We start from the raw sequence: 494,227 nt of genomic DNA, 5'->3' as shown, positions 1-494,227 counted from the left end.
ATCTTAGTTGTAGTCTTTAATGAAAATTAATCAAAAAACAAAATATTCGTGCAAACCTAAAAATGTCACTTCTTTTAATAATTCTGTAAATGTGAAGCAAAAAGAAAATTATTAGAAGAAAAAAAAAAGAGCTTACATTAGCTTGAATTTGTTTCTGATAATCTTGAGTTACGTTTTTCGAAACCTGACGTCTTATTGTATTTGTGATTGATTGATATCAGTTACGTGCTTCATTGTTCACCTTGTGATTATTAGATAGCAAATGGGGAGTTTGTTTACTTTTGTTGGATAACATTACATTGATGTCCTCAAAAAATCTATAAGCAACAAGAGCAAAAAAAAAAAAAAAAAAAAGTAAGTTTTGCGATCTTTAATTCAAATTACGTTTTTCCTAATCACAAATTGCGATAGGATCTACTCGGTTTTTTAAATTGGATTTTTTGGTAATGCATTAGCATTCAGTGACGCCAATGTTTATAGACAAGTTTCATTCACATCCGTAAAGCAATAACTTGCTTTCCTATCTTTTTTTTTTTTTTTCTTTAATTGTTCATTTGAAACGTTCGTTTTCGAGCATGTTCTCCCTTAAAAGCTTCTTCCAACAAAGTTTGTACGAAGCGATTTTGATTTTAATTCCGGACTCTATATTTGCCTTAAATTTCTCCGTTGAGGCTATTAATAAAATTTTTCAAAAAACTGTTCAAAATTGAATGAAAAATTGCTTAAATCCCAAAATTAAATTTGGGAATTAAGTGTTCTCACTGAGATCGTGTGAACAAAAGAAAAGTTTGTTTGAATTGGAATTGTGTGTGTCTCTCGAAAGCTGCTGGGGGGGGGGGGGGGGGCGAACGACAGACACACACATTCTCTTCGTCTCAAAATCTTATTTTAAAATTTACAAATTTTCAATATTGATTTGATTGCTTTTATTTTTGACTTTTTTTTGTTTTCTGCAATACTTTTAAGAAGCATTGGGCCTTCTTTCGTGCTGTTTTCTTTTCCCTTTTACTTTTACGGTAAGGTTTATTAAAAAGCAGATCGAACGAGCTTTGATACTGTAAAAGCCTTAACTAATCTGGAGGATTTTCTTTCTTTCCATCTCTCTTTCTCTCGTTTTTTCTCCACGAGAGCCTAAAGAAGTCTTCCTGCAGCAAACAATTTCAACTTCAAGAATTTTTCTGATTTAAAACTGTTCTAGACAAAAAAGGAAAATAGGAAAAACGCAGGAACGTAAAAACTCAACTCTCCTTTCTACACTGAAAAATCCTAAATTAAATGGATACCCGGTATTTGACGGACATATAAATCGATAATAGTCAGTGGTGTTCCCATAGGGTGTACTTCATATACGCCGTATACTCTCAAATATTTTTTAGAATTATAGCGTAGGGTATACCGGGGCACATTTACGAGGATTTTTTTAATAAATTTTCTAATTTTTATGTTTGAACTTAAGAAATTTTAGACATTGTGGTTTTATTATACACTTAATGAAATCAAAATTTGTATATTCAGTTGTTGCTCAGCTTGTGTTTTTAACCGTAAAAAAATGTTTTTGAGTCCAAGTCAGTTGCATAAACTTGCCCCGAACACGGGGCAAGTTTGCGCATCGAGTCGGTCACGTTTACGCATAATAAAAATAATACCAAGTGCTATGGATATTTAACCAAATTTAAATGCTTTATTTCTCTTAAAATACTTTGAAAATACTAAAATCACAAATAATTAATTAAAGAACATTTTATAGCCTAAACTAAAATCATAGGGCTAGTTGCTAATTAAAAACAGAAACTATTTAGTCATCTTCTTCATCACTGTTGGATTTAATTAGCAAAAATAAATTATTCCTTTTCGCAAACTTGTCATGGGACAGCATTTTAACACCTAAGACATTGAACCCTGTCTTGTCCTTTTTTCGATTGGTTGTGTGCTTTCAAACAATAGATGCAAGCACAATTTTCTACTTCCGTAAGCAGAATCGTTCATTAATTTTCTTTTTACAGAGTGCGCTAACTGTTTCCCTGTCGCAGGTTTTGGTTTCATACTTTTTTCTTTAATGTCTTCTATTTCTGCTTCAATAGAAATTTGTAAATTTTAAACTAATTTCTCCTTTTTTTTGTTCTGTCCATTTTGTTTTTTTTTTCTTTGTATCTTGTAACTACTTTTGTCTGAGGGCTTCTTTATTTGGAGTATCAGTTAGGAAAAAAAAAGAGGACGCTCACAACCTTTTCCGGATTTCTAAGCTTTGATCTTACTTTTTCAAATGGTCTCAGTAGGAGTAGTCTATATGTGACGATGTGAAAAGCCTAGTGGGAGAAATACTTGGATTATCCCCACTAGGATGTCACGTTTGATGTCAAAATAATGATAAGCCTTTTCATTATTTTGACATCTAACGAGGTTCTATTAGTGTTTTAAACGTAATGTCTTACCATCTTTAAACCAAGGAAAATGTATTACAGGTTGAATAGTGTATAAACTAAAAGCTGAACATGCATGAAGACAACACTATATGATCGTAAGCTATGAGAACGACGAGATACAAATCTGTTACTTAATTAAAATATAATGGTTATTTTCAAAACTAAATAACGTAAAAATACTAAAGGTTTGAGACAGTGCAGAGCGAAAAAAGCGTCCGGGGACCGTTTAGAAGTAAGACAGAGTGGTAAGACACAGTAAGAACGTGAGTATATGTACCCCGATGAAAATGCGTAAACGTGCCCCGTCGGCAAGTTTGGATTTATTTTTAACGTGCAACAAAATTTAATTACTTTTCTGTCCGTATAAATACAATTCACAAAAAAAAAAGGATAAAATTCTGCTTTTTTTACATATATTTATTTGTTTTTAACAAAGTATTATTTATTCACAATAAGCTTCAAAACGTTCAACACAAATTTTACTCGGCTCAGTAGAAAACCGATTTTCCTGTCTGCATGGTAAACTGAAGCTCGACTGATACTTAAAAACTAGTGAGAATATTTGCTAGGAAGTAGCATCAATCTGGTATGACTGTTGGCTCTCCATTTATAACTCGTTTTGAAAAATGGGCACTGCGTAGACGTACCCAATGCTTAAACGTGCCCCGGTCTACCCTATACCCTCAAGCTTCAAGAATTTTCATTTAAAATCAGGTTTTATCTTCGCATTTTTAAACTTTCCTAAAGCAAAAATAATATATGTATGTTAACCACATTTTCTTACAAGTAACCTTACTTCTTCATATTTCTTAACACTTAATAAATCAACGCCTTATAATCGCATACACATATTGTGCATAATGGATTACTGGGAGTATACCCTCAGAAAAATTGATGGGAACATATCACTTATTATAGTATAATCGAAGTTTGGTTGAATGTGCTTATTTATATTATTCTATGCATTTTGATCTCAAATCTGCAACTTGACTTCAGAATATTTAACTTTGAAACCAAATTATTCTTCATTTGTAAAATTTTATTGTCTTTAGCCATCGGGAGCTTTGCAGCAATCGAACATTATGGCCAGTTAGAATACAGCTGCGGCATGCATTCTCTTTAACAAAATGTCTGCTCCGCCCCAGCTGCCGAACGCCCCGGGAAACCAGAAAATGCAGGGGGGTTGATTCCGACAAGGGGGCCTCCGAAGACAAATCGATAGAGTAACAGTTTCTGAGAATTCGAACTATGCGAGATGAATTCTAGAACGGCTCTTGCTCCCGACTCGATTGACCGTAATGCGGAAAACTCTCTTCGGTCGAAGGATGTCCCTGGACGGAAAAAGGACATTCGATGTGTTTTAGTTTACTTGGTATATATTTAACTTGCAAACATACCCAGCGTTACCTGGGTCAGTAACAATATTGACAAACAATTTATACCTCTTTTATTTATTTTTAGCTGTGCTCCGCGGTTTCGCCCGCGTTCCAAAGACAACAATGTATTAAAAAATTATTTTAAGTGCATCACGCTCTGATATATATAAATACGTATATATATTAATGTATTAATGTATTGTAAATTTACACACCCTTATCCACTTTAATGTTTTCCATTAAATAAGAAAATAGAAAAAAAATCAACAAATATTATATGAAGACACTTGATTAGCAAATGAATTAATTTTAAATGAGCTGGGTAGTAAATGATGACAATCTACCCGTCTGTGGTCGGGTATCGAACCCAAGACCCTAGTGTTGCTGCCCCCGCGCTTTACCGACTGAGCTAGTCGGGCAATAGAAGTTTGAGCTACTGATGCAACAAAAAATGCATCATGATTATTATTGAGTTAATTTCAATTCATTGCAATTCCACTCCTATTATTCATAGCGTGATGTTATACAGCCTATAGCCATCCTCAATAGATGGACTGTTCAACACAAAAAGAATTTTTCAATTCGAACCAGTAGTTCCTGAGAGTAGCGCGTTCAAACAAACAAACTCTTTAGCTTTATATTATTATTACAGATGGTAATCATAATACATATATTACTTTTTACTTCTTTCTGTAAAACAAAAAATTAAAGATATCACACAAAACTTCCCGATCAAATTGCAACTTAAATTTCCATTCCAACCACCTACACATCAATTTTTATGCGATTCTTTTTTTTTTTTTTTTTTTTTGTGGCGTAAATGCAAATCATATCAGCAACCGAAACTTCTATTTAGACTCCCCTTGAGTGTAGTTTGACGAGTTTTTTCTTGAAGTCTGTACTTTTTTTTTCTGGCTGCAATCAGATGATCTCTTTATGAAAGCTCTATTTAAAAAGATAAAAATACCAAGTATGTACTGTCGTGTCCAGGTGCGAGATGGGATGCGTTAGACCGGTTTCAATTATTTTAATACTATTAATATTTTTATTTTAATTTATGACTAACAAATAGCTTCTACGGTCCCACAAATTCTACAGTGAAATCACATGGTGCAGTTATATTGAACAAATTTTATTCCAGAAAGAGTTATTTTAGTAGTGCTGAGTAATTTTCAGAAAACTGCAACTTTACTTTTTACAATGAATTTCATCAAGATTGCAGAAAAAAATAATGAACTTCTTTCTTAAAGTAAATTTACTTAGTTCACAATTATTTGCAGTTTATTTTTAATTTTTTCACGAAGAAAAAAAATATGACATCCTTTTTTCAGACCTAGAACGTGGGGTACGTTGGTTTAACTCTCAGCGGGACACGTTGGACCAGACCAACCTACCCCAAGTAGTATTATAACTTTTTTCCCTGTTTAATTATGACTTTCTAAGTGTTAGTATATTATTATTTCATGTTACACATGTTTGGAAATGATAATAATAAACGCTTTGGGTAAAAAAAGCAAAGGTATAATTATTTAACAAAAATTATACTAAATTAATTTTACCAAAGATTTATTTCATATCTCCATTTTTTTACTATTTATATTTTCAAATATTCTTGTAAAATTTTGCAGACAATTGCATAGAAGTAAAATATGTAATACATGCTATAATCAAGTTCCTCTATTAAACATAATTTTTTTTGCCAAACAAGCATTTTACATGGAAACAAAATAAAGCAAATAATTGGTTAAAAGAAGAAAAAACTATACTTTTTCTTAAGATTATCTGATTTCATTTTCTACATTTTCAAATATAGAACACTAAGATATACTCACTTAAAGATGTCAGTTTTATTGCACTTTCTTTTTCTTTACTAAAAATAAAGCTTAAAATCCGGATCTCTGTCTCTCTGGAGCTCTCTGTCACTCTGTCTGGATGTCTGTTACGCGCATAGCGCCTAGACCGTCCGGTCGATTTATAAAATTTGGCACAGAATTAGTTCGTAGCATAGTTAGCACATCGAAGCGATTTTTTCGAGAATTCGATATTGTTCTTTTTCTATTCCAATTTTAAGCCACCATTGGAAATTGGCCACCGGAGGAAATTGTCATAACGTGGAAGAGCAAATTACCACAACGTGGACGAGTAAATTACCGTAACGTGGGCGAGCAAAGTAACATAGCATATTGGCGAGAAATTCATCCTCCATTATTTGTAAATATACCAGGCAAACCAAATGGTCTTTTAATTTTCTGCTACGGGCAAAGCCGTGCAGGTAGCACTAGTTTTGAAATATATGATATTAGTATAGCAGAATTCTTTTCTTTTTGGTATTGTTTCATGCAATGCAATGAAGAAAAAAAAAGCTTTTTCTCCCTGGCAAATATTGATGTATTTGAATAAAAGTAACATATGTATTATCCTTCCAAATTTCACTGTCTGCTCAAGAGTTAGAAATTTTATATTTCTAGATATCATTAAACAAATAATTTGTTAACTTTAATCTGCATTATTTTTTTCATAATTATGCAATAACTAATTTTTCTTTTTGATTTTTAAAAAATACAAAATTATATTTTTTTCACACAATTTTGTGTACTAATGGCGAATGCTTATTGCTGTTTTTTTTATTATTAAAGATTATTCCTCAATTAAAATCAATTTAATATGTTTTATTGATTTTTAAACTTTTATGTTTTTTATTCTAAGGAAAATAAGTTTTATATTTAAAAGAAAATAAGTTAGTTATACAATATTGGATAGTATTTACCACCAAAATTATAACAGAAATTGTTTTCGTAATGCAGTCCAACGTGCCCCGTGAGGCGGACCAACGCACCCTGCGCGTGAGGCACGTTGGTCCACTTTTTAAGGTTCCGTTAAAAAATTAATGTATAAAAAGCAAATCAATTCGAAATCTTCAAAAACAATCTGAGATGATAAGAAAGGTTCAGTGAAAGTTACTGTAGAAAATTGAACTGCTTTGAGAAGATAAAAAATGAAAAGTAGAAAAGTGGATAACGTGCCCCTTCTCCCCCTATGCCAGCTAAATTGAAATTGTAAGATTTAATTCGTAAGAAAAAGCCTTAATATATAAAAAAAGAGTCACCTGCAAAAAAATACAATATTTTTTTATCATATTCTGACTTGAATGGCGTCACATTAGTTACTCTTGAGTTTTTATATTTCTCTTTACTTGATAAGGTTTCAAGGGGAAGCAATACCCGGGTATAGGAGAACATTTAATTTCCGAGCGGCATTATTGGTAGAGGTTCTCTAGTACTGTAGAGTAACGAACAGCTTAATCAATAAACAGATGCAGCAGAAAAATACTTCAAGCTTTATATACATTACCGGTTTCTGTAATGAATCGTTCTTCACGTTTATTTCAATACGTCCGCTACTAAAACTGGCAAAGAGAAAAAAAAGCGATCTTGATACTGAAATCTTTTTACTTCCTTTAACAAAAAAAAAGGAAGTATTGTATTCGCGAAAAAATTTTCACCCAAAAATTGATCTTAATTTCCATTTTGCACACCCCCGAATGAATGCTGAGTTTTTTTTTTCGACCCGACCACACGTGCATATATACCTAAGAACGTATATTAGCCCGAAATATCCATTTTGACGTTTCCTGAGTTAATTACATCGAGTTTTCTCGTGACGTCTGTATGTACGTATGTATGTGCGTATGTACGTAAGTACGTATGTATGTCGCATAGCTCAAGACCGGTATATCCTAGAAAGTTGAAATTTGGTACGTAGACTCCTATTGGAGTCTAGTTGTAAACCTCCTCTTTTGGTTGCATTCGGGTATTTCTAAAGGGATCCTTTGAACCTTTATTTAAGGGGGGGGGGGATCATTGTTAATTTCGATGCAAACTCAAGTGGTGTTATAATTTTTTTGCGGACACTTGGCGATATATCGCCAGTCTTTTAGTCGCCAAGTTTTCTCGCAAACTTGGCGACAAATTTGGCGGTTTTTTATATTTTAAATCAGGTTTTAATTTGGTCACTGTTGGTGACATTTAGAGTTAACTATTGGATAAAATTAAAATTGCAATAATGGGGAAATAACATTAAATACGTGTAAAAGGAAGTCATGTGATGCATATATCAGTTCGTTTTTTTTTTTTTAAATGAGGAAAGAAACTAACATTGAAGACCTGAATTACTGTTGAAGTGCATGTCTCGATACGAGTTCTAAAAAGAATCATAAGTTAAAGAAGATAATGAATCGAAAATTCTACTTCTTTTAATTTTTACTTACTCGAAACGCTTAAAACGTCAGTTAAACTATTTTAATAATGCTGCTTTTAGCACGAAAAAAAAAAGAACTGCATGCTTCCCTTTTATGACTTTTTTTTGTCATAAAAGGGAAGCATGCAGAATTGCAATTGTGATTAATCATTCATTCACCCCTACCCAATATATTATTTTTTTTCACTTTCTTTAAAAGTATTATCTGAATTTGTTCCTGCTACAGTTAAGTATTTCGAGACGGTGAGTGTGGGCAACATCTTATTGTTGTACTTTTATTGCAAGAAGTTGAAAAAGTTTTGTGGTATCTAAAGATTTCTCATTGCTATTGCAGTCATAATTTATTACATTGAGTACCTTTGTTGGAAAAAATGAATTTTGCCGTTGGCTTCTTTTCTTTTGAATCAAAAGCATCCGGTATTTATTTGTTCAACTGCTACGGAAATACATTTCCCCTCTTACCCAGCGCCCCTTATCACCTCATTTTTCGCAGGAAACAGCATGTACTATCATTTTGTAAACATTTCAGGCTTTTAAACAGCTAAAAATAGTAGACAGAGGTCTGGCACTCTACGATAAGCAGTTTCATGGCCTTCTCCTCCCAAGAGAACTTACTAATCGCGAAAGGAGACTCGTTTCTGTGCATTGGAATACAAGAAGAATTTGTACATGGAATAGGTATAAGGTAAAGGGCAGTAGCTGCACATTTTTGATTTGTCCCCAGTTTCACCGACATTTGAAATAACCCCTCCCCCTTAAATTATTATCAAAAGCTATTATTGAAACTGACAAACACTCATTTCTACAGATACTGCCCCCTATTTTCTAACGATGGAATAATGGAATGGATATAGTAGTGTTCCCATAGGGTATACTCCATATACGCCGTATACTCTCAAACATTTTTTAGACATATAGCGTATACCCTCAAGTTTCATAAATTTTCATATTATGACATACTATATATATATGATCAAATACACATATTGTGCATAATGGATTAATGGGAGTAGACCCTCAGAAAAATTAATGGGAACATTACTGATTGAATATGAGAATCGATTTGAACTCAAAATCAGTTCAGTGTATGTAAAAAAAATAATAATAACTACAATAAATAAATACGAGATAATTTGTTTTTATTTCGTTCGCACACTTGTCATCCATTGCTTGCTTTGTTTCTACATGCGGTAAAAATATGTAGATACGAGCGATAAAAATAAAAAGATTACTATACTAATTGTGAACATACTTAAAAGATAGACTCACTTTTGCAGTTGAGCGGCAAGCTGAGAGGAAAATTCCGGGTACCCCGTACATTTCTCGCCACATGAGGGTTTTAGAGCGTTCGTAATTTTATTTTAAAGGCGACATCTTTTATTGCGAAAACTTTTAAATGTTGATTCTCAAAAGAAAAAAAAAAACTCTGTAAAAGAATTTTCTCTGCTAGAGCCGTACCAATGCAGGAAAAACAACTTGTCCAAATTGCAGTATCGTTTCTTATTACTTAGAGTTAACAAATTAACTTAAAAACAATGAAAAAATGAATTATAATCATTAGAGCATTTTCCTAAAACTAAAAAGCCTCATAGTAAATTTTTTCTTAGAATTTCACAACCTTTCAAATGCGTTCATAAATTAAAAAGCTCATTACTAACATTTTGAGAAAATTAAAATTGAGAGTTTCTTGATATAAGTCAAGCAATAATTAACTTTAGAACGGAATGGCTAGCCGGCTGCCTTGCCTAGTGATCAGTTAAGTCCGGCTGCGATGGGAAGGCCCTATGTTCAAACCCCAGTTCGGGCACTCTCTCCTGTCCTTGTCCTTTTTTTGTGTGTGAATGGTTGCATATCTTATAAACGGCTCTTTATGACATGCGAGTACTGTGGAAGGTAGGCCTTCACGCCAAATTACAGTACAACTGGAAAAGTCAAGCAATGCACCCCAAAATTGTCAGCCTAGATCTGGCACAGCACAACAACGAAATAGTTTAAACGCGCTTTTCCTTTCGTTACTTCATGAATTTAAATCTTTGTGTACAATAAGTTTTATTAAATTATAATTCAATATGCATAACTATTACTCCCACAGTTTTAGACTACAATAGCTCAGTTTGGTTTGAAATGTGCAATAAGACAAAATATATAGGTCGTGATTCAAGAATAATAAAATATAAAGTTACTAACCGGATATATTTTCACCCATCTGCCAGTGTATTTCACATTCAAAATCGGAAATATGCTTCAAAATTTTTGTCTAACGTATTTTTACGTTTTATATCAATAAAAAAATATAGAAACTTACGTAAGAATGTTTTTCTCATTTTTGAAGCTATGCTTCTAATCGAACGTTGGCGGCTGGAGTGAACTGGAAAAAAAACGAAATAAAAAAGTGTTCCACCTGCTACCTTCAAAGCGCATGTGCAGTGCTTTATTCATGTTAACTGGTTTAACAATTCATCTAGAGTGAAGTCTTTGTTACGCAATTGGCTAGCAGTTGAATAGCTAGAGGTACCCGCACTGTCCTGTCCGTGGTAGAAAATTAAAAGGCTATTTTGTATGTTTCTAGGTTTCTTCTTAGGCTTACATTAATATTGTTTAACGTTCGCAAGATATCTACATATTTCCAGCAGAATGAAAATTTTTCTACTACAACCACCAGTTTTTTACCCCTCTATTATAACAGCAACTATTTTCTGCGAGAAAAATGCAAAAGAAAACAAAAACATAGTTAAATGCTCTCGTATCTTATCACTAAATTTGGCACATCACGCCTTCAAAGTTATCGAGAAATCTATAAGTTTTTTTCAAATGCTTGCCCATTTGATACGTAAAGAAAAAATTACTTTCGTTATTTTTCTGCCGATGCAAATTGAAATTTTACCGCATTGGGCAGGAAGTAGTACAACTTTTAGATTTGTGATTTTCAGAAAAGTTGTTTAGCATAATGAAAGAAAATCCATTAGAAAAGTTTGTTTGTAAAGAAATGTTATCTTTAATATTAATACATTCAGTAAATTATAATTCAAATCTCAAACCGTTAACGGTATTAACGCTTAAATGACAGAAAAAGTAAATACTTCCTAAAGGAATAAACTAAAGTAAAAAATTATTTACTATGCCAAAAGAAATATTAGCAGTATAAATAACCAGTAGTAATAAAGGAAAACCACACAATTAAATATGTTTAAATTTTTGTTATAATTCAATGTATATTTCATTAAAAACATAAAGTAAGATAAAATCATTAAAAAAATTGCTACTCACGGGAACCAAGGGAAGGGTTGAAAAAGTATTAAAAGAGGTTTTCCAGTTTTCTTTTCTAGATTTAAAAGCAAAATGATCTTTCTAAAAAACATTTTGATAAGAACCTTGCAACAACTTTACTTTAATGAATAATTTACTCATTATGATTCCATCAAAACTAGAAAATAAAAGCAAACGACTTTTATTGAACAGTAAGGGTGCTTTCGACGAGCTCAACCGGTATAAACGTGTTTTTCGTTTGACGTCATTGCGTCATTGCTGTCATGTGATCAACCGACCGGTAGCTACCGGTTGAGGTCGTCGAACGCAAGCTTAAAATACTTCAATTTAAAAATTCTTTTTAAAAATGCTAAATGAAACACTCATATTAAAAAGAAAGAAAGTAAACGAAATGAACATAGGATTCAAAATACATAACCAGAGCAATGAAACAAAAAGTTAATTTCCGTTTCGAAAATAAATCCTATTTATCTTTAATGTTTTATTTTATTCTTGAGCTTAATCGTTTAAAATTTTTTGGCTTGATTAAGGTAAGTCTTGGATTCCGGTTTGCTTAAAATATTTCTTACAGTTTCCTAATGCTCGTAGAAACTTCAAACAAACTTCATATCATGCAGAAAATTCCAAGCTTTCGAATGTTCTTAAATTTAAAAAATGTGCATGGAATATTTGTTCCCTAGCCCCACATTGTCAAATGCATGTGAGAAATAAACTTAAAATTGGAATAGAAAAAGAAGAAAATTCGAATTTTCAAAGAAACATTTCATGAAAATCAACAGAACGGTCTTGGCCCTACTCGCGTAACAGGTGACAGACAAACTTTTAGCTTTATTATTAGTAGAGACACGAAGGTATATTGAAAGAAGAAATGGAATCAAGTTTCAGTTACAGTTAAATTTTTCAATCCAACATTAGCCGGCTCAAGCTTGTTATTTAATAAAATCAAATCTTCTGTCGAACAGTCCCGCGACTGCCATAGGTTGCTTTTTTTTACTTATTTATTTATTTCTTATAATAAAAAATATTAAACATTCAAAATGTTAAAAATCAAAAGATTATTATGTCTTTTCATTTTCTGCTAATTTTAATTTCATCTTTAGATAATTAGTAATTTTTATAGAGTTCACGATTAGTTTGGTCTTTAATTGCTTTCGTGTATTTAACTCCCCGAAAACAAATTTCACTCCAAAAGTGTCAAAGAATATTTTCGCGCCTTGTTAATAAAATAATAAAAAAAAAAGCTACCTGTATTTCTGTTGCAAACACTTTCTCACTCCCTTGCGGACGTCAAAGTTTAAAACAATTCCAAACTTACCACAAGAAAAGAAATTTAAATTGTTATTTTATTTTCCCTGGAAACGTCCAATATTTTTGAAAACCATTTAGCATTTTGTAACGAAAGTCGTTGATAAAGAGCAGAAACTGTAACTTAGAGTAAAAATTACATTACTTTATACTATTTTCAAAAAAAAAAAATGTATGTATATTTTTTTTAAATTTCAATATAACTCGTCATTGTATTTCAACTTGTGTGCAATTGTAGTTGAATTTTTATCGGAAATGAAATCGCGTATTATTTTATTTTTGTTTACATTTATTCATTTATTTCATATTTTTTTCTTTCCAAGACTTTATTTTTCTACTCACTGTTGTTCATCGACATCCTGTTTTTTTTATTCACCAGTAGAAATTTTTACATTAATTTTTCCACCTTTCGGGAAGGAAGGAAAATTTTTCTCGCATTTCTAATTTGCATTAAAAAATAATGAACTCAATTGTAATGTTATTATATATAGTAGAGTAGTATTTTGATTTCTGTACATTTTGATTTTGTGCGATGAAGAAAGTGAACGAATGGATCGAAATTAGCATTGCAGATAGAAGATAAAATAACTAAAGCAACGATAATAATAATAATAATAATAACAATAATAATAATAATAATAATAATAATAATAATAATAAAATGAACCAAAGAATAAATAATAAATCACAAACTAGCCCACTAGCTAATTGTCGACGGCTACTAGTGAGAAACATGAATTCATGGAAATGGCAAAAAATCATAAAAAGGGCCGCAAAAAGAGTAACTAATAACTAATTGAAACTGAAAATTCGTGAGAGCATAGTCTTCAACCGCCTGTAGCCACCAAAAGAATACCACAGATGCTTGAAGTATGGGATTAAGAACTCTTAACACCTTTCGATTGTAAGCTGCTGCTAATCACAGAAAATGTCTGAGCGGAACCGTTTAAATTTGCTAGACAAGTGAATAGAACACAAGAAAAGTCGATTCATGAGATAGAAAAGAAGCCACAGCTTTTTCCACGGTATTATCCGAGAAGCAGTTTTTTTTTTTTTTTTTTTTTTTTGCTTTGAAAAACCGTAGTTGAGTATTGAGGCAGTGAGAAGCAAAGGGATGTAAGTGGACATTTTGAAGTTTTGAATAAAACGCGTTTAAGGATAACATCCTAGGTAGGCTTTCATTGAAATTTTTTTTTAAATCATGCTGTGTAGCAGCAACTACCAGGGCTACTAGTAGCATCTTTTGCCCCAAGACAGAGGAGAGGTTCACCTACCATGTGCACTGGTTATCTACAAATTTTTAATTTTGCCACTTACATCCCTTTGCTTCTCACTGCCTCATATGATTTCTGCATTTTAGTTTAAATACACGTTTAGGTATACTTCTTCTCTATGCATTTGAAAATTTAATTAATTTGTATTAATTAGAGGACAGACACGTTGAGTTCTTCAAGGGGAAAAATTAAGCAATGAACTGATATGGCAAAGAAATTGGTTTTCAGCTTGGCCTAAACTCTATCCTTGAATGTAAATAAAAGCATGAAAAGCGGATTAATATCCCGTAAAAGTTTACCTAAAACAAAAAATAATTAAATGTTTTAATTTTATAAATATTTAAGTAAGCAAAAAAATACTTAAATTTGACTCATGAAATGGGGAAGGTTTTGTTGTTCGGTCTGTCGGTCTATCTGCCTGTCCACCATGGCAGATACTGTCCATATGGCATTTAAACAAATTTTGAATCAGTATCTGGGGGCAGATAATACGAGATCGGTGCAGAGAGCAATTAAATTTTAAAAGTAATTTTAGTTACAAGAACACTTGCACTTGGTTTAGATTGCCGATTGTTTTAAGATTGTCGTCATGAAAAATTACTATTTGATAGTATTTAAGCAATCTGACAGTAAATTCATTTGCGTTGTGTCAACGTCTGTATTAACTACGGGACGAGCGTCGCCAAGTGAAAAACTTATTGATAAAGAAATGTTCAAGCATTTTGAATCACTCCAATTATTTCTAAAAGATGTCACAAATGAGAAATTTAAAAGCAGTTGAGAAGTCCTCGTAATTGCAATGACATTGTTTTTGTGTTCATACTAGGTGCTTATTGTTTCGCAATTAGCATTATAAAGTTATTCTTAACTATCAGTCAGTAAAATAATTTATTAGCTTTGTTCCTTATTTATTTGAGCATCAAATTTGTAATGAAAAATATTAAAGCAATCATGGAATGGTCTTAGTCATATGATCATTTACTTTCAGGGGAAGTTCTAGCTGTCTGTTGTTCTGTTGTGCATCATGAAGACTTAGCATTTCTTGGTATTTACGCAGTCAGAAAAAAGTATCGAGGATTAGGTCTTGGACTCAAGGTAAACACGTAATACAATATAGCTTTGCAAATGATAATATATTTAATATCATTCGAAATCTACTTTCCAAATTAGCAATGTAAAATTAATATGGATAATAGGTTGTCTGTTAAGTATTTCATATTTACTTCTATTTTATCGGAAAATAGATAACAATTCATGAGTTTCAAGTAAAATCAGCCGAAGAGGTTTAATATAGTTTTCTAAAAAGTACCAACCAAAACCTATGTCGTAAAGATCAAGATTGGGAAATTTTTTTAGTTTTCCATGGCGTGTAGAAGCAGATGTGATAGTCACCCCTTCCTTCTAGTCACCATTTTTTCAGTCAAATCCCCTCCCAAAAAACCTTAAGTACAAATTAGCTTCTCCAATAGCTACTAAAACATAATAATTATCACTTTAAGTAAATGTTAAAATGTATCTTAATAAGTGGTAACCGGGAGTCGAATGATATTGATACTTTCAGGTTCCGCTATCCGCCTTCTTTTATTTGGTCGTAACCGAGTCGAGTGGTGACCAGTAATCTTGATCTTTTCTCCGTCCACCTTATGAGGTTGACAAATCAATTCGTGTGAAAGCCGAAAGAAAGTGCCTTGCAATGCTCTGAATATTCTACTCTTCATATATTGAAAATCATTTGCAGTAAGTCATTTACTGTAGTTTTAGCACAGCTTCATATAAAAGTTATGTGAATGAAGAGGATATTCTAATGATTATTAGAGGAACTGGATGTGCTGGTTCCAACGGATCACTTGCATTGTTCAGGTCTGACAGGCATTGAAAATTTCACAGCGAATTTCTACAGGATTGATTTACGGTGGAAGCTTTATTTTGCTCACAATTGTCGCTGGAATGCCTTCGGTGATTTTTTAACATTTATAACCACAGACTACAATTGATTTTTTTTTAATTCCAAAGTTCTCTTATGTATGAAAGCATTAACAGAAATATATTTATTATTTTATGAGTTTCAGAAAGAGCTAACCTTGATAGGCACTCAAAGTCGTCCACTTGCGAAGATAATAATTAATTATAATCAATCCCTTACCTTTCGTAAACTTTGCGCAAATCTAGAATTATTTCAAGAATGTTAATTAATACCACTTCGTAGATCATTTGTTTAAGAGCTTTTGAATTTCATCGTTTCATAAATATCCTTCAGCCATTATTCTTAACTTAAATTTTTATGTTATTCAGTCCATGGTAATTCAATGGAAAGCAATTTTTTAAATGATAGTTAACGACTTTAGCGGACAAAAAAATTTACGCACGGGTGTTTTATAAAGTTTTTTAGCTCAACATTTTTTTTTATTCTCACCATTGGAGCTTTCCTGCAAAATATTTTTGAGCTCATTAAAAAAAAAAAAAATTTACTAGAGTAATTTTTGAACATTTCTTACTTTTACACTTCGTTACTGTGTCAAGTAAGTATTTTCAACTCTAAATATTTTCTGCATCTTCTACTAATCTTAAAGCACTGCTGAAAATGACTTTACTTGAAGGGCTAGTGAAGCAATCAATGCTTAAAGGAAGGAGACAATGCTCAGTCGCGTCCAAAATCTTGTCTTAATTTCTTCAAAAATGTTACTTTGCATTACATAAAGCACACTAACATTAAGTGTACTTAAATACACTTCTTGCATTAAGTGTGTTTCAAAGATTTTTAAAATCTTTTATTTAATGAATATGAAAGAACAATTGTCTTCTTCTTGCATTACTTACTTTCATTTCATGGTTAAATTTATCTGGTTTATACTCATTGAATAGAGCTCCAACTGCCCCAACGCTGTAAAATAATCTGGTCAATAGATTGTTCTGATCTACGAAGCGAAGTCATTTGTTTATTGTGTATGAAGTACTGAAAAAGACGTGCAACACTGTCAACAATTTTTAGAGACTTTGAAAAGAAAAAATAGCGAGTTAATAGTTGATGCTTTTTCAATTTTTTTTATGAAAGGTCCATCTGGGTAAAACTTCTAGAATGTTCTCAGTTCTCACCGTACCAATCACTTTACCAAAAACTATTAAACAGTTCTAAATTAATTTAAACACCAATTCATCTAAACCGGGGCTCAGACACTTTTAAGCATTGAATCAGTTTTAAAACCCGCAATTCACAATAATTTTTTAACCATACGCAGGGTTTACTTTAAACACCCGACTACTTAACAGAAGCTATCACAAAAGTATTTTTATCTTTTAGTTTTACTTGACATTAAATTTAGTGTACTGCCATTTTGGATATTCTTGCAGGAGAAGATTTTACAGATCCCAAAAAAAATTCCAATAACGAAAAAAAAAAAAAAAAAAAGAAAGAAAAAAAAAAGAAAAAAACCTTAAAAAAGAAAGAAAAAGAAAAAAAAACACTAAATTTAAAACACAGTAATTTTTTTAAAAAATTGCCGTCATTTTTCTGAAAACTTACATTTTACACAATTAACACCTTAATTTCAATGGACAAGATATCTCGTCTTCCAAGATTTTTGTTGTAAACTAGGGACGCGATAACTCGTCCTGCAGTATATCCAGTGACTTATTAGTTAATTTTTCACCGCATCCCAGTTCCTATCATATTTCTACTAAACTGCTACAAGATGGGACCAATCAATGGTATCGCCGCGATAAATGCGTTGAAAAAATTAGTATTTTGCTTTTACTCAGAGGCAAAATGTGGTGGTGGTGGGGGGGGAGGGGGGACAAAGGTGTGCCGTTATCGTGACGACTTCGATTGGAAACGACATGTGGAACTGATTATTTTCGTAAATATCAGTGAATTTCTAGACATTTTTCGATTTATAAAACTGATTAGATCAATAGCGTGCGTGGCCTATCCAAAATTAGCATAGCGTTACCTCAGAGCAACACTTAGCCATCTAATCCCAGGAATGACGGTTAAGATATCCAAATCTAGCCCTGCGTCGACGATATATCACACTAGATGATTGCAGTCTATAGTTTCAGAAAAGCTAATCTGTAAAGAGGTTGAACGTCACTTCATCTGAAATTTTCAGTTGTGTCAGGCAGTTAATAGGATTAACACCGCATGGGAGATCACGAAAACTCAGCTCCTGTACTTCTTTTCAATTTGCATGAATTTTTGCATATCAGACTAAATTGAAGCTGGTTACATGGAGGATATATGGAGATTATAGGGTTCATGTACTTCTTTTGCTAAAAATTAAGCTCTGGATGTTACCAACGCATGAAGGCAATACGTAAGTAGTTTACGTAGCATTTTACAAAATGTATAGTTTTGACGACTCTTTTGTGTTATTTTTGTTAAATGCATAAAAGATAAAATAATTAGTAAATGCAGTGAAATTACATTATAATAAACATCAAGGGGCTGCAAATTTTATTTGTTGTCGCGGAAAATTCGTCGCAACGGAACTCAAGGATAGAGATTGAAAATTTATTTCGTCGAAATGGATATTTCTTTGTATTGGTATTCGTCATAACGAGATTTCACTGTATTAAAAATTCTTGTCTAAACATGTTGAAAAAATAACCCGATAGAACATAAATATGGAAAGGTAAAAGCACGTGACGCGCGTTTAGGCACGCTAATGAGCCGATGTCAACGAATAAAAATAATTAGAAAAAAAAAGAGATTAAATTAATTTGAATTTTGACATCTTCAATTCAAGTTATGTTTTTTGCAATCACGAGTGTGTGTGTGTGTGTGCATATGTATTCGTGTGTGTTTGTGTCCGGGCATGTGTGTGTATGCGTGTGTGTGTGCAGGCATGAGTGTGTGTGTGTGTATACGTGCGTATGTAGGATATGAACGCAACCTAAAGACGGTTTTTGCAAGAGGAGCAGCATCGGGAGCGGCTGGTCGACGGTGGTGCTGCCAAGGGAGGGAGGGGGGAATAAAATCATAGGACATCAAAACAGTCAAACGAGAACAATAAGCACTGTGATTGCTCAAAAAAACACAAGCCATCTTTTTGATAACATTTCAGTTTTACTCCTCAACCTTTGAGAACGGCACACATAATGTACCGAAACGTTCGTTAGACGTTTCTATATCTTCATATTTGCAGTTGTTATTCTGGTTTGGCAACACTTTTCTAATTAAAATGTATTGATTATTATTTTCGTTTTTTTGCTTTTATTTGTATTATCCTATTTTCCAGGTGTGGAATGCGTGTTTGGAACATATCGGTGATCGAAACGCCGCTCTAAACGCTGTACCAGGCAAACTGGAGCTGTACAGAGATCGAGGAGGGTTTCCAGTGGTTGAAAATGATTTCGTTAATTTAGTCAACGAGACTGAAGAGAGCGTCCACGTAGAAAACCTTTCAGACAGTGTTCCATCAGGCGTCGACATTCAACCCTACCAGGCTGCCCACCTCCCCCTCATGCTGAAATTCGATTTCAATCTCATCGGCTACAAGCGTGACCTTGCCATCAGGCTAAACTGCGAAGAAACGGACAGTCACACATTTGTTGCTTTCAAAGATGGCGCTTGTGTAGGTTTCGGTACCATCAAGATGAGCTGCCAAGAGGTTGGACAAGTTGGGCCCCTCTATGCTGATGATTCTGCAGTGGCAGAACCCTTGCTGAAGAAGCTCATACTTTCCTTACCACAAGCCAAGGGCTTCGCCATGATGACCATCAGCACCAATCACAAAGCGAATGAGTTTATCAAGCTTCTCGGTTGCCCGATGACCGAAGAATGTCCAAGGTTGTACAAGAAATACGCACTGAAAGTGGACACGAACAAAGTTTTTGCCCATTTTGATCTCAACTTTTCGCCTTTTTGAAGAAACGTTACCGTCTGTTCGAAAAATGACGTGTAATCCCGATTTAACGATTGTCAAGAGACTGGAAAAAGTTATCGTTAAATCAAGGGGCATATACAGTAGAACTTCAGTTTAACCGATACCCGATTTAACGATTTCCTCACTATAATGATACATTTCACTGATTAGGATTTGACTGCATTGAATGTCTCTGCTTTTCGATTTAACGATATCCTTGATTTGACAATACCTTTTTCCAGTCCCTTGACAATCGTTAAATCGGGGTTATACTGTACATTCAATACAGTTAAATCCGGACCAGTGAAATGCATCATTAAGTTGATGAAATCGCTGTCGGTTATATCGAAGTTATACTGTACTTGAGTTTCTGTTTAGAATCTTCATTGTTTTAACGTTTCGATGCATTTCATTAAAGATGCTTTGAACCATTTCAAAGTTAAATCATTTGAATGCTATAATTCACTGTGACTTTTGGTTCAAAGAAGTTACAAATATTTTGACAAATCGGTGATAACAAACTGAGCTTCTCTTAAACAGCTTGAAATAAGACATATCACGTTACAAGGAAGCCAATATTATTGTTTCAGAGAAAATTATTCGATTTTTTTAAAAAAAATATGTAAGTAGTAGCTATACACATAAAAGTGATTAATTTACAATGGACTTATTGAGAGCTATGTGCTGAAGATTTTAAGACCGTTAAGTATAAGATAAATAAATACCTCTTTGGTGAAAATTAAAGTAAGAAATAACAACGTCAAAAAGCATAAATTGCAGATTACTGCAGACACGTGTTTCGGCGTTACAGGGAACGCCTTTTTCAATGCAAAAAGTAATGAGCTGCTGGATGAAAAGATATCCGACAAAAGCCAAGAGTTCTTGACACTCTTGGAAACATAAATGTAAGGAATTTACATTTACAAATTCTACAAGACGCTTAACCATGGACGCGATGTTAGGAAAACATCTCTCAATGATGGTAGAGCAGTTATTTTGTACATAGATTAAATAATAAAATTCAAAAACACCTTAAATTAACTAATCTCTTTAAACCATCAAAGTTTTAACTCAATAATAAAAATTTAAAAATGTGTTAAAAAGTTTGTTATGAAACTGGACTGGCATGGTTCAGAGTTAAACTATCATTAAAAAAATTTTGAATAATTTTCCCCGGAAAATATTCAAACAGAAATAACAATAATAAAATTTAAGAAAAAAATCCGTTTATGTGTTCCAATTTGAGAGAATGAAGTTTTAATTTTTAAATCAAGATTATTCAAAAGAAAAAAAAATAAATGAAGACAAGAATCTCAAAATCATAAAGTGAATGTCACTGCCAGAATTTCCTTGTTCCTGTTATACAGCTCAGGGGTTTCCAAACTTTTCCGATTTGCGGCACTCTTTGAAGAATTAGAATTTTCTCATGGCTAGTTCTTCTCTATTAAGTATATCTGTTTCTGTGAAAGTCCAAAATCTGGTAAATGGCGGCAATAACAGGTGATTATCAGTATTCATATACAAAGACATCTGTGAAGGACCGAATATTTGCGGTGAATCCAAGGGCGCCTATATAGGGAGCAAGGGGGGGGGGGGCTACCCATTAGAAATTAAAACTTCCTTGCTTTTAGTACTTTTGTCTTTGCAAAAATATTTCCTCTCCAGCCATTAATGAATAATTTGTTAAAAATGTCAAATTTTAATGACTCTAATCTGTCCTGAAATTGGTTTTCACGGGGAAAATATCATGCTAAATCACGGTTAAAATATCTGAGCCCCCCCCCCCTTACAATTTTGCATATGGGCGCCCATGGGTGAATCACAGTTGAAAGTCAACAGTTTCCAATTTCGATCTTTTACGGTAAAATATATTAATACCATCGACATTTCGTGGCACCCCAGAAAGCCGCGGTACACATTTTGGGAACCCCTGGCATAGCTAATATAATGTAGATGAATAGCCTTATTTTCAACACTGTCAATACATCGCAATCACGACGCCATTGTTAATTCATAATCACGTGTTTGGAACGCACCCCTGAAAATGAACAGTGCTTTTTTCGATAGAAATCTATCGAAATCTATTTACAGTAAACACTCTTGCCTGCTTGTATTTCAGTCTGTTGATGGACAATCGATAATAAATAGGTGCTCTTTGTTAGGTAATATATTAATTTTTTGAACAAGAATGGCATTGTTGCCACAATGTGGCCATGACATGGTAACTAATGAAACGGATACATGTTTAGTTACGGCAAATCCTTAGACTTTTGCTTTGAAACATATCATTAAAATGTATAATGTGTGTGAATAATGTAGTTTTTGAACTGTCAGATGTAATGATTGTTGCAACCAATATTGTATCCTATATATTCAAGTTGAACTACAAACTATTAAACTGTGTGTGTTATGAGATACATATCTGTCTGTTTGTGTCGTACATGTATTTCATAAAACTTTTTACCAATACTGTTACGAAAGATTTTTTATCATAATACATATTTTTCAAAAGCTACGGCGTATACTTGAAAAGCAAATTCATTTTATCTATACAAACATGGGAAAACTTACTTATATGCAATTTTTCGAATTTAAGAAAAGATGTCTTTGTCTTGAGCACTATTAATGGTCACAATTATAAAATCATACAATTTCTGAAACAAAAGTATCTAAAATTTCAATTTATGTAAAAAAAAAAATTACTAGATTTATTCTTCAGTTCAAGCCTTGTAATGCTCACTTAGCTGCATTGCTACTTGAAGTGCTATCTGAAATCGGCGATCCGCGAAATAATACGTTTTTTTCGCTGAACTAACGACTTTCGAACTGTGCTAATATAAACTTCGCCTTAATGCTACTGTAAAGTTTAAATTCATTTATATTTTAAATTGAAATTAATTGTTAGGAAATCGTGTGGTGTTGCTGAAGTTAATGAATGCGCAAATCATGTTACAACTTCTCAAGTCAGATAATTTACATAACGTAAAAGTTTTTTTTTTTTTTTCGTTCAGCTATGCTTGTTTGAAGTTTCAAGTCAAATAACAACCGGAAATAATACCAATAATAATAACTTCTATTTCCGAGTTAAATCTCGAACTTAATTTTCGAACGAGCTAAATTTGAGCTCTATAGTATGAATTTTATTTGAAAAAAGAATTCCGAGCAATTTTTTTTAACGCAAACCAGAGTTTTCTTTTTATAATTTTTAAAATAAAATATTAGTAAAGATATAAATATGCGGAGAGTCTTCTGAGTTGTTATTTACTTTGAACAGGTACAACAGATTGCTCACATAGCACTCCCGTTAGTTGTATAGCCAAATAGTAGCAATAGAATGTTTAAAAATATGTAAAATATTTTATCACTGCCACTTTGTGTAGGATAAATACTTTTTGGAATTTATTCTACAAGTTAGAATAAAAAAATGCATTTGTTTTGAAGAACTTCTGCCATTATAGAAATTCTGTTCAGATCTCATATGAACCAAGCTGACATAATTTGACATTATGTTAAAATATATAGTTTACCTTTTGCATCGTTATCATATGAATCCATGTTTGGTGCTGTTACAGCATTTAAAATAACCTATCAAGTGGTTCAACGTAATAATAACATTGAATTAAATGAGGAAAAAAATCTCATGTGGACACCACGCTATTTCCTCTCACATCAATTCGCAACTCCAATAAACTATAGGGGGCGCTGCAGTCACTGTCTAATGGCGGATGAAAAAAGTAAAACAAACAAATGAGGTAAATTATAACTTGCTTTAGCGCTTAGTGAATGTCAGTAATTTTCATCGTGTTTGTGGGAAGCTTTCTTTTCTATTCTTCTGAAATACATTACACCACAAACTGTATGAAGCATGTAATTTACCCCAAAGAAAACACGTGGAATGGAATGTTTTACCTTTTTCTTTAGTATTATTAATCACCGCAAGGTAGCGTATTCGAGCTCTGGAGTTGCGAATTAAATAATGCACGATTTTTGAATAACTAAAAAAACAAGGAAACACTTTAAATATTTTCTCCCCTAGCATGTTGTGAACCGATGCAAAAAAAGCGTTTTACGGAGAATAATTTTCCCTATATCGAGAATTTTAACGTGATCAATTCTCTAAATATCACCAATTACGCCAAATTGAAGCCAGATTCGAAAAATAATTTTTTTGCGAAATTTGTCGCCGACTTGGTGACAAAGTTGGCAAAAACGATCTTGATGCAGAATTGACGAAATGCTTAGGATGAAAAAATCCAAAATGTTTAATGTGTTAGCTCGGATAATAGGTTTCTGAATTCCATGAATGAAATAAATGTATGCATTGCAAACTTGCATTTAATGTATGTTAAAAATATTTTCTGTTTTGGAAATGTTCATATGTCTGTTAATTGTATTTTACTGAGTCTATATTAATGTTGCTTATTGTTTTCGAAATAAATTTATTAAAATGTACTAACATTTAAAGTATGGGAAGTTATTTTTTGGTGTTATTTTTTCAAGTTCAGTTTGAAAATCAAAGTGTATTCAACCATCGTTAGTATACTTTTTGGAGAAAACAAACGAAGTAGGGGAATGTGGGGCTAAGTGAAATAGTGAAATATTTATTCTTTTTTGGCACCAGCTGTTTGGTATTATTATACCTATATTTTAATTCATGCAGTCAATTACAGTCAGGAAAAATTTATCTCTTAAGATGAAAATATATGATAATAGAAGCAATTTTCAAAAATTGATTCTGACATTGCAATGTTTTGTTGTAAGTCAAAAAAATTTTTTTAATTATGAAATGATAATGTTCTTGTTATTAACATTTCAAATATTAACTGAGACCTACTATATTCGATGCTGTTCTTATTCCTTTAACATTAGGCGTATTTTTTATTTAAATGCTTTAAACATTTCGTCAAGTTCATGTGGAGCAAAGTCGATGGGGTAAAAGTCAAGTAGTTTCCTTTACCTATTCAATCATTTATTGAATCACTTACGTATTCATTAAGTATTTAATTCATTTGCATTCCTTTATTAAATAATTGACTTATTTATTCTTTCATTCACCAATGTTTTTTATTCATTCACTATTTTATTCACTCATTTATTTTTTTTTACATACGTGAATCAATCAATTTATATATTCGTTTATTGCTTTATTTTATGGTCATTTATCCTTTCATTCCTTCCTTTACTTATTCATTTCATCAAAAATGTTTTTCATCATCATATCAAAAACATTTCATTAAAAAAAAAATCATTTTTCACTTTGTATCGTAACAAAAAGTGGAAAACTTTCACCTTTTTCTTGAGGTAAAACATTACTGCCCAAAAATAAAATTTCAGCTTGTTTCAAGGCAAGCTTGATTTTAAATACAGTGCTTTTTTTTTATGTAATGCAATTTTCAAAACAAATTTCTATTTTTTTTTTTTTTCATTTTGAAAAAGGTAAGTTTTCTTAAATATTTCATTTTACCTCACATCCCCCCTCCCCCATCGTTTTTTCATAGAATTAATTCCATATACATTTACCGATAAGAAAAAAATTGCATACAGTTTCAGAATAAATCTTGAAACAGATTTTTAAAACTGCGCATAATAAATGCACGAATATGCAACAAAATACAGACATGTGTTTCAAGATTTCAAGGAATCCTTTTTTCCCAATGGAGATGAGTGTGACTTTTTAATGCGAAGTCATCCGACAAAAGCGAAAAAGATATTTTTTACTCTAAAACCCATTTAATCTCAAGGCAATCCGAAAAAAGAATATTGCATTCAAAAGTATCAACCTAACTAGCAAAAATACACGGATTTGCCTGGGTCTGTAATAATTATGAGAAACATCGGCTACTTTTATTCGTTTTCTGCTTTAACTGAAAGAACTCAACACGCCGCTTTGACGTGATTGAAAATCGAGCTTCTTCCTTACCCATAAAAATAAAATGGCAATAAGTACGGAGAACAAAATAATATTCTTTTAGTAAGGCATAAGCTATATTATTGGAATGTTCCATTAAAATCTATTCAGTAGTTTTTGCGTGAAAGGGTGACAAACATCCATACTGTTTGACCATGGATTGTATGTAATTTGGCAATCTGCCAAGTAAAGACGATTCCATCTGAATGAATCTAGCAGGGGAGAAGGGAAAATAACGATGGGAATTTTATGCACGCGTTTTATAATGTCACCAGTGCCTTATTCATTTATTGCATTCTTTAGGTAAGGGGAAACAACAACAAACAATAAATAAAAAAATAAAATATTTTCATTTCGTTCAGGAACGTAAAAGCAAAATGGTAAGCTCAAAACTTCGTTGTAAATAAATAAATCAATTAGTTTTTGCCGTGAGAATATAAATCGAACATACTTTAGATTTAAAAAAAGTTGCTGTGAGCAAATTTTCATTTTTACAAAACTAAGGCTAAATAATAGAGACAAAAGTGCACATCTGAAAAAAACCAACATCCCTATAAAGTAGTAGATGTGTCCATTTCCGCCTATAAACCGGATATTAGCCTTTCCATGCAATCGATGATCAAACAGTACATCCATCCAAACTTTCGCACAAAATAGAAGTAGTAAGAAGATAAAGAAAGAACATCGAAAACTGACAACGGACAATGTTATAAAATAAAAAAATGTGTGAGCATTTTATTCTTGTCGTTGCCTATAAATGAATAAAATTTTATCTATCACGTTCATAAATGATGTAGTACTGGCTGGCAGAATAAAACACGTGGTTCTAAAACGGCTTCAAGCTTTCAAGCAAGAAGAATTAAAGTACATTCTAATATCTCATATCAGATGAGTAAGATGAAAAGGTAAGATGTAGTTTAATCGTATTAATGCACTCAGTGTGATAGTTACAGATATTTTATATGAAAAAAAGAAAACAATCATTTTCCCCAGCAAGTATATAAAAACTATTGTATGAAATACAATGCTTTCTATTTACTAAAGCGAAAACAATGAAAGAAAGGGCTAAAGACGAAAACAAAATGTTGAATGCAAACAGAGGAGATATAATTCATAAAAATGTTTTCTAACGCTGACAGTAAAAAGTCATAACAAAGGAAAAAAAGTTACTAAACAAACAGATTGCGCCTGGCAATAAAATTATATGGTTTCTGGAGAACTGTAAAGAACTTATGTAAGAGAATTTACATGAGAATATCTTAATTTGGAACGCAGTTACTGAAAATGATAAATTCGGTCTATAATTTTTGCTAGAATTTGTGAAGAACGTAAAAAGCATGCAAAATTGTTACTTATAAAAGTACATACAGTTGAACTCTCTTGTATTACTTTTGCCGCCCACTTAGTTTTTGGGGTGCCTTAATCTTTGGTTAATTGCTTCCGAAGTTTTTGTGTATGTTTTAACTAGAAAAACTCTCATCAAGGAATAACCGATGAAAATTGCTTCTACAATTAAACGAAGCAATTGCCCTGTTTGGAGATATTTTGATTGTTGAAATTTTAACCCTAAATTCAGTTGACCCTAACTCCATTTTCCCCTAAACTCCAGTAGATAGCGTTAATTGTATACCCCTTTTTCGTTTCTTCATTCCCCTAAAAGTACAGTCTTACCAGTAAAACAGTTCAGTTACCGGATCCTGTTCAGCCTTGTCTACATATAGTATTTCCTTGCAGGTCAAACATTGCCAAAAAAATATTATCAAATATTTATAGCGTACTTACTTAATTTTTGGTACTCCAACAATGAAATAATGCCGTCACACATGCAACGGCACGAGTTTCATTGTTGGTGTCGTCAGAGCGTTACTCGATCAGCGGTTTTAGCTATTATATATATATGAGGATTTAAAAATAACTAGCGAAATATCAAAAAATGCGCCTATAGCTGGTCAACTGAGCTCGACAAATGACGGACGTGAGGTCACGATGGTGTCATATAGTTTTTGGCTGATAGCTTAATATTCGAGGGTAAAAAATTCCACGATTCTAACATGTTTTTAGCACCAACTGCTCCATCAAAGTGGGTCATTTTTTGGCACGTCTTTTCTGCAATTTCCATTGCTAGTTTTGATTTAAGGCTGTATGAAAGCTGATCATTTTTTGGCATGTCTTTTCTGTAATTTCCATTGTTAGTTTTAGATTTAAGGCTGTATCAATGCGGGTCATTTTTTCGCACGTTTTTTCTGTAATTTCCATTGCTAGTTTTAGATTTAAGGCTGTATCAATGCGGGTCATTTTTTGGCATGTCTTTTCTGTAATTTCCATTGCTGGTTTTAGATTTAAGGCTATATCAAAACGAGCCATTTTTTGGCATGTCTTTTCTGTAATTTCTATTGCTAGTTTTAGATATAATGCTGTATCAAAGCTGGTCATTTTTTGGCATGGTTTTTCTGTAATTTCCATTGCTAGTTTTAGATTTAAGGCTGTATCAAAGCTGGTCATTTTTTAGCATGTCTTTTCCGTAATTTCCATTGCTAGTTTTAGATTTAGGGCTGTAATTTTGTCCGCATGATCTGTTTCAATTATTGTGCCACTTAAATAATCTGTTTGTGTTACGAAACGCAGTATGGCTATACTGAAGGATTGCGAACAAGTGGGGGAAAGGGGGGGGGACATGTGAACGTGGTATGTTTTACTTAAGATAACTTCGAACAAAAAATCTTGAAAAATTCGCAAGTAATGGAAGTACCAGTGCTGCCTCGCATTGCCAAACTTTTAGAGCAACGAGCAGTTACCTTTCTTTGGGGCACATGAGAACAAGTGAAGACATTTTAAATGAAAGAATTATTTTAAAAAAAAAATCAAAAAATTCCATGACACAAAGAAAAGACTAGGCAAGCATGAAAACATATTTGCAATGAGAAATTGATAGTATTTTTTAAAAAATAAAAAAATGATAGCAAGTGTTCACATGGGCCCCACATTCTCCTATTATTAATTTATGAAAAAATCCTTAAGATCCATTGATTAACGGAGAAATCTTTACAAGAACTAATATTTAATTAAAAAATAAAAAGACTCCGAACTCGGGTCAAAGTTAAAGGATAAGAACGCCCTCAACATCACCTTTATCTGCCTTCTTTCAAGCTATAACAACGGACCACAAAAAACACGTTGGTTGAGAAAAACTGACTAAAACACTCGATCAAGTCACATTTCTGTTACCCCAACCCTCCTCCCCCAAAAATATTTAATTTTTAAAATAATTTTTAAAAAATCTGTCAGCATTGGTTCATTTGTTTAGTAGCTACAATGTAACAGGTAAACTCACAAATATCTACACAACAAACTTATAATCCCTTAATTTTGGCATCGGGGATAGAAAATGTTGTAACTTACTTATGCTTCTTGTTGCTTACAGCTTCTTTTTTGTTTTAAATTCTGATGTTAAATTTAATGTTTCGTTTGTTGTTGATATTTTTTTTATTTCGTAATTTTTGAGAACATTTGGAAAAAAAATGGCAGTAAAAAATATGTCATGCAAAAGTAAAGTTGTTAATTTTTTTTTAAATACAAGCTGTCTGTTAAACTTTCTTCTATACTTCCAAATTTTTATATAATTTGAAAACCCTAAAAATTTACCGAAAAGCATCAAAATCTTTTTAAACTAAGAACTCGACGGATTTTTCAGAATTCGAACACCCAAGTTTGAGAAAAGACCTTCATTCTTTTTGAAAGCGAATCCACTTGCAAGAATCTGACAAAACATCGCTTGTTTTGGCAAATGAGCAAAGGCATCTGTCAAACCTCATTTGCGTCAAACGTAAAATGTGTGAATATCCTTTTTCACTGGATCTTTACCAAAGAACAAAAAACATGCTTTCAGCAGATTATGTTTCGTGTAAGTGCAAAATATTTTCCTTCTCAGCTTCTTTACTTGATATTCAGTCCATTGTAATTTGAAGTGGAACCTTGAATATATATATTTTTTTTCTTTCAACTTATGTAATGATTTGTTTTTGAATTTTCGAAACGACTGTTTCTTTTATGCACAACTCTAGTTTACATCTCAGGTATTCAAATTACTTACTGTTCAAAATTTTCATTTCAATTCGTATTTTGTTAATTTCGTAACTTTCCAGAAATTTCTTCATAGCTATATCTTTATAAAAAAATTTTATTTCCAGACAATGGTACATCTAGTAATTTTCAACAGCTGAAAATAATTCTTTCGTCAGTCATTCAATTATCAATTATTTGTTATTGTTTAGATTTCCTGCTTGTACTTTTCTTGTTTCAAAATCTGACCTTCTCGTTTTTACACAATACACTCCAAACTTAATTTAGACTATTGCTGAAGTAATCACATAGTTTTAACTTTCTGATAATACTTCATATCAGAAATAAGAGAAAGGTTGCGTTCGACGAGCTCGACCGGTTAGTTAATCACGTGACAACTAATGATGACGTGCTCCAATCCACCAATCAACAGCTTAAAATGGTAACCGGTGAGGTAACCGATAGATGATAGAACGCTGCAGTTTGTAACCGGTTACTTACCGGTCGACCGGTGAGGTTCGTCGAAAGCAACCAAATTGTAGGGTCTGTGGGGGAAAGTAGTCAATGGGGTAAAGTGATCATAATTCAAATAAATGACTATACCTTGGAAATGAATGTTCGAATGAATGTGAAAATTTTATTTTAGATTAGTGCAGTTAGAAACTACATTTTGAATACAAAATTTTACAACTGACAACATTTTATTTGGTAAAAAAAAATATTTTGTGTGATTTTGAATTTTTTTTAAATCTAAACACCTTTTTTTTAACTTCATTGGGAAATTTTGTTTGTTAGAACTATGAACAGTTTGACTGCGCAGGAAGCTTTCTACATGTCTCATGAACTCTTACTCATTAGCAGTTAGCTGAATCTATTTTGAACAATTTTTTAGAACAATTTTAGTAAGATGGGGTAAAGTGGTCATAATATTAGGCTTAAACGAATATTGTTCTTCTAAAGTCACTTAATCTTTAAGTATAAGGCAGATATAAATTAAATATTAATTTCACTTAATATGTATTGTTTTTATGGTAAACAAGGTTAAATATATGAGTATATGCGCATACATACGCATATACTCGTGTAGGCACGTATTTATACGTATTCACATAAATGCACCAATAAACACGTATTTGGGTATCTCGGTAGTATTTTTTATCTATACAGATATACATTCGACTATACGCGTATATACCCGCTTATACTCGTACATATACGAACACTCAGGTAGACACGACGTTTATACGCGTACGTACTCGAGCAGACACTTACATACTAGCGTATGATATACATGTATGCAGGGTGAGTTTAAACTCTTGGGCAAATTTTTAAAAGGTGTTAAAGAGGAGAAAAGAAGCAAGAATCATAAGAAACATATGGCCACAAACTCAACGCTGACGCGCTACGTGCACGCAAAGCCAGAAACTAATGGATGCAAAACAGGTCACAACTTTACTACAAAAAAGACAATTTTACACAACGACTTAAGAAAGTTTTAAAGTGATTTATGAATTTTATTCTTGTTGCCGGCATCTGTAATACATGCGTCGCAATCACTCTGTTGCAATTACGAGACTTTTGAAAAAATTTCATCAGTCGCTGCGCCTTTGTTGCGATGCGTGTATTAGAGCTACTACAGGCCTTACTTTTTATCAACTGTCTAAATATTTCTTAAGAACTAAAATGTCGGGTAAAATCATCTCTGTGTAACAAATTTGTGACCTGTTTTCATTTCATCAATTTCTGGCTTTGTGTGCATGTAGCGCGTCAACGACCATAAGTTCCTTATGATTCTTTGCTTCTTATCCTCCCCTTTCACACCACTTAGATTTTGCCAAAGATCTTGGATTCGCTCTGTAAGCATACATGTATATTAGCTGATATACTCGTAGATATACGTGGATACATGTACTGGTGTTTATACGTAAATGTACGTATATGCGTCTAACAGGTATAGAATCGTGTTTACACGTAAGCATACTTATATACTCTTGCTTCCACTTATATATACGTGAGTAGACACGTACAAACACGCACTGGATATATCCACGAATTAACTCGTGTATACCCGTATATGTATGCATGTATACTACTGGCCATTAAAATTGCTACACCAAGAAAGATAGTCTGAATGAAATAAAATTTTGCACACGTGATGGCAACATTGGCACTAGAAAACGATTACAATATGAAAGCAAAATGATCATTTATTACTGTAAAAATCTCACATGAATGAAGGTTTAAGGATCCTATTGCGCCACCTCTAGCTGGAATATAAGAGTCGATACGGTCGTGCATTGAGGTACAGAAGTTTCGTACAATGTCTTACATCTTCTCGTACCACAGTTGCTGTAAACGCGCCACTAATTCGATCAAACTTACAGGCTGTCCAATTTACCGTCTCAAGTGATCCCAGATATGCTCAATTTGTGACAAGTCACAAATCGCAGACCAGAGCATCGCGCAGACCAGAGAAAGTGATAATGTGGAAGAGGAAATCCCTAAACACTCTTGCTGTGTGTGACCGAGCATTGTCATGTTAGAAAATGGCTCCTGGGAGCCTCGTCGTGAGTGCTAACACTTATGAGTTTGATCGAATGAGTGGCACGTTCACAGTAACTGTGGTACGAGATGACGTAGGATATTGGAGGCTGTTATGTCTCAATGCCCGATTGTATCGCTTCGTACATCATACATTTACGCTAGAGGTAGCTTAACAGGGTACTTAAACCTCCATTTATTCGAGATTTTTCCAATTATCAATGATCAATTTGCTTTAATTTTGAAATCACTTTCTAATGTCAATTTTATTATCACGTGTGTAAAATTTAGCTTCATCCTCGCAATTTCTTCTTGGTGTAGCAATTTTAATGGCTAGTAGTGTATCTATGTAGACTTATATATGCGTATATACGTCGACTATACTCGTATATACCCAAAAACTCAGGTATGCACGTATATACTCGAGATACATGTGCAAACACGCAAATGATGTTCGTTTGTGCGCGTATACTCGCATATACAGGTGACTCGTATATACTCGTGTATACAAGTATACACTTGAGTAGGCACATGCATGCATATATCTGATGTATACATGTATTTATTCATATATGAACATGTTTACTCGACATGTATATACTCGTGCATACCCGCATATACTCGTACATATACTTGTAACTATAAAAATAACCGAAATATACAAATAATAGGGTTATTTGTAACAGTTTTGCAGCTGTTTTTAACTATGACTACTTTACCCCATGCTATGACCACTTTCCCCCACCCCATGGGGTAAAGTGGTCATAAATACAAAGGGAAAAGCAAGTGTTATAAAATTACTTAAATCAATATTTTTGTTCCTGAAATTCAATGTACCGTGTTCTTTAATAATGCAATGTGAAATAACAACAAAAAAAGTTGAAGTGTTTAAAGAATTTATTGTATTTATTATCCACTTAAGTTGAAAACCTACGATTTTATGATCACTTTACCCCACCAGACCCTACTCATTGAGTAAGAGTTAAAACAAAAGACGGAGAAACTTTTTGTGAAGAAGAAAATGTAAAAGAGAGAGAGAGAGAGAGAGAGAGTTAAACGAATGTAATAGTTTTTTGGAGGATTAAGTGTTTTCTCCAGCAAGGAGACTCGAATCAATCAAATTTCAGTCGTTTCGTCTTTCGGGAAGTGACTGTTTTATTGAAGTGGTTACAGAAAGAGCGCCATATGCAAAATTTTAAGGGGGAGGGGGTCTCGGATACTTTCCCCATAGAAATCGATTTCAGTACAAATTAGAGTTATTAAAGTTTGACCTTTTTAATACCTTATTCATTAATGGCAGGAGTAGAAATGTTTTTACATTTCTGAAAAGAAAAAAGTACTAAAATCAAAGAAGTTCTCTAATTTCTAAGGGAGAGGGGGGGGGGCTTGAGCTCCCACTTTCCCCTATATGGGCGCCCATGGTGTCTACAGAGGGAGGGGGGGGGACTTGGCGCTGGATGCGCCATTTAAATTTTTAGACGCAGATAAAGAAATAAAGGAGCTATTTTTGACCTCATTTGGAGGGTGTCGATCAGGGGTGGGGGAGAAATCACCCCATTTTGTTAATAATTATTGATGTACTAAAAGGAGTGTGAGCAAAAGTAAAGAGATCGTACAATAGATTGTAGCTGAGCTTACTGGTTACGTGTGCATTATTTCTTTAATTTAGGAGCGAAAAAAGATTGAAAATTTTTTCTTGGTTGATAACTGACAAAAATAACAAAATGACGATGAGTTGAAAGTGCTTTATATGAACCCTATTTATAAATTTTCATTTAAAAAGAATTAAAATTGATTTCCACCATTGAAATAAAATTGAGAGATATCAATTAACCAAAACGTACGTGTACTTTAACTTCGTTCAAAGCAAGATTTTAATCTTCAAATATCTGAAGAAATAAACGAACAGTCCCCATAATGCTCCGTAACCAAGACGCGCAGTGTGGTAAACATTAAGTTTGAGAAAATATAACTATTCTTTTGCACGAATGTCTGTGTGCCTGAATTATTTTCAAACTAACGTTCCCCCTCCCCCTCCCCCTTTTTTTTTTCTAAAGGTTGTTTATTATCAATATTACTTAAATCTTGTAAGTCTTACCCTACGCATCGTTTTCAAAGGAATTGGAAATTACGCTAAAATATACTTTCATGCAAGTACGTGGTGAAATTTTTTTGGAAAATATCGTGCCCACTAAAGAAAGTGTTTGGTTGCGACTGCTTTTGCAGCCTTTGTTCTGTGTAGCTAAGCTCTCTTTATTATTTCGAGAAAATGCTATGAAAAAATACTCATAAAGTTTAAACTCTGGTTCTTCATTTCAAGAATTCTAATAAACAGTTGATGTTGTACCACATGTCAAGAAATCCAGTTCTGATATGAACATTTCCCTCTTTTCGTGTCAAATAACAAGACTCAAATGCAGCCCAACAAGAAACAAAAACAAAACTAATCCTTTCGCAGAAATGGCGCAATAAAAATGTTTGCCTAGCCACAGCTTTATTATCCTCGGTCGTTTTTCCTCCTCCCACTTAATTAACTCCATACGGCGAAGCAAAGGCAACGGCGAATTTTCGCCAGCAGGAGGCGTGCGTTTAAACTCTGCTCCGTCATCGATTTTCCGGCTCATTAATCTTGTACCACTGATGCGGCATGAACGGAACGCAGCTCCCAAGATTTCTGGTCATATATTTTTCGTCGCAAGAAAAAGTCTACATGATATACATGCGAATGTTTGCCATTCCGTGAAGCCTCAAAGCTCAGGAGGCTGTGTCTTTAATTTTAGGATACTCTTTTTTTTTTCTCCCACGTGAATACTTTTTGCAGTTACAGCCGCAGTTAACCAATATTAAGTTTTTTTTTTTTTTCTAACTTTAATTTTGTTTAGACTGTGCATAGCCCCACTTAAAGTAACTTCTAAGTTCACTAAAGTACTTCTAATATGCATCATCAACTGAAATAAGGAAAAAAAAATTAGTTTCTTGTTGTAAGACTATCGACGGCTATTTTACACTCGAAATGACGAAAACGGCTTAAATAAAACTTTTCCATCGTCAAATCGTAGTTGAAAAAGTGCTGTTTTCGTCATTTCGCACCTAAAAAATTCGATAATGAATTTACGGTAGGAAAATAATTTTTTTTCCTGTTATAGTTGATTATGCATACTAGAAATACAGAAAAAAAATAAACTGATACTGGTAGTTCTTTGTTATGAAAAAGTTGCTTCAACTTAAGAAAAGCTGAAAAAATAGGTTTGTTTTCATTCCAGAAAAGCGATCTGTGGGGTAGGTGATAAATATTTGAAAATGCTAGGGTAAGAAGCCATTACATTGCCCTTTAAAACGAAACAAAAACTGTCTTATTTTTCTTGGGCGTTAAAAAATATAAGCCTTTAAAGTAATCCTTACGATTAAAATCTGTTCGCGTCCGTCTGTCTGTCTGCTGTCCATCTGAAGATCGATCTTTTCGAGAATCGCTGCGAATCGAGAGTCGAATGAAATACCGATCAACTCGAAATTTTCCAAAGAAAACAATAAGACCAATCTCGTAATGGTAAGTCTTTAATTAGCGGAGATTTTAATTCGCAACTCCATAGCTCGAATACGCTACCTTGTGGTGATTAATAATGCTAAAGTAAAAGGTAAAATATTCCATTCCATATGTTTTCTTTGGGGTATATTACAGGCTTCAAACAGTTTATGGTGTAATGTAATTTCAGAAGAATAGAAAAGAAAGCTTCCCACAAACACGATAAAAAATCGCTTTCATTCACTAAGCGTCAAAGCAAGTTATAAATTACGGCATGCGTTTGTTTTACCATTCTCATCCGCCATTAGACAGAGACTGCAGCCCCCCCCTATAGTTTATTGAAGTTGCGAACTAAAACGTTAATTAACATTACCTTATTCAGGAATTTTTATTTCTTTCCTGTTGCCATTTTGCATATGGGTGAGCAAATAAAATTCTAATAATTGCTTTAAAAGAGATTTTTTTGGCTGCTGTCCAAATCTTAAAACGTTTCCATATACGTGAAATACACCGCCAGCTCAGTCATTTCCGGCCGAGGATTGCAGTTTCGTGCTTATTAGCACTCATCAGCCCGGCATAGGAAAGTGACTGAGCTGGAGATTGAAAACCATAGACTAATAATACGAGTAGATCGAGCTTTCCCTGACTTACTGATAAAAAAAATTGGTTTGTGGATACATCATGTGACTGGTGGAAGTCTTGGCGAAAACTTTGGCAGCATGGTTGCTAGATGGCAACATTATCTATAGTTTGGCACTCGACATGTATTTTAATACGTAATGTTTTTTCGTTATAATTTTTTTCCCCCCAGATGCAGAGATTGAACTGCTTTTCTTTTAGTTATGCATTATTTTGACATTAGTAATTAGTTTTTGATCACAGTTTTCAGTAACTTTTATTTCATTTGGAACTGCTACGTCAGCGTTGGCGTGAACGGAATGGCTTAAACGTTTTGCGTTCACGCAAAAATGTACTAATCGGTATCTTAAATTGAAATTGTAGGTAAAAATCTTACCGTTTGCCGATTCTTTTGGGGCACTTGCCTCTTTAATTGCTAAGAGAGTTATTGAAATTGACTAAAAAAAATGCACAGTACTATCTAAACGAAAACTCACTATATTAACAAAATATTTACAACTTAGAATAACAAATTTACAAATCGGACTCCATAAAAGATCATTCTTCCGTGTTCCATCAATTATATTTATTTTATTTCTTGCGGTCGTTGATCAGACGCTCGCTGATGCTAGGATATCCACCAGTCATATGGTTTGGTTGATGAGCAGCAAAAGGGTTGCCATAGCTCGGTCTACTCTTATTATTAGTTTATGTGGAAAACCTCTTAAAGAAGCCTTGCCTCGCGTTCAATCCTCGAGTTGAACCGAACCATTGCTTCGGTCACTCGTCTGGTCTGCTAATTCTATATTAGCTACCAGTTTGTTTCGCACTCTTGGCTTCCTTAAGAGGTTTTCCATCTCCAGCTCAGTCACTTTCCTATGCCGGGCTGATGAGTGCTAATAAGCACGAAACTGCAGTCCTCGGCTGGAAATGACTGAACTGGCGGTGTATTTCACGTATTTCTGTTTTAGCCCTGGCTAATGTGCGGTAATTTACTGAATACAATGTTTCCATATAGAATTTTATTCTAAATTAGTTTAAAATCGGTTACTCTGTTTGGACATAACCTTTATTTTATCGCCTGTCCTTTTTTTTAATTTTTTACTGTCAACATTCTAAACTCTTTTCAGCATATGAAAGTTGTTTCCTAAGTTTATTTGTTGTAGTTAAGTTTATCATTACCAGCCTCATATTTTGGAAAATGTCGGATGTTCGACTAATTATGTTTATTTTGTTGGACTTTTTCCCTTCACATGGGTGAGTTTTTGAACTGTAATAACTCTCTTTCTCCTTCCTGTTTTTACTTTTGAAATACATTTTGTATCGTTAAAGGAACACGGTAAGTTAAGATTGTTTGTATTTCTTTACGTGAAACAGAGTTGAACAAAAAAGATTGTTTTTAAGGATTTTAACAAAAGCTTAATTCGAATATTATGACTTGGTATTAAATTAATGCTTATTGGTAATGCTCTATTAAGTCGTGGTACTTTAGTTTCACGTAATCAACCAAACAGTACGTGTCATTTTATGTAAAAAGCTGATTGTAATTGTACACAAATATTTCAGATATAGCTTATATCACAGATGTAATTCGGTTTAACGTGAGCACAGATTATAGTTCATAATGCATATATTTTCATCTTTTGTGCTAATTCAAAATACTCATAACTTGTATTATTGATAACTATGATTAACGTTAATGAGATTTTTGCCAAAAATATGCTCTACTGGTGTTTCACAAACCTCGCATTACGCGTATTTATCTATTCCTTAATAATCCAGGCTAGAAGGCCGTATACCTCTTTTTTCGAACATATATAAGTTTTTTGACTGTTCTTAAACTATTTTGACCGGCTGATTCCAAATTCAGATGCTAAACATTGAGCGTTTTTCTCAAAATGGCAAAGAACAAGATGGCGGCTATGAAAGGTAAAAACCAAAAATAGGAAACTTAAGTGCGATGAAATATTTTAGAAAATTTAAAATTTTTTAGCAAGGACAAAATATGTGTCCCTTATTCATCCGAACCCTTTTAAACCGGACTTCGCTTTGTCCGGACAGCCATTTAGATGTAAAGATTGTATAAATAAAAAATGAGGAGGCGCACTTACATTTTTTGTAGGCCTGTGTTATGCTCGTGGCACGGCGTTAGAAGTTACTGTCGTGCCGGTGACGTCGAATGGTGTCAATAACAGCAAGATGGGGTGCTCTTGAGTATTTTTACTGCATACAGTAGTTTGTTTGGGATTCTTAGCTCAATTTATTGGTTATTTTGTTTGATCCTTACTTTCATTAACTCGGACAACCTGGGTCATAATTCTGAATAAATGAGGTTCTACTGTTATTGGAAAGAAATATTTATAAAAGGAATACAATTAAAATCAGTTCGGCCACATACAGGCTGTAAATACAACAATTTTTTGCTGAAACGAAGAATAGTTTGCAAAAGAAAAATGATATACAGTCGAGTCTCGACTTACGCGAGGGATGCGTTCCAAGACTCCTCGCATAAGTCGAAATTTCGCGTTGTGGACATTAAGTGTATGTAAACATTTTTTTTCTTTTTAGAAACATATCAAATTTTCTTAGACATTTGCAAACACCCCTCAAACTGCTTCAAAGCATTCCTCAACAATACATTACAGTTTCTTACAAAAAGAACTGAACTTTTACTGTATTTAAAAAAAATTAAAAAAAAAGTTGTTTTATTCAACATAAAATACTTCAAGATGCACAAAATGAATGATCGATGGGAAGGAAGACAAAAGAAAACAACACGGTACGCACAGTAGGAAGTAATAATAAAATTCTGCACTATAATAGTACTGTACAGTAGATACAGTAATAATATTTATGAGTTAAAAACTGAGGGATGATGATGATTTATGCTCCATGATTTCAGATCGTTTTTCTTATCTAATATATTTTTAAATACGATTGCTTCACTTTTTCTTTTATACCGTTTCAATTTATGGCAGCATCCCTTCTTCCTGACCTCTTTAACCCACAAGACAAAAGCGGCTTCCATTTTCATAATATTTACTTTGCTTAAAATCTGCAAGCTTCACTATTGAAACTAAGTTCTGAACTTTTATGGATATCTATTTGTTTTGACTTTAAATGGTACGTATGGAAGGTTCACTCATACTTATTGTCCTGTTACCGTCGACATTTTATAGTTGTTCAAGCATATCGAGAGTCTTAACTTTTTTTTTGTCAGAAACTTTCTTTTTCGCACCATCTTCACAAACTTTAGATGAAACAGTACACTAAGGTGCCATTATATTTCATCAACTTTAATACTCAGAATGAAAATAAATAAATAAATGAAAGATCAAACACCAAACTGAGTAACACGACAGCCCGTGGGGGCCAAGACCTACTGTGCCCATTCTCAGTCCAATGGAAGATGCTGAGTGGTTATTTGATGCACTAACTACACGATGGGTATACTAGTTTGATGTGGAAACTTTCATTGTGACCGTGATGCTAAAGGGATGCAATAACATTCATGAAATCAATATTGAGTAGTCAATAACGAAGCCCATACTTCCTTCCATCCAAAAAAAATCGTGTTGTGGAAGAGGAATTCACGTTAGCTCTAAAATTCGTTACTCGTGAAAAATTCGCGTTAAAGCAATTTCGCGTAAGTTGAATCGCGTTGTAGCGGGAGTCGATTGTATTCAGATAACTTCGCACAAATTGTGTTTTCATTTTTCTTAAAAGTGTTTTTTTAATTGTTGCTATCATTATCGTTATCACTATTGACATTTGACGGTTTTGAAGGATATATTTCTTAGTTGTTGCTATTATTATCGCTATCACTATTGTCATTTGATGGTTTTGAAGGATCCGTACAGTGAAATCCATAACAAAAGCAGAATCCTGGACATGGCATAGAGAATTTTCGGCATGGAGCATAGTATACACTGCATCCAGTAGTGTACCTGCAACTGTTTAAGTTGAGCATTTCGCTTGGAGCTGACAAATGTCATGAACATAATTCATCTAGTGTTCCAATGGTGAAAAAAGATTCTGTGATACATTCAGAATCAAAATTTATTTCCCGTATATATGTCCACAAGCAGGATGGACTTCCTCTAGAAAAATTGTAGTAAATTATGTTTCAAAGGGAGATCTGAGCAGAAAGAGGCATTTATGCATCCAAAACTTAGCGGCTTGCCTTTTACTGAAGCTGGTTTTTTTCCACACTGCCTACTTGCACAGTAAGAAAAATTTTTATAGAAATCAGCTGGTTCACCTTTCTCAGTAACTCTCAATCCTCTTCACTATGGCTGGGGAAAATTAGCAGTGAATTACAGCCAGTGAAAGCATGCGCTGCTAGGAGGTTTGGAATGATTTTTTTCTAGTTTCCGGTGAGCTTATCTTCATGATCAACTCTGTCCTTTAAAGCATTACTCCCGTTCTTATATAAAAGGCGATGAGCTAAGATGCAAAGAACCTGTGTCATCAGAAATGATTCTTAGATGTGACTTTCCTTTTCCTTATTCGCAAATTATGTGGTTTACTATAATCACATCAGCATTTTGAGGACAACAGGAGTCTGCTTGCGGTCCCACACCAATTTCAATGGTATTGAAATTGGTGATCGGTACCAGTAACAATTACACTAACTTAAGACTGAAAGCTAAGAGGTGGGGTGCTGTGGAGAAGAATAACAATTACTGTTTGACATAGAGGAACATTCATTCAATTCAGTCTGCTTGCAGCCAAGCTTAATTACTTTCGTCTTATTTGCTGCTACTTTTAAGCTGATGTCTCTTATTGCAAAAGTGATGATTCTTCGTTTAGTTGAAAATCACGACACAAATATTTTTTCTCGACATTGTGACTTGGTGCTACAATTATAGCATTTGTCAAAGTATACCTTGGAATACTTTGTACGCAGTGCTTAGTATGGGCATTAATACAATCACCCACCATTGCTAGCGTTGCGGGCCAAGATACTGCCTCTGCATCAAGAACTATAACTTCTGGGGGACTCCTACATACTACATGTAATCTACTTTCAATTTTGACTTCAATGCAGATTTATTTGAATTTCTCATATTTCCATCATCATCACATTAAGCAGTAGGATGAGGAACCGGTTCCTGACTGAATAATTTCTGCAATGAGACTGTTCCCTTGATGGTGCCATTAAACTTTTTTTTTTTAAATGGGGCTGTATAAGAGACCCACCTGAAGAGGCGTCTGAGTCATAACCAGACCTAGTGCTCTCCCATACAATGAATCATTCTTTCATGTGTCATCATTAAGGCGCTGATGCATGACACAGCAGTTTTTTGACGCTCAGTTTCCATCAGATGGAGGCACCTGGGCTCTCTTTTGATGCGAAATTTCACTAGGAATTTAATTTTACCCAGGGAATTCTAAGCCAAACGAATACCCTAGGGATCTTTTACATGCCACATAATCATACGTCATGGGCGCAGAAGATTTTCTGCATCTTGAAAATCCACCGACTGGCCACCTCAGGTGGCCAGAACCCGGACCCGGTCCGGGACCCGGGTCCACAGGCGTAGAAGGCCAACACCTAACCATCACGCCACCAGTCGGTGCTGAAACGAATTCTTTTAGCATACATAAATCCTGTAAGCAATATAGCCATTGTTTTAACCGCCTTTCGTAATGTCTGGTGGAAATTTTTGAGACTACTGTTCCCCATACGCATGTCGATGTGACTTGCCAATTTTAAGAGTCTTCTACATTTAAAATTGTATCATTGATAATTATACCGGAGTAAATGTTAACCACTCCCATCCCTGGGTGATCAGAGTTATTTAATGCATCAATGCAAGTGGAAAGTTTTTCATGAGTTATTTGTCTGGCATTTGTGTCTGACTGTCTGAAGCAATACGAGTGTGACGCTCTTTGGCATGAAAAGTGACTGCATTTTGTACCTCACCGTTCTTCATTGAATCCAAATTGTTTTCCAATCAACTAAATATTCTTAGTAATAATGCCAGAGTAGCAGTTGTCGTCTTATTTAGTGTTTTCCCAATAATACCTGATGACCCATGACCATAGCGCATATAGGTACTACTTGAGTTTTCTGATATGTTTTAAGCCTTTTTCCTCTTTTAGAGTTTTGTTAAGCTGAATCAAAACTTTTATGCTCTCTATACATCATTGTAATGATTTTGGTAAAACAGTCTATTTTAATACCCTTCATAATTCAGAAAAAAAAAAGATTAACACCTAGAAATCGAACCTCACAATTTTTTTGGTATATATCTTGAACTTTACCATTTTGGAAAAAATGCTCAAGGTTTAGCGTCTGGCAGTCATCGGTTTTGAAATCAGCAAGTCGAATTCTTATAGAAAACATCAAAAAACCTTTTACATATATACAAAAAAGAGGTTTCATGACATTTCAATGGACACTAGCCTGGACTATAACGCGTCAGGAATTGATGTCAGAGTAATACAAAAACATCAACTGGACGTCTCTTTAATTTTTTAGGTAACCCGTGCAATGCCGGGACGCAGCTAGTACAATAATAACTTTTTCGCATTACTTTGAAAAGGCCAAGTAGACTGGAAAAATACCTTAAAAATTACCATATAACCGTGAAAAAAGGGAAAAATCCTATTTTTCAATTTTCTTATAAGTTTAAGCAGTTTTTTCATCATGAAGAGTTACTAGTATAGTGAAACCTGTGTAAGTTGACCACTTGTGGTGCACTACTTTAGTGGTCAACTTAAGCAGGTGGTCAACTTATAGAGGTTGAACTATATGATAAAATCTAATTCTGTGCCTGAAAATAGGGGTCAACTTACGAGGGTGGTCAACTTTACAGGTTTTACTGTATCAACCTATTTTTTTTCTGTGCTTCTAGTATGTATTACTATAACAGGAAAAAAAATTAGCTTCCTACTGTAAGCCCCTCACCGACTTTTTGAGGCCAAAAATGTCGAAAACGGCACTTTTTCAACTTCGGTTTGACAACGGAAATTTTCTAATTAGGTTTAACTTAAATCTTTTCTTTTTATGCACAAAAAAAAAAAAAAAAAAAAAAAAAAAGATTCATTCTTTCACCTTTACAATAAGACTTGTTTGATCTTCCTACTAATTTAAATAAATTTGCCAGATCTTTTAGAAAAATGATCAAAAAAGCCTAATTTTACTCATCCGCGAAACAAAATAAAATAGCTATTTCTCAGAAATAAAATTTTTCCAAGAAAAAAATATAACCGTGTGAGGGTACAAAATATTGGTACATTTTACCTACCAAATTTCATCGAAATCAAAAATGGTGCGGCACGAAAATTTCTGAAAATGTGTAGATTTTATATGGAGTGACCCAATGGGGTTGTATCCATCAGTCAAGAGTAATACTTTTTGTCACTGAAGTTGATAAATAAGCGGAAAAAAAAAGAAAGAAAGCATGGAGCGAGAAATTTTTTTTTTTTTTTTTTTTTTTTTGGTTTTCAAAACGTTTAATTTCTAATTAATTTTTTAAAATGTCCGATTTTTCAAACAAGTGATCTTTATGACAACACAAGTGATTTACTTTAGTGCTACTCCACTGGCGCGCTGATTGTTTACGCTTGCTGTCTACCGCTTTTCCCGGTTGTGATAATTAAGAAGCGAATTAAATATTGCTCTCTGCACTAATGGCATCAGTGAATGGCATTTCATCACTTGCGATATCATGTGCAGAAGCGTAAAAAATGAAATAGATTCGATTAAAATATATTTTTTTAAGTATTAAACTTTAGATCCTATGTTTTAAAGTATGCACTTTCAGAAAAAATACTTTTGAAATTTCGTAAATGACAACATTTAATTTCCAAATTACATAAAAAAAAGCATATTTTGCAAGCTTTGTGCACGACGTTAAAATGGAAATATTTTTTAGAAAAATCATTTTTGTTAAGGCCTTGAACGGGGAAGGGAAAACTATGTTTGCTGCTGCCATCTAACAAAAGTTAAAAGAACTACTTTTAAAATTTTGAATCGAAATCCTTTTTACATGTAGAATAGAATAATTCGAATTCCAACATTCCTGGGAAAGTGAAGAAAAAGCAATGCATTTCAAAATTCAAAGTTCTGTGAGGGAAAAAATTATTTATCTGTTTAATAAATTGAAAGCTTCAAAATTATGTATCACAATTAAATAAATAAAAATGTATATATTTTGTTAGGGAGATAATTATTCAGGAGCAATTAATTATTCACAAGGTAAGCTTTTCTAAATAAAAAAGAGAAGTTTTTTTTTTCCAATTAAAAGTATGATGCCGAAAATGTGCCTAATTTTTCATCCCCCCTTCAAAATACAATGCTTTTATCGAAATAATTTGCACTTTTGTTCTATGTACTGTTAAAAGAGAGAAAGAGTTAGAAAGAGTCGGATAAGCATACATCACAAGTTTATTTTTGTTACAGGTTGAAACTATGTGATCTACGTTTATTATCACAATAGGTTGAATTGGAAGGTATAATTCAAAAAACGTTAGGAGAAAAACTAAAGATTTTATGGACTTTATTAAATACATATGAGACATCTAAACCTTTCGCACTCTGTACGTCATCAGACCTGACAACAACAACAACATTAAATACATATAGAGATATTATTACTGTTATTTTATTTACGTTTCAAATTGTATCCGTCGTTTCAACTCTTGTGTAATTAATAAAAATGATGGGTTTGATTTAAGACAAAAAAAAGTGTAGTTCCCTATAATCATCAGAATTATTTTGATGCTCAAATACCCTTTATTCGGTTTAATAAGTAAAAATTCACATAAAATTGAAAATAAGGGTGCGAGCTGACCTCACTCGCATATAAAAAACCCTGTGTAAACAAATACTTTTAAATAAAATTCATCATCTATTATTAAATTAATTTATTGGTTTGATTTTGTCCGATAGATGGCACAGCATTAATGCTTTTGAAACTGATTAATTTAAAACTTTTTAAGCAATACTATTTAGCTTTTCATCCCTTAAAATAAAATGCGACCTACACAAAACAGTGATTGACTTACAGGTTCGGCAGCCCGTCACAATGCACATTTGCGGGTCCCTTTAAGTAGGGGTAAAAAATTGCGAAAAATATACTTTATACTTCTTTTTGGGTTTCCCCTTGAGGGGTTATGTCGTAGGAACCCTCGGATTTGCAACGAAGCAAATCCTCCTCTGACTTCAATCGATTTCGATTGGTTCATTTTTTTTTCTTCTTAGTTAGAAGTACAATATCAATAAAATGTCTAATTATTTCTTCAGCTTCACCTTCATTGAACGGTTTGCATTAAAAAAAAAGGTCAAAACTATCTTTCAGCAATTTGGAAATTGGAAAAGATATCTTCAAATTTGAATTTCGTAAATTATGGTTAATATTATTATTCCACACCCTTCGAATTTTTGAAATATTCAGACCTTGTTGCACTCTTATAGATAAGACAACAACATCATTATTATTATTAACTATAATTATAATGCATATTTTGTATGTCTTTGAGCAGGAACAAATAATGCGGGAAGCATATAAGCAACCTTAACTGTGCTAGAAACTATGTAAAAATGTTGAGCCTGCTGATTGGCTACCACGAAAAAACGTCATCCTTCCCTTTAAAAGTTTCTATTGCATGCTCTAATTATTGTTTCATTTCGATCACATGCGTTGGATGGGGGAAAAGCAATTCCGATGTATTTGCATTCAGGGCCCGATCAAAACAAACTGGTGCCCAGGTCCTGAGTAAAAATTGGTGCCCCCCAATGAGAAAATCAGCGCAATTTCAAAGTCAATGTTTTGTACTAGAAACCTACACATTACTACAGAAACCTAGGATTTGAATACCAAACACTTGATAGTCCCCATACTAATCATAGTTAAAATTGCCTTACTTCAAGGTGAAAATGAATTAAAAAACAATTAAAAACTGCAAAAATAGCAAAAAAAAAAAAAAAAAAGTAATTCGGACATAAAACTTTAAAAAGGCTTCTTTCTGGCTTTAACAGAATCAAATGTGTCGATAATCGAAATCTAATTTTGGTGTCACAGAATTTTCAATGGTCGATAAGAAGAACGCCTGTAAATTATCCTGAGAAACGCAGCTTCTCAAACGATTTTTGATTCTTTTCAAAGCTGAAAAGGAAAGAATTAAGTTGATTTAGGCTATTTTAGTGCCCCTATATTTATGGTGCCCAGGTCCACGGACCCGCCGGACCGTGCGTTAATCAGGCCCTGTTTGCATTTCAAAATCAGCAGGAGTCCCAAAACTATTACAATGTCCATAGCTGAGAAAAGGTTGTTAAAATGCCACCGGCATAGCCTCCTCCTTGCACTAAACGATAATTATAATTGGACCAGAATGTGAAATTGACTCAATATTTCTAATTGGAGCGGCCTCCTTTTTGCTGCAAGCACTTCAATATACCTCATTGTATTCTTAAGTGTTAAAAAAAAAAAAACATTTTTTTAATTCTTGTCTAAGTTCTTCCTATTTGTAGAGCTTGTCTTTCACAATTCCGTCGAACAGTCAAAATTTCATCTTTAGAAAATTTGAACTCTCTAACCTATCCATTAGATAGGTTAGAGAGGGCACATAGGAACATGGTAGGTTTTGCTGCAGGGGTGTGACACTTTTATGTATATATTTTCATTTCATTCCTTTAATTTTCAAGTTAGACTTTTATTTTTAATACATTTAAATAGAAGGCACCATGATGTATCCCACTATAAAGTACCAATTCTATAAAACAATGTTTTAAAAAAATAATGATTTGTACGTGTTGCGAATGTAACCCCGCTGACCGTCATTACCCAACTCTCCCATAATTCCCCAACCCGTTCGTTCAAACATCGCAAAAAAAAAATATCTTCCCAATATACTAGTACAATATTAAAATATACATTCTTCTGAATGCGTACAATTTCATTAAATTATATTACTTGACGGATAAGTATGCATTCTTTAAGGAACATTTACTAAATACTGATGTATTGAACAATGAACATACATCAAAAATAATTTAATAAATCTCCATGAAAATAGATAAAAGTTAAATATTTCTCTTCTGTACGAAGCATCAGATAAAGTCAGAAACATTAATAACACTTTAAAATAATGTTAATTTCAAAACTTAATATTATTTGTAAGCATACATGTTGAAAAGAGCAAATGTAACAAATCGGAAACCTTTCAAACAATACGAAAGTGATTTTTGTCAGAAAACTACTTTTTTTAAGTTTTGAAATTAAACGCTACTGGCTGACCCATATCCATGTGTATGCTCATGTGCATTTTGTTGTGCTTTGTGCTATATAAATTGCGTATACAATCTCTCTCTCCCCCCTCCCCGGCCGCATAAAAATTTGTAACGTCGGTCTGAAAACAGTAATAAATTTTTAATTGCAAAACACAATGACGGTAGTTTGGGGTTTTGTGAAGCAACCTACTAGTATTTGTGGGGGGGGGGGGATAGACATACAGAAAAAAAAAATCGTTTTGAACAGGGTTGGCAAGGTTTTGGACACTAGGATCAAAACCAAGGTAAAAACCCTGGTTTTTACCGTCCTGTTCGAAACCCTTGTGTCCAAAACTGTCCGAAAGTGTCCAAAACTGTATTTAAAAAAAAAGTGTATTTTGTGAGAAAACATCAAAAATAGAATAAAATTTAAAAAGTAATATTTTATATTGACATTTACTCAATGGAGAACAATCAACTTATTTATGCAGCTGATTTTAATTTAGTTACATAGAAGTTGAATTCTTGATTACAATTTCAATTTGTATGCATTAGTTTATTATTATTATTATTTTGTTGATTATAGCAACCAAATTTCCCTATTTTCATTCATGAGTGCAAATGAAAGCAGGGTTGGCAAGGTTTGTACCATCCTGTTCAAAACCATTGTGTCCAAAACTATTTTTTGAAAAACTATATTTTGTAAGAAAATATCAAAAATAAGTCAGGTTTTTTTGACTAAATATCTTTATTCAATGTGAACATTCAAGTATAAATATATATGTAACTTATTTATGCAGCTGATTTTATTATAGTTACGTAGAAATTAAGTTCTTATTAAAAATTTCAATATGTATAAAGAAGATTTTTCCCCCCTCCATAAACCAAACTTTTAGATATGACTATATAATATTATATAAACTTTTATGCATGTGTGCAAAAGAAAGTGTTCAAAATTTTATGCAGTAATTGACTTAAATGCAATAAATTACAATTTTTTGTAGTTACAGAATTATTAAAAATATGAACTAAAAATGAATAGCACAAGTTTTATATATGAGTGTTTGATCACCAATTTCTTCTTCTTCAACCTATAGTTTAAAAAATAATTTTTGTTAAAGCATCATGTAAAAAAAACTTATTTGCAGAAACCATCAAAAAATTAAGCCTTTTTCCCCACCTAAATATTGTACATTTCCTTTGAGTTATAAATGGAACTGAAATTAGTTATCTTGGTAGTGTTGTGAATTTCTTCTCGTAACTCTACCAACTGTTACATGAGGAAGTTTTAGTGCAATAGTTATTGGCAATTTTTTTCTGTAAAATATTTTTTTAATTAACATTTTGGAGAAAAATATTATCAAGTACTCATTAATTAAACCTCTGTAATGTCTGTATTTATGCATTACAAATATTGCAGTAAATACGAATTGATTAGATTACAACCCTTCAGCTTTAGCGTAGTTTTGGATAGTTTCGGACACTTTGAGACAGTTTTGGACGGTAAAAAAAACTGTCCTGTCCTAAACCAGTTTTGGATAGTCCAAAATCCAACCCTGATTTTGAAACAAGCCAGCATATAATGAGATATTGATATTCTACGGATAGTATTATTAATTGCGATCAAAATTATTCTTTCAACAGAATGTTTCCGAGTAAGGAGTACGCGGTACTGGTCGAAAGTACTGCAAGTTTGAGAAACCTATCATTTATTTAAAGATAAGCCACCAAAAAAAAAAAAAAAGAATTTTTGAACAAAATCCGATTTTTTTAATTGCAAATGTAGGAAGGACTTTTAATAGTTTGTGAACAAGAGATTTTCCGTGTGATTTTTGTGATACAATTATGACAGTTATTTTCGTGACAGGTACTGGCATAAGGAAAAAGAATTTAGTCTTAAAATTTGATGTTCTTGGAGGGGGGGGGGAGGGTATGATTGCCAACAAGTGGCACCAGTAAAACAGTTATATAATCATCATTTCTAGGTTTACAACAAATTTTCAAAGCTTAAAAAGCTTAAATCTAATGAATAACGAAAGAAGTTTCAACATAAAGTTTTTTTGGTTCAATTGGACTCACTTATATTTTCTGCTCAAAGTATTATACTGTAATAATTACTTGCGCTCAATGCGTCAATCATAGCTCGACTTAAACTAATTTAACATTTTGGCCTCCCAAAAAATCTGTTGAATTATATTTTTTTCCTGAGTCTCATGCTTTAAAAAAAAATTACATTTCTCACACTTACAATATGTCCTGTTTTCTTGTGAATTTTCTGGTCTTTCATTACACTAAAGTCGAAATCTGCTATTTTTATTACATGGATACAATTTCTTAGATATTGCTTGTCACATGTTAGCTTCGTTTTCAGCGCATTTAATAAAAAGAGGAATCATGAAACTAAAGTATACAAATTGCTTCTAAATTGTGTAGCACGGAAACCATTTCATGAGTAAAAAGAAATAAAGCAAAGTATTCAAAAATTTGCAGGAAACTGCCTACACACGTTTCAGGGTTACAAGTAGCTCCTTTTTCAATGAAAAAGAAGCGAGTTTTTTTCCTTGCATCTATTAGCTCACTTCGTTTAAATTGAAAAAGGGGTTCATTATAATCCTGGAACACGTGTACAGTTTCCTGCAACTTTGCGTCTATTTACGATGCTTTATTTTATTTCCCTTTTACAGAACATTTCTTGAAAATTCAATTTTATTTGACAAGTATCAGTTTTTGCAGTTGCAAAAGTTTTAACTTTATTTCCAAACATCAATAAAAAGTGAATCAATGAAAAGTATTTTAAAGAAGTTACTGAAAATTTGTTGCTACAAAAGAGTTGAAGTTGAAAGCTCTTTCTTAAACACTACGATAATACTCAGCACCCTTCTACAATTATTTTTTCATTTGTATGCGTAATGCCACTGAACTTATCCAATGTGAAAATGTACGAATTTGCTACAAAATCTGCCTACACGATTTTTAAACCTAAACGAATAAACTTCTTAGAAAAAAATTTGGGCATTCTCCTAATCTGATTTGATTGACTTTACATTCGGTGCTGAGCGCATAATTTGGAATTCATATTTGATGTTTACAAATCCTGCAGCAGTTTGTTTATTTCTTTACATTGGTCGTTTTTGTATTTCAGATTGTAATAAATGAAAATGCATATTAAACTGTTATAAAGATCTCATACAAAAGGCTCGATTTCTTTCAATGTTCAGTGCGATTCCAACGTATAGCAGATTAACTACACAGAAGCGAAAATGGCCTTATTGTTTTTTTTTGTTTTTAAATTCTAAATATTTATTTAAATTGCTGTTAGATAGCATTGCTGCATATGATAAGAGGAATAAAGTAAAGTTAGTTATTTTCTGAAAAATATTTAATATCATCAACTATGCACAGTAAAAGCTCTCAGTAGCAGATTAAAACAAAACATCAGTTTCGACATACCTTTTATATTTGTGCTTATTACGTAGAAAGTAAGTGATAACTCTTCATGAAAATACTATATTCAATGCCGAAAGGTTTAGAAGTTATGTACAGTGAAATCCAGTAAAAACGACATTCAAGGAATCACAAATTGCGTCCGTTATATAATTCAAGCAATGTAATAGAAATTAAATTCATTGAAACGGAAATTTTATTGCATTGGTACTCGTTATAACGGAATATCACTGCATAACGAAAATGCAATGTCCATGCGTAACAAACATTTGATGCACAACAGAAAAACAACGATTTAACTGCCCAGTTGAAAACACATATATATTTTTCATTTCAAATCGCTAAAGTGAAATAAAACGTACATAGCTTATGCTCTAAAAATGAACGGCGCTCACCTTGCGACACATGGTTTGCATGCGGCCCGCCAAGTTTTTCTATCCATTGGGGGAAAAAAAGTACTATTGCTTCGAATTACTTTGCACTGAAACTAATAATATTCAATTAAGATTCGTTTCATGTCAATCCAAAATATTTTAGCTATCTGTGTTATCAGACGATCAAATATGACTCAAAATCAGGTCTTAAAATTAAATCCTGTTTTAAAGTGCCAATTTCTTGATTTTTTTTTTAATGTAAAAAGCCATAAAAAAACTTATTTTTATACTTGTTTTTCTTTCATTTATCCACAAAGAGCCTGTAGTAAAAACTCAGACAGCGCACTCAATTTCCGAAAAAACACATAAAAAGAAGACACATTTGGATGTAGAATTAGCTCAAATTTTCGAGTTAGTGAGCTTGGTTACAAACAATTCGCCAGTCTTAAACAAGGAATCACCGTGTTTCAAGAAATAGTCGCTATGCGTTAACAAGAAAGCTTGCAACTCGACGCACACGAATACTGTGCACGAAAAATGAATGTAAAACGTGGCTGTCTTCTGATTACCCAAAGCATGTGCTAAGTATTCCTTCAAATGATGTTGAGTCAATTTTGATTCATTTTATTACTTTTAAGACTTTTTCTGTTTTGGTTGGATGGAACATCGTTGTTGCATCATTGTTGCGCATGTGGATGTATAAATCGATTTAGTGAAATAATGAAAACATTGCAAAAGCTCGATTTTACAGGTAAGCTAGCAAACTGAACGTTAAATTTGACGTTTTTCTCCGATTCTATTTGTTACTACGTATATTCAGGTGCGTGCACGGGGGGGGGGGGATTGAAGGGACACCTGTTGGCCCTGGCCCGAGTCTGAAGGGGGCCCAATAGTATTTACACCAGGGGTGTAATATAGGGGTAAACAATGTGGAGGGGGGCCCGAAAAAGTCATTTGTGACGGGCCCCAAAATTTCTGTGCACGACCCTGTGTATATTTCACAACAATTTAACATTTATGTTTATTATGTACGTGCACAATAATATTTTTCTGTTGACAACATTTTATTTTACAACGAATAGGTATAATGTAAATAATATTTTGACCAATAGTTACATAAAACTGAACTGTATCCGGCTTTAATGCCGGAATTTAAAACATGAGGTAAAGTTATTTCAGGATTTCCTATAAGAGGGAGGGGGATAGGGTGCCATAGCGCAGACTGCACCATTCAAACTTCTAGGGGTGGGAGGGGGGGGGGTTAATTTCTGAGGATTAAAAAAAAGAAATCCATTCAAGAACAAGGGGCACCATCATCTTGGGTAGATGGGCTACCCTGGTTATTGCTATTAGATATATATATTTTTTTTAATTTGCGCATGTCTGTTACTCTTCTTAAGTTCTTATCGCGTTATTTTGTTCATGGAATTTACTATTTTTAAATGTTTTGATTCATTTATTTCTATATAGCCCGTGAAACAGTCAACCATATCGCTTCATCGGTCGACAGAAACCTCCTCTTATGAAGAAGCAGCTCAAAAAGACGAAAAAATGTTTGATAGTTACAAAACTAAAAGTTCTTGTTTGAATCGAAGTACAAAAAAGTGGTATTAAATACTGATCTAACAATGCAAACTCGTTCGTAATATTACGCAGAATTTCTTTCCGACGGTCGAACCTTAGCTCTTATCATGCAGGGCTTTAATTAGATGCAGTTCGCTCATGTTCCTCAGCTGAATTATGTTAAATGTTAACTGTATTATTTAAAAGTATACAATTATGTTTTTTTCTTCAAATTGAATTACGAAACAATTTTTAGAAAGACGTCTAAAATAAAGTAAGATAATAAATAACAGCGTCAAAAAGCACAAATTGCAGATTACTGCAGACACATGTTTCGGCGTTATAAGGGACGCTTTTTTCAGTGCAAAAGAAATGAACTTATTAATGAGCGCTAACTTTTCCAGTAATTAAGATTAGATGATTCGGTGTAGTTGAATTTCAAAGCGTATATTCAAGTAGTTTTGTTAATAAATGAGTTATATTTATTGCTTCTACAGTTTCATTAATACTTCCAAGTGTGAATATCGAATTCACCTGATACATAGTTACATTACTATGAAGGTGACCATTAATTTAAATAAAAAAAATTGGAGGAGCGCACACTATACCCCCAAAAGTATTGGGACACTTTCAAAAATTCACATTTTTATGGATTTCTGGAGATATAAAAGATTAATCGTTCTGGAACCTTTTTCAGGTAAAAGGTGTGCCACATCTGTCATTTCCCAATATAAATTAAATCACCTCTGCATTTAGGTCAGCAACAACAAATTCAGAAAACGTAAAGAAATCTCAGATCATCTTTCGTCGTAAATAGCTGGTAATTCGCTATCAATTTCAGAAATAAGTTTATGTAAAATTTATTTTTATATTTTCGTGAAAGTATTACTTGTAATCACAAAGATATAATCCTTTCTTTCAAAAATACTAATTTTGTTTGAAGGTTTTTGACATATAATACGCTGACTTTTCCGTCACCCTTGACCAAAGTTTTAGAATAATATAAACTGCATACAAGAGAAACATAATACTAAAATTTCAAATTAAAATATTGAAAATTTGATGAAATATGAATGTTTAAAGCAATTAAATTTTCACTGCGCATGAACGAAAAATAGCAATTTATAACCTTTGTAATTTAAAACCCAAGTTGATCTCCAAACTCATAATCGTATTGAACTGGAATTTTATTATTAGTTGGATGATCTACTTGGGCTTCTAAACTATGAAGGTTATACATTGCTCTTTCCTGTATTTGCAGTGAAAAATTAATGGCTTTAAACTTTTATATTTCATCATATTTTCATTGTTTTAATGGCAAATTTCAGTATTATACTTCTCTTCTATGCTGTTAAGTTTTCTGAAAGTTAGAAGGTTCATGCGCTAGTGAAAAAGGCTACGTTGCACTTTTAACAGTAAGTAATATAATTCGAAAACATTCTTATGAGTTGTTTTGCGTATTAACGCTACGAAATTCATGGTCAAGATTTTGAATTTGTGTTTCTATTTAATTTTTATTTTTTATTTTTCTTACACAGTTTAACCAAGAGTTTGTGGAAAATTATTAAAAGATAAGATCACCTATTATTTGAATTTATATTATAAAATTCAAATAAAGATAAAATTATCTTACCGATATTAAACAGAATGTATGTTGACAACGAAGAGTTGCACAGGTAGTTATCAGTGGCGCCGACTCCATGGGGCTTGAGGGGGCCCGAGCCCCCTCAAAAATATTTTTGAGGGGGCAGAGCCCCCCCAATAAATCAAGAAAATTATAAGTTACATTATGCTTTCTAAACTCATAAATTTATCTTTTATTTTCCTTGTTTGAAGATAGTTTACCTTGTAAAATATATTCAGTAATGAGTTAAAACATATAATTATTACAGTAAATTAGTGTTACAGTGCTGCGAGTACTGTAAAAATTTGTCCCAGTGCGCTAGCTTACGGGTCAAGTCTGTTGCCGGTGTGCAGCGCTGCGGCGCGCTCACATAAGTGTTGCTGATCTGGAAAAATATATATGAGAGTTTGATTTGTATATAAAATGGGAGGCGTGATAGTTTTGAATACTTTTGGGAATCGTATTTAAAAGAAAACCTTCACAAAATGATGATCCTTCCCTTCCTCGGAATCGACGTGTACCAAAGAAGTATGAAAACAATGAAGGCAGCTCACAGCACACTTTCAAAATCCCAAAGGAAAAGATTTGACTCGCGCTACTTATGCGAAATAGCTATAACACGATTTTTTCTCCAGTATTCAGACCTAATGCGAATTCCTCACCGCAACACGAAAATTCTCGGAAGGGAATCGTGGTGTGTTCGTATCAGCTTTGTTATTGGCTACTAATTTTTTTTTTTTCATGAATGGATCTTTATCCTTTTAGCATCGCTGAGAGTAGAAGTTCCCTTTTCATTTTAAATGCGAAAGTTAATGAGATATAATGACACCTAAGAGCGCTGTTTCATCTAAAGTTTGTGAAGATAAAAAGAGAAAGTTTCATGACAATTAAAGAAAAGCTAGAGTTTCTTGAAAAGCTGATGGTCAACTAAAAAATGCGTTGAAGGTAGCACGAGAATTAGGTATGAGTGATTCTTCCGTACATACGATTACAAGTCAAGAAAAGGAAATCCGTAAAAATTCACCGAGTAGTGTCTTGCAAAAATTTATGAAAATGGAAACTGCTCATGTATTGTGTACGAATATCATTAATTGATCGACTGTACAGTACAACTAAAGATGCATTTGCAATTCTTACTATATACTGTGTCTACCGTATACCGGTTTATTTTTTCTTTCTTTCCCATTAATCATTGATTTTGTACATCGTAGCAGTATTTTATGTTGAATAAAACGATTTTTTTAAATACAAGTAAACATTCAGTTCTTTATGTAAGAGACAGTAATGTACAGTTAGTTAAGAGATGGTTTTTAACAGTTTGAGGGGGTGTTTATAAGTGTCTAAAATAATTGGGTACGTTTATAAAAAATTTTACACATACCCTTTTCCACAACGCGAAAATTCGATCTACGCGAGATTTCTTGGAATGCATCCCTCGCGTAAGACGGGAGTTGACTGTACTACAAGGCAATATACATTGAGGTTTGTAAAATGGTGCAATTTTGCATTATTGGGCGATTTACATCAACTAGACGCACACAGGTCATTGCAGTTGATCAAGAGTGCTTGCTTTTATTAAACAGAGGTGAAAGAGAAGAGAACATTTTGAAAAATCAACTGAGTTTTTCAAAAATGACCTAGACATTGAGAGACTGCGTTTACACTTGAATATGTTAGCCGATATCACTAATGTAAATACAACTGGTCTTAAAAAGCATGCGTAAATTAAATTTCCTTTTTACAAAAATACTGTGTGTGTTTGTATTTATTTCTTCCGTTTTTCGAAGCCAAAAAATATGTGTCGGGCTTGTCGAGTTTTCGTAGTTCTAATGTTGATTATATGATTTTAAAAAAACTTTAAAACTCACTATTTTTCATCTCAAATTTAGAAAATTTCCTGCGGCATGCCCCCTTTCCCCCGATATTTTTTAAGTCGGCGTCTCTGCCAGTGCCCTTCAATGCAAGTCAAGCGCCCTACCTTTTCCATGCCTAGCTACGGCACTGCATGACTCCCCATAAAATAGAACAAAAAAATGTCTCTTACTAAGACAAGTGACATGATCTAGTTGAACCAGAAAAATTTGTATACCAATTTTTTGATTGTTTTACTTTGAAAACGCCATGCCACATACTGTTTGTTTTTTAAATTATACACACCAGAAAATATGTAAATTGGCATTTTCAAGGCACAAAAATCGACCTTTATTTGGGGGGGGGAACCTCCATGGGATTACATAACCCCCTAAACCCCCGGTGATGACTGGGCCAGCCCCCCCAATGATTTTTGCAAGTCGGCGCCCCTGGTAGTTATCAAATATTGGAAACACTTGGGAAAATTTTTGGGAATTGCTACTCTGCCGTAAATGTTTTGTTTATAAAGGTGCGCTTTTCTAACTGTAATCACTCACACTGGTTAATTCAGATTTCAATTGAGTTCTGTGGTTACTTTTGCTGCTGTTCGTTTTTTAGACATTACAATCCACTTCAGTACAAGTCGATTTCTTTCGTTGAGCTTCTCTTTCCGTCCTCTATTTGCTTTGCCAAGCTTGTCTAACCGCTCTGTGTGTATGCTGTCATGGCTTTAGATACTGCACCTCTAGAAACGCCAAAAAGTTGAGATGTTTCAGTTAAATTGCTCCAGCTAGATGCGATCCAATAGTTTGGCCTCTTGACAAATTTCGGAGGTCCGACATTTCGCGCGATTGAAAAAAATCCAAGACTTTCAGAATTTCCGTAAAACCACCATACGCTACCAGAATATATACATTGCTATAGGATAGACCGGGGCACGTTTACGCAGTGCTCTTTTTTTTTAAAAGAAATTATAACTGGAAAGCCAACCGAGTCATAACAGATGATACTGTTCTCTAGCACGTGTTCTCACAAGTTTTTCAGCATCAATCGAGCTTCGGTCTAGCATGCAGAAATAATAATCCGTTTTCTACCAAGTTGAGTAAGTTTTGTGTTGAACGTTTTGAAGCTTATTGTGAATAATTAATACTTAGATAAAAAAGAACAAATATATAAAAATTAGCAGAATTTTATCCTTTTTTGAGAATTGCACTTGTATGAACTGAAATGTTATTATTATTTTATTTTTTTTCACGTTAAAAATAAATCCAAACTTGCCGACGGGGCAAGTTTACGCGTTCAAGTCGGAGCACCTTTACGCACGTTTTTACGCTGTCTTACTTCTACGGTGGTGGACAAAATTATAGACTCAATTTTTTTTTCTTTTGTTTCAATTACAACATGACTCAGTTTAAATTACTTTCATTGAAATAAAAATGAATGGTTGAAGAAATAGTTCTAAAATTAGTACATCTTATCAATTAAATTAAAAAATTCATAAAATTAGAAAATTGGCAAATTTTATATTTTATCATTACGTGAAACCTGGACAAAAGTATAAACTCAGAGGTAAAAAATCCAGGATTACGAGAAAGTTTCGTTCCAAAATGTTTATTTAACGCCATAGAATGAATAAATGTTGTCATCAGTAATTGCTAAAATTTTTGTTTTTGGAAATTAATGAGAAACCTATAAATGCACCGCTGAACAAAATTATAAACTCATTTTTTTTTCATTTTTTCAATCACAATTTAACTCAATTAAAAAACTTTTTGTTCCAGTAAAGATAAATAACTGACTAAATAGTCCTAAATTCAGTATAACTCATAAACTTTATAAAATAAATAATTTAATTTAAAAAATCTCAACTTTAATATCTTTATAATACATGAAACCTGGACAAAAGTATCAACTCAAAAGTAAGAAACTCTGAAGTTTTGTAGAATTTTATTCAAATACTTAATCATTTAATGTCCAAAATTGAACCAATGCTGAATTACAAAATTACAAACTTACAATACTGCATAAACACAATTATAAACTGACAAAATTTTATTTATTTATTTATTTATTTTGAGTTTAATTAAGTTACATTTGCAATTACTTCAGTAAAACAAAAGCATAGATTTAGGGAAATGTAATTTTGCTATTAACATGAATAAATTGAAAAAAAAAAAAAAAAAAAAAAACAGTATTTGAAATGTTTTAAAAATTAACACTGCATTAAATCTAGCCATTAGTGTAAACTACAAACTTTTAAAAACAAGTTGGGCCCCCAGTTTTCTGAATTACCTCGAATATGCGGCTGGGCATGTAGATTTCACAATAGTTTCCAACACCTGCAGTGACATATTTTTCTATGATGAAAGTATTGCCCTTTTTAATTCCTCTGTGGTTTGGTACTGGTGCCAATCATGATAAACTTTGCGAACCGTGGTCTCCCAAAGGTTTTCAATCGGATTAAGATACGGACTACGAGCTGGCCATTTGATAACTTTGATATCCCAGCGCTTGAACCATTCTTTTGTACTTTTCGCTGTGTGTACACTCGCGTTATCTTGTTGAAATAACCAGTTACCTCCAGAGGAATCAGATGAGCAAAAGGTAAAAGATGATCTTCCAGTATTAATTGGTAATCTTCAGCGTTCTATCTTCAATTAAGAAATGCCAATCCTGCTTTACCATGCTGAGAGAGTTATTTATCTTTAGTGGAACAAAATTTTTTTTAACTGAGTTAAATTATGATTGAAAAAATGAGAAAAAAAATGAGTTTATAATTTTGTCCAGCGGTGCATTCATATGTTTCTCATAAATTTCCAAAAACAAAACTTTTAGCAATCACTGATGGCAACATTTATTCATTCTATGGCGTTAAATTAGCATTTTCGAACGAAACTTTCTCGTAATCCGGGATTTTGTATCTCTGAGTTTATACTTTTGTCCAGGTTTCACGTAATGATAAAATATTAAATTTGTAAATTTTCTAATTTTATGAATTTTTTAATTTAAGTGATAAGATGTACTAATTTTAGAACTATTTCTTCAACTATTCATCTTTACTTCAATGAAAATAATTTAAACTGAGTCATGTTGTAATTGAAACAAAATAAAAAAAAATTTGAGCCTATAATTTTGTCCACCACTGTAAACATGCCCTGACGCTTTTTTCGCTCCGAACTGTCTCAAACCCTTTTAGTATTTTCAGGATATTTAGTTTTGAAAATCACCATTTATTTTTATTGAGTTAGAAATTCGTATCTTGTGCGTTACAATCATTTAATGCTGTCTTCATGCCCATTCAGCTTTTACTTTATACACCATTCAGTCTGTAATAAATTTGCTTTATTTTACCGATGGTACGACATTATGTTCAAAACACTAGTTGAACCACATTAGTTGTCAAAATAAATACGTGTAAACGTGCCCCGTGTCCGGCGTAAGATTACGCAACCGACTTGGACTCAAAAAAAAAAAAAAAAAAAAAAAAAAACAATAATAAATATAAAAAAAAATAACGGTTAAAAACACAAACTGAGCAACAACTGAATATACCAATTTTGACTCCATTAACTGCTTCATAAAATCGCCATGTCTAAAATTTCCTAAGTTGAAACATAAAAATTAGAAAATTCATTGAAAAAAATCCGTGTTCCCCAGTCTACCTTATATGAAAAAAACCAGATACCTAGTTTTATTCTTTGTTACTTACGAAGCGCATTCAAAAATATCACTTTTATTCACATGTGTGCATTATTTTGATAACTACCTGTATATTCGCTACTATTTCATTACTATAATGGTTCAACTAATATTTTTTGGTAAATGTTTAGCTAAAAATGCCACATTATTTATATTCCTTATATTCATATTACAAAACTCACGATGAATTGAAGCAAGGTTACTAGTTTTTAACTGAATGTTATATAATTAAACTTTTTTTTTGTTTGCATTTTGTTTTATGGGTGAATATCAAGAAAAAAGTAGAAATGTGCTAGTAAATAGCTTATTAATACAAGAACATCAAATAGAAACTAAATAAATTAAATATGTTTTATTCGCCTGCATTTGTTTCTTTTTGTATACTTAAAATTTGTGCACATATATGTATGCGTGTGTCAACATGATCAATCTCTTAGTAACGAAGGTAAAACAAGTGACTTGATGCGCAAAGTTTTTTATTTCAATTAGCGATTTAACATTCTAGAGCAAATTTGCCTAATAGCAACTTTTGTAAAAAAAACATTGGTTTGGGCAAATTTGTAAAATTTTTCTTATAACTATTGTAAGAATATGAGGAGGCACCGGGAGAGGGGTGGGGGATTCGTAGAGATGAAGGATATGGGGAGGAGCCCAAAAAAACTCATTTGTGACGGGCCCAAAAAATTACTGTTCACGCCCCTGTCAGTGCTAATAATAAACTTATCGCTACCATATCATCATAAATCCTTATTGGGAAAAAATAACCATCCGTTTTCATAAAAAATTGCTGTGTTTTTAATACTAAAAACATTTTTCTATGTTCAATTATTGAATAATTAATAAGATGATAAATTTAATTGCACTTTACAGCAAGTTTTCGACATTCTCTCTGCATTACAAAACAAATAGGAAATACTCTATGTCCCTGAGCAGCACTTACCTTTAAAATAGCACAATAAGTATTTATTCCAGGCCCGTTATGGATATGTGGATCCCAAATGCGTAAGAAGTTCGACAGCGTTTTTTGTGAAACTTTGTTTCATAAAAAGTTTTAAGGGCGTTTGAAATTTGTAATGTATTTAAAGTTCAATTCATTCCATTTTTCAGTGTAAAATAAAAATGTCGACCACGTTCTGCCCATTAATTCACAAAATTCATCCTCTAAACTACTGTCATAATGAATTACAGAACTCATTGAGCCCATATTTATCGCTGCGAAAAAATTGCTTTTACATGAAAAATCGAACAATCGATTTTTTTTCCGGATTAACACAATGTTTATGTTTTCCTTGTCTATGATTGGTTCCGAGTTCTCCGCTTCTAAAATAGAGGGAAAATATTAGCTCCGGTAAGACTATATAGTTCTTTATTTAATACTATCAATGGGGTCGTTTCCAAAAATTTAAAAATATTTTTTTTTCTGAAAGAGCATGCTTATAAAAACATATAGGATTTGACCATTTTTTAAATAATTTGTTTAAGTTTCATATTTAAAAAAAAAAACTTAAATCGGTGAGCTTTTTTGCTTATATTTCTTGGCGATGACATTACAAATGATGAAATGCCATTCAGTGTTGCCATTGACAGAACAAAATTTTTCTCATCTTTACTCACGTGTATTGGCAACGATATGGTTGATAGCAAGCGTAGAGCGCAATTTTAATTCGCTTCTTGATTATTATAACGTGGAAACGTGGTAGAAAGATGCGTCAAAGAGCATCATTTGTGACGTCATCAAGACCACGCCTTGTTTAAAAAATCGGACATTTAAAAAAATTAATTAAAAAATAACTGTTGGGAAAATGAAAGTATTTTCTGGGTCCATGTTACATTATTATTATTTTTATTCTTTTCTTTTTTTGCTTTTTCTTTCAATTTCAGTGACAAAAAGTACTACTTTTGACTGCAGGAAACAACCCCATTGCAGGTGCGGACTAGGTCCCGCGAGAGTGCGTCAACCTTGGCTTTCAAAGAGTGCAAAAAAAAGTGCAAAAAAAAAAAAAAGAAAGAAAAAGAAAATAAACGATGGTACGAGTTTAAACAAAAGGAAAAAAAATAGCGAAGTTAAGTCGCACATGTTTGTGAGCGGGGGGGGGGGGGGAGGAAATTGCAGCAAAATATTTAAAAAAATTAATAAATTAAAAAAAAAACTTTTTTTAATTAAAAAAAATTATTCAGGATTGAGGGCGCAAGGGATGGGCGGCGGACCAGTCCGCCCCTGATCAATTGTCGAAAAAATATTTATGAGTTAAATCCTGAACTTTTTTTTCGGTAATTATTCAGCATAATTTTACAAAACGATTGAACATCTTGTTCGGAGTACCATTCTGTTGCGAAACTTCATTTATAGCGATATATTCGGAGCTGAATCACGGACTTTTATATTTTCAACATCTGCTTATGTTTTGAAACATGATAAATTAATTTTAGCTGTATTCCTGACGTTTCCAGGGAAAACATTTATTAATCAATAAAATAGCTCTTACTTGATGTACATTTTCATTACTTAAACTAGACTTTCAGGTTATTGATTACAGAAAGGGCGTAAGTCCAAATTTTAAAAGAAAATAAATTTGAGTGACGAAATGAAACGTAATTTCAGGTGAGGTAAATGATCCTGCTTTTGGCTAGATTAGTCATAAAAATTCTTGTGGAATTTAGTTCATTTTTGAATGAAATAAACATTTTTTTTTAAATCAAATCTTGAAAAAATTCATTAGCGGGACTTATGCCTTTCTGAAATAATCGATTCAACTGTTCTAGGATAGGAGAGGCATTGTAAGGATCGTTCACAGATCCGTAACACTTACCAACAATTGTTCACTGTGATTCATGACAAAAACGGGTTTTTTGTGAACGATCCCTTTCGATTGATTCATTGCTTAACAGAGAACAATTGAAATCCGTCTCATTAAGTTAAAGATTTCTTTTTAAGCTGATGTTCAACTGGATATTTTTTTAACAGTTGCCAAAACAGTTGCCCGAGAAATTATGAAAGTTATTAATTGCGATCTTTCGCGCATGCGCAGTGGGAAATTTATTGCTTTAAATGTTTATATTTTATCAAATTTTCAAAAATTTCTCTCCAACTTTAATAAAATGATTCTTATACCTGCTGTCGAGTTTTCTGAAAGTTTGGTAAGCCAAAACAGAAAACTTTGCGTGTTTGGGGCCAAAAAATGCGAAAGTATTTGATATTTTTGAAAGAAGTGCTCATATTTTTGTGATTATCAGTGACAATTTTATGAAAAAGTATAAAATTATCGTGCACAGAAGTAAAATTATTTCTAGACTTTACAGCTTATTCCTAACTGTTTACAATGTAGGATGATCAAAAAACGCTTTTTATTTCATCAATTTGTTGCTGGTCCCCTAAATGCATGGGGGATTTAATTTTTATTGAAACATGTCAGATGAAGCATATCTTTTACGTAACAAAAGTTACAGAACAGTTCTTATTTCTCGAGAGATCCTTTAAAATGTTAATTTTTACGTGTGATGCAGTTTTTTCCCCGCTACTGCATAATTGAATTCCCGAAATACATTTCGGTTGATCTTTTAAAACTTGTTGAAAACATGGTAACTAACGTACTACTTTCATTATTTATTGCCAGTCTGTTACATTGTTTTCAACAAATCTTCAAAAACCATCCAATAATTTGGGAGTTCTAGTATGCCATTCAAGTTCTCTTAAAAGTACAATGATGCATGGGAAAAGGTCGTTTGCACAACGTGTATTTTACGTTGAATGTTTATAAAGCACTTACTGTTTTGCTTTTTAAATGTCAGTCCGTGTAATTGCCCTACTTGAATATTTTTTCTTTCTGCTTTTATTTTTTTGAAAAAATTCGTTCTTTTATTTTTTAAAATCAAGAGGTCTTGTTCAAAATTATTAAATCAGAAGTCGCGATAACGATCTTTTGAGGGAAGGGGAGGGGACAGAGGAGGCTGAAGAGGTCTTTTACATAGTATATTTTGTCAATCCTGTTCTGTATTTACCACTTACTGTTTTTTAAAATTTGTTCATGTGTTTCGTTCTTTAAAAATTCGAAGAATGTTAAATATGAAATATTTATACGCATGTAGAATTGGTTCCTGAACAAAATGTCTCAATTTTGAGAATGTTTTCTTAAAATTTTGTTAAATTTTGTTTTTCAAATTGTAATATGCTTGTGTTTTCGTGCCTTTCTTAACGACCTTGATAGTCAACTGTCTTTGTTTTGCATGTTAAAGATATTTACAATGCTTTGCGTTAAATTTTTATTCCTTGATTCCTTTTTTGTGAGAAGTTCATTTTGATAACTTTCATGTTTTTATTTTATTTTTATGTTCAAGAAATTAAATGCTATATTTTACTGAAAAATGTATTGTAATATTAGTTAAAATATAGTATCACGATATCATATAAATGTAATTTCAAATGTAAGGAATTCAAGTCAAGGAATTTACAGTACGAACTATTTGAATTATAATTCTGTGCAACAAGTTCACGCTTTTTAGTTGCTTTGAATGGAAATACGCTGTTTCTGAAACATTCTCAAAAGATGCTTAAGGTGAAAAGAACGTTGTTTACAATGGGAAGTAGAAATGGTTTTCAGCATCAGATTTAAGCAAACACAGCAAACAATTGTTGAAAATAGAAGTTAATGCAATTGCTCAAATGAATCAATTTTTCTTTATTTAACGTCGATTGACCATCTCCGGTTTTATGAAAATTGTACAGTTTAGTTAAGTTTCCATTTTTTGAGTGACAAAAACACCAAATGATCCAGCAAGCTCTGAAAGTGACTTTTAATGTAGATGTCTCTAGAAACCGAATCTTTTTAACAACAGCAGCACCTTGGAGAGCTTCTGGCTAGGGCAGTGAAGCTGAAATAAAGCTCAAAAATTGACGACAACATATCACTAAATATTTCATTTTCAAAGCTTTACATATAAACAAGTTGCCGAATGGACGAAGCTTCGTTTACTTTATTCTGGTACATTGCATACTTTCTAAACCTTGGCATTCATGCGTTTGAATTTGGAAGTCTTTCTATGCAATTGTCAGAATATAGGCAAATCAAAAAATTGCAAAATTCAAGTTATGTTGTCCAAATATCTTTTCAAACTTAACTTCTACTTCATCCTTTCGGTACAATCTAGCAATACCATGTTCTTTCTCAAAGCCTAAACTGTCCACCAGCTCTAACGCTGACTGGTTTGAGTCAACAGTCATTAGTGTGACACCTTTGTCCTTCGCTGTAGGGAACTCCTTTATAAGATGATGCAAAATCAGTTCAGCCACTTCAGCATCATCTGCATACAGAGGACCTACGAGAGCATTTCCCTTAATATTTTTTTTTACGTTTCCAAAACCACATACTTCAGTACCAGAATCCTTAAGAGCTACCATTGTCAAGGATTCTTTTTGCGCAGAAAGCAATTGCGTTAAGCGTCCTCTCGAGAAACCAAAAATGTCTGCTTCGTAGTCAGTCACTAAATCGATTGTTTGTTGGTCATTTGAGTGTAGGATTTGAACTTCGACGCCGGATATTTCAAATAATAAATTTTCTGGTTGAATTTCTGGAATTTTGCAAACGACAGAGCACCAGCTGGTTTGAACAGGAAAACCGGCTTTATCTCTGTAGTTGGACAGCTGATCGGGAACAGGATTAACGCCCACATTTCGATCACCAATTCTTTCCATGACTGCATTCCAAATCTTCATACCGATGCCTCGCCTTTGGTATGTTGACCTAACAGCATACAAACCAACAAATGCTAATTTATCGTTTTGAAGTATGCCGGCACACGATCCGAGCACCACACCTATAGAAAAAGAAACTTATAGTAATTAAAGTAATCAAAATTAAGTTACATTATGACAAGAAAATACTGAAGCGTTCTAATTATACAAAAATGAGTGAGGAAAAAAAATAACGATGCAGTAAGCTTGCTCGACATTTCTTCTCAATTTTTAAAGCAATTAATGTCACCATGCTCAGTTTAAAGATCCTCATTTAACTAAATCAAGGACGCATCAATACCACTCCCTTCAAAATATAAAGATTTCCTAGAGATCCTCCTTCTTATATTGCTTAATTTGCTGAAAGCATCCCCTTTGATTGGACAGACAATGAATGGAAGTTGTCCATAGATTAGCAATCATTTTAAATAGGTAATAATAAAATAATATGTAAATCTTCTGCAGTAACAGCTGCTTCTGATGAAATTTTCATTAGAAAATTAATTCATTACATGATCTTTCTAAAAAAGTGGCGCTTATAGCCTAAGCCGTTAAATATTTCCCTTTAGAAACCAAGATCCTTTTCTCTGTGTCATTTGCTCTTAGTCTCTAACTGGGCAGTGCTAGATTCTTTCTCTTTCCTCTTTCTTTCTCTGAAAAAATTTAAACCCCTACCTAACGTTAACGTTTACCCCCTAACAAAACGTTTCATCGCATCTCCTGATGAGAAGAACACAAAAAGAAAATACCTAGAAACTCCGCGATGATTCTAGAAGTTCTCCACTTGTTGAGGGGAGGTTAGGGGTCCACCGTAAAAAATTTCCGACATTGAAGTGTAAAACATGCCATTGTAGTCCATCTTCTTAGTTAGGGGAAAGGATGAGGTTCAGAGACTCTCCTCCCTCTCATGCTACATAATTTGCTGAAAACGTCTTTGACTGGATAGAACAGTGAACGGAAGTTGTTGAAAAGTTAGCCATTATTTCATGTAATTAATGATTTCCTTCTTCTGCACTTACAGTGGTATTCTTCGAAATTTAATTAATTGCTGAAAGTTCCCAATAAAGTGATGCTTATAGCCTAAGCCGTTAAATATTTCCCTTAACAAATCAAGATCATTTTCTCTGCGTCGTCTGCTCTTAGATTCTAACTGGGAAGCGCCATATTCTTTCTCTTTCTTCTTTTTTTCCCCGAGCAAATTAATTTAAACCCCTACCTCGAACAAAACGTTCCATCGCATCTCTTGACGAGGAGAGCACAAAAAGAAAATACCCAGAAAAAAACGACATGAAATAAACCCCGCGAAGATTCTATAAGTTCTCCACTTAGAGATATCGCCTTGGCATAAAGTATTTGCGAGCAGGAGGAGGGTGCTGGGACGCTGTTGCCATGGCTACCACTCCAATTCTCATTACGTGCCGCATATCAAAATGCTGGGGCTTTTGGGGGCAAGGATGCTCGCGATCTCTGTCTGCCGTTAAAGTCGTTTGACATTAATAGACGGCATCTGGCAGCGGCGGCGTGCGAAGAATCTCAATTTTCCAGAACTCGGGAGTTCGTGAAAGCAAACAAAAATTTTAGAGAATAAAATAAATGGAATATTAGTGTCGTTTAAATAATATCTAAAGACGTTGGATTACCATACTACTTTTCATATTATTTGCAGTGACCAAAAGTTTTGAAGGCATGCGGTTAAATCATGTGACTCATATTTTGTATTCATATTTCAAAGAATATTTAAAACGTTCTCTAAGGCTCTGTTTCAGTGGCGCAGCGAGGGGAGGGGGGATGAATACACCCCCAGAGCCATTGGTTTTAACATAAACGCAAATTATAATACAGTAGTTATGCATATGAAAAGGCAGTTTTGATCACCTCCTCCCCCCCCTTCAGAAGCTATTTTTGACCAAAACCCCCCCCCCCCCACCCAGAAGTTATTTTTGATCAAAAACTCCCTCCAGAAGGTATTTCTGGCTGCGCTAGTGCTCTGTTTATCTAATAGGCCTTCTTATTTTCTCTATTTTTTGTAGTTTTGTAATGATCTTAATTTAGGGCAACAAGTTAGACTCATTCGTAGCGTAGGTAAAATGATAAAAAAAACTCGAAGAAAATTTTCATTGAATAAAACTTTTTAAGGAATACTATACCAAACGATTTTTTCTGATGACTAAGGAAGAACGATTAATAAATCAAAGCTCGTTGAATTTGGTAAATTGTTCTCATAAAACTTAATATGAGGCAGTGAGAAGCAAAGGGATGCAGGTGGACATTTTGAAGTTTTGAGTAAAACGCGTTTAAAGATCAGATCCTAGGTATTAGGCTTTCATTGAATTTTTTTCTAAATCAAGCTGTATACCGGAACCTACCAGGACTACTAGTACTATATCTTGCCCCAAGATACAGGAGGGGTTCACCTACCATTTGTGTACTGGTTATCTCCAAATTTTTAATTTTGTCACTTACTGCTAGTACTATATCTTGCCCCAAGATAGAGGGGGAGTTCACCTACCATTTGTGTACTGGTTATCTCCAAATTTTTAATTTTGTCACTTACATCCTTTTACGTCTCACTGCCTCATATGAGTATTATTCAAATGTTCAGGAGATCTTGGATTTTTCATTTCAATAAATTAATTCAAATTTTTAACTTGAGTTCGTAACTGGATGATCAATCAAACTTGGGATGGATTTCCGTCAAACTTTGTTTTTTATTTAAAGAACAAATTGAAATTCCACTTATTTAACTGATAGTATAGTATTTTTTTCCTTTAATAATGATAACTAAGAGGCTAATAAAAAAAGTTAATTATGCGCCGCTATCAAATGCGGAATTGAAGTTAAAAAAAAAAAAAAACATTTTAATGATTGTTGTAACTTATTCAAAGTAAAAAAAAAAGTTTAGCCTATCGTAATAATTCTCACTTCTAATATTTTAACAGCGAAAATAAACTGCAGAAGTCTGTAAAAAAAAAACGGAACGAAAACGCAAATTATTAAACCACACACATTTTAATGAATGCGGCAACTTGTTAAATTTAGAAAAGAAAAAAGTTGAGCTTAATGTAATAATTTTGCCTTCTAATATTTTTTAAAGGAAAATGAACTACAAAACTCTGAGAAAAATGGAACGAAAATGAAAATATTTCAAGTGCTGTGTAAAATCTTTTAAGCAGAAAAATGGAGTAGCATTATGTAGTGAATATTTAATAATGTCTGTTACATTTGCAACATAAATTTATTATGAACATTTCAAGTGATGAAGAATCTGATGCATAAATATGTATGGAACCGATGAAAAGTTCCAGAACTATTGGGGCTCAAAATTTCAAACATTTAAAGGGGGCGGGGGAGGGTAAAGGCAAAGGTTCTATACTCCATTAAAATTTTATCGGAAAGCAACGAACACCACGTCCACTTATATGCATAAACATTAATTTTTCAAATCCAGGAAGGGGCAGTCGGCAGTTGACCCACTGGCTTCCTTAAATGACGGTCCTACGTTGGAAAACAGTATTTCATTGAATATATATATATATATATATATATATATATATATAAACCGAAGTTTTCAAAGAATCGATTAGCTTTTTTTGAAAACTTAGCCTGTGTATAAATAATAGTTAAAAGCAAGTGTTTAAAAAATTGCTGTATAAAATCTTTTAAAAAGAAAAATGGAGTAATATAATGTATTAACTATTTAGTGATGGCTGATATGTTCGATAGCATAACTTGATTGCTCTAAATTATTAATATCAAATTTGAAATCCGAGCCTGGAGAGGGCCCAATATTTTTAAAACTAGGCTTGAAATCTAGGGGTAAACAATATATAGGGGATCCCAGAAAAGTCATGTGTGACGGGCCCCAAAATTTCTGTGCACGCCCCTGCTTGATAGCATAAATTGACGGTTCTTCTAAACTGTTTAATATATTAACATATAATGCGGTGAAGAAATCAGATGAATAAATCTGTTTGGAACCGCAGTAAACTTTCAAAACTATTGGATGGCAGTTTTTTTCTTTCAAAAAGAATCTAAAGTTTTCAAAGAATCGATTGGCTTTTTCTTAAAAGTAATGATAAATGAATCTCTACTCGACTGCTAACCCTAATTCCGGTAGAGAACAGCTCTTGCCAGAAATGCATAAAATCAATTATTTGAGAAATTAGCGATATTCGGCTCGGCAGCCTCTTCTAGTTTCTGGAGCTTTTTATGAGATTGAGAGGTGTATAGTTAACTGCAGATGAGTCAATATTTTTCTTCTACGCAAACGTATCTATACTTAATGTTGTACATGCTTGGCTAAATATGCAAATCAGTGAAATGCTGAAAGCAATACGGAATGAATTCGGAAATTTACTTCTGAACAATTTCAATGTCTGGTTGTGTTTAAAGCTTATTATTTTTCTTCTTCAACGCCTTTTGACCTTTTGCAGCGGCAATCAATCAGTCTCAATTGGTTTTTTGGAAGTCATATCATTGAGAAAATTAAAATAATATTTTCTGCTGTGATACTTGGAAAACAAAGGTTCTTTGTTCTGATAGTTGGAAAACGAATTTTGTTTTCGGCATAACACAACCCTAAGTACCACATTGAAATGAAAGTAAGTTATTCTGTTAGGATAGTTAGAAAATGATTTTTTTTGTAATCATAAAACAATAAATTGTACCATACCATTGCACATATGCATATCTCACATGAATACTTAAATTAAAATTTAATACAACATATCACTTACCGCTGACAATAGGAACACATCTCAAAAATTCGAAGAAGAAAAAAAAATGTAAGAATTATTTAAGATCTAAAAATAATGCTCATTTTTTTCTCTAGTGGCATATAGCTAGTTGACATATCTGGTGTGTGGTGATGCATAGACTAATTAATCAATAGCGGCATATTTTTAAAATTTCACCATTTAGTAGAAAAGTTTTTTAGGGAGGTTGATACCCAAAAACTTTTGAAAAAATATTTTTTCAGTTTTTATAAATTCAAAATATTCAAATCAAGTGCTTTTAAGTGACATCTAATTCAGGTTTCTATGTATAGATTAATTTAAGTATTAAAGGTGTATTAAAATGTACGTAAAATTTTACTTTCAAACGCGATTTTCTCAAAACATGAGTTTTAACTGATACTGATAATTATATTGAAAGGAAATTTTTGCTTTAATACCCACACCTTTTTCGAAACAGCTGTTTTAATGGTCAAAAACACTCTCTCTTTTTTTTTTCATTTAAAAAGTGACTATTTGTTAAAATTTAGCAAGCAATGACATAAACAGCATTGCTTTAAATTTTCACGTTAGTAGACTTTTAGGTTTATCTTGAAAACACTGCGAAAATTGTACGTTTCTATCATTATAAGGCTTTGAGATAAAGCCTACATAAAATTTAGCAATTTAACATCACGCGTATAGGTACAGGGTACCGACTCCACTTAAACTTGAACAGTACACTAATCATGAAGACGGCAAAAAGAAACCTGAAAACATTGCATCATAAATCTTTTGCAAAGATTTCTACACTTGAGAAAAATCCGTTTTCTGTTATATTCCGTAAAACATTGATTTTCTTTAACGATGTTTTTTTTCCTCTTTTAATTACTATTGACTTGTGATGGCAGCTGATCACATTGTTCCGGAGTACTTATGTAATAAGAAGATTAGATTTTTGTGAAAACTGTAGCTCTCTAAGTACCACCTGCTTTCAATTGCTTATCAATTTTGGAAACACGAAACAGTTTATGACGAATGTCATTTGAAACATCAAACTGAAAGCTTCGTTTCAAGCTAAGGACTGAGCAGAAATTTAAAAAAAAAAAAAAGTCGAGATTTTTTTGGTTCACTAATTCATGCTGCAGTGGAGTTTGCTTAATGGAATAGTCAATTTTGCTAGGAAATTTATTCTTGTAAGCAGGACATTCCATTATGCGGGATCAAACATACAAATAACAACGGCTTGGTACATTAAAAATTAATTAAATTAAGCGAGATATTCTTTTGACCGATATCCAAATAAGCCGGCTCAACTGTACTTAGTTGATGACCAAATGAAACACAAAATTAAGCACGTGCTTTTAATCGTAATGTGAAAATGAAGCTGTAGGACGTCTTGATATTTTGTAACCAAGAACTACAAAACCTCTCCCCTCCCCCTGGCAAAATAAAGTTCGAACAGCACATGCGTAAGATGCTTAATGATCAAGCAATTAGATTTATTTCTCTCCCCTTCCTTTTTTTTCCGGTTTTTTTTCGCAGTTTCTAATATTATATTGTTGACAATCCCAGAACCCCTGGAATACCATTAATCTAGGGTCAAAAACAACTTAAGTAGTAGAAAATCATTCTACAATAGCAAAACTAAATTATGAAGAGATATTTATCATACAAAACTTACAGGGCACAACCTAAATTAGCTAAAATATACAGGGTGGTTATAAAATAACGTGAGGTGTTCAGAGGCCTCTAGCAAGTGAAGTATTGGACGAAACATTGCCAAATTTTATGGGCGTACTTAACAGACCATAAAATTTCGATTTCTACAATTAAAAAAAAAAAAAAGTACCGAAATTCACCACCAGGGGAAATTTTGGCGCTGCAAAAGTGTATTATTTGCGAATACTGAAGAATTAAATGCCAAAAAAATACATCACACATCAAGTTTTGGTACAAATAATTGTTGCTTACAAATTGGGGTTCAATAAAACCAACAAAAAATTTCAATTTGTAACAAAAGAAGTTTACCCAAAAGTCGTCAGGAAGAAATTTCGGCGCGGTAGCAAGGATTTCCTTCTGAGTAATATTCATGTAAGATGGTGCACCACCCCATGTTGGGCTTTATGTACTGAGTGTATGGTGGCAACATTTCTTTGATAGCATTTTTATTAGTTATGCATTTCTACAATATGGAGACCGTGGTCGCCCAATCTTTCACCTTGTGATTTTTAACCATAGGGATTTCGAACGGTGTTGTGTATCTGCGACATGTTCTCGATATCAACTTTCAAATATAGAAAAATGTTACAGGCAGGCAAAATTAATCCCCCCTCCCCAAAGGTGTGGAAAATATTGTTTGTTTTATGCAGTACTTGGAAAATCTCGATGTTGGTCATATTGAACCTCATTTGTTGGTAAAAATCATATTTGTGAATAAAATTGATGCATATTTTATGAGTTAGCATTTAATCCTTCAATAGTCACAGTAATACACCTTTTCAACGGCAACATTTCCCATGGTGGCGATTTTTGGTACTATTTTTTTTTTATTTCAGAAATCAAATCCCATAGTCTATTGTGCATGCCCATGAAATTCGGCAATATTTCGTCTAATACTTCACTCGCTAGAGAGCTCTGAACACCTCACGTTATTTTATAGCCACCCTGTATAACTAGGCTTGCCAGATTTCTGAAATGTTCAACCGGGACACCGGAAGAGAAACCTGCCCCTCCCGTCCAGTGTTGCGGGTATTCAAAAGGGTTCACACCCTTGGCTGAGTTTTAGAGTATTTTAGACGGTAGTTCATTCTTAATGCTATAAATAAATGGTAACTAAATTGTGAACTAAAACCAGGTGTAATAATACATGACCCCAGCAGAAAAATTTAAACATTTTATTTCTAACATATTAATATTTTCAAGTTACTTAAGAAAAGAGAAACACTTTGAATAAGGAAAAAAAATGAACAATATTTACATGGACTTCTCATTAGCTAGAACTCTTTTGGTTTTAATATTGTTGTAAAACCTTCACAAGCTAATTCAATATCAACTTTACATATTAATGCAGCAAATGACAAAAAAATCATTCTGAATTATCCTTCACAGTTAGACTTTTTTGGTTATCTAAAGTCAGATTTATAATTTTCCGAGACGAAGTGAATCGGCCGGGACACTGGAATTTTGTCTAAACACCGGGACGTCCCCGGTCAAACTGGAGCGTCTGGGAAGCCTATGTATAAAGGATTCAGATTTGGCTAAAATAGTGTGGTATATTAGAGAGTTGGAAGGAAATTAAATGGATTCTTAAAGATCTGGGCCGAGGCGAAGAAATTAAAAGCTTTATATTTCCGAAAGTATTGACGCTGGACGGGAACTTTTTGCGGCGAAAATTCTTGCAAAAGCTGCAAACATTCCAATTGTATTCTTTAATTAACTTTTAAAAATCGAAATACGACTAATTTAACCTCTTTCTCAAAGTTTAATTAACAAAGAACAATAACACTGACTGAAATTCATATTTTTTTACGTTTTTGCACTTAAAAAAAAGTTATGTTTGAGCTAGTGAAACTACATATTTTTATTTTGTTTACAGTAAGTTTTTCAGTATAGAGTTCAAACTATAGATGAAGTGAATGCAAAATTTATGAAACTCCATACTTTAATTCCTAGTTCTTTCTTTCAATTACATCCTTTATATTTTGCCCTTATGTGCAGCGGTTGATGCATACAATATTTAGCTAAATGGTTTCGGATTCATTTATTTTTCATATTTTTTAAAGATTTTCTATCGTTTTAGCTGCAGTAGCTCATTTCAGATAAAGTTTTTTTTTTCTTTCTCAGTAGTTTTTATGCTGGTTATAAGTGCCTCCACAGCAAGTCTTTTATTTTTAAACTTTTCATAAGTCTCCGATTTTGATGGAATAAAAATAATCTGATCTCGAAAGGACGATAGTGTGATCTCACCATCTTCTGTTGCAGCGACGTAGAACCCTTCTGGATCATACTCGAACCAGGTGTCCAAAGAATAGGTTCCTTCAGAAAGACAAGTCTCCCGCCAAAGGTCCAAAACTGCTGGAATTTCTTCCCGTTTCATGGGACGTATGACGTAATCAGGTACATCTGCCATTGTCCAGATGACCAGAATCCCTAATCGGAACACCTGAAGAAAGTAAAATGATTATAGAGACGTAAGCTGGTAAAAATTCGTAGAAGATGTGAAAAGAGGCAAAAAAAAAGAGGAAAAAAACACGAAACAATTTACAGTGAAAACTGCAAAACGAGCTATAAAATAATTCTTTCCACTTTGAATTAAAGTTATATTCTGTTTCTTTTAACTTTGACAGACAACTGATTTAATAACTCCATTTGTTGAAATGAAGGTGAGAATAGCTGGTTGGCGACGCATATCCGTTATATAATTATTTGTTATGTGTCAATGTAAAAATTCCTCCTTTTTCTCCTCAGGTAGAAATAAACGTTTACAAGGTTAAACGCCTTGTTACGATGGCTAAACCATATGATCAAAAAATAGCATATTTCCATTTTTGTTCAGAAAAATACTTTCACCCTTTTGTGTTCTGTGTTTTTCGTCAAAACATAATTGAGCCTAGCTTCATGTGAAATATTTCGGTTTTCTTTAACCTCATTGAACTCTTATCTTTGCATCTAATTCGAGACCGTCGTGGCCTGATCGGTAAGGCGCCGGATTTGTAACCGAAGAGTTCCGGATTCGATATCAGCCGGTCGAAGATCCTCGTTGTTCGTTAATAGTGACTAGGACACGTTAAATATGTCGTGGAGGACAAAGTCCTCTAAGTGAATCAATACCACTGGCGGTGCTGAAGTAGGAAAAAAAAGTTGCCTTAAGGGCTCCGTACAGCCGGTAAAACAATAAATAGTGGTAGGTACGGGGCTCTCTGGAGTATGATATGATTATACATCTAGTTAATGATAGAAAACCATTCGACAGAAAAATTGATTTCAGATAAATTTGTCGACAAAAATGAGATGAGCAATCCAATATCTGTAGCGATATCGGTGATATTTGGCTAAATCTCCGTAAAACCAGTTATAAATAAAATTGTCGACATTTGTAAAACGAATATCTGCAAAACAATTCTCGTTCGAAGATGCGAGTCTGTTGAATTTTTTTCCTATTACGAGTTCCATCAAGTTTTTGCTGTTTCTATTTCAGATGTCAGTCACCGACGAAAAATCAAACTTCTTCAGATTTGAACGTGTCATTTCATATATTTTACACATTTTTTAAGGGGTAGCGATTTTTTTTAATATGCGTTCAAGAAGCATTACTTCTACAGCGCGTACATGACACTCATTATTTTGATTTATATTAAAAGTCATTGATTACTTATTGGGCTTATACGAAATTCGTGTGGTACACACATTATATTTTTAAAGATAATTTAATACCGAATAGTGGGGAAGGGAGTAGCTGCACTAGATTTAATGCTAAACTTTTTTGCCTTATTCATGAAAAAAAAAATCTCCAGAAACACGTAAAAATGCCACTACTTTCACTGTACCAAGGAAAACATTATCTTCATACACCGCCTTCTCTCGTTGAAAAGTAAACTATTGATCAATTATTACTTAGCTGGGAGCCAATTTCAGGTATTACGTCACACACAGATGATATTAATAAGGTTCTTCTTTAAAGGGGGGTTTCGATACCAAACATGAGGAAGAAAAATGAAATGCGCGGAACACTTCTCTGCCAATGCACTCCTTTTGTAGTGAAGAAACATTTACAGGGAAAATCTCGCGCACTTGCATGCGTACGCAAACGAAAAGGATGCGACGAAATGTTAGAACAAAGATCCTTATAATCCCAAAAATCCCAAAACACGTATAATACATCATCAAAACCCATATATGCAATTCATTAAAGCGGATCCCTGTAATCCTAAAACACCCAAAACACATATAATACACACCAAAATACATAAATAATACCGGAACACAACATGCAATTCATTAAAGTGGTTTCTGGTAGCATTAAAACACGTTTATTAAAGAGATTCCTTAAATTTCCCGCAATCAGTTTCCACATGCGTAAACAACAAAGTTAAGCATAAAAATTAAACAATCTTGTTTATATGTTGCGGCAGGGGTGCCTACCTAGGAGGGGATGGGGGTCATGGCGCAGACTGCGCTATTTAAGTTTATCGGGGGGGGGGTTGAGGGGTATTTTTCACTTTTTTGGGTTCTTCGCTATATTTAGGAAGGCGCGCATTTGCTCTTAGGTGCGGCACCCCTGGTTTCGGGATGAAAAAGAAACTGTATAAAGAATTTCAACTACATGTGGAAAAGACAGCACTGCTTTTAAAAAAATCTGTGCCCTACATAAATTAATTAATCAAAACCATTGCAGCAAAGCTATTCCCGGAACACTTGTTTCATTTATATGCACATAATGTTGACTTTAATGTAAGACACACTAAAAAATCTCGGAAAACTCTCTGAATATACAAAAAAGTTTTCCGTAATACACAGATTCGTACGCCCTCCGCAGTTTTCTGCTATAATCAAAAACGTTTCCCGTTTAGCAAGAAAGTAAGAGTCGACGATGCGCAGCTCACACGGCAATTTTCTAGTCCAGCAGCAAATCTAAACTGAAACTTTCGAAAGCACGCAATGAAAACAAGTGCTGACTCATGTACGCGAAGTAACACTCATCAAGGGGATTAGTAGAAGTTTTGTTCCTCGCATGAATTCACTGAAGATAATTTTAAAGTCTTATATTTTCTTGCATATGTATCGTCATGAGATTGAATTTGAAGCTATGTCACTTATTTTTAAGTACGAAGTGCAAATTCTCGACGCATGCTCGCGGAAGGAATACAAACTGAAATTAAAAACCAAATAATTGCCGAGAGGACGCCATGTAAATTCATTGCGTGGCATAACTTGTGTAGGTAATTTACTTTTTTCTTGGATACTTTTCTTCTTTCTACCAAATGGGTAATTTTTGTTGGCAGAATTTTATTCTGTCATAAAAATCACCTTTTTGGTGGCCAAAGCCTGCAAAAGACCACCACCGACGAATAGGTAAGTCGCTTTGCAACTCTATTACTTTAAAGAGATTTAGTTCATATAAATCTCGTTAAAAAAAAAAAAAAACTATTTTCTTCAGTATCATTTTTTCGTTGTGAACTATTGCAATTTGAAAATATTTTACATTACATAGAACACATATTTAAAGTGCAAGTGTGTCTAGTTTTATTTTGTAAAATTTATGAATTGAAGATTATAAAAAAATTTAAATAAGTGTTATTGTGTACTTTGTTTTTATGTGTCAATCTCAGTTAATATTTGGCTGAACATTTATGTATCAAGCATTATGAATTAAATGTTATAATATGCAAATTGTCAGGTTTGATAGTTCGTCTTTAAGGTTGCATGTTTTCATTCTCTTGTAAACAGTGTAGCTAGATTGTATGAAGTAAAAAAAAAAAAACTATCTCTTGTAATTAGGAACATAGTGCTTCAGTATTATCTAAATGACGATATCTCTTTAAATATTTGCATTAGCGAAACGCTTTAAATTAGTTAAATGTGTATTAATTTATTTAACAAATAGATACATATGTGTATTTAAAAGTGTCTTCATTTTTTTCGTTTTACGAGCCTCAATTTTACCAAAAGCAAAAAAAAAAAAAAAAAAAAAGACTTAATAAAATAATTTTGTATTTTTACACCATATTAAAGTATTTGACTTATAATTTATCTGATACTTTGATTTATAATGTATATGATACTTTGATTTATAATGTATATGATGTTGCTTTTTCAACGGGGGGTGGGCGCTTCATAGCATTTTATGGGTGCACCATCACTCTTATGGGGGGGGGGGGGTATTCTCGTATATATGAAATGGAATAATCATGTAATAGAGTTCAATGTTTTAATAAATAAAATATATAATGCATTTTACGCACACTGTAAAAATAAAATCAGTAACCTATTTTGAATAAGTATTTATATTTGTGATGAGCTGGAAAAGGGCAAGAACAGAAGAATCAACCCGAATGGTTCCAGCAGGGGGACTTGGTGTCATATTTAAATTCATCAATTTCTCTGTTGGTACTTTTCGGTACACTTTGTTCGTCAGAAAAATTGACTTGAGGTGAACGAATTCCGGAACGCGAAGGGTAGGTAAGTCCTGTCGAATTTTATCCGAAGATAAAAGCTATCAAGTTTGATACAAGATATGTTTTTAAGTTCTGCATTAAAAATACAATATGTTGATAGTTTTGTCTTGAAAATATTGAGAGAAAAACTGAAGTTTAAGATTGTTTAACAAACAATCCCCACTTTTCAGAAGGTACCCCCACTCCAATTCCCCGACGATTTTGTGATTAGGAATGAAACTACTAGATTATTTCATAATTTTTAACCGACTTCAAAAAGGAGGCGGTTATCAGTTCATACCGTATGTATGTTTTTTTTTTTTTTTTGTTTGTCCACTCATAGCGTCTCACCTAGTGAACCGATTTTGATGATTATTTTTTTAATGGATAGAGGATGGCTCAACTTAGGTCCCATTACTTTGTTTGCCCATTTTTGTTCTTTAGATAAAAAGTTATGGGCAAAAAACTGTAAATTTCCCTATTAAATGATTAAAATCATATTGTAACGAAGTTCACACTTTTCATCCGTGGAAAACGGTGGCTCAGTGGTAGAATTCTCGTCTCCCACACGAGCAACCCGGGTTCAAATCCCGACTAGGACAAAGTGAATTTTACTAAAATTTCGTTTCTACTGTTTCCCGTATTTTCTCGAATGTTCTATTAATTTCTGTATCTTTTCAAGTCTGGAAAGTTCCAGCACTTTTTCAAGTTGTATATAAGGAGATGTAACGTTCATTCGTGGTTCTGAATAAAGATCTCGAGTTGAGACTAACGAGTATTCGCTTCATTTGGCTTTCACATTGTCTTCGCTATCTTCATCTACGCGACAATATGAAACTCATTGTTATAAAAGTTTGGTGCCATATAACTGTAACATTAATAGTAATTGTAATGATAATTTTGAATAAAGGCTTTTCTAAAGCAATACAGTGATATAGAGCCGCACTTCTTACTAGGTAACTTCTTACTTTTACTGAAATATCTACATTTACACTAAAAAGAATGAAATAAAAAAATTTCGAAAAAAAAAAATAGAACCGACTTCAAAATTGCTCTAAAAAGTGAAAAATAATTAAACACCATCGATAATACCTTTAAACATAATTTTTGAAGTTGGCGCAAAAACAAAAAGTAAAATCCATCGTAACCATGCTTCGTTCATATTTTTATCAAAAAATCACCCAAACTTAGGAACGAAATATTTATATCCTTACTCAAATATGCTGTCATCAATGCGTAATGCATGTGGTAGTGAAGAAACTGGACCTGGTTAAATTTATACTTGTAGTTGAGTTATGGCTGTGAATGATTTTATCGATCGTTTTTGCGCCAACTTCAAAAATTATGTTTAAAAGTATTATCGATGGTGTTTAATTATTTTTCACTTTTTAGAGCAATTTTGAAGTCGGTTCTATTTTTTTTTTCAAAATTTTTTTTCAAAAATTTATAACTGTGCATATGTTATGCTGTTAACCATGCTATTTGTCATTAGAAATTCCAAAAAAAAAATCCACGAATGATTCTAAAATTGCTTGTATTATTGCTCTTAGATATGAAAGAATCGAAACTGATATGGTATGCAATACTATAATAAAGAATTATATTTTAGAAAAAATCACGGAAAAAGGATTCCGAAATTCTCGGAAACGTTTTTGAAAATTGTTTGGAGAATTCCGAAATATTCGGAAACGTTTTCGAAACTTTCATGAACCACAGCTGCACAGAATACTCAGAAACATTTCTGGAAATTACGGAAAGAGGATTCCGAAATACTCAGAAACGTTTCTGAAAATTACAGAAAGAGGATTCCGAAATACTCAGACACGTTTCTGGACATTACAGAAAGAGGATTCCGAAATACTCAGAAACGTTTCTGAAAATTACAGAAAGAGGATTCCGAAATACTCAGACACGTTTCTGGACATTACAGAAAGAGGATTCCGAAATACTCAGAAACGTTTTTGAAACTTTTATGAACCACAGCTGCACGATATACTCAGAAACGTTTCCGGATTTTTTTTACAGTGCACTTCCTGTGTTTTTTGATAATTACAGCGAAACGCCGATTTTACGTTTCTTAAGGGACTGAGTTTTATAATCGTAAAACACGAGAAAACGTAAACTATGGGGAAAACATAGAAAGACAAATCTGAAGAAAAAAACTAAAGGAAGTTAAGATGAGACTCTTTCAAAAGGTATAATACAGAAACATTTCGGTAAGTCGAACTTCAATGAGCCGAAGTGAATATTTATTCCAGTTCACCTGACTGGAAGTCTTATGTTAGTTATTTTCGATAAACCGAATTTCGATGACTCGAAATATTCGATCAGTGGAATTTTATTTCATTACCGTCATCAAATTTTCCTTGCTAATGTTACTCTATATGTCGAAATTATTTGTTTATTTTTTTTTTCGGCTCCTAAACAGAATGAACAAAAAGGAAGAAATCATTGCTTTGCATTGAAAGACGTCTAGACAAAATGAATTTAATACATCTCTGAAATCGATACTTTGCACACACACACACATAATTTGGTATGCTTTCTTTTCTTAAGTTATTGTTTGTTTCATTTATTTTCATTGAAAAGAAAAACCTGCACATGGAGGAAACCAAAGCTCTAATTCAGGGGATCCCGAAAGTGCCGGGTAGCCGAGAGCAACGGAGGGCCTCTTGTCAGTTCGGTCGCCACCCTCCCTCCCCCTCCCCGCGCATAAAAATTAAAAAAAAAAAAGAAAAAAACTACAACGATTCTGAACTGGGTCTCTTCAAGGGCCGGGCACCAAATTTCCGACTAAGCTGACGTGGCCCTGTGAAGGTGGGATGGAAAAAACTAGAAGGGGGAGGGGGGCTTACATTCGAGATAATGGAAAATTCTACTTATGGTGGAAATGTGTAGGGGAGGGAGCTGGGTTGCTCAAATTAAGGGTTGCTTTTGGATTTTGCCTGCACTGTAAAAAAAATCCGGAAACGTTTCTGAGTATATCGTGCAGCTGTGGTTCATGAAAGTTTCAAAAACGTTTCTGAGTATTTCGGAATCCTCTTTCTGTAATGTCCAGAAACGTGTCTGAGTATTTCGGAATCCTCTTTCTGTAATGTCCAGAAACGTGTCTGAGTATTTCGGAATCCTCTTTCTGTAATTTTCAGAAACGTTTCTGAGTATTTCGGAATCCTTTTTCCGTAATTTCCAGAAATGTTTCTGAGTATTCTGTGCAGCTGTGGTTCATGAAAGTTTCGAAAACGTTTCCGAGTATTTCGGAATTCTCCAAACAATTTTCAAAAACGTTTCCGAGAATTTCGGAATCCTTTTTCCGTGATTTTTTCTAAAACATAATTCTTTATTATAGTATTGCATACCATATCAGTTTCAATTCTTTCATATCTAAGAGCAATAATACAAGCAATTTTAGAATTATTCGTGGATTTTTTTTTTTTGGAATTTCTAATGACAAATAGCATGGTTAACAGCATAACATATGCACAGTTATAAATTTTTGAAAAATTATGAAATAATCTAGTAGTTTCATTCCTAATCACAAAATCGTCTGTGAATTGGAGTGGGGGTACCTTCTGAAAAGTGGGGATTGTTTGTTAAACAATCTTAAACTTCAGTTTTTCTCTCAATATTTTCAAGACAAAACTATCAACATATTGTATTTTTAATGCAGAACTTAAAAACATATCTTGTATCAAACTTGATAGCTTTTATCTTCGGATAAAATTTGACAGGACTTACCTACCCTTCGCGTTCCGGAATTCGTTCACCTCAAGTCAATTTCTCTGACGAACAAAGTGTACCGAAAAGTACCAACAGAGAAATTGATGAATTTAAATATGACACCAAGTCCCCCTGCTGGAACCATTCGGGTTGATTCTTCTGTTCTTGCCCTTTTCCAGTTCATCACAAATATAAATACTTATTCAAAATAGGTTACTGATTTTATTTTTACAGTGTGCGCAAAATGCATTATATATTTTATTTATTAAAACATTGAACTCTATTACATGATTATTCCATTTCATATATACGAGAATAACCCCTCCCCCACCATAAAAGTGATGGTGCACCCATAAAATGCTATGAAGCGCCCCCCCCCCTTGAAAAAGCAACATCATATACATTATAAATCAAAGTATCACATACATTATAAATCAAAGTATCATATAAATTATAAGTCAAATACTTTAATATGGTGTAAAAATACAAAATTATTTTATTAAGTCTTTTTTTTTCTTTTCTTCTTTTTTTTTTTTTTGCTTTTGGTAAAATTGAGGCTCGTAAAACGAAAAAAATGAAGACACTTTTAAATACATATATGTATCTATTTGTTAAATAAATTAATACACATTTAACTAATTTAAAGCGTTTCGCTAATGCAAATATTTAAAGAGATATCGTCATTTAGATAATACTGAAGCACTATGTTCCTAATTACAAGAGATAGTTTTTTTTTTTTTTTACTTCATACAATCTAGCTACACTGTTTACAAGAGAATGAAAACATGCAACCTTAAAGACGAACTATCAAACCTGACAATTTGCATATTATAACATTTAATTCATAATGCTTGATACATAGCCAAATATTAACTGAGATTGACACATAAAAACGAAGTACACAATAACACATATTTAAATTTTTTTATAATCTTCAATTCATAAATTTTACAGAATAAAACTGACACACTTGCACTTTAAATATGTGTTCTATGTAATGTAAAATATTTTCAAATTGCAATAGTTCACAACGAAAAAATAATACTGAAGAAAATAGTTTTTTTTTTATCGAGATTTATATGAACTAAATCTCTTTAAAGTAATAGAGTTGCAAAGCGACTTACCTATTCGTCGGTGGTGGTCTTTTGCAGGCTTTGGTCACCAAAAAGGTGATTTTTATGACAGAATAAAATTCTGCCAACAAAAATTACCCATTTGGTAGAAAGAAGAAAAGTATCCAAGAAAAAAGTAAATTACCTACACAAGTTATGCGACGCAATGAATTTACATGGCGTCCTCTCGGTAGTTATTTGGTTTTCAATTTCAGTTTGTATTCCTTCCGCGAGCATGCGTCGAGAATTTGCACTTCGTACTTAAAAATAAGTGACATAGCTTCAAATTCAATCTTATGACGATATATATGCAAGAAAATATAAGACTTTAGAATTATCTTCAGTGAATTCATGCGAGGAACAAAACTTCTACTAATCCCCTTGATGAGTGTTACTTCGCATACATGAGTCACAGCACTTGTTTTCATTGCGTGCTTTCGAAAGTTTTAGTTTAGATTTGCTGCTGGACTATAAAATTGTGAGCTGCGCATGCGTCGACTCTTACTTTCTTGCTATACGGGAAACGTTTTTGATTATAGCAGAAAACTGCGGAGGGCGTACGAATCTGTGTATTACGGAAAACTTTTTTATATATTCAGAGAGTTTTCCGAGATTTTTTACAGTGTGATTCTACGAAGCTACTGGTTCTCAGAAGACTTGTTTTTTTTCCCCCTTTCGTTATTATATAAAGCGAATGTTTGTGGTGCCATTTCATTGATTCTGAACGTTTGAAATAGAACTAAACATGGCTAAGAGGTTACTTGAAATTGTAATCGTAACAGCTTAAAGTTAAAAGGAAAAGTTGAATCCGAACAAATGTATTCGATAAGTCATATTTTAGATAACTCGATTTTTTTTTTTTTTTTTCGCTTTCCTTGCAACTTCCGACTTAACGAACATTCGCTACATCTGTATTTTTTTTTTTTTTTTTTGAAAAGAAAAGAAAAGAAAAAAACATTAATATGCATACAATTTAAGATCATTTTAAAACATTTAATTGCGAATCCTGGCGTTCAGGTTTAAAATAATCCGTAATACAGGATTATTTTTTAGTAATTTAGTTCAAATGTTCAAAGTGAATGCGGCATCTTCCACATTGAAATACTTTAACCAGCCAAAAGTCTGTGGAATGCATTTCTAATTTCATAATTAAGGGGTTCCCGAACAAGTTTTGAAAAAAAAAAAATTAAACAGTTTAGAGTTTTGAAATTGTTTGCACTGATGCAACATCCATTTAAAAAGCAAAATTAAAAAATAAATTTAAAAAAAATTGTTTCACTTAAATTTAATTTTAAAAAAGGGTTGCTTTAAACTGCTAAAACTCAAAATATTCTTGGTCAATTTTTAATTTGTTTTCAAAAAATTAAGCTCAAATGTCTAAGCTTTAATTTTTATTCGGCGATTTAAAAAATATTAATCCAATAAAAAATATTTGAAGAAAAATTTCGAAAATTTTGAATTTTTTATTATTTTATTTTTTAATCATTTTTTTAAAAAGTTTTTTAATTTGCCGAATAAAAATTAAAGTAAGCTGTTTGAAAAAAATATGCTCCGATTTTCATTACTTTATCTTTATAAGTTCTTGACTTATAAGAGTGAATGCAAAAAATCGCGAAAAACTGCATCATGGAGAACAACGCGTTTAAAGTTTTAAAGTTAAATATAATATTGGTTAAATGCATGCAACAAAAGTACTTATATCTTCCGTTATAATTAAGATAGAAACGTGATTCAAACGTCCTTTTAAGCAGAAAAAAAACGGAAATTTTTGTTGTATGATAAGAAAAAAATTGAAAAATTTGAGGATTTTTGTGTCCCGGACGCTCTTAAACTTCTAAAACGTGTATTAGCATTAAGAAAGCACAAGATGAGGAATATTGCTCATTTTAGAACATTTTTTCTCTCTCTCTCTTTTTTTAAAACTTTCCAGGGAAAACGTAAAGTGAGGGAAATTTCACAAACAACAAACTTACAGTTAAATTAGCATTATCATTACACGGAAAACTAAGACTTGATGACAAATCGTCAAATGCAGGAAAAACGTAAATTCGAGGGACGTAAAATCGGGGTTTCACTGTATAAAATGATAGGCAATTATCACATTTCCGGCATCAAAAGGGAGAATTGCTCTTACCGTGTGCGCGAGAGGGTCAGCTCCAGCAACAAGTGTGTTTTCTTCTCGGCTCCAGATGCAGGAATGGGCGTCGTGCGAGCGGATGAGGGCTCCCGTACCCGACCTTGGTCGTTTATTGATCGTTTGAGGCCAGCAGGAGACCCTTAAGAACGGCTCTCGAACGAATAAGGTTCGACATCCATTTCCCCGATGCAAGAGATTCCGGTGACAAGGAACTGGAAAGCGATCGTTTCCGTGGAACTTGACATGAGGGATGTCTTGAGCTCCGTCGGACACAGTTTGCAGAATCAGAAATTTCATCTTGTTCTTCAGTTGTTTCAAGAAGGGTGAAAAATTAAATTTCATATAGGGGTCGGGGGGGGGGGATAAAACAGCACCTTAAAGCTTTGAAATGAATTTAAAAGACATTAAGAAATATTTCGAAGAGAAAAATTAGTCAACATACTTCCAGATACATTTGACAGCGGAGCTCCCCCCCCAAGAGCAAGAACGCATGCCCCTAAATATTACGATGACCATCACAAAAAAGCGAAAGCCCCACCCCCAAAAAAGTAAAGAATACCTCTCAAAACACCCCTCCCCAAAAAATGTCGGTGCCAATTTTATTGGCACCATCCACGCCATGACCCCTCCCCCCCCCCCGAGGTGGGCACCCCTGCATTTGAGAGGTAAGATTTTGAGTTTGAAAGTTGATTTATGCTGCCGTGAGCAGGTTAAAGGGCAGTAACTGCAATTTTTCATTTTCTTTCTTTCTTTTTCTTCTTTTTTTTTTTTTGTATTTTTGTTAGTTTATACTATTGTACGTTAGCTTCATTACACAAGTTTGTTTATTCAGTTTTCGGTGAAAAACAAGAATCGAGGGGAAAAAAAAACATTTGATTGCTCAACTCCCTTCTGAGCTATTGGCACCAAAATTGAATCAGCGCCTGTACCCATTAGGATCAACATATGGACAAAATTTTGTTTGATTCTTCCAGTTACTTAATGAGATATAGCAGGCAGGCATGGCAGAAGAAACGTTCGATTGTTCCACCCCCTTAGAGGAATTGGCAGCAAAAACTAATGGATACCAGTTCACATCGAGGCAATTATGTGTCTCCAATTTCGTTCGATTTCATGCAATATTTTTTGCTGTAGAGCGGCCACAAAAAACTGGTCACGCACATAGAGACAGAGACATTTTCCAAAAGTGGGGGGGGGGGGGAGGGGGATTAAAATTGATTCAGCACTCCTCAAAACGTGCAAATCCGTCAAAATTCGGAAAATTTCCGGAAGCCAATACTTTCTTCGAAATATTATTTACCGAAGAAAATAAAAAAAGAGAAAAAAACCCTCTAATTCTAACATCCCTACTGTCAGTTTAATCCAAAAAGCGTTTCTTTAAATATCTCGAATGCTCATTTCTGCAGATGCTGCCATTTACCAGTCCACGGCAGTATAGTTATTTTACTATCGATTTTATATTTCTTCTTTTTTTTCATTAACCGTTTCAAAAAACTGTCAACATATATCTCAAGATCTGTCATTTTGTCAATTGTAACCCAGAGCTACCCTATCGCGGGTAGGTAAGCGGCAGTATCCGCAGAAATGAGTTTTCGAGATATTTGAAGAAATGTGTTGGATTCAATACTAACAGTAGGAAAATATTGGGATGGGGTGGTTTCCTTCAGTCAAAAGTACTACTTTTAGTCATTGAAATGGATAGAATGAGCAAAAAAAAAAAAAAAAAAAATATATGGACCCAGAAAATACTTTCATTTTCCCAACATTTTTTTAAAAATGTATTTTTTAAAATTTTCGATTTTTCAAACAAGGAGTGGTCTTTATGACGTTACAAATGATGCAATTTGGCGCATCTTTCTACTACGTTTCCACGTTATGATAATGAAGCAAAGTAATGAGCTAAAGGATGAAAAGACATCCGACAAAAGCCAAGAGCAGGTAAGTATATAGCTTAAAAGATAAAAATAGCGGATTAGCCAAACACCAATGAGAAAATTATAAACCAGAAAGGAACCAATAGGAATGCAAACAGAGGCTAGGAGCTCTCTCTGAGGTACAGTAATGCCGAAAGAAAGAATTTAATTGAACAAAGATTAAGCCAAAGCTTAAAAAGAAAATGTCAATAACCGGGAACCACAAAAAAGGAAAAAGCAGAATGGAAGGGGGAAAAAACGCCAAGTAAGGAAATAAACCAAAAACAAAAATATTTTGGAAAAGGAAAAAATAAAGATAAATAGAAGAAAAGGGGGGGGGGGGGATGTCAACCAAGACAAAAAAGTTAAAAATAAACAAAGCAAAATCGATAAAAATGAACGGAAAAAAAAATGGATGGGGAACGGACAGTGTTAAAGATATGGGAGCCAGATATTGGAAAAATATGGAACTGCTTTAAGATCATTAACTATGTTAGAACTGTTCCTCAAAATATGGAAGGATTCCCAAAAGTCAAGATCTGATGAACTGGGGCATTTTTGGATTATCTGATAAGAGTTAAAATCAAAAGAGTGATTCGAATCCCAACAATGTTGAGCAGTACTAGACTTATTTAATTGTTGTTTTTTTACGTAATTTTGATGCTCTTTCATGCGAAATTTTTAAGCACGTCGAGTCTGTCCAATATAGACAAGTTTACAACTACAATTAATTTTATGAATTCCACAACAATAAGAGGGTGAATAGGATCTTTAAGAGAAAAGAATGAAAGTTTATTAATAGGAGAGAACACCACCTGGAATTGGGCCCGTTTTAGAATCTTAGCAACCTGATAGCTTACAGTTGGAAAGAAGAGATGGGTAATTAAGTTCCACTTTAAAAAGTTCCGATGAAGAACAAATATTAATTGCGCGATACACAAAAGAATTGAACGCAGAATATTTTTGATTCGGAGGATGAGACGATAGTATATGAAGAGGTAAAGAAACAGCAGAAGGTTTGCGATAAAGAGTAGTTTCAAAATCAATTTCAGTACGAGAAACAAGTACATCAAGAAATAAAATGCATTTATTCCGTTCTTTCTCACAAGAAAACTGAATATGAGGATCAATGGAGTTTAAAATAGATAAAACCTCATCACTCTCAAACTGATTCTGGTTCATTAGAACAAAACAATCATCAACATAACGAACATAAAATAGAAACTACAGATTTTTTAACAGCTTAACCTCAAAACAATGCGTGTAAATATTTCTAAGACTGGGGCTAAGTGGGGTTCCCCATAGCCAGATTATCTAACATAATAATAAAATTTCCCATAAAAAACAAAATACAAAGGTATTTATTTATCTTATCTGTCTCTCTGTTTGAAGCCGCGTCTCCTTGGGAGCAGAAGCGAACTGACTGTCGATCTGGGTAATTAAAGATTCCTATTTTTTTGAAGTTAAGTAATGCGCTCATCAGTCTTACCTTTGTACGACTTAAAGTAGAGGACATACTAATTAAAAGCGTATTTTACTATTTGTTCCCTTCCTTCTTCCGCGTATCGGAGGTTAAAAACTGTGAGATGGTGTACCTCGCTACCTGAGTTTATGTACCTTGCAATTTTTCCGAGAACAAAACTTCTGAGTTTGGTAGAAATCAGTCATCACTGGGAAATGAGCAGGTAATAATATGGGGGGTTTGTGGAAAAAATTGCAGTTGCCGCGTTCTAAAAAGTTGTAGACTCATCTTTGGTGATATAAAGGGGGAAGTTCGGTGGCTTTCCTCAGCATTTTTCGAAATTGATGTCTTTTGAAATTATTGGAAAAACTCTATTCCAGACCATAAGGGAAGTAATGGGGCTCAGGGACTGTCCCCGTGGGATTTTTTGAATCGATTACCTCCTCTTCCCAATGTTCCGAAATTTAACTTCCATAAACGCAATTGCAGACAATCTTTGACGATGATGTTAGCGAAAGGGTTGTCTTGGCGCTTTCCCGTGCAAGTGTTTCAAAATTGCACTCCTAAAAAAGAAGGATTTAGACAATCTTCAACGATGAGGAGGTTCAGAGGTTCCCCTTAAATTTTTCCAAATTATAGCTTTCAGAACACGATCTAGTTTTGTAGTACTTTAGTGCTACAAGAGGAAGAGGAGGGAGCCCTCCCCGAAAGTTTTTCGGAATTGAAACCTTAAAAACGCAATTGTAGAATATATTCGACAACGTTGGGGTTCCAGCAGTTTTTCGAAATTAAAGTTCCAAAAATGAAATTTTTGACGATTTTCGAAGTTGTTAGAGTGCAAAGTAATCGGAGTCTCTCCTCCGGGAAAATTTATGAAATTAAAACAGTGAAAACGAAATTTAGGACGTTATATAATGATTTTGCGGGAGGTGCAAAATTTAAGACTTTCTCATTTTCAGATGTACTAAAAAGAAAATAAAAGAATACGCGGAGAAGGAGGGTGAGGGGACGTAATTAGCTGCCCAATAGACTGAAACTAATAGATATTTTTTGGTTAAAAATTTATTTAAAAAAATCCTACTTTTTTTTTCTCAAACATTATTTATTTATTTTCTTACTAAGGTAACTTCGCTTTTCTAAGACGGGTTTTTTTTTTCCATTCAGTAAAAATAATATTTTTGATAAAATATTCCACTCAACCTTCTGGGGGGGGGGAGGCACGGTCCGTCGGTCCTTGTGGGCCTCTCCCCTCCCAGTTGCGCCACTGTTCTTACTAACTCGATAATGTTTCAAGGCCAGCTTTGCACTTTTGCCGCCATAGGCGGTGCTGACAAGTGCCGTCCCCTATTTTTTAAGTCATTGCGTATACTCTCTCGTATTGCTGCAATTTGAGCTGCAAAAAAAAAAAAAAAAAAAAAACGTAAGAAACAAATTTGAGTTTTTCATTATTTTTTGTCTCTTAATGCCTCCTAACATTTCACTATCATGAAATTTGCCACCCCTTGAATCTGCTGCCATAGGCGGCGGCACAAGTCGCCTACCCCAGGAGCCGAGCCTTGTGTTAGTACGCAATAATCGAAAAAGTCGACTCATTTTCTGGAAGAACTCCTTACTCTGCACCGAAATATTTTTTGTTAAATTGTTTTTAGTGAGACAAATTTGTCGAAATAGTAATTGAAGTTGTCATCTTTTCTTAAGAGTTGAAAATTATTATGAGCAAAAGTTTAAAATAGATTCAAAGGTTATATAAGTAAAGGTGATCAAGCTTCAACTTGATACAATTTTGATGAATATATATAAGAAATATAACTCTACAGATCGTCAATAGATGGCAGCACAACTAAGTAAATATTTTGCTCGGTAGTATTGCGAATGAGATTTGTGTTAAATTGAGCCGAATATAATTTCACTTGAGTTTACAAATCATGAAAATGAAAGAAAAAAAAAATTTTTTTTTAAAGAATTTTCTGAGTTGAATGTAATGCTTTGCTACAAATAACTCAAACTCGAAGCCATGTTGAAAATTAAATATCATTCAAAAATCAAAAAATCCATTTACTAGTAGAGCGTTATTGCTTTCGGATTCAATATAGTACAGTTTAATAAGTTCAACTTTTCCCTCGAATCAAGGGTGCCCACAGGGAGTGGATTATGGCGCAAGTTGCGCCATCAACATTTTGGGGGAGGGGGGATTTTTTCAATTTATTTATTTAAATGTATTTCTTGATTTATTTTTCATTTAGATTATTTATTATATTTTATTCTGTTTATATTTCATTTATTTATTTAGTTTGTGTGTGTGTGTATATGTCATTGGCGTAGCAGAGAACTTTTCTAATAAAATAATAATAATAATTAAAATTAAAAAAATAAACAAATAAAAAATATTTACAAAAGTAAATAAAATAAAAAAGAGAACTAAAAAGAAAGAAAAAAAATGAATAAATGAAAATATTTTAAAAAAGAAAAATAAATTAAAAAAGAGAGCTGAAATACATAAAAAATAAAAAAAGGAAAGAGTTGAGAAAAGTTTTTTTTTTTGGGGGGGGGGAGGGGGGTGGATTTGTGCCATTGAACTTGGAGGGATTGGCACCCCTGTTCTGAATTTTTGTGCTGTTCTAAAAAGTTAACACAGAACTCTCAAAAGTATTTGAAAGCTCCTTTTGTGACCTTGAAACTGGGTATAAATGTTTAAAAAAAACTGATTTGATAAAATCCGAGAATAAACCAGGTTTTTTGAAAACGCACTTTGAAAACTTCCAAAGCGAGGGACTTTTGAAACATTTCGTTTATTTTTGGTTTTAATGACACTAAGTTTATTTTTTGTTTTTAAAATTTACTGAGTTTAATTAGTATTCATTTCGATTTTGTCACGGATTTTGTTTGACTGGAAATTCATTAAAATTGTCAAGACCATGAAAAAGCATCGCTTTCTCGCTCAAAAGGTTACTTACAATAAGCAAAATATTAAAAATCAAAATGTGCATTAATTAGATGATTTCCAAGGGAAATACGTAATACGAAACAAAACAATTGCTAGAACTTTGTGGTAGTGGAGACGACAGAGAAGGATCAATAGGCAGTTTTGTTTTCAACAGCACTATACCTATAAATAGGATAAATGCTAAATGAAAAGTATTAACTTATTTCACCTTTTTCTTTTTGATTTGAAACAGCTGTGAAATCAGGCCAAAATTTATTCATGTTGATAGTTAAATCAAGGCTTTACTTGATGCGTGTCTATCGAGCCTTGGTTTAAATAATGAAGTTTGTAGTTTTATTCTGAAAGTTTTCAGATTTGAAAAATTTCAGGGCAGCTCCACGGATAACTGACTGACATTTTTATAGCAAAACACTAAGTATTTTGTAATGTTCAGCGCAAAATACAAGTTGTGCAAACGATCTTTTCTCCTGGATTATTGTACTTTTTAAGCTGAATTTAATAGTTTAAATTAATTCCCGAGATACATTTTGGTTGGATTTTAAAAATTTGTTAAAAACATGGCAATTGACTGATATTTTAAATATTAAAATCTCAGTTACCATGCTTTTGAAAAAAAAAATTTAATCATCCCAAATGTATTTTAAGAATTCAATCATACCATTGAATTTAGCTTAAAAAATACGATATTTCAGCAGAAAAGATCGTTTGCACAACGTATATTTTGCGTTGAACATTAGAAAATACTGTTTTGCTCTGTAGAATGAATCTCGGCACTCTAATTTACATTGAAAAAGAGCAGTGTTAATTAATTCGATTATGACGCAAGCACTGCAACGGATTAAAGAAAAAAAAATTTCGATATCATCTACCTTAATGCTAGCGGAAAATTGCTTGTTGAGAAGTTAATTTGTGCTTCTCTATTTTTTTTTTTTTTTAAATTTAGCATTGAAAGAAGACATTTCTTCGATGAATAAATACAATAAGACTTATTAAAAAAAAAAACACCAATTAAATAAATCCATGAAAAGCTCCCATCTTGAGAGCTGTGCTGCATTTTCAATCACTGATTAAATTTCTTTCATAAAATAACCTTTTGTCACTTAAGTTAAATTGAATGTATAACAAGGATCCTTCTGGATGATAAAATGTCAAACACACATGTGTCGTTTTTACTTCGCTTCAAATTGATTAAAACCCTTATTGAAGAAAAATTAACTTGAATTCCTGAGATAATCAAACTTTTACATTTACCTCAAAGGAACTACTCAATTGTCAATAGAAAAATTTACATTCATAGTAATTTCATCATCTCAATTAAGATGAATATCACTGTAAAAACATTTCTATGAAGGTTATGCTTAATAAGTGGGAATCCTTTGAATTTCCGAATGCATTCGCCTTTTGACAGAAAAAGAAAGCTTCTTGAAGTTAAAATGGTTATTTTTAGTGAATTTATGTAAACAGTATCATAAACTGGAATAATTTTCCAGCTTTTTTAAAACAGTTATGTTTGGAGTCTCATCAAGATTTTGAACAGTAAGGACACTTATGCATTTGTCGCACTGAAAAGGCATAGAAAGACAGTGGGGCATATAAATGGGGGAAGGGGGACGAAGCCATGGGACTTTTAGCCGCATCAAAAAATGGTGAGAAGAAAGAAAAAAGTTACAAAATTTTGTTATGGCTGGTTTTGGGAGTATCGAAGCAGATAAGTGGAACTTGATGTAATTCCAACAACGTAACTCGCGTTTTTTTCTTAAGATTTTGATGAATTATGTACACAATAATTTTATACAGAGATAGCATTTGGTAATATCAGTAAAAATCCAAGTTTTTAGATTTTTAAGACAAATATTTTTTTATAAGTTATCATTATAAAAAAACCGAATTTAGGCAGACGGAGTAGCTTTCGAATGAATGTACATAACTTTTTTTCTAATTGCACTTCTCTCAAAAACTTGATGCCATTTTAAAGAACTTGAAACAAGCTTTAAAATTATTTATTACGTGATACAAAAGAACGATTTTAAATTTTGAAGGTCATTTGAATTAATCTTTGACCTTGAATATTAACTCCTTGAATTATAACTTTAAAAATCTGATATATATATATATATATATATATATATATATATATATATATATATATATATATATATATATATATATATATATATATATATATATATATATATATATATATATTGTATACACTCTTACGCTCTTAATTTGTGCAAAACTCCATGTTGGGACAACTGGGGAGTCAGCTGTTATTTATGTTTCATGCAATGGATGTTTGTAGTTTTTTAGCTTTTTGAAAATTCAAATCGTAGTTTTTAGAGCTTTTTTTCCTCCATTTCTGTATTCCAAAAAAATGCAACAAAACTGTATGTTGCTGATGCATCATTAATAAAATAATGTAACCAACGTTTGACAGACGATAAATTGAAAAATAATAACTTAAGCAAAGTTCGGCAGACGATAAATTAAAAATAAAAGCGTAAGCAAAGTTTGGCAGACGATATATTAAAAATACATATAAATTGTAAAAGTCTATTTGTTCTCCTTTGAATATAGTCTGCAGATTAACTTGCAGACGATATTTTTCCGCAGTTCATATTGATAGAATGCTACGCGTATGCTTGTAAAATCGGGGGGCGCGGCAGTGCCCCCGTCAAGTCGAGGTCGGGTCAAGTCGAGGTCCAGTCCTTTACTGGAACCATTTAGCCGCATTTTCAGGCCCCTATTTGAAAACCTTCTAGTGACACCAGAACGCAGAAATTTTCGTCATCCAGTAAGCTATAATCACATACTTAAAATCCGAAATTTCAAGTCTGTAGGCCATTTAGTTCCGAAGTTAAGCGAAAGCAAAGTTTCGCATTTATGACACTCACTTACTCTATACAACTCAACTATAATAATAAAGAAATCGCAGTAAGGAACCTTAGACTTGTCATGATTTTGTCTAGATTTCATTACTTTTTAGAGATAAACAAGCAGCTCCATCGAGACTTGGCTAGTTTTTTACAGAATGATTTTGGTGGGATGTTCTTTACCTAGATTGTGCTTGCATTGCCTTTTTTGTAAAAAATCCTGATTGGTACGCCATATTTCCTCATTTTTATTTTCAATGTAGTTTTATTTACTGTTAAGATTTACAATTTTGAATCTACATAATGCCAAAACTAGTAAAGGTAGTGCAATCCTTTTCAAGATCCAACACATTGTGTGCGTAAAGGCTTGAGACCAGTTTTGCCGTAGATGGTGGCAATAAAGTCTCACGAAACTCATCCTAAACCAAATATATGTGCTTTTTTTCGCAAAGAACTGAGAAAACTAAGGAATACTACTCCTAGGGGAAAATCTGAATCGATTCCTATAGAATCTGAGGCCACAACTTCTAGATACCTCAGAATTCACAAGAAAGATATAGAAGAAAGTTTCGTGATGGCCACAACATACTAGTTCTAGCCAAAAACCAATCGGCACAAGTTCACATAGCGGCACATATGTGTGCCGCATTTCATTCGATTTCATGCGTAGTTTTTGCTGTAGAGCGGCCACAAAAAACTGGTCACACATAGACGTGACACACACACACAGAGACAGACAGACATTTTCCAAAAATGGTCTAAATGGACTCAGCACACCTCATAACGTTCGAATCCGTCAAAATTCGAAAATTTGCACGAATCCAATACTTTCTTCTATGTATTAGATATAGAAGAAAGTAAAAACTAGTATGTTGTGGCCATCACGAAACGTTCTTCTATATCTTTCGTATAATTATGATTCCTCCTCATGCTTGACGAGGTAGCAATATTCCCAACAAAAACAAAATTACGCACGCCAAAACTTAACAACCATCCCAATTCCCGATTTATCTCAAAAGCAAAGCAAATAATGAAAATTGAAAAATATTACAAAAGCCTTGCTTAAAATAATTACAAACATTTATTTGTTAAAAAACACAAGATGGCAACAGTTAAAAAGTTTAAATCATAGACCATAGACTAATAATAAGAGTAGACCGAGCTTTCCCAGACTTGCTGTTGAAAAAATTGGTTATGGATACATCATGTGACTGGTGGAAGGCTTGGCGAAAACTTTGGCAGCATGGTTGCTAGATGGCAACATTACCTATAGTTCGGCACTCGACTTGTATTTTAAGACGTAATGTTTTCATTATATTTTTTTCCAGGTGCAGAGATTGAACTGTTTTTCTTTTAGTTATGCATTATTTTGACATTAGTAATTAGTTTTTGATCGCAGTTTTCAGTAATTTTTATTTCATTTGGAACTGCTACGTCAGCGTTGGCGTGAACGTAATGAAGTAAACGTTTTGCGTTAACACAAAAATGTAATAATCGGTATTTTAAATTGAAATTGTAGGTAAAAATCTTACCCTTTGCCGATTCTTTTTGGGCGCTTGCATCTTTAATTGCTTAGAGAGTTATTGAAATTGACTAAAGAAAATGAACAGTACTATCTAAACGAAAATTCAATATATTAACAAAATATTTACCACTTAGAATAACAAATTTACAAATCGGACTCCGTAAAAGATCATTGTTCCGTGTTCCATCAATTCTACTTATTTTATTTCTCGCGGGCGTTGATCGTCTGCTACGACTAATATGACATAGACTAATAATGACATAGACTAATAATAAGAATAGACCGAGCTATGGTAACCCTTTTGCTGCTCATAAACCAAACCATGTGACTGGTGGATATCCTAGCAACAGCGGACGTTGATCGTAGCAGACGATTAACGCCCGCGAGAAATAAAATAAATAGAATTGATGGAACACGGAACAATGATTTTTTATGGATTCCAATTTGTAAAATTGTTATTCTAAGTTGCAAATATTTTGTTAATATAGTGAGTTTTCCTTTAGATAGTACTGTGCATTTTCTTTAGTCAATTTCAATAACTCTCTAAGCAATTAAAGATTCAAGCGCCCAAAAAGAATCAGCAAACGGTAAGATTTTTGCATACAATTTCAAAACGTTTACGCCATTACGTTCACGCCAACGCTGACGTAGCAGTTCCAAATGGAATAAAAGTTACTGAAAACTGTGATCAAAAACTAATTACTAATGTCAAAATAATGCATAACTAAAAGAAATACAGTTCAATTTTTGCACCTGGAAAAAAATTATAATGAATACACATTACGTCTTAAAATACATGTCGAGTGCCAAACTAGATAATGTTGCCATCTAGCAACCATGCTGCCAAAGTTTTCGCCAAGCCTCCCACTAGTTACATGATGTATCCATGAACCAATTTTTTCATCAGCAAGTCTGGGAAAGCTCGGTCTACTCTTATTATTAGTCTATGGTTTAAATCACCGCGATTTTCTTGTCATTTTCCAACAATTAAAATCACGCGAATTACGCAGACGACAGTTTATAACGATTTATCTTATTGTTGCAATTATAAAGCTATTTTTATTCGCACAAAAAAAATCAGCCCCCATGGAGTGATTGGCGCCAAAATTGAACCAGCGCCTGTTTACATATGGATTGACATTTATTCCAAATTTCACCCAGAACGTAGCATTACTTCTTGTGATTTGGCACTCACAATGGAAAACAAAGAACGTTCGATTGCGCCACCCCCTTTTCAGCAAGGACGCCAAAATAGAATCAGCTCTTATACCTTCTAAGGGCTACTTGTCGTTAATTTTTTTTTTTTTGATTTCGTTCATTATTTCTTGAGATACAACAGTCACAATTGACGACAAAAAACGTTCTATAGCTCAACCCCCGTTTGAGTTATTGACACCAAAATTGAATCAGCACCTGTACCTGTTAGGGGCAACATATGGATCAAATTTTGTTTGTTTCCGCCAGTTACTTCCTGGGGAATAGCAGGCAAGCATGACTCAAAAAACGTCCCCTTGCTCCAACCCCCTTGGAGGAATTCGCGCCAAAAACCAATGGGCACAAGTTCACATAAGGGCACATATGTGTACCAAATTTCGTTCAATTGCATGCGGTAGTTTTTGCTGTAGAGCAGCCACAAAAAACTGCACACACACACACAGAGTTAGACAGACAGACATTTTCCAAAAATGGTCGAAATGGACTCAGCACACTTCAAAACGTTCGAATCCGTCAAAATTCGAAATTCGAAAATTTGCACGAATCCAATACTTTTTTCTGTACATTAGATATAGAAGAAAGTATTAACCGTCTGTGTATTTCGCGTGATTTTAACTCTTGCAATATAACAAGAAAATGATTTGCGCGATTCAAATGAAAATTGTGCGATGATGCGATGATTCAAAAATTTTAACTGTTGCCATTTTGTGTTTGTTAACAAATAAATGTTTGTAATTATTTTAAGCAAGGCTTTTAAAATAATTTTCAATTTTCATTCTTTGCTTTGCTTTTGAGATAAATGGGGAATTGGGATGGTCGTCAAGTTTTGGCGTGTTTAATTTTGTTTTTGTTCTGAATATTGCTTCCTCGTCAAGCATGGGGAGGGATCAGAATTTTAAGAAAGATATAGAAGAAAGTTTCGTGATGGCCACAACATACTAGTTTGTTACTCTGTACGGTCTCTTGTCGTGCCCATTTGTTTAAACGCAAATAAATATGATTGCTTTTGCTTTCTTTTACATATCGTTTCTATCGTATCATCATATGTATTCTTCCTACTAGTCTTCGGGATAAGCAATTCCGATTGCTTGACGTCTCCTGAAAACCAATGCTGCCATTGGCCAAAAGCGACTTTTTTGCGTTAACTTTATTACACCTTTTTTATTTATTTATTTTTTTTTAATGGAGCCTCGGAAGAGGATTTACGTTTTACCTTTCGTAGACTCAGTGCTGTCCTCTGAAAGAGCAACCATTTTTTCATGTGGCACCTCTATCGGTAAATTATAACCACGATAATTTTGACGCCCATTTTCTCCACCAGATGGAGAAACTTGGGCTCTATTCGAAGTAAAACTGCGCCAGGAATTTAATTTTTGCAAGAGCACGCGAAGTCAAGCGAGTACATTAGGGATTTTTCACATGACGCATAATCATACCATATGGACACTGTCGAATTTCTGCATCTTGAAAATCCACCGACAGGAGCTAGGTTCGAACCTGCTGCTTTGGGGGTAAGATAGGGAAGAACTTTGATAAAATGAGACCTCTGATCTTCGGGTTTTGGTATTTTTTTTTAGATTTAAAGGAGAGAATGCTTGCTTAATCTTGTTAATTGATAGCAAAGCACTCTGAAATTTTTAAATATGTTCAAACACATAGAAAAAAAGCTAACACAGGTGTTGAAGTCATTAATTGATAGGAAATATTTATAGTGTAGCATGAAATTTTATTTATCTTCATAACATTAGAAAGTAAAATGTCTTTCAGCTATACCCGATCAAACATTATGATTTTTATTTCGTATACTTCATTAGCAAAAACTTATTTGGATGTGGTCTCACGAATGGTATTTGAATTCAACCGAATGCACAATTCTAAAAAACTAGCCTTATTGCGTCAATCACTAAAAACTTACCAATATTTTGATTATTTTTACATAACTCATAGCATCTGAATAATAAAAATTATGAATATCTATTATTGTTACTAAAACGAAAGCCTTCATAAGTCTTTTATGATGGCGGAGTTCCTCAAATTGGTATTATTCATGATGATAATTACCGAGGTCTCTCTTGATAATATCATTTCTATGCAGGAATACTCTTGTTATAACAGGGACTCCCTAACTACTGAATCGGGCCAAAGAGGATGGGAAATTTCTGACAGTTCCAATGGATATTTAATATTGAAAAGATCATAATATATCCTTCTTATAATAGCGGCATTAATGAGCGATTTCTGCGGAACCGTAACAATTAGAAATGTAGGAGTGCAATAGTATTGTTTGCTTTGTACAACTCGTAATCTAAAGAACGTTTGTCCGCTGTATAATACTGTTTTAGAAATATTTGAGCATTTAAATTTGTTTTATTGACCTTAGCTTAGCAACTTCGATGCAATTATTCCCCAGAAAGCTTTTATATATAAATCTCTTTCGGTGCGTTATTGATTTTTGGTTGGTGGTTTAAGGGGAGTTGGTGCCTTGTATGCGCGTAATGTTAAATTGCTAAACTTTATATAGGGGAATGTGGGGCGAAGTGAAATGGTTAAGATGACTGAGCTTTTTCAAAGTGAACAAATTGAATATTTGTTTTGAAAATGACTTTACATAAAGAAAGAACATTGTATTTTATGATAAAACTTGCACTGAAACATTATTTTAAATTTTTGGCAGTGAAATTGAGCCTTCAAAAAAAAAAAAAAAAAAAAAGAAAAAGAAAAAGTGGAAAATTTTCACTTCGTTTTTTTATTATGGGGCAAAGTGAAAAAGCGAAATATTTTTCGAATGAAATATTTTCCATTCGATTGTTAAAAATATATTTTTGGACAAATTAAAGAGTAAATAAAAGGAAAATTGAAGAAATGAAACAATAAACTAATTAATAAATAAGTTATTTAATTAATGCATGAACAAAAAAAATTATGAGTGAATAAAATGTAGAATGAAGTAGAAAATAAACGGAATGAATGAATTAATAAGTGAATTTTTATGTAAAGGAATGTAAATAAAAAAATTAATCGATGAATACTGAAGTTATTTAGTAAATGATTGAAAAAGTGAACGAAATGAACTATTTCACTTTGCCTCGCATGCACTATACAAATTGTGAAAAATATTAAAAATACAAATATGCTTAATATTAGCTAAATAAATACTGCAGCGATTATTAAAAGGTCCCAATTAATGTTTGAAATGTTAAAAAGAAGAACTTTATAATTTTTTAATATTAAAATAATTTTTGACTCACATCAAAATATTTTGGCTTAAAGAAAAATTTGATCATCCATTTTTGAAAATTGCTTGTATTATCATATGCTTTGATTTTCAGAGGTAATATTTTCCTATCTGGAATAGCCTACATATGTTGTTGCATAGTTAAAATATTACTAGGTAAGTGGCGAAAAAAGCGGAGTAAATATTTTACCATTTCACTTTGCCAGGCTTTTTCACTTTGCCCTACATTCTGCTACTTTCCTCTCAAAAAGTTTTATTGAAAGAAACTTATATTTTTCAGTATTTTTAAGAGATATGTGAGAGTCGACTAAAGTGAAAATTTTAAACATTTCTGTTTATCTTTAATTTATTAAATTTTAACCAACAGTTACTATTTAAGTAAAAAGACCGTTTTTGACCATAAAAACAGCAATTTAGGAAAAGGTTTCAGTCCTAAAGCAAAACTTTCACTTCAGTGTAATTGTGAACATATAAATAAAATGTGGAGAAAAAATTCGAAGTAATATGCAAAGTAGTTGTCTAGAAAAGGGATCATGAACATTTAAAATTGACGTTTTGAGAAAATCACGTGTGAAACTGTACGTACATTTTAATGCAATTCTGCTCTGTTAATATTTAAATTGAGTTACTTCTAATCTACATAGAGACATAAATTCGGTGTCGTTGGAAAGCTCTTGACTTAAATATTTTGGACAATAAAAAACTGAAAAAAATTTAAGGTTTTTAAAGTGCCAAGTCCCCTTAAAATGAAATACAATACATAAGAAATTATGGCCAGTTTCGCGTTAACACTTTGAATGGACACCGATGTTCTCTGAATAATCTCAATAAGATATTATAAGTCAGTTTTCGTAATACTAAACGAATGATATTCTGCATTTTTTTTTTTTTTTTTTTTTTTTCGAAAATTCTTTACATGGTCACTTTTTCCCTTATCATATTTTCATTCCAAAACTAAAAATAGTAAGATTTCTTTCAGAAATGGAATAAAAACTACTTGTTTATTCAATGAATGGAATGTATCAATCATTTTCCCGTTAATATTTTAGAAAGATTACCATAAAAAATTACTTATTTTAGTAGCTTATTTGTTTCGCTGCATATCACGTAGAAAATGGAAATTTTAGCTTTTGGTGTCAAAACAATTGTTTGAACTTTGATATTGGTTATTTTTTGGGTATATATCGAAATAGTATTACTTTTAGAGCATACAGGTTTTTTTTTTAGCACTGAAAAATCTTCGGTTTTGACCGAGTTATGAGAAAGGGAAAAAGTATCAAAAGGTAACTTGGCAGGCATCTTTGATCCGCCATTTTGGATGGAAGTTCACGTACGAACGTAGGGTACTTTTCAGGATTTACTCTACACGCTATGAGGAAGTAATTCTGAAAATATTTCTTAATTATAAATTTTTGGTGCAAAAAATCCTAAATTACTGGGTTAAAAGGAGAAGGCGAAAAAACACATACAACATCACAAAAACGAGCAATTTCAGTTAAATTATTCTCATAACATGAAAGAAAACAGACAAAAAGGCTAATTTGTTGTATATATTGTAAATATAAAAAACCACAAAAAACCGAAATAAATGACTTTTCGGATGCGTCGATCATCGGAAGTGGTGAGGACCGGACACGTCGGTTAATGAAAAATTTCGAATTAAAGATGGGGTATAAAAACGGGCCACCAGAAGACCACAGAAACTTTCTTTAATTCTCGTTTTTAACATCCACACATACTCAATACAATTATAGTGATGCTTTAATTTCATATTGCTTTAACAATTGGGTAGTGAAAACTCTCTACCCGTTTTTTTCCCAGAAAGAAGATTAAATAAGCATTGGCGTTGCCAGGATTTCATTTCGGTGGGGGTCTAATTTTATACAATGTTTGAAAAAAAAAGGGAAAAAACCTAGTCCAGTAGCAGAATTTCTCGAATTCGATTTTGCTTAAAATAATCTAGAAAACTGATGGTTCTGGCTTTTAAAACGTTTTTACCCCCAACAAAAAGATTGTGACCATGCTTTTGCTTGAAATTGTTTCTTACCAAGGCTGCAAATGTATTTTGTTGAAATATCCATTTTTTGTGAAATAATTGCGTTTTTTAATGAAAAAAAAGTATATGTTTTTAAATGCGATTTTCCTTATAATTCACAGAAAAGTTGGATACTATCTGCAAAAAATAAATTTATGGTGAGATTTTGATCATTGGGAATCTGCCAATCTCTTTCAATAGGCGTCAAATCTTTGGAACCAATGTATGTGCGTGGATTTTCCTTTTGCTTTAAATATAATATTTTTTAATTACGTTCTATTTCAGCTGGGAAGGCGAGAGAGCGGGATTATAAATTAAACGTTTTCGTTAAAAAGTTTGAATCGTTAACCGATCAGGTTCATTCCGATTGCTAATCTGCTGGTTTGCGGTGACGTGGTCGCTTCGCGAGTTAAGCAATAATCAATAATTTTAGTCAATCACTAATTTACATTCTAAAGCAACTTTTAGTGCAATTCAATGTTTTTTTTTACGAAATATTTTAAATTGTAAAGATGTTCTCTTTTTTTTTTGCTTTGAAGGTTGTGTACATTTTTTAGTTTAAAAAATTAATTATAGAGGGAGGAGATGGAGGGAGGGGTGGAATTTCGTTTATTCAATTTTCTTCTTTTTTCTTTTCTCAAACGTTTGGGTTTCGAATGTTAAATTATTTTTCATTCGCTTTGGAGCGGGATCCCCTTTCGTTTTAGATGTATTGTGTTTTTTAGTTACGTGGGTTTTCAGGTGGGGGAGGCTGAGAGCGGGATTTTCGTGTTTGTTAAAAGCTTCGGATTGCTAATCGACTGGGTTACGGTAGTGTGACCACTTGGTGAATTAGGCGATAAATAATAATAATGATAGAATTAGCGGATTATTTTATGCTTTGAGGTAGCTATTAACGTATTTAAATGTTTTGGCGCATTATTTTAAGTTTTAAATTTTTTGGACGGGCATCGCCGTGCGGGTACAGCTAGTACATGTAATATAAGAAGAGTGCCACAATACCAAGAAATAAAATTTTACAAGAGAAGTGTTTAAAGTTTAACTCTTCAGGAAATTTGTTGTAGAAAAGTAAATTTGCTGTGCTCTCTAGTGGTCAATGTTAGAACAAAAAGTCTGTCATTATTTTCCACAGAAAATAACGTCATTTGAAGACCTTTTAGCGAGAGAAAAAAAAAGAAAATTAAAAATTTTGTATTGTGGCACTTTTTTTTTTCAAACGAGCGATATATCAATGTTTTAAAAGTTTTTTCAGTTGATCAGGTTTTTATATTTTTAATTAAGTGCTATGATAATGTAGAAGAATAATCTTGATAATATTATGAAATAATTTTTCTTCCTGAACTATCAACCAATCGAGGTGAAGATCAATGGAAGAGGAATATTGCATTCCGTCTTCTGACAAGCAATTAATAATACCCGAAGCAGCCTTGGTCTTCTTCCTGGTGCGGGCATGTTGGAGCAAATAGAACGCAAAATGTGATACTTCTTACCATGTATTCAATCATAATAATTATGGTTCGACTGCTAAAAATGTTGAAAGATTTGTATTTTATCCCAGAATAATTGGGGGGGGGGGGCAGTGGAGTAGCTACATTTTCTGCCGCCCGGGGTGGTTCTTCGTTTTTTCGCTCTTTTGATAGGAAATAACTAATACATTAAAGAGTCTAAAGTATTAAGGGGATACTAAGATTTTAATGAAGAAGAAACGAAGCTTATTTTTTTTCTTCACATTTTTCTTCCAAAAAAAAAAAAAAATACAGAGCCCCACCGAAAATTTCCAAAAGTTAAGTCAAAATTCAGAATTTTCGGCAATTTTTGGTAACGTTAATAGAAAAGAAGCTTTGGAGCTCCCTAAAGGAAAATATTGAAAAAAAAAAGTCAGTTTTATATGCTTTCTTTGGTGACGTTAGGGGGTCGGAAATTCTTAGGGAAACTTTCCAAGGTTGAAGTGTTAAAAAAGCAGTTTTAGGCTATCTTTGGATACAATAATACAATAAGAGATCGGGAAAGGTTCGGGGGTGCTGCCCGGAAAGTTTTTCAATTAAACTGAAAAACACGTACGTGTAGGCTGTATCTTGTGGTGTAAGGGTCCCCTTAGTCTAACAAATACTGGATTTTACTCCCGAAATATTTTTAAACTTGAAATCCATTTTATGCTATCTTTGATGACGTTAAAGAGAATGGGGAACATTCAGGAGCTCTCTGGAAACTTTAGATGCCTAAATTTCAAAAACGCAACTGTTGGCTGTCTTTGGTGGTGTAAACGAGTGGCCAAATGTTTCCAAAAATGTTGGGAAGTCAGACGGCTCTCCCGTCTCCCCGGGAAACTTTTTGAAAATGACGTCCTAAAAACGCGACTTAGCCGTTGTTTGACGGACAACGTTATGAGAGAGGGAGGGAGTTTCCCACCGAAATCCTTTTCGAAACTGTTGCTCATTGTAAACTCTTCATTATTGAGGGAAAAAAAAGCTTTGCAGGCTACCCTCAGAAATTTCTTAAAACAAAATTTGGAGCTAACTGTGATGACGTTAGGTGATTGCGTGGACATTAGGGATTACTTCGTTAGAAGTTTAGTTTCAAAAACCAAACTTTTAAGCTTTTTTTTTTGGAGGAATTGGATGAGAGTGGTATTTTAAAGTTCAAAGTTGAAAGTCCTAAATGCACATTTTAGACTATGTTTAATCACCTTACAGGAAGGGTCAGGGTTTGACTGCCCTCAGGAATTTGTTGGCATTTAAATTTTAAAAAATCATTATTAGACTAAAAGAAAAAATGTGAAGGGATGGTGTGGGCGTTATCCCATGGAAATGTTTCGAGACTAAAAGCCTAAAACCGCACTTTGGGGATGTTTGATGACGTTAAGGGATCGGAGGTTCGGTTGCTCTTCCCGAAAAATGTGACTTTTTTTGAGGGTTTTCACAACGCAATTTTAAGCTGTCTAAGGTGAGTCAGAATTATCCGGCCTAAAAACACATTTTAAAACTATCTTTGGCAGCATTAGACAGCAAAGCGGGGGGAGGGGGATTCAAAATGAAGCGCCCAAAAACGCAGCTTGGAGCAATGTTTGGCCAAGTTAAGGGAAAAATGGATGGTAAGAGGCTCTTCTCCGGAATTTTTTCCTGAAATCCTGGAAGCCGGAAAATGCATTTTAAGCTTTGTGACCGTAGGAAGGATCCTAAAGTTCGGAGAAATTTTTCTAATTTTGACGTTTTAGAAACGTAAATTTAGGGTATCTTCGGTTTCTCAAAGGAAGTTGTAATTACCAATTGTATCCGTGCTTGAGCCAATCATTTAATCTTGACAAACTCAAAAGTTGCCGGCCAGGGTACGAGTAAGATTTACCCACCCCCCTCGCTATATCCGGTACTGCTATATTACCAAATTTGAATGATTCTCTTTTTCGCTAGTAGAAGACGATTCAATAAAGGCCCTTTACATTCGATTAACCATATTGTGATTCAAGAGAAGAAAAAGTTGCGCATCAAAATTATTACTTTTTGTGTAATTGTGAAAGGCGTTGTCTGGATATTATTTTACTGGTTAAAGACATTTCATTAACATGAATAACTAAATTGTTTAAAGGAATTTGTTGATTTTGATATTAAACAGTAAATACAAGCAATTATTATTTGCGTTGTAAATAAGTGACTTTTTAAAATGATCATAAAATTCATTTCGTCTTAATGAAATTTTTGTAATCAATGACCAATCAAAACGATTGTTGAAACAAATCGTGCTATCCTGAAAATGGGCAAGAAATCGCCCATCATTTGTGACTTCTCGCCTCTTTTCTCATGTTATCTCTTTCCTTTTAAAAAAATAGTGGTTTTTTTGTTTAAAGGTGGTTTTCGAGAAATTGTCTAAAAATCAAGTGGTAGCTTCATCATATAACGAAAGGTTATGAAATTTGTTTCCTCCTCAATAATTAACTTTAACAGTAAAAAAAAAAGAAAGAAAAAAACCTTGGTTCCTTGACTTTATACTATCATCTCCCGCAGCCTGTAGCTTCAGACGAAGGAAGAGAAAGAACAAACAATAGTGCTGAGATGTCCACAAGAAAAAAGCATGTTTTGCATTAGAGTAATTTTACTATCGTAGTCCTTCCAAAACCTTAGAATTCAAAGACCGTTTTTTTTCCCTCCAGTTATAGATCAAAAGCATGATTTCCTTAGTGGAAAATGCGTTGAATTTTTTCGCATCAAAAGTGTGAAATTTCCGCCCCCTCCATCGCACCCTAGCTACGCCACTGGGGGGGGAAGGGTAGAATGAGAGTCACGTAGGTCATCCTAACTTAATATCGGTAATTAACAGTTTGTAAGAACATTTGAAAAGTAAAAGAAAAGAAAGAAAACTGCGTTGATTTTGACTTTAGGAGAAAGATTTTTTATTAAAACAGTATAAAACTCTTTTTAGCCTATTTTCCTGTAAAAGTAAAAGAAAGAAGAAAAAAACATGAAATAAGACTTAATGAGTCGCAAAAAAAAAAGCTAAAAAGCAACAAAAAGTCAAAAATAAACAAAATATTTGAATAGATATTTAAAAATCAAAAATTAAAAATTAGGGTTTTGAGATGGGATAAACGTGTGTTTGTCTCTTGCCTTCCCCCTATAGAATCGCATATCATGCATTGAAAATCAAAAATACGCTTCAAAACATGTGCTTCATACTTCCTCTTTGTCGTTTTAAATGAAATTTAGCACTAAAAAAATAGCAATTGTATTTTAAAATTTTTTACAGATAGCTGTTTTGTTATTTTTTAAATACAAAGCGTCAAACATTTTAAATAGAAAAAATCAAGGTAGTGCGTGGTACGTCTTTCTCTGCTATTTTCTATTTCATCCTTTAAGATAGCTTTTTTATGGAATTGTTCACTGTTATGGTCTTCACTTTTTTGCATCTTTCCCTCCTCTAAAATGAAGTTCACTCCCCCCCCCTCCAGCACAAAAAAAAAAAAAAAAAACCGTCGAGAGGTACTTTCACGCCTTGGAAAAAAAGCATAGCAATATATTTGATTGTAGCTACTTTTCTGATTAATTTTACTGTAATACTATGATGTTGTCATGAAACGTTTACTTTTTCCGAAAAAAAAATAATAATAAATTAATTAAGTACTAATTCTTTACGGAATAAGATAATAAAATGATCTAACTAAATGAACCTAACTGAAATTTAATTAAAGCGTCTTTTTTTTTCTTTTAAGTTACATCGTTGTTAGAGCTCGACACAAAAGGAGTAGTCTTCCGAGAGTTTTAAAGCTTTTATGCATTTCATTGCTTTGTAATCCACTTAGGTTTTTGCTTTGAATTAGTTTCTCATACAAAGGCTTTTTACCCTAACACATGTTAATTAAAAAAACTTTTTTGAAAAAAGATAAATAGTTAAGATTCTGACATTTTAGAATCATGAAAAATTCGAAAGTTTTAATGATTTTCTTTAAAAATTAGAATTTTGGCACATTTATGTTAGTAATCTTGTTTCTAGTTTCTTTTAAATTGTTTTCTTTAAATTTACTTAAAGCCACGTTTTATGAAATCCATAAAAATTAATAAACGAAATCCAATGATGTATTTTTTATTGATTTAATTTCAACATTCTCAACTAATTTCTCAACTGAAATATATTTCTTTTGAATTTAATAGGTTTCCAACCAAGCTTAAATTTTATAACCTGTTATTTCATTTATATTCTTCTGCATAAAATGGTGTTGAACTGCCAGCAAAGGATCATATTATTATAGCAAGATTGTTATTAACCTGAACTTTGTGTTACAGAACTCACGTGTTTTGGGCGTAAGCAACTATTCTTATATTGAAGAATAGCACAATTTAAAAACTAATAACCTGAAATTAATTTTAAAAACACATTAATTGAACAAATAACACTAAATAACTTAGAAAGCAAAAACATTATAAAAATTAGTAAGTTACTTGGGCTTTTGAAATTAAAAAGTCTTTTAACATCTATGTAGGTTTTGCAACTGTCTTGTTGAGCTTTGAGTATTCCTTTGTATGGAAATTAGCTTTCCTATTGCCTTTCCCTTTTTAGTTTCAGCTTTCATAATAGATGATAACCTTTGCCTTTTTTGATATAATTTAATGTGTTTTACTGCACAGAGGAAATTTTTCATGTTTCCTGTTATTTTTTCCTTTTTATATAAGTTCTGTATTATATTTTTCAGTAAATATACGATTTTTTAAGGATAAAAACTGCAGTTTTTTAAGGCGTTGCGATAAGATAACTTTATGTATTTTTCTTTTTAATTTCTTTTTTATTTTTGATGGAAATTTATTTTTCATAGTAAGCAGTCGCTTTCTATGAAATTGTGAATCAACTGAGTGAAAAAGTATGGGAATTTATAATGCGGAATTCAAAAAAGAATAGTATAGTGATTAATGCAAATGTAGGCTCCAGTAGCAAAATTCTTTAAATAATAGCTATTGATATTATATTTTCCAATCTGTGTTTGTTTATTGAAAAACCAAAACAAATGAATTTTATTTTCATCATAACTATTTATGTTTTAACATGTAATTTATCATTTGCATCATTTATTTGTTCTACGAATGACAGCGGGAAAAAATGTACATATTTTTTCGAGCAGTTTGGTAGACTACTCTCTGTTTCTCGGTTGTAGTTTCCAGCGAATATCGATTTGGATGATTTTGAATCCTTTTTGGTAATTAAGCGTCTCTTTTATTAAAATTTAAGACGGAGATTTTAAACTCAAAAGGAAAGTTTTTTATTTTTAATTGTGATTCTAAAAAGATGAAATACTACGAATGATAACTGACAAGCAAGTTAAAATGAAATCTTTTTTGAGATATTTTAAACAATAAATTAAACTTTGAATATTTGAAAAAAATAAGACATTGTAAGATGTTCTTTAAGAAAGAATTTTAAATTTAAATAACACTCATTAAGAAAATACATTTTGTCAGAATCATTAATCAAGCGTCTTCAATGATTTGAAATCCAGAGAAGAAATTTTAATTCCAACTACTGACCTCCGCACAGATTTTTCATATTTCCACTTTTCGATGGCGATTTTGGCGACACACATTGGCGAATATTTTCCCCGCAACCACTTCGTTACAAACGCGGAGAACCTATCCATCGTTCAAAGCGCGCAGAATAGCATTTAGTAATTGTTGGGAACAGGTTGTTGAGGTGATGCTGTGATTTGTTTTTTATTTATTGACAGAAGGCGCATGGAAAACTGTATTGAGGATTGAAAACCGGAGGGATTAATTTTCATTTCATCAGAGAATAACTTGTAGAAAAACAGGAAAAATGTAAGTTTTAAAAATATATTAATGTTTTGTTAATTACCAGCGTTTGGTGTTCTTTATTCAGAGAGTTAAAATTTGCATAATAATTCTTCTGACCGCCCCGTGGTTATGCTATTCATTGGTTTTTATGTTATGAATGAATTATTGTTTGCGTTTGATTTCTACCCAATCTGCTTGCGATTTTAAAATATGTAGTTTTTTAAGGCCTTATGAAAAAGAGAGAGAGGTTTGCAGAAATAGAGAGAAAAAGAACCTCACAGAGAAATTATTGTTGAGAAATTCTATAAATCTTTTTATTACGAAAAATTTAGCACTTGTTCTGGAAAAAAAATTAAAATCATTTGTGTGGATCTACAAACATGAATGTGTTCTGTGGTTAGTCAAAATTCATTGTAATTGGACCCCAGTTTATTAAGAGAAATGTTCTTAAAATGCAAAATTATTTTACTAAAAACGAAAAATGCTGTGAACCATTTAAATGATTTTATAGAATTGTAATCAGACCCGTCATTTCCAATTTTTTAGGGTGGGAGGGGTCAAAGCATTATGTTTAAAAATTGCAAAAAACACGCTCACATACAGGGAAATACATTGATTTCCCAAAATCAGGGGAGTCAATTGGCTCCACCCCCCTACCCCCTTAAATGACGGGCTTAGTTTTAATCCTTATGACACTTTTACAGTGCTCTACTTCAGTGATGAGTGACGAGATTTTGAGAAAAAATTCTTTTAATCTGACCCGTCATTTCTAATTTTTTAGATGGGGGGGTCAATGCATTATATTTATATAGTATTATTGTAAAGTATTGCCTAATATTGTGCTATTTCAAAAACACATTTGGTTTTATTTTGCACATGATATTCAATCACTCTTTCAAAATAGGTCTTACATTCCCTTCCAAATGATTTTCATTTATTTATACTTAAAAGCAAACTACTTTGTTGTTAAAAAAAGGGGGGGGGGGGTAGGGGTCATCTTCATCTAAAATACCAAAATATATTTCATTTCTTATCACTTACCAATTAGAATTATCCAGTGTATTTTAGAAAACTTGCTTTTATTATCATGGCTTAGTAAATTTCAGACAGTTTAATCGGGTGGATTTCCACATTTTCTGAAATATTTGCTAGTTAAGCGAAGTACGTACTTCAAAGGCTTTCAAAAGTTGCAACTAGTTTCATTTGTGAGAAGTAGATAGCTGCTGAAGTTGTAGTTTAATTTAACTAATGAGCATACATTACTTGCATGACCGATCAAAGCATTAGTAGTCACTGAGAGCGAAGATCTCTCTCGTATTGATCGGTACATTTATCAAAGAGTTTCCATTTTGAGTTCAATAACAGATGCGTGTGGTAATAATAATGCTAGTGTTAATGTAATGACAATTTTGCTCATTGTTCCTTATTATTGTGTATGATATATCTTTCTATATATAAATGATAGTGCATGTTTTGAAGCATAGGTATTTTCTTAGATTTTCGTTAAAGGGTTTACCATGAGCGACAACATAAACATGATTATTAATGATCATTTACATGATGCGCTCAAACAGTTGCCACTGAGGTCAAAAAAGAAAAGAAAAGAAAATTAATGTATTCAATGCATTAACTTTTATATTTTCGATTTATTAATTACCGGAAAAGTATGGAACGATTATCAGTTATGCTTTAAAAACTGAAATGAATTATTATTATTATTATTTTTTTAAATTTGCAACACAACAATCATAAAATGTCAAAAAATTGGATTTAACTGCATTTTTTTTCTGAAAATGCAAACATAGCTACCATAAATATTACTTAAATGCATGCTGTCGCAATGATTTCCTTACAAAAGCTAAGGAGAAGAAGGTTTGTATTAATAAAGTACGAACACGCGAAACTTATCACAATAAATTAATTTTTCTTGTACGTTTTTCAAATAAAACTTTCTCCAGGAAATATAATTTAAATGTGAGTTACTTAGACATAAACATGGTTCAAGAAATTAATCTTGCTATCAAGGCATCATTACCAGATACATTTAATGATTCCAGAATAATCAAATGGAATTAATGCGAATGGTAAAAATACTGGACTTTTACGGGAGGTTACAAAATGCATTACTTTTAGCATGGAGCCTATAAGCTGAATAAGCTTCATAATAATAATTTTTTTTTTAAATTTCAGTATTTTTTTTCCGGAAGTGTTTCCCAAATGAAAAGTTGTTTGGTACAATAAAACCTGTCTACAACGATACTGTTGGGATCTAAAAAAATATTGTTACAGACAGGTTATCGTTATTGACAGTTTGATTACTTATGCTGAAATTTTGCTGGGACCAACAAAAATATCGCTATGGACAGGTTTATTGTTGTAGACAGTATTGTTATGCATAGGTTTCACTGTATCACTAATTATTGCCTAATTTTCTAACATAATATTGCCTGGGGCAGGCAAATGGCAAGTAACAGCAAGTTTTTTCATTTAATTTCTTGCGTTTTACTTCCTCTATCGTACGTTAGCTTTATAGTACAAGTTTGTTTGTTTCCCGCTGAAAAAACACCTAATTCCAACATTTCCATCTTGTTAGAATTGAGTCCAAAAACGCGTTTCTTCAAATATCTCGAAAACTCATTTATACAGATACTGCCGTTTGCCTGCCCACGGAAGAGAAGTTCAAATAATGGCTGTAGAATCGATTTCATTATTTTAAACTTAATTCAAAGTGTAAAACATATTTGTGTAGTTCTAATTTATAATCGCCGTTATTGCTTCTCAATGCGTATTCTTACTTTCTAAAAATTCAATCTTGAAAAATATTTCGGTCGAAGTTTTTAAAAACTGATGAAGTACTCCTTACATTTAACAGCATACATATAGCTAAAATATTCTGGAAAACGCTGGAACATTAACTTGAAAATTCATTTCTGAAGGTAATATTGCCATTGTTCGACGTCGATCGTGGTTGACGAATTCTAAAATATAATTTCGATATGCTTTTTTATAGAATCAACATGCTGTCATTTTCTGTTTTATATATTTTGCACAATGAGTGATTATCCTATGATCTATGGAAAAATATTAGAATTTGAGTTTAAATAGTTTATGTAATACTAGTTTATCGTATGAAATGTATTGTGTCACCTAGAGGGCGCAGTAGACCTCTGATAAAAAAAAAAAAAAAGTGCCAGCAATCAAATTGGAATAACTAAAATTCACTTGCAGCGTACCATACTGGTTTCGTCTTTGCATTGTGTTCCAGTAAATTTTCTTCAGAAAGAAAAGATGTTTAACTAAACAGGAAAACGACCACTTCTGCCAAAGTTACGTGATTCTCACAAATTACATAGGATAATCTTTTATCAAAACCAACTCATCAGATCATTCAAGCATCAACATTAAATGCTTTTTGCCTTAATAGTTAGTTTTTCCGATGTGAAAGAGACTGTCGTTATTCAACCCTCAGCAGTTAATGTTTCAATCGTAAACAAAAAACCACGTGTGAAAACGTAGCAGCAGTTTTATTTCTTCCGTGTGAAGGACTTTTAACTCCAGTCGACAATTACACCTGCCCAAGGTCATTCATTGAAGAGAATACTCGTCCACTCACCGGAGGACAATAGAATTACTAATCTCCGTTATTTTTACCCGTAACCGATTTAACTGATGGATTACAGAGTTCAGTCATTTCAGGGACTATTTACTGTATTCGGAGCGGAGAAGGATTTCGTTAATTTAATGACAAAGCAAGTGAAACATTCGGAGCCATTTTTGAGAACATACATCGTCATAGTCAGTGGTACAGAAATATTCTATCTGCAAAAACGGTTTCATCCCCAAAACTTCTATAACTCTTTATGGGTTAACTTCCGACAAGTTTATTGAGTATTCTTTGCGGCCACTACCAGTGTTAAACTAATTATTAATGAAAACAGTTCGGTTTTCGATAGCGCTTTGAAAATCTGTGTAAACTGGTTTCGAAATTTTGTAGGGAGCTTTCTACGAGGAATTAAAAATGACAGGTCTCTAGATTTTGATTAAAGTTTGCTAAGAACACAGTTATTCAAAAAAACACTTTAAACAAATTTATTTTTAACTGCTCCACTCGTATTTCTGTATTTCAGAGCCAAAGTGACATAGGTCCAAACATTACTATTTTCCGTTCATTAGTGCATTATATGGATGCTTCACTTGCCAAATCGACTAACTCCATAATACAAAAAGTAGAGAAAGGAGATGAAGAAGATGGTGTTATCCATTGGAATGTATAGGCCCTCGTGTTACATTTTCTGCCATCACAGGGTCAAAAATGTACTGAACCAAAACTTTAATATATTTTCACATGCGAATCATTGATTAAGCACTATTAAAGCAGAAATGAGGATTTTTTTTTAATTGGAGTTAATCGATTTGGCAATTGAGGCATTCATATGTAGAAGCCTTTACTGCATCAAATCATGTGAACGGATTTCTTTAAAAAAATCCTTTTCAATGTTTCATCAAGGTTAAAAGATTGCGCGTCCCATCCTTAGCATGAGCCAGAAAAAAAAGTTTTTCCTCTCTCCGGTAAAATTACCATTGTGTGATTTTCGTCCTTTTGGCTCTGATGAGGTACAGATTTTAAGTGTTTCAGTTATTTTGAATTTTTATTAAACTGGAGAAGAAGAGTTAAGGAAATTAATTTGCACGACAACTGTATTGAACTTGTAGATAAATTAAGCAGGAGTAAAAGTTGAAAAATATGCTTTCTGAATTATAGAATTAATATGAAATCTTTGCTTGGGAAAAAAAGAAAAATAGTCCGTTTCAAATTCATTTTTCGGTTGATATAATATTAGCAAAAAATGTAAACTTTTCTTCGTAACCATCGAATAACAGTAAACTTTTCGGCAGTTAGAATGAGTATTAGTTATTTCTGGAAAGCGTTATGAGGGGAAAAAACAGTCGTGAGTTTTGCATTGCACTAAAGAAGTAAAATATTATTTTCTCGATAAATGAAAATAGTATTGCTCACAGAAACACGTTGCTGTCTGAGAAAATGTTGCTTGAGCGAAAAAGATACTAGATGAAAAAACTTATATTTAAGTGTCATAAAAAGCAGTTTGTGTGGTTTTTTCCAGGCTTTTTAATAAACTGGAAAAGCATATCCATACAACAAGATGCTTTTGTATAGTTGTTGCAGACACGATACTCTTTTATCAATGTCTGCTACCTCTTGTGTATGTATTGAGTAACATCCCAAGTATCAATCATAAAGATGTCTTAACCTTTTTTTCCTCACATTGCAAGATTTCAGATACATTTGAAAAATATTAGGTTATGTTCATACGCTGTTGTAAGAATACAGCTTAAGCAGACTGTTCTACAATTTTATTTATTCCCCGGAAACGCAGTTTGAAATAATATATTTCTTATGTGTGAATAAGTCAAGCAGTTTTCATACATCTTTCTTTTTTTTTTTTCAATTTGTAAAACATTTGTTTCAACTTAATTTATAAACTGATAACAACAAAGATAGAACCAGAAATTGTATTTGTATTAGAGTGAAAGACTGAAATTGGAGAGTGTCGACTTTTTCCAGTGATTCACCGGAAATGTTCGATCTTTTACCGGTGTCTTTGGAATGTGAATGTTGATCAGCATTGGTCAATTTTGGCCTTTTTCTAGATTTTGAACTTTCACAGCTACACGTACGTATAACGTGCCATCCCGGTGATTCACCGGAAATATTCGGTACTTTGCCGTTGTCTTTTGTATGTGAATATTGAAATGCACCGGTTAATGTCGAAATTTACAATTTAGAACTTTTACTGTAACACATACATATCCATACCATTCCAGTGATTCGCCTGAAATACTTGGTCTTTTCCCGGTGCTTTGGTACGGGGAATGTTTATTCCCGTTTATATGCACCGGCCAGTGTCGACATTTCCTAGATTTCGGACTTTCGTAGGAACACATACATATCCAAAACAGTTATGACTCACTTACTAAAACGTTGTTTATATAACAAAAAATCTTAGTCATCTCCAATTTTACGGCAATAAAGTCTTTCATTGCTTTTCCTCCAGAATTTTAAATGCTTCATTTCCCACTAATGCGAGATAAACTTCGTTACGCCTTCTAAAAGCTAAACGCCTCTCTCGCCCTGCCTTGGAAGAAAAAAAACTAGTCTCCATTATTTTTAGAACTTAATGCTGCCTTCGAGATCATTTTATTAGCTACTCTTTTCATCATACGCTTTTAAAATCATATTTGCATATATTTAAGTGTATCTTCTTGTGCGTGGTTACTTTTGCTACTCAATCCAAAAATTAAATTTCGCCTTGGACCTTTTAAGAAGCAAACTTTCAAGAACTTTTACCCATAAAATATTTTTTTGAAACTAAGGTCATTAGACCTAGAACTACAAACCCATTTTTTTCTAACCTGTAAACTACAAGCCAGGGTAAATATATACCCCATGGACATTTTGCTTGGAAAATTGTTCTGAAAGCTGTAATCTGACTCATATATGTAGATTATTATTATTATTATTATTATTATTATTATTATTATTATTATTTGCTTTTTCACGTAGAATAGAATAGTAAAGAGCAAATTAAGTTTTATCAAGGTTCAATTGGTGAAAATACGATTTTAACAGCCAAAAGTGCTAAAGCTCTGGTGAAAAATGCTGAGCACCCAGTTTACCTGGGGTAGGTATCTACCCCGGTTTGAAGTTCTACGATTAAGAACCGCTTTAAAGATCAATACGTTGTTACATCGAAACTAAAAACTAAATTTATCATCTTGCTCTTTTAAAAGTTCAGTTTTGTGGTTTTGTTCTTTTAGAACTATGTTTTATTATCGCTATTTCTTAGCAACCTCTATGTCGTGATTCAGATCTTCGCTACTCGTGAAGAAAATACTCATTGTACACTTATGTCAATTTATGACACCCATAAAGAACATAACGGTAGCATTCCGAACATATAATGCGTTGTTAACATGAATACGTGATTGTTATTGCAGTTTCATAATAGTAACTTCCAAATGAAGGATCTATATTCTGCCTCACAGCAGAACATAGATCCTTCATTACGGCAGTAACTACAATTTTTTACTAATACAATGCCGTTTACCTACAATAGGTAAACGGCAGTAACTACAATTTTTTTTTTAAAAATTATTTATTTATTTATTTGCATTTTTGTCATTTATTGCACCTTAGCTTTGTTGTACAAGCTTGTCTTTTTGGTTTAGGCTGAAAAAACCCCGTCTAATTCCAACATTTCCCTATTGTTAGTATTGAATGTAACACACATTTCTTCAAATGCGTAAAACCTGTGTAAGTTGACCACTTGCGGTGCAGTACTTTGGTGGTCAACTTAGACAGGTGGTCAACTTATAAAGGGGAAATGATTTTTTTTTTTTTTTTTGTCATTTCTTGCACCATGTATTCATTTTTTGACTAATTGACACTTACTCTTTCCGTTCAACTCGCTTTCATTGTTTAACATTACTTTGCTCCTTATTGAAGTTTGGCGCACTTATTAAACACTAGTTTTGGAAATTCCATACGTCAGTTAATTTTCTCTGGATTTCTCCCTTTTCAATTAATTCTAATATTTCATACTTTTTATAAATCTCAAGTTCAACTAACTTTCTTTTTGAAGCCATTTTACGTAAAACTATAACACAAAGAGTAACAAACTGGATTCTTATAGTTCTAAAAAGCAGTTGAAAATGAAAATGTCCTATTTCTTTATCCCTTGCACCAGAAATACTACAATGCAAGTAACTTTTACTCTAGCACAATTCCAGTGTTGCTACAAAATATTGCAACTGGAAAAAAATACTTTGTACTTTTCTACCGACACATTTTTTCATTGAACAGAGAGTACAAAAGGCAATCTCAAATAGAACAACAAAAGAAAAACAAGTTTGGAGAATAAAAGAGTTCTTAATAGTTTTCCCATGTTGTTAAACTCACAAGGATGTTTAGTTGTGCTGCTGTTTTATTTAGTTGGTAAAATGCTGGTCTGGCATCAAAATATTCTTGGAAAGCTACAAAAAATAATAATAAAATAAAATAATCTGCTAAATTAAGTTTTAAAAAATATACCAAGTGTTCAACTTACAAAGGGTTTTTTACAATACTCCAAATCAAATTTGGGGTACATTAGTGGTCAAGATAGACAGGTGGTCAAGATAGAAAGGTGGTCAAGTTACAGAGGTTTTCCTTCATTATACAAGATAGGACTAATTCCGTTCCTGACAAAAGCGGTCAACATAGACAGGTGGTCAACTTACAAAGGTGGTCAACTTTGCAGGTTTTACTGTATCTCATTTCTGCAGATACTACCCACGATGTGGCATGTGTGATGATGAGTTCCGCCCACGGCAGTACTCATCATCACACTAGCCTACGAATTTAAAGCTTTTGTTTGTAACCCAAGGAAGAAAATGTGGATCTATATAATGACTATGTACTGAATTGAAACTTTTACTCTGTGAACTTCTGTCACTTAAGTTTTTGTTACGAAATCACTCTATACATCACAAATATTTTCATAATACTTTTTGATTTTCAAGCAAAAGCAATTTTAACGATCACAACTTGCTCAATTTAGTTTATATGGTTTTTAATACAGGTGACTAGAGTGTTTTTGCTTAATTTTGTTTTGTTTACTTTTCTATTGGAAGGTATCAAATAAGAAACATCTATTGCCCTTGTTGTTTAACATGAACGCATTAAAAACTTTCTAAATATATCGTCGAGCCTCCACATATCAAAATATTCTATGCATCAAACTTTTACGTAATCTCTATGTTCATTCCATAAAAAAAAACTGTTTCCATACATCGAAAAAACCTCTACATATCGAAATTGTTTTTGGAGGTTTAGGAGTGAACAAATAACTGGAGAAACTTATGATTTTTAGAACAAACACCCAAGTTGTGTTCGATTTTATGTTGCGACTTGTTCTGTAAAAAACAATTTCTAGCATTACTTTTTGTGATAATTGTTCTCCATTCATAAATCTGTTAAGATTCAGTGAAAATATAAAAATTTTCTAGCCATCGATAAATGAAATGCTAGAAATGTTTCAAACATTATGTCCTGGACGTCAAAAAAAGTTTCTGGTGAATTTTTAGGACTCAATAAATGCAAACATTTCTTTGGTGAACTTTTCGCAAAACCAGATATGCTGCAAGATTTTCATTGTTCTTTTTTTTCTTCTTAAAGAATGCAACTGTAATGATCGTAACGAATGTCTGGATTACTGTTTGTTCAAAGCAACAAACAACAGATTTTTCTGATTTTTTTAAAATTAAATACGCTTAAAGTATGTGATTCGCAGTTAAATTAGAAATTTGATAAATGGAATTTCATATGAAAAAAAAAAAAAGATTCAATTTTAATGTGTTTTAGTAGCAATTAAGCTAAAATTAAGTCAATTTCTATTTACCGAAATTTCTATATAGCGATTTTTCCCTCACAAGTTGAACTTCGAGATATTGAGGTCCAACTGTATTTCATTTTCAAACCAAACATCATTAAACTATACAGGGTAAAGTATTACAGTTTTATAATTGCTCTTTGGGCACAAGAAAAATAGGCTTTAAGTAAAATTAAATTAAATTTAGAAGGAAGAAAAATGGTTCGTCGAAGAAACTTTCCGGATTTGAAATTTAACATAAAGGTTGTCCACAAATGATGTCATGCTTTGAAGAGGGTGGGGGGGGGGGGAGTTCATGAAATTAGGACAGTTTGTGACAAGGGGGAGTAATAAGAAGTGTGATACAACTTTTTCTAACTATATGTTAATATACTACAGCGTCACATGTGACAAAGGATAAGGTGAAATGAGGAACTTAGTAACAAAGTGGAAAGTGACAAATATGTTGAAAAAATTTGACATCATTTATGGACAGCACCATGCTAAAAATACCCTAAAAAAACTCCCGCTTGGGCAGCAATTTCATCGCAGACTGGTGTTGTTAAGGATGAGAAAAAAAAATCTAAATCTCAAAATGTCTTTCCATCTTTTCGAAAAGTAAGGTTCTAAAACTTTTGAACCAATAGCTTCATCCTCTTTGAAAAAAGGCCATTTGTTCTAAATCTTTCTATTAGTTGTCATACAACAATCGAAGCATTGTTTCGCTCATTGTTTAGTGTGTGATCATCCTTTAGCAAATCCCCGCGGTGAAACAGTACTTATCCTTGTTTCTATGATCTAGAACCGAGTCGATGTAAAATGCAGCCAAAAACGAAGACAAAATGCTAGTGTTAAGAAAAAAATATTCTGAATTCTCCCTGTATACTAAGTGATTGGACGAGCTTTCCACATTGTTTACTGTTCAGTTTTTTTCTTTAGTATTGAAGGATACGGGATTATTTTCATGTATCAGCATCATTCGCACAAAAATTTCGCGAATTTATTAGCGAAACGATAATATCGGCATTGTCCGGATGATAGGTCACGGGAAGTCACTGAGACCTCCCAAAAATTCCTTATTCGGCACATTTTGTTTGACGATAACGCGCGTGCTACACGAAATCTAACGAGTTGAAATTCACAAAAATACTTGACTATATTAACGGCCAAACGTACTTTGAGCGCCGAAAATTTCAGGCTTCCAGTGTGATAAAATTTTCTGTAAACTTAGTCTCAACTTGGCAATTTGGCACAAAAAGCTGATCCGCCATTTCGGATCACATTTTCCGGAGATCCTAGGCCCTCAGGATTTGAAACTAAGAAGCTGGAAATTTGCATAGGTTAGTTTCAAAGGCATCTCTACACCTCTATAAAATTTCATCCAAATCGGAGATGGTCGAGTGGGGACGATTTGAAAAATTAGGTCAGTTGACGTGGAATGACTCTATTGCATTGTTAGCATGGCTTACTTTGTAAATTCATAACAATATAAAATGCAAGTGCCAAAATTATAGATCAAAAATACTGTTATGTTATGTACTGTTTTATTCATATTTTTTAAAGATATTCTCATATACTATTTAATTGTGTGCTACGGAGAATCATCATATTATTTTTTCCACTCACGTTCTTCTTTTTAAACTAATTGTCTTTTAAATGAATGAATTACCAACGTTTTGATGCACAAAAATTGCTAATTACTGCAGACACGTGTTTCAATGTTTCAAGGAACACTTTTTTCAATGCAATAATGTCTTCAAATGACTTAACATCTCACGCTTATTTGCATTGCAAAAGGCGTTTCTTATAATACCGAAACACGTGTCTGTAGTAATTTGCAATTTTTGTGCATCAAAACGCTGGTAAGTCATTCATTTAATTTTCAAGCACAAAGGTATTTATTCGTTAATTGTCTTTCATTCATTTTTTTCTCCATTAATGAACAATTTTCTCCGAAATAATATTAATTCTAATAGTTTAAATGGTAGAATATTATTTCAACAAATGCTCTTCATCATGGCACCAAAATCTGAAATGAAAGAAATGCGAACAGCTCAGTAACTTTTCCAGCTAAATTTGCAGCTTAATTAATGCGACATTTTTCTGGTTGAGGTACTGGTGGATTTTACCTTAATGTAATTAGGGGAATAAAACTTTAGGAGGATGAAAATTTGGTATCTGAACACTCCTTCCTTGGCATTATATTTTTATTTACAAAAGCCCGTGCATTTGCGCTTTAGGTTAACTCGTTAAAGTATAACTTTAGAGGAAAAAATCGAAGCAAATGCAAAAAAGAAAATTTGCATGCTACAGAAAGAGCATAATATTTCCAGCTCCCTTCTCAAACATATACATGATACGAAGGAGAATTATTTAACGTAAATGTCATTTCAGTAACATGACGCTGAAAAAATTACTTTTTCTGGAGTCATAACTGCATAGTATTTTACAATGCATTTTGCTGTACTCGCATCACTTTAACTTGTACCGCTCCAAAACCTCATTAGGACTTGCAGGAAAACGCTTTTGTATAATGCACTACTGCAAAAACTGGAAAAGCACTTATTTTCGCGAAAATAAAGATATCTGTGCTTTTGCGAGCGAAAAATTTCGTGAATTTTATATGAAGTAGATTGTATAGGTAAAGCTGAAACATTTCACGAGGCTTAAATTTCACAATTACGACGGGTTCAAGAAAATTTAAGCCACGCGATTCGTTTGAATCAGTGATCCTCTGATTTGAAATCAGTGATCCTGATCCTAAATCATAGGCTTGACAGACGTCCCGGTTTGACCGGGACAGTCCCGATTTTCAAACAAAATCCCGGTGTCCCGGCCGGTTTAGTTCATGTCCCGGAAAAGATAAATTTGATTTAAATGACCAAGAAGGTCTAAGAATAATTAATTGTAAAGGATTATTTAGGATAATTACTTTATCATTTGTAACATTGACTTGTAAAATTAATACCGGATTAGCTTGTGAGGATTTTTACAACAAGATTAAAACCAAAAAATACTGAATAAAAATGTACTATAAAATGAAAAGTATATCTTAAATATTGTTCATTTTTTTTATTCCCCATTCAAAGTGTTTTTCTAACTAAAATAAGGCGTAAATATTTGCATCTTCGAAGTTTAATGTTCCAATTTTATCTGCCCATATTCTTCCCATATCTTAGGTTCATAATTAGTAACATTTATTCATAGCATTGAAAATAAACTGCGCTATAAAACGTTCCAAAAATCAGCCAGGGGTGTGTACAGATTTGAATGCTAGCGGTGCTGGGCGAGATGGGGGGGGGGGGTGGCATTCCGGTGTCTCGGTTGAACATTACAAAAATCTGGCAAGCCTACTCCATCACCTCCTCTCTTTATTAGGGTGCACAAATAGATTCACATTTCATTTTCAGAGAAACCTTATTCTTAATTATTTTTAAACTGCATTTCATGTATTTTTCGATGACATTTTACCATAAATTAAGCTACCTTTTTTAAGTGCTACTGTGGGTCTGAACATCTCTAAAGTTTCTATTTTTCCATCACAAAGGAACCTCATGGATCGTAAGATGTTCCAAAAACCAGGGCCGTAACCAGACTGTTGTTTCGGAGGGGGTTTTACCATACACATTTTTTGAAACATTTATATGGTCTATCACATTTGGTTTCATGTGTATTCTATTGATTTTTGTTACAATAGATTATCTAAATGGAGGGAGGGGATGTTCTTACAAAACACCATATTGTTACATAATAAATGAATTTCTCAATAACTACCATAAACTACCATAAACACAATGAGCTTGCACAAATTTTCAATCATACTAATTTCATATAACAAATAAAATTGAAATAATAAAAAAACAACAATATTAAAGTAAGAAAAAACAACGTCAAAAAAACACAAATTGCAGATTACAGCGGACACGTGTTTCAGCGTTACAAGGAACCCCTTTTCAATGCAAAAAGTGATGAGCTTATGGATGAAAAAACATCCAACAAAAGCTTTTGTCGGATGTCTTTTCACAAAGCACAAAGGTATTTATTTATCTTAACAACAATATTTTTTTTGTCACCAAAATATAAATAAATGAATAAAATAAATAAATAATGGAAGGCATTTCTTTAGATGAAAAATTTCGGAGGGGGTTTGAACCCTACAATAAGCCTTGCATAATAATATAACCCTTGCATACGGCCCTGTCAAAAACTCTATAAGCAAATCTGTCAACCGAATGTTTTCCAGTGTTGCTTGTTTCTCCCATCTACCTGTTCTCATAAATCCACAATCCTTTCGCCTCCACCACAAGAGAGAGAGCTAAATTTTTGTGTAAAATGTTATCGATTTCAGTTTGCAAGCTGGATATTCATCGCAAGAGCCAAGAATTCGATTTTCGGTGGTAACGGTTATTTGAATTGCTTCTGACCAGGATGTAGATATGGAACGTGGGATATATACAAATAAATAATGCGGAAAGAATGAAATATAGCAATGTTATCGTTGTAAAATGGATAGCTAAATTGTTAATTTCATGATCATTGTCATTAAATACGGTTCAAGTGTACAAAATGTAAAGCATTTCGTTAAAATTGTGAAAACAATATTATATTTCCTCTAGAGAAAATTAGTTGAAGCTCTTGCAATCTATAAAAATTGCTCTTTACTAATCACTCTCTACGGCGATAGGAGGCAGTGAGAAGCAAAGGTGTGTAAGTGCCAACATTAGAAATTTGGAGATAACTACGAGGCGTATTTTTAAAGTAAGTTCCGTTTTGATATAAAAAAAGAACGAGTACAGATAGAGCAAAGAAATTTATTGCACAAAAATCTACCATCCTTACGCTATTTTTTGACATTGCTCCCGTGATTTTCCAAACATTTGTCATAGCGTGGTACAGGTTTTTGTATACCTATTCATAGAAAATTGCCGCCTGTGTAGTCAGCCATGGGATAACATGTTCTCTGAGCTCATTATTGCTGTTGTGCCACAGACCACCTTGGAAAGACTTTAGATGCCGAAACAAATGAAAGATGCTGCGAGCGAGGTGAGGGCAGACCAGAGGATGTTCAAAAACGCCCCAGCCAAAGCCCTGTAAGAGTCCTCATGGTTGACTAAACGGGCGGTAACTTTGTACGAATAGGTATACAAAAACCTGTACCACGCTATGACAAATGCTTAAAATCACGGGAGCAATGTCGAAAAATAGCGTAAGGGTGGTAGATTTTTGTGCACTAAATTACTTAGCTCTATCTGTACTCGTTTTTTTACTTCCTTTTACAAAAAAGGAAGTATTGTATTCGCGAAAAAATTTTCACTAAAAAATCGCCCTTAATTTCCATTTTGCTCACCCCCAAATGAATGTTGAGTTTTTTTTTCGATTCGACCACATGCGGAAAAGTGCCTAAGAATGTATAGACACGCGAAATATCCATTTTGACCATCACCGAGGTAATTACAACGACTTTTCTCGTGACGTCTGTCTGTGCAAAAATCTCGGAAAACTCTCTGAATATACAAAAAAGTTTTCCGTAATACACAGATTCGTACGCCCTCCGCAGTTTTCTGCTATAATCAAAAACGTTTCCCGTTTAGCAAGAAAGTAAGAGTCGACGCATGCGCAGATCACACGGCAATTTTATAGTCCAGCAGCAAATCTAAACTGAAACTTTCGAAAGCACGCAATGAAAACAAGTGCTGACTCATGTATGCGAAGTAACACTCATCAAGGGGATTAGTAGAAGTTTTGTTCCTCGCATGAATTCACTGAAGATAATTTTAAAGTCTTATATTTTCTTGCATATGTATCGTCATGAGATTGAATTTGAAGCTATGTCACTTATTTTTAAGTACGAAGTGCAAATTCTCGACGCATGCTCGCGGAAGGATTACAAACTGAAATTAAAAACCAAATAACTGCCGAGACGCCATGTAAATTCATTGCGTCGCATAACTTGTGTAGGTAATTTACTTTTTTCTTGGATACTTTTCTTCTTTCTACCAAATGGGTAATTTTTGTTGGCAGAATTTTATTCTGTCATAAAAATCACCTTTTTGGTGACCAAAGCCTGCAAAAGACCACCACCGACGAATAGGTAAGTCGCTTTGCAACTCTATTACTTTAAAGAGATTGAGTTCATATAAATCTCGTTAAAAAAAAAACTATTTTCTGAAGTATCATTTTTTCGTTGTGAACTATTGCAATTTGAAAATATTTTACATTACATAGAACACATATTTAAAGTGCAAGTGTGTCTAGTTTTATTCTGTAAAATTTATGAATTGAAGATTATAAAAAAATTTAAATAAGTGTTATTGTGTACTTTGTTTTTATGTGTCAATCTCAGTTAATATTTGGCTGAACATTTATGTATCAAGCATTATGAATTAAATGTTATAATATGCAAATTGTCAGGTTTGATAGTTCGTCTTTAAGGTTGCATGTTTTCATTCTCTTGTAAACAGTGTAGCTAGATTGTATGAAGTAAAAAAAAAAAAAACTATCTCTTGTAATTAGGAACATAGTGCTTCAGTATTATCTAAATGACGATATCTCTTTAAATATTTGCATTAGCGAAACGCTTTAAATTAGTTAAATGTGTATTAATTTATTTAACAAATAAATACATATATGTATTTAAAAGTGTCTTCATTTTTTTCGTTTTACGAGCCTCAATTTTACCAAAAGCAAAAAAAAAAAAAGACTTAATAAAATAATTTTATATTTTTACACCATATTAAAGTATTTGACTTATAATTTATATGATACTTTGATTTATAATGTATATGATGTTGCTTTTTCAAGGGGGGGGGGGTATTCTCGTATATATGAAATGGAATAATCATGTAATAGAGTTCAATGTTTTAATAAATAAAATATATAATGCATTTTGCGCACACTGTAAAAATAAAATCAGTAACCTATTTTGAGTAAGTATTTATATTTGTGATGAGCTGGAAAAGGGCAAGAACAGAAGAATCAACCCGAATGGTTCCAGCAGGGGGACTTGGTGTCATATTTAAATTCATCAATTTCTCTGTTGGTACTTTTCGGTACACTTGTTCGTCAGAGAAATTGACTTGAGGTGAACGAATTCCGGAACGCGAAGGGTAGGTAAGTCCTGTCAAATTTTATCCGAAGATAAAAGCTATCAAGTTTGATACAAGATATGTTTTTAAGTTCTGCATTAAAAATACAATATGTTGATAGTTTTGTCTTGAAAATATTGAGAGAAAAACTGAAGTTTAAGATTGTTTAACAAACAATCCCCACTTTTCAGAAGGTACCCCACTCCAATTCCCCGACGATTTTGTGATTAGGAATGAAACTACTAGATTATTTCATAATTTTTCAAAAATTTATAACTGTGCATGTGTTATGCTGTTAACCATGCTATTTGTCATTAGAAATTCAAAAAAAAAAATCCACGAATGATTCTAAAATTGCTTGTATTATTGCTCTTAGATATGAAAGAATTGAAACTGATATGGTATGCAATACTATAATAAAGAATTATATTTTAGAAAAAATCACGGAAAAAGGATTCCGAAATTCTCGGAAACGTTTTTGAAAATTGTTTGGAGAATTCCGAAATACTCGGAAACGTTTTCGAAACTTTCATGAACCACAGCTGCACAGAATACTCAGAAACATTTCTGGAAATTACGGAAAGAGGATTCCGAAATACTCAGAAACGTTTCTGAAAATTACAGAAAGAGGATTCCGAAATACTCAGACACGTTTCTGGACATTACAGAAAGAAGATTCCGAAATACTCAGAAACGTTTCTGAAAATTACAGAAAGAGGATTCCGAAATACTCAGACACGTTTCTGGACATTACAGAAAGAGGATTCCGAAATACTCAGAAACGTTTTTGAAACTTTCATGAACCACAGCTGCACGATATACTCAGAAACGTTTCCGGATTTTTTTTACAGTTGTAGTACGTATGTGCGGATGGGTATATGTATTTCGCATAACTCAAGAACAGCATGTTCTAGAAAGTTGAAATTCGATACGTAGACTCCTAGTGTGGTCTAGTTGTGCATCTCCCCTTTTGGTTGCATTCAGGTGTTTCTAAAGGGGTATTTTGCCCCTTTTTGGGGGGAAATCATTGTTAATTTCGATGTAAACTCAAGTGGTGTTATAATTTGGGGGACACTTGGCGATATATCGCCAATATTTTGATCGCCAAGTTTTGTCGCAAACTTGGCGACAAATTTGGCGATTTTTTTTTTTCAAATCTGGTTTCAATTTGGCCACTGTTGGTGATATTTAGAGAGTTAACTATTGAATCACATTAAAAATGCCAATAATAGGGAAATTACATTGAATTGGAGTAAAAAGAAGTCATGTGATGCACACATCAGCTCGCTAAAACCTATTTTGCGAATTATCAACAAAAATCGCTTATCCGCGGTTACCGTGCCATCCTTTTCGCGTTAATAGAGAGTTTACTGTAGTTATTCTGGTCACTAAGTCGGAGTCTCTGCATCGGACATCTGCCTTATTCCAAATATTTAAACAAATAAACAAGTAGTGCAAAATACTTCAAAAAAGATTTTCAAATAAAAGAAATGCTCAAACATTTTACCTAAAGTAAAAAAAGCGACGTGAGCACTGTGGTAACAGGCAGTTGTAACCTTCACATAAATCTTTACACAAAGGAATTTTTATATAAGAAACGCTTCTAAAATGCATCCCTTTAGCACTGTTACAGCTTTTTCTCGAAAACACATACGGAAAATATTCACACAAAAAGCAGCTAAGTATTCTCTCTTGGGAATAGATCCAAAACGTTCCAAAAACATTTTAGGCTAAAAATTGAGTCAAAATCTTTCAAGGCACGAAAAAATTCACTCTTTTCGCAAAATTGCTTTTGGGAGAAAAACCACTATACAAAGCAAAGAGTCAGTCAACATCTAAGATTTCCGAGAAACCGTTAGTCCTGGAACATTTTCTTGATTATCACGCAGCCCCCGTTGAGATCTCGATACTTCCCTTTCAGCTTCAGCAGGAAATGGCTGCCAGTTTATTTGAAGACAATGTAGTGTTTCTATGTTTCCACTTTTATTTATTAAGTTAATCCAATCTATGTCTGGGTTAATGCCTTTCAATTAATAACAGCGACCTCGTTCGCTGCACTTGTTACATTGTATTATAGTATATGGTATAACATTGAACAAAATTCTTAACGTATTATCTAAGAATAAATACAAAAATCGAAGGAATAGAATTTTACTGGTTTGCTTGCTTCAATGATAATGATAATTAATTTATATAATATTATAACTTATTAAATTACTTCAGAACAGCCCCGCAACAATTGATTGATTTTTTTTTTTTTTTGCGAAAATGAAGAATTAAGTTATAATTTGTATTCAACGAATACTGCTTAAAAACTATACTATATTTTGTTTCGAACTTTAACGCAACTTGCCGACGCAAGTTTGGAATCATATTGCTGGTATACAGTTTGCTACAACAATTGAAAACGTTTTTGAAAACAAATAGTCCATTACTGTCAGAGTAAATACGATATTTGCAACTTTTTTGAAATAATTGAACAGCTGCACAAATATTGGTGAATTTGTACCCTAATATTTCTTACTATCTATCAATGTCTATCTCTATTTTTTATATATCTTTGTACGTAAATACTGCGCAGAGTACAACAAAGCTCGTGAAACTTAGGGAAATATTCTTTTTTTCAGAGAAAAATTAGATATATATTAGAGAGAGAAAGAACTAATAATGTTTACTGAAGTAAAATAGAGAAGCATTTTAAACTTCTGCAAATGACCTTCTATTTTAGGTTAAAAATATTGATCTCGTAAGCAAAAGTAAGCGTTTTAAAAATTGAAAGTTTTACAATTAACACGTTAATTTCTATTTCCTCTAATATTGCTTGCATAAATAAGCGGGCAGAATGGCTCAATAAAAATCGAAAGTGAAGATAGCTAGAAACCGTAAAGTTTCTTCAAATAGATGAAGAAAGGCTAAATATATACCGGATATGACAAACCGAATCTGTAAAACATATTTACTAACCGGCCTTTTCCGTTGAAACACGTGAACCTTTTCCGCCCTTTCCTATCAAGTGTAATCAATGTGGGACAGAGGATACTGCTGTTTGGCGGTCAATGTGTAATTTTTGAACAGGAGGACGCATGAAATTCAAAATATTCCTCAATAATACAGTAGAATCAAAAGAATATTTCAATGCACGAGTAAGATGATCAGATTTTTTTTCCTTAAAACGAGACGCTTTAGGCTTTTAGATAACAAGTATGCTTTAAAAAAAAAAAAAACCTTTTTTGACGGTTTGTGCCTATTTACTAAGATCAGAAATAAACAGATTAAAAAGGAGAACGGCGCCTCAGATTTCAAGAGACACACAATAATATACTTAGTCAATCCCTATCAATAATTGTACTTAATTTGAGAGTTTTTTTCCCCCCCGTCTTTCAGATCAGGGTTGTCAGCTGAAATGTTGTAAAAATAGCCAAAACACTATTAAACATTAGTGAAAAATAGCTTAAATGTGTGAGAATTGCATTACTTTTCGTTAATTTTAAAAGCATCAATTGTATAACCACACTTGAATAGTTATAACTTTTTCCCGTGTTTTTACCACACAATTTTTAAGGTGACATAGCAATTGCTACTAATTGCCAAGTGTGAGGCATAAAAAAACAAAAACAAATTGACTGATATTTGCCAAAAGGATAACTATTTCTGACACAGTCCTACTGATCAAATGGATGTACTTACTTTGCTCGCTTAGTTATTGTTTTTTTTTTCTTTCTTTCTTTGACTTATGCGGCTAATTTGTTCGCTACTCTTTATTTTAACTTCTAAAGTCAAGTTTCTTATACTTTTCGTTTTTTTTTTTTTTCCTGTTCGCTAGAGAAGGTAGATTATTAACTTTCAGAAAACGGGACATTTCTGTGTCCCGACACAATGTAAGGGGAAAACGGGACAGGCAGTCTAAATACGGGATTGTCCCATATTTATGCAGCCTGTCCCCGTTGTCCCCGTACATACTAAAATGTCCCGTATTCTAAAATACGGAACTGAACAGTGTGAACGCTTCAATCGCAATACATTGGGTGAAACCGTTTAAGCATTTGCATATTCATAAATTAAATCATGCATCGTTATTGAATATATTTTATGTTTGCCGAACCTTATACAACACCGATAAGAAGGGTGTTTTTGCTTATGAATGATTTGTTTACCAGCAAAAAAAAAAAAGCTGTTGCCAAGCACGGTTCTTAAAGCAATGTTGATTGAGAAAGTAAATTATATGATCCTACAAATAATTCCATTATGTTTTAAAATAGACACTAAATGTCCAATGACCTCAATTTGTTCGTTAAAAAACATAATATTACCCCAATTATTCCTTTTGAGTTTTAATTTATGTTCTTTTCTGTAATAAGGACGAATTGCCATAAAATAAGTGTTTTAAAAAAATAACACTTGGAGGTACCGAAAATTCTTTAGTCCCGTTTTGAGGAAAAAAAATAAGGTCACTTTAGTCAAGAGTAAAATATACAGTATTTTTAAAAATATTTTCATACCATTGGCTTTAAATAATCGACTTCAATTTGTTTTGAAATTGTAATTCCTTTTATCCTAAAAATACCTGTTCAACTGTTTTCTTTGTATAGGTCATTCCACAAAAATTGACGGCGAAATGTCCAGTATGTAATGCTAAATTTCGCACAATAAAAAAACTAGTGAGCGTTAAACATGAAAGAAAACCTCGGTGCGTACTTTTATAGTGAAAAAAATATAAATATTTCGAGATTTCGAGTTATGTACGGGACATTTCATAGCCAAGCACTGTGGAATCGCCCATATTTGACTTGTTTTTCATTCAATGCAAGTTATATAATGTCAAGAAAGATTTTCAATGATGCCAAAAAAGAGTTGTTCGAGATATACAATGTAGTTTTTGGACAAAAATAATGTATGACACTCAATGTTCTGCACAAAACTTGGCAACAGGTCTAGATTATTTTACGAGAAGATTCATAAATCAGGAATTGTTTTGAATAAATTTTCTTCTGAATCATTCACTAAAATGAGGAAGATAATTTTAGTCATTGAAGTTGTATTCCACCATCCATAACTATGTCGTGTTTCTTCATGGTTCATACTCTTTTTCCCAGAAAAGGGAAATTTTTTAAGGGCTTAGGACCTTTTATTGACTATCTCTCAGCAAATATAGTTTTTTGCATGCGGGATTTAAATTGGAAATAACTGTTGCGTAAAATTGAAATAGAAGAGAAAGAAAAATTACAAGTGTGAGTTTTAAAGGGAAAAAAATCTTCAAAGTTTTCTTTGAATTTGAATGTTCCACTAATAGCTTTAAATAGTTAAGAAAGCTTCTCCCATTTTTGTAGGTAATATATTACAATGAAGTTACAATGATCTCAATTCAATATGTATACAGCAAATGAGGCTTTAAAAACTTATGATTTTGAACACAAGCAGACTATAGTCATTTTGAAAAAAATAATGATGCAAGGGTTAAAATAAGATTTTTATTTTCTATGCTGATATTCATTACAATTCTTTACAATAATAAAACAATATAACGCATTACAATGCGACATAGCAGTTATAATGTAACAGTTGCAACAGTGCAAAGTTGTTTTTAATGGATTGATAGACCGAAATAATCTTTATTTTAATTTTTAAATTTCGTGTAATCGGAGATTCCACTGAAAATTTCTACCCTCATCTGTTTTTTTTTTCATAATTTTTTATAGACGTTTTTGATTAGATGAATATGTAGTTTGCCGAATTGTCTATTACGATATAGCCGGAAGTAGAGAGAGAGCTAACTCGCACTGCTATATAGGGGTTTGAGTGCGGGTTTTTTTTTTTTTTTTTTTTTTTTTTTTTTAAGTTTTCGTTTCATATCTCAAAAACTTACGAATTTTGAAAAAATATCATTCATCCATCTTAAGTCATGAAATTATTTGAAACTTGAGATGAGCTAATTACTACCTGTGAGCTGGTTAAAATTTTACAGTCACAAAGGTTAAGAATTTAAAAGTATTCTTTTCCACACACAAAAACTTATGTCAGCTGGAAAGTAATTTCACCACTATGGCGAAGTAAACTCCATTTAGGGAAACCTTTTACCCTACTTTTGATGCATTATTTACACCCATTTTCTTCTTTAACTATTCAAAAAAAAAAAAAAAAAAAAAAAAGGCAAATTCACTTTCTTAGTTCTGTCGACGTTTGTTCTCGTTGTAAAAATTCTTTCATATTTATTAATATGAGTTCATTCATTGTGACATCAAATCTCTGCAATCAACTCGTCTCGAAAAGATAAAAGAGCTTTGCTCTTATTATGTTTCAGAATTAAAAACAAATGACATGACATTTAATTGGCACGAGAGTCACGTTAAATGTCATGAAGAGTCACAAATGAACCTTTTAAGTAAAATTCTGATTAAATATTTTTTAGCTTTGTAATTATAAATTCAAAGATGAAAGGATTTCTGGATGTCAATGCATTTTCCAAATCACTGGTTCTTCATTATTATTTACTATTGTGTTAAAAACAAGCGTATTTCATATTCGCTTTTCATTTCGAAAATAGTCGAATAAACTTGAATATTCGTCAAGTCGCACGTACAATTTAATTAATGAAGAGAAATAATATGTGTGCTATTTTTTCAAAACCTTTTATGCTATTTCATGTTATTAAAATAAATTTAAACATTTAGCATTTTGTGCAATACTGTTCTATCTAGTTTTCATAATAAATTTTATACGTGCTTTCAATTTCATATATAAAATGAAACGGTAATTATTTCTTCTTTCACTCACGTTTCAATATTCGCGGCTTTCGAATTCTCCTTCTTAATCACATGAAACTGTCAGGTTTGGATGAATTCATTAAATGTAAACATTAATTCCCTCATTTCTGCGTCACAAATGTGCATGCGATGCTCTAAATTATTATGTATGTAAAATACAACAGTTTAAACTATGTTTGCAATACATGTGTAGTGTCAGGGATCTTAATACTAGTATATTTCAGATACTTAGAAAAAAACATCCTTATGAATCATAAAGTAGAAATTTTGGTTGCACCTTAGTATTGCCACTTCGTATTTGTCCCAACTGCTTTGATTAGGTAGAATAAAATCATACATATTATTACACAAAAGTGTTTTTTTTTTCTTTTTTGGTGAGAATGCCCTAAGTTTTTCAGTATGTCATTAAAACTTAAAAAAAAAGGTATCATTTTAAAAGATAATAAGAAGTCCCTGTTTTTCCCTAAATAACAATGAGAAATCCATCGCAGTCATCCACTGTATTTTTTAAAATATCTACTAGATTTTTCCCATTAGAGGTTGGTATTGGCAGGTATGCACTTGAAACAAATTGGATGGATTCGTACAACAAAATTGTGAATTTCCGCTTCCACTGATATAAGGAGAACCAGGCATCACAGTCGGTAGACGTTCGGTTTCTAAGCGAGTGGTCAGTGAATTGGTCTCGAGATTGGGTCTCGGTTCAGGCATTCTACCTTTGCAGCATTAAAAGAAAAAAAAAACATTTTGCGCATAACAACTAGGGCGTTAAAATTAATGCAGTGGGAATGCTCTTCCCTTTTTAAAATCAATGTGCTAATTTTTGGGTATGGTGTTATTACATAGTATTTTCACAGCAGGAATATAAATTTTGATCACTATTGCTTCGCTCAAATAAGCTAGTTGTGTATAACTATGGTCGACTTAACGCAACTTGTAAGCATTCAATCATGTTTCCAAATGACTTACTAGTTAATCAGAGAAAACTTGTCGTTACTCAAATTATCAAGAGAATAACGGGTCAGTCTTCTCAGTTGGTGTACGAATCGTCTTACCAGATAATTATGTCTTCTACCGTTTGGAAATTGCATGTGGTAGATATCAAGTATCATCAACTGAAGTCATTCCCGCATTTACTTCATACATAAATGAGATGTCAACAGATTTGAAAATAATGCACCTTAATACCGGTTGGTACGGACACTGTCTTCCCAGAGGATACATTAAATAAATTAGGCAATGGTTCAATATAATCTTTACTAGATTTCAAATTAGTCAAAGTGCTCCATAGAAATATGAATGATTCTTCAAATATGATTTACTGATCAGCTTCCCAAATAGCGAAACCGCTGAAGAGGTGAACTTCAAACGTCTTTCTCTGTTTTTTTTTTTTCTTCTTTTTTAACTGCGTAAATGCATTATATAAGTATATAGTTTAAGACATTTTGAACTTCAAGTTACTGGTTAAAACAAATCATAGATTCAGTTAGTCTTTTATTTAAAACTGCGTTGTAATCAAGGGTAAATGACTTAACCTTTTTTTTTTTTTTTACTCTATTCCATTTTAAAGCGCTCAATATACAGCGGTCAACTTTAAACAAAATAATGATAAATTAAATGCCTGGATTGATGATCTTTAAAAAATTTTGTACTGAACAATTGATGCAGTAATTACGAAATAGTTTCATTAGTCATTTTTCACTAAACGTTAAAGGAGCATTAGAAACCCTTTTCTTGCAAAGAACTATTTTATTCTTCGTAATTATATAAATCTAGTCTCCCTGACCTCTTAGTGACCGGTTTTGCTTTTTCATTGTTGGCAAATTGTAAACTTCAATTTTTTTCCGAAATCACGCAGCAATATTTGTAATTCTTTATTTTGCAATTATGTTTTCGTTCTTGTCATAAACTATGCAGCAGCATCAATGTAAAAAAATCTCACAAATTTTGTTTTCTGTGTGTGTGTGTGTGTGTGGACGCGCGCGCGTTTTTTTTTTTTTTTTTTGCTTGATACTTATTACCTAGTTGGTTGTACCCAAGGGGTTCGCCAACTTCTTTCGGAGTTTGGAAGTGGTTCGCAAGGGGGAAAAGGTTGGGAACCGCTGCCTCTAAGGGACATCTCCGAATAAGGGACACCTCTATTTAAGAGACATTTTTTCCGGTCCTAGTCCCTTTGAATAGGGACGTCCATGTATTTGACCCCGTTTAAAGGACACTCCATATAAGGGGCACTCTCGGGGGAAAAATGCGAAAATTCATGTATGAAATGAATAAGAAACATTGAACATTGTCTAAAAAATAACTAGTGAAAGTTTGACATTAACATGTACATACTTAAAATGGGTACACTAATTATAACTTTCTTTTCATTGCATTCCATTGTAATTTCAAGACATTAAACAAATCCATGCAGCAAATTACTTCAAAATAATTTCTGTATGTTACCAAACTTTGCATTGCCAAATTTTTGATTAAATTAAGTATCGAAAGAATAAATTTTGAAATTAAAATCATTCAGAAATTTTTTTTTAGTATACATAAAACATTTTTAATAAACTTAATCTAAAAATTAATAGTTCATGTTTTTTTTATTATTTTTTTTTTAACAAAATTATGCAGAGTATAATTATAGTGCAGGCATCAACACAAATAACTCTGAAGAAAAAAAAACCTCTGAGGGACAAAAAGTCCAGTCTCATTAGTGTCCTTTAAAAAAATCAATATTAAAGCTGTTGATTCGTGCAGTGAGAATAGCTACTGTGATAAACTATTTAAGCAAACTTACGAGCAACAAATCTGATAACGCGTTTGAAAACCTTAACTATTGTTTCAAATACCTACTCGGAAAGTATGAGCGAGAGTCGAAGAACATTCATAGCATCCCCCCCCCCATTAGTATCAGATCTTAAAAAAATTGTTTAGTGTTGTCAGTAAATGATAATTTTCAAGAACTTGAATTCTGTCTGACTATGTATTTAAACAGATAAGTAAACAGCAAGTGCACCTGTCTTTCAGTTGTTAAGTCACCGTTACCAAGTTCTTTGCTTTCTATTTCAGACTGTACAATCAGCGAATCAGATATCGCCTTGAGTTCCATTGGGATTGCTCGAGATAAACCAGCCTATTGACTCAGTAGGGGGATTACGTGCGAAGTTCAAACTCTTCGAATAAATATCGACACGAAAAATTCCTTTTTCATCTATTTTTAAATTATAAACGATTTCTTTTTTATAGCACATAAGGTCCTTTGGGGGGGGGGGGAGAGCAATTTAAAGCGCCCTGTTCATTTTTTTCCCTTTATAAATTATGTTAACCATTTTTAAGACGTTGTCCACCGATATCATGTCACATGACATCTTTTGATAACCATGCGTTATTAATCGGAGCTATCATTTGATCGCCTCTGTGCCCTCGCTAACCCTCCCCGCCCTTTCGAACGGCCCTGTGTGGCTGCCGTTAAATTATCGTTCCTTTTCCTTACACTTGTAGTTCTTTTGAATAGGTACAATAATGACACTCATAATGCTACTGGAAATCCAAGGATTTTAAGTAAGCTAATTCTTTATTTCTAGAACTGAGTTCATAGAAATCAAGTTACCAACCAGAGTTTGTTTTTCGGCAAAAGACAGAGGTTGGTTTGAGATATATTTGTAAGGGGGATTGGTGAACAGGATTTCAGGAAATGAGATTTGGAGAGGAGAGGTTTATCGCGTCTCTGGCAGACATATGATCCTATCTGCGGTGATAAATATGTACCATTTCTTTTATAAGTAACATTACAGTATTTGCCAACAGCGAATAAATGTGAACTTCAATTGACAAAGCACAATTAATTTGTTTTCACAAAAACATGTATATATATATATATTAAAAAATGGCTGTGTGTTCATGTGTGTTCCTTATACAAATCCCCAATTTATGTCGAATCTTTGCCAAATTTGGCTCATAGGTCCTCTGATAGTTAAGAATTCACATAAGGAATTTTCGCCTTAAACTCCGTTAATTGAAATGTTTACGCCCATTAACAACAATGACAAACTTTTTGGGATAAAAAAAAAATATCTAAAGTGGTCTAAATTTAAATTTATAATCAAAAAATTGCTCTTTTCTACAAGTTGACGGAAAATTTTACCCCAATTTTTTCTTGCCTGATTCTCAAACATGCGTCACTTGACACAACTTTTATTTTCGAAATAGACCGTGCAACGCCGGGCAACGCAACTAGCTATTTTAAATAATATTCTGAAAATTTTCATAATGCAGCGGTTTGTACAACTGTAACCTTAACAAGCAAGACCGTCTAGAAAACTAAATAATTCCGTTTTAATTTACAAGCAAAAGGAACAAAACACATTCCTCCAGTATTTAAGACTCAATAGGACATTGAATCGCCGACTGTCACCGGCAATTTAGTTAAGACAGCCCTTTTTATCTCTTTATGGGCTCAAGAGAAAATTGTTGAGCCACAGTTTCCGGAACTATGGCAGAAAGCGCGTCTGTTTGTTTGTCCTGTCACTCTTTATTTCTACCGAAACGAAGGGCGTGGAATGCTTGCTCCCTGTTAGAACTAGGTCACCCCCTTTCTGTCTCGTTTAAGGAATATAAGACTTTCTTTCTGATAATAAAAGTCATTTTAAGGTCAAAAGGCTGCAATAGGCGGAGGAGAACGTGAAAGTGGCTGCATTTTGTTATTTCACTTTGTATTACGTCAGACTGAAGTTATGGAAATTTTTAAGGATTGTATTTTTTGGGTTGAGAATTTGCATTTGGAATGTGTTCATTCTTGTTAGAAATTGGAGGTCTTTGTGTTTTATCCTCATGCTTTCCTATTTGTTATTTTCTATATCGAGAACACTGTTCGTACTAGACTCTGTATAAAGCAGAAATTTCTCCAAAATGGAAACATCTTAAAAGATTAATCACCCTATAACAATAACAAAGGTGTTCCTTGTAACACCAAAACACGTGTCTGCAATTATTTTGCAATTTTTGTGCTTCACAACGTTGGATTACTAACTGTTTTGATTAATCACCCTGTTTTATCGTCATACTTTCCTATTTGTTAGGTTTGTTCAGTTTATAGAATTTCTACTGCAGCTCTATGTTTATTCTTGCGTTTGTTCGCCATTTTTTGTTGTTGCTCTTTTTCTTGTTCTTCCGCTGTAGCGGATTTCAGTCCTCGCCATTGGAAAAAAAAAACTTTCCTATTTGTTATTTTCTATACTGAGACAAGTGTTCATATCAGAATATGCATAAAGCAGAAATTTCTCCCAAATGGAAACAATATTAATCAGAAACTCGTTGTTTTAACGTTGTACTTTCTTATTTGTTACTTATTTCTATATATATATATATATATATATATATATATATATATATATATATATATCAAGAAAACTGTTCATACTAGACTCTGAAGAAAGCAAACGTGTATCTAAAATGGAAACATTTTGATCGATCAAAACTCTTTTGGCACCTATTACACTTCTGTTTGTGAAAATTGCAACACCATGAAGGAAGCATCATAGTTGGCTGAAATTTAATACACAGTTGCGTGGTAATGGTACAAATAAATGATTACATTTTCAATCCAAACAAACAATAAAAAGAGATAGAAATTAGTATTTTGTGTGGCCACCATGCGCCGCAATAAGAGCTGCTACACGACTAGGCATGGATTGAAACAAAGTTTGAATATCTGCCTGCGGAAGAGTACTCCATATTGTTTGTATGCGCAACCAAAGTTCGTCTGTCGAAGAAACAGCACGAGGATTACAAGCGAGACGCTGCCCAACGAAATCCCACACATGTTAATTCGGTGACATATCCGGGGAATATGCAGGCCAAGGAAGAAGCTGTACCTGCTGCGAATCAAGGTAGGATTTGACAGTCCTGGCGACATGTGGACGGGCCTTATCCTGCTGGAATACAGCCCCTGGCAGTCCTTGCAGGAAAGGAATAGCTTGGGACTGTAAAACTTCGTTTATGTATCGGGTACTGTTCAAATTGCGCACAATTCATAGCAATTGTGATCGTCCATGATATGATATGGCACCCCAGACCATAACTCCGGGTGTTCGTCCACTGTCGCGTTCGATAATGCACTCCTGAATGTGCCGTTCACCGGCATAGCGCCTAACACGAATTCGGCCATCATGTTGCCACAAATCGAGGCGAGATTCGTCAGAAAAGACGACCTGCTGCCAATCAGCACGCCAGCTCCTATGCACGTTGGCTCATTGTAGCCGCAGGCAGCGATGGTTTTGCGTGAAAGGAATCCTGTATGAAGGAATCCTCGCGCACAGCCCACGCTGCAGCAGACGTCTCCGAATTGATGAAGCACACAATGAAACACCTGTAGCTGTTGACCACTGTGCTGCCAATTGTCTAGAAGAAACTGCACTGTCCGTCAGCGCCATACGCACCAGGTGTCTGTCCTCGCGAGTTGACGTCACATTTCGGGGTTTACTCCCGGATTTCCAAGCTGTCCGACCCTCGTCCGTTCACTGCTTCCAAACACGCATGCTTGTGCTGCTGTTATGCTGCACACGAGCGGCTACTGCACGATAAGACAATCCAGCTTCACGAAGGCCGACGATTCTGCCCCGTTCAAACTCCGAAGTGTGCTCAAATTTCGCTTTCTTTCGTCGAAGAGGCATAGTAAAGTTTCAGTTAACGTTTACTCTAGCATATAACCACCGATAATCATACACGCCTCGCTACAGTCATCTAATTATATTCGGTTCGATCCGCCGTTCCCAGGGCGCTACTCAGCATACGCATGCGCTACCGGTCTGCAACTCTAATCATTTGCATATCATGCCTACTTTACATTTCTTGCAATTTTCAGCTCACTCGCGTAAGTCCTTCGTGGTGTTGCAATTTTCACAAACAGGAGTGTATTATCACACACGTAGTTCAAAATTTTCTTTCTTTCTTCATTTATTGACTAATTTATTTTATCACTTTTCGAAAATAAAAACATTTTCGCTATGTAAGTTGATGAAATACAAATTGTACTTCATTACTAACCTAAATTTCAAATTCTAAAATCGTATCTTTCGCCGTCAGCAATAATCATACTTTCCTCAACATCTCAAAAAAAAAAAAATAAATAAATAAATAAATAAATAAATAAATGCAGAAAGAAAATCAAGGTTTAAAGTTATACTAGTTTTAATAGGTTCAAACTCAAATCTTACAATCTATTCGAAAGATGTATCATAGGATATGATTATATACTGACTGGTTTTTAAAGCTTATGCAATTTTTTCTTCTAAATTAGGATATTTTAATGACATGCTACTATTAATTATACCTATACCGTTTATACACCTTAACGCATCAACTATGCAAACTAACTTTATGCCATTGTTGTGGCCAAAAGAACACAAGAAGTAATTGAATTAATAATTGTTATATTTTCTTCTTTATTTTTGAGATGTGCCACTATCGTCGGCAGTGAGTGATGTATATGCAAGTTCCACTGCAAATGCTTGCATTAATTAACAAGTTACCCCTCTACTTGCAATCATCACAAAGACAAATATTATGTGCAAACATATTCCTATTGTTCTGGTAAAATATGAAAATTTCGCAAAAGCCACGAAAAATTACTGAACATTTCATTAACTTTAAATAAATAAGAAACCCACTAAATTACATTAACAGTTTCAGGAAAATAAAATAATCTGCCAATGCTCCATTAGTTTAAAGTTTTTGGTGCCAATCGACCACGTCATCGTAAATCAGCCAATCTTCACGTCGAAGATTGGCCAGCCAATCTTCAGGGCAATTCCACAGAAAAGGGGAAAAGGTGGCAGAATTTTAAAATAATCTTTTTCTCATAATTTTGGTATTAATGGAAAGGTAATTATCTGAAGTGTATGGAAATAACAAAAATATGCAATAAAAGCAAAATTTATTAGAGTTCTGAGGCTTCAAATCAGGTTTTTATGACCATGTTCTTACGAGTAACTTTTTTTATACGACTTAAGAATGGCTGTTTGATACTTACATTGTCGCATTTTTCAAATATTCTCTCTAAAATATGCTTCTCAGAACTCTCTAGAAGAGTTATATACAAAAAAAATTGCACTTTAACTGCAAAACTTAATTTTTAGGGATTTTTTCATAAAAGGCATTTTTGTAATTTTACGTCCGACACCAAATTGGCTGAAAGTTTATATTATGTAAAACTGAGTGGAGATTTTTACAAAATATTTTGTCTGCAAATAAACATTTTAAATGCAATTAAAATTAATCATTTAAATTAAATTTCAAAAAGCTATTTACTATGCTTAAATAAATGATCAGAAAAATTTCTACGTCCGACACCAATATTTTCCTAACTGAAACTAGGTATATAAGTATACGAAAATTCCTGGTTAAATTAAATAATTCACACATGCTATTCATGCCTGATTATGTATTTATATTTATATTTTACATAACATAAATTTAAAGAACGTATACACAATATTTTGACTGGGGAAAATATCTGAAGATAAGAAATGAGTCTCATATGTTTATCAATAGCGATTAAAGTAGTTAATGTATAAAATTATGAATATTTAAGAAGCATTAGGGTTCTCAGTTCAAAAATAACACTCCTCCCTTCCCCAGTTTTCACTTAAAAACTCTCAGGTATTTTTGGTGAACTCTCAACAACCCCTGTTTGTGCCTAGAAATGCTCAGTTTCGTTTTCAACAATTTGTAACCAACATCCAAATTTCTTATTATTTGTTAATAAGTTAGATTTTTCTTCATTAAAATTCTACAAATCAATCTTCATTTCTTTTCACCCTAGAGATTGAGTTTTTTGTTGTTCACATAGAGATTGTAAAAAAAAAAAAACTTGACAAAATGCGTCTAATCTCTTTTGTTCTCGTTCTAGTATTTTCCTTATTTTATGAGTGAAGACTTAAAATACAAATTTCCTGGAATGATATACAGATATTGATACATTAGGGGTGTCCATCTCCCCAAAAGTAATGAGATCCCCCCCCCCCCCCCAAATCCCTCAAGAACATCCAGAAGAAGAATATTTTGTCAGAAAAACAAAGAAATGTCTTGAAAAACATTCCTTGTAAACAAGTTCTATGACATAACTTGGGCCATGACCCCCCCCCCCCCTCCCCCTACATTCTTTTTGCATAAAATTTTTAGTTTCAAATTATTTCAATTTTCACAAAATTATTTGATTTTTCACAAAAAATGGAGCCCTGGGAAAAATTCTGCACAGACCCCTGTTATGCATATTTTCCCCTTTTTTATGCTTTAAAATACCATAATATATAATTCCATACACAAATTAAGAGTTAAACAGCTTTTTAAGATGCTTATTTCATGTCGGATGTTATCTGCTTTGCACATTCTACGTCCGACACCACTATTCTACGTCCGACACCAAGGGGAAAAAAATTGTGCTATTTATCCGTGAATTAATTTGGTGAAAAAGGAAAAATTATTCATATTTCAGCTTTACTTTTCAACATTCAAGTAGTCAAAAAATCTGAAAACAGTTCATTGAGCTGAAACTTGGGTTTTTTTCAACGTACGTCAATTTTCAGTTCCCCTTTCATCTACGTCCGACACCATGAGGTTTTTTATTTTTAATATTTATAGTTTGAATTTTTTTTTAGAAATTCTATAAGTTTTTATATTGTTCCTACATATATAAGTATTGAGAAAAAAAATTGGCTCAGCTCATCCATTTTAACTCTGAAAAATATGAACCTTTATTGGTAAATTTCGTGCAAATTCTACTTCCGACATCGTGGAATTGCCCTTCACGAAAAGTGAGCTCCGATAATGAAACGATCTGACGCAGTTCTAGGCGAGCAGAGGGCTCTGTCACAAGTAATAATAATAAAGTTTTTATCATAATTTTATCAGTTATTAACACAATAATGAATGAAAATGTTCAGTGCGACTATCTTTAAAACCACATTTTGCGATAAAAGAAAGACTTTTATAGCAAAACTCCTTTATTGGAAGTGTAGTTGATTTAAAATGTTTAATCCATCTCGTTTACGTGTTTCACTCAATGCATCTGCAACCGTCTACTAATTTGGAAAGATGTCGACAAAATTCATTTGTCACACATTTATTCGGATGTAAATCTCTTCGGGGATTCAAATTCACGTCCTCTAATCATTCTCGACTCAGTGTGAGATAATTTTCTGAAAATAGATTGTGCTTTCGTTAAATTATAGTTTCTTGACACTGACGGGTAGAGCGTGAATCTAAAATGAATACATTTGAATGATCTTGGTAATATGCTGCGATTCGAGGAATTAATCAGAAGCGCGTTTCCTTCTGTGAATTATTGTAACAGATTGCTAAATAATCTCTGTTAGCAATTCATTTCTACTTAGACTATCAGTTCTGGAATAGAAATATGAGAAAATTTGCACCACTTGATTGTATAATTTATTTTTGAGTAATCGTGCAACTGACGTCGAAAAAAAAATCGAAGTTCTTCAAAATTGCTCTAAAAGCTCTTTGATTAAATTATTATTAATATATATATATATTTTTTTTTTTTGATAAAAAATAGCTTTATGCAAAAGCTCAAATTCATAGAACATAATTCCGAAAACTAAGAAGCAGCTCATATTCAGGAAGTTTAATAATGTGCTTAACGCTTTGCTGTTTTGCTAAGAAGCATTTTTCAAGACAATTTTCAAATTTTCAGCAAAGACATTAAAATAGTTAAAATTGGTTAGTTTTTTCTTCATAATATTGAACTCACTTTGAACATGCGCACTCTTTGATCTGCATTTTTTACGTTGCATAGAATTGAAGACATTTCAAGCAATTCTTTCCTATTTCATGTACTTTTCCTCAATTGAAGAGTTTATTGGGTGAAGAAGTTTTGTTAACTAGAAAACCTAAAAAGTAACAGGTATTACGATTTTGACTCGATCCTTTTCATTGTACGATGTTGTGCCGTAATTTTCAATTTTCCTGATATTAATCTCTACATAGTATAAAATGAAGTCTCCAAAAAGCGTCTGTGTGTTTGAACTCGCAAAACTCGAGAACTACCCGGCCGATTTCGCTGAAATTTTCACAATTTGTTCCTTCAAGTCCTGAGAAGGTTTGCAGACCAGTTCGAAAACAATTCGATGAATAGTTCTTTTTTTTATTAAAATTTAGGCCCAATTTTTACATAAATTCCCGAATATGGGGGTGAAAAATTACTCGCAATTAGTAATATTATATATCGTTGGAAAGGGAAGAATTTTCCGCGTTCTACTCAATTTGTTTCAACGCTCTAACTTAATTGCGGCGGGAGTTATTTACGTTTTTAGCTCGAATTTGTTCAGGCTTAGCTGAAATTTAGGCACTACTTTCTTCATTAAATTTATCAATAAAAAGTGAAGGAATTGTCCTACAGTTTTCTTTTTGACACCATTGAAAAGAGCTACCTTTTTTACTCCAGATCTAATTCGACCTATGGTCGGAAGTTTAACCCTCTATCTCCATTAGAAAAAAAGTTACAAGCGAATTAAATGAAGTTCAAAAATCTGTTCTCTATTCAAGTTTTTAACCATTTTATTTTGCGTTTCCACGGTAACGCTTTTTGAATCCATTATTTCAATCTTTCTCATTTTCAATTCTGAAACTTATTTTATTTTGTGTTTCCATGGCAAAGCCGGGCAACGCAGTTAGTTTCATATAAATGCCTTCCTTACGTTTCTTTTCGTCTTTTTAGATTTAAACTGATCTTTCTGCCCTGAAATTGTTGAATGTCAAGGATTTCAAACATAAGGATTATTCTGGGCTTAAAAGAGATGTAACACGCTCCTTCTTTTCTTCAGTTATGACATTTAAGATGTTCCTCAACAAAAATATTCAGCTATCATTTCAAGTTTAAAATTCTCGATAAAGGTTAAATTCCAGTTTTGAAATTGTAGTTATAGTTAGTTTTATTTTGTGAACTCATTATTTTCATTTTCTAAAAAAAAAAAAAACATCAACTAGTTTTTCATAGAGCAATTGAACTTCAATACGACCAAACATTTTTTAAATTCTTAAAATTGCAGAAAATATTTTCTTCCTTACCTTTCCATACTATTGAAGTATTTTGTGCTTTCTGATTAAATAACTTTCTCCTTCCTATTTTTCCCCACTTTGAAAATAACTCATTTAATCTTAATCCAATTTCTAAAATTATGCTCTCAGATAGAATGTTTTCTTTTCGTATCTTCAAGAAACTAGTTCACTATGAAAATACTTCAAAAAAGCTTTGCAACAATAAATTCAATTTATAGAAACAAACATAATATGCAAAGTCTAAGAATGAAAAAAAAAATGCGTGAAGAAATAAATCGATAAATATTAAGCACCTTAATAAACAAAATTGTTTCGACCTCCCCAACCCCTTATTTAATTATGCAAATAAGTCGAATAACAGACTGTACTGGACCTTCTAACATTCTTTTTACTTAAATAGATCCATGCTCAGTTAATATAATAACGAACCACGCTAGAGCCAGCAATAAAATTCGTATGTGACTTCATAGTTTGATTACGTAGCATAAAAATGCCTCTCAAATTAATATTTCGAGCTTAATGATGCCGTAATATTAAAGCAAATAATCCAAAAGTAGTTTTCGATGGATAATGTTTGCTCAATCTTCCGCAGATTAAATTTCCAGATCAATTACTCCGCCATCAGTGAGAGCGAATCTTATAAAATTTCTTTTCAAAAATATTATTATTATTGCAAAATCGTTATTCCGCTTCGCTGAATCTTCTGGATTATAATCTGTACGCGCGTTACAGTTACAGTTGGATCGAGAAAGGCATTAGTGAAAGGAGATGCAGTAATTGCCACAGAAATGTAGAAATGTTTTTAAAAAAACATTTAAATGTCTACTTAATTCTGATGAGCCTTGGAATTACGAGTACGAATTGGATTGCATTTAACTGTTTGAATCACGAGGGAGTCTGCATTGTGCTAGATGTACGGAAAACTTGTGTTTTCTGTTTTTATTTTAATGGATGATGTTAGCTTTGTGTAATTCCAGAAATCAGTAAAAGAGGTCATTGACCGTACTTTGAAAATGATGGAAAATAATTCTATCTCGAATTTTTGCATAGCCAATTCAGCTTATGATTGCCATTTTCTGGGTTCGGACAATTGTTGGTGTTTTTTTTTTTTTTTCAATCTTTCTTTCCTAAATGTATTAGCATAAGCTTATAAGCTTTATCATTAAAATTATTCTTCATTCTTCAAAACTTCTGTTAAATGATGAAATTTATGTTTTTCATTTCAAAAGGGAATAATTCTGTTCTCTATTTCTGTTGCTAGTCCGTTACGTTAACGTATCAGTACGCAACTGATAAAATTTTATCTAACTGAAGTCTAATCAGAATAGAAAATCAAGTTCTAACTGAATAATATAAACTATAAAAAATATTTTTTGTTTACTTTCTGCAATGTTAATTCAATAGAGAGGTTTAAAATGTCATAAGTTTCATGAAGTGCAAAAAAAGATGCGTGGTAAATAAATACTTGTGTTCTGTTTCAGGACCAGTTCAAGGGTTGATGGACCTTTTAGTTCTTTTAAATCTAGGCGAACCTTCCTATTTTACTTAAGTGAACTTCAATTTTTATCGTTATTACACAAATTTTAATCTTCATCCAAAATTCTTAAAGATTTTATCTTATTCAGCTTTTATTCTTTTCGTTAAATAATGTGAAACCTGGTAAAACTAGCTGGTTTGTTCCTTTTTAATCTAGTTACATTGTCGAAAGAATTTTTTTCGTCAGAATTCATAAAAAAATAACTAAAATTTTTGTTTCAAGGTTTCTTTCAAAAAATAAATTGCTAAGTTTATATCGTTTCAAGATCAAAGCGTTTTGAATCAACATTTAAAGATAATCTAATCATAATGTTTTCAATAAGAATTTTACATCAAACATTTTCCTGAATTAAGTATTTTCGACTAATTTCAAAAAGAAAATACGCAAAGTTTTATTTTTTACTGCTTTACTATTTGGTCTCAGTATCAACACCCAAAGGTATTTTGTATTTAGGCTTGTAATTGAAAACAATAATAAGTTATAAGTAATCACACCTATCTGTTTCATCAAAAAATAGAGTTAAGTTTAACCCTTTAAGTTAACAATCTCTCCCCTCCCCCCTTCAACGGCATTTTTTTTTCTTTTTTGGATTTAAAATGAAAAATTCGATGATTTTGCACAATATGAGTCAATACTTATTTCAATAAAATTTAACAGCTAGTATTAAACTTTTACTTAATTACTCACTTGTAAAAAATGCTTTTATTCATCTGTTAACGTTCTTTAACTTTCTCCAGATATCGATGTACAATTCTTAGCTAAAAACCAATTCATTTAAAAACCTCAAATTTTAATGAAATCATTAAAACACATATTAAATCTGCCACCTATAAAAATACTACTAAAAAATCCTCAAGTCTTATTTTGTTCAAGAATTCTTTTTTCAGCTTTTCCCAAGTTGAACATCTGCTGTTGTCATTAAAATTGTAGTTTGTTGTTTCGGATTCACATTACCAAATGCAAAATAGAAGCCTTTATTTCATTAAATCGCGCAAAATTGCATCCCATTACTAATTCGTGGTCCAATACATGGTTTAACACCAGCAATGTCTGTTACTATGGTTACCAAGATCCAATAAAACTCCAAGTGCAACAGCTTAGCGTCGGTCTGTCGTAACCAGATAAGGGAGAAAAGAGTCCTGTTTCACTAAAGACAATCTAAATTGCAAATTTAAATAAGTTTTTCTCATTTATCCGTTCCTTCAATTGAAACTACGAACGATGCCAGCATTATACGTTTAAAATTACCAAGACTTAATTGTAGGATAAGATTTGAAAAGGTTTAAAAAAAAAGTGAATGGATTTTTTTTTTTAATGATAAGCAATAATTAAATAAATAAATGAGTAAAGAATATAAAAACTTACATTTTTATTTCATTTCAAGTGATGAAATATGGGGCAAAGTGAAATAGCTAAGATCACTTAACTTACCTTTTTCAAAATGAACAAGTTAGAAATTTGCCTTGAAATTTAGTGCATAAGAAAAAACATTGTATTTTATATATATTTTTTAAACTTGAATTAAAGGATAATAATTCATTTTTAGCAGTAAATTTGTTCCTTCAAGAAAAAAAAGTGAAATATATTCACCTTTTTTAAAAAAAAAAAAACACATGTGAGGCAAAATAAAAAATAAAACTTTTTTCTATTTGACTCTTTTCTATTTGCTTGGTTAAAATATTTTTCGTTGAATGATTAAATAACTGAATAAATGAAGAAGTAATGAAACGATAAACAAATAAGTAAATAAAATTCATTAATTAGAAAAATAAATGAGCAACAAACTAAGTTCTACTCCAAGCCCCTGTTCATTACAATAAAATGAAAATTTCTATAAGCAATCCAAAGTCATGATTTTTTAATGAAATCAATTTAATTGGACGAAAAGAAAGTATGCTATGCAAAATAACTTACTAAAAACAATATGCAGCACATCTATTTGAAAAGAATGTCAAAAGAAGGAATAGCAAAGCTTTTTTCTGATTCCTGTTTCTAAAATTCATGAGAAAAAACAATACTTATGGAACAAATACATTAGATATTCTGAATGTTCTGTATGAGTCATTTCTTAAGAAAATTAGCAAAAAAGGTTGAAACAAACTTTTTCCATTCTAATTTCAAAAATGAGATTCTTTTTTGTGAAAGACATTCCGTGTGTCGTTGAGTAAAAATCATATGACATTTTTTTCTTTTTTGATAGTTTCGTTAAAAATGCAGAAATATGAAAACTAAGAAGAAATTTATATTTTCTAAGTGAATTATTAATTTATAAGTAATATTTCAAATGAGACAATATTTTTAAAACGTGTCCTTTTTATTCAGCAACAATCCGAGAACTAAGAATCGAATTTATTTTTACTCACAGCTGTTTTGCTTTGCATGTAATTTTTTGTTCAACATGACGTCTATCTCCTTGCCTGTTTTTTTTTTCTCTCTCACTCTTGCTACTTTCTAGTAGTCGTTTTGAAACACGTGATATACTCCATCCAACACCATTTTATTTCATTACCAATGAAATATAAATAAAGATATTTGTAAGCAACAGCAGACAGACGACCTACTTCCCTTGCATTTAGAATTTAAACGTTTGCAGCATGCCAGACTCAGAATCCGTAAGGCACCTGCATATATCAATCCTGTGCGTCTAAGACAGTTAGCAGCTGCCATAAAGCTCTGTAATAACATGTACCTTTGAAACAGGCCACTGCTAAAAAGGTCGGATTATTGTAGGGATGTATCGTTCTTGGACGAACGGGTCTAAAAGACAAGACTCCTTAAAATAAACGGGGCATTACGCTTACGATCTCCTAAAAAACGAGCGGCCTTTCTTTCGAACAATGATGTTTTTTTTTTTTTTCAATATAGTTTTTTCTATCTCATTCAATTTCTTAATTTATTTTTTAAAATTATTTTTTGATATTACTTTTATTTTACACATTAAAAATCCGGTATTCAGTGAGTTTTTGTTTATGTATTTTTTTAAGATCAATTTTGCGACTTTTTTGACGATATGTCAATTTTATTTATTTATTTATTTATTTTATTAAATAAAATTTTAGCTACTTAACTTTGTATGATGCTGGAATCAAACCTGCGACTTTTGGCGAAATGGCTAAAAAAATGAACTATAATTGCTTTATACATTTAAACCTAAACAAAATATATCTCAATTAAATTTTTATTGGCGTATTTTCTAAGTGGTTGGTAGTTTTATTCGATTTTTTTTTCAAAAGAATATTAATAAACCAATGAAACATTTTCATTGCACGTGAGTTTGTAGAAAAATGTACCATTTTTTGAAATAAACGAGGTCGTTCAAACGAGCGAGTTCAGTGTACGAGCCAAAAACATGAACGATCCTCTGATGAACGAATTATTTAAAAGAACGACATTGCACATACCTAGATTATTAGGAAAAATTCTTTTTCCCAACATCAGGCAAATACAAGTATATTAAATACAAAATTAAAATTAAAAATGAACAAAACTTATTAGAATACCACCTGATACTAAATGTAACTTTGCTATTTTTGCAAGAATGAAATTTATTAACTTGCCTTTTTCTATCTAACGGTTGCTATTCGCAACTCCAGAGCTCAAATACGCTACCTTGCAGTGGTTAACAATACTAAAGAAAAAGGTAAAGCATTCCATTCCACATGTTTTCTTTGGGGTAAATTGCAGGCTTCAGACAGTTTATGGTGTAATGTAATTTCAGAAGAATAGAAAAGAAAGCTTCCCACAAACACGATGAAAAATTACTGCCTTTCACCAAGCGTCAAAGCAAGTTATAAGTTACGGTGTTTGTTTGTTTTACCTTTTTCATCCGCCATTAGACAGTGGTTGCAGCGCCTGTTGTAGTTTATTGGAGTTGCGAATTTACGTCTAAAAGACATCATCTACAAATGGGCGATTCTCGAAAAAAATGTTCCGTGCGTAACGCTAGGTTTCTTATTTTATTCAAGTAACTATTAATTAAGTATGGGATTAACTGTTTATTAAAGCATTTATTATTCCCAACAGCATTATTTTTTGAAAACTTTGGATAGCTGGAAAAAATAAAAAACAGTTTTTCGAGAATCGTCCGAATGTTATTTCTTCTACAAATGTTGAAATAAAAGTTTTATTTTTAAAACGCATACATTTTATATAATTTTTAAATGCTTCAATAGCAACTTATTTTCCCTCTTAAGTTTTTGTTTGGAGAATTTTCTTTCATTTAAATTAAGTTTGTTCCTCAGGTGCAGCAAAAGTTACACCGATTTCAGTTGTCAGAAATAAGTTTAAAATTATAGTTTAAAATAAGCTATAAATGCCAAGTTAAAAACAATTAACAATGTGAAAATTCCAGAAAAAACAATAAAAAGAGTAGACCCGAGTTTTGTGTAACAAAGAAGACTTTTGAGTTCATAAAAAAAAACTTAAAAAAACCTAAAATAAAAACAAAAAGCTTGTGGGTGAAAAGTTATCCGACAAAAGCTATTTTCTTTCCACAAAAGCTCTTTTTTTTATTTTGAGGAATAAACATTTCGACAGAAGACCCTTTGTTGAATGTATTTTCATCCAATACCTCATTTTTTCACAACGAATGAGTTATTTTTCACCTCCGAAATCCATCTTGTTACTATTTCAACAACTTGTTAATTCTTGTACTGTTTTTCAATTTTAGCTTTGTTATTATGATTTATCATACTATATTATAAAATCCTAATAATGGCGTCGCAGCAACCAATTAAATCGTTTAAAGTTTGACGCAGAAAAGTCGGGCTGAATTTCATAATCGAAGTTTAAAATTTCAAGCAATAGCTGAAGATCAAATGCTATAATTTTCTATAAATTTAAGCAATTCAGTACGAGCACTGTCACACTGATTTGTTGCAAATTAATTTTGCTTTGATTCAATAAAATGATTTTTAAAGTAGGCGTCCAATAATGAGGAACATATTGATTCTCGACAATGGGGTGGTTTCCTTCAGTCAAAAGTACTACTCTTATTCATTGAAATGGATAGAATGAGCAAAAAAAAAAAAAAAAAAAAAACATGGGCCCAGAAAATACTTTCATTTTCCTAACAGTTTTTTTTAATTAATTTTTTAATATGTCCGATTTTTCAAACAAGGAGTGACCTTTATGACGTCACAAATGATGCAGTTTGCCGCATCTTTCAACTACGTTCCCACGTTATGATAATCAAGCAGCGAATTAAAATTGCGCTCTACGCTTGCTATCAACCATATCGTTGCCAATACACGTGAGTAAAGATGCGAGTTAAATGTTTTGGACCGTGAATGGCAACACTGAATGGCATTTCATCATTTGTGATGTCATCGGCAAAAGCGTTAGACGATGAAAGAGTACCAATTTAAGTAATTTTTTTTTTAATATTAAACTTAACGAAATTACTTAAAAAATGGTCAGATTCTCTGTTTTTAAGCATACTCTTTCAGAAAAAAAATACTTTTAAAATTTTGGAAACGACCCCATTAGGCACTATCGTCAAATGTTAGGTGCTTTTCGTTTTCATCAGGCAAAATTTTGAAATCTATATAAAATCTAGTGGCCAGAATTTATTATTGTTACCATCATTTACTATACCCGCATTTAATAGACTATAATGAGGTAATTAGTATGTAGTGATGGAAAGAGGTGAGATCCAATCCGAATGAAATTGCTTGCAGTTCTCGGGAGTTGCTGAGCGATAACGACAGGAGGCGGTAGCCATCTAGTACATAATATCAACTGATATAAAAGTGTCACAGATACAGCATCCATTTTTATTTTTTGGTTTGAATCTTTAAATAAAGCAGTAAAACTCATCGGGGACAATCCAAAAACTGTACGAGTATGATTACATTTCATGAAAAAGAAAAATAAATGTGTGTCGTAAAGACACGCGATTTTTTAAGGAGCGATTCGTAAAGACACGCTCAACTTTTATCTTCTTTTTTTCAGTCTTCTGAACTGTCATTTCACCCGCACGTTTTCACTCACGCCACGTTCTTGTTCTTTCTGCGACTGATTTAGGCATATTTACAATGAAATTGTATATTTTAATGAAGAAATTAGATTATAAAGAACGAGAAAACTAAACAATACTCGAAATCCGTTTTTTAATTGTTGTAAAAAACGAGTGATAGAAATTATAAAGTTATTTTTAAATAAAAGTTTACAAATTAATTTCAATGCTGAACCTAAGAAATGTGGATTTTGCTTTTCAAGTTACCACTTGACTTGAATCAAAGAAATCTTGGAAAACCTGCAATACTTGAAAAGTTACGCCGAAAATCCTTAAAATGTATGCTTGCTTAAGTTCAACTTTGAAATTAATTTGTTAAATTTATTAACAAAACTAACCTTATAATTACTATCATTTTTCAATGTTTTGGCATCATTTGAAAAGCGGAAATAATTTAACTTTATGATTTATTATTAATTTTCATTGTTTTTAGCAGCAATTTAAAAAGAACTACGTTACTTCCGTGACACAAAAAGCTTGCGGATCAGAATTTCAAAACCCTCGCATAAAAATTTCACTTCAAGACATTAGAGGCGAACTTTTTGTTTAAAACGTGTACAATTAAAGAAAAAGACACGTACATACTTATTTGAATTCTTTCAGAAACTTGTTAGAAACTCGCCAGAGAAACTTAATTCATTAAATGAAACATTAAAGTTTCCCGAAATGTAGAAGCATTTTTGGCGTAAAGGTAAAAATTTTCTAAATTCTTTTTACTCAATCAAATGTGGCTTTTTAAAAATCCGATGCGTCAGGTAAAATTTATTACACTCATTTGTTCATTATACAATAGCTTCCGTGTACATTTTTTGTAAAAAACTATTTCCTCATTTGGCAGAAATGTTTGAAAATTATGTACGATTTTTTAGTCATGGAAGGTCAGTCAATGAGAACAGTCCCTCGCTATGTTTAGCAAAAAAAGAAAAGCTTCTTTGCGAGTGTGACGGTTATTTATTGTATAAGTGATGCAATGTTTTCTTTGTATGCTTGAGTGCAGAATTCTTACGAAAAAATGAATATTTTCAAAGTTATTTTTCTATTATATGATAAATACAAGGTAAGAGCATCAGACTTTAAGGTTTGAAAGTTTTCCGGATGTTTTGTCTGTACGTCATAAAAAAATCATGACATGGATAATGAACAATGGGCATTATTTTCCTAACTACTGTCGAACTCGCTTACAACAAATGCAAAGGGCCCGCTATATTTGCTCGTTATAAACCAGCTCGTTGAAAACGGGTTCGTGAAAAATAATCGTAAAAATTCCTCATGGTTCCTTTTTCTCTTCTTTTCAATCACTGTACAGTACCAAAATAGTTAGTTACTTCCAGGGCTCGCCGATATATATCGTGATATACATCACGATATATATCCGATATTTATTTTGAAAATATCATGATATTTTAATATTTTTTAAATGTATTTATTTTGTGTCAACTATGATATTTTCAATATAAAAAGTATATAATCCTAGTATTGTTCATTAATTATTAAAAATAACCAAAAAGTTATGTCCTATATTTTTATGATGTATCATTTATGATATTTTATGATGACATCATTAATATAACAAAATAATATATTATCCCGTTTATACTTGTATTTTGTATTCATAAACTTATTAGTGATGTACAAATTTCAATTTATATTAAAAGTGCCTAATTAAATATTAAACATTGCTCAAAAAAGAAAGAAAATGTCTTACGACTGTGCACCGACTAATGCATATTATTTATTTCCGGATCATGTAAAAGTAGCTAACAGAAGAAAAATGAGTAAAACAGCTAATGCTAAATTAACTCCATTAAAATTGATAGAAATGTAAAATGAAATATTAGACATAAATATTGAAAGAAACATTTATTTTAAGCCTACATATTGTAATTATAATATAAGAAAATAAAGAGTGATTTGGGGATGCATTTACTATTTTGAAGACTTTAGTTTGTGCGAATTGAAAATTTCGGATACATATCAAAATACATGAAATACACCGCCAGCTCAGTCATTCCAGCCGAGGACTGCAGTTTCGTGCTTATTAGCACTCATCAGCCCGGCATAGGAAGTGACTGGAGGTGGGAAACCTCTTAAGGAAGACAAGCGTGCCAAACAAACTGGTAGCTAATATATAATTAGCACTAACCAGACGAGTGACCGAAGCAATGGTTCGGTTCAACTAGTTACCAGTTTGTTTGGCACTCTTGGCTTCCTTAAGAGGTTTTCCACCTCCAGCTCAGTCGCTTCCTATGCCGGGCTGATGAGTGCTAATAAGAACGAAACTGCAGCCCTCGGCTGGAATGACTGAGCTGGCGGTGTATTTCATGTATTTCTGCCTGAGCCCTGGCTGTAGGGCGGTAACTTATTGAAAGTGAACACATCAAAATATCCGATATATATATATATATATATATATATATATATATATATAATATATCAAAATATCGGATATTTTCGATATTTTCGAAAATATCATGATATTTTTAGAACCCTGGTTACTTCACTTTGCTTTGAACTATCTGAATGTGTCTTTCTTATGCCATTGCTTTTGAAGAATATGCATATATACACATATGTAATTTTTAAATGCTTCTTTACTTCACAAATTAAAGTGCTATCATCGCTTGTTTTCAAGATTTATGATTTATCACTAACTTTGATTGACTTTGGAATGTTAGAGAAAATTTACCACAAATATCTAAGCTGAGTTGGAAGTCAAAAAAAAAAAAATTTAATAAATCGCAAAATTATCATAAAAAATAATAAAAACTAACCTGGAAACACTTAAAAAATTAATCAATACCTTTGTGCACATCTTTTGTCGGATGTCTTTTCATCCATAAGCTCATTTCTTAGTACATTGAAAAAAGCGTTCCCTATAACGCCGAAACACGTGTCTGCAGTAATCTGCAATTTGTGCTTTTTGATGTTGTTATTTCTCACTTTACTTTCTGGAATTTCTGGAAACACTTCTTTGAAAAATTATTCTTAAACTTGCAAAAATTTAAGAATAATCAGATTCAGATTTTTTTTTTTTTTGACTAAATGCTATCTGTGAGCTAGAAAATAATCCACGAAGCCCAAATAAATGCAAAACCAATCACTGTTATGAAATTTAACATAATCAGTGCAAAAAAAAAACCCGAAAACTTTATCCATATTTCTGTTTTTGGGTGGTGACCCACTTACCCCAACATATCCTATGTTCAAATTTCTGAAGTAGTTAGGATGTGACATCACCTTTGACCACGACAATGATGTCCAAAACGAACTACATAGGTTTCAACACTTATTATGCGGAACCCTTACAAGAATCCTAAGGGGAGAAACGAGAAAGGACACACTACTGAAGTTCTATAAGGTTATGGCGGTGCCAACCTTACTATACGACTCTGAAACATGGACTTTGAACAGTCAAGAAACTAGTAGAATTCAAGCAGCAGAGATGAAGTATTTGCGATCACTGAAGAACTGCACTATCCTAGACAAAATAAGGAACGAATCCATTCGAAGGGAATTACAGATATTCAACCTAAATGAAAAAATCGCGAAATATCGCAACGATTGGAAAAACCATGTTCGACGTATGGCACGAGGGAGACTTCCAAGAGCTGCCTTTTATTACAGACCAAGGGGCAAACGAGACCGTGGTAGGCCCAGGAAACGGTGGGACGACCAAGAAGCCGGAACAGGCTATATGCCTAATCCTTGAAGAAGAAGAAGAAGAAGTGTTTTTAATGAATTTTCATTATCAGTGCAAGACTTTAAAAACACTCTGTATATGAAAACGTCAAGGAATTTGAACTATATTTAAAGATCAATGCGATATAATTTTTTGAGCACGAATGAGATAGTTCATGAACTCTCAAAAAAAAAAAAAAAAGCTAAACACTCCGATAAATATGAATAATCCTCTCTCTTTTTTGAAGGCAAAACTAACAACTTTGAATTTTTCCATGCGAATATGTTTCACTACTTAAAGGTGTTGAATAAGTGAGATTTATTCAATCAGAAATCAAAATTTGTTTTGAAAATAAAAATGAATGCGCGAAAAATTGCAAAATGAAAATACACCGCTGTAATCGGTTTAAGAGATGGAAAACATTTTTAAATGACTAATCGCTGATAAATTTAAACTTAAGTTTCTTTCGTTCAAATAAACATTAGTAACTTTTCAACTCTCGCGCTTGCTTCTGATGTGCTCTTTTTAAAATAAACCTTCGACTTGAATTTATTGAAAAGGCATTGCGCAATAAAAATGAGTCAAACGTAGAAATTGAAACAAATATCAATAAATCATAATCTATCAGTACAGAACAATGTGTGTTGAGCTTTGTAAACGTCTTGACTTCCTCTAAATTATTTTTGATAAAATAGAGTAAAATGAAATATTTTCATTCCCTTTTTCCAAACCGAAGCAGTTTGAGAGAAGATACGGAAAAAAGAGTCATCTTCATAAATTTTTCAGAAATTTCGATGGATTGTGGTTTCAAAGGAAAAGTTTTTCATTGAGAGATGGAATTGTTGGTTAAAAAAAAGAAAGAAAGAAGGGGAATGAAGGCAGATTCTTTTCCTTAAAAGTCCTTAAAACGATTGAAACATATACAAAGTGAATCGATTGTTTTCGAATTTTGATATTACAAGAGTAGCAGGGCAGTAACCAGACTTTGGTTTCTAGGAGGGTTTTATGAACACAATTCTCGTGACATCTGTATGATCTATAAAATTAGATTTTATTCATGTATTCTTTTGGTTTTTGTTACTGTAAGTTGTTTGAATCAGGGGATGCCACTTAAAGGGCATAAATATGAGTAAATATAAAAGCTTACGTATGTATTAAATGAAAAAAATAAAACAAAATATTGCCCGAAACATAACTTAGCTTCAGTTAACTCTTTGACGTCATTTAGTAAATCCAGAAAAAAAAATGCACGCGCATTGGAAGTAATATTCATGCTTTTTGACACTTTAAAAATGTGTAAAATATAAAGTTTGGCATTTTTAATTAAAAAATTTTGATGCGTAAGAAGCTATGTTTACAGTAATTACAATACTAATAAATACTGCAAATAAAGCCCTGAGTTAGTAGAATTTGAAATAATAATAATCTCATTTTTTAAATGAATTTCAAAAAATAAATCAGTAAGAAATTACACAGGAATAATAAGTTTTTCAGCAAAAAAAAAGTGTCATGATAAACATATTTTGAAATAGTTTTGAAAATTTTCGGAAGGGGTTTAGACCCTAAAAGTCCACCCCATAAATACGAAGTGTAATAAGAAGCCTTAGACCTTAGTGAGAAAAACTGACTAACCAGTGCGAAGCATCGTGATTGACATTACTGAGAGCGAATGAATTATGCCCTACATCAGTCAGTATGATCAACTAATCAGGGTGTCAGTTATTTAAACCGATTGATTTATAGTAAAATAAGAAATAACACCGTCAAATAGCACAAATTGCAGATTACTGTTGGCACGTGCTTCTGGCGTTACAAAGACATTTATTAGTAAGCATTCTTTTTTTTTTTCGCCCCATTTTTATAAAACAAAGAAAACAGCATATTAAAAAACTAGATCTTTAATTGTCGCTCAAGCATTAAAAAATAGCGGTTTAAAAAAAGTTGAATGTAAAATACTGGCATTAACGTTAATTATGTGTGAATCAAAGGAATTCGTTTTTCTTTTCTTTGGCGAGAAACGTTTTCTGTTAACTTAACCCAAGAACTACAAACCCGTTTTTCTTGCCTGTAAACTACAAACCGGGATAAATATTTAACCCATGGGTTTTCAACCTCTTGAAATCATTCTGAAAGCTGTAATGACTCATTAATGATTTTGTTTTAATTCATGCTGAAGAGCAAATTTAACTTATCAAGGTTTAGTGGGTAAAGTACTATTTGAACAGCTAAAAGTGATGAAAAACCTGGTTAAAAGTGCTGAAAATCCAGTTTATATTGAGTCTACCCCGGTTTGTAGAGCTAAAATAGTTATTCATTTTCATTCATAATTTCACTCTTCCATTACTTACTAACTAAGAGGAGAACAATCTCCTTTGATAACAAAAATTCCGAAGCAAAAAACACAGACTGTTTTTCAAATGTTATGAATTTTGTCGTCTGGTTCAGACCACCCACAGTGTCAGACCACCCACCTACTGGTTGCATTTTAATGATGAAGTCCTTCAATATTGAACTAATTTATTTTCGAAAATCTGTTCTTCATGAGCTCCAAGAAAGTGGTGACGAGTTGTTTAGTCTGGACTCTGGAGTAAAATACAGAGGCGGATTCACAAATATGCTGCCTATACCAAATTTCTTTGGTATAAAAAGAAAATAATTGAAGGAGAAAAAAAGGGGGGAGGGTAAAAAAGTCGTAAAATTCAAACGTTTTCAGCAACAGAAAACGAAATTCTGAAACGCTGGAATTTCCTTTGCATGCATAATTATTCCTCCTTCACGCTAGAAGAGCTTTCTCATTTCGTACGTAATGATAGGGTGCTTGCTCATAGTCCTAGTTTTGACCACAGTGTCATTAAAATCGTAACAATCAGTTGTTTCATATTTAAAAAAAAAATGTTTGGGTTATTTTAGCCCAGCTGCTTTTTTCCTCTGGGTATGCCCGGTCTTACAGGGAATTCAAGCTCTGTATAGATTGTTTTGCTTTTTAATTGAACTTTAAGTTCCTATTGTTTAAAACTCGTTTGGTTTAAAAATTAAATATTTTAGACTTCAACAATCGTGTTTTGGCAACATTTGAAAGCAGTTTTGTTATGATTTATTTGGCGAAACAATCTGAAATTTGCTTCGTGATGCCCATTAAAAATAGCGTAGTTTTTTTTTTTTTTTTTTTTTTGCAATATTAATGTATTTTTTTGCAGCATTCCTTTATAAATGCATGAAAATCTATCTTTTTGCCAAATTTCAAGCATGCGAGTTGCTTGAATGTTAGTATATTTTAATGAGTGAGTCAGTCAGTGCAAAAAGTTACACTTTTCAGAGGCTAATAATTCCTTAACTCTCATAGGTATTTTCAGGAAATATAGGATTGTAGGTGTTCTGTGAGGATCTATTGGAATTTCAAGCATGTATATCTAATAATTTTTGAGAAATAAAGAGGTCGAAAGTAGCTTGAAATAATTCCAGTAAGATACACGCTTGTTTCCTGGTTTCTGGACTCGGCTAAAACACACTAGTGTGTTTAAATTTACCGAAAAGCTTTGAATCCGTTGACCTTTATTAAATTTTATATCAAAGGCATTGTTATTTCCAGAAAAATATTATAATGTATCGGAGTTATTTACACTTTCAAAAAAACTTGGCGGTTCAGTTTTTGTCCATCCACGGTCTGGATCTGAATCATGGTTCGTCAGTTACGGGAAGGGCTGCCAGGTTTAAGAACAGTAAATATGGAACAGGCTTCTAGAACTGAAAAGGGGGGGGGGGGGATATTTTTGAGATTGAGTGCAATTACTGGTTATGGTGTACTTTTAAGGAGTAATAAACAACAATGTTTTTATAGCTTTCCGAAGATTCCACTCAGTATGTTTATGGGTGAGCACAATTTTGGAGGAACTATATCTCAGAGAATAAAGCAAGCAATAGAACAATGTTCAGTGTACAGATCGACGTTGATAGGAACAAGTGCTAACTAGTTTTTCACTTGAGTATGCTATAAGAGAAACAGTGCAATCGAAAAATTTTCTTGTTAAATGTGACTACTTTATCAAAAATAGTAATGGAAGGAATCGTGGAGCAAAAAAAAATTTTTTAACGCCACACCAGCCCAGCCAATGTGGAAATCTGAATGAGTAAGCGTCATGGTCTGCCGCCAAAACAAAAACGTACGAACCAAATAAAAATGATAACAATTTTTGCATTTGCTACCAAATTATTTTCTTTTAGCCCTTTTTTTCACATGTTTTGTTATTTTTTCCCCTTAAAATAATGTCTCGTTTTGTAAAATACTGTTATTAGCCAGAACACGAGACTTTAGCCGTCCCGTATGGATGTTCCCCGGGACGCGGGACAATTTTTCAAAATACGGGACTGTCTCTTGAAAACCGGGATGACTGGCAACCCTGGTTACGGGAGCTCTAGAATGTAGCGACACTTCCGCCATCTTGGGGCTAAATGCTGCTTCTTCCTATGTCTGCTATAATGAAGTAGCGTGTTTTGCTTCTTGATTGTGGATTAACATAGAGGTAATGAGAAACCACAATCAAGAAGCAAAACGCGCTACTTCACCGTAGCAGACATAGGAAGAAAGCATCGATTAGCCCCAAGATGGCGGACGTGTTTCTACTTTTTTCTGTGATTCAGGACTTCGATAAACGAACCTCTGCATTAGAAAAATGATATACGCTAAGCCTAAACCTTTGACCACTTCACCCCATCTTGCTTAAATTATTCTGAAATATTATACAAAATAAATACAGATAGCTGCTAGTGAGTAAGTGTTCTTGAGACATTTAGGAAACTTCGTGCGCAGTCAATCGCTTCAAAATTGGGTTGTTTCCTATTTTTCAAAAATATTTGTTTCTAAAAGAGAATAGTCAAAAACATGAGGTAGGTTTCCTTTTTTTTTCTCAATTTCAACTTTTTTTTTTTTTTCTCTTTAAAAAATAATCTTAAACGACATTCAGCCGTTATTTTCTTTTTTGCTCCTAAATGAATATTTATGTAACTAACAATCCTCTTTTTGCTAATGAATTGCTCGCGGTGAAAATAATCATTAAAAGGAGATATAGCTTGCCAGAAAAGGCAACTACGCGCTCCTATTCAAGATGGCTTTCATCACTTGCGACGTCACACGATGAAACATTTTAGTTTAAAAATCAGACATTTTAAAAAAATTAATTAAAAATTAAATGTTCAGAAAATAAAAGTTTTGCTGGGTTTATATTTTTTTTGCTTATTCTACCAATTTCAGTGACTGAAAGAAGTACTTTTAACTTAAAGAAACATCTCCATTCCAATAAAAAAAAATTCTCGCCAGAGAAGTCAAAAGAGGTGTTCAGATTTTAAAATGTTTCATATGAAAACAAAATGACTTTTTTTCACCAAATAAAATATTGCCGTAGTAAAGTTTTGAGTTTAGAATAAAATTCTTAGTTGCTAAACCCTAATATAAAAGTTTTACACTCATTCGGACATTTATTTCAAAGCTACAGCCCTTTTTTTCAAGTATGACCAATTTGCCGCACCATTCTCTACGTACTTTATATTCCTTAGCTTCTGTTAACCTTGAACAGATATTTAGCTTAAACCCATTTGGCATTTGATAACAATGCAGTAAACTTTGTTGATCTTAAGCATACAACTGCAATGTATAATTGTTGAAGAAAAATACTCAATGAAAACTTGATCAGAAAATTAATAGAATCGGATAACTTTACATTCCGATTCAATATCTCACATATTTAATAGCATTTCAAAAACAAGAATTACTTATTACTTTCCAAAAATGTTCTGTTCAGAGAAAAACAGAAATGATAGAAATATACACGGCAACATGGCTTAATGTTATATAAGTATTAAAAAAAGGGAGAGATTGAGAGAGAGAAAATGAAACCGACTTCGGTTAACCGAGGCTTCGGTTAAAAGAGTTTCGGATAAATAATGTTCTACTGTATCTGTTTTCATTACAAAGGTGCTGTTTTATTTTTCATTTCTAAGCCCAGTTTTTAAAAAGGGTATTGTTTGAGTATTAACAAAAATGTAGCAGAGTTTTGATAAGTTCGACCATGATGTGCTCTACTGGTGACCTAACATCAGCTTTAACACAGTAAAATGCGTTATACATTCCAACACACAAGCTTAAGCTGTCACCTCTTGCCTCTGAATAAAAGATGAATGGCCTGCAAATAAGACCATTTGACATTTGAAACGATCTCAAAAACAATCGAAGATATTTAATCCGTGTTCTCTGAGCAGGGAAACGAAACAATTCACAAAGCCGTAAAGCGAAATTTATATCCTGGCTTGGGAAGAATTAAGTCTACTGAAAGTAAACAAAAAATATTGTGGCTTAAAGTGAAGTGATTTTTCATAACTACTTTTCAGGAGTTGAAGATGTCTTCGTGACGAATAAAATCTGGGTTTGATATCCACGTAATGGGGCTACACATTGCTAGATCGTATTGTTTACTATTGGAATCATATTCACAGATACCATACAATGCAAATATTTGTTGATTACAGAGAAAACTTCATATAATGCCTTAAAATTCCGTGCGAAAGCGAACTACATTTAGACATTTGAGGTTTTCAATTGCAGAATGTGGGATATTGTTGATTATTGCTATTTTAGGAAAGGGAGGGAAAATTAATGTTATTATTAGGCAAGCACGTTCCCGCGATCATCTGCCAAAAAAATATCAAAATTTTCTAATCAATTAAAAAATGCTCATTCATTTTCACAAAGAAGGCAGTTTTACGCGTAGAAATTTGCTCTTTATTCCAGGAATTTTAAAGGGAGTCGGTATCCTATTTACGCATAATGTTAAATTTCTGAGCTTTATGTACCTTTTTCTTGGAGTTCTTTTGGCAATTGTGCCATGGCGCAAAGTTGGAGTCGGACTGATTTTAAGGTAAAGGAGTCGGTGTCGAAAACACTATAATTTTTAGAAATCAGAGCCGGTCATTTCCACAACACTGGTTAACACATTTCTAAAACAGTATGAACTCAACACTATGTAAAAAAAATAATAAAAAAAAGAGAATGACAAGCACCATTTTTCCTGTGCAACCGGGACCACCAGAGCGTCCCCCCCCCCCCACCTGTCGCAGGTAATCAAAAGGGTACTCGCCCTTGGCTGTTTTTTAGAGTATTTTAGAGGGTAGTTCATTCTGAATGCTAGGAATAAAGGGCTCTAATTATGAACCTCGGGTAATAATAAATTACACAAGCAAATAAACTTAAACATTTTATTTATTAATGTTAATATTTATAAGTTACTTAAGCAAGAAGAGACACTTTCAGTGAGGAATAAAAATTTGAACAATATTTTCATGCAGTTTTTATTGACTGGGACTTTTTTTCGAAAGCTAATCCAATATTAATTTTACACGCCAATGTTACAAATGGCAAAGTAATTATCCTAAACAGTGGTGTTCTCATATGGTTATACTCCATATACGCCGTATACTCTCAAACATTTTTTAGACGCATAGCGTATAATACCCACAAGTTACAAATATTTTCATATTGTGACATATTATGTATATGATTGTATACACATATTGTGCGTAATGGATTACTGGGTTTATCCATCCACTATAATATTAAAATCTGTTCGCGTCCGTCTGTCTGTCTGTCTGAAGATCGATCTTCTCGAGAACCACTGCGAATCGGGAGTCAAACGAGATACCGATCAATTCGAAATTTTCCAAAGAAAACAAAGACCAATCTCATAATTGTACGACTTTTATTAGCGGAGATATTAATTAAAACGTTAATTAACATAACGCTATTCAGGAATTTTTATTTCTTTCCTGTTGCCATTTTGCATATGGGTAAGCAAATAAAATTCTAATAATTGTGTCAAAAGAGATTCTTTTGGCTGCTGTCCAAATCTTAAAACAACGTTTCCATCTAGAATTTCATTTTTAATTAGTTTAAAATTGGTTGCTCTATTCGGATATTTATCTCGTCTGTCCTTTCTTATTTTTTCACATTCAACGTTCTTAACTCTTCTCAGCATATGAAAAATGTTTCTTTAGTAATGTTTATTGATTGAAGTGTAAGTTTATCATTCACCGGCCTCATATTTGGGTACATTTAGGATGTGCGACTAATTATGTTTATTTTGTTGGACTTTTTTCGTCACATGGGTGAGTTTTCGAATTGTAATAAATCTCTTTTTCCTTCCTGTTTCGATTTTTGCAATACAGTTTGTATCGTTAAAAGAACACTTTAAATTAAGATTGTTTGGATTTCTTTAAATGAAACAGAGTTGAACAAAAAAGATTGTTTTTAAGAATTTTAACTAAAGCTGAATTGGAATCTGATGGCTTGATATTAAATTAATGCTTATTGGTATTTAATAAGTCTTGGTGCTTTAGTTTCACGTAATCAACAAAAAAGTGTGTGTCATTTTATGTAAAAAGCTGATTGTAATTGTACATGAATATTTCAGATATAGTCTATCAGATGTAATTCATTTTAACGTGAGCAAAGATTATAGTTAATAATGCATATATTTTCATCTTTTGCGCTAATTCAAAATATTCATAACTTGTATCATTGATAACTATGATTAACGTTAAAGAGATTTTTGCCAAAAATATGCTCTACTGGTGTTTTGCAAACCTTGCATTACGCGTAATTATTTACTCCTTAGCGCTTTAGAAACTGATGTCAGAATAATACAAAAACATCAATTGAACAGCTCTTTCATTTTTTAAGTAGCCCGTGCAACGCCGGGCACGCAGGCTAGTACTCTCATAAAAATTGATGGGCGCATCACTGATCCTAAATAATCCTTCACAGTTAATTATTTTTAGACTTTTTTGGTAATATGTAATCAAATTTCTTTTTTGAAGTAAACTGGCCAGGACAATGGGATTTTGTCTGAAACCTGGGACTGTCCCACGGTCAAGCACGGACGTATGGCAAGCCTATTTTAAGGTGTTGCAGATTGGATGAATCCCTGTACAGTGAAAACACCAATTTTATACTCTCAATTTAAACTTTCCAATACAACTGCAATGTTAATCTTAAGCAAAGATCTAAATCTCATATCTTTTTATTTTTAACCTTTATTTCCAAATGTCCTGCTGCAAATTCAACGAAGGTTTGAAATAAATTAAATCCCATTACTGTTCGATTACAATTGTAATTAGTAGAGCAATGTGTATCGCGTACTGTAATTAAGGACGTCTGTTAGAAAGATTCGTTGTCAACGGAATTAAAATGGTCTTCGACTTGTCACTGGATCGGGACATTCAACTGCATAGCACAAAGTAATTCGTTTTCGTTGAATCAATTACACATCTAAAATTAATGAACAAATTTCCGCTTTAATAAGATTTTAATGAACTTGTTGTTACAGACACAAATAAAAATAACTTAATTAATGAATTCTTTAAACTTAAATGTATCTTTAATTTAATTTGTAACAGCGTGTTAGAAATGAATGCTAGAGTAATTTTTGTAGAAGATATAGGAAAATTTATATCTATGTGCAGGGCTATAATTTTCATTCCAGTTGTCAGCGATACAATTCCAATACACACCAAATTTCGTCAGCAATATATTTTAACACAAACTTAGATTTTAAGGGGCAAAATGCCTTTATATAACTTTCTTTGACCGATTGCATCAGAAATTAATGCCTAGTGAAGCCGAATCGACACAAGAAATAATTAGCTGCACTTACACATGAAAGATATCTAAGCCACTTGTGATTTTACTTCTGACTAAACCTGTTAATTGTACAATTGGATTCTTTTCTCATGATTTTTCAAAACTGGAAATAAAACGTCATTTTACTTCCTTTTACAAAAAAGGAAGTATTGTATTCGCGAAAAAAAATCACCAAAAAAGCGGCCTTAATTTCCATTTTGCTCACCCCCGAATGAATGTTGAGGGTTTTTTTTTCAACCTGACTACATGTGGATAAGTGCCTATGAGCGTAGACACGCGAAATATCCACTTTGACGATTCCCGAGTTAATTACAACGAGTTTTCTCGTGACGTCTGTATGTGCGTATGTATGTCGCATAACTCAAGAATGGTATATCCTAGAAAGTTGAAATTTGGTACGTAGAATCCTAGTGGGGTCTAGTTGTGCACCTCCCCTTTTGTTTGCTTTCGGGTTTTTCTAAACGGGTCTTTTGCCCCTTTTTGGGGAGAAATCATTATTAATTTTGATGTAAACTCAAGTGGTGTTATAATTTGGAGGACACTTGGCGATACATCGCCAGCATTTTGGTCGCCAAGTTTTGTCACCAACTTGGTGACAAATTTAGCGATTTTTTTTTAAATCTAGTTTCAATTTGGTCACTGTTGGTTATATTTAGAGAGTAAATAATTGAATGACATTAAAATTGCCAATAATTGGGAAATGACACTGAATTGGAGTAAAAAGAAATCATGTGATGCACACATCAGCTCGTTTTATTAATATTTTCTTTATTAGTGTCTAGATTACAGCAGTATTTTTATCCTCACTTATGACTTTTGTTTCCTGTTATGTAATATAGTACCTAATTTAATTCATGTAAGCTAACAAAGCAAACTTAGATGATGACATATAAAGTAATATCAGCACCTAATATCATGTATCCGTCTATTAACACAACTTCATTATAAAAATCCGTGAATAAAATAAAAAAGAATACCGTTTCTTTCTGCTTTGAGTCCTGAACAATAAGGAAGAAATTATTATTTTTATTTATTTAGAGAGGCATTAAGGGCCATTCATTAATTACGTAAGGATGATTTTGGCAATTTTTGACCCCCCTCTCCCCATGTAAGGGTACGTAAGATTTTTCTCACCCCCCCCCCCCCCCATTCTTACGTAAGATTCCGTTTCGTTTTTGAAAATAACAAATCTTGCATCACTAGAATCGTTATTAAAAAATTTTTAAAAATATTTTTGTGTATCAAAGTATTTACTAAAAAGTTGAAATCTTGGCTGAATGTTTTTTCGACATTTTTTTGTTTACGATGCGATATTAATTAAAAATGAAACATACCACACACAGTGTGATTTATTTATTCATTTATTATATTTTGCGCCATTCTTTGTAAAACAAATAAAAACAGCTCATCCTAATTCGTTTTTTACCTTCCAGAAAAAAATGAAATATGATCCCTGCCAAACCACTTGATCGCGCTATTTCTAATGTAAGATATCGATTTCGAAAATCTTACGTAAGAATTTGTTTGACACCCCCTCCCCCAAGTAAGGATATATAGAGATTTTTCCAACCCCCCCCCCTTTCCCTCGGGACCTAACGTAATTAATGAATGGCCCCTTACATGTTTGCGAAAGAGAAATGAAGTAGAATTTTATTTTTTCTTCGGTTGAAATTCAGTAACGAGATTTTCTCCATAACAAATTTAAAATTTAAAAAAAAAAAAACATTAAAAAAACGAATAAATAGAGAAATAGATTTATTTTCAGTAGCAATTGTCTACCTGTAAGCAATAAAATATTTCTTCACTACTCAACAAAGAAGCCATTTCAAATTAATTATAATCCAAGGGTGGGGCCTTTTTCCCACATCATATCAAGATAGTGGTTGATAAGGCCGTACTAGTGCAATTTTAAAGGTTTGTATTGTCTGAATATTGTTATACATCAATGAAACGGTAGAAAACTCCTGCTGAATGAACATATTTTTGCATTTTAAATGAAATAAAACACAGCAGCCACATTGTTTGTCTCAATTTTCCCTTTTTAATGCAAATAATAAATAACTATTAAGGCCACTTAGAAAACTGAAAAAGACGCGTAATATGCACCTAGATTAGCCGCTTGAATTATCCTTAGAGCATCATATGATTTCAGACAAACAATTGCCTGGAGCATAAATTTCTGGCATTTAATTTTTTAAGGATTCATTTTACAGATGCAAATCATTTTGGATGTTACTGAACGTTCTTTTTGGGAAGAAAACATTTTTAAAACTGATCATACTGAAATTAACAAACCATTGGAGTAAGTCACTACTCTCGGTATAAAACTGCTTGCCCAAAATTTCAGAACAACTAATTCTCATCTTTTTTTACTCAATTTAAATCTAATAAAAGAGTTTCAGAAATTCTGTTATTGGCTCTTTGGTATTGAGAAAACGGTTACGGCATTGAGACAACGGATTAAACAGCTGATGGATTCTATTTTATTATAAGACTTTAAAATTACCTCCTTTTGTGTTTGAAATCTTTTTATTTAAAGGCTTTTTCAAAAAATAACTCGAAATTGAGAGAATAAGGTCCAGTTTATTTCTTAAAAGTTTATTAACAACTTTTTGAAATTGAAAACTATTGGAAGACGTTTGATTATTAAAAGTGACATGGAGAATGTCGGATTACGGATTTTTATTTATTTATTTATTTATTTAGAATTTTGGCATAATTGAAAGATTCAATTACATCCGTTCTAAGACACCGGTACTTGCATTACATTTTTTATAGCTTTAAAACGTAATACGATGAAAATTACTTCATATTGCACGTTTAAACAATGTTATCTCTTTTTAACTAGAAAAACGCTCTTCAAGGTATGACGGGTGAAAATTGCTTCTACATTTGAACGAAGCGTTGCCGGTTAGGCGATATTTTGATACTTGAAATTGTAACCGTAAACTCCAGTAGGTAACGTTCATTGTTGACCATTCTTTCGTTTCTTCATTCCCCTGAAATGACACAGTCTTAACAGTAAAAGTTGCCGGATCGAGTTCAACCTTGTCACAATAAAGCCCTTCCCTGCATGTTAAATATTACCAAAACATGCATATATATATATATATGAGGATGTTGCAGATTAGTTTGCTCCACAGCTTGAAAATTCAAACGTATACCAGTTAATGGTTCTTAATGCCAGCAAAAATTTTATTCATATTATTTTTCTGCTTTAAGAAATAAAACATTTCAGTCTTTTGTGTCTCACTGCACAATGTAAAATAAAACGAACCCACATTTGTTTATTTTGCCTCATCTTCCCTTCATGGAATGCAATATACTTTTCTTTATTTCCGAGCTTAAAAATCTTACTGGAACACCAGTGAAAGTGGGTGTCGGGATTTAAAAGATGAGAACGCGCGATACCATTCAAGAGAAGTTTGTCACAATCAGAGGCAGTGGAACATCAAGCGGAACTCACGCTCTTTGAAGCATGGCCGAAAGATTGGTTCCGCTCCGGAGACCCGACTGAAACAGTCTCGTAAAAAAACGAGAATAAGCTGTTACGAAAGTTCGGAATCTGGAGTTTTTTTTTTTAATGAGTAATGGGCTCGCTCTTGGGAACGCGTGGTGTTGAAAAGGCACTTTCTTTTCTTTAATCGTTCTGGGATTTGTTTGATTGAAAATAGAAAGTCGTTTTCGAGTTCGGAAACTTAGAAAAGAGTGGCTGAAGAAAGAGAGAGCTATCGGTGACTGTCTTTCCTTAAAAGGAACAGGAGTGTCGTTGATTGCGATGGGTTGAAATGCTGCTTACAATTTCTATTATTCGATCTAAATTCATGTAATTGTTTTAATTCTGGAAATTTTTAAATCATAGGATGGTGACAGTGTTAAAACATGGATTTTTTTTTATTCACCTAACAGGATAACAAGATTCATAGAAATATATTTTAACTCTAGCCGGCTAAAAACTGTTTTGTCTGCACAATAAAATAATATCGCCGATAGAAACTAAATACAGTAGTACAGTGAAACCTGTGTAAGTTGACCACTTGCGGTGCAGTACTTTGGCGGTCAACTTAGACAGGTGGTCAACTTATAAAGGGGGTAATGATTTTTTTTTTTTTTTTGTCATTTCTTGCACCATGTATTCATTTTTTGATTGATTGACACCTACTCTTTCTGTTCAATTCACTTTCATTGTTTAGCATTACTTTGAAACAATAATTTAAAATGTTATTCAAATATTTTTAAAGATTATTTTCCCGGAATGACGCATAATGAGTCATGCAAATTTAAAATTTCAGTAAATTGATCAAAAAAAAAAAAAAAAAAATGAAAAGTTACTCATTTGATATTAATAGTTCCTAAAAATTCATAGCTTCTCAAAAATTACAAATTTTTTATACATTTATAACCCCATGATGATCTACTTTTCAACAAAATAACTCCTTATTGAAGTTGGCGCACTTAGAAATTCCATATGTGTCAGCTATTTTTCTCTGGCTTTCTCCCTTTTCAATTAATTTTAATATTTCATATCTTTTATCAATCTCAAGTTCAACTAACTTTCTTTTTGAAGCCATTTTATGTAAAACTATAACACAAAGAGCAACAAGTTGGAAACTCATAGTTCAAAAAAGCAGTTGAAAATGAAAATGTCGTATCTCTTAATCCCTTGCACCAGAAATACTGCAATGCAAGTAACTTTACTCTTTAGCACAATTCCATTGTTGCCACAAAATATTGCAACTGGAAAAAAATACTTTGTACTTCTCTATAGGGTTCGTAATAGTTTTCCCATGTGGTTAAGCTCAAAAGGAGGTTTAGTTATGCTGCTGTTCCATTTAGTTAGTAAAATGCTGGTCTGGTATCAAAAATATTCTTGGAAAGCTTTAAAAAAAATAAAATAAAATAATTTGCTAAGTAAAATTTTAAAAATAAACCAAGTGGTCAACTTACAAAGGGTTTTTTTACAATACTCCAAACCAAATTTGGTGTTCATTAGTGGTCAAGATAGACAGGTGTTCAAGATAGAGAGGTGGTCAAGTTACACAGGTTTTCCTTCATTATATAACATAGGACTAATTCCGTTCCTGACAAAAGCGGTCAACATAGACAGGTGGTCAACTTATAAAGGTGGTCAACTTTACAGGTTTTACTGTACCTCCTTTAATGGACACCTCTATTTAAGGGACACTTTTTTCTGGACCTAGTCCCTTTGAATAGGCACCTCCATGAATTTACCTCTCATTAAGGGACACTCTGTTTAAGGGACACTTTTTCTGGTCCTAGTCCCTGTGAATAGGCACCTCCATGAATTTACCTCTCATTAAGGGACACTCTGTTTAAGGGACACTTTTTCTGGTCCTAGTCCCTGTGAATAGGCACCTCCATGAATTTACCTCTCATTAAGGGACACTCTATTTAAGGGACACTTTTTCTGGTCCTAGTCCCTTTGAATAGGCACCTCCATGAATTTACCTCTCATTAAGGGACACTCTATTTAAGGGACAGTCACAGAGAAAAATTACAAAAAAAAAAAATGCATAAATGCATTAAATATCGAAATTATTGGAATTCAAGGTTTACTTTTTATCCAAAAATTTACCCGTAAAAGTTTGTCTTTACATTATAAAAGTGTGTCTTTACATTAACATGCAAATAAACAAATATATATTCTAAAATTTTTACTGAGACTAACATTCATGCTTTTCTCTTTCAACAATTTCTTTATACGGGCTCAGATAGTGTGCCGCCATGACAAGCTTGCTATAGAAAACTTGAAATGTGATCAAATTGTCTTTTCCATTGCAAAATGCATGACATCAAACAAACCATGTAACGCATTAATTAAAACTTTCAATCAATGAAAATCAGTTACAGAATTCTGATGCAACAAAATGTCTGGAAAAATTTTAATATTTTTTTTCCAGTTTGAATAATTCAGAATTTTATTCAGTATATATGATACGTTTTCAGTATTTAATCTTAAATGCTATTAGTTTGCGTTCATTATGAAATTATTCTGAGTTAATTACACATCATGCATCAATTCATCTACCTCCGAAGAAGGGACAACTTTATTTAAGGGGACAAGTTGTCTGGCCCCCTTAGTGTCCCTCATTGAGAGGTTTTACTGTATTTATTAATACTACTACTAACCTACATTTGTTTCAAGTACAAATTAAAAATGTGAATCATTAGAATACTGCATTGTTGCCTATCCGTATAACAAAAGGTTCTGTTACCAAAACATGTTAATATATTACAAATACAAACAAAAGTATGTAGTTGATTCCACTATTTGGTTCAAATCAAACAAAATGGTCTTTACATTTTATAAACAAAATTAATTAGGGCTAAAAATTAAAAAAAATTGACCTATTGAAGGAAGTACTTGCATGCGTGATTTGTTACGTAAAGATATTCTTTATCAATAACATTTTTTCTGTCATTTTTTTAAAGTGAATTTTTACCTATCACATGCAGGACAAACTTTGAAACATCAATTTTGAATTTCGCAGTCCTAGGAAAATAATCTCTAAATCTATGGTTGTATTTTTTTTTTAAATACATACTTTGCTTTCTTATTAAATATGTTTTAATGTTAGTTTCAAAATGAAACAAATAGCTGGCTCTTCCACAGAAAATCAGACATTTTGTCCTATTTTATACAAGTGTGGTTCCCGCACGGCCTTACCCGTAATAGAAAATTAAAAGGTCTTTTGGTTCGCCTGTATATTTGCAAATAATGTATGGTGAAATTTCTCGCCAATTGGCTTGTGTCCATGTTACGGTTACACGTTATGATAATTTCGTAATTTACTCGAACATTTTATGATAATTTTGTTCTTAAAATTGAAATAGAAAAAGAACCACATCGAATTTTCAAAAAATCACTTCGAGGTGCACACCCTCTTGCTACAAACTAACTTTGTGCCAAACTTCATGAAAATCGGCCGAACGGTCTAGGCGCTATGCGCGTCACAGAGATCCGGACAGAGAGAAATCGTGACAGAGAGAGAGAGAGAGATCCGGACAGAGAGACTTTCAGCTTTATTATTAGTATAGATGCAATGTTTAAAAAAATTAGATAAACAGAAAACATTTCCTGAGAAATCACACATACTACATGCGCGATTTATTAATCAAGAAGTAAAAATTTGTTACTCATTTTGAAATGAAATATAGAGCTTTTATGTACAGGGACAAAATGTCTGTTTTTCCGTGGAAAGACTTATGTGTAAAATAACTCTTGAGTGAAATGTTTGTATAAACGTAAAAGTATAAATATTCAACGTAACAAAAACAATTTATTAAGGTACAGAAACACATACACTCTCTTCTAACACATAACATCCGACGCATTAGTTTATTTATATTAATATTAATTTCACAACTCTTTTCATTTGGATACTTAAAAGCTTTATGAAAAGAAATTCCTTTTAAAAGAGTTTAAAAAATGTTACCAGGTAATTAATTTCATCATTGAGCTCCTTAAGGAGACTTAATAGCTACCGACGGGAGTTATCATACTAGCAGAGATTTTTAAAGTTATTTTTAAAAAATTAATGCTTTTGACAGGTTGACATTTTGGCGACAGGGCTGCCTGTAATTTGCTATTTTCTTTCACACAGTTCAGCCAATCGATACATTTTACTGGAGCTTAGTACGGTTGGTTTGGTGCTTCCAATTTACTTTTGTCGCTTGGGTAAAGCTGACAGCGCTCCTAAAGAGAATTTCACGCGAGAAAACTTTAATAAAGTAATGTGGGGATAAAACTAATTCGTTGATCTTTTCTACGAGTCGCGATTCTTCATTTTTCACCAGCTTTCTACTAAGTTACTTTCTAAGCTTTTCTGGAGTCATTTATTTTGGAGAGTGGCGGCAGAATGTTTTACCTCTGATAGCTAAGTCAGCAGGCACGGAAGATTTAGCGTTGCAAATAAATATTCTCAGCCTATAATAGAACTGCTTTGAAAAAAATTGCTGAAAGTTGGTGGATAATGTGAATCAAAAGCCAATTTTTCCATAAAAATGAAATAATATTAATAATATTTATAAAAACCCCATGTAATACATTTTTTAGTGGACACTCTCTATCTGAACACTCTCTAATCTAACATTGCGATATTCTGAACACATTTTGATAGTCCCGGCGAATGCATGTGCATTAGACCCCTGAACAACCCCTTTTTCAGACCCGTGGGTGTTCAGAATAAAGACAACCTCGTGTATAAAATGCCTCGTTTCCACAGTACTGCTCACAGTCAATATATTTTACTATATCCACTGTGAATTACAGATTCTTTTAAAGTAAGCTTGAATTTCATACAGTCTTGATATTAAATTGCTGTTGTTAATGAAGAATCTCGATGATTCTATTGAAAATTAAATGTAAATTGCGCTATTCTTTGCAAAATGAAAGCTCTTTCCTAAAATAACTTAATTTTTTTAAGGATGGTAGAAGTAGTCGCGTCTTACCATCTTTTGTCCATAAAAGTCCAGCAACTCGACATGGCATAGAGTAAACAAGCCTCCTGCATATATGTTGAGACATTTATTTGCCTTTATAGGTGTCTATAATCGAAAAAGCGTTGCAAATGCGAGATTAATTTAAGATTATTGGGAAACATCCGAACCGCGTCTTTGAAGCCGTTTTATTGGTTATAGAAAGCTTTGAACGGCACTTCGTATGTCTGACAGGGGCTCGAATCGGCTGGCGAATACGACCGTTAGCGTTTCGTATGAAATCAAAAATCGTGATTGTGCTACTCTCTCTCTCTAAATTATAAAAAACCTATTGAATCTATAATTTTGTTTAAAAACGCCGTGTTTTATTTTCAATACCTTACGATATTGATGTTAATTGGCGAGGCAATTAGGCAGCTTTTTATGCACATCCAAGCAGTTTTCTATAAAATAATCCAAAACCTTAAAGAATTCTAAAATTTTATGAAAATTTTTATGATAATATTTGTTTTGAATTACACCAGTAAGAGAGAGCATTTTATATTTTACATATTCATGTTGTTTTTATCGTTTTTAAATATAACTGTTGACTCTACGAACTAATCGTTTGAAGAAATATTGCTAAATGAGCATTAGGCTCCTTGTAACTTGAACTGGCGATGACGTTCTGTACGTGTGCGAGTAAAAAGAAACTGATAAGGTATACAAATCAAAATAATTTGCGAAAAAACGTTCGTTCCAAAAACAAAAAAAAAAGTTGTTGTTATAATAACTATCTCAAACACCGCAAAGCGTATAAAATAAAGCGACTCGACTTTTTAATGCCAAAAATAAAACGTTTAAAACTAGGGAAAAACGGCGAACTCGCAAAATTGCTTCTCCTTCTGACGTAAGAAATTCGAACGATATTTTCGTCTGTTCTACTAACTTATCTTCAACGCTATAATTGGAACTATTTTCATTTGAAACAATTTTTTATTTACGGTACATACCACTCTTTTTTTTTTCTCATATAATCGACTACAGAAAGCATCCTGCTTATTTTCAACTATGTTCCATTGAGAAAGGATAAGTCATCAGAGAAACTCTCGATCGAAGCTTTTCCCTGTTGCCAAAAGTACAACTAACTTTTTGTCTTTTTTGCCTTTAGCAATGATGCTTGAAACTCCGGTTAAAGAAAAGTTTACAAACAAGCCAGAAAGAGAGCACTCAAAAAATGTAAAAATCAATTCGAAAGAAGAAAAAGTTTTAAACCTTCAAGAGAAATCCTACTGGAGTAGTTTTCTTTAGCTTCTTCTGTTTATTCTTAGACTTCAAATCGAAGGTACACTATTCCTTGTTCCTGAATTTTGCAATGCTTCTCCGAAGACATGGTCCTATAAATGCTCCAAGAAAAATCTAATAACTCAGTTCTACATTTAACTCGATATTTCTTACACAGTTTATAATAGAATCTTTTGGAGAGTTGTGTCAGTAAACGTTCTAATCTTTTTTTTCTTTTGAGAGAGAGAGAAAATATTAGTAGAGTATATTTTCTTACTACTGTTAGTGGGAGATTTAAAAGTAGTAAACATACTACACTATTAAGTCATCTGTTACGGCTTAAACAAAAAGAATATTATATATAGGTACATTAAGGCCTTAATGTGCAGTGGAGCTCTCGGAAGCTCTGCTTCGGCACTTATGTTATTACTAGGGGTACCAGTACGGCTTTGCCCGTAGTAGAAAATTAAAAGGTCGTTTGGTTCGCCTGTATATTTACAAATAATGGGTGATGAATTTCTCGCCAATTTGCTATGTTAATTTGCTCGCCCGTGGTCGCATATGGTAGATTTCTCGTCCACGTTATAGTAATTTTCTATACCACGTTATGGTAATTTGTTTGTCCACGTTATGATAATTTGCTAGGTGAAACGTTCCTGAGATTGGAATAAAAAAAGAACTAAATCGATTTTTTTAAAAATCGCTTCGGGGTGCTCACCCCTATGCTACGAACTAATTTTATGCCGAATTTCATGAAAATCGACCGAACGGTCTAAGCGCTATGCGCGTAACAGACATCCAGAGAGACAGAGACACAGACTTTCAGCTTTTTATTATTAGTAAAGATTTTTTTATTAAATAAATTTTCCCATATTTAACAGGATTCAGACTATTCAAGCATTAAAAGAATTTCCAAAAATATAAAACTCCCATCCCTTTTTCTTTGAAAATTTAGCCCTGATTGTATTTAAATAGAGAGGTGGGACCATAATAAATGTGTATAAAATACATTTTAAAGAGATATTACAACTTTTATAAAGTGTTTCTTGTTTTTGTTTGGATTCAAAATAAATTTTCAGTTGACTAAATTTACTTCTATGATCAACAACAAGTTATGATAGCTAGAGGTGCCACGAACTCAAGTTTTTGGGAGGGCGGAAATTTTTTATTTGCCGAATGGAACTCAAGTTTTGCTGAATGGATCTCCAAATTTCGCCGAATGATGATAATTTTTCCGAATGGAATTCCAAATTTTTCCGAATGGAACTCCCAAATTTTGCGAATTATGATAATTTTTCCGAATTGTCAGACAAAATTTGTCGAGTAAGTTTTGGGGAGGTCACGGTGACCCCTCGTGACCCAGATGATACCAAGCCAAAACTAGTTAGAGCAAGAAACCAGGGTCGCAGAGAGCCAAGGCGGGCCCCTTGTCATTTACGTCGCCGGCCCCTCTCCCGCCTTCTAAAATAAGAAGAAAAAGAAAAGAAAAGGGGGAAAAGAAGAGAAAAAGGGGGGAAAGAAAAGGCACAAAATTCGAAAAAAGAAAAGGGGTTGGAAATCCAAACTGCTTACTAGAAAACAATTAGCTCTATTTTAAGTGACACAACAGAAAATACAAAAAGAGTAAATTTTACTTTATCTCGACGTTTTCTCTTATTCCGAGTTTTTTCCCCCATTTTCTTTCTTTTTTCTTTCTTTTTACGCGTCAGTTCACCCCCCGCCCCTGCAAGGCCCGAGCACTTAGTTTCCGCCTAGGCTGACATGGCCTCTCGTCATGCCAGCAAGAAACACGATTTTTTGAATAAAATTGTGCCTATATCATTTGTTGTCCATTTTTACTGCTGAAATATAGAACAGTAGTGGTACCTGCACGGCTTTGCCCGTAATGGAAAATTAAAATGTCTTTTGGTTCGCCTGTATATTTACAAATAATGTATGGTGAATTTTCTCGCCAATTAGCTTGTGCCCATCATGTTACAGTTCCACCTTATGATAATTTCGTAAGTCTCTTCCTTTCCATCTTATGATATTTTTGTTCTTAAAATTGGAATAGAAAAAGAACCACATCAAATTTTCTAAAAATCACTTCGAGGTTTACGCCCCCATGCTACAAACTAATTTTGTGCCAAATTTCATGAAAATCGGCCGAACGGTCTAGGTGCTCTGCGCGTCACAGAGATCCTGACAGACAGACAGAGATCCGGACAGAGAGAGATCCTGACAGAAAGACTTTCAGCTTTATTAGTAGTAAAGATAAGGAATACAAATATATTTTTGAAAATGAAGTATTCCGTATGAAGTCCATTAATTTCCTTGAGCAATTGCATTTTGTTTCCTCGTTATTCGTGCCTCAGAGTTAGTTATAAGGAAAAAATTAGAAGGATACGATCGGTATAAGTTAAGGAAAAATTGCGTTGAAGATTTCCAAGAAGCATTGGCAAGGTCGCTTGTCTTCATTTACTACGAGAAAACCATTTTTTTTCCCTTTTTTGATAAAGAAATCCACGCAATCTCGTTTTTAGAGCAAATGGTAATTGTTATGTATCCCTGCTTTGATTCATCTAAACAGCGGGAACAGACATTGTTTAAAGAAATATAAGTTTAAATATAAACAAAAGTTGAATATCTGCAAAATTCATATCGATGCTGACCAAAATATTACGCGACTTCGGCCTTTCATTTTTAATACAGACTCATTCTATAACATTTCCGCTTCAAATTTTGATTCAAAATCTCCCAAATGGTTCACAGTAAAAAATTAGGTCGTTCTCGCGAAAATGGTACAAATTATGTCCGAGACTTAGGTATGTTTTTTTAAATCAAGTTCATTTATTACCACTGATTAATCATATTTTAATTGATTCTCCATTTAATTATACGGATCGAGTATTAATTGTTTGTACATAAGACATTTATTATAGGGTTCAAAAATTGTTTTCATTTTCACAACAAGCGGAATATAACATGCCCTAGTTCAAATTATCATAATTTCATTTTATACTTGTTCTGTAACTAATTTCTCTTTATGGTTGGAACGATTTTGTTGAGTCGTATTTGTCCACTCTGTTCCACGAAGTGGTAATACTATTTAAAACATCACTCTAAACTACTTATGCACAAACTATTGGTACCTTTTTATACAGAACAAATGAAGAATAATAATTTAGAAAAATGGATTATTTGACGGATTTTATTTAAATTGATAATGTAAATAATGCCGAACATGATTCGGCACCATTTTCAGCAGAATGCGCGAATTGAGGAGGAATTTACGCCAGCTTTTATACATACGTCAGCTCATTTGTAATGTTCAAACTCGGAAAATACCTCATGGGTCATTTATTATCTGTTCTTAGATTATTAGCCTTGTTCCTCGTTGAAACTGCTTTCCGTACATTCCATTAGAACTAGCGATGATGCTTTCTTTTTCAACCAAAAACGTCACGTCACAGTGTACGTCTACGTCTACTCTTAAGGTTTTGCAAGTACTATGTAATGTTCACCTCCGAGAAGTTGAGCTATAGCCTTGAGCAAGTCCATTTCTTCGAAGGGAGAGTTAACAGTAAGAAGAGAAATCGTTTGGCCCAGAGTTGGCTAGCATTGCAATCCTTTTATTGAAGAGAAAATTTTGTACCGACTGCTACTTCTTACCTGAATAGTAATATTGTTCGCAAAATGGACAATAACACTGCAAACTAAATCCGCAAGTTTTTAAGTCGTTTTTCCTCACCCCTATTTCAACTAACCGCCCATCGGCCTCTGCAGGCGCGCCTCCTGTGGTCCTGACCACTTCCCCCGGAATGCGATAGTGGGCATGTCCTACACATACGCGCGCTCATACACACTCTCACACGCAGTCGCGCGCCTCTACACACATTCACGCTGACACATACACGCCTTTGCACACATACATTCACGCCTACGTGCATACACGCAGGTCTACGCACACATACAAGCCTAGCCTCCACATGCACGCACGCACGCCTGCACTTACACACAACTATACACACGTAACCACCCAGGAGGAGGGCAGGCTAAAAGGGGACAGAAGCCGTTTCTAGAAACAATAACTCCAATGAGTAGGGTCCTTTCGCTGCTCGTGATTGCAAAAAACATAATTTGAATTCAAAATTTCAGAATTCAAATTAGTTTTTTTTTTTTTTTTTTTTTCAATTTGCTTTTTGAAGTGTGCTCTGAAAACGTAAGTTATGTTTGAAGCTTTTAAACGCATTTTAGTATAATATATTCATTTCTTTATAAAACAGTAATGAAGTTGCATGCCAGACTTTAAAGTGATGACCACAGTGAAACAATTAAAAAAATGAACAGCTTTGTTAACCAAATACACGCGTAAATACCCCCTCCCCCCACCCGCACTTTTTAACCGATTTATGTATTAAAACGAAATTGTATGGTTAGTAAAGAAGAAAAAGGAGAAAAAACCTGCTTTTTGTTCATTTGGAAAAATTTTCCCTATTCTAAAAATTTACGCCATACTTTTATAAATGTTGTTGTTATGTCCGTAACAAACTACTACGGAAAGATTTTTGCCATTATCTCGAAAGCTTGGACTTCTTTATTAACAGATAAGACAACACAAGAAAGATTTACAGCACACAGAGAGGAAATAACACCCTGGGCACAGGCGGGAATCGAACCCGCAGCCTCCGGCATATGAAGCGATGCTTCTACCATAGAGCCACGGAGGCCCCATACTTTTATAAATAGTTTTCATTTTAAATCATAAATAAGAATGGAAACAAATTTCAGGTAACTAGCTTCACTTTGTAATATTAGAGATCAATATATTTGCATTAAACCTATAATATTTGTAGGTCAATCACATACATCTTCATTTGAAATGGCTTAGATTTATTTTAAAAACAATACCGCTCCTATTTATTTATTTTAGAGTTGTTTCGTTTGGGAAATTATGTGGATTGCACAAGTATTTAAATTCGCTGTCTTCATCATGCGAATTTAACTCCACCACGTCTGCTGTTTGTCCAGCTTTGCCGCAAGGCGAACGTTCAGGACACGCAAAGGCTCCCTCCTTGAAAGTTTTCTTTGTCCTTCATGGCTCAGCTGAGTTTAATGCTTCAGAAACGAAACCTGGCAACCGTTTTATGAAGTTTAAAGAAGCGCTTTTTTAAAACAGGTGGGAAAACGTGACTCTTTCCGCAAACAAAGTTGGTGATTTATTAAAGAAGGGCATGCAACTGAGTTCGACGTGTGGTAAACATTACGTCGTAATGTTGTCAGCCAAACAAGTAACGAATTAAAAGTAAACTGATAATATATGCCCTTTTAGTTTTTGACTTTCTGACCAATGCTGAAATGAGAAATGCTGCTTTTGAAAAAAAAAAAGTGTAAAAATATGATTCATAAATTTAAAAAATAATAGTTAAACAAATTTAATTCGTTTCTGTAAAATCAAAATTACATTTTTGATTCAAATCACATTTTCAGATTGAGACAAAACATTTTCCGCTTAAGTAATTTTACCTTCACTCAGCTGTGTGTGTAGCTAGCGTAAAATTTAGCTGATGTTATGCTATGTATAATATGTGAAATACAGTTAAAGAATGTTAAGTCATGCTGCCAAATAAAATAAAATATTAGAATAAGAACAACAACCTTAATAATAATAATAATAAAACCCTTAAAAATAAAGATTGCAAATGGCAAAAGAAAGCACAGCTTTTTTTTTCTTGATATACGCATAAATAGTTTCATTTCAACTTTCTAAGCTGTATGATACAACCAACAATATGCGACGAAAAAAATTTTGAGGCCAAAAAAAAATCAACAATAAGCTGCGACAAGATTTATCGTATAAAAATTAAATAATAAGAATAAATAAAAAAACTATAATAATGAAACAAAAAAAAAGAAAAAAAAAAACAGTATCACAAAATAAACAACATCTAGCATGCAGCTCCTGGCACTGACATTCTTTTGAATTCTAACTATGTTTTTCGTAATCACGAACTGCGATAGGACCCTACTCGTTGAGCTTCTTTTTCCTACAAATGGTTCTTAGCGTAATTATAATTGCGGAAAACATAATTTGAATTCAAGATGTCAAAATTCAAATGCCAAGGACTGGGTGCTAGGTGTGTGCTGGATACTGGATGTTGTTTTTTTTTTCTAAAGAGTAAAGCCGATATGGTCGAATCCGGGAGGGGAGGGCGAGGAGCTGGAGGAACCGCCGTTGCCGCCCCCGTCACCGCCCAGGAGAAGCACCTGCTCCCAAAAACTGCCAGACCACAAAAAGGATAAGACATCAACTACAGTCAAATGGAAACAATAAGAAATTGCGATTACTCAAAACTGAGATTTATCACCTGCAAAAATAAATAAATAATAAATGAATGATTACGTAATTAATCATGTAACTCGTTATTTATCAATCACTAGGATAATAGAAAAAGAAGCGTCAAGAAACGGAAAAGTGACACAGTCGAACTGGCTTATAACGAGCGCAGAGGTACCACGATGTTTGCTCGTTTCAACCGAATGCTCGTAAAAAAACGAGTGCGTGAAAAAAATCGTAAAAATTCGTCATAGTCGCTTTTTTTTTTCTTCTATTTAAAATAGATGCTGCGCCAAAGAAGTTGGTTAATTTGCTATGAACGGTCTGAATATCTGTTTCTTGAGTCATTGTTTCTGAGGAATACACATACCTACACACCAAACCATACCATACACAAAATCCGGGTTAACGTTAAATCAAGGCTCGTTATAAGCGAGTTCGAAAGTATCAATAAGCAATATTTAAAAAAATATATTTTAAATTATTAAGTAAAATACAAAACGGTGCAACTTATTCGTAGAAATCAACTTTTACTTTATCGAGACAAAACGAAATTTGAACTTCTAGACATCCTCTCAGCTCATCAGCAAACCAAAAAATTTCGATTGCTGTTCGTATTTGATCTTCAGTTCTCAAACCTCTTATTGTTTCTGACAAGTTATCATTTTCTTGAACAATTTCCACGAATAGAACCGAAGCGAAACAAATAAAAGAAAGCATGGGAATGAATGTTTTTCTTTAATCTGATTTTGAAGATACTGCCCGAAGCTTCGCATTAGGATGCACAGCTTCGTTCCCTCCAGTTCACTTTCCATTTCCCTTGGAATTTTCTTTTCTCCATTTTCTATTTGTTTATTATGTTCTGAAGATGATGTACCTCGTATTCTTTTGCTAGGACTGATGCAAAGTGATGGAGATGTTCTGGTCCTGGTCCTGAACTTATTATCTCACTTAACATTGGGTCCAACAAACTTCCTTCATTGCAATCAAGTTGAATATTGCTCAAGACACGTTTTGGCTGTTTAAATCGGCAGAAAATCGTAAAATTGCACTCGTTGTATAATTTCAAACATAATGGAACATCATATAATTTACTGTAATAAACGTCATAGATAAGAATATTTTACGGAAATTCAACTGACGAAAGACTCGATAAGAAAATTATGTAAATAACTGGTTTCATGTAGCGTAAGTAATTTTGCAAGATACTGCTATCACACGATTGAATATAGTTGCCACACGAATTCTATGATAGTGTAAGGAATGTCAAAATATGTTTTCACTAAAAATCTAGAAATTATTCAGTACTGAAAGCTAATTTATGTATCATCAGCGGTACCCGCACGGCTTTGTACGTAGTAGAAAGTTAAAAGTTCATTCGGTTCGCCTGTATATATCCATATAATGGATGATTAATTTCTCACCAATATGCCATGTTAATTTGCTCGTCCATGTTATTGTAATTTGCTCGGTATTGCTGAAGAGGAAATAAATCCACCAATGGTAGCTTAAATTGGAGCAGAAAAAAAAATCGAATTTTCGAAAAATCGCTTCGAGGCGCTCTCTCCTATGCTACGAACAAATTTTGTGCCACATTTCATAAGAGTCGGCCAAACGGTCTAAGCGCTATGCGCGTAACAGACATCCAGAGACGGAGACAGAGGCACAGACTTTCGGCTTTGTGAATAAAGATAAAGGTAAAGATGATAGGCAACGAAAATAAAGATTTTTCATTGCTACTTCCAAAATATTAATTTCATGGTCCCTAAAGTTTTATTTTCTTTCTTTTTGTTTGTTCAAATTTAAGTAATGAATCACTTGAAAAGGAAATTATGAAAATAACTGGTTTAATGTTACAAAAGTAATTTTACTACACACCGTTGCCACACGAACGCTATGGTGATGCATAGGAGGTCAGAAAAGTTTTCGCAATCGTAATGAATTTCAGAATTATTTTGTACTATAAAGGACTACTAACGTATTACAGATATGATGAAAATTAAGTTTTTAGTCACAAGTTCCGAATTTTTAGTTCTTTGGTCATTAAAAATGTCTTCCTGTGTTCTGTTTTTATCTGAAATCACCCCTGTCTCCGGTTTTTGTCATTTTTAAAAGTAATTAACTGTTGAAACTTTTTTTTAAATCACATACAGCAATAGTAAAAACCATTGACAAAAGAAATTTATTGAGTATATCCCCATAGACATTTATCCGGCCGTAATATTTCTCTCAACTGTGCAGAAGCACACACAGTTCATTTTCTTTAATGAATTGAGTTTGGGTTTCTAGCAGGTTTAGTTAGATTGTTTTGCTAGTATAATTAAGATAGTTTCCAAAAATATATTTTAAGCTTAATTCTGCTAGAAAAAATTCTTGACTTCAAAAAAAAAAAAAAAATTTAAATTTTTATAAATATATCTGGATTTTCTGATGCTCAAAATGTTTTATTTTGAAGTTGCGAAGAAAAAAAAAATCATAAAGGAAACATTTAAAAATGTTTATTTTACAATGAGTTGTGATCTCACCAATGGCTACTAATAAAGAATTCAAGTTTCCAAAGCAATCTTTTCTGCATTTAATACACATGCCCTCAGTTTTGAGTTTTACATTTCCATTCAATCTTTTGGTGCGTAATCTTAATTAAATTACTTCAAACAAATGTTGAGACACTCAAAGAATTTGATCCAAACATAATCAGAATAGAATATCACTATATTTATTTCTTTTAGAATGCTACCGTTGTTTCCCACTGAAAGGTGGTATTAGGATATCGTAAAATTCGTAATTAAAAGATTCGTTTACGTCAAAGACAAGCTTTGTTCCGAGTTTCTATGTTTTCCTTCTCAATTGTTCGTTTCAATATTAATAGCTTATTAGGCAGTGTGAGGTAAATTTCAATTTTCCTTTCCTTTTATACATCTTAATATTTATAAAAGAGAGTGTATCACTTATGACATGTACATAAGCTTTTATTTCAATATTTTTACTTATAAACTGTTAAAAATCCTTTTACAAATATTGCATTTATGACTTTTATACCGTAATGTCTCATTATTTTTCCCCTCTATTAACCACATAAGCTACATTCTTATACACTGCTTGACAATTGCTAAGGAACGAGTGATTTATGCAAATTTGTACCTCAACCACCTGGCCAATGGAAATAAATTCAAGTTCAGATGGCGTGATAGATCAAGACTCGTTATCTGTATAAAAGACAGTGCATACACGCTCAAGATTCGTACGAAAATTCACGCTGTTTGGTTTTTAACAAAAATAGTGCTGTATGTTAAAAAAGGTTTTTCTCTGACATTCTGTTTGGCTCTTGAAATACTTAAGAGTAAAATGTCAGCAAGACATCATTTGAGTATCTACGATCGTGGACGAGCGGTTGGACGACTGGAAGCAGATCAAAGTGTCACAGCTGTGGCTGCTGCAATGGGTGCATAAAAAAGTGCCATCTCCAGATTAAAGACGGCCGCTGAAGGTGGAAATGTTTTGCAAAAGCATGCCGGGGGTCGTGGTAGGAGCACCACACCTTCAGAGGATCGCTATGTAGCCCTCGTGGCAAAAAGGAACAGAAATTTTACTCTTGGACAGATAGCTGCAAATCTAACAACCGCTACCGGTACGCATGTTTCTGCAAGAACCATCTCACGACGAGTAAATAATGTCGGTTTGTATGCAAGGAAGCCCGTATGTTGCATCAAACACGCCATCCTCGAGAGAGATTACGCTGGTGTAAGGAACATGTTGGTAAGATCATCAAAATTGGTCTAGAGTGATGTTCTCTGACGAATCTCGTTTCAGTGTGACAAGTGATTCTGGTCGCTAACTACTGTGGAGAGAGCGTGGAACACGTTATGCATAAAAATTTGTTTGCGAACGTGACCAGGCGTCAAGGTGTGGGCAGGCATCATGCACAATGGCAGAACACCGCTTCACATTTTGGAATATGAATATATTTGGATACGTCGCAAATGCATTGCAGAGATGTTATACTGGACCATGTTCGTCTTTTTAGGGGGGCTGTAGGTCCAAACTTTCTCTTTACGGACGACGATACACGGCCACAATGGACCATTGAAGTGTCAGACACACTGCAAAGTGAAACCATTCTCCGTATGCAGTGACCTGCTTACTTTCCCGACTTAAATCCAATTGAACTTGCCTGGGAGGCTCTTAACAGACATGTTGCGCGAAGAACCGTCCCTCCCAGAACAGTACAAGAACTCAAATCCGCATTGAGAGAGGAGTGGGAAAACATCCCTATAAGCACTCCTCAATAATTAGTGGGGAGTATAGAAAACAGATGTAAATTGTGCATCAGGTATCTCTGGTAATCATACATCATATTAAGGTACTCATGTCCCCATCATTCTGACCTAGATCATTTTTTTATGGTTGTATGAAAATCATCTAAGTAGGATTATTTTTTTATTTTTAAATTTTTACTTCATTGATGTAGTAATATCTGTATTATTTTGTACTTATAATAAATGCACATCCTCCCTACTAACTATATATTTCGTTCCATTTCTTTTAATCATTATCTATTCTTAATTATTCAAAAAAACGTAATTGTTCCTTAGCAATTGTCAAGCAGTGTATATATAATAGTGAATTCAATAATCGAGTAACGCTCCTGACGTCACCAACGATGAAATTCGCGACGTGGCAAGATAATTTGATAATATTTTTTTGGTAATGTTTGATATGTAGAGAAATGCTTTATTTTGATAAGACTGAACTGGATCCGGTAACTTAACTGTTTTACTGGTAAAACTGTCATTTTTCGAGGATGAAGAAACGGAAAAGTGGTAAACAATGAACGCTATCTACTGGAGTTTAAGGTTAATCCACTGGTGTTAGGGTTAAAATTTTAGCTATCAAAATATCACCAAACAGGCAATTGCTTCGTTCAAAAGCAGAAACATTTTTCACCCGTCATCCCTTGACGAGCGATTTTCAAGTTGATTACTAATCTTGACATGTATGTCTGGAACATAACGTCAAAGTGAACATTCTGTGCAATATTTTATTGCCTTATAAATAGCAAATAGCAAAATAATTACTTTGAAGCGAGATGAGGAGGCTGTTTCATTTAGCACAGGAGAACGATACACAACTAAACTTTTCTTCAGACAGTAAACAGCAATTCTATTCCGATGTGTATCTTGCTGTTCGATGATTTTCTAACTTCCATATATTTTAATCGTTTCTCAGTAACACATTTGTTCCAATTCTCCTTCTTTTGCCGTTCTTCATTAGACTGTTATGAATTGTCTTTGAAATTTACAAGACTTAAAAGTGAATAATTCAATTAAAAAGTTTAATCTTTATTTTAAGCCAAAAAAGTAATTATTTTTTGTATACGTTGTATTTTTAGGCATTCAATACCTATTCGTTTTACAAAATAAATAGAGCCTTGCGGCGGCAGAACAGAATAGCTTCCAAGACACATAAAACCACCATGGATCATTAACTTTATATTTAACGTATTATATCAGTTTTCATAGCAAAAATCATTTGAGCCCTGTTTTCTGGAGACACCTAGCATCGTATCACAAATTACAGTCGAGTCTCGACTTGCGCGAAGGATGCGTTCCAAGATTCCTCGAGTAAGTCGAAATTTCTCGTTGTAGAAAAGGGTGTGTATGCGATTTTTTCGTAAATGAAACTAGTTGTTTTAAGCACTCGTAAACACTTCTCAAACTGTTTTAAACCATTTCTTAGCTATATATTTCCATTTTTCCCAAAAAGAAGTGAATTTCTACTTTATATAAAAAATTCTGTATTATTCAACATAAAATATTGTTGCGATGCACAAAATCAGTGATCAATGGGAGAAAGAGACATAAAATAAAACAGTACGGTACGTACAGTGTATAATAATAATTAAATGCAGCACTATAGTATTACTGTACAGTAGATATAGTAATTACATTCATAGCTGAAAATATGAAGATGATGATTTATGCTGAGCGATCAGATTATTATCAGTCTTCCCCTGACACCGCATGTTCGTCAGGAAACTCGTCAGAAGAAGGGGAAGAACAAGAAAGAGAGATGAATTATGTCTGCCGAAAAGTCTGTCGAAAATTTTCGCGTTGTGGGCGAGGAATTCGCGTTAGCTCAAAAAATCTTTACTTGTGAAAAACTCGCAGGTCGAATCGCGAACGACTGTATTACTTCACAAAATGAGCAAAATATTGGATTGTCTTTAAAATTATCAAGATTCAAAAGTAAATATATTTATCTCAAATAATAGAATCATCATTTAATTTTAAAAATTTAATTTGATAATGCACAATATTTTTAGAAGTTATATCCGTATTCATTTCACAAAATAAATGCAGGCTTGCTTCAGATCAGAAATAGCTTCGATAATAGCTGAAATTCCACAGAAATAGCAAGCCACATAAAATCACAATGCGTCATTAGCTTTATCTCTTGAACAGTATGTCCGTTCTCAGAGCAGAAATCATCTGACCCCTGTTTGTTGGCGACACCTAGCGTCGTTTCACGCCAGGATTATTTCGCAAGTTGAGCAAAATATTGGCCGAGCAAGAATAACAATGTTTCGAACAGCTGACGCCTTCAGATAAACTTGAATGACCTCGTTGGGAAGAGGTAATGAAAACAACCACTCATCGAGGATTATGGTCTTGTAGAAGACTGCCTGCTGGATTAAATTTTTGTTCCATCTCTAGGAGATTCCTGTGATAAGAATCCAATTGAAGATCACAGTGCAAGGAGAGGAAGGGCTCCACTTTTTGGAAAATTCCACGAATCACAAGGAACGTTTTAAAAATTATTTTTTTTTTTAAACATTTTGTTATCATACGAGTATTAAATATTACTTGCTGGCATGTTCGCGCCCGATAGAAGATATTCAAAAATTTTAAGTAATTTCGTGAAAAACAGTAAAAATGGAATTTGTTTGGTTATTTTTCTCTGGGATAGGGTGCAAAAATCTTTAAAATGGTGTCATGCTTTTGATATTTGATGGAATATTAAGGGAGTTAATAGGCGTATCTACAAGAAATACCTTTGAGAAATAGTATATACATATGTTACTGCGATACACCATATAAAATTAAACGGTTTTGTTTTCTGATTTCAATGCAACAAACTGATTTAGAATCCTGCCCCCAGTGAGAAAAAAATTATATATTCATGGAAATTTGGGTCAGAACTGCACTGAGGAGAATTAGTCATTCAAAAACTTAATAATTCAAAATATTTTCATATTTTTCATTTATTTATTTATAACTGTGCTGTAAATAGACAACTTTGACAATTTCTGCATTAAATTTTCCTTATAGCTTTTCTAACTCATTTTTTAAAAATTTCTTTAAACGGATAAAGTCTTCTAGGGGGGGGGAGGGGAATCGGATTTCAAATACTTCAGAACAGTTCCCCCTCCCTACCTTCTTACCTTCTTTAAATATTGACGAGCAAAATTCTGTTCCAAAAGAAATGTTGATCGCCATTATTATTTTTATTTCAAGTTCTTCTAACAAAATTGACTTAAATATTTCATTTCTTTAAAACTCTATTTTCGAAGATTCAAAAAGAAAACGCGGTCTTTCTTGCAACTACGTCTAAGGAGTAAAAGTCAAAGCTTTTCGAATGGTTTCATTGCTGTGTAGTTTTCATGGAATCGCAAATGTTCTTCACACTTTTTAAACCACCGTCATTATTCGGGGCGACTTTGAGCCATTCCGTTTAACTTTGCGCTTCCTTAAATATATATATTTTTTTCTTTACAAAAAGAAAGTTGAAAATATTATACACAGCTAATTATATCACTCAATAGTTCTGAAATTACTGTTTTGTAGTTATTTTTGTCAAAGTGTTGAAAGTGTTCTTCCCACATTGCAATATTATTAACAATATTATAAATGACAAAAATGTTGTGATGTCGTAAAGTACGAAAGAGAAGATTTTAAACATTTACAAATTTTTTTTTTCTGTATTAAAATTGTACTACTTTTATTAAAATAGATTATTTTGCTTCCCATTTCTGACGGTGTCTCAAAGTTACCCTTTAAGGCAGGATAGCTGTGAACCAGGCTAAGACCATGGTGACCTGATCAGAAAGGCATCGAACTCGTAACCGAAAGGTCTCGGCTTCGATGCCAACCGGTTGAAAATCCACCATGTTCATTAGGTGTGACGGGGGCACATTAAATATATCGTGGTCACAAAGTCCTCCAAGTGAATCAATAAATCTGGGGGAGCTGGACCAGGGATTGCTCTGCTTCTGGTTTGGATCAAAAAACAGAGCAGTCTTCAGAGACCCCTCCAACCGAGTAAACCATAAATAGTAGTAGGTACGGAAAACCCTGGAGTGTGATGTGAACCAGGCTAACAATTCATTTCAAATGGATTAAATAATTTTTAATTCCTTATTTTCAATAACTCTACAATAGGCTAGAAGCGTTTCATCCGTTTAAAATCAACAAATTCATGTTTCCATGAATGATGTCACACTTTTTTTCAACATTTTAACCCCATCCTCCCTTTATAACAAAGATTCACATTTCATCACACCCCACCCCCTTGTCACAAGTCACACTACTGTTCCTAAACATGCTCTTTTTTACAAATGCGTGATGTCGCACTTCTTGTTACCCCCTCCCTCCCCCTTGTCATTAACTCTCACGATTTCCCAAACCTCGCCCCTCCCTCAAGTAAGTTATATCATTTGAGGCAGTGAGAAGCAAAGGGATGTAAGTGGTCTATTTGAAGTTTCGAGTCAGCCGCGATCATAGGCGTCGGAACCGGGGGAGCTGAGGGAACTTAAGCTCCCCTGGAATATTTCAGACCAGCTCAGCTCCCCCGGAAAATTCTTGCACTGCTGTTTTTTGCCGAACATTGTTTACCTCAAACCTGATTTCAAAAATGTGATCTGCCTTTTTTGGGAATTTCGGAATTTCTACCCTATAAGCAACAAAAACTGTGAGCAGACGGAGTGGTCAGTGCACTTGAATTCACCTTCACCTTTTTTTTTCACTGTTTAAACACTCTTGATTGCCGAAATGCGGGAAAGTGGACTCTACTCCGCGGCCTGCGAAAATCAGTACCAGTCATAACCAAACATTTTTTTTTTGGGGGGGGGGGGCACCAGAGCCGTCACCAAGAAGGGTTTTGCTCACCCCCCCCCCCAGCTTTTTAGAAATGACGTCACCAATTTCATATTAGTGATGATGTAAAAAAAAGCAGAAAGGAAACCTTTGCAATCTTAAGAACATGTAATAGAAATAATAAGTGAACAAATAGAATATAAGTGTCAAAAAGAGTTTTTTCTGCAAAGTTTGAAAGCAAATGCAATCTCTGAATATTATTTAGGATCATCCAAGCAAGGTTATGCATTATGATTTACCTCTGTCTAGAATACATTTTTAAGACCACTCAAATTAGAAAAAACATCCTATTTTTTATTTTTGGGCTAATATCTCTATAATTCTGGGACAAAAGATTAAGTGTCTAGCAAGCTGGGGGTGATGAGTCAGTTTGGCATTTAAATATGAATAACATGGGCGCTCCAGATATAACTAAAAAAGATTGCTAAGGTTGTTTGTACTTGTTCAAATAATTTCAACTTTCCAAAAACTTATCTCATTTTAAGTTATCTGACCCCTCAGATTATACTTACAGTTATTCTTGTTTTTTTGCTTTCTAAATTACAATTTTTTCGTCACTTACAGATATATTTTCATGACAAAATTGTTACTTTTCATCTACTATTGCAGAAAAAAAAACCCAACAATATTATTATATTAATATTTTATAGTTTCTATCAAAGACTATTACAAAAACTTATCTGAATAATATAATACATAACGAACACTTCATTTTAACACATTTCCAACGTTCTGTTTCTCCGCCCTCCTGTTTCATCTATACGCCTTTTTCTAGTTCTCAAAAAATAAGAAATTCTTCTAAATACTACGTTGTCGAAGCCTCCCCTTTCCTCCAAAGTTATTACAGAACACCTCAAATTTTTTTTTCAAGGCTCCAATTCCCTGAAAATTACCGGAAGAGAGTCCCTGAATACCTTGCCCTCCAAAACATGAGAGATTATGTAATATTCCGTTTTTGGGACTTCAATTTAAAAAAAATTGCTGGACCACTAATCCCAACAAATATGATCCACAGTCTCGTGTTTTAGCGACTATAATTTCGAAAAAATTAACGAGAAGGACCCTCTGAACCTTTTCTGATAACATCTTTGAAAAGCGCTCTCTAGTAGGACTTCAAGTTTAAAAAATTCCAAAGTAGAGCCCTAGTACAGCCTTTTTCTCTGACATCATTGAAGGTTGTCTACAATTACTTTTTCAATTGGGCGGGAGATGTAAATCGCTTCGAAAAATCGATTGAGGACAATCCTTCGAGTCATATTTTCACTAAAGTCAACAAATATGGTACACAATCGCGTTTTTAAGACATTAATTTCGAAAAATTTTCAGGGAAGGTATTCAAACCTTTTATCCCCTTGACATTACCAAAGGTCGCCTATAAATTCGTTTTTAGTACAAGAATTCTGAAAATTTTCTGGGGGAGGATCCCCGAAACTCCTCTATTTCTACGTGCTCATCTTCGAGTACTAACTGACCTTCTTTCAAAACCAGAAGTTTTATCACCTCATTCTCTCCACAAACAATTGATACAAGATAAAAAAAAAAAAAGAGATGGAAGCTTCGAAGCTAATTTCATATGTAGAAAAAAAATTTAAAATCCCCCCCCCCACCAATTATTTTAAGAGGCCACTGCTTCTGCCCCTTACATACCAGACACTTCTCATAATGTGTTCCAGCTCCCCCTACTTCTACAAAGTTCCTACGCCTCTGGCCGCGTTTAAAGTTCAGATAATAGGTAGGCTTTCACTTAAAAATTTTTTTTCTCAATCATGCTGTACAGCAGCACCTACTCTTGCTTGCTAGTACTATCTCTTGCCCCTACCATTTGTACTGGCTATCGCCAAATTTTTAATTTTGTCACTTACATCCCGTTGCGTCTCATTGCCTCATTTGTGAACAGCCCCTGAAACTATTTAAAATAGGAGTGGGGCTGTTTTCCAACAGAGAAATTAAGGCTCAAAGCTACTCTGAATGACTCTACTATATTAGTCATTCGATTTTGCCTGACTTACCACACCTTTTGGTAATTAAATTCTTAGCTTTTGCTTGACAACAAGACTCCGTTTTTAAACGAAGTCATGAACCAGGAAAGAGCTGAAATCTACTACTCATCAACAAAAGAGGAAACCGATTTCGTGAATGGACAAATGACTACAGAGACATGCGGGCGGTCTGGCAGATTAGCCCATATTGCAGATGAATTGACTGTTCGGGCGCAGTGTTTCGAGAAAATGAATTCGGAACATTAGGCAAAGGCTAATGGAAGCTCTACTACTCTGTTCTATTAAGCCCGAGAGACCTGAATTTTCCCATAACAATAGAGATTTGGAGGTAAGTAATTTGAAAGCTTGCGTTAGGTGTGTGGAAGGGACGAAAATAACCACTTTGATTTTGAATCTGAGATTTAAATTGCTTAGATATTGATCGATCTAGGTAAGTTGGTACCTTTCGTTTCTGAGGTTTGAAACATAAAATTTTGTGTTTTGTTTTTTGCGTTATTAAAAAGGTTACTTTTTCTTTTTACTTCCTTTTACAAAAAAAGGAAGTATGGTATTCGCGAAAAAATTTTCACTCGAAAATGAATGTTGAGTAACATAATGATATAACTAGTGTGAAGTAAGTTACTTGCAAAAAAAAAAGCATCTAAAATATGTATAATTTTACTTCTGTGGCTGAGGGTTGCCTATAAATGATGTCTCGATTTTTTTAAATATATTTGACCCCTTCCCCCTCCTTTTCCACAAAATGTCACACTTCATCGTACCCTTCTCATTCCCACTGTCACGCGTCACGCTATGTGACGCAAATATATTATAGTAAAAAATGCTTTTATTTCAACCAATGTATGGGATGTCAGACTCTCACCCCCTTCTCACAAACTGACCCCAGACCCCTCCCATATCCCCCTCCTCAAAGAGTGACATCATTTTGTGGACTATCCCTTATCAGACACACACTGAAATGAAAAAGGTGGAATTAAATTATGTCACATAACGCACATAGCGCTTACGAAATATAACTATTTGCAACAATGACGAAGAAATACTAATCTTTTTAAAAAAATACTTTTCCATTATAGGTTTGTCCCTAGGCTAGGCGACTTTTTTACTTTCTACCTCGGTGAAAATAGAAAAATATCATTCACGTCACTTTATTAATAATTCAAAAAGGCAAAAAAAAAAAAAAAAAAAAAAAAACATTTTTGTACCCCAAGTCCTTATATTTCTTCATGAATAAAATATAACGACTTTTTTGACTAAAATTATCAAGAAACTATTTTAAGTCATAAGTAATGATAAATTATTCAATATACATTAGTGAACACTTTTTTGTGAGAAAAAGTAATGTTTATTGCAGAGAAATTCCTTACATTCTCTTTTACATCTTAGAGTAAAAAACTATAAATTAAATTCCATCCTTGAACTTTGGATAGTTGCACATTTTTATTTCTCAAAGCGAAAATAACGTTACCTATTTTACTTTTCTTTACTAATAATAAAGCTCATAGTCTCTCTGTCTGGATATCGGGATCTCTGTTTGAATCTCTGTGATGCGCACAGCGCCTAAACCGTTCCGTCAATTTTCATGAAATTTGACACAAAATTAGTTTGTTGCATGGGGGTGTGCACCTCGAAGCGGTTTTTCAAAAATTCGATTTTGTTCTTTTTATATTCCAATTTTAAGAACATTTTACCCAGCAAATTATCATAACGTGGAACGGAAAATTACGAGATTATCATAACGTGGAACCGTAACATGGGAGAGCTATTTAACATAGCAAATTGGCGAGAAATTCACCATCCATTATTTGTAAATATACAGGCGAACCAAATGACCTTTTCATTTTCTACTACGGGCAAGGCCGTGCGGGTACCACTAGTATTTAATATTAGAACACTTCAAAACAATCGATTGGTAGTATTTTTATAGATAGTGGAAGTAAATTAGTACGAACGTTATAACTGCTGTATGATTAATGAGATTCCACCAAAGCTACGACGTGAAAATGTTTAAAATTGTAGAAAATTTAATATGAAATTCTTGCAAATAAATTTCATATTTTTTAAGTTTTAAATTTTATAAGAGAGTTCATTTCACTAGTTGTTACAGCATTAGCTGCAAAAACTGTATTTGAAATGCTCCAGAAAGTTAAAACAGCAACTTTTAAGAACTTTTTCCCACATTTAGTTTTGGGAAAGCATTTTAAATTGTTGGACACGCTCTCTTTGACGGCATAAAAGTCATTGATTTTCCCAAGTCGTATGAATGTTTCTTCCATAATGTTCTTCAACATTTTAATGGCCTGGAAGTTTCATTATACCTATTTAAAAAGGAGAAGTCTTTGTGGAGAAAGCTCTTTTAGAGACATTTTTTGCCTTCTTTATTTTTTATTTCGTTGGAAATCGTTAGAAAGTTTAAATTTCAATAGCGGTGCGGAAATATCAGATAAGTAAATTGTGTGAGAGGTGATATTCCTTTACGTAGTTCTCCCCCCCCCTCTCTCTCTCTCTCTCTCTCTCTCTCTTTTTTTTGCATATTGTCTGAAACCAAAGAACTCCACTAATGTCTTATTAAAATCATGTTTCCTATTGATATTAAGAACCAGTTCCGAGCAGTCGATATGCGTGGTTTTTTTAACTGCAACTGTAGTTCTTATAGCGCTCAAGATATCTTTCTTTTCTGCTACAACACTTGTGATTTATGGCATATTAATGACTCTGATAACAGTACCTCGATCTGATTTCTGGCATTACTTAGCATTAAAAAAAATAAAGCGTACAAAAATGAGCTAATTACCACTCGAAATTTCATAAACTGCTTTAAATAAAAGACTACAAATGAAATTTGCAGTAAATATTTTTGTAAACTCAAGAGATGAGCAAAATATGGAAAGAAAAATGTTTTAAAATATTCAAATGTTTAAATAAGCTTCTGGGCAGCTAGTGCGTATAAAATATTTTAGTGGGCACGTGCTTGTTTTTTCAAAGCTTCAGTGCGTTCACATTAGTGTAGTTTTACGGTGTATCAATCTTTGCTATCTCCAAAATTGTTTTCGATCATTTCAATAATGCATTTGAAAATAAAAAATTTCCCATTTCTCTTTACAAAACTACGCATTGCAAAAACTTCCAATAAAGTCATGGTGAAAACGTGACTGAATACGAAAATGCATTGCACTTTCTTTTTTTTTTTCAAGAAAATCACTTTCAATCTCTTTAAAACACAATTATAGTTTTTCATTACGTCAATCTTTTGTTTACCTCTGTATTTTCTGTACTTCACAAAATATGAACCAGATAAGACAAAAATTCTAAAATATGTTTTTAATTGACTAGAATGCATTTAAATTGCTTTGTACGGCAAAGCCGCTGATAATTTTTCAGTTAATTTAATTCTTCCCACGCAATGTTCACGATACGTATATTAATTTCTTGTACGGGGTAAAAAAAAGTATTGCTTTCTCGAAAGATTTTTCACTCATGTTTTGCCCTATGTTTCCATTTTATTCATCCTTGAATGAATGTAGACTAGTTTTTTAGTCACGTCCATATGTGCACATGAACGTGCAAACGTATGGAGAACCAAAATAACCAATTTTACCACCCCCAAGTGAATTATCGAGAATGACATCTGTGTGTATGTAGGTGCGTATTTCGCTTAACTCAAAAACGGTGTAGCGTAGAAGGTTAAAATTTTGAATGTAGAGTCTTAATAGGATCTAGTTGTGTTTGCAGTTATTTTTTGACTTTCCAAAAAGTCTTTTTACATAGTTTTTTTTTTTTTTGGAAAATCAATGTGTTTTTATTGAAATAATGTCATTAGTTGACGACCAATTTGAGATACATCTTTAAATTGGCAACAAATTTGGTGACAAAAATGAGAAGCCGCATTCAGTGTCAGTTGGGCAATATTTAACGATGTTCAAGTTCAGCCAACCTATTATATGTAGATCTCTGTGAAAAAAGTCTTTTCTGCATCATTTCGAGCCAAACAAGGTTGTAGTGCAAGTATTAAAAACTTTTTCCGCTCTCCCAAAGGCACTATTTTTATTTTACACGTTCCATTTAGTAGTTATTGTTGGAATTTCAGACCTCTGATGGTCACAAAAACATTACGTTTCTTTAGATCTGAAAGTGCCATTTTCTACGTTTGCCATGCTTCTCATAGGTCAGAGGTTCCCAAACTTTTTGATTCGCGCCACCTTTTGAAGAATTGGAATTTTCTCACGACACTCTTGTCTATCTTCACTATGTGTTGATATTGTGGGCATTTTACGGCACCCTCGCTTGTCTTTGCGGGACCCGAGGGGATCCCTGTTTAGGAATCCCTGTTACTCGTGTAGGATTTTTTTTTTTTAATTATGCATTTAAGAAATGTTTCTTCTTATGCGCGTAAATTAGTACACGCAGGGGCGTGCACGGGGGGGGGGGAGGGACACCTGTTGACCCGGGCCCGAGGCTGAAGGGGGACCTGAGGTTTTTAAAATAAGGGGTGATATATATGGAGACATGCAGGGATAAACAATATGGAGGGGGCCCGTAAAAGTCACTTGTAACGGGCCCCAAAATATCTATGCACGGCCCTAAGTACACGCACTCGTTCTTTTTGAGTTAGTAAAAAATATCGATTTTATTTAGTTAACGTACAAGGAGGTGGTGTATTTCCCACATCAAATTTTGTTCTCTAACGCTCGCATATTTCACAAAACGTTTTTGTGCGTTTCTTTTTGAATGACAAAATCCTTTCAACATCAGGTAATTTTAAAATGAGGATGTTTTCCTCATAATCCTCTATCAAAAGCATTACAGTTTATCGTGTCGGTATGTCATGCTTGAAAATTTGATACATTGACTACATGACAAATTTACTTTCTATGCAAATCCCTGCGGCCGTTAACCAACTCGCTGAGTAGAAGTAGAGAGTTCATGATCCATTCCGCGATCCGCACCATCAATTCTATAACCATAACCAACTACCCCAAAAGCCGTACAAATCCGTGTGAATCTTTCAAGCAGAGAAGGAGTTTCCCACTTCGGTGATCCGATAGAAAATATTCAGAATGAAATCATCAGCCATGTTTTTATTTCCTAACCTTTTTCTGTAAATTACAGACGAGAAATGTTCTGGAACTGAGCATGAATGCAGACGTGCTATCGACGATCGCTGGCTGCTCTTTTATTGCCTGTGGCTCATTACGAGAAGAAAACAAGCCGTTTGAATGTTCCGATGGGGAATATCGTTATTCGAAGGTTTATAACATTTGATGCTTTGCGTGAATCCCAAAAGGTTTTTTTCCATCCGAGGTAATTTGATTTTATCAGGATGGGTTGATCATTAAAATGACCCGAATTACTACATCGCGCAAATGTTAGTAATATATTTCAATCCGTAAACAACGTAATTTAATAACGAATGCTGTGAATAGAAGAAATTCAGCAAAATTAATCTGTTTTGGATGTTATAGGATATAAATAGTAATTTCAACAAAGCAACCAAAGCAAAGAGCTATGTAGGTCTCTCAAAGTAGTACATGCAGATCTTTCAAAATGCTAAGTGGAAAGGTGTTTAAAATTGCATTTCAATGTTTGAATCAGAATATGAAAATCATGTCTCGCGTTTGTTTTATTAAAAAAAAAAAAAAATGGAACGATAATGTTTTAGATGGTTTTCGATACAATTCTACTTCTTTTGCTAGAATGGTTTTTTTTTTTTTTGTAATTACTATTATTACGTACTAGTGGTACCCGCACAGATTTGCTCGTAGTAGAAAATAAAAAGGTCATTTAGTTCGCCTGTATATTTACAAATAATGGATGATGAATTGCTTGCCGATTTGCTATGTTCATTTGCTCGCCCTTGCTGTTATAATTTGCTCGTCCACGTTACAGTAATTTACTTGTCCACGTTAAGGTAAATTACTCGTCCATGTCATGATAATTTGCTCGTTTAAATGTTCTTAAAATTCCAATAGAAAAAGAACAAAATAGAGTTTTCGAAAAATCACTTCGAGGTGCACCCCCCCCCATGCTACAAACTAATTTTGTATTAAATTTCATGAAAACCGGCTGAACGGTCTGGGCGCTATGCACAGTGATCCAGACCGAGTTCCGGACAGAGATCTCGACAGAGATCCAGACATCCAGACGTTGAGCTCTATTATCAGTAAAGATTTTAAAAGAGCTCATTCTCATCCCAATGAGTTGAATCAATACGAATATTGCCAAGCGTTCGCTTCTACACGCGAATAAACTATGAATCAACTCGGTTCAGTTTTAGTAGCATTGTGGAACAGCTGCTCGATTAAATTCGGCTTTCATCAGAAGTGTGAGACGTTATCTTTTTATGTACCTTTTTCTTTCCAAAAGAAAAATCGATTCAAAAGTTGCCTCGTGTGAGCACAATGAAAAATGCCAGTCAAGTAGTTGACAGGCAACTTTTTCGAAAAGTTGATCCAAGTAACTGCCTCATGTGTAGGAGGTATAAACTCAAATTGTAAAGGTTTTTATTACACCCCTCTCATTCTAACCCTCCCATTTCGCGAATGCGTTGTGAAGAGACTAGGCCATGAGGAGAACCTCAGAGCAGGAATTAAAATGGCGGGAGCAAGTCTGGCTTAGCTAAAGCTGACCCAAAGACCCCAAGTCACGTGACTCAACAACGACGAATGTGACTCAACAACGTTGGCACGTTTTGCGTGTAACAAGCGAAAGAAACTTTATTTCTTCCAATGCTCTGCTTTAAAATCTGTCACGTGACTTGGGGTCTTGGTTTCATGAATGAAAGTCTTCACTCCCTCTATTTTATCTCTTCTTAATGAAGAGAACTTGATTGAATTTTGCATGATTTGAGACTAAAACAATTTAGAGAGAATAAATGGAACATTTGTAGCAAAAATGAAATAATTTTTCTTCATTTCATAAATAAATATAACTAGCCAATGCTTTCATTCTAAAAATAGTGTACGTTCATTCTATGATCATTAAAGGGGAAGTAAGTCGTGACATACTGCATATGTCAAAAAATTATGAAAAATATTTCAGTTCGTCGCATTTCCTGAGTTTTAATATCCTTTCAGCACAAATAAAAAAAACTCTTTAAAATCGAAATATTTTTATTGCTCTTTTTCCATTTTGCTTATTTGTTCATGGTATAATGAATTATTGGGAAAACTTTCTTTTTTTCTGAAAGCAGGCTTTGCTAATGATTTTTTTTCCTCTGCCGTTTTCGATTTTCTAAACATTTTTTGCAAAAGGAATGTTGAATTCTTGTTTATTTATTTTTTCTCTCATTCTTCTCTATTATTCACTTCTAAAGATTTTTAAAATGATTCCGAAGAGTGATTTTTTTTCTATTGATGCTTTTATGGATTTCAATGGAATGAAATGTAATAAAAAATGAAGGAATGGAATAGGGGTTGTAAGTGAAAAAGGATTAGGAGCAACTTTGATCGATTAATAATGCTTTGCGTTTTATTGGCTAAAAGATTTTTATTCGAAATTGTCACACAATTTTGTAAGTTACAATAACTGAACATCGTTTTAACGGTCCCTCAAAAAGCAATTATTTAACTCCTTTTATACATTACAGATGCAATTTATTTAAGTTTCAAAACTCAAAATACATTTGAACATTTTTTTAGCATTTTCTGACAGCTTCCACTATGAGCAGTGGTGCAGCGAGAGGGGGGGGGGATATACGGATGGTATAAACACCCCCCAGAGGCATTGGCTTTAACATAAATGCAAATTCTAATACAGCAGGTTATGCATATGAAAGGGAAAAAAACTCTTTCAGAAGGTATTTTTGATCCAAAAAATACCCCTCTTGAAAGTATTTTGATACATCTCAAAAAACCCCTCTAGCAGCAAAAAAACATACCAGAAGGTATTTTTGTTCAAAAAACCATTTTTGCTCAAAAATACCTGCGCTAGTGGTTATGAGACTACCTCAATTTGTTTAGTACAATAACTAATCTAACGCTACGTAAAATATATTTTAATTGATGCTCAAAATTTCCTTGATGGCGTAGCTATTTCTGCATTTGTTTCGTATAAATATAGTTATTTATAGATATGGGAGGTTACTTATGGGGATAGGAGATTTTAAGAAAAGCGCTAAAACTTGTTTGTGTTCTAAAAGCGAAATATTTTAGTTATATCATGTTACGTTGGAAAAACCTCTGGCTCCTAACTAACCTATTTTTCTAAAACTAATTTCACAATCCGTAATCTTGATTCTGATTGTAGTCATGTGTCATTTATAAGCAACACTATTAAATCTTTCGACAAAATTTTAAATGTATATTTTATGTTTACTTTGATAATACATACTTCTTTTTATATTCTCCCTATTCTACTGGGATGATAAGTGGTGTTTTAAAATTACTGACGTCATTTGCGTAGCTCAGCTTGTTTATATAATGTAACTGCCCAGGGTATTCATTTCTTCAGCTTGTGCTACTTTCTTCAAAATAAGATCACTAGATTATTGATCGTACGCTATAATGATGTTTACATAATGTCAATCGAGGGGAATGTGCTCTTTTTTTTTCTCTCTTCGCGATATTTATTTATTATGATTATATGTATATTTAGCTTTTATTGTAACTGTTTCTAAAAGTTTTTAGTATTATACTTGCCGTTCGTGTCGGTGTCGTTGGGCGGGGTGAGATTTTTAATCGTTGCCAAAAATAAAAATAGAATCGTACTAATTGTTAATGAAGTTGACAGATTATTTTCAAGTCTGAACCAAAACAATCATAAAATTGTGAATTATGGACTTTTGAAACTTTTCAGTGTAAAAATTTATTTGAGTTAAGACATGAAAATAATCTACCAATAATGGAATTATAAATTATGGACTTTTGAAACTTTCCAGTGAACGGAGAACTTTGTGTATGCAGATGTGTACCACACCGTGTTAAATTTCTTCACCGGAAAATTGGCGTAACGTTAATAGCTATATTTAATGAGTGAGTAATAATAAAATAATTTAGCAAAATACAGAACTCCAATCATCCGAACTCCAACTACCAAAATCGAGGGTTATCCGAATCGGTTTCAAAATTCCTGAAAAAATAAACAAATAAATATGTAAAATAAAAACTGAAACTTGCTGCGATTCTTCGTAAATTAATGAATGGTAGGGGGAAGGGGAGCACGTGTGAATATTTTTTTTCATTTCTTAATTTCTCAAAAAATAATATCAATTTCTCCGAGCATACAGGGTTTGTCTGGAAAGTAAGAGGACTGAGTCGATTTAAAAAAAATTATTGAGCCAATTGTTTCAATTCTTTAAAAACTTTTAAAATAGGCTCCTTCTGCGTCGATGCAGCACTGCCAGCACGATTTCTAAGCATTGAAGGCGTCACTGTAGGCATTCTCCGGAATAGCCTTGTGACCCCCGGTGCATGCTGCTTGGATCTCTCTGTCGTTTCAAAATGCTTGCCTTTCATCGGCCTTTACAGGTGAGGAAACTTGGGGGTCACTTTCATAGTTGTTCAAATTTTTTTGGCACACTTCCACTCGCCGCAATTTCTGGTCGTCAGTGAGCACTTTTGGGACCAACTTCGCGCACACCTTGCGCATGTTCAAATGCACCGTCACAATGTCATGAACCACAGATTTTGGTAAATTTAACATTTGGGCACTTAAACGAATACTTATTCGACGGTCTGAGTTCAAAACTTTGCGCACACGAGTCACATTGTCGGTGTTTGTCGAAGTCGAAGGTCTTCCAGCACGGTCTTCATCGACGACCTCTTCCCGGCCCGCCAAAAACGCCTGATGTCACCGAAACACACCACAACTTGCTAAAGCAACACCTGGGTAAGCCTGCTCGATCATAACAAGCGTCTTTGCCGTAGATTTACCGAGTTTCACACAGAATTTAATCGTGTACCTCTGCTCTGACGGACATTGCATTTTCGGCTTGCACCACTCACAGAAACACGTCGCGCGAAAATGCCTGTCCTGACGTCCTGACTCTCCAGGTGCTCGGAGACAACCGACTAGCCGCTCGTTCATTAGCTAGGAATGCCCTCTACCGAATCCAGTCGGCGCGTGCACGCTCCTACGTACAGTCGCGTCGGAAGAAAATCAGTCCCATTACTTTCCGGACAAACCCTGTAAGTGTCCTCATGCTGATTTTTTTTCAGATATTTTAAAAAATAGTTCTTTACTTAATGGAATTTTTTAAAAAAATGTTCAATCGTTGACATGTGCCTATGGGGGGGGGGGGGCACATTTGTTATTTTTAAGTTTTGCACGATGATTTCGCCGAACACTGAAATTTGACAGAAAATTGGTGTTGTAAAAGTAGTACTTGTTTTCGCGAACCGTACTTTGCATGAATCGATAATTTTACGAGTTGAAAATTTCGCAAATTTGATTTAACCGAACATTGAAAAAATAAAAATATTTTGAGATGCTTATATTCTCGCGACTATAAGCCTCTCAAAAAATTACGAAAGTTAAAGCTTTCCGAAAATAGATGCTTTTAGAGTAATCGTTACGAAAAAAAAAGAAAAAGAAAGAAAGAAAGAAAGTATAAAGTTTCATCATATTCTGTTCAAAATTCCACTGTGAGCATAAAGTTTGAGGAAGAACAGTAGTAAATAGGGATGTGGAGTCAAAGGGAAAAAGTCAGACTCCGACGTCTTGAATTTTCAAAAACTTCCGACTCCAACTCCTGAACCCCAACCAAACTCAGTCCAACTCTATGACTCCGACAACGCAACCACGGCAGAGCAGTAGACTCGAAAGCAAAATGACCTACTCCGACTCCTTTTCCCAGGGCCGCAGAGAGCCAAGGCGAGCCCCTTCCGCTCCCCCCCCCCCCAAAAAAAAAAGAAAAGGGGGAGGAAGAAAAAAAGTGGGGAAGAAAGAAAAGAAAATGAGAAAAAGAAGAAAAAAAGGGGGGGGGGAGAAAAAAATCAAAACTACTTACTAGAAAACAATTAACGCTAATTGAAATGCCACAACAGTAAATATCCAAAGGGTAAATTTTACTTAATATTTGCTTTTTCTCTTATTCGGAGTCCCCCCCCCCTTTCTCTCTTCCTATCTTTCTCTTTCTTTTTTTTCTTTTTTTTTTTCTTTCTGTTCTTTTCTTTCTTTGCATCAGTGTCGCCGCCCCCCCCCCAAACCCAGGCCCCTAGTTACCGACTAGGCTGATTCGGCCTCTCGTCGGGCCATCCTTTTCCCCGAAATCGATCCGGCTCCGATTCTGCAGCCCTGGTAGTACCAAAACACAAATCTTCGGTGTGTAGAAATTAATGTTTTGTATAAAAATGGACCTTATTGGTTGGACATGTATATGAAATTGACTTGATGTTGCAGCATACATGAAAATTATTTCATATCTATGTGATGGAATTATATAACAAACGATATCACCACTACTTATGATTCGCGTTTTCCCATTCACCGAGGCATTCCCAGTCTCATAAATCGAACTGAACCGAGTCATTTAATACCGAATATTTTAATATCAATGTCCAAGAATCGTTATTATAGTTTCTTGAAAGAGCTCATTCCTCAGCATCGAGCTCAATGAAATATAACTTTCGAACTGTTCCCTTTGAATTTAAAAATCAGTCAATTTGAATTTTTATGAGATATCGTTTTCATTTTATGGAACAATGTAGAGTTTAGTTGTTTCGCAACGTTGGAAAAAAAAGTCGTAATCTATATTTTATTGGACCGCATTCGTGATCACGCGACATTCTTTTTAGTCCATTATTTTGTCTTTATGCTTCTTTTTCTTTTGATTCCCCAAAGCCATAAATCAAACAAATGGAATTCTTTTGTATAAAATGGTTTTTTTTTTTTTCAATTGCTTACCGATCTGAAAGCTAAAAGCTTGGTGTGAAAGCTTTCATCTGTTCATAAAATAAATGTTCCCTAATATATTTTCTGTGGGCAGTTCAAAAGCAAAATAACGAAACTGCAAAAATGCATACTTTTATATGCGTTTTTATTCATTGTCCTAATTTGTTTGAATTCCTCTTTACATTGTAGTACGAATGAAAAAACAATCAGTGGGGAGCTCTAAGATTTTATTGTAGTTTTGTTCAAAGACGCATACATTCGTCTGCGGTCAGTACTGTATATAGGGGGGGAAGGGTCATGACCTCCATGACCATCCCGTTGAATCCGGCCTTGGCTATAAGAGCACTAAGCAAATTAAGGCAGTTCTGCATTTATTACCTTACAACACAAGAACAGAAAACTTTTAACAAAGAGCATTGAAACATCTGAAGAAAGCAGAACTCAGTTTGCACATTTTGAATCCTCCGGCAAGGATTATCTTCAAACAAACTTCACCACCAACTGTCAAGAACTCTTAATTGAAATAAAATGCTGCTTTCGCTTCATCTGTTTAAAAATTGATTTACTTGTTCGACATTGAAAGCCTTTAAACCTTCCTACGAAATCTATTAAAAAGTGCCATTAATTTTAATTTGCTCCCAAGCTACTTGTTTATGAGACTGTAAATCAAAATTAATGTCACAGTGTGCGTTTTAATAAGATTAGAGCAAATACAGAAGCTTAAATTGCAACATGCACTGTACTAGATTTTCGGTGTTACATTTTTTATTGCTCTGATTTTGCAATCGTTTTCGTAAAATTTAAGTGAAAATGAGAAAAATACTTTGTGCTCCTAAATGGTGTTTGAGCTTGATCAAATAAATTAATAAATGAGATGAAAGATATATAGTTAGAGTTAAAATGAAGTGAAAACTCGTTACAGCGAATACCAGTATAACGAAATAAATGTTTAGCCTCGTTTTAATTATCATTACATAGCTTGAATTCCTTTACAACGAAATTTTCGCAAGAGAGAACAAAATTATGAATCAATTGAAAGATTACAGAGATCATTCTTGATGATCTTTGTAACGGGGTTAAAGCATTTATTATCCATTGATGGCAGGTCGTTTTTTTTTTTTTTTTTTTTTGTCTTTAAAATTGCTTTTGACATACTAAACGAAAAGTATGTGTGAAGTTTATGAATGAACTTTAGGTATTTTTTGGTGTTGATTTCAGGAAGAATTGTCAAAATTTCTCATCACGTCACATTTTCTTTAAAAAAATTCAATTTAACTTGAATTTTTTTTGTACATTTGCCATACTTTTTTTCGGCATTGAATTTTTACTCTCCCTGTCTGACCGTTTTTCTCTACAGTAAGGCCTTTCAAAAAAATGCAGCTGAATTTTGGGGTTCTAGAATGAAGGAAAAAAACTTGTTAAGGTTCCTTTTTTTTATTGGTATAGGAATTGAGAAAAGACTTTGCTAAGTATTTGGAAGATGAGGAAAACTAGTCGAGTGTATTGTTCTTATGCTCCTGGATTGATGATGAAGATTTGTTTTTTACTACTTAAACTTTCATGCACACTATTTGCTCCTCTATGTTGGTGATTTTCATCTATAACCTGAAACATACATCTTCAACCTATTGTCTACAGACCAGGGAGGGGGCTGGTCGTGCAATCGCTGGAACTGACTTTTTTCTTTTTAAACAGGTAAAAAAATAATTGAGTGCTGAAAAATCATCTTGTATCACCAAGAATAGATTTTTTACACACATTACAGTTGGAAAATAAACTGTTGCCAGACAACACAAGCCAAATTGTTCGAAAAAATTAGTGAGGGATTTTAGCAAAAATAGAAAATAACTTTACCGAAAAAAAATCCTGACATGATGGAAAAAAGGACAGTTAATTCTAAAAATCAGCACAAAAGATCAAAAAAATTTGTTTTATCTATTATAAAAATGTTAATTTCGCAGATCTGTGTTATAGTAAGTATTCAAATTGTTTGTAGTCAGGATTTGATTATTTTTAAACACATTTTTGTACAAAATACTGTGTTTTCTTCCCTTTTTTAGGTAAATACTGCAATACATGTGTGCAAATCAAGTACAACGTCAACCTCTGTATGAAAAACGGATTGGAAAATATCTAACAAATACTACTAATAATTTGTACTATTCCAATCAGATAAATGCTACAGAACTTTCTACAGGAAAGGTCCTTCAAAGATGTTAATTTATTGATGAAGGGCAAAACATTTATTTTTCGTTTTAATTTTTATTGCAATATATTGTGAAAATCATTGAGCATCGCAACATGTGCGAACAGGAAATTTGTGTTCTGAACACATCTGAAAACTTAACTAGATGACTTCCAGTTTAGATGAAAACCAGATTCGTGCAATCAACAGTAATGGTTGCAGGAAAACTTTGCTCACTTGTCATTCCCAGGACCATTAAGTACTTCCGAGAGATAAGAGAAATTCACGTAGGGATGCGAAGTTGGGGGTAAATAACGAGGCTGGTCTCTCGAAGAGACGAGTTTGTTCATGTGATCACATTATTTTGCTGCACAGGTACTTATTATTCCGCATTCAATATTGACTTTGAAATCTATAGGCACACTCGACGAATCTAAAATTTTACTTACTTAATTTTTACTCTTTGTTATTCAGATTTTAATGATTAAAGTGTTCCAAGTCATTGAAAACTGATTTATTGATAATATAATGTGCCGAACAGTGCTAGGAGACTTTGAAAGATATAGTTAGATATCGTTTTTAAAAATTTTCAAAATGATGCAAATCGATGCATTTTTACAACTGGATTTTTCTAATGCATAGCAGTTCCTTCGTAGTATCCTAAATTATTTTTAAAAAATCTTGCAAACAGAGGTCAAACCAAAGGTCAAACTCTTTTTCGGGTACACCCTGTGTTCAATCCGTACAATTTTAGTCATTGATTAAAACAATTTTAACCATTTGGGGCTTCCTAAATACTGGGGGCCCTAAGCCACGGCTTAGTCAGCCTATTCAGTAATCAGGCCCTATTTGCTAGTTTGCTAATATTGTGCGTAACAGAAAATTGAATTTTCCTTTAACATCAAAATTTTATATCGAGGGTGCTGAGCAGCTTTTGCTCTGTTGTCTGTCTGAAATTTAATGTTGTTTTTCCCCAAAACAGCAACTTTCAAAAGGGCAACGAGTGTTCTTGTTGTAATAAAATTTTACCAATTAGTTTTTTTTTTTTTAATGCATTTTAAATGAATGCTTTGGGGGAGCAACAAATTTGGTTGTAATTACATTCCGATGCCGAATAAGTGACGTGCCAAAACTACTACGTTTTGAGTGACGTTTGGTGACGTTAATTTAGTGACGTTTCACAATTAGTCTTATCAGTTCTAACAAATTTTACAGCAATTGAAAAAAAAATGAAAATAGCGAGTTTTGTTTCGGCGTCTGAATACATTCTAGACATTTTTATACCGGCAATCAGTTCTCTACAAATGTTTTCTACTAGTAACAGCTAGTGTTGAACTAAAGGGGTGCCATCTCATAAAAGAACGAGTTAAAAACTTTAAGGAGCCTTGCTTAAGTTAAAGTTAGCAAAAGATGGCAAAGATGAGTTTTGAAATGTCAGTGAACTATTAGATTTTAAAAATTATCTAAATTGAGTGGTCTTCTCAAAGGTGCTGATGGTATAAAAATTCATACCATTACACTCAGACGATGTAGCTACGAGGTATCATTCACCAGTATTTCCCCCAAAATAAAGACATTTAAACTTTTCCTTTCCAAATAAAGTTTCGTTGAAGGTGTAACACTACGCCAACATCTCTACATTATTGCAATTATGAATACAATGCATATGAATGCGAGCACAATTCTTATTTTCTAATGAAGTACTCTTGTTTAAAAAATAAAAACACACCAAAACGTAAATAATGAGTAAAAACATGCCAGCGAGAAAGAACCAGATTTTAAATCAAATGGGTCGCATTAGAAATGTAACACACTATTGCAAACCGCAGCACGAGGCACGAAATTAATCAGACAACCAAGGAATAGCAGTCAACAAAGAGACGGAGAGAAGGAACGAAAACAAGCATTAATACGCTGTTGAAAAATAAGACCGAAAAAATACAGACAGAATAGTATTATACTTACAGAAAAAAAAATTTCGATCAATCTCATTTCAAGACCTCCCAAAAACCTTAGCTATGGACCAAAGCATATTTATTGATAATTCGAGCAAAGAAAAATCAAAACTAACCTGAATTCCAAAAATGCTGAGAAATCAAAGAGCGTGCCTTTTCTTTTCATTCAAGGTAATTTCCATGAGATTTCAGATGGTACCTTAGGCCAAGTTTAGTCTAACTTTTGTAAAAAATAAACTATTTTACACAGGTCAGGTTAAACTCTTCATTAAGTGCTTCCCCCAGATACTTTTCATGGCTAATGGCTTTTTCAATTGAAAGATAGAATACATGTTAATATTTTGCTTGAGCTTTAAAGACAGTACTTTGTCCACACTTTTCTTTTAAAACTCGTAATAAAAAAACAATCATCCAAAAATAACGTGAACGACTTCATTGGGAAAATTTCTCTTCCTTGCAAACGGTGCAAAATGATGTTCAGTAATGAAGTCCTTTATCAGGAAAATCAGTATGTTTTCATGTGTATGCGTAGACAGATCAAGATAGTTTCGCCTCAGTTGTTAGAGCCAGGTGAACAAACTGAACTGCTGGTTTTACTTCATATATCACAATCCAATAGTCTTGACAGCCAGAATACTTGGTTTGTTTGAACAGTATTTGTCGTTGAAATTCGCTGAATATTCATTACAAGGATTTTGTCTTCCGAGATATATTCTTAACTTCTTACCCGACTTCAAATTCAAGTTCGTTAAACTTAACTGAGCTACTTTACTAGCTGGAGTGCTGAGTTGAGTTATTCTTGGTGAGGGAGATAACAGCATGAGAAGAAACTTCGCTTTCACCAATCAATCTTATACTTTTATCGTCAATGCTGTTTCATTCTAAATGCAAAAGCACTTTTGCATTCATAAGTTAAAATTTTCCGGAGACTCATAAGCTTTCGATGCTTATTTTGCTTTTAATTCAGCTACAGCTCAAATAGAAAGCTTGAAATGAATTTAAGTAACCAATGAATATTTTGATAGCAACTCTCTTACTTAAGTAATTGTTTCAAAATGGTCTGAGTTAGTGAAGAAACACAGCAATTGGTAACAACAATTAAGGTAAACACATTAGTAGTGGTCACTTCAAGGTTACTTATATGCTTTGAAGAAATAAATGAACAATAGTAATGTGATTAATATATATTGGTACTTATAGTAACTATAATATTGAAACAATTTTATTCATCAGTTATTTGAATTTGAAGTAAGTAATGCAAATTCTTTGAATGAAGAATGTAAGATGGCCACTACTGAAATTTTCAGATTTTGGATTAGCCACTACTGAATTAAATTTGAGGTTTGGAAAAGCATGAATAAAAAATTGAACAAATTGAAACTCTAGCAGTTTTAGAAAATGGGACGATTTCGGTAGAATAGGGTTATAATACGCTCATTGAGTTTAAAAAGAGGTAATTAATATTGTAGACCCACAATTTAAAAAAGATAAAATATGCTTCACTGTGGGCACTACTAGTGCGTTTTAAAACTTGAAGTGGCCACTACTGAAGCACTGGTGTGTTTACTTTACTGGTTTTGTTTCCTCTCCTTTTCCTTGTTTTTTCATGTTGTTCAGAAAAATGTCAAGTATTTTGAAATCATTTTGATATGAGATGCTGTCCTCGAGTAGAGAAAGATTGGGCAACACTGGTTTAGAAAATCGGGTGCATTGCCTGACTAACTTTTTTTTTTCAGCTAAAAGAAGAAAGGAAATTAATATTCATTTGAGGACGAAGCTTTATGTAAAGCTCTTTAGAATTAAGCAATATTGTTTGAAGAACTAAGCAATAAACTCAGAAACAAAGCAATATGGTGGACAAAATGTACCCTTCCGCCCGACCGCGAGCTCTAATGAACATCCTCCTATAACAGATAGCCCTTCTATTAGAAATGCAGCACAGTGTTGAGCTTTTGTTGTTTCTCTTGAAAAGAAATAAAATAAAAGTTTTACTTCGCAGACGGTATAAGAGTAAAAATAACGATACATGGTGCAATTTAATAAGGAGTCTTTTCTCATTACTGAAAAGGGAAGCACAGCCTGCAAACGATTAGTCCTTTCCCTCTATTAATTTCGTTCTTAAAGACTTGCCCAGGTGTGTCTTTCCCCGCTCTGACTCTTTAGCACAACAATCGCTTTCGTTATCTCGAACCATTCGGCCGTCGAGATGTCGGTTAAATTGAAAATTACCGCCGCCTGTGCTTTTTCTTTCCATGAGGACTTTTCAGAAAGGAATCATCCTTTGGAAAGGATCTCGGCTTTGATATTACGTTTTGAAGAATTTGCATTTTTCCGCAATGATGGCAATGAAATTTCTAATGTGAAAATGTATGATCCCGTAGCAGAAACAGTGCGACGTAGCGACGTGTGTTGGAGATTTTTGAAAAAGTGTGCAAACTATTGCTTAGCTCGGAGAGAAAAACCTAAAATTTAGTAGAAAAATCTTAACTTTCATCTAAAAAAGATTTTTATCGGATTTTCTGTGATGTAATCCACAGTTAACATGTGCTTAAATAGCATTTTATTTTAAAGCATTTCTGGGTGTCGATTTAGGTTTTACGATTAATCCAATGTCGATTTATCTTGCAGACTATTTTTGAATTTTTAGTCTGCGCCGCAGACTGATAGAAAAAATCTGCTTTTGGAGACATCGTTAGTTTAAAGGCACTTTAGTCGAATTCACGCCCTATGAATCTAACAGCGTGGGTAGTCAAGTGCATGGGGTGTTTTCAAATCGGAGAACCTCGGGTATTTACTGATGCCCACCGAATACTTGCGAACTATTGTGCTCGTTCGACCGGTGGATCTGAAAGTCCTGTGCTTAGTCGCTAGCTGTTACAATGAGTGCAGAGTACCTTGAGGTTTTCCCTCTCCTTCAGAAGTAAACCTAAATTGTGGAGATGGTGTGTCTATTTACCGAGGCCATGACGAACTCCTCCCTATTTGAAGGCCCGAATTTCTCAGGAGCAGCTCTATTCTGCCTTATTTCCTATTAGCAACTGCAAAATCTCCCTTTCTGTTGGGTTACGGTCTACAAGCACGAAAAAAAAGGTTTATACTCGAATTCACTGGCAGAATCTAATGTAAATGAAATACAGAATGTAACCAAACTTCCTCCTTATCTGGAGGGATAATAATTAATTCATTAATTAATTAAAGAAACAATTACAATGAAGCAACTGTTGTTTGATATTTAATGAATGTACGGTAAGATTTGTTTTTGCTTAGTTTTTGTATTCTTCACTTTCTTACAAATCATTGACAGAATAGACTAAGTCGCCAAGTATTATTTACGTGCAAACAATTTCCAAGTGTCATTTTGCTGCTAAAAAGACCGTTAACTCTACAACTAATGCAATTTTCTCAATCTGCAAGGAAGCGTAATGAGTTACGGAAATGACGTTTCCCACCACTTTGTTACTGTGATATGATAGCAGCAAAAATAGGAGAAATGAAACTAATATCAAGCAAACAATCAAATAACCGCATGCGCCATATGCTTCTATTTTTGTTCTTTAGACGTGCTTCTTATTTCGCTCTCGATTACATTCATTTTATTTATTTTTAAATCGTACTCTAATTTCAAATATGTTCCATTCATTTTCCTAGGTAATTAATCTTGTTTATTTATTTTTTTTTTTTTACATTTTTACTGCGTTTGTCAATTAAATTTTACTAAGCACTAGGCTTACTCGTTAATTATTCTTTAGGGCATATTATAAATTTCTAGACAGAAATTTCAATTTTCACTTTAAAACTAGTATGTTGGGGCCATCACGAAACTTTCTTCTATATCTAAATTAGGAATACTTGGATCTAACGTATTGTTACAAATGTAATAAATAGAATTATCTTTATGCTTATAAACGTTTAATTTGTTGTAATCTGGCAAAATGTAGTGTTTATTCCATTAATTTTCGCTTAAAACTACCGCAATTCTTGAAATTTTAACCTGTGTGTTGACTTTGCCTGCTATGCACCATTTTCCATAATGCTTATGGGATTGGCGAGAAACTTAAGAGATATCACCAAGTTGGCATCATTTTTGGCGGCCTTTTTTTTTTTTTTTTGGTGACAAGTTTGGCGAAAAATCGGCAAATTTGGGGATCGTGGCCTTTTATTTGATTGGTTAAAGTTTCATGTACGGAAAAATCGTGTGAGCCAAAACGATCGAAAATGTATTGAGCAATTAATAAACCGGGACCAAGTTTTTAAAATGCTTGGCGTCATTAATGGAAATTAACCGAAATACTCATTCAAATGAAATTAGTTTAAAATGAATATCTTGTCTTAAGAATGCATCTCGTTTTGTTCCAAGATTTGACGAGAATTCGTACTAGAGAAAAAAATGTTTGGAAACAAAATTATCCTGTCTTTTATTTTCCCGTACTTTTATGAAATTGGTCGCAAAAAATACTTTTTAAAAATAAAGACATTTCGCTGTCCAAATTTTCCTGTCAAGCAATTTTTGTCTAACACTTCACAAAAAAGAAAGAGTTAACACCGATGTGATTTCCTCTGTTGAGAAACTAAGCGAGTAAAGTTTAATTCGTCTTTACTTAATTCAGTGGTTAAAACCAAATGATAAAATTTGAAGAAAAAAAAGATTGCGGGCGCCTAACATTTATTAATGCAAATTAAGGATAATGAACCTCATTCGAATCGAATTTATATTTATGTCTAGTCTGAAATCAAAGTAAAACAGAAAACAGAATTCCGCTTTTTTGTCATCACGTTGGAATATTAAGTTCATATTTCATGTGACGAAAATCGGTATTCATTAATTAAATTCAGTAACACAATCGAAAATGCATTTGCACTGCCATCGGAGAGCTCTTAAATATGCTTTGCTGATAATTAGAATAATTATTACGAATAATTACTCGATCTTTTAGAAAACGGTGGAAGCTCTGGGAATCAACTAAACTAAGTTCTTAAAAGTCAAAGGTACGTTTTTAAATTTATCTATGTCACGGTAAAGAGATGAAAGTGTTTAATATGTAAATGTGCATGTATTAGCATATTAAATATTTCACTGGTGCTATTTATGTTCGTCCAATTTTCTTTAGATTGTAATCAGGAGAAAAGGAAATGATAAATATCCGTTTTCTAAGAAACTTAACGCTTTCCTTTCAATTTCATCGCACTTTCTCAGATGATAAATGGAACGAGGTTGTCATGTGTAATGTTGCGATCAAAACGAGATAACTCCCACCAATTTACAAAAATAGTTCAACCTCTTCAATTCTCTACTGCACATCAAAAATATTGGAATTTAATTTCTTTAAATTGCAAATGAACTGGAAATATATTTACATTTTTAAATTTTTTTAAATTACAATTTGATCCAAACATTTTAATTACAATGCTATCTTGTGCTGTAAAGAAGTTTCAGGGGCGTTCCTGAATATTTGGGGGAAGCTACGGGTTTAAAGTATTTTGGAAATATCTTTCTTAACAACGCAGTCCAGTTTTATAACTCTTAAAATAAAGAAAACATTTTGCAGTTGATCGGAAACTTACTTTTAATTGGTGTCTTCTAAGACTTTCGGAAACGTTTTCGTTGAGCCGAAAAAAAAAGGTTTCTGATTTTATTTTTCTTTTTTCGCAATATTTTCACCACTATCTCTTGTTACTGTTTCAAATTTTGAGTTATTCGTAGAAACAGCAGAAACTTTTCAACTTCAGCAGATTCAGCTACAGATTGAAAATCCTCATTGAATTTTCGTGCGTTCAATTCAACTACATATTTTAAAAGTAACTTTCTAGAAAAACAAATGCAAAAAGAAACACTCACTACTCGCTCACAATGTAGGACAGAATTCAGGAATGCGGCAAGAAGTTTCCTCACCATCAATAAAGTACTTGAGGGTTCAGGGAATGTAGAAAGATTCAATACCTGTGATAGCAAAGTAGAATGTAGACAAGTACATCAAATTTGCAATTATCTTCCATTGTCTCTCTTAACATTTTCCCTAATCATGATTAATTCTAAACTCTTCATCAGCACAATGATGGCTAATGAAAGTTAATCTTCTTTCTTTATCAAATCTTGACAATTTTTATGAAGCTTCTAAAATCAACTATTTTGTAAACAGGCTTTCATTGCCATGAAGAATACTTTTTTTTTACTTCACTACAAAACGGCAAAATCACGAGATTCTTCTTGTGCCAACTGCTTAATTTATGAAAAACAGCATTGAGAGAGAATTTCTGAAGGACAATTTTGGCACGTATTAGCAAGGTTACACAGAATCTAATTTTCAATGCATAAGAATGAAGTGCAGTAAAAATTAGAATAGAATGGCATATCTGCATTTTTGTACACTGAAAAGAAGCTTTCGTTCCTACTTTGGAATACTCAAATTTCATAACAAATTTGTAACGTAATGCATGGTTTTTCACTAAAAAATCTAAAGTAAGTTTCTACTTTACTGCAATTTTTTTTTTTGCCTAAAAATGTTTGAAATGCTGCTTACAATCAATTGCCAGATTCACACGTTTGTTGCCTCTTACTTTCTTGTTTTTTCAAGCGACTCCTTCCAAATTGTGCAAAATGATGCAATCTGGTTTCGATAATTTTAAACACATGTCCTATATTGAACACATATAGGGAGAGTGGGTCCAATTTTGATACAGGGTTAAAATGTTACAAGAGCTTCAATGTTTGAATACGTATATGCCCGGAACTGAGAATTTCATGAAGCAACCGACATATATTTATTCGACATACATACACGGGAGAAGTTTTCTTAATTTAAAAAAAAATATTGCATTTATTTAAATTTATAGTAAATATTTTAGACCTTTTAGTGAATATTTGCATGCATATTTAAATGGTTTTTAGTGCATATGATCCGAACTCTGGTGAGAAATTTATAAGCCTACTCCTCTTTCCTTACTATCGTTTCAATTTTCGTTTCTTACTTCTTATTAAAAAAAAAAGGTTTGATTCATCGTATATCCTCTGAATTTTGCAAGAATATGTCGAGAGAATGAATTATTAATTTTCATTTTTCAGAGTCATGGTGGTTCTTTTCTAGTTGCCTCGAATGTTGGATGTATCTGTCATGTTTAGTGGGCGGGACCCCCACTTGTCACACAGACGAGAATGATTAGCATTTTCATTTATCCCTTGGACGTGTGTGTTTTCAGTTTCTAGTTTAGTATTCGGAGCGCAATATGGCGATCGATATTTTCTCCGATGCTCGAAATGAAAGATAAAATGGGATGCTGGGGATATTTCCATTAAATAGAAAAAACCAACCTTGGAATGTATTTACATATCGTCTGCCTACGTTTTTTTTAAAATATATTTCTCCTCTAAAATATTTAATTGTCAGTTCTGTTTGATATCTTTCGTTTGTTTACACTCAAAGCTGTAGATTTTCGTCTTTCATATTTATTTTGATCTGTAAAAAATTACTCATTTTCCGCTATTCAGTAAATTTTTGAGTTCATTTATCTTGCAAGAAGATCAAGTTATTCATGAGATTTTCCTGACATTTTTTATGAATCAGGAAACTTTTTTTTTTTTAAATAGCTTTTCAGTTTATGTTGTGAATGAACTAACATGCAAACTGACTAATTTGTTAAAAAATAGGCATTAACTATTCCTCTTCGAATGTGCCTGGTCCTTTATTCACTGGTGTAAACTGTGCAGTGCTATGGTTAGCATCCGCTTGGAGCATATTCGTCAAGGTTAAAAAAAATTAAAAAATAATAAAAAATAATATAAAACAGATTTCTGCAGTCTATGATGTATTTCCCTACCCTTTCACTGCAGCCTGCTCAATTTGGACGCATGATTTTTGACTTGACTACCGCTCGGAGTGGATAATTGGACTGTAGATTCTACAGTACATATTGTTTTTCGCAATGGATACAATCTCCTACTCGCATCCTCCCTCCACTTTAAATTTTGTCAAAACTGTTTATGAACACTATATTTTCCGAGATAACAATGGTCTATTTTGGAATTGCAACTAGTTTGACTCCAATTTTAGTTACCAAATTAGTTTTTTTTAATTATTATTTTACTTTTATAGGAAGTAAGATAAGCGTTCATTGGTATCATAATGTGTTGTACTAGAAATAAAATTAGAGAAGTAAATTCAAAGAGAAAAAAATAGAATAGTTTCATTAGTTTGATTTTTATTTCTAAAAACATTACTAAATAGAATCTGAAAACATCCTTCAAAAAACCTGGAGCATAAAGATTGAAAACAAAGAAGAAAAATTGTTTGATACTTTAAAGAAAAAGGGGGAAAAAACAGAAACGATTATCTGAATTAAGGGAATTTTTCTGCGAAATCCCTAACCCTCACTTGTTTTTTTTTTTTTTTTTTTTTCTTTTTAAGTTCTGAGTTTGCGTTTATGATTTTTTCCTCATATATTTAAGCTTTCATTTATAACTTATTGTTACAAATCCTGTAAATAGTAATTATTGTAGTAACGCAACCTGTAAATAGTTTCCCGTAATGAATATACAACCCCTTTTCATTCCGCTAAAGTATACGACCCCCTATTTCCTTTTCTTTTCATTGATAAAATTTGATAACGGTCTACTCATTTCGGGAAGCCGAAAGAATGTTGTGGAATATTTGAGAGATTTCTTTCGATGTTTATAAAGGCGTCCCACGTGATAAACAGTTTAGTTTCGATTGAGATTTCGAACGGAGAGCATATTTGCTCTGTTTATTGCGAGGCAATTTCGCTGTGTTGTTTTCGTATTTGGAAGTAAATACGTGTGTAAACGTTGAGTTTACGGTGTTGTGTGATAATTGCTTTATTGCTGATGAATAATTTAGCAGTTGTTGGCGATCTTTCCAGTACATAGTGTAAATAAATTTCCTGTGTTTTTATCAAGAACTGTGTTTTTATTTCAAGAAAGTGGAAGTCGCACCGAATCCGTTACATTATAAACTAGTATGTTGTGGCCATCACGAAACTTTCTTCTATATCTTTCTTATAATTCTGATCCCTCACCATGCTTGACGAGGAAATAATATTCCCAACAAAAAAAAAAAATTACACACGCCAAAACTTGACGACCATGCAAATTTCTGATTTATCTCAAACGCGAAGCAAAGAATAAAAATTGAAAATTATTTTAAAAGCCTTGCTTAAAATAATTACAAACATTCATTTGTTAACAAACACAAGATGGCAACAGTTAAAAAATTTAAAACATTAAGATAACATTTGCGATACAATTAAAATTACGAGAATTACGCAGACGACAGCTTATTACGATTTACCTTTCTTATTGTTGCATTAATAAAGCTATTTTTATTTACACAAATAATAATAATAATAATACTCTAATAATAAAAATTTGAATTCTGAAATTTTGAATTCAAATTATGTGTTTCGCAATCACGAACTCAGACAGGACCCTACTCAATGGAGTTATTGTTTCTAGAAACAGCTCCTGTCCCCCCCCCCCAAGCCTGCCTCTCCTCCTAGGCGGTTACGTGTGCATAGTTGTGTGTGTGCGTAGAACTGTGTGTATGCACGTAGGCGTATGTGTGTGAGTGTGTGAGCGTGCGTGTGTGTAGGATATGGACGCCTTCAACCAGGAGAAGCGGATAGCTCAGGACTGGAGCAGCCGCGCCGCGCCGCCTGCAGAGGACGGTGGGCGGTGGTGCTGCAGAGGCTTCTGGTTCAAGCTGAAAAAGGCACGGAACATCAAAAACGGTCAAATGAGAACAATAAGCAATCGTGATTGCTCAAAAAAAAAAAAAAAAAAAACAGCCCTTATGGAGTGATTGGCGCCAAAATTGAACCAACGCCTGTTTACATATGAATTCACATTTATTCCAAATTTCATCCAGAACGTAGCATTACTTCTTTCGATATGGCACTCACAATGAAAAAGAAAAAAAAAAAGAACGTTCGATTGCGCCACCCCCTTTTCAGTTGTTGATGCCAAAATAGAAACAGCTCTTATACCCTCTAAAGGCTACTTGTCGATGAATTTTTGTTTGATTCCGTTCATTATTTCTTCAGATACAGTCAGGGCCGGATTTAGAAGTGTGGAGGCCCCGGGGCAACGAAGGAGTGGAGGCCCCTAATCAGTGTTCGAAAAGATCATCATATTTTCGAAAATATCCGATACTTTGATATATATCCGAGTATTTTGATATATATGTATATATCCGATATTTTCGATTTAAAAAATTTCCATTCAAGTCATTTCGTCAAATAATTTTTAAATTTTTGAGCTCAAGAAGAGTGAAGTTGTAAGGATGACCTGCAAAGTTAACCATTTTGAGGATTTTTTTTAACTTACTTTATTTCTCTTTAACTCATAGGTACAAATTACAAATTAAATGAATAAAAAAAATACATTGCCACTGAAATGCTCGATCAAATAAAAAATTGATAGTAAATGGATACTTGCAATCAGGGCCTTCTGATATATAGATAATAAAATTACTTTTGTGCAAGCATTCTTTGTAGAAATACAAAAAAGAAAAAAAAATCTCTGGGAGAGAAAAAACGTTAAATTTGCTAACCCGTGAAAGTTAGAATATTTGGCAAAAATTTTATTGTGGGGGCCCCTTTGTTGTGGAGGTCCCGGGGCAGTAGCCCCGCCTACCCTCCCTTAAATCCGGCCCTGGATACAGTAGTCACAATTGACGACAAAAAACGTTCTATAGCTCAACCCGTGTTTGTGCTATTGACACCAAAATTGAATCAGCACCTGTACTGTTAGGGGCAACATATGGACCAAATTTTGTTTGGTTCCGCCAGTTATTTCTTGGATAATATCAGTCACGCAAAACTCAAAAAACGTCCATTGCTCCACCCCCCTTGGAGGAATTCGCGCCAAAAACCAATGGGCACAGGTTCACATAGAGGCACATATGTGTACCAAATTTTGTTCGATTTCATGTGATAGTTTTTGCTGTAGAGCTGCCACAAAAAAATGGTCACACACACACACACACACACAGACATTTTCCAAAATTGGTCGAAATGGACTCAGCACACCTCAAAACGTTCGAATTCTTCGAAATTCGAAAATTTGCAGGAATCCAATACTTTCTTCTATATATTAGATATAGAAGAAAGTAAAAATTTCTCTTACATTAAAAAAAAAAAAAATCTGCTATTTTTTCTGAACGATGCGTGCAAATATTAGGGGAGTTCTGTGATATTTATTCTTGTCAAATTATTCCTGAAGAAAGCTTTTTTTATTACACGGACACTTGAACAAAACTTGTAGGGGATTGCGGGGCAAAGTGAAATAGTTAAGATGACTGAGCTTTTTCAAAATAAACAAATTGGAAATTTGTTTTGAAAATTAGAATATATAAAGAAGAAACTTAGTAGTTTACAATAACACTTGCGTTGAAACGTTATTTTTTATTTTTGGTGGTAAAATTGTGCCTTAAGAAAAAAAAAGGGGAAATTTTCACTTTTTTTTTTCATGGGGCAAAGTAAAAAATGAAATATTTTTTGAATTAAATATTTTATATTCGATTATTAAAAATATTTTTGAACAAAATAATGAGCAAATAAAAGGATTATTTAATAAATGAAAATATAATAAAACAATAAACTAATAAATTAATTAATTTACATTAATTACTATATGAGGAAAAAGAAATCTTTGAATGAAATAGTGAATGAATAAGAAAATAAGTGAAAGAATGAATTAATAAGTGAATTATTAAGTAAAGGAATATAAAGAAGTTAGGTAATGAATATGTAAGTGATTTAGTAAATGATTCAATCAGTAAACGAAATGAACTATTTCACTTTGCCTCATCCACTTTGCCCCCATATGCACATTGTGAAAATGTTAAAAATACAAATAAGCTAAATATTTACTAAATAAATACTGGATCGAGTATTAGAAGGTCCCAGTTAATCTTTAAAATGTTAATAACAAGAACTTTATCATTTTAAAATATCAAAACAGTTTAGAATTTACAACAAAATATTAGAATTTGAGTATTAATTTTTGCAATTTGCTTCTATTATCATATGCTTCGATTTTCAGAGGTACTTTTTTCTTGACTGGAATAGACTACATGTGTTACTACATATTTAAAATATCTCTAGAGAGGTGATGGCATAAAAAGCAGAGTGAATATTTCACCATTTCACTTTGCCCCGCTATTTCACTTTGCCCCTCATTTCCCTACTAGTAGTTAAATAACATGGAAAAAATCACATTTAATATTTTCATTGATCGTTACCATTTATTTAATTTCCAATGGATATCGTCAATTTTGTCCAATTTCATTCGTTTCTATCTTATATGTGGACATTTCACCAGTAAGTCAAAATTTCTCATTCTTCGCGTGGGTTCAACAAGAGGAAAATCTTCTAGTTTAAATTAAAAGCTTATTTCTGATGCTAATTATTATTCGAATTATATTCTCGATATCTGCTTTTATGACAAAAGAGTTCACCCATGCGAAACTACAAATAAAACACTAAATCGTGATGGCGATGGTTATTAAGTTTGCCGAAAGAACTTGCTTGTCACATTGGATGAGCTTACAGTTTGCTTATCACACGCAATTTTTTTTTCTTCTCGCCTGAGATCTATTGTCTAAGCTCATGGGCATTGTGAAAAGTCACGCGATTCAGTCCGTTCCATTCAAAATGTTCCCTGAGTGACCATCACGTGAGCAGGGGGTAGCGCTGGATGTTGCTTTATACGAAAAGATGAATTTCTTCTAAGCGGGTAATTGCATACCGTACGTGGTGAAGTTGAAACGTTTCTATGATTAGAAGGATCTACGCCTGAGCTTATAATAAATCTTTTGGGGAAGCTTTGTGTGAAATGAAAAATGGGTTTGCATGTAGCGGGGTAGATAGGGGCATAACGAAGCAGAAAAAGGTACCATCGAAACCAGTTTTGAAAATAGCTAATTTCGTCAATATTTGCTTCTTTTCATAGAACATACAGATACAATTAGATTTACATTAAGGCAAGAGTAAAAAATTGGATTCCACTTGAATAACAAAATTATTTTATTCCTTTTACCAGACATTCATGTATTTTCATATTTTGAGTGTATTTTCGACCATTTCAATAATAGGAGAAACTTTAATGGGAGATAATTTAATACTTTCGATTTCGTCACCAGAGTTGGCAACGTAGAGCAGGAATTAGTAAATAGAGGGAACAAGACCAATCATTGGCTAAGCAAAGGCTGGACCAAAGACCCTAAGTCATGTGACTCAACAACAACGAATTGTTGGCGAGAACAAGCGTGTCTGGCGCGAAACGAGCGAAAGAAACTTGATTTCTTTCAGTGCTTTGCTTTTAAACCTATCACGTGACTTGGGGCTTTGACTTCACAAATGAAGGTCTTTACTCCCACCATTTATTTCTTCTCAATGGTTGGCAAGTACACCGACGAAGGCGGGTTGTCGAGCGAAGCGAGTAAGACTAGCTCCTAGTTATTGGATGATACTATGCGCTGTGTTCATTGTTACCTAGTTATTTTGAAAAATGGAGTTCAGAAAACTGTTATTACACTCTTGCAATAGAACGCATCATTGGACCTATTACAGTCCCTTTTTAAATCTATTTTGACTAAAAAATACGCAGTAGTGCAAAGTTATCCTACGTGTTTCAAAGTTACCAAATGTTCCAAATGAGTTAGCTAATGTTTGTCCTTTCGGGAAGAAAAAAACAAATGACTGATTCATTGAACGGAATAAGAATTAACCTCCAAATCCTTGCTCCTATTGCTACTTAACAAGAACCACGAGATAATATCGACACTTGTCATCGTATCCGATGAGTAACTTAATCTGTAAGCGCATGAAATAGTTAGCTGCAGAAAAAAAAGATACTGTTCAGGTCAGGGGCGGCAAATAGGGGGGTCAAGAGGGGGCGATCGCACCCCCAAATTTTTCACTAAGAATAATAAAAAAAAAAGGGATAATTCAATTTAGACAACTTAGAAAATCATTTGCCTGCATTTTCAGAACAGAAAAAACTGATGGAGAATAATGGTTTGCCTTAACTAAAGAAGTAATCTCTTCATATGGATTAAGTATTAAAAAAAATGTGTAATCTATGTTATGATGGTGCATCTTGTATCAGATGCCCGTACAGTGTTGAGATTGCACAATTTTTACACGTAAACTCGATGTCATTTTACATAAATTTAATGCTCAAATTATAACTTAATGTTTAGCTAGTAAGTGTTCATTTTTTCCCTATACTTGAAACACATTTTAGCAACTCGACATATTATATGCTTTCATAGAAATGTTTTGTGAAGATATGCTCTTTTTGAAAAACTTCCCACATCAAAAGATACTTTCACATCAACAAATATATCTTCAGGCTCTTTACTTAACAATCTCTGAGTGAAACAAATAGTATTCAAGAGTTAAACCTATAAAAGCGCCCTGGAAGAATTTCTGGAAAGCGACCTTTTCAATAATAGGAAATCTGATGTCATTTTAATAGATATGACTTAGTTTGAATTTTCGTTTACTGTACTTATACTGTTAAGCGTTTTTGGAACAATGTTACTCTATCACAAAACTTTCAATCCGCTAATCTTGATTCTTGGATAGACAATTGAAACTCTTAGTAATTTTCGCACTAATGCATACTTGAACCAAGTGTGGAACTTTGTGACAGAACGTTTTATAACAGTTTTTACTGTATGCCAATGTAGAAGAGGTGACAAAACCCACATGAAGTTGTAGTCAAATTATTAAATTAATATTTTGAAAAAAATAATTAATTCAGTTTCTCAAGAAATTGAGGCAGGATTTGATGAGATACATTTTTCTTTGGTCTTAAGTAATATTATGTCTCAAATTAAGTAATATTATGTCTCAATATTATGTAGGTTGGTTATAGAAAAAGAAAATATTACACTTATACACTAGCGCAGTCAGAAATTCCTTCTGGAGGGGGTTTTTTGATCAAAAATACCTTCTTTTTTGGGAAAAAATACCTTTTAGAGTGGTTCTTTTGATCAAAAGTACTTTCTGGAAGGTTTTTTTTTTTGGATGAAAAATACGTTCTGAAGGGGATTTTTTGATCAAAACAGCCCTTTCATATGCATAAACTTCTGCATGAGGGAAGAGTAACTGTTTTGTGAATTACGACTATACTTTTTAATGACGCAAAATAAATACTAGCCCAATTTAAAAAGCTTTCTTGGTTATTTTAAAGAGAAATGTGAAAGAAGTGTGTTTTTTAACATAACTTTCTTGCTTCAATTGTTTTTGGTCTATTTCAATCTGGTCAGTCATTTTAAAGATGACTTTTGTGTCTCAGGAGGTTAGAGAATTACTTTCGAAGCGAAATGTGGCAAGCGAGAACTTCATCTTTAGCTGTACTGGAAATAAAGCAAAACACTGGACATTGAGTAAATATAGTTACAAAATTTTCTGTTCTTCCTGACCCCAAGAATAGCAGACTAAAACTTTACCGAAAAATAAAAACTAGTACTGAGATATTTTGTGAGATAACTTGTTACAAAATAAATTTGAAGCTTTGGTCGCTAAAATCTTAATTGTTCTTAACAAGCCTAATTATTCTTAACATTGAAACCATTTTATTATTCCTTCCTGTTAACCAATATTTAATTTATACTGTACAGAGGAAATTCATGTTCAAGAAACTCGACCCCCCAAACGAAATGCTGAAATGCCGCCCCTGGTTCAGGTTGTATTGTATCAAAGCCAGTTCCATTCTTCCGTGAAGTACCTCACACCACTGATTCCATCCTGTCACGCTCCACTGATTCATTTGCAAACCGCAAATTGATTCTTGGCTGCTGCTGTTTGATCCATTACATTAGAAGAATTTACATGCCCGTGGTTTGATTATTTGCAAGTTTTGTTATGAATCAGCAAAGTAGAAAACTAGAACATGGCTACTTAATGCACATTATCGTTAAGAAAATCACGTTAGATTGAACAGCTTTGATGGATGATTTACTGCCGCTTTTTGGCGGATTTTTTTTAATGAACAATGTAAGTCTTCAGCCTTTTAGCTCCAAGATCTGCATCGGTAAATTGAAAAGTCCATTTTGTGTATACATAAATGCAAAACGTAACGATTACAAAAAAATCTACAACTGCGAAGGTGAGTTAAATATCATTAGAGCAGGGGTTTCCAAACTTTTCGGACTTGCGGCACCCTGTCAAACATTGGAATTTTGCTGACGGTGCCCTAGTTCATCCAAGGGCGGGTCATGCTTCTGGTTCTGAAGGGTTTATTTTCGAAAATGGTGGTCCAAGTGCAATTTTCGGGGGAAAAATAGGGGGTCTGAGGTGATTGTTTTCGAAATATTAGTCCAAAAAATGCAGTCTTAGTCTACATTTGGTCGGTTAAGATGGGTCATGCCCTCTCTGTATCCACGCCTGAGTCTATTATATGCCTCTGTATAGATACCACTGGCGCCTCTCTGTACCCCTCATCTCTCTCTGCGACAGTCCAGGGTGCCATGGCTCCCATTTTGGGAACCCCTGGTATAGAGCAAATAAAACTAATTGATAAATTGACATATCTCATATGCCGTGGGAACAAATCAGGGCTACGGAGTTGGAGTCGTTAAGTCAGAGTCGGACGTATCATGAGATGAAACAGTCTGAGTAGGAGACGGAGATTTTAAAATTCCAGGAGTTGGAGTTGGTCATTCTCCCTCAGAGTCAGCAGATCGTCATGTTGCTGCGGAGTAGCAGCTGGAAGCGGATTCATTTTGTGATGTAAAAGAGTGTGTGACGTAAAGAAGCTTTAAAGTTCCAGGAATCGGAGTCGGACCTATCTTGGGATGTTGGAGTCTGAATAGGAGTCGGAGATTTTAAAATTCCGGGAGTCGGAGTCGGTCATTCTCCCTCCGAGTCAGCAGCTCTTTCATGTTGCTGCGGAGTAGTAGTCGGAAGCGGATTCATTTTGTGGTGTAAAAGAGTCTGTGTTGGTGGCTTTAAAGTTCTAGGAGTCGGAGTCTCTCATTTTTCCCTCCTCCTCTGCAGTCCCGGAATAAGTGGTCTTCAAATGAGGAGTGATTTTTATTTATTTTTCTTCGAAACGTTTCAGCTCAAACTGATTATTTTCGTAAACCAAGAAAGGAAATCATAGATTTAAGAAATTAGATTGATATAGCGGGGTGTGTTAACGCACTTTTCCGTCCTTTGGTTCCTTTCTGCGTCCCGGATAAACTGATTTCAGCAATTGGCCTTTTCCTGTCCCACGATGAGATGATTTATTCATTATGCGAAGTGTTCCTCGGCGTTAATGAACGGAAATTTCTTCCATTCGTTTACCGTCCTCAGATAAATCTTGAGGCACATAAAGAAATTAGGAACTCGTCGTAATTCGATTCAATGTGGCTGGAACTCGTCCCGTTTATCCGTCTATTTACGACTATTTGTTTACGCTTCCAAGCAGCTTCCTAATAATCATTAGGAGTAGAATGAAGTTTGCATCTTTTGCATGAGCTTCGTTGTTGTTTTTTCTTGCTTAAGGTACTTACTGCGAAGCTCCTGACAATAATTCTGTTTACTGATAGTTTTTGTTTTTAATTTAATGGGTGCAAAAATTTTAATGAGAGTTTTACTTAGTTCGAATGGCAACGTAATAAGACAATACTAATTAAAGTAAATAACTAAATGCTGAACAACCTTGTTTATCCGACCTAACTGGGACCCAAAGCAATTCGGGTAGTCGATTATCTGCGTAATGTAGGTAACTATCAAACATACTCAGCGTTGCTTGGGCCTGTGATAATATTTAGAAACAATTTATACTTTCCTTTGTTTATTTTTAGCTGTGCCCCGCGGTTTCACCCGCGTTAATAAGATAACAATGCATTAAAAAACTATTTATGTACATCACGCTATGATATATCGTCGCCTTAGAGAAACAGTAAGACATCTAATCCCAGGAATAACACTAAGATATCCTACTGTTGCTCTGAGGCGACGATATATATGATATGCCTATAGTAAAAAATTACACACCCTTGTTCACATCGATGTTTTCTGCTTAAATAAGAAAATCACAAAAAAAAAAAAAAAATCAATAAAGAATAATTGAAAATCCTTAAATTAAAAATTAATTGATTTGTAAATGAGCCGAGTAAGAAATGTTAAAAACCTTCCCGCTCGCAGCCGGGTCGAACCCGAGACCAAAGATTTGCTGATCCAGCGCTTTACAGATAGAGCCATTCGGGCAACAAAAGTTCGAGCTATTGATGCAATAAAAAATGCATCATGATTGTTATAGATTTAATTCTAATTTATAGCTGATCCACTCTTATTAGTCATACCGTGATGTTATATAACCTATAGCCTTCCTCAATAAATGGACTATTCAATGCAAAAAGAATTTTTCAATTCGAACCAGTAGTTCCTGAGTTTAGCACTTTCAAACAAAATCTTTAGTTTTATATTATTAGTACAGCAAAGCGAACCCTTGCCGTTTATTACGAAATGGAAAAAAAAAATATTTTGTGACGAAATTGCAAAGAACTGTTTTCAAAACAGATTATTAAAAAAAATGTTTTTTATATCATTACTTAGCGAAGAATTGGACTACTGTCTTCTCTTTCAAATAATTCGTGTGGTGCTTAAATGAAAGACGGTCACACAAATCTTTAACCATTAATATTTCATATTTGTACCATATTGTATTGCGCAATATGTGTAGGAGCTGGCTGTACACAGGGGCGGTTACGGGCTAGCACTTCAGTTTGGCGTGCTAAAAAAATGGAGAATGTGAATTTTCTGAAACTGTTTCGGTATCAATAAAAAGCATCAAGTTGATCAGTAATAAGGCGTGTAGTAGGTATGAACTTTATTACTGAATTTCAGAAGCAATGAAAGGAAACATTACTTCAAATACTTCTTTAGCATCAAGTAAACTTTAATTAATACATTTATTAATTCAATTATTATTATTTTTATTCTCTAAAAAAGAAAAAAAAACTCAGCCGTTCGCAAAAATTATCCACAAGTATTTAGCGCCCCCCCCCCCCAATGGAAAATTTTTTCCCCTCGCAAAAAGAAAAAGAAAAAAAACATACAGAAAGAAAGGGGGAAAACCTCACCGGTCCGTTAAAAAAATCTATTTTTTCAACAATTCCCTGATAATGTAAGACTTTTTTCGTTTTTCTCTTTTTTTTCTGGCAAAAAAAAGAAAGAAAAGAGAAGAAGAAGAAGAAGAAGAGAGGAAAAAAACATCACCGGTCCGCTCGCGAAATTTTTACAGATTCTCTAGCCGGCCCGCGGTCAAAAAAGTTTGAGAAAAGCTGTTCTATATCCATTCATCTTGAACGTAGTTGTTAAATTATGATCACATACGACAATGGTGGATTGGTAACGGTTTGAGGGGGGAGTCACGACCCCTATGTCCCCCCCATTCCCTTGTAGCTGCCGCTGACTGTACATTTAATCAAAATGAAAAGCTACTGTTCGGTGAACTAATAGTTACATTTTTGCTACCATATTTTTTAAATTAATTTTTAAGTAAATTTAAAAAAATTATGAAGTCTACAATTTGCTTTGGGCAAAAGATATTCTACTTTGCATTGTTACATACTAAATATGTATTTTGAATGCAACTCAACGATACAGCAAAATATAAGAACAAAGGATTAGAATGATAAAGCAGAAAAACTTTACACCTGGTATTACATTTTTCGGTTTTGTCTTTTGATCTTTCTTATGCAATAAAAAATAAAGGAATAACACTTTACAAGATTAAATAAAGGGAATTTCAAGCTTATTTTCGTGAACCTTAATATTTGATTAGAAAAAATATGTGATTGAAGTTTCGTTTGTTTTGACGCAATACTGCAACGTAAAACTGTTTTGTTGACGCGAATGTAGGTGGCAACATGAATAGGCAACCAATTGGCGACAACTTATTTCTCTGTAAAACTGTTTTTTCTGCATCAGTTCGTAACATAGAGGCAAAAACTGAAACGCTTCCTGACCTCAGTCTATTGTATTTTTATTCCTTTTACGCATTCCATTTTGTATTTATCGAACTTGCTTTGCAAGTGTTACATTTATCCCTTATTCAAAATAACTGATTTTCAAATTTTTACTGTCTTATTAATGAACGAAAATGTGCACTTTCAAGGATGTTTTTATTTTCTTTAAAAAGTATAATAAATTGTTCATAATATTACAATTTCAATTTTTTTAATCAACCGGATAAAGAGCAGCACCTTTTGTGAAGCAAATGCTCAATTTGTTAAGTATCATTTTGGAAAAGAAAAGAAGAGAAAAACATTTCGGCGAAAAAGCAAAGTTGTTACAAATTGTCCCTCCTCCTTTCTACCCTTCAAGTAATGATGATAGATTATCTCTCATCTAATTTAATTCATGCGCAGCAAAGGAAATTCATCACGCAAAAAGTTGTTTTGTTTTTTCAAGAAGAGTAATAATTGGGTAAATACAGTTTCATCAGGTGTTATGCTTTCGTGATTGATCGCGTTTGTCAAAAAATTTACTTTCCTTCAAATTCACTGCATCAATTATTCCTGATTTATGTCTTGTTCTCACGATTTTGGCAAAAAAATATTGTTTTTCGGATATTTTTTACTCGAGAAAAAAAGATTGAAAATTAAATCTTTCAATCTAATAACTAATACTTTTTTTCTTTTAGAGCAGCGTTTCTTAATTTCTTTGACAAGAGGAACCCTATTTAATATCCATTTTTTCGCGGAACCCCTGGTTTCTTTTCAATAGTATACGAAGTTAGAATGCAATACTCAGAAATGACTTATTTGTAATATGAAGGAGAAATATTCTAAAATCTAAATAATACTTGTTGTCAATTATTCCATGTGATTCCATTTTGCAGTTTAAATAAAAAAATTTATCAATGTTTCAGCTTGTAATAAATTTCCAAGAACCGCTTTAAGAGTAAATTTCTGTGAAAGTTTTAGGGTGATGATTAAGTCGGTCTTTTTTTTTAACTTCCCTCTACAAAAAAGGAAGTATTGTATTCGCGAAAAAATTTTCACTCAAAAATCGACCTTAATTTCAATTTTGCTCACCCCCAAATGAGAACGTATCGACGCCCGAAATATCCATTTTGGCGTTTCCCGAGTTAATTCAACGAGTTTTCTCGTGACGTCTGTATGTACGTATGTATGCGCGTATGTGTGTATGTGTGTATGTATGTCGCATAACTCAAGAACGGTATGTCCTAGAAAGTTGAAATTTGGTACGTAGACTCCTAGTGAGTCTAGTTGTGCACCTCCTCTTTTAGTTGCATTCGGGTGTTTCTAAAGGGGACTTTTGCCCTTTTCTGGGTGAAAATCATTGTTAATTTCGATGCAAACTCAAGTGGTTTTATAATTTGGCGGGCACTTGGCGATATATCGCCAGTCTTTTGGTCGCCAAGTTTTGTCCCCAACTTGGCGACAAATTTATCGATTTTTTTTTTTTTAATCTGGTTTTAATGTGGTCATTGTTGGTGATATTTAGAGAGTTAACTCTTGAATGACATTAAAATTGCATTGGGGAAATAACGTTAAATTGGTGTAAAAAAAAAGTCATGTGATGCACACATCAGCTCGTTCTTGTCCTAATACAGTCACAGGTCATTCATTTACAAAAGTTTATAATTGACAATTCATGTTGATGTTTTCTCTGCTGTTCATTCGGAAATTATTCATTGAATGCTTCATTCAAAACATATTTTTACTGATCGTTTTATGTGACTATTTTGAATTTAAAGAAATAACATAATGGAACTCTGGACCTCTATGAAACACAATTCAAGAAAAGCTGTTTTAGAGTAATAATAGTCCAATATTGTTGCATATGATTTTATGCGTTGCATTAACCCTTTGTTTATGTGGAATTTGCGGACAGCTAAAGTGCAGTGCATTAGCTCCACAACATACAAATGGATTATGTGCTCGCTTTATAGCGTTAACGTTCAGTTTAGTATGAAATGTAGTATTTCGATTTGTTACCGTTAATACAAGCTGGGAGCCTTGGGTTCTGAGGAACAAAACGGTAAATCTTCTTCAAACCAAAGTACATAGTTGTATGTAACCCTAATCACCGCTTAGTTCTTTCATGAATCCAGTAACAAGTAGCCCTTTAAAAGGGGTTACGTGATATCAACTGACATCCAAAAATGGTTAGCTACTTATCATAGAAGGGGTTGGGAACGCATTAGTTCATGAAATTTTTAAGCTTTTGTCGCACCAAATAAATGAACGGAGTTTCAGGAGAAATTGCTATGACATTGTAATAGTTCAAATTAATAATGTAGTGTTTTTTAAATAGTGTGTTCAAAAAATGGTGTTTGCATACTCAACAATAAAAGTAATTTCCATTACTTTTCTTCTATTCCGATACGTATAGCCATTTTCAACCGCTATCAATCCTTTATTGGATGAATGTCTTCTTTATCTTTTTTCCAAGTACAGAAGAACTCCAATTATCTGAATCAATTGTGACCGGGGCCCCATTCGGATAATCAAAAACTCGGATAACTGGATTTTTTGAAAAGTGGGGTCTATGTTAATCAATTATTTTTAATCATTAATGAATGATATTGAAAATCAGAGGAAAAAAATTAGAGAAAAAGAGATTTTAAGTAATCAAATAAGGCAACACTTTCATGCTGAGCGTACTTACAAGTGCAAGTGCTGTGCCCAGGGACGGGGAAGGTAGGTGATTGTCCGGAGCGTCAGATTTAAGTGCACACAAACGAAACCCAGGTTTTATGTCTTTCAAATAATTAAACAGTTTTTTTTTTCTTTTTGAAAAATATTTATTTTTTTTTCTTTGAATACACTCTTATGTATACACTCTTATGTAAACATTCTTGGTGGAAAAAGCTCTGTCTATGTAAAGGTTTCTATAAATACAGAGAGAAAAGTGAAAGTGTGAAACAGAAAAACAAGTGTTTGACATTGAATCAGATCAGCATTTTCTGGGGGAAGATATAATGGGGAGAGTTCTGATTTTATTGCAGGAAGATTAGATACAAGCATTTCCTTGCTTTGTTTCCCTTTTCCAAGGCCCTATTAAATTAGATATGACGGAGAGGCAGGGAGGGTGTATAACTAGGGTCTTTGGACGGTATCATTCAAGAGTGAATTCAAGACCAAAACACAATGGAGAATGACCACGAACCGTTCAATTTGTAGTCTCGTTACTTTAATGAGGTGAAAAACGAACATTTTTCATGGTAAACATCACTGAAATTTAGATGAGCTATCAAAGTGCTTTTTTTTTTTTTTTTGTAATTTCCATTTCAAAAGTTTAAAAAAAAAAATCTGTTTCTAAAAGCTGAAATCGTATTTACACTATCATTTCTTTTGTTTCTTTCTTTCTTTTTTCTTTCGTATTTAACTGTTACCACCGCAACTTTTTTTTTTTTTTCTGAAATCTAATTTTTTCGGCAGTTTTTTAAGTGAAGCATTGTTTTCCTTATTTTAAAACCGCTTTTTGAAATAAAAGTATTTTTTAAATAATTTTTGATCATTTCATCTACTAAACTAGTAGTAGCGTCATGATTAACAACTTAAATTCAATTTATTCTTTACTATGCACGTTAATCTGGCGAATTTCTTTGTAATGTCCAGTAAACCTCTCTGCGTTTTTGTTTCGTCTGAAGATTTAGTATCGCTCTTCTCTGGTTACAGCTCACGTTTCTGTTAATGATCGCAAAATAAAATGATCTTTTCGAACGAACTCGGATATGTTACAAGACAATAATGTTTCCGAAATTTTCCAATGATTTTCCAAAAGTGTTACACTTCATTGCTTTCAGCTACTGACGCGGATCCAGGGGGGGGGGGGGTTGTGTCCGTAACCTTTAATGTGCAATTATAACCTAAAGTTGCCTTTTGGGGACCTATATTTTGAAAGAATCGCTCCAGACTCCCCATTTGTACCCGAAAATTGCACTTTGACCCCCACCCTCCATTCCGAAAATGACGCCCTCCAAAATAAGAACCTGGAATCATCGTTGTCAGACATAGCATCTTTTCACATTAGCACAAAGTTATGTTAGCTCTTTGATTTAAGTAGTTTGTTTTTGATACCATTTTAGAACAATGGAATTACAAGGGAAATGGATAAAATTTTCACTTTAAACGTCATCATACTTAAGAATGTAATATATATTTTTATCCTAACGTGTCATAAAAAATACAGAATATCACATTTTTTTCTTCTGTCATATACTTTTGATTAGAGAAAACGTTTACCGAGGACCATACTAATAATGCAATTCATCAATAAACTCATCTGACTAGTGCAAAATGAATAGATTAATTGCATTATCGAATCAGCTTAGTGATCAAAAACACCTGTCACGTAATTGTTTCACATCATTGATACAAGCGAAACTTCCACATTTCTTTTCCTATTTCGCTCATAAAAAATAAGTGTTATTTAGTGTAATTAGGTATTTTGTTCCGATAGTTAATTAAATAAAAATGTTACATACATAAAGACTTGTAGCTGAATAACATTGTTTTTCTTATCCGAATTAAGGATTTTCTACTACACTGCTTCAAACTTTCAACCTCATTGCAGTTTTCGAGCATCTTACATAAACGTCGTCTTGTGATGTGTGTATTATGGGTCCTGCTCTTATGGTTCGAAGATCAGGCTTTCATTATACAGCTAAGTCACGCCCAGAAACTTCCCCAATTATCTCTAATCCTTGTTAATCGTCCATGCTGCTGCTGCTACAAACAGTCATTAGCAAGGTTCCTGCCCGATTCACCCGAATCTGCAGTTTTGGGAGATACTTGGGCTTTTACAGCACATTTCTTGGTACTAATATGACCTCACTCGATAATTAAAAGCATAAATCTCAACTCTTTGGATAGAGTAAGTGCGGGGTAATTTATAGCATCGTTGTCAGTTTGTATCGATGGCTGCGAATTTATATTCTTTGGAATTTTGTTTCCCACAGAATAGTTATTCTAAAATGAGGATTTACTTGAATTGATGTTTTTAAAATAGTCAACTTTGTTGTATGTGCAATTCAATTATAAACTGTGCGCAAACTTCTTACCTGATGGAATCAATCAAACATGAAAAGTTTTCCATTATAAACAGATTTCTGCTATGAGCAGAATGTGTTTTGAAGATATTTTGGAATTCCATTTTTGTTTATTTGAAGACATCAAGAAAAAGAGGGCATTCCAACATTTTATAAATTTTTCCCTTTTAGAAATTATTCTTTAAAATTTCTGTCTTTATATTTAATATCATCTTCGAATATACCTCTTAGAAACCAATTTCAATGACATTTTAAGAAAATATAATGTTACGTATGTGTATTTAATTGTTACGGAATGGTACTATCAGTAGTCAGTGGTATTATAACGTTTTTGCTGCAAAACTTCTAATAATACAAATACAATTTGGATTTTTAATTATGTTCCAAATAACTTTTGATTCTAATAAGAACACAGGAAGTCTTGTGATTGATCACACTTTGGTTTCAATATAAGACATTGAAACCAAATTTATTAAGGAACTATATCCTTTTCCTTTTTCTTCTTCTGAAATGTAGCCTGTTACAGCTCCTTTCATTTGATACCTTATGGACTATTGACTGGAAACATCTCAGTCTTGAACAAAACGAAATTCTTCGTACATTTCAATGTAAAACACAAAACTGGCAAAAAGTGAAACTGTTTTCATTTTCAATTTGTTCAAAATCCAGTGTAAGCAATAGTTACTAAATACATAATGCAGTAGTCTAATAAGAACACAGCAAATATTGTGATTGATCATACTTTGGTTTCAATATAAGATATTGAAACCAAAGTTATTAAGGAGATATATCTTTTTACTTCTTCTTCTTCTAAATTATAGCTTGTTACAGCTCCTTTCATTTGATATCTCATGAACTATTTGACTGGAAATCCTCCTTCTTCTTCTTCTGAAATGTAACCTGTTACAGCTCCTTTCATTTGATATATCATGGATTATTGGCTGGAACCCCTCCTCCTTCTTCTTCTGAAATGTAGCCTGTTACAGCATTTTTTCATTTAATATCTCATAGACTATTGGCTGGAAATGTCTCAACCATGAACAGAATGAAATTCTTCATACATTTCAATGTAAAACACAAAACTGACAAAAAGTGAAACTGTTCCCTTCTCGCACGGAGGTTTTCAGTTTCAATTTGTTCAAAATCCAGCGTAATCAATAGTTCCTAGAATTCCTTAAAAAAGTTATGCATCCAAAGCTCACATAGTATTTTGTTTGCGACTAAAATTTTCTAAAGCCCGTTAATGGATAAACAAACTAATTAACCTATTACTAGGTCTTGGTATGTCATCGGTATAAAAAAGCTTGATCCTAATTAAGCTGATAATTAGATCGTTTCTGACAAGTGAAACAACCCACTTGTCCTTTTCGTCGTCGATTCGATAAGACTTTGAAGTACTTACCGCTTATGAGCTATCTAATTCCTTGAAGAGAAGTAGAAAAATAAAAAAGATATTCTTAAAGGATCGAAATATTTGATTGCAGTAACCTCTCTCATCCACGTACAGCGGGGTTGCTCACGGGATTAAATTATCGACTTAAATGGCTCATTTTGCAGTTTAAATAAAAAATTTTATCAATGTTTCAGCTTGTGATAAATTTCCAAGAACCGCTTTAAGAGTAAATTTCTGTGAAAGTTTTAGGGTGATGATTAAGTCGGTCTTTTTTTTTAACTTCCTTCTACAAAAAAGGAAGTATTGTATTCGCGAAAAAATTTTCACTCAAAAATCGACCTTAATTTCCATTTTTCTCACCCCCAAATGAATGTTGAGGTTTTTTTTTTTTTTTTTTTCCGACCCGACCACACGTACATATGTACCTAAGAACGTATAGACGCCGGAAATATCCATTTTGACGTTTCCCGAGTTAATTACAACGAGTTTTCTCGTGACGTCTGTATGTACGTATGTATGCGCGTATGTTTGTATGTGTGTATGTATGTCGCATAACTCAAGAACGGTATGTCCTAGAAAGTTGAAATTTGGTAGGTAGACTCCTAGTGGGGTCTAGTTTTGCACCTCTTCTTTTGGTTGCATTCGGGTGTTTCAAAAAGGGTCTTTTGCCCTTTTTGGTCGGAAATCATTTAATTTCGATGTAAACTCAAGTGGTGTTATAATTTGTCGCCAACTTGGCGACAAATTTGGCGATTTTTTTTTTTTAAATTTGATTTAAAATTGGCCACTGTTGGTGATATTTAGAGAGTAAACTATTGAATCACATTAAAATTGCCAATAATTGGGAAATGACACTGAATTGGAGTAAAAGGAAGTCATGTGATGCACACATCAGCTCGTTTTATTTATTTATTTTTTATTTATTTATTTATTTATTTTCTTGAATTACCGGAAAAATGTTAAAAGAAATGAGATGCTAAATTTTTTTATAACTCTGCTCCTTAAAGCAGCAATATTAGCTACTATCAGCATTATTTGAATAATATATCGTGTACGTTAGCTTCTCATAGGAGGCAGTGAGAAACAAAGGGATGTAAGTGGACATTTTCAAGTTATGAGTAAAACGCGTTTAAAGATAAGGGCCTAGGTAGGCTTTCATTGATTTTTTTTTATTTTTATCGTGCTGTATAGCAGCACCAACCGGAGCTACTAGTAAAATCTCTTGCCCCAAGACGGAGGAGAGGTTCACCTACCGTGTGGGCTTGTTATCTCCAAATTTTTAATTTTGTCGATTACACGTTTTTGCTTTTCACTGCCTTTATATATATCCAACTTTTAGCATTTTATCTGCTTCACATTTTGTTTACATTTCAGCTCACAAAAGAGTAGATGTCATGGCTTTTTGCATTCGAGTAAGATCTGTCATTCTTTTTTTTTTTTTGTCTGATTTTATGAAAAAATAATTCGGAATGCTTACTCATGTAAGTACGAACGGCAGCAATGTCTTTTGCTCATGATCATTGTAAACAAAAACTCGGAAGAAGAAACAATGTAAACCTACTCAACCATGTATTTTTCGATGGGTAAAAATTTTGAGAAGAAATTAGAAACGACTGATTGTAGCCCCTGATTTGACTTCATCTGCGATTATTGCCCATCCATTTTTCCATTATATTGTCTGTGTGATTGATAGATAGTGAGTTACGTGGTCCATTGAGGCGTAACTAATGAAAATCATGAAAGCTAATTTATTTATGAACTTATTCTTTCATCACACTGTTTTCAATTAGTGAACTTTAACCTTAACTTTTTTTTCCTATCCTTTTCGCACAAACCTCCCACTAACGTGAGAGCTTAATTTCTAACAAGAAATAGAGAGAGACAAGAATATTGAACAAACTTTATAATATGTATGCTTCCAAAAAATATTATTTCCGTAGCGGCTTCGTAAAGGAGCTCGCCTTCTTGAATGATTTTTTTTTTTTTTTAAATACAAGAAGGGTGTTTAACCTTTTACGTCTTGCGAAACCCTTTCAGTTTTCCGTTTCTTGATAAGAACCTGTTCATCCTACGACAGAAAAAATAGGATATCAAAGTTTACTTACTATAACTTATAAACTCATTTTTTTTACCTTTATTTTACTACAATACAAGCAGATTGATAAGATAATGATCGACTAAATAGCTAATGAAGATTGTTGTTGGTTTTGAAAACTCTTTTGCAACAGTACTAAACAAAAGCGACAAATTTATTTTTTCAAGCAAACCACCGGTAAGAATTCGATAGTTTATAAAAATTAATTCTTTTGTAAATTTTTGGCAATTTGTTTAAGCAAATAGCGATCCCTTGCGGAACCCCTGTCAAAATTCCAGAAACTCATGGAGTTCCACGAAACCCCAAGAGTTTCTGGAACTTTGTCCAAGTAGAAACCTTTGCTTTCTTACATTACAATTCTCAGGGATGTATACGTGGGGAATTCACGACGCAGAATGCACCATTGAAATTTTAAAGGGCGGGGGGGGGGGGGGAGAGATTTCTTTTGGGGGCGGGCTCTCCTTCTGGGAGGCACTCCGTCGCATTTGAGGCCGTGCACCAGCTCTCTTGGGGGGATGAACATTCCTTTGATTCATCAGTTTTTGGTGTGGTATTGAGGTGTATACGCTACGTGATTCCTACTAACTTTAGTGTTAAGTTCAATTGACATACATGAGCTGTTCCCACTGATCTGAGGCTGTTCCTTAAAAAGATTATTTTTCTTTTAAGAAATTCGTATAATTCAAATTTTAAAACGTTGAGAGAAATTATTGAAAACAAAGTATGAAAAACTAATGATTTTCCTGAAATGACAATGTAAAATATTAATACAAAAATATGAAAAAAAATCATAATTTCTTTCCAAATATTTGACTTTTTTTTTATCTTGCTTTGTATCAGCTAATTTAGAAAATTCTACTACTATTTTTCTTACAGAAATTATAAAAACAAAACAGTAAGTTAATTCCTTACAAAGGTAATGCTGACGTTCCTCTTGATTTTGCTTTTTTTTCTTTTTTACACGCAATGTTAAAAGAACTTTCAGTTTTTTGTTAAATACATGATTGAAGTTGACTCTGTTAAGTTAATTATGCTCCGTATAGAGGAAAATGTTTCAGAAATTCAAGTTCCATTTCACTTTATATTCCTCTAAGAATTGCACTAAAACGAAAATATGAAAATAAAGTTTACATAATAAAATTAAAAAAATATATATAAATAAATAAATCTTATTAAATTTTTGGATAATCGTTTTCTTCTATAAAAATAAACTACAGGTGTCGCCACATGTTATCATCATTTTTGGCCGAGGAGAAAAACGCCGTATTTTTTGAAGCATAAAACATTTGCAAAGAATATAAGATACCCTTTTTACACGGAAAATTGAAAGCTCATAAAAAAAAAAAAAATACTAAATTAAAATAAACTAGTGAAACTGTACCTAGCTATATTTTAATGTTGAGTGGGGAATATGAGGTTTTGCGAAGTAGTTGAGCTGAGCTATAGTATTTTACGAAATGAAGAAATAAGATTTTTTTTTTTTTTTTTTTTTTTTTAAACTATACAGTACATAAAGTGAAAATAAATATATTTTATGATAAAAGCATGTCTTGAAATGAAGTGCTTTTTTTACGGTAAATTTGTACCTTCAACTAAATATGGAAAAATATTACTTTGTTCCAGTATTGCTTAATTGCTAACAAAAGTCCTATAATTTCAAGAACTTATTTTTACTCGTAAATACAGGTCCCATTTTCTCTAAAAGCATAACGTTCTTATAAAATTGAAAATAAGTGCCGGAATTCAGCTCCCACGCGCTCCCACATGCAAATTAAGCCCTGCTTTGTCCTCATGCCTGCGGCACAGTAAAAATAATTAAAATACTTTTCTGATGAAATGAATCCTGTTTGATTCTTAAAATAGAGTGTCCTTCAAATAAATGAATGAATAAACAAAGTAATAAATAAATGAGTATATTAATTAACTAATGAGAAAATAAAGAAGTGAAAGAATAAGAAAATAAGAGAATGAAATAATACATAAATTAATGAATAAATTAATAAAATTAACTATTTCTCTCTGTCCCGCATGCATTTGACAACTTAGAACGTTTAAAGCCAAAGCACGTGTAACATTAAATAAAAATATTTTACTGAACATTCCGTTCATGTACCGTTTTCGTCCGAAAACGCAAAATATTTCCCATTTTTTGTTTTATTTCCCCAAAATATTAATTTTTTAACCGTCATTAAAAAATTTTCACGAGCTCCAACACCCTCCCTGGAAACTTATAAATAATTTGTAAGTTTTCTCGGATTTGCTGAATTTTTCGTTATTAGACCCTTTTATCAGAACCATGTAAAACTTCCGATCAACTTTAAAACAGGAAAGAAAATTAAACTTCAGAGTAGGAATTGATGGATAGTTAAATAATCACCTAGAATGTCTTCTATTTGTAATCAATGATTCCCTACCTCAACACCAATTTTGTTGCGTAAAGGTAAAAGCTTTTTAATTGAACATTGTCTTATGCCGATAATCTTTTGATAGAAAATTAAGCACCAACAGTTTTCCTAACAGCTTCGATTTGGAACAAAATCACATTATAATGAGTTAATTTATCAAACAATCATTTAAGAAGGCATATAGGGAATTGAAATTCGCAAATAATCTATGTGATTTTGAAATAAGAGAGCTTATTATAATTACTTCTTATTTCAATTTACCATTTGTATAAGTTAGTCTTTTAACCAAATTTTGGCACCTGCATCAAACTATAGTAGCTTTACTCCTTTTACTTTAAACTTTTTAAAAATTTTAATCCTTTTTTTCGATTTTTTTTTTTTTAAATTTCGTCTTGTGCACCAAACTGTGGTGCGTGCTGGGCCGAATTAACACCTGAAGTTGGGGGACCCTTAGTCTCCTTTCGAAGCCCAGTACATTTTGTTCGCTGATTTTTTTCTGAATTAAAACCACATTTGAAATTGACGACACCAAACCGACTTATGCCACAAATATTGTTTCCATAAGTGGTCCAACCGGGTTCAGGTTGGAATTAATCTGCCCCTCCCCACCTCCTCCATCAACACATAGAAAATTGGTTCCTTATATATGGTTGCACCGCAGCTGTATGGTTAGTTAAATCAGATTTATTACTTCACAGAATTAAGTCTTATAAAAGTACATTGTAACAAAAAAAAAAAAAAAAAAAACTCGTGGGGAATACATTTTCTGAAGTTTGTCTCTATTTGATCCTCATCTTTTGAAACTCTTCCAAAAATTTTCATTTAACCAATTTGGTTTTGTTTGAACTTTCTTTCAAAATTTATTTAAAAGTAGGAACTGGAATTTCTATTCGTAATTTTTCAATCACTTTTGGACCCTGAAGGTTTTGACTGGAAACTTAAACTTCCTGAGCCTTTTCAGAAAACAGGCACGGCACAGCTTGCAGAGTAACAGTGCAAAATGACTTTGGTTTTTATTTAACACTAGTGGTACCCGCACGGCTTTGCCCGTAGTAGAAAATTAAAAGGTCATTTGGTTCGGCTGCATATTAACAAATAATGTATAATGAATTTCTCGCCAATTAGCTATGTTCATTCGCTCTCCCATTCCACGTCATGATAATTTCGTAATTTACTCGTCCATCTTATGATAATTTCGCTTCGGAAAATGCTCTTAAAATTGAATAAAAAGAAGAACAAAATCGAATTTTCAAAAAATGGCTTCGAAGTACACACCCCCATGCTACAAATTAACTTTGTGTCAAATTTTATGAAAATCGGTCGAAAGGTCTAGGCGCTATGCGCGTCACAGAGATTCATGCAGAGAGACTTTCAGCTTTATTATTAGTAAAGATGTTCAACAAGAAAACACGAAATAAAACATCGAGGAGACAATGCCTGGCTGAGCTGGACACGAAACGGGTGTGTTATGTGGGTTTTTTACATGAACTTAGATTTCTAATTATTAGAAAGAGACGTTACAAGACGTCAAAACGAAGTGCAAAGCCATTGATGGAATATAATTATTCTTTCAACTAACATAATGCATTGAAGTTTACGGATACTCAAATATATGTATTCTTTGTAAAATTGACATTCGTTTTATTTACATATCCCAGTCATTAACCATAGGTTATAAAATTGAATTCTTTGTAACTACAATCATTAGCAAAAATGTTTTATCGAAGTTCTATACCCGGCGGGCCTCACCGAAGGCACTTCGATCAGTGCGCAGAATTAGTTTTCGCTCAGGTCGCCAAAAACCCCTCCCTTAATGTTTGAGAAGCATCCAGAGTCTTTTTCAACCGTAACGCAAGGCATGCTTTCAGAGATTTTTTTTTTTTCCTGAAGAACTATAATTAGATAATTGAGAGAAAAAGTTTGATTGAAAATTTTTACTTAGCAGTAACTAAACAGGAAATTTTGAATAAAAATATAAAAATTTCTTCTTAGTTCACTCAAAATATTTATAGTTTGGAAAATCTGTTCTGCATCACTTAAATGAGATTTCAATGTGCACAATGATTTGGCGTAAATAAATTTAAAATTCGAAAGGGAAAACTTTAATTGTGGTGCCAATATGTTGATACTTATGTTATCGATAGTTTTTTCGATGCTAACCCATAACATCGATTCGGTACGGTATCGATGTCAAGTGTCGGAAAGAAGGCGATATTGAAACGCACTTAAATTGCTCCATATTGTGTGTAACTGTTCACATATATGTATTCTTTTCTACGTTGATCATGTTTGTAAAAATAGAAATATATGAATGATCCTACCTCTTAGGCGCGTAACAAGAAGAAATCTTTCGTCAGAAGTAAAATATATAGTGCGTATTCTCTCAACTACCGTGCGTAACAGTTGTTAGTTATATCAAACTTAACCTCGCATCAACCATTAAAATTCAAATTCATCATCCATTGTTATTTTTTAACTCCAAACAAAACTATCGTTTTCCGATAAACTATGTATTGCCATAAAAATTACAGCTGCCTAAGTTTAGTTTCAGTATCATCAATCACAAAACACGTAAGATTGTTTTTCCTTCGTAGCATTGTTATTTTTTCCCTCTTTTGGATAACTGTCTGGCAGTAACTTGTGTTTGAACATTTTATCTTCTTGGTTATTTTTTCCTTATGTTATTTGCAGGCTCACTGAATAAATTTTATAAATATGAGTAAAACGTGTGAAAACTGAAAATATTGATATTGCAAAACGAAGTTATTGGATTATTTATGTTTTCAGGTTTTCTTTATCGTTAATAATCGTTTGCTTCCGGTGTCTCGCGCTTGCAGATTACTTCGTAAGAAAAAAAAAGTTATGTTCAAGTTAAGGGACTTAACATTTAAAACAAAGAAATTTTTATTTTATTATTTTTTTATTTTTTACAAATGTTATTACATTAACAACCATTTGTATGTTCAATGGGTACACTACTTTCGATGGGTTACTTTTCTAAATGTGATTCTTTTTTCCAAAAGTGACATAATTTTTTTTAAAGAATTTGCATGACTAAAACAATGCGTATGAAATTTCATACTAATGTGATCGGAAATAATTGGGTAACATGTTTAAAATATATTATGTTAATAAAATTTTATTATTCCGATGTCTGTAAATGTAAACTGAGATTCAAAAATATTTTCTGGCTTGTAGAAATACTATTCTCTGAGACAACTTGACATCCTTCGGTGTCTGAAAATATTGTTGAAATTGTTGCCAAAATAGAAACGAGAACTGTGTCCTCACTGCGAAATGATGTAAAATGTCTCAGATAGGGACTTATCTTTTTTCATGCTCAGACATTTTCAAAAATAAAAACGAAGTTTTTCTCGATTTGATTTTGTCTCTTTTTGTAACATAAGTTTTTTAAAGAATGAAAATTCTCCAGTCCAAAGCAAAATAAGGTTTTGTCTCTTTTAGCAACTTCTCTGGAACGTCGGCTGCTCAAAAAGCATCTGTTTGGTACGTTTTCGATGAAACCCATTAGGATTCGATTAAACATTTAGGAACGATTTTCTTTGTTAATGTTTCGTGACCCACAGTTCAGGAAATGCTTTTTCTGGAATATAAAATTTTCTGCACTGAAATTTATATTTTTCTTTTGTTTTAAAACACTACACGATAAAAGAGAACTTCCGTGTAATTAATTTTAATAGGTCACTAGAGGTGCCCAGCTTTCCGGAATGATAAGAGGAAGGGGTTGGGGGGTCACCGGGGCAAAAGGGGTGTATTGGTGATTAAGGGGGATGCCATCATTATATAACATGCATATAGTATCGTAGTTAGAATGAAACTGGAAGTTAGTCTAGCATACTTTCGAGCAATCAAAGGTTTTGTAAAAACAACTACAAAAAAAGAAAAAAGAGAAAGAAACACAGGGCTGCAGACATTTTAACTTGAAGAGGAGGATTTGTATTTAGAACACTGGTACTTTTTTTTCTTTTTCAATTTTTGCACCGAAAGCAGGACAAGAGGTCTTCGTTTTAAACTATTCAAATCTCAGGCTAACCTGGAAATAAGGAAAAACTACTACTTTAGTAGGGTTGTGGGCACTTGGAACAGCTTACCAGAAGAGGTGGTAACGAGCAAGGGGGTGGATAGCTTTAAGAGAGCCATTGATCTTAATTGAGGACTAATAAATTGACTAGGACCAGCCTAGCTGGGTGAAGAGCCTGTTACTGGTCGTCAAATTTGTGTTTGTATAATGCAATGCTACAACTTTTTTGAAAAGTTACTTGTAACAAATTTTAAAGTTAACTTAAACCATTTACACTGCTGTCATTATTGGGTTTACTTTTTTTTATAGCAGAAAATTCTGCTGCTATTCCAATCAGCGACATGAAAACTTACTTACACCACTGTCATTCTTGTTTGAACAACAGTATCGCTTAGTGCACAATTTCCGTACTCTTCTAGCCAGAAACATATTTTAGTACTTTTGCTCAGGTCGGTACACCTTCATAGAAAAAATTAAGAAACAACTCAAATTAATTTCAAAAATTTGTAAAATTTTTGAATTACACCACTGTTATTCTAATTCGTCTACATATGAGTCAGTGAGAAGCAAAGGGATGTAAGTTGACATTTTCAAGTTTTGAGTAAAACGCGTTTAAAGATGCGGTCCTAGGTAGGCGTTCACTTTGAAAAAAAATCCAAATCATGCTTTATAGCAGTACCTACCAGGGCTACTAGTGTTATCTCCTTCCTCAAAACAGAGGAAAGGTTTACCTACCATTTGTACTGATTTTCTTTAAAATTTTAATTTTGGCCCTTACACCCCTTTGCTTCTCACTGACTCACATAAGGACTTCTCTCTTGAAAATTTTCAAGGGGGCATGTACTCCCGTGTTGGCGCCTATGGCTGCTTCCACGAACTATTATTGCCGTGCGCAGGTAAACCGCAGTATCTGCAGAAATTAGTTTTCGAGATATTTGTAGAATCGCGTTTTGGATTCAGTACCAAATGTTGGAGTTTGACGTTTTTTCGCGCTTTTTTCTAGCGGAAACCAAATGACCAAGCTTGTACAGTAGAGCTAACGTACAATAGATGAAAAAATGCAAAAAAAAAAAAAAATGAAAAATGAAAATTTTGCAGTTATTGCCTTTTACCTTCCCGCTGCAGATTAACCATTTGTCACACTTCGAATATTCTGCCGTGTGCAGGTAAATGGCAGTATCTGCAGAAATGAGTTTTCGAGATATTTGAAGAAATGCGTTTTGGAGTCAGTACTAACGACCAAGAAATGTTGGAATTGGACGTTTTTCCGCGCTTTTTTCTAGCGGAAACCAAATGACCAAGCTTGTACAGTAGAGCTAACGTACAATAGATGAAAAAATGCAAAAAAAAAAAAAATGAAAAATGAAAATTTTGCAGTTACTGCCCTTTACCTTCCCGCGGCAGATTAACCATTTGTCACACTTCGAACATTCTGCCGTGTGCAGGTAAATGGCAGTATCTGCAGAAATGAGTTTTCGAGATATTTGATGAAATGCGTTTTGGAGTCAGTACTAATGACAAAGAAATGTTGGAATTGGACGTTTTTTCGCGCTTTTTTCTAGCGGAAACCAAATGACTAAGGTTTTACAGTAGAGCTAACGTACAAGATGACAAAAATGCAACAAAACGAGAAATGAAAAATTTGCAGTTACTGCTCTTTACCTGCCCACGGCAGATTAACATCCATTTTGTCACACGTCGAATACTCTGCCGTGGGCCGGTAAACGGCAGTGCCTGCACAAATGAGTTTTCGAGATAATTGAAGAAAAAAAGTGTTGCATTCAATACTAACTATTGGAAAATGTTGGAATTAGACTTTTTTTCGCGTCTTTTTTTCAGCAAAAACCAAGTAAGCAAGCTGGTGCAATAAAGCTAACGTACAACAGATGAAAAAATGCAATAAAATGAAAAATGAAAAATTTGCAGTTACTACCCTTTACCTGCCCACGGCAGTATTATTCTCATTACTCGCGAATTACGATGGAAGTAGTTCTGCAATACAAGTTACGTCACGAAACCCAAACAGTTCTCTTCACTTCTGTTTCGCTTCTCCAGTAATCATTTTATGCTCAAGTATCAACGAACTCCTGTAATAATTGGTTTTGGCCCATCTTAAGTGAACTGACTATGCTCAATCAGATACAGAATAAGAAATTTTTATGGAGCGCTGAAAACAGGTTTGGCATAAGAAATAGTAGTCTTTTGTTGGTATCAGTACCAGTTAAGTGGCCGGCAGGACGGAACTTATCTCCAGATTACCCATAACCGAATTGTTTTTCTCTTGAAAAGAACTTCTTTGTTTGATTTGATTTTTTTTCTCACGGAAAGTAGTTTTTATGTTGTGTGACTTCTTTTTCTTCTCGAAAAAAAGTGATTTTTTGTGAAGAATGATTTTTTATTTTCTCTACAAATAGCAGTTTCGCTCCCGGGAAGAACAGTTGAGAATTTATCAATAAAATAGCAACATATCTTTTTTATTTGAAAATGATTCATTGTGTAAATAGTTTTTTACCGTACAAATAAAACCCTTCTACTCTTATTAATAATAATACATGTTCCCACTTCGTTATCTTCGTTCTATTTTCGTATTTAGTTAACTTATGCTCATTTTTCATTCATTCATTTGAATGTGTTTAATTCTTAATTTGACTCGCTAATAAAAAGAGCGTTAAAGTGGAAATTAATGATTTATTCTTATAACTTTGTACGTATACATGATGTGTATAAAGTAAGCAACGATACTTTTTTTTTTTTTTTGAATTTTTTAGTTTTTATATTGAATTAGTTTACTTCTGTTACCTTCAAAAAACTTCTTTGAGAAACCACGCAGTATTGGGGACGATTCTTCCCTTTCTCATAGCAGTACTGTATAACTCATAAACTGGAATAGTCTTCACCAGGGCGAATATAACCAGCTATGATTTGCTTTTTTTTTTCAGTAATCTTTCTCAAGTCGTTTAGATTTATATTATTCTTAAAACCTTTTAAATCCAACAAACATCTTGTTTAAATAGCTCAATTAATGCCTCTCAGTCAGATCACAACATCAATATGCTCATTATCCCCCCCCCCTCACACACACACCCTGCTAACTGCGACTGTACAGAAAAAAAAAGCATGAGGATGATGGTAAACGACAACTTCCCTTTTGTACCACCTTTTTTCTAGTACAAATATTATTGACAAATCTTTGCTTGCTTTTTTTATATGCAAAAAAAAATAAACAAATAAATAAATAAATAAAATAAATAATCTGTTCACTAAACGTTAAAAACGAGCTTTAAAACTCTTCTATCAGTAGAGAAATTAAAATTAAGTAAAACAAAAAAAAAAAAAAAAAAATTACATAGATCCAAAACTGAATTTCTCTCTAATTTGTTTTCGGACACACACGCACACACGTTCATCGATTTCAACAATTTAAATATACATCCCCGTAAACCCCTTGTTAAAAAATAAAACCAATATCTTTGCTAGCTATTCAACTAAAATTGGATGCATGCGATACTTTCATATTCTCTCCTAAATTCCAATACTTCCACCCGTTCCATATTTTTATTCGATATTTGAATTCCACCCGCCTTTTGTTTTTTCACAAGAGTTATCTTATATCAACAACACCGTTCCCGTAACAGCCACACGAAAAGTAATACTTATCCCCCCTCCCCCGCCCCTCCTCTTCCAATTATCTACTTTCGTTTTCCTAAGTTGCACTGCAGAACGCCAATCAAATGTCGGCTCCGTCACTTTTTCTGTCAATTACCGAAAAAAGTCAGATTTATCACACCATAAAGAAGAGGTAGGTTAATAAAACCACTTGCAAGACGAAGAATTATGTACGATGTAACTCAGCTCCAGTTCGAATATTCTTTTGCCTCAGCAATTCAGGCATAACGAATGTGAAAGAACCCGTTGGAAAAAAAAAATAGTCTAAGGTATTTTTGCTCATTGATCTTGGGTAAGGTTGTAAGGGGGTAAGGAAAGAATTTACTTTATTCCTCTTATTCTCAGCTGACAGGTTTCGCCAAATTTGTTTAGGGTTATAGTTTTAGTATTGTGCGAGCAAAGTAGCCTTGGTGAGATTTCGCGTTTTTAGTTGAACCATTTTTAATTTTTATCATAAGTGGAATAAAATGGTAGTAAGATTACAGAATTCAATAAGTAAAAAGAAATAATGGTCAATCAACTGAAAAGAAAACTACCACCATATATCCGTGAGAATTTTGTTGATGATTTGCATAACATGACATAATTAAATCATAACTCAGAAATTAGAAAAATCGAAACAGAAAAATTTTTAATTAACCGATTCGGGAATTCGAGAGAAATAACTCAGCTACAAATGCAAGCGCTTGCCAAGCAAGGCAAAAAAGTATCATCTTCTTTCGATAATAATTTGTAATGTCATATTGAATTTTCTAGCATTAATTGTTGTTCTTGTCAGGCCACAATTATTATTTAGTTTTATCAAGAATTGATAAATATTGAATTCAACATCGTGGAAATAGCTGCTTAGAACTACGAACTACGTAGTTTGCATTAATCTTTGACGTTTAGTAATGCTTCTTGTATTCTCATTTCTTTCTACGTGGGCCAGAATATCCACAAGACTTTGAAAATTAATTTAAAAAGAATAAAGTGAAAACTATCATACATACGAACAAAAATCACAACACTTTTAGCATTTTCTTCGTTACCACATTCGTTTGTTTTAGTTTTTAAGTCGGCCATTAGACAGTGACTGCAGTGCCCCCTATAGTTCGTTGGAGTTGCGAATAGGGATTGATCAGAATTCATAAGAAAGATATAGAAGAAAGTTTCGTGATGGCCACAACATACTAGTTTTCTCAGCGGAAACCAAATAAGCAAGCTTGTACAATAAAGCTAACGTACTATAGATGATAAAAACGCAAAATGAAATATTTGCGTCTACTGCCCTTTACCCTACCCATGGCAGTATAATCATTAATCAGGGCTCAAACCTCGGGTGCCAGGTCGCCTGGGAGACTAAAAAAAGTCATTGGCGACTAGTTCTTTCAGAATAAGAATCTTTCAGAAACCATATTACAATGATTTTTTCTATGAACTCTGAGTATTAATTTGTCTAGCGCGCCTAAAAGTTTTTCCTGGCGCCTAAAATTTTAGTTTTTTTTTCGGTCCCTGATTAAAATGTTTTGATAGAGTAGAAAAAGACCGTATCTCCTATTAGCATTACAATTACCCTGTAGCATTACACTTTGTCAAAGATGAACCCAGGAGTACTGTAGTCAGGGGTGTCCACCTAGGGGGTTCCATTAAAATTGGGGGGGGGGGGTGTTTTGAGAGGGTTTTTTTCCTTTTGGGGAGAGTTCTTGCTTTTGGGGGGAGTCTTTGTGATATTAGGGGGTGCACCCTTGCTCTTAGGGGGTGGGTACCCCTACTGTAGTTTCCTGAAAAAAGACGGAAATAAAGGGAGAGGGGATTTAAGTTCCTTTAAAAGTGAATTCACCATTTTTGAAACATTTCATTTCAGTATCTACTTTCTTTCAACATTCTGTAATTAAGCTTAAGTAAGTTTGAACTTTAAAATTACTTACAGAAATAATGCTAAATTTTACGGGCGGAGCTCATTTTCTTCTTTTTCGTAGTAAACAGTGACACGCGAAAAGCTTTTGAGCCACACGTGTAATCCTTGTCACTTAAATTTTCTCTTCAGTTGGAGATATGAGTCTACTCAGTGTTTTCCCATTAACGAAAGAGCGTTATCTCAGCTTTGCGCTTAGAGGTTGGAGAAGTTAATTTTTCTTATGTATCTAGAACTTTTGACCGGTTTATATTTTTATGATACGGTGAAGAGAATTTTAACGGAAGTACTAATAAAATTAACTTCGTGGAATTAACTCTTTGTGTTTCTAAAATGTCAAATTACTTTAAAGAGTTCAAAGCATATCAAAAGAAGGGGGGAAATGATTCAAGCTTTTGCGCTGCACCCTTAATCTCAAACGAAGATGAGACTCATAACCAGTCTTAAAAGTATTTTGAAAAGGCAAGTGAAGAAAGGGTGGATGGTGGGGAAAATATTTTCATTTTCGAGAAAGAATTTAAACTTTCTATAATTTGTAATTCTACAACTCTGTAAAATAATTATATATACAGTTGATGTTTTCGGCATTGAAGTTACAGACGACGAATTTCTCTCCATTGAAAAATTTTTAGTCGGAACTATCATGTTCACAAATAAGCCGTTTAAACACCATACGAAACATCAGTCTGCATTTTTTTTTCAACAACAACGCTCGTTTTAGCGCAGAATAGTTTCAAAAATCCAAGGGAAAGGTAGGGTTTTTTTTTTTCAATTTGTGTGTTACAGCTTTTCTACCAATCATAATGGATAAAGTTTATAAACTTCTTAGTTAATATTGATTCCGTTCATCACTGAATTTAATTCAAAAAATATTGTGAGAGCAGAGTATCAGAAGGAAAAGGATCTAAATTTGCTCTTAACTTCTTTTTCTATATCGTTCAGGTCCCTTAAAAATGAACAGCCAGTTTTTTTCCCTGAAATTTACTAAGAACGTAGCAGAACAAAGAGATTATATTAAAATCAGGTGCTTAGTATAAAAACCAGTTTTTTTTTGGGGGGGGGATGAAAAGTATGTGGTGCAGCTATTCAGTGGAGTTACGCGTCAAACTAGTGTGTAACATTACAAATTTTTCTAGAAAGTTTGCTTTATAGAAGGAAGTAACCATTGCTAGTTATCCATCAGGGGAACTTCTTTTAAAATCTTATTAAAAATTTTAAAAAAGAAAAGAAAAAAAACAAGCAGTTAATTCTGTCTTTTAAAATCTTATTAAAAATTTTAAAAAAGAAAAGAAAAAAACAAGCAGTTAATTCTATGATCTAACTATCCTATGTGGTTAAATAAATACCTCTGTGCTAAAAAGTAAAATTAGAAATAACAACAGCTTCTGGATGAAAAGACATCCGACCAAAGCTTTTGGCCGACTGACTTTTGTCGGATGTCTTTTCATCCATTCGCTCATTTTTCTTTCATTGAAAGGGCGTTCTTTCTAACGCCGAAACACGTGTCTGAAGTAATCTGCAATTTGTGCTTTTTGACTGTAAACTTTAACCAACCTTTTTGTCCTAACAACTATCAAAACGTTTGGAGTTCAAGTTCTAGTTTGGTAGTTTCTATTTTAACAACACAAAGTAAACCCCAACAAACAAATTCTAATCAAACAAAACTCTCACGGTATTTTGAAAGTACCCGTTTTCTTTTTTAGTGTCGCAACCAATAGCATCACAACAAAAGATCTTCTGCAATTATAGCGTAATTCACGTCGCACCAGTTTTGTCTCTCATCCTCAAGAATTCAACTTGACACATTCTTTGTCAATTAATGAATGCGGAGGATATTTATCACCCCAATGATCGCAAGAAAACAAAAGACCGTCCCGAATAGCTCTCCTCAAGTCTTGAATAAACATATTTTACTTCTTGGGCAGAAAAGGCAAAAGAATTTGCGCCACACTCGATGTAAATGAATAACGCTCCGTTTGAAAATCTAAGCGTTCAAATGCAACGTAAATCTGCCTCATTAGAGTAACTATTAAGCTGAGCAATTAGAGTGTTTTCTTAACAAAAGGGATAATAACACATCACATAATCTCCGCATTATATTCCTTAAGAATCGAAATTTCGGATTATTCAGATTTTTAGTAATTTTAACATTCAGTTGTTTCAATTAGTTCGGATTAATGTGGATCTGTTGCAACAAATAACTTTTAGCTTCCCTCTACGTACACAAACTGTATAAACCTTATATGAGGTTGGTTGGGGTAAGTGGGTCCCTGGGGTAAATGGGTCAACCCCCTAAAACTGAAATATAGATAAAGTTTTGAAACTTTTTTGCACTGATCATGTAAAATTTCCTCACAGTGATTGGTTTTGCACAAATTTGGGTTTCGTGGAATTTTTTCATAATGCTTAGTCAAAAAAAAAAAAAAAAAAATCTGAAAAAAAAAAAATTTTTCGAGTTCGAGCAGCATTTTTTCAAAAAAGTGTTTCCAGGTTAGTTTTAATTATTATTTTTTTTTTAATGATAATTAGTTTTTCATGTATAGTTTAACTTAAAGTTCATACAGCAACAAGAATTTTTGCCTAAAATATGAGTATTATTAATACGTGTTTAAGAGGAGGGGTACCACTTACCCCATAAATTTTTGCTATAAGGGGTAAGTGGGTCCCTTTCTAAAAATGGGGATTTCAAAATCAAAAGCAACTCTGATTAAATATTTGTATTAATGAAATACAGGACAACTATGATGACTTAGTAGGAGTTGATGGTTTAACTACAAAAACTGTCAAAGATGGTGATTATATATTTGTGAAACATACATGAAAGAAAACCATCAAGATTTAAGTAGGTCTAATGTTGGAAGTTGATGATACAAATTGAAAAATACTTTTGAATTTGCAAGAACGAATAGAAATAGCGACTTTTTACTGGCAAAGTGCAGATGATGTTGGAATAACTACTGAGGATGAAGCGATAATGGTTCTTCCTAAGCCAACTTTACATAGACGCAGTCATTTTGTGTTCCCAATTTATTTTTCAACTAGTTTTGGCTAATTTACTCAAATTGATCTTAAACAACTGTATTACGTCTATTAAACACACCTTTATATGTAAAAGAAAAATATATACCTATAGGCTTTCAATAAATTTCACAAACGAAATTGTTTTGCTTTTCGCTTTTTAAAATTTTCCGTGATACAGATTTAAAAGACAGTAAATATCTCATAAATGGCTGCATTTAATAAAAATAATTGACACTAAAATGTTTCATACTTTATCATGTTAGACCCTCTTGCACCTTTTTTAGATATGCTTCCTTTAAATTTAAATAATAGGGGGGGGTGACCCACTTACCCCTTACGATGGGGTAAGTGGGACACCCATCCGATTTTTTAAAAAACATAATTGTTAAGAATATTTAAAGCATTATTTTAGAAATTAATGATGAACTTTTGTTTATTAATAACGTCCAAGATAAAATAAGGCAGTAAGCTTAATTTGTTTTGCTTCTAAAGTTTTGTATATGGTTTCAAAAGGGTTCCCACTTACCCCAACCAACCCTAATTAACAAGCTTGAGTTGAGTATTATTACTAAACTAGAAAATCGCCCGTCAAGGTATAACGGGTGAAAATTACTTCTACATTTGAACGAAACAATCACCTGTTTGGAGATATTTTGATGGTTGAAATTTTAACCTGAACTTCAGTGGATTAACCCTGAATTCCAGTAGATAGCGTTCATTGTTGATCCCTTTTTCGTTCCTTCATTCTCCTAAAACACTTAAAATGACAGCCTTATCAGTAAAACAGTTAAGTTGCCGGATCCAGTTCAACCTTGTCGAAATAAAGAATTTTCCTGCATGCCAAACATTACCAAAAAATATTATCACATTATCCTAACGTGGCGCAGACATTGTTAGTGATGTCAGCGTTACTCGATCAATGAATTCCCTACATGTATGAGGAATTCTGACGGAAAATTTCGTTTGATGTGCTGTGTTCTATGAGAAATTATGCAAATGATTTGAATTTATCATATTGAGATAGGTAATTTAAATTCGGGCATTAGTTTAGAAATTCAACGTACTCAAATTATATAAACCTTATGTATTTTTTATATAAACAAGCTTCAATTGAGAATTATTATTCTATTGCTAGCGTAAAATTTATTTTGATGTTCAGTTTTCCGCGAGAAATTTATGCAATTGATTTGGATTCATGACATTTCGATAGTTTATATAGATTCAAGCAATATATCATGAACCCAGGGCCGGATTTGGAAGTGTGGAGACCCCGGGGCAACGAAGGAGTGGAGGCCCCTAATCAGGGTTTGAAAAGATCATCATATTTTCGAAAATATCCGATACTTTGATATATATCCGAATATTTTGATATATATGTATATATCCGATATTTTCGACCCGTGAAAGTTAGCATATTTTGTAAAAATTTTATTGTGGGGGCCCCATTGTTGTGGAGGCCGTAGCCCCGCCTGCCCTCCCCTAAATCTGGCCCTGCATGAACCTAGTAAATAATCTCGAAAGAAGCAGAAATGTTGCCTGAAAAATTGAGGTAGCGGTTGAGAATAGTTTAAACTTTACGGAAACATAAAATAACTTTTAATGAATTTTAGGGAGATTTATGCGACATTACTAAGGCACTATAGTTTTTTTTCCCTCTTATGTCAGGTACGATTTAACTACTCTGAAACTAGGACACTTTTTCCCTCTCAAGTCTCTTCGGTGGCACTTCACTTCATACTTATGTTACTTTTATAACTTTATTTAATGATACTTGTAAATTTTGTGACACGAGATGGTTTAATTAAGTTGATTAAAGTGCGTAATTAATTTATCACTCCCACAAATTTCTCATAAAAACGCCGTTTTAAACGTTTCAGTGCTTTTATGCGAACTACAAAACCAAGTTTTAAAAAAATTATAAAAACACATACAAGACGGATCCATCTTTTTTGCGACTAATGTATATGTTTTTTTTTTTTCGGTTGAAAAAGCAAAAGCAAATTGGTTTTGTAAAAGAAATGAAGCAAGCTTTAAAAAAAAAATAGTTCAAATGTAGGGTTGGATTTAATATTTACAGGGCCGGATTTAGGTGAGGGCAGGCGGGGATGCTGCCCCGGGGGGGGGGCCTCCACAACAAAGGGGCCCCCACAATAAAATTTTTACAAAATACATATATATAAAAATATTCGGATATATATATCAAAGTATCGGATATTTTTGAAAATATGATGATCTTTTCGAACCCTGATTAGGGGCCTATACACTTCCAAATCCGGCCCTGAATATTCAAAATGCAGTAAAACCAAACTGGGAGGAATTGAGTTTTTTCGAGCTTCTTTAGCAAATATCTATCTATCTATCTATCTATCTATCTATATATATATATATATATATATATATATATATATATATATATATATATATATATATATATATATATATATATATATATATATATATATATATATATATGTATATATATATATATATGCACGAAAAGATTATTCTGTCGATAATAAAAAGTATTAGAAAATATAAAAAAACTCATTATATGCTTCGAAATCCTCAGGGGAAAAAATCCACGAAGAAAGGTTTCTGAACTAGCAAGCACTCAAAAAAGGTGAACCTATCGTACCGAATTTCTACGTTAATGCATCTGTTAATTACCTATTCAGTTTTTTTCCCCAGAATTTACAGTCGAAGCATTTTGCAGCAATGAGTACCGTAAACGCGGGCTACTTTGTCCCAGACTTTTAACTTTTCTCATTCTTTTCTTAATAATTTTATAACTATTTATATTTCCAAACTGTGGAAACTTGTTTTACACATCTAGAGATGCCTTAATTTATTTTTTGAATAGTGATCAGTTTATTTCCAAGTATTTGTATCCTTTACTAGTGTTTCTTATTTGAGCCAATGTTACCATTGCGTTTGGGTTATTTTGGTCCAAAGTGGTTTTCTCTATTTAAAATCACTGTAGAACTAACTAGAGTCAAAGAAATGCATGTGTTCATACGATAAACTATTTATTTGAATGAAAAATACACTTAAAAGAAGTTTGAGTCACACATATTCGTTTTAAGGAATATTATTATTATTATTTAATATGTGTGTGCATACATAGTTATTGTCTCAGAAATTACCGAAGGAGAAGTCATTTCTTCATCAGTTGTGGAGTTTGAATAATTTTATTAAGACAACACCATTTGTAAAACAAAGGATCCTAAATTTTTGGTCACTTCCAAAACTTTTTGGTGCATTCCATGCTCTCAACATTCGATCCTCCTTCTCTCACATCAACAGCTATCGTTGGAAACCTGAGCTCATTCCATTCTACAATAATAAAATTCGATAAACTTTCCAACAAATTTAACAATACTTGTAAGATGTAGATGCAACTGGGTAAACCTTTTTCTAAACCTCCTGCAACTTTTAATTCCTCTTCATCTTCCATAATGAAAGCCATGTAACTGAGCCCTGATGAATTTACAATCTCTCCGTTGCCAAGAATTCCAGGTTTTTTCTTGTGTTTTTCCTGTTTAGAGTCTTAATTTTAGCTATTCCTTACATTTCCAGTTCTCTCTGGCAGTTGTTTTCAGTTTTCATGCTATGCCAAAGTAGGTCGTAATTTTTAGGTAAGGAGAAATGTTGTCATTGTGAATTTAAAAAAAAAAAATCCTAAACAGAAATGAGAAGTACAACTACACTACAGCATAGAGTATTAAATAGTGCTCGTAATGTAAATAGGTACTTAAAAAACTCTTAGCTGATGTAGAACTGCTTCTACATGGAAAAGTTTGAGAGGTTATGAAGGAACATGTTTGCACAAGGAATGCAGAACCACTAGTGTTGCTTCTTGAGCAGAGCTATAGAACTGCTTGGAATAAATAATTGAGTGCTTGGGGATGCTCTCTAGTGGAATCTGTCAAAATATGTAAAAAATATATGTAAAAAAAATTGCGCCCTGAAAGTTGACTGAAGACGTTGTCTCTTTTTATCCATTTAGACCAAAGAAGGACCCTAGAGCCAAAGTAGCCCGCGTTTACAGTACAAATAATGGAGCATTTGTCCTGTTTAAACAGATCAGATGTCCTCATTTTTTTCGACAACTATATATGACAACTATTTATGTCATAAAATTCAATGTCATATAAAAATTAATGGAAAATTAACGTGCGTTTCTTTAAATTAACTTTAAGCAAAATATTCGTTCTGAAAGAAATCTGTCAATGATAAAGAACTTGTTCTGAAACCATTTTTGTTGTATCAGTAAGATAGTTTACAAAACAAATAATCCAGTCTTTGCGCTGACTTCAAAAACATATGTTTTAAACTAGTATCGATGGTTTTTAAAGAATTAAATTATTTTTTTTACTTTTAAGAGCAATTTTCAGTTTTTGAATGATTGTTTGACTCATTTCTGTTGTACATTTTCGAATAGAATGCACCATGATAGTGTTTTTTATTACATGATATGTTGTAAAAAGATACTATCATATTTTACCACTATCATATATCATCATAACCTTATAAAAAAAAGTTCTTGGTACAACAGATTTTGTAATAAAACATTTTACTTCACAAAGAAAGCAGCAATTTCGATGCAAACAATCAGTCGAAGCCGATACTTTGCAGACACCCATAAAAATTCATAAACTTCGGAAACTATTTCCCGTCTTGAAGGTGATTGGCTCATATGAAGGCGTTAAATATTTATTGGAGAAAAATATGAGAGATTCGTCCGGCTAATACATTAAATATGAGCTGATCATTTCGTTTCTCCTTTCCAGGGCATGCACGGATTACGATGGCTGCCCGGACAATCTGAGTGACGCTGAGCCGGATAGCGACCACGAAGAGACCCCGGATGACCCCCATAAGCTCCTGGGGACCTGGCTGGGGGAATTGGAAAATCTAAAAGCGGTGAGTTTTTGTTTTCCTTGTATGCTGTCGTATATCCAAGAGAATCCTATGTAAGAATTGGTTTTCAGTATAAAGGATTATTTAGGACCAGTGGAGCACGTACTAGAGCTGGAGAGCGGTTTTTAAACTGGATTGCGTATTTAAGATTTAAATCTATTGGAAATTTATCGCAGCTATATTAGAAACGTCCTGTAAACGAAAATACTTGTTTGAAAAGCGATAGAATTCTCCTGTGATTAAAAATATTCATTTTTATGTTTAACTCATGATTCTGCTTTTAGTAACTGAATTTGAAATTGGGAAAAAATAGATGTTTTTAATGATTGTATTAGATAATACGCCGACCCACCAAAAATGTTTTAAACTCACATAGTTTGTTTGCTCTTTTTAGAAAGAGTTCGTCTTTTTTTTTTTTTTTTTCATCTGCAATCGGTACTTCTTATTATTTAAGTAAAAAGCTAGGTATGCATCAAGAAACTGATATAGAAAAATAAGTTTCATCGTTCTTTCTGTAAATATAATATGAGACAGTAAGAAGCAGAGGGATGTAAGTAAACATTTTCAAGTTTTCAGTTAAACGCGTTTAAAGATAACTTCCTAGGTAGGCTTTCATTGAATTTTTTTTCTAAATCATGCTATACAGCAGCAACTACCATCCCTTGCCCCAAGACATAGGAGAGGTTCACATACCATGTGTACCGGTTATCTCCAAATTTTTAATTTTGCCACTTACATCCCTTTGCTTCTCACTGCCTCATATAATCTTTAAGAAAAACGGGTTTCTTTGGTTTATTCAAAACCCGGAAAATATTGACTTGAATATTTATTTGTAATCTACATTAAAGATCAAATGTTCAAACTAGGTAGAGCTGTTTTTGATGCTGTTTTTGTGCACCTATAATTTGAAGAAATATTGATGTAGACATTGGAAAAACAGAACCCGTCGAAACTATTTGCTCTAATCATGAAAATATTTTTCTTATTGCTATATTGATTGTTGATAGTGACTATGAAAATTAGTTTAACTATTACCTGAAATTTTAAACAATGTATCTTAGTGTTCCTTTAAATTCTATATCTATATCGTAAAAAAAAAAAAAAGTTTCATCCAAAACATCTTATTATTCCTCGACTTAAAAAAAGTCCCTAAAATAGTTCAGCTTATAATACACATGACGTCAAGCCTAGAGCAAATGTTCGCTGTTTATTATTGATTGTATTCGCATTCACATTTTAAAATTAAAACGTTATGATAAAAGTAAAGAAAAAGTGAATATTAAGGTACAACGAAAATGGTTTTGAAAAAGTCACAGATTGATAAATGGGCAAGTAACCCCCTAAAAGGGAAAAAAACTTTTTATTTGATAGTAAACTAGATATTATTCAGAAAAAAATAATTTTGCTTTTCATAAAAATTCTCTATTTTAAGGTGACTTCCTTCAAAATGTATTACTCATGTTCTGTAAAAAGAAAATTATCTTTCAATACCTATTTCTTTTCATAATGTTTCAGTATAACAGTGACGTTCACTTTATACCGATATTTGAATACTCCTTGCTTCATACCCTGAATGCCAGTAATAGAAATTGAATTAGCCGTTGTCGCAGTTGACAGAAATTTAATAATTGATTCACCGAAAGTGCATAATATGAAAGGCAGGTCTTTTCTCCAGGAACTTGTTTCAAACTTTCCGAAAAGTGTTTCCCGTATAAGTACATTAATTTTCGCAAGGATTATGGCTATATTGCGTGTTTCATTTTTACGTATTTTCTTTTCGTTTTGCATATTTTACGAAAAGTAAGGTTATATGGAAATAATTATGTTTATTGAACTTGTTTTGCATCTTCTTGGTGAAATTTTCTCCTTCAAAACTTGAAAGCAGTTTGTTTATTCATTTCATATTCTCAGTGGCAGTTTTATGGGTAGGACCAGGGGTGTCCATCCCCGCCCCACCCCAAGTTCGATGGCGCAAATCCCCCCCTCCTCATTCATTTTTCTCAACCCTCTTTCCCTTTTTTATTTATTTTATTTTTTAGCTCTCTTTTTTATTTTATTTATTTTTTAAAAATATTATTATTTATTTATTTATTTGTTTGTTTGTTTTTAATTTGAATTATTATGTTATTAGAAAAGTTAAACGCTACGCCAATGACATACACAAACACACTAGATAAATAGATGAAATAAAATGTAAACAGAAGAAAAGAAAATAAAATAAATAATTTAAATTAAAAATCAATCAATAAAAAATTTAAAGAAATAAATTTAGAAATTTTAAAAATCCCCCCCCCCCATTTTGATGGCGCAACTTGCGCCATAACCCCCTTTCCTCCCCGACTTCAGGCACTCCTGGGTAGGACAACAAGGATAGTTATCTCTCCCAGAAATACGAAGCTCTCCCTCCTCCCCTTTCAAAATTCAAGCGAGGCTACGTTTGTTTACTCGATTCCTTTCTTTGCAAAACTTTTTTTAAAGTATGAAAGAATGTTTAGTGTAAACAACCTCGCTAAAAATAAATATTAATTAGCAGCAGATTGGTTATTTTTACATACATCTCAAAATGGAAAGTTTGGTGGAAGTTTACCCCTTTATGCCTAATAACTTCAGGGCCTGATCTAGCGGTTTTCCCTCAGAACAAAAAAGGAAAATACCACGCCCTCCACACAATAAAAATATTAAATGAGATAAATTATCAATAAAAGGAAAATTAATTTGAATTTTGACCTCTTGAATTCAAATTATGTTTTTCGCAATCATGAGTGTGTGTGTGTATGTAGGCGTGTGTGTGTTTGTGTGTAGGGGGCATGTGTATGTGTGTTTGTTGTGTCTGTGTGCAGGTATGAGTGTGCAGGTAGTTGTATGTATGTGTGTTTGTGTGTGGGGGGGTATGTGTATGTGTGCGTAGGCATGTGTTTTGTGTCTGTGTGCAGGCATGAGTGTGTGGGTAGTTGTGTGTATGTGTAGGCGTCTGCGTGTATACGTGTGTGCGTGCGTGTGTGTGTGTGTGTGTGTGTGTAGTTGTAAATGTATATGCGTGTGTGTAGGACATGGATGCAACCTGGAGACGGCTTTCGCTATAAGAGCAGCATCGTGAGGAGCCGGTCGACGGTGATGGTGCGGAGGGTGGCAGTGGGAAAATAAAATCAAAGGACATCAAAACAGTCAAATGAAAGCAATAAGCAATCGTGATTGCTCAATAAATACATTTTAATAAATTTTGAATAGTTCTTGAAAATAGCAGACAAGCGCAGCAAACTAAATCAGTTATTAAAGCTACAAATCAAATTACACAAGAAAAAAAGAGAGGATGAAAAACGGTAAATTCAAAACAAATACCACAATAACGCGCCAAAATTAGAAGTTCATGGTTTCTTTTGCGATAGCGCTAAAAAGATGCCCTTTCTCATTTAAATTTTATTAGCAAAATTTTGGCCTGATCAAACTTCCTTCTCGTGGGGTGCCGGGTCAGCTAATTATCGAATATTTGGACTTTTTTTTTTCTTTTTTTTTTAATCTGAATATTTCGTTGAAATAACTAAAACCCTTATCAATAATGCCAAAAAGGATTCCATCTAAATTACGTATTCAAAATTTTAGTATGATCAAAAAAAAAAAAACGTGAGACTGGGCCTCTAATTGTGTATGAATATAATTCTGTGTAAAAATTAGTAGTAATGGATAATAATTTCTGAGTGCACTCATTAAGTTAAATCAGCATTCTACGACATTAGTAACTTGATCTCAGTTGTAAAAAAAAAAAAATCTCGATTTCAAATTTTAATTAAGTTACCGGATCCACCCGTGCTACAAATGAGCTCTCTTTGCCCCCTCTAAGTTCTTTGGGTTAAGGGCACAAAACGAGGATCATTTAAACATTTTCCTCACTAAAATTTTTAGGACAAGGGTAATTTCGCTGTTCCGCTATTTTCTTTATTTACTAGCTACTTTGACTGGATGGTCTACCTCAAAGTAAAATTAGTGTCAATTGACGCACGTTCAACAATCACGCTTAAATGATGAAAAAAAATATGTGTAAAATTCTTCGTTAACGAATAGAAAAGAGCAATTTTATGACTCGAAATTTAAACGTTGACCTCTTTAGATTTTTTTTTTCCTTTTTGAAATTTTCAAAGCCCCTCTATGTGAATTCCTGAGCATTAAAGGACCTTTTTCTCAGATTTCCAAAGATTCGGCTTAAACTGGATTTGTATAAGGATCACACACAACTACATCCATTCTTAATTCTATGGATTTACTCATTTAGTTTGGTGGAGGGGGGAGGGGATATAAGAGTGTGAACTTAGTTGACATGAATTCTATTAAAATTTTCAAATTCAGCACAATGCAAAATTCAGGGGCATAGCAAGAGAGTTGAAGTTTATGACTCTCCAAGATTCGTATTTCAATATGCTGGAAACAAAAAAAAAATGTTCATATACTTTTCAATCTTCTAAGTTACAAAAGGAATTGTTTGTAAAATACTTTCATACATTTTTTTCCTAATGGAAAAGATATTTCGAGCCAAATACCGCCCCTAAAATTTGCTGCCCCGGACAGGGATCCGGTTTGTGCGGCCCTAGAGCTGCCTATGATAACTTTTGAGGGAGTAGCGATATTCTTACCTAGTCGTTTGTATATTTGCAAATTACAGGCTCTTAATCAGGACTACTCAATCTCATGTTTCATTTACTGGTTTTTAAGAACGTTTCGCTCAAGTTTGAATTATTAATCTTGGAACTATGGACAAATTTGAATCCTATATGAATCATTGTCTCAAAAATGAATTCGTTACGAACAAAAGTTTTACCGGAAAGATCTTCGAACGTAGGAAATTTACAAAGAAGGACTTTTTGATTTCGTTGACTAATACATTTGTACGTATACTTACATTAATACGTATATGTATTTTTAAATTTAAATTTGTGCTAAATTTTGAAACTTTTATAACCCCTTCTCCCGTGAAACTATGGGTGAAATTAGTTTTAATTCTTAAGACTTCCAGAAACTTGTTCATACCCCTTATAGACGTCAGCTCCAGCACCGTCCTTGCTTATATTGCTTTTTATGCACGAAGAATGCAAATTTTTCTTCGCTTCTTGCAAAATTTGCTTTTTTATGCACGCCGAAAAAGAAACATTTTGCGACTATTTGTAGAATTTTGAACTAGCCTTGTGGTTCTAAAATACATCAGCATATTCAGTCTACTTGAAGATAACGTAGAATACTTTTTTGCAAATACAGACGAGATATCGATAGATATTCGTTGAATAATTCATAGCATGTGCCATTTTCATGCTGTGAGCTAAGTCATGATAAATATTTTCCTTCCATGACAAATTGATAAAATTTATCTCTTTCACGTAGATGTTCTCTTAATTGCTATTCTTGACAAATTCATGCAATCTGTCCCCAAAGAAAAATATTGATACAATCGATCTACAATGTATTAATATGACATATACAATTTTTTTTTTAAATCGGTACTTAGCGAGGTGTTTTTTTTTAATACTCCTTTTAGCATGATGAAAGATTGTGGTTGGGTAAAACTTCGAAGTATATGGGAAGTAATGAAGCAGTATACAAATGAATGATATACCAAATCGAGGGTCAACTTTGGTGATCAGGGTTCGCCGATATATATCAGTCGATACATATTATGACATATAACATGATGAATATCCCATATTTATTTTGAAAATATCATGATATTTTCGATATTTTCGATATTTATTTTTCAACTGCGGTATCTTCAATATTAAAAATAGATTAATGATAGTGATATCGTTCACTTATTATTAAAAATTACCGAAACATTATGTACTATATTTTTATGATCATTAAAAATCAAATTAATGTAATATTCCTTTTTTACTTGTATTTTATATTCATAAAATTATTAGTAATGTAACACTTTTAATTCATATTAAAAGTACCTAATTAAATATTAAACAATTTTCAGAAAAAAAGAAAATGTCTTATGACTGTGCTGAGACTAATGCATATTTTTTTATTTCTAAATCATAAATGTGTTAAAGTAGCTAACAGAAGAAAAATGAGTAAAACAGCAAATGCTAAATAAACTCCATTAAAATTGATAAAATGTAAAATGAAATATTAGACATAAATAATGAAAGAAACTTTAATTTTAAGTCTACATATTGTATTAATAATAATATAATGAAATTGATTTGATTATGCATTTACTATTTTGAAAACTTGAGTTTGTGCTGGTTGAAAATAACGGATATATTATATCAAAATATCCGATATATTTCAAAATATCGGATATATATCAAATTATCTGATATCTATCAAAATACTGGATATTTTCGAAAATATCATGATATTTTTGAGTCCTGTTGGTGATATTTAGCGAAATTCTTCCAGAACTCTAATCGTGACAGTTTAAATAGGTATTTCCTCAAAAAAGTTATTTATACCTAATTCAATACATAATTAATGTATTGATTGTTATTTAATTTCAAAATATTTACGCATGAACTGAAATTCAAAGCAAGGTTATATTTTAAAAGCATATAAAAAATAAGGTTACACTTATTTTATTATTCTTTCAATGTTTTGCAATTACAGTGAAATCCCATTTCAACGAACTTCAAAGGACCGCAAATTTTGTTTGTTGTAATGGGAATTTTGTTGTAACGGAATCCAAGCAAATTAATGGAAATTAGATCAGGATTGAAATGTATTTCGTTGAAACGAATATTTCGTTGCATTGTTATTCGTTGAAACGGGATTTCGCTGTAATAGTTTTTGATGGGGTTTTTTCTCTATGTATTTTCTTGCATGGATAGTTCTCCAAGATACTCTTTTAAACATTTCTGAAATTTATACAATGCCCTTGAAATAACTAAAGATAGTGTTGCTTGTTTTTGTTTTTGATAGTTACCTTTTGACATTACGTACTTAGTTTAATTTACTCTACAGTTGGAGCAAACCTAACCTGGCAGCATCATAATGTTGTGATTAAGATCGGTATAGCCTTCACAATGTTGCCAGGTTAGGTTTGCCTCAACTATAGTAATTTTAGTGCTCTTGCAAAAGAATCATTTTTGATTTACAAATTAAAAACGGGATAGCAGCAAAATTCCAATTTACTGGCTAATATTTTGAAATATGTTTCAAAAAACAACTTAACGTTAATTTTTAAATCTAAATATATTTTTAAAAGAAAATAAATGAGCTACTAGTTAACAAACATTTTACTTTTCTGAAACAATTTTCCTCGTAACGTAAATTATTTTGTTACAAGATGCTATGCTGTCAATTTTTCTCGCTCACTTTTCTCCCCACTTTTCACAAAAACAACTCAACTCGGGAACCATATGATACTTCCAACTCACAATTAAAGATTTTCTTTTATGCATGTGACCCGTTCAGTGATCAATAAGTACTTCCTATTTTTTCTGAATAACTTGTAATTTATTGATTGAAAATGGCTCAACACTCCTCGTAAAAATATAAGAGGATTACAACTTTTTTCTCTCTCTCTCTTTTCTCCGTAAATGCAAAGAAAAAAATTTACGCGAAACTGTTAAACAAAATAAGAAAGTGTAAAGAATGAATGCGGACATGTTCGAATAGTACTTGAAAGCTTTTTTAAGGGGAAGATTATCTTTCGAAAATTAGATTACGTCTCCAGAAGGCTTTCATACATTGTTGCAGGAATAAAAGTGTAGCCTAGCGAGAATTTTTAGCTTCCTATCTTCTTTGGTACGTGTCTCATGTTTTTTTTTTTTGAATTTCTGTATTTTACGTTGTGGGAATAAATCTATTTATCTCGGTATGTTTACAAGAGATAAATGTGTTTTCAAGTATCTGCGTTTGTTATTAATTTAAAGAAATCAAGAAACACTAAAAATGTTGTAAAACAATTAAAAGCAAATCAATTGACGATCATCGAGTTGAAAGTCAAACAAAGCTCTCTCCCTCTTTTTTCTTCTTTTTTTTTGAGAGAGAGAGAGAAACGTATACAAATTTGGGTGTAGATGTAAATTTTTAAATACTTTTTAAATGCAGAATTTGTAGTGCTATAGTTCAATATTTTAATTGTTCCTCAATAGATTGTACATTGAAGGAATTTAATGTTCTGTTTACGTATTCACATAAATTATTGTCTGTTGTTAGCAATTTACTATGAACCATTGCATCAAAATAGCATTTTTTTAAACTTTTCAACGTATTAGTGGAAACGTTCTTCTATTTTACTTTTCCAAATAATTGCATTTCTCATGTTGTTACTATTTCTTTACACATATTTAAATGCATCAACTTAATATGTTGAGAACACAAGAATAACCCTTCATTTAACATATTTTGTGTTTATCCTTTTTTCTTTTCTGTTTGTAAATAGGACATACTTTTGCTTTGCTATTTCATAACAAATTTAGTGTGCAAGGTCATTAATTTACAGATTTTTTTGTTTCAAGTTATAAGATAAATGCACCATAAAGCTGCATGGCCAAAAGTAATTAATAGGATTAGTAAAAACCTCAATCTTTGAATGTTATTAATATAGAATTAATGTTCGGCACAGATACATGTGTCATGAAAACTTTTTTAACTTTAATTTTACCGCATTGAACAGGGAAATTTATTAAAAGTCATTTTTATTTATTTATTTATATTTTGAGTACTTATTTATTAATATTTTATTTATTTATTTGTTTGTTTTACTTATTTATTGATTTATATTTATTTATTTATTTATATATTTATATTTTTCTTATTTATCTATTTTTTACATTTTATTTATTTATTTATTTTTGTTGCATGTGCACATAAATTCACAAATCAACACCTATATTAACTTAAATGATTAAGTACTAATCGGTCTTGTACGTCCCTATTTATTAAAAGCTCAGCAAGTTAAAAAAAAAAGAAAAGAAAGGAAAAAAAGAGGACACAAAGATCTACTCGTCATTGTTTCCAAAAAGAAAATAAATCAAACTTCTGAAGATATAACTCATATTTAGTTCGAATGATAAAACCGCTGTAACACTCAGCAATCCATCAGTAAAACTCTATTTCAATTACTTTACAAAAGGCTTTTAAATTATGGGAATTGCTTTAATAAAGATAATTATTACGAATTCGGAAAATTTTAGAAAGTTTTCTCCTGAATCGTCGGCATTCTTCTTGCAAGCTTCAAACAGTTCCATTTCATCTTCCTTTCCAATTTAAAACTTCGTCTTAACTGAGAAGAGCAATTAGCAAACTCTTTAACCTAGATTTATCTTTCAGTTTTCTTCTATTTTGCTCAAAGCAAATCTCTAATAATTCAGCTACGTTATTAATTTTAAAATAGAATCCTTTGATGAAAATAAATTGCAGTAATATAAAACGATTTGCAAATGTTTTTAGTCGAAACTTTATTTCCTTCAGACAGAACTTTTCAAACAAAGCAAGTTGTATCTCTTAATAATTACCATAATTTAAATAATGTTGAAGAAATATATTTGTAGTAATGTAAGGGCATAGCTCTTTTTATAGCAGCGTGCTTATCATCGAATCACTTTCTCAAGTTTTATTAATAGTAGCTTTTACATATGGCTTAATATGTACATAAAGAGGGAAAAGGTGAAAATAGGAGCATCCTCTTTTGTGTTTGACTTAAACTTACCTCCCTTCTGAAAAATTCTAGATTTTAGACTTTCATTAATAACAACAACAACTTTGATAAATTAAACGAGACAAAACAATAATACCTTACAGCTATTGTTTCAATTCGAAAAGGAAATTTTTCAAAAAGAGCACCAGAAAAAATGGGAAGAAAATATGGTTCCTCTTCAAAAAGCCTAAGGAGGGTTGTTTCCGAGGCAAATTAAAATCCAATGTTAAAAGTCACTAGAGGATGAATTTATTCAAAAAATATATATTTTCAGATTAATATAACTGGCTATTTCACTCGATGCATACTGTAATAAGTGTTCTCACATTTGGCACATAATAAATTTAACAAACGGTTCACCACAAGTATTTAACCTTTCATCGCAGAAGATACAATATTTTTCATCAAAGCATGATGGTATATGTCCCATTGCTGATGTCCAGTTTCATATCATTACCACTGTCTACAAAAAGGGAACGTCGCAGTAGTTCAGTGCAGGGTTATGGAGTCGGAGAGAAAATGACTGACTCTGACTCAAGAAATTTTAAACCCTACAACTCCGACTCATTTACCTCAAAATCAGTCCAACTCCGACTCTGCAAACACTGACAGAGTTATGGACTTGAAAGGAAAATGGTCAATTCCAGCTATGACTCTTGAAATTTTAAACCTGTGACTCCAGACTCTATCTCTGACTCCTTTACCCCTAAATCCAACCGACTCCACGACTCCGACTCTGCAGCCCCGGCTAAATGTGTGTGATGAAAAATCGTATCGATTTATGCGTCATTTTTTTTTTTTTTTTTTGAAGGCCTGCCAATTCGAACACTGGATGGTCACTCCACCGGGAAAAACTCAAAGCGTCTTAAAATCACTGTCAAGAACTTAATCACTATCTTTATTTAAGGTATCTTTGTACCCAAAGGTATTAAAATTAGTGGCCCATAGTTTCACCAACAAAGGGGTCTATATTTGCACTAATCGCACTTAAGAAAGACCACTCCTCAAGCATTCGAAAGGTATGCGTAGCTAAAAGAGTACTTCTGAAAGTCTGAAAGTGATTTATGATCCCTGTTTTCCGGATATCACTGTAAAGTGACTTCATTATAGACTAATCACAAGAAAATAAAAAGGTAACATAACGGTTTCAGATTCCTTTCAAAAGTTTGTAGTCCAGGAGAAGCATAAATTTGAGTAGTAACTTACTCTGCATCCACATTGCCAACTGTCGTCTGCTATTTCCAATTATTCTCTGCTGCCTTATATTAACAAATGGCACTGTTTTCAATTACTCTTCAGCACTTCCTTGGCTCCTTGGAAAGGCAGTCCATTTTTACACCTGTGCCAAATTTTACAGCTTTTACTCTCTTTGTATGTGTATGAGTACGAGTGTGTGTTTGTGTGACAAATTTTTCAAGGGTTATGTTAGGTTGTTGATCAAGATAAACCTGTTCAGCTATAAGGGGGCTCTAGATCAAAGTTTTAAGAATCTTAACATTCAAGCAACCGTAGAAATTTGTGAGCATCAAGGTAGCTGATGTAAGCAGTACGGAAGTCGCAGCACCAATGGCACACTAGATCAATTGCTATATGAGCCGCTCAGAAGCCAATGCGGTTAAGTCCATTTTTGGACATTTTCTGATTTTTGGAAATTTTGACGAAATAAATATCAATCTTTTTAGTTATTAAAGGATTTACTCGTTGGTTATTTTTTTCATGGTTATACAGCACTTTTTTTAATAGCTTCTGAACATATTGTATAATAATTTCAGAAGCCATTGTGAATAAGTCCACCTTTTATCAATGTTTTTTTACATAAACTTTGAAATAAAAATTAAATTATTCTTCTTCCTTCGATATTTGTTGGCAACACTGAAAAACAAGAAATTCATTGTACAAGAAGTCATAATCCAGTGGCAGATACTTGAATTCAGATCTTTCTATTGCAAAAATGTATAACCTGTATGTCGAACAATGTAATGAAGAGCAAATTGTACCAGTAAAGGAAAAGTTTTATTACCATTTATTTTCGACAAAAGTTAACTTACAATTTAAGCAACCTTCAAAAGATACTTGTGCAAAATCTGATTATTTGGTAATAAAAAACAATCTACAATAGATGAAGAAAAAATGCAGCTGAAGTTAAACATACAAACATTTGCGAAATGCAGAAATTGCCCGTAATAGAATAGTATGGCTAATGATCGACTAAGAGCTTCAGACGAAATATACGTGTTTAGTTTTGATTTAGAAAAAGCATTACCATTTCCGAAACTATCCACATCAGTGGCTTATTACAAGAGAAATTTATTTATATACATTCTTGGTTGCCATGATTTAAAGACTAACGAGGGCTACATGTATGTTTGGCCTATAACCCAAGCATCGCGGGGTTCACAAGAAGTGTCATCGTGTTTAACTAAACACATTAAACTGTACGCAAAGGATTTTCAAAAAATTATAATGTATTCAGATTCATGTTCAGGACAGAATCCAGAAGAATTTCTTTCCAAAACCATTGGAAAAAGCTGTTACCAACAGAAAAAAATCAACAAGTGGACTAACAGTCAATTAATTGGCTTAGTATGAGATGCATAAAATTAGAGAGGTCAAACCCAAGCAGCATTAAGTTCAAACATAATTTTGACGAGGATGATACCGTTCATGTAATTGATATAAAAAAAAAAGAAAAAATAGGTGGCCAGTGAATTTAAAAAATATAACTCAACCTATATTCAGAACAATTTCAATAGAAACAAAAAAAGACATCATATGTTTATTAAAGTATACACCTCCAATTAAACACAACTTTTACAGGACATTAAGGACAACACATGGAGATCAAGATTTACATTTAAATAACTCGTAAAAAGATGGTGTTTGTTATGATGAATAAACATAAAACTTTTGACAATAAATGTTATTTTATTATTTTTACATAAATTTCTTATATTTTTCATCTGCCAAAAGGTATAAGTCCTAAAATTTTTAAGATGCTGTCATTATTTCAATAAATACTTACGTTTTTATTTACACATCCTGAACATATCTTGTTTTTTTGCAGAGTTTTCATTTCGAAAAAAGATTTTATACACTTTTCTAATTAAATTAATACACCAAGAATTTAAAAAACTAATGTATCAAAAAACATTAATTTTCTCAAATTTTGTGATTTGGACTTAACCGCATTGGCTTCTGAGCGGCTCATATACAAAACTATTTAACCTTAACACTTCTTATACATTGTTAACTGTTTTGAGTAAACTGCGGGCTCGTTTTGGAGAGGAGGGCTTAAAAATAACTGACTTGGTTTTTAATGGACAACTATTTTTTATCTCTGCTAATTGGTTTGAACCTTCTTCGAATTTGTGGTAAAATTACGTTTTTAGAACCTTTTAGTGGCAAATCACACATCTAATTTTGCGATTTGTCAGTGAACTGAATACTTTACAACAATGGCTTTTAGATCTTGTTTGCGTTTTAAATTCAAAATATACTATTTCAAAGACATTCTGCAAAATATCACAAAAAAAAAATCATCATACTTATGTACAAAATGTGTGTGCCTGTGTATGAGAGAGAGAAAGAGACGTGTATTATTACAAATTCAAAACAAAAGTAGCTAACTTATTAACCACTGAATCAAGTTCAAAAAATAATTTGGAAATAACCAGAAAATACCAAATATTGAATGTAGAACATTTTGACACGTTAGAGAATTACCACAATCAATCCATCCATTGTTGGAATTTTACTCCCATGTTACTTATCCTCTGCAATTCTTCATCTGGCAGACGAAATTAGCATCGACCATCATTGTGTGGAACGATTTTGGATGAATAAGTGGGAAATATTTGTGTGCCTTCCCACCCCCTCCTTCTCCCCCTTCACTTTACATACAACCAATGCTTCATTTCGCAAGCAATCACGCTGACTTAGCAATGGCTGCGGACGAATTCCTTGTGAATTCACTGCTCTGGTGGTACTGCCACTATCGAGTCTGTTATTGCCTGAAGCTGGTAGCTAATTATTCACGTCGCTTCAAAATACGATGATTTGATTAAGAGTAACTAGGAGATGCAATGTTGCGGATAGAATTTAAGCCTTAATCTTCTGTCGGTGTATATTTTGTGGCACAAGCAGGACATAGATTTGTTACCTTGTATTTGGTACCTTGTTGCAAGTAGAGGAAGGACGTAATGGTGATTGAATTGCTTATTCATAATGCACACTGACAACAGAAGTGACGCGTCTCTGAAATTTGAAAAAACTTACTAATTAATTGATTTAGAATCAAAATTTAATGCTCTTTATTGTTACAACACTCGTACAAAATGTGTTTACATGACTAATACAATGCAATGGGTGATTTAAAAACGATATGGTCAATAGTGACACATTAAAATTTTATAACTTAAAAGAAACTTTAAGTTACTTAAGTAATTTAAACAACGAAAACAAACCAGAGAACAAAACGTCATAAATATTTTTCGCGTATTGTAGTATTTGATTTTAACTCAGTTTAAAAGTATCATTGCGTGAAACCTGAATTTTCTCAAATGCTGTTTTTTTTTTCTTTTTTTTCTTTTTTTTTTTTTTTAGTTGAGTGGATTTTAGTCCCTTCTGTTAACGGGATGCGATAATCCCGACAGCTGTCAATATACATTCAGGTTAATGCACTTGTAGGACGTACCCACAGACTTATCCCCTCTAAATGTTCTGTAACTGAGAAGTAGCGAAAATGCATGTAGAACTAAATTACTAATTGTTAGTTTCTTGGATGCGGAATGATTTTCTTACTAAAATGCAAATACGGTAATTTACACACCTATTTTTTAAAACTTAAAACTGTCTTGTCGAATCTCTTAAACGAGTCAGAAATCTTCTCTAAGAATACCAAGGAGAAAGTTTTGGATTTTTAAAATTAGAGTAGCGCTTTATTTCGAAATATATTTTGCTTATCTTGAAATGTATGTAACGTTTTCCAACTCAATTCTAAGCTATTTTCTTGTTCAATAATGGAAAAATATTATTGGTAAGATACAATGTTCTCATTTTAAATACTTGAATCAGTATTTTGTATTCCTAAAATTAATATGCTGCAAAGGAACATCTGAACCATACAACAAACAAACAATGCTTGGGAAATATTGTGCAGTACTAATTCTATAAATTAGTCGCAACTATACGCAACAGGAGAACGGATAATTGTTGTTTTTTTTATGCCTCAGTATTTTAGCCTCAGTGTTAACCGATTAATATAGCCAGTAAACATTTTAGTGTTGAATCAAGTTTTTTTCAGAATTTAAACAATTCATTTGAATATACTAAGCATTCGAAGTTTCAGAGGTTTTTTTTTTTACAAAATCTTACAATGATAAGGTTATTTTCAATTAAGCTTCGCATGCTGATTGTAAATGGTATAGTTATCGACAATCGTTTCAGGCCCGGCTCCTGGGGTAGGCGACCTAGGTAGCCTAGGGTGGGCAGATTTTAGGTGTGGCAAATTTCGAAATTGAAACATTTTTTTAAAAGTATGAATATATGTTTCAGCGTCATAAAATTCACTTCTTCAATGCTTTAAAAAAAAAAAAAATAGAGTGTGTACCAGTGCTTGGATATGCGAAATAAAGTTCGGAATTTGACTAGAAATCCAATTTCATTTTAGAGGCGACAAATTGCATGGTTAAAAAATCTTTTGAAAATATTAACATTTGTTTCAGTGCCATAAGATGCACCGCTTTAATGTTAAAAAAGATAATTTAATGTACGCTTGGATATGCAAAACCCAGTTTGGAATTTAACTAGAAACTCGCCTTCATTTTGAACACTTTGTTATTATTTTTATTTTATTAATATATTATTATCATTATTATTATTATTATTATTCAATGTGGGGGCGGGGGCGACACTTGACAATATCGCCTCAGGCGGCAGGAGTACTAGAGCCGGCCCTGATCTTTTTTCATTCATTAGTTTTTTACCAGGTCTCAATAAAATTGTTTTTTTTTTTTTTTTTCGTCAGATCACAATAGATATTTTTAACACTCAAATTCTCTACCATATTTAAGTAATTCCATCTGACCTCAATTACAGTTGTTGAAGCTCGAAGAACACTTTAGATAAAACCAATCGCCATTTAAAAAAAAAAAAAAAAAAGTTGTGCTGCTTTTAAATTACCAGAGGTGGACAAATTATTGCGGAAGTGAATCATGAACACGAGCAAACAATGCATTTATGAACCGTAATGAAAAAATTAGTAATTACCTACAATATTTTCATAACATTTTGAACCGTCGCTGTCTAATCTCTGGAAAATAAAAATATAAATTGAGGGATAAAGTTTAATGTGAACAACCGTTAAACTAAACTTTTCCACCGGATCGATATGTCTGTGAGCGAAGCGTTCATCCACCATAAACCCCGATCAATACGGTCGCAGCCAAATGTAGGAAAAAAGAAATAAATTCATCCGGATAGGATAGGACGAACGAAACTTTTACTTTAAAACTGCAAGAAAAACAAAAGAGTTTTGCAGGAAACCATTTGCAAAGGAGCGAGTCGGCATAGGTAAATAAAGGAACTAGGAAAAATAAAAGACTACTCTTTTGCTGAAATTTGTTAAAAGCGTTTCTTTAGTTTAATGAAAATATATATAATTGATTTTTGCATATTCATTTAAATTGCGATTTAAAATAGTTTAGTTTCAAATGAGTAAGAAATTATATGTTTTTTATAAATTAATGCGTGTTAAAGTTAAATAAAATGCATTTGTTCTTTAAGAGTAAAATAAGGAAAACAACGTTTAATTGCTCGAAATTGCATATTACTGCATACACGTGTTTTGGGGTTACTAGGAATACCTTTACGATTGAAAATAAGTGAGCTTATGGATGAAAAGACATTCATAAGCGCACTTATTTTGCAAAAAGGAAGGGCTTTCTTGCAACCTCCATACACGTGCATGCAGTTGTCAGCAGTTTTGTGCAATTAAACGTTGTTTTTCTTATTTAATATGTGTTGTTAATTTAGAACTTTTAGTATCACGCTCACTTATCGATTGAGGATGAATCATCGGTTTCGAATTTTTCGTCGTAATTACAACTTATCGATTTTTTCAATTTATATGTGATATTAATTTAGAACTTCCTTCACCACGATCACTTATCAATTGAAGATGAATCATTGATTTTTGATTATTCGTCTCAAATACAACTTATCGATTTTAAAATTTATTTATTTTTTTATTTTTTATTTATTTATTTATTTATTTATTTATTTATTTTGAAATTTCTGTATCACTATCACTTATCGATTGTGGATGAATCATCGATTTTGGATTATTGGTCTTAAATAAAACTTATTGATTTTAAAATTTATATGTGATGTTAATTTAGAACTTTTTGCATCACGAACACGATCACTTATTAACTGGACCCTGCATCTGTAAGTAAGTAAGGCTTAAATTCTAACAAAAGTGCGGGTATCTCATAGCTTTCTGAACGTATTTTTTAAATAAGTCGTAAATAGTCCTGATTTCGGTCTAATACGTGGAATATTCGCATGAAATGGAAAAGAAGTTCAGGAGCTTAGCTCCCATTCGCATTAAGCCCTGCATGTAAGTTACTACTGCAGGAGCAACCCCTCCTAAAGTAGAAAATTCTGTCTGCCCTTATGCTAGTCATGTTACGATTCATTTGTACGATTTTCATGTTACGATTTTTGCGATTGCCTAGATGCACTAGTGTGGCCCTGATAAATTGAAGCTTGACATGGACAATGTTTACTTCTTTAGGGGAAAATAGAGAAAGGAGATTGGTGTTGAGTTTGGTTACTTTCGTAGTACATAGTTTTGTGAAGGTATATTCCAAACTTAAACGCAGACAAATCACACTTCTCTTTCTCACTGAACTTCCTAAAAATAAATAACTATTATCATGGACAAGCATCAATCTATCAGAGTCACACTATGTATCACAGAAAAAGCGGAAAAGCAGCTCGTGTTTCTCCATTCTTCATGCATCTCTGTAGCACATCCTCAAAGCCATTTTCAGCCTTTTTAGATTTGTGTACCCAGTGGCGGATTTAAAGCTCGACCAGGAACAGATGGCGGATGACCTTGAAGCAAAATATAATTTGTATCATTCGTAATAGGTAGAATCTGCCAGAAAGTACCGAATAGTAAGAGGTGCGGTCTCGCTAATCCTATCTATTCCAAAATAATCCCAAAAAACCTATTAAAAATGATAAAAATTATGTTTTTGCTTCAAGGTCATCCGCCTTCTTTTCGTGGTTAAGCTATACCATTGTGAGGAGTAACCTCGACATGAGGGCTTCAAAGGGAATCCAAAAAGGCACATGAAAAATATTTTTCGTAGTTCTGTTGATCTCTAAGGAGCCCCCCAAATGCATAGCGATGGGCCCCCTAACGTTTAAATCCGCCACTGTTCTTTGGTTCTTACCCACAGTTGAATCTTCGACCCATTAAGTCAACTGCCACACAATGCGTGTTAAGCCAATCGTGACATTGATTCTGGGCATCCACTTTGATGAGAATATTCGCGCCCCAAATTGAAGTGAGGCTTGTTGGAGTTATCTCCTGACACCCACTAAGACAAGCAGCCATTCGTAGGTCTGTGACCTTTCGACTTGGATATCCCTGTCCTTTTATGGCCGAGATTAAGGGCACGCTTTGCACACCACAGGAAGATCTTCCCACGCATTTTAATGAGCGAGGCGGGGTACTTTGTTTAAAGCATAAAAGCGGTAGGGCGTTAATCACTTCCCATCTGTCTGTCCTAAGCCCGGAGACGTCATTTTGTGGCTGTTGCTTTAATGACGCTGACGAACTAACAATGTGTGACTTATGGACAAGCTTAAACTGGAGTGATTCTTTTTTTCTCTCTACCTCTGTGATTAAAAAGTTATTTTCGCCCGGTTTTGTTGTTGAACGAAAAGATCTTCAAGGAAGAGTAAATACGTAACATAAACTTAACCAGCTGTTGTCCGTAACTTAGCCCTTTGGAAGACTGTCGCTATTTATAGTTCTTCAGAATTTAATTTTGGGTGTTGCAACTAGAAACTAATCACCAGAAACGGGTTTGCCATAAAAATATATAATAAGTAATGGGGGAAAACCTTCCTGGACTTCGTCAAGTACTTAAATTATCGGGTTTTATTTCGTGATATTGTTTGAAATTTGGAATGGCCGTAGAATTGTTCGATCAATGTAATCTCAATTAGTTACTTTGGGAATTACTGGTTTGGTCTCTAGATCGGAGAATTGTTGCTTTCGCGACGTCATTCCCGACGTTTACAAGCATTTGCAGTGTTGCAATAGGGTAGTTTCCGTGCGTCAGTTTTGCAATCATGTTACAGATGTTCTAAAATTTAAAGATTTAAATTATTAGTCAATCGGACCGCTGCAGGATGCTCAATAAATTGTTATGGGTGTTGTGCGCATCTATTTTCACTCTGATCCATGAGTTATACACTTTGGTTTTTTATTTTTATTCCTTTGAGTTTCAGTAGGCATCATGCATTTTTGCATAAATTATCAACGTTCAAAAAACTTCGTGTTTGAAAATAATTTTTACACCATTAAAAATCGAACAGAAAGCATCAACTTTCTAAGAATTTGGTTTGTATTTAAAAAAAAAAAAACATTTTGTACGTGTTGTTTGGTTGGTGTGACGTTAGAAAGTAACCCTTCCGCAGCGTGTACAAATTATTACTTTTAAAATACAAAGTTTTTTTAGTTTACTTAAATTCAAATATAAAATATATTAACGGACATTTTATTTCCTGAAATCAACTGCAAATTTATACTCAAAAAGATCACACCCGTAATAATAGACAGAGCTAGGAATAAAAATTGTGAATCCACTAATTTCTTCATAGAGGAGGAAAATCTCGAATAAATTGAATATTCTTTAAAAATTTATATTGCTCATGTTTAAGTGTGCTAAAATGATGTTTGCATTGTAGCGGAGAAAATTATAATAAATTATAATTAAAATCCAGAAAAAATGAATCCCCTATCATGCATTCTCTTTTTTCAAAGAGCCAATCTATATCTAGTGATTAATTTCTGAAGTCTTTATGCTGGTGAATTACTTGTGAAATAAAATACTTATTTGATAGTTTTATAACGAAGTAGCCATTACATTTTTGAAGTTAAAAAGAGTTTTACACTGTTCGGCAGAGAAGCAGCGTAATGCGAATAGAATTTAAGTGAAATTGTTTCCAAAAATGTTCAAACTTGCCAAGGTTGTGGGGGAAAAAATTTATCCAAAATAATTTAAAGCGGTGCTATTTAGACTTCGTAAAATTTAAAAAAGAAAAACTTAAACATTGTGTCTGATTTTTAAAAAGTTAAATTTGATCGTAAAAAGAAGAGATGTTAAATAAATGAGGAATGGTTTCAACTTATTCTGAAACTTAGCACAGTTAAAGTTTGGAGAGGAAAATATAGAAAGATGTTCGTTTATTTTTCTGAGAAACCTCTTGTACATTTTCAGAAAAATTTCTAGTTTAATGATACAAACTTTATACGTATTTCTCTTTTTCCCCCGGTATTTCATATAGCTTGCTTGACTTTTTCCAGCTTAACAAAATACATTTTCTGCATATTTTCAAGTTTTTTCCCATACATTTTCAATATAGTTTAGCTTGGATAAAAAGTGGAATCAGTATTTACGCAGCCAGATTTATAAGCCTAAACAAGTGGAACAATTTTATATTTCATGTCTCAAATAAATATTTCACTTGGTGTTTTGGAGAAATCTTCTATTTTATTTATCTAGCGTTATTTGTAACATTACTACTTTTTGTACTACACGTTATCATGCTATATTACGCTTCAATTTATCTTATTTATACATTTCACTTGGCGTTTAAAGCAGCATTTGTTTATTTGTTTCTAGCTTAACTCACTTTGCTTGCTTTTGAACTTCGATAACTATTCGTTACGTAACTATTATACTAAAGAGTGCATATAGGTGATTTTACGATTTAGCTTATTATTTTATGCAGTTTTTACTCAAAGTTATCAAGCCATAATCTTCGTTTAAGCTAAAAAAAGGTTTCTACGTAAACACAATAATTTTATTCTCAAAGTTATCATGTTTAGTTTTTTTTTTTTTTTAACTTATAAAGTTGACACTTTCTAGCTTAAATTTTTATTTCAGTTTACATTTACACAGAACTTAGCGAAATTTTTGGAGAAGTCTTTGTTTTATCTGTCGTTTCCAAATACAGTATAACCTCGATTTAACGATTGTCAAGGAACCGGAAAAAGTTATCGTTTAATCAAGGAAATCGTTAAATCGAGAAGCATATCAATGCAATCAAATCCGGACCAGTGAAATGTATCCTTAAATTGAGGAAATCGTTAAATCGGGTATCGTTAAATCGAAGTTATACTGTAAATTGATAACTAATAGACTTTAGGGAAGGGATTTGTGTATTTACGAAAATTTACTTTGGGAATGATGCAGCCTCTAATCTAGTAGCGATTTCTATAAACGTCTAAAACCGGAAATTTAATTTATTTCTGTAAATAATAATATCACTTTTTGCTTTTTAAACAATTTTGCATCGTATTTTTTTGCTGATACATATGAAAAGTAGTACTTTCTGTGAGTATTTTTACATCATTTTTTTTAAATTAATAGCTTAAATTAATAACGAAACCATTGAATATTTAAGAAATTTTAATTTATTTTTTTTTTAATCTCGTCAGTGTAAGGTCTCAAACTCAAGTAACTCTACGCGGGAATTTCACCTAGTCTATTGAAAATAATCATAAAGGTGTATGATGAATTTTTCTAAAGATTCTTTTTAGAAAATGTTGGAATTAAACTGCAGTTGGATGCAATCGGAAAGTACTTTCAATTACGCAATTTTAACCAATGTTTTCGCTTTCAGTATAAGACAAATTTTTCTACGGATGTCTTTTGTCATTTCACAGTTTAACTATTCAAACTTCCATAAAAATTCTTTTAAACTTCTAATAAGCCTTTAAATTAAAACTAATTTCTTCCTTTTTTTAAAATGAAAACACGACCAACCGGCCCATATTTAATAGGATTTTCGATTAGCTGTGCAGCGAGAATGTTAAGAACCTTTTTTTTTTTCCCGCCAGAACTTGATCATCCATATATTTTGAATGTTAAATCCTCTTTCTCCTTTCACGTAATTTGATATCGATTTTCAAGACTTTGTCAGAGAGAATATTTATTTAGGATGGTGGAGGTTAATTTTTTAGCTGTATATGCAAAAAAGCACCAATCTGGGAAAGGATGAAACGAACAAACTTTGCCAAATTAACTTTTATTGGTTTCAGTAGTTTTTTTTTTTTTTTTTTTTTGCCGCAAAAGAAATATATGTGATTATGTTTTCCATAAGCAAAAAGATATTTAAATAATATTTTTCCTATAATTGTAATCACAATATATTTTATTAAAGTCATCAAAAAATAACATGAATTATAAAATGTGATGAAATGTAGTTTAATTCCGTTAAATAAACATTAAATTACTCAAATAAATCTTTCTCATTTTAAAAATTATTCACGAATTCGCCATTTTAATGCAAAAAATATTAATTTTCATATCAAATAACAGCTGAATAAAACTAATCACACTAATAAAACGGATTTGTAGAAAACAGAAGATATTGTTCTTTAAATTTAATATGACTCACTACGAGTATACACTGTACTCGTAGTCATTTTTCATATCAGTTCAATTAAAATTAAAATGCTCAAACACTTATGGTCATCCTAATGTTGAAATAAAGCATTTTTATTCCACATTTGTCAGACTGATTCATTACCGTCCTTCAACGCGATGAAATGTAGTTTAAATCTGTCAAATAAACATTAAATAACTCAAATAAATCTTTCTCATTTTTAAAACTATTCACGAATTCGCCATTTAAATGCAAAAAATATTGATTTTCATATCAACAACTGAATAAAACTAATCACATGAAAAAACGGATTTTTAGAAAACGAAAGATCTTGTTCGTTAAATTTAATATGACTCACTACGAATACAAACTGTACTCGACGTGTACGAGTACACGCACTTACGAGTACAAACTGTACTCGTAGTCAATATTCATATGAGTTCAGTTAAAATACTTTTAACATTTAACGTAATGTTTAAAAAAAAAAAAAAACATTTTTACGTCCTGTTGTGAGATTGTGATTTATTACTGCAATTCATTTTTCTGACGTTCCGCCAATAGAAAGGGCACATAAGAAATGATGTCATGCTTGTATTAATCTCACGCTGTTCTATAATGATGTCATTCTTGTATTAATCTCAGGCTATTCAATTAAATCTTTCCTTAATGAAAACTTAATTGTCGAAAACATGATATCATTTCTGGTGCGGCTTCCTTGCCAGATGCAAATGGAATAAGACGTGCAAGTACTAAATTCAGATTGAAACTAATTTGATAAAAATGGAATAATTGTCGTTGTCTTAAAGCCAAACTGGAGATTTCGTTTACAGAGTCCTTAACAAAACTGCTTTTTACCGATTCAAGATTTCAATTGGTCGTTAAAAAGTCAAAAGTAAGATTTTTCGTTAGAACCTTTAGAATATGGGTATTTATTCATAATACATACGCAATTTACTAAGATGTTATTTACACATTCTACGGTTAGGATTTTACTTACACAGTTCGAAAAAGACTTTTAGAAACTGATACAGGAAACGTAATTAAAACATAAATTTGATAAAATATTCCGTACACTTGTTTCGAAGTAATAAGGAATCCTCTCATCACTGCATAAAATTTTAGCTTCGGAATGTCCGTAAGAAAATCCTCTTAGTCATGTCTTACTTCACTCAAATGACTTTCATCTCTAAAGTTCTTGTTTCTGTGCATTGATGAAGAGGTTCCTTTCATTCTCAACACTTGCAAAGCAATATTTTTGCAAATTTGGTCCTTAATGCCATTGTTTTTGCGATTTACTTTTCCTATGAATAGAGGTAAACGTTTTTTACTTTTTAAGATTTTTTAGTTGGAGAGTTTATGGAGAAATCTGTGACGTAAATAGTTCAGATTGAAACTTTTTTGTGCTTATCTATATCTTTACTAATAATAAAGCTGAAAGTCTCTCTGTCTGGATATCTCTCTGTCCGGATCTCTCTCTGTCTGTCAGGATCTCTGTGACGCGCATAGCACATAGACCGTTCAGCCGATTTTCATGAAATTTAGCACAAAGTTAGTTTGTAGCATGGGAGTGTGCGCCTCGAAGTGATTTTTCGAAAATTCGATGTGGTTATTTTTCTAATCCAATTTTAAGAACATTTTCCAGATCAAAATTATCATAAGATGGATGAGTGAATTACGAAATTATTATTACATGGAACCGTAACATGGGCACAGGCCAATTGGCGAGAAAATCGACCATACATTATTTGTAAATATATAGGCGAACCAAAAGTCCTTTTAATTTTCTATTACGTGCAAAGCTGTGTGGGTACCACTAGTTTCAGAATAAAGGAATTATTTATGAACTTCTGTCACTTCTTTAAGGAGTTGCCCGCAAATTATGTCACGCTTTGAGGAAAAAGAGTTTCGTGAAAATGTGACGTTTAGTGATAAGGAGAAGGGAGGGAGTAACAAGAAATGAGATATCATGCATTTTATATAAGAATATGTGTTAAAAATATAGCGTGACGTGTGACAAGGAGAGGGAAAGGGGTACTAAAGTGTGACACTTTGTAACTAAGGGGAGAGGGGGTCAAAATGTAGAAAAAAAGGTTTGGCATCATTTATGGACAGCTCCTAATAAAGGTTTGAATTCGTATTTTAGGTATTAGAGCTCAGAGGGCAAGCAAGAGAAAAGTGTACTCTGCAAAAAAAAGTTCTCCAATTTCCATTGAACAAAAATTGAAACCATCGTGACACAAATGACGAATCTAAATAAATTTCAGTAATAGCGCTAAAACAAAAATATTAATAAAAAATGAGAAACTTCGGGAAATTCTTTGAAATATTACCTTTAAATCTTTGGGAAAGTCTCTGGCTTTTTCGAAAGAGGACGAATTCCGTGAAATATGAAACCTTTTTACGATCAAGAAAAAAAAAATTTCTTTGCTTTTTTCCTTCCATTTTTCACGGCACTCTTTTAGCAATCCCAGCCATCATTTATCAATATCAGAAATGCTTCGATGAGCACGTTCATTTATTTTTTATTATTTTTATTTTATTTTATTTATTTGTTTATTTCGGAAGTGTCGAATTACTACCAAAAACTGTTTCCACCGAAACGTCCTGCAATTTGTGAACAAGCTCAAGAACTCCTTAAATATTATAATAAATCTAAAAATGTCACTTTGTGGAACTTTAATTTATATCGAAAATAAATCTTTACTGTAACTTTCCATCATCCTATTAAATTGTTGTCTACCGATGTAAAAATAACTGTGAGTTAAGTAGATTTTATTTTTGGAAATTAATTGGTCACTGTAAGAACTCACCTTTCTGACGTTTAACACAGAATGGAATAGTTCAGGAAATGCGATAATGGGATCGTTTCCAATATTTTAAAAGTATTTTTTTCTGAAAGAACATGCTTAAAAACATAGGATCTAACCATTTTTTTAAATAATTTAACTAAGTTTAATATTTTTAAAAAAATACTTAAATCGGTGATCTTTCATTGTTTACATTTCTTGCCGATGACATCACAAATGATGAAATGCCATTCTGTATTGCCATTCTCAGAGCAAAATATTTAATTCGCATCTTTACTCACGTGTATTGGCAACGATATGGTTGATAGCAAGCGTAGAGCGCAATTTTAATTCGCTTCTTGCAGTGACTAAAAGTATTACTTTTGACTGAAGGAAACAACCCCATTGTCTTCGAATCCATTCCTGAAGTAATAAGTGAGAAGGTTTTGACTGAAAATAAAATCAATAAACCATTTTTTTTCCTACTCGCTGTCATTGCTGTTATATCATAAGTTGAATACCATAGAGTCTGGCAATATAAGACGTATGCATCAGCTAATTTGGTACACTCCCGGCTCAGGTGCAAAGCGCTCTAGAGAAGAACATAAATAAGCTTGCTGTAAAACCCATTTATCTTTATAAAGAAACGAAGTGTTCTCTCATTGTTTATTTACAAGCACTACAACACTTCAACTAATACATTTTCAAATTTTATTATTTTTTTCATCTATTTATTTATTTATTTACTTTTTGGTATTTTCATTTAATTATTTATTTGAAATTTTAACTAACACAAAAATGATTTTTCCCCTACTGTTATTTCTAAAAGCTTTGGTTTAAAACTGAAAAATATTCCTTAATTTTTATTTACTTCATTTTATTATTTCCTTCTCAAACTTTTAAGTAACATTTAATGTTTGTTTCCGTTCAACCTTTCTCTTAAAAACTATTGGAGAAAAACAGTGAAATTCGGCTTAGGTTTTAAATAATTAAATTTTTAATCGCAGTCGACCTCGTTTGTAACATTAGAAAGTTCGCTGTGCGCCAGAGCTTATTTTGCAAGAGAGCATACACGAGCTTAACTCCTACGCTTCTTTTCAATTTAAAGAGAATTTTAACATATTAAACAGAGTTTGAGCTATTCACGAAAGAAATTAAGTTCTGAAGACTATACTATGGGGATCCCGCACTTCTTTCAATTGAAATGTTGCATTCATGGTTCATTTGCTACACAGTGCTCTGAATGGCAGCATAGCGAGGATTTCTTTGGCGCTGAACCACCAACACCGAGTACCTATACTATGACTCACCAACGCTGCGTGTGAAAAGGAAAAAAATCTTCTCAGATGAGTCCCGCTGTAGTCTTGTCTATAACGATGGCGCACATCAAACGTGATTGAAGTAAAACCTTTCTTCTGCAGTCAGTCATACTCGATGAACATCTGATATGTTTTTCGTTTTCAAATTGTGGGGACCCTGATTAGCAGGTACATCAATAGAAAAACTGTAGATTCCAAAGGCACGATGTCATCCCTACGTTTATGTCACATTACGTCGGTCATTGGCCGGTTGTTTACTTCTGCTCCCCATTGACAGCATTCACACATCCATCACTATTGAGCGTGTGTGTGAATCCTTCTCATACATACCACTTTTGCGCCATGACAACCATCGCAAAAAAAGTGATTTCGCGAAGGAAAATTCATTCTCATTGATTTCGACTGTACAGCCTTTGATTTGCCCTACGTGCCTGATAGTAGCTCGTATGCCATTCGGCGTTTTTGGAGAAGCATCATTACTGACTTCCAATCAATCATTCAGAGCAGTCAAACGACGATGCAAACATTTCAAAGACCTTTTACTATATTTTCTATTCTTACACATGTCTCACTTGGTAGTTTTTCTCGTCTCACGCATGCATGATTGCTCATCATAACTTGCTTTGCTTTCCTTGCAACTTTCGATTAATTTGTATGATCTGTTCATGGATATTACAACTTTCCGAAAAAGCAGCGTAACTGTGATAATAATAATAATAAATATAGCTGCATAAATGAAATGGAAATTATAATCTGCAGTGGGGGTAACTACAGCCAGGGTTGCCTCTAACTTTAATTTTTGGGAGAGTGGAAATTTTCAATTGTTCGAATGGAACTCCAAATGTTGCCGAATGATGATAATTTTGCTGATTCGAACTCCAAATGTTGCCGGATGATGATAATTTTGCCGATTGAAACTCCAAATGTTGCCGGATGATGATAATTTTGCTGATTGGAACTCCAAATGTTGCCGAATGATGATAATTTTGCCGATTGAAACTCCAAATGTTACCGGATGATGATAATTTTGCTGATTGGAACTCCAAATGTTGCCGGATGATGATAATTCTGCTGATTGGAACTCCAAATGTTACCGAGTGATGATAATTTTGCCAAGTAAGGAAGCTTGTTACATGTGACATTGTAGTTTACAAACACATTGCTATGAAAAGGGGTTTTTATTTCAACCAAAATGTAAGATGTCCAACTTCTTGTCTCCCCCACCCCTCCTCCTTGCCACAAATTCATAATTTCGCAAACACCCCCCCCCCCCCCCTCCCCTTCTCAAAGCATAACCTTATTTATTGACGACTCCTATTATCAACTCAATGCAAAGATTTTGTACTTAATTTTCCTCACTGTTTCAAGTCTGAACAACAATTTTCATATTTATTCTTCAGTTTTCTTTCAGTTTCTTCAATTCATCGTTAGAAGAAAAAAAAACATCTAAAGTATTATATCTTCTTGAAATACTTTTAAAGAAAAATCTTTTCATCTTATTTTTGCAATTAATATTTCTACTAAAAATTGAAAACTCTATTAAAACCAAAAAAAAAAAAAAACAAATATCTCGCTCAATATCAACGTTTATTACACCTGTTCGAACCATTAACGAAAAATGGTTTTCAAAAGACTTCATAAAAGGCCTAATCAATTTTTACAGCATTTTTAAAGTCATTTCCTCCGAACCGAAAACAAGATTTTTCGCGGATAAGCAAAAGGCTCGCGTTTAATATAGCAACCTTCTCCTGTTGCATTACTAAAATTATTTCCTTTTAACAACATTTTGAGCTTAGAGCGGACAATCCCAATTGGCTGTAAATCACCTCAACACCGGAGAAAGTCGAACGGATGAATCACCCGTTTTTCCTGCAATATTTTACTGCTGAGTGATGCGAAACATCGATTTTTCTGGCTTCGGCGCCCAACTCTTTTCCTGGCGAATACTGGCTGATGTTTTTATGGCTTTGTACTAAGCGGGGTAGAAAACATCTCAGCTGACTTCTGTTTTATGTTCGAAGAGAAATATAAACAGTCTTGCTGTTGAGTTACGATGAAAACACGCTATCCTGTCTGCAATCAAAATTTCAAACCTAAATATTGATTGTTCTGAAAGACAAAATGCAGGAAGCTACTTGTTTTGGATTTAAGTTTTCGAATTGAAAGCTGTTTCATTTATTAGTGCGGATCTTCTATTTTTCCGAACCGGAGTGCCGCTATTATCCACCACCTTCTTTCAAGTTTTCATACCGAGTCATCAGGGGTACCCCGATGGGAGGTTACGGGAGGTCACTGCGATCTTCCGAAAATTTTCTTATTCGGCAAACTGGGATAATTGGAAAAATTATCATCGCTCGGTGAAATTTTGAGTTCCATTCGCCAAATTCAGAATTTCTACCCAGTCAAAAATTTTTAATTCGGGGCACACCGCTGCGAGTAGTAACGAAAATAAACCTTTCAGAAACAAGCAGAATTTTCCTCCCCTAGAAAATGCCACTGAGGGCTGGCCATGCCATGGTCCCACCCCCACCCTCCCCCTTTGATCCAAGCCCTGTATTTAATAAACAAAAAATTCAATGAACAAAAACCGGATGGTGTATAAAACTGATCTTTTAATTTGTCTCTTGTATGAGTTCTCTACAAAAAAAAGGCAGATATTTACTTAAAATAATATCACTATTGAACACATAAAAAAGTTTCTTCAAATTTATATTACAACCATGGTTTCAACATTTTAATCGAAAAAGATGCATTGTATCTTTATAAAGATTTTTTTAATTGTTAAGATTTCTTTTGAAAAATAAAATTTACTACTCAGAGGCATCGTAAAACATGGCTAGACATGGTGCCTGTTTTTGCACCTTTTTTTTTTTTTTGGCAATTTATCCAAGTTTTGCCATGCTCCCTTAGGAGAAGTAAATTAGAAGTTTCTTTAACTTAACTTTCTTCTTCATTTCGTTCTACACAAGAACTAGTATCATAATGATCGTGTCAAAGCAAAAATCCTAAAGTTTTCCAATATTTTTACAGTCGGTAAGGTTTGCAGTACATGCTAAATCTGACTCTCCGATAGTAGAAAAGGAGAAGAATACAGTACAGCAAACTAGCTGGATAGTGGATAGTGTCAAAACTAAAATAATAAAATTCTACAAATTTTTTACTGTCTAAAATTTGCAATTACTTGCTTAATCTCCGGCATTGAAAAAGGAGAAAAATAGAGTACAGAAAACTAGCTTTGTGAAAACCATAGTTGTAAGTTTTGCAGTTCATTTCTCATCGTTTTCCAATTTTTTCTAAAATCAAAAAGTCTAACATTCCAAAGTTAAAATATTGTTTAACATATTTTATTTCAACTACTTTCGTAAAATGAAACCCAATTTTCCTACTTCAAACCTTACATACAAGGAGACAAATAAAAACGAACAACTAAGCAGATTTTCTAATTAGAAGACGATATTGTTTCTTCTGTTTCTACTTGTGTCAATGGCGGAAAGAGTAGTAGCAAATATTTTTCATTGAAAATAAAGACATCGGTACGTTCCCTTGTAGAAAAGGAATTTTCTTGTGGAAAGAGAATAAGACGTTTCTCACATGAAGAGGAGAAATTCTATTCTACAAACGGGAGCTGGATAGAATAAACAGTAATTTGTGAGAAGTTTCCCTTATTTGACCCGAAGGGCAACATAGGGAATCTGACTTTATATGTGAAAAGAGCAAAGACATAAAGTATGCCGTTGCCCCTCTTGGAATCTTGGAATACCTATAGGAATATTCTTGAAAATGGCTTTCGTACCCGACTTTTCTTTAGTTTGCTTCTCAATTTCTTTTTCGGCCTGAGTTCCTGTTTCAGTTTCGTGTTCGTTTGTTTTTCTTGAAAATTGTTAAACTAAATTGTTGAAGAAGGTTGCTTTCATCATGTACAGCTGAATCTGTTGTAATGAACAAAAATTACTTAAAATAATTTGTTGCCTTGTTCACATACTTTGAACATTCAAAGTGCAAAAAAAAGGGGGGGGGGAAGAAAAGAAAGAACTACCCCCATCTTCTTTAATGCAAAGCCTTCTTATGCTTACAATTTCAATTTTAAATCTAGTCTTCTAATCTAAGCACTATTACATTTTTTTTCTTATCTAATTATTATCATTTGAGTCTAATAACGCATCAAATGGCCGGTATTTCAATTTTTCAATTATAAATTTAACCTTCTAATCTGAGCACTAATCTAATATATGAAAAATTATCATATAAGCTTTGTGCTACAATATGATTAAAGTGAAAAACAACGTAAATAAAGCAAAAATATTGGAGAAGATACAGCATATAGCTATTTCAAGCCTACAATGGAGCCTCTTCATCAGTGCAGAAAGCTCACCAACACAACCAAAAGTTGCGAGAGAACTCAACACAACCAAAAGTTCTCTCGCAACTTTTGGTTATCTTGGTAAGCTTTCTGCACTGATGAAGAGGCTCCATTGTAGCCTTGAAATAGCTATATGCTGTATCTTCTCCAATATTTGTGCTTTATTTACGTTGTTTTTCACTTTAATCACTAATCTAATACCTTCATTTCTTATCTAATTATTATCATTTGAGTCTAATAACCCACCAAATGACTGGTATTTATATTACAATCGCACATCCAAAATTATCTCGTAGGGGGGGGGGGGGGGATTGCTCCACAACAGTCCTTACACACACAATATCCTAAGATTGACAAAATGGCTGAAAACTAAGGGTTCCGCGGATGATCTTAATAAATTTAGTTATTTATTTCCCAGGTAGCTCCAACATGATTCCTTATTCGTTAGACTACGTTGACATTGACAGCGGATATTTCTTTGAAATTTTCCGCTGCGAACTGAAAATTAAATATAAGATTTTCTCTTTTTAATTTTTAAACATACTACAAGGCTGCTCAGCAATTTCAAAAGTGCGATTTTTTTAAATCCTTCCCTTTTTTATTCAAATATGTTTCAACTTTTTTTTATTCAATGTTAGTCTCTATCTGTCATTTCTCGTGATAAGCAAACATCTCTCCACATATTACAGTAGCGAGCATCTAATTATTTGCGAGTGATACAAGTTAAGTCAAATTTTTCATTTGCGCGCTTCTCGTAAAACCCAAAAATAATAAATATTGCTCTATGTGGGTAACAAATGTGTATTAAATTGCTCTTATAGATATGTCCGTATATAGCCGTATATAGCGTATTGTAATATTCCGTATATAGCCGTATATAGCGTGTTATACAGGGTGTTCCTTTTTAACCAGCAAGACCTTTATTTTCGCAACCGTTAGTCCTATATGTATACTTCCAATTAAAAAAAAGGTTCAAAATAAGAACCAGAGTTAAGATATTGAAAGTCTGAAGCAAAAATAAAAATTAGCCAAAAAATAAAAAATTTAACTTTTTTATACGGATCCCAGGTCCTCTGACTAATATTTAGAGAATTAATTTCCATTGAAAACTATTACTGACACAAAAAACTTTACATTTGTGCGACCAAAACTCATGGAGATATTCGAGTTTAAAGTTTTAAGGGATCATACAAAAAAATGAGATTGGAACTTATCTCCCTTTCAGAGGAATGTCAGGTTGTCGAAGTAAATGAAATAAGTATTTATATTTTTCATTGCTATTGCAAAATTAATGCAAATGTTATGTCATACGCAAAAGCACACTACAAAAGTTCGAACAATTTGAAAAATCACACTATATGCACACATATAATTTAAAACCCTTGTTAACCGATATATTTTCCCCCAAAAGGTGTTATTGATGGCGAGTGTAAAGTGGTGTAAGTCACAAAACGCTGCGTTTCATAGCTCAGTGAATATTGGTCGTACTAATAGCAAACTTTTTCTGTTGGAATGGTTTTTCAATGGAGATAATTTCTCTAAATATAAGTTAGGGGACCTGGTATAAAAAATTAAATTTTGTATTTTTTGACTCATTTTATTTTCACTTCAAACTTTCAATATCTTAACTTTGCATCTGATTTTTAACATTTTTGAATTGGAAGTAAATATCTAGAACAAACGGTTGCGAAAATCAAGGTCTTGCAGGTTAAAACGGAACACCCTGTATATCGCTCATTTGGAGGAAGAGTGCCACAATACGAAGAAATAAAATTTTCTTCCATGCAATTTGCATTAAGAAACGTAAGTTTTCTGTGCTCTCCAGTGGTTAATATTAAAAAATAATCTGTCATTATTTTCCAAAGAAGAGAACGTCCTTTGAGGGCCTTTAAGCGGAAAAAAAAGAAAGAAAATTAAAAATTTCGTATTGTGGCATTCTTTTTCCAAACGAGCGATTAGCGAATTTATGGCTGAAACGTATTAGCCTCAATTCTCCTTCGCTTAATACTGTGCATTATTCATGGAAGTTCCGATGGGAGGTCACTGGGACCTCCCAAAAATTTCCTTATTCGGCGAATTTTGTCTGACAATTCGGCAAAATTATCATCATTCGGCACATTTTGGCAGACGATTCGACAAAATTATCATCATTCGGCAAAATTTGGATTTCCATTCGACAAAATTATCATCATTCGGCAAAATTTGGCAAATTGAGAGCTTCTGTCTCCCAAAAATTTAACTTCCCCACGTCCCTGTAATTTTTACGAAACTACGTATAGAACGAAGTTTTTACTTAGTCCCTTCGACTTCGCTATAAACGGGCATCACTGTATTTACGTTTATATTTCATTCCCTTTTAACGACCGTTCTGCGTGTTTATGCAAATAAAAAAGAAAATACCGCTACATTTCATTCTCGGTTCTTCTTCGCCGCTTTTATCAGCTTCCCAGCGGAGCACTTCTGAGTTTCGAAGAGAAAAAAAAAGAGCCATATGGGCTTGTGTTTTGATAGGGATAGGGATTGTGCAGCTTTTTATAGATACACAGACCAGAGCTTTTGCCGTTTCTTTGAGAAAGAAAGTGTATGCTTTAGCAGTTCACGCTATTTTTCAGCGCCACTGCTATAAAAACGTTAATGCTCGGTTTCACTTCTTTTCTGTTCTGTTTGCTGTTTTTTCCTATGTCTTTTGTGGCCTGTTCCGCCGTGAAATTAGATCACAACTTCTTGCCGGGCAATTGCAGAATACAAACATCTGTTTTCATGCCTCTCTAATTGCTTGAAGAATGTAGAATCATGTGTTATGGATTAGTTGCTAGGAGTTTTCTTTATTTTAAACCGTTTTGTTTTACTAGTCGTATTTTCCGTTTTACAGAGATTAAATCTTGATTCGCACTGATGTTATGAATCAGCTAAAAATGCAAATTCTATTGTCGTTTGTTTTGCTTTCACTTATTTTTTAAAAATTAAGTCATTATTGTTGTTATGAAATAATGAAATATTATTACAACTTTTGTAAATATTTTTTTAATGCGTATGATGCAGTGAGAAGCAAGGGGATGTAAGTGCCAAAATTAAAAATTTCGAAATAACTAGTGCAAATGTTAAAAGAACCCATTTAAACGCATTTTACTAAAAACTTTAAAAAGTTCAGTTACATTCCTCTGCTTCTCACTACCTCATATGTACTTACTTTGTTGAAATCTTGGCAAAATTTGCCACTTATTCCGTGAAGGTATGACGGGTGAAAATTGCTTCTACATTTGAACGAAGAAATTGCCTGTTTCGTGATATTTTGACAGCTGAAATTTTAACTCTAACTGCAACTCTATCAAATTATCATGCGGCGCGAGTTTCATTGTTGGTGACGTTACAGAGCGTTACTCGATCAGTGAATTAACTGTTATATATATGAGGATTTTCGTGCAAAATTGTTTCATTGTTTGAAGCTTTACTTTATGTGTTGCTTTGTAGGGATTTTGCAAAAAAAAAAAAAAACTATGGGATAAGCGAGAAAAGGTAGGATATCACCAAGTTGGCATCATTTTTGTTGACTTTTTTTGGTGTCTAGTTTGAATAGACTGGTTTTAATATTTATGCATATCCATGTGTGTGTTGGATTACACGTATGTATCTCTCATAACTCAAAAAGGTGTGACGTAGAAGATTGGAGTTTTAAACGTAGACTTTGAGTGGAGTCCAGTGGCACATCTCCTCTTTCGGTTGCTTCCTAATATTCCAAAAGGGGACTTTACACGTTCTTGAGGGAAAATGGATGTTAATTCCAATGCAGATTGAAGTAATGCCATGAATAGCTGACATCAATGCGAAATATCGCTAAATCAATTTCACGACAAAAAGATATGCCGAATTTCTTTCTATTTTTGCGATATTGACAATATTTAGGGAAATTTTCAAAGAATCATCGCTAAAATTGCCAGAATACCCGTAAAAGTCACTTATGTGTTTAAAATGGTTTTTGCTCACTTTAAAGCTCTATTGTATTGAATGTTGTTCTTTTCTCACATTCCATATCTTCAACTCAAAGCAACAGTAGAATTTCTTACTGTTATTCGTGAGCTTAGATATCTTACTGTTGTTCTGTGGCGACGATATAGTTTTCGTAATCAGATCTCAGACGTCAAAAAAAAAAAAAAAAAAGCATCCCAGTTCTTAAAATTTGAAAGTGCCGTTCCCATCCTTTTACATCTGCAAAAGGCTAAAGCGGTTGAAAATGAAAAAAAAAGGTTGCCATATTTTTTATTGTCGTAGGAAAGTTTCACAAGAAATTATGCATTTGCACTTAAAACGTATGCACAGTACATGAGAAATTGCATCCATTTCTTCACTGTGAAAAATATTCCGAAGCGTTCCTAAAAAGTAATAGGCATCCAATGTGCCTAATTTATGCTATCAACGTATCTGGAAATAAAAGTTTCCCGCCAAATGTCAATAACCTACCTGAAATTAACCTGGAATCTTTCTGAAGAATTGAGAAGCGCTCTCAATCGAAGCTCAGTAATGTTTCTGGAATAACTCAGAAACCTTCATAGTGAAAACTTATTTTGTCTATATCTTGGCACCTTTCTGTTTCTGTAAAGCAAATAGAGCCGATGCAAAGACGGAATTACATGCAAATTTGGAACAAGGTACATTTGCTTGCAATTGAAGCAAAGCTACAATATCAAGAGACTTTATTTAGGCCCTTGTTTGGGGATCAATCAATCCGGAAAGACCGTCACTGAGCCTGAAGGCGAAGCACCTAATTAAGAAGATGAATATACTTTTACACTGGCAGCTAAAAATGTTTTTCACAACAGTGAAACGTCCGCATTCATGGAACGCGTAGCAATTCAGGGTGTTTTGAAAAAATTCTTGTTTTTCACAGGAAGCTGGTGTAAAGCCGTGAAATCGCGAAACGTTACCCAGAATTAATCAGCGACGTTGCGGAGTTTTTTTTTTTTTTTACAGTATTTGAGGGGCAGTGGCTGCCGTTTATGTGAATCACGTTTATTCTAAACAGTTTTGATTCCACAAAGCGGCTGATTCAATAAAGCGGCTAATTCAATAAAGCAGGATTTTGTTCCGTTTTTGCCAATTTGATTCAATAAAGTGGAAGATTCAATTAACCACTGATTCAATAAACCGGCGTCCATTTTATTAAAGAGCATCAAATATTTGACAGGCGTACAAGAAAGAAATTTTGGGTCTGCATGAGATTTTTTAAAAATAAATATTATAAATTGGGCCGCCTTGTTTTTAGACTCAATGGAATCCAACGAACTATAGTTTGACCAGCTATGTGGTTCATCTTTCTTGTTTTCTCAATTACGTATTCTAATCACTCTTTCGTTTTGTATTTCTCTTTGCATGTTTCATTGTATTTCTTGTTTATCGCATTAACGCAGAGCGTTTTTCAATGATTAACTTTAAGCCCTTATTATTTCCAATAGCTTATTAATATTCACTATTTAATCACTCTATCAATTAAACATATGCATGCGTAAATTTGAATTCACAACGTCTTGTGAAAAATTTATGTGCTTGTAATAATTATGAATAGTAACTGAGCTATTTATTTTTTAAAAGAAATCTGACCTGAAAATAGGTATTGGGGTCAAAATTATTGTACTTTAAGTAGAACTCACGATTCAAATATCATTTATTCTAGTTTTACTCGAATGTGAAAGCAAAATTATAAATTAAAACATTTTGGTTTTATTTTGATTGAAGAAAGAACATGCTCTATTATTCTTTAAACATTCAACGAGGTGTAAGTTTTCGTTATAGAAAATGAAATTAAAACAGAATGTGTTTTTAAAAAAGAGAAAAATTTGAGTTATACGACTAATGGAGCTTGAAGGGCTATTGAGTGAATTTATCGAAAAGCGAAAACACTTTAGTTCTCTAACAAAAGTCGGGCTTTGGATTTTTTTAAAACTATTATTCTCGGAAGAATATGTATAATGGGTTAAGCTTTTAAAAAATACACAAATAATTGAGATATAAAAACAGCAGACTTGGAAGCTCGAGGTGGAGTACAAAAAAGAGAAAAAAAACTAATTAATTAAAGGAATTTGTTAAAATAAAGTGCTAGTAATTTTTATCGCACAATTAACTCTCACTTTCATTGAATTTTTTTTCTTCTTTTGGTTCAAAAAAAAAAGATAGAAAAATAATAAAGCTCTGCTTGCTTCTTTTTTTTTTCTTTTTGTGATTGATTTTGTCATACATATCGATAGATGCATGAATTATTAATTGGGTATTTAATAGGAAAGATTAGTAATACAAGAAGTTGGAATGTGACAAAAAGGGATTTGTATTTGTTTGAAATTTAAAACCAGTGCTGGACTAATTAAAAAATAATTCTGCTCACACTTTGATATTTTCTTTCACTATCATGAAATTTATTGCTTCACTTATTTTTTAACCTTGCAATCAGTGCCCATTTTTATACCTCTACACGTGTATTTCACACATTTCCAAATATAAATACGCATCAAAGGTTTAATTTTGGCGTATTTTCATACTTTGTATTTCAAATGATTACATATTCAGCGTGTAAAATGGAGGGGAAAAATTGTTAATTTTTTTGTATTTGACTTTTTTTTCCCAAGACAAAATATGTTTTCCATTACAAATATCATAAATTTGATGTGGACCTAACACTGCTTCCTTTTATACTTTTTGAATAATCGAATTTTCTCAATGTGCACGTTTGACGCAATATTTATTAAATGCTTTGCTTTTTTAGACACTATGACACACCTATAAAATTATGATAAGCATAAAAAATACCTTTTTCATGTATAAATAAAAGCAATGTTTTTATTGGTGTCTGAAATCTGTAATTACAACATCGGACACTAAATAAAACATATAAGAGGAGCTAAACTACGTTAAAATAGTGCCTTAGAGCTTTGAGTAAACAGAAAAATATTTAAAATACTTGTACCTCGAGTTTGTTGCCCACCGATGCCGAAAAGAGCGTTTTACAGAGGTCTTTTTTCAGACAGCGATAAACGTTGGTTCTTCGGGCCTCTCGCAAAATATCGCCAAACTGACATTTGATTTAACATTTATTCATTTTTGTCGCCAATTTGGCGTTATAGTGCCAAGTTGGCGATATATTGCCAAATGGTTACCAGCGTATGGTCCTTCAGTCTGCATTGAAATTAACTTCTGTTTGCCGCAAAATGCGTGTAAAGACCTCTTAGGAACATCGGAATGCAACCAAAATTGGGGTGCAAAACTAGACCCCATAAAGAGCGCACATACAAAATTTCAACCTTTTACTCCATACCGTTTTTGAGTTATGCGAAATTTTTGCATACGGACATTCAGACATCGCCGTCATTGCGAAAACTTACGGAAGTGCCGGAAAACTACACAACATTCATTCGGGGATGAGCAAAATAGAAATTTAGGCTTAAAATTGATGAATTCTGTTTTTGATTTTACAATATTTTCTTTAATCTGTAAAAAAAGTGATAACAATACACATCTCTTATTTTCTCTGCATCTTCTATTTCATTGGTTTAAACCTCAAAAACAGGCGGGGGGGGGGGGAGAAATTTCGTGTCGGCGAAACTGGGGGGACACCATTTGATCCTAATTAGAAAGTTAGGTTTCTTTTATGGAATTCCTTCCTAATGCTGTTTTCATGCCGACCGCTTTGTCTAGTGGTCAGAGTAGTCTGACTGCGAATGGGGAGGTTTCGGGTTCGAATCTTGGCTCGGGCATAGATGTATTTTCTCTCTTCAGTCCTTGCACTTTATTTGTGAGAATGTGTTGATGTGCTATGAATGGTTGCCTACCCTATAAAAGGGTCCTTATGGCATGTGTGTGCTGTGGAAGTCAGAGTTCACACCAAGTTACGGTGCAGTTGGAAAAGTGAAGCCAACGAACCCCAAATTGCCAGCCTAGCTGGCACAAGACATCATCAACTGTTTTCTTATGCTTCACTTCTCTAAAAAAAATATTAAGGAGCATTTTCTCCTTTTAAAATATTTCTAGCTATATCTCTGCTTGCAATAATTCCTAAAAATTAATTCTATAGGAGCCGTTTTTTATTGGTCCTCTCACTTTCTTCTTTTGAACTCGTCAAAGATCTTCGTATTGATAATGACCTTCAAGAAAGATGTCTGCTACCTGTTATCTGTTGATGTCGAAAAGAAATTCGATGCACGATATTACAGTTGTCGCCTCAGGGGGTCCGCACGCGTCTTCCCGGTCATCGCAAAACATCTGCTGTTCTCCTCTTGCGTGATCTCGTTCTTTTCCTAGTTCTGAGCTTCTGAGCTCAAGCAGATGTTTTGGTTCCAGGTGTCAGCTTGGATTCAACCAATCCGCTTTCGCTCGAGAGGTCCGATCGCGCGCCAGACACGTGGGGGACCTTTAAATGGACTCAGAATAATATCAAAACATTTTCAAGAAAGGCAATTCGTTTTTGAAATTGTTTCTGCTCTTACATTTCGCTGCACTCAATGGCATTCTATTGGTGTTTGGGATGCGTCGATTTAGTAAGTATATCAGATTTTTTATATTAGTATTTTTTTTAATTTTGCAATTCATTAAAATTTGAGAGGGGGGGGGAGAGAAAATTTATTTCTTGATCTTACTTTTCTAAAGCAAAACTTCTTATTTAAGCAATATTTGTATTATGTTGTATTTGTTGCTCGTTAGAGAGCACAGAATGTTTGTATCGTATGTCTGTGGACGATTACAACATATAGGCTACCGCCGGAAGTGTAGGTTTGTTTAGTTTTGGATGCACTCCTGTTAGTATGTATGTATTTAACAGACTTTCATTCAATTAATTTAAAATTCAGATAAAAACCATTAACTACATGTTGAAGTTTTAGAATAGGGAAGTTGCAACCTATTAAATGTTCATATTTTGGCTCTTTCATATTGTTAATTGACCCTCAAAACTAAAAAATTCACCATCGCCGAATTTTAAAACACCGTGGTTGATTTTTAATGAATTTTTAAAAATCCACGCGCAAAAGTGCGCTCTTCTGAAACGTCACGAGCCTACGTCACAGGGCGCGAATGTGTAGCCTTCCGCCGAAGATCCCTTGTTTTCGCTAGGGACATTTTGAGCGCGGTGATATTTTTATTTTTTAGAAATTCAATAATCCTTTTGAACACACTATGGAGGTCGGATTCGTTAAAGCACAATCTAAATAATCTTCCTCAAATAATATCAATGGTGAAATTCGAATATTTCCGAGAGGATGAGAGGTTTAAATGTTCCAGAAACGCGAGGAGATAAGCCTTTTACGTTTCATCTTCGAAGTCGAATGCACGTTCTTCGATTTCTCCCATGACATGGAAACCGGTTCGCTAGCGTTTCTCTCCTATCGGACGTCACTTCCTATGCCATCTGACGTCACAGGCGCTTGAACTTTAAAAATTAATTAAAAAAAAACTACTTATCGTATCGCAAAAATTTTTTCACCTATGATGTTCATACATGTTACTCTATCATATAAAAATAAAATTGAAAAATCGAAAACTTCCCTATAGTCAACGTACCTGCTTTTTTCGATCATTTAAATTATTTCTTCTTTAGCCAAAAAAATTTTCTTGAAAGTTCAAGTCAAGGTGTCTCATAACAGGTAAAATTTGCATAAATTTAAGTATTCTTGCATAAGTTTAAACTTTTGATTTTTGAAACGCTCTTTGTAGGGACATATTGGGTTTTCCAAATCGCAGTTCTTTCGCTTTCTTCTTCTTTTGGGAGAAAATAGGTAGATTCCAGGTTAATCAATAGACAACATGATGAGCTGTGTTGTCCAGAAGCTGACCACGGAATTCGGCCATGAACTTCAGCATTCTTTTTTTTTTTTTTTTGAAAGCAAAGAAGAGAATACTGCTCCGAATGTGTGGGCTGAACATCTTATCCTCATGGGAGTACTGAATTTGACAACATTTGGAAAGTGTTCGCAGCTGAACTTCAAGTCATTTTTTAAATGTTCGCAATTTGTTTTTATGAATTTCAGTTCGCATTGCACTCTACTCGCTTGTGATAAGCATTCGCACAAAAAACAACTCCCAACGGTTCATCAAAATAAATATTACGCTTTCTCTCTCAATCACGTGATATGACACTGAACTTCCGGTCCTTTCACTGTCATCTTTAATTCACTTCTGTTCTCTGTTGATGAAGTAATGCAAGGTCGAATAATTCATCGTAAAAAAACGCTAGCCGAATTCGTATTTCGACCTTGGATCCTTACTGCACGAGAACTGAGGCAGATAAGATGCTCCACATTTTCGCGCGTTTCAAAGAAACAATACATCTTTTGTTTGGGATGTAAGTTGATAAATTCTCCTAGTTGTTGCAAACTTCATTTGCTTCGATTATTCCACAGCAAAGTAGAAGTTTTTTCTCTATGGTTTCCAAAGTAGTTTCTGAAATACTTTTTTAATGCATACTGAAAATTTTCAATTTGGATATAGTGCAGGGGTGCCCCTCCCCAAAAGCAAAGACGCACCCCCCCCCCTAAATTTCGCGAAGAGACCCCAAGGCAAGAGCCCTCCCAAAGTGAAAAATACCCCTCAACCCCCCATAAAAATTTCAATGGCGCAGTTGGCGCCATGACCCCCTCCCCTATGTGGGCACCCATGATGTAGTGTATAAGTCCGCTCCTGTGATGGGAGCTTACAGAGATTGCTGTGACTTCGAAAAATTTTCTTTTTCGGTAAATTTTGCCTGACGGTTCCGCAAAATTATCATCATTCGGCAAAATTTGGAGTTCTATTTGGAAAAATCATCATCATCTGGCGAAATTTGGAGTTCCATTCTCCAAAATTATCACTCGGCAAAACTCCGAGTTCTATTCGGCAAATTGAGAATTTTCGCCTTCCTAAAAAGTTTGGGGATAAGTAGACACTTATAAAATGATGGAACAATAAAAATGTAATATAATTTCTATAACATCTGTGAAAACAAGTGATGTGTAAAACACAAACAGAAGAAGACGTAATAGATAAATTCTTAAAAGAATGGAGAAGGGAGTATATTAAATTTGAAAGAATCAAGGTTGTCGTAAAGTCAACTAGTCCAATTTCGTTCCAACTCTTGTTAATATGCAGCACCTGGCTGCAGCAAAGAGTGTTGAGGGTAGAAACTTCCCATAACTATTGGTTTTTGCTATATTGCTAATCCTAGCATTGAAAAAAAAAACATGTAAAAGCTAATATGATCAACAAGGAACATCGCAGAAGACGACATTGAAGACGACCAGGTCTGCTCGGCTTCTGGTCTGGATATATATATAAAAAAAAAAAAAAAAAAAAAAAAAAAAAACAGAGATGCCTTCAAGGCCCCATCCAACTGCTTAAACCATAAATAGTGGTAGGTATGAGGAACCCTGGTGTGTGGCGATGCTAGTAACCAAGAAAAGATATTATTTAAGAATAACTTTCATCGTTCGGCCTACCCTGTATAAAGCCTAAAATTTTTGTTCTCATTTGAGGTTGTATCTCCCCAACGACCTTACTATGGTCTTTTATACTGCCGTGCTAAGCACAGATGTGGTATCTGCACATTTTATCAAAATTGAGTTATTGTCACCAGGTGGTCGTTAGTAATTTAATTTACCTAAATATCAAGTTTTTTGGCGATTTGTGAACGCGAAATATTAAAAAAAGCTTTAGGAAAAAAGTCGTAACTGCACAGTTTGCGGAGTTGGCTATGGCAATTTGAACGTAAGTGACAAATACTAAGCCTTTAAAGTGGTATCTGCGCAGTTACCACTTTTTTCCTTAGTATTTTTTGTAGATACGACTTTTATACCTTAGTAAAGAAGCATATTTAATAATGTAGCAGTTTATTATAACACAGAAATAAAAATTAGTTTACCTTTGGATAGTTGATACAGGTTGATAATAAAAAGTAATACAACTTTGCATAATTGTTAAAGTAAATATTCAGCTTTTTCTATTCAAATGTTTATTTAAAATGTAAATTCTAAAAATGAAATGCATGTAAAATATTCATATCTAATTCTTTCATGCAAAAAAAAAAAAACGCATTTAATTCTACGGCCAGTAATATTTTTAGTTAAGTATCGTCTACTGTCAAAATTATCTTCATGCTCGGTAAAAATGAATCTAGAAAATAAAACATTATAAAAAACACATTCTTTTAATATACAGTGGCTCCCAAAAGTGTTCGTACACTTTGAAATTTTTTAGTAAAACCAAAATAACTCGAAACTGAATTCGAATATGAAGTCCAATATTTTTTCACATCATTCCTATGTCATTCTAAATACAACCCATTGTTTTTTTCAAAATATTGACGGATCTTCTTTTTGAAATGGGTCAGAAAACGAAGAGACAGAGAAATAACACGCCACAAAAGTCATCGTACACTCAAATATTTTCGAATAAATTCATGATTAAAATTATCATATGCCGTTTTATTAATATTTTTGCATTAAGTTGACCTTTATAAGTCATTTGGCTTTAATTTTTTGTTTATTTACTCCTTAATATGGTGCTTATTATTGTAAAATGGCTGATATTCGTAAAAAACCGCAAACACCATTCAAAATTTGAATTTTTTCCCCTCAGTAATGGTAAATTGGTTTGAAATGTCTCTAAATTAGTTAATTTATTTGTTTGTATATTAAAGTTCTTGATAAAATGCTTTAAAGAAAGGAATCGAACCGAAAACAATGTAAGAAAAGGTCTACCGGCAAAGTTGACAAAACGTGATCGGAGATTTAAAGTCAAAAAAATTGTGAAAAATTCACATTTGAGTGCTGTAAAAGTTTCTAAAGAGTTAAATGAAACATTTTACATTTAATTTTCACCTAAAATTGTTCGCCAAGTTCTCTGATTAGCTGGATTAAATAAGACCTCTTCCCGCAGAAATTTTTCTGGTCGTGCGAAAAACAGAAAGCTTACGCTTTTCGTCGCAAAATCAATGATAAATAAGCTAAAAACGTTTTAGAATCACGTCTTACTTACAGATAAAAATTAATTTAACATTTTTGGTTAAATTGTTGCATAACTGTAAGTAGAAGAAAAAATTAAGAACTTACTTTTACGAACTTATTTGGATCAGTTAATCAGGACGGTGGAAGTGTTCTAGTGTGAGGGTGCATATCAGCATCAGGACTTGGTAGTTTGTAATTTTTTGATGAAATAATGAATCATGGTGTTCCTTTAAATATTTTAAAAACCAATTTTGAACTCTTAGCCAAAAATTTGGTTATTGATAACAACTTTGTTTTTTATCAAGATAATGATAAGAAGCACACGGTTTTCAACGTTTGCGTCTAGTGCCTCGAAAATTGTCCTAAAGTTTAGAAAATACCCCTTCAATCTCCAGATTTTAACTTAATGTAACGTATTTAAAGATAACTGGGGGCTAGATTACATTTAGAGAGCTTTAAAACGAAAATACAGCTAGAAACAGTAAGACTCGAATAGGGGTTGAACACTTACTCGGAAATTACGCAAAAAAAGAAAGAAAAAGAATGAAATCTATTCCCAGACGTTAAAAAGGTGTAATGAATACTGAATGATATTCTACTAAATAATAATTTAATCAAAAGTTAGATTATTCTATAATATATAGACATTTTATAAAGTGTACGAAGACTTTTGTGAGATAAAATTTCCGGCCCTTTTTGGTTTTTGATTTTTAAAAAATTAAGTTTTAATATTTTTTAAAAACTTTTCATGTAGTTTTGTTAAAAATTGGTCATAGATCTTAAAATTAAATACCTATTCCGAAATATTTATTTAAACTAATGGATTGGGGCCTATTTCGTTGAAAGCTCGTAGGTGTACGAAGACTTTTGGGAGCCACTGTATAGAACGGAAAATTTTAATGGATTACAGTTTTAATTGTCCGGAGTTTCGAAAATGGTATCTTTCAGAAGGTAGATTCTGTTAGATTTGTATTAACAAAATAAAGTGAAACAGCTAACTCCAAAGAAAGCAGATGTTTTCAGTATTATTTAATGATACCTTGAGCACGTTTTACTAAGCTATTTTTGTCGTATCTTTGCAGATACCTCTAAAAATGCTTAGTAATTGTCACTTACGGTGAAAATAGCTTAGTATATGAAAAGGTTTTGAAAAGAAAATTTGTCGTAACTACATTTATTAAATTTAAATCAAGATTTTTACAAAAATACTCTCTTACGGTTTTTAGATAAGTTATTTACGGAACAACTACCGCAAGTTGAGCATTTAATTAAGTCATAAATCAAAGAAATGAGTTGTAAAACTTTAATCGTCGATTTCTCATTTTGAGCTCTACTGCAGATACCACATCTGTGCTTAGCACGGCAGTATAGTCCTCTCCGTTTCTCTTAAATGATTTTAAAAAGCACTCTTAAGTATGGCTTTGACCAGCTTCTTTGTAGCCCACAATTCTGCAGGTTTTTTGGTTCGAGTAAATAATATATATAGTTCAAACATTGCATTCGAAGCAAGACGTTTATGGTTTATTTGTTTCCATTTTTCCATTAAGTACGTAGAGAGCAAATTTACGTTCAATGTCATACGTTCGCCATTTTCAAGATCAGGGACTGAATTTGCATATGTCTACATTTTCCGTCTTATGGTAATTTCTTTATAGCTGTTTTTTAATTTTTGATAAAAAACTCCGTTTTTAATGCATCGTTTTACATAGAACATTTACAGTAGTCCTTATTTTTAAAGCTTTGTGTATTTATTTGTAGCTTAATTTATGGCACGCTGAATTTTATTATAATTTATATCAGAAATCGTGTGTTACCTTTGCACACAAAATCTGGTTTTTATGCCTTCAGTTCAAGAAACGTGCTATTAAAGTCGTGTTTTTCACTTCATTTATTTATTCATTTATTTTCGTTACTATTTTTTAATTAATTTTAAGTTTTGTGTTCTAAATATAATTTTTACTTATCACTTGATGCTAATGTAATCGTTTAAGCGTCAAGGTAACATCTGCTCCCGAAGTTTCCCTTCCTTTTGCAATGCATGTCAAAATGACAAAGTTTAACCTTGTGTCTTATCTGCCAGACCCTTGCTTTGCCTCCTTTTCTTGGGGTAATCTTCACGTAACTCAACGACATTTGATAAGAGTTTGAATAGCACCTTGACGATAGCTGCACAACGAAAAATGATAATTAACCGCCTTCGGTGAAATACACATCTTAACGGAAATTAGATAATGCAATTAATTCTATTTCTAATGAACGCTACTGATAGCTAATCATATTTTCCTTGTTATTATTTTTGGATACAATATCTGATTTCTTTCGTTTTCCTCCCTTTTGCTTGTCGTTCTATTTCCTTGAAAGGTTGGAGAAAAAGATTTCATTTACATCACATGCAGTGTCATAGTGATAAATTATTTCTTATCGAAACACAAATTGGCAGAAAAAATAAATCTATCTAAATAAAACGGAGAATATATGTGTATATCGTTTTCTCATGTCTATAAAAGAAATTGGAACAAACTGAACTTAAACAAATTTTTCTTAAATGACTTTCTTTCTTTTTTCATATCAAATGCTTTGTTTTAACTAATTAAGTTTATTAAAACTGTTAATTTAATGTTTTGCACACCTACATCCTTTTTTTTTCAATGTTTTTCCTTTTTTAACCAATTAACCACGTTTGTTTCGGCGAATCGTAAATTCCCAGAAAAGTAAGTGGGCTTTGCGGGTAAAAACTATTTATGATACCAATTTAGATGAAGAATAAAATATGAAAATATCTATGAAAGTATTGCAGGGTTTTTTTTTTGTTTTTTTTTTCAATTACGTTTCTATTGAAGATGACAATAAAATTAAAGAGAGAAAAAGATATAAGAAACCACTCTACCAGGTGTGGATGTAAAGTTGATGCAATACACAAGGGAGATGGAGTACTATTTTTTTTTTTTTTTTTTTTCAGGATGAGAAAGTGTAAGTGAAAAGCATGACACTTTTTTTTTTCTTTCCTTTTTTTTTTTTTTTTTGCAACTTTTCTTGTGTCTAAAAACTATTTTGATGAAATTTTCGCAGTGATTGGAAACCCAAACAAAATCGGAATTTTTAGTTAAAAAAAGTAATTTTTAAACTTGCATTTACCTTAAATAATATTTTCTAATCAACACTTAACAATTGGATTTTTTGTAATGATTTGAAGCATATATGATTATTTTGTTTTCTTCGAATAATTGGTGTTGATTAATTTATCTATCAAGGATACATTCTGTTTTATTATTAAACACATTTTTAAACTATTAACGAATTAAAGCATCTTTTTAATTAGTTTATTTTGAAAAGTCACTATTATTTCCTAGAAAAGATACTACTGTCTGATATCATTTGCTTTGTTATGACAGTAGGAAAAGAATGATTCAAATATTGTTCCAAACAAAAATGATATTGCTTAAACTTACAAGTTTATTAAATTAAAGTTACAGACGAATTGAAAGATTTCTTGCTCTTTCGTAATTGTAAAGTGCTAATTCACTACATAATTGAATTTCAGGAATAATGGGGTCGTTTCCGAAATTTTAAAAGTTTTTCTTTTTTTTTTTTTTTTTTTTTTTTTTGAAAGAGCATGAAAGAGCATTCTGAGCATTTTGAAAGAGCTTAAAAATATAGGATTTAACTAATTTTCAAATAATTGGACAAAGTTTAATATTTTTTAACAATTATTTTAAACGGTGCAATTTTTTTGTGAATGCTTCTGCACATGACATCACAAATGATGAAATGTCATTCACCGGTGCCATTAGCAGAGTGCAATATTTAATTCGAATCTATACTCACGTGTACCGGCAACGATATGGTTGATAGCAAGCGTAGAGTGCAATATTTAATTCGCTTCGGAATTATCGTAATTTGGAAACGCACCAGTGAAGATGCGCCAAAATACATCATTTGCGACGTTATAAAGACCACTCCTTATTTCCAAAATCAAACATTAAAAAAATATATCAAAAATTAAACGTTGGAAAAATGAATTTTTTCTCGCTCCATGTATTTTTTTTTTTTTTTTTTTTTTTTTGAGCAATCATTGTTTATTGTTCCCACTAAACTGTTTTGAGGTCTTTTGATTTTTCCCCCGCCTCCCTCTGCAGCACCACCGTCGGCCGGCCTCTCCCGATGTTGCTCCTTTGCGTTAATATCTTATACTTACACACATACATACACGCACCTAAACACACACCCATACATACACCTACACACACACACAAACACATACACACGCGAATACATGCACACACCTACACATACACTCACATATACACAACTACCCACACACTCATGCCTGCACACAGACACAAACACATATGCCTACACATACATACACATACCTTCCCCCTCCACACACATACACACAACTACCCACACACACAAGCACACATGCCTAGACACACACATACACTCGTGATTGCGAAAAACATAATGTGAATTCAAGATGTCAAAATTAAAATTAATTTTCAAATATTTATCTTTATTTTATTTATTTATTTATTTATTTGCTTATTTTATCAATTTCAGGGACTAAAAGTAGAAATTTTGACTGGAAGAAACCACCCCATTTGGCTAACATTTTAAATTATAATAGAATAATTTCTTAAGGCTACACAATATCTCTCTCTATACACGATATCTCTGAACAACAGGAAAAATTACTGCACTTCTGTTTTCTTAAAAGGTTAATCCCCAAAACTCGTTAAAATAATGAATAATTCAAAACTCGGATGGGGGGGGGGGAGGATTTTTGTGTATTTTATGCCAAAGAGGGTGAGAATTTTAATTCGAAACTTTAGAGAAACCAAACTAGTTGGTTTTCAGACAGGGCAGCAGACAGATCTTTAGATTTTAGTTTTGAATATTTCAAAAAAGAGCAGTGTCTAGTGTAAATTTAAACTGCTCCTAGCTGTTTTAATATTTCTGGTGATGGCATAGACATAGAAAATATCTTGTAATTAGAAATGAGCTATTTCAATTGTTTATACTAATATATAGCTTGAATTATTTATTTATTTATTTATTGCAATATTTTCTTAACCATTATATAATTTATTTATGTTTCAAAAACTGGTTGCAAGCCTTTTTTCTTCTATCAAAGTTTGAGAATTATTTGCGCCTTATGGGAAAAAAACCTTAGAGTTTATTGACTAAATAATTTTACTTTAGTAATACGTATATTTGAACGAAACGACAAAAAGGATTATTTTATTATCCAACGACAAAAAGGATTAATTTATTCATTTTTTGTATAATAATCAGGGATGCCCCCCCCCCCCCCTTGAGTGATGGCGTCCCCTTAAATGACGCATGCATATATCTACAATTTTAAGGGATAATAATGAATTGTTGATGCACACAAAAAACTGCAGACCTGTGTTTCGGGGTTATAAGAAAGCACTTTTTCAAGCTCACTTACTTTGCATTGAAAAAAGGTTCCTTGCAACCTGAAAACACATGCATGCAGTTTCCTGCAAATTTGCTTTTTTACTTTGTATTGTTTTCTTTTACTTTTCCGCATATTTATGTAATTCTTATACTTCAGACTTCTTCATATTATGTAATTCTAAACTTCATTTGGTTAAAACAAATCACAAAAATGGAAAAAACAAATTTCATTTCATCTGATATTTTTTATTAATTTTATTATTAATTATTTCTTTGTACTTTAACTATTTTTATCATACTCAAATATTTCTTTTTTGAATTTTAATTTCAATTTTTCACTTTTAAATTCCCTTAAAAAATCGATACATATCGCAGAGTCTTACTAATTGCGTAAAACACTAAATGCTCCTCATAGCACATTTGGAGAAAAAAATTCCCATCACGCACATAAAATAATCACAAACGAAAGATTAATAATTTTATTCACGTTTAATTGTGATTCAATTAATGAAACAAACGATTAAGGAACCACTTCGATTGAATAATCTTATCAGGCCAGAATGATTAGTTTATTTTGATTTTCATTCATTGAAAATTATTTCACGAGCGACCAATTTTGACAGGAAAGTAATTGTGAAGAGGATGATTACTTAAGGGATAATTAACTAGTACATTTATTTTTATTTAATCTGAGCCCATTTTCTACATATAATTATTAATTGACGTGGTTATGACCGACGGTTCTCTGTTGTTTCATGAGGAGTCTAAAACAGCGCAAAGCAGATTTTAATAAGCGCAAAAATAATTTACATTATCAGAACAGTTTTTTCATCACATAACAGTTCTTTAAATACAGTCAGGGGTGCCCACAAGGGGGGATTATGGCGCAAGTTGCGTCATCAAAATTTTTGGGGGTATTTTTTAATTCTTTTTTATTTGTCTGTTTAAATTGATTTATTTTTTATTTAAGTTATTTATTTTATTATATTCTATTCTGTTTATATTTCATTTCATTTACTTATTTATTTTGAATGTGTGTGTGTATGTTTGTCATTGGCGTAGCGCAGAACTTTTCTAATAAAATAATGATAATAATGATTTAAAAATAAATAAATAAGCAAATATATAAAAAATTTGTTAAAATAATAAATTAATTAACATATTTTTTAAAAATAAAATATATAAAAGAGAGCTAGAAAATAAAAAGGGGGGAAAGAGGGTTGAGAAAAATTGGGGGGGGGGGGGATTTGCGGCATTGAACTTGGGGGGGATGGGCACCCCTGAATACAGTAATACCTCCTTAAAGGGACACTTCTGAATAAGTGACACCTCTATTTAGAGAACACTTTTCTGGTCCCAGTCCCTCTGAATAGGGACCACCATGGATTTTACCTCTGATTAAGGAACACTTTATTTAAGAGACAGCCACGGAGAAAAGTTTTAAAAAGTTAGTGTATGAATGAGTGAAAAATATTTAATTTGTTGAAATAAAGGTTACAAAAGTTTGTCTTGACATTAACATACAAAGAAATAAATGTTTATTTTAAAATTATTTCTGATATTTGCAATCAAGCTATTCCCTCTCAGCAATTTATTCATATGGGGGTTTTGCACTGATGAATTGTGCATTGCACGACATTTTTAAAATTACGTTGTTATTTATATTGAATAGCATTGTAAGTTACATAACCTCAAACTAATCATTTAGTGATTTCTTTCAAAATATTTTCGTTAAGTTACAAAACTTTGACTCTCCTAATTTTTTAATCAAATTTTAATTTTTAAAATATGTTTTCAATTTTTTCAATTTTGAATTTTATTTAGGGTGTTGGAAAAATTTCAATAGTTATTCTTAAATGATAATAGTTTACGTTTATTATGATATTATACTGAGTTAAGTACACGGCATGCATTAATTCCTATACCTCCGAACAAGGGACACCTTTATTTAAGGGACGAAAAGTCCAGCCCCCTTAGTGTCCCTTATTAAGAGTCTCTACTGTATTACAATTTGCCTTTTTTCCCCCTTCTAATTTATCAAAAATATTTGCACGAAGTAATCTTGACATTTTTTGTGAAAAAAGATATTTTCTTTTATTCCTCTCCGAAATTCAAAGAAAAAAATTTAAAAATTTTAAGGTCAAAGCTAAATATTTTATTCCCTTAAAATCGAGTTCAAAAATAAATAGCAAATTTGAAACTAAGACCTTATCACATCTCTGTAAAAAAAGATAGGAAAAAAAATTGTTATATTTTCAGAGAACTACAATCTCTTGCAGTGCTCTTCAGTTTATGTTTTCATTTTTCCTTCTTAAGCTTCGTCTTTTTGATATGCTATGTCAGGAAAGTAGGACTTTGCAGTGTTTATGAAGTATAAAACTCCTTTTATGCGAACTACTAAGTGGAAGACATAAGAAAAAATACGATTTCTGAAGTGCACCAAAAAAAAAGAAGCCATTTCATACCTTAACAATTTTGGAAAGATGTCAAAGTATCTTTTTCTCCTTTATTTTTACTTCCTTTTACGAAGAAAAGGAAGTATTGTACTCGCGAAAAAAATTTCACCCACAAATAGGCCTTAATTTCCATTTTGCTCGCCCCCGAATGAAAGTTGAGTTTATTTTTCAACCCGACCACACGTGGATACATGTTTAAGAACGTATAAACACCCGAAATGTCCAATTTGACGATCCCCGAATTAATTACAACGAGTTTTCTCGTGTCGTCTGTATGTACATATATATTTGCGTATGTACGTATGGGCGTATGTGTGTGTGCGTATGTATCTCACATAACTCAAAAACGTTATGTCCTAGAAAGTTCAAATTTAGTACATTGTGGGGCCTAGTTGTGCCCTTGTGGGGTCTAGTTGTGCATCTCCCCTTTTGGTTGCATTCGGATGTTCCTGAGGGGATCTTTTACACCTTTTTGGGGAAGTCATTGTTAATATCAATGCAAACTGAAGTGGTGTTATAATTTGGCAAACACTTGGCAATACATCGCCAAGCTTTTGGTCGCCATGTTTTTTTGCCAACTTGGCGTTTTTTTTTTTTTTTTATTAGTTTGGTTTTATTTTGACCACTATTGGCGATGTTTAGAGAGTTAGTCATTGAATCACATTAAAGTGTCCAATGTTGGGAAAATTAATCTGCATTAAACGTTTTTACTTTCTTCTATATCTAATATATAGAAAAAAGTATTGGATTCGTGCAAATTTTCGAATTTCGAATTTTGACGGATTCGAACGTTTTGAGGTGTGCTGAGTCCATTTCGACCATTTTTGGAAAATGTCTGTGTGTGTGTGTGTGTGTGTGTGTGTATGTGTGTGTGTGTATGTATGTATGTGTGTGTGTGTGTGTATGTATGTGTGTCACGTCTGTGTGTGACCAGTTTTTTTGTGGCCGCTCTACAACAAAAACTACCGCATGAAATCGAACGAAATTTAGTACACATATGTGCCCCTATGTGAACTTGTGCCCATTAGTTTTTGGCGCGAATTCCTCCAAGGGGGGGTGGAGCAATGGGACGTTTTTCGAGTTAAGCGTGCTTGCTATTCCTCCGGAAGTAACTGGCGGAATCAAACAAAATTTGGTCCATATGTTGGTATTAACAGGAACAGGTGCTGATTCAATTTTGCTGTCAATAACTCAAACGGGGGTTGAGCTATAGAACGTTTTTTGTCGTCAATTGTGACTGCCGTATCTCAAGAAATAATGAACGGAATGAAAGAAAAATTTATCGGCAAGTAACCCTTAGTGGATATAAGAACTGATTTTATTTTTGTGTCAACAGCTAAAAAGGGGGGTAGCGCAATCACCCGTTCTTTTTTTCCATTTGAGTACCCTATCTCAAGAAGTAATGCTACGTTCTGGTTGAAATTTGGAATATATGTGAATCCATATGTAAACAGGCTTTGGTTCGATTTTGACGCCGATCGCTCCAAGAGGTGTTGATTTTTTTTTTTTTTGCGAATAAAAATATTTTTATTAATGCAACAATAAGAAAGATAAATCGTAATAGATTGTCGTCTGCGTATTTCTCGTGATTTTAATTGTATGGAAATGATAGGAAATAGTATCTCAATGATATAAAATTTTTAACTGTTGCCATCTTATGTTTGTTAATAAATAAAATATTTGTAATTAATTCAAGTTAAGCTTTTAAAGTAACTTTCAATTTTCGGTCTTTGTTTTGTTTTTACAATAATTCAGACATTGGGATGGTCGTCAAGTTTTTGCATGTGTAATTTTGATTCCTCGTCAAGCATGGGGAGGGATCAGAAAAAGGAAAAATATAGAAGAAAGTTTCGTGACGGCCACAACATACTAGTTTTGCTTTGATTCGCCACAAACTGGGGTAAAAATTTAAAGTGTTTCTTTGCTTACTCAGGGCACTATTATTTGTAAATTGGCGTAAAAGGAAGTAATGCGATGCACACATCAGCTCGTTTATGATGTGTTAGAAACTATCGAAATATACGTGATTCATGAAATCATTTGAAAAAAATTTGATTCAAGTGAATAGTTTTCAAAACTGTTATTGAAACTTTTTGCAAAATTGGTTTAATGAATAAAAGTAATTTATCATCAGGAATTGAAAATCAGTTGATGTAAATATTTGAGAAGAAAAAATACTTCATGTATTTTTACTGCATGGTCTCGCTAAATAACGTTGTATTACAGCAATTAACTCTGCTGAATTGTTGATATTATGTAATATCAGAAAAGAAAGTGTGAAATTTACGATGCAGCATGCAATCAAACGAAGAATGTCAAAACAGAGGAAGTCTGGAAACATAAGATTGTTTCGTATTAAAAAAATTGCACACAATAAACAGTTTTTTAAAAGAAAGTTATTGTTATGCTTCAATTACATTTCTGAAACAAAACTTTGGGACGAGACACGTTTGCATCAATGTATTAGTTTTGAGTAAAAGATTCCCGGCTTAGTACAAAAAATGAAAATTTTCTCTCTTTCTCGGTGTTTTTCTATGAATGACTGAATACATTTCATAGTACATATTTAAGTAGCAATAACTCAGTTAGAAATTTTGATGTATCACCAATATTACCTAATTTATGTGATCTCCCACTTTTTTAAATCCAGTTTCTCTGAAGTTATTTAAACTTAGGAATATAGATCCGAACACAGTGCTGTTCCTAGCGCGGATGTCACGAAGGGCAGTCATTGTTGGGGTCACCCCCCCCCCTCACCCCGTCCCTAACCAAAAAAAAAAAATTTTTTTTTCAATGTAAACATGAGGTTCCTACAATTTTCAGAAACAACTCGTTTTTATTTTTGAAGTGCAATGAAAGTTTAAACTAAGAGGCAGGAGTATAATAATCACAAATGAATTTTATGTAAAATTTACTTTAGACTCACTCTAAGCAATATTTTGCTCTATTTTGGTTTAAATTTCAATTGATTGAATTTAATTTAAGATATATTGGGAAATTTTTTCAAAATTAAAGTTTTTTTAGCACTTAAGTCTTCTTAGAGGAACGCCCCCCCCCCCTCCCCCTAGATTGGTGTCACATGGGGCGGACAACACTCTTATTCGTGGTGACGTTACTGCCCAATAATCATTGTTTTTGTTAATCTACAAATGTTATGAAAAAGAAAGGTTTTTTTTAGAACCAAAATGCAATCGATTTTATTCACTTATTCAAAAAAAACCATTTAATTCAAATAATGCTATCGAACAACACGGATGTGAAATAAACAGATTTAATTTAAGTAAAATAACGACTAATGTCTTTCGACATATTTAAAAAAAAAAAGCAAATTCTAAAAAAATCCTTCACAAAAACCATTTTTGCTCTTGCACATCTACTGACCTGCTTTCCTCGACTTTCCTAAAATATTACATTTTATTGTTTCGAATTCTGTCTTCAAAAACCAAAATAGCTTTCAAGAAAAGAAATAAGAAGAATGAATGAAAAAAAAGTAACAGAAGTTCATGCCTTCCTTCTTCGAGACAGAAACATGTGGAAATACAAATGGATTTTGCAAGGATATAGGGAAAGAAAGATTTTTTTTTTCTGTGAAATCTTTTTTCAACGACATTTCATGCATACGAATTGAATAACATTAGGTTGACTGGGGAAATAAATTACTTTTTTTTCGTGTAAACTGATGAAAAACTTTTCTGATAAATAACATACTTCGAACGAGAAAAATCCATTTTGATAAAAGAAATTTTAAACTTCCTAAATCTTCAAACAAACAGTTTTTTATTACTCTTTTATATTTTTTTTATCATAATAATATGCCAGCTCTTGCACCGGTATATTTAAGACAGTTCACATTTCTACTGTTTCCAAGCAGATTTAATATTATGCATCTACTTTAGATGTAATTTATCATTCAGTATGCGTGTAAATATTGTAAGAGATAAAAAATAAAGCTGAAGTTAACTGCACCTGCAAACATTAAATGGTAGTAATTTTGTTTGATATTAAACTCTGCTTCTTTTTCTCAGTTTTGCAACAGTAACAGAAAAGGGCTGTTCCACGAAAAATCCAACGCTTTATCCCGCACGTGACGGTTTATATATTTCATCATTAAAAAGTGATAATTTTTTTAAAGGGTAATAACGAATTTTTTTTTTTTTTTTTTTTTTTTTTTTTTTTTTTTTTTTGCTTAAGAAATCACATATAAGTTTGTAAATTGTTAAACAGAAAAAAATTGTACATTAATAAATTAACAGTATTATTTTTAATAAAATACATGAGGTGTCACGAACGGGACAAAATGACCTTTTTTCCATGGAATGGTCCTAAAACTACAGCTGTTCGAATCAAAACTAGACGCCAGGCGATATTTTTTTATTGAAAACATTGCTAGTTTATCCTTTATTTACATTTGTTTTTCTATTTCTTTTGAAAAATAAAATTATTATTGTTGGAGAATTGTACAAATTCTAAGCTTTATCTGCAGTATTTATTTTTATGGTATTTATTACAAACATGAAACATCATTTCTTTCAAAACATTACAGCATTTTCTCTTCAGTTTTCGAATACCTGACGCAATAAAAGCGTAAAAATTCTCTGAAATTGAAAATAACACTTAAAATGTAACAAATATTTTATAAGTGTCAAAAATTATGAGTTTAAGAATTTGAATTCGCGTATATGAGTACACGTATCGATTCTTTCGAGTTATTAACAATACCTGAGAAATTTACCTCGAATGAAGTTCTGTAGTGCACGCAACAGATTGTTTTTCTTCATTTAGTAGTTACATTATATTTTACATTTGCTCAAGTTAATGCCCTTTAAGCAGCACTTTCCACTTAAATAACCTCCTATTAGAAAAATCAGTAAAATATACGAAAGAAATCAAAATTGATTGATCTTATTGATTTTGCTAGAAATGTGTTTAATAAAACCCTCCCCGAAACAATATTCTGATTACGGGCATGGCTTGAAATAGTAAAGAAGCAAACTCCAATAACGGTAATCTAGGGCTTGATCCGATTGGCCCCTACCGAAATTATAACCTTTTTTTTTTTTTTTTGGCCACTGCTTTATTCAAACAAAACATACGGGGCGCCCCGATGGGAGCAGGCGATGCACAGGAGGGGAGAAGGGACACCTGTTGGCCCGGGCCCAAGCCTGAGAGGGGCCCGAGATTTTTTCAATAAGGGGTAAAATATATGTCGGGACGTAGGGGTAAGCAATTTAAAGGGTGCCCGTAAAAGTAATCTGTGAGGGCCCAAAATTTCTGTGCGCCCCCCCGGATGGGAGGTCATGGGAGGTCACTGTGACCTCCCAACAAATTCCTTTATGGGCTAAATTTGTCTGAAAATTCGGCAAATTGAAAATTTCCGCCCAGTTGAAAAATTAAGTTCGGAGCGTCAATGGCTTTAGAACCAATTTCACCATTTGATCATAAAGCTTTCAAGATTCGTTACTCTTCGTCTTCCGTTATCGATACGATATATATATTTGATTAGCGCTAGTCATAACTCCTTTTAGTCGTTGGGGAAAAAAAGCAGAGCCTTTCCTTTCAGCAAACTTCCTCGTACTTCTTTCATAGTCAAACTGGAACGATCTATTTTTGACAACACCAACTGGTATTACTTTTTTACGATTTGGCATCACTTGCAATGTATGTTTCCCATATCGTTTCAGTACTTCCGCTCGATGATTTCTTTTTATGGTATGCTGTGTAGCTGAGTGATATTCGGACGGCATTCTGTCATTATTTTAGTGCTTCTTTTCTTGCTCGTAAAATACCACAACTTTTAGGACCGTACAGTATTTTATAGCCCCCTGCCCCTAATAGATGTCCAGTGTTTAAGAAACTAAACCAGAAAAAAGAAAAAAGCGTGTGAGAGAAATTTATTGCTCAAATGCAGTAAGTTTAGAACATTTTAATGACTCGATGATGATCAAGTACATATGTTTTGAACATTTAACTGACATTTTATGCTGAAAATAATCAAGATTTTTTTCTTCCGACAAACATATAGATAACTGGAATTAATAGAGTTTTCTATAAAGCACTCATTTTAGCGAACCTTAATTTTCACAAAAATAAAGATATCGTCTATTTCTCTAATTGAAAATTTCGCGAATTTCATTTGAATATATTTGAACGTTGAGAACAACCGCGAAAATTTTTTTCATAAAGCTTAAGTTTTCGCAATTGTGACGGGCTCGCTAAATTAGCAAAAATTAAAGCCTCGCGAAAAAAAAATACTTTTACGCTACTCAGTACTAAATTTCAAAAAATGAAAAACTACAATCGATTTGTTTAACCATACCAATAATTAGCTCTTTTCCGCGGTTTTTCCCCTCTGTATTTTTTCCCGTATTACATTATTATTAGAGAGAAGATTGCAATCGATTTATTTAACTCCAACAATAATTTGCTCTTTTCCGCGGTTTTTCCCCCTCTGTATTTTTTTTCTAAAACATTATTATTAGAGAGAAGACTACAATCGATTTATTTAACTACGCCAATAATTTGCTCTTTTCCGCTGTTTTTTCCCTCTGTATTTCTTTCTGTAAAACATTATTATTAGAGAGAAGATTACAATCGGTTTATTTAACTATACCAATAATTTGCTCTTTTCCGCAGTTTTTCCCGTATTGCATTATTATTAGAGAGAAGATTTACTTTTATCCTTAATTATTTTAATTTAACTATTTGTTTTATTTATGCATTTATTCATCTTTTATTAGCATTAGCTTATTACTTTATAAACTTCTTCTCCAAAAGTCAAAAATTTATGTCGTTTAAATAAGAATAAATATTTATAGAATGGAAATTTAATTGTAAAAAAAAGTTCCTTGCAGTTTCGTTTGAAAATGGAATGAAAAAACCTATTTTATTTCCCATCTGTATTTTTACAAATAGTTCATTTTCAAATAATCTAAATTTCCGTAAAAAAATTTTATTTGGTTATAAGGTATTAAATAACGAATACCATCACCAAAGGAATACAATAACTGTCTTAAAATGTTTTCGTATTTGTTTTGAAATATTTATTTTCACGTTAAAAAATTTTGTTTGAAGCATTAGAACTCACTTTACCATTAAGCTGTTATTTAGATTTAGTATGTTTTCACAAACCTTTTAACTATTTTATATTTATTATTTCTGTTTCTTTACTTGACTAGGCGTAATTATTTGTTTTATTAATTTTATAATGTCTTTATCTCTGCTAAAAGTAATTCTTTCCGCAATTTTTTTCTTTAGCTCGGCTACTTAAGCAGCGGAAAATGTCTTGTAATTACGTATTTCAAATTAAGTCAAGAATCTGCATTTCCTCGTAACTCTTATTTTATTTTAATTTAAGGCGAAATATCCGATTTTTTCGCTGGCAATTTAATATCCCTTGGTTTTATGACAAAAGATAAAAGCCTACTAAAACTTTTATCCTTTTTTATTTTTGACAGCGCTTTGTGGTGTTTTGTAGAACGGCTTAATTAGGAAATCATTTGCTTTTGATTGTAAGATTATTTATGTTTAAACAATATTATATATACTTACACTAATGAGCAAAAGCTCTTTACATTTAAAACAAACAGTATGAAAATTAGTGGGGGTTTTTTATTTCCTTTTTTTTCAGTGTAAAATTAGACAAAATAGTTGGAATGTATCTCTATATGTTAAAAAAAAAGTAACGTCAAAGAAATTGTGAAAGGAAGTCTATGGCGGGCCTGCGTCCAGGAAATCCCATAACCCAGGTTTGCAACTGGGGTTTTTCGTTTCAAATTTCGAATTAGCTCTTTTTAATTAATTTTTTATGCTGACATTTCACGTAAATTGCCTATTAAAGGGATGAAAGATTTCCCACATCCCTTAACAATGTATGTCGTTCGAAAGAGATCTTTTTTCTGCATCAAATAAAGCTTGTTCCAACTTTCTCAATTAATTAGAACAGTATACATAAGGGTTTCTATTTTAACGGAAAATCCTAGGCTCAACTCAAGTCATGTCCTTAGATAAAGAGCAAAATATCTTCTTAGAGGTCACGAATTTCAAAGCGACTTTTCAAACGTACAAACTACGGTTTTGCAATGCGCAGGACTCGGGAGCCCTTTAGCACCTAAAGCTCAGGAAGCTAGTACACGTTAGTTTAAAATCCGAGAAAAGGGTGCTTTTTGTTCCTAACAGAACACGTAACGCGTCGTTAATCTGCTCCTTTCTAATTGACGATTAAAATCTTTAACAAAGAAATAAGATTGCGAAGCAATCTTTGGGGGTTGGTGAGCGCCAGCGACTGGAGGGCGGAGCCCCTTTGTTCAGCAAAAATTTATATTTATAATCTTTTGGGCGAAAAGGTCAACCAACAGTACTGATTGATAATAATCGCACCTCGGCAAGAAAAGTGACAAAAAATAAACAAATAAATAAATTTTTAAAAAAAGAATTAAAAAAACAGCATTGGAGAAAATCAAGGTTTTCGCAATAGTAGTTTTAAGTGATTTCGTCTGACATATTACAATCCGCGCAACAAAATTATGATCTGATGTTTTCTGGTTAGTTTTGTTGTATAAATTAATAATAATGCATACTCAAAGTCAGAAAATATTTCTTCTAAATTATGAAATTTTAATGATGTATCACTACTGGGTATATGTATGTCTTTTACACCACCATGTACCAGTTTTGTAAGCTAACTTAGTGCGAATTTTGTGGCAGGAAATAGCAATAAATTTAAATATTTACACAATAGTTAGTACACTTTTCCCCAAATTTTGAGTAACGTCACTTTCCTAGCTGGTATGCAGTACGTTCAATAAGTATTGCGAAGCATAAAGCGGAATAAAATAGGCTGTAAAAAAAAATAAATATTTTTAAAAATTCAAACAAAAACACATGGAAATTTCTAAACTATTGAATTTTCGTCTCTGAATGTTTAGAGCCTGGATAAGCATCCTCTTAGTCTTATTCCACAGTTCCTTTCCCCTCTTCCAGAATATCGAGTATTCCAAATATCTAATATCCTATGAATAATCGACCACTACTAGACCGAGAAGGCAGTCCTATTGGGAAATCTGTAAGACGGATAGTTGAGTGCTTATTAAGGATTGCTTCGATCGAGATGTTGGACGCGTAATTTACTTCAAACATGGTGTGGCAGAGGTGTCTTTCCTGTTCATGGAGAAAAATCTCACGTAATCAATGTGATGTTTATTGTAACAGAAACGAGAATTTTTTTTTTTCATTTTATTGTTGTTAATTTTTTTAAATATGTTTTTCGTGGTTGAGCTCGATTGTGTAATAATGGATTGCTTATCGATTTATAACTATGAACTCGGGTGTTGTAAAAAATTACAAAAATGGGTTCAGTGTCATGATTGTATTTGATGGTTATATAAGAACAGAAAATCTCAAATCGGGAGAAAAAGTGTTAGTAAACAACTGTCAGTTTATTCTTACTAGTATTTTTAATAGTTTGAAGTATATTCTTAAAAATAAAGCACAAATATTTTAAATGATTTTTTAAAATGCTATATGTTTCAATTTAGGAAATGTAATTTATATAATGCATCAAAAAAGAACATGAAAAGAATAATAAATAAAATGAAAACCCGTTACAACGAACACCAGTGCAACAAAATATCCGTTTCAGCGAAATAAATTTTCAGTCCCGATTTAATTTAAATTGTATTGTTTGAATTCCATTACAACAAACTAAATTTGTGGTCTCTTGATAATCGTCGTTACGGGACTTCACTAAATTTTATTTTATCCATCAACAAACATGTAACTTACTAACATTTATGTATCATACTTTATGTTGCCAAAAGCTTGTGAAATTCATCTTAGTAAAACAAGATGCAAGAGTCTAATAGGCGGAAGCATATTAGTGAAGCAATATTACCAAAATTGTCTCCAGAATAACAAAAATTCAGTTTCTTGTTACGCTCTGTTTCAAAACGATGAAAATTTATTGATTGCGACCAAAAGAAAGAAAAAAAACTCAAGATGAAATAAATGTTTATTTTAAGAGCTATTGATTTTACTCTCGAGACCGTTTTAAATAGAATTTAAATTATCTCATGCATTTGTAGTCCCTTTTCTTTTTGTCTCCTGAAATGCACATAGAAGAGTTGCAATACACCTTAAGTATTCTTGAATATTGCAGATGCGTACGCCAACGTGTACCAATCCACATTTTGGAAATTTATTTATTTACTTGAGCAATGAAATTTATTTATTCGTTTACTTATATTTTATTTATGTTTGATGATAAAAATGTAGCTATAGTAGCACAATATTTATGCCTAGTAACGGTAACTCATCCTGAAATTAATAGCATGAAAGTGTATAACGAAAAATGTAAAGAAATCAGAGGTATACAAATAAAAATATTTTTGTTCAAAAAAATACTACTGATTTTGCGCTCAGATTTGTTTTTGCGTTCAAGATTATTCTAAGCAATACAACCATTTTCTTTCTTTCTTTTTTTTTTTTTTTTTTTTTGCTACTGGGAGTTTTGTGAAGGGTCTATTTTCAATAGTGGTTTTTGTAGGAAATTTACAGTCAAAAGTTTGTTTTGCCTTTTCCCTACCGTTATCTTTTATGTGATAATCTTTGCTGGTTGAATATGATAGACATAGTTGTCTTCCCCTTTTCTTTTATACATTTTTTGTATCAAAGAGCGGTGGGTAGTGTATAATTCCTTGGACTCGGAATCAGAAGGTTTTGGGTTCGAAACCCGACGTTGCCAAAAAACACCGAATTCAAGTGGAACACTTGCTCCTAAAATTCGTGTGACTCAAAGTCCTACGGTCGTTCACCAGCATTTACTTTGAGTGCAGGGTACTGGGGACCCTCCCTCCCCATTATTACCATGCCGAAATCTTGAAGGTCTCAGAGGCCTGCCGTATCTTTTATCCCGATACAATAATTAAATTGGTAGGTGTGGATATCTGGAGTTTCTTTTCAGACCTGGCAAAATAAATAGTTTTCCTGAAACCAACAAAACTATTTTTCTCTAGCCTTTATGTTGCACGTTGTGGCGCGGTTGATGCTGAACCCAGCATACAATGTTCGTTAATGGTGAATGGAGCACGTTGAATATGTCGTCTCGGGGTGCTGGACCAGGGATTGCTCAGTTTCTGGTCTAGATTTAAAAAATATAGAGTTGTCTTCAAGGTCCCATCTTACTGGTTATGCAACAAAATAGTGGTAGGTACGGAGGATCCTGGTGTCTTATATGATATGAATCCAGCATAAGTGAAATATATGTTGTATGCTATTTTTCAGGGGTGATTTACTGCCGAAACGCCGTGCTGTTCTGGTACTGCTTTTTTAGAAAAATTTATTTCCCTTTCTCTTGGCGACTAGTTTTTTTCTTTTTTTTCAGAAATCGAATCTTTCTAAAGCCATATTAAAATAAATTTTCTTATTAACTCTTTTGATGCTTAAATTTTTTCTCGACTCTTACGATTTTACAGTTTTTGTCGGACCATATGGGTCAGGGATGCCTATTCCCCGCCTCCCCCTGTTAAATGGCGCAACCCTCTCCCCCTCCATTTTTCTCAACCATCTTTCCTTTTTTTATTTTTAGCTCTTTTTTTGTGTTATTATTTTTTTTAATATGTTTTTATTTTTTAAAATTATTTTTTATTTATTTTTCCAATAGTTTTTATTTATTTGTCTATTTTTAATTATTATTATTATTATTATATTTTAATTGAGAAATTCACTTCGAGAGGTCCTCTACAGCACAGATGCGTTGCAGCTAGCGGATGCAGTCTTGAAGACACACGGAGCCATTTAATTGTCCATGGACACGACAAAAAAAAAAAAAAAAAAATTGAGAAATTCTGTCTTACGCCAATGACGTACACACACACACACACAAACTAAATAAATAAATGAAATAAAATGTAAACGGAATAAAAGAAATAATTTAAATTAAAAATAAATCAATAAATAAATTTAAATCAAAAAAGTAAGAAAAATTTAAAGAATCCCCCCCCCCATTTTGATGGCCCAACTTGCGCCATAATCTAACCTGTGGGCATCCCTGATATGGGTGTGGGGGTAGGGGGTTATATTTTAAAATCCATCCTCCCCGAGAGTCATTGCTCATCATCAGAGAAATCTAATCATCTCCACACCCTTGGAGATGAGGAGGAGAGAAAGCATTGACTAGACTTAAGAAGCCCTTTTATCGATCGATATGCGGGTCAACAAAGAGGAGAGACGCGACGTGCTCGGTTTCTTCCGTGTTTACTTTCATTGCCATCTGTATTATTGGCTTGGGGCAGAAATGTTAACGAGAGGAATCCCCCTTTATCGTTATTATCATTCCCTCCCGAGTTAGATATCGGTTTGAACTTTCATGAATGCAGTGCGATAACGCTCGGTGCAGCTGAACTTTTTTTTAATGAGCGAAACATAACGTTTTTTCTCTTTCAACTAGTAAGTAATGAAATACAATTATGCATAATGATGAATGACTTTTAAAAAATCTGTTATTGCATCAGTGAGAATGTCTTCGTAGCTGTGCAAATATTACAAGCAAAATTGCAATCTTTATCTAAAGATTGAAAATTGGTTGAGTTTATAAAAGGGAAATTTCAATATTTTTTTGTTACATTTTTTTCTGAACTCGCATGCATGCATTTTGTTTCGAGTTATGTATAACTTAAATTTAACTATTTGGCAATTTCATTTTTTTTAACCCATCGGCTATTAAAAGACATAGAAATAGATGAGAGCTAGGGAAATAGAGAGAATTTTATGAAGAGTTAAACACCTGTTTAGTTCCATTTCTGCAAGCGATATGAGTTTAAAAGGAGTTTTGCAGAAATTGTCAAAGAGAAACATGGCCAACATTTTTAACATGGCTCCCTGATGAGAATCCCGCCAAATATCGCCATTCTAAAACTATCTGGATTCTCATTTTTAGAAACAAGTTTGACGAAATTTTGCCTAGACTGGAATTTTCTAAATCATTCTCGACCATACGAACCACTATCATTTTCAGTCTTTGGTAAAAGTATGTAAGGAGATTACCGGCGGCGGTTAGATTCAGTTACGGTGCTTATCCGGTGGGGCTATTTTACTTTGCTTTAGAGGCATTAACTACGCTCTGAAAGCGTTATAGTTTTGCAATTCCGTTTCTTTTCTTTTTTTTTAAATTACTTTTTTTATTTTTGAGCAATCACGAATTGCTTATTGTTTTCACTTCACCTTTGGATGGCGTCCACTTCCTTTGATTATTAGAACTGGGCACCTGCGAGCACCACTGTCGACTGGCCCCTGCAGGTGCTGCTGCTCTGGAGCTCGTGTTCTACCAGCAGCACCGTCCACCGGAATCCGTTCCTCCTGGTCAGTTGAGTCCATATCCTATACAGACACACATGTTTGCAGCATCCTATTCCCGCCATACTATAGAGAAATATGAAAAGAAACTATAGAACGTCCGAAATATCATCAGAGTAACAGTAATTGAAAAGTTTTTTTTCTTGAAAAAAGATTCCACAAAAAAAGTCCATTTATCACATTTATCTTCTGTTATTTCTTCTGTCTTCTAAGTTCAATAGCTTAAATTTTCTCAAACAACAATTGGCTATTGTAATTAAATTAAAGCATTTAATACTCTTAGAATGTTTGAAAGATTATTTAAGCAAAACTTGTGTCTTAGAATCACCTTCACGTTTAGAGTTTCAGTGAAAGTATAACGCGCTCCTAAATTATTTTTACAACTTTGATCATATACAGTTCTGAATGGGGCAAAAAGTTCCCACGTAGCTAAAGTTTTGTTTTTTGCAAGCTAGTTAATTGGCGAAATAGGCTACAGCCCAGAAAATGGCACAACGTGGAATTGTTCATTGAAGCAAAAACTGACACCCAGATGCAACGGAACTTCCAGACAAGTTCAAGAACACACCACCAGCGCGTCCTGCTATCAGATTGTGGTATATGTCCGTGAAACTTTCTCAGATAGTTTGGATAAATGTTGACGTTCTCATAATGACAATAGGGAAGTTGCAACCTATTAAATGTTCATATTTTGGCTATTGGATATTGTTAATTGACCCTCAAAACTAAAAAATTCCCCATCGCCGAATTTTTAAACACCGTGATTGATTTTTAATGAATTTTTAAAAATCCTCGCGCAAAAGTGCGCTCTTCTGAAACGTCACGAGCTTACGTCACAGGGCACTAATGGGCAGCCTTCCGCCGAAGATCCCTTGTTTTCGCTAGGGACATTTTGAGCGCGCTGATATTTTTATTTTTTAGAAATTCAATAATCCTTTTGAACACACTATGGAGGCCGGATTCGATAAAGCACAATCTAAATAACCTTCCTCAAGTAATATCAATGATGATATTCGAATATTTCCGAGAGGATGAAAGGTTTAATGTTCCAGAAACGCCAGGAGTTAAATGCGAGGAGATAAGCCTTTTATGTTTCGTCTTCGAAGTCGAATGTACGTCCTTCGGCTTCTCCCCTATCGGAATAGCGAATGACGTCACTTCCTATGACATTTGACGTCACAAGCGCTTGAACTTTAAAAATTAATTTTAAAAAAACTATTTATTGCATCGCAAAATTTTTTTTCATACTTGTTACTCTATCATATAAAAATAAAATTGAAAAATCGAAAGCTTCTCTATTGCAAAAGTTTTGCAATCGGGTTTGAACGCATACGGCAGCCGCGCCTTGTAAACATGAATCTGCATTCTTTTTTGTGTAGCGTAATTTTTGGTAGATGCATCTGCCGAGATGCTTCATGGATTCATTTGACTGAGCTTTGGATAAATGCCTGTCCTGTTGCATCCCTTTCACATCAGCATCACTATTGCTTGAACGCTCAAAACTCATCCTCTTCGAGGTTCACATTCTTCCAGTTTCTTTGACCCTCCTGTTCCACTGACTAATAGTCAAACATGATGATTGCAACGGGTCCTGAAGCACTAGTGCACTTGGTTGTCACATTCTGTCTCGATAAGCTATTCCACATTTCGTTATTTTGTCATTTTCGTCAAATAGCTAAACTTCAAAAACCATGACCCTTAGATATGTGTGAAGCAACATGTGCAAACCACACGTTTCTACCTATTCCCATTTCTGAAATGTCTGTGATTGAAGATGTTAATATCATTTCGGAATACCCTGCTGTAGTCTCAAAAACCACTGACGGTATGCCCTCAAACATTTGTCATCCGCTACACTTACCGTACTATAATTTACATACGTGTAACATAAACAGGACCAACATCTTTAAAAAAAAAAATAACTTAAAATATGGATGCCATAAAATTTCTAATCGTTTTAGTGTCGGTATTTCTCAAGTATTTTAAATATTTTTTTATTTTGAGTTTCAGTTTCACTAATTTCCCTTGCAACTGAAGTTCTGTAGCAATTGGGGACATGCACTCATAATCTACTCTCACTTTATGCTATTGTCTAAATCAATGGTGCCCAAATGGTGCCTGCTGGCCAGATGTGACCCGCAAAGTCGATTCGTGTGGGCCGTTGTTGTGTTCAATATTACGTATCCAAAAATATGTTCTGGAACCTTCTAAAACAACAGATAGTCTTTATTTAGTTTTAGGAATGATTGTTACTAATTTGAAGCCAAGTAGTTAGAAATTGGTTTCTAAAAAACAGATAGAAACTTCGTATCATTAAAATAAGCATGTAGTAGTTTGTAATATTCTTTCCTTTTCCTCGTTTTCAATTACAAAAAAAAAAATTAAATATGCTTTAATTTAATTTGTTCTGGCTAGTGGGATTCATTTTAGTATCCAGGACCGACGAGAAGCCATGTCAGCCTTGTCGGAAACTAGGGGCCCGACTATTTGGGGGGCTCGGAATATGAGTAGTGTACATTTTAAATGTTTATGATGTGAGGAGGGTCCGATGATCAAACTGACAAGGGTTGCCCTGTTATCTTTCGGTTGCCCTGTCAGTTTCAGGTGCGGCCTTCGGGTAAAAAACGGTTGGGCACCACTGGTCAAAATCACTGTAATCCTTCCATAAAACGTTTAAATATTTTATGGAATATCTATCACATTAATTTACATTTATTCACAAGACTTATTTTGGTATTTATTAATATGTGAGATGAATGTGAACATGTTAAAAACAAGTAGTTTTAACCTTGTTGACATCTTTCCAATGCACAACAAATCGTTATATAAGAAAACGTTTCATCGACTACATATAGCGAATTCCAATCTAGAATAATTTCATCTAAAAATTCAACAATCAAACTGTGTTGCCAGATTGGGGGAAATTTCCTCATTTTGGGGAAATCTGGTGCTCTCTGGGGAAATTTTGGAGAAATGAGTTTTGAGGGGAATTCTTTGGGGAAATTTTTTTTTCTTGGGGAAAACCTGGGGGAAAAAAAATTTTGTAATTAAATTTGCGTCTTGACATCTGGTAGTTATATTGTTTGTATCAAACAGCGTTGGTTTAGATTTGCTCAACTTTATGGAATTCGCATTTCGTATTATGTGGAATATTGTACTATGGAATTCGCATTAATAGTTCTGCGTGAGTTACTAGTTGATACGTGAAACAGGCAAAAATAAGTGTGATGAAGAATGTTCTTGGATAAATATATGCAAAAATCACAGCTTAAATGCACATACAGAAACAGAGTAGTAAATGCGAGTAGAAAAAAATATTTGGCTATTTCTTATATCTCGGTCAGGTGCTTGTATTTATGACTAGTGGTACCCGCACGGCTTTGCCCGTAGTAGAAAATTAAAAGGTATTTTGGTTCCCCTGTATATTGACAAATAATGCATGATCAATTTCTCGCCGATTGGCTTGCCCACGTTACGTTTCCACATTATGATAATTTGGTAATTAAGTCATCCATCTTATGATAATTTTGCTCGGGAAAATGTTCTTAAAATTGGAATAGAAAAAGAACAAAATCGAATTTTCGAAAAATCTTCTAAAGGTGCACACTCCCATGCTACAAACTGTTTCTTTGCTACATTTCATGAAAATCAGTCGAACGGTCTAGGTGCTATGCGCGTCACAGAGATCCTGACAGAGAGAGAGAGAGACTTTCAGCTTTATTATTAGCAAAGATAAAAAAAAGATAAAGATAAAAACAAAAAAAAAAAAGCGAAAATGGGAAGAAAAATAAGTTGGGGAATTTTATAAGAAAATTTGGCTATTTGGGGAAAAAAATTTTCGAGAGACAAAAATATCAGAGGAAGTCGATTCATTTTATGAAAATATTAGCAGAAAAATAATTTTGGAATTTGGGAAATTTTGATAGAAAACATCGCTTTTTGGGGAAAAGTTGGAAGGGAATTGGGGAAATCTGGATTTGACCATCTGGCAACACTGCAATCAAAACACATGATTTCATTCTTTTTCCGCCAGCTCTATTTCTTACAATGAATATGTTACTGCTTCACATCAGAGGTTCAGTAGGAGGTATTTAAAAAAATATATGATCCGAAAAGCGATCCAGGCTTCGACTGTCCTGTAACGTCCCGTATGTAACTCAGCCCGGGGTAGAACCCCGACCCCCTGTTCTCATCCGGGGCGCCCTCTTTCGAATGAACACTGTCTGCGCCGTCGCAAGAGGGGCTGCTCCCCTCTTGCCGGGGCGGGGAGGCAGAAAGTCGATCGTCTGCGGCGGCTGCGAAAGGGGGTCGTCTGCGTTGGCGTTCGAATGGCCGAACCCGCCAGGCGGCGGATCGGCTCTGCCACCCCGGAGTCTGAGGTGTTTACTGGATTCGAACAATTCGAGGAAGATGATGATGAAGCTGAAGAGGTGAGTCTTTTAAGATAGAAGGAAAAAAAACCAATGAATACAATTTTAGATGTTTGTGCATCAAAAGTGTATGTTTCTGAGAATAACCGTCAAATTAGTCCGTTTTGAAGGTCATATTTTCTTGGATTTTGTAATTTTTTGCTCTTTATCTTACTGTTATCCCCTCAAAATAAGCTATAAAAAGTGGAAAATCTTCCTGAAGGATTTTTATATTTTAGTTAAATGGATGCTTTAAATTATTTAATCCAAAGACGGGTAGATAAAATCTAACTACAAAAATAAAAGAAAACACTTTATTCAAACCAATTCATAACAGAGAAAAACGATGAATTCAAGCATAAATGAGAGTAGGAGCAGTTTCTCTCAAAAAAAAAAAAAAAGAAGAAAAAATGATACCCTTGGTGCAAGTAAAAGTTCAGTACGTAATTAGAGGTCAAATTTGATTCAAAAAAAGTTGTACAGAACAGATTATTAAAATTAACATTTTTTATTTGCTCAATTGTATAAAGATATGAGAGTAAGGGTATGATATGAAAGATTGTGCCTGTATTCTATGCGTTAGGTGTTGAATGTTGGTACTTCAATTAAAAGTGCTAAAAGAACTGAAACCAGCAAGTTTAATGTTTGATTTTAAAGTTCATAAAAAATGACAGCTTAAATTTTGGGTCATTTAAGTTCACATTTTAATTTGTATTAAGTATAGAGCACAATCGTAACTTTGGTGAGAGCATTGAAATTTCTAGAACCGGGGGTGGGGGGGTACCAATGTTTCTATACCCAGGTAGAAAATCTACCTTACATTTAGAATCTCATGGCAAAAATAATTTGAAGCATCACTTTATAAATTGCTATTTGTCAACGTTGTGTTACTCAGAAACAAAGAGAAAGCTTGCGCATTTAAATTCGTATCGAAAACGTCACTTTTCTTTTAAAATAAGAAATAGCGACGTTTAATAGAACAAAATTGCAGATTACTACAGACACGTGTTTAGGCGTTACAATGAAGGCTTTTTTCAATGCAACAGAAGGGAGATAATGGATGGAAAGATATCTGAAAAAAGCAACGAGACAGAGAAACAAACAGTTTAAAAAGTAAAAATAACGGGTTAACCGAACATCAATAAAAAAAAATTATAAACCAATCAAGAACCAATAGGAATGCTAACAAACAGCAAGAGCTTTCTAAGGCTGCTTGCTCCTCTGCCTCGTTTCTTTTGTCAGATATTTTTTCATCCATAAGCTCACTTATTTTGCATTGAAAAAGGCATTCCTTGTAACGCCAAAATACGTGTCTGCAGTAATCTGCAATTTTGTGCAATTTAATGATGCTATTTCTTATTTTACTTTTCTAGCTCAAAAGTATTTTTCAACTCTTATCACTTATCTTATTTACTGAGTTATCAAAATATACTCACATACTCATGAAGCTACAGGTTAAGTCTGGAAAATGCACTTTTATACTTTTTTGTACGAAGGTTAAACATGTTTGTCAGAGACAGTCGCTACCCAAAGGGTTTTGGGGTCACCCCTGTTGCAAACTAACATATTTAATATTAGTACAAAAAAGTATAAAAAAGCATTTTACAGACTTAACCTAGAGCTAGTAAGTGAGTATACTTTGATGACTCATTAAACGAGAAAAGTGATGTTTTCGAAATAGGTTTCGTCATGAAATCTTAAAATATGGCGGTTTCCAACGTTATCATCATAGGGGATGAAAACGAACAGTATTCTACTTTTTGAAAATAGTAAAATAATAATATAAATGTCAGTAATAAACTTTATTGGAAATATTTCTCTTAAGAATTTAAGTTATACTTATTGCGCAATGATGATAAAATTTCAACATAAAAAATAAGTATTGAAGTAGATGGCATTAAAAAGTTACAGCCCGAAATTGGGGGCTTAATTAGACACAGAAAACAAGGTGTCGAAGCCAGTATCGGTTTGGAAATGTTCAGCGGAATTTCCCTTGAAGTCCATCTTAAACTATTATTGAGGTTTTTATTTTCAATATCTGTAAAACTGTATTTTCTGCAACGGTTCTCAGCATTTCAAAAATCACTCATCAGAAGTATTTTATTCTTCACTAGTTGTCTCAACCCAACTTGTATTAATAGATAACTAATGGATTTATTGCATTTAAATTACGAAATAATACAGTCGAACTCGTTTATAACGAACCCTGATTTAACGAGAACTCGGATTTAGCGAGGATATCAATCAGATTTGGTTGGTACAATGTTAAGTGTTAAGTCTATGGAAACATAACTCGCCTTTAACAAGTCAACCTCGCTTAAAGCGAGTAAAATTTTTGCATTTCATAAAATGTTTGCTGATCTCCACCTCAAAAACGATTATCCTTTCTTTTTTTTTTTTTTTTTTTGAAAAAAAATCCATAAACATTTTGAACTCAGCCGAAAGTTATAAATAAGACATAATTCCTGAGAAATATTTAACAGCCCTCAACATACTCAACGGCTTCTAAAGTGCAGAAAAACTTCAAACTATTTTGAAGTTACGGACGCAAATGACGATGTTTTTCGGACTACACGTTCCTCGAAAACAACAAAAAAGAGACAGTAAGACAGTTCAAAGCAAATAACTAACTTCTTTGGTACTGTATAGAAATATAAAAATAACTGTGTTTTTTTTTTTTCCACGAACTCGTTTTTTACGAACACTCGTTTATAACGCGCAAATATCGTGGTCCAGCTAGTTCGACTGTATTTACATTTACTTTATGATTCACAGCAATGATATATTTTATCTTATTATTCTTTTAAAGTTTTAGCAATCATTTTTTGAATCTCTGCTGTTTTCATATTAGTAGCACATGATAGTTGTTCTGTTTATTGTTAGGGCGTTACACTATGCTCTTCCTTAATCAGAACTGTTGGGACTATAAATATACCTAATGCTAAAAATACATTTAAAAATATAGTAATTTTTAAGGCATGGCTTTCGTACACTCGCATAGGAGTGTAAGAACTTACTTCTTCTAGTCAATGTGTTGCCAAATATAGAGTTATAAATCGATAACGATAATTATGTTTACTTTTTGTTCACTCTTTTTACATTTTATTTGCACTTTTTTTTTTTTTTCATTTTATTTACACGTTTTAATTATTTTGTTTCCGGTAACAGTTTCGGAATTCCCAGAAAAAATATATGCCCTTCTTTTAGGCCCCTTCTCTTTCTGAGCCTACGGCAGTCAGTGAAGCTTTTGACGTCAGAATACGTTTGTAAGGAACATACATTTAAAAATTAAATGTATAGTCAAAAATGTGTTTTCAATTATATGTCTCAGCATAACGTTGAGCAAGCTATTAGCCTTTCAATTTCTAATAAACAAGATTACTCTGTGTTTTGTTACACAAATGTAATCTATATTTTAATAAGAAATAGCGCTTTTTTTTTTGTTTCATTATTACAAGAGTGTCAAAATTTTCCCCAAATCGCGTAAGCGTATTACTATTTAAAGCAATAGCGTTTGCCTTCATTCAAATGTTTTTTTTAATTTTGGGAAATCAAATTGAGTTCAGTATTAATATTTATATTTATGTGTTAAAAATATTCTAATGTTTACTGTGGCAACAGTGCTATTTTTGGCAAAGGTAACTCTTGAGTCAGGTTCAATGTTCAGGAATCAGGATAAAAACAAAAGTACTTCGATTCCCCCAAACTATTTTGTCTGTATAAAATACATGTTAAGGTCCCCCATCGTTTCACGGGAAATGAAAATGTTCTAATAGCTTACCTTGAAGCTAATAGTGTTTACAATTGAATAATCATAACAAAACACTATATTTGCAAATAAGACATTCTTTAAACTCAAAGTAGAAATGATTCAAAACTTTTTTACAAATATGAGAGCATAAAATAAACTATGCTAACTGAAAATATCGTGCTCTTCAGGTGTGCCCATCCCCTCCCCCCCCCCCAAGTTCAATGGCGCAAGTCCCCCCCACACACACACAAAAAGAAAAACAAATCTAAACTCTTTCCCTTTTTTTTATTTTTATCTTTCTTTTTTTCTTTTATTTATTTTTTAAAAATATTTTTTATTTATTAATGTTTTTAAATATTTTTTATTTATTTATTTTTAATAATAATTACTATTATTATTTTATTTGAAAAGTTCTGTGCTGTGCCAATGACACACACATACCGCGAGAGGGACACACATACAAACTAAATAAATAAATGAAATAAAATAAAATATTTAGTTTACAAATAAATCAATAAATAAATTTAAATAAAAATCAAAAAAGGAAATTATGTGGCACAACTTGCGCCGTAATTCCCCCCCCCCCTCCCCCTGTGGGGCACCCCTGATGCTCTTAACATTTCGAAAACTCAAAAGAGTAAATCACAAAGTGTAGGCGATAGTGTTTACCGCTGTTGAGTCACACGTCACAAAACGACATCAATGCCTCTAAAATGACGAAATGATTACTCCGTTTCCACGAAAACTCGGAGAACAAAAATTTAATATATTTCTGTATATTTTATGAGGCTAAAACTTTAAATGAAAAATAAAGTTAACTTGAAAATCTTCCATTTAAAGAAAAATGGGAAATAAAATATGATCCTTTCCTGCAAGAATGCATTTCCTTATTTTTATTGTCAGTATTCCTGATAAAATGCAAAACATCTAAACTTATGATCGATCGTTATTAAATTTTAAGGGGGAAAAAGAGTTCTTGAACCTATAAATTTTACTAGAAAGTCATTTTTATTCGGTCTAGTATTAAAATAGAAAGTAAAACCTAGTCAAAAGAACGTTTTTCAAAGTAAATAAATGCAGCGGAGATAAATATTTCCTGATATTCAAAGGTTCGTTTTATTTTATCTTGATGTAGAAAATTATTAACATGAATATTTCTTTATTAAATACGGTTTTTTAAATAAATATTTGAAACGAAATGAGTTTTCCTTTTTAAAAAAATGTCTCATGTGGTTGAATAAATGTTAAGTACATTATAAAATACGTCATTTTATTTTTGGAAAGTTTTGAAGTTATTTTAAAGGACTTCGGCTTTTAACAATACTTGAAATAATGATTTTATTAGACATTTTTAAAAAATGTTTGAGGCTTTAAAGTATTTTTAAGTTGATTATAAACAATCATATTTATTGAATTGCTTAATTGCTACCATTTTCTGTTCATTATCAAACGGTTTTCTTATTTTTGTTTTTAGTTTTTGTTTTTTTAAAACTTTCGAATTTCAGTTTGCAAAATTTTCCAGAATTTTTATTTAATTTACATTTTTAATTTTTTTGCTACTTATTTTAATACAGTTTGAAATAGTTTCATAAGTTCAACTTTTTAATGGATACATTAAGACGTAAAATGTTTTTTAAACTCTTGTATTTTGAGCAAAAAAAGAAAACTAACAGCTATGTTATTTCTCCAATAAAAAATTGAAGTTCCCCTTTATTTTAATGATAAAAAAAGTTTGTTGCACGTTATGAATAAAATAATCCACACTTTGAAGATTATTGTTTACCAAATTCTATTTAAGTTAAATAAATAGTATCTTAGCTGAAAAGCCCACAGGCACCCTGTATTTTTCTTTTCAAATACCTAAAAATATTGAAGGAACAATCCACCATTCCAAAACACTATATCTGCGGGGGGGGGGGGGGGTGAAAGCTTCACGTTATAACTCTCAAAGCAAAAGAAGCCAAATTTAAAGTAAAATTGCACTAATATTTTCAAAAAAATGAAAATTTATCATTTTAAGTAAGTGGAAGATCAGAAAAATGCTTTAAGATTATTGCATAGCTAATGGGTGGTCCCCAACTATCATTAAAACGTATAAAATAAGAATTCAAGCAGTTTCATGCATACTTGTAGCACTGAAATCGAATACTGATGGGCTTTTACTTTGCGCTTTTACCGTCAGATTTCCAGTTTTTGTCTCGATACTGGTATTTGCAGACCGGAATCACATTGGCAGAAATTAAAATTGTGTCTCACTTTTACATGAAACATTTCAAAACTTTCTTAGTGTTTTGCTGTGATGGACCAGTTTTGGAGTTTGTTGAAAATTAGATAAAACTTGTGCCGATGTTTTGAGGAAACTCTGTGTCATCGATTTGAATTCTCTCATTTTGAAGTTCTTGACTCTTAAGCAAGAAAATATAATCCAAAAGATACGTTTATGATGGCCATGAAATGAGAAAGTCGACTTTCTGAATAACGAGGACGTATGTTGCATTCATTAATATCAGAAGTTTTACATATTGTACCTAAGTGCAAGTAGCTTTGCAGGAAAACCGAATTCAAAAGCTTAAATTCCGTTTCTCCGAAACACTCGTCAAAACTTGTGGCTTCCCAAAAAGGTGTGGGGTGATTCGGACGTCTCCCAATAAAGGAGTCAAAAGCAGTTAGTTGTCTAGGATGAACTATTGCTGCTGGCGAACTATGTGTTCTTCTAAACCTGATTAATGAATTATAATTGATTAATTCCATTTGCTAACTTTTGCTTGAAAATACAGGGTGTCCGAAAAGTCCTTGAAACATTTTAAAAATTCACATAAAAGCAACAATGGGGTCGTTTCCAAAATTTTTAAAGTATTTTTTTCAGAAAGAACATGTTTAAAAACATAGGATCTAACCATTTTTTAAATAATTTGTTTAAGTTTAATATTTTAAAAAAATTGCTTAAATCGGTGCGCTTTCATTATTTACATTTCTTGCCGATGACATCACAAATGATGAAATGACATTCTGTGTTGCCATTCATAGATCAAAATATTTAATTCGCACCTTTACTCACATGTATTGGCAACGATATGGTTGATAGCAAGCGTAGAGCGCAATTTTAATTCGCTTCTTGATTATCATAACGTGGAAACGCGGTACAAAGATGCGCCAAAAGCATCATTTGTGACGTCATTTAAACCACGCCTTGTTTGACAAATCGGACATTTTAAAAAGTAACTGTTCGGAAAATGAAAGAATTTTCTGGGTCCATGTTTTTTTTTTTTTTTTTGCTTATTCTATCAATTTCAGCGACTAAAAGTACTACTTTTGACTGAAGGAAACAATCCCATTGTCGTATCAATATGCGGTTTGCGCCATAATACTTCATAGGTTCAAAAACATTTTATGACATCGTAAAAAAGGGAAGAAAAATAAAAGAAACCGAAAATGTCATAGCTATAAGTAGTCGCTGTATCGTCACAGTAAGAATTTGTTTTGCTTTGCTAGTGACGATACAGCCGTCAATAATTACTTCAATTTACTTTTTTTTTTCACGATGTCATAAAAATTTCTTTCACTTGTTTCATTATGGCGCAAACCGCATATTGATACGACAATTTGCTGCTTCTCAATGAATTTTTAAAAATGCATCAAGGACTTTTCAGATACCCAGTACATCTGTATGGTTATAATTTTTTTAAGAAATCAAAGAAATGGGATGGAAAGTTTCAAAATTAAAAGTATATCATGATTCGCAACCCTTCAATTGTATCATAAGAACTTAACTGTTATTCTTAAAGGAAAAATAGCAGAATAAAGTAATGCCATCGGAATTAAAACTAACTTATTTCTGCAATCTCAATTTCTCAGCACTACAATCAAAATTTGTTCATCAGATCCCAATAGCATCTCAATAACCAAATCCCCGCCACCACCGAAACACTTGAGATTCAACCACCTCGTATATAAAGCTCCTCGAAGAAAGGGAGCATCGATTTCGAATGGGGAAGAGAGTGAGCGAGGGGTGGTCGGAGAGACATCCCGAATCAAAGGATGGTCTTTTCCATCGGCTCTGTGGAGATGATAAGGTTGGAAAGGACAAATCTACCTCTGGAATTGTCAACAAGAGTCGATATGACTGTCGAAGAATTGACATCTGAAAGCGCAATTCTGAGAAGATGACTTTTTTCGAGACTCGGATTTAGAAATGAGTGCGCGTGTGTGTCTATTGAGGGGGTGGGGACAAAGGATATATATTCAATATAATTTATCAGGGGTGCCCATTCCCCCAAATTCAATGGTGCAAATTCCCCCCCCCCCATAAAAATTTTCTCAACCCTCTTTTCCTTTTTATTTTTTTAGCTCTCTTTTTTTTAATTTATTTTTTAAAACGTTTTTCATTTATTTATTTATTTTACATTATTATTATTGTTGTTATTTTATTAGAAAAGTTCTGTGCTACGCCAATGACACACAAACTAAATAAATAAATGAAATGAAATACAAACAGAATAAAATATTAAAAAAAATAAAATAAATAATTTAAATTAAAAATAAATCAATAAATAAGTTTTAATAAATGAATTTTAAAAATTTTAAAAATCCCCCCTCAAAATAAATTTTTTTTGATGGTGCAACTTACGCCATAAGCCCCATATATATGCACCGTAAGCAGGGGTGCCTTATGGGCACCCCTGTAATTTATACCAAAAACCACGCTCACTTGAATGTAGCTACATTAATTTTCCAAAGTCGGGGGGGGAGCAGAGGCAATTGAAACTCCCTTCTGACCCCCCCCCCCCTAAATTATGAACCTGTGTGTATATAACGCAGAATCTGACAAGTCCCGGGTGACTAGAAAGCTCTCCTTGACTTTTTTTTTTTTTTTCAGAATGTTGAAAAATTGGTGCACATCAACTCAAAGGAATACCAACTTGTTTGGCGACTAAATTTTTTCTTGGTTCATAAAATTGTTTCATTTTTGACAGACACTGTTTATGCGTATGTACTGTGTTTTATTATCTGTTCTTTCTACTAGGCGAATGCTCTAGAAATTGCAGCTAAATTTCAAACTGTTAGAAAGTCTTATATAGATGAGTGGTAGAGTCATTTATGACAACGGTATCAAAATAACTTAGCTTTTCTAGAGGCTTTTTTTTTTGTCAAAGTAGAATGGAATGATTGGCACGTATAAAAATTTCATGATTTAAGCAAGCAGAGCTTCTTTACAAAGAAATTGATAACATATCGGTCTCTAATTACACACTAAGGATAAGCGATTCACGTTTTAATGAAACCTAATGCTCGTCTTACTAACACCATTATAACATAATCATAATAGTCACATTTAACTTTATCAATTCATTTTTCAAAATCTAGTTTAACACACTTCCAAACATAAGAAGAAGAAAACGAAAATAATAAAGTGCCATAACATTTTTAACAGCTGCCCAAAATTAATTTTTTCGTAAAATACTGTCCATGAAAATGTTTACCAAAAAACTCTTTGCGTGGTACAAGCTAATCCTGGTTTAATTTTTGATGGAAAAATTATTTATTAGTAATAACAGTTTTAGCTATGTTTAAATAAGAGTTTCCACATTTTATTTGGAAAAAGTAGCAGTATCTCTATAACTATGATAACTGCTACTTTAAGAATAATAACGTAGCCATTCATTAGGTAATTACAAGATAATAACTTTTGATGCACATCATAATTAAACACAAATCTTTATAATGAAATCATAAACCTTTCAGCCAGAAGCAATTAATATCATGAAATATGTTCTGCAGATTCAAGATAGCTCAAGCGTGTGAGAAATCGAAACCTGAAAAGTACATAATTTTCAGGATGGTTAATGGCAGCTCAATCTTTTAAATAATGAACTGATCGATAGTGACTAGTCATTAGCTTTAAAGAAGAGCGAAATTAAGATCACGAAATCAGCCGACTTAAATCGGGAATTCATCACAGAAAGGGCTCCAAATAACTTTTCCTCCTTTCCATCCTCTTTGGCTCCATGATTATGCAATTAAAGTAAGGGATATGATTATTTAAAATAACCATAAAAAGTGGGGTGCATGTTTTTAAAAACATCATTTGATTGTTTTTTTTTTTTTTTTTTTTTTTTAATATTTTTTTCCAGTGCATAAATTTGAAGGTAGAGCAGTTTAAAAGGAATCGACGTTTGGAAAAGCACTTGAACAATGAATGCACAAATAGCATGCTGAACAAGATAAACTAAGTGATAAAACGGTTAAACACACCTTTTTATACTAGTTTTATTTCAGTTTAAAATTTTTGACCCGTCAAATAATCAAGACCATAACCAATGATTTTCGTAAACTTTGCGATGAATCAATAGCACAAAAAAATCATACATTATATTTTTCATTTATATTCAATTCAATTCAATTATATTTGGTATTCAATTATGTATAGGATTTATTTTGTGCTTAGGAAGTACATGTGCTCCATAATTAATATGCGTTTTTATTTGAATGCGAGTTAAAAATGTTCTGAAACAGTTGACATTAAATTGTGACTAGCAAGCATTTGGCTACTGACAGCAAAAAAACTTATTTCTATTATTGTATTCAATTTTATTTCTAAAAAATATATAAGACTTCTAGAAGATCCCAAATCATGTTAATATAGGAGGCTTTTTTTCAGTCTAGCATAGTTCAAAATACCCACTAACCTTGCGACTAAAGCAACGGACATACATTCAAAATAATAAACCCATGTTTCTTTACTGTACTGATTCTGTGACATAACTTTAAAATAACTTATCACCCCTCCCCCCTTCCTACTTCGGTAGAGAATGTCCTCCTAGAAGCAAAATACATGTTTTTGGACAAGCTGAAAAGCTTGTTCGTAAGAAAAAAAAAACTCATGTCTGAATGCAGTACTTCAGCAGCTTATTGAAGTTGTCACGTTCCATGCTTTGTGCGTTCGAATTCAAGAAATTTCCGGTAGAATGTCTCAAATGGAAGATGTTCAGTGAATGAATTGGTGAAAAATCTTCATGTATTACAAGAACATAGTGACCTACTTTAGATTGTACCAAATCAATTCAGAATGAGTTCAAACCACTTTGATGGAAACAATCATTGTAATTCTTGGAAAATAAATCGTCCTACCGCTTTTAAATTGCTGGTAAAATCAATGTTTTCGTAAATGGTAAGTCTGGTGACACTTGTTGGTTGGAATTCCGCTTAAGATTTAACTTGTTATACTTAGGGTGGAGCTATCAGTGAAGAACAGCTCATAATTCTTTGAAGAAGAAAAAAAGGTTTCCAAAGTTTTTCTTAAATTGATTCGCAGGAGTAGCTACCAGGGTCGAACAGAGGCAATGTCAGCCTCGTCGGAAAGTAGGGGCCCGTCCCTTGATGGGGCCCATCTAGGAATCTGAGTGGTATACATTTGACGAATTTTATGGAGGGAGGGGGGGGGTGACCAAACTAACAAGTTACCGGGGCCGCCTTGGCTCTCTGCGGCCCTGGTGAGTAATTAATATACATTCATAAAAAACAAAACAGCTAGAAAATGCTGTGTTTGTCCCCTAATTAGGGATGTTCATTCATAGGTTGATGCATTTTTTTTTTTTCATTTCAACTTCACAAACATCCTGAAGCAGAATTAGTAAAGTTCTGTCAATTTTCAAAAAATAATTGCATACATCAAATAAAATCTTTTTGACTGTCGTGTTCCAAATGCTACAGTTTTCAACATCGTTATGAATTTCGAAAATGAAACGGAACTTAACTGTTTATATACTAGTCAGTCTACCTACATATTTTGAAAGGAATTTTTTTAAGTTTTAATTTAGTGTAAATCGGTCATATTATATTTTTTTTCCTTTGTCGTTATGTAGTAAAAAGTACTGAGTAAGAAAAGGAAAAAGCTTGGGAATATGATGAGAAAATGTAATATCGTATTCAATCAAACTAAGAAAGTAAAACTATTGTGAATTGCGTTCCCCACGGTTGAACAAGAGCCCTACTTTTGTAACTACCCTCTGCAGCTACTACTTTCATGTAAGCCATATAACGAAATTACCAACTGTGTGTAATTTTTTTTCTGGATGGCAAGAGAAAAATATACTAATCGCTTTAGAGATAAAGAACACAGATATAAATAAATAAACTGGCATATACATATTTTAACGGGTGCATAAATTAGGTACGTGCTAGGGAAGAATACATTAAATATAGCTGTTAATTCGTATAGATGAATAAATGTACAAGAAAAAAGCAAAATCAAATTATCAACAGTACTTCAGTTAGGCTTAACACAGCTAAGGAAATATGTACACAAAGAAAAACTGATGCATAAAATATATAGATCTAGATAAAAGGTTACAGCACAACGGGAGCAAATACATAGGTTCATAAAAGATTTTCAAACCTTTACGAAACATTTATTTCATTGTTTAAATATCTACTTTATATGTGTTTTGAAATAGTTTTCTCGATGCTCCTTTCCGAAAATGTTCTTCAACGTATCTTGTCTGTAAGAGGCGCGAATTCATTAATTATTGCATAAATAATTATGTGTTTAGTTATTCAGGCACCGAAAACCTCACCGAAGAGAGAAACTTGAACATTCATTCAACTTACATCAATTAGGCACCTAATCTTTTGTTTTTAAAACCGTTTCACCATCGTCAAGAGAAATACTCTGACCAGAGTTTTCTAATTATATTCAGCTAAGAGCTTCCTTACCCCCAAACATGAATATTCATTCAACTCGCATTATCACTGGATCTAAAAGGTTCTGAGTTTGAATAAAAGATTTTCTCACTTCTGATAACTTTTATCTTTTAAAATATTACAAGACTTGAATTTTCTTTTGCATTTTTTTCATATTAATACGCAGTAAAAAATACAAAGCCAGACCGACCCCACAATCCATGTAAGCATCTATCAAACAAAGGAAAAATTGATTTAAACCAGAAACAAAATATTTTTTTCTGGTATAACGACCGACATGTTTTCAATTTTTCGATACTAGAAATATTTATTTTTATAAATGTTTCAAAAAAGGACTGGGGAAAAGTAGCAGAGCCATTCCACGAAAGAGTCAACTCTTTGTTCCGCACGTGATGCATCATATATTTCATTAAAAAGTAATAGTTTCAAAGGGTACTGACGAAATCGCACATAAGTTTTTAATTTGTTAAGATGAAAAAAATGGTTCATTAATATTTTATAGTATTATTTTTAATAAAATATATGAGGCGTTACGTGCGGGACAAAATTACCGTTTTCCGTGGAATGGCCCAGCAGAAAAATGTATGGAACAGTCACAAGCTCTGTTAAATAGTTTAAATTATTTATAACATTATAAAGGATTAACAATGTCAAAAATATTGCAAAAACATAACTAAGGATTTTCCTCTAAACATGTTTCAACAATCTACACTTTCCAAGCCAATCATAGATTTTGTTTTTCACAAAAATAACTTTAGGTATGTATATTATTAATTTTCACTTGCTGATCTGCATGTTTGTCAGCACAATATTTTTTTAAAAATATCGCTTCGATGTTGCAATCATTTGTTGTAACAACCGACTGATCTTCGTCCTGAGAAGTGTGGATGTATAAATACAAACACTTATATGGAAATGAAAGATTGCTACCAGAACTTTCATCTAACTAAGCATTAAAAATTAAATCCGTGAAATAAAATGGACCTGTAGAGCAAATCAGTGAAGCAGGGTTGCAGAGTCAGAGGGAAAAGGACCGACTCCGATTGACTCCGACGCCTAGAGTTTTTAAATCTACTATCTCACCCCCTATTGTTATTCCTATTATTTTACCCAAAAATCAATCCCACCGGACGGGACGGACCGCCAATAAGTGAACAGTTCTTAAAAGTCGCATATTCGACGGAAAATAACCGACTCCAATTCCTGGAATTTTAAAACCTCCGTTTCCTTTACCCCAAATTGGTCCGACTCCGCAGCCTTGGGTGAAGCTAAAAAAGATAGCTAGAGAGAGATCGCTATTATCAACTAACTTTCTTCCAAAAGTCTTTGTGTGCGTCGACGTTTTCTTAACATATAGCCAACATCTAATATCTTCCGATCTGACCTTTCATATAATAACCTAGTCCAGTGGTCTTCACGGCTGACCGCCTAATCCTCCAGAGATTTCTTTTCTTTTTTTCAACATTGAACTTGACATTAAGGGCAAAGATGTGAGACTTTTTTTTTTCCTTCTGAAATTTTGATTACAACAGAAACCTACTAGAGTTCTTTGCGAAGCAAAAGATGGCGGAAAGAATGATCTTTTGCAGTCGGTGATGTGAGACCAATTTTCGCTAACAATTCAACTTCCTTGTTTTTGTCAAGGCAAAATCGAAAATCAAAGATTGACCTTTAGAGATGCGGGCGATTTCTTGCTACTGAACACAAACAAGTTAGTGAAATATCTTTTACTAGATCAGAAATTTTGATTTTCAGAACTGCTTTTCGTTTTTCTTCTGGCAACTCTTTAAAAACAGACTACTAGAAAAGTTTTAAAAATTCCTGAAGGGAAAAATATCGTCAGATGAGCAACGAAAAACTAACCAGAATTCAGATCTCGCATGTAGGGCCAGGAATGGACACTCCGACCTTAAATTTGATTGGAGGGACAGTCATCAATTTCCCGAATGGATCCCAAATTTTACTCCAAATTTTGCTGAATGATAAAATACCGGCATGCACACATACAAGGGACATTCGGGCATCTAAAAATTGCAATGTTGTAATTATGTCTCCAAATTTGCTAAAACCGAAAGCCAAAATTTGCCGAATGAGGAAACTTTTGGGAAGTCACAGTGACTTCCCATGACTTCCCATTGAGGCGTCCCTGGTAGGTCCTCACTATTTTAATGTTTAGTGCCCTCGAGCAGACTATCCAAAAAGCAGTTCCTAAACCTGACATCTTTAAATAAAAAAAAATACAACTTAAAACTTTACTTATTTTCTGCAATAGTTAATAATGCGTTTTCCGTTCTTTCTGATGATTATATTAAGGCAAAGTGCTCTAAAACTGATACCCAAAAACAATTCTTAAAGCTGGCATATTTAAATAAAACAAATGCAACGTGAAGCATTACGAATTTTCTGAAGTACTTTATAATGATTTTTTCTTTCTTCGCAAGGAAGAAAAACTCAAAATTATTTTGGAAATCCGGTAATGTTTTAAATATTTGTTTTATTTAAAGCTGTCAGATCTAATAATTGTTTTGGGTGTCAGTTTTAGAAAACTTTATACCTTACGTGTATACAAAAAAAAAGTATTTTACAATTGCGTTATGGAACATTCCTGATTGAAATCCGAGCATGTCGCTTAGGAAAAACGAAACCTGTAACATTTCAAGAAATTGCTTTTGCATGCGATGATTTATTCAAAGGAAAATACCAAATCATTGCTCTTTGAAAGAAGAATAATAATTGAATTCGGATAAAATTGAAGTACTTTGTTCCACAGGGCGAAACATCAAAAGCAAAGGAAGAAAGGAAAGCTTGCGGATGAAAAGTGAATGAATTATCATTTACTTTCTTGAAATTACATTTTTCAGAATTTAAATAATCTTTCTCCGCCAAAATCAGTTACTGCTTTATTCATCTAAAAATACCTGAACTGGAGAAAGATTTTATTTTTTTCAAAAATTCATGCGCAGAAATTAAATTTTAAAATTTACCAAACTTTAGGTTTGAACAAATATCAAAAAAAAAAAATCCTAAGAAAAAGTTTTGTTTTTAAGCGATTTGAGTATTATTTATGTTTTTTAGATTTTGTGCATCATGCATATGCAGTGATGTTCCCATAGGGTATACTCCATATACGCCGTCTGCTCTCAATCATTTTTTTAACATATAGCGTATACCCTCAAGCTTCATAAATTTTCATATTATGACATACTATGTATATGATCGCATACACAAATTGTGCGTAATGGATTACTGGGAGTATAGAAACTCAGAAAAATTGATGGGAACATCATATGATGGGAACCTTGCATATATGTATACGTACTTATAACTGTACGTGTTTTGTTAGTCCAACATAGAACTTATGCATGCAGTGTTTTATTGTATTCTTTGTCTGCATATGTATTAACTAATTTTGCATATATATACCTCAATATACATGCTTTAGAAATTAACATATATCTAGTTCTCGATTCCCAAGACCAATTGATTCGCAGAAAATACCCAGTGGATTGTAATCGTGTTTCTCAAGAACCGTTCAGCCTTTTCAAATTGCAAGAATCCATATGAAAGAATAACAGATAGTGAATTGAAAGAATTCTTATTTTTGAAAGAGACCACTAACTTTTCCATGTGATTTGCATCGTTTTCTTCTATTTTTCTTTTCTTCTTAAAAGTTTTTCACTCTCAATTTCATTTTCATTTTAAGTGGTTTTGAAAATTATGAGGTTCTTTATACTTCTTTGATAATTTTAGTACTGGGGAGAAAAGCACAATGAGATACATAATGAGAAAACAAAACGGTTATAACACGTTTCTGTGGATTTTACTCATAATTTAAGCTCTTGATTTATGTTGTTGAATTACTACTTTCTTTTTTACTATTTTAAAACTGAAATCCTGACAGTTGAATATTATATGCGATATCTCCAGTGAGATGTTTTTGCATAAATTCAAAAAGCAGTTTGTGATATCTTCATTCAACAGCCGTTATTTCTTGTGTACTAACTTTACATATTTTTAAATTATCTATTTTATCCTCTTGTTGATTTTCCCAATAGTGTTATCATACTCAACGTGCTGCAAGCATATACAAATTAGGTAATTCCCGTAGCTTCGAGGTAGACTCAGTTTCCTTTTTGCTATGGCTTGTAGATGATCATTGATCGACAGGTATAGATTTTAGATTGGGGTTCTCAAAGTGAGTGTCGTGGCATCCTGGAGTGCTGCTAAATAAAATTTTGAACTTTCAATTTTAGCATTACATAAAGAGTTCCTGAAAACTCTCCTTTTTTCAAATGCCTCTAAAACCTACTGTTAAACGAAATTGAGGAAGCTCTCTTTTTCATGGAATGCAGTCCTCAATAATACAGATCAACAGTAAAAAAAATTAAAAATTTTAAATTGGCGTTTTTGACAGAAATCCAAAATATGAGTTTAAATTTTATTTCTTCGAAAGCTTATGAAAGAAAACTTAAACACATATTTTAAAATGTTGTACACATTTTTTAACATAAAAAAATAATTGTTTAAAGAAAACAAACCGCAACAAAAATATGTTGTACCTTTCCATAGATAAAGAACTTTAAACATTTTGTTGAAAATCGCAAGTGCGAAATGATGCTCGGGACGCCATCTTTGGCCGCCTGTATCTCGACCCAGGAATTTTTTAGGGAGAACCAAAAGACCCCTTCATCTCAAATTATCAGGAATTTTTAACATATGTTACATTAAAAAAATTCCGAAACTATCAAGGTACCCCCCTGCCTGAATTGAGATGGATTCTACCGTGTGGGTCATCACACAACACTACCAACACTCTAGGATTAGTAATCATGGTTCGAACTTTGACACCACCCGCCCACTCTCCTCCAGTTGAGCCCCTGTTAGATTTTTAATTTTAACCGATCTAGTTGAGTTTGGCCCAAGTCAGTTACAACAGTGAAGGAAGAGTCTCCCTGAACTCAAAGTTAGGTTGAATGTTGTGGGTAGAGACTTCAAAACTTTATACCGTGTAGATCTCTGTTATATACTACATTATATAGATATCTACATTATATAGGTATTAATCTAAAAATACATTATTAATAAACTTAAATATCCATTATAGTCAGGAGCGGATACAAGGAAAGGGTCATGGAAACCATGACTATTTCCCTCCCTCAAACCGTCGCCCATTTTATCCATACGGATTGTGTTCAAATACTTCATTAATAAGCTGTAAAATATTGCAGTATTATTTTTTCAATATATTGATTATTTTTAAATGTAAGTATTTAAAATACTACTTTCTTTGATTGCTTATGGAATTAATTAGTAACATTTTTGCTTTAATAAGAGTCTTATTCCTGGCTGATTTGGTGCTTTTTATTGACACCCAAGCAGTTTTAGAAATGTTTCGTACCTAAAATCCTATACTTTAGCATGACCCCCTAAAAGGACAGTCTGCATCTGCCCCTGATTATAGTTCGATTTCTGATAGTATGAGATAGGAAAAAAAAACCTCTTGAAAGGGATTTTATTGTACACGTAAAACCTTTCTGATAGAGGAAACAAAAGTGCCGAGTGGGCCCTTATTCCTTAATTCATCCATAACCCTCTCTCTCTCGCCATTTATAACTTTTCCTGTGCAGGAAAGGGCTCGATTGGTTAATGGAAACAATAAAACTGTTCTAGTGGAAGCCAACTCGATGAGAATGGACTATCATTTATCACTTCTTTGTCGACCTACTTGTATCTGTTGCCTTCAACCCGCAGTTTGAAAGCTAAAAGCCTTTGCGAGATTCTCTTACAGTTCTCTGATGCATTTGACGAAATTGAAGCCTGCTTCCGTTTATCGTTTTCGGCCAACGTTCAAGGATGTGCCGTGATTTCTTTGCTCCCTCTTCGATCTCCAAAATGACGTCTGATGGACGTCGTAAAAACCTCTTGCATGCATGTACACTAAGTATCGCAATGAAACTGCTTTTGAAGTACTCGGCGAATGAAATATCGTCTACTTTTGATGTAATCTTTGATGATATTTTCCGGAATATCTTAAATTTGGGATGTTATATTTTCTTTTTATGGCTAATACTCTCAAGCAACAAAAGAATGTCATGGTGCAAAATTTTGGTTTTTCAATATTTTAAGTATCAAGTTTTTGAAAAATAAATTTTATCTTTTATTCAAGTTATTTATTTAATTTTATTTCTATTTTGTTAATTTTATTCTATTTATTAATTTTTTGTTAGACAATTTTTTCTTCTTCAGTTTTTCGGCAGTATATCAGAGAAGTAGAGTAGGCAGGTCCGTCATTTCGAATATGTCCAGGGAGGGGGGGGGGGACAAAAAGTATGTACCCAACGTACATTTTTCCAAAAAAAAAGCTAAAACCATGCCGATTTACATGTAAATATGTGCATTGATTTTCCAAAATTAGGGAGTGAGGCAGTTGACTCCCCCTTGACCCCCCCCCCTAAATGGCGGGCCTCAGAGAAGTTATTGAAAAGACTGAATGTTTCGCCACAATACACGTTAAACCTTTTGAGAAAATATTTTAAAGGCAGAATCGAGAAACTCGTGCTTAACTTACATGCACACGAAAAATCGGAAAACATAACTTAGCCTCGAACTCAAACTTACATCACTATGGTACGGGAAGAGCTTTGCCTTAGAATAAGAGTGGTGACGTGTTTATTTCTGTGTTTACAAATTCTTATGAAAGAAAAGAGTACATTTTGGTATTACTGGAACCTTCTAATGTAATCCACGTAGAAATAACTATAAAAAGGAAACTGAAAACCAGATGTAATTAATGTCAGCAATAATTTACAGGAAGTGATACATATTTTTTTCAGCAAAAAGAAAAAGAAAAAAGGAAGTTCAAAATTTGTTCCCAAGCCCGTTTAATGAGGCGTCCAACTATTCAATCACCATTTAATTTTATTTGTAAATAGTCTGTATTGAAAAATAACTTTACTATGGGAACTAAATGAAAGAAATTCGTAAACATCTCTAAATGTGCGGAAATGCTGATGCCTATTTTGCCGTGTGCAGATAAAGGGCAGTAACTGCAATTTTTTCATTTTTCATTGTTTTGCATTTGTTGTCCCCCTTTTGTCTTTCCCTATTGTTAGTATTGAATCCAAAACGCGTTTCTTCAAATATCTCGAAAACTCATTTTTGCAGATACTGCCGTTTACCTGCACACGGTCAGTATTGTAATCACGTTTTCTAAAACAAAATTTTATATGTCGGTTCTGACATTTTAAAATGATACTATGCCATTTGATACATTCATTAACGTTAAAACTCTGTTGTTATCATTTTTTTTTTATTCTCGCAACTCCGATATCTTTAAATATATTTAAAGATATCAATATCTTTATATAATTCTTTTTCGTGAGTTTCTCATAAAAATTCGGACATTTTAGAGATTTTTTAAAAGTATCTTAAACGCACCTATGTTACCTTTTCTAAGACAAAATAATATTGAAATGTGAACCATTGTAGTTTCACATTGCTTTCAATCCCAGTACATGACATGGTAGCTGCAGGGTTCATTGCGATGGCTTCATAGATCCATTGTTGTATTGGAGGGCACATGCGGTACACCACGGCGGTTACCGTACCTAAATTGTCCACTCGCCAAAATAAATCGTGTTAACCAAAGTTGCTCAAAATGTTCCTTCTAAAGTTTCAGCGTATATCCTTTAATTTTTTTATTTTATATGCAGTGCACCTTCAGCTACTTTTACGACTACAGCATTACATAGATAATCAGATGTTCAACTCCAAACAAAAACCATTGTTTTTTAAACAAATAAGTGAAATTAATCTTCATTTGCAGCAGATCCTCATTTGGCTAAACCAGTAAATGACACTGTGACTGAAGGATTCACTCTGTAATGGTCCCTAGATCATTAAAGGATGTTCATTTCCTAACAAGAATCATTGGTTTACAAACATTTAAGTGAAATTAATCTTCATACTAACACAGTCCCAAATTGTTTCCTTTGAGTGTCTCCCACCAGCATTTGTCCAAGAAAACGAATGTTGTGACCAGAAAACTCCAGAGTTCCGTCAGAATTGCAATTACGTGCCATTTGTTGCCTCGTTCCTTGGTTTCTTCCATATTTCAACACTCCATCACTTTCTTACGCATTTCTTAATTTGTATTCATATCAAAAAATAGCTCGTTTATAGCCTATCAAACCTTCATTTAGATAATCAGGATTCACTGCATTGGTCCATACATCAATAGAGGATGTTTCTTACTAATAAGAATCACTGTTTTATTGATATTAAACGTCTTTCCCAAAGTCCCATACCCATACCGTTTCGTTTGAATTTTTACCCGACTGTACACTACCTTGCCATTCGTCACCGGACACCTCATACAATTCACGTAAAGCGGACTCACACAGCATCAATAGCGTGTAGGGCCACCATTTGCTGCAATGACAGCTGCAACTCTTTGAGGAAGACTTTCCACTAAGTGACGATATGTTGCAACAGGGATCAGGCTCCATTCCTCCTTCAACATGGCGTAGAGCTCAGTCTTGTTTCGGGACCGGGTTGGCCCTGCTCTCAGCCGCCACTCCAATACATCCCAAAGATGCTCGATGGGGTTAAGGTCTGGACTCTGGGCGGGCCAATCAAGTTTTTCCACATCCATTTCTTCGAACCAGGTAGTAATGGGACTTGCCGTATGGCATGGTGCATTGTCCTGTTGAAAAAGAAAAAGGCCATTTCCGAAGTATTGCCAAAAGGTAGGTAACGCGTGGTTGTCCAGAACTACTTGGTATCGCTCGGGATTCATGATTCCATCCTTTGCAACAAGTGGACCAAGCCCATACCACGAAAAACACGACCACACCATTATCCTTTTCGAGGGGTGTCCGATGATGAATGACCAGGTAGTGTATTTATCCGACAAAACGAATGTTATAACCAGAAAAATTCGTATATCCGTCAGATTTCGTTTACGTGCCATTTGGTTCCTCTTTCCTTGCTTTCTTCCATATTTCAGCATTCCATCATTTTCTTACGTATTCATGTACCACAGTACCTCGTGTATAGCCTATGGCACCTTCATTTTTGGAAAACCAGGATTCACTGTGATGGTCCATAGATCAATAGAGGATGCTCAACTCCTAATAATAGTAATTGATTTATTGACATTCATCGTCTTGTGTGCTCAAAGTCCCAAGATGGTTTATTTGAATTTCCCCCGCCTATATTTATCTAACCAAACGAGTGCTACAACCAGAAAACATCAAGACTTCTTTCAGAATTGCGTAGTCTCCTTCCTTGTTTTCCTCTATATTTCAACAATCCATATTCCATCATTTGTATTCATGCCTTACAATACTTCGTTTACCTCTAATAAAATAGGATGGTTGGATTATTGACATCATACCTTCAGTTGGTCAAACCAAGATTCACTACGACGGTTCATAGATCATTAGAAGATTTTCAACTCCTAAGAAGAACCATTGTTTTGTTGAAATTAATCGTCATGCCTGAAGCCCCAAACCGCTTTCTTTGAATTTCTCCCGCCAGCATTTATCCAACAAAACGAATGCTACAACCAGAAAAATCCTGAGTTCCGTCAGAACATCGTTTACGTACCATTTCTTGTCTTCTTGTTTTCTTCCACAATTCTATCGTGTATCATCATTACAATTTGTCTTCAAACATCATCCATACCAGAGAAAACGAATCTTCTATCTTGGAAACTCTCATAAGACCCTAAGAATGGAGAGCACGTGCTGTTCATGCTTGGTATCGATTTCCCATCCTATTAGGAAGCAACATCGTGTGCTCCCGCAAGGATGATAGCAGAAGAAATTGCATCTGGCAACGTCATATTTCTCGTCTGCTCCAGCATATTCTCATTTTCCCGTTCTGCGTTTTAATATTTCAGAAAAGTTACCTGCGATAAATGCGATACCTCTGAGAACAGGAACAAACAATCGGATATTAAGATTACGCCAAAACAGTTTAGGTATTAGTTTTCTATGCATGTTACGAAAGATCTTCATTCAGTATGGGTAATCGAAGTAGAAGTTGTAGAGTTACTTATTAATAGCCGGTTTATTTTCGAGTCCAGTATACATCGCAAAGTTAAAACTCTGCATTTAAGTTTGAGCTATTTTGATTTGCTTGTTGAATTTTATATGGAACGTTGCTTGAGACAAATGAAATTTTATTGATTCTCTTTTTCTTTATTCCAGATCTACGACTTTCGTTCATTTTTAGTTTTTATGAGTTTTCTCATCAACTAAACGATACATTTTAACTCTTATTCAATGGTGCATAAGGCCAAGCTTTAAAATAAGTTTGCGAATCGTCATTGAAAAAAAAAAATGAAATTTTGCTGCAAGTTTAATTGTTATTCTTAACTTGCTGTTACAGGTTTTATTGATCTTGGAAGCACGCTGTTAATTTATGCGTTTGGACATGTCACAAGTACTGTTGCAGTTTCTACTTATTTGATTTTTTGAAAAACGGAAATATTTCTTTTATAGACACTAAAAAATTTATTGACATAAAGAAAGAATAGTCTGAATGATCGACTTTCACCTTTTAGTTTGACTGGAGCAAATTGTTAAGCATTTTGACCCATCAAGTCGTGGACATACAAAAATAAAATGTTTATTTCAAAACGAAGAACTAGATTCAAGAATTAAAATTAATTTTTCTTTTGATTTCTTTCTTCTTCTTCGTCTTCTTTTTTTTTTTTTTTTTTTTTTTTTAAATAAATGTACTACATGCATTGAGCTGATAGAAAAACGGATTTCTAAGTATAACTTCCATTTTAGTTTCTTTAACTCGTACTAATTAAATAAACCCCTCCTATGGACACCCCTCAAATGCGGACAATTTTTAATTCCCCGATTTTCAGCCAACTAACATTATTAAACCTCTGTCCTGCGGACACCCCTCTATTGCGGACACAAAAAATTGTCCCGTTAGTGTCCGCATTAAAGGAATTTTACTCTCACAAAAATGTATCAAAACGAAATAAATGTTATTATCTTGTGTTTAGTAATTATATTACCATCCGTTGATGGAAAATCTTATTTTAAGTAAGAAAAACATAACCGTTAAATAAATTATCAGTGTTGAATTCAAGAAAGAAAAATATCGTCTAATGTGCATTTATATTATATATATATTTTTGTTTCGATTAACACACTTCAACTTATTGTCCTTTTCATCTTTAAAAAAACTCATAATGTAATTGCCTCCAATTACGTCTTCTCGTCTGTGGTGTAGTGTTGTAATCTTACAATAGTATCCTTTTCAGAATGCTACACGTACATTAATATTCTGCAAGGAGAAAAAAAGAAGAAAGAGAAACAGCTTCTTCTTGATACTCTGGATGTCTTCATATGGTATCCCTTCGCTTACTTGAACTGATTCTTTTTCTCGCCTTGAGTCAAGATGTTCCACATCCAGCAGGAAGTTGAATTCCCTCGATAAAAAAAAAATCCAGTGACTTCGAAATTTTTTCATTTCTTTTGCTGCCTCCTCCGCCAGTCTTTCTTCAGGCGTAGGTGGGGGGAGAGGGGATGTGATGTAACACCACTGAATACTTCTGGAAGATGTATTATTTGCAATCGACCCAATTTTACTTGAATTGTCACTTGAAATACGCATGGTATTCCCCTACTGAATAAATATTATCTACATTCATATATGAAGACTTTTCTCAGATTTTTTCATAAAACCAGGAGCGTCCAGATGGGAGTTTACGGGAGGGGGAGGTCACTGTGACCTCCCAAAAATTTCCTTATTCGGCAAATTTTGTCAGACGATTCGGCAAAATTATCATCATTCGGCAAAACTTGGAGCTCTATTCTGCAAAATTATCATCATTCGGCGAAATTTGAGTTTTATTCAGCAAAATTATCGTCATTCGGCGAAATTTGGAGTTCCATTCGTCAAAAATATCATCATTCGGTAAAATGTGGAGTTCCATTCGACAAATTGAGAATTTCCGCTCTCCCAAAAATTTAAATTCGAGACGCCCCTGTATATAGTTTATATTAAGTGCTAATGGAATGCAATTGTAAACAATTATTCAATTTTTATATCTTTCGAACGAAGCTTAAATGATGTCATCTTCAAAATATTTTTTTTAATGTCTTTAATGCTCATATGTTCGTAGAGTTTCTTATTTCTCGACCAATAGTACGCCTCTTGAGGATAATTTCTTTTTAGGCTAAATTTTTGAGCTTGCATGAATTTTCAAACGAAATTGCGCATTCTCTAGACTTTGTTCGACTGTACTCTTCTTATTTATGTTGTCCATAAATAAAAATGTCTAGACTTTTGATCTATAGGTACTAAAATCAAAGTTAGCTTGATCAAATTTCCGCATTTTTAAATCTATGAAAATAATAATTCCTTAAAAGTATACTTCATTTATAATATACGTGCATGTAAGTTAATTATCTTGGAAACGCAACGATCATAAATATACTATTTTGCCTCGAAAAATAAATGGAGAATCTGACTTTTTTGGCCAGTATTTTTTTAAAAAGAGAAGAAAATAAGAAAACTAACACAACGTATTTTTTTTTCCCTCTAATGATCTTTTTTTTTTTTTAATTTTGCTAGTATTTTTTTTTTTTTAATGAGAGAAAAAAAGAAAATTAACACCGCGTGTTCCGCTAATCATTTTATGTTCCGTCAACGTATTCGAAATGTTCTTATTAATCACATCTTTTCTGCCAGTGATTTTTTTTTTTTAATAAGAAACTTTACATTCTGTGTTCCACTCATTCATTTTATATGCTATCATAGTGTACTTGAAATGCTTTTAACGATTGCATTTTACTTTGCCAGTGAATTTTTTTTTAAAGTAAGACAAAATAAGAAACGTAACGTCACGTGTTCCACTAATTCCTTTTATAGTCCATCAATGTAGTTGAATTGCTCTCAATGATTGCATATTTCATTGCCAATGAATTTTTGAAAAAATGAGATAAAACAAGAAACTTAACATCTCGTGTTGCACTAATTTCTTTTATATTCCATCAATGTACTTGAAATGCTCTTAATGTTTGTATATTTCTTTGCTAGTGATTTTTTTAAAAAAATGAGATAAAATAAGAAAATTAACATCACGTGTTGCACTAATTTATGTTGTGTTCCATCAATGTAGTTAAAATGTCCTTATTAATCACGTCTTTTTTTGCTAGTGAATTTTTTTAAAACAATGAGACAAAATAAGAAACTTAACATTACGTGTTCCACTAATTCCTTGTCTATTCCATCAAAGTAATTGAAATGCTCTTAATGATTGTATTCTTTTTTGAAAGTGAATTTTTTTAAAAAATACGAGAAAATAAGAAACTTAACATTGCGTGTTCCACTAATACCTTTTACGTTCCATCGATTTCTGAAGTGCTCTTAATGATTGCATATTTTTTGCCAGTGAATTTTTTTTAAAAATGAGAGAAAATAAGAAACTTAGCATCACGTATTCCAATAATTTCTTTTCTGTTTCATTAATATAATTGAAATGCTCTTAATGATTGCATATTGCATATTTGCCAGTGATTTTTTTTAAAAATGCGAGAGAATAAGAAAGTTAACATCAAGTGTTCTATTAATTCCTTTTATACTCTATCAATAAAATTGAAGTGTTCTTAATGTTTCCATATTTTTTTTGTCTGAATTTGTTTTAAAAAATGAGATAAAACAAGAAACATAACATTACGTGTTCCACTAATTCCTCTTATATTCCATCAATAGTTGAAATGTTCTTATGTTTCCATATTTTTTTCCCAGTGAATTTTTTAGAAATGAGAGAAAATAAGAAACTTAACATCACGTGTTCCACTAATTTCTTTTGTATTTCATCAATGTAATTGAAAAGCTCTTAGTGATTGCATCCTTTTTTGCCAGTGTAATTTTTAAAAAAAATGAGAGAAAATAAGAAAACTAGCAGCAAGTGTTCCACTAATTCCTTTTATGTCCCATCAATGTAATTCAAATGTTCTTAATGATCGCATTTTCCCGGTATATTAAAATGGCGTATTTTCCATCCATTGCTGCCCGAAATAGATGAGAGCGTGATAACATGCTCATAAAAATATTCACCGCCTACTTTTCGGATAATTTTCTTTAACATAAATATGGCGGGAACTGTTGATCCCTTGTGGCCGCTCCTTAATGAGAAAGAAATTTTCTCGCTTCTTGTTTAGTTACGCTCCTGGCTGAAAAGCAGAGAAGGGTAAACAGCGTTTCTAGAGTTTGCTTTTTTAAATTTCTTGCTACTTCTTCCGCAGCTTTCATGATGTCGGAGATGTTTATTGTTAAAGAGACATTGCAGAGCCTTGAGCGCTGCTTTCTTCCGTAAACATTTTCTTCTGCTTTCTCGTAGAGAGGCGTTTTATACGTTTTCTGCGGCATTCAAAAATGTAAGTGTAGTTCAAAAGCTTTTATTATATTATTAGATATTAAGAGAAATGAACGTTCTCGTAGTTTCTTAGATAAGCAGTGATAAAGATGAAAAGGGAAATTAAATAACTAGAGAAGTTAAACCGCTGTTTCAACGATTTTATACATTGTAAGAAAAGAAACAGTTAAGGAGTTTAAGCGGAGAGACACAAATTTACAATAAAAATGCAAGACCTTTTGGTTAAAGAAGCAAGGGCGTATTTTATGGGAGAGCCGAAGGGCCCATTCCTTTCCAGAAATAATCTTAAAACTACTCAATGTGCGTAGGGAGTTTTATATTTTCAATCTTAAATTTAGAAAGTTCTCACATGGGCATGTTCAGGGTGGGGGGGGGGAGAAGGGACACATGTTACCCCGGGCCCAAGCCTGGGGCCCGAGATTTTTTAAATGAAGGGCGAAATATATGTAGAGACGTAGGGGTAAAAAGTTCAGGAATCATCAATAAAAAAAAGAGGTTTTAAACATTTATTCATTAAACATAATGACAAAATCTTTAAAAATGAATTTTTATTTCATTTTATTTTATTTATTTTTATTTCATTTCATTTGTTTATTTATTTATTGAAAGTTTTTACAAAGTAGAGCTGTTTTTTTTTCCCCCTCTTGCGCGTAGGTCTTCAACTAGACAGAACTCTGAACACACCAGATAGAAAATTGTATACATAATATTGAACATTTTTGCCTGTATTCTATCTGCGCAGTTAATTTTTTCGCCTGATATCTCAATTGCATATTAAAGAATTTTTTTCGACATTTTTGACCCCTCTGCCACTTTGTCACAAAGTGTCTCACTTCCCTTCCCCCGTCTTTGTCACATGTCACGCTACTTTTCATAACATGTTCCCTATGTAAAAAAATCGTAATGTCAAACTTCTAGCTACCCCTTGCCTCTCCCTTGTCACAAACTCTCAATTTAACGAACTCTCTTCTCCTTCCTCAAACTGGGATATTATTTGTTGACAGTCCCTTAAAACATCTTTTACAGCATTAGATCTTTTACTACATTCAATCACATTTTCTTTTCAAAAAAAGAAGTTCCAAATATTTTTGTTCCCAATGTTTGAAATTAATATGTAAACTATAACATTTTATTATCTTTCATTGTAAAAAAAAACCCTTAAAAGCAGCATTAATTCAAAAATCATAATAATAATTGGATTTCTGCCAAAGATGAACTGTTTATACAAATTTTCTATTTCTCCATAAATAACTTTTAGTTTCCCCCCCCCCCGTCGGCCGCCTGAAAGTGTGTTTACTTTGCGAGCAGCAAAACAAATTGCCTCTATTCATTAAGCATCAAAAAGAAGCGAATCTTTTGATCTTTTTTTTAGAAAAGCAATTAACTCTGAACTTTTTCCAAAGCAGTGATATAGTTCCTTCCGTGAAAAATGCCTGCTGTGATTCATTAGGAAATTACGTTAAAACAAACCGGGGGAGGGGGGCATCCGTCTTCGTGCGACCATGCGTAATTCTCGATCACTTTGATAATAAAAAAAATTTACTTCCTTCATGCTGTATCATACCGCTACTTCGGGCTCAACTACTTTAAGTTGAAGAAACTCTAATGATTTTTTCCCCCAGTCAATTGGCCAAAAAGTTTTTTAGCTAGGGAATAGGTTTCAAAAATGCTATTCGTTTTTAAAAGTAAATTAGTACCTCTTAATTTTTTCAACCGACTAATTTATTTTTATTTAGAAAAGATAAAACAGCTTCGGCATTTCTCATTACTAAATAATGCTTGCACTGAAAGAAGTGCTAAATATTTTTCTTTCATTTTTTTTCTTTAAAATTTTTTATCTTACGTGAATTATTCAATTGTTTCTGAAGCACTCTAAAAAAGAGAGAATTTATATGCAATATACCGACAGCCCGGTTATGACATGCAGAGACTGCAGTTTCGTACTTGTTATGGATTCATTAGTCTGGAATAATCAAGAAGCGCGCTGGAGGCAGATGTGTATCATTGAAGAATAGAGCGTACCAATAATCTAGTTACCCCTTGCTTAAGGACAGTTCCTTACTGCTTATTCTGAAAAGATTTCCTTGGTTATATTTTTTCTTTTTCATTAAATTTTCCCACTAACCTTTACTTACCTGAAGGTCAATCAAATTTAAGTACAGGAATGTGAAGGCTAGGAGACAGTCTAGAAAGAAAACCAATAGCATAGTTTGTTTGAAACTTTCACGAAGCTTATATTATCAAATGCTTCTAGTTTAATATGCCACTTTGAGAAATCTTTGAGATGATGGGCGCTTGCTTTCCAGATAATAGTGATACATTAAGATCATAGACGGCTCGTGCAGGGGGAAGGGGTAAAATGGTAAATGCTCCCTGGAGGCTTTGCCCCTCCCCTTTTCTAGATTCAAAATTAACGATTGATAGAAAATGGGGGAAAAAATGTTTTTGAATTTTGATATCTTGAATTCAAATTATTTTTTTTTCGCAATTACGTGTGTTTGTGCCTGTGTGCAATCATGAGTGTGTGTGTGTGTGTGTGTGTGTGTGTGTGTGTGTGTGTGTGTGCAGACATGAATGTGTAGGTATGTCTGTGTATATGTGTATGTAGGCGTGTGTTTGCGTCTGTGTGCAAGCATGAATCTATGGGTATGTGTGTGTGTGTGTGAGTGTGTGTATGTATGCGTGTGAGTGTAGGATATGGACGCAACCTTGAGATGGTGCTCGCTAGAGGAGCAGCATCGGGAGGGGCCGGTCGACGGTGGTGCTGCAGAGGGAGGCGGGGTGAAAATAAAATCATAGGACGCCAAAAACAATCAAGTGAGAACAATAAGCAATCGTAATCGCTCAAAAAAAAAAGAAGATCTTTTCATGTACTGTTTAAAGAAAGAAGAGTTGTCTAAAAAGTGTGTGTTTTATATTTTTCTCAAGATATTTTTTTTTTATGAAAATTAAAATTGACGTTTGAATTGGAAAGAGAGAGGGAGTCTACTGTGGCCATTTGTTCCTATATTTGAACCCGCGGCCCGAATCTTTAAGAGGTCATCAAATGAATCATGACGTTAAAATTCAATTGCAAAAAAAAAAAAAAAAAAAAACTAACTCAGCTTTAGGGGTGCCGTCCGCCTACCCTGCCCTCCCTGTATCTCGTTTCACCTCCGCCCCACTTTTTTTAGAGCACCAGCCACACTTTCTTAAGATATAAAATAACCTGCAAGTTGTATATTTTAAATATTTTAAAATTTTTTGCTTCACACTTGTTGTTTTAATTTCCTTCGATATGTGGAAAGACAAAACCATTTTCTACTAACTACGATCCATTCATGCTGAGGAAATCTGTAACGTGAATACAGTAATCACTGATTTCTTTCCTTGACAAAGCGAAATCACAAATTACTTCAGCGACTTAATGTTAATGTAAATTCATTCTGAAAGATACACACAAAAGTTCAAACTCGGATTCGTGCCAGCATAATTTTTACAAATTAATTTCACGGTTGAATAAAATAACAGTAACAGAATAAGAATTCTACTTGTTCACAAAGTGTCATGTTGCCAAACCGCAAATCACAAATTAAAATCGGAAAAAGATTCTTCTGACATTGAGCCGAGTTGATTGTTCAGATCGCCATAAAAACTAATCATTCCAGTTCGGTAATGCATTTATTAAAGGCAAAACTTGGCAGTCGCTGTGAACCAGTTTGGCATCGAAAACTGTAGCTATTGATTATTTGATTTCACATGTCTGTGCTTTAAGACACGATGATCAAATTTCTTCGGATTCATCTGCACACATTTTTCCAATTTTCCTCCGAATGCCTTTTCAATGTATTCGAAAATTGAAAAGTGATCAGATATTTTTGTTGCAATGATGGCTGGATGTGCATCAAGTTTAAAAATGTATCAACTGGTAAGTTTTCCTTTCGCTTTTCTTCCCCATTTTATCTTTCTATTTTATAATTTGCTTTTCTTTATTTATTTTGAAATATATAGCATGATTAAAATTGAATATCTAAAAGTGGGACGATCCAGCTTCTAGTTTTGGAGGGAGTTATTATTGGAAAGAAGGGAGTCGAGAGAGAAGTGCAGTTTTCGGGCTCAAATAAAAAATAACAATATTTAAAAACAATATACAAATAATAAATAAGTACGAAAAATAAAGGAGGGAGGGTAATCGTTTAAAGCTATCAAAAAATATTAAATGCATAAAATTTATCTTAATTATTCGTTGCAAAATAATCCATTTTTCTTGCCCACCTTTAATGATTTCTAAATTACAAAATTCTCCATAATACAAGGGATCAAGTATTCTTTTCACTAACGGCTTATTGCTTAACTTTTCATACTTTACTAAGCTTTCTTAGGAGTTTTTCTTCGATAATTCTGCAAGCTCAGATTTCTAAATTAATTTTCATACACATCCTTTTCTTCTTTTGGAGCATCTTAGCTTGCATTTCATTGTGATTCCTAAGATCCTTAGAAAGCTTTTTGTATGTCGTGATAACAGCTAAGTGGAAAATTTCACTTTTTTTTTCGTCACATCACCAGGTCTGTAGTCTTGTCACTAGTGCAATAACCGTAATCCACTGACGCGCTGAATGCTTACAGTTGCTGTCTACCGCGTTTCCACGTTTTGATAATTCAGAAGCAAATTAAATATTGGCGGCATACTAATGGCATCAGTGAATGACATTTCATCACTCGTGATGTCATGTGCAGAAGCATAAAAAATGAAATTGAATCTGCGCACTGATTAATATATATATATATATATATATATATATATATATATATATATATATATATATATATATATATATATATATATATATATATATATATATTAATATTAAACTTTGTCAAATTATTTTAAAAATTGTCAGATCATATGTTTTTAAGCATGCTCTTTCAGAAAAAAAATACTTCTAAAATTTTGGAAAGGACCCCATTGCAAAATGTCCATATAATTTGAAATGGATATCTTCCAGAGATGTTCTGTCATATAGATGGTAAATTGCGTTGTGAAAACATGACGCAAGTATTCGACAACCGAACGTGAAATAAAACTCCTTTAATTGTTGGAGATGAAAAGTATCACAGTTCAGAAGCTGTAGATTTTTTGTCCCCAAAGAATTGTGAAACTGCAATCTGGATTTGATAAGCTTTTGAAGCAGTTTTTGAATTAATGCATTCCTATCAAAAACCAGCTACAAGATTGATGCGCGATTGAACATCCGTCCCACACTTCTCTTACTAAATTTTACTTTATCTCTTCAATATATTGGTGGAAATAAAATAACTAACCAAAGGTGTTTGTTATTTAATTTAAAAAAAAGTATAGAAACATAATAAAAAAAGAAACGAAAAGAAATACATAAATACAAATAAATAGTATTTGTTAGTATTCAAATGCTCGGATCTAAAAATAAAAAAAGAAAATATATAGTTATCCGAAAGAAATCGAGAACATATATTAATTAAATCACTAAAAATATTTTTATTTGAAAGTTATTCATTGCTGAAAATTTTTCTTTGGGTTTTGAAAATTCATTAGGCTGGACATCTTTACATTAAAGAAGCGTATGAAATTCAAACTGTCAGAATGTCACATGACAAAAGTAAAGTGTACCGAAATTCCGTTATTCGTTTTAGCAACATTCGTTCGAGTTTTCTTTACATTTCACTTTTTATAGAGAAGTAAATTATTTTCTCATTTAATGGCTGACTTGGGAGATGGCCTTTTTGAAACACAGGCAATCGTGAATATATTACAGATTTATCGTTGGTAGGGCGAGGAGTATGATATTGGGGGACTATTGATTTTTAAAGTAGGTAATAAACCGCGATTCACCCATTAACTCCTTAAAGGGCCAGCTGTCGACACAACGCTGACTACATTCTCATGCTATATTTTTCTAAAATCCAGCGTTTCGTTTTCCTGATGTTACGCATTTTGTTCCCACTTGCAAAGGATTATGTTGGCACTAGCTGCGTTGCCCGGCTTTGCCCGGTCTACTTTGAAAATAAAAATTGTGTCAAGTGATGTATATTCAACAATCAGGCTTAAATAAAAGAAAAAAAAACAATCATGCAAAATTTCCCCTCCAAACAATGATGACAGATATTAAAATACTTTTAAGAAATTTAAATGAGAAAGATGGATTTAAAAAGCGTAACCATGGAAACACAAAGTAAAATAAGTTTAAGAATTGAAAATGAGAAAGATGGAAAGCGGTCGGGTAGTTCTCGAGTTTTGCGAGTTCAAACACACAGACGCTTTTTGGGGACTTCATTTTATACTATGTAGAGATAAAGTTTGGGAATGCAATGCCAATCATTTATTCTCCGTTTTAAAGCTAAAGTAGTTTTGTGAATGTTTAAAAAAAGCGTGAGTCATTTGATTACTCAGGGTAAAGTTTATTAGATGTTTTGGGAATACAGTAGAACTTCATAAGGAGATCTAGAAAGTTTGAATTCATGAAAGTATGCATTAAACAAACTAGCCTATAAATAGAGTCAAAGTGCATAAAAAAAAACCTGCTGTACACGGTAAAAATTGTACGTATTTTGAATTCAGGAGAATGAAAAAATAAAACTGCAAGGGAGAAAATTACAAAAATATAAAATACGGCCTACAAAATTACGTTATTTCGCTATCTCGCCTTTTATTTATGCAGTATGTTACAAATTTAAATGACTGTCTGGATTAAGCGAAGTCCGGTTTAATAGGGTCCGAACTAATAAGGGTTTTTTTTTTCTAAAAAAAAGTTTTCAATATGGAGTCGTATTTTTACCGCTCTCGTAAAATTCTGAGGTTTATGCTTATTTATGTTATCAGTTTTCTTTGAATCAAAATTCTTTAATATAATTCCAATAATTCAAAAGAGTTAAGTACAAATTACAGTGTTTGCTTATCCAAATCTATGTAATCAGCTTTTTTTACTTCCTTTTACGAAAAAGGAAGCATTGTATTCGCGAAAACATTTTCACTCAAAAATCAGGCCTTAATTTCCATTTTGCTCGCCCCCCGAATGAATGTTGAGTTTTTTTTTTCGACCCGACCCCACGTGAATATATGCCTAGGAACGTACAGACACCCGAAATATCCATTTTGACGATCCCCGAGTGGGGGTCTAGTTGTGCACCTTCCCTTTTAGTTGCATTCGGATGTTCCTAAGGAGGTCTTTTACACCTTTTTGGGGGGAAATCGTTGTTAATTTCAATGCTTACTCAAGTGGTGTTATAATTTGTCAAACACTTGGCGATATATCGCCAAGCTTTTCGTCGCTAAGTTTAATCGCACACATGGCAAAAAATTTGGCGATTTTTTTTTTTTTTTAATTTTTAAGTCTGGTTTTAATTCGGCCAATATTGGTGATATTTAAAGAGTTAACCACTGAATCACTTTAAAATTGCCAATAATGGGGAAATGAATCTGTGTGAAACGTTTTCTTATCTCGGTTCGTAAGAAACTAGAGGTGAAAATATTTAGTGTTTCCTTGCTTACTCCAAGGCGCTATTATCATCAAATTGGCGTAAAAGGAAGTCATGTGATGCACACATCAGCTAGTTTTAAATAAAATTCTTTAATATAACTCGTATAAATCAAAAGAATCAAGTACAAATTTCACTACTTGAGCAATGATTTCTTAAAGTATTCAGCTATTCAGCTGATGCACCTACCGAACGATGCGAAATTTCGGAGAGTTGAAAAAATAACGTTCTTGGAAAAAAAAGGAAATTTGATTGATGTTAGGGGATAATCAATTTCAAACTCACTCTTGCAAGGATGATGTAATAATATCAACCTCATTCGTATCCTTCTCCTCATACCCAGTGGGCTTTGAATTGATAACATAATTTTTAAGTCAGGTGCAGAGGATTCCTTTGGTTTATCCTTAAGGCCTTAACTGACATGAGAGTATGATAGTACTCTGGGAGTGAGAAGGGGCGCAACGAACTTAAATTTTGGGAAGAAGGAAATTCTCAATTTGCCGAATGAAACTCCAAATTTTGCCGAATGATGATAACAATGGAACTCCAAATTTCGCCGAATGATGATAATTTTGCCGAATAGAAATCCAACTTTTGCCGAATGATGATAAGTTTCCCGAGTCATCAGACAAAATTTGCCGATTAAGGAAATTTTTTGGAGGTCACAGTGACCTCCCGTGACCTCCTATCGGGGCAAACCCGGGAGTGAGCGAGGAAAGTCTTTTTTAATTTTTTTGGTTCTGAAGGTGAGAGTTAGGTAACTACTTTTTTATTTAAAATATCCTAATTGCTATCAAAGATCTTGAAACTTTTTGGTGTTGATTGGTACAACAGTGCATTGAGCAAGGGATGATGATTAGGACAAAGAATTATTAAACACAGTCCCCTCCTCCTTTTTTAATTACATATTTATTGTTTTTATTTTTATTTTTAAATATTGCTATTTTTTGATTTGTTTATATATTTATTTGTATTTAAATTTCCTTTCACAAATTGCAAAAATAACTGTAACCAAAATCTATTCCAGTGCAGATGCGGGTATAATATAAAATCATATGGTTTCGAAGCTAATGGCCAATTTCGAATATCCTGCAAGTTCATGCGTGTTATTTTCAAAAAAATAAAAATTTATACTAAATTTCAAGCGAAATAAATTGTACAAAAACAAATTGTTTTGAGTTATGTGGGTAAGGTAACATAAAAATCTGATACGCAGGAAATGAGCAGTAATTTCCAACTGTAGGTCAAAAGAGAAGCATTTGTTTTGATTAAAATTTCCAAATATAGGTCAAAGAACAAGCGTTCGATTTGATAAAACAATTTCTAAATGTAGGTCAGAGTAGAATTATTGCTTTGATAAAACTTTGTACTCTAATTACCACTTCCTACTCAGAAATAAACGCCATTCCGTAAATCCATGAAAAACTTTTTTTTGTACAACAGCCGCCCATGACATAGAATCATAAGATCGTTGAAGAGCATAAATATTTACAGTGGCTCCCAAAAGTGTTCGTACACCTTGAAATTTTGTAGTAAAACAAAAATAACGCAAAACTGAATTCAAATATGAAGTCCATTTTTTTTCACACCATTCCTTGGCCATTCTTAATAAAACCCTGTAGTTTTTTCAAAATATTGCCAGATTTTATTTTTGAAAATTGTCAAAAAACGAAGAGAAAGAGAAAAAGAACGCCACAAAAGTCATCGTACACTCAAATATTTTCAAATAAATTCATAATTAAAATTATCATATGTTGTTTCTTTTATTATTTTTGCACTGTGGTGACTCTTAAAAGTCATTTGGCTTTAACTTTTTGCTTATTTATTCCTTAATATTGTGCTTATTTATTTAAAATGGCTGGTATTCGTAAAAAACAACAAACACCATTCGAAATTTGAATTTTTTTCTTACAATAGCGGTAAATTGGCTTGAAATGTTTCCAAATTAGTTAATTTTTTCCAGTCTATTATAAAGTGCTTGATAAAATGCTTTAAAGAAAGGAATCGGAACCGAAAACAAGGTAAGAAAAGGTCAACCGGCAAAGTTGACAAAGCGTGATCGAAGATTTAAAGTTAAAAAATGTATGAAAAATACACATTTGAGTACTGTAAAAGTTTCTTCAGAGTTAAATGAAAATTTTTACATTTAATTTTCATCTAAAATTGTTCGCCAAGTGCTCTGATTAGCTGAATTAAATGGGACCCCTCTTCCCGCAAAAATTTTCTTGTTCGTGCGGAAAACAATAAGCTTACGCTTTCCGTCGTAATATCAATGATAAATAAGCTCAAAACCTTTTGGAACAACGTCTTACTTATAAATGAAAACAAATTCAACATTTTGGGTAAAATTGTTGTATGATTGTAAATAGAAGAAAAAGTGAGGAATTTAATCTTAAGAACCTAGTTGGATCAGTTAATCAGGACGGTGAAGGTGTTCTTGTGTGAGGGTGCATTACAGCATCAGGACTTGGAAATTTGAAATTTTTCGATGAAATAATAAATCATGTTGTTTTTTTAAATATTTTAAAAAACAATTTTAAACTTTTAACCCAAAATTTGGTAATCGGAAACAACTTTGTTTTTTATCAAGATAACGATAAGAAGCACACGTTTGCGTTTGGTGCCTTAAAAATTGTCCTTAAGCTTAGAAATATCTCCTCAATCGCCAGATTTAAACTTAATGGAACACATTTGGAGGTATCTGGTAGCGTGATTACGAAAATACATCATTGGAACGAAAAGCGAAGAAGAAACAGTAAGACTCGAAGTGTGGCTAAACACTTACTCAGAAATTGCACAAAAAAAGAAAAAAAAAAACAATGAAATATATTCCCAGACATTTAAAAGCTGTTGTTGATACTGCTTGATATTCTACTAAATAATAACTTTGTAAAAAGTTAGATTATTAACTATTTTTTCGACATTTTTTCAAAGTGTACGAAGACTTTTGTGTGATAAAATTTCTGGTACTTTTTGGTTTTTGATTTTTTAAAAATTATATTTTAATGTTTTATTAAAAACTTTCACGTAGTTTTGTTAAAAATATATCATAGATCTTATAATAAAATACTTATTCCAAAATATTAATTCTAACCAATGGATAATGGCCTATTTCACTGAAAGTCGTAGGTGTACGAACACTTTTGGGAGCCACTGTATAAATATTTTTTCCTGTAATGTTTATTTCAAAGATTTTCAGAGAAAGAAGGGGCCTAAAAGTTTATTATCTGAGGAGGAAATGAAGTTCAATACTTTTTCTCAGTAAAGTACAGTAGAACCTTGTTTATCCGGCCTTCGTTTATCCGGATCTCTGGATTATCCGGATCAAATTTGTCGCTCTAAAAAATATATATGCTCAAATAATTTTAAATTCTGACAAAAAGAACGTAACTTTTGTTCACCGAGCATTCGCTTTTTGTTTTGATTAAATGTGTAGCTAAATTAGTTATATAAGTATATTATTATATTAATTAGTTATATCAGTTAGGCTAAATTAGTAATATAGTCTAATTAGTTTGCACAGTAAATTATGAACAAAAGCCAAAGCACAAGCTTTTGTCTTTTCATCCATAAGTTCAGTTATTTTACATTGAAAAAAGGGTTCCTTAAAACCCTGAAAACGAGTCTGCAGTAATTTACAATGTTGTTCTATTCTACGTAGTAATTTCTTACTTTATTTAACCCTAGCTAAGTTAGATTTTAACAATTTTCTAAATTTTACAATCCTATCAAAGTTCTGAAATTTTTAAATTCACTTTTAATAGTGTGATGGCGAAGTTCCTCGTGGATGTTTCCACCATCGTTTTAAAATTAATTGTTATTCATCAGCACTAATTAAAATACTGCATGCAGGAGAAAACCCTCATTAATTTTCACCTTTTCGTTTTGACGAGGTCATTTTGATAACGCTGGCACCTGCATAAACTTAACCTTCATGGCCGCAATCACGAAGAGCCATTTTTCCTTTCATTACTGCGGTCAGCAGTGATGGTTAAAAGTGATTGCATTGAAGAAAGTGTGAGGTGATGATTTCATTTCGTGCAGTGTTGAAAGAAATGCTTTAATTAACAATAATTTTATTCTGCTGTGAAATAATTGTATTTGTTTTAGATTAAAGATAGATCTTGATAGAAGTTTCCTTTACCATATTGTAAAATACACAAATGCATCCCTATTTTTCACACAATCTCAGCAGAGGCCGAGCTTTTCAATTTTTAACCGTAATTTTGAATTAGTATTGTATTTAAAAACTATTTGTAAGGGTGCTCAGGAAGGGGTCATGGTGCAGACTGTGACATTGAAATCTTTAGGGGGTGATTTAGGGGTATTTTCCTCTTTTATGAGGGGGGTCTCGCTCTTCGGGCTTTTTGTGGTATTTGGGGGGGGGGGGCGCCATCGCTCTTAGAGGGATGGACGCCCCTGGTGTTTGAGAATTGTGATTACGTTTCTACTGGACTGTGTCTAATATTTCAAAAAGGGACAAGTTATTTTTTTTTAATTCATGGTCCTACTTATAAAAAAAATGTGATAATATCGAAACTTATTTCGGTCTGATGATGTATGTTTATTCATTTTACCGATTTTTTCCCCCACACATGCAGATTCATGAAAAAAGTAGAAAGAAGTACACAACTACTGTTTTTATAAACTTTTAAGCTTAAAGTCTAGTCCATAAAATAAACCTTAATAAACGTAATTTATTGAAAATGCAAACAATATACCACACACACTAACATTGATTTTATTGCAGCAATCTGCTACATGAAGCGACATAAGACCTTCAAGAATTAGTAGTATTTTACTCTGGGTGTTTTGAAATGTTAGACTACTCAAGTAGTTATTCATCATTGAATTTCATTCATAATTTAATTCATCGTCATTCTTAATTTTACTTAGTTGCGGAGGGGATGCAAGAATCATAAATTACAAAAACATTCCCATTGAATTTAAAATTAACACACTTTAATAGAAAATACATTCTCTATTTATTTTTATTTTCCAACTACCCAAAAAATACTCCGCCAACTACCAAAAGGATTAGAATCAAGCTCCGTTGCTATTTTGTTCCCCAAAAAAGGGAAGAAGGAAAGAAATGTACCCACATTTTTATACCCCAAAAAATTGTGGTTCCCATGTCCACGGACCTGCAGCCTGTAGGACTTTGCGTTAATTCAAAAATTTTCACATAATGACATATTACGTATATGATCGCATACACATATTGTGCGTAATGGATTATTGGGAGTATACCGTCAGAAAAATAGATGAGGACATCACGGCATAAAATATAGGAAAAAATGACCCAAATTGCTAAACACTATTCCCACTATGAATTGTATCACTCTTGATTTCAAGCATATTAATAAACAAATTAGAATCATATTTTGCTTTAACTTTTATATGGTATATAATTTTGCGTCCCACCCCAGCCCTCCCAAAGTGGGGGGTGGCAAAGGTCGGACCTGATGGGCCTATTGATAAATCAGTCTACAATAAAAGACTGTAAAATGTCAGCGGCTTTCAAAGAATTCTTTATCAGGGCCCTGATTCTTAAGAATAATCTCTGCTCGGGCGCCAAGAAGTAGCCCCCTACTGGTTTGTTGTCCAGTCTATCTTTCACATACCGCACCTTTTAATGGATACCGCACGCATCGTCCAGGGATGTCCTTCTCAAAATCGGCTTGATTAACTTCGTTCTTTTTCTGTTCAAAAATGTTTCTTTTGGGGGTTGTAGTTGGTAAACAAGCATCTGCAGCACGCAAGCAAACCATTCATCACGTCCCGTCGTTCTTTTGTTGTTCACACGCCAACTGGTCAATGCGAAAGAGATTGCTGCCATTCGTTTTTTTTTTTCCCCCAATGGTGAAGACCAGGAATTGTTCGTGGTTTAGTTGATGAGCGTATTCCGCTATAAGCGGCTTTGTGGTGGTGGCAGCGGCTGGACCGAATCACTGATGGCTGGACACGTGGGGATCCAGTTACTATTCTATTCTTGTGTCTGCAGGTGTCTCAGCCTTCCTATCTATACTTCTATACACAAGTATCTGACAGATTAGCAGCAAAATGCTCCGTTAAGATTTCCTGACTGCCCCGACTCTCCCAGCCTATTTTAGCAATGAAGCCTACATCCATGATTTCAGCTTGATGTCAAATTGACATCATCTCGGAAATAACAACATAAAAGCATGTGAAATCAGTTATATAGATGTGTATGAATCTTCTCGATATCCGATTATAATGTTTATAGCAATAACGTGTGATTCGTTTTTTTTTTTTTTAACCTGCAAGGGGATTGTTCTCCTTGGATGTTAAAACATTTTTTCAATGACATAGTATTTGATTAATAGTGAACTTAATAACTTTAAGAACATAATATCTTTAATATCTTTTATCTTCTTCCAAACTGAAAGTGTGCGTCTAAATATATCGATTTATATTTCTGATAATTATAATATATAAGTATATACAGGGTGTTCCGTTTTAACCTGCGAGACCTTTATTTTCGCAACCGTTAGTCCTAGGTGTATACTTCCAGTTGTAAAAATGTTCGAAATCAGATGCAGAGTTAAGCTATTGAAAGTTTGAAGCAAAAATAAAAATGTGACAAAAAATACAAAATTTAACTTTTTATACGGGCCCCAGGTCCCCTAACTTACATTTAGGGAACAAATCTCCATTGAAAGATGTGACTAACACAAAAAACTTGACATTTGTGCGACCAAAACTCAGGGATATATTCCAGTTCAAAGTTTTAAGGGACCATACAAAAGATAAGATTGGAACTCAGCGCCCTTTCAGAAGAATGACAGATCGTCATAGTAAGAAAAACAAGGTATTTATATTTTTCATTGCTATTCAAAAATAAATGCAAATGTTATGCAGTGATACGCAAAAACACACTACAAAACCTCTAATAATTTGAAAAACCGCTCTATGCATACATGTCATTTTAAACACACGTCAACTGCTATATTTTCCTTCAAAAAGCGTTATTGGCGGCGAGTGAAAATTGGTGTAAGTCACAAAACGCTGCGTTTCATATCTCGGTGAATATTGGTCGTACTATTTTCAAACTTTTTGTGTTGGAATTGTTTTTTAATGGAGATTATTTCCCTGAATATAAGTTGGAACCTGAACCCCGTATAAGAAGTTACATTTTGTATTTTTTGACTCACTTTGATTTTTGCTTCAAACTTTCAATATCCTAACTCTGCATCTGATTTTGAACATTTTTGCAATTGGAAGTATACATCTAGGACTAACGATTGCGAAAATAAAGGTCTTGCAGGTTAAAACGAAACATTGTGTGTGTGTGTGTGTGTGTGTGTATATATATATATATATATATATATATATATATATATATATATATATATATATATATATATATATATATATATATATATATATATATGTGTGTGTGTGTGTGTGTGTGTGTGTGTGTGTGTGTGTGTGTGATTAAGTATCGATAATAGAAATTCAAAATTAAGAAACTTTTTAAAACATTCGTAAGCATCAAATTTAAAATACTTTGGAGAAAAGAAATCAGCAAAAACAAAAATTTGGTTTTACCCATTCTCAGTATCCATGTTCCACTAAACGTCCCAATGGTAACACAAACGTTCCAAAAAGTAAAGTTTTCAGAGTAAATTATTTAGTAAATCAATATATTTACAGATATTTTTAAAGTGTTAACGTTATTGACATGTTAGGTTCTTTTTAATCTTTTATAGGAATGCTTCAATATTGATATGACTAAAAACTGAGCGTATGTACCTATGTATCTATGTTCAAGTTACTTCTCCCGAACGACAGTGAACTGACCATCGAAACAGGTCGACGGATTCGTAATCTTCCCTTTCGTCTTTATGTTTGGCTATTTAACATAATCCTCCGATAATAATTAGCGGAGGTATCAATTAAAAACTATATTAATTATGACACTTAGATTTCGACACAAAATACCTATTTTTCGAAGGCTTTCTTCCATTCAAACTATTATCCAGTGCTTCATCTTAACTTTCCGTAACAATGCCTTTTATTAACATTTGTAGCGTGAAGAAAATAGTTGAGAAGAAAGATCTGTCGCCATTTTTTTCTTGAATATAAAAAATAAAATTCTGGCTTTTGTTTTAAAGGCATTTCCTGTAATCGGGGGATTCAAAATGTTTACTTTTTGTTTATTTTTCCGCAATCTGCCGCAAAATTTTACTGTTTTTTTTTTTTTTTTGTTTGTTCAAGCCTGATTGTTGAACACGCGTCACTTGACATAACTTTTATTTTCAAGGTAAACCGTGCTAAGCCGGGCGACGTAGCTACTAATTTTACCAAACTCGTTAAATTCAAACTGAAATAAAGACCTGGATCAGATTGAAAGAGAATGAGGCTAAATCTAAGTTGGTACTTTCTTCTTCTTTTCGTTTTCTCCTAAATATCTCCTTCGTGACACTTAAAGCTCCCGAAGATGACAAGAGCAATTTCTTCCGTTTTTATCAATAGCCCTCTTGAAGTTGACAGCAGCTTTTTTTTTTATCCAGAAACACTGTCAGCAGCCCATAAAATTTCCGATTCTCAGATGGAAATTCTATTCACACGCCCCAAGTATAGGCTTGCATTTGGAGTACAAGCCGTTCACTCGCATATAGTCGTGCCCGTGCCCGTTTATATCGAATTCGAAGGAATCAAATAAAAATTTCGTTATAGCAGTAATTTCTCTGCAAAATGTTAAATAGTACTCAATAAAACGTGAAGAGCCGGGCTTCGAACCTTAATTTGTTTCGTTCCAGTTTTTTTTTTCCGGTTCAACTAAATACATATGTTTCCGGTTTTCGGTTTACTTCCAAATGAATAATTTTATTTTATGTACGCTCTTATTTGTATTAAAATATAATTCTATCATAACTATAGCGATGTACATGTAAGGATGGTAATCATTGGTTGAAGTTAAATCAGAAAATATTGATAAATTGGTTACAGTAAAAAAAAAAAAAAACCTGAATTATCAAATCGAAATTAACCGACTGTATATTTAGCTTACATTGTGAAATAATTAACTGTCAAATTTGATTCCTAAACTTTTTTATGGATTCGACACAATGACTTTTGTTAGAACTCCTACGATGTTTGTATGTAAACAAAGGAATGGTACAAAATCATGTTTTTAAATTTAGGATGTCGTTTAGCAGTGACATTACTACGGAGGGGGGGGGGGTACCCACCCTGGGTGTCACCCGTCTGGGGGATGAGACCCAAAGTGGAATTTGAAAAATATGGAGCAAAATTGCCTTTTTAAGACTACAAATTTGAAAATTTTCCGGGGAAAGCCCTCAAGTCCCTTACTTTTATTTGTCTTTTGTGCATTAGCCCACTCAAGATTTCGTTTCACACAAATGTAGTTGTTTCTGAAAATTGCATGAATTTCATGTTTGTTTACATAAAATTTTCATTTTTTTTTCGTTTGCGTTTGTAGGGAGGGGGGAGTGACACCACAAATTACCGCCCCGGATGCCACCCATGTTGGGTACACCACTACAATTAGATTAGAACTTAATTTTGCAAAGATTGCAAACAGTAGATAAAAACAAAGTGAATTTCGTAGACATACTCGGCAGACGCTAGTTATTAGAAAATTTAATAATACACAACATTTTTTTCTTTTTCTTTTCGGAGGAGGAGACGGGAGAGAAGAAATCATTAAAAATGTAAGCTATATTGCATTCATCATCAGCTCAGAACTATCCATGACTTACGTATGGAAGAGGAATTGCAAATAATAAATAGTGACTCTGTTTATGTGTAATTCGTGGTGATGATATAGCAATAGCGTAGCTACGAGGTAGGGAGGTCATTTACTCCTCACCCTGGAGCATCAAAATTATAAGTCTCTGAACACACATGCAAGGGACTAAAATTGCCCCTTTTTGGCTATTAATTAGAACATTTTCATGTGCCCCCACCCCCCTCACCTTTGTGAAAACTTTCTCGCTGGGTTCAAGTACTAATCATCAACATGGTATCAAGTTACAACAAGCAACATCTGTGATTCAGATCCAGAATATTAAGTTCTAAGAAAGTTAGAGAAAGTTAGTCTAAAATAAACATCATAACTGTGGGTGGGGTTCATTTTTTCCCACGACGAAAAAATAAATGTTATACGTCAATGATAGAAAAATTAAACTAACCTTCGGTGGGCATTCTCGCATTCTTTGGAGCTACTGTTTTCTGTAATTAAAACCTTTCCTCCAATTAATTTTACTTTTCACTAGGTGAAGAGAGAGAAAGTAAAAAAAAAAAAGAAAGAAAGAAAAATTAGATTTAAAAAAAAAGAAAAGAAAATATAACACAGAAAACAGAAAAAAAATCGGTCGAAGTGTCACGTAGAGTTACTAATAAATTCCTAATGTTATGAAAGTCGAGACAGGCCACAGAGGAAAAATATTTCTTCTGTGTGAACTACTTAATTTATTAATAACCTAAAAGAATTTCTCTTTCATTCGCGTTTCATTTTTTATACGTGAGTTATCTTTTTCGCATTTACGAGTTTTTCTTTTTTTTTTTAAACGTAACTCGTATCACACTAATGACTTCTGCGTATCACTGCAAAAATTTCAGAATCTGAATGACGTATTGTACGAAAGCGTTCTTTATTAATTAACCCCCAGAGGCGCTCCGAAAAAAGAGAAAGACGGTTCCATCTTTGATTCAAAAAGAAAAAAATGTAATAAGTTTGTGCTTGAAGTACTTAATATTTTGAGACGATTTTTAATGTTTTTTAATGTGCTCAGAATATAGATAGAATGTCGCTTTCTGACAGAATTCTAAAATATTTGTGCTGAATTAAATTTTTGATATTTTTGTTTGACCTCTTTACAAATAAACCTAAAAAATCGCATTCACGTGTTTCGACTTGGAAAAAACGGAAAATAAAAATAAATCCTCTTCATCTTTGCAACAATAAGAAATTTTATTGTATACAAAATTTTTTTCTTTCATACAACTCTACTTCCACTTATTAACGAATGGGCTACTATGAAATACTTGAATTTATACTTTCTTTATCAGTTCAGGTAACGTAATACTCTACAAATAATATTCATAGTGTATAAATATTTTTAATGGTATCGTTATGCATTTTCATAAACCTTATACACAGCTATGTCCTACGTAAGTTATTCAATACATTTTTTTTTATAGTTTAAAAACAGTTTTACGTTTTACATCATACTTAAATTTTTGGTAGGTACGTTCTTATTCAATTTTTCAAGGCTAACTAAAAATGGTCATTTTTTAAAGACTTAGAAAAAAATTTCCACAATGCAACGTTGTGTGTAATTGATCTTCCGCTGATCATTATTAGAGAAATATTACCATCACCGCATATCAGTCACACTGAATGCAAGGTGAAAGCAATTTAACTAATCTTGTGCACAGGAAATCACTTTAATACGTAGGAATCTTGTTTGATTTTGTAGCTGTCTTTAATTATCTTCGGATGATAACAGTGACCGTTTCCCAAAACATTTAACTGATAATATCTGTTATTTCCTTTTCGGTCAATTTCCAGTTTTTCCGGTTTCCAGTTCAATTGTTTTTCTTTTATAGTGTAAAAGAGTGTTAATATCACATAGATATCGTCCTTGTACTTTGATGTTTTAAATTAAAAAAAAAAGTTTGCATTCGTATACTGCCGTGTTAGGGGCAGAAATCGAATCTGCACCTTTATAAAAAATTTAGTTATTGTTACAAGGTGGTTCTTTGTAACATATTTTCAGTGTTTTACGGTCATTTATGAATAAGAAATATTTTTAAAAAAATTCTGAAAAAGTGAAACCCGAATCAAATATATGGGGGCGTAAAACTGTAAAGAGCAGTTACTCATTTTGAGCTCAACTGCAAATACGACTTAAGCGCTTAATACGGCAGTATGGAGATGGGGGTTTTGAATTTTGACTTACCCCTATATATATATATATATATATATATATATATATATATATATATATATATATATATATATATATATATATATATATATATATATATATATATATATATATATATATATATATATATATATATATATATATATATATATATATATATATAAACATAAACTGAGTTCAGAATTTTTGAACGCTCGAATTCCCTCTGTGTGATCCTCTCTTCCGCGCACCCCTGGGAAGTTTCCCCCAAGTATTTTTTTTTCCAGTACAGCACTGCTTGATTGCTGTATTCGTAAGTCTTTTTAATCACCCTTCGAGCTCACGGAAGGAATTTTGTTTTACACATCTCACTAAAGCAGGAGATACCCGACCTCATCTAATTACTCCGCAAGTGGCAAAATGGGATTTTCCGAGAAGTAAAAATTTGCACCAGGTTAGGATACAGCCGCAAAAAAATTATTAAAATTCATGCATATCAAATCTAACTCATCGATAATCATTAGGGATTGATAAAAAAAAAAAAAAGAGACAATAAACTTGGAGCTTAGCTTTACTTATGCACTGGTCGAAAGAACAAATCTTGAACAGTATGTTATAAATAAACAATATCATACTATCAACCGCTTCATTGCCTACTTCTTGGTTTTATAGCAAATTGCTTAGAAACAGATGTTTCCTTTATCTGAATGATTAAAATTAATATTAAAATTATTGTTTATTTTTGGCGTGATTTAAGGAAAACATTGTAAGAACTAATTTATTTTTAGAATAAACGTTTATGGAGTATTTGCTAATGTATTGTATGTTTTATGGATGATATCTTTAAAAATTATCTGAACCATTGCACTAAAGTCACAATTTATTATCCGTTTATGCTATTTCAGTTTTATATTGATTTAAACGTTACTGTACAAGCTGTCTTTTGAAACTGCATTATATGAAGTGATGATGGGAATATTTCCTCAAAAAGAAAAATGCAATTTTAATTGAGAAAAGAAAAACATTTTGAGTAGGAGTCAAAAATGGGGACCAGATGGCGTTAATTTACTCGTGTCAAAACTGAGGACTGAACACTTTACCTCATTAAATTCTGGAGAACTTCCCATTTACGAGGACGTTCCTTGACACAACCTTGGGTACTGAGAGCGTAAAAATAGATTCCCGTTTCACTTTCATTCGTTAATCCTCAAATAACCAAAGCGAATAGAAATTTCTGTATTGCTCGAAATTTTTCTAGTCAGAATGTTCATACCTTCGCATTTGGTAAATTAAATTTTTAGTTTTCCACAGTTAAAACGATTCAATTCTTCTTCGAACTGAAATTTAAACATTGCTTTATTTAATTTTTACTCTAATTGAAATATTTGCTTATGAAAAATTCTTCTCAAATAAATTAAGTATTTTTTTTAAATTTACGCTTGAATTTAGATATATAATGTTTATAAAGAATAGCTAAAGATTTTTTTTTTAATTTTTAAAATAGCGTAAATTTATATTAAAAAAAGTGGAATTTCCTGGTGGAGTATTAAATGCAAATTTGGGCCTACAGTTAAATATTGATTATTCTCTCCCCCCCCTCCCTCCCTCTCTCACACACTTTTTTTTTTGGGGGGGGGATATCTGTTTGTTTTAGTCGTTCAAAATAATATCTTTCAAGTTGCTAGTTTTAGTATATTTCAAAATCAGAGCTTATCCATACTATTAAAATCTGTGCGCGTCTGGCTGTGTGTGTGTCTGTTACTTTATCTCCTTCATACGGGCAATGTCTACCAGGCCAATACCGGTACCGTAGGATACAGGACATTCAGGGGAAGCGATTTTGATCTGTCTCACTCCTTGGTTGGAGATAAGGGACCGGACATCCAGCCCTGAGGATGTCTACACACAACTGAAACACCTTAATATCATCAATTGTTTCCCTCCACAGGCGGCATTGAGTCTCCTCAGGTGGCAAACAGGGATTGACGAGTGAATCGAGCTGGGGACGGAGCCCCCTAATTCATTATAAACTAGCGGCACCCGCACGGCTTTGCCCGTAGTAGGAAATTAAAAGGTCATTTGATTCGCCAGTATATTTACAATTAATGAATGATGAAATTCTCGCCAATTTGTTGCGTTAATTTGCTCGCTCACGTTACGGCTCCAAGTTTTGATAATTTGGAAATTTACTCGTCCATGTTATGATAATTTGCTAGGTAAACTGTTCTTAAAATAGGAATAGAAAAAGAACCACATCGAATTTTCGAAAAATCGCTTCGAGGTGCTCACCCCTATGCTAAGAACTAATTTTGTGCCAAATTTCATAAAAATCGGCCGAACGGTCTAGGCGCTATGCGCGTAAAAGACATCCAGACAAGCGATCCAGAGACACAGACTTTGTTATTAGCAAAGATTTGTTGATATATTCCGCAGCCTAAACTGAAAATTCCGTGAAATAAATACTTTATAAATATGTGAATGTATAAATGTGGTATTGTATATAACCGATAAACAATAAATTTCACTAAACAGCTTTTTTTTTTAAACTTTTCCTCCCATTCTTCGTGTTTCATGTCTTGGTAAACATTATCAAATACGCACCACCGTGATGAATTTCTAAATGTCTTATCAGACCCAACTGAAGATTTTCGATTAACCCCCCCCCCCTCTCTCCTCATGATTATTAGCCTCAGAAAATGTAGCTCGTTTACATATTCACGTATGAATGAACATTGCCGACTGGCTACAAAGACAAAGAGCTCAGATTCCTATCCGACTGAGATCGATCACGCTCCGGTTGCTATAGCAACGCTGTAGTTGATAATGATCCATTACATCGCACCTATACATATACTTTCCTGCTCTGCTACAATGTTTCAAAATTATTTCTTCAAAAGTTTTGCTTCGCTAAGAAAACGTTTCTCTTGGAATTAAAAATGTAATTTTTTCTTCTGCTCTCCCGTTGGATTTCTTTGAGAAGTGTAAGGATTCTTTAATGACGATGCTGTGAACGAGTTTTGAGAGAGACAGAATAATCGTACGTAAATCGTTTTTAGTAATCCCGTTCCGGATTATTTTTCTTGTTTTTCTTGAATTGATGCTCCGCTTAAGTTTTCAGATTAGAGTATTTTAAATGAATATGGAGTAGATGTCTTTCAAATATTCAGTGAAATAATTTTAGAAGTAGCTTATAAACTGGGTGGAAAAAAACTTTCGAATTTCTGCTTTATTAAAGTTCACGTTAGTCAAAACTTATCAAAGAGCCTTAACGCGTTTGATGTTCAGATATTTTTTCTGAAAGTTTAAATGTATACACATTTAGCCTATTTTGTATGTGTCTCTGCAATATATTTTTTGATTAATAGGAAAATACTTTTGGTGTTTTCACTCACAAATAGATATAGATAAACGTGTGTTACATTAAATGATTTAATTTAGAATGTTTTTCATTCTCATTTTATCTGTTTTAAAAATAACTGGTTCTTCTTTATTTTTTTAAATTTATTTATTTGTTTAATAATTGACTTATTTATTTATCTATCATATATTTATTTACTTATTTATTGATCATTATGTTCCAATATTTTATCAATATCTTACATTTTTAGTCTTAATACTAAGCACATTTTTCACTGCATAAATAATTCTCTCTTTTTTTTTCTAAGATTGCCTCATGCATTACGATATAATTTTTTTAAAAATTGCGGTTTATGAGTGGTTTTTTTTATGATACTTAGCATGAATAAAAGATCTGAAAAGATATGCTGAAAGTTATGAAAAATTATATTTTTTTGAAACATTGACTGCCCAAGTGTAGAGAATGAAAATTAGAAAAGAAAAAAAAAAACAAGAGGACGTTTCGAAAAAAATAAATAACAATTCTTTACTAGCACAGATAGCTCGATACATTATAATTTGTTTTGAAAATTCCAAAAACAATCGAACGGAATAATAGATCGCAACACAAGCAAAACATTGATCCATAGATCGTTTACAGTCTGCTGTCCTGCTTCACTATTATTGGCGTTCGCCAAACTTCAAAAAGCAATTATTTTATAAACACGTCCCTTGCAAAATTGTAAACAAATAACATAGCTTCAGGAACGAAATTTGCTTCGACAATGGTTTTTAGCCCCCCTCGTTACTTCTTTTTTTTTTCAAGCGATTGTGAAGAACTTGTTCGAAGAAGAATGCCAACAATCGTAAGATGGACAGTATACTGTGGCTCTAATAAATTGAGCTATGACCTTGACAATGTTTATCTCTCTTTGAGATAATAGAGAAAGGAAATTGACACCGATTTGAGTTAGATTAATTTCGCAGCAGTTTTGAAAAAGTATTCTAATTCAAATCCATGTCAATAACACGGCCTTTTTTCACTCAAAACCCTAAACAGGGGTAAACATTGTCAACGTCAACTTATCAGAGCCGCACTATACTATGTTTATCGCCTTTATTATTACGAGTAATTAAATAACATGGCTTGAAATCGAAAAGACTGTATTTGTCACACATTCTTTCCACACTCTACCTATATTGTATTTAGGCGGTAATACAGCAGGTTTAAAAAAAGCACACAGTATATAATTTGTGATTTTTGCGAACTGTATTTCCAGATTAATAAAACTGCAAGTACTAATAAAATTCTCCAGTACTAACCGTGCTAACTGTACTCACAGTTGATTGTATTGAGTAATGAACTGGATTTAAATCCATTAAATAATGAAATATTAACATCTGAAATCAAATAGCTTAGTTTTTGTATAAGTAAAACATAACAAAAATTATTTGCTCAAATTTTGCCGGATCCCAATAGTAAAAATGAAAGTGGCCTATTTTAAATTACGGAAGTAAAATGTAAGTATGAATTGTTTGGTGTCGTCTACAAAATGATGTCACACTTGGAGCGGGGAGGGAGTTCGTAAAGTTATGACGATTAGTGACAAGAGGAAGGGAGAATAAAGCAAGAATAGGGACATCACACATTTTTTTATTACAATATTAGGGGACTCGGCCTCCTGCTCGTTTCTCTCACCACCCCGTTCGCCACTTGCGGTAAGTCAATGACGCCTGCGCCGAGTGACAATGGGGTGGTTTCCTTCAGTCAAAAATACTACTTTTAGTCATTGAAATAGATTAAATGAGCAAAAAAAAAAAAATAATAATAATAATAATAACATGGACCCAGAAAATACTTTCATTTTCCCAAATGTTTTTTTTTTTAATTAATTTTTTAAAATGTCCGATTTTTTAAACAAGGCGTGGTCATGATGACGTCACAAATGATGCACTTTGCCGCATCTTTCTACTACGTTTTCACGTTATGATAATCAAGCAGCGAATTAAATATTGCGCTCTACGCTTGCTATCAATCATATCGTTGCCAATACACGTGAGTAAAGATGTAATTAAATATTTTGCACTGTGAATGACAACACTGAATGGCATTTCATCATTTGTGATGTCACTGGCAGAAGCCCTAAACAATGAAAGCGCTCCGATTTAAGTAATTTGTTTTAAATATTAAACGTCAACAAATTTGTCAAAAAATGGTCAGATCCTATGTTTTTAAGCATGCTCTTTTAGAAAAAAATACTTTTAAAATTTTAGAAACGACTCCATTGACGATTTTAATTTTTTTCCCATGGATATCATGTAAACTGTTTTTATCAATTCATATCTCCGACCCGTTAACGTTTTCAGAGGAGTGTCCCGTATCCAACGGTACCAGTACTGACCTGGTAGACATTGACAGTATGGAGGAGATAGACTTGCAGATACAGACATACGTGCCTAGATTTTAATAGTATATATGCTTATGAAAAGCAGCGTAACATGTGACGGAGGAGAGGGGGGTGTGAGGCGAAGTATGACACATGGAGGGAGGAGAGAGGTCAGCTTTGTTGAACAAAAATGTGACATCATTTACGGACAGACTTATACAGAATTTCTAAAACGTCTTTTCAATGGTCAACAGCCCAAACAAAATGAAATTAAGCGTTCAAAATTTTCCTTGTTTACTCAGCATGTCTTGCGAGTAGCAGCTCAATCATAATTACTCAAGAGTCTGCAACTGTTTCCAGGTAATTATGGCAGTAAATGAGTGACCACAATTATTTTCTGCTCCACTAGCGTTGTAAATCGAAGTACGTTTATTTGCTGCTCGTCTCTAATTTTCTGCAGTGTTTAACTCGCTCCTTGAGCATAATTTTTCTATATTTGACACTATGTTTGTGCGCATGCCCTTTGGAGCAGTATGTCGATCTGCAGTACGTCTTAGTTCTTCGTGCCTGCAGGTAATTGTTCTTCAAAAGATATTCCCATATTCATGCTCTGTTGGAACGAAAAATATTTTTTTTTTCTCTCAAACATATCCGCATGTAATTATTGACAACGTTCCCTAGTAATTTCATGAATTGATCTTCTTTTGTGGGGTTTTCTGAAGCGAAAATAGCTGCAATGGGGTCGTTTCCAAAATTTTAAAAGTATTTTTTTTTTCTGAAAGAACATGCTTAAAAACATAGGATCTAACTGTTTTTTAAATTTAATTTGTTTAAGTTTAATATTAAAAAAAAATACTTAAATCGGAGCGCTTTCATTGTTACATTTCTTGCCGATGACATCACAAATAATGAAATGCCATTCACAGAGCAAAATATTTAATTAGCATCTTTACTTACGTGTATTGGTAACGATATAGTTGATAGCAAAAGTAGAGCGCAATTTTAATTCGCTTGTTGATTATCATAACGTGGAAGCACGGTACAAAGATGCGCCAAAAAGCATCATTTGTGACGTCATCTAGACCACGCCTTGTTTGAAAAATCGGACATTAAAAAAAAATAATTACAAAATAACTGTTGGGGAAAATGAAAGAGTTTTCTGGGTCCATGTTTTTTTTTTTTTTTTTTTTGCTTATTCTATCAATTTCAGTGAGTAAAAGTATACTACTTTTGACTGAAGGAAACAACCCCATTGTTCAAACTGTTTTTATTCCTTCAATAAAAGGAATTTAAATAACCTTTTAGGGACAGAAAAAAGAGCGCTAATTTATTTACTCTTTTATTTTATTTAGTTATATATTTATTTGGCCAAAACAATGCAGATTTTTGCATGCTTTTATTTTCGACTTTTATCCGGTTTGTTTTTCATCGTTTCAGTTTAAGATTTTTTAAAACATTTATGTAAAAAATTAGTCGCAAGAAAATTATTTTAAAGTTGATGACATTTATTTTAATTTAGTGTTTTCTATTCTAACCACTGAAAGCGCTGCTTAGTGTTCTGAACCTCAAACGGTATGACTTTCTTATAACTAACACTTTATTAAGCAGTTCGAGGTTTCAGTGTTAAAGTTTCTCCCTTTTATAAATAAAAATTTTAAATTTCAAAAGAAGAAAAATACAAGCCTTATTTTTTACGTGTCGGTAATAAATTTGTTTAAATCATACAGAAATAAGATAATTACATTTTAATACTGTAATGTGTAGGATGATTGAGATTTAATTCATGAAACAGAGTGATATTCTGGAGAAAAAACTAAGAAATATGCATTTAATGGAATTAACGATATAAAAACTGCTTATCAGGTTCTTCAGTTAGATTCTTAATACAGATATAATTTATATTTTTTTCCACAACCAAGTTGATTTCGCTAAAATCGGTTAATACTTTTCAGAAATATATGAAGGAAATTCGCTTATCGAAACTCAGTGCACCAAAAGATATTTAAAAAAATGAAATTGAATCATTTGCTTGAAAGCCCCAAATGCGATTAAAATAATAAGATAAAAGTTCAAGTTGAGAAAATTATCATATTATTATTTTATTATTATTTTTTTCATGAAGAACACTTCATTTGTAGCTGGAAACCGAGAGGACTCGGTAATGAAAAACGAAAAATTGCCGTTGGACAATGTAACTTGTTTTGTACGTTAATTAACAAGAAAGAGGTGCGGAACTTATAATTAGATTTAGAATCATTTTTCTTCTTTAATAAAGAAGATGTCCACGGGAAAGAAAGATTTTCACTTTAAATTGGATGGCATTATTCTCCGGTACGGTAACTAGTTATAACTAGAAAAGGAAGAAAAAACTTTTAGTTCTTGTGCTGAAAGAAACGAAAATAAAAGTAAAACGGGAAAAAAATCTACTTTTTACTGGATTTCTTTTTTTTTGAGCAATTTCGATTGCTAATTGTTTTCATTTGACCCTCCATGATGTCTGGTTCCTTTTTCAACCCCAACACCCTCTGTAGGCGTGACTCCTCCCGGTAGCCGCTGCTCCTGGTACTCCTGGTCGGTGGCGTCCATGTCCCAGACACACGCACACTCATACACACTCACACACATACACACACGCGCCTTTACACACATACACATACGCCAACGTGCATACACAAATGTCTACGCACACACACAATCCTACACATACACAACTATACACACCCGCCCAAGAGGAGGGACAGGAACCGCTTCTAGAAACAAGCGAGTGGGGTAGTAACCAATGAATAGGGTCCTGTCGCAATTCGTGATTGCGAAAAACATAATTTGAATTTGAAATTTCGGAATTCAAATCAATTTTTAAAATTCGAAAGGTTTTTTTTTTATTTAAAAGAAATTTTGTAACCAAATAAAACCTTAAGCTAAGTACTTTCTTGATTGTTGTTTCTTAGATCTTAAGTATGAAAAACCGAAGCACTAGAGAAATTTCAAACCAGTTAAATAAATCATCCTTATTTCTTGAAAAGGTTATCATAATTTGTATTACATATTTTCAATTAAAAGGGACAAAACATAAAATACTGTCCAAATTGTTCTCAAAACCATCCTATTTTTTGGGCAGTTATTTTGGCAATAAATAGATAGTAAATAATCGTCACACACGAATTTTTGCATATTTTGCAATAGACTTTCTTCATTTAAACACAATACAGATTACTAAATCTAATTACTTCATATGCTTATGTTACTGCAAAAGGTCGAATCCTGGTAAATGTCGACACTCGCCGATGAATGCCAAGATTCACAAGCAGACATCGACAAAAGACGGAATATTTCCGGTGAATCCCCCATTTTGGTTTTCATAGAAACATATGCATACTAAGACGTTGCAGTTACTAATTTCCAAGGTTCGAAAATATCATAATATTTTCGAAAATGTCTAAAATATTTTTGATATATATCGGATATTTTGATACATATCCAATATTTTCAATTAGCGCAAACTAAAGTCTTCAAAATAGTAAATGTATCTTAAATCACTATTTATTTTCTTATATTATTATTGTATTTTTAGACTCAAAATTAATACTTCTTTCGTGATTTACATCTAATATTTTATTTTACATTTCTATCAATTTTAATGGAGTTAATTTAGCATTAGCTGTTTTACTCATTTTTCTTCTGCTAGCTACTTTTACAGTAATATGATTCAGAAATAAATAATGTGCATTAGTCGGTGCAGTCATAAGACATTTTCTTTTTTTTTTCTGAGCAATGTTTAAAATTTAAGTAGGCAATTTTAATATGAACTAAAATTGTTACATTACTAATAATTTTATGAACATAAAATACAAATAAAAAAGGAATATTGTACTACTTTGTTATATTACTGATGTATTATACATCATAAAAACATAGTACATACCTTTTTGGTTATTTTTCATAATAAATGAACGATTTAATTATGATTGATATACTTTTTATATTGGAAATACCATAGTTGAAAAAATAAATATCGAAAATATCAAAATATAATATTTTTAAAATAAATATCGGATATATGTATCGGAATATATATCATGATATGTATCGGCGAACCCTACTAATTTCTTTTTAGGAGAAAAAAGCCCTAAATAACTAATATTAGTACTTTTCACAGTTAAATTACAAAATTTTCTTGATAAATCATCACTACATGCTGTGATATAAGATAATCCCCCCCCCTCAACAGCAGCACTGCTCCGAGGTACACTTTTCCACCTTGAAATGCACTCGGGCCATAAATGTTAGAACCCCTTATTTAATTAGCGCCATTAATTGAAGGGCTCGGTGCAAGAATGTGATATGTCACATGATGTGAAATTTTCTGTCTGCGAATTTCCAACGTATAAAAAATATTTGAATAATTTTTCAAAGGTTCTATATTCTGCAATACTAAAACCATGTACGTTTTTCTCCAAACGACGTAATCCATTGTCATGTTTATTTCAATTTTAGTTATGAGAAACAAAAATTTTGATCGGAAAGTCACTCCTTGTGGCTTGTCACACTTCTGCCCCGAGCCCTTCAATTGTCAGGCAAACTTTTTTTTTATCCTATTTTTGGAAAACTTTTAGCCTGCATTACTCATATGAAATCTTGTCAAAACGATTTTTGCTCTTGAAAAATGTGAGAGCTCCTGATCTAGGTCTACTTGCCTGAAACACTTGCAAGGAATTTTTTCCTTCAAAAAATGTGAGGATCTTTTATCTGAACTATTCGTACTTACCTGAATCGATATCAAAGAGAATTTTGATCGAAAAGTCACTCCTTGTGACTTGTCACACTTCTGCCCCGAGCCCTTCAATTGTCAGGCAAACTTTTTTTTAATCCTATTTTTGGAAAACTTTTAGCCTGCATTACTCATATGAAATCTTGTCAAAACGATTTTTGCTCTTGAAAAATGTGAGAGCTCCTGATCTAGGTCTACTTGACTGAAACACTTGCAAGGAATTTTTTCCTTCAAAAAATGTGAGGATCTTTTATCTGAACTATTCGTACTTACCTGAATCGATATCAAAGAGAATTTTGATCGAAAAGTCACTCCTTGTGACTTGTCACACTTCTGCCCCGAGCCCTTCAATTGTCAGGTAAACTTTTTTTTTATCCTATTTTTGGAAAACTTTTAGCCTGCATTACTCATATGAAATCTTGTCAAAACGATTTTTGCTCTTGAAAAATGTGAGAGCTCCTGATCTAGGTCTACTTGCCTGAAACACTTGCAAGGAATTTTTTTCTTCAAAAAATGTGAGGATCTTTTATCTGAACTATTCGTACTTACCTGAATCGATATCAAAGAGAATTTTGATCGAAAAGTCACTCCTTGTGACTTGTCACACTTCTGCCCCGAGCCCTTCAATTGTCAGGCAAACTTTTTTTTATCCTATTTTTGGAAAACTTTTAGCCTGCATTACTCATATGAAATCTTGTCAAAACGATTTTTGCTCTTGAAAAATGTGACAACTCCTGATCTAGGTCTACTTGCCTGAAACACCTGCAAGGAATTTTTTCCTTCAAAAAATGTGAGGATCTTTTATCTGAACTATTCGTACTTACCTGAATCGATATCAAAGAGAATTTTGATCGAAAAGTCACTCCTTGTGACTTGTCACACTTCTGCCCCGAGCCCTTCAATTGTCAGGCAAACTTTTTTTTATCCTATTTTTGGAAAACTTTTAGCCTGCATTACTCATATGAAATCTTGTCAAAACGATTTTTGCTCTTGAAAAATGTGAGAGCTCCTGATCTAGGTCTACTTGCCTGAAACACTTGCAAGGAAGTTTTTCCTTCAAAAAATGTGAGGATCTTTTTTCTGAACTATTCGTACTGACCTGAATCGATATCAAAGAGAATTTTGATCGAAAAGTCACTCCTTGTGACTTGTCACACTTCTGCCCCGAACCCTTCAATTGTCAGGCAAACTTTTTTTTATCCTATTTTTGGAAAACTTTTAGCCTGCATTACTCATATGAAATCTTGTCAAAACGATTTTTGCTCTTGAAAAATGTGAGAGCTCCTGATCTAGGTCTACTTGCCTGAAACACTTGCAAGGAATTTTTTCCTTCAAAAAATGTGAGGATCTTTTATCTGAACTATTCGTACTTACCTGAATCGATATCAAAGAGAATTTTGATCGAAAAGTCACTCCTTGTGACTTGTCACACTTCTGCCCCGAGCCCTTCAATTGTCAGGCAAACTTTTCTTATCCTATTTTTGGAAAACTTTTAGCCTGCATTACTCATATGAAATCTTGTCAAAACGATTTTTGCTCTTGAAAAATGTGAGAGCTCCTGATCTAGGTCTACTTGCCTGAAACACTTGCAAGGAATTTTTTCCTTCAAAAAATGTGAGGATCTTTTATCTGAACTATTCGTACTTACCTGAATCGATATCAAAGAGAATTTTGATCGAAAAGTCACTCCTTGTGACTTGTCACACTTCTGCCCCGAGCCCTTCAATTGTCAGGCAAACTTTTCTTATCCTATTTTTGGAAAACTTTTAGCCTGCATTACTCATATGAAATCTTGTCAAAACGATTTTTGCTCTTGAAAATTGTGAGAGCTCCTGATCTAGGTCTACTTGCCTGAAACACTTACAAGGAATTTTTTCCTTCAAAAAATGTGAGGATCATTTATCTGAGCTATTCGTACTTACCTGAATCGATATCAAAAAGAATTTTCATTTAGAAATAAAATCACTATCCAATAATATAGACTATTGATCTAAATTTTTGTCAGGCCGATTTTCCCTTTTTTCATTTCTAAAAAGAAGATCGAGAATCCTTAATCTAGACCAGCGTTTCTTCAATTGTGTTACTCGGAATCTCAGGGTTCCATGGAGATCAATAAAGAGTTCCGCGTTTTTTTTTTTTTTAAGTCAAAATAGTCACTTAAAAATTTGATTGAAATAAGTTCTGAGTGACGCATTCAATCAGTATTTTCCGAATACGCAGTAGAAAAAACAATAAATGAATTGTGGATAGAAAACTCAATTGTTGTTATTGTATGACCTGTGACTAGTTAGTACAAATACAATAATACGAAATTTTTATCAAAATGACATTTAATTAAAATTAAAAACAAAAATTTTTACTTTTTGATGACAATAAGTATTACATTTGGAATATGTTTCGTTTTTATTGCAAGCAAATCATTTTTGGATGTTGCATTTAAACTATACTGTTGAAGAATAACCAGGGTTCCGTGAAAAAAGTGGATATTAAAAAGGGTTCGAAACGTTGATCTAAACTCGTGACCTAAAATATCGTCAAACAGATTTCTTCCTTCGTAATCTCTCTTCCGACTGAACACGATTCAAGGTTGATTACTAAAAACCAGAAACAAAAAGGAAACATTTTCCCTTCTCCGGAAATTTATTTCTGGAATACTTTCAAGTTGAAGCATTTCTTGCTTTATGTTGTGTTCCCATCAGATCAAGCTGCACGAAATTGGAAGCTCGTGCACATCAGTAGTTGCCATGGAATGGTTTGGCAAAGCCGCTAATGATCTCTGAATCACATTTTTACCTGTGCTAATGGGACGGAAGAAAGTTGCCTAATCTCAAAAACATCCAGCGTGCATGTTCTTGGCTCTGGAAATGATATAGCTGCTCATTCTCATGTAAAATTCAGTTAAGATGTTGGAGGAAAAGAGAACATTTAAGTTCCTCTTAAACGAGCTTGCATTAACGTGTTGCATATTCTCCGTGTGGAACATAATCCTGCCTTGTAGATGGCGAACTTATTTGCATAACGTATTTGAAGCAATGGATGAAAGAACGATGAACTTATGTGCGGACAAATCCAATTTGCAGGACGTTAAAAAAATGTATTGGGAGGGGCGGAGGTGAAGGAAGAGGAAGTCTCTCATGATATCAGGTCGTAGAACCTATTTAGATTTAAGGCAAAATTATCACTAATTCACATCATATGTTATTTTAAATATTATTGGGCTATGCAGAGAAAGACAGATTCCGGCCACGAATATACTGCAATTATCAATCCTCAAAAGAGGAAACAAGTTGTGAAAAAAACAGAAATATAATTTTAGCTTGTCATGATTTCTCGATGATTGATTGATGACCAAGTATATGTTCATCGTACGATTATTTTGTGTTCTTCTTTGTTTGAAGTTTATGTTGAAGTTCTTTTGCTATACTTTAGTTGTAGTAAATTTCTTTAAAAAATATATATATATATATATATATATATATATATATATATATATATATATATATATATATATATATATATATATATATATATATATATATATATATATATATATATATATATAATGCACATTTTGCTATTAATTCGCTCCTGCTAAATTCAAAGAAAATACAATGTAAAAAGAAACTTCTGAGTTTTTTCAAACTTATTAAAGCAAAGCCAAACGGAGAGACCTACAAGAACTAAATTCTTTGGAACCAGGATGAAATTTTAAGGTCAAATAAATTATTCCCCAGAGTATGTGGGCAAAATCAGTGTAACATGACTTCTAAAAGTTTCCTGTTCTGGAAAAAAAAAAAAAAAAAACTAGCCATCACGATACGTTTTTTAGTCCACAGGGCATCCTGGTGCTCAGATTTTGTTACACCATGCCCAAGGTAAGACACAATTTTTAATGAATTATTGCAGTGCTTTCAATAAATAATTTTAATATCATAGACCTTATTTTTCTCATGCTGCTAATTTATAGTGACTATGATTAAAGGAGTGGGGGGGGGGGGGATTGTGTAAAGTCGAGAGGGTTGGGTACAAATAAAGTCGATTCCGGGGCGCATGGACGAGAAACCGTTGGAGTTTGCTCCCGAAACTGCCCAAAAGAAGCATCCGCGCGCGGAGGCCAGTGAACCTCAAAAATGATAGAATGCCTTTCAACAGTCAAGGGAAAACAATAAGCAATCGTGATTGCTTTAGAAAAGACACGAACTTTCAAGAGCTGCTAGAATTACCATTCTAGTTTCTCATCAGCTTCAATAGATTGCATATGTTCACTATACAATCAATCGAAAGTGATATTCGATAAATATCACATCTATAGTGGAGCAAAATTAGCACGGCAACATTTTAAAGGCTGCGCAGATCCTAATAACAGTGTTGTGATGCTGCCAGGTTAGGTTTGCCCCAACTATAGTAGAATGTTAATGCTACAGTGAAACCCCGATCTCGAAGGACTGGGTTAAAAAACGTAAAATACGGGGAGAACATAAAACACGGGTAATATATAGCAGCAAAACTGACGTTGGGACCCGATGAAAAAACGTTAAATGCCTGAAAAACGTAGATTTGGGGAACGTAAAATCGGGGTTTCACTGTATTGATTTTTTTCCATTCTTACTCAATTTCCAAAAGACCAATCAAGAGTTTTAAACCTGGAGAGAGAAAAAATATCAGCCGTTATTTTTATTTATTTAACGGAGACACTGATGCATGTTATTGCGGAATCTCCTGTGATGTTAGCTTTCCTTGACAACAGCTCCGAAGCATCCAATAGCCATTTAATTAGACTGGTCAAAACAAATCTTGCTTCGCCAGTAGCCCATCCGAGCGGTCATTAAACTGGCTCAGGAGCCTCTGTACAGTAGTAGTTAAGCCGGCCGGATAGAGAGAGATGGCTACTGGTTGCCATGCCAACGCTACGTACATTCACCCCTTTCGATCCGAAGATGCTGCTCGCTTCGAGGATGGAGAGAGGCAAGCAGGTTGCATTTCAAGGTCAAACTTTTTCTTTCCGCAAGGGGACGGCAACTGTTTTCTTTCCGAAAGTTTAGCCTGTGTCCCATTGTCGGATAATCGCTCGGATCACGCGACTGCCGTCATAAAATGAATTTGGCCTGCATATTTGATGAGCAAAAATGTCTTTCGATGGAAATCTATTTTTGTCAATGTCGTGTTCGGGACTACATGTGGATTTTTACTTTTATGTTTTTGAGGATTTCTTTTTTCCCGAAGCTATTATCGACTAATGTACCCAGATCTTCGAAAAAAGAAAAATTACTAAAGCAAATTTGGACAGTCCTTCCGGCCAACGATTGGTGTCTCCCCAGTTTTGCCGACATTTCATTCCCCCTCCCTGTTTTTCAGTTTCAATTATATTTCCCTTTGATTTATTAAGGGGGGGGAGGAAATTTTAAATGTCGGCGAAACTGGGGATAAACCCAACGATTAGCTTTTTCCCTCCATCCTTGAGGAATTAATTATCTACAAATGATGCAACAAGCACTTCTGACTAATTATTGAATCAATCCACTGAACACGGGATAGATTTATCTTACCTTGAGGAAAAAAGAAAAATCACTATTATGATAATAATAATAATAAAAACTAAATGATGATGATGATCACGACGTCGACAACAACTGCAGCAGCAGCAGCAACAACAAGGACAAGAACAAGAACAACAACACTAATAATAATGATAATAATAAAATCTCGAAACTGCAAATCAGTTAAGTTGGAAAATTCATAAATTCCTTTCTGTAATGATAAGCCGCAATTAATGCATAAGAACGAATTCTTCAATTGTGATTGCGTGCAAATCGTCTAAACTGTGAAGAAAAATACACTCAATTATTTCTTCATTAATACAGTGAAACTCCGATTTTACGTTTCCCGGGTTTTAAAAAAAACGTAAAATACGGGAAAACGTAAAGTACGGAAAATGTATCATAGAAAGCAAAAATGACATAGAAAAAACGAAAGGTAGTAAAGATGACTCTTTTGAAAGGTATAATATCTATATTTTACGAAAAGAACCTTAATATTCATACCATTTTAGATCCTTTTAAAACATTGAGTTACGAATCCGGACATTTAGGGTGAAAACAGTCCGTAATAGTAGAGTTGAATGTTACCGGATGGAGAAGTAGCATTTCTAATTTCATTGATTTACTTTCAACGGCTTGAATTATTTAAAAAAGCACAAAAGGATACATATTGCTTATTTAAGAACTTTTTTTTTTCACTATTTTTGTTCTTCCCTGGGAAAATGCGAAATGTGGGAAATAACAAACTTTGCATCTAGGTTATAATTAACATTATTAGTGTACAGAAACACTGAGACCTGATGAAAAAAAAGTGAAATGTGGGGAAAACGTAGATTCGGGCGACGTAAAATCTGCGTTTACTGTATTATTATATTTCGACCCGTGTGTCAGCAGTTAATTGGCAAAACCAAGGAATCTATTATTTTTATGATTCTTCATCATCGTTTCCTGATGCTAAACCACTTCCGTTACCAATATTTTTGAAAAAAATTCAAAAAATCCTAGGCTATTTGTGAAGGGGAAATTTAAAAATTTTTTAAAAATAATCTAAAAAATGTGATTTCCAAATAAAAAAATATGGAGTTGGAAAAAAAAAAAAAGTTTCTTAGTTTGAACTTAACTGCAGATACCACTTACGTACTTAGAACCACGGCACACTATATTGGCAAAACATAAATATGCTGCACTTTGGCTGAGAAGAATAAGCGTTGCAATTTCCGTCTCCATTACTGAAAAAAAAAAAAAATAATAATAATAATAATAATAATAAAGGTTAACTTGAGATTTTAGTTGGTTTTTAAATTTCCGCTTGAAAAACGCATCATTGTATTGCCCTTAAATCACTTTGTACGATTAGATATCAATAATTGAAAAAAAAAAGTTTAGTAATTAAAAATAAATAAATAAATTATTTAAATAGAACAATTATAAAACACACGAGGGACACTAAAAACGCTAGATCAGAGGGTCAACAATACTGCCGTGGGCAGGTAAACGGCAGTATCTGCAGAAATGAGTTTTCGAGATACTTGAAGAAATGTGTGTTGCATTCAATGCTAACAAAAGGTAAATGTTGGAATTAGACGTTTTTTTTTCGCGCCTTTTTTTCAGCGGAAACCAGAAAAGCAAGCTTGTACAATAGAGCTAACGTACAACAAATGCCAAAAATGGAAAGCAAAATGAAAAATTTGCAGTTACTGCCCTTTACCTGCCCACGGCAGAATAGTATCGGTTCTCTGCCAAGAATTTCTCTCACAAGAGTGAGTTTCCAGAGCTTCAAATCTCTTTCAACATTTCTCTCTTCATTTCCCAGTTCATCTAGCGGAAAATTCGAAGCTAATATTTTATAGAGCATAATTTAACGTGAAAGAGGTCATTTTGAGAGAATAAATTTTCGAAAGTCTTAACTGATTCTAGTCACGGTTAGGCCATAACTCTAGATCTTAAAAGGGAGCTTTATGTTTGTTCGTTTTGTAAACTGAGCTGCTGCTTGCTTGGAGGATTCTCTTTTCCTTGTTATTTTTATGTGAAAATAATTCTAAGGGATCTGAATAACCTTTCATAGTGTTTTAAAATATTGGTTTGAATTTATTGCCATTTGTATAAAATAATTTAAAATAGCAATTAAGAGCTAGGTAAGTAAGTGTTTTCAAAGTAGCATGAAACCATATTTTTACTTCCTTTTACAAACGAGCTGATGTGTGTGTGCATCACGCGACCTCCTTTTACTCCAATTTAATGTCATTTCGCCATTACTGGCAATTTTAATGTAATTCAATAGTTTACTCTCTAAATATCACCAACAGTGGCCAAATTGAAATAGATTTAAAAAAACAATCCGCCAAATTTGTCACCAAGTTGGCGACCAAAACACTGGCGATATATAGCCAAGTGTCCACCAAATTATAACACCACTTAAGTTTACATCGAAGATAGCAATGATTTCCCCCAAAAAGGGGGCAAAAGTCCCCTTTAGAAACATCCGAATGCTACCAAAAGGGGAGGTGCACAACTAGACCCCACTAGGAGTCTAAGTACCAAATTTCAACTTTCTAGGACTTACCGTTCTTGAGTTATGCGACATACATACGCATATCCGCACATACATACATACGTACATACAGACGTCACGAGAAAATTCGTTGTAATTAACTCGGACATTGTCATTATGGATATTTCGCATGTCTATACGTTCTTAGGCACTTATCCACGTCTAGTCGAGTAGGGAAAAAAAAAAGTCAATATTCATTCGGGGGTGAGTAAAATGGAAATCAAGGTCGATGTTTGAGTGAAAATGTTTTCGCGAATACAATGCTTCCTATTTTGTAAAAGGAAGTATTGTATTCGCGAAAAAATTTATGACCTTAATTTCCATTTTACTCACTCCCGAATGAATATTGAGTTTTTTTTTCGACTCGACCACACGTGAATAAGTGCCTAAGAACGTATAGACACGCGAAATATCCGTAATGACGATTCCCGAGTTAATTACAACGAATTTTCTCGTGAGCTCTGTATGTACGTATGTATGTGCGGATGTGCGGATGTATGTCGCATAACTCAAGAACAGTATGTCCTAGAAAGTTGAAATTTGGTACGTAGACTCCTAGTAGGGTCTAGTTGTGCACCTCCCCTTTTGGTTGCATTCGGATGTTTCTAAAGGGATCTTTTGCCCCTTTTTGTGGGGAAATCATTGTTAATTTCGATGTAAACTCAAGTGGTGTTATAATTTGGCGAACATTTGGCGATATATCACAAGTCTTGGTCACCAACTTGGTGACAAATTTGGCGTTTTTTCTTTTTCTTTCTTTTAATCTGATATCAATTTGGCCACTGTTAATGACATTTTGAGAATAAACTCTTGAATCACATTAAAATTGCCAGTAATGGGGAAATGACATTAAAGTGGAGTAAAAGGAAGTCATGTGATTCGCACATCAGCTCGTTTTAAAATAAAGATCACATAAAAAAGATGACAGATGCGATCATAACCGATTTTTTTTCGGGGTGAAAAAGAAAGCGCGTGATTTAAGTAATGGGGCTGTAGTGCTAATCTGTTGAAAAAGTACAAAATTAGTAAAAATAATTATAAAAGTACTGTTTTGGAAATTAAACATACATTTGTGCATTTCTGCACTGGTTTTTAAAATCCTAATACATCATGCATGTTTATTCAACTCATATGAGTAATAAACTCTAAAACTCCAATCAATTCACTTTTTACGAGTAAACTTGTAATAGAAATAATTTGATAATATTTATTTCTACATATTAATTTTTGAATCAATTTTCCCTACCACAGCCCAAAATAATAATGTTAAGTACTGAAAAACTAGACAGCAGTTTTAAAAAACACATAGAAAAATGAAAAGAGAAAAAACATATGAAATAATAAGAATTAAATGCATGATATGAAGTGTTTTTCCTTTTTTTTTCTTTTTTGAGAAATAGGGGAGAAGAGGGGGGGGGGGGGTCCGCAAAGTTGGTGCGTTTACAGGAGGGCTGTGGCGATTTGAACTTAGCGAAAACCTGCCTTAGGTAATCTAACCCATGAGAAAAAAGTCAACAGTATGTTTCGCCAATTATTTTACGACGAAGGATAAAAATTTATCAAGGCAAAAGACTATGATTGGATGGAAGGATAAAAAATAAAGAATCTAGAATGTTTCTATTTTGTAACCTTTACTTATTGAATTAAAATATTCTCTGCGATGCAATAAGTAAAATGAAGATCTTACCTTTTTTCTGTGTATTCATTAAGATACGAGAAAAACTCGCCGCCTTCAGGGGAAAACCGCTGATTAAATTTATAAAAACGGAAAATTTATATTTCAACCTGAATCAAGAACCTTCCGTCTTGATTGCTAAAATTGATTATGTATGCTGATTAAATGAATATATATTTTTAAACTATTTTTTTCGAGCAAAACGTTCTTAATTATTAATTTATTTAGAGCGTAGACATACTTGCAAAAACTGTATGAAGCGCGGTTTTCTTTAAGCGCTTAAGCTTTTAAAAGAGTTTAAAAAATATTCTCGATTAGCGATCTTTTCATTTTAATGTCATTTTCATTTCAAAACGAATTGAAAAAGGAAAGTAATTAAAATATCTAGAGTTTAACAACTTAATGGCGGTTAATAATGACAACTAATAATGGTGGTTGCCCCCCCCCCCCCCGTGGCTCTTCTGGTGCGTTACATACATAGTTTGACACAAAATTGTTCATTATCCATTTATTCCAACCTTATAAATTTGTTTGTTCACTCTTTACAAAACTTAAAACCGGATGTCATTTCACAATATACTTATAACCAGGGCTGTGGAGTCGGAGTCGGACTGATTTTGGGGGTAAAGGAGTCGGAGTCGTTAGAAAACATGCCTACTCCGACTCCGACGTTCTTTTTTTCTTTCCTTTACACTGACTCTCCTTGCATTTTTTAAAAACTGACTACCAATTGGTTCGATTATATGTATAAAAAGATACTAATGAGAAAAATAACTGTCATTATGGCAATCAGCTAGCTTGAATGCTTACCGAACTTCTGTACCGCTCCCCTAGTTTGCTTGCTTTTTAACTTAACTAATAACAACTATCAGCAAACGATTTTGTTGCCCAACATTTTCAAGTAATCACCTTCAAATAAAAATAGAAATATAGTGTTTTGTTCTATCTCAGTTATAAAATAGTAAAAGAAACGTAACAAATTAGTAAGTCGAGGCCCGTAGCTAAGGTTGAAACGTTTAAGTGTGATCGGCAAATTCAAAAAAGTTCTGACGCGAAAGCATGAATCCAAAAGATTCGATGAAATAATCTAATGTTTTTTTCTTTATTAAGACTATTTCTATAAGCTTGGTTCTCACTAAAAAGTATGGAACAGAATAAATGTAAATGATTTCTTGATTACAACACTCAATAATTGCAGTTAATTTTAAAATCTTCATGTGAAGGTTAATTCTAAAGCAGCCAATAAAATTTAAATTAAAAATTTAGCCAAGAAGAAATATAGGTATAGTAAAAGCTATTCGTACAAATTTGTATACCGCCGCGTTTTGTGTAAAATTAGCTCCTGACTTATATGTGCCCTATTTTCGCTCAAATTTTATTGATAAAATATAATTTAAAATATATTCGCGAAAATTTTCAGAATTAAAATATTCATATTTTTTATAAACTCTGAAATTAACTTTGGGTGTCATCTACCAGATGGGTGTCAGACGGGGCAACCCACCCCCTCTCAAAAACTTGGATTTAGAAAAAAAAAAGCTTTTTTTTTTCTCTCAAGTTACAGCTTTCAAAAATTGAAAGCACACTATTTGATCAATATCTATTAGTTAAACATTAAAGGGGAGAAAATGACAGATAATCCTTTTCAAATTTTTTAAAAGGGATGTTTAAGTCATCTCACTTTTTAACTCGTAACTATTAGAAAATTTGATTTTTAAATTGAATTTCTAACGTTGTATGCGTCTTGGGTTTACAATAAAAAACAAAATGCGAAATTTTCATAAAAAGGGATTAATATTTCAATCTCTGTTTTGTTCAGAGGTTTCCCCCTTTTCTTGAAAGGAGCGAGGGAGTTGAAAAAATACAGTTAAAAATTTTTAAAAAATCCGGAATCGGGGTTGGAGTCGACCATATTCCTCCGCAACTCTTCTTATAACACGATCATGTATCAAGAAATCATTAATTAAATCTTGTAAGTTCATTTTAAATTTGCCAGCGGGTTTTTTGGGTTTATTAACGCAGATGTGATTTATATCTACTTTATCGAAAAATTATTCTTGGACTGAAATTCAATTATTGCTGTTAGCATTAATCCCTTCTTTTTCTTTGAACTTTCATCTATTGAATAATCTAATGACCGGTGAGTGCTGAAACAAACAATCAAATGAAATAAAAAGCCTTCACTAAACCAGTCTGTAAGTTAATTCATGTCACGACAACACTGCCTGGATTAAACATTTTCTTCTGCTGTTTTACTTTCATTTCTTCTAAAACTCGGCTAAGCGTTAGTTTGCTGCAATGAATCACAGTAGTTAAACGCCGCTTGTCTGTAATTTAACTCTATCCACTTTGATTTGATATGTGATTTAACTGGACTGAACTCTGGAAGTCATGGTAAATTATTAGGTTGTTTTAAAAAATTAATGACAAATTATTTTCTGATCATTAGCTGCTTGTTTCAAAAGGGTTTAAATGATTCTTATGGTCAACACGCGTGTTTTAATACCTTCTTTGAAGATACTTCTTCGTGACAAAATTTACGTTTCTTTCATTATGTAAATAAGCGTTTGCATATGTTAAAATTACTGATCTTACATTTCAAGTGCATCGATTTATTACTATTATTTAACTGTTGTTTTCAAACAATACTATATGCAAATGCCGACAAAAAGTGTAAAAATCTTAGGAGCATTGAGAAATTTTTATTCGCCAGTTTTTCCCAGTAAAATTTAGTGTGATGTATGGCTTGTCCCCCGACACATCCTTTTGCAAACAAAAACATTACTTTTCAATTCGAAAAAAAAAAAAATCAGACCGGAATTTAAAAAAAAAAAACTAAAGCGGTAAGAATGTTCTCACCTTGAACAATTTAAACACGCGTTTCTTTTAAAAAGCTCAAATGACGGAGAAAATTTTTTGAAAGAGTACAAGAAAGACGAAATGTCAATTTTGCCAATGTCCAAAGAAAAAAAAAACAGCCTTTCTGCACTGTATACTGTACAGTAAACTTATGAGTGATTTTTCGCTCGGTGTTGCCATATCGAATTCAACTGTCAACCCCAACCAAAAAAAAAAAAGACATTTCGCCTGTCTTCTGTGCCTTCAATCTGTTTCTAACATGAGAGAAATTCTCCTTGTTCAGTTAAGAATAGATTGCTTTAAAAGATATAGATATATGTACTACAACTGATACAGATATTGTTTTCTTTCTAATCAACAATTTTTTGAATTTAATTGTTGACTAAATGGCTAAATTCTTTGGGTTTTTTGCATCAGCTTACACAAACGTCGAACGATAATGCTGCTCCAGAGAAAAGCAGAAACGTCTGTTGGTTAAAAGTAGAAAAATTTTGAAAGTGACAATATTTTTTCGCTTGTTAAATATCATTTTATTTGAAATTTTGAATACGCTAGATTATAGAGATCATATTGGTAATGGGCATTTTTCTCTCAATGTGAAAGAACTAGTCGCCAAGGTATTAATATTTTAGTCACCCGGCAACCTGACTCTCGGGATTTGCACACTTCGCATGCTACTATAACTGCAACTACAATAACATACACTAGCCAAGCCAGATCTTTATTTCTTCCAAAAAAAGTGGATGTCCTATAGTCTTCAGAACCTATTTTCACATGTGAAAAGCATGAGGTGAGTTTCATCTTCGTCTAATATAAATTTAAAAATCACGTAAACAATGAAATACAGCTGCTCCCATATCAGTGAATTAATGAGAATTTTCTTTACTAATAATAAAGCTGTTTGTCTGGGTCTCTATCTGGATATCTGCTGTTGGGATGTCTACGACGCGTATAGCGCCTAGATCGTTCGGCCGATTTTCGTGAAATTTGGCACAAAATTAGTTTGTAGCATGGGGGTGTGCCCGTGCACCTAGAAGCGATTTTTCGAAAATTCGATGTTGTTCTTTTCCTATTCCAATTTTAAGAACATTTTACCGAGCAAATTAACAGAACATGGACGAACAAATTATCATAACGTGGACGAGCAAATTACCATAACGTGGACAAGCAAATTAGCATAACGTGGACGATAACATAGCAAATTGGCGAGAAATTCATTATCCATAATTTGTAAATACACAGACGAACCAGATGACCTTTTAATTTTCTACTACGGGCAAAGCCGTGCGGGTACCGCTAGTTATAAATAAAAATGTCCACAATGAAAATTTTCAGAAATAAAATTTTGGAACCCTATGTGCTTGAGACAAATATTTTTAGAATAATCCGTGCTCACTCATTCCAACAACCCACGAACGAACCTCTTTGGAACGAGATTTTCGACGTCCAGAATCACTTTAAGGCTTAAGTGATATATATTTCCTGATTTCCCCTAAATTGCCGAATCACTGTGTATATAGACTTTCAACGTTCTTTCGCGCATTTCCTCAAAACCTCGCTTCTTTTGGCAGAACAGGGCAAATTGCTCATTAAAAGAGCTGGGGGCCAATTAGGGGCATGCGCGTGCAAGGGACAGTCGAGCGCAGGCAGCAAGCACACGACTTGCTGATTCCATCTTCCAAGAGAAATGGTGAAAAAAAAACAGGATGTTCCAACTTTGTTCTACGTTCCCGCTTTATTTCGAACAGCAAAGGCTTGGTCTCGGTGTTTCATTACCAGCTGGCTTCCATTCACTAGTTCTTCCTTCATGTTGAGGGGAGGAGTAAATATTGCGCCCCTCACTGTTACTCAGTTACTACACTGTCCCTCTTTTCTTTTTTTGAGTCCAAATTATTCAACACAGATTGTGTTACTTGCATTTTCTGTTTGTGTGGGGGGTAGAAAAACTCATGAAGTTTTGTAATCCTTATAAAAAGAAAAAAAAAAGGTCGGGAATGCTTGCAGATGCGATCATAAGTTTTTTAAGTAAAAAAGACACTGAAGTTCATATGTAGGTGGAGTGGCAAGCGTAGGATGAAATAAATAGGGAGGAGGGGGGAGTAAAGGGGGTGATAACGGGGGGGGGGGAGCAGCAGAAAAGAGAAAAGTATCTCAACAAAGTGAAAAAAAAATTTCACCTGTTTAGATGCAGATATAGCATAAAATCACAAAATTTAAAGTATTATTTTCACAGCTGAATGTTGTATTTTTACTTAAACAGGTGCGTCCACCAGGGAGGGGGGGGGGTCATGGCGCAATCCGTGCTAAGTTTAGCTCGTTGTTTTAATATTTATTAAGAGGACAAATTTTCGTCACCATGGTTACAAATCGTTTGCGTTCATTCAATGCCTAATTTATGCATAAAAGTTATCTCTGCGAACTCCCCTGTCCACGAGCGGCACCGCTATTGGGCAGTGTCGTCTTTTCCCAACCCACACCTGCACACACACACATGCCTGCTCACATTTATCCGTTTACATACAAACAGACAAGACTATACATATACACAAACGCGCCTACATACGCACATACACACACGTGTACATACGCACAGACACGACCCTATACACATGCACACACACACACTCGTGATTGCGACAAACATAATTTGGAATCCAAGATGTCAAAAACTCAAATCTATCATAGTTTTTTTTTCTTTATTATTTTTAAAATCCAAAATGAAACAAACTTTCTTTGTATCTTTCTTTTATTTATAAGCTCTATCTGTTGACTGTAAAATGCCAAAATCCCATTTTCCTCGATCGTCGAAATAACCGAATTATCAATTTAATTCTAATTTTTTCACGTGCAGAACATACCAAACGATATAATTGAATTTATTCATAAAAATCCTTTCTTCATATCTGGGTAAGCAAATATCATGCCCATTGCCCATACCTGAAAACGAAATCTCAAGCCGTGCATAGTTTATGAAAATAATTTTCTTCTTCTTTTTCTTTTTTTAAGAGAACAAACAGTTTTGTAAGAAGAACAAGGAAAAGTTAATGTATTTTTCTAATTAAGAGTCTTTCTGTTGAAGTTTTTTTTAGTGTAGATTGCTGATACAAATAGTAAACCTATCACAATCAAATTCAATGATTTTCATATGGCTTTTTGAGAAGCCAAAACAATCTATCCCAGAAGTCTATCGCATTTTTTGACAAATTCTGATTTTGTAAATTTTATTGCTGAAAAAAAAATTATTAAATCATTACAGAATAGCACAAAACATAACTTTTATACTTATTTCTGAACAAAATAAGAAACCTTAAGATTCAAAAGTTAATGCTCAAAAAAAGATTAATTTTCTCTCTCATTTTTTCTAGTACTAAACAGAATTAGTTCTTCTGAGAGACTAGTTAGGATTTTACTGAGAAAATATTTTTGTTTGCATTAATTACGTATGAATATGATTAAATTGCTTAAATGAGCATAAATTTCATTTATAATTAATGTAACCAGGATAAATTTGATTTACTATTTCTCTTTCAAAAAATGAAGGACCTTGCAAAAAAAAAAAAATAAGCCCAGGGGCCCCCTCAAGATCTTGGGCCGTCACTGTTTTTGTCTCCTGCTAGTCGTTTTTATTACATGTTTTATGAACCGATAAAATTAAAATTTGCCTACATTATAATTTTAACGTTTAGTCCAATGCCATTGGATACAATTGAAAGCAAGCCTTCCAATAATCAAAGAAAAAAAATTTCATTTTCAAAATCAATTCGAAATACGCTTTCAATGACCAAGTATTTATATTTCAAAGGTTAGGAACTTACGAATTATACTTATAATTGTAAGCCAATTATTTACCTTAAAGTGTAAAAGAACAAAAAAAAAAGTAAATGAATTTATGAATAAATTAATTAATTAAATACTCATCTGCGGTGAAAATATTTGAGCATTTTCAAAACTTTCTAAAAGTAAGTTTTCTGAAATATACGCACAATAGGTGGGTTTTTATATTTTGAGTGGATATTTAAAAATAAACAGTGATGATTCTGTTATGTCTCAGTGCAACCTGTTTTCCAGAAATTGAGTTAATAAATCACAAACTAAGTCCGAAAATAAAATTTTTGATTCGTTTGGCTTCAGTGGTTCAGTCAGGAGTTCCGGAACCATGTCAACGAGAATTAGAGATTTCTACCCTACTTATCCTCCAAGGCGCTTGTAAATTATTTCTCAAGTACTAAACAAGAATACATTCTGGAGGGTCGAAACCTGTTTGAACCACATACCTGACCACATCCCTTCACGCCTTTGGAATGTCCGGCGTGGTGATGGTTGTTTCAACACGAAAATTCGGCTCCATGGGGGAACCTATTTTATGTCGGGCGAATTTCGCGGTATCGGTGCAAGTTTCGGATAAATGAAAGGATGTTTTTCTGTTCAAGGAGAACTGAGAATTAAGTAGTGGACAAATTTACCTGAAATCGGTTGCTCAATCAAAGGAAATTTCATATTGAAACCACAACTAAGCTATACAAACCACAATTAAACCACTGAATAGAGTTGAAGGCAGGCTTCCAATCGACAACATAATAATAATAATAATAATAAGGATAATAAAAATAATAAAAATAAGGATAATAATAATGATAACAATAATAATAAAGATAATAATAATAATAATGATAATAATAATAAAAATAATGATAATAACAAAATAATGATTAATAATAACAATAATAATAATAAAGATAATAAGAATACAGATAATAATAATAATAACGACAATAATAATATAAAGATAATAATAATAATAATAAAGAGAATAATGAAGATAAGAATGATAAATAATAATTACAATAACCCTTTCAATACACAAAATATATAGGAGAAATGCTTTCAATGAACTCATTATTTTGTTTAAGGAATTCAGAAAGGGCGATTACCCCTTCACTACACCAAAGGGAAGGCCAAAAGTTGCGTTATTTTGGACATTTTACAAAAGGTTCAAAATTACTTCTCGTGAAATACGGCTGCTTCACAAATGTTTCTCCAAAGAGACTAATTCCCCGCTGAGGTTCCTCTTTTTATTTTTTTTTATAAATAATATTTGCTGCAGCTTTCTCTATTCAAGTTTTTTTTTTTCTTAATTCGAGCATAATTAGGCTGCTGCTTGTCTTTTATCATTTACAAATTTAAACTGATTTTGTTGTTAGAGACAGAAAGCACTGATAACAGGAAAGAACACTATTTTAGTCCTCCTTGAAATTTTAACATTTGGAATATAATTTTAATAAAACTGTGTGATAAAACTTTACTGATACAAAATTTGAAAAAAAAAAAAATAAAATAAAAACATAAATCTGGGAGGGGGAGGCTGTTGAAATTTGACTGATTTCGCCATTCACTTCACGTATCACAGTTCCTTAAAAACTTTCTAGCCTATTCCAGGAAAAATTCCTGATTGCAGCACTGCAAGAACGCGATTTTCCCAAAAAGAGAAAAAAATATTAAAAAAAACACCCTTAAAAAATTTTAATAGCGCCCCCCCCCCCCCCTTCTCCTCAACCAGCCGCTGCATTAAATCCTGGACTGCATAGTAGCAGTTGTCGGAGGGAAAATTACCGACTACGACAATTTTAGAACCTTCGACTCTGACTCTTATTCGGTAGTCCTGAGTCCTGTTGCGGACAGCGGACCAAATCACCGACTCCGACTCTTGCAATTGAAAGCGTTCGATCCCGACTCCTTTACTCCAAAATCAGTCGACTCTATGACTGAACCCTAACCCTATTGAAATCAACTCTGATCGACAACCTTCAAAATGACAAAAATTGAATTTTTTCACCTGCATTTCAGTTCCGCACTCCTACAAAAATATCCTGCACTATAGGGACAGCCCCCGAGCTTCCGATAGGGGAGGGGCCAACGTCCCATGTGCTCCTCTAGATAGGACTGACAGAGAGCGCGGTCGAACAGTGGCCCCGCGACATGTCAGCCGGCTGGTGTGGGATTTAGTTGCCGGCCTTTCGCTTTCTTTGGATTTATTTTGTGTTCATCAGTGATTCGAGTTTTCGGATACCACGTCCATAACACCCGAGTTAGTCCTCTTGTTCTTGTGATTATTGTTTATACGGTGTATTGATTAATAAAAGTTAGAAGTAGTTCAATGCCACGGTTCGATTCAGGCAGAAATGGCGACTCTTTTGTTTAGTGCGCATGCTCTTGGATTTGGGATATCGCCGGATAGCGCTTTTTGACGGTCTGAAGGAACACAACTCTGAAAACAGGATGTTTACATTTTATGGATTTCTATCAACTTGCTTTCATTTGCGGGATATTTTTAGGTAGGTTTATGTTTTTACAATTTATAACTCCATATGAACTACTGCTGTTGTGATTGAAATTAAAAAATTGTTCGTTATTAATTCGATAAAAAATATTGTTGGCGTGTTAAAAATTTAACCAGAAATTAAATTAATTTCTAGTTAAAATTTTCAACACTATTTTTTTGAAAGTGTTTTCTTTTTTTTTTTTTTTACTTTGATTTTGAAGAACCATTTTGTCAGACTCATCATTATAAGTGCTCAGGCTTTGAATTGCTTTTATTTATTTATATGTGTGTAAAATGTTTTTCAGTATAATATAAATATAAAAATTCCTTTTAGTTATTATCATGTCACGATCATAAAATAATTAGATGAAAATAAATTGTAAACAATTGCATCGAGCATGAGGTATTAAAAGCACGTTTTTGCAGTATAGTTTTTCTTCAGATTTATCCCTTAAATATGTTGTTTCTCATTTGAATCTTACAATTTTATCAAGCTTAAATCAACATTGTTCAACCTGTTTAAGTAATTGTGGTGACATTGCGCAATACCGAGGGTTACGGAAGGGGGGGGGGGGGGTTGAGGAGAAGCTTCAGCCTAAAAACTCGTTCTCGTTGCACCCTTGTTAATTTCATTTTATCAGCAATTGTTTATAGTCTTCAGAAAAAAAAATTCATTGTAAAATGTTGATTGACACTCATTTTACAACTGGTCATTATTAGAGACAACGGCTTCAAGAGATTTCTTATTTGATCAATATTTGGATATGGATAAAATGATGGGAATTTCACGTCCATTATTACATTTATTACGGAACCTCTTTGCCAGATCTTGAGAAGGGTCCTTTCCATTTTTTGTCATCATGTACTTCAGTTCTTGGTTTTTAAGTTTTAATCATTTTATTTTCTGTCCATGTCCAGGGGCGCTCTGAACTTAAATTTTTTCGAGGGGAGGAATTCTTAATTTACCGAATGATATACCGACTTCTACCAAATGATGAAATATGAGCCACCGCATACCTACTTCAAATAAGAGGAGACATTAGATATCATTAAAAGTATGAATAAAAAAATTCACCTCCCCCCCCCCCCCAATTAATGACAATATTGCAACACTGTCCAAACTTTCTGAATTGTCAGACAAAATTTGCTGAATAATGCAATTTTTTGGGAGGTCACAGCGACCTTCCATCGGGTGCTGTGATACCCTCCAGCACCCGTCCACATGTGTCGGCCATACGGACTTAATTTCAACAAAATTAGAAGCATATATTTTTTTAAACGAGTGAATATGAGGAACAATAAAGAGCTCAATTAATTTTGATCTGTGGATGAAATTTTAAATTTATAATTTCAAATGTGTTATGAAAGATTGATGTTTTATTTTTCTTTTTTTTCCTTTCTCTTCCTTGGAAATAAGATGGTGCTAAAAATATTTCTGTCGTGAAAAAAAAAAAGAAAAACAGTTTTTATTCAACTACTCCTTAAGTTGAACAGCTCCGCTACTCAGCTTGTAATGTTTTTACTGGAGCGCGATTGACGGCGTTCGCAAACCAAACTTGATATTTATCAATGAACTATTAATATGCTTCATATACTATATTACTTCGCTTAAAAAATAAAACACAATCTGTGTTTTACTCGCTTTACTTCCTGCTTTTTAAATTATGTTCTTAACTTAAAGGAAGTTTATATCCTCGTACTTTTTTTAGTCTTATAAAACAACTTAGAACTGTATAGGAAGTGCTATTTTTCCTCTTAATGAGAACGCTAAATGGACGAAAATTTTCATTGAGAAAAAAAAAAAAAAAGCTGCTGTTTATTCTTTGTTCTTGTCGAAGTTTTCTAATTGCAATTCATTTTTTGTAGCCCCGTTATGTTACGATCCGGAGCAGGCCCTTCTTTTTAAAGTTTTCCTGGGGGAGGGGGTACAAAAAGTGCATACTCATTATATATTATAGCCAAAAAAAGTAAGACAATGAATATTTACATTATGTTTCTGTAAATAAATGACGGGGCCGATTCCAAGTTCACACATTAACAGCCATATCGATTCTCGAGAAGGTTTTTGTTAATTCGTTTTGTGTCTCGTGCTCCACATTTCTTACGCTGAACATGAAATTTAATATAATTCGATTTAAAAGTGTTTTTAAAAGTAATTTAGAAAGGGGGGGGGATAGAGCTGCTGTTTATTTATTTGTTTGTTTGTTTTTTTTAATTTGTCAGTTATGATGAAGAGAAATATTTTTGAACTTGCTCGGGAATGTCCACAAGTGGTGTAACTTTTTTTATGAACCTATTCTTTGAAAAAAAAAACATGATGATTGCCTTCCCTCTTGTCACAACTGTTAACATTTCACGAATCCTTACCGCCTTCAAGCGTAATGACATCATTTGCGGGCAGCCCCTATCATGGGCGCCCATATAGGGGGGTAAGCGGGGGCTCAAGCCTCCCCTTTCTTAGAAATGAGAACTTCCTTGCTTTTAGTACTTTTTTTCTTTGCAAAATTGTAAACACATTTCTTTTCCAGCTATTAATGAATAAGTTACTTAAAATGTCAAATTTTAATAACTCTAATCTGTACTGAAATCGATTTCCATTGGGAAAATATCCTGCTAAACCATGGAAAGAATATCTGAGCCCCCCTCCCCTTAAAATTTTGCATATGGACGCCCATGGCCCCTTTTGTAACTTTTCCTTCCGAATGCCTCCCCCCCCTTTTAAATTCTTAGTTATGTTTGTAAAATAAGATTATTTTTTTGAAAATCAACACTTCTTTCAAATTGGTCATTATGGTCATTTTATTTATTCAGAGAACATGTTGATCCCCTTTAGGTACGCTTAAGTAGGTACGTTGTGATTGTGAAAGTGATTTAAAATTAAGTACACTTTGAGGATATTCTTTTAATGCTGGAAAATATGTATAGTGATTTAAAGAGAAAACTCTCTCTTCGTTTTTTTTTTCTTTTTCTTGTTATATATTTTTTTTATGAAGAGTCCGTTTGGCGATCAAAAGATCACACTTACAAGTCTGAAAAAGTACATCTCCCGAATCATTGATGTGTTTGTACTTTTCTCTCTTTTGTTCAGTGTGTTTTTAACTGCAAACGAAATTTTTTCTTTCTATCATGGTAAAATACGCATATTTGGAAATTTAAGAGAAAGTATAATCGATTTAACTTTGACTATTATTGTATTAGGGATGGGACATCGATGTTGGTGTTTTGGAAGCATCGATGTATATTTGAGTCGATGTCTTTCCCAACATCGATGTTTGCGCTGGTGATTCGTCGATGTCGATGTTCTGTAGTTGAACCAAAATTTAGAAAAAAAAAAAAAAAAAACAATAATGTTAGTGGAAATACAGTTATAATAAAAACTGCGTTATTAATCACTGATCACAACATCCATTGGGAAAAGTTTTTTACCATTAACTGTCAAAAAGAAAGTACGCCTACAGCGAAGATAAGTTATTAAAAAGGGTTGTGAGTAAATGGATGTCACATCCCCCCCCCCCCCATTTTATCAAGTGTCCCCCCGCCTCCCGTTGTCGCATGTCACACAACTTTTCATTAACATATTCTTAATAAACGGCGTGATGTCATTCTTTTCACTCCCTCCAAGGACGTAGCCAAGGGGGGGCATGGGGTCCGGACCCCCCCCCTTCCCGAAAGACCACTGTCTGCTTTTTCTCGGTTGTTGCACCTCACGACAACAAAAATTTTCCAAAGAGAGAAATTTTATGAAACCCGGTATTTTCCCCTTAAATATTCCCATTTATCGACAATTTTCCCACGTCCGAGTCAATTCAGAACACGAGAACCTCGTGAAATAACTGCGGGTTCCCAGTTACCGCCGCACAGTGGGGCCGAATGGCCAAAAAGTGGAAAAAATTCAATATCTCGAGAACGGGTTAACATAGAAAGCTGGGGCCGGTCTCGTTCAAAAAAGAACAAAAAAATACATAAAGTTCAACTGTTTTTATTGACATTTTGAAGTTAATTAAATAACTAATTAGGAAATGAAAGACTATTGGAAATATAATTTTTTTTTTAAATTTCCGAAACAGATTGTACTTATAAAAACAAGTTGCAACAAATATTTTGAGCATATATTTAAATTAAATATTGCTTAAAATGATTCCTTCAAGGAAGCTTAAAGACCCGGAGAGTTTTAAAAATAATAAAGTTTGAGATTCTTAGTCAATAGTTGTTTAAATTGAAAGAATACATACCAATTCAAATTCAAGGAAATTAGATTAACAGTTCCTTGGCTGCCTCACTGATTTCCAGATGCTTTTTCTTTGGTTCGGGTTTCATGTTCGTAATAAAAGGATCCGAAGTTTCCAGTAGCTTGTGGAACACGTCTTCGTTAGTGGATATACGAGACATTTTTCGCGAGTTAGTGATCCTGAATGCCTTGTAATCTTTATTCCTACTTTCTTGTGCCTCTTCCGACAATATTCCGACTGGGAGAATTGACTTCTGCACTATTTCAGCACCGTGTAACAAAATCTTATGTACTGTGGATGGCATGTAGTACCATGAATACTTCTCAATGGCCAGCTCTGCTGTTTCTTTTGAGAATAGTCGGAATTTCTCTGGGTCAATCATTGCATTGCTGTTTATGACTTCCAGAATGGTAGCGATCCGGTGGATTAGAATTTCGTCGACTCCCGTTATTGCACTTGTGACCTTGCAATCATTGAAAAAACGTCTGGCTGTGTTGCCATTATTTGAAGATCCGCAACCCTGCTTAACAAAGTTCACTTTGATGCCGACTTTCTCAAGAAACTCTTGTTGAATACGTTTCTTTTCGTTTTCGTGCATTTCTCTTGTGTCTTTTGTAGTCCTCTATTTTTCGAATTTTTTGTTGTATGCAATGTGAAGGATGTATTCCATACACTTGATTCTGGCGTGTAATGGAGAGATACCGAATTCGAGAGCATTCACATTAAGAGGTTTCTGTTGGATTTTTGCTAAGTCGTTCATTTCCGACGGTAAAGCATTGCATATGTAGCAGGCACTTGCAGACTTTGTATTTGTGATGGCTTGAGCTACCTTGCCGTCCAACATTGTCATCACCAACGTGTGTCGAATGCGGATGACATTAATGCCGATCACAACTTGGGTAATTTCCAACTTCTCTATTTCTTCTTCAACCCTTTTTTTTTCATCTCGTGCCAAATCAAGTGTCTCTTTCTGGAAGCTGTATCTCAAGGGCCTGCAATGTCTTGTTGAAGAAGGTCGGCCGTTTTCCCAAATCGATCCATTTTGATCAACATCAATTGGCATTGTGAGCTTCAGAGGAACTATGGACGTCATGAATAAATTCGAGTCACTTATTTCGTTATTGCTGATCGAATATTTTTGGGTAAATTCACTTTGACCTGAGGCACCGTCGAATCCCCATTTCGTTGTCAATATTAATTCATGTTCATTTAATTTTTCTAGTTCTTCTAGGGGTTTTGTTTCCAGAATTCGTTTAGCTGTATGGTCAAGCAAATTCTGCAAAGGGACAGCTGCAGATGTTTCACTAATTAACATATTATCAGGGTAGCATTGCTTCTTTGAGATGATTAATTTTTTATAACTTGGAAAAACATGGCATCCAAGGTCTTTTAGTGTTTGTCGAATCACCTCGTACTGATATTTTGTCAGATTGGCCTGGAGAAATATTGCTAATGCTTGATCGGCTGACAAAGCTTTGGGTTTATCATGCTTTTCATGTGTCGCAGCTGCGTTAATCAAGCTTTGTTGGTACGATGCTTGACGTTTACGTATTTTATTCTTTTTGCTTCGTTCACCAGAATCATCAAAGTCTTTACTTGGTCTCCCAACACATCCTGTAGATTCCTGCTCCGGTATGTTGAAAACGTATTCATTTTCCATCCACTCGCTGAACAATTTTTTGAACCTCTCCCGGTCTCGATTTACTTTATCTTTTTTTTTAATTAAAATCAGGCAAGAAACTCTTGCTAAGAGCTGTCAGCATTAAAGAAATGTTTCCTTCGTCAAGTTCAGGGTGATTTTGTCGAAGGAATACGTCGAAATTTGTACCACTCCACAAGCACTCACACAAATCACGGTATTTAATTTTGATACAGCTCATGACTAAACAACGTTAGCAACTAGACTGAACTCAAATAAAAAAGGTTTTGACGAGGGGAAATGTTTTGTCTGAGCCAATTCTATTAACAAAATAGTGCAACAAACAAATACGTACTCTAACCCTTTCCTTTCTTTTCTGTGTTATGCTCGGATAGGCAGATAAAGGCAGGTGATTTGTGTTCTAATGTTTACTTAAGCAACCCTAGTTTGATAAATAACCTTCCCCATCGCGGGTTTTTTTGTTATCTTAGCTGTTCTCAATGCTAATTTAAAATTCGTAACTTATAACGTTGTAAAGCGCTGTAATATTTTTTTGCACTGTTTGACTGATGAGAGGTTTAATTGACCATCGTAGAACAGGGGAAAAAATTGATTATTTTTTTCTAACTCTTTTACATTTTTTTATCACCCATCTTGAGTAGGGTGGAATTTGGTCAAACTTACATAATTCTGACTTTGAGCCTAAATTAATGGGAATACCCTCGATACAGCGGCAAAATCATGCCGTTCCTATATCCTGTATCTTATATAGTGTAAGAATCATATACCAAATAATCGAAATAAGCGCTTTCGAAAATCGAATTTTTTCCACTCTGGCACCACTGTGCGCCGGTCTCTTCCTGTGTCGCGAAGAATCCGTCCGAAAACGACGAATTTCCAATTCAACCCAACTGGGTTGTGAACTTGAAATTCGGCCCCTCTCTTCAGCCCACCAAATTGCCATCGGCAAAGTAATTGAAAACAAACATTCCCCAGTCTCATTGGGGTGATTTTCTTTCTTTCTTCTTTTCGTTTTGACTCTTTTCCCGTTTGGACTTGATTTCCTAGACACATGGTGCACGAAGGACAGCCAGAGTGAGGTGCATCCCTGGTGAATTAGTAATTGAAATTCCTATTATTTTCTGTTTTAACACACAGTTTTTTCTACCACGCGCTTATAGGAAACATATCTTGAACAAAATTGTAATCAGAAGAAAATTAAGTGTACATAAACTAGGTAAGTTGTAGTGTTTCCTTTTAAAGTTTTCTTAACAATACGAGCAATTTATTTGTTAATATGTTTTCCCATTTAAAAACTAAGTTCCGACAGCAACGGAAAAAAAAATTCTACACATTTCGTGTGATTGAGGATGAGAAAAAATAAATATTAATTATTAATTTATTTTTGAACTTTATATTTTTGGTATGATTTATTTCAGATTCATTTTATATTTTGATTAATAATCTTATTTAAACTTTTAGTTTATTTTTAACAATAATAGATTGCTTATCTCCCCGGAAACTTACAACTTTTAAACTGTAATCCTGAAAAGTTCGTTTTTTTTTTTTTTTTTTTTTTTTTTGAACATAAGTGAATAAATAAATTTGAAGTTGATGCAACGAAATTACTTTTCGCTGTATCAAAATTTTATGAAGCGAAGAATGAAATTGAAAATTACTTGAATATTTTACTGTAATCAGTTTATGAAATTGCAAGTTCGGCCATATTAACACATGTAATTTAAAAGTAATTATTAGAAATTCGTACTTTTAAATCTTACTGAAATGTGAGTCTATGGTCCTAAGAGAAGAGCAGCTAGTCATTTTTAACTGAAGAAAAAATCTTTCTTCGATGTTGTTCCGTTTTTCAAGAAAAGCATATTTTGTTTCATTGGAATAAATTTTCTGATTAGTATTTACCGCCTTTTTACTGAGGAATTATTTAATAAGCGTCTATGCATCCATCATTAGTAAATTGCGAAGGTAGCATTAAACGTAACAAAAAACGGACAGGTGCATTTAACTATAAAATTACTAGGTGAAAGTTTCTGCTATTTACTGCGCATATAATTAAAAAAAAGTCAATGCGAGGTACATTTTCTTGTGTTTTTCACGTCTATATTAGATTTTTTTTTTAACTCTTAATTTCTTCAAGTTAAAATTATTTGCTATTTCTTGCAATAGAATATCTTTTACTAACATCACATGAAAGAAAAAAAAAGTCAATACCTACGTTATAAAATATGATATGCTTTCGAGAATACATGATTACAAAATCGCTCCTAGAATGGAAGTTATACCAATTTGAAAATGAAAGAATCAGAAGTGTTATTATTGTTAGATGAATTTTGGAAGGTAGATTTAAATCATTACTGGATTTTTAACCACAATCATACTAAGATTTTTTTACAAAAGATTGTCTTTAGGCTTTTGAACATCAGATGACTGTTGAGCAAAAAATTTACAAACTGAGGCTATAAGAAACCTATAAGTTTTGATTTCAAAAATTGGCTAGCTTTATGCATATTACATATTGTTGGAAATGTATCTAATTTAATGCTACTGTATTATCGCAATCGCAAACGGGACGAAGATTACCTTAATGATCAAAATTTGACGTTTGATTCCAAATCATGAAATTTTTGAGTCGAACACTTGCTTACTGCTAATAATGACAGTAAAGTAACCAGGTTATAATCAAATATTGACACGATAATTCGTAACAGAGTATATTGCCATTTTCCCTGTAGTTGTTTACAATTATATTTTTAATTTGAAAAAGACTGATTTGTACAGATGTTTTTTATTATTGGCAGAATAAACTGAACTCGTGTTTGGTGGTGAGATAGGTGGGTGCGATGCCTCCTCTTGATCTTTTAAATGAAACATCAAATTGAAAACATCAGAGGAAAATCGCCAATAATGTTTAAATCAGTCATGACCTTATAAAAAACATTTATAAAAAAGCAATCATTTGCATTTTTTCCAAAATGTTGTTAAAATAAAAATACATAGATGCTTAATTTCATTCACCATACATTCCATTACTCGACAGGTAAAAGATCTCTCAGATATTCGTTTGGCTTGACAAAATTAAACCCCTAGTGCAGTTTCGCACCGAAGAGAGCTCAAGTGTCTCCATCTGGTGGAAACTCGGCATCGAAATTTCCTGTGCAGTCACATCCGCGCCTTAATAGTAGCATTTGAAAGACTAGATGCCATATCGGTGGTTCGCACTAGGTCCGAAAAGGCTAAAGCCTCTAACGAAGCCTCATTAGAAAGAAAAAAAAATACCATAACGGATCCTAAGATAGCTTATTTTACCAATTCGTTTTGCAAAAAAATAATAATACCGATTTAAAAAAAACGACAATACGCATTTTATTTTTATTTTTTAATGATTGCAACAAAGGAAGTCTCCATCCATCAAAGAGTTAATAGTTTGTTCAAGTTTTTAAATGATGGTTAGAAATGATAATTAGAAAACGGATAAAATTAGAAACTTCATTCAATTTCGTATAATCAAAAGAATGTTATAAAGTAGATAAATAAAGAACTAGTTCAAGCTTTTTAAATGAAACCTTGCTAATATTTTCGTCGAGAGGGTGGTTGAATTTTGTCAGAAATCTTGTTCAAATCGGACAGGGTGGCGGAATTACGTTATATTGCATTCATAGTTATACATTCGACTCGATAGATATAGATTTCTTTATTTTTTTTCAAATAAAATGACTTGTACATATTTTGTTGAAATATATTACAAAGCTTTAATATTTTATTAAACTATTACCTGCATTTTCCAAGTAATCTATAGAACAGTTTTCCTTTTCCGATTTTCTTTTATTGTGAACTTTTTATTAATAGGAATTATATCACTCATTCTCAAAGCATCAGAACAGAGGAAGCTTATGTGATGGAATTTTTCTATCCATGTATGAAAACTTAGAATGGGAAAACTTTTAGTTTAATGTTAATTTTATAAACTGACAATAATTTTTTTGCCACTTAATGTAAAATTTTTGTTAAATAATTTTTTAATAAATGCTCTATCAATTTCAATTATTTAATTAATTTTAGTTAATTATCATATTTAATAATTAGTTTTAATTGGATTTATTTTTTAACGTAAATATGAGCTACTAATTTTGCTTTAGCATGCCTCCTCTTTTGAAGTTCGTGAAACCTTGGACCCCCCCCCCGTAACAAAGTTCTAGCTACGTGCCTACTCCCTCCCCCCTCAATGCGTAACACCATTTATTGACAGCCCCTAATCATTTTTTCTCCAGCTCACTGCTAACTAGAGTTCAGCATTGTTGTAAATTTCCCCCTTATTTTAAGAATTTTCTCTCACTAAATGGTTGATTTAAATTGTTGATAAATAAATTATAGTTTTTCCTTAAATATTGTCGCCTAAGAATAACAGCAGGATTATCTTGCTATTATTTCTGGGCTTGATATCTTACTGTTGCTCTGATGTGACGATGTGTACCATACTATTAGCTGGAGTGGGTCATGAGGGTCATGACCCCCCCCCCCCTCCCAACCATCCACCGTTTTATTCTTCCAGATTGTGTTCAAATAGTTTATGAATAAAATGAACGATGGAAGTAATTTTTTCAATTCATTAATTGTTTTAAAAAATAAATATTTGATGCGATTTGACACCAAAAGCAATTTTAGAAAACCCTGTATACTTCAGCATGACTCCCTATCCCCCAAATCGTAGTCTGTATCCGCCCCTGACTATTAGTGCTACAGTACATATTTCAAATTACTATAAATATTTTAAAATCATTCAATACGTTTAGTTCTTTTATTTTTCTAGTTAAGTTGGAAAAATGTTACCGAAGTCTCTAATTAGTTCGTATTAATCTTTAAGTATCTCAATTTAGTTTTTGTAGTATTCAGGTGAAGAAATTTTTATGCAAAACTAAAAGATGTTTTAGTCCCGTTATTTAATATTGATTTTCTAATGTTTCGTACTTTAAACATGCACACGAGTTAGTATGAGTTAGTTATTCCTTTGTTTTACTTGATTTGAATGTAAAATTATTTTAATGACCCATTAATATCAGCATTATTAATGAAATGGTATTATATTGACTTTTCTTTGACAACTCGAAAATCTTAGTTATAAATTAATACTATAGGCAGTGATTTTACTTGTACCACAAAACAGAGTCGTAACCAGAAAATAATTTCGAGGAGGGTTTAAAAACTTTCATGCAGAGCTTACGAACTATAAAGAAAATTGTGCTAATGTTCAAGTCGTGTGGTTGTCTTTTATGAAAGCATTTCATGCAATTAATATCAGTGGCGGCTCGTGCCTTAATTTAGTGGGTGGGCCCGCAGTTATGTTTATGGGTCATTCTTCAAAAAGTGTAACTTTTCTGTCACACGGCTTTTACAGTAAAAACTTTAGGGAACAATTCATTTAACGATGATTTTTAATGTCATCAAAAATATATCTATTTAAACCTGACAACAATTTTTTAATTTTTTTTTTAGAAAATTTTTGATTCACAACATGTGAATTCTCACCTTCGTGGCGTGTCATACACCTTGTGTGACTGTTTTTGTTGCTTAATAACTTGTTTAATTAAAAGCAGTGATGTTCCCATCAATTTTCCTGAGGGTATACTCCCAGTAATCTATTAAGCACAATTTGTGTAACGTGAACATATACATAGTATGTCATAATATGAAATTTATGATTTTTATTTCTTTTATTTATGAGTAAAATAATTGGAACTTAGCTGGGCCATTGTTTATGGTTATTTCTAGAAGGTAACACTTTCTTGTAAGAATAAAAAAAAAAGAAAACAAAAGGTTTCGAAATTGAAAAATATTTGCGTTCAAAAGTTACGTTTTCTGGAGAATGATCCTTATATGTTTACACAGATAAAATGATGAAAACAATGGTTAATAAACTAATGCTGAGGAACATAAAATGATACTTAAATCAGTTAATACAAACTTCAGATAGCCCTACAAAATTATACCAATTGATTTAATACTCCCAAAGCTGTTTCTGTGCAGTGGATAAGAACCTCATAAAAACAAATTGTTCGTTTTAAAGATAACTTCGTTCATTTTAAAAAACATTTTGTCTGTTTCATAAATAATTTCGTCAATTGAGTCCCAATCTGATTGAAATTTTCATATATCGCGGGGAAAAAAAATCACAAAAAATTGTACAAAAAGAAAGACCGCACAAAAACAGGTTTGTGTGTACATAGATTATACAGGATGTTCCGTTTTAACCAACAAGACCTTCTTTTTTGCAACCGTTTGTCCAAGATGCATACTTCTAATTGCAAAAGTGTTCAAAATCAGGTGCAAGGTTAAGGAATTGAAAGTTTGAAGCAAAAATAAGAATGAGTCAAATGGTACAAAATTCAATTTTTTATACGGGCCCTAGGTTCTCCAACTTATATTCAGGGAAGTCATCACCATTAAAATGTAATTCCAACACAAAAAGTTTGACATTAGTACGACTAATGTTCACCCAGATATGAAACGCAGCGTTTCGTGACTTACACCACTTCACACTCACTGTCAATAACACCTTTTGAGAGAAAATATAGCAGTTTAAAAAGGCTTAAAATTTTTGTGTGCAAAACTGGTTTTTCAAATTGATTAATGTTTTGTAGTGTTTTCGCGTATCACAGCATAAAATTTGCATTTGTTTTTGAATAGCATTAAAAAACATAAATACTTTGTTTTTTAACTTTGACAACGTATCATTCTTCTGAAAGGACGATAAGTTCCTATCTCATTTCTATCTGGTCTCTTAAAACTTTAAACTCGAATATCTCCTTGAGTTTTGGTCGCATAAATGTCAAATTGTTTCTGTTAGTAATATATTTCAATTGGGAATATTTCCCTAAATATAAGTTAGGAGACCTAGGGTCAGTATAAAAAGTTTTTTTTTTAGTTTTTGACTCTTTTTTTTTTTTTCGCTCTAAACTTTTAGTATCTTAACTCTGCATCTGATTTTGAACATTTCTGCAATTGGAAGTATGCACCTTGAACAAACAGTTGCGAAAATGAAGGTCTTATTGGTTAAAACGGAACACCCTGCATATTTTAAATGAAACACTCGGCTTCCCTTAAGCGATCGAATTGATAATAATATTAACAGCAGTAATAATAATGACAAATAGCGTCTAAAAGGTCCGTCTGAACAACAACAAAAATAAGTAAATGAAATAAAAAGAAATAAACATAATATTTCTATTGCTGGAATTCTTACTAATCGACTTTCAAATTTAACTTATGTTTTATCATCATTATTAAATAATAATTTTGAGTAAGAGTGGTTGAAAAATTAATTACGGTCACACATATACCCTTAACAAAATATTTAATCGACTAGTTATAGGCATATTAGCTTGAAAGGATCTTAAATATTTTAATTAATGTCAAAACTATACCTATCCTATATGGTAGAAAAAAAAAGCTAAGGTACATACCAATAGAACTGCGATCTGATAAAAAACAGTAATGTAATTTCTACAGTGTCTCTCGACCTTTTTTGACATGTGCGGGCCTGTAAAAGCTTTTCAAAAAAATTCACGCGGACTTGTGCTGTTTTCTTGTTAACTTGTAAAAAAAAAATGTTCGCAAACCGTTAAAAACTAATGAAAAAAAAAAAATACGAACGGCTGAAGTTTTTTTCCCTCTTCCTTTTTTACAAAGTAATAATAATAATAAATGAAGTAAATATATAAATAAAACTCTATTAAATAACTGCTACACAAGTATTTAAATGTTAAGACAAGAAGTAACTATGGTCAAAAGAATGGACACAATTTTTAAAAAAGCTACTGAGTAATCATAGAAAATTATGAAAATTAATCTTAAAACTGACGTAAAAGATCAAGTGTTGGATAATATTATCATTAGGTATTATGGAGTTTCCTTTCTTTTCCTTTTTTTTTATTTTTTGCGTGGACGACCAAAAAAATCTGAGGATCAGCCTTTTTTTTTTTTTTTTTTGCCGGTGCGTCAGACCACCGAGCTGCTCTACTATTCGAAAAGAAAGTCCTTACACAGAAATTTTGAGAATAAGCATCTCTAACTCCAAAAACAAACAAATAACTAAAAAAATTATGCATGCGTTGTAAAACAAATGTACGGAATCTCATGAAACCGGCAATCTCCATGCCTTATATATATATATATATATATATATATATAGTAATAGCTGTTGAAGAGGAAAAAATTAAGACAAAAAAAAAAGAAAAAAACAGAAGCGGAACGGTATGATAAAAGGTTTTCCCTGACACATGGGCAGGGGCAGCCGATTCTCTGCCCTTTTACATGTTATTCTAGTGAGCGACGTTGCTAGACTCTTCTCCGCTGACCTCGACTCTTCCCTCCAAACCGCTATAGACAACTACGATTTCGTTTGGGCTCGGCAGATTTTGCCCACCCTTGAGTTGCAATGAATTCCTTCGGGTGTTATCACCCGCCGTTTTTCGCTTTCTGATTCAGTCATTGCGATTGGCTAAGGGCAGAGGCGTGACTCTTAGTTTCGGGGGCAGCTTCACGCGAGCCCACAGCTCCCAAAACTGTGCACAGTGCTAAAATTAATGGGATTTAAAAACTTTCTGGTTATGTTTAGAGATATGCGGAGAGGGGGGGGGGCTAGATGTTTGAAATCGGTTGTGCGCCTTACTTTTTACTTTTTTTAAACTGAAACACAAAACGATATTTTTATTAATAATGTATTTTATCAATTACAATTTTTTGGGTGGGCCGGGCCCACCCTGCCCATAGCGACGAGCCGCCCCTGATTAATATACATATGAAAGACATTTGAGTTTTGGAACAATATTTTTTGGAAATTTTTAAATATGAACGAACATTTAACTGTCGAACGGAACTTTTCGAGAGGAGGGGGGGGGGCAGGGGCGGCAATTAGGGGGTGCGAGAGGGGGCGGTTGCACCCCCAAATTTTACACTAAGAATAATATAAAATGGTAAAATTCAATTTAGATAACTTAGAAAATCATTTGCCTGAATTTTCAGAACAGAAAAAACTGATGGAGGATAAGTGTTTGCCTTAACTAAAGAAGTAATCTCTTTATATGGGTTAAATATTTCAAAATTGAGTAATCTATGTTATGATGGTGCATTTTGTATGAGATACACCCGTGCAGTGTAGAGACTGTGCAATTTTTACGCGTAAATTCCATGTCATTTTACATAAATTTTTATGCTCATATTATAACTTAATGTTCAGCTAGTAAGTGTTCATTGATGCCATGTACTAGAAACACATTTTAGCAACTCGGTGTTTCATATGCTTTCATGGAAACTTTTTGTAAAGATATGCTATTTTTTAAAAACATCTCACATCAAAAAATACTTTCACATCAACAAATGTATCTTGAGGCTCTTTACTTGACAATCTCTGAGTGACACAAGATGGACTTCAAGAGTTATAAAAGCCCTCTGGAAGAATTACTGGAAAGCGACCTTTTCATTGATAAAAAATTTGATGTCATTTTAATATGTATGCCTTTGTCTGATTTTTTTTTTTTTTTTGTTTACTTTATTTATACTGCGGAGCGTTTTTTTGATAAATGCTACACTCTATCATAAAAATTTTAATTCGCTAATCTTAATTCTTGGATTGACAATTGAAACTCTTAGTAATTTTCGCATTAATGCATACTTGAACCAGGTGTGGAACTTTGTGACAGAACTTTTCGTAACAGTTTTTAATGTATGCCAATGTGGAAGAGGTGACAAAACCCCCCAGATGAAGTTTTAGTCAAAATATTAAATCAATATTTTGAATCAACTGATCAATTCAGTTTCTCAAGAAATTGAGACAGGATTTAATGAGATATATTTATTATTGGTCTTAACTTCAATATTATGTTGGTCGGTTATAGAAAGCGAAAAAGAAAATATTACACTTATAAGTAATAGCATGAGGGAAGAGGAATTGTTTTGTGAATTGTGACTATACTTTTTAATGACACAAAATAAATACTAGCCTATTTAAAAAGCTTTCTTGGTTATTTTAAAGAGAGGAATCTAAAGGAAATGTGCTTTTTTTGACATAACTTTCTTGCTTCCATTGTTTTTTGACTGTTTCAATCAGGTCAGTCATTTGAAAGATGACTTTCGCGATTAAATTGAAAAACCGACGTAAATAAAGCACAAATTTACACGAAAATACAGCATATAGCTATTTCAAGGCTACAATAATGGAGCCTCTTCATCGGTGTAAAAAACTACGCACACAACCAGAAAGTTGTTGGAGAACTGAACGTTAACCAATTTTGACTTTCGTGTCTCAGGAGGTTAGAGAATTGCCTTCGAAGCGCAATGAGGCAAGGCAAGGCCTTCCTCTTTAGCTATACTGGCAATAAATTAATGCATTGAATATTAACTATTCCGATTATTCCGATTCCGAGTCACAACTGACTACAACTGTATTTATGTCGTGGACTGCATACTGAGTGCCTTGCCTCCATTATTTTTTTATACCGATAGATGGCAGCACCATCACCGGATCGTACAGCTAATGAGAATTTAGAACTAGTCCAGGAGCTAATAGCTACCTGGTGCTAGCACCCCCAGAGGTATCGTTTCACTTGGAGGACATTGAGACCACAAGCATATTTAACGTCGCCCAGTCCCCTTTAATGACGACGGTGGATCTTCGACCATCGAGGTTCGAACTCAGGACCCTCCGTCCCCGAATCCGACACTCTACCGATCGGGCTACCACGGCCCTATTGATTAACTATAGTAACAAAATTTTCTGTTCTTCCTGACTCCAAAAATAGCAGATTAAAACTTTACTAAAAAATAAAAACTAGTACCGAGTTATTTGTGAGATAACTTATAACAAAATTAATTTAAAGCTTAGGTCGAAAATTTTTTAATTGTTTTTTACAAACCTAATTATTCTTAATATTAAAACCATTTAATTATCACTTCTTGTTAACCAATATGTATTTTATACCGTTCTGAGGAAATTCATGTTCAAGAAACTCGACCCCCCAAACGAAATGCTGAATTGCCGCCTCTGGGGGGGGGGTGAACCCTGAGAACCCCCCTTGTAAACGGCCCTGCCACAAAAGCATTTTTAGATTTCAAAGGGCTTAAATATATGTTAAAGGTTCGATGTTACAGAACATCGATGTTTTTGGGTCGATATCATTGATGTTTCAATTTTCAAAACCGATGTTCTGTCGCTCTTCTATTGACTGCTAGGTAAAGAGCTTATGGGATTGGTTTTGTGCTAAAAAAAAAGTGCTATAATTTTGCTTTAAATAATGATCCTATTTCTGAATTACTAAATGTTTCTTACTTTTTCAATTTCCAGTACATATTTTCGTGACGTGTTTTTTTATCACTCAGTTTGAGGAAACCAAAAAGAGAGAAAGGTTAATTAAGCGGTTTTTGATTTGCGTCAACGGATGCAATGTGTCCTAAAAACATTTTTAGACACCTTACGTAGCTTCATTTGTCTCCATATTGAGTGTGAATTGAAGAGTTGCAGTTGCGTATTATGAATATAATCAAGTTTAAAAGCAATTTTTAACGCTTTTTGCGTACAATTTACATTAGGATTGGCAAGTTTTTCCCATGGCTAGAAAACAACTTACGGAAGCAGTTTGTTACAATTTTTTTCCTCAGCAAGTTAATAACTAACATTAAAAGTGCTTAAATAAAGTTTATTTTTGGTTTTATTTGTTTCGTAGTTTAAAATAGTAAATTAAATGTGATATTTAAGAGCGAAATATTTCGATTTCTTTTTCCAAATCGTTTAAACACAATAAACAAATTACAATTTATTATTAAGATAAGAAAATACTTGTAAACTTGTAATCTGAAAGTGAATCAAAAGAATTTGACTCATAAAAATGTTTAATTATATTGAAATATGTATTAAAATCATAGCTGTTCAATTACATCAGTGTTTGAAATAGGAATTTAAATCTAGACGTCATGATGGCACCTGAAACAAGTTTTCTTTGTATTCAATTCGCAACACTAGAGCTCGAATACGCTATCTTGCGGTTATAAATAATACTAAAGAAAAAGGTAAAACATTCCATTCCACGTGTTTTCTTTGGGGTATATTACAGGCTTCAGACAGTTTGTGATGTAATGTAATTTCAGAAGAATAGTAAAGAAAGCTTCCCACAAACATGATAAAAAAATTGCTGTCATTCACTAAGCGTCAAAGCAAGTTATAAGTTACGGCATGCGTTTGATTTACCTTTTTCATCCGCCATTAGACTGGCTGCAGCGCCCTATAGTTTATTGGAGTTGCGAATAGCAATATGTATATCTGTTCATGGCCGCACTTGATTCACTTACGCCTATTGCGTAACGCGTAAGCGAATCAAGTGCGGCCATGATGTGTCATTTTATGTTCTTCAGTTAGTTGCTACAAAATTTACTTAGGCAAAAGAATCGGCAAAGTCAAGTTGATTTACAGGTAGAAATAGTTCACGTAATGATAATTTACAATGCAGTTTCATTCGCTAAGATTTTTTATTTTTCTACAAAAATTAGAAATTGATAAAATTAAAAGAAATGCTTATTTCCAACATGATTTCATTTTTTGCGTGATAATATTTTCCCTTCAATAGAAAAGATAACTCATTGAAATTTATCACTGAAAATTTAATTACTGCAAACTGTGTGAGAATTAAAAATATATGTATATATATATATATAAGTAAATAAAACTGAGAATGAAAAACAGGAGGAAATTCCTGCCTAATGAAAGGTAAAAATTGAACAAAAAAAAAAGTAAGGAAAAGTGACAAATAAAAATCACACAAGGCGTCACTTACATTATAGTTTTCTTTTCTCTCTCTTCCAATTCATTTTCCCACATCAAAATCACAATGCAGATTATTTTTCGAGGTCCTTATAGTTAATTATTTGAGGCTAGCAAAAACTTCTTAAAGAAAAATAAACAAGAAGTGTAGAGGGAGTTAAAAGATCAGTGTAGAGTGAGACGAGAAACATAAAATACTCCGCTAAAGAAAAGAAGAAATATCCCTGTAACTCCACATTTCCTTTTTAAGTACTTCCGCGCGAGCACTTTTTCCACGATTTTTTTTTCTCTCAGTAGAAACATTGTCAACACAGAAAAGAAATATTTGAAACCCAAAAATGTAAAGTAGATTAATTTGTTGAATCTTTCTAATTTTTAGTGTATTTTTATTTATTTTATTTTTATGGTTAAAGGTTTATAAGTGCGCCCCACCCATAAAGATTTTTTTTAAATTTGTAACATTTTTAACATAGTGTTTTTTTTTCAGAGCGAGCGCCCTCATACCTCTTGCGCCCATAGCCCCCTCGCCGCGGGGAGGGGGGGCTATGTACGTCACAGGTTAAAGGCTAAATTGCATCTGCCAAGTATGTGGCATGTAAAAGATCCCTTGGGTATTCGTTTGACCTTTAATACCCGTGACAAAATTAGAGCAGTTTCACATCCAAGAGAGCCCGATGCCTCCATCTGGCTTAAACTGGGCATCAAAATTATCTGTGCGATTGACATCCCCACATAGTTGGTGGCACAAGAAAGAGTGGATGACATATCGGAGAATCGCACTAGGTCTGAGAATGGTTCAGTAGCCAAAACGCGCAGCCCCTTAGAAAGTTTTTTTTTTTTTTTTAAACGCATGGAGAATCTTAAATTATAATTATGAAACAGGAAATAATTAAAATTATTTCCGGTTGAGTGTCTGTTATATGTTCTTGATGGGGTAAATCCTCTCATACCTGACCTCTAATTCAAGTTTGGATGAAATTTTGTTTTTGTTTTCATAATCTAAACATCAACTAGATTTTCCAGCCCATAATAAATTTCAGTTCAATATCTTAAAAATTCAAAAAGCAATCAACGTACGAATAAACTGAATTTGAATAGCTTTTTTTCAGACTTATGAATCGTGAGATATCGTTCGCAAATCATCTGTTTTATCATGAGTCACACTGAGCGATTTCAAGCAAATGTTGCAAACCTGCGTACGACCCCTAACGAGTCGTCGCCTATCCAAGATCTATTCAAATTCGGCTCATTATATCGCTGATAACAGTTAATTTTTAAGATATTGTATTGGAATTTTATTATGAGTTGGAGAATCTAGGTACTATGATAGTTATAAATTGCTATCTTTCGCGCATGCACAGGGAAAAATTAATTGCTTTAAATGTCCATATTTTATTAATTTTTCAACATTTTAATTTTAAATTTTAATATTATACTTATCTTGTATGCTGTCAAATTTTGTGAGTTTCGTAAGTTTTGATGGAAAACTTTAGGAGTTATGAGCCAAAAACCTTTAAATAAAATTCGTAGTTCTTAAAGAGATGCCTATATCTTCATAAATGTCAGTGATATTTTGTCGAAAGTACGTAACATAATTGTACATAGTAATGAAACTAATTCCTGAAATTTACAACTTATTTTCACCTATTTACGATGAACGATGATCAAAAAACATTTTTGTGTTCCTCAATTTGTTGCTGGTCCACCCCTAAACGCATGTTTGATATAACTTTTAATGGAAAATGATAGCTAAAACATGCCTTTTATGCGACAAAAGTTACTAAGAAATTAATTTTTTATTTCTCGAGAAATCCTTAAAATGTGAATTTTTGAGTGTCCCAAAACTTTTGGTCATATAGTGTATTTTCAGTATACTGAGCGTTTTTTTTTTTTAATTCTGGGTTTGACACAGGTTTGGCAAAAACCCGGTTTTTTTTAAGTCTATGGACCCAGGGTTTTTTAAAATAAAACCCGAAAAAACTCAACTAAAACTGTTTTTTTTTTCAAAGAAATGTGTTTTTTTTTTTTTTTTTAGGGAAAAATGTGGGGTACTTATAGCATATTGTAGCGTAAGTATATGGACAAAGCGCAAAAATTGTCTTGGGGTAAAAAAAAAAAGCTGGAAAACTAGTTAAAATTCAGCGTTTTCTGAAGAAAAGTATAAAAGACGACGAAACTCAAGAATGGTGAAGTTTGAGATTTTTTAGTTTTCATGATTACCAACAGTTAAGGCAAAGTTACTTCTCGAGTGATAAAATCTATTCGTTTTTAATTACTACATTTTTTTTTTTTTTTGCATTTTACTTTATTGTATTTCATTTTGTTATGCAAAACTACTGTAGAACCTCAAGTAGTTTAAATTCTTTTTTACTGAATTCCAGCTTAATCAAGACATTTCTTTGAATTTTATGTTGCCTGCTTTTCTATTTCTGTGTACAGAGTAACAAATATTAAACTTTTTCGTAAGATAATGAAAATATGTACATCCTATTCTGATTTCTGTCCGACCGTTTGTAAAAACCTGTTTTAAAAAAAATACCTTGTTTATTCGAGATTTGTGACGTGTTGGTTTGCAGAAAATAATTCACATGAACCACAATCCAGTCAACCCTGGCTTGACAGCTATTTAATACTGAAACCTTAAAAAAAAAATCTTCGTGTGTTAGTAACTTTGCTCTAAGGTTTGTAATTAACTTTTCAGAGCCTGAAAATCGAATTCAACTCGACGATTCTTATTTTCATATGGTACAACCATGGAGCTATGAGTAATAAGGAGACGACATGAGCGAGATACGCTGAAGCCGTTTCGGAAGCTTAGTTAACTGTTCTTTTGACTGGCAGCCATCTTGTGGTGTTCAAAACATTGAAAGACTGCATTTCATAACATGGTGTATTTCTGATGTTCAGGAGTTGAACATGACAAGTTGTTCAGCTGTTACGATTTTTTTACTTGATGCTTTTATTTTGATTTTATATCGACAAAATTTTATGCTGTAGCCATATTATATATTATTTTTTAAAAAAATGAGCAATAATTCGCGACTATTGGGAAAATTCGCGAAAACAGCGATCCCCGCACTTTTTGCGTAGTTACGGTAATTATTTATTCTTTATTCCCAGTCAGACCATGTAAAATCATAGCAGAATGTTTAAGTATTCACTTCTTTAGCATCTGCTTAAAAGGGATGGACCAAAATCGGGAAAATGATCACGTTTTTGAGTGTTTTTTTCAAAGAAAAAAATCGATAAAATTTTTCGGAAATTCTGACCCGCGTATAAGTCGACTTCCAACTTTAAACATCATTTTTTGTAATAAATTTCTCGACTTATTCGCGAGTATATACGGTAGTGGATTACTTGCTCAAGGTCTTTTGGGAGCTCTTTTATTACCATTTTTTTAACCTTCTCGTCTGTAATGTTTATATTCTTTTGCGTTATTTAATTTATAATTAACCGACATTTATTCAATTATTATTTTTTTTTGTAATGGCAGCAGCAGTGACAGTAGAAATTAGAATGATAAAAATGTTTTGATGGAATGAATGTTTTTCTCACCCGTTGTAGGCGCAATCTATCATTTTTTATTTTATGTCAATGTAATTGCCCTTAATTTATTTTTTGTATATTTAAAATTTTTCTCAGCAAAAATACTTCTGAAAGCTGATCAATATTATTCTATTATCCGAGGGCTTCTTAACGTTATCTATGGGTAAAAATTTGGTTCTAGGATTTTTTGTTCGTATAAGCGGAGCATTCGTTTATCCTTTACCTAATTAAGCAGGCTGACAGTATTTTCTTTAATCCTAAAGTACAAGTGCTGTCCAAGAAGTATCTGACCTTACTGTTTTTGTGTGAAAAGTGTAAATAAAACTATTTTTGTTTATAATATATTTAAACTCATTTCACAGCAATTGTTCAGTTTTTGTTATTGTTCTGAATCCTTTTATTTATACTTCAGTGGTACAATGCTTTTACGCAAGTCCTTTTTATGTCGAAGTGGAATATTATAAGGGTTTTATTTCCTGTACGTTTTCAAAAAGTAATGTTGTCCTTGATTCAAACATTGTAAAATATTGTACTCCCTTTATTTTTTGGAATAAATATTCAAAAACACATTTTGTTGCTCTGGAATGTGCTTTTCAAAACTGAAAAATATATTTTATATTGATACAAGTAATATCCAGAGTAAAAATTCCTGTTTTTTTTTTGGAAAATAATAAAAAAAATTCGGATTTATTTGATTTAAATCCGATTTTTTTGATTCTATAGAAAAAAAATTAGAACATTTGTAAAATATAATTAAATTTAATATTGATATTTTTCTAAATTTACCACTATTATATTTTGAGTATTTCAGTAAAAAGCTTTCATGACATGATGAAAAATCTGTTTAATACAAAGCATATGATTCTTGTCAAATTTAATTTAAATGACATATTAGTGCACTTTAAATTGGTAAAAAAAGAGGAAAATAAACAAATTGGCCTTATAGCATATGCCTTTTTCTAATCTTCACTAGCTTTGTTATTTTATTTATTTATTTATTTATTTTTTTTTTGTATAAAAATTATATTTTACAATAGGAAAGAGCTGGCAATTTTATTTGCCCACTTTCTGGTAAAGTATTTCGAAAACTGGTCCCGAGACCATCTACAATTATAGTTAACAAAAAATGTATAAACTTCAATCTCTTCGATTGATGATTTCTCAAAAATAAATTTATGAGCATACTCTAAATTTTTTAACAACAATTTATGCTTGGAGCAGTATTAATAAGTTTATCTTTTCTAATGTGTACAAAAATGCACACAATATAGCAACAAAGTATGGAATTTTTCTGCACACCCATTTTATATCTATGTGCAACAAAATCCCTCACTGTTTTCATAAAAAAAGTTCCTTAATCCAGTGACTACTTATTGAAAAAAATATTGTGCAGACACAAAAAAAAAAGAAAAAAAAATGTGGTAAAAGAGAGATAATTTAAATAAAAATGGTCAAGTGAGGAAAAACACCTAGGACAAAATCAATATAATGAAAGAGGGTTAGACTAAAAAAATTCAGAACTAATAAAATTAAAAAAATTCAGGGAGATTTCCAGGGTTTAAGTTAAAAAATGATTTAAATCATTGACACCCAGGTAATATTTTTGCTATGTAATCCTAAAGTATTCAGTAAATAAATATTTGTAATATTCATTTTGATTTGCATCTTCCCTTTTCAAAAAAATAAATTGGGAATAAGTAATTCAAATCAAGTGGAAAAGGCTCTATTCATTTTCTTATTCCCATCTTTCAATTATTTTTAAAGCTCTTTTTGAGAACATTTACTAAATGCAAATTATTTCGTTGGTTTTAGTTAATTTTACTTTACATAATACTTGATGAATAAAGTATTCAAATATCCAGTGGTTTAAATTTATTTCAAATACGATACGTAAAGGATTTGTTCGAAAAAAAGTCACCGTTCTTTATATAAGAGCCTTGAAATTATTACTAGACGGTTGGAAATAAATTTTATACCCTGCTTTTAGCATTATTTTTGATAAAACCTCCTTCGCTCTGAAAAAAAAAAAAAAAAAAAACACACCCTATACCAAAACAGAATATATGCACAGTAACAGCATTTTAATTCTTGAATTAATTGAAGAGCTCTTATTCTTAGAGCAACGATTTTCCACCATTTCTTTTCATTAAACTGACGGGAAAAAACCCTGGATTATTGCTCTTCAGAAAACCATAAATTATCTATTATTGTTCAAAAGCAAAGGCATTGAGTCAACCAGCGCATCGAGTCGAAATCATACGATGAAAGCCACAAGATGGCCGCGAATCTTCGCGGTTGCTTCACTTCCACTGCGGAGTTTCAGCGGTGATGTCTTCTCCTTATTACTCATAGCTCCATGGGTACAACTAGGGACTGCTTCAATCAAGAATAGTTAGTTCTCCGATCATTAAAATACTTCTCTTGATTTCATGATTATATTCATTGAATATTTAAACACTGATTCTGAAAACAAGGCTAGAAATGAAGTTTGGATGTTCAACGAATTAGATAATAATCTTTTTTTTTTTTTTCAAATATAAAGCATGATATCATGCCGCATTTCGTTATCACGCAATATTTCCGTTAAGTAGACTACGAACAAAATCAATATTACCGGGAGTGACTCTGCTTCTAGGCTAAATATTTGATTCAACTATGGTTGGAATTAAAAGTTTTATTTCATAACTCATAAGGATTTCAAAATAGCAAATATTACGTTTTCTATTGGAAGTGAAATTGACGAAGTAATCAAATAATTAAAAAAGAAATAGATAAAAAAAGAATAGCAAAAAATTGAAATAATTGCAAAATGAAAAGAAGAAAGAAAAGGGAGGATTATTTTATAGGATTCCTTTCCTATAAAAACTTGTGTGTGTGTGTTACTTTGAAGGTGTTTTCATCGTTGTTGACTCCAATCTATTCCCCCCCCTCTCTTTTTTAAATACACCATGCTTAGAGCTGTAAAATTTTTAGAAATTTTGAGACGGGGAGGGGGGACTTTTTTTTTTTTGAAAAAAATTTGTCTGAAAAAAAAGAAGTTTTTCCATTTTTATATTTTCTTAGAAAGCACGAAGCAGGTACCCCTGTGTAACATTCTGTATTCTGTTAAAAAAAATCTTTCTGCTGCATGGCTTTTCTAAATAGCTTTAATTGTTCAAAATACCAAAAACTTTCCTAATGTAAGTCAAATCATCATTCAATCATTGTTTTGGATCGGATGTGATTCTTGTTGAACCTACCTTTTTTGACAAACTGTAACATATTAACAGCCTAACTATATCATTCGAATCATATTTATGGTAAGGCACTTCACGGATGTAGCTACCTTTGTGCAATAAGGCATAAAATAACGATAATAAAGCAGGAAGGAGGAGCAGGGCTCACCATTTTACCGCAAGGGTTTTTTTTTTTTTAAATTTCACTTCCTAAAGAAAAACCTTAGTTGAAAAAAGAACTGAATAAAATTAAAGCAATAGGGTTGTTTCCCATTCCAGATCTATTTTTCCCCTGTTAGAATGGAGTGGAAAAAATTGTAAAAATTATTAATTATTTTATTCATTTTTGAAGTTGATACGCGAAGTACATACTAACTAGTAAGTTTGTGAAATCACAGCGTGCATAAGACATCATAACGTGTTTCAATTGATTAAACAGGGATCCCCGCCCTAAGAGCTAGGTATCACCCCCCAAATATCGAAAGACTCCCCAAAACCAAGAGCCCCCCTCCGCAAAACGAAAAATATACCTCAAAAACCTCCCCCCCCCCACATAAAATTTCAATAGCGCAGCCTGTGCCATGACCCCCCCCCCCCCCCCTAAGTGGGCATCCTTGAATTAAACGATCTATTTTAGTAGAAGGAAACAATACAAACGAATGTGGAAATAATTGGATTTTACAGAACTCCAGAAATCTAATTAAAGTTTACTGTTTTGTAGTATAACCTTTTGGAAAGTAATTAACTTTCACCTCACGCCTAGAAATTTAAATAGTGTTCAGATCCGGAAATTTGCTAAATCTGTTTTTCTTGGGTTGGCCCGTATATCTACTTTCAAATAAATGGCTTCACGAAACAGATGTGTGACACATGTTGGGTTTAACCAGAAGGTCATCCAGAGGTCCAAGTCAACACGTGTGACTGGTGACGATGTTACTCCTCGAACGGGAGCTCGAATTTCAGGCCTATTCAGACCATTCTATATTTGTTAAAAAAGCAGACGACATGAAAACACGGGGGATGAGGGGGGATGTCAAACTTGGTTTCTGTTCGTTATTCATTTATCTTCTTGTCTTCTTAACTTCATTTTCGTACAAGAAATAGGCAAATCGCAGCTTCATACGACTCGTGAATAATTCGAGAGGAATCTAACTTAGGGCCCATTCAGTAATTACGTAAGGATGATTTTGGCAATTTTTGGTCCCCTCTCCCCCATTTAAGGGTACGTAAGATTTTTCAAACCCCTCCTCCCCATTCTTACGTAAGATTCTATTTCGTTTTTCAAAATAATAAAATGTTGATAGAAAAGGATCAGTTTCACTAAAACTCCCAGTTTGACGTAAATCAAAGATTTTTATTTTTCAAATATATTATATGATGCGATACTAATTAAAAACAAAACATGCCACGAATAGCGCGATTCTTTAATTTTATTTTAAACTATTCGTTCTTTGAAAAACAAGTAAAACACAGTTCATCTTTATACGTTTTTTACCTCCCAGACGCAAATGAAATATGATCTCCTCCAAACCATTTGACCGCGCGATTTCTACCCCTCCTCCCAAAGTAAGGGTGTGTAGAGAATTTTGTAACCCCCTCACCCTCGAGACCTTTACGTAATTAATGTATGGCCCCTTAAAACACAGTAAAACCTCTTTAATCCGCACTGATTGGAACCTGGAGAAATTCAGACTATCAGATCATTCGGATTGCAGAACATAATGATTTTCACCTGTCCTGTCATGTGAGCAACTACAGCTAGAAGTGGGGGTGCTCCCTTCAAACGCGATGGCACTCTCAAAAATCCGACAAAACGCCCCTGCCTGAACGAGAGACCCCCCCCCGCCCCCCAATGTCCGTGTTTACTATAAAATATCGAATATTTAAGCTGTCTTGTCTCAACGGTATTTCAAAGTTGGGGTATGGTGAAGCAAAGTGAAATAGTTCAGACAATACCATGAACTACTAATTTGGAAATTTGTTTTGAAAATTACTGTACAGCACGTAAGAACATTGTATTTTCTAATAAAACATGCATTGAAGTTTTTTTTTTTTCATTTTTGGCAGTAAATTTGTACTCCCCCCCCCCCCAAAAAAAAATCACTTTGCGCCTAACATAGGACAAAGTGATTTTTATTTATTTTTCACTTTGCCCCAAACATGGGGCAAAATGAAAAATAAACTATTTCCGGTTGATATCTTTTCAGTTTAAGTTTTAAAAATATGTTTCATTAAATAAATGAGTAAAGAAATGAATTAATAATGAAACGATAAACGAATAAATAAATGAAGAAATATATTAATTTATGAAACAAAATAATTCAGTGAATAAAAAAATTGTGAGTGAATAAGAAAATAAGTGAGTGAATGAAAAAATATATGAGTGAAAGAATGTAAATGAAGTAATTGATGAATGAATACGTGTGTGTGCGCACGTAAGTGATTTAGTAAATGAATGAATAAGTAAACGAAATGTACTATGTGTACTTCGCTTGCCCCGCGTGCACTTGACTAATTGCATTTAACATTAAGTTCAAAACGTGCCTCATATTAACTAAATAAGTACTGCCCTGGGCATCAGTAGATCTCCAATAAATAATGCTTAAGATGAAAATGCATAAACTTTAATCGTTTTATAACAACAAAAATTATTTTTAATAAACTATAAAATACAGTCGATCTCGCTCATAACGAGTGTAAAGAAACTGATATTTGCACGTTATAACCGAGTGCTCGTAAAAAAGGGTTCAGAAAAAATCGTACATACTAACAAACTGTTGTTATTATTTACTGACCCAAGTGAAATTGTTCATTTGTATTTTTCATTATTTTATTTAGCTGCTGTAGCTTGAATTTTAACTGCAATATCCTCTGGAGTAGTGCACTCCACAAAATAAGAGAAAAAGGCTGTAACCATTTGTTCGTAGGTAGGATTTGTGGGTCATCGAACTTTCGATTGAATTTAGAATGAAAAAAAAAAAAAAAACTTAAACAGCATTAGCTTGGCTGGAGATGTGAAAGTCGATAAAAATTTAATGAATCACAAGAAAACTGCTCGCTGTAACCGGAGTTTGCTATTTAAATGCGAGTTATGCTCTCGTAGACTTCACATTGTACCCAACCAGATATGTATGGTTTCCTCGTTACATTCGGCATCTCGTAAAATCAGAGCTCATTGTAAGCAGTTTCGACTGTATTACAATATGTGGATCAAATTTTGAAAATGATTTGTAGTATTATATACCTTACCTTTTATACCACTTATTTTTTGACTGGAATCAACTATATGTACACTGCTTGACAATTGTTAAGGAACAATTACCTTTTTTTGGAATAATTAAGAATAGATAAGGATTAAAGAAACAGAACGAAGTATATAGTTAGTAGGAACGATGTGCCTTTATTATAAGTACAAAATAATGCAGGTATTACTGCATCAATGAAGTAAAAACTTAAGAATAAAAAAATAATCCTACTTCGATGATTTTCAAACAACCACAAAAAAATGATCTAGATCAGAATGATGGAGACATGAGTACCTTAATATGAAGTATGATTACTAGGGACACTAATGCACATTTTACATATGTTTTTCCATACTCCCACTAATTATTGAGTAGTGCTTGGGGGATGTTTTCCCACTCCTCTCTAAAGGCGGATTTGAGTTCTTGTACTGTTCTGGGAGGGACGGATCTTCGCGCAACACGTCTGTCAAGGTCCTCCCAGGCAAATTCAATTGGATTTAAGTCGGGAAAGTAAGCAGGCCATTGCATACGAAGAATGTTTTCACTTTGCAGTGTGTCTGACACTTCAATGCTCCTGTGTGGCCGTGTATCGTCGTCTGTAAAGAGAAGGTCTGGACCTATAGTCCCCCTAAAAAGACGAACATGGTCCAGCATAACTACTCTGCAATACATTTGCGACGTAACGCTTTCTTGTTCAAAAATGTAAAGCGGTGTTCTGCCATTGTGCATGATGCCTGCCCACACCCCCACACCATCACGCCTGGGCCGTACCGATCACGTTCACAAACAAAGTTTTGTGCATAACGTGTTCCAAGCTTAACGTGACCAGAATCACTTGTCACACTGAAACGAGATTCGTCAGAGAACATCACTATAGACCAATTTTGACGATCCCAACCAACATGTCCCTTACACCAGCGTAATCTCTCTCGACGATGGTGTGGTTGAACTTGGATGAAACGTACGGGCTTCCGTGCATACAAACCAACATTATTTACTCGCTGTGAGATGGTTCTTGCAGAAACATGCGTACTAGTAGCGGTTGTAAGATTGGCAGCTATCTGTCCAGGAGTGAAATTTCTGTTCCTCTTTACCACGAGGGCTACATAGCGATCCTCTGAAGGTGTGGTGTTCCTACCACGACCCCCGGTATGCTTTTGCAAAACATTGCCACCTTCAGCGGCCTTCTTTAATCCGGAAATGGCACTTTTTGATACACCAATTGCAGCAGCCACAGTGGTGACACTTTGACCTACTTCCAGTCGTCCAACCGCTCGTCCACTATCGTAGGTACTCAAATGATGTCTTGCTGACATTTTACTCTTAAATATTTCAAGAACCAAACAGAATTTTAGAGAAAAACCTTTTTTAACATCCAGTACTATTTTTGTTAAAAACCAAACAACGTGAATTTTCGTACGAAACTTGAGCGTGTATGCACTGTCTTTTATACAGATAACGAGTCTTGATTTACCACGCCATCTGAACTTGAATTTGTTTCCATTGGCCAGCTGGTTGAGGTACAAATTTGCATAAATCACTTGTTCCTTAGCATTTGTCAAGCAGTGTAGTTAAAATATTGTACAGCCAGGGGCGAGCACAGAAATTTTTTAAGACCGGTCATGAATGACTTTTACGGACCCCCTCCAAATTGTTTACCCTAATGTCCCGACATATATTTCACCCCTTATTTTGAAAATTTCGGGCCCGGACCAACGGGTGTTCCTTCTCCCCCCCCCACCTCCGGCCCCTCCCGTGCACGCCCCAGGTGCAGCACACTACAGATATTTTACCATTTCACTTCGCCTCTACTACTTCACCAACATTCCCCTACTTTTATTCGAAATTTAGAGAAACGATGCTAACTTGTAGGCGGGACTGCGTCACGTTGCATTTAAATGTCAAATGTTTTGCGAAGGCGTTTTGCTATTTATTCTTTCTTTGTTTTATAATACTTCTTCGTTTGGGGAGCGAGTGCTTCATTTAGATGAAGCCACCCAGGTGACTAAAATTGAGCTGATTTTACTTTTGAAGCCAACTGTAATGTTAACTCAGGATCGTAACCAGACGTTTGTTTGGGGGAGGATTTTACCAAACATTTCTCGAAAAATCTAAATGATCAGTAAAATTTGATTTCATTTGTATATTCTGACCTGACCTTCTTCTATACCCCCGATTCACCCCAGTTAAAAATTCAATGTGTTGTTAACAACTATGCGTGTATTAATATACACGCATTCGAAGTAGTACTTATTAAATTCATATTTTTTGGAGGTTATAACATACGTTATAGCTTCATTGTAATATATAGAGTAATATGGAGTTTGGCACTTTCAAATGTAAAGAATTTTGATGCTTTTGTTATCGTCAGGTATTCACAAAATAAAGGAAAACTCTATTGTTTTGTAAGAAAGGATATTCGCAATAACTACAATAAAAATGGGTTCTCCCCAGTTTCGCCGACACAAAATTTCCTCCCCTTCCCCCCCCTTTTTTTCAGTTACAACCATACATTTTGAAACATTTAGGGGGGGGGGGGGATTTGAAATGCTGACGAAGCTGGGGATAAACCTTAAAAATTAATACCTCCGATAAAGCACTGAGTTTGTAGAATTTGTCAACAATGATAATTTCATTTTTCAAGTAAAATTGAAAATACATAAAATAGCAATAATAATTTTTGCAACAAAAAAAAAAAAAAATAGAATAGAAAATATTTTTGGGAGTAGTTTTGAAAAAATTCACAGAGAGAACAAAGAGAAAGCATTTGCTTGTGTTGAGTTGAGCTATTTTTCACTTCTATTCCAATGTCGGACGTTGTATACCAATGGAGCACAACCTTTATTTACACGAGGCCCGCACCTCATACTGAGATGAATCTCGCTGACCAGAAAACATACAAAACTTAAATACATTTGCCATTTTTCGGATAACATGAGAAAACAAGAAAAGAAAGTTACAAACCAAGAATTGTTATTTATTACTGCGGGCTTATCAACACGAAGTTTCCTTCTGTCTTTTACAAACTTTCATCTGTTGCATATTTGGCTCCAAATTTGCAACAATCAATTTTAATACTGAATTGAGAATTATCAGTTGCTTTGAAAGTTTCTGGAACATAGTTTTTAATTGGTAACGTTTCTCTCTATTTCAGTTTAAAAAATGATCGCACAATATTTCAATTTTTAATACCCTAACTGCTTGCGTACTTCTGTTGAGTTATGTAAAATCACTAAAAAGAACAAAAATTGTATATTAAACTTTGCCTTTATAAATAGGCAACTTTTAACAGTTAACTGATGGAAAAAATATTTTTTAATTAAATTACTCTGAGGATGCATAAAAAAATAATGAATGGTAACTTTCTGCTGCACACATAATATAAAAATAATAGCAATAATCGTCAAATAGATTTTTTTAGTTAATTCATTTGTTTCCAAAGTATTTATTAATTCGTATTTAAAATATTTAAAGTACTGGCTTATGAACTTGTTATTATGCTTGTCCGCCAGCTCAAAATTTCCACGTTTGTTTTGTTAGTAAACATTTCCCCATTCCTTTGGTGCTTGACTTCCAGTTTTCTTTGCTTGTGTCAGACACGTGAATAGAAGTTTCTAAATTTGAAGTAGCACCCCTTCCTCCCGTAGGTCCGTGAACTCAAACTTGACTCGAATTTTGGCGCTGTTCCAAATTAACTAACAACACTGTCAATCTTTTTTTCCTTCTTTTTTTTTAGTTTTCCTACTGCAGTTGACCCGAATAATTTCAATACATCTATGCTAAAAGCAGTAGGCTTATGATTTCAAAATTATCTAGGGGGAGGGGGAGTAAAGGGCTAAGTACTCGATGCATTTTGAGGAAAGAAACATCAAATTAAAAGCGAAAAGTCATCAAAACATCGTGTCCTAAAACCCAGGTGTGTGTTGGAGGGGGGGGGGGGAGGGGTGCAATCGCCCAGATCAGCGGTTCCCAACCCATGGACCGCGGCCCACAAGTGGGCCGTGAACAGCGTGTTACTAGGCTGTGGACACTGGTCGAAGATCTGAACCGAAATAAATCTTGGGGTCTCAATTTCCGTCTTTTGAGAAAATTCAACTCAAAAGCTCTCACTAGCTCATAGCCAATAAGGAACTTGAAGATTAAGATTTTCAAATTTCTTATTAAATGTCCCCATATAATTGAAGATGAAATCTAATGAACCCCAGAAACTCCTTCAAAGAAACTAGTATTAGCTTCAAGCTTCAAGTTAAAAATGCTCCTCCTCTGTTGAACTGGCATGACTAACTAGTGAATTGAGACACTTGAAGAGCTTTCCGACAACCCCCTATTTGAATGACACTTTTCATTGCAGTTTTTTTTTTTTTAATGTAGACTAGAAATGCATTGAATGTTGCGACTTATTTGAAACTAAAACTATCTAGTTTCAATCCAGGTATCAACTCTCTCGTTGAGGAAAAGCAGCGTCGAAAATACTATGGCGCTTTAACCATGCCAGCTAAGTGAATGCAATAAAGTTATTTTCTTTCTTTAAATTATTTTGAAAATTGTTCTTGTACAGTATATCTATATTTGTGGTGCAGCATGAGGGGAGAAGATGATTAACATCTCCAGAACTTTTCCTTTAACTCACTTTCAATCCTAATATGGTATATTTACAATTAAGGACAGTTATGAGCAGATGCGCCCCCCCCCCCCTCCTTTGGCTGTTAAATTTTGGCTGTTAAAGTCATTTATAGTAGTTAGTGGACCTCAATGGTGTTTTCTACAAAACTGGTGGGCCGCCCATCTAGAAAGGTTGGGAACCGCTGGTCCAGATGATGGTTCTGGTTGAAAGTAAATGAATGGCCCCTTACCTCTCTTCTCCCCTTGTCACATGACGCCACGTTGTTTTTGTAAGCATACTGTCTTGGAAAACGTGTGATGTCACACAACTTGTTACCCCATTCCTCACTTCTTGTGTCACAAACTCATAATTTCAAATCCTTCTCCGCCTCAAAGCATGACATCACTTGTGGACAACCTCTGAATGGATGTTACTATACGTACTATGTCCCATAATTCTTTGTAATTTAGAAGTTTAATTTATTGTCATCAAATTTGTTTGATACTTAGTATTTAAGTACTGCTTACATGCAGATTAAATACAGTTTACTGTGTTTTAAACATTAAAATACCTGTATTTCTTATGCAAAATGAAATGCAGTTTAAGCTGTAGAGAATAAACTTGTGTTTTGTGAAGTGCGTTAAAACATTTTTTGTTACTTACTGTTTGCGAGTTTTGAGCCATCAGGGTTGGGTTTTTTGCCGGCAAAAAGGTATTTTTGCCGGGACAGTAGAAAAAACCATGGCAAAAGTGGAAAAAACCGGCAAAAATGGAAAAAACGGCAAAAACCTAATTGCAAATAATGTAGCATTATATTGTTAATCAAGAAATAGTGACAATATAATATAAATAATGCACTTTAATATTTTAGTTATATCTCTCCATGTTACTTCTAATTTATAAGGTGAAATATAAATAAAAAAGAAATGTTGGGAGTGCAAAACTTAAGATTTTAAATGTTTGCTAAAAACAATTTTTTTAGAATGAGCCAATTCCTTCAATGCTAAAACAAAGAATGTTTACTTAAGCTTAGTAAATTAAGAAAAAGATTGCATTCTAATTAAATATATATATATATATATACATATATTTAATTAAACACTTTTTTTATCCCACTAAGATTTTTAAGCTATTTAATTAATAACAGAATATTTACTTGAATATAGAAAAATATTAACTTTTCCTCACTAAAGAAATAATGCATTTACATGCAGTACAGTACCTAAAGATTTCTGCACACTAGTCGCAACTCTTTAAATGTGTTCTGCTGCAATAGATATTTCTCAAATTTTTCTTTTGTACAATCAAAAATACAAAACCATTTGTCAGTTGCTTCTCTCACGAAACTAGTTTATTGCTATGCCATGCTTAAACAACAAATAGGTTTTGATGAAGATGGTATTGATGAAGATGGTATAGACTATGATGATTTAAGTGATGTTTCAATTTAAAGAAATGTGTATTTTGTTTTTTAATTACTTTTATTTCTTTTATTTTATAGTTGTATCTTGATTAAGTATACTTTATATAGATATTTAGTATTCTGTAGAAAATGCTATAATAAACAAGCTAATTACATTTTCATTGTAAGTTAATTATTTGTCTTAGATGTTACAAACTGAAATTTTACGTTAATGTTTAAAAATTTGGAAGTAAAAATGCTCCATAACTTTAAAAGTAAGTTAAACCTTTTTTTTTAAACTATAAAAATAATTAAATTAAAATTTTATCAAAATCTTTTCATGCTTTTACTTTTATATAAAAGGAAAAAAAACTGTCCGTAAGTTGTCAACACAATCTATTTTTGCTACTTTGGCAAAAACTGGCAAAAATCTATTTTTGCCGGGCGGTAAAAACCGTGGTTTTTTCCACGGTTTTTTCCACTCCCGGCAAAAACTTGCCCTATGAGCCATATTTTCTTGTGTAATCATCACATCATTAATGATTGGGAAAGATGTGCAATTTTATCCTCCCCCCTTAAAAAAAAGTAGTTTAAAATTGTTCTGAAATGTCAAAACTGTAATAAAACTTTTTGGTTTATTTATTTATTTATTTATTTGTAAAAAAATTCTGAACCTTTCAAAAATATATCTTTGTTTTGAAAAAAATTTGCTGATTCATACTTTTTCTCTCCTTCTATCAGGGGCTGGACAATGTCATAACTGGACCACGAACACCAACAAGCTTTGAAAAACTGTCCATCCCAACCCCCAGAATGGATAGTTACAGATTTTCATTGGCTACTCTTGAAGGTCAGTACACATATTTTTTTCACAATATTTTAGAATTTATTGTTTTTGTTTTCATAACATAATCTGTTTTGAATTTTTTTTTTTTTTTGACTCTTAAAATTATAGTTGTGTCCTAATAATTTGAATTGATTGATACCAACAGCAATTCAAATTACTGAAAACTCCTCTTAATGGACAGAAGTACCTAATAAAATCAAAGAGAAACCCTACTTCGTATATGAATCTAAAATCTCACACAGAGTTGGCAATTAGTCTGAAAAGTTGGGGCAGGGAGGGAGGGGGGACTAAAAGCCCCTGAAGACTTCTAGCATTAGCAAAAAAATGTTTAAAAAATAATAATACTTAATATAAGGAATAAATTTTGCTGGTTTTGAGAGCAGATGAGTGGTAATTGATGTAAATCTAACAACTTAACTCACGTATTTCTTATGGTATAAATTATTGATGAATTTTGTACACACTAACTTTCCCCGAAGAAACACTTAGACTTATATTATTTACACCAAAGTATTTTGAAATGTCACAAACGCTTGGTAATAATTTCATTAAACAAGTATTTCTTGTTTAAGTAAAACAATTTAAGTAAAACAATTGGTTTACTAATATCTAAACAATGAATACATAAACTAAAAGTTACTACTGGTGCTAAATAATGTTTTGTAAAGAGCTATACAAAGTAAAACAAATAATTATATTCTCTGCTTTTTTTATGACTTCTTGTTTTGGTTTCTAACTTAAAAAATAGAATAAGTAAATAAAGCATAAAAAGGGGGGGAGTCGGAGTCACTAATTTCACTTCACAGATAAAATAATAAAAAAAAAACTCACATAGATTTGTTAATATAAAAATGTTTTCAAAGTTTGAGAAAAACCATATGAAGAGAGCCTCACTTGGTTTTTCTATAATCAGTCTCACATAATATTAGTCAGTTTTTTTAAGCTATCATTGGGTGTTATATTTCCAGTACTCCACCTTTTAATTTGTGCATGTTTTCTTCTCCTATAATCTAGTGTCACTTCTCCAACACTTAATTTTTTTTCTATTTCTTGAATGCTTACTCTCATAAAGGAGAAAAAATAGTCTATTGTATATATTCATAAAATTATTCAACATTTATTTTCTTAAATTATTTGACTAATGTATTTTTCAATTCTGAAATTCTAAATGTGCTTCTTCGCCTCATAACAGATAGCCAAGATATCGAACTGGATGCCATTTTGGGGGAGCTCTGTGCCTTAGAGAGCCAGTTTGATCAAGAAGTCATGCACAGAGGGCACGCTCGTAGTGTGAGCACTGTAATTCAGAGTAACATCACCGGGGAAAATATTCGCTATTCAACATCTGGGATACCGCTAGGCCATGAGACTCCATCGTCGCAGCAGACTGGACACAAACGTTTCTTCACCCACAGACGCTCAAGTTCAGGTGGAACAAAATCAAAATTTGATGTCAGTGGGGATTTAGACTGTGATGAACATGTGAAAGCTCATAAAATGGAGTTGGGTGTGAGGACAGATAGTCCAGACAATGACTCTGCTTTTTCAGACAGTGTCTCTATGCTTTCCTCGGAATCATCTGCATCATCTGGTGGGAGAACGGACACTGGGATATCTAGTCAAGGTTCATCTAAAACTAACAGCATTGCATTGGTACCATCGCCAACTCAGGTATGTTATACTTACACTCAGTGGGTATATTCTCAATGGGTATATGATACTTGTTCTCACTAGGGTACCACACGAATAGTGTAATAATGAAAAAATGAAATACTTCGCAATCTAAAGATAATTTTGAGACACAATTTTGACACAAAAATTATTTTCCTCCTTTCCAAGATATTATAATATTTAAGTCTCCAGAAGTTTTTTAAAAATGCCAAATCTAAACACACAATTTCACCTTCGGCATCCATCTACAAATCATGTGATAAGATGTTTTCCATTACTCACTGAAACTTGCTAAGCTGGCAACTGTTATTAAAGTTTCAGCAGACTTTAAAACCTCATATTTCAATAACAGGGATACAAGAGCAAATAATTTATACATCCACAAACATGTTTTACAATGCTGTTTTAATTGCTATTTATTGAAATTGTTTTCATTTTTGCACTATTATGTGGTTTCCTGTACTGACAGTGATAACTCGTGGATCATTTAAATGGAGGTTCAAACTTCAAAGTCATCCAACAAAAGCCAAAAAAAAAAAAAAAAAAAGACTTTTGCCAAATGATTTAACATTTAAAGGCTCATGTTTTTCAGCATTGAAAAAGGGGTTCCTTGAAACCCTGAAACATGTGTTCACAACTTCTGGTAATATTTTTCTTTTGACTACATTGACGTTTTATGGTTATTAACGTGTTTTCGAGGTACAAGGAACTCTCTATTTTTTTATGTAACCATTCAGGTGAATAGAAACCCCAAAACACATCTGCACTTTTTTGCAAATTTTATTTTCTTTTATTGAGTGAGATTTGACACCATGTTGGCTTTTGGGGTCTTGAGGACCTGCCATTATCTTATTTAGCGAAACACAAAGACCTTAAAAATGGAATTTAAGTTTTTGTATTTTGTGCTATTTTTGGGAGGTTTTGCACCTTTGTTGGAGATAATCAAGCTGTTGTTAAGGTTATGAGGATTAGGTTACAATTCCAATCCAGACTTAAGTGTGTATAAATTGAAATAGAGTAAAGTTGGAATGAAATGCGGTGAATTAGTAGTTGTTTTCTAGGATTCAAAATTTTGACGATCTTTATTGCTATACAATGAAATTTAAGAAAACAGTGCTTAAACATTTACTGTCCAAAAAAGGGGTAGTAGAAATCATTATGTTTGAGTTGAAAACTGTTACATTATTAGTATCAAATAAAATGTTTACCTTTTGCTGAAAGAGTATAAAATCAATGTTTTTGAAGGACAAAATTGCAAACTTACTGCAATACTTTTGCCATTTTGTATTACACTATTATTGGTTTTTTATCATTAACATGATCATTCTTTAACTATTCTTGCTCTTTTAGCGTCAATTTTAACCATTCTTGTTGTTTCCTTAAGAATCTTGGTTACAATATAATGCAATGCAATACAAATGTGATGACCAGCAACAGGCACTGGGCTCAGCCAGGGGGGTCCTACTCAGTTTATTCGTCTCCAATGGAGGTCAATGACCCTCTTAAAGCTATCTACCCCCTTGCCCTTTAAAGCTTCTTCCAGTAAGCTGTTCCAAGTGCTCACGACCCTACTAAAGTAGTAATTTTAACCTATTCCCAGTTTAGCCTGAGATTGGAATAGCATATAACAATGATCCCTCGTCCTTCTTTCTGTGCAAAAATTTTACCCATTCACATCTTTCGTTTTGATAAATTTAAACAGCTGAATCATGTCCCATCTGACTCTCTTTTGTTCCAAGCACACATATTAATTAAGCCTTTTAGACAAGATATTTTCTGGTGACTTAATGCTTACTTTAGTCCATTAAAGGAAATTAAGTTTGTTGAAGCAATTTTTTTCATTGTTAAGAAATAAATACCTTTGCAGAAAAGTAAAACAAAATAGAATCAAGTTTTAACACACAAGTTTGTTTTTGTGTTAATTTGTATCTATTTGTGCAGCTGTTGTAAATACCTTAATAAAGTTAAAATAGGCATCAAAATATCATTGACTAATGACTTACTACTTTGATCCATTGTTTTACCAAACATTAATATTTTATTTATTTATTTCTTCTTCAATAGCTTTTGGACAACATATCTAGAAGGTTGCAAGCTTTAAGAGTGGAAGTTGAGAAAGAAAACTCTCCACCAGTGAGTAATGTATTTGTATTTTTGAAACACGTGTGTTTGAACTAAACTTTCAAAATAATTATTATCTGCATGATTTAATTATGTGAATAAATATAAATGGTTTAGAATCTTGAAAAATAACTTTGCTTGCTTTTTTTTTGTTAGTATTGACTTGAAAACTTTGCATGTTTTCAAGTCAATACTAACAATAGGGAAATGTTGGAAAAAGATTTTTTTTGTGTGTGTGATTTTTTTCCCCCAGTGGAAACCAAATAAGCAAGGCTGTATAATAAAGCTAACATGCAGTAGACGACAAAAATGCAAAACAATAACAAATTTTCAGTTACTGCCCTTTACTAGCCCACGGCAGGTATAGTCTTAACAGTAATTATGTTTAATATTGAAATTGCATATTCTCTTTTTGTTCAAACAAAAGAGAACAAAAATATAATTTATGGTGCAATACTCATTTTAATTAAAGTGTCTTTAAACCAGGAAAGAGTCTTATTCTTTTTTTATACCTTCAAGTACTTTAATGTGCCAAAAACTTCAGAGCTAAATGTTGATTTTCCCCTCTCTTTGCTTCTAATGTGGAATAATGTTTCTTCATGTGTTTGTGAAATTGTCTGCCATTGAATGCTTTGTCTTATGCTTCTGATTACTAAAATTCTAACACAAACTACGAATAAGCATATAAATTTTGAAATTTATCTGTATTTTTTTTTAATATTCAGAACATTTATTTGTTAAATTTATTTAAAAAAACATACTGTATCTGAATGTGGGCTTTAAATCACATAACTGACATTATTGTCCTTATCCCTTTAAATATACATGCTAAATGAAATATCAGCATTTTTGTATTTAATTATATTGACATTAAATGTCACATATAGAATGCATTGTGAGATAGCAGATTTTGCTTAACTATAAATAATTTTTCAAAAAAAAAAAAAAACTTCAGATATTGCTACACTATGTTTCCATTCCCACAAAACCAGTGTTTGTTGTGAACTAATCTCTAGATCTATCAGTAGACCAGTTCTTGAGCTACTAAGTTTAAAGGCTATGTTTTATTTTTTAATATATAGCTTTTGTGGGATGCACTTAGTTTTGAAAAAACTTTGCATACATTCATTGCACAAGATTAAGTGACCCATTCATTGCATTGTATCTTTTTAAAATGTTAAAACTGTTAAAACTGCCAGCAAAATAAAGAATTTTTTTCATTCAAGCCTCCATTTTTTGTATGAAAAGAAAAGAAATGGTTTTCATGAAATTGGGAGTAGAGTATTTCTTTATTTGTCCTATTAAATTCATGTAAAATAGTTTATAATGTTGAGTAGAGTTTAAAAAAATATATTATATTAAAGACTAAGGCTGAATTATTAGTGAAAGAAATCTTAAAAGACATTTACTTGATTTAATTCCAATTTTATGAAAGATTTAAATTGCTTTTGCACTGTGCTTTCCTAATTCTTCTTTTAATGGTGGTGGCTTTTTCTATTTCTGCTGCAATCTTAACATTCTTTAGGCAGAACAAGCTGCACGTATAAAAGCAGAAAAAATCAGGATAGCTTTGGAGAAAATAAAAGAAGCAAGTGTTAAAAAGGTAGATTATGTTGTCCTCCATTATGCAAAATACACACTTACTTTCATCTTCATTTATGTGGTTGATCCTTAGTTTTTTCTTCTTAATTTTTCCCCTATTGCTGCTTTGCATGTATGTAAATAAACTATACTAAATGCTATTGCAAGATATAATTTGTTGATAATTTCATTAATTTGTAAAAATTGTACTGTCTGTTTAAGTAGTTGAGGGAAGATGTTGCTCCTTGAAACATCCCCCCCCCCTCAGTATCAAACTGTAAATTGCATAAAAAGCATTATTTTTCTTTCCTACACTCTACAGAAGTTTAAAACAATGATGTGGCAGATGCAAATATTTGGAACATTTTTGTGCTAATAATAATAATGTATGAGTCACTATTAGTGAACTATGTTTATGGCATAGCTGCCAACCTCAAGATACAAAAAATAGGAGCACTTAAGGGAAAAAATAGGAGCACTGAGGGTTAAAATAGGAGCATGAAATCGTGGCCTACGCTAAACCTTCCTTCTGTACCGTAAGTTTCCATAAATTCTAAGCACTTTTACAATGCTTTTCTGAATTTTCATGTTAGATTTTCAACAAAACTACAACCAAGTTTAAAACAAAATTATTTTACATTAAAAAAGCAACATTGCATAGATACATATTGAAAAGTTTAAAAAAACATGATTTCTGTTTGATTTAATAAAACGGCAATCTTTTTTAAAAATATGCTTTCATACATATCCTACATGTATTGAAAATGCATTGCATAAGAACATATTGAAGATTAAAAAACACAATTGGTTCGTATACTTGGAAGTAAAGCAACTTCATAGTAAAGGTCAAGACTCTGAAATTTTGTAAGTGACCAGTGGCCACTAGTCTCCAAAAACTATGTGGCCACCAATGTCGCCAAGTTTTGAAATACAAACTGGAGTGGGGGAGGCAGTTTTTTTACAACTTCTATAAAAAAAATAGATGAATAGGATTTAAAGAGAGATATTCAGTACTTTTTTTGCACATGGAAAAATTAAGTTAAAATAAGTTTCTGATTTATTTAAAAAAATAATGAAAAATAAAAATTAAAAAAAAAATTAAAAAAAAAATAAATAAATGAGAAGTCAGCAGGAACCTTTAATTTAGATGAAATAGTTTCAGTTTATAGCAAAGCCTACAAGGCAATGAGGATCAAATAGATAAAATTTCCCCTTCAAGAGAATTATTTTTAAAAAAACATAACTTTTTGCCTTTTAATAGTTTGCATTGAGACAAACAACTAATTATGTTTTCGGGAACTTAGGCTATTAATAATCTTGTCTACTTCCATGTTGCAAATGATAAAACATGGCAACAATGCGAAAAATTTAAGACGATAGCTTTTGAGTTTGTTGCATTAAAAGTAATTATATAAATAATTAATGACCCTTAAAAAACTAAAATTTAGATGAAATAGCGAGTTTTTAGCACATTAGAGTCTAAACCAATGTGGATAAAATAATATTCTGAAGAAAACATTTTGAATTTTTAAAGAAAAAAATTTAGAATTTTCCGAAAAAAAAAGCCTATTTTCCATTATTTTTAATAGTTTGCATTGCAATAAACATCTAATTCCGATTTTGAAAACTTGGCCACTTTAGAGTCTTGTGTACTAAAATCTCACAAATGACCAAACATGGCGACTAAATCAAAAATTCAGATGTAAAATTTTGAATTTGTTGCATTAAAAGTATAATTATAAATAATTAATGACCCTTAAAAAACTAAAATTTAGACGAAATAGCGAGTTTTTAGCACATAAGAGTCGAAATCAATGAGGATAAAATAATATTCTGAAGAAAAAATTTTGCATTTTTCTAGAAAAAAATTTAGAATTTTCCGAAAAAAAAAAAGCTCATTTTGCATTATTTTCAATAGTTTGCATTGCAATAAACATCTAATTCCGATTTTGAAAACTTGGCCACTTAAGAGTCTTGTGTACTAAAATCTCGCAAATGACCAAACATGGCGACTAAGTCAAAAATTCAGGCATAAAATTTTGAATTTGTTGCATGAAAATAATTTAAAAATAAAAAATACCCATGAAACTACAATTTAATTGCGAATTTTTAGCACATTCGTATCCAAAGCAATAAGGATAAAATGAAATTTTGATTAGTATAACTGTTTTCATATTTCTCAATAAAATTATTTAAAACAACAAAAAAAAAAAAAAACATTTTGCAGCACATTTTGCTTATTTTCATTAGTTTGCAGTTAAAAGAAAAACCCAATTCTGCTTTGTCTTTGAAAACGAAGGCGCTTAAGCATCGTCTACTAACTTCCATCTTGTGAATGACCAAACATGGCGGCTACGTTTTACACGTAGCTGAAATGCTGGATGAAAAAAAGACGATCTCTGATCGACACTCCCCCTCTGAAGTTCTCTCAGTGTTTATCCTGACACTAAGCTTCCAAAGCATCAAATTGTCTTCTCTTTTGTTGAGTTTGTGCACAATTCCTGCCTTCAAGGATAGGGAAATTTCTTCTTTTTCCTCAAAAATCGAAAAGTGTACAAGCAAAGTCAAAAAAACGGAGTTTTTTTAGAATAAATTGGATTTTTGGAGTACGCAATAAAAATTGGAGAAACTCCGGTAAAAACGGAGCACTTGGCAGCTATGATATGGATAATACACATGGACATGAATATTTATAGTCATGAATACACCTGAATATTTATGTACCTTAAAACAGGGAGCTATTTTTAATAGTTCAACTTTAAGGAAGTACACTCACAAACACTCAAAAAGTAAAACATTATATAAATAAGAAGAAAAACATAGAAATCTTTAAAAAATGACTTGTTTTAGCTAAAATAATCAATATTATAACATGAAAAGTAAAGTTCTCATGGGTACATAACCTTTATTATTTCATGGTACACTAAAGCCTTCTGTGACATGAAAATCATTTCATTGTACATTACTTCTTAAGAGAAATCATTTTAAAACATTTTCAAAATCTTCAAATCCACTTAGAAATGAATAATCATTTATTTTTTTAACACCATTGTAGAAGAAACAGTAGAAAAATTAATGTTTTTTACCGCTAACAAATTATGGATGGTACATTAAATCAGGTTCAGGCTGCTACAATTGTAAGCAGAACAATGCATTCTTTCTTGATGGGAGGGAATCTTTTAATTTCCAAGATAGTTGGAAACTATTAGGAATGTTTCAAGCTGCAACAAGATAGTTCTCTTTTTTAATAATGTATGTTCGTAATAAATTTGATGTTGTTGAATTCTATATAAAAAAATTAAAAGATTAATTAATTTTTCTTTTTATGCAATATTTTTTTCTTTCTTTCTAAAAGTATAAAGCTGCATGATTTGTAATGAAATGAACTGAAATTAACTTACTTTCATTGTATAAAAGTTATTATGGAGCAAATACAACTTTATTGTTTTTAATGTATTCTGAATAAAGTTTTCCAAAAATTACATTTATCATAACTCTTTTGCCAGATCTTTATAAAAGCTTTCAGCGCTGACAACAGTGCTAAGAGCTTGTTAGTGGATGAGCGCATGACTGTGGGGCAAGTTTGTCGTCTGCTGGCAGATAAAAACCATGTCCCCATGGATCCAAGGTGGACCCTTGTGGAACATATACCTGAATTATTTATGGGTAAGGATATTTTATATTATTCTAGTATTTATTTCTAAGTATTTGCTATAAAAGTTATTTGTTTTGATCAGATAAAGTAATTTAGGTATATCAAATTATATAAGCTGTAATTAACTTTTAATTTTAGTAGATGCGATTTACTGAACTTTTAAAATATTTACTTTCTTGTGTTATTACATTAATAAAAGTTGAGTATTTTAAATCATGTAGGTACGTTGATGGGGTATGTAGTATAGATACTTTTACTTTAGTAGGGTTGTAGGCACTTGGAACAGCTTACCGGAATGAGCAATCTGTTGGATAGCTTTAAGAGGTCCACTGATCTTCATTGGGGGCTATTCATTTCCAAACTGACTTGGATTAGCCTTGCTGTATCCAAGGCCTGTTGCTGGTCTTTGTATTTGTATGGCACCACCCTTTTTTGGCAAATTTTAAACCTAAGTAATTCAGTATTGCTGTGATAACATAACCTATAAAGGTTCTTGCACCACTAAACTTACTAACACCATAGTTGCTGTGACATTGACAGCCAATAATAACTAAAAAAAGTAATGCAGCACAGGGAAAGAAATTTTCTATTTCCAAACTCAAAATATTTTACTGTGTAGCTTTAGACACGGATTTTAAGAGGGAGGATTTCCAAAATTAGTTCTGAAATTTTAATGTTTCTAATTTTAAGTTGCTTTTAAATGGCCTTTATTGTTTTATCATCAATGGGCTAACAGATTTCCCCGGCTCTTTGGGCAACTGCTATTTTCATACTGCTTTATCACTTGACTGCTATTTAATTAAGATCTAAAAAAATCTGTGAACCAAGTGCTTTATGAATTTTTTTCACCTATAGAGATGAAAAAAGAAGTTTATTTTTAAGTGAAAAAAAGTGATTGATTTTTAATCTCTGTTTATGAAAATTGAAATTTAATATGAAATAAATATTTATTGCCCTTTTTATATTTTGCACAGATAATATGGATTTTTTGATGCTCCTTTTAACTTGCATACTGCTTTAGAATATAGTGATCTTAAGTATCTAAACTTTAAAGATAAAGAAATAGTTGTAATTGTGAGTCAAAATATCATGTTGTAAATTTTAATATGCTTCATGAATTCATATTTGATTATATTTGATTTATTAAACTTTACTTGGTTGATTATTTTATAATTGAGTTAAAAAAAACATCTTTTTCATAAATGCTATTTTATTATTTTACAATGTCTCTTTTCTATTGTTCGTAAACATTGTATATAATAACTTGTGTTCTTATTTCCTGCAGAGAGAATGTATGAAGATCACGAATATGTTGTTGAAAATCTCTTATTATGGGCCCGAGATTCACCAAATAAGTTACAGTATTTAGAGAAAGATGAAAAATATGATTTATTTATTAATCCTGAGGTATGTTTGCTTCTCTTTTTCTCTTAATTGAATTAATGAGTCTGATAACCAGTCGTCTCCTTCGGTATAGCCCAGTAGATGACTGGTTTTCGTACTCTTGGATACAACTCTCTGTTGCTTCAACAAATTTTGTTAACATCTACTGTTTTAAAACATTCAATTATTAATCTCTCAGCATTACTAATTTGTTTATTGAGAATATGAAAAGCCATTTCGCATCCTTTATTAATGTAATATTGAAAATATGTATTGCTGATTACGTAGGGAAACTGAGGACCTTTTGGAACTGAGAATGTGAGAATATTACCAAAACTTGAAGCACCATGATATTGCTGATTAAACAATCTATGTTGTACTGTAGTGACTGCCAAAACATATTTTACATATAAGGCCATTTTACAGTATTTTGTCCAAATGTAGAGTCTGCAACATGGCACTTTTTTTTGCCATAACTATTTAATTTGTTGTTTGATTAGCACATTGTTGTATTTTGAGTTTTTGTGTTGGTAGGACTAACTCAAAATAAAATTGTGTACAAATAAAAACATTAATTAAATAGATAATGGAAAATAATGTGTCATGTTACGGGCATTTAGACAAAATACTGGGAAATGGTTCTATATGCTTCAGAGCCTCATTGTAGCTGCTGTTTACCGTCTGGAAACTTGATGCTTTTTCTGACTAAAAAACGGGTTCTTTGTCATCCTGAATCCTGTATGTGATGTCTTTTGCAATTTGTATTATGCAGCATTGGTTTCCTCATTAACTTTCTTTTCTAAAATAAACATTTTCTTCCATCAGTGCAATACTAATAGTGAATGCCTGTTTCAGGAATATCTTCTAATGGGTAGTTCTTCTGAGAAGGGCTCTGAGCTTGACGATGATGCAAAGACTGCTCTTTTAGAAGTAAATGTTAATGTGTTAATTTTTATTTGTTGTTCTTAGCATTTTTTAAAAATTAAATTGTCTACATTAATGATAATGGCTGCAAACATTTGTCATTCGTCAATTTCGTCCAACTGAAGTAATCAGGATAACACCATCTTTGGTAAATCAAGGACTCTAGATGAAAAAGATAACTTAAAAATAGATATTAGGAGACCGCAGAGCAAAAACTTTAACTCTGCCATTTGTATTTTTCTCATGTCCTGTTTACTGACTGTATCTATTGTACAGTACAAAATTATGCAATTAAACATTTAGGAGAAAAAACTAATTTTCTGCCCCATTCAAAACATAGTGTTTATGCTGATCTATATTGCATAGGATTAAGCATATTGAAAGAAAACTTGCAACAATATACCATAAAATGAGTATGGTATTTTGTCAGTAAAAACATAACTAATGTGCCATGTGCAGGTAAAGGGTAGTAACTGCAAATTTTTCATTTTTCGGCATTTTGTCATCTATTGTACGTTATCTTTAATTTTCAAGCTCGCTTAATTGGTTTCCGCTGAAAAAAAGGCGTGAAAAAAACGTTAATTTCAACATTTTTCTATTGTTAGTATTGAATTCACCGCACAATTCTTCAAATATCTCGAAAACTCATTTCTGCAGGTACTGCCGTTTACATGCACACGGCAGTATTATGCTATGAAATTGCGATATGAAGGCTACAACTTTAAAAATGTACACATTTCGCTAATAACTAATAAAATAGATGTTTTTAATTATGTCACTATAATTATAAAGAATGAGCATGTTCAATAAATGTCGCACTAAAGTAGTTAAAAAATGAAATGTAAATTTAATAAGATATAACATGGTAAACTAATTTTCATAGTGTTATTAATAATAGTTAAGGATTTTTTCCTGAATTCTTAAACATAAAATATGTGGATAAAAAAATAATTATTAAAAAAGCAATAATTTCAGATTTGATCTCTTTTCCATTTTAAGAATTTTTAAAAGTAGAATAACTCTGTATCCAAAAATCTGAGGTGGTTGAAGGGGGGGGGGGGGCGATAGAAGTAATAGCACAAGGCATGAATAGTCGAGCGCATGCAGTAGAAATTGATTTTATTTAATTGCTAAATATAAGTGACTCAAGGAACTGGCATAACCCGAATGGTTTAAGGAGGTATCAGTTAAAAGAGTTTTGGACAAATAAAGTTTTTACTGTACTTCATATTCCTTCTCTTTAAAAGGAAACGCCAGGAAACTGCTGTAGAAGTTTGAGCTGTCAATGTGTGAATGTTTTCAACTGATCTGGGTCATAGTAGGGTAACGACCCCAGTAATAGGCCTTTAGTTTGTCCTTTAACTTACCTCTGTTTTCAATACTTAAAAAAAAAAATCACTTGCAAATATTTTTGTATTTAAAAGAATGCACATCTGTGCATCTATTTAGTTCACTGAAATCAAAAATATTTGAATTTATATTTTTATAAAAATATAGGCGTAAAAATTTATCGAAATCACCAGAAATTGGCACCTGATGCCCCAGTGTATGACACCTTGTGATCCAGTGATTGGCACATGTTAATAGAACTGGAAAAACACTTCATTTTTCACTTTTAGGTTACATACAAATTTTATTATCATAAGAAACGTAATTAATGTTAAGTTAAAGTAGGTAATTTTACATAAATTATTGTTAAATTACACATCTTGACGATGAAAAAATATTTTAGATTAGAGAAATAAAAATTAATTTGGAGTGTTGCTCGGAAAAAAAAATCGCGACTATTGCTATTTCGTTAGTCGCAATGCAGTTTCCTGGGGTGCCCACCTAGGGGTGGGGGGGGGGGCGGGTCATGTCGCAGACTGCATCATTAAAATTTTTAGCGGAGTTGTTTTTAGGGGTATTTTTCTCATTTGAGGGGCGTCTCTTGCTTTTTTGGGGGGGGGGGGCTCTGCGATATTGAGGGGGGCGTCCTTGCCCGTATGGGGGGACACCCCTGCAGTTCCGATTTTATAAATTATAGCTATTTCCACATAAAAAGTAACATTGACCTGATGATTCTAAGAGACCATAAAAAATGAACCTATTCTCTACAGTCGCAATATCTGACTGATGGCCAAACATACTTGTTTTCTATTGTTTCTCTTAAAAATTCAACAGTATATTCTGTAGGATTCAAATCAATAGTAGAACCCATATAATATAGTTGCTGCAAAAGTATCAGAAATCGAACTAGAGACATATTGCACGTCACATTAGTGTTTATAGGCACATGTGCCAATTACTGGAGACTAGCAAAACTGAAGCACCACTAAATGGCATCCATCATTATTTCAAAAATCCAAAAAGGGAAAAAAATATATTTCTACCCACTCAAAGTAACACTTTTCAACTAAACAAAACATTTGACAACGAAAATTTAAAATGTATTTTAAGTCAAATTTTAATGGATTGATGCGCATGCTTACCTTAAGCCAGGGAAGAAGCTTTTGCAACAAAAATGGCTGATTTGACACAAGCCACAATTGTTTATTTTTCTTATTTACTGCTACCATTTAGTAACATGAATTGAAGTTATAATCTTACAAGTAAATGTATATTCAGTTGGCATATAGCTTTCTACTTTTAAAAAATTGGATACAAATTTTATTTTTGGACATTTTTGTTGGAATTGCCAATCACTGGTGACCTGCCAATTGCTGGTGATGTTACCCTAATAAGTTGCAACTTGTGCATGGGATTTTTTTTGAATGACACTTGTTTAGGCAGAGCAACTATTACCAACCATGGCTGCTAGAAAAGACAGTGGGAAGTTGCTCTCAGTATGTTGCATTTGATGTTCTTCTAAAAGTCGATTAATGAACTGAGAACTTGGATAACAATTCATTTCTTATAGCTTGTTGCAAAACCAAACTACATTTTAACATATATGACACTTTCGATGTTGTAGTACTAATTGCAGCATTGAAAAATTACTAAATTTATACTGCTACCCCTCAAAAAAAAAGTATTTCTTACTCACAAAATAGTGCTAAAGAGTATAAACCATCATTGTTTTAAGTAAAATGTTATTGTTAAATTTATTTTTAAAATATAAGTTTCTTAAAAATACAGTTTTGAATTTTCTTGAATAATTTGTAGTTTCAATGTAGATTCTGATGTTTTCTTCACATTTTTTAGGAATTTTTCTCTTCATCAAGTGTCCCAGAAGTTGAAAGTGCATTATACTTGAAAAGTGATGGGAAAAAAGCGTGGAAAAAGCATTTCTTTGTTCTAAGAGCTTCCGGAATTTATTACTGCCCAAAAGGAAAATCAAAGGTACTATATGGCTTACGCAGTGTAATAGTGAAAATAAGTGGTAAAAGTTACTGAGCAAAAATAGTTTTTAAACCATCCATTTCCCTGAAGATGCTGTTATCATGTTGCCATTTAAATTTTTGATAACCATGTGTATGGAAATATTCATAAATTGCATTGGTGTGTCAGGACTTGTGTATCAATCATTTTGTAATGAATAACTTTTCAACTAAGAAAAAATTAAATGAAGCTAAAAACTAATATTAAATCAGGAAAAAAAGTGCTAACCTTGAAATATTTGAAAACTGTCTTTCTTCTGATATATCAAATAATGAAAAAATATTTAACTAAAACTTCATTCCCCTCTCCCCCCAATTTAGAGTGCTTTATAAGTTATAGTTACAGAAGTATAGATAGAGCTGTAAGCTGCTAAGCACAATTTTGTTTTCTTTGAAATGGACAACCTTCTGAATTTAATTGGTTTCTTGAAATATAACTTTTTCTAATCTGAATTGAATTTTAAATTGCCAACTTATTTATTTTTTTAACTTTAAATTTGTAATACTTCAGATGTTCAGAAGAAGATGATTTAAAAAACAAAAAGTTGATGGATTTCTTGCATTTGTAAATATTATTTTACTTGTGAAATACTACTTTAAGACAAAAAAAAAAGAAAAATGAATGATTGAAAATACACTGAATAAAAAATTATATTCGATCAGAAAGAACAAGAACTTTTGTTGACAAGTTTTTTTTCCATTCACCCAGGAAACCTGGCACCTGCGATTAGTTAGGCACTGGCTCTACCTTCTCTTCACATTTCTTGCTCCTCTCTAACACTTAAATTTAAATGCTATCATTCATTATTTATATAATTAAAACTGAACTTTAGATGAAGAATTTTTCGAAATTCGTGAGAGCCAGCTCTTCAAGCTGTTATGAAGTATGCTTTCCTTTGTTCTGTTCTCCTCCCTGTATTGGACAAAAGGTTTAAGAATGTTGTTGAATGGTCAATAAAGGGTGAGGTAATTCATAGATGAAAGCAGTGAATCTCATACAAGTTCTGAAATGGCAAAGTGCTCAGAACCTTGACTTATTTCACATGGTAAATATATTAAAGTATCTGAATCCATGATTTTAAAAACCACAGTGCTGATTTCGTCAAGCATTGATTTTAAATGATTTCATATTTATTTGAATATGTTCCTTTAAATTTGGTTTTAATCAACAGAACAATTTCATTCAGCAGTGATTTTTATGACAATGGATAATGTATGTTCTTTAAAATGTGCCTTTTAATATTTTTTTCACTATTAATATAAAATGTTATGCTTCAATTAGGATTTAGTGATGGAATCTTTAAAAAATGTTAAATACTTATTATATTTATTTTAGCTTTCAAAGGATTTAATATGTTTAACAACATTTGAAATGAATAACGTTTATTCTGGATTTGGATGGAAGAAAAAATATAAAGCTCCAACTGATTTTGGTTTTGCCATAAAGGTTTGTAATCATTTTACACATTTGTATATGCATGTGGTTCCACTGTAAAACAGTAATATCACTTTTTAGTGGATTTTGAAAGAAAAAAAGTCACAAATAGAAAAAAGAAATTCTCCTTGCCTTTTGCAAGCACCCATATAGATTTAAAACAGAGGGTGTGCTGTATTTTCATCAAGCACAGTGGTTTTTTTTTTTTTTTTTTCATTTCTTTTTAAGCTGAATGAACCAAACTAACAAGTTTTTTAATTTTGTGGAACAAACCATTTTGTACACTCATGGGAATGAATAATTATAAATAATTATAGCTGTTCAATTTATGTGGAAATTGAGAAAAGCCATTTTTTTAATTTAAAGAAATCATGATTTTTTAAAACTCTCTGATGATTAAAAGATAAATCCCTAAAACTAATGAGTTAATATCAAAGAAGAAATTAAATAAAGCTGTGATTAATGAAAAAAGTCAAAACCTTACTCAAAAGTTGAATAATGTGACTTAAGTTAGCAGATTGCTCACACAAGTCAAATTGAATAAATTGAATGATTCATGCTGAACAGCAGGCATTTGGCCGAAGCATCTTTGTTTTGAGGTGCGATTTTAGTTTCATTTCATCAACAAAAATATGTGTTGAATAGAAGTTGGTATAATTCACCTTTCTGAAAAGTTGCAATGTTTTTAATTTCTAACATAGGAATAATATTTTCAGTAATTTCTTTTTTTTTTTCTTTTTCTTTTTTTTTTTTTGCATTTAAATGCATTTTTCCTTTTTTTTTTTCTTTTTTGCTTGATTTTTACACTAACTTTTATAATGCAAGCTGGACGAAAAATTTATCTGTATGTCAAAGTTTTACTTGCTGCTTTTCTCAATAAAAAGACATCATATTTATAACAAACATTCATAATTAATTAATATGCAGAACCATGTGAATAATATCATTAAGTAGAAGTGTTTAAATCAAAATTGTAATGTGTTCATAATTCAAAAATAAAATTTTAACCATTTCATCAAATGGTAATCCTAAAAATGTTTAAGTGTTTTAGAGAATTTCCTCCCATTATGTACATTTGAAATTACTTTCCCTTTTCAAGTGATTTTATAATTTTTGCGTTTTTTTTTTTCTTAGACTTGTTTAACTATTATTTTAATATGTGTATGCACAGTTGGATCTGTTAAAAGCTGAGTCCTTTGTTGAGACTTAATGACTGGAACATAATAGCTTCATTTCCTCTTTATGTTATACTGTGTATTATTAAACTTTTTAAAACAAAATTACTGCTACAGATGAAAATTTTTATTTGGTCTCTTCAACTTTGCTATGAATGGGTACAACTGTATGCATTTTCTGAAATTCAATCAACTTTGAATTAAACTTTCATTTCATCTTAGTGGTTAATTTCATTTCAAGTCAAAATATGAATTTATTGAATTGTACAGTTGGAAGATTAACATTCCATTTTAATATTGTAGCTTTACTTTATATTTCAAAAGATATTATTACTACTAAGAAACCCAGAACGCAAAAAGAGGAAAATAAGTCTAGCTGCGCTCCCACTCTTCTGACCATTTTAAGATTTCTGGAATTTTTACATCTTTAGTGTTAAAGTGGGACATCAATGTTTGATAATTGATATTAACAGCATTGAGTAGACTTCAACGTCTGCATTGTTTATAACATTGTTTTTCAACCACTGCAGTCCTCAGATTGGCACTGGCTGCTGAAAATCTTTTAAATGCTACAGTGCTTCCTAAAACTTACTCTTCTTAATTCAACATGGATAAAAGTTTTAGAATTGCTGGTAGCTGAATCATTGGCTGTAAATGTGACATCCATTTAGAGTGGAGTCAAGTTGAACTCCAGAAACATGCGTTGTCTTTCATGTTTAAAATTTTTAGTACAATACAAGCTCATTTATCCATACTAACTGGTACCAGATTCATTCTGGATAAGCAAACATCCAGTTAATAGGGGTATTTAACTAAATTAAATCCTTAAATTAGTAGATTAACTGTTAATTGCAATGAAAAACAATGGTTTGTAACAAGATTGCATGCAATTGTTTACAAGTCATTTAAAAAAAAAAAAAAAAATTCCCACTCTTTCATAGTAAAAATTAATTTGCCCACTGTCTTCTGTTTTAAGCACTTGTGGGCATTTGAATGAAAAGGGTTGGGTTTGGGTTCACGTGGTTCACCCAAACGCTTTGTCAATAATAGTTCAGCTGGAGTGATTTTGGGATAACATTCTCAGTATGTCATGACGTTTGTTATATCACCATAATTTTAAATTCTAGGTGCTGTACATTTAAGCAAAACCAAAAGCAAATTCCGTTTTAAGAGTTACGTTTTTGCTATCATAAATCAAAATTAGAATGCAGTGAAATTTCAATAATTCGAATTTGTATGGAAATCGAAAAAAATACAAGTTATCAAAAATTTGGCTCATCGTAAAACAAAACAAAACTAGAATGGAATATAATAAAATATTGTCACTGAAACTCATTGAATTTATAATATGAGCAAAAATTGATAGATAATGTATCAAGGAGATTATGTGTCTACTTGACATAATTAATTCGTGATATAATTGCTATGTTGAAATATACCAGTTTTTACTTTAAAAAAAAAGAAGGATGTTTTATAAAACAATCTGTGAACCAGTGGACGGGAACAATCAAATAGTATTCTATGAAAAAATGCAAGATATCTGCTGCTCTTCTAATAACTTGAACAGAAGGTAATTTTTCCACTGATTTAAGTTATCTTCAACATCAGAAACGTTTTTGTTTTTTTCACTTATGCATGATAAAATATCTTCATCAGTTGGGAACCTTGTGTCTTTAATTCCATCATCACCTGCAACAAAATCCATAAAATCTGTGTTTGATTGAATGTTCATTTTCTTTTGTAAAAAAAGCTCTACTCAATTTATAATTTTAGGTCAGATTTATTGCTTTTTGATGTTTTTCTTTTTGTTCATACTATTGGGTATTGGGGGGGGGGGGGACTACTTTGACTTATGCTGTTGCTCCAGTAACAAAAATCAAACAACTGATATGAAATAAAATTAGACTTATCAAGTATTTCGACTTGACTAAATGAAATTCGGCTTATCAAAAATAAATAAGAATAATTCCCTATTCAGTCAGACGGGAATAAAGATTCACTTGGACCTGTCAAAGTTTTTGTCTCATCAAAGTTTGACTTACTAAAGTTTCCCTGTATAATTTTTTTTCAAGTCAACAAATTTTATCCAGATTAACAAAGGCTGGGGAAAAAAAAATTCTACTGTATTTCTTTTAAATTATCTGAGTTGTGAATTTCAAAGTAAGTTTCCTTTCTTTTTTAAGCACCCACAAATACAGACAAAGTCTTCAAAATATATCAAGTACCTGTGTGCCGAAGATGAAAAGATTCTTCGTCAGTGGATTATGGGAATTCGTATAGCAAAGGTATGTAATGATTTCTGTTAATACAGTTGATTCCAGTCAATAGGACCACATCGGGACAGGACCATTTTGGTCCTAATAAACGGCTGATCCAATTAAGCGAACAAGACCTGCGTTGCTTGACCGAACATGTTATACACAAAATATTTGAAAGCCCTTATGACTATTGTGAGCCCCATATGTATGGTGAGCTTACAAAAAGGAAAAATTGCTATTTAAGAAATTTTTCCATTAAAAAATAAATTAAAATAAAGCAAATATTCTCTTTACCCTCATTCAAAAGCATTATCAGGCCAATACAGTTTCAGTTATTCCATCCTGTCAGTCTAGTTTCAATTCAAGAACCAGAAGTAACTAAAAAATGCAAGAGTGAAAAAAATAAGTGCAATTGAGAACTAATCAGTCATTTGAAATTCTGATGAAATATAAATTAAGTATTTTACAATCTTTTTTTTTTTTTTTTGAAAAAAAAATATATTATTGAACGTGCTAATTGAACTGAAGAAGTTTGAACTTTCACTGAAATTTTGATCTCTGCTGAACTGCCGCCAGGCAATGGCAGTTTCGTTGAGCGTTTTTTTCCTGTAAATATTGCAGAGTTTTGTTGAAAGTTTCAAGGTACCATTATTAATTTTTATTGCACTAACAATTAAATTCATTGACCCACTTCAAACTCGCTTCAAGTTGGAGATTTTAAAAAAATTTCCAGTTTTTTCTCATGTTCTTCGATCTGATTAAACAGATTTTCGGTCCCAATAGGCGAATAATACTAGTCTTGTGCAGTGGGATTTGTTTTGGCAGAAGTTACGAGTCCATTAAAAAAAATTAAAAATGACAGACTACTGCAGTGAATTAAAATTTTAATTAGATTTTTTATAATATAAAGCAACTACTCAATTAAAATGTTTCACCAGCAAACCTACTATAGAAGTTTTGGGTCTGAAAAATGATTTTTACTATTTTACAAACTGATTCAAAAGCTCAAATCAACAGTAGCTCAAAACTGGAGTTAGAGTTCCAAATTTTGCATGTCCATGCTTTCTCTAAAAGACTACTATTGGTTTGAAACATAAAACTAGAATTGAATATTGAAATATTAATTACATTTGATGCAGATCAAAACATTTGGTTCAGTATTTCAAGAAAATCATTTTTTTTTTTAATGCTTATAATTTAAAGCAAAAGGTTAATATGAGCGTTTCTGTTCTTTTTGAGTTCAAGCATAAAATTTGTATGAATATTTTTTGTCTCCTGACACTCATATAACCTTTTTTTCTTTTTTAATTCACTTTCAGTTTGGTTCAATACTAAAAGAAAATTATGACAACCTTATGAGAGATATAGTGGAAGAAGACTTGGAAACATTAGCCCATGCACGTAGCTTCTCCGTGTCTTCTATGGCTAAAACAATGGCTGTAAGCTCAGATAGCTCAGGAAGTTCTGGAAGTCCAGATAGACAAGATATTTCTTTGGAAGATGTGGTATTTTCGGGCCCTCAAGCAGCAGCACTTACACCAGAACAATCTGAAGCTGATGTTATAAGTAATCGTAGCTCTGAATCCACACCTACTCCCACTCCAATGGAATGGACAAATCCTAATGGTCCTATTTTGCGTCATGATTCCGTAAAGTCAAGTACAAGCAGCAGTAGTGGTTGTTTATCAGAACGTTCTAGTGTAAGTACTCCAACTGCTGAGCAGATGCCATTTGAACCCACAGAAATACCAGTTAGCACTCTTAAGAGAAAACCTAGCATAACACCGAAAATTCCTTTGACAAATACCACTCGAAGCATTGCGAAGCAATCTGAAGAAGGACTACATCTGACTACTGGACATGATCGTTTAAGCTACAAAAATGGTGCTGGAAACACTGCAACATTAACTAAAAATATTGCTCGTAGGTTTAGTTTAAGACGATCTCAGACAGAGGACCAAATCATGGTGAATGGAATAATGAAGAGTGTTTATAGAAAATCATCAGAGATGGCATCAATTCCACTTACAGGAAGAGCCCTTTGTGACTTTCCATTGCCTCCACCACCGATGTCGTCTAGTTGCTCAATTGAAAGCCTTGATATTGCTCTACTGCCTCCTCCACCACCTGAAGCCTTTAGAGGAAGCACAACAAGCCTTGATTCCTTACCTCCACCTCCCCCACCTCTTGATTTGTCAGAAGAATATAGTTGGCCAAGCACTTCAAGTCTAAACTCATTGCCTCCCCCGCCATCTCCTCAGTCAACTCCCACTAAAGAAAGGCTTCATAAACTCAGAAGTCCTGACTCTCCAAATAAACAACTCCCTTTTATTCCTCCAAAACCTCGTAATGATAGGCGGCAATCGGAAGCAGATATTCCACAGCCACAACTTCCATTTTTGGCCGAATTAAAACTGGGAGTTAGCAGTCTCTCAAAATGCTCTAGTAAACAATTTCAGCGACCTGCGTTTGATAATGACACATGGAAAATAAATCAAGCAAGCAATGGGATGAAAAATTCTTTGTCGTGTTCTAAAAATGAAAGAAAGGCTTCTGTACCTACTGTTCCAACAACTTTAGACATTGTACCAAACTTCCCGAGTAATAATGTTCCTCCTCCACCACCACCTCCTCCTCCACCACCTCCTTCAGCAAGAAATCTGAAATTCATAGAACGTCCTTCACCACCAACACGAAATGAAGAAACCAGACTGTCTGAAAAACCTTCTGCTTTTCTTCGTAGAACTCAGACTTCAGCAACTTTGCCACACAAAGCATCTAAAATACCATGCCCTCCCGAAACTTTTTTGAAAGACTTGCAGAAAGTAATGGAGAAAAAATGGAAAGTTGCCCAGCAGTTATCCGTTGACTTATCTGCCACACCTAGTGAGATTCTAGGTTTCAGAGATCCTTGTTACTTACCTGCTGGATCTCAGACTTTGGGACCACCTACCCATTCTCAAACAATGAGACCTAGAACATCATCGCAATTTTTTGAAGACTCAAATACCCCGAAAAAAAGGCCTCCTCCCCCTCCCCCTAAAAGAAGTGACACTACTCAGTTGTCACGCCGATAGAGGAAGTAGAGCTCAGAAATGGTGCTCTGTCAATAATATTTCTTCTGTTAGATCTTCCAACAGTTAACAACTCTGTTTTTACACAAACTGTTATGTATTCATCAAATTAAAAAAGGTGGTAACTTTCAAACTTTTCATACAATTTTAGGAATAGTTTTCGTAAGAACTCTTCTCATTTTTTGAACTTGAAGACATTTTATATCATTGGTTCCATGTGTAAGACCAATAACATCTGCGCAAATTCATTGATTTTCAGCATCATACATTGAAACATTAAATGTTTTTGCGACGATCTCTTTTAAGTCCTTAAGTTTTTATATAGTTCTGAAATATTTCATGTTTTTATATAATCATATAATCAAGTTGCATGAAACATTTCCATATTGTATTTTCATCTGTTTCAATCCATTTTTCATTTGCAATCCATGTAATTTCATTTGAAAACTAAGTTATTCATTAAACAAAAAGAGCATACATATAAAGGTGATGCAACTTTTAAAATTTTCTTTTGTAAAATAATTCCTATGAGTACGTATTTTTTAAATTTAATCTTTTTTGATGTGCAATATAATTTTGCTTCGAAAGCATATCTGCTCATCTTAATCTAATTTAGGATCATGGTCAAAGATAAAATGTTGTAAGTTTTACTATCTCGTTAAGAATCAGAGATGCCATAGCATTTTCTTTTACCTGCTGTCTTCTATTTATTGCTTTGCAGAATATAAAACAGAATTTAATAGTGATAAACATATATTGAATGGAACTTCAAATTTATGAATTATGCCAATCAAGTATTCTAGTTTTAAAATCTATCTTTGTTGTCATTTCATACGATTTTCTTCTCTTTCAAGAAAAAAATCACTTTAGATATAGTACTAAGTTTTACAAGTTTACCAAAAATAAAGAATATTTTTTCCTCCTTTCTTTTTCCTGAAATGTAACAAACATAAAATATGCAATGCATTGATTTCTTTTATTTCAATTCTGAAAAGAGAACAACTATCATTATAATTTTTGACATGAAAATTCTAAAAAAAATCTATCAAGTATTGTTAGTTACCGTTAAAAATTTCAAGTTAAATTAGCTGTAATTTTTACTATTTTTAATTAAAAAGATGTCTTAATCATCATTTCTTATATTTTCTTTTGTATTTTTTTTTTTTTTTTTTGTCCTATAGTCATCATGCAACATTATGCCTTTCATCGTACAAAACATTTCAAATGCTTGTTGTTAATGCTTTCTTGCTCTTTTGTTTCTTTTTTTTTTAACTTAGCCTCAAATTTGTTACTTTATATACAAGAGTTAATTACATAATTCCCCCCCCCCTTAAATTGACTTTAATGTTTTTGAATCAATTTTATTGGTGTAAAATATGAAAATTGATAGGTGAAATTTAAACTTTTTTTTTCAGTCCTTTTCAATTGAAAAATTGTTAAACAATGCATATTGACTTGAATGATCTGTGATACTAAAAATTAATATATAATGAATAGGAGAATATAGTGGTTGCCTGAGATTTCCTAGTAGATACATAAATATCTATCTAATTAATTCTAAAAGTGCAAACTAAGTGATACAATAAAACTTTTGTAAAATGTTATTATATAATTGTTATTATTTGATTTCAATTTAGTAAAATTTTTCATGGAAGTTTCTGTTCTTTATGATATAAGATACTAAACGATTCATTCTAATATTTCACAATAAATTCGTTTATTTTTGAATCATGTGAAATATTTTTTAAATTAATCTTATGAAATCAAAATATTGTATTAAAAATCATTTTGGTATGAAATTTCATTTTTGGTGTGAGGTCACAATTTTTGTGTTATAAAGGTAAACTCAGTAAGATTTTTTTATTATTGATATACAAGATGAATGTTCAAAAGGAAAAAGAGTTAATGGTGTTACTTATCTAGGTGCTAAAGCATTTTTCAAAATGAGCGATAGTGTGTACATATATAGTTCTCCTCTTTTCTTAATGATTTGATACAATCATAATTATATTACTTTTACTAAGAATTTTCAAAATCAAGTTTTTTCTGAAATGAAATGTTATTTGAATCTTTTAAGTTGGGTCGTTTGTAAACTTTTTAAATGTGCAAAGTTTGTCACACAAAAGAATTCTGCTAATGCAATTTTTTTATTTATTTATTTTCTCTCAATCATATTTATTCCAGTATCATAGCTAACATTACTTGGATTCTTCAATCATTGCAACATGCCTGTACTATTGTGATAAAAGTGTTTTGTTTTTGATGATCAGGCTACTTTATGTTCCATGCCAAAGAATGTTTTCTTCGTATTTTTTGTACTGTTTCTTATAAAGATATTTATTAAGTACTATTTGTTTCTTGTGTGATGGAAGTTTTTAATTATTCTTATCAACTTTAAATGTCATTTACCAATGTTTCAGTATTCAACATTGTAAATTAATGACATGTCATTGAATATTGAAATAATTATGCTTATGCTGTGAAATGAATTAATTATGTGTATATATTACAATATAAATGATGTAAATGCAGATTTAATTGAAAACTTTTCTTAGAGCAACTTGTCATTTGGCAGTAGTAAAAAAATTGTTACTTATTGAAATTTGGCTTTTTTTATGTTAAAAATTCCTGGTAAGTTTTGATCTTTCAGTTAATTTAAATTTATATTACATCATAGTTTGATACATAGCTGATCATTGAATTTTTCTAACTATTCAAATAAATATCTAGTAGGGACAGTTCTGTGTAGAGTCTGGATTATATGTACTAAAAAGTCATTAAAATGGGCACTAAAAATGCATGAAATTTTCACTGAAAACTAAAAAAATGTGCACTATAATATTTTTTTACTTGAATATAGAGAAAAGTTCTTACATCTGAATGAAAAATAATTATCCTTTCTATTACATTTTGTTATTAAGGCAACAATTAGTTATATTCTTTATTCAGGATCATTCACTGATACCCCCCCCCCCCCTCCACTCACAAAGATCCTTTTTCTTTTCGTATTGGTTGTAAGACGGGATAGTATTCATTTCTATGAAATGGCTTTCCTTGAACTTTCCATATGTTATAAGGATTAAAATATTTATTTTTAATGTTCTTAAAGTTTAAAAAAAGTGTATAAAAACGAGTGAAAAACCCAATTATTTGCATTTGTTGTGAAAATTTGCCATTTATTTGCATGTTCATCAGTAGAAGCGAAAAATAGCAATAACATGTTATCCAGGCTCTATTTATGTGATTCTCTGTCTCTTTCCTTTTGCAGTATCCAAAACAATAAAAGTTTTTTGTTAGCATTATAACCTCAAAAAAATTGTAATAGGTAAAGAATTAAGATAATTTTTTGCATAATTGCTGCAAATGTTTATACAGTTATATTTCACATTTTCACTGCTCACATTTTGTACATTTTTATACTTGAATTTTTATTTAATGCGTGTGAAGGAACATATGTAATGAAGTGCAAAATGATTGTTTTCTTAAGAGTATTAATGTGAGTTATTTTTGAAGTAACTTGTAGAAGGAAGTATTGAGTCAGATGTGTCTTGTCCTGCCAGTAGATAACAATTTAATATATCAAAAATGATTAGATAGGCCCGTAAAAATATTTTGTGTAGAATTTTCTTCCTTGATTTTTACATTAAATGTTTATGCTTAAAAATATGAACTTTCTACACAGTTGTTGGACATATTTAATCAGATATATTTAATCTTTACCAAATAATAATTACCAAATAATTACCAAATACCAAATAATAATTAAATACCAAAAGATATTTAATCTTTTGGTATTTAATCAGAAAAATAAGTAACACAAAATCAGAAAAGTATGAAACTTAATTGCAGTCAACTCCTTCAAATTTGGATTATTTTTTATCAAAAGTTCTGAAAATTTTCAAATGTTGTCAGTTTTTTAGGAGGTTTTGTAAATTATTTATGTTTTTAGTATAAACCTTCTATACAACAAGGGAATTATGATTTAATATTTGTACTTGAATTACAAATTGTTGCAAAAGGAATTTTTATCTGCAATATTTTAATTTAGTCATTCCTTATACATTTTAACAAGAATCCCCCCCCCCCCCTCGTGCTCTACCAGAGACGTACACAGAAATTTTGGGTCCCATCACAAATGACTTCAATGGGCCCCCCCCCTCCAATTGTTTACTCTTACATCTCTACATATATTTCACCCCTCATTTAAAAAATCTTCGGCCCCCTTCAAGGCTCAGGCCCGGACCAATAGGTATCCTGCCCCCCCCCCCCCCCCCCCGTGCATACATCTGCCCCAGACAATTTTATCATGCATATATGCTGTGGTTTGGAATAAATTTGTTAAATTATAATTGAAAGAAAAAAAAATTCTATGCAGATAAACTTTAACTCAACATAATGGGTTTTGCAAAAAGTAAATAGGAAAAAAGAAAGATTGTTATATAAAAATCTTAAGAGCTAGGAAGTGTGCAGAAATTTTCATTACAGAAAATTTTGGAAAATTTGCTACTTATATTTTTAAGGGTGGGAATCTTCCTTTGTTCAGTAGATTTCCACTTTTTTGACTATCTCAAAATTCCTTTCTCTATAGTTAATAATAAAGCTAAATTTAAAGAACAGAGAAATTTGTATTTTAATTCTTCAAAGGGTATCAAGTAATGAAAAAGTTTGAGAACCTCTGAACTGAAATAGCTAGTAATGCCATGAGTAGCAGAGGTTGAAAAACAAGAATGTGTAGGGCAGGAAGAGAATTTGTCTCTGAAAAAAGCTGTAAAAGTTTTTGTATCCGGAAAATGCATTTCAGTATCAAGATCCGTTAACTACAATACCCCTTTCTTGAAAATATGGCTGCATCAAATTTTTAAGTTTTACAAAATGAATTTTTAAGAGGAGTATTTTTTGGTGAAGAACAGTTTTGTTAATTGTAAGTTCTATTTCAAGTCGAATGTATAACAATTTTAAAAATCTAAATTACAAAAACGTTAAATGTTTATTTTATTTTATATATATATATATATATATATATATATATATATATATATATATATATATATATATATATATATATATATATATATATATTTTTGGAACCATCATCATTTGTTACTTATTGCCACTTTGAACTTTTATTTAAAAATGATCTCAATGTTGAAGTTGGAGTTTAAAAGATACAGGAGTTGATTGTACTGACGGTCCTTTATAAATGTTATGTCCTAAAATGTATATTAATTTTATGCTGATTTTGAATGAAATTTATAATCAAAAATTCAACTTCTAGATCTCAAGTTAAATTATTCAAGTTTTAAAAATTGTTAATATTTACCAAGATGGAGGCATAATTTAATTAATTTATTTTGATCATAATATTTGATAATGAATTTGTGTTTAAAGTTTGTAGAATGAATAGAACATTGTGAATGTTTTTTACCCCTTTTTCCTGTTAGAAGTAATTTACATTAAATTTATTATTGATTGTGTAAGCAAGTGTTATGTGTATTTGTTACATTTACATATATTAATCAAAACATACTTTCTTGAAAGCTTTAGAGACTGAATTTTTTTTAAATCTTGTTTTTAATGCACATGCTCCTACTTATGAATGTTTTTGTTTGATTATTATTATTGTTTTAATTAACCAAAAGTTCTGAAAACAATTTGGTTTACTTGGTTTGGTATTATTAAATTTTGCCTCCAACACTCTAAAAATCTAATTGACTTTGGAGTAATAAAAATCCTAGCTACTAATAAAAAAAAATTGTGAATAACTTAATAAAAAAAACATTCTGTATATAGTATGTTGATAAATATGAAATATATAACTGAAACATTAAATGATTACATAGGCTGTTATCTATTTGAAAAGAATATAAATAATAATTTTACTGTTGAATACAAATGCTATTAAAATAGATCAAGACATTTGTACTTTTTTTCCCCCATTTTAAATGCAACTGTACTTCTGTTTTTAAAAACGTTCATTTCATTTATTTAAAATGTTATTTTCTTTTCTGATCTTTTTCTGAATTGAGGCAGTGAGAAACAAAGAGGTTTATATAAGTGGACATTTTCAAGTTTTGAGTAAAACACGTTTAAAGATAATGTTATAGGCAGGCTTTCATCGAATTTTTTTTTCTAAATCATGCTGTACAGCAGCACCTACCAGGGCTACTAATATTACTTTTATGCCAAGACAGAGGAAAAGTTCACCTACTGTTTGTACTGGTTATCTCCAAATTTTTTATTTAGCCACTTTCATCCCTTTGCTTCTCACTGCCTCAATTCTACTGATTTTGTTTTAAGAATTTCCGGAAGCTGCTTTTCAAAAACTCTTTATTTTTAACCAAGATTCCTTATCATTTTTCCCTTCTTGATTTATTAATATAAAATGTCATTATGTTCTTTGAATTAAATGAAATGGCTATAAAAGCTAAATTGTTCAGCATTTAAATCCTTGATGTGTGTATGTAAACATCTTCTGAGGTTGAATAAGTCAAGTTAAATGCTTCTGCCATGTTCAAAATATTATGCTGTGCTTCACAGGACAGCTTGTTGTATGTTGATGATTGTGAAATAAATTTAAAAGTTTTGCTTAAAATTGTGAATTAATTATTTTTCAAAAAATTGTCCTTACACAGACAAATTTTGGGCCTTAATACTATGACGTAGGTCTGGCACTCATGGGTAGACATAGATGAAATGAAAAGCTTTCTGCAAACACAAATCCTAACTGGAAAATTTTCTGCAAATTATTATTTTGCCTAACTCACCCTTGAATAAAGTATTAAATTTATATTCAAATTTGAAAGAGGTTAAAAAAAAGTGTTTAAAACAATCATTTAATTTGTTTTTACAATAACATATAGTATGCTTATTTTTCACCAACTAAAGAAAACTGCTGAAACCATGATATTTTTCATACATGTGCTTTAAAAGACTTTTTGGAAAAGGCTTTAACAGAAATAAACTGGGATTTTTTTTTTTTTTAAATTCCCTTCAAAAAAAAAAAAAAATTTTTTTTTAGCAATCACGATTGCTTATTGTTCTCACTTGACTGTTTTGAATTCCTATTATTTTATTTTCCCACCAGCACCCTCTGCCAGCACACCGTCGCGTCGCACAGTGGAGTATTTGACTGAAAATCCTGGCCAAAACTAGTTTGAAATTTTCACTCTTCTGAAGGCGACACCCTTGTGTGCGTTTGTGCGCTGTACGGCGAAGCTATCCCACTTATAGACACAAAACTTAGTATACAAGTTGTCTGAAATGTCTGATGTTACAATTGGAAACTCGATTTTTAAAATTTGAATTAGAAAATGAAGTATTTAATATTTTATCCACGGTTTAGACTTTTGCATGTTTACGACCGTAAAAACGATCCTAGTAAACGTAGAAAAAAACCCAATGCATCACTAGATAGGAAAAATAATTTTCTTCAAGATTATGGTTTGTTTGATGTTCTAACGTAATTAACCGAATTTCTAAGAATTTACAAAGGGAGGTCACTTTTTCGACTTTTTTCAATTATTCAATCAATGTAAACTAAAATTCTTGCATCCAATATTCTAATAATGTTATGGCTCTGAAACTTTTCAAGGAAATAATATAAACATCTTACCTTCATTTACAGCGAAAACGGTGAAGTTATGTTCTTTCACTGATTTATAATGAATTTTATTTCACTGAGTTGAAATAAAAATTTTCAATAATTTTCTCTCGATCCGAAATGGATGCCACTGTTGGCTCTTTGCCAAAATGCTTAGACAAGTGATAAGTAAACATGTTCGATGCGAATGGCTGTTTTCCTTTGAAGATATATAATTAAATGCACTGTTAGGGGGGGGGGAAGCAAAAAGCGGTTAAAAAATCCTAGTATTCTGTACAAAACACTAATTTGAAACCAAAAAAATAATCAATTTTATTCTTTTCGTTTGGTTTCAATCATTAAAACCCTGAGTTAATCATGCACAAAAAGAATTAAAGACAAGGGTTTCGGGGTTACAAAGAACCTTTTTTCTATTAAAAATAAATAAATAAATAATTGAACTAGGATATTATAACTGTAAAAACACTCGAAAATGGATATTCAAAAGCTCTTTGTTTTTGAATTGTATATATTGTACTCGTACCTTGGGTCGATTCTTAGTTTGACATCGCGTGATGTGTCCGCTAAAAATTGTACGAACAAACTTGGAACTTAAATTTTATATAACTTTAATTTCACAATGAGTAGGTAAAATGTCTTAAATATGGATAGCTCGCTAGCGTAGGAACGTTAGGAGATAGTTACAATTGTCTCCTAACGCTAGCAAGGGGGGGGGGTATTTTCCCCCTTTTGCTACGTATAAGGGGGAAAAGACCCCCTCCCCCGGCACATTATTTGCAGCAATGATCTGAAAAAATATAAATATTTATTTATTTCATCTAAAATCTCAATTTTAAGGAAGAGCAAATTTTCTTAGCGAGATCACAAAATAATTTAATTTATTAACTCATTAACGTACTTGAGAAAATTAACATAACTGAACGCAAACACATGTTTTAGGGGTGCAATGAATCTCTTTAGCGATGCATAAAGGTAAGCGTTTTGAAATTAATTAGAGGATTCTCATTCCATAACTTACATCTTTACACATTGATGAAGCGGTTTCTCGTAACTATGAAACTCATGTCTGAAATTTTATTGTTGTTTGTGCGCTCAAATATGTCGATCTTTTCATTCAGTAGTACTTATGATAACTTTTTTACAAATTTATTAAATCTTTGTTGGTAAATTCAGTTTAAAATCATGACTTGTCACAAAAAGATCGGATTATGCACTTTAAAAAAAAATCATTAAAAAAAAGGGCAGTTGTAGGCGGAAGATTTTTTTGCTGAAGTTAGTACTAGAGACTTTGCCAAATACGATGCAACTTTCAAAACAGCCCGACCGAGCCCGACACCCATTTAAAAAGCTTTCTCTACTTATAAATTAAGGCGAAAAGCCTTTAAAAACCTCATGTACCAAGTTTTCTTTATTTTTTTTCACAAAAAGAAAATAAAAATATTTACTTTGACTTATAATTAGCACTAAGCCCTGACATTTCTTTATACCGTAAAATTGGTTTGGTTCAATTCCATTCATTTAGAAAGCCACAAAAAAATCTACATTGAAACGTAATAATTAAGCTGAAACGTAACAAAAAAGCGAAAATTATTATAGAAATCTCATCTTTCTACGAGGCTATGAGCAATTGTATGTGACTCAAGTTCCCAAAACAGGTGCCGATCGATGCACCAGTTAGTCAACTATCATGGAATAAATTTTCATAAAAATCGGGTAAATTTTTAATTTTGGACTTTTGGCCAGGATTTTCAGTCAAATACTCCACTGTGCGTCGACCGGCCTCACGATGCTGCTCCTTTTGCGAAAACCGTCTCCAGGTTGCGTCCATATCTTACACACACACACGCATACACACACTCATGCCTGCACACAGATAAACACATATGCCTACATACACACACACACACGCACGTACACACAGCACTGCATACACACACGCTCATGATTGTGAAAAACAATTTGATTTCAAGATGCCAAAAATTCAAATTAATATAATTTATTTATTTATTTTTTTAAATAACGTTAGCGGTTTGAAAAAAATTTCTGCAGAGCCAAAAATTTTCTGCAAACAGCGTTCGTCTATATTATGCAAGACTGCTCATGGGCTCTTGTACTATCAGCTGTTAGCAACAGCTTTGATGTCAGTTTAATAACTGATGACATTGAGTTGGTTGTGTTATCCCCTAAATATTGGGGAGTGAGTGTACTTTTATATTTTGATGAAGCTTACATTTGAAAATGAAGACAGGAATCACATCTCATAAAAAGTCTGCAAAACAAACCCGGATTTTAGAAGAAAAAAAAACAAGTCCCCATGAAACAGTTAACAAACCACTTAGACTCTAGACGCGGTGGATTCAGCTATAGGATCTAATCAGAGGGCATCCATTGCCCAAACAATGCACTGCCCCAGAACAGCTGAGGAGATACAGATCTGGTCAAACATCCACTGGAGGTCGAGAAAAGGGGACAGGTGGGTATGTTACTCACAGGTGATTTTTGAGTCAGTCCATCTCAAATCAACCAAAAAATATTTTTTCTCAACTATACTATCTCAGATTTTCATGAAACTTTCAAAAATCCTGCTCTTTGACATCTTAAAATAAAATACTGAAAAAAATCTATCGTTCATAATTGATGAAAAATTAATTTTTGAATTTCATTAAAAGGCTCTCTTTTTACACACCTGCAGTACTTTCAAATGGTATAACTCTAGTTCTATGGGAGCTACAGAGCTGTCTAATAGCTGATTTTAAGAGAATATTGTGCAGTTCGATTTTATATGTTACTTGACATTTTTTCATAAAAAAGTTTAAAACTTGAAAATTTTAAAAATTCAAAAAATGTTTAGGCATTTTTATAATAATTGTGAAAAAATACATGTATAATTTTTGATGTATTTTATGAATGCATTTAAAATGTTTTGGAGTGGGATCATGAAGGGATCAGCGGTTACAGCAAATAATGTAGGGCACTTATTAAAATTTGGTTTCTGCTTAAAATTTGAGAAATTCACAAAACTAAGGGGGTTCTTTTAGAAAATTTAAATTTTTTCTGGTAATGCATGTTTTTAATGTATAAGAAAATTGAAGAGTGAAATATGTGTTAAAATCAAGTGTTCTAATCGAAAATAACGTTTGTTACTCTACCAGTTTATAAGTAAAGCCATTTTTCATTTTATATGCAATCATAATAGAATAATTCATAGTAAAAACCCAATTCACTTGAAAAAAATCACATTTTATGTTAAAAATAGCTTTAAAGTAAGCAATTAAAATCCATTAAAAACTTAATATTAGTAAAAGCTAAAAAAAATCACATTATTAGTTATTAATTCATAATGCAGCAGCTGCCCCAAGTGCAGAATGCGCCCCCTGAGGTCACAATATCTGAACAAAACTAAATGACTTATTACTTTAAGTTTTAAACGCCAATGATCATTCTTTGTATAGTTTTCAAGTAGTAAATCACAAACCAGCATTATAGTTCTGAGTTATTATTGTGGATCTTGAAAAATTTTGCACATTATATTTCAAAAATAATTCTCTATGTGTTTAGCACTCGTTATTTGTATTGAAGAGAAATGTAATCAATAGTTAATAGTTTACAGACAAAATTAGAGAGAGAGTTTTATTTATAGATAATTTGAACTCTATTAACCCTTTAAGTCAAGATAATAAACAAGTTCAAAGCCGGAAATCGCAAAGCTGAAAAAATTATTTGTTTATGGCTGCTGCCCGATAGCAGAATTATTTTCAGCAGTCTGCGATGTAGATGAAAAAACCTCAAACATAGTCTGCAAGATTACTCAACTTTACATTAATCGTAAAATCTAAATCGTTTTTTATTCTTCAAAAAATTTCGTTTTTTTTTCCTCCCCAAGCTAGGAAATAGTCTGCTGACTTTCTCAAGAATCTGCAACGCCCTGTTTATGCTACCAGGGGCTGCTGTAGAAAATTTAAAAAACCAAGACATTAAAAACGATTTTTGTGGAATGTTACAAATAATAAGCTTTTAATATCCTGCAATCTTCATAAAGTAAGTTAAGATTTTTCTTTATTTAACCCTATCATTGAACATCCCGCGATTTCCACGGGCAATCTTATACATATAAAATCTGAGTATCTATCTATCTATCTATCTATGTCCAAGCTTCTTCTCCCGAACGACAGTGAACTGACCATCGAACCAGGTATCGATGGATTCGTCATCTTCCCGTCTTCATGTTTGGCTATTTAACATAATCCTCCGATAATAATTAGCGGAGATATCAATTAAAAACTATTAATTATGACTCTTAGATTACAAAATCAAATCCCTATTTTTCGAAGGCTTTCCTCCATTCAAATTATTATTCAGTGCTTCATCTCAACTTTCCGCAACAACGCTTTTATTAAAATGTATATCGGGTGAAGAAAATCATTGAGATGAAAGATTTGTTGCCATTTTTTTTCTCGAATATGAACAGGTAAAATTCTTGTTTTTGTTTTGAGGCATTTCCTGTAATCAGGGGATTTAAAATGTTTACTTTTTGGGGATTTTCCGCAATCTGCTGCAAAATTTCACTGATTTTTTTTTTCTTTTCTTTTTGTCCAATCCTGAGGGTTGAACAGGCGTCACTTGACATAACTTTTATTTTCGAGGTAGACCGTGCAAAGCCGGGCGACGCAGCTAGTGTAGAAATAAAATTTGATTTCCACGTGCATCATGTATTTTCAAAACCTTTTTCCGCTATTTCATCACTTTACGCTCTTGTCGGTACTGCATTTTCGGAAGTATTGAGATTGACCGCTCGTCCATTTTACAAGCCATAATCTCTTAATTCTATCTAGTAAGTATTTGTTAATTGTTGCTCATAAAATTGGAAAAAAAAAATAAAAAAAATCGAATTTGGCGCCAAGAAAGCGAAGTCAAACTTTTCCTTCAAGCTTTTTTTGAGATTTATCATTCTTCGCATAACTTCTGATGTAATTATGTACACTGAGACCTTCTAAACTGTACATAAAGTAGGGGAGACTGTTGTACCTTGGACCACTTCTAAAACTTTTTGGTTTTCAAAAAAAGAATGTGTGATTTCTATGGTTTTTAGTTATTAAAACTTAACATCAAGCCTTTTTGCATAAGTAAAAAAATGTTTCGAATTGTAAAAAAATAGTTTTCTATTTTTGTATATTTTTTCACAAATTTTATGTAATTTGGTTCAAGGTACATGATGACAGTACCTTGAGACAGGCCTTTTGTACTTGCTTAACTGCATAAATTACGTTGTATTCAAGTTTATTGGACCCACTTTCATTCAACTTTCTTAAATGCCTAGTAATGGTCGACCTGCTCACTTTGAATACTTTTTCGGCCTCTCTAAAAGTCTTTTTTTTTTTGTCAGGATCATTACTTCTTACTGCTTCAATAGCATTTTGCAATGCCTCAACATCTACTGGATCCCTCTCGATTCCAGTTTTACTTCGAGGCATGATGAAATCCTATCTTAAATTACTACAACCTATTGTACCTTAATCCAGTGGTTCAAGGTACAAGATGGAGCTTGGTTTCAAAGTACACGAGGGTGCATGTTTATACAAAAGTGACTACCCTAACCTAACAGCTACGTGAAAAGTAAAGACTAAATGTTGAATACACTGACCGAGACATAGGCAATAGACATATTGGTCAATCAGTTGGGTAACATTAGTCTTTAAAAGTCCAACTTCATTTAAGTAACCCTGGAATTATTTACTTTTGTTTGCACGAATCACAAAACAATCACTGTCCCCATAAAAGCTGGAGTTTCAACCTACAACTCACACTCTGGCAAGTGGAGAGACTGTCATGGCTGATATAGTACCGTGATTCCTCACTAGGTAAAAGCGTTAGCTTTTGGCTAGCTTAGCGTACCATGGTCAAGGTACAACAGCCTCCCCTACAGATATTTTTATATTGTTTCTTTTCACGTAAAAATTTTGAACTGAAATTGCGACTTCATTAAAAAAATCAGAAGTCGCAACTACTAAACGCAATGTGAGTTTTTGCTCCAGCAATCTGTTTCAAGTCAATGTGTTCTTGCAGTCTTGCATTTATGATCAAATAGAGTGGAAATAAATAAAAATAGCATTTAAACAAAATGATTTGGTTTTGGATGGATCCACACCCGTACTGCGCAAACAGAGAACATCTATTACCGGTAAGAAGTGCATTTACTTGTCTTTTCTTTTAACATCTTCTTTGCCTTCAAGTCTTTCTGATAACTCATCATTAATTTTCATTAATAATTATTTTCTAGCAGTTTGTTTGACAAAATACGTAGTGCAAGCGAATATCTCTTCAAGTTTTCTTGATAGCTCAGTACATAGACAATTTACGTTGCCTTACTTCAGAAAAAGCATGTAATTTATTTTTGAGGTGCAGAAAAAAAAAAGGCTGGTGAAGATTTTTGTATTCCAGTTATATTTCGCACCTGAAACTTGAATATTTCCCGTTTAGAATCTGTATTTAGGCTACTGAAACTAAGGATCCCGGCGCACCGAACTTAAATTTTCTATTTGCCGAATGAAACTCCGAACTTCACCGAATGATAAAATTTGAGCACACATACACACATAGATAACTGATAATAGCATCTGATGAGACAGACATAAAACATTATTTTTAAAAAAATGTCTAAAATTGTAATTTTCAATGTTATCTCCAAATTTGAAGAATCAAAAAAAATTTAGGCAGGTCACAAAAACCTTAATATTTTATCCAGGCACCCCTGACTTGTGAACGGTGGGTGACCAACCAAATCGTTTCTAAATTTCTATTAATCTATTTTTAAGCAGAATAATAATTTCAAAGAGATTAATATTTTTGAAATGAATTTAATTTGTTCGCTTCATAATTTTAGTAGAAAAGCAAGAGCCAAGGGCGGATACAAAAAGAGGATCATAGGGCTCATGCCCCCCCCCCAAGCCGTCGACAATATTATCATTCTCACAACTGTGTTCTAACACTTCTTTATCTTCTTTACTAATAATAAAGCTGTAAGTCTCTCTGTCCGGATCTCTCTCTCCGGATCTCTGTCTGTCAGGATCTCTTGGACGCGCATAGTGCCTAGACTATTCTGCCGATTTTCATGAAATTTGGCACAAAGTTAGTTTGTAGCATGGGGGTTGCACCTCGAAGCGATTTTTCGAAAATTCGATGTGGTTCTTTTTCTATTCCAATTTTAAGAACAAAATTATCATAAGATGGACGAGTAAATTATGAAATTATCATAACTTAGAACCGTAACATGAGCACAAGCAAATTGGCGAGAAAATTCACCATACATTATTTGTAAATATACGGGCGAACCAAAAGACCTTTTAATTTTCTACTACGGGCAAAGCCGTGCGGGTACCACACTAGTAATAAATAAAATGCAAACAATTTCAGTAATCTTTTCAGCTTCTTATTTAGTTTTGAAAGTGAATATTTGAAAATTTTCTCTCATGAAATTTGTTGAATCGAATTTTCGCTCAAGAGTGAGTGATGCTTCTTAATATCACTGGTTGCGTATAAATATCTGTTTATAAAACTTTGACCCAGGTAACTAATTTTTGTTCATCTAAAATACAACTGCCACTCTTTATAAACGAAAGGTGTGTAATTTTTTGGATTTTCATTTGTTTAAATCAAGTAATAAGCGCACATCGTTTGTGACTGAATTTGTGATTGACATCAAAGTTATAAAAGGATAACGTGACAGATATAATAAATTCATTAATTCTATTCACAATTAAATTCCATTCTTTATCGCCTCTCCAAATATCCCCTATCCTCATTGGTGGCTCGTACGGGGGGGGGGGGGGCAACTGCCCGCTCACTTCAAAAGTACATGGGTCTTGCCCCCTCACTTTTCAGAGCTAAAAATTAATGATTGGTTGAAAAATTATTTTTTATTGGGTGGATTGATTTATTTCACGAAAGTAAAAACTAAAAAATCCCAAATACAGGCGTCCCTCGTATAACACGGTACTTCTGCAACACGGTTTCGATATTACACGGTACAAAACTTGATTTTAAATACTACTCAGTTTTGATGCAGCACGAGTTTTAAAAGAAGGAATTTCGTTTTTGTTCAATACACTGTTAAAAAATGTATGATAATCACTAATAAGTTTTTACTTTGTTTTTATGAAACTGTTACGAAAAACTGTCTGTCTTCGGACACTAACTTTTAACTTTTAAATACATACTTTATTTTTCTCATCAGTATTTTAAAAGCGGAAAGATGAATATTATTTTGCTTCCAATGCATTGTAAGAAAATAACATTATTATTAAACATATAAGCTAAATTTGGCAAACGATAAATAAACTAGTATGTTGTGGCCATCACGAAACTTTCTTCTATATTTTCCTTTTCTTTTTTTTTTTCTGATCCCTCCCCATGCTTGACGAGGAAGCAATATTCCCAACAAAAACAAAATTACACATGCAAAAACTTGACGACTATCCCAATGTTTGAATTATTGCAAAAGCAAAGCAAAGAGCGAAAATTGAAAGTTATTTTAAAAGCCTTGCTTGAATTAATTACAAATATTTTATTTGTTAACAAACATAAGATGGCAACAGTTAAAAATTTTAAATCATTGAGATAATATTTCCGATCATTTCCTTACAATTAAAATCACGAGAAATACGCAGACGACAATCTATTACGATTTATCTTTCTTATTGTTGCATTAATAAAAATATTTTTTATTCGCAAAAAAAAAAAAAAAATCAACACCTCTTGGAGCGATCGGCGTCAAAATTGAACCAAAGCCTGTTTACATATGGATTCACATATATTCCAAATTTCAACCAGAACGTAGCATTACTTCTTGAGATAGGGCACTCAAAATGGAAAAAAAGAACGGGTGATTGCGCTACCCCCTTTTTAGCTGTTGACATAAAAATAAAAACGAGGTACGGGGAGATATACCGTATCTCATGGTGAGCAAGACCCACACATTAAGGGGTAAACTCTCAGCTGGGCTGACGCCCAGCACGGGGACCTTCCCCGGCGCAACAAGCACCAAGCGCGTCCGTAGCATGATACGACTATCGACCGCCGCACCCAGCCGTGCGGGGGGCCCGCTACGCGGACCCCCCGGGCGGTGGAACCTAAGGCCTACGGCTAAGAGGTGGGGTGCGTGCGGAGAAACGTTCTTATACCCACTAAGGGCTACTTGCCGATAAATTTTTCTTTCATTCCGTTCATTATTTCTTGAGATACAGCAGTCACAATTGACGACAAAAAACGTTCTATAGCTCAACCCCCGTTTGAGTTATTGACACCAAAATTGAATCAGCACCTGTTCCTGTTAATGGCAACATATGGACCAAATTTTGTTTGATTCCGCCAATTACTTCCTGAGGAATAGCAAGCACGCGTAACTCAAAAAACGTCCCATTGCTCCACCCCCCTTAGAGGAATTCGCGCCAAAAACCAATGGGCACAAGTTCACATAGGGGCACATATGTGTACCAAATTTCGTTCGATTTCATGCGGTAGTTTTTGCTGTAGAGCGGCCACAAAAAACTGGTCACACACAGACGTGACACACACACACACATACATACACACACATACATACACACACACACATACATACATACACACACACAGACAGACAGACATTTTCCAAAAATAGTCGAAATGGACTCAGCACACCTCAAAACGTTCGAATCCGTCAAAATTCGAAATTCGAAAATTTGCACGAATCCAATACTTTCTTCTATATATTAGATATAGAAGAAAGTAAAAATGAAGTCGAAACAAAATATGAAATAAAATAAATTTAAAAAAAATTAGTTTTCAAAACCTTTCGAATTTTTAAAATTAATTTGAATTCTGAAATTTAGAATTCAAATTATGTTTTCGCAATCACGAGTTGCGACAGGGTCCTACTCATTGGGGGCTATTGTTTCTAGAAACAGCTCCTGTCCCCCCAAGCCTACCCCTCCTCCTGGGCGGTTACGTGTGTATAGTTGTGTGTGTGTGTGCAGGGCGTATGTGTAGGCGCGCATGCATGCATGTGTAGGCTTGTGTATGTGCGTAGACCTGTATGTATGCACGCATGCATGTGTGTATGTGTGTAAAGGCTTGTGTGTATGAGCGTGTGTGTATATGTGTGCGTGCGTGTGTATGCGTATGAGCGCGCGTGTGTGTAGGACATGGACGCCATCGACCAGGAGAAACGGATTCCAGGAGGCAGTGCTCGGAGCCGCGCCTGCAGAGGCCGGTGGGCAGTGGTGCTGGTGTCCCAGGTCCAAGTTGAAAAAGGAAAAACGACATCAAGGACGGTGAAATGAAAGCAATAAGCAATCGTGATTGCTCAAAAAAAATATATATATATATTAATTTGAATTTTTGGCATCTTGAATTCAAATTATGTTTTTCGCAATCACGAGCATGTGTGTGTATGAATGCGCGTGTGTTTGTGTAGGCTCATGTGTGTGGGTGCGCTTGTGTGTGTGTGTGTATGTATGCATGTGTGTGCGTGTTGTGTATGCAGTGCTGTGTGTGTACGCGTGCGTGTGTGTGTAGGAGTTCGTATATGTGTGTGTATGTAGGCATATGTGTTTGTGTCTGTGTGCAGGCATGAGTGTGTGTGTGTGTAGGAGTGTGTGTTTGTGTCTGTGCGCATGCATGAGTGTGTGTAGGCATGTGTGTGTATGCGTGTGTGTGTAGGATATGGACGCAACCTGGAGACAGTTTTCGCAACAGGAGCAGCATCGTGAGGCCGGTCGACGTGACGGTGGTGCTGACAGAGGGTGCTGGTGGGAAAATAAAATAATAGGAAGGCAAAACAGTCAAATGAGAACAATAAGCAATCGTGATTGCTCAAAAAACTGTCTAATTTTCAAAATTAATTTGAATTTTAAAACTTTGAATTCAAATTATGTTTTTCGCAATCACTGGCTGCGACAGGACCCTAATTATTGGTTACTACCCCACTCGCTTGTTTCTAGAAACGGTTCCTGTCCCTCCTCTTGGGCGGTTACGTGTGCATAGTTGTGTACGTGTAGGCTTGTGTATGCACGTTGGCGTGTGTGTATGTGTGTAAAGACGCGTGTGTGGATGTGTGGAGTGTGTAGGACATGCACGCTACCGACCAGGAGCAGCGGCTACCGGGAGGAGTCGCGCCTGCAGAGGACGCTGGTGTTGAAGAAGGAACCAAACATAAAGGACGGTCAAATGAAAACAATTAGCAATCGTGATTGCTCAATAATGCTATGTATTTTATTCGCAACTCTAGAGCTCGAATACGCTACCTTGTGGTGATTAACAGTACTAAAGAAAAAGGTAAAACATTCCATTCCACGTGTTTTCTTTGGATTAAATTACAGGCTTCAGACAGTTTGTGGTGTAATGTAATTTCAGAAGAATTGAAAAGAAAGCTTCTCACAAACACGATGAAAAATTACTGCCATTCACTAAGCGTCAAAGCAAGCTATAAGTCACGGCATTAGTTTGTTGTACCTTTTTCATCCGCCATTTTACAGTGGCTGCAGCGCTCCCTTTAGTTTATTGGAGTTGCGAATTTTACATTTTGTTTTGTTGTTGTTGCTCAGACGATCTCTATTGCTATTCGCAACTCCAATAAACTGTAGGGAACGCTGCAGTCACTGTCTAATGGCGAATGAAAAAGGTAAAACAAACAAATGCCGTACACTGTTAAAAGCAGGGGTTCCAGACGAGTGAAAATATTCCCTCTAAGGTGAAAGCATAGTGCCTGAAGGTGCATCACAGGCTAGAAAATAGAGCAGAGGAGCCAGAACATCATGCAATCACAGAAAGACTCATTGCGCATGCGCTTTTTGCCTTAGACATACATTCAACCACCTCAATATGGCGGACAAATGATGATTGCGTTTGTGTGTCTTTCACATTGAATGAAGTACACTATTGGATTAAAACCCAACTTTTCTAGGATTAATTATCCGAAATTACAAGTAAGTACAGCTTTTGATCACTTTGTAGCTTTTAGGGCTTTCAAACATAGTTAAGTGTTTAAAAGTGCATTTATTGCTTTTCACAGTAACCGTTAGTCTTCTAGTTCTCGTTTACTGTTACTATCGTGAAATTTCCATCATTCAAAACGCTACTAAAAATATCTGTCATTATTTTCTTGAATACTCGATAAGCAGCTTTTATTAGTCACCAAAAGAACCTTAATAAAAATGTTTCTTGTGCTTCGTAGATTATAACATAAAGATAGCGAAAAAAAAAATCTCTCTCAGTTTAGCTCTTTTTTTCTTTTTTTTGCTTTTTCATTCAAGTGTTAGAATCATTTCCTGTTAGCAGTCCTCGAAAGCGTTAGAACTTTCTTTTGGTTTTTTATTTAACTGTTGAAAAACTTTATGTGCAGTTTCTTTTGTTACTCTTGATTAACGTTTATGAAACGATTTTGTTTTTCCGTAATTGTAATATCCCTGAATATTTTTGGCTCATCATTTAAATAATCCATAAGTACAGCTATGCTTCATTTTCGGAATACGTCAAGTTTTAGTAAATGTATAATTTCTCACATGTTTTAAATAATTACTCGTTTTTAAATTATAACGTATTTGTGACAGATCTTTGATACAAGTGAAGGGGGAGATATTTATTGTTTTATTAATTTTTAACATTACTTTTTGTAAAAAAAAAAAAAAAAAAACCCATCAGAATCCTGAATTTTTTCACATGTTTTTTAACGACCCCAGAGTTATTATTCATATTATTTATTTTATGATTCTTTAGGAAACCATAAAGATTTCACCGGTCCGCAAAGTTTTTCATTTGCTTTTACCGCGCCCGTGGGTCAAAAGAGGTTGAGAAACACTGAGTTAGAGCACGATCAGATGAATTAACGCTATGAGCACTTCTTAACTATGTTGAAAACTCTGAAATATGATCAAATGCTGTAATTACATGTTTTAATCATTTCCAATACCGAGTTCAATGTGAAAAATGTCCAAAACGTAGAATATCATAAATCAAAACAAAACTAAAAAAAAAAAAAAAAAGGTACACAACTGTATTTAAAAACGCACACAATACGGGGGAGGGGGGAGGAGGATCTATAGTAAGGGTGCCATTTCTCTCTCCGAAGGACCCTTTTTTTCACTCCGGCTGTCTAGTTTTTAAAAGGTGCCTGTTTTTCACCCTATTTAGAGGTGCGATTTCGGCTCCGTATTGGGTGCCGCTGGTGAACAAGCGTTTCTCCCCTGAAAGGTGCCGAATGCATCCTGTAGTTTTAACAGTGTAACTTACAATTTGCTTCGACGCTTAGTGAATGACAGTAATTTTTCATCGTGTTTGTGGGAAACTTTCTTTTCTATTCTTCTGAAATTACATTACATCATAAACTGTCTGGAGCCTGTAATTTACCCCAAAGAAAACACGTCGAATGGAATGTTTTACCTTTTTCTTTAGTATTGTTAATCACCGCAAGGTAGCGTATTCGAGCTCTGGAGTTGCGAATAGTAAAGCTCAGATTTTTTTTCTTATAGAATGCGTTTTGTTCTTAGTAAAGAGAGCTGTAAAAAAGTTTGTTTTTTTTTTGTGCATAATAAGTTTTAATCTGAGGTATGTAAAAAAATTAAGTTTTATTATTTATAACAACTGTTATTTTTAACTCAGTGGGACTTTGCATGTTCTGGTATAGCTTGACCACAAAAAGAAGGCGGATGACCTTGAAGCAAAAACATCATTTTAGGTTGTTTGTTATTATTTTGGAATAGATAGGATTAGCGAGACCGTGCTTCTTACTATTGGGTACTTTCTGGCAGATTCTACCTATTACAAATGATATAAATGATGTTTCGTTTCTAGGTCATCCGCCTTCTTTTCGTGGTCAAGCTTTAGCTAGTTTTCGTTTGTATATTCTATTGAGCCGAAATTTCAGCAATTATAAAATTTGCACCGTATGACTTGGTCTCGATATAACACTGTACACATTCCTTGATTTACATTATTTCAAAGTCTCGTATAACACGGTTTCGATGTAACACGGAACATGGTTTCGATACAACACGGTACACATTAACATGATTTATGATATGCACCTGATTAATTAGGTTAAAAAATAAGTACAAAAAGTATTTATAAAAAAGTCTCGTATAACACGGTTTCGATGTTACACGAAACGAATTAACCGTGTTATACGAGGGATTCACCTGTAAATGAACTTTTCTCATCTTATTTCATAAGAATAGAACTTTAAAATGGAAGGGGGGAAAGTGTGTGGAGTCCATCTGTCCCGATTTTTTATGCCATATTCCACATTTTTAAAAGTTATTAAATCAGTAATGCTAAAAACGAGTTATATAGCTCAATTTTACAAAAAAAAAAAAAAAAAAAAATTTGAATTTTTGGCATCTTGAATTCAAATTATGTTTTTCGAAATCACGAGCGTGTGTGTTTGTGTAGGCGCATGTGTGTGGGTGAGTGTTGTGTACGTGCGTGTGCGTGTAGGTGTTCGTGTGTGTGTGTGTGTGTAGGCGTTCGTGTGTGTGTCTGTGTAGGCGTTCGTGTGTGTGTGTGTGTGTGTAGGCGTTCGTGTGTGTGTGTGTGTGTGTGTAGGCGTTCGTGTGTGTGGGACATGGACGCCACCGCCCAGCGAAAGTGGATTTCGGGGGACAGTGCTCAGGACCAGCCGCGCCGCCGCCGGTGGACGGTGGTGCTGCAGGCATGGTCCAAGCTGAAAAAGGCACGGACGCCAAAAACGGTCAAGTGAGAACAATAAGCAATCGTGATTGCTCAAAAAAGAGAGAGAAAGAAAGAAAGAAAATTAGCGTCAAGGACCACGGCCTCTCACTCCTGCACTTCTTTTGACCCCCACTTTTTCGGTGCACCAGTCACCTAAGCTTATCCTCAATCACCACCAGGGCCCGACCAAGATATCAGGAGGCCTTAAATTTAAACACTTTATAGAGCCCCTGCAGTCCAACTAAAAAATTTTAGCCATTCTCTTAAGCTAAGCAATTTTAGCCATTTGGGAGCTCCTTAAAAGCTGGGTGGGGCCCTAGGCCATGGTCTATTTGATCTATTCAGTTATCAGGCCTTCAGCATCACTTCAGGCGTGTTGCGATCAATTTCAAATTTACTTTTCTTATATTTTCAGAATCATTAAAAATCAAAAATCAGTAAATTCTTATTTTCTGTGATGAGTTTTTTTCTCTCTCTATTAATAATTATTAATTTTTGCCCATTTCATAAAACTGGAAGTATTTTCCTTTAATAATGATTAATTAGTTGAAGCTTTGAGAAACAGATTTCAGGTCTGCTTATGGGGGCCTGAAGCTAAATTTGGGCTTTAGTTTTATTGTACACTGATGTAAGAAATTAAGAGAATTTTCAGATACGGTCAATTATCTCCAGAACTACTGGGCCGATTTTAATGAAATTTATTTTGTACATACATTGAAACAATGCAAAACAAATAACCGTCCAAGATTTAAAATACACACGCATGATCATAAATAACACTCGTTAGTGTTAGATGGTATTCTGGGGGTGCAACAATATAGCAGTGGCATAGCTTGGGAATGGTGGAGAGGGTGGTCCGCCCGGGGTGGCGTACTTTTCGGGGCGGTGATTCAGCACTTTTTGTGTGAAAAAAAGTCAAATAAGGGAATCATATTTTAAATCTAATACTGGAGGCAAAGGAAAAAAAAAAAAACTCCTTTGAAATGTAAGGTTTTGGTATGACTAAACGGTCATTTCAGTGTTCAAAGTTGAAATATTTACGTAGTGATCCCTGGAACCTTCCTCATTCACTTAATGTCCTTAAATTGTGATTCAACACTTAAATTGAATTTTTAAAATTTAAATTTCGGAAAATATTTAAAAATGTAATATCAAATATATTTTGGAAATATAACATCTGTTTATGTATATAAATATCAAATATATTTCTGTAAAAGTTGTTTCTTTGCCAGTGCTGAATTAATGCAGGGAAAACAAATTATTGGAACTTTGTTACGGAATAAAAGCTGACTCTCTATCGTCCCTAAAGGCTTAAAATGGCTTCAGTTTTGATTAAGATTCGGTAGAGAACCCCATTCCCCAAAAGTTACTTTTAACTGCAATTTTTGATGTAAATTCAGAGTTTTTCTCCGAGATAGGTGCCTGACCCCGCCCCCTTTATTTTTTTAGGAAGAATACGGATTGAATTAGTTTCCCTTTGTTACCTTAAATTGAGTTTTATATTTTGAGCGATAATTTTCAATGCTTTAATGTATTAGATATGTCTCAATGAAAAGGTTGCAAATAGAGGAACCACCCCGGGCGACAGAAACTGTAGCTACGCCATAGCAATACAGGGGATGGGGGGGGGGGGATACAGCACTGCAATTGGCGACTAAAGCTGCTATTTTGACGGCATAGGCGACTATTTTGATGATAAAAGCGAGTATTTTTCAACCAGTTGTAAAATACAGCGACTATTTTAGTAAGTGTAACTGAAATTCGTTAAAAGCTAGTTTTTTTTTTTTTTCTCCTAGGAGAAAAGATTTGTAAAAAAAATAAATAAAAAATCGCTTTTAAGTTTACCCCCTAGTTACCACAGAAAAAAGAAAAAGTTTTACCGCGTTTAATTTTTGAAAACAATCGTTTTAAAAAGTGGGAAAATGAAATGTAATAAATATTCACGACCAGAAAAAGATGTGATATTTATATTTTTATATAAAAAAAAGTTTCGTAAAGTTTCGTCGCGATCGTAAAAGATCGCAATTTTCGTAACGGTATCGTTTTTGTGAGTGCCATTTTTGTAAAGGATTAGTTTTTGCAATCGCGATTTCTGTTTCTCAACTACTTCTTTTTTTTTTTTTTAAACTGTTTTTTGGTTCTCAACTACTTTTTTTTAACTTATTTTTCTTTTCTTTTCTTTTTTCTTTTATTTGTACTATACATTCATTTTTCTTTCTTTCTTTCTTTTTTTTTTTGGCGAAAATTTACCCCACGTAGGTCTGCTATTTTTTTTTTAAAGTAGGAGACCATTTTAGAAATTATTTTCTGTATCTGTAACTATTTTGGTGACTATTATTTATACTAAAGGCAACAAAAGCAACTAATTTTAATAGCGGAACTCAGGGATTGCACTGCCCCGCATAGGCGGATTTAGGACTGAGTTCCTGGGGGGGGGGGGGGGCAGGATTTTTTTTTTTTTTTTTGAGCAATATTAGTTGTAATCAAGGTTGGATTTGTATAGACTTAATGTGACCCTAAGCTGTGTCAGCTTTTTGGTATTTTCGTACACCCGGACAACTTTTCTGTCGGTAACAAAAAAGACCCACGTGTCCTTTACCACCACTATGTTTTATACATATGGTACATGAAGGGAAATGGTGTCCCTTTTAAGTAGGGAATATACCCAATTAGATATACCAAATAGAATATACCCAATTTTAGGGGGTCCGGGGGTTTCTCCCCCGTAGGAATTTTTATAAAATAAATTTAAAATTCTGCATTTTGAAGCCTTATAAAAGGTAATTTGAACCACAAAGATGTCTGAAAAAAAATAGCAAAATACTCTTTTGCCAATTACGATAATACACAATAAACATTGTTTTCGGGTGGACAAATCAGTGGCAGCAGTCCTCAGAGAGAAAAAGCAAGGGAGAAGATAAGATTATGCTTTGTTATTTGCTTACATCGGGCTGTTGGTTGAATTCAAATAGTTTCTGGACACACCTTTAACCCACCCACAAATACAACAATGAAGTAAATACAAAATGATCAATAGTAAAAAATGCTTTTAAAAAATGGTGTACAAATTTAGAAAATAGATAACAGGAGAGTACCATACTGCCTATTTGGACAACTCATAATTGACACTTGATAAGAAATTAAATTGAAGCACCGTTTGCTTAGGAATTTCAAAGACTCATCTAATCCGTTTCAAGGACTTGAGAACAAATAAAATTATTTAATTACAAGCAGTGCAGAAAACAGAAAGCAATAGAGGTGGTGTTTTTTCCCCGTGCTAAACAGATTAACAATATGAGGTAGAAGTAGGATAGAAGCAAGCAATACAAAAGAATTTCCAAAATACTGCACTGCATTTGGGATTAAACGAACAGCAAGATGTGAAACATGTGAGTCACAAAAATTTATCTCAAGTAATATGTTACAGAAACGTGATAACCATGATTTTTACATTTTTGATGCAGGATGAGGCAAGGAACTGAATTTAACATAGTTCTGCATTTATTCCTCTACCGTCTATCCCCTCCCATTTGTTATAAATGTTTAAATTTATGGTTTGTATCCGAACTTTTCCAAAATTTTCAAGGTTTTCTAGCACTTTAAAATGAAATTTATTTTTTCAACTTCTCCTCCCCCCTTTTTCTTTCTGGTAAGGAACAAATCATGAAATTTTCTGTAGTTGGGGGGCCTTCAACAAAGCGGGTGTCCTAAGCTATATAACTTGTTTAGTTTATAGGTAAATCTTTTTTTTTTTTTAAATCTTTGTTGTAGCTTCTAATTTGTTGAAATAATTCTTGATTATTTTAAGTATTGCAGCTAAATACATAGCTCTTTCAATCTATATTTTCACTTATATCCTTTCCCTTACAGCTTTCAGTTCAAAGTAGTCGTTTTCAACACATTTCAGCATCCCAGTGATCGCTTTACTATTTGTAATATATTGTACGGTGCTCCCCCCCCCCTCCCCCAGAAAAGGACAGTCGCTATTCTCATCATTTTCGCTTCTGAACTATTCAAAAAAGAAAAAAAAAAATCATGACTTTTTTAAAAAGGTTTTGGAAGGTTTATTGTTACTATGTATAAAGTCCTCCCAAGTCTGGGGGGCATTGCCCCCCTTCGCCCCCCCCATAAATCCGCCCATGCTGCCCCGCCCCTTTCAGAAACTTTTAAAATTTTACAGTGGAAATGTTGGTTTTTAGTTGATTTCAGAGTGATTTTATTGTGCTGTTTACTGGAATGATGTGTAAGGACTTTATATCGTTTTTGAGGAAGTACATCACAATAGCCATATTCTTTGACTTTATTAGTCATGGTTGCTTCAAAGAAACAGAAAATTGTAATGTTATGCCAATAAATACCAAATTGCAGAGTATAAAATTATTATATAATACAATACTGAAAAATAATTAGAGGAATATTTTTATTTGATTTATGTAATTACTAGTGATACCCGCACGGCTTTGCCCGTAATAGAAAAATCAAAAGGTCGTTTGGTTCGCCTGTATATTTACAAATAATGTATGGTGAATTTTCTCACCAGTTGGCTTGTACCCATCTTACGGTTTCACGTTATGATAGTTTCGTATCTCGCCAATTGGCTTGTGCCCATGTTACGGTTCCACGTTATGATAATTTCGTAATTTACTCGTCCATCTTATGATATTTTTTTTCTTAAAATTGGAATAGAAAAAGAACCACATCGAATTTTCGAAAAATCGCTTCGAGGTGCGCACTCCCATGCTACATACTAACTTTGTGCCAAATTTCATGAAAATCGGTCGAACGGTTTAGGCGCTATGCGCGTCACAGACATCCTACAGACATCCTACAGACATCCAGACATCCTCCGGACAGAGAGACTTTCAGCTTTATTATTAGTAAAGATTTATCATCTTTCTTTTTTTAATAGAGAAATACTGGAGAAATACTTCTTTTTAATTTGTGTAGCACAATTTCTCTCGCACTGGCGATGTGCGGTGACCGGGTCACACAATAAACTGCCTATTATTGTATTTTTGGGTTTGCTTTCAAGTAAATTAACTTGCATTTAGCTATAAAAAAATATAAGTTGTTTTACAAAATTCCCGAGGAGAAATATATATTTTCTCCTGATAAATATATTTCATTTAAATTTTCTTTGAAAATCCAACCAAAATTGTTGGGGGTGCGGCGCACCTCCTGGCACCCCCGTAAATCCGCCTATGCTGGTTAGTATGGAATCCAAAACGCGTTTCTTCAAATATCTCACAAACTCATTTTTGTAGATACTGTGCTTTACCTTCCCACGACAGTAAAATATGCATGCGGGAACAAACGTCACTAACTATGTAATGCAATTTAATTTTGAAATTTCTGGAAAGATTTAAATAACATTTTTTGGTTCTGTGACGGATGAGATACGTCAGTTACTGAGCAAAAGAAATTATTTAAAAAACAATTGTTTATGGAAATCTTCAAACTTTAATTGCATTAAGTGGTAGCAGAACTCATGTTTTTCACAAATTTCACGCAATGAAACAAGAAATGCAACACATTTGGAGTTTTTATAGAGTCTAGGGTGTGTGTTTGGTGCAACAATGATACTCTTCTGTTAAGATATCAGGGCCCCAAGACCAAATATGTTTTGGGGATTCCCTGTATTCAAACTTTACAATTTTAGCCATTGGATGAAACAAATTTACACATTGACTAAAATAATTTTGGGCATTTGTAGGCTTCTAAATATTGGGGGCTCTAGGCCACGGCTTAGTCGTCCTTTTCTGTAATCAGCCCTGGCTAAAACTGTAAGGTTTGACTGCAGGAGGGTTCAGAAAGAGTGTTTGATCTAGCCTATAGGATACTTCGATACCTTAATCGGGCTCTGAAGGCAGTTTTTTTTAAAAATTTTTTACTGTATGTGCATATGTAATATGTCGCTGCCACTAGCGCAGCCAGAAGTACCTTCTGGAGGGGATTTTTTGATCAAAATATCTCTGGATGGGGTTTTTTCATGAAAAATAGCTTCTGGAAGGTTTTTTTTTTTTTTTTTGATAAAAAATGCTTTCTGGAGGTTTTTTTTTCCTTTGATGAGAAATTGCTTCTGGAGGCTTTTTTTGATCAAAAGTACTCTCTGAAGGGGATTTTTTGATCAAAAATACCTTTTGAAAGTTTTTTTTCGATCAAAATAGCCCTGTCATATGGATAAACAACTGTTTTAGAATTCGCATTTATGTTGAAACCAATGACTGGGGGGGGGGGGGGGTTCACCCCAACCCCCTTCGCTGCGCTACTGGTCGCTACAGACGCGCTGGATGCAAGTTCCAATTTAATAAAATCATTTTTCCAGTAAAACAGTCCTTTCGTTTAAGGAATATGTTGTTTTAAACAATAATCGCTCTTTAGAAATTAGAAAGTAATTTAGAAATTTCGAATTTCTTCACTAAAACTCTAAATTTCATCCAATTACATTACATGTTTCAAGATATACTTTTTCCTGGTCAATGCTAAATACTTTTTTCGAAGGGAAAAAAACAATAGCTGCTAGTTAATGAAAGATATACTCGTATATGGGTATCTGGATTTCATCATTTCATGTTAGTTAGCTTCTCTTGAATAATAATTGAATTTTCCCTGTTTAAGGAACTATTGATTGATTTTTAACACCAATGGAATAATTTTAGCTCGCTTACGATCTCAATATTGTAAGGGATGATTGTTCTTTTAAGTAAACTCATAACAAATCCATTAACGATAGAGAAAATTACTTCCCTCATGAGTTTTATGTTTTTTAAAAAGATTAGATCTGAGAAATATTTACAGAAAATGCTTGTCATTAAAATGACATTACAGTAGAAGACCATTATAACGCCGACCTATATAACGCAATTCTCTATAAACCGCACAACTTTTCAGAAGTAAACAATAGGTTTTGGAAGCTTAAAAAATCCCTCTGTTTTGCTTTGCAAACATAAAAAAGGTTAGGCAAATTAAATTTTGCAAGTTTTTCATTTTTGCACCTTAATTCAAAGCTTTTAAATTAGAAATTTGTACTCATAGTAAACAGAAAATACCAGATGACTTTTGAAAATGCACCTGCTATGCGAGCCATGAAGCTAGCAGAAGTGCAGGAAGATGCACTTTCTTTTGATTGTGAAACATATTTATTTGTGAATAACTACTTGTAATACTGGAACTTTTATACTCATTGCAGATAAAACTCATTCTGAAGTGCTAATATATAGATATATTCTGAATGTTAGTTTCAAAATTTGTGAACTGATCTATGTAACGCAAAAACCTGTATAACAAAAAAGCTCTGGCCATATGGTGTGCATTATAACGGTCTTCTGCTGTATATCTGATTAATTAAAAGACACTTATTAAAGTCTACCATTAACGTGACTATTTCTCCGATGTTTTCGTTTCTTAAGAGATACTGTTAGTCTTAAACCGTTCTTTTTATTTCGATATTCTCTATGACAACATAAAAAATCTAGTGTAGACCTCACACAATAGTCCACACCCAGTCCAGTCAATCATTTGAGAAAATGAATCCATTTCTTAAAATAGGTAGAGAAGGAAGAAAGGGCGCGTGCCATATTTTGGAGTTTAGCAACATGCTGGCGATAGGGAAAAAAAAAATGTACTCGTATATTTTCGTTATGTGATTTTTCAGACCTGAAAGGCTTAAGTTGCAGCAATAACTGCATTGAGTTGGTGGAAAAATAAAAATGACAAGCTTTGCATTCTTTATTGCAACCCTACTCTCGCCAATTTTCAATTGAAATATATTATAGGAGGCGTTGTTATCTCTGATCAATGGCCTCTGAAAGAAGTAAAACCGAGACCCACCCCCTAGCGTAAGCTGTGACCTCTCCAATAAGACATCTGTCGTGACCGCACAAAATTAAAAAGTTTCATCTCTTTGGCTATTTTTTTAAATTCTTAAGGGGACTCTTTCAAGCTCTAGAACCAATGATGCGCTTGCAAATTCCATTCTTTAACTTTCCTTTCCATATCATCCCTTCACGAAAATGGACACTTCTGACTGAAACAAGGCGGAGCCAAGGGACAACTCTTCGCAGTCAGACTTACCTCCTTTTTTACGTCTATTAAATAATCGATGTTTTCCAATAACTCAAAAAAAAAAAAAAAAAAAGCGCGTCTGTGTGTACTCGTGTACGACAAGGCAGTTCAAAAGCGGGAGGGGGTGAGTGGGACAACCTCCCCTGGCGCCATAACATGAAATGAGGAGGCGCCGCAAGGCGCTACTCATTTCGTGTATTCTAGATACACAATCGAAGACACCCAAAATAGAGAACTATTGTAATGTTCTTAGGTACGTGCACGATGCATGTGCGGTCGAGCCGAAAAAAGAATTCAACATTCGTTCCAGGGTGAGCAAAATGGAAATTGAGGCCGATATTTGAGTGAAAAGTTTTTCGCGAATACAATACATACTTCCTTTACTATGTTAAAAGAAGTAAAAAAGAAAACTTTATATGAGGCAGTGAGAAGCAAAGGGATGCAAGTGGACATTTTCAAGTATTGAGTAAAACGTTTTTAAAGATTACCTCCTAGGTAGGCTTTGATTGAATTTTTTTTCTAAATCCACCTGTTTAGCAGCAACTACCGGGGCTACTAGTACCATCTCTTGCCCCAAGACAGAGGAGAGGTTCACCTACCATTTGTACTGGTTATCTCCAAATTTTTAGTTTTGCCACTTTGGGGCAAACTGCCCAAATTGTTGAGACTGGTTCAAGAACATTACATTGTTTCTATACTTTGGGTGTCTTCGATTGTGTATCTAGAATACACGAAATGAGTAGCGCCTTGCGGCGCCTCCTCATTTCATGTTATGGCGCCAGGGGAGGTTGTCCCACTCCCCCCTCCCGCTTTTGAACTGCCCTGTCGTACACGAGTACACGCAGACGCGCTTTTTTTTTGTGTTATTGGAAAACATCGATTATTTAATAGACGTAAAAAACGAGGTAAATCTGACTGCGAAGAGTTGTCCCTTGGCTCCGCCTTGTTTCAGTCAGAAGTGTCCATTTTCGTGAAGGGATGATATGGAAAGGAAAGTTAAAGAATGGAATTTGCAAGCGCATCATTGGTTCTAGAGCTTGAAAGAGTCCCCTTAAGAATTTAAAAAATTAGCCAAAGAGATGAAACTTTTTAATTTTGTGCGGTCACGACAGATGTCTTATTGGAGAGATCACAGCTTACGCTAGGGGGTGGGTCTCGGTTTTACTTCTTTCAGAGGCCATTGATCAGAGATAACAACGCCTCCTATAATTAATTTCAATTGAAAATCCCTTTTGTTTCTCACTACCCAAATCCCTTTTTGTTTCTCAACAGTTTGTACTGCCCAAATCCCTTTTTGTTTCTCACTACCTCATATGTACTTTAATATTTCACCTACACGATTTAAAAATTATATTGTTCTTTGTTTTCTGTTGTAAATACAAATTACATGACGTTTTTCTAAAAAAAATATGTCAAATGCTGTTACGGGCATAACTAGTGACTAATTTTTTAGTTGGTTTGCAATTAAATATTTAACTGATTTATTTGAACGCTTAATATTTTTATTATGAACACTACAATTTGTAATTTAACATTCAAATGATTTATATGTTAGTATATGTATCACTCTTTAATAATAACTTACGTATAGTTATTTTTCTACATCAACCAACAATTTCTTTCAAAAAAAAAAGTTCAACAAACATACTTTTAGTTTTAATTCGATTTTAATTTTAAATAGCTTATTCTATTCTGAGAACATATAAGATTTGTTAACAATGATGTCATTTGGAAAAATATTACATATAATCGTGCTCCATCATGTGAAAAAACATGGAGTTTGTTTGCTTCCAAAATTTAAAATATTTATGTTCTCCAAAGTTCTGGGCTTCCCCTTGCACAGGACCTGGTTAAGATATTGAAAAGCCGTAGTCCAAACATTTTTGGGGCTCCTTTATAGTCAAAAATTATAAACGCAAATATTCATGTGGAACTTAGGAATGTCGACTTCAGGGGTGTTGAGGTCGGTCTAGGAAGTTTGGGCGCTGGGAAAGTCGGGTGCCGTCGATTGGACGCAGTTTTTGGGCACCGAAAATGTTGAACAGCACCCAATATTCTCGGCGCCCAATGTTCCTGGCGCCCAATCTTCCCGGCGCCCAATCTTCCCATTTCGTGATGAAGTACTCAAGTAGCTCCAGCAGAAGAAAATCAAGGAGGAGAACATACTAATTTTCTTTTCTTCCCTCCCTCAAACAATAAATATAATTCAAAACAATTTTACTCTTAGGGTGCCCCTAGAAATTGGGGCTCGTGCTGTATAGTTAGTTGCTCTGTTCTAAAATTTTGAGCAGCTACACGAATACACGGTTGAGCGGAAGCGCCATCAGGGCTTCGGGCCCAAAAGAAAAGTCTTTACTTTTCTCCTCCAGGTGGCTGTCTAAATCTAGAGTCCCTAAATCTTCCTACATCAAACCTTAAAATTATTTGCAAAAAGTCAATAATTTTCTTTTCAACAACTGTCTAGATACGCTCTGATTGGTATT

The 494,227-nt window shown here is 33.0% G+C and overlaps 4 protein-coding genes across 4 annotated transcripts in view; 2 read left to right on the top strand and 2 right to left on the bottom strand.

Annotated features, from left to right (window-relative positions):
• LOC129216146 (uncharacterized) overlaps positions 1–10,386 on the bottom strand; it is a 17,010-nt gene extending 6,624 nt beyond the window's left edge. Inside the window, exon 1 of the mRNA XM_054850303.1 lies at positions 10,362–10,386. The gene's annotated coding sequence lies outside the window, so the exon portion shown is untranslated. The remainder of the gene's footprint in view (positions 1–10,361) is intronic.
• A 2,989-nt stretch (positions 10,387–13,375) lies between these two features.
• On the top strand, positions 13,376–19,947 carry LOC129216654 (uncharacterized). The gene is made up of 3 exons (XM_054850871.1): positions 13,376–13,409; positions 14,891–14,997; positions 19,137–19,947. The coding sequence occupies exons 1-3, from the start codon at positions 13,376–13,378 to the stop codon at positions 19,764–19,766; spliced, it is 771 nt and encodes a 256-aa protein (XP_054706846.1). The 3' UTR covers positions 19,767–19,947.
• Positions 19,948–64,849: 44,902 nt separating this feature from the next.
• LOC129216144 (uncharacterized) lies at positions 64,850–85,852 on the bottom strand. Its single transcript, XM_054850301.1, has 3 exons — positions 85,748–85,852; positions 74,598–74,793; positions 64,850–65,999 (listed from the first exon to the last, which is right to left on the bottom strand). Exons 2-3 carry the CDS (start codon positions 74,758–74,760, stop codon positions 65,251–65,253), a joined length of 912 nt encoding a protein of 303 aa, XP_054706276.1. The 5' UTR covers positions 74,761–74,793; positions 85,748–85,852; the 3' UTR covers positions 64,850–65,250.
• Positions 85,853–110,115: 24,263 nt separating this feature from the next.
• LOC129216143 (abnormal cell migration protein 10-like) lies at positions 110,116–461,383 on the top strand. Its single transcript, XM_054850300.1, has 13 exons — positions 110,116–110,244; positions 257,983–258,115; positions 438,639–438,747; positions 439,937–440,415; positions 442,480–442,548; positions 444,062–444,139; positions 447,624–447,783; positions 449,058–449,179; positions 450,011–450,085; positions 453,263–453,400; positions 454,775–454,885; positions 458,232–458,333; positions 459,626–461,383. Coding segments are annotated over exons 1-13 (3,336 nt in total). The 5' UTR covers positions 110,116–110,242.
• Positions 461,384–494,227: the final 32,844 nt, after the last annotated feature.

This window comes from Uloborus diversus, chromosome 2 (genome assembly GCF_026930045.1).
Source record: "Uloborus diversus isolate 005 chromosome 2, Udiv.v.3.1, whole genome shotgun sequence".
Classification (NCBI taxonomy): Eukaryota; Metazoa; Arthropoda; class Arachnida; order Araneae; family Uloboridae; genus Uloborus; species Uloborus diversus.
This window is presented reverse-complemented; position numbering and strand designations above follow the sequence as displayed.

Excerpts from the sequence above, each read along its gene's own strand:
- LOC129216654 (XM_054850871.1), top strand. The coding sequence starts at position 13,376 with ATGGCAAAAAATCATAAAAAGGGCCGCAAAAAGA. Across the intron at positions 13,410-14,890 it reads TAAAAAGGGCCGCAAAAAGA|GGGAAGTTCTAGCTGTCTGT; the intron begins GTAACTAATAAC and ends ATTTACTTTCAG. Across the intron at positions 14,998-19,136 it reads GATTAGGTCTTGGACTCAAG|GTGTGGAATGCGTGTTTGGA; the intron begins GTAAACACGTAA and ends CCTATTTTCCAG.
- LOC129216144 (XM_054850301.1), bottom strand. The coding sequence starts at position 74,760 with ATGGCAGATGTACCTGATTACGTCATACGTCCCATGAAACGGGAAGAA. Across the intron at positions 66,000-74,597 it reads CGTCGCTGCAACAGAAGATG|GTGTGGTGCTCGGATCGTGT; the intron begins GTGAGATCACAC and ends CTTTTTCTATAG.
- LOC129216143 (XM_054850300.1), top strand. Across the intron at positions 258,116-438,638 it reads AATTGGAAAATCTAAAAGCG|GGGCTGGACAATGTCATAAC; the intron begins GTGAGTTTTTGT and ends TCCTTCTATCAG. Across the intron at positions 447,784-449,057 it reads TATACCTGAATTATTTATGG|AGAGAATGTATGAAGATCAC; the intron begins GTAAGGATATTT and ends TATTTCCTGCAG.